This window comes from Kogia breviceps, chromosome 9 (assembly GCF_026419965.1).
Source record: "Kogia breviceps isolate mKogBre1 chromosome 9, mKogBre1 haplotype 1, whole genome shotgun sequence".
NCBI lineage: Eukaryota > Metazoa > Chordata > Mammalia > Artiodactyla > Physeteridae > Kogia > Kogia breviceps.
The window spans coordinates 6,100,090-6,653,322 of NC_081318.1; the positions used below are offsets into that span (position 1 = coordinate 6,100,090).

Here is a 553,233-nt window from a genome sequence, read left to right on the forward strand (position 1 = left end):
GCAGCGGGCTCAGGAGGGCAGGATGAAGAGGGGGAGACGGGGCCAGCTTTCGCTCCCATGAGCTCCTCCTGGATCCCTTCCCTAGCAGCCACCCTATCCCAGTCCTTCCCATTTCTGGGTGGGGGAAAAAAGGAGCAGGGAGGGTGGCATTAGGGTTGCAGAACCTGAAGGCAGCTGGCCAGAGGCAGCTCAGTTCCCAAGACGGACCCTGGAGACCGGCACCCGCCCCCCGACCCCACCAAGTCTCTTACTCTTTACATCCCTGTTCCCCGCCTACCCCTCCCACCCCCAGGGAGGAAGCACTCTGGAGCAAAATCAGATAAAACGTAAGAAAAAAAGACCTGCATTACACTTTTCATGATGATAGAATTTATAAGCAGAAACTTAGTAACTTCTGTTCATCATTTAGTTTCTCTTTGTTACTGACTTTATACTTTCTACATAGGATAAGTACTCTGCAATAATAATTTCTTCGTCTTCCAGAGTCGAGTCAAGGTAATCTTCTTCGTGTTCTGGAATATCTTCCAGGATTTCATTCACAGCCTCTGTCTCCATATCTTCATCTGTTGAGGCGCCAGAGGTCCCTGCAGTAAAGAAGTGCAGCAACAGGGGAGCTGAGGGAGGAGGACAGAAAGAGAAACCTCCACGGGGACCAAAGGGACCCATGTCAGCTCCGGCTCGGCCCGCCCGCGCCGCAGCGCCCGAGCAGCCCGAAGCGTGCGCGCCTGCGAACGCCCCTCGCGGCCCCCGCGAAGGCACACGCCCCGCCCGCCGGCTTCCACTCGCGCACGCCCTTCCTCCCAGTCGGTCTCCAGGGACCGCAGACCCACCTGCAGAATCGGACGGGGATGTGGGTGGCGTCGCTGAAGAGTCTTCCGCCGAGAGCTGCAGGTCAGCAGGAAGGCTTCCACCGTTGTGAGCGAGGGTCTGGGCCGCCAGCTGGACGTTTCCCCTGAACACCCGCAGGGCCGCCTCGGCCGCTGCCGCGTCGAAGCCCATGTACACCAGCTGGGAGAAGGCGGGGCGGCACTGGCGCGGGCCCGGGCCACACGGCGCGCAGGGCCGCCAGAGCCGGGTCCCGGGGGCACGCGTGTAGCGGCGGCCTGCCCGCGCTAGCGTGCGCCCGAGGCAGCTCGCAAGGGGAGGAGGAGACCTGAGGCGGCCGGCTCGCGAGCCAGAGGAAGCGCTGCGCGCACAGACCTCGCTGTCACCGGGAGCCCTAGCTGTGTGTCTGCAGCTCACGTGACGGGGGGCACACGTGGGCAGTCACCACAGTGACGTCCCTGCAGGGCACAGGCAGCAGAGCGGGCTGATAGGCACGGGAGGCGACGCGCGAAGAGGCGTGTGTAGGAAAGAGGAGAAAAGCCCGAAGAAACCCTTCCCGTTGCTTCCCTGTGTTTCCTACTCTGAAGAAACGCCTGGGCCCCGCTTCCACCCGCTGCAACTGCTGCCCGGAGGCTGCGCCCTCGGGCGGGCCGCTCTCACCTGGAGCCCAGGGAGCCAAGGACTCGGCCCTGCCTGGCCGCCAGCCTGTCCCGCCAGGCGGCCCCCCACGAGGCTGTACGGGCGGAGAAGGGCGCAAGGCGCTTGCACTTACTTGGTCAATGGTTTCCCGAGAAGGACTTTCTTGATGGCTGTTGGCTTCCGGACCAGAATTGTTTAACCACCACATCTGAGGATGACTGAGAAGAATCTAAAAACGTACGGGGACCCCCGTTACTCATCACTAACATCCGCTCGGTCACGCAGGCAGAGACTGAGCACCTGTCGCGTGCTAGGCAGGCACAGCCGTGGGACACACAGACAGGTGTAGGAAACCGTGGTGGACAAGGCTCAGGCTGCTGTGGAAGCAGCGAAAAGGGACCCCGGAACAGGCTGGGGCTGGAGAGGCTGCTGTGCAAAGGCGGCTCCCGCCAGAGGCCGCGTCTGCGTTGAGGTCTGGAGGATGAACAAGATTATTCAGGCAAAAAGATCGCACCTGAGGAAGCAGGAAAGGATTTGAGAGAGCGGGCGGAAGGATTCCAAGAAAACAGAAGCTTGCTGCAGCTCAGCTTTAGGGGTGACAAGGTCATAAAGAGCTATAAACGGAAAGCTATAAGCAGGCCAGGGCTGCCCAATGCGAATTCTCTTTGGAAGGTGACATGCTCTAGGTTTATAGTGTCAAGAAGAGCAGAGTTCTTTGGACCCTTCTCTGTCACACGATACTTACGCTTAACCTTATAAAGCCCTTTTGGGGAACTTCCCTTTTAACACTAAGTACTTCTATATCGATCAAATGTATTTATGTACTATATGTATAATTAAAAACTAGTTTTGAGCCCCATCAGTCCCTCCACATATTCAGAATTTTTAAATTTCTCTAAGAAATTAAATTAGATATGCAAATAACATTTTTGAATTTAAAAAATATATTAATACATATATTTAAAAATTCAGTCGACCCTTGCACAACGCAGGCGTTAGGGGCGCTGACCCTCATCTCAGTGGAAAACCCAAGTGTAACTTACTGTGGGCTCCCGGTAGCCACAGCTGCTCTGCATCCGCAGACCGTGTAGTACTATATACAGTATTTATTGAAAAAGGTCCACGCATAAGTGGACCCACGCAGTTCAAACCCATGCTGTCCAAGGGCTAACGGACCAACTAATGGGGACCTCTGAAGAACAGGACGGGAGGTCTTGAGAATAAAAGGCAAAGGTAGAGCAGGCTCCCCACCGCCTGCAGGATTCAGCGTGAACCCCTTAGCAGGGCAAACAAGGTGACGTGGCCTGCCTAGCCCCTCCCTACCTGTCCAGCCCCGTCTCTGGCCGTTCCCCACCCCGCCCCACCTCCAGCAGGTGTAACCCAGGCCTCGGCAACCCCGGGGCTCAACTCCCCCGGCTTCACGCTCCAGCCCTCGGCGCCGCCCCCGCTTCTCGCTGCGCGCCCACATGGCAGCCCTTACGCCGCTGTGCTCTCTGCGTCGTCTCCCCACTAGCCTGTGGGCTCCCCCCGGGCAGGCGTCATCTCCTCTGACACTCAGCACGGCGCCTACCTCATTAAGCATCCTGTCTGCTCCTTGAACAAAAACTGGAGAGGACGTGGACCCGGGCAGAGTTACCATTACTCTGGATCCCAACCTGTTTAGTCACTTCTGAGGACTTCTTTTAAAAGCCCCTTTGCCAACATGTACTACTGCCCAAAGAATAGAACTAAATATTCAAAGAAAACATTCTAATTCAAAAAATTATATTAAAACTTCAATCACCTTTCTTTTCTTCCACTTTACTCTTAAACTCCTGTTGCAAACAGAAACCTCATCAGAGTTCCTGCCCTGTGAGCCCCGCGGAACTGCGGTCAGGCACTGAGGTGGGTGGGGCTCGTCACTCTGACTCTGCCACCGGGTTCAGAGAACAAGAGAGCTGTGACCCTTAGATCCAAACCAGGAACGAAAAGGAAGGCCGGCAGCCACGGGGCTCTTGGCGTCAGGAAGGACAAGAGAGCAGCTTCAACGAAGAAGTGGAGGGGTGGCGCCTGGGCTGGGAAGAGGGCTGCTCAGGGAGGCCAGAGGCCGGGGAGGGGTTACCTGCAGGGCCGCCTCCAGGTTCCCGCTGGCCTGGTGGAGTGCCTGCTTGGCTGCGCGAGCGGAGTAGCCCATCCCTTTCAAATAGTTTATGTTCTCCAGGCGGCGTCTTTTCTTCTCTCTTTCCTCCTTCCTTATTTGGTCCAATTTCTTTAGGAAAACAGCAGAGTCACCAAGTTAGGGATTGCGGTTTTGTAGAAAGCCTTCTCAGTCCATGCTCTATAGGATTCTCGGGGTCACCCGGCAAAGTGAAAACCACAAGGAGAGGCGACCCCCCCCTCTCCCCGTCCCGCCCAGCACGAGGGCCACCAGGGCAGAGACCAGGGAAGCCCAGCGGGAGCCGGGGAGGGAAGAGAGCACCTCGGGGACCACCACCTGGCACCGGAACAGGCCACTGGGAACCAGCAGGCCCATCCTGCGGACCCACAGAGAGGTGGACGTGCCTTCTTCTAGGAAGCCGGGGAGGAGCTTCCTGCATGGGTGGGAGGGCGTCTCAGCCTCTGCTGAGTCACCTGGGATCTTACCGAAATGTGACTCTGGACGTGGGGGCCGTGGAGGGGGTGGGTGGGTCCTAGATGGCGCCCAAGCTACCGATCCACCCACCACTCCCTGGGTGGCAAGAACTTAGTCCACTTAAAACCCCAAGAATGCTCAACGCCAGGTGACAAGGTCACCTACCCCCGTGGCTCTCAACCCCGAGTCTCAGAGGTGCCTGGCGTTGCTCCAAGAGCCTGAGGAAGGCCACAGGTTCAGTCTCTTCTCCTCTCCCACCCCAGCCCTCATCAGGAGAGTTCTGAGGTTGTTTTGAAAACAAGTATCACTTTATTTTGTTTCTATTTATCTATGTTTTGGCTGAGCCGTGCGGCTTGTGGGATCTCAGTTCCCCGACCAGGGATCTCCCCGGCAGTGAAAGCGCCGAGACCTAACCATCGGATCACCAGGGAATTCCCATAAGTATCATTTTAAAAGGATTTCTGCTGATTAAAATGAAACTAAAACAGGTTTGAAAACCACTAACTGAATCCAAGCTCATCATTTTGCCAATGAGAAGACGGAAATCTCTCAAGACAGTTAGGTGACCCAGTCAAGGTCATCACCGACAGCAGAGCAGAGAGACGGCTTCTGCACATTCTAGAAATGGTCAGCCCTGGGCCCAACACGGAGAACAGCAGAGAAAACAGCTTTTTCCTTTGATGTATCTCCTCCTACCTCCATGGCTCAGTCCAAGCAACGAGGGTCCCCTCTACATTCTTACAGCAAGAACACGGCCTCACCTCTCAGGAGAAGAAAGGAATCCTGGCCATAGAACTAAACACTCCCAGCTGGCAGTAGGACTAGGCGGAAGGGGTGACTGCCCACAACATTCCCAGGGATGAGGACCACCTCGGCCCGTGATTCCCTGTTTACGACGGTGGAGAACCTACCTGTGAGCAGGCGGGGCTGACGATGGCTGGGCAGCTCTGCCAGCCCGCAGCCCACCCCCTTCCCCGGGGCCGCGGTCCGCACCCCCACCGCACCCTCTAACTGCCTCCTCCGGGCCAGCCTCCCCGACTCCGAACCCTTCTGCACAGGCCCGGCAGCTCACGCACCTGCTCCAGTCCCGCAGCGGCCCCTCCGCGTACCCAGTCAGGCGCCAGCGCTCTGGGGCTCCAGCTCCCAGCCGACCCCCCCGCTTCACCACAAGACCCACGCGGGCCGGCAGAAGTGGGCCGCATCACTCACATTTCCACTTTCATTCACACGCACGCACCGTGTCAGATGCCTCTACCCCGTCCCGTCCTCTGCTTGCAATTCCAGCTTCTTCCACTTATATTTCAAAAGGCTAATAAGAAGCACGAATACCATTCAAGCGGAGAAAGACCCTCCCAGCCAGCCAGCCAGCAGACACGGGCCTCCGAGCTGACACAAAGCTGGGGCCTCAAAGAACACTTTTTCCTTATTGCAAATGCCTAAGTCAGTTTTCTCTTAACCATGTAGATACACATGATATTTCTCTTTATACTAGAATTAGGTAAATAAAATAAACCAAGGAAACGACAAGAAGCATCGCGTTGTGAACCTTATCTACACAGTAGGGTCAAATGCTGTGAGAGCACTGGCCGTGCACAGGGAATGACCGAACGTCGCTCAGGAAGGCCGCCGTGCTGCTCTCCCGGCCTCGGAACACTTCCGCACTGAAAAGTAACCTCAGTTTCCTTCGTCTGTTCCTTTCGCCAGATGAGAAACTGGCCTGTACTCAGGGCCACGATGTACAAAAGAGTCAAACTTTCAGGAATCACCTATTGCCCTGTACTCAGTGAGACGGTCAAAGGTGGGGCTCCGGGAGCTGAGAGGACAGCAGGTTCACGGGAGCTCACGTGCTATGGGACTCGGAGCCGGCCTTCCCGCCAGCCGGCCCAGCTCTCCCTAGGCTGTGGGAAGCTGCCTGGCTCCCCGAGTAGGCCCTGACCAGCCCAGGCCAAGCAGACAGGCTCAAGCCGGTCAGGTCTCGGCGTTCCCCTGGCCACGGCGACCGGCTCAAAGGTGGCCAATCAGTGAGCAGCTCAGTCCCTGAGGACTCTGGGACGCGGACCGTGCTCCTGGTGTGACGGGATGGCCCCGGTAACACAGAGGAGGCAGAGAGACAGGAAGCAGGACTCGGCGACAGGGCGAAGCCACTGAGTCACCTGACCTGAGAACGAGGCCTCCTCGGGGCTCTTTACGGTTCAGTAGGCCGGTGAGTCCCTCCCTACGCGCTTTATCGGGTGTTCAAGCCAGTCTGAGCATGTTGCCTTCAACCAGAGGCACCCCAGCCACGCAGCCGCTGAGCGGAAGAGTGAGCAGGGCCAAGTGCACTACGTACACGATTGTTCTTGATTTTCTCCAGGGGCTTATAGCGGAGTTCATTGAACGCACATCCGACAGGACACCACTGTTCTTTAAAAAAACACTCATCTTTGCTGTTTATAAAAACTTAGCAAGTGAAGTGGTAACTTTTACCATTTTATAATATCTCTTGGCTTTTCAGAACCTTCTGTAAAAACTCAGAATGCTACTCTCAGATGGGAATTAGAAAGTACAGGAGAAAACCAGAGTCTTAGTTCAGGTTTTGCCACCAATTTGACCCGTGACCCTGGAAAAGACAACCTCTGAGCCTGTTTTCCTCATGTGTAAAACCACCATATTCGATATGGTAACATTCCTTCCGACTCTGAAATTCTAAAGTTTTTTTTTAACTGTACTTATCTCTAATTGTTTTAAATGATTATAGTTTTGAATCTTTGCTTTTTAAAAAATAATTAATTAATTAATTAATTTTTGTCTGTGTTGGGTCGTTTCTGGGCGAGGGCTTTCTCTAGTTGCGGGAAGCGGGGGCCACTCTTCATCTCGGTGCGCGGGCCTCTCACTATCGCGGCCTCTCTTGTTGCGGAGCACAGGCTCCAGACACGCAGGTTCAGTAGTTGTGGCTCACGGGCCTAGTTGCTCCGCGGCATGTGGGATCTTCCCAGACCAGGGCTCAAACCCGTGTCCCCTGCATTGGCAGGCAGACTCTCAACCACTGCGCCACCAGGGAAGCCCCTGAATCTTTGCTTTTATAACATAATGTTAATTGTTCATATGATTTGACTCATGTCTCCAGGCAAGAATGACATCCTGAACTGTAACAATGGCTCCCTGGAAAACACAGACCCCTTTAAAATGGTTTCTAGAAATATACTATGATTAAAAAAGAGAGAGAGAGAAGACTACTTGGATAACTGTACTTATGAACCACCTGCCACCACAGCAAGAATAACATGAAGGAAACTGCACTGTCTGAAAACCGATGCAATTAAAAAAGACAAGGTTTTCTCCTGACTTCCAAGTCTGAAGCAATAGAGTTCCTTGTTAATAATACCTACTACGGAACTGTCTTTTTCTGTTCTTTCGTATCTGAGAGCTAAGGCACTTTGGAAATAATTTTGCTATTGCCTCAAGTTTCACGCCTACTCAAAGGCAAAGGCCTCAGCCAAGCGTTGCCAAGACCACATTAAGGTACCTCTCTGCGGTTGGTGATGTGGGCAGCTGCGTGGTCCACGTCCCCGTCACATGCCCTTAGGCCAAGCCGAGCTTCCTGGGCACTAAATCCCAGCTGCATCAAACTGTGAACTTTCGATGGATCAATATATAGCTCTTTAAAGAGCTGACATGCCTACAGACAAAGAAAAATATAAGAATCGTGTAACCATAGTAACGTTAGAGCTTAACACAAAGCTAAAACCTAAAGGAAACTGGATTGTACCCAATGTGAATTAGGGTGTGTCAGATTTTAGATAAAGCCTCTAAATGTGACCTATTATCGACCAGTGCAAATGCAAACAGACAACACCCTCTCTGCTCACATGACTTATACGCAGTATAACACGAGAAAATAGGCTGAGGATTGTGGGAGGGGCTGGTATCCATGATCTCCTTTTTGGTAATAAAGTCCCCTGAATTTGAGCAGAGTGTAGCCAGATGGTCTAGGCCAGTGGCATGTAGCAGAAATGACAGGAGCACCTCCTGAGTCACCTGTCTAAAGAGGCTCGCCCCAGCCTCTCTCCCTCCCTCTGCTGGCTGGAAGAGGCGCTGACAGGAGCTACCCTCGCTGCCCTGGCCGCTCACCTCTACAGCCAGATGAGAGAGACGGAAAGTTGTAGCCAATTAAAGCCACTGCCTTTCTGAGGTTTCCTTATTACAGCATCTCGCCTGTACTCTCGCAAATACAAATGTGTTTACAGTATAAGTGAAGGAGAGGGAATGGGAGGGAGATGCACTTTCCCCACCAGTCACACACCACTGAGCTTATGGAATACTTAACTTCTGAGGATTAAAAAAGAAAGTAGGTGAAAATGGTCACAACTTTGGAGCACCCATTTTCTTACCTTGTTGAGATATTCATAAGCCTCTTCACCATTTCCACTGTGATAATTTCGGATACCTTGAAGCAAGTAAAGTCTTAAAAACAAGACTTTCTCTTTTCCACAATTTCCCTAGAATTATTGGGGGGAAAATGGTAAAACTGTTTTATTTCTCATTACAGGTCTGTAATACTCACATTTATAATTCCCTTCATCTCCACAATGGCATTACTAAAATGTTTCTATATGCACTATTGCTGATGGCAAAAGGATCCCAGGGTTCAACGGCATCGCCTGTCCCAAACAGAACACGTATCTCCAGGTGCCCAGGACAGGGGACCCCACTCTGGTCAGGAGGGAAGTATGCAAAAACCCAAACCAGGAATATCTCTTATGTTGCCCTGCAATTCCCAAGCAGAATTCTGATGACCTGTGGAAACTGCCTGAGAAAAATCCTTATTCAAAGCCCAGCTCTGGAGCGGTGACTCACTCGTGGGAACTGTCACTGTTCAAAACGTCTATTTTCTGCATTTAAACCTTTCATTAGACTCTAATGAACACACAGTCACCAGCTCTCTTGGTCACGGTGATCAATGGGTTTCTGTGACTAGAAAACTGTTCCTCTGGTCACAGGCTAACTGATCAGATGTTTAACAATCCCCTTGAAATATAGCTTAAAAAGAACACACTGCCTATACGACTATCAAAAGAGTCACCTCTGGCAGCAGTCTGAACGCTTTAACAGGAATGAACTCAAATTCTACAAACGGGCTCACCGATACCGAGAACGAATCGCAGCGACATACCTTTATGTGGACCAGTCTCTGATGATTCTCTCCGTAACAATTCCTGAAGCACTTCTGGGCCACGTTTAGCTTCTTCTCGGCGTCGTCCAGGCACTCCAGCTGCCCCAGGCGGAAGAAGCACCACACTATGTCCAGCTGGAGTACCGCATAGTTGTCCACGGTGCCCAGCAGTTCCCGGCAGCACTCGCTGCCAAAGACAGGAAGTGACGTCACCGACCCAAAGCAGTAAACACCTTTTCGTGAATTACTGGAATTTTTTTTTCCAGTTTTTGGTGTATTCCCAAAGACTACTCGAAGAGATCGCAATGTTTATGAAGGGAACTGTATTTATGATCTGAATCCTTCCAATGGGAAAAAAAAAAAAGGAGTTAGGGCTCAGGAATAGAAGCTCAACACCATCTGCCCTGGCGGGGGGCACGGAGAGAGACAGACAGACGCACACACACACACCCTTGCCATGTTGGGAGAGAGGCTTGGCAGGAAGCGGAAATCGGGGCCACCGTGTCAGAACCCTTCAGCAAACGTGGGGAGACCATGCTTTCAAGCAGTGGTTTCCAACCGTGACTGCAAATTAGAATCACCAGGATGTGAGGAATTTTTCTTTCCTTTTCTATTTTTTTTGTTTGTTTTTAAGAAATACTGATGCTGGGACCCCACTATATCACTATAACAGAAACCTCTGGAGGTGGGGCCTGGATGTTGTATTTCTAAAATCCCCCTAGGTAATTCTAATATACAGCCAAAGTTAGAACCCCAAAGCTTTAAAAGCACACTAAAAACAAAAACAATCCTTCCTTACTATGAACGCCTCAATTGATGAAGACTGTGACAAGGTATTCATGTCCAATCACATTAAAGCAGGGGAAAAACAATCCAGACAAATGCCAGGTCTGAATGCCTAGCTGACCTTGGGGCCCAGGTGCAGGTTAAAGGCTACTTGGCAGCTGTCGCAGCAGGCTGAACCCAGATACAGAGAAAGGGAGAAGACAGGCAAGGCAAAGGAAGGTTGACAAAGACGGACATCGAGATAATTTATTTTGATTTCAAATTGTGATTATGTTAGAACTTCATACTGCAAATCTAGATCTCAAGTTTGAACCCTCTTCAATAAGAAAGTAAGATTTGGAACATTCACCAACTTCAAAGATCTCACCTGTTTCTGTCTGTATCCCACTAAAGGTCAGACCGCTCTGGTCTAAAACTACAAACCTTCATGCCCTCAAGCTTTCCGTCCTGCCCATCAAAACCTGCTTGGGGTAGGGGGCGGGGAAGAGCTCTGATTCTGTCACTTATGTTTTTCTTTAAAAAATTTATTTATTTATTTTTGGCTGCGTTGGCTCTTCGTTGCTGTGTGCCGGCTTTCTCTAGTTGCAGCGAGCGGGGGCTACTCTTCGTTGCGGTGTGTGGGCTTCTCATTGCGGTGGTTTCTCTTGTTGTGGAGCACGGGCTCTAGGCGCATGGGCTTCAGTAGTTGTGGCACACGGGCTCAGTAGCTGTGTCTCGTGGGCTCTAGAGCACAGGCTCAGTAGTTGTGGCGCACGGGCTTAGTTTGCTCCGCAGCATGTGGGATCTTCCCAGACCAGGGATTGAACCCGTGTCCCCTGCATTGGCAGGCGGATTCTTAACCACTGTGCCACAAATGACAGGAAAGTCTCTGTCATTTATGCTTTAAAGCAGAAGTCTCCTAAGTGGAGTGCCTGCACTCCAGGGTATGTACAAGACAATCCACTGAGGCATGAGAATAATCTCTCAGAGCAGGATTTTCTTATTTATTTGTGGTTGCTTTCTTTGAACATTTCTATGCTTTGTGAGCGTTTTGTAACATACACACCATATTTTACACACACGCACACACATCCAGATGTCTGACCAGGTGAGGGGCACCTTCTCTGAATCTTCTGCTTGGCCTGAGAACTTGACATTGAGAGGAGAGGAAGAAGTTCATGGACCATGGTCTGATCTTACACTCCAGATGAGATTTACTGATCTACCTGTAGACACCTTCTGTTTCTGGGAGAGAAGCCTACCCCACTATTCTCACAAAAGCAGCGGACATTTAGCCAGTTTTTAAAGTCTCACACATGTGAACAGGCTTGTTTGTGTCTAAAGCATCAAGAGTGAGGACAGAAACTGCCTTCTGCATATACGTTTGACCCAGAATTGAGTATTTGTGCAGCCAAAACTAAAACCAAAACACAGCACAGGTCTCACATTAAAGAGGTTCATTTCATTCTTTTACTTTAAAAAAATAACTTTTTATTCATATACAGGCCTATAAAAGAGAACATGACATCACCTGTATATAATAATTTTGAAACTGTTAGGACTATATTTGAACCTGATCATGTCACTCAGAAAAAAATTTAAAGACTTGTATAAAATTGTGTCTTAAGAGTATATTTTTATTGATTTTGCTTTAGTAGCCTTAATCGTCAATAGCCAATAAATTTTCATGTTAAAAACATTAATTAAAATCAATGTATAACATTGATTTAAACAAAATATACTGAGCCTAGCTTTAGAAAAATTAAATCCCATTTGGGTTAAGTCAGTTATTTAACAGAAACTTGTTACACTTGCCTCATGAGTTTTACATTTTTTATATAAAATAAAGATATTAATTTCAAGAAAGGTAAGCTAAGCTTAGGTATCCGCTTTTTTTTTAAAAGGAAGGTTGGCCAAAAAGTCATTTTTAGTTTTATTACTGGCTGTAAGGAACTGGATTGTGTGTAGTTTTTTTTCATATTTCTTGGTACATGGGTTCAATAAATATCATTAAGCGTTGCTTGGGATGCAGTTAAAAACATGTTACTTGAAAAGAGTGGTGTGACCTTTTCAAGGCTTAGTTTTAAGCTTTGTTAGGTGGGACCAGAGCAGCCCGTAGGGCAGAATTAGCCCTTCTTCCCACACCCTACTGAATTCCCTAGCCAACGCCCCCGTTTCCCACCGGTTATTATCCGCCCTCCGTGAACTCTCTGCTTCTCTGCTGACCGTCACTCAGCAGAAGACCCCAGGCGCGCCCTGTGCGCTCTCCCGCAGGCAGCTCTCTCCTCCCACCACTGTTGCCTCCCTGGATTCCCAGCTCCGTCTCTTCCACTCAGGGGAGACCAGGAGGCTCTGCCTGGGTTTCTCCTCCGCACACCGAGGCCTGGGAACTCCAGGCGGTGAGCTGAAACAATTCACAGGGTTCCACTCGTTTGTTTCCCCACCTCAGGGACCACTGTCCTGCATTGCCAGAAAACCACTGTTTTTACACATTTTGCCCAGTTTTTCAGTTGTTGCAGGGGAGAGGATAAATCCGGTCCCTGTTACTCCATCTTGGCCAAAAGCAGAACTTACATTTTTAGCTTTAAATAAGGGAAAGAAACTACTCTCAGTCACACTAGATACCATACCACAAGATGTACAAAAGAAAGCTGTGATAGAACTTTGAGCCTACTTGGAGAAGGCAGGAAAAACATCAAGGGGCAAAGGAAGAAGAACAACTTAAGTTTCTTCCACCTCCACCGCTGACTTGCATTAGAGTTGATCTCCTTTACGAAGAGAGGGAAGGCGCACAAAAATTACGCTAATAAGGTGCCCTGAATAAACAAATCCCCAGTAGAAAAAACCAGTATTTTCTAATTAAAAAGGCACTGACAATTATTATTGGATTATTATGTCTACTACTCACTGAACATGTTAAGGTACTGTGAACTGAAGAGGGAGTTATTTTTATTCAGGTTCTCCCTGAAACCTGAAAATGATTTCAAGGAGGTGTCCAAGGTAAAAAGATTGAGAAAGGCTCATACAGACAAATCAAGATCAACCATGTCTCAATAACTGCTGAAGCTGGATTATAAGTGTATGGGAACTCATTATATTAGCTGCTAATTTTATATGTTTGAAATTTTCCATAATAAAAAGTTAGAAACAATTATGGAAGGGAATAAAAAATTTACCTCAATTTAAGGACCTAACTTACAGCCTGCACTGCTACCTGCAGCAGAAGAGAATAAAACTGACACTCAGAAAAAAGCAGAGACAAAGAGGCAGAGGAGGAAAACCAGAGAGGCACCAAGCCCTTGTTCTGGTTACTTTCAGCTTTGCCCCCTCCTCCCAAATATTTTAGACAATAAATCGCCCTTTCTGCTTAAAAATTTAAGTTTGTTCACTTAAGGCATAAGGGTGTGGCCAATACAGCTGGCAAACTACATATTCTTACATTTATCTTCTTGAATGTACTGTATATATTGGGAATTCCTCAAAACGGAAAAGAAAATAACACTGATGTTGTTACCTTTTGAATATTTCAAACATCAAGTCTATTTTTCAAATATTTCATCTGCCTGGATTATAGCTTCTCAGTACTGTTTCCCATTAAGAGGAACCAGGAGCCCTTGAGAAAGTGCTGGCTGTTGCTCTGGGGCAGGAAATACTCAGGATGAGTCTGGACCAGCTCTGGGCACGAGAGAGCAGAGGCTACAAAGCTTACCCCAGAATCGGGTCAAAGGGATGCAGGACCACCTGCCAGCTGAAGACAGCCGATTTAAGCTCTGAGGTGTGAAGTGCATCAAATGTGTTAAAATCCATGAGCTCATACTGATACTTAAAAGGAAAAAAAAAAGGCAGGGAAATCTCACCGGTGATGTCATCTCTAGGGAAGCAACTCATTTATTCTGAAAACAAGAAAATAAAGAGAAAGAACCCAGCATTTTATTCTGTCTTTCCGTACAAATTGTACCTTAGGAGGACCAAACAGCTGATAAGGAAAAATATTTTTCAAATGAACTCCAGCAATAAACGCAGAAGGGATAGTAAGTTATCACCATTTTGGAGCGCCTAATGAAACAATGGATTTGGGGAACGCTCATCAACTTCTACACCAAAATCATTAAGGGAAAAGCTGACAGGGACCATATAATGGACAGTTCAGGCTGACAACATGTCATAAGAAAGAGACATGATACCCTACACGCTTGTTGTAAAAAAATAAGTGCATATGTTTATAAAATTCTTTACAGGGAAGAGAGATCAATTAGAAATGCGACAGAGAGAAACAGTTCACAAATCCTCCTTCAAACTGGCATTCCCCAAGCACAAAAGCGCCTACCAGAAATATCTGTCAGCGTCCAACAGACACGGCAAGGCTATTCCATATTCTTTTCTTTTCAGGAAAGCTCTGCCTTTCTCATGATATCCCATAGCTAACATAAGGGCCTAGGAAAAAATAAGGATTTTTTAAAAATCACTTTAAACTATAATAAAACGAATTATATTAAAAGCATATTAAGTCTAAAGACATCAAATAATGTGAAAACAGACAAAAAACTCAAGATCACAACTAAATCTAAAAGCCAAAATTAAGGAAAACAGAATTAAACCTTCATTTCATTTAAACACTGAAACCAAGGACTCAATTTAACATGGCTGAAATGGTCAGAACCGGCACCTGTCCCTTCGTTTTCATCACTTTATTTTAGTATTGGCTGATCTAGATCTATTTCTAGTATCCCTAAGACTAAACATATTTTTTTTTAAAGCCAGTAATGATGACTGTATCCCTTCTGAAAGCACAGGCTCCAGACACACAGGCTCAGCGGCCATGGCTCACGGGCCCAGCAGCTCCGCGGCATGTGGGATCTTCCCGGACCGGGGCACGAACCCATGTCCCCTGCATCGGCAGGAGGACTCTCAACCATTGCGCCACCAGGGAAGCCCCCACTCTCTATTCTTAATCAGGTATTTTCTGAAGTATTTGTCAACTGTAGCATTTCTAAAACAATTTTTGCAAGGTGATCCAAATTTCTTTAAAGTTCATTAATATTTTTAGATTTGAATTTGTATATAATTCGATTTTGTAAAGGTTTCCCCTAAAGATCTAAATATCATCATTTAATATACGAATGTAATATCTGCAGTGGGCAAATAGTTGCCATAAAAAAAATCAATTCAATGAGAGTTACAAAGTTCTCTTATTAAAACTTAACTTTAATCCTTAATTTTAAATCCATAATTCATATAGTGAAACCTACTCAAAAGTGTCCTTTAAAAACCAAAAAATTAAAATTAACTTGACCCACAGTCACTAAAGCTTTTCATATAAGAAGCTATTGGACTCCAGCTCAGAGACTGATCTCATGGGCCAAGTTGTAGATGCTGCTAGAAAGACCCCCTTGGATATGTTCAAAGGTAAAACCACGTCCCCCTTACTCCAAATTAGAGAACAGGGCTGTGGAGAGACAGGGGAAGAGATGGCAGAACCATCTGTCACACTTTTCCCAAACTACCTAGGCACCCCAGCCCCCTCTTCTGATCCATCCCTTAGGGAATGAGGCCCCCAAGTAAAATAAGCTACAGCAAAACAAACACCACCACAGGCAGCCACTGCTCCAGGACAGTGAGGTCCTGCCGTTCTCTACTCAGGCACTGAAACTCACAGGGTGAGCCGGTCAGATGCAGCGCTCATCATATGGTCATGTTCTCTGTTTATGAGCTGGAGACTGAAAGCTGTTTCTAATCCTTTATAGTAACATTCCAAGATAAAATAAATAGAAAACCACTTCTGTTCTGACAGCAGATCAAAGAACAAGCCATAAATTTCTTACAGTACTTACTTTTCTTTCTGATGGAGGGATTCTGATTGACCTGCCCGTCTGGTTAGCTATGTCTAAGTATGGTGTGGTTTCTGGATCCACCACCATCTCAGCTGCAACAAAGCCAAAAGGAACTCCATTAGTTCAATGTTAAAAAGCAAAGATGGTGACATTAAAAATGTTAGACTGTAGGGGAAGAAAGGCCAACAAGAAACGTGATACTCCCCTCCCACGCATGCCCCGGGCCCATTTGCGTGATTTGCTGCCACCTTTGAGGACTTGAGCGAAAAGTCTGAAGCTCTGTGTACCTCTCTCTGCCAGTATCTCCAGGCCTCTCTTAGTCCTCTGAATTCTTTTTTCTTTTAGTTTGGCTTCATTCTGCTCTTCTTCTTCAACCTGGGAGTTCTTTCTCACATCCTCTTCAGACTGTTTTAGTTCGAGCACCATAGCTTTTACATTGTGGGTCACTCCCTGTTCCTCAAGTGTTTTCCCTGTCAAAATCAGAAATGCATGTTATTTTAAAAGTCATTAAATTTACTGGGTAATAGGCCATCTTCTATGTTAAATGGAATTCTTAAGCCTGCGTCAGCACTTGCAAACCACCATGCCACATGATTGGTAAGAAGATGTTTAAATTTGGCTGTTTACCTATGTTATTGTTAAGCACTGGTTAAAATCAGCCAGTGAAAATGAGCTGACTAAATTAATCCTTTATAATTTTCTTTATTCTCATCATAAGATCAAACTAAAGCAATCAACTGTCTGAGAATCTACTACAGAGACATGAATTCTCCCACCCTCTACCTGGAGATATAATCCAGTTCTCAGCAATGGACTGGAGGCCAGAGTGCAGCGGTGCACTCTGAGAGGTAATTTACTGAAGCGGGTAAAAACAAACACCTTGGGTTCCATCCCTTCTTAACTCTATAGCCCTGAGTGAACCACTTGCTGTCCACGTCCTCATATACAAAATGGGAATAAAGACAGAGGTAGAAGTCAATGGAACAGAATGAAAGAGAATATGAACAAAATCAAAAGCTGGCTCTATGAAAAAAATTAATCAAATATACAAACCTGACAAAAATTAGTCAAAGATGCAAAAAAACAACAAACAAAACGAAAAAGGGTAAATATAGATAGCAAACATTATAAAATACCAAAATAATATTATGAACTATAAGCATATAAATTTGAACACATTTCAGAAAACTCTAGTTGGACACACATTCATATACATACACATATATATATTTAGAAACTCGACAACCATTCTAACATTTATATTGAAAAATAAAGGACTTCCCTGGTGGCACAGTGGTTTAAGAGTCCGCCTGCCAACGCAGGGGGCATGGGTTCGAGCCCTGGTCTGGGAAGATCCCACATGCCGCGGAGCAACTACGCCCGTGCACCACAACTACTGAGCACTGAGCCTGTACTCTAGAGCACGCGAGCCACAACTACTGAAGCCTGCACGCCTAGAGCCCATGCTCCGCAATGAGAAGCCACCGCAATGAGAAGACTGCGCACTGCAATGAAGAGTAGCCCCCACTCGCCGCAACTAGAGAAAGCCCGTGCACAGCAACGAAGACCCAACACAGCCAAAAATAAATTGATAATTTAAAAAAAAATAAATAAAGATCCAGCAATGGCCAAGTTACCACGATAAAGAAGAGCCAAGAGGAAGACTCATCTTACTAGATTTTAAAGCCACAACAACAAACAAACAAACAAACAAAAACCTCTGGTGAGACTATCCATGCAGCCCTGGGCTCGAGGAAAGAACTTCTTAAAACACAAACAACAAGGTGAAAAACTGATGGATCTGATAACATCCAAATCAAGGATTTCTGCCCAGTGAGATACCACAAACTAGTTAACGTAGAGATGAGATGACAAACAGTGCAAAGATATCTAAAACAGGTAACAGGAAATGGCTAGAGGTGATGCTGGAAAGGACGACTAGGGCTAGGCTGTGGAGCCTGCATTACATCAGGAGGGATGTGAACCTGACCCTCCGCAGGCCACAGGAACCGACTGGAAACCAAACAGACCCCAGTGCTGGCCCGAACTGCTGCGTAGCTAACTGGTCTCCCAAGTCCTTTCGTGTCTCCTTCACACCCATTCCCCTACTGCAGCCAAAGTGATCTCTGAAACACAAATATAATTGTGGCTACTCCCCAGCATCAAGGGCTTCCCACCACTCTTGCCAGAAGCCCTCTAATACTGAGTAAGGCTCCAGCCCAGGGTTCCTCAGCAGCACGACTGGCATCGGGAGCTGCACTAAGTCTCTGTTGTGGGGACCGTTCGGTGCCTTCATGTTCAGCACCACCCCTGGTCTCTTCCCATTAACTGTCATGAGCACAGCCTCCCCTGGCCCCCTGCTACCAAGTCATGACAGCCCGAAATGTCTCCGGACATCGCCAAATGTCCCCTGGGTGGCTAAATCACACTTGGTTAAGAACCACCACTATAATCTTTATAATGTGGCCTCTCTGCCTGGCCTCCATCCTTAAAAAGCACTACGCTCTGCTCACCTACTACACTCAGCCACACGGGACCTTTTCAATCCCTCAAATTCACACGATGGAGCTCTAACACGAGGCTCTCTGTCTAGAGCGCTCCCCACCACAGCCTCCTCCCCGTCTTCGCTCAGCTTTAGCTCTTCTCCCTCAGGGAGAATTTACTAGAAACTCTATTTTGCTTTCAGCACGCCTAGACTTCCATTCTGTAACATTTCATCAGACCTGTACTGAGTATCTTTGGAAAAGTTGCTTCCTGCTTTACATTTTTATTTTAGTAAACTCTAAAATAATTGGTTTGGCATTATATACGTGATATAGCCACCCAAAACTTTTGAACAGAGGAAGAGTGTGAAAAAGAGATACAAAGTCATTATTTCTCTATTGACTTGATTTAAAAATTCTGCATACTTTGCCATAACATACCTAGTTGAAGTTGTTTCTTATTTATGACAATTTTGATATAATTTTCTTGAAATCCAAAGGTTTCAGCTATTCTGTAAAATAAACCAGAAGACTATAGGTAACCAAATTTGTTATTTATTATCCATTAAATAGATTTTAATCATGATAGCTATTTTATACATTCTTCTCAGAAACACCCAGTATTCCAATTTACTGACTCACAACATTACTTCAGATAAAGTCAGCTTAGTAGATGGTTATTTGAAACTGTGTCAGAGACAATGTCCTTTTGTAAACTATCTGTTTTACTGTTTGGTTCCTTGTGAAGTAGAGACCACTGGTGCTGTGTATCTGTTTGAGCAGGAGGGCCCTAGCTGCATGTCAGGAGAAAACCCATCCTCTGTACCTTCTGCGGTCTCCTTAAAGGAGCCCATAATAGGGGCAGTTGTTCGTATCTGTGTGAGCAGGAGGGCCCTAGCTGCATGTCAGGAGAAAACCCATCCTCTATACCTTATGTGGTCTCCTTAAAGGAGCCCATAATAGGAGCAGTCGTTCCACACAATCTTCTGCTCATTGTGCGCTGAATGAATGATGCTTCCTGAATCCATCCCTAACAGCCCTGATGTAGACCAAAGAGGAAAATGGGAAGAATCACTTTAAGAAACACTGACTGGCTATCCCTGGAGGTATTCAAAATACTTACCATTTAAAAATACACAAGTAGATGAAGTAACTGACCAGGTCTCAAAAGTTAGATTTTCACTGGTATGTGACAGGCAGGTATTTTTTTTCTTTTTACAAATGGGCCAACAGCCTGAAACTGGCTGAAATACTTCACTGAACGCCACAGCAAGCTATTAGTGCATTAAGGAATAAAATTCAAAACTAATGATCTGGCCAATATCAGGCTGTCTCCTATTTCTATCCTCATTCATTGATTCAAACACGTATCAAGTACGTGCATCCAGAGTTCCCACCTGATCTCAAGTTACACCAGGAAGTGAGGGAGACTGCTGCAAGTCCTGAGTTCTCACTTTGCCCTTAAATGCCAGTGTGAGCCCGAATAAGTCCTTCAGCCTCAAAGCCTCAGTTTTCCCTTCCATTCAGTGACGATAATCATACGCGCCCCATCTCTCGTACAGGACAGCCAGGGAGGATCAACTGAGCGGCTGTAAGAGAGCTAAGAGCACCTGGAGCACAGGGCACACAGATACTTACTTAGACCTCAGTTCTCTGCCAGTGACATGCAGTCGGGTCTCCAACAAGTTTTTCCTATCCTATTTAAAAATAAGACAAATAAAATGCACTTGAATTTGACACTTTTTGGAGCTGTTATTCTGCCTGTAAAACCAGACAGGTTGATATCAGATGATGTAAATACTCGCATGCCTAGCGTGAAGCTACTGAACAAAACCTGACGTGTGCTGACCCTGTGACCCGGAAGTCCTCAAGGGGGCAGCAGTGTGGCACCACAGGCAGGGCTTCAGTCTCTGGGGGAACGTCAGCTGCTCAGTGGGGTTTGTCCCCAGTCGACTCAAGGGAGCTGGCTTCTGCTCCACAAGGACCCATCCCACAACCTCTGGCACGAGGGCCAGCTCAGTGAGCACAAGAGATAGTCCCTTCAGCGCTCCCACCGAGGAGGAAGCAGCAAGATGTGCTCTTGGAACCTGTCCTTCTCGGATGGCGGGGCTTCAGAAGAAAATGTGGGACCGCCAGGGACACCTAAGAGACCATGCATATCATCTGCTCTGATTCCATACTCACCAATCAGCTTTCTGACTGGTGGTCTGGTTTCCCAGGTACTTGATACTAGCAATGAAGAGTCCTGTATATACATAGTGCCCTTTGAAATGCCAAACTGGCATTCTGAGATAGATACATATATAATTTCCTTCTTCTAATAAAGCTCTTTGTTTTTCCTAGAAATTTTTAACAGCTTTATAGAGATGTAACTTACATACCTTAAAGTTCCCTGTCTAAGAGAGTCAATGGTTTCTAGTATATTTACAGAGTTATACAGCTGTTATCATAATCAAATTTCAGATCATTTTCACCATCTCCCCAACCAAACATGTGCCATACCTCCTGTTCCCTTCCCTTCCCCCACCCCAGACAACCATGAATATATTTTCTGTCTCTATGGATTCGCCTACTCTATAGATATTTCATATCAATGGAACAACACAATATGTGGCTTTTTGTGTCTGGCTTCTTTCATAATGTTTTTGAGGTTCAGTCACGTTGTAGAGTATCAGACTTCGTTCCTTTTTACAGCTGAATAATATTCATTGTACAGGTGCACTCCATTTATCCACCGACAGACATCTGGGTTGTTTCCACCTTCTGGCTACTGTGAACTGAGCTGCTACAAACGTTCATGGACAAGTTTTTGTGCAGACATAGTTTTCATTCCTCTTGGAGTAAAACAGCTGGGTCATATGGTAACTCTTATACACACTTATTTTCATTTCTTCTGAGAACAATTAACATTGATCAGTCTGAAGAGGCACCCTTGGGTGCCCTGCCTCAGTAACATTTCTGGACTTCAACTACTGAGGACGTGGCCCTGACACAGGTGGCCCAGGTTATGGTGGCCCTGCTTGGGCACTCAGCTATGCCTCCGGCTTCCACTGGCATAGAAAAAAAAGACGAATTCCTTTGTGACGTGTCCTACTGCACACAGTTTTAGAAAATCTGAAGTAATCTTTTATTCCCCACTTTTGCTAAATGTTCATTCAAACTCTAGAAAAGGTAAGAATGTGATGCACAGCTCTGTGAAGCGTGCAGGCCAGACTACTTTGTAAACGTTCCAGCTTAAGAATCCATAAAATTGACTTTTAAGTTTGTAAATGTTCAACATGTAAAGTAACTGAAAAGAATTTTATCTTTGGATTGTATCTTCAAAAAGAACCCATAATTTATTTAATCGCATCACCAAGTTAACTAAGCATCAGTAACTGTAAATTTGGGGAAACTGCTCACTTTTTTCACCCGCGGAGGCAGGAAGACTTTGATTGCAGCGATTCCTGTTGCTCTATAGTGCTCATTGCCGGTGCCACGCTCCACTGCTTTGCAACGTATTTCTTCTATTATCTTTTCTACTTCATTTTCACAACATTCTAGCTTGTCAGAGTACTTCTTAGCAAGGTCCTATGAAGAAAAATTTAAAAACACAGATCAATACAGTACCAACTCAAAAAAAAGTATAAAACAGAACAGTGCACGTGAGACTCTAAGGCAAAATAACTAATGAGCGGTGGTCACCCCTGTTATAGAGAAATCCAGGCTGTGGCTTGACATCTTGAGAGGTGTAGAGTTTAGAGAGGACCCAGGGAAACATCAAAACCAGGAAAGGACAGGAAAATAGGCCCAAGAGAGAAAGTAAGACCAGTTGGGATTACGCTAGGGGGAAAAACAAAGTTTGCTGTGACTTATGTAACGGCAGTATATACACAATTATTTTAAGGAATAATGAACTGTTCAATAACACTAAAGGATGGGGGCAAAAAAACCAAAAACACAAACAGAGAACATTCCAGTTTTCCTAACTTGTGAGAACAAGTCAGGTTATATGATGGTGTAAGTATATATTTATAACAGGGGAGATGTTCATGATACACATAGTTACAAAACAGATCAGAGGACTTCCCTGGTGGCGCAGTGGTTAAGACTCCGCCTGCCAATGCAGGGGACATGGGTTCGAGCCCTGGTCCGGGAAGATCCCACAGGCCGCGGAGCAACTAAGCCTGTGCACCGCAACTACTGAGCCTGCGCTCTAGAGCCCGTGTGCCACAACTACCGAGCCCGCGTGCCTAGAGCCCGTGCTCTGCAACAAGAGAAGCCACCACAATGAGAAGCCGATGCACCACAAAGAAGAGTGGCCCCTGCTCACTGCAATCAGAGAAAGCCCGTGCATAGCAACTAAGACCCAACACAGCCAAAAATAAATAAATAAAATACAAAAATTGAAAAAAAAAAAAACAACTTTCTGTAATTCTCTAGAAAACATAAACACAATTACCCAGTGAGGGTTTTTTCCCCCTCCTGACACCAACCAATTCTGACACCAACTGGATGTCCTACAATTCAATTCAATTCTGTCACTAACGATCTGGAGTTAAAAGCGGACTCCACAGGCTAAGGGCTCAATCCCACAAGTCTGCCTTCATTTCAGGCACCAGGTATCGGGTCCCCAGGTTACCCACACTTCTGTCTGACTTGGCTACAAAGTCAAGGGTCCCTACAACCCCTACCCCTTCAGCCTTGGTAATTTGCTAGAACAATTCCACAGAACTCACGAAAATGCTCTACTTATTATTACAGTTTATTACAAGGAGTACAAATGAACATCTAGAAGGAGAGGTACATATGGCAAAGTCTGGAAGGGTCCAGAGTGCAGGAGCTTCTGTTCCTGTGGAGCTGGAGTGTGCTACTCTCTGGCGCATGGACGTGTCTGCCAATCTGGAAGCTCCCAAAATCCATCATTTAAGGGTTTTTATGAAGGCTCCATTATGTAGGCACGATTGATAAAATCACTGGCCGGTGGTGAGTAGCTTGATCTCCAGCCCTCTGCCCTCACCGAGGTTGGAGGGCAGGGCTGAGAGTTCCAAGCTTCTAATCAAAGTCTGGTCTTTTAGGTGAGCAGCCCCACCCTGAAGCTGTCTCCAAAGAGCTGCCTCTTAGAACAGAAGATGCCCCCCCCGCCACCCTTACCACTCGGGAATTTCCAAGGGTTTTAGGAGCTCCGTGCCAGGAACTGGGGACAGAAAACAGCTTTCTTATTATGCCACACCTAGTTTCTAAGCCAAGAAATTATAACAAGCAAATTCAGAAGAAAGATCAGAAGGTTTGCAAAAACTAAAAAGTGAGTCCTGTCAGGAACAAGAGAGATAGGAAAACTCTAAGACCCTGACACAGCTATCACCTCCCAAGCACGTCACTGTGTCACAGCACAGGACAATTTGATGCCCTCCTGACAATCCTTAGTCCTTGATAAATGTTACACTGTTTATCTCAATATACTCAGACTGAGAAAACAGAGAAGTACATTCTAGGATATTCCAACATAATAGATTTCTATCAAAAATGATTAATGTTTCTCAGCTTCGAAAGGCAGGCAAACTTCAATTTCTAGAAGTTTCACTTATGTAAAATGATGCCATTTCTGATGATACCATAAAAAACCAAGGCATAATTATTAGTAAAATATATTCTGGAAAAATGAACAGATAGCCATAGTGTAAACAAAGCTGGGGGAGGGAAGCATTGTTTTACAGCAGACCACAGTAGCAAGGAGAGCTGAGAACCCACCAGGACACTAACCCTGAACAGGTCACACACTAAGCTTCTGGCACTGGAACTGCCCCGCTAGCAGGAACACCCAGATTAATAAACTTAGGTAACATCGTGAAGGTATTAGAAATGATATATGACAAAATAATTAGATACCATTCTCATATAAATAAAATCTTTTTCAATAAAAATAAGCTTGCCAACTGCTAATAAAATGTGGGAACCTGCTTTTCACTAACGTTTTTGGTTATGCCAAAAGTTTACCTGGCTGTGCCTGGAAATTTCTGGTGACTTCAGAATCTTACTTACCAAGGAGACTTACAACACTACTAATTATTAATGTCTTAAAAGAAAAATACCTTCAATGCCAAACCAACTTTTTTATTTTCGTCTGTATATGGAGGTTTCCAGAGCTGAATTCTGTCTTCCCTTAAAAACTGGGTCAATTTTGCTTGGAGATATTTCTTTTGCGCCATCCTTGAAAGCAAAACAGTACATCAATGATACCCCATGCCACATTTCAAAGTGTTTTATAACTTACCTAATACACTGATGGGTTTTGTAGAGTAAGCAGAGGTCTCCTCCACTCCTCCTTCTCCAATTTAATCTAAATTACTTTTAGATTAGGTTCTAACTAGCTCCAGGCTTCTCTAAAAGATATATATATTACATACAGACTGAAATATATATTACATATGCAATTATATATATTACATAAAAATGCATATTTCAAAGTTGCTAATATGTAGCAAGGTTTATTACACTTTTCTATTTCTTAACCTGCTATTACTCTCTAAGAGAAAAGATAAGATAAATCCTTAAAGTAGCGAACTTACACAATTCGATGCAGAGCTTATCAATTCTCCTGTATGTTGGCTATTTCAACACAAAAGACCAAACACCTTGGCAGGTAAACCTGAAGAAAAGCTAGCTTGAACCATGAACTATCAATAATAAATATTTTCTATATCTGAATTTTTTAAATTAAAAATTTAGTGTTTATAATACTAGACAAGTTATGCATGCTATTTTGTGATAAAGCATAAAAGCAAAGCTACATGTACTATTCAAATCAATACTGGCTGGGTCATCATTTTACAGATGAGAAAACCAAGGCCCAAGTTTGTAGAACAACTCGATCAAGGACGCAAAATTAGGCAGCACCATAACTAGCACTGGGACTTCTGCCTACAACACTGGACCATTGGATTCTGCCTTCTATCGCGAAATCCCTTGCTGCTTCTCTGTCCTGTGCGTGTTAACTACTCTCTCCCAAAGAATCACACACAGCAATGGAGCTGTCTACTCAGCCTTCACTAGCACACCAATTCAAAGGGGTGAGCGAGGCTGCCAGAGAATCAAACAGCTGACAGGGGCAGTACAGCCAAAACAAATAAGCAGTAAGAAAAGTCAAAAGTTATTACTCCTGAAGGATGAAGACACATTCTAGAGAGTGAAAAAATATGTAAGACTTAATGTAGGGCTTCCCTGGTGGCGCAGTGGTTGAGAGTCCGCCTGCCGATGCAGGGGACACGGGTTCGTGCCCCGGTCCGGGAAGATCCCACGTGCCGCGGAGCGGCTGGGCCCGTGAGCCGTGGCCGCTGAGCCTGCGCGTCCGGAGCCTGCGCTCCCCAACGGGAGGGGCCACAACAGTGAGAGGCCCGCGTACCGCAAAAAAAAAAAAAAAAAAAAAAAAAGGGTTAATGTAACCTAGATAAGTAACTTTCTTTTTTTAAATTCAGGGCCCGTATTCCACACTCCCCAAAACTCAATTCACCCGATTTTTAAATCAAGTTTGAGAACTTAAGTGTATTCCATAAACAAGTGTTTTAAAAGAAAGTTCAAATCTATTTTGTATCAATTTGGAGGCAAGAAAGAGGGTAATCAGGATAGTGGGGGGAAAAGGCATAAAGAAAAAAAACACATCAAAGAGGGGGTTGTGTGCATCCAGGTAACCTACAAAAGAACCCCAGGTTTTCAAGCACTAATAAACTGATTCTCACACAGAAAAGCATATTAGCACTTAGGAGCATTAGCTTTCCAAACACAAATAACTTACAGGACCACTACACAAAGTTAGTTCTCTACTCATAAATGTTCAGAAATTCCCACTAAAGTGTCACTTGTGGGGAGAGGGCCATTTACTGGAGCCAAGCTATCTGGAAGGCTGAATGCACAGCCCTCTGCCATCCAAGTAGCTACCTGACCAAAGGCTCAAGGGATTTCCTTAATCTAGTGTGCAGCCCACACTCCACCCAACCAGCAAATAAACAGCAAGGAGGGTCTATGAACCACCACTTATGTTTGAAAAAAGAATACACCACTGTCTTGAAACTTACAAAACTTCACTTCCGGACAACCGAATAAACGAGGATACATACTTTAAACCAAATCAAAAGGGAAAAAGGTTTAATAAATCAGTTTCCGATTTTAACTGGAGAACTGAACGTTTCATGGATGCCACACAATGTTCGGCTACACAGCCCCCCACCAAAAGCAGAAATTCATTAGTACTACTGCTCTAAACTGAAAGCGAAAAGGTATAAAACGTTCCTTTAAAATTTCACTTTCACTTTTGTAATAAATCCATCAACGCTACCTTTCCCGAGCTTTTCAAATATATATTTCTCTATATATTCATTCAAAATACATTAATCTTTCTCTTAGGCAGACTATTACAAGAATTTTGTATTAAAAAATAAGAGTATGGGAAGGAGTTGAGAAATACAGAATCAGATCGTCACGGTTGGAGAAAATAAACAGTGTTTTCTCATTAAACAGCAAAGAAAATCTATCTTTGCAAATAAATCCCAAATGGCATATCTGGAATTACAGTGTTATGACTCAAGCTTTTTGTATGGCTAATTAATTTTAATATATACATATATTTCTCTTTCTCCCTCCAAAGACACTATTCAATCTTCTTAAATACCCAGCACCTCAGCCCAGCCCAGAGCAAACCTAGCGCGCGGCGAAATGCCGGCGAGACCTGAAGCCCCGGCCCACCGACCCCAGTCCCGGCCGAGCCTCCGAGCAGGGCGCCCACCTCCCGCCGCTGCGGTCGCGCCCGACCCACACGGGGTTGGCGTCCGGGTCGCGCCAGGGGAGCGGGGGCACCAGGCGGCGCGGCTGAGACCCGTGTCTGCGACTGGACGCTCGGCCGCCGTCTCCTCACCTGCGCCACCGCCGCGCCAACCGCGACCCGCCGAATGCCCGGATGCGGCGGCGGCCGCCGTTTGTTTTCATTCCGGGTGAGGCCGGCCCCGCCCCCGCAGCCTCTGTCGCCGGGCCACCCCGCCCCCACGCGGGGGAGAAGCAGGGTTGTGGGCGGGGGCTAAGATTGGGGCGTGGTTGTGGGTAGGCTGTGGGCGGGGCTAAGACGGACCTGGGGGTGGCGGGAGTGCGGGACAAGGGTGGGGCGGGGTTGGGGCGAGGACACTGGCTGGAGGCTGGGGGAAGATGTGGGCGGGCAGAGGGGAGGGCGAGAAGGAGCTGGGGCGAAGACCCCGCCCCGGACTTGCTGGGGGTCGGGGGCGGGGTTGGCGGGAAGACCCGGGCGGTTAGCTGCTGTAGGCCTCAGCCCGGAGCTGGTGAGACCGCCGGCCTAGCTTCTGAGGGCTGAGGCACTGTCAGGGCGGGACTGCTGGCCCGGCCCGGTTTGCCTGACTTCAGAGGAAATGGAGCCTGGCTTCGTTTCTCCAAAAGCCTCGAAAGAGGCCAGAGCACCTGGCAGGAAGTCCCTTTCTCCCCACCCCCCCCAGGCTGGGTCAGATGTGATGTTCCCCCTAAAGTCTGGCTTTGCATCCCGCCGTCCCCCACCCCGCCGGGGCCTCCCCTCGGTGAACTTCCACTTCCTTGCCCTCGTGCCTCTCCGCTCGTTGCTTGGCTCTCCTGACGCGGTCTCCACACGCTGTCGGCGACGAGATCTGTGGAGATCCGCCTGCTGCCGAAGCGCTGTGCCGTCGGACGTGGTCAATACGTGTAAACCTCTGCGCGGCCGATGTCGGATGTCTAGGTGAGGAAATAAGACCAGGGTGCACAGGGGCTTCCCTGGCGGTCCAGGGGTTAGGACTCTGCGCTTCCAGTGCAGGGGGCGCGGGTTCCATCCCTGGTCGGGGAACTAAGATCCCACGCGGCGCAGCCAAAAAACAAACAAAAAAAAGACAAGGGTGCATAAAAACTTGAGGGCAATGTGTGAAATGCTCAGAGGTCGAGAGCAGAGCCTGGGCGGTTGAGCACAGGTCCTGGCCGAGCTTAAAGAGATGGTTACACCCGCCCTTGGCAGGACCCGGGAATGGAAGCTAGAGTCCGTCTCAGACCCCAGAAAGTTTACTCCGGTGAGGTTGTTGGCCCTTCCATTGCGAATCCCAAGGCCTTTCCTTGGACCCGCTCTAGCACTGCTGAGGGCTGGGGCTTGAGAGCTTGGGCCCGGCACCCGGCAGCCGGTTCCAGCCCTGGGTACCTGGGCAAGCTACCTGGCCCCCACCTCACCCGGGACGACAGTACCGCTGCCCGCCGGGGCACCGTGGAGAAACCGTGCTCTAGCATCTGGCCCTCTCACTACACCGGGACAATCGCCAGGACACTAGTAGCCCCTGCATCACCTTTCCCAAAATGGATGTGTTGGGTCTAGAATCACACCAGGAGCCGCGGACGGTCTGAAAGAGGCTTTGCACACACTCTGACACCCACCACCAGGAGAGGGAAACACGACCCCCCCTCCTGGTGCCCTCCCGCCTAAATCCATCTTCGGGCAGAGAAACGTGTTCCCAAAGGTGCCCTGTGTGGGACCCCACCGATAGGACTCTGCACGCACCATGCGAGCAACATGCGTTCCCTTTTTTCCTCCGCTGACCTGCAGGCGTTGCCCACGGGCCTGACAGGGCATAGGAAGCAGGCAGATTGATGTGTCTTTCCAAACAAGAGTCTCCTACCTCCGTAGCCTCCTTTGAGCACACAGACACTTAGGAAAGCTTTGAAATTAAAGTTCTTTACCTTGGGCCACATCAACTTCTTAGTCAAGGCGAAAGACAAATGGCCTAACGGGGGAAAGTATTGCCAGTTCACATCAGAGACAAATCTCTTTAGTACATAAAGAACTCTCACAATTTGATAAGAAAAAAAAAACAAAATAGAAAACTGGGCAAAAGCTACTAAAATATGATTCACTGAAAAGGAAATATAAATGGTTTGTAAGCGTACAAAAAATTACTAATCTCATTCATGATGAGATACTAACTATAAAACTACACCAAAATACCACTCTTTACCTCTCAGACTGAAAAAAAATTGGATACCATGCTATGATAACAAGGCTATGGAAATAAGCACCCTCATACCTTACTTGTGGAAGGTTAAATTGGTCCAACTCTTAAGAGGGCGAAATAGCAGTATCTATCAAGATGAAAATGCATAATCCAACTTTTATGGTTCTTATTGTATTTTATTAATCTGCCTCTTTTCTGCTGTTCTTACATTTAGTAGCTTCAACTGCAGTTTCTTGAGATGAAGAATTCTTAATTTGTGTATGTGTTTTGGTTGTTGTGGGTTTTGTGGTGATAAAGAATCAGGGGACTTCTGTATAACTGATCCTACTTCCGGTGGAGTAAAACCAGAAAATCCTTAAACATCCTTTGCATGACGGTGAAATTTAACGCTAAATGTTACCAATTCTTACTAGAAAAAACGAAAAGAGATAGGAAGTTTTGGCAGTTCAGCTTTATTTATAGTTGCTTGGATCAGAACAATATACATGCAGTGGGTTAAGTTGTGTGGTAAACTAATTTTTTTATAGATGGAGAAATGGATTTAAAAAGAAAATAACTTCATTCTTGATTTTTCTATTTATAAATGGGAATTTCCGAGGAGTGGTTATAAGCTAGAATTTTGGGGGGAATTTGAATGATGATTCATACTTTCAGTCTGGTAAGTTTTCAGTTTCACTGATATTAGGAGATATGGTCGTTTTATTCAGCATCTTGGCTGGATGAGAAGAATGTGGAAGGAACAGAGAAAACAAGCAGGTGGAGAGGGAGGTTTGTTCCCATCTGACTGGGAATACATAATTTCAGTCACCCGTGAAAATGATAGAAGCTGAAAGAAGTTATGAAAATATCAGATGAGAGTTACTCCGAGGCTGAGGAAACATGGGCTGGGAGGATAGATCTCAGGTACTATCAGAAAGGACTTGGCCTGCTCACTTGTGACTCAGGTAGAATCATTCTAGAAGCATTTAGCCCTCATGTTCTGTGTCCTGGTTTTGAATCTCTGACATATCCTGGTCCCAGATGTTTAACACAAGTACTCCATTCATCTGTCTCCCAAAAGATGCGTACGTAGGCAATGGACTAACTTTGAAAAATAAAATAAAATAAGGGCAGAGATGATGAAGTAAATTAAACCATGGTATCAATACTATTGAATTAAGTTTTGGGTAATCTATCTGTGTTCTACTGTTTAATCCATTTTTAAAGTTAGAAAGAATTCTATATACAACATTTGTTTTGTGATTTAAATATAGGGATGAATTAAAACTAAGGTGACTATGGAGGCAAGAAAGTAGCTAATCATTGCTATAGGCTTACAGTTTGAGAAACTTCTATGGAATGCTAGAATACTTTTTTTTTTTTACTTAATTCCAGATAACTTATAAATCACATACTATGCAAGACAATTAAAAATAAAGTCAGAGGGGGACTTCCCTGGCGGTCCAGTGATTAAAACTCGGCACTTCCAAGGCAGGGGGCGCAGGTTCGATCCCTGGTTGGTGAGCTAAGATCCCACATGCCAGGCGGTAAGGCCAAAAAAAAAAAAAAAAAAAAAGATAAAATCAGAAATCTTCACTATCCCTGTTCTCTAAATAAAACCTAATGCCTAAAACTGTGGGGAATGTTAACAGGTTTATTTTCTTTCATCACATTAAAGATGTCATTCCGTTGTCTTGGGCTTTATTGTTTCTAAAGTCAGCCAACAATCTTCAAAGGTAATGTATCTTTTTTTTTTTTCTGGATCCTCTTAACATTTTATGTTTATCTTTGGTTTTCAGCAGTCCTGCTATGATGTGCTAGGTGTGGCTGGCTTTGTGTTTATCTTGCTTTGGAGTCATAGTGCTTCTTGAATCTGTGATTGATGTCTCATCAGTTTTGGGAAACTCTTGGTTATCATCTCTTTTGGTATTGCCCTATTCTCTTTCTTTTTCTGAGAAACTAATTACATATATGTTTCACCGTCTCATAGTGTCACACATGTCTCTAATGCTTGTTTCTGTATTTTTTCCATTCTTTCCTGTTGTGTTTCAATTTGTATATTCTCTATTGATTTGTCCCCAGTTCACTACCCCTGTCTTCTGTTGTGTCTAATATACTGACTTCATAATTTTATTTAATGTACTTTTTAGCTCTAGGGCTTCCATTTGATTTATTTTTCCAGATTTCAATACTCAAGTAAAATTCTCCATCTTTTCCTCTATTTTCTTGAACATGTTAACCATAGTAATTTTAAAGTCAGGTGACTTCCGTATCTGGCTTAACTGTGGGTCTGTTTCTATTGTCTTTTCTCTCTGGTTTTTCATATATCCAGTAATTTTTTATTAGATGCCAAATTTTGCTTGTAAAAAGTTATAGAGGCTTCAAATCTTACTATCCTCCAGGGAGGGTTTACCCCTTCCTCCACGAGACCGATGAGAAGAGTAGCTAATCTTGTGCGGAGTCACAGCTGCATTGAGATCCTGATAGGGCTCAGTCTACCTCTGTGTCTCCAACTTCCACCTGGGAGCCTGGGGTTTGCTCTGCAGTGACCCACCCCATCAGCACCCCAGCAGGTCTCAAATGCAGACCTTCACCTTGCAAGTCTATCAAAAGCTTCCTCTGCTTTTCAGAGGCTTTCCACGTAAATTTCAGTTTCTTGAAATACAGAGTTGCCCAGAATCTGGCACATGTCCTTGGAATTCCCCACTCAGTCTCTGCCAAAAGCTCTGCTGTTTGCCTGTCCGCAGCAGTGGCCCTCTGCGGATTCAAAGTCTGGATTCTCAGCCTCATGCCTGTGTCCAGAATTGGCAGATGCCCTCAGGGTAACTAAAAGTGGCTGCAGACATTAGCTCACACTCTGGGGTTCTCTGCTCCCTGGAGTCTTTTTTTAAAAATTTATTTAATTTATTTATTTTTGGCTGCGTTGGGTCTTCGTTGCTGCACACGGGCTTTCTCCAGTTGTGGCGAGCAGGGGCTACTCTTCGTTGAGGTGTGCAGGCTTCTCATTGCGGTGGCTTCTCTTGTTGAGGAGCATGGGCTCTAGATGCGTGGGCTTCAGTAGTTGTGGCACATGGGCTCAGTAGTTGTTCCTCGTGGGCTCTAGAGCGCGGGCTCAGTAGTTGTGGCACACATGTTCAGTAGTTGTGGCTTGTGGGCTCTAGAGCCCAGGCTCAGTAGTTATGGCGCACGGGCTTAGTTGCTCCGCGGCATGTGAGATCTTCCTGGAGCAGGGATCGAACCCGTGTCCCCTGCATTGGCAGGCAGATTCTTAACCACTGCACCACCAGGGAAGACCCTGCTTTAAGAAGATAGGGGTTTATTTTTCTCCCTTCAAAGGAGTCCAGAGGTCTGTAGTCCAGAGCTGATACCATCACTGAAGTTTCTTTTAATCTTCCTTCTGGAGAAAAACATTTGTACTTTGATGGAAAAGTACCCGTTATCTGTCACATACCCTTCCACCTGATCAGACCCAGGCAGCTATTTCACAACTCAAACTCATTGTAGGTAACTAACAGCAATGCAGAATTCCTGTCTGTAACTAAGCAGATTCTGCCCTCTCAGGTAAAGGTTCAAGTGTCTTCCCTCCTACCCTGTGGAAAGCCAGTTTTACCTCCATTTTCCATTCATTTCAGCATTCCTTTACTCCATATGAATTTGTGCTTCTTGGCACTTTATAACATTTGCCTAGTTCCCTCATGAGTTCAATAAAATCTTTAACATATGTTCATTTTTATATCTGAATGTGAGGCATGATTTTACTTTTTTTTCTGAAACTTACCTTTTAACACTTTTTATGCCATCAACAAAAGATGTCAGCTGTACCTCCAGGCATTGTGTTTGTGGCCCAGATGGGAAGAAAGGGGAAGGGCTAAGAATGAAAAGTATGTCAACTAACTCTGTCCATTTTTATCTGGAAAACCGTAGCTTGTCCAGAAGCCCCACCCCTAAACTTCCTCTCACTTCTGACTGATGAGGAAAAAAATGTCACTACGTCACTACTAGTTGCAAGGCATGATGGGAAATTACTGCTCACCCCCCACACCACCAAAAAAAAAAAAAAACCACCTGGTAATCGATTAGCAAGGAAGAAGGGGAGAATGGACATTGAGTAGACAGCCAGCAGCGTCTGGGTCAACAAGAACTCATTTAGGCAAAGCTTAAGGTCGATGACATCTATCTCTTGATGTTTCCCACTTTCCCTTTCTTCCGCATCTGCCTCCTCACCCCCACCCATGCCCATTTATCTCACGAGCACTAATTACCAAGCTGTTCCAGCCTATTAAGGGATTCATCCCAATGTATCAGACACTTAGTGTGTTACCTCAAAGGGGGGATAAAATAGCAGCCAGTAATGGAATTACTGTAAAGAGCATGTCAGTAATGGAATTGCTGTAATCACGGGTGGTCTAGTGAGGCAGCCTTTGCTGGGAGCGTCTTCCCCGTGTTCCCTACAACACTGGCCGATGCCTGTGTTACCTGCACATGAGGCCTAGCCTAAGGCAACCAATCCCAATATATATTTTTTTAATTTTAAATAATAAAGTGAGAGAAGAAAAAATACAGATCCTTCAATGTTTCATTATCTAAACTATAACCCTTATTAACATTTCAATGTAAAATTTCCAATGTTTTCTTTCTAATAAGAGCTTTACTTAGATATAATCATCAATCCACATGCAAAATTTTTCATCCTTTTAAAAATTAATATATCTTAAGAGTGTTTTATTATTTCATACCTTCATCAGTTAAGTTCAGCAGCTACCTAATATCTCACCAAGTGGATATGCCAATCCCTTGTTTCCTGTTGATTTATGTGTGTTTTAGCTAGATGCAGACTTGCCTGCTGGAACAGAGACTCAAAATAACAAAGGGAGGAGTTCCCTGGCGGTCCAGTGGTTAGGACGCAGTGCTTTCACTGCCGGGGCCCAGGTTCGGTCCCTGGTCAGAGAAGTAAGATCCTGCAAGCCATGTGGCGTGGCCAACAAACAAAGGGAAATTTGAATTTACGGTTTTCTTATCCAAACAGACCAGCTCTAGTATGGTGGCTCCACGGTGCTGACAAAGAGGCTTTTTCCATCTCATTGCTCTGCCATCCCCAGGATGCTGCCCACATCAGCACAGTCCCAGGTGGGTCACAACTACGTCCCCATTCTAGGCAGAGAGTAGGGGAGCCTCGGTCAGAAGCCACATCCTCACTTTTGCCTGTATCTCCATTGGCCAGCACTTAGTCACATGGTCACCTGGGTGCAAGGGAGGCTGGGAAATGTAGTCATAAATTTTGACAGCCGTGTGCTGACCTAGGTCAGGGATTCCATCATAATTAGAGAGCGAGAGAAATGGATATTGATTGCAGACAACTAGTTGCAAGGTTGTTTCTAATGATTCACTATTTACAATGGTGAAGGTCATCTTTGATGTAAAGCTTTTTCTATACTTAGGGTTTTAGTTGTGGTTGTTGGTTGCTCTGTTTTGTTTTTGTTTTGTTCGGTGACATACCCAGAAGTAGAATGAGTAGATAAAAGGGTACAGATCTTAGACTCTCCATACTTACTGATACATTCTCTTTACTCCCTCACCAGAATTGGATACTATAATTTTTTATTGAATAAATTTGACATATAACATTGTGTACAGCATGTTACATTGACATTTATATATTGACATATTATATATTGACGATGATTGCCATTGTCACAATATTCATCCATTACATAATTATCGTACAACACTCTTGTCTGTATTCACTATACAGTGCATTAGATCCCTGTGACTTATTTACTACTCGTTGAAACTTTATAAGATACTATAATATTTTTTTAATCTGCCTTTTTCTTTTTTTTTTTTTTTTTTTTTTTTTTTTTTTTTTTCTGTATGCGGGCCTCTCACTGTTGTGGCCTCTCCCGTTGCGGAGCACAGGCTCCGGACGCGCAGGCTCAGCGGCCATGGCTCACGGGCTTAGTTGCTCCGCGGCATGTGGGATCTTCCCGGACCAGGGCACGAACCCGTGTCTCCTGCATCGGCAGGCGGATTCTCAACCACTGCGCCACCAGGGAAGCCCGAATCTGCCTTTTTCAAGGGAAAAAGAAGGAGCAGGAAGAGGAGGAGAGTTGAAGAGAAGGAAGGAGATAGTTTGTGGTTCTTGTGATGTTAGTATGTGTTTCGTACTAGCAGGGCAAACACCCTCTGGTGTTTGCTTACTGGCTATATTTTCTTTTTTAAGAAACCATTTGCTAGTGTCTGAATTAGACCCTGTGAGGTCAAGGATCAGACTCACTCAGGAATCTCAAATAACAGAGGATTTACTATAATGGTTCACATGGGAGTGGGAAGGGCAGAAGCTTCAGCCTCGTCTGGCCTCGTGGTAACACAGCTGGACTCCGTGGAAACTAGATGATAATTCTTGACTAGAAGGATGTGGGGCAGCCCCAAGATTTACAGGATTGATTGATTTACTGCCGCCTTCTTAGCCACAGGAGTTTGTTTACCTGTTCAGGTGTGTCTCTGCTTCTCCTGGTTGTGCCATCCACTGGCTTCCTCACCCTTGCTGGGAAGCCCCCCCCCCACCTGCTGCATTAGCAGGTGCAAGTCTGGTATAATCAGCACTGTTTCTGGGGGAGACCCAAAGCACACGGCAGGCTCAGCCCAGTGTCTCTGGGTTTATTAAAACATATCCATAAAGGTACCTTTAAGTTTTGTTATATCACAAGTCACACTATAGAGACTGTTCAGATTATTTAGAGTTGTACCATTGCCTGGTTCAAAAGCTAAGTGAAAAAGAAAAGGGAACAAGGCCTTACTTGGACTTATTCTACCATACTTTGCAGTGTCCCTCGAGCTGCAGGCCAGAGAAGGTAGGTACACCCACCACTTTCTTTTAGCCAAAATAATTTTGAAGTAATGTTAACCAATTCATAAATGTTAACCATATTTAATAAAACTTCCTCTATACCTTCTACTCTGTAAATAATTAATAATAATAATAATAGAATGAGGGGCTTCCCTGGTGGTGCAGTGGTTGGGAGTCCACCTGCAGATTCAGGGGACACGGGTTCGTGCCCCGGTCCGGGAGGATCCCACGTGCCGCGGAGCGGCTGGGTCCGTGAGCCGTGGCCGCTGAGCCTGCGCGTCCGGGGCCTGTGCTCCGCAACGGGAGAGGCCACGACAGTGAGAGGCCCGCGTACCGCAAAAAAAAAAAAAAAAAAAAAAAAAAAAAAAATAGAATGATAGTTAACATTTATTTAGTACTCCCTATGCACCAGGAACTATTCTAAATGCATTGCATGTGTTAATCATTTAATCCTTGTAAGAACCCGATGAGATAAAGCACCATTATTACCTCCGTTTTCCAGATGAGGAAGTGAGGCACAGAGATTTTAAGTAACTTGCCCAAGATCACGCAGCTACTAAGAGGCAGAGAAGGATTTGAATCCAGTAGTCTGGCTCCAGAGCTCGTGTTCTTCACCACGCATGCTTACTCATTGTTTTTACTGCTTCATTGTTCCCCTGTTTTTACTGTTTGCTGAACACATATGGTTGAATTTATACAAGTTAATTTCTTATGCATGTGACTCTAATAAGGAAAAACTGGAACTAAACTAAATGTCCATCAATACACAACGTTAAATGAATGATAGTATGTCCTTATTATAAACACGATGCAGCCACTAAGAAGAATGAGGTAGATCTATATGCACATAGGACATGGGAAGGTGTAAAACTGTAAGAAGCAAGTTACAGAACAATGTGTCTAGCATAGTCCCATTAAAAACCCGGTGTATGTGTGTATGTGCATTTACAGGCACCTCTAAGAACAATGAAAACAGCTTGGACAGATCTCACCAAGAGGGATTGAGAAGGGAGCAAATAGGGCCTTTCACTTTTACTCTTTATACTTCGAAACTGTTTTAATTTTGACAACAAGCACGTATTACTTCTTTGAGGGAAGAGAGACTTGATCTTAAATTTCTATTTCTCCCATCAGTGCCTAGCACAGCAGATGCCTAGTAAATATATACTAATTTATAATAATTCCCTAGGAACACTTACTAGAAGTTTCTGTTCTCTGATTACTCCATAAATTTCAAGATGAATCTATTTTGGACACATTACACAGGCACAGAGATACCCATTGTCTTTGCTAGGAACCATACATGCCCTTCCCATAACACGAAGAGAGTGTCGGACCGGAAGGGACCGCCTCTCCTGGAGCGGGTCTGACAAAGAGGGACACCCCCTTAGTCCAAAGAGGCTGCAGTGTGGGAGGCGAGCCAGCCAGGAGAGGCAACCAGACTGGAGAGGCTGCTGGAAGAAGGCAGGTCCCGGGATGCTCGGAGCACAGAGCACAGGGGCTTTTGTCCTAGGGAAGGTCCTGCAGGGTCCTGCTTGGCTTCAGTCACCCCTTTTCTTTGATACGCCTCAGTCCTGAGAGGGAAGAGGGGTTGGGACAGCAAAGGGAATAAAGTTTTGGGTAGAGATTAGTCATAAACTTAGTAAGGGAACTCGGCTTTAGGGGGACTCAGTTTCAACAAGGGGATTAGCCTGTGGCGGGGGAGGCCCCCCAAGTAAGACAGCACAGTTCGAGGAGAGAGGGAACAAAGGGAACACGATGTCAGACAAGGTTGGAGGGGTGAGCCGGCCTCGCTGGGCCCGGCATGATTGCCCCTTGGGAGCAAGAATCCACTAGGATGGTGAGAACCTGGGTGCATGGTAGGACTGCAGAAGAGCGGCCCAAACCAAGAGAGAGCTAGAGATTGGACCTTCCAGGGGCTGTAAGGGATGGGCTGCAGGAAGTGGGCAGGACAGAGGGGTCAAGGTCACTCCCACGTTTCTGGCTGGGTGGACAGCAGTAACAGTCACTGGATGGGAGTGGGAGGCCCTGGAAGAGAACTGGCCTGTTTCATTTCTGGTTTTTTGTTTTTAGGAGGGAGAGGTTTGGAAGGACTCAAAAGTTCAGTGTTAGAGATATTAAATTTAAGTTTGGAAACATCTCTGAGATGGGCAAGAGGGATGTCTGGGAAGAATATGACTAAAAGAGGAGAGATCTTGGCTAGAGATACAACTCTATGAGACATCTGTGCTCACGCACAGAAATCGAAGGCATAGGTGTGGCTGCGTAAGAAAGCACAAGGCTCAGAGCACAGAGATGAAACGTGGTGCAGGGGACTTGTCAGCGGCTCAGAGCTCTGACAACGATGGGTCCACCTTTTGCAGAAATAAGGAGAATGCGTTTTGAGACACTGCTCCAGCAAATGTGCCAGCCTGAGTGGTCACCAAGAAGAAAACTCTAGTGAGTGCCGAGCAGGAGCTAATTTATGCAGTGAGGATGTGTAGAGGAAGCACAAGGTGTCAAAACAGAAATGAGATTTGGGCAAAAGCTAGATACCTGCACAGACATCCCCAGGAACCAACAGGCAGAAGGTGCTTTGGTGGCCGCTGATCTAAACCTTACCCAGAAAAGTGGGTCTGAGTATTTTGTCAGTTTTTTTCTTTGCATACTGTGAAATTACTGAGTGCAGCACGCACTGACTGTATGGTGGGAAGTATCAATATCTCCTCTTCACTTCGGAGGAGTGCCACAGGCTGACAACATAAGTGCCCAGGGAGGATGATGCTAACACCACAGGAGCACATAGAACCAAGGAAGGATGCAAGAACTAATTGTTATCATCAACTGACAGACCATTAAAAAGAATTGCTAATGATGGATCATGGCCTGATTTCTTTTTTTTTTTTTTTGCGGTACACGGGCCTCTCACTGTTGTGGCCTCTCCCGCTGCGGAGCACAGGCTCCGGACGCACAGGCTCAGCGGTCACGGCTCACGGGCCCAGCTGCTCCATGGCATGTGGGATCTTCCCGGAGCGGGGCACGAACCCGCGTCCCCTGCATCGGCAGGCGGACTCTCAACCACTGCGCCACCAGGGAAGCCCTTTTTCTTTTTTAAAAAATTAATTTTTATTGTAGTATAGTTGCTTTACAATGTCATGTTAGTTTCTTGCTGATCACTGCATGATTTCTGGCTTATAACTCGAATCCAAAAACTTCTGTGGCATTGCTGTAAAAAAAAAAACCCTTCCTTTCTCTTGTACTTATCTATGTGGAAGTTTCTCAGCACCAGCACCTATGACAATTAAAAAAGGAACTGATCTGATGTTAATGGATCTTATTCCAGTAGAGAGATAAATAAACTGGGGGAGAAAAACAACCTCATTCACCTCATTAAGAGATGCATTTCCAATTAAAATGTACTTTTTTATGTTTAACAATTATTTACCAAAATTAGCAACCCATATATATTGCTTTAATCAAATACATGTTACTAATAATGGCAATGGTAACCCTAGCCAGCAGAAACTTTTCAGTTCTTAAAGACTTCTGATCACAGGATATAAACTTTCCTTAAATTTTAATTTATATTTATATTGCGGAGAAACCTGATAGGAATAATTCATAAAAGACTTCCAAACATAGCGTGTATTATATTAGGATAAAATTAGATGTGGGAAGTGGTTGGAAAGACAGGTTTAGGAAGAAAAAGGAGCAGTGAAAGAAGAACTTAGATATTTTTATTTTATTTATTTATTTATTTCATTTTCTTTTTCTAAATCCCAAGCTCCTAATTTATCCCTCATCCTTTTCCCCTCTGCTAACCATAAGTTTGTTGTCTATGTCTATGGGTCTGTTTCTGCTTTGTAAATAAGTTCATTTGTGTCATTTTTTTACATTCCACATTTAAGTGATATCATATGATATTTGTCTTTCTCTGACTTACTTCACTTAGTATGATAATGTCTAGGTCCATCCATGTTGCTGCAAATGGCATCATTTCATTCTTTTTAATGGCTGACTAGTACTCCATTGTGTATATGTACCACATCTTCTTTATCCATTCCTCTGTTGGTGGACATTTAGGTTGCTTCCATGTCTTGGCTCTTGTAAACAGTCCTGCTATGAACATTGGGATGCATGTATCTGTTCGAATTAGAGTTTTCATCTTTTCTACATATTTGCCCAGGAGTGGGATCGCTGGATTATATGGTAAGCCTATTTTTCGTTTTTTAAGGAACCCCTATAATGTTCCCCACAGTGGCTGCACCAGTTTACATTCCCACCAACAGTATAGGAAGGTTCCCTTTTCTCCACACTCTCTCCAGCATTTATTATTTGTAGACTTTTTGGTGATGGTCATTCTGACTGGTGTGAGGTGATACTTCAATGTAGTTTTGATTTGCATTTCTCTAATAATTAGCAATGTTGAGCATCTTTTCATGTGCCTGTTGGCCATCTGGAGGTCTTCTTTAGAGAAAAGTCTATTTAGGTCTTATGTCCATAGGGTAGTTTGCATTTCTTGATGTTGAGCTGTATGAGCTGTTTGTATATTTTGAAAATTAAGCCCTTGTCTGTCGCATCATTTGTAAGTATTTTCTCCCATTCCGTTGGTTGTCTTTTTGTTTTGTTTATGGTCTCCTTTGCTGTGCGAAAGCTTGCACGTTTGATTAGGTCCCATTTACTTGTTTTTGCTTTTATTTCTTTTGTCCTGGGAAACTGATGATTTATGTCAGAGAATGTTTTGTCTATGCTCTCTTCTATGAGTTTTATGGTGTCATGTCTCATATTTAAGTCTTTAAGCTATTTTGATTTTATTTTTGAGTATGGTGTGAGGGAGTGTTCTAACTTTGTTGATTTACATGCTGCTGTCCAGCTTTCCCATTGCCACTTACTGAAGACACTGTCTTTTCTCCATTGTATATTCTTCCCTCCTTTGTCAAAGATTAATTGACCAGGGCTTCCCTGGTGGCGCAGTGGTTGAGAATCCGCCTGCCGATGCAGGGGACATGGGTTCGTGCCCCGGTCCGGGAAGATCCCACATGCCGTGGAGCGGCTGGGCCCGTGAGCCATGGCTGCTGAGCTTGCGCGTCCGGAGCCTGAGCTCCGCAACGGGAGAGGCCACAACAGTGAGAGGCCCGCGTACCACAAAAAAAAAAAAAAAAAAAAAAAAAAAAAAAAAAAAAAAAAAAAAAAAGATTAATTGACCAAAGATGTGTGTTTATGTATTTTTAAGTGGTGGGTATCAAATTGCTATGGTATTTAGATATCACTGCATGTATAGCCAAGAGTCACATAAGTCTTATTTTAAAATGTGTTAATAGCTGCACTAAATTTGGAGTTGCATCCTTTTAAACTTGTGATGGAAAGTTTTAGGTGGAAGATTGAAAATTGTGAGGGGTAACTTTGAAGACAGAACTTTGCCACATTTTGGAATCATCCCGAGTTTAGGGTTCTCTCTGTGGTGAGATTCAGAATTTGAGTCTGTCATCAAGCAAGAACTAAAAGTGTCATGTTCTGCAAGCCACACCCTCCCTGGTGTATTTTCTGGGATCATCTCTATAAGTCATGAGCCAAGTAGGATTCAGTTCACCTGTTCGTACTGGACCATCACATCCTATCTCCACCTTAGCTCCCCTCCCCTCAAAAGCAGGTAAAGATTTCACTCCTCTACCCAAGCTCAGAATCAATCAGGAGGGCAAAAAAGCAGGATAGAATAGTACCCTACACACCTCACCAAGCGGGTTGCTTGATGATCTTTCATTAATTTGCCACAGGTTTATTGAGTACCTATTATGTGCAGGTGTGATACTCAGTGATCTACTGTTAGGCTGCCATCCACTAGTAGAATCTACCCTCTACTTCTCTTTTAAAAAGCTTAAAGGAGCACTTAAATAAAAGAGGAACCCAGCAATAACTAACAACCATAGGTTTTCACCAAAAAAAATTTAAAATGATCCACGAACATTTAAGAAGATGTTCAACCCCTCTAGTAATTAAACACAAATTAACCACAGTGAGAAATCATTTGCCTGCTATTAGACTGACATAGGTTGATAATATCCAAGGTTGACAAGGGTGAGGGGACTGGGAAATACACTTCTACATAATTTGTTGGTGAAGACATAAATTGGTACAAAAATTTGAGCGAAAATGAGGAATATTAAGCTTTTTTATTTTTATTTATTTTTTTAAGCTTTTTTAAAGTTCATACCTTTTGATTTGTTGATTTCCCATTTAAGACTACCATCATGACCCTGGCCGAGCCTGCTGCTGAGATTGTCAGGACCTTTGTAAGACTTTGATTACATGTCCCCAACAACTCCCCTTTTTTTTTTTTTTTTTTTTTTTCTTGCGGTACGCGGGCCTCTCACTGCTGTGGCCTCTCCCATCGCGGAGCACAGGCTCCGGACGCGCAGGCCCAGCGGCCACGGCTCACGGGCCCAGCCGCTCCGCGGCACGTGGGATCCTCCCGGACCGGGGCACGAACCCGCGCCCCCCGCATCGGCAGGCGGACTCCCAACCACTGCGCCACCAGGGAAGCCCAACTCCCATTTTTGAAGAACAGCCTCTTAGGGCTCTGCTCCCAACACACTTTTCAGTGCCGAGAATGGGGAGGGGAGTGGATGGGTGCCCGACTCAGCCACCCAGGGATGCAGGGCCTCAGGCTGCACTTGTCTCTCTATCCCTGCCCTCGTTCCCCACCACACACACACACACACACACACACACACACACACACACACACACACACACAGCGAAGGATAGTAAGAGCACTGGGCTTGAACATGACACCCGGCTGGCCTGCCCCATAGGCCTCATTTTCCTTCCTGTCCATAAGAGATGAGATAGGATGACCTCTCTGAGTTCCCCATCCAGTTAGATTGGATATTCCTCTCTGAGTTTAATCCTACTTCTTCCCTCAAGGAATTTATAATGTAGTAGAGGAAGCAGGAGATATATCTTAATTCATGCAAACATTTATTGAATGCTGCTAGGCAATAAAGTTTAAAATATATATAATTTTTAATTTTACTTTTTTGGCCACGCCGTGTGGCTTGTATGATCTCAGTTCCTTGACCAGGGATTGATACGGGGCCCCGGCAGTGAAAGCCTGGAATCCTAACCACTAGGCCACCAGGGAACTAAAATATATAATTTTTAAAAATCATTTTTTCATAGAGAAAAATAACACAATAACTACAAATACAATATTAGGAATGGAAGTAAATATTTAGAATGAGAAAAATATGTTACAATTTTTTTAAGTTGAAAACTACCACAAACATTATAAATCCAGAAAAATAAAATAGAATTATTAATTATCTGCTACACCTTTATAACATTTTTTTCTTATGGTTTCTGGGCTACAAGTTCTTTGGCGAACTCTTTAAATGACAATAATCTTGTCAGAGAAATTAAAAAGATGGTCTTCCCTCCAGCGTGGTGGATAAAAAGTTAGTGATTTAGTAATTTAGAAACGTTTCCTTCACCTTCTGTGCCAGTTGTCAATTTATTGCATCTCAGCTCCCAATATCTCTTCGTTGTTCTCCTATAATTAATGAAGCGGGACCCTGGAAGTATTTGTTTGCCAGCTGCTATGTGTTAAGCTTCGCCAGCAGAGGGCGCTGGAGGGACACTGGAGGAGAAAGGGGTTTCTCTTCCTGGTTCAGGTGCGTTCCTGGTGGCCACCTCCTGTAGCACAGGGGGATCCGCCAGCATCTGGCTCCTGCAAGACACAGGGTTTCCAGCAGCACGTGCGGCTTCCGCAGCACTTAGCTCCAATGATTCCCAGCAGCCAGTGGCTCCCTTGGCACCCCCGGGGCAGCTTCACGGGGGGTTGTGGCCCGTAAGGCACTGGCCTGTGAAGAGATTCCCCTGGCGTTTTTTCCCATGGCTTTGGGGCAGGTTCTAAAGCATGACACCTCCCCGTGGGTGGTCCCTCTGGCACCACAGGGGCAGATTTCTGTCAACCTGTTCTGTCAACCTGGCACCTCAGTGACTTCTCTGCCTTGCAGCGAGCCAAGCCCTCTCCAAGAAGTTCTGGATCTCAGCCCTGCAGAGGGACCGCTTCCGTGGGAGCTCTGTCTCACCCGGGGTGATGGCCACTCCTGTATCTGCTGTGCCTGCGTTCTTTAAGTAAGCATCTTTACTTCTTTTTAGCCAATCCTTTATTACTCTGATCCCCTGTTAATGTTAATTCTTTAAAATAATTTTTTAAAAATTGAAGCTAAGTTGATGTACAATATTACAGGTGTACAGTATAGTGAGTCACAGATTTTAAAGGTTATGCTCCATTTATAGTTAATATAAAATATTGGCTATATTCCCTGTGTTCTACAATATATCCTTACAGCTTATTTTATACCTAACAGTTTGTACCTCTTAATCCCCTACCCCTGCGTTGCCCCTCCCCCTTCCCTCTCCCCACTGGTAACCGCTAGTTTGTTCTCTATATCTGTGAGTCTGTCTCTTTTTTGTCATATTCACTAGTGTGTTGTATTTTTTAGATTCCATATAGGTGATATCATACAGTGTTTGTCTGACTTATTTCACTTAGCATAATACCCTCCAAGTCCACCCATGTTGCTGCAAACGGCAACATTTCATTCTTTCTTATTGCTGAATAATATTCCATTGTATATATGTACCACACCTTCTTCTTAATCCATTCATCTGTTGATGGACACTTAGGTTGCTTCCATATCTTGGCAACCGTAAATAATGCTGCTATGAACATTGGGGTGCATGTCCCTTTTCAAATTCTTTTTTGTTTTTTTGGATATATACCCAGGAGTGGAATTTGCGGGTCCTATGGTAGTTGTATTTTTAGTGTTTTGAGAAACCGCCACACTGTTTTCCACAGTGGCTGCACCAATGTACGTTCTGCCAGTAGTGTATGTGGGTTCCCTTTTCTCCACACCCTCGCCAACATTTGTTATTTGTGTTCTTTCCGATGACAGCCATTCTGACAGGTGTAAGGTGATATCTCATTGTGGTTTGCATTTCCCTGATAATTAGCGATGTTGAGCATCTTTTCATGTTGGCCATCGGCACGTCCTCTTTGGAGAAATGTCTAAAGTCTTCTGCCCATTTCTTTAATCAGGTTGTTTGTTTTTTTCATGTTGAGTTGTATGAGCTGCGTTTATATCTTGGATATGAACCCCTTATCTGTCACATCATTTGCAAATATTTTCTCCCATTCAGTAGGTTGTCTTTTTTTTTAATAGTTATCAGTGTTTTTATTTAAGGTTAACAAAGCCTTTTAATTTATTTTTTAATATTTCTTTATATTCTTTATTTTTTTGCTGCGTCAGGTCTTAGTTGTGGCACGTGGGGTCTTTCGTTGCAGTGCGGGCTCTTCGTTATGACACGTGGGCTTCTCTCTGGTTGTGGTGTGCGGCTCCAGGGCGCGTGGTGTGCGGCTCCAGGGCGCGTGGTCTGTGTAGTTTGCGGCGCGCGGGCTTAGTTGCCCGACGTCATGTGGGATCTTGGTTCCCCAACCAGGGATCAAACCCGCGTCCCCTGCATTAGAAGGCAGATTCTTTACCACTGGACAACCAGGGAAGTTCCCCAATAGGTTGTCTTTTCATTTTGTTGATGGTTTCGTTTGGTTTTGCTATGCAAGAGCTTTTTAGTTTAATTAAGTCGCATTTGTTTATTTTTGCTTTTATTTCCTTTGCTTTAGGAAACAGATCCAAAAAAATACTATGTCAAAGAATGTTCTGCCTATGTTTTCTTCTAGGAGTTTTATGGTTTCTGGTCTTACATTTAGGTCTTTAATCCATTTTGAGATTATTTTTGTACACAATGTTAAAGTTAATTCTTTATCTTAAACTTTCTTGTTCAAGTTGCTGTGAGGTTTCTATCTCCTGACTGGACCCTGACTAATAACATCTTTACAACCCATTGTTGGTAAATTTTAAGGATTATTTTTGCATTTAAGGAAATCTCTATCAAATTTCACATATGAGTTGTAAGGTTTCAGGGCATTTTTGAGTTATTTTGCTCAGTGGCTAATCTTCAAAACTCTTTGAATTAATGACATTTATTAACCAGAGTGTCATGGATGGCCTCCCTGAAGTGGCAGTCTATGAGTTTTATTTTGTCATTGTCAATGTCAGCATTTCATGTCAAATTAGCCAAGAAGTAACATTCTTTTCCAATGTGTTCATGCGATTCATTAACTGGGTTATCAAACAATCCCCAAATCTATTCATTTCTTCTATTGAAAATTTATATTTTCCCCTGAATCAATTACGGCTTTTTATGTGATCTGAAAGTTGTTATAATTTGCGTCTCAATGTCAGAATAATTTATATTGAATTTCTTTTTCATCTTCACTGCTTTTGTAGAGTCTGCTGATTTTAAGTTGAATTTAAAGATGCCAAAAGAAGATATCCTATAACCACAATCTAGAGTCTATAATTTCTCACTCATTTTATTAAAATGTTCCGAAACAGTTTTTGAAATTGCAGCTAAAAGACGGTATCCCAGTTTTCTCAGACATACCATTCCCATCGATAAAAGGGGGGACATGTACACTGTACTTAACTTATACTCTGCCGAAGGGGCAAGCAGAGGGCACATCCCAACAACACCTGTTACAGACGAGTCAGAGCTTGCAGCCTTCCCTGCAGAGCTGCAGAGCTGAACCTCCCTCCTTTGGACTCGGTAATGCCTCCCCCACCCCAGCATCGGAAGTTCTTCATCTCTTCTAATATATTTGTATTCATGTGTCTACAGAGACCCTTTTATCAGGCAGAAATCACCTCCCCCACCCCAAGCAGAAAATGCCAGGCGCCTCACCCTTTCAGCCTCCCTGGCAACTACAGAGCAAGCACATATAAAAGTTTCCACCCATGGGCCACATGCCTCCCAGACCTCAGATGGGAAGCTAGTGACTAAACGAGGTTGGTCTATGCAGACTCATTTAGCCCTGGTACAGCTACATCCGGTGTCCAGAGGCAGCAACAGTAGTAGCGTAGCTCTAGCTGCCTTGAGCAGTAGAGTGTGGGGGAGGTGACACCAGGGGGCTCAGGAGGTGACATCATGAGACGCCATGGACCTCACTGTGCTGCCCGGGACACTCCTTCCCGGAAGCCAGCCACCGTGCCGTGAGGAAGCACAAGCCAGCTCGTGTAGAGCGACCACACCAAGAGGCTTGTGTAGGAGCGCTGGCTGACAGCCAGTCTCAGCTGTCAGACCTGCAGTGAGCCAGGAAGCCTCCACAGGATTCCAGCCCCAGCTGTCGAGTCGCCCTAGCCTCCCAGTCTTCCCGGCTGAGGTCCTGGACACCGTGGGGCAGAGACTACTTTCCTCTCTCTGCCTCTTCTGGGTTCCCCACCGCAGAACCCAGGTGCGTAAAAAAAAAAACCCAGTCATTTATGACACTCAGTTTTGGGGAGGTTGGTTTTGCAACAAGCAGACAGAAGTGGACGGCAGAGCTACGGGCAGGGTAAAGGCAACGAGCTGCCCCAAGAAGGGCCCCAGCTGGACAGCAGCCACACCCAGGCCTGACCTAGGCAGTCGTGTTAGCAGGGCCCGTGAAGGCTGGAGGTGGGCGAGGGGCCACCCGAAGGGGCAGTCGTCCTGAGGCACCAGAACACCCGGCCTCCTCGGTCCACCCCTGAGCACCTGGGGGCACAGCCCCGAGACCCAGCCAGACAGGAAGGGTGGAGAATGAGTCTGGGGGCACGGTGGGGGTACAAGGGCGACACCCTGCAGGGCTGGAAGTTGGGAAGTGTGGACATGGGACTTCCCTGGTGGCGCAGTGGTTCAGAATCCGCCTGCCAATGCAGGAGACACGGGTTCGAGCCCTGGTCCGGGAAGATCCCACACGCCACGGAGCAACTAAGCCCGTGTGCCACAACTACTGAACCCGCGAGCCACAACTACTGAAGCCCACGCGCCTAGAGCCCGCGCTCTGCAACAAGAGAAGCCACCGCAGTGAGAAGCCCACGCACCGCACGAAGAGTAGCCCCCTCTCACCGCAACTAGAGAAAGCCCGTGTGCAGCAACGAAGAGCCAACGCAGCCTAAATAAATAAAAAAATAAATTTATTTAAAAACAAAGAAATGTGGACATGTATAACCTCCCGTGAGTGACCAAGATGTGGGATGGTAAGTGCTTCCATGAGGTGGGATTTTAACAGCCGGTGAGGAGCTGCACGTTACGGACAATCCTTGGATGCGGCCGAGCGCAGTGACAGCCACTGCCTGCAGCTCATTTGTCTCAGAGCCCGTGTACAAGCAGCACCGGTAGATCCCGCTGAGCCGAGGACTTTCTGGCTGCCCGGAGGCCCTTCTGGCTGCCCTGATGACAGCGCCCATATATCTCGGAGGGAGGTGCACGGAATACTAAAAAATTTAAATGCTGCAATCAGGACTCTGAAAGTAATGTCGCTGGAATTATTGAGGGAAATTTGCAAGTGAAATAACCTAAAAGGCTGAAAATGCAAATGACATTAAATTAGCAGGGACTCAGGAAGCACAAGAATGACTCCTCCTTCCTGGAAAAAGAAAGTGGTCAGAGGTCCAAGCACAAGCCAGGGAGGGCAGGGGACACCACCCCCAAACCCCATATTCCTGACAAGGTGTCCTGGGACCCCAGCCCTTAAGGAGCTGACCCCAGCCCCAGAGGGTAAGTACCGCCAAACCTTGCTTACCAGCAACCTCGACGCAAACCTGAGCACCTGGGTGATTTCTGAACTGGACCCGTGTTTCCTCTGGCTCTGGTCCCCTGTGAGGGCTGGCTGCTCGGGAGCCTGTGGCAGCGGGCATCCTGAGGACCCCGACCTGGGGAGAATGGCGGCGGCGCGCAGAGCAGCGGGGTGTTATGTTGGGACACGTGCAGAGTGGACGTAACTGCCCTTAGCACTTACACGCTCAACGTGAGCTTAAAATGCAGATCCTCACGTCAGATTCTGCCAACAGCAACCCCTCTGCTCTGGCCCACCGTCCCCTCCTTCCCCAGCGGGACACCCCGTGACGCCCCCAGGGCTGAGCAGCTGAGTGCAGGTGACCTTCAGATGAAAGGCTGCCTCTCCCGACGTGAGCACCTGAGCACAGGCAGGGAGGAAGGAGCCCAGGGCCCGCGGTCCAGAGATGGGGTTCTAAGCTCAGCTCTGTCTAATGAACGGTGTGACCTTGGGCCGATCCCGTGCCCTGTCTGGCCTCTGCTCAGTGTCTGGGTGGCTCTACGATCCCTCCTGGTGCCGAGACTCTGACTCCGTGGGGAGAGAAGGGAGGGTCGTGGAGAGTCCTCCCAAGGTGACTTACACGAGCAGAACCCACTGCCCTTCCGTTCCGAGAGGAACCTCTACCTGCTTGTCGGCCTCAGCTGCCCGGGTCCTCTCTGGTGTGGCTGGGCTTGGGTTGAACGCAGCGAGGCCATTGTTTTCTCCGTGGAAAATCTCAGATAAGGAGCAGGGCTCCGCTACAGCCAGATCAGACTGGCCTCCATGATAGGGTCCCACCTCCCCTTCCCTTGATATCCCAGCCAGCCCGGCCTCCGGACCCCAGCGCACAGTCACCTGTGCACGCACACACGCACACCCTGCCAGTTCAGTACAAGCTCAGTGTTTCCATGATGTGGAACGTCTAGCTCTCCTCTCTGTCCACCCATCCCGTATAATCCAGCTCAAGTTTCACCTCCTCTGCGAAGCCTTCCTGGATACATCTTCATGCAGCCAAACAGCATCAATTCTCCCCCATTTCAGCCGTAGCACTTAGTGCCCAAACTGTAGACTAAGGTCTAGATCATTTCTATGCAATATTTAAATGCAGCTTCAAACATACAAGCCAAGCAATGTCACCAGCACATGCCTTGCGTGGCCTTTTTTCATTCATCACATTGAATACTTCCAAGGACTTTTTTTTTTTTGGCTGCATTGGGTGTTCGTTGCTGCACGCAGTTTTTCTCTAGTTGCAGTGAGCGGGGTTGCTAAGGTGCCCGGGCTTTTCATTGCAGTGGCTTCTCTTGTGGAGCATGGGCTCTAGGCACGCGGGCTCTAGAGCGCAGGCTCTGTACTCAGTAGTTGTGGCACACGGGCGTAGTTGCTCTGCGGCATGTGGGATCTTCCCAGACCAGGGCTCGAACCCACACTGCACCACCAGGGAAGCCCCTTCCAAGGACTTTTCATCTGCAGACTTAACGATACTCAGTTTGGGGAAATGTTCATGTATTTTTACAAATTAACTTCTTTCCTATATTTTTTGTTCCCTGTTTCCAAAACTGCAATTTGGATATTCTGGATTTATCTTCTAATTTTATTTTCTCTCCTAAATTCCCAGAAGGAAGGTCATGAAATACATATTGAAAGAGTACCCTAAATGCCCCATACAATGTAAAGTTAGACCCCCTCAAAAGCATATCATCATGAATTTTCAGGATACTAAGAATAAAGAGAAAACTCTAAAAGTTTCCAAAAAGAAAAAGAACAGATTTGATAGGAAAGATAATGGATCAGAATGGCCTCAGACTTCTTTTTTTTTTTTTAAATGTATTTATTTATTTAGTTTTGGCTGCTTTGGGTCTTCGTTGTTGTGCGCGGGCTTCTCATTGTGGTGGCTTCTCGTGTTGCTGAGCATGGGCTCTAGGTGCGTGGGTTTCAGTAGTTGTGGCACGTGGGCTCAGTAGTTGTGGCTCACGGGCTTAGTTGCTCCGTGGCATGTGGGATCTTCCTGGGCCAGGGCTCGAACCCGTATCCCCTACATTGGCAGGCAGACTCTTAACCACTGCACCACCAGGAAAGCCCGGCGTCAGACTTCTTATCAACACTAGGCAGTAGCGGTGCCCTCAAAACTCTGAGGGAAGGTCATTCACGAACAACATTTACATACCCAGCTCAGCTGCGGAGGGTTAGGAGGAAATAGACACGTTCACAGGTGCATGGTCTCAAAACTTCATGTCTCACACACCCTTTCTCAGAAAGCTACTGAAGGATGTGCTCAGTCAAAATGGGAGGATAAAGCAAGAAATTAGAAGAAAGAGGATCCAGGAAATGGGCTGCCACCCTAGTGAGAGGAGGGTAAGTTCAGGATACCAGCTGGGCCCCAGACGGAAATACTAGCCCATTTACATCAGAGCAGGGCAGACGGCCCCAGGAAAGAACTCTTCAACACACTGAAGTTAATAGAATATCTAATATAGCTGAGTTTATACAACTTGTAAATTGGTTAGAATTTGGTGATAAAATAGTGATAAACCTATGGAGCACGAAGCAAAAGCCCACACAAGACAATTAATAAAATCCACAGCAAACGAAACACGGCAGAGACGAAAAAATAACCGTGGCCCATCTGTGAGTAGCAGTTCCCTAATCTGTTAAAGGGGAAATTGATCTAACCCCAAATAAGATGTAACTGGGAGGTGAGGAGACAGGAAGTGTAAGGGGGTGAAGAAGAGCTAAATCTTCATCCTCCATGCTTAGCAGAAAACACCTCAAATGAAAAGCGGAGATTATAAATCTGTTGTTTTGTGACGTGGAGGTAAACCATAAAAGAATCAGCTACAAGCACAGAGAGCTGCCCCCGCGAATACGAAGTGGGGAGGTGGGAACTGCTGCTTTTCTTACCAGTCTCCTGTAACTATTTGACTTTAGTCTGTGTGATTTTGGTAAAATTACCAAAAACGAGACCCCTAAGGAGTTGAGTGGATGTGCCGTGTGCGTGGGCCGGGCCTACTGGCCACCCTCGGGAGGTCCCCCGGTGTGTCGCGTCACTCACATCCCAGAACTGCCCCTCCAAGGGACTCGACGGGGAGTGGGGAGTGAGGGTCAGAGGGGGGACTGGGAGGGCGCGGTTGGGTGGGGTGCTGAACGGGCTTCCGGAAGTCAGGGCAGCAGCGGGTGGGCCCGAGCCTGGCGTGGCGTGGGCGGCCGTCTCCGGTTTGGAGCGCTCCATTTGCCCGCGCCCGGGAAGCCACGCAGGGTGTCGGTCCCGCGAGGGCCGCCAGGTGGCGCCAGAGCCCGCGCGTCCCCGCCGCGCCCTCCGTGGGCGCCGAGGTCAAACCCAGAGCGGGGGAGGCAGCCGGGTCTCAAGGGTGCATCTTAGGATCCCGCCTCGGCAGCCTCAGGGGAAAATTGTTTTCAGTGGAAATTTTAAAATTTTCAAATATATACCAAGGCAGAGCAAAGGCTAATCCAGTTTCTACTATCTGTCCACCCATGCCTCCCCACCCATTTTATTTTTAAAGGCAACTCCCAGACATCCAATCATTTCATGTAAATTTCTCTGTTGGTGACGCTATAAAATAAGCACACTTTAAAAAATCGTAGGGCTTCCCTGGTGGCGTAGTGCTTGAGTAGTGCTTGAGAGTCCGCCTGCCGAGGCAGGGGACACGGGTTCGTGCCCCGGTCCGGGAAGGTCCCACATGCCGCGGAGCTGCTGGGCCCGTGAGCCATGGCTAATGAGCTTGCGCGTCCGGAGCCTGTGCTCCACAACGGGAGAGGCCACAACAGTGAGAGGCCCGCGTACCAGAAAAAAAAAAAAAAAAAAAAAATCGTAGTCACAATGTCATTACCATAAGTGTTGAACAACTGCAGGTCCTGGATCAGGAATCTGAGGCACGGAGGGTTGGAACCTCCAGGATGAGGTAGAGAGCCAGCCGTCCACACAGGGCGTGGGGTGGTGGGCATATTGGGGGAGAGGGAACCCCCCGCAGTTCCTCGTGTGGACTCCTGCAGAGCTGGGTCACGTGGACAGTGAGGGGTAGGCTGGGGAGCCCTGGTCCTGCCCACACCCTCCCCACCCTGGACCACTCTCCCCTGCCCCAAACAGATCCAGGTCAGCTGACGGTGAAGGAGCAGAACGGACGACTAGTGCCTTCTGGGCTGTCCTGTCTGGTCCCATAAATTCAGTGCAGTTCATAAGGCTTAAATCTTGGGCCCCTTTCTCTGCCCAGCTGGTCCCACGTGCCCAAGAAACTGAACAGCCCATCTCTCCTCCGAGCTGCCCTCCTGCCTCCCTCCCGGGGCTGCTTCTCTCCCGCGCTGACTGCAGTGGAGGACAGGCCTGCTCTGCTCCTTCCTTGTGTCCCGCCCTCTCACGTCTCCCCCATTTCAGGGCCAGTCCCTCCAAGGAAAAGGGGGGGTGGTGACAGTAAAAGCACATGTGAGCGGGTGTCAAGGGTTGTATTTGTCTCTGATCTCCACTGGCAGGCTGCTCTGGGCTCCAAAGCCGGGCTGGGGGGTCAAGGCCCAGCTCTACCTGGCAAGCCGGCTGGCCTTGGGCAGGCTAGCTCACCTTTCCTGAGTGCAAATCTTCATCGATGCGATGGAAACCATGGCACCAAGAATAGCTCTGACGCTTCGAGGGGACTATCCTAAATGCTGAACTCAGTGTGTCCCTTGGTGATGTTCTCCTCGTTAAATTGGCCTCTTCCAGGCCCCATCTTAGGCCAGCCCCTTTCATTCGTCCTCTCGACAAGTGCCTGCTGTGTGCTGGGTGCCAGGGAGCTGCGGCGAGGAAGGCAGAGCCCACCTCTGCTCTGGCCGAGCTGGGGTTCTTGAGAAGACACAGTCCAACAAGGGCCGGGCAGGTTGTGGGCCAGCAGAGCAGGGAGTTCTGGGGACCAGGGCGCTGGCTTCAGGATGAGCAGGACTTTCCAGGTGAGATGAGCTAGAGGGTGGCCCCAAGGTGGGCTCACTTGATCTGCTCAGTGCTGTTCATCCCGACAGGACACCCTGCCCAGTACCCCTTCCTCTGCTCTCAGCTCCTCTCTCCCCTTGGCTTTAGCTACTCTCTCCTTCCAGGCTTCCTCCCAGCCTCTGGCCCACGTGGCGGGATACGGAGGCCCTGGGAGCTGGAGGAGGCTTGTCGCAGCCCCGCCAGCGGAGGAGACACCAAGTAGATCACAAGGACCCGGGTCTGCTGACCTGGATCGGCTCTGGCCAGTTGGGTCACATAGTACTGGGGCCCACGGGGCCGACCTGCACCTGTGCGGTGCAGGGGAGAGGAGGGGGGCGAGGGGGGTGGGCTGGGCCCTGGGGACTCCCCCCTGCAGCCTCCTGGGAGTGTCTCTTCTCCCACCCATAGGGGCCTCCTACGCGTTTTGTAGATGAGGAAACTGAGGCTTGGGAAGGTAGTTCTGGTTTTTGTGGCTTCTGTAACGCATCACCACGAACTTGGTGACGTATGAAAAAGAAACGTATTCTCTCTACAGCTTCATGAGGAGCTCCCTACGCCTCCGCAACAGAGGAGGGAGACTCAGTCTGTTGTTCACAGGGGGCTCTGTGCAATAGCTGCCGTCACGTGGAGGTGTGCAACCACTGCAGCAGGTCCCACTCAGGGATGGTCCTGAAAGACAGTCGTGAAGGGAGAGCCTCCCGGTGGTCCCATTTGGGCCAGTCTGGTCGTCCACTTTGCTTCGCAGGAGAGGTGGCTGGGGCTCTGGATCTACACTGACTAATGAGCAACGGGCAACAGACTGGCTGGCTGGTCGGGCACCTCTAATGGTCAAGACCAGGAAGTCTGGGAAAGAGGTCCATGGACGGAAGTCCCAGAAGGAGCACCAGGTGAAGAAACAAAGGTGTCGTTTAAGTTCCCATCAGGGGCAGAAGAGGATCTGGTCATCAGGCTGATGAAATGACCAGTCTGTCCCGTGAATGTCTGTCAGCCTCTCGGCCCCTCCCCGCAGTGCTTTCTCAGTAGGTACTCCTCACTAGGGCCAGTGTGCATATCATCTCCACTGAGGTCCCGAACTGATAAATACTAACAAAGAGCAATGCTGAATCCCCGGCATGGCGGACCAGCCTCATGATCTGTATTGTTCCTCCATGGAGGGAGCTAGTCATTTGTTCCCTTAGGAAGGGAGTCCTGTTCCAGATACAGACCTTCTCTCCCTACTTGCAGAGCTTCTGCCGGCACCAGATTTTCAGAATGCCCTATCCGTTGTCATGGTAACCCACACAACATCCTCTCCAACCAAGGAACTCATTATAGAGCAAAAGATGTGTGGCACTGAGTTCATGCCCAAGGAATTCACTGCTCTGTGCACAGTTACCGAAATACTCAGTTGCAGCTGTTTAGATGAACTGGGAAATGGACTCCTGAAGGCTCAGCTTTGTCACCCACCGGAGGCCAGCACCCTGCAAGGCTAGGTGCCCTCCTCGAGGGTGTGGTGTCTCCTCTGGGAGAATACACAGAGCCTGTTCTTTGACAGGGTACCCCCAGAGATGCGAGTTGGTCTCCGGTGAAACCTGGAGAGATTCAAGGAGAGAGGAGAGGCATGAAGTCATCATTGGGTGTGTGGACGTGCGGAAGGACTAGAGCGGACGAAGAAACGCCTCTCTCGCTATTGCGTCAAACAGCCCTCTTACCGGGCGTCTGCTTCTCCCCCCATAACCTTGGGCTCAGTAGGTTTGGAGGTCCTAGTGCACAGAAGGAACACTCTCCCCAGGGAACACAATCTTGATCCCATTAGATTGGCAGCTCCGGTTTGCTACTGGCCGCTTTGGGGCTTCTCGTGCTGCTGAACCAACTGTCCTGGTCGGGTTCACCGTCGCAGTTCCCAGGGGAAATCGGACTGCGGGGACAGAATAGGCCACGGAGCACAGTATCTGAACCAGAGGGTTTGCTGGAGTGCGTCACAGTCTCCTCAGTCCAAAAATCATGGCCAGTGGGAAACTGGTGACTCAAGAAAGATAGGACAGCTAAAAAGTTGAATCTTATGGGAATGAGGAATGGGGCCACCCCTGTCAAAAGGCAAGGGAATTACAGACGAGGAGGCAGTGGAAGAAGGAAGCTAAGAGCAGCAGCTTGGGTCTGGTGGCCAGCAACTAGTGGGCGTTCTCTTTCTTCCTTTCTTCCTGTTACTTTCTGTGCAGAGCAGTGTTGGTCACTAACGCTATTCCGACTGGAATTATGACGTACTGACAGCACCTCGCTGTGATCGGTGGCTGTTGAGACTTGGTGTTTCCCCTGGGTGGGACCGCAAGATGTATTCCTCTAAGCAAAGGACAGAAAGTCTCTCCTGATCCGTTCTCTGTCCTTCTCCTGCCTGCTTTGTGTCCCAGGAGGCTGACCTTGACAGACTGCATCATCCGGACTCCCTCACCTTCCGGCTTCTAGTTGGACGTGGCCAGTGGAAGCTCCACGGGGCATCCGAGGTGGGTCAGGGGATTTATCATGGTTTCGACAGTGGCTGCGTGTCTCTGCAGTCCCTGCTGCGCCAGACCCTCTTCCACAGCCTTGAGCCCATGTGGTCCTGACGGTGCCATCCCCTCTCCTTGCCCCCTTGGTCTCCGTCTGACGCTAGTGTCTGGATGCTACATCATCATTATTGGTTCCTTTAGCCCTGCCCACATCTCGCGAAGAGGCCCTTCATTAACTTTCTTCGATTAAACCTTCTTTCTGTGCCATATACTTCCCGCTGGGAGCTTGACTGATCTTCGGACCTTTAAGTAATTCAGCTTTACTGAAGCATAAAGTTTAAGGTGGGAGGAAATGGTAAGAAAGGAAGCTGTACAGAGAGGGTGACCAGTTACGAGAGGCTTTGTACACCGTGATAACATCTGTTTTACACGCACGCGCAGGACAAGCTACCTAACCTCTCTGTGTCTCAGTTTCGTCCCCTATAAAATAAGGATAACGATAGGACACACCTTTGGAGCGCCCGTGAGGATTAGATTACAGAAGGCATGTGAAACACTTGAAGCAGTGCCTGGCACAGCAAGTGACAGCGTTGTTAGGGACAGAGAGTGACTGCAGGGTTTTAAACAAGGAAGCGACCAGGTCAGATGTGGTGGTTCAAAAAGTTACTCTGGAGGAAAAGTGGAGAAGACGTGGGTTTTGTCAGTGAACAAGTGGAATGAAACAAGACCACAAGCAGGAACACCAGTAAGGGGACTACTGCAACAGTCCTAGCAATAATAATAATAGTAACTTATGAAGAACTGCCATCCAAACAAGGAATCAAAGAAAGAGGATGATATGGGTTACAAGAAACAGGAATTCCAACACAATATCTGGGATCTTTAGGAAGTTCAATTTTGCTGAAGCCTGACTAGCAAGGCGAGGGTGATGGAAGAGCTGCCCCTCCCCCAGCTCCACACCTACCCTGTCTGGGGTCCAGAGAGAATCCTTCTAGCTCGCTGTCACTCTCTCCACCATCGCTCCCATCTTAATTCCTGATAAGTGGACTATCCACATAGAGGATACTTCCAGAATCTTGGCCTCTCAGTTTCTTAAACTCCTCTCCGGCTCTGATCCTGATCTCCGCCCTCCCTCAGCCACTTGCTTCCACAGTCTTACCCTAGACCTCATCATTAACATGACTGCAGTCTTCCCACGCCCAAATCATCATCCAAAGCTTCTCTACCCCTCAAGCCTCCAAAGTCTCCTCCTCCGTCCAAACACTCAGTAGTGAGTTTGCTCCCGTTTTACCAAGGAGGCAGCAGCAGTCAGAAGAGAGCTTCCCCGACAATCAGTCTGCCCACCCACCTGCCTCTGCGCCCCCAAACTCTCCCCTCCTGCCTGTTCTCTGCCAAGTCATCCCAGAGACCCCGAGTTAATGGGTTAGGGGTGTGGCCTGGGCTGGAGATCTTGAAATGCTCCCAGATGACTTTCACGTCCACCCAAGGTTGAAAACTGCTGCCGTAGATGAATGACCCATGTGCTCTCCCCTCTTACCTACACAAGGACATTGTTCCAGAAATCGTCCCCTCCTTCCCAGCGTCATTCATTTGTCCCTCCACTGGCTCCTTCTCTTCAGCTACGAACATGCTCTTAATTCTCCCAATTTAAAGAAAGCTTTTCCGCCCCGTTTCTCCCTCCAGCTACTGCTTCACTGCAAAACTTCTCTGAAGGGTACTTGTGTCTGTAATTCCTCTTCTTCCCTTCGCCCCGTGGACCCACCAAGGCTGCTGCTGTCACGTTCACCAACGGCCTCCTCAGGGCTATAGCCTGTGGCTGCTGCTCGGTCTTCGACCTCAGTGACGATCGGCAAAATTTGTCGCAGTGACCACTGCCTTCTCCCTAGAATGCGTCTTCAAACTGCCTTCCAGGATGCTACATTCCTCTGGTTTTCCTCCTAATTTGTGACGGACCCTTTCTCCTCATCCTTTCTTGGTTCCTCCTGTTATCTGATCCCTTAACACTGGACCGCCCCAAGGCTCAGGCTTTGGACCTCTTCCCTACCCATGTGCGTCCTCTTGGGACCCTCATCCAGTCTCGTGCCATTAATACTTTCTAAACATTGACTGCTACGCGTACATTTCCAGCCTGAACGCCCGATGCCTACATCCAGGTGCCAACTGGACTTCTCTTCTTGAATGTCTAGCAGGCATCTCAAATGCATCACGTGCAGAACGGAGCCCCGACCTCTTCTCAAACACGCTCCTCCCGGCACACACTCCGTGCCGTGAGTGCATGGCAGCTCCGTCCTCTGGGGGGTGGAGGGGGGCCCGGGCTCTGTCCTTGTAACCTGCAGGACTGCCACACCCAGGGTCAAGCTGAGAGCAAATCCCAGTGACTCTGCTTTCCAGATATACTCAGAATGCAGCCATTTCTCACCATCTCTGTTGCTACCTTTGATTCGAATCCGGTCTCTGTATCACCTGAGTGATTGGACGGCCTCCCGTCTGGCCTCCTTGCTCTTGCCTTGCCCCCTACCCTGACTGCTCAGCCTGGCAGCATATTGGCCCAGTTCCGCATCAGTCACATCGTGTCTGTCCTGCTCAAACCCTCCAACATCTTCCCATCTCATTCACGGTAAAAGGCAAGGCTCTCAAAATAGCCTACGGGGCCCTGTGTGGTCCCTCCTCCCCACCCCACGTGCACACAGAGGCTATTGTCTCTCTGACCTCAGAGCTTCCAGCTACACCCAGGTTCCTTTAATACACAGGCCCATAAACCCAGGGCCTTTGCACTTGGTGTTCCCTCCTGACCCCGCTCCCACAGCGAACTTTTCATCTCCCTTCCCTAGTTTTTATAAATGAAACTTTTTATTTGGGGATAATTGTCAATTCGTGTACAGTTGTAAGAAACAATACAGAGAGGCCCTGTTTATCCTTCAGTTTTTCCCAGTGGTGACCTCTTGCAAAACTATTGTGTGATATACAGTGAATATGTTGGCTGTCTGTGGCTACTGTAAAAATCACCACCAACTAGGTGACTTAAAGCAATAGAAATGTATTCTCTCACAATTGTGCAGGCGAGAAGTCCCAAACCAAGGAGTAGGCAGCGCTGTCGCCCCTTCCGGGGGCTCTAGGAGAGAATCTGCTCCTTGCTTTTTCCAGCTTCAGGTGGCTGGCCCACTGCACCTTCCTCTCCTCTGTCTTCCCAGCACCTTCTCCTGTGCACGCGTGCCCACTGCCTCTCTCTTCTAAGGACACTTGTAATGACATTTGAAGCCCACACGGATAATCCAGGATAATCTCCTGATCTCAAGATCCTTCATTTAATTACATCTGCAAAGACCTTTTCTCCAAAGAAGGCAGCATTTACAGGTTCTGGGCACTAGGTTTGGACCTACCTCTGGGAGCCATTACCAACTTCGCGTAGCAGTGAAGACAGGACCATTCCCATCACCACAGAATTCCTCAAGTTGCCCTTTATAGCCACACCCACTTCCCTTCCATCCCCACTCCCTCCTTAACACCTGGCAACCGCTAATCTGTTCTCCATCCCTATAATTTTGTCATTTCAAGAATGTTATATAAATGGAATCACACAGTATGTAACCTTTTGAAACTAGCTTTTTTCACTCAGCATACTTACTTTGAGTGTCACCCGTGTAGCTGTATGTATCAATAGCTTATTCCTTTTCATTGCTTAGTGGGAGCCCATGCTATGGATATGCAAGTTTGTTTAACCCACCATTCACCCACCAAAGGACACTTGGGTGGCTTCCAGGTTGGGGCTATTATGAATAAAGCTGCTATGAACATTCATAGGCAGGTTTTGGGGTGAACATACGTTTTCATTTCTCTGGGACAAATGCCCAAGAGTGCAATTACTGTGTTAAGTGAGTGTTTAGTTTTATAAGAAAATGCCAAACTGTGTTCCAGAGGACCAGTTTGCATTCCCACCAGTAATGTATGGGTGAGTTGTTCAGTTTTTTTACATCTTCACTAGCATTAGGTATTGTCACTAGTTTCTATTTTAACCATTCTGATAGTTGTGTAGTCTAATGGTTAGAGGTAGTAAACAGCCTTCCATGGGCTTATTTACCACCCTTATGTCCTCTTTGGTGAAGTGTCTGTTCATGTCTTTTGCTCATTTTCTAATTGGATTGTCTGGGGTATTTTTACCTCTGAGTTTTAAGCATTCTTTGTATAGTCTAAATACTAGTCATTTGTCTGATATGTGTTTTATACATATTTTCTCCTACCCTTTAGCTTTTATTGTCATCTTCTTGGCAGAGTCATTCAAGAGCAATTTTTAAAACTATTTATCAGTTTTTCCTTTTATGGATGGTGCATTTAGTGTCAAGTCAAAGAACTCTTCGCCTTGCCCTAGATCCCAAAGATTTCTCTCTGATATTTTTTCTAAGGGTTTTATAGTTTTATCTTTTACATTTAAATCTGTGATACATTTTGAGTTAATGTTGTATAAGGTCTGAGAGTTAAGTGGAGTTCATTTTTGTGTCTTTGGATGTCCAGTTGTTCCCACACCATTTGGTGAAAGGTTATCTTTTCTCCATTGAATTGCTTTTGCACTTCTGTCAAAAATCAATTGAGCATATTTGTGTGAGTTTATTTCTGGGTTCTCTGTTCTGTTCTATTGATCTACGTATCTATCCCTCTGCCAATATCACATTGTGTTGATTACTGTAGCTATAGAATAAGCCTCAACATGGGGGAGAGTGATTCTTCCACTTTATTCTTCTTTTTCAAAAATGTGTTAGGTACTCTAGTTCCTTTGCCTTTTTTTTTTTTTTTTTTTTTTTTTTTTTTGCAGTACGCGGGCCTCTCACCGTTGTGGCCTCTCCCATCTCTCCCATTGCGGAGCACAGGCTCCGGACGCGCAGGCTCAGCGGCCATGGCTCACGGGCCCAGCCGCTCCGTGGCATGTGGGATCTTCGCGGACCGGGGCACGAACCCGCGTCCCCTGCATCGGCAGGCGGACCCTCAACCACTGCACCACCAGGGAAGCCCCCTTTGCCTTTTTATATAAATTTTAAAATAATCTTCTCTTTATCTACAAAAACTCTTGCTGAGATTTTGATAGGAATTGAGTTAACCTGAATATCAATTTGAAAGAATTGATGTCTTTACTATGTAGAATCTTCCAAACCATCAACATGCTATTTCTCTCCATTATTTCGGTTTTCTTTGTTTTCTTTCATCATCATTGGGTAGTTTCAGCATGAAAATCCTGCACATGTTATATTTACACTAAATATTTCCATCTTTTGAGTAATTGTAAATGGTTTTGTTTTTTTAATTTCAGTGTCCACATGGTCATTGCTAGTACATAGAAATGCTATTGATTTTTGTGTCCTTTTATAATCTGTGGCCTTGCAGAACTCACTTATTAGTTCTAGGAGGTTTGTTTGTTTGTGGGCTTTTTAAAAAAGATTTATTGGGATTCTCTGTGTAGACAGTCATGTCATCTTCAAATAAGGATACTTTTATTTCTTCTTTATGATTTCTATGTCTTTTCTTTCCTTTTTTTGCCTTGTTGCTCTGGCTAGAACTTCCAGAAATGTGTTGAATAAGAGTAACAAGAGTGGACATTTTTGCCTTTTTCTGGATCTTAGGGGAAAAGCATTCAGTTTTTCACAGTTAAGTGTAGTGTTAGCTCAAGGTGTTCTGTAGATGCCCTTTATCAAGTTGAGGAAGTTCCCTCTGTTCCAATTTTTCTGAGAGTTCTTATCATGAATGGGTGTTGGATTTTGTCAAATGCTTTCTCTGCATTGATTGATGTGATCATTTGATTTTACTTCTTTAGCCTGTTAATATGGTAGGTTACATTGATAGATTTTTTTAAAAATATTTATTTAGTTATTTATTTTGGCTGCTCCGGGTCTTAGTTGCGACACGCCAGATCTTTGTTGCAGCATGCGGACTTCTTAGTTGCGGCATGTGGACTCTTAATTGCAGCATGCGGGATCTAGTTCCCCGACCAGGGATTGAAACCGGGCCCCCTGCATTGGGAGGGCAGAGTCTTACCCACTGGACCACCAGGGAAGTCCCAACATTGATAGATTTTTTAATATTGAAGCAGCCTTGCATACCTGGAATGAACATCTCACATATTTTTCTTACTTGTTGTCTATCTTTCCCATTGGAAGTCAAGTTCCGAGCAGGAAGAAACTTTCTGGTTCATTTTATTCATTGCTGTGTCCTAGTCCCCGAAACAACACCAGGCATACAGTAAGCTCTCAACACCTACTCGTCGAATGAATGAAAGAACAGTAGAGCTGTGAAGAGAATTTCCAAGATTAATGTGAAGGGAGATTCCAGGATGACAGCTGTGGATCCAGGTGGAACAGGTCAGAAGGCTCCAGAAGAACCATTAGAGCCTGAATGCCCTGAGAAGAGGTCTAGACAGTCTGCAGAGCTTTGGGGTTGATTTGATAAGTACATAGAAAACTAAGCAAACAAACAAACAAGCATTTTTTTTAAAAAAAAGGTAATCATTCTTGTGGTGCATCCACACAATGGAATATTATTCTAAAAAGAAATGAGCTATCAAGCCACAAGGAGACATAAAAGGAGGAGCCTTAAATGCATATTTCGAAGTGAAAGAAGCCAATCTGAAAAAGCTGCATCCTGTATGATTCTAACTCTATGACATTCTGAAAAAGGCAAAGCTATGGAAACAGTTAAAGATCAGTGGTTGCCAGGGGTTAGGAGAGGGAAAGATGGACAGCACGGGGGATTTTAGGCAGTGAAACTACCCTGCGTGATACTATAATGCTGGATACAGGTCCTTATACATTCATCCAGACCCAGAGAATGTACAACACCAGGAGTGAACCCTCCTGTAAACTATGGACTTCGGGTGACTGTGATGTGTCGGTGTATGTTCATCAGTAGTTACAAGTGTACCTCTCTGCTGGGGGATGCTGATGATGGGGACAGGCCGTGTGTTGGGGTCAGGGGGCTCGGGGGTATATATATATGGGACCCCTCTGTACTTTCTACTCCATTTTGCTGTGAATCTAAAGTTGCTCTTAAAGTATTTTTTAAGCTAATTATGAACTCCAGAGAAAACAAAAGTTGCCCAGGAGAGGAAGAGCACTCACAGTTTACTCTACGGGTTCAGTCAGGACCATGTCCAGGTATTTGTGGGGCCTGAAGTTTACACAATTGAGGGAGGACTCTTTAAGAAAAGAAAAGCACTAAATCAGAAAAAATCTGATTAACTCTCAGAGCAGTTTCTGGAATCTTTGTACCTTCCCTGCCCTGATCTGTGGGTCTGTTTGGGGGACACAGAAGCAGGGAGGGGGCTGATGAGTCCTGAAAACCCCAAGGAAAGCCCAGAACTCCAGAAGGTACAGCAGCCCTTGCTGGTGCCCACCAGCCCGGGACAAAGCACGCGCTCCTGGGCACGCACCCCAGACCCCCGCACCGGGCAGGCTCCTTCGCCTGCTCCTTCAGTTCACCAGGCTGCAGCGCCATCTGAACCAGTTTTTCTTAGAGTCCATCTATATGTGTGAGCATACAGTATTTGTTTTTCTCCTTCTGACTGACTTCACTCTGTAGGACAGACTCCAGGTCCATCCACCTCACTACAAATAACTCAAGTTCGTTTCTTTTTATGGCTGAGAATAAAGATGCAGATGTAGAGCATGGACTTGAGGACCCGGCGAGGTGGGGCGGGTAAGCTGGGATGAAGTGAGAGAGCAGCATGGACATATCTACACTACCGAATGTAAAATAGCTAGCTAGCGGGAACCGCATAGCACAGGGAGATCAGTTCAGTGCTTTGTGACCACCTAGAGGGGTGGGATAGGGAGGGTGGGAGGGAGACGCAAGAGGGAAGAGATATGGGAACATATGTATACGTATATCTGATTCGCTTTGTTATACAGCGGAAGCTAACACACCACTGTAAAGCAATTCTACTCCAATAGAGATGTTTAAAAAAAAAAACTCAGCACTAAGGCTGCCTCTTCCCCGAACGTACTCCCCGCCCACTTCCCCAGAGATGCCTGCGGGGGGGCATGGGAGGAAGCCCAACCGACATGGATTTGAACCCCAGCTCTGCCACGTGTGAGTTACAATGGCCTCGGACGTGTCACTTGACCTCCCAGAACTTCGTGTTTTATCTTCTGTAAATGCAAATAGTAATGTCCGTCCTGCAGGGCTGTTGGGAAGGACAAACACCTGATATAGTGCTGGACACGTGGTGAGGGTGAGGAAACACGTCTTTCTTACCCTTTTTTGGCGGGGGGTGGGGCACGCGGCATGTGGGATCTTAGTTCCCTGACCAGGGCTTGAACCCGTGCCCCTCTGCAATGGAAGCGTGGCGTCTTAACCACTGGACCACCAGGGAAATCTCACATCTTTCTTACTTTCTAGTAGCATTAAAAATTTTTTTTTCATTGTGGTAAAATACAAATAAAAGAAAATTTACCATCTTAACCATTTTTTCAGTGCACAGTTCTGTGGCGTTAACTACGTTCACATTGTTAATCACCACTATCCATCCACAGAACTGTTTTCATCTAGCAACACAAATTCTGTCCCCGTTAACACTAACTCCCCATTCCTGCTTCCCCACAATCCCTGGCACCCTCCGTTCTACTGGCCGTACCCCCCCAGCATTGGGGCTGGCCTCTGTGACTGGACTCCTTCCTTCTACCTGGTGTAGTGAGCTATTTACCTGTATTAATCCCGCACCTGGTTCAGAGGCGGTTCATATCCCTGCCGCATAGAGCCTAGTACAGGGCCGGGCCCACAGTAACACCAGCTCCAGGAAGAAGCGCGGAATGCCTGAGGGAGATGAACACACAAAGGGTCCCGTATGGTTAATGGGTTTGTGGTCTGATTTTGCATAGTGGGTGCTCAGAAAATACTGAAAGTCTAAAAGATGATATAAACGATTTTTGTGAACTTTTACATATTTTTTGAATGGGTAAAGTATTCTAAATTCAAAAGCTACAAAAGAAAACACAGTGGAAAGTAAAGGTTCCTCCACCCCTGTCCTCCAGCCCCTCACCAGAGGCAGCCGCTGTGACCAGTTTCTCCTGTATCTGTCCAGAGGCCTCTGTGTGTGTGTGTGTGTGTGTGTTCGTGCACTTACAGACACACACACACACACACACACACTAGCACGCTTTACACACTGTTCTGCACATTTTCCTTTTATTCTCTTGTCTCACCTTTGAGATTCTTCTCTATCAGTATATAGAGGGTTTCCCTACTGGTTTTTTTGCTTTGTTTTGTCTTTTTTTTTGTCCACACTGCACAGCCTGTAGGATCTTAGTTCCCCCACCAGAGATCGAACCTGGGCCCTTCAGCAATGAAAGCACAGAATCCTAACCACTGGACCGCCAGGGAATTCCCGCCCTACTCCGATAGATTCATTGAGTGGTGTATTTATTTTGTCACCTGTTTACACTGGTCACGTGATTTGTTTACTGTGTCACCTGTTGATGAACCTTCAGACGTTTCCAAATTCTTGCTATTCAAGCAGTAGTACAGTGAACAACCCCAGGTCTCACTCACGAATGATTGAATTTTGTATATAGTTGTGTGTATGTGTGAATCCCAAACTCCTAATTTATCCCTCCCCCCTCCTGTTTGGTAACCATGTTTGTTTTCTACGTCTGTGAGTCTATTTCTGTTTTGTAAATAAGTTCATTTGAAAAAAAAAAGAAATAAGTTCATTTGTATCATTTTTTTAGATTCCACATATAAGTGATTATCATATGATGCTTGTCTTTCTCTTTTGCTGACAACAGAATCGTATTCAGCCTTAGAAGGAAAGAAATTCTGACACATGCTACAGCATGGATGAACCTTGAGGACTTTATACTAAGTGAAATCAGCCAGTCACATAAGGGCAAATACTGTATGATTTCATTCATATGAGGTATTCAGAGTACTCAGATTCACAGAGACAGAGAGCCCGTGGGGTGACCAGAGAGCGGCCTATCTAGCTGGACGTCCAGAAAGGGCTTCTCTTGGCTGCCAGAGTCCCTGCAGAGACAGGAGTAAAGCTGGGAGGAACCCAGATTAGACCATGAGTGTCAAGTGCATAGTGGGGTGGGGGGCATGGGTCAGAGCCTGTCCCTGAACCTGGAGTGGAACCGAAGCCCCCTCCCCACCCCACAGCGTTTGTGTGTGTGTGTGTGTGTGTGTGTGTGTGTGTGTGTGTGTGTGTGTGGTCCTAGACTAGGTAACGCCTGCGGTCACATCGGACGCTCTGACGGTCTGTGTGAATCCACGAGCGCGTAGGTGCATCCACAGACCGAAGGCACATCTGTGCACAGACTGCAGATCACAATGGGCCCGGCAAGGGCGCGCCGCGGTGCTCCTAGCCTGGCGATCACATATTCGGATGGATGGGGCGACGCTGCCTGCTCTGATCCCTAACTCATTATTAAACTCCTCGCTCTTTGCAGACGCTCCCTGCGCCTCCCCCGCTCAGCGCTGCAGCGGCGCAGGCGCCGGGGCCGAGCCGAGCGCCGAGCTGGGAGCGAGCAGCCGCGCTCCGGGCCAGGGTCCCGGGGGAGCAGGTGAGCGACCCGCGCCGCGCGGTCCCCAGGCCCTTGGAGGAGGCGCCGCGCCGCCGCGCCGCGCCCTTCCCTGCTTGGCAGTACCCGTCTTGCTTCTGTTGGCATCACCCCTCCTTCCCTTGCCTGGCATCCCTCCTCCCCCCTGCCTGGTATCTCCTCTCCTCCCGTCTGCCTGGCATCCCTCCCCCCACCCCGTCTGGCATCTACCCCCTCCTCCCCTTGCCTGGCACCTCCCTTCTTTTCCCTTCCTGGCACCTTCCTCTTACCTGGCACCTTCCCCTTACCTGGCACCCCCTTCTCCCTGCCTGGCTTCTTCCTCCCCTTCTCCCTTCCTGATCTCTCCCCCCCCCCAACTACTGACTCTCTCCCTGCCCCTGCCTGGTACCCACCCCCACTCCCTTTCTTGCACCTCTTCCATGACTGGCAAACTCCCATCCCGCCTCCTCTCTGATTCTCCCCCTTCCTCACCCCTGCCTGGCATCTTTCCCTCCTTCCCCTACCTGGTACCTTCCCTTTCTCTCTCCCCAGCCTTTCCCCTCTTTCCCTTTGCCTGGCACCCCCCTGCCTGGTACCTGCCCTCCTCCCCAACTGCCTGTCACCTCCTCCCTGCCTAGCACTTTCCCATCCTGCTTCTGACTGGCATGCTCTCCCTCCTCTCCACCCGCTGCCTGGCACCTCCCCTTCTCCCCCTGCCTGGCACTTCCCCTCCTCCCCCCTGCCTGGCACCTCCCTTCCTCCCTTGTGTCTGGCACCTCCCCCCTGCCTGGCACCTCCCCTCATCCCCCCTGCCCGGCACCTCCTCTCCTCCCCCCTGCCTGGCACCTCCCCTCCTCCCCCCTGCCTGGCACCTCCCCTCCTTCACCTCCCCTCCTCCTCACCGCCTGGCACCTGCCCTGTCTCCACTTGGCATCCTCTTGCCTGGACACCTCTCTCCCTTCAGACTGTCCCTCTGTCTCCCACCTTGCTGCAGGGCACCTCCTCCCAGCCCTGGGCTGGTAACATCTCCCCTGCTGGCATCTTCCTCCTCTCCTTGCCTCCCATTCCTCCTCACCTTCTCAGAGTGGCCCTCTGGCCAACACCACCTACACGTGACCCTGAACTGCTCTCAAGCCCCGCCCCCTGTAGGTACTGCGCTGCCCCCCCCATCCCCCACTCCCCACCATCTGCCCAGGGGCTCCATCCAGCTCACAAGTTGGGCTCTGACCCCAGCCCGCAGCTGTCCTGCTCTTGCATGGGGGTGAAACCAGGCTGTGCACACAGGGAGGGTTCCATGTGAGCTGAGCAGAGTACAGAGCAGCTCAGATCTACCTGCCAGCCACCCCTAGATTCCCCTGGGACGGCCCTGGGCTCTGGAAGTCATCCAGGTCCCCACCTGGCTGTCGGCCCTCCCCTACCTATTGCCAAGTCCCCCACATCTGCCTGGAGCCTCTGCTCCGTCCACCTGACCCTGTCCTGCAGGACCTGCCTCTGACGGCTTCCTGCACTCACACTCCTCCCACCCCGCACTCCTCCTCGTGCCACCCAGCCGGGCTGGCCCTCGCCCGCCCCCTCGTCCCTTCTTGCACACCTCCTGCCTCCCTCAGAGCGCGCAGGGAGTGGGTCCACGCAGCGGGCCCCTCGGCATCCTCAGGCCCGTTGGGAGTCGGCCTCTGGGGCTTGGGGTCTGGCCCGCCCCTCCCACCGTCCTCTCCTTTCAGATCCTCCTCAGAATGGCCCTCGGCGCTGCAGGCACGGTAGGCTCTGGGCCCGGGCACCGAGGGGGCACTGGATGACTCCCCCACTGCAGGACCCAGCCACCTATGACTCCAGGCCTTCAGCACCCACCCACCGTGGTACAGGTAGGCGCTGTTTCCCCCACCAGCCCAGTAGCAGGAGCCCTGGGGCTCCACTGAGCGCTGCTGGCTCTCAGCCTCTGGTCACACTCCATGGCCCCCTCTTGGCACTTGTGCCCCCATCTGGACCCGTGGCAGTGCCTCTTCTCATCCCCGGTGACAGCTGGAGCCTCTGCCCAGACCCTGCTGCCAGCTACCGCGCCGTTGCCCTCCCTCTTGCTCAGTGTCCCCTTACCTCCCGCCGTCCCCGGGCCCTGCCTCTCAAAGCCATTGCAGACAGGGACGAGCGAGCCTGAAGCCAAGGTGCTGGCTCATGTGAAAATGGTCTAGTGCTCTGGCTTGTTCCGCTTCCTCCCCACCCCAGACCCCCACACACGCCTCCGTGCCCTCGTGTGTGTGAGTGCACCCATGTGCCCAACACCCCCCCACACATGGGCACACGTGCTTTCTGCAGGTCGGGAGGAACAGGAGCCTGCTGAGCCCTGGCACAACTTGGGCTCTAGAAACCTACCCCCAAACATGTATGGCGAACACCCGAAGGCCTTCCAGGCTGCAGGCAGGGCTTTGTTTGGGTCAGGAGGGGTGGCGGTGGCATCCTATTTCAGGGCCTCTGGGGCAGCCAGCCCTGCACTGGCTCAAAGGCACTCTCAGGCCCATTGCACGTCAGTTGGACCCTCCTGAGCCTCCTCCCAGCAGTGTGACAGGAGGACAGCCTAGCTAGTCTCACGTTGGGTGCCCCTGGTCCAGAAGGAAGTGCTAAGGCCCCACGTGAAAGGCCACCTGCCCCAGAGCCCCATCCATCTGTGTGGGGGGAGGGAGGGGTTGGAGCTGGGTCTGAAGCCTGCAGCCTGGTCTGAGCTCTGCCTGTCCAGCCCCACCCATCACTTCGGCCACCTCACCGGTGGGAGTCACCTGGCAACAGATGGGATGCTCTCAGGGCCCTGGAGGTGTGAGGGACCCAGTCCCCGCCCTCGGGCTGGCAGTCCAGGATGGGGAGCAGACTTGGCCATCCCACAGGAAGTGCCAGAGTGGATGACTCAGGCCTCCGGGCTCTGACAAGGGAGACGTCAGGAAAGCCCTTCGTTGGGGCAATTTGAAGTTGGCTTTCAGAGAACAGGAAGGTGGGGTAGGCTGGTGACTCGGGGGCAGGGGCTGGGCCGAATGAGAGTGCTTTTCTCAGCTTCTCCTCCCTGGGAAGGGGCAGAGGAACTTGCTTTCCTGCCTGGGCCGCTCTGAAGGCCAGGGCAGCCCTGCCCACTCTCTACCCCGCACCCCTCTGATCGGTTGGCCCAGGGCGGAATGGTGCAGGGCACTGGCTGCAGGGGGAGCCTGGCTGGCCCAGAGCTGGCGCAGCACTGGATGGCAGAGAGACCATCACCGGGTGCTGGTCACCACGGAAACACGTGCAGTTCATCAAGGCCCCCAGACAAAGGTCCGACCCACTGGCCCACAACCTAACCACTGCCCTAGGTTAAGTGCAAAAGTGTCCCTTAGCTCGTGGGGTTGGTTTTTGAATGCAGACTCCTAGAGGAAAGATGTGAGCTAGTATACTAAATACATGCTTCCTGGGCAGCTCTAAAGTTCTGGGGTGTCTGAAGGTGGAGGCCAGGTCGAATGCGGGGGGCTGGCTGACGGGGAGGCAGCTCAGGTCCCTGGGAGGTACAGCAGAGCCAGGCCCTTACGTCGCGAATCCTTGTAAATTGCAGCTGACTTGGGGTGCACTGAGAGAAGCCCTCGGGGCTCCCCAGCGGCAGGGCGTGGGCACCCTGGGCTGTTTCCGTCCTCGCCCAACGGGGATGATCTACCTGAAGGGATGGGCGGTGGGGGAGGGGAGGCTTGAGAAGACCGAGGTGCTTGGCAGGCTCTGGGAGCAGTGAGTACGTCGCCGTGACACCTGGTCCCCGAGTGGCCCCAGTCGTGAGGTTCAGTCTAGGCTTCCTGGGAGGTCGGGAGCCCTGACCTCCCCGTGTGATGAAGGTGGTGAGGGGCGAGGGGCTGGGGGAAGCTTCTGGCATTTTGCTTTGGAGTCACGTCGACATAAGATTGGCCATTCTGCGCATGCAGTCGCAGGCGGGGAGCCGACTTTGACGCCCGGTGGCTCGGGCACGTGCTGTCATTTGGAAGCTGACAGGCCCCGTGCTAGCGTCTAGACAGCACGGGCGGGCGGCCTGGGCCGGGCGTGCAGCAGCTGGAGGCTGTCTTCGCCCCAAGTGCCTGCGGCGTGATTGCGAGCGAGAGCTGGAGAGCTCGCTGTTAGTGAGCGTTAAGTGGCAGAGGTAATGAGCTGAGGTGGCACCAGGGGGAGGTGTCACCGGAGGACGCGGAGGAGCCGCAGACAGAGCAAACGGCTCTCCTCTTTGGCTGGATTCGGAGCCCTCTTGAATCACTGCTCCAGAGGGTCCATGGGGGGCGTTCGGCTGAGGGAGACTTTGGGGGTGGGGCTGTGGCTCTTTGGGATATGCAGACCCTCGGTAACTCCTAGGGACCCTATGGGGGTGTATTTGGGCCCCCGTAGCACACCTCAGCCTGGCCCACCTCTTTTTTTTTGCGGTACGCGGGCCTCTCACCGCTGGGGCCTCTCCCGTCCCGGAGCACAGGCTCCGAACGCGCAGGCGCAGCGGCCATGGCTCACGGGCCCAGCCGCTCCGCGGCACGTGGGATCTTCCCGGACCGGGGCACGAACGCGCGTCCCCTGCATCGGCAGGCGGACTCTCATCCGCTGCGCCACCAGGGAAGTCCCTGGCCCACCTCTTGATCTGCTTCCTAAGCTGTGAAACCCATTTCTCTGTGCCCCAAACTCACATCCAGGAAATCTGAGAAACTGTCTCATGAGAATGTGGCCACTCATGCCTTTACTGGAATTTACAAACTTGGATCATCTCCCATGTCAACCTTCTTTCCAGACTGAAGAACATTCTGGGGCTTGGAGTGAGGAACGGTATATGCTGTGAGGGGGGCGGGGGAGAAAAGATGCAGGAAGATGCACTCGCCTCGTTCCAAAAGAGCTTGAGGTAGTTTGCAAAGACACACATGGTGAGGAAATCGGGGCAGAGGAACGAACGCAGGGTAGGGAAAGGATGTTGTAGCCAAGGATGAGGTGAGCAGACAACAGGCAGACCATGAGCCCCGGAGCCCCTCCCACCGCGGGGACTCAGGAGGGGTTACACTGCCCGTAGGACAAAAGTCAAACCATTTGCCCCAAACGACTGTGATTTCTGGCCATGAGACCCCGAGAAGTGTCTCCTGTGTGACGACACGCGGGGGATTCTGTGTGACAAGTTAAGCAATATCCTCAACAATTCCACAGCAGTTTCCTCGGGCTCAGCCCAGGGCTGACAGAACATCACACAGCTGTGCAAATACTGCTGACCGAGCTCGATCCAAAGATAAAATTTAGAACGGCCAGAAGAACGCGTTGCCTGTCAACATCTACAGCAAAGTCTCCAGTGACTCTCAGGGGGCGGGCGAGTTTATTTAAAATTGGGAATCAAGTACACAGTTATCGATACATTCTTATCAATACATTTTTGGTATCAATACCAAAAATTTCAGTATTTCATGGATGTGCTCCTTAAAGGCACAGACTCCTCATAGGAGAATAAAGACCTTGATCAGCACGTGTGCCCAACAGGTGAGCTTGGGTACAGGGAGGGACCAGTCACACACTTTACCCCCAGGCCCTGAACCCACTGAGAACTAGACACAGATGGCAGGCATTTATCAACTTTATGGCAGGGAAAGCTGGACTGAAGAAAAAAGCCTGAACCTGAAGCCCAGATGTAGAAGGCGGACCTGACATCCTAACCTTGGGTTTGCTTACCTGGTGCAGGTTAGCAGGAGGAGATGGGCAGCCTCCTGTCAGCAGACCCCCCCTAAAGGGGAAGGCAGGCCACGGGGGACAGCCGTGACTTCACCTCCCCCCTGACCCAGGAGAGGAACTTGTCCAGAAAGTGTCAGACCCTCACCACCTCATTAGACAGCCCCTCCCAAAGGGAAGAGACGTGGGGCGAGATGGCAGAGGATTATTCTAGAGTCTTGACTCCTAAAGAATAGATTAGGGCTTCCCTGGTGGCGCAGTGGTTGAGAGTCCGCCTGCCGATGCGGGGGACACGGGTTCGTGCCCCGGTCCGGGAAGATCCCACATGCCGCGGGGTGGCTGGGCCCGTGAGCCGTGACCGCTGCGCCTGCGCGTCCGGAGCCTGTGCTCCGCAACGGGAGAGGCCACAACAGTGAGAGGCCCGCGTAATGCAAAAAAAAAGAATAGATTAGAAGCCTCCTTGTGAACACATGATGACAAGAGACCAGAGTCCCCTTTGCGGGTGGGGGGGGGGCATCCACGTTGCTGGACAGTGACATCAAAGCTCAAGTTCAGACTTGAGAGTGACCTTTGACCCTACCCCTTCCTTCTCTCTCCATCGGGACAATCGTTTTATTTGATTTTATTTCCTAGACACATCTCACTTCCATCCACTTCTTATTCCCCACGTCACCACGCTAGCCCATGCTGCTGTTGTCTTTGCCTGGATGACAACTGGTGCCCCGCACAGGGTCTGGCCCCCTCCCCCCAGCCCCAACCCATCAGAGTAGCCAAATGGGCTTCTCGTAACACAGGCCTGATCCATTGCGTCTTCCGTGTCCTTGAGGGCTTCACATATGCCGTTCCCTTGGCCTGCAGCACCCTTCCAGCTCCCTTCACCTGCCTAAGTACATGCATCATTCAAGTCTTGACTTAAATACCACTTCTTCCAGGGACACTTTCTCCCACTCCAAGGTGTAAAGTTCCACCTTCTTGTAGCATGTACCAAAAATTTCAATATTTCATGGGCGTGCTCCTTAAAGGCACAGACTGCATTTGTCTTGTTCAACACAGTGGTGAAAACTATATATAGGTATTTTTTTGGCTGTGTGGCTTGGGGAACATTGGTTCAACCAGGGGTTGAACCCAGGCCATGGCAGTGAAAGCACGGAGTCCTCACCACTGGACCGCCAGGGAGCTCCCTGTTTCTTGAACGAATGAGCGGATGAATGAGGCAGTGGGGGAGAGGAGGTGGCCCTGACAGCTGATGCTAAAAGTAGCCCGAGGTCCCTCTGTACCGTTGGCCCCGCCCTCTCTACACCCCGACGACCCAAGAATGGGCCATTCTTGCGTGCCCACCTTGACCTGCTGACACCTGAGCTGCTCTGTGCAGGCGCTCTTGGCCCACGCCCCGGCAGTCCCTCTCCGATAGGACCTGTTCACCATCATCAGGGAAGCCCATCCCCTCTTCAGTTGTTCTTGTGGTGAGGGAGGTTCTTCCTTCCCGTGACCTCGGTCTTGCCCTTGGAGTTACAGAGAATGAACCCCTCTCTGCTCCCGCGACATTTGCCCGCCTCTGGACATTTGGAGGCGGATCTCCCACACGCCCTGCGTCTGCTCTCGGGAACATCCAGCTCTGGCGTCTTCGGGTGTGCCTTACCTGGGGGCCTGTGCCGGCTGCTCAGACCTTGGTGCCCACTGGGAGAGCTGGACGGTGGCGGGGCTGTCTAGATAGGCTTCAGAGCCCCCAGGCCTCCTTAGAGGCTGAGCTGTGCCCTTTACCTGCTAGGCGGACTTGGGCAGAGACACTTAGCTCCCTGGGTCTCAGGGTCTCCTTGTAGGACAGGACTTAATCCCCTAGGGGCCTATAAAGACTCGGGGGAAGCTGAGTACCAGGCACTCTGCATGCACAAGGCCCGCACGCCATGGATGCAGGGAGCGCCCCTCATCACCGCTGGGTTAAAATGTGATGCTGGGCTCTGTCCCGGCTCCAGGTGTCAGCTGTCGACCCCAGAGCACTGGCTCTGGTGACCGACTGGTGTCTGCTTGGTTCCCAGTGCAGCCAGCTGTCCTCACGGACACCATTGCCTCATAAAGGCTAGAGTCAGCGAGAAGCCCCGGGCTTTCCGCCCGGCAGTGAAGAGGTGGTCTCTGATCCCGGTTCTGAGAGCTCAGATGCAGAGTTACCCTGTGAGCGTTCGCCATCTTTCCAGACAGCAGCTTGCTGGCCAGCCTGATGCAATTGGTATGTTTGCGAGGCCTGCCTCCTTGGCCTTCAATGACGTTTTTAGCTGGAGGAAAAAAAAAAAAAAAGTGAGCCAGCGGAGCCCAGGAGAGAGCCCTGTGGTCCTCCGTCTCTCCTGGGCTGTGAACAGATTCCTTCTGGTCCCAGCAGCTGAATCAACAGCAGGGACCCAGGTGGGTGGGCTTGGGGGAGGTGCTGCAGGAGTGGGGGAGGGGCCTGCTGGTGGGGGCGGGGCCTGAGGAGAGGGAGGGGAAGCTGAGCTCCAGCTCTGTCTAGGAATCCCACTCCACCCCTCCCCCACCAGCTGGAAGCATCATCACGCTTTTGCTTTCTCTTGCCTCAGTTTCCGCTCTGAGCCCCGACTTTACCACCCCTTCCCCCATTTCACCCAGACCTCTTCCTTCAGGAGAAAATCCAGTCTTAGAAACCCTGTCAAAAATATGCCCGCTGGGTGGTCGACACCCCGTCCGTCAAGACTGCCCCCCAGCAGCCCTCACTTCCTCCGCACCACCCAAGATCCAGGGCAGCAACTTCAGGAAGGGGAAGGGAAGGGAAGCCGGCTGGGGTCAGAATAGTAGCAGCCGGTGTTGACCGAGGCCTTATTGCGGTTTTAAGACTTTTACATGGTTTAAGCGATCTGTCCTCCCCACAACACCGTGCAGAGAGGTTAAGAAGCTTCCCAGTGGTTGGGGAAGAGTCCCAGCTGGGGTCTGTCCACCGCATCTTCTGAGGTGCCATGACCCAAACCTCGGCCCTCAAAGGGCAAAGCAGCCAGGCCTCTATATGGGCCAGCATCCCCTGTTCACCCCAGCTCTGAGGCCCAGGTCAAAGGCTAGTTGTCATTGTGCACGAGGCCCACACCATTTCTTCCCATTAATTGCTGGGTCCCTAGGGGCATGAGAGATTCAACCCCTAAAATAGGGAATGGGGGCGCGGTGGATTGCAGAGCTCTCACCCCTTCAGAAACAGACAGCCCCTCAACTCCATCTGTGTTGCCAGATTTCCAGCGTTGTAAGAGATTCTGGGAATCTGGCTTTTTATATGAAATCTTTCCATTTTTAAGATTTTTTAAAGTGTTGAAGACGCACCGTGGGCTAAGCGAAACCTGTCTGGCTTTCGCAGTCTGCAGCATCCACCGTGAGCTTTGCTTACCCCATGACCTGTCACCTGTCATCTCTTCTAGCCTTCAGGCCCCGTACCCCAAATCAGTGTTTCTCAGTGGGCCCCAGCGGAGGCACACTGCATGAAGAGCTGCTGTCACTCTGGGTGGCCTCCTGCCGTCAATGAATTATAAACGAAATGCAGAGTCTTGTCAAACACTTGAGGACCCTCTCCGAGGTAGAGAAGCCTCATCACTCATCAGTCCTCAGGGGTGTGCTGCTAATGAGAAGGGCCAGGGCTTTTGGAGATTCTCCCTCTCATCTTGTCCATGTTGTGAACCCAGAGCAGTGGCTGCTGAGGGAATTCAGGGTACTTTTGACAACCAGCGTGAGAGCAGGTCAGAGGGTGAGCAGAAAAGAATGCTGGCCTTGAGATCAGAACGCGGGAGTTTGAGCCCCTTGGACACTAGTTGGCTGTCTGGCCCTGAGTCAGTCATTAACCTTGTGTTAATTTGGAGGCGTTTGACAGAGTCTCTCCCAGTGTCTTGAGTATGACACATACAAGTGGCCTGAATGCAGTGGTTTGCTGGTAAATACTTAACAACTGGCTCTTGACAGGGTGGGAAGGAGGAGACGAAATATGATTTGTATCATTTGCTAATGTCTGTGGTATAAATACTCCTACTGTAGCTGATTTTAAACTACCACCATGACACTGCAGGACATCACTGGATATTACGGTGATTGAGTAAAATTGCTGCCAATTGAAGACTAATTCCAAAGGGTGTAGATCATTTGGAGACAGGGCTCTGTCCTGGTGGCTTTTTCAATACGTTCAGTAAAGACTTGGATGAAGAGAGAAGGTCACGCTCACTGGATTTATGAATGAGGCACAGCTGAAAAGGATGGTAAATATATTGGATAAGGGAATTGAGATCCAGAAGCTCTCAAGCTGGAATAACGGGTTAATTCTTACAAGAGGAATATTCTTGAGTCCAGAAAGGCAACTTTACAAGTATGGGATGGAGAGACGTGTTTTGGCACAAAGTAGAAAGAGAATCAAGTTTTTAATTGACAGGAAGTTCAGTCCAAGTCCAAAGTGGGAGGCGTGCTTACCAAAGAGTAATACATTAGTGACAGTGAGGACTGCATTCAGGCCTCTGTGACAAAGACAATTTTCACATATGCCCTCTTGTTTCTATTTTGCTGCTCACAATAACGCAGTGAGAGAGGTGTGATGATGCTATACCCATTTTAGAGATGAAGAGACTGAGGCTCAGAGAGGTTGGCACTTTTGTCCTCCTGTCAGTAGGTGGTGGAATAAAGACTCAAACTCAGGTCTTCTGGCCCCAGATTCTCCCTGTGTTGTGCTCATGAGCACATTGTTTGTTTGTTTGTTTGGCATATAGTTGATTTACAATGTTGTGTTAATTTCTGCTGTGCAGCAAAGTGATTCAGTTATACACATATACACATTCTTTTTCATATATATATATATATATATATATATATATATATTTTTTTTTTTTTTTTTTTTTTTTTTTTTTTTGTGGCCACACCACACAGCTTGTGGGATCTTAGTTCCCCGACCAGGGATTGACCCCAGGCCCTCAGCAGTGAAAGTGCAGAGTCCTAACCACTGGACTGCCAGGGAATCCCCATCTTTTTCATATTCTTTTCCATTATGACTGACTTATCACAGGATATTGAATATAGTTCCTTGTGCTATACAGTAGGACCTTGTTTATATAAGTCCATTGTTCTGAGTGCTCTGTGTTCTGTGGCTTCAGGCAAACCAGAGGATGTGAGGGGAGGGGCCGGGTGGGGTATGGAGCAGCAAGGAATAGTTCGGAGCAGTGTGGGGGGGCGGGGGGGGATTAGTTTTCTAGACCTGCTGTAACCAAGTGCCAGACTGGGCGGCTTTAACCGTGGAAATGTATTTTCTCACAATTCCAGAGGCTGAAGCCGGAGATCAAGGTGTGGGCAGGGTGGGCTCCCTCTGAGGGCTGTGCGGGAAGGCTGTGCTCCAGGCCTCCCTCCGTGGCTTGTAGACGGCCGTCTTCTGCCTGGGTCTCCTCACACTGTCTTCCCTTCGTGTGTGTCTGTCTCTTCCTAACTTCCCTAGTTTTATGACACCAGTCATATTGGATTGGGGTCACCCTAGGGACCCACCTCATTTTAGCTTGATTACCTCCTTAAAGACCCTCCGAATAAGATCTCATTCTGAAGTATTGGGGGTTAGGGCTCCGACAATGAATTGGGGATGATGGGGGCTGGAGGGGACACACCGTTCTCCCATGACAGAGGGACTTTGAGAGCTGCCTTCAGAATTTGGAGTCACGTCTTATGAGGAGCGAGAAGACTGTGCTCTAGGCGGCCGGAACCTCCAGGAGGTGACCCCCGGGTCACACCCACCACAGGAAGAGCCACGGCCCCGAGGGACAATCTGACTTGCTGCCACCGTGGACTCCCTTGGGCCCCTTGGCTGCCGGGACACCAGCTCCACACCTGGCTCTAGCTTTCCGCACGTGGGAGCGCGTGGAGCCGGAGAGAGGCCTCCAGCAGCGCTGTTCCCACAGATGCACAGGCAGGCGATGCGCCCCGGGCCCGGCGGCCGGCCCGCAGCCGACCACGGGCAGCTCTGCAGCTCAGCCGTGGCGCCCCGCCGCCTCCGCCACGGTTTGGGCGCAGCTCCCAGAAACTCGGCGATTCCACTGTCATCCTGGGGCGTGGCTGCAGCTGCTGGCTGCTCCACCGCCGCCACGGCCCCCCCCACCAACCCACAGCCCCTCGGAGGAGGCAGCCGTCAGGGGCGTGGGCCTCGCTTTCCCATAAGGAAGCCCGGAGCTCTGGCGTGGGGGGCACACGGGTCCTCTACGCTTCCCCGCTCGGGCCGCGGCTGTGGCCGTCCCGGGGCAGGAGCTACGTGAGCTGCTCAGCCTCCCACCCTGTCCACGCCCTGAGCCCCGCCAGTGCCCATTCGGTCCTCGGACTCAAGAGTCCCGAGAGCTGTGACTGTGTCCACTGGGTGAACGAGCAGCACTTCGTACAAGACGGCCACGCAGTAGGGGCGGGGGGCCGGGAGGAGACCCTGCTTTGCCTTCAGATGCCTCGATCGGCAGCTCCCAAACCTCGGCTTCCCTGGGCCCAGCGAGCGGCCTTATGAATTCCTCCTGGATTTCCCTCCGGTTGACTCACTACGTGTGGTGGCTTCTCGATGTCCCCCCTCCCCTCCTTTCCTGCAGCCCCTCCCCTCACCAAGTTTCTACGCGGGCTTCTCATGTAAGACCCACGCTGGATACGAATGGCCGTTCTCTGCTCAAGGAAGCTTCCAGTGGTTTGGGTAGAACCCGGACTCCCCTTTGGCTCCCTGAGCGTCCGTGACTGGCCTCTATGAATGACCACGTGGCCAGCTCCTCACGGGTACCCTCCATGGCATTGGGGCAGCCCACAGGTGAAGGGCTCTGAGGGCTCCTGTTTTCACTAGTCCCCTAGCTGCGGCTTGGTAGGCAGCACGACCCCCAGGACCCAGAGGTAAGGCAGAGCAGCGGCCCAGGCCCCCGGGTCTGGCAGGCTTTTAGCATGGGAAGCTAGTAATAGCAGACGATTCGTTGAGTGTTTACTCTGCGCCGGACGCTGTGCTGAAGTCTGCACATACACGACCTCTTTTTATTTTTTGGCCGCGCCTTGCGGGATCTCAGTTCCCCCACCAGGGATCGAACCCCTGCCCTCTGCAGTGGAAGCGCGGAGGCTTAACCACTGGACCGCCAGGGAAGTCCTTCTACGACCTCACTTTAATCCTCACATCCACCTGTGAGTCAGGTAAAGGGCTCTTGTGTCTTAGAGACAGTGACTTGGGCAAAGGTTATGATCGCTCAGAGGCTGCACCGGGCATGACATCCCAAGACTGTCTGACTCTAGAGCAGTGGTCCTCAACCCCAGGCAGTTTCACCCTCCAGGGACAAAGGACAATGCCGAGAGATGGGGAGAGGAACGTGCTGGTAGAACTTACTGGATAGAGGCTAGAGATATTCCTAGCATCATTCAACACACGAGACGGCTCCCACAATAAAGAATTATCCACGGGACTTCCCTGGTGGTCCAGTGGCTATGACTCGGTGCTTCCAATGCAGGGGACTTGGGGTCGACCCCTGGTCGGGGAACTAAGATCCCGTGTGCCACGTGGCGCAGCCGAATAAAAAGAATTATCCAGCCCCAAAATGTCAACGGTGCCGGGGGTGAGAAGCCCTGTTCTTGAGTCCAAGCTCAGAGCCATCACGCCACGGAGCCCGCAGAGACCCCACCCAGGGAGGGCAGTGCGTTCAGGGCCTGGAGGAGGACAGGACCCCAGAAGAAACGGAGCAACGGGCAGGGCAGTAAGGCCCCGTTGTCACAGCCCTGGCCCAGGACAGACTGGCTTGCCGTGGCCAAGGCAGGTGCCCTGACGTGGGAGTGAGAGCACGGGGTCAGGGCAGGCGGACGGGCTACCTGGAGGGGAGTCATCATACAGGTCGGGGGGAGGGACACCAGCTGGCCTTGTTACAGAGGTTTGCAGAAACCAGAAGTGGTGCGCCAAGCAGGTCCAGGCCCTGAGACCACAGCACTCTGTCTCCTTCGCCCTCCCGCTCCATGGTGAGTCTTCACGAGGTCTCTTAGTTGTCACCACAGCTGTTTGAGCCCCAGACACGTCCAGGGTGTGCTGTGTGGGGACATGGGGGGGTTGCTGAGCCGGGCTTTGACCATGATATCCTTGATCACAGACCTCTCCTCCCAATCCCGTGTACGTTTGCCTGGCTCCTCAAGAAGCCTGGGGCCCTCTGCGCATCGACGAAGACTTTCTGCCTTTTGCTTGGATCATTTCTCCTACCCTTCTTAGGCCAGGGCGGGCCCTCTGAGTTCTCTAGACCTATGGCCATTGCGTGGCGCCAGGAAGGCAGGACGAGGTGGCACTGGGGCTGCCCATGGGCAGGTAACCACGTGTTCCCAAAGGAAGTACCTGGGGGTGGCTCCTGGAGGACAGGGCGGCGTGCAATGTGGCAACCGTGTGCGTGGATCCTACCCAGGAGTTCCACGGACACATACGTGTGTGTCCATCTGTCCAGCCAGGAGAAGCCCGTGAACGGCCCGCTGATCTGCCCACAGGAGCAAGGAGCCAGGGGCTTGTTCAGGGTTTAACTGGGTTTCATTTGTTTGGCTAAAAGGTAATTCTTACATAGGAAATAATGCAACTTACTCCAACGAATTGACATTTATTTTAGACACCTCGATGGCAAATTTTCTAGAATTTATATTCCCAGTGTTTGAAACAATCTGCTTGAGATTTTTGGGAGTGTATTTTAAAAGATAATTGAGGGTAATTCAGCTTAAATGCTCAGGCCTCTGGGGATCTTGATTTCCTTCTTTAAAAAGCAGGTGTTTGGGGAAGGTGGAGGGGCACGTGTGTGTGTGTCTGTCTGTCTGTCTGTCTGTCTGTCCCCAGCAGGCAGGCACTCCTTGAGGGGACATCAGAGAGGCAGATTGAGATGAAGGAGAGAAGCCGGGGACCTTGAGGTTGGGAGAGCCGTTCTGCAGCCCCAGCCCCAGCCTGTAATAGCACAGCTACTTGTGGCAGGTCACACAGCTCCTTAGAACCTCCTCTTCCTTATCTTTAGAGGGGGGATCCCAGCCCCCAACCAGTAGGGTCTCTGTCAGTTAGACTGGTTGATGTGTGTGAAAGTGCTTGTTCAACACCAGACTCCCACATCTGAGATGATGTTGTTATTTATCCTACGAAACACGAGCCTGGGTTGTAACATCACCCAGCCTTTGAAAGCACGCTGGCTTTCTACTCCCATCCTGAGTAGACTTGGAGTGGGTTCTCTTTACCCACACCTTTGCGATACTGGGGTCTCTTCTTGGGATTTATCCATGAACAAGGCATAAAGATCCCTGCCTTTGGGGCGCTTACATTCTAATGGGAGAGAGAGAAGTGAAACGCTAAACGTAATAAGTAAGTAGGTTATAAAGGATGGAGGAAGGTGTGCAGGACGGGGAGGAAACCCGGCAGAATGAAAGAGATAAAGAGCTGTCAGGGGAGGGGCAGGTGGTGGCTTCTAATAGAGCGGACAGAGAATGGCCCACTGAGAAGGGGACATTGGAACAAAGACTTCAGGGAGGTGACAGTGTTAGCTGGAGGAAGAGCATTCCTGGCACAGGGAACAGCAGGCTCCAAGCCCTAAAGGCTGCCGAGAGCCTGGAGTTTCTGAAGAACCACGAGGAGGCCAGAGGCTGGAGCAGAGAGAAGAGTGACGGAGGTGCAGGAGGTGAGGACTCGGAGCAGAGAGCGCTATGGGACTGGGTCCGGAGACCTGCACGACCTGACCCTCACTGGCAATGAGACGGGGGTGGGGGGGGGTGCTTGGGAGGGTTTCGAGCAGAAGAAGTGATGCCATCTGACTCCCCTTCCTAAAGGACCGTTCTGGTTGCGTGTTGAGAATAGAGGGTTGGGGGCCAGGTTGGAAGCAAGCTGTTCACTATTGATGGATTGGACCAGGGTGGTAGCAGTGGAGAAGTGAGAAGGGGTTGGATTCTGGATGCAGAGCCAACAGGACTTGCTTTCTGATTGGATGTGGGATGTGAGAAAAAGACAGGATTCCAGGATGATGCCAAGGTCACGGGCCTGAGCAGTGGGTAGTGAGCCAAGCTGGAGGTGGGAGAGCAGGACTTTCATTGTGGGCATATCTATTCAGGGTCCAGGCGGAATTGACAGCATGTGAGCAGACAACTGGATACATGAGTCCAAGGATTGGGAGAGAAAATGGGCTGGAGGAAAATGGGAGTTGTCAACATATAGAAGGCATTTAAAACTCTGAGATTGGGGGATGGATGAAATCTCCAAAGAATGATTGTAGAGCAGTGAAGAGGACCAAGGACTGGCCCTGGGGCACCCCACCCTGAGAGGGAAAGAGGGCCAGACAGCCAAGGAGACTGAAAAAGAGAAGCCAGGGAGGCAGGAGGAAAACCAGGAGAGGGCAGTGTCCTACGAGCGAAGAGGAGAGAGTATTTAAAAGAGGAGAGGGCTTCCTTGGTGGCGCAGCGGTTGAGAGTCCGCCTGCCGATGCAGGGGACACGGGTTCGTGCCCTGATCCGGGAGGATCCCAGGGAGGATCCCACGTGCCGCGGAGCGGCTGGGCCCGTGAGCCACAGCCGCTGAGCCTGCGCGTCCGGAGCCCGTGTTCCGCAACGGGAGAGGCCACGACAGTGAGAGGCCCGTGTACCGCAAAAAAAAAAAAGAAAAAAGAGGAGAGAGTGATCAACTCTGGGATGCTGAGGCTGGAGAAGCAAGGTGATGTCTGAGGACTGACGGTTGCACTTGGCGACGTGGGGTCATCGGCGGTGGCCAGATGGGAGCGTTTTCAGTGGAGCTGTGAGATGTGCGCCTGGAGGGACTGGAATTCCAGGAGAACCGAGACCACAAACGCAGACAACTCTTGAGAAATTATATTGCAACTGGGCGGTAACCAATGGGATAAGCAGGTTATGTGAGTGTTTCTCAGACAGGGAAGGTGACAGTGCTTTAGCATGCTGATGGGGGCAATGCAGTAGAGAGAGCTAAGCTGATGATGTGATGGTGCGGGGGGAGAATTGCTGGAGCAATGCCCTTAAGTGTGCTGGAGGGGACAGGAGCCACATGCACAGGGATGGCGGGCTTTAGATTGGAGCACAGCTAACTCAGCTGTAGGAACCAGGCGAGAAAGTTGCCAGGAGGTGGGAGGATGTGGTGGGAACCTCTGGAAGTTCTTCAGAAGCTTCTGTTTTCTCAGGGAAGTGGGAAGCAAGGGCATCAGCTGGGAGTGAGGCGGGGAGGAGGAGGAGTTGGAGGTTGGAGGAGGGAGAAGATGCGGAAAACCCACATAGGGGAGTGGGAGCGGGAAAGGACCTGAATGGTCTAGGGAAGGAGGGGGATGGCAGGGCAGGATGAGGCCAGCTGAAGTCCAAGCTCTGGAAATATGACAGTGAGACCAGGTTAGGGCAGTGGTATGTCTCTCCAGCCACGTTCAGGTCCTGGGGTGCAGGGGAGGAGTTGGTGAAGCGAGTTTAACTCTTAAGTAAGAGAGTCAAGAGTATATGCAAAGGAGGTTAAAATGGTAAATTTTACGTTATGTATGTTTTACCATAACTAAAAATGAAAAAGAGTATATATCAGGGCGGTGTGGTTGTGATGAGGGGTGCAGGTCAAAGAAACAGACCAGCGGTTCCAGTGGCGTCACAGGCTTTGGGGGTCAGGAGGCTGGACAAAAAGGAGATGGTGGTCCGAGAGTGGGGAGCTTAGGACTGAGATTGGGGGGGGGCGCAGGTGCTGTAATGACAGGGTCCAAGGGGTGACGCTGGCGTGAGTGATTGAGGGAGGGTGGAGGGTCGCTGGAGGAGAGGCGGCCAAGGAACCCAGAGCCCTGGGGGTATGGGAAGGGCTGTCCATGAGGATCCAGGAGAGCAGGAGGAAGAGGTCAGGGGTGACAGAGGAGTGACTGTGAGCCGGGAGCTAGAAGGTTCCAGAAAAGATGCCATACATGGGGGTAAGATGCAAAGCCAGGGGTCTGGAAGCAGCAGTGAGGGGCAGGGAGGGTCCCTACCCCGCCTTGAGGCCAGTGGCAGTGGGGACTCTGGGAAGACCACTGCCCCCCACATGGAGGGCTTGGGGGGGTTACTCAGCGGGGAGCCCAGCTTCCGTCACAAGAAGGCAAAAGGGATGTTCACAGAAGTAGCCAAGTGTACTGGAGATTCTCCTTCCGACAGACCACACAGGGAAGGGCTCGGTGGGAGATGGCAGCGGAAGAGGGGTGCGCAGAGCCCTGTGGGGCCGGGGGTGCAGGAGTTGAGGCGAGTCTAGGGCTTTCCATGGCGCCCGATGCACTGGGAACAAGGGCATGGCGACAGGAAGGCGGGCGCCCCCAGGGGCCACCAGGGCAGAGAGGCAGCCTTGCGTCAGGAGGGGAGGGGGCAGAGTAGAAAGTGCCCTTTCAGGCCCTGTGAGCAGGACTCGCCCTTGCCTCATGATGAAGTTTAAGACATGGGGAGACCAGGCCCGCGTGTGGGTTCCGTGGATGTTTCATCTGTACATTCCACTTCCCACTTCCACTTGGCTTAATTCCCCCCAGAAAATCTTTAAGGAAATACAGATAAATCTTTTTTTTTTTAACATCTTTATTGGAGTATAATTGCTTTGCAATGGTGTGTTAGTTTCTGCTTTACAACAAAGTGAATCAGCTATACGTATACATGTATCCCCATATCCCCTCCCTCTTGCGTCTCCCTCCCTCCCTCCCTCCCACCCTGCCTATCCCACCCCTCTAGGTGGTCACAAAGCAATGAGCTGATCTCCCTGTGCTATGTGGCTGCTTCCCACTAGCTATCTATTTTATGTTTGGTAGTGTAGATGTGAATCTTTTTTGTGTATTCAGTTTTCTTCACTCAGGTGACATCCCAGACCTCAGAATGCAGCGGTTCCCAGAAACCCCTCTGGCCACCTGGTCAGAGCAGTAGCAGAGATCTCAGAAGCTTCCCGGGGCAGTACTGGGACCAGGAGGTTTTCCTGGCACTGGTCAAGAGGGAGCATTGAGCTGTGGGAGAAAGAGGAGAGGAATGGGAGGCACTGGGATGGGGCTCCTGTCTGCCAGGAAAGAGGATGGCTGGGCTCTGGAGGCCCCGGGGCACAAGCAGGGCAGGAGTGGTGGCTGCAGCCCCACAGGGGGTGTATGGGGATGGGTGGGTCTCCCCGGGCCAGTGGAGCGAGGTAGGTACCTTCGCTCCCAGAAGAGAGGAAGAGGCTCGCCTCTGCTTGGAGTCCTGAGGATTCTGAGGCTTCGGATCCCTCTTGCTTTTGCCCTGAATCTAGCCAGACAGGCCAGTGCTGGTCCAGAGGACGATGGGTGGAGAGCAAGGATAGTTCTGTGGGACACCTACCTGCCGCCCCCCTCCAGGCAGAGCCCCACCCTATGTTCCAGCCCCTGGGCTGTGGCAGCCAGCTGGGGCAGTTATAGCACCCATCAGTATTGCATATAAACACCTCCCCTCAAACCGACCCCATCCTCACCAGAAGGGGCTCCAGGCCAGTGTGGCTCGTTTTTTGCTACATGGGACCACCTGATTAATGGTGGCCCTGAGGGGAGTGAGAGAAAACTGGCTGTGAATCCAAAATGGACCTTCCCTCTGGGCTCCAGAGGCCAGCGCTTCACTCCCTGAGGGACAGGGAGGTACAGTGACTTGCCCAAGGTCACACGATGGTTTTGGCATCCTACTTTTTCTTTTCTTTTCTTTTCTTTTGCTTCTTTCTATCATATTTGTCTCTCGTTTGTGTTTGCAAAACTGACACAGAAAGATGAAGTGACACAGAGACAGACAGCCCCCTTGATAGTAGCAGAGGATGTCCTGGGCACAGAAACATTCTCACACAAGGAGGGAGGTGACCAGCGCCGCTCTGGCCTGAGAAGAGTAGGGGGATAGCCAGGAGGAGGGGGAGGACTGCGCCACAACGCCGCGGTCTTGTCTGCGGATGTCCTGTCTGCTGGCTGGAGGAAGCCCCTCGCTGGAGGTGGGCCTGAGGTGCCGACACCCCTTCACCCAGCCCTGGGGGCTGGGCCTGGCCCTAAGGTCTAGCCAGGGTTCTCTGGGGGCCTGGGACTTGGACCAGGCAGGTAGGCTGGATCAGAGCTGCCTCTGGGCCTCCTGGCATGCCCTGGGGTTTAGTGACCAGAGGAGAAAGTGGGGGGCTGGCTGGGTTTAGGGATGGACCAGACACAGAAATCAGGGGTCCTCAGCACACACACACCCATACACACCCCAGTCACACACACACCCCAGTCACACACACACACACACACACACACACACACACACACACACACACACACACACACACACACACACACACACACACACACCAGTCTGTGACGGTAATTTCATGGCACTAAGGAAAGCTTCATTGCTGGGTATATAGGCGGCGGAAAGAGGTCTCTCCCTTCAGTCTGGTTTCCTTTGTTCCTCCCTCGCCTTCCTCCCTCTCCCTTTCCCGGCTTCCCTCCTCTTCCAGCCTCCTTCTTTCCATTCTCCCGCCCCCCCACCCCGCCCCGCGCTTCCCCCTCCTTCCCTCCTCCCCCCTCCCCCTGAGCTGTGTGCCCGCCGCGGGACCTCCGCAGAAGGCGGGAGGGTGGGTCTCCGGGCTCCGGCCCCAACCTCGGTGGCCGTCCTCCTGCGGAGAAGGAGTTAAGTCTCTCCGCTGCATCCCTCCTCCCTCCTCCGCACCCCCCCCCCACCCCGCCCGCCGCCTTTGAGTCCTGCAGCTAGGCCCTGGGCTGACCTTCACCGGGAGGGAGGCCGCAGTGCGCATGCCCGGGCCTGGCTCCCGCCGCTGCCCGGTTACCGGGCGGGTGAGGGCGAGGGAGGGCGGCCGCAGTCCCGGACGAGCCCCCCGGCGCCCGGCCGCCGCCCGCTCGGGCGTCGTGGGGGGGGCCGCCGAGCCCGTCCCGCCGGCCGCGGCGCATCTCTCCCTGCGCGGGGAGCGGCGCTTTGCCATTTGGTGCTGGTGGTGCTTCGGCGAGGGAAGGAGAGATGGGGGGACGGCAGGGGGGACTCCGGCTCCGGGAGGCCGCCCTCTGCCCGGACACGCGCACGGCCTGCCCGGAGCGCGGCCTGGGCCGGTCGGCCGAGCCTAAGGGCCGGGTTGGGCCGGGAGGAAGGGGCTTCCCCCGGGCCTCCTTCCCACCCGGCAGGACGCAGGAGCCGGTGGGCGGCGTGGCACTGCTGAGCGTCCTTCTGGGGCTGAGCCGCTGCGGAGCCTGGCCTTTGTGAGGTGGGAGTCCTGGCCCGGGACACCCTCACTGGCGCCTCTGCTTTCTGGTCTGAAGGCTCCCCCGTGTCCGCACACCTAGGGTCGCCCCTGTAAAAGCAGCATGCACACGTGTCTGCTGGCTGAGGCCTTGCCGCATTGGTGATCACGTTGTGCCTGTGTGTGTGCAAATCCATGTGTCTCCTTGTTTCTCTGGTATTTGCATTGGTGTGTGTGCCTGGGGGCAGGTATGCCCTATATATCTGTTGCTTGTGTATGCGTAAGGATGTCTCCCAGAGAGGGGGCTGCAGGGCGAGGCCCTCATCCTGGGGTGGCCCAGGAGGCTGTTATCTATGGACCTGAGCTATACTCACCTCGGTGGCACCAGGTCCGTTGGCCTACCTGCAATCTCCTCCACCACCAAGACCGGCCCCCTCACAAATGCTTGGTGTTCGCACTGTGCTGATCCACCTCCTCTGCTGTCTTCTTTTCCCAAAAGGCCTCTCCAGGAGACCTCGGAGCTTTACATAAAGCCTAGAGGTGTCTGCCCCTGCCCCTGTCCCCCAGAACCTCCAAGGTGTCACATGTCCATGCTAGAAGCACCGACGGGGGGGGGGGGGGCGGGCGGGGCGGGGTGCCCATGGTGAGGCACAGCTTCGGGTAAGTGGCAGAGTATGAGCTCTGTCCACTGGGCCACTGAGCTGTGGGTGATTGCAAGTGTTAGCAGGCATTGGTCATGTCCAGTCCCTGTGTGCAGGCACGGAGGGAGAGTGGCACTTAAGACCAGCCTCAGACTTCAGGGGGCTGCAGCCTATTTGGAAAGCCAAACATAACACACATGAAACGCAGGGAACGTGAGACATTAGTCAGTAAAGTGCCAGTTCATGGCCATGGCAGATGGCAGTGGGCATTCAGAGAACAGAAAGATCTGTGCACAGGAGTGGGACCAGGGAAGGCTTCCTGGAGGAGGTGAGGCCCAAGCCGGGCTTTAAAGAATGAATGTGATTAGGACAGGCGGAGGAGCATGGGGATTCCAGGCAAAAGAACAGCAGGAGCAGAGGCTTGGGAATGGGAATGAGCAAGGAGTTTGGGAAGTTAGCGGGGAGAGACCAGACAGGTTAGATTGCCAGGTTACCAGCAGCCACCTTCATGGCCTATGGCAAACACCCACCCGTTCCCACCCCAGCAGGGCCCAGTCTCTGAGAGTGTGGGTCTGGGGGGGTAAGCCTGGGTAAAGATGTAGTAGAAGGGGATCTCTAGGTCCCCTGCTAAGCTGGTGGTAGAGGAGGGGCATCTGGACCGCATGCCCTCTCTAGCCTTTCAGGGGATAGACGGTGGGCACTGTCTAGTAAATGGACGGTGACAGCCAGAAGCACCAGGGGGCCCACGGAAATCAGGCTGCAGGCAAAAAAGCCTCCCTGGCCGGAACACTCCCCTGGTTCTTTGTCCTGACCTCTGAAGGCTTCTGAAGGGTTGAGGGTCAGGACCACCCCACCGCACCCCGCCCCAGGGTAATGCTGGCTCTTCAGTATCTCACTTCAAATAAATTTCCCAACAAATTCCCCCAGGCACCGCCCCATCCTCACCTGGATACTGACCGTACAACCCCAGGAGGCCCATAAACTTGACCCACTCTGTCCCAACGCCCTGGGGCTCTTCCTCCAGAAGGAGGAGAGAGGGGTGTGGCCTTGGGGGCATGGGCGGGGCCAGGGCTCCGGGCCTGGGGAATCTCAGGATTTGCCCCTCCTGTATCCTGTCCCTCCTTCGCCCCAGGGACTGCCAGCTCCCTCCACGCCACTCCTTCTGGGGCTCCGTCGTAGCGCCACCGCTACCCCTACTTTCTCTGGGATCTTGAGGCTGGCCCTCCCATCCCCAGCGCCCCAGCTCCTCAGGGTCCCCTACCCCACCCCCGACTCCAGAACCGTCAGGTCCTGCTCACCTCCCTCCCCGCCCCCCCCCCCTCGCCGTCCACGCCGGCTCCTGACCTGCCCCCACAGCGTCCCTTCCTGTTCTCAAGAGCCTGATCCACCTCCCTGTTTCCGAAATACCTCCCCTACTGCCCTCACTCTCTCACATAGAGACAAAGACTCACGTGCCCCGAAATAGACTCACAGGGCTGGGAGACACAGGCCGTGTCCCGCCGCACACGCACACGCACACGCACACGCACGCACGCGCGCGCACCGGAGGCTCTCGTGGAGAGAGGCACACAGAGGCGGCATTTGTGTGTGCACGCACATAAACATCCACACCCACAGCCCCGAGCCGTGCCCACACGAGGGTGCAGACACACACGGCCGGGAGACAAGGGCGCACACATCTGTGGACGCAGGGGCACCCCGCCTCCCGGGGCACACCCACGCCTGCCGCCCCGGTGCAGGAGAAAGGCCTCCTCCGGGCTCCGGCTCCCCCCGGATTCCTTCCAGCGAATGTTTCCCTACTTGGCCTGCCAGGTCTCTGGGGAAAGGGCCTCAGAAATGCAGCAGGAGCCACTTGGGGGCAAAGTTGGAACTGACTGTTCCCTGCCTGGCCCTGCCGGCGAATTCCCTAACCGAGAAACTATTTGCGGCGAGAGGCCGGGGGGCCAGCGAGCCCCCCGCCACCTCCCCTCGCGTCCCCTCCTCGCGCCGCCTCCCCGCGGCCCTCGGGCGGCCTCGGGCTGCAGTGCCGCTGCCCAGCGCCCGGGATCCGGGCTGGCCGGCGTGCCTCGCCGCTTATCTGCGCTGTTTGGCCAGCGAGTGTTGGAAAGGCAGGCTTTTCTGTCCCCGCCGAGTCAACAGGCAGACCCCGGGCCGCCGGACTATTTCTGTCTTATCAGTGCAGGAATGCTGCAGCCGCGGCGGCGGCGGCGGCGGCGGCGGCAGCGGCGGCGGCGGCGGGCGGGCGGCGGCGGCGGCGTGGGCCGTGGGCCGTCAGGGCAGCCCTGAAGGGGCCCCCTCCCCACTCCGCTCGAGTAGAAGTGTGAGAGAGCCCAGCAGGACTCAGAGGGGAGAGTTGGAGGAAAAAAAAAAAAGGCAGAAAAGGGAAAGAAAGAGGAAGAGAGAGAGAGAGAGTGAGAGGAGCCGCTGAGCCCACCCCGATGGCCGCGGACGAAGTTGCCGGAGGGGCGCGCAAAGCCACGAAAAGCAAACTTTTTGAGTTTCTGGTCCATGGGGTGGTGAGTGGGGGAAAGTTAGCGGGGGAGGGAGTGCGAGCTGGCTCGGGCTGAATGGAGGGATGGTCGGGAGGGGCCGGGAGGGGGGCTCCCGCTCTCCCACCCCTCTAGCGGGAGCGCCACGGCCCGCGGCCCAGCCCCAGGACTGTGCCGGCGCTCTGGCACCCGAACACGTCGTCAGGCGGCTGGCCGGGGATGGGTGCCCGGGCGGGGAAGGGAGGCGTTTGCATGGGTTCCTGTCAGGGGCTGAGGGTGGGACTTGGGGACTGTACCCCCCAAGTGGGGGCTCCCCTAGGTACCCGACGTGTTGTCTTGCGTTCTTTTCCTTGTGGGCCCAGGTGTTACCCCTGCCCTGGGGGTGGGGGTGGGGGACATGGCATCGCTGGGCTGGGCTGTCCGTTAATCCGTTGGGACAGTGTTTCTCTGTGTCTCAGGAGCAAGGAGCAGGTGACCCTGTAGGCACTGTGGCAGGAAGCCCTAGGGCGGAACAACCTCTGCATCCCGGCAGGAAGACTCTAGGGCTTTGCTGACGGCCTCTGCCCGCAAGGCCAGAGAGAGGCCCTCTCTAGGGACAGACCCCAAGTTAAGGGGTCTGAGGATCTCTCGGCGGACTCAGCCACCAGAAGCTGATGTCCCTAATGCCTCAAAGGTGTGAAGGAAGGGCTGGAGTCAGGGACGCGAGGCCTAGAGACCAAAGGGGCCGGGCAGCACCGTCCTGCCACAAGCAAGCTTGGAAGGTCCACCGGGAGCCTGAGGGAGCCCAGGGGACCTGAGAGGATGGGAATAGGTTGGAAGGGCTGTGGGACGGGAGAGGCAGGGGCTCCAGGACTTGGGGTGGGTGCTGGTGCTGGAGGCCGATATAGAGGAGGCAGTGAGGTTTACAGTGGCCACATTTGGTTGTGCCCCCAAGGAAGGCACGTTCTCAGCAAAAGAGGCCAGAGTCCCTAGAATTTTGGCCCTTCGTGCGGGTCGCCGATCCCTGGTGGCTGGCGCAGCCCTCTGGGGGCTCTGGAAGTCTCCCTCTCAGGGCCTCTTCAGCAGATCAGTGAGTACCACTGGCCTTGCTAAGTGGGAGAGCATCTGATGGGGAAAGGGGCTTCCCCGGGGCAGCTGTCCTCCAGCCACTGGGCTCTCTGGGCTAACTTCCACGTCAGTCAGCCTAGTGACCAGTCCTAATCTTGCTGCCTGGGGAGTCTCTTTTAAAAGGCCCATCTAGGAGGGAGAGGGACTATACACGTGGATTTTTTACTTGGCCAACTTAGAGCTTTGGTTCTTGGGTGGCTGGGAGCCCCACTGCCCCACCCCCAGCGGCCCATCTGTGCTGGTGGGGAATGGCCGGCGTGGGCTCCATTCTGGGCTGCCACCCTGGAGGTGTGAGTGACAGGGTCAGGTGGGGCAGGGGAGGCAGACACATGGACAGGCAGGTTTCACTGCAGAGGCGATGGGCAGAGACAGCTGGCTGGCTGGGGGTTAGGGTTAGACCTAGCGCAGGGCAGGAGGGACGGAGGGAGAGTGGATTCACCCAGCTCAGGGTTAGGGCTCTGTGCCTCCCTGTTCCTGGGAAGCAGCTGCACTCCTGGGGGTGAAGTGGGTGGTGCTCGAATGGTATCAGGGGCACAGGGTCTGCAACCATCACTCCCTAAATCTCCTTCCTGCTCTCCAGTCCCCATCCCACCCACCCTCCACTTGACAGCCCCTCAGACCCTCCCCCACCCCTCTTCTGGAATCTGGACAAGTGAGGTTTTACAAGTCTGTGGACCACTTCCCTCAATACATTTGATGTCATCTACATCCCGGCTGAGCGCCGGGGTAGCGGCAAAGGAATACACCTGCCTCATCTCCCTCTCCGTGGCCCCCTGCGAACCCAGACTTCTGACCTCACTGGGGCAGGGTGGGGAGTAGAGGCGGTCTGGAGGATGGGACCATCTCTGGTGATTCGGGTGGACGGGCAGGGAGAGATGGATATACGAGGAAATGCTGCTGCTTTTGACCTCCCCGAGCCCTCTGGACCTCCCATCTCCAGTTGGGCCTCCCCCCACCCCCCATCGGAGAATCCTGGTGAGGTCTGACCTCAGTCCCTCAGGTTGCCTCCAGACTTCACCTCCAGAGCAAATTATGGGGATGGGCTACGTCAGCAAAGCCCTCGCCTGGGGAGGCTTGGAATCAGAGGAAAGGGGTGGGTATCAGGGCTGAGGGGTCAAAGGCAGGGGCCCAGAGAGAAGAGTGGGTTGCAATGGGAAGGGTGAGTTCAAGGCAGGACAGCCCAGGAAATGGACTGGGAAGCAGGGAATGGGAAGAGGGGCAGCAGAAGTCCGAGCAGGGAGCCCAGCCCCTAAACTAAACGAAGCAGCAAAAAGCCCCCAGGAAACGGCCGCTCAGCGCTGCCTTCGCCGGGAGCTGCATATGACCTTGGCTAGGTTGCTTTTCTCCTTGAGCCGCGGTTGCCTCATCTGTCAAGTGGGGAGAGAAGGACCCGCTCAGACTGTCTTGCAGAGGAGCATGTGGATGTGAACATCCTTTAAAAAGGTTGAAAGGCGCCATTAATATTCATTTTCGCGGCACCTTCCGCAGATCCGAGGCTGGCAGTGCCCTGTGCAGTTGCCTGGCTTCAGTTAGCTTCCTGCAGCGAGACGCAAAGCCCCCCCCTCCGCCAAAGCCGCGCGGTTCCGGCGCCCCCGCCCACCCCTCGCTCGAGCCGTCGGCAGCAGGGTCACGGGCCGGGGGCTCGGGGTGGGAGAGACGCGGCTCACCGCGCCCGGAACAGGGGCCCTGGTCTGACCGGCGGACGCCTGTGTCTGCTTCACCCCCGCCTCCCCAGCGCCCCGGGATGCCGTCTGGAGCCCGGATGCCCCACCAGGGGGCGCCCATGGGCCCCCCGGGCTCCCCGTACATGGGCAGCCCCGCCGTGCGACCCGGCCTGGCCCCCGCGGGCATGGAGCCCGCCCGCAAGCGAGCAGCGCCCCCGCCCGGCCAGAGCCAGGCCCAGAGCCAGGGCCAGCCGGTGCCCACCGCCCCCGCGCGGAGCCGCAGGTAAGAGGGGCCCAGAGCAGAGGGGGCGGACGCAGGACCCGCAGGGACGGGGTGGGCGAGGAGCGGGATTGGATCAGCAGGGAGCGGGCGTCCTGGGTGGGATGCCCTCCCGGGAGGCGGGCTCACGGAGCCCTGGTCTGGTTCCTTTGTGTGCCCACCGTGGAGACAGGCTGCGGCCGTGGCGCCCTTCTCCTTGTCACCTGCTCTGCCCCTCTCTCCACCCCAGTCCCCAGGTTCCGGGTGATGCTTCAGTCTTTGGGGTGCAGGCGGGCTGGCACTGGGACTGAGGGCAGAGCTTTAGACTGTGTTTCTTAGTGTGGTTGCCCAGGGTGCCTTCCTCAGAACCCGCTGGCTTGACTGTTTAAAAGCCCCACTCCAGATCTTCTTAATCTGAACCTCTGGCCAGGGGGGTGGAGCCTGGGGTTTTGCCCCGTGGGTGGCCAGTCGCTGCCCCGTCGTTGCTCTCAGGTGATTCTTTATCAATCAGATGTTGAGGCGTTGCCATAATCTGTGCTCTGGATCAGGTCTGCCCCCAAACCATCAAGGGCCAGCCTATTTACTTGTCTGAGTCAGCTGGTGGCACCCCAAAAGCCCCTGCTGGTGCCTGGCAAGAGAGATACCCCTCTGGGTTTCACTATTCAGCCAAACACACATGCTTCCCTCTGCACACCAGATGGAGTCCTATAAAAGGTGTAATATGGATTTTACCGCATTATTAAATATTTTTTTACATAGCAAGGAAAATTCACCATTTATAGGAATACCAGGATGAATTCTTTTGCAAAGTGAGTCATTCTTTTATACAGTAGAGAGTCCCTATTTATCTTGTATAAATGGAGAGTTTCACGTAGATGATTTCTTCAAAACAGATCAGACCTTTAATGAAAACTACTTCCCTAGCCTTAGAACAGATTTTTGGACAGAGAGGGGGCAGTGGTTGAGAACACCACAAGGGGGCAGTATGCAGCCATCCTCTAGGCTGGGTTCTAATTTCTACTTGCCAGGCATTTTCTGGGGTGCTTTTGGGAGTCAGAAGCAGCTGGTGGATCAAGAAGAGTCCAAGTCCCAGCTGCTACCCCGGTCCAGCCACAGCCACACCCCTCAGGAGAACGTCCTGTCCAGTCTCTCTGGATACCTATGGGGTGTGTCCCTGGACCCTGCTGGCAGGCGGCCCAAGGGCATGAGCACCCCCTGCCGATCAGCGTCCCTTTCCAAGCCCAGGATGGCAGGGGTGCAAGTCCTCACCAGCTTCACACCATCATTTCCTGCTCCAGGGATGGGCCAGGCGGGTCAGCTCCCCTCCCTTTGAGCTCAGGCCACCTTGGACTGTGCACCCCTGCTGAGCAGAGAAAGAGAGTCCTCAGAATCCGTCCTCCCTCTCCTCTGTCCTCCCCCCTCCCAGCTTTCCTCAAAGGCTTCTGCAGCTCCCCTACCCCCAGCCCCTTCTAAGTCTCATTTCGATGGCCCTGAGGATGTGGTGGAGCAGAAAGGGGCTCCCAAGCTGGAGAAAGGACGGGGTCACCTCTGCTCCCCTCTGAGAGGACAGAGCGCCAGTGCCACACACCAGCATCATAGCCCCTTGGGCAGGCAGACGAGCGGGCTGTGGGAACCCCAGCCAGGCGGGCTGAGATGTCGGGATAATTTAGCAGGTGGCCTCGTTACTCCCAGATCTGTCGCCATGGTAACCTGGTTTTTTCTTTAAAAAATGTACAGTGCCAAGAGGAGGAAGATGGCTGACAAAATCCTCCCTCAAAGGGTGAGTGCCTTTCACAGCAGCCCCCAGCCCACCCCCCACCCTTTGCTGCTCCGCCCTCCTCCCCCCTCCCCGCCACCCCGTGCCTCCTCCCCTCCCCCCTCAGGAGCTTCGCTTCAGCATCACAGTCACTTTCACTTTTTGTTCAAAAAGCTAATTAAGAAGTGAGGCTCCCCAGGCCAGAGGGAGGGGGTGAGGCGGAGGGAAGAAGCGGAGCCATAGGTTAGGATACTGGGTCTGGGGTGCAGTAGGTTGAATTCCAGCGGTCTGAAGACATAAAGGCGTGGGACAAAGAGGAGCCGAGAGCTCGGGGATCACCGGCTGGCAGGGGGAGTGAAGGGCACAGAAGCTGGCCAGAAGGCCCAGGCGTCGTAAGAGGACCCAGGCCGAGCTGGCTAAGGAGTAGCGTGGTTGAGCAGCCATGAGCCAGGGTAGAGGCAGGCAGCGACATCACCTGTCCCAGGGATGCCGGGGTCCGTCCTCTCCACTTTGCAGACACCCGAGGGAAACCCAGAGGCCGTGTGACAAGGGAGAGGACAAGACGAGGAGGTGAGGCCCTAGCGGCTTGCTGGGCTCCCCGGGTGCTCCGGCCGCCCCTAGTGATGAGACGCACTGCTTCTCCCTAGTGGGAGAAGCAGTTTTTATCCCCCCACGTCAAGGCCTCAAAGTTCTACGCCCTGAACCTCCCGGCCAGCTCCCCGTCACGCTGTGTCCTGGGACCACGTGACGCACGCACGTCCCACCTGCAAGGCTGGCTGAGCGCCTTGTTCCCCACCTTGTTCCCCCTCTTCCAGATCCGGGAGCTGGTCCCAGAGTCCCAGGCTTACATGGACCTCCTGGCCTTTGAGAGGAAACTGGATCAAACCATCATGCGGAAGCGGGTGGACATCCAGGAGGCTCTGAAGAGGCCAATGAAGGTGCCTTGGCTTGGGGGCAGGAAGAGGGGGCTAAGTCCTATTCCCAGAATGGAGAAGCGGGCTCGGCCCGGGGCTTGGCTCTGTACTACACTCTTTATTTCTACAGCAAAAGCGGAAGCTGCGTCTTTATATCTCCAACACTTTTAACCCTGCGAAGCCTGATGCCGAGGATTCCGATGGCAGCATTGCCTCCTGGGAGCTGCGGGTGGAGGGGAAGCTCCTGGATGACGTACGTCCCGGCCCAGGTCTCTCCAGGTGTCCTGGGGTGGGTACGGGGCTGAGCCGAGGACAGTACTAGACTACCAGCACTCAGGGCTAGGAAGTCAGCCCTGGCCGGGGTTGGGGGGGGCTGGTCTAGAGAGCCGTCTGGCCGGAGGCCCGCTCCCGACTGCCGCCCCGCCCGACCAGCCCCGCCCCCCGCTCCCCACTCATTCTGCCCCGCCCCCACGGTCCGCTCCTCTCCCACAGCCCAGCAAGCAGAAGCGCAAGTTTTCTTCCTTCTTCAAGAGTTTGGTCATTGAGCTGGACAAAGACCTTTACGGCCCTGACAACCACCTAGTGGAGGTAAGACCCAGACCCCTTCGGCCCTTGAACCGGCCCCCCTTCCACGACCGAAGCCCCGTCAGCTGCACAGGTTTGGATGAGGGAGCCCCCGCCACCCCGGCTCTAGCGCCACCAGCTCGGTTGGGCCTGTGAGGTGACCCGGCTCCTATCCCCTGGCCAGTGGCACCGGACGCCCACAACCCAGGAGACAGACGGGTTCCAGGTGAAGAGGCCGGGGGACCTGAGTGTGCGCTGCACCCTGCTCCTCATGCTGGACTACCAGGTGTGTGCCCCACCCCCCCGACACCACGTGAGGCCCTCGGTCCCCCACGCCCTTTCTCCTTTCTCCTAGACGGGGTGGGCCTCGGCCTCGAAGGTGCGCATCCTGAGAGATCCCGTTCTCCTCCCTACCCCGCCCTCTCCAGAGCATGTTTCCAAGGAGCCCAATCCCGGGCCGCCTGGCCCTGAGCTCTTTCCACTCTCTCTCTTTTACCTAATTTTCACGGTCACCTTTTCCCAGCCTCCCCAGTTCAAACTGGATCCCCGCCTGGCCCGCCTGCTGGGGTTGCACACACAGAGCCGCTCCGCCATCGTCCAGGCCCTGTGGCAGTACGTGAAGACCAACAGGCTGCAGGACTCGCACGACAAGGAATACATCAACGGGGACAAGTATTTCCAGCAGGTACCCTCTCCCCCAAGCCCGGGGCCCCGGGGAGCAGGCAGAGTTACCGGTAGGGGAAGTGCCCCTACTAAGGCGACACCCCCCACTTCCTCCTCGACTCCGTTGGAAACGGTCTCGGAGCCGGAGACCAGGGTTCTAGTCCAGGCCCTGCCATGGTACAGCTCTGTGCGGCGGCCCACCCGTCTTAGCCACCCCAGGTGAGGAAGATCTGGAACCCCGGAGGCCAGCAGCTTTGGGGAGCACATTCTTGTCACTTGGAATCAGGATCCCCGAGTTCTAGTCCTGGGTCTAGATTCTGGGTAGATTACTTAGCTATTCTGAGCCTTGTTCCTCATCTTTACAACAGGGTGATAACAATACCTGTCCCACCTAGCCCACGGGGCGGTTAGGAAGATCACATTGCTGTGGAAGTGATTTGACAAGAGTTCCACCAAACTAGAGATTATTAATACTATTTTAATAATAATTTGTAAATAAATACAACAGATAGACCTGAGTAGTAAAAATAACAGTCGATATTTATTGGGCACTTACCACGCGCCGAGCACAGTTCCAAGCGCTTTACGCATAATGGACTCATTTAATTCTCACCACCCCTTGAGATAGATGCCATTAGCATCCCCTTTCCAGAGGTGAACAAACTGAGGCCGAGATGTTACGTAAGTCGCTCAGGGTTGCACAGTGAGCGGTGGAAGCAGGGCTTTCACCCGGGCCGGCCGACTCGGGGCCTGTGCTCTCACCCGCGCGCTGCACACCCCTCCCCGTCAGCGCTCCTCTGGTCGCAGCCCACCTGGCCCCAGCCCCGGGAGCACTGGCTTCGCGTGGCCTTTTCAGAATGCAAACTATCTCTTTCAAGCACAGAAGAGCGATCGACCTCTCTCTCGCACTGCAGATTTTTGATTGTCCCCGGCTGAAGTTTTCCGAGATTCCCCAGCGCCTCACAGCTCTGCTATTGCCCCCTGACCCAATTGTCATCAACCACGTCATCAGGTGAGGCCCCCAGCTGCTCCTCAGAACAGGGCATCTCTCTGGTGGTCCTGCCCTCCCTGCCCCGCCCTCTGCCTCCCCGCCCCCATGCCACCCCTCCCCTCTGCGTCGGGCCCCAGCGCCCCTGGCCTCTGTGGGGGCAGCATGGACGCCAAGGGCTGGACTCCCCTGGCAGCGTGGACCCATCGGACCAGAAAAAGACGGCATGCTATGACATTGATGTGGAGGTGGAGGAGCCACTGAAAGGACAGATGAGCAGCTTCCTCCTGTCCACGGCCAACCAGCAGGAGATCAGCGCTCTGGACAGTAAGGTGGGGCCAGAGCCCAGAGCTGGAGTGGGACATTAACCCAAAAGTGACAGAAGTACAGACAAAACAGACGAGAACGTGGGCCCATGGAGAGAGGAAGGGGAGGTGACCCTTCCCTCGCTACTTGGAGCTCCACCCATCCCCCTTTCCCTGGGGCTGCCCTTCAAAGGAACAACAGCAAACCCCTTCCCCGCCCCCGTACCGCCCGGGGGCCCCCCCCTTTCCCTTCCTCTCACACACCAGCAAGGCCAGGTGAAAGCCTCTTTCTACCTGTAGATCCATGAGACGATTGAGTCCATAAACCAGCTCAAGATCCAGAGGGACTTCATGCTAAGCTTCTCCAGAGACCCCAAAGGCTACATCCAAGACCTCCTCCGCTCCCAGAGCCGGGACCTCAAGGTGAAGGGGACTCAGGGAGCACTGGATGGAAGACAAGCACATCGGGAAGACAGTAAACGTTGTTCACGGGGGCTGGAGGGGTCCGGGCTCGGGGCTGACCCCACTGCTCCCTCCCAGGTGATGACAGACGTGGCGGGCAACCCTGAGGAGGAGCGCCGGGCTGACTTCTACCACCAGCCCTGGTCCCAGGAAGCAGTCAGCCGCTACTTCTATTGCAAGGTGTGAAGGGCCCGCAGGCCTCCGGCCTCCCACGTCACGTCACGTCACGTCACGTCACGTCACTCCGGAGAAACCTCCCTTCCCAGCCTCAGCAGCCATCCCACCCTCCCCCTCGGCGCTCCGCTCACCGGGGAGCCTCCCCCCCCCCCAGATGCTCCTCCAGGGCGGGGGGAGGGGGCGTCCTGTCACTCACCAGCAGCACGGTAACCAGCTCCCGCGCCCGTTTCTCTACAGATCCAGCAGCGCAGGCAGGAGCTGGAGCAGTCCCTGGTTGTGCGCAACACCTAGGAGGCCTGGGAACGAGCGCCGCTGGGGGCCTCAGGCCCGGCCCTGTCCCCTAGGGCTCTGCCATCGCTCCGACGCCTCCCCTCGCGAGGGAAGCAGGGACTGGATTAAAGGTCATTCACCCGATAACAGCCCGTGTGGTCATTGGTAACTGGGGAGGGAGAAGGGGAGGGCAGTGGGTCCCTCTGGGAAACCCCCCATCCCCTCCCTCAGAGTCTTCTTACTCCATGTTCCCTAGACCTAAAAACAGTTCGGCAGAAGACACTTTTAATAACATTTTCTTATTCAGAAATACAGCAACAAGCCCTCCATCTGTCCGCCGCCTTGCCCGCCTTGCCCGGCTAAGGCCAGAAGGGCTCTAAGCGGAGGCGGCGCAGGGCCCCGGGCCGCGCTAGGTGCTGTTGGCCTGCTCCTGCTCAAACAGCGCCACGGCGAGCTGCGCACGGCCCCCCAGCCCCTCCAGGTTGCTGAGGCGGCAGCGGTGGTAGAGCTCCTCGCTGAGCCGAGGGCTGCAGTCACGCACGGAGAACTTCTGCACCAGCCCTGGCTCCACGGCCCGGAAAAGGTGGAGCCCTGAGAACCGGAGGAAAACATCCATCACCTCCAGCCCCTCCAGGGCTTCCTCCTCTTCCTGGCCTGCCAGTTCACCAGCCAGCCGGGCTCGGGCCGCCAGGTAGTCAGCGTTGTAGAAGCAGCCCTCTGCGGAAGCCTGCCGGTCAAACCTGCCCCCAGCGGGAGCCCCCCGGGCAGGGTCCGCACCAGCAGGGGACGGGGGGTCGGGGCCGGCCCCCGGGGGCCCTTGGGGAGATCTCTGTGGTGCCAGGGCGGGGCTGAACTCCTGGAAGTGGACCGGGAAGAAGGCCTGCCAGCCGGAGATGGCGTTCATGCGGCAGCGGTTGAGGACTTCGGGCCCGGGCCTGGTCCACACGGTGGTGAGGAAGAAGAGCGTGTCCACCGGGTGCTTCTTAGAGACCACGTCCAGAAGCCGCACCTGGGAAGGGGCCTCCGCGCGCACAGCGAGCCAGGCCAGCCTCGCCCCAGGGTACCGTCGTTCCAACTCAGCCGCTGCAGCCTTCACCCCAAGAAACGGGTCCGGGGCCCCTCGGCCCCCTTCCCGCGGCCCATAGACCAGCACCAGGGTGAGCAAGGCGTGCTCTCGCGGCTCCAGGACACCGGCTGCAAAGGCCTCCAGGAACGCAGGGGCCGCGGCGGCTTCGGCCACCGACAGCGGCAGCACGAGCTGCACGCGGGTGGCCTCGGTGACGTAGGGCATGGGGAGGATCTCCACCCGGCTCAGGGGCCGCAGCAGGCTGACCCTGCGGGCCAGGGCCCGCCGGTGCCCGCGCTGCGTCACGGCTTCCAGCAGCAGGTCCAGGGTGTACTCCATGCCCCGCGCTGGATCAAAGCGCCGGTAGCCGTTGAGCAGCCGCTGCTTCTGGAAGCGCAGGCGGGGCTGATAGCGCCGATTCAGCTGCTCCAAAGCAGTCTCCACGGCGTCACCCACATCTGCCCTGCTAGCCCCTTGCAGTGGGCACTTGGGGGCCCCGTCTGCACAGGAGAAGGTGTGCTGCTCTGTGAAGTAGTCCCAGCCCAGCACCTCAAAACGAGAGTGCGGTGTAAAAGGGGCCGGGAGCCCAATGGGCCAGCTCAGGCCTGCCTCCCCCTCAGGGGTCAGCACGGTCAGGTTCCGGATCTGAGCCTGGGTGGGAGGGATGCCCAGTTAGTGCCCCGCTACGTAGTCAGGACCCTACCCCACTCTGGCATCCCGGGACCTGAGGTCTGCCCTGACCCCAGCAGCACTCAGTGAGGCTCATCGCTTAATTCCCTGTACTTCACATTCTTTAATCGGGTAAGTGCAGAAGGCATACGAATCGTAGCCGCCTTTCACAACTGCTGTGAGGAGGAGGTGGTGGGAAATGTACTTTTGTGGAGGTTAAAGCACCCTGAAATCTAAAGCTGGGCAGTCTTTCTCTTCCATACTGAAAGCACTCGCGCTCTCTTCATCAAGAGCCCTTTGTTTGCACCTGTACCCCTCAGACAACCCCCGCGGTCAAGCAGAGAGTTCCTCTACTTTCTGCCTTTGGACCTTCTAAGAGCGGTACTGGAGGTTCAGGGACTTCTAGGTTTTTGCCTCCTCGCTGGAGAGGAATTAAAACTATTCTGTCAGTACTTCCCTGGTGGTTAAGCCTCCGAGCTTCCACTGCAGGAGACACGGGTTTGGTCCCTGCTCGGGGAACTAGGATCCTGCGAGCTGCGCAGGGGGGCCAAAAAATTCAAAAATTAAAAAAACACTACTCTTAGACCCCAATAAAGATGTTAAAAACAAACATTAATTCACTTAACTTTTATAAAACTCAAAAAACAAAAAAACCCAAAAACCACAAACCACTATTCTGTCTAAGCACTCTACCAAGCCCGATCCTCAGAGCTCACCTGCAAACCCTTTTAAGTGCAGCCAAGTCATGCGAGGAGCTTTGATTATCTTGCGACTGACCCGGACCCCCCAGAGCCCCTTCTCCCTGGAGTCGTTTTAAACTGGGGTAGGTCAGCCTTCCTCCACCTCGCCCAGCCTCCCCTCCCACGTGTCATGAGCCTGGACGCCTGAAGCTCCCTCTGACCTCCGACTCTGGTCCCAGGCTCACCTGCAGCCGTTCTATTTCACTGTACGCTCGTTCCAGCTCCAGAGCACTGAAGCGCTTGTGGAGCCGGTACATGAGGGTCCCCTCGGAGACGGGGTGCACCGCAAAAGCACTCAGGAAAGCCGAGCTCCCCTCCTTCTCAGGGTCCCTATTTTTGGCCAGTTCAAACGAGCGATACTGCTGCCCCTAGAGGACCAATGAGACCAATCAATGCCACACAGGGAGGGCTGCCCGGCCTGGCCACCCTCGCCCACACTCAGCATCCACACCTATTCCTGCCACTGCTGAAGCGGGGAGGGCACGGGAGCTCACTCTGGTGTCCCCTCAACCTCGGCTTTACTCTCACCAACGGATTTTGGAAAAGAGGGTGCTAGCTAAGCAACTAAGGATGCCCTAGCCCTCGCCCCCCGCAAAGAACCCACTGTTTCTCAGAAGAATGAAAGCTGAAAGCCAGCAAATACTCCCAATACTCTGGTCTGGGAGGAGGGGCCCCTCTGGCATCATCCCCTCTTCACCAACCAAAAGGGAGGTTCCTGGGCAACCTTACCCCTCCAGGAGAGTGGCCATCTCTAGGACACTCCCAGATCATTGGTGATCGTGCAAGTGTCGGGGAAGGGGCGGGAGGCAAGGGGCCAGGTGGGAGGACTGGTGAGGGGCACCTTCTGGCTTGCTCAGAGGGTCCCTGACAAGATGCCACTTTTGACGGCCCTAGGGATCTAAGACTGTCAGAGGTGAGCAAGGGAGAGCTAGAGGGGTGACCGGGGCTGGAAAAGGCACAACGACAGCCCCAAGGTGCTGCTGGGAAAGTGCCAGCAGCACCCAGCCTCGAGGCCAGTCACTCGCTCACTACTAACTTGTCGGGGACCGGGATTAACTTGAAAGGGCTGTCACCTGGTGCTGTGAGACACAGCCGATGCCCAGAGAGTCAATGAGGCAGCGGCCAAGCCACTCATCAGGACGGGCACTGAGGATGTCTCCTCGGCAGCCATCCAGATGTGGCCACAATCGAAGCAGGAGGCTCCGTGACAACAGGTAGCCAAAGCCCCCGTGGCAGTATCGGGCCTGCTCGCCTGCGCCAATGAACTCCTCCGTCCGGCCCAGGTACAGGTCTTGGTTGATACTGAGGTGGCCAGCCAGGGCTGCCAGGCGGGGGGCCTGCACATACGTGTCATCCTGCATGACGAAGAACCAGTCGTAGTCGGCCCCAAAGTGCGTGTGAAGATGGCGCAGGGTCTCGGACATGAGCCAGGCTGGCCGTTCGTCCCCGTGAGATACCACCTGCATCCCTGCCGGAGTCCGGGCCGCTCGCTGCCCAGTGAAGTAGAGTAACCGAGGGAAGTGGTGAGCCACCGTGCGGTTCACAGCCACAGCCAGAGTGGACAGTGTGGCCCGGGAGGTCAGGACAGCCACCAGCAACCGCTCGCGAGAGCCCAGCTCTGTCTGGATGTACCGAGTCCTGTAGGGAGACCAGCAGGCCAAGGGTCAACTCCTTAGTCTTTAGGAACTCAGTGCGTCCAGCATATACATCCCCCTAGGGATTAGTGAGTTGGAATTGAGAAAAGAGAAGGGAGAGACCTCCTCATCCATATTAATGAGCTACTGGAGTGAACATCCACTGAGTAGCTGACACTGGGACTGATTTGGGGAGAGGTCAACCAAGGCTGGATGAGATGGGTTAGATGCAATTCCTGCCCTGTGGAAGAACATCCAACCACTAATTTAACACCAATGGGTGAGGCTTTCTCAGGCCTGAGGAGGAGGAAGAAACTGGACCAAACCCTGATGGATAACAAGGCAAAGAATTGCTTCAAGGAGCCTACAATGATTACCAGTGAAGGCAGAGGCAAGGACTTAGGAGCAGCCCTAAACTGGGGTCTGGGGACTATGCACACACGTAACTCTCACCTTAGCACCTTCTTGTAGGGCTTGTTGGGATCCCTGTAGTAGGGGACAATCCGGGGTTTGAAGTCTTCATCACTTTGGTCAAGCTGAGTTCCTGAGTCTAGATTCTGTGGCCCTCCTGGTTCCCCCACAGCCACTACACAGGGATCTTCTTCCTCACCCTGGATCCAGGAAACCCGCAAGAGGCTCAGGCTGCACCCCAGAGACAGCCCTAGGATGAGGGGCAGTGCTGGTCGCAGCAGAGCCAACACTGAGCTCAGTCGCATGGCGGTGGGCCCTGCCATGTGCGTGCCCCAGAGGGCACAGCCTCAAGGATCGATCAGTGGGTAAATGGGCACCTAGCCGGGAGTAGGTCTGCAGTTTTGACAAGGAAACCTTGGGTCAAGGAGGTCAACAAGAGAACAAGGCATGTTTGCTTCCAGGCCCAGTATCCCCGGGAAATGTCTGCCTGGCCTTCTGTTGTCAAGGTGCTGGATCTAACCCTCACTCCAAATAGTAAATATTAGAATCAATTTCACCCACTCATGGTGAGGCTTCCAGTAAAAACAGGAGGAAATAAAACTCAATCCTGTCAAACCTAACCCCAAAAGGACTACATGCATCTGTAGACTGGATCTAAGCCAAGAGATGGCAGCAACCGATAAAGGTGGGCTTGGGGAAAAGCGCATGCATGCCCCATCAACACAACAGCCCCCGGTTAGAGGAATTTAACTCCACAGGCCTTTCCCAAAAAGCGCCTGGCGGGGGGCACGTCTCACTCAGTTTACTGCAGGGGCTGCTGACTGGCTGCTTAAGGCCGGCACTGGGATGGGCTCAGGGCCTTTCCACTCTATTCCCGAGTGCTAAGGAAACATCTGGCTAGGGTGCCCACCCCTCCCAGTAGTCAGGAGTGGTCAGGAGCCACTGGCACGGCGCACAGAAGTTCTGCCCACCTAACGAGGCGGACGGAGGATATGGTGACTCAGCACGAAGAGCCTCTCAGAGGAGCACAATGGCTGATGAAGCCACTCTGCAGAGCGTTCTTCTCTGAATCCCCGCTGCTGAGAGGCTGGTGCTGCCCGCCATCCTCTGAGAAGAGACGGGAGGCCAAGGACAGTAACCCCGGCCGCGTAAGAGCGATTCGGTGTTTGGTTTTACCAGAGCCCCGGGTACCCAAACCGAACCAAACCAAACCGAGAAGAGAAGCAGCTAGCGACAACGCAGGGATACTGTGAAGGCACACGGATGCTCGGCTGGCTTCCGGTGCGCCCGCTGTCAAGCCCGGCGCCCCTGTCTACCTCTCAGCAATCAAAGAGCAACTCTAGTCTAGAAGGAAGGCCCAAAGCGAGTGTTAGCCGTTAGTCTCACAACAGAAATAAAACTGGCTGCGTCACGGGGCTGTAGAGGAGGGGCAGGGAAACCCCGTTCGTTCTGGCGACGGGAATGGAGATCGCGGCGGGGAGAGGAGGCCAAAGACCCCGTTCTCAGGCCCGTCAGCGGGGGCAAAAGCCCTGCCTGCGCCAGTGGGCGAAGGACAACGAGGGACACCCCGAGGCCCACAGGGGGAGTCCCCTGCAGCCGAGCCAGGGGCGGCGGCGGGAGGATAACGGGCGGCCGGGGTATGGCGGCCGCGGCCAGCCCGGTCCCGGGGAGTGGGGGTGAAGGCGTGGGGCTGGGAAGTGCTCCTGTCCTCCGGAGCGGCGCCCCCGACGCCCCTTGCAGGGGTAGGGCGGGGAAGGGGGAACAGACCCCAGGGCCCGAGGCGCCGGCTCCGCCGCTGCAGCTGCTGCCACCTCACAGCCTGGCCCGTTCCTTCCTCTTCCGCTCGCTGTCAATCCCCGTCTCTATGGTGACCGCATCCGGCCGCTCGCTCCACCGCCGCCCTCTCTGTGGTCGTCCCGCCCCCTCTCTGCGCCACGTACCCGCCGTGGGGTGACGTGCTCGTCCCGCCAGTCTCCCGCCCCTCGCCCCCCAACAACAGGCTGCGTTCCACAGACGCTAATCTGAGTGAACCCAGCACGGACCCAAAGGTGACGCAAGCTTCAACCTCAACACCCTTCTGCCCTAGAAAAAATTACTCTCCCTCAGTGAGCGCGCTTCTGCCTCCTTGACGACTGCTCCCAATGGGCTTCCCGAACCGCATCACCCACTCAGTTATTTCAGAAATGTTTATTGTTTGCCTGCTAAATTCCAGATCATCGTAAAGGAGTGGTAGACGAGGTGGGCATGGTCCCTGCCCTCAGGTAGCTGAGAGTTGCGGGAGACAGGCATTAAAGACACATTGACAAAAAAAAAGTATAAATTTAGGTGGAAGTCACAAACTGTCATAAGAACTATTCCAGAAAAGTAGACTCCAGTGGAGAAACAGGACAACAAGATTTAGACTGAGAATTTGGGAATCCTGAGATCCAAAGTTTCAGTAAATTACCCAGACAAAAAGTGAAGAGGAGTTTTCCAGGCAAAGAGCAGAACACAGAAGGCTCTGAATAGGGAAGAGATTGGCCCAGAGAACTGGGAAGGCCAAAGTCGCAAAAGCCTGGTGAGTGAGGGGAAAACAGGTCAAGGGAGGCTGGAAGGCAGGCGGGGCCTTCAAACAAGTATGGTGGGTTCCCACCCAGGACGACACATCCCTAGGGAGTAATTTGGAAGTGCAATTTTGTTGTCAAATGGTTGAGGGGGGGCTTCCCTGGTGGCGCAGTGGTTGAGAGTCTGCCCGCCGATGCAGGGGACATGGGTTCATGCCCCCGGTCTGGGAGGATCCCACATGCCGCGGGGCGGCTGGGCCCGTGAGCCATGGCCGCTGAGCCTGCGCGTCCAGAGCCTGTGCTCCGCAACGGGAGAGGCCAGCAGTGAGAGGCCCGCGTGCAACAACAACAACAACAAAATGGTTGAGGGGAGGAGCAAGAATGCTAGATGTCTTATACATTGCAAGATCATATCACACTAGAAAGAATTATCTGTCCTACATAGCTTTCTTTGTTTTTGTTTTTTTTTTCAGCCGTGCCGTGGGGCATGCAGGGTCTTAGTTCCCCAACCAGGGATTCAACCTGCGCCCCCTGCAGTGGAAGCCCAGAGTCTTAACCTCTGGACCCTCCAGGGAAGTCCCTGTCCTACGTAGCTTTCAAATATGTCCTACTGAACAATCTTGTTAGTGAAAAAAAAAAAAAAAAAGTTCCAATCATCTAATCCTTGAGCCTGTTTTATATATAAAAATTAAGTAATTTTGCAGGGTTGTAATATGTGCTGAATTTTCAAGGAATGGAACTATCGTGAAAATGGAAGGAACATTGTACTTTCATTTTGTCCAGGAATGTACTTGTTAACATGTTGGAGAACTGTATCATGCACAGCAATGTCATTCCTAGTGTTGTGTCTGCATTTGTACTGTCACATTCACGCTGGTACTACATTAGGTACAAGCATCTGGCTAATGTTTTCTAGCATACTGAAATAACATTATTCTTTTATTATAAAGTATTTCCTTTTCTTCTTTCTGTTGTCATTGCACTGTAATTTTTTGAAATTGTGTAGTTATGTGACATATGAACTTTATTCCAAAACAGGATGTGTTTTCAAACACATGAACTTTATTTCAAAACAGGGAGTGTTCCTTGAAAAGTTTGTTATTAAAAGGGAACATTGGGGTTGGTAGAATCAAGAACCCATATAGGAGGCACATGAGATGGAATGCACCAGCACCTTTACCCTTTACTGTGTTTCGGTCTTATCCTCAGATAGACAGCAATTTGATCTCCCCTCAGCAACTGGCACATAACAGGTGGTAAATGAATGGCTTGTTAGAAGACTCTGGGAAGCATAGTAGAAACACTCATCTAGAGGTTGAAAGATACAGGTTCCAGACCAGCATTGTCCAATGGAAATACAATGTGAGGGACTTCCCTGGTGGTCCAGTGGCTAAGACTCCGAGCTCCCAATGCAGGGGGGCACGGCTTTGATCCCCGATCAGGGAACTAGATCCCGCGTGCCACCACTAAGACCTGATGCAGCCAAATAAATAAATAAATAAAAATATTCTCAAAAGAACGAAATATAACATGGGCCGCATATGTACATTTTAAATATTCTGGTGGCCACATTTTAAAGTATTTATTTAATTGAAGTATAGTTGATTTACACTGTTGTGTTAGTTTCACGAGGACAGCAAAGTGATTCATTTAGATATAGATATATTCTTTTTCAGATTCTTTCCCATTATAGGTTATTACAAGATAATGAATGTAGTTCCCTGTGCTCTACAGTAGGCCCTTGTTTATCTATTTTATATACAGTGGTGTGTATCCCAAACTCCTAATTTATCCCTCCCACCCCTTTCCCCTTTGGTAACCATAAATTTGCTCTCTCTGTTTGTGAGCCTGTTTCTGTTTTGTAAATAAATTCATTTGTATCAGTTTGTCATTCCACATATAAGTGATATCATATGATATTTGTCGGGCTTCCCTGGTGGCGCAGTGGTTGAGAGTCCGCCTGCCGATGCAGGGGACGTGGGTTCGCGCCCCAGTCCGGGAAGATCCCACATGCCGCGGAGCGGCTGGGCCCGTGAGCCATGGCCGCTGAGCCTGCGCGTCCGGAGCCTGTGCTCCGCAACGGGAGAGGCCACAGCAGTGAGAGGCCCGCATACCGCAAAAAAAAAAAAAAAAAAAAAAAAAAAAAAGATATTTGTCTTTCTCTGCCTGACTTCATTTAGTATGATAATCTCTAGGTGTATCCATGTTGCTGCAAATGGCAATATTTTTTTAAAATTTATTGAAGTATAGTTGATTTACAGTGTTGTGTTAATTTCTGCTGTACAGAAAAGTGATTCAGTTATTTTATATATATATATACATTCTTTTCATATTCCTTTTCATTAGGGTTTATCACAGGAGATTGAATATAGTTCCCTGTGCTATACAGTAGCACAGGGAACTATATTGTTCCTTGTTGTTTTTCCAGTCTATATATACTGGTTTGCATCTGCTAATCCCAGGCTCCCAATCCATGCCTCCCCCACCCACCCTCCCCCTTGGCAACCACAAGTCTGTTTTCTATGTCTGTGAATCTGTTTCTGTTTTATAGATAAGTTCATTTGTGTCATATTTTAGATTCCACATATAAGTGGTATCATATGGTATTTGTCTTTCTGACTTAATTCTCCTAGTGTGATAATCTCTAGATCCATCCATGTTGCTACAAATGGCATTATTTCATTCTTTTTTATGGCTGAGTAGTATTCCATTGCATATATGTACCCCATCTTCTTTATCCTGCAAATGGCAATATTTTCCTTTTTTAATGTCTGAGTAATATTCATATAGATATAGATCTAGATCTAGATATAACACATCTTTTTCTTTTTTATCCATTCATCTGTTGATGGACACTTAGGTTGCTTCCATGTCTTGGCTGTTGTAAATGGTGCTGCTGTGAACATTGGGGTGCCTGTATCTTTTCAAATTAGAGTTTTCATCTTTTCTGGATATGTGCCCAGGATTGGGATTGCTGGATCATATGGTAGTTCTATTTTTACTTTTTAAAGGAACCTCCATACTGTTTTCCATAGGGCTGCACCAATTTACATTCCTACCAGCAGTGTAGGAGGGTTCCCTTTTCTCCACACCCTCTCCAGCATTTCTTATTTGTAGATTTTTTGATGGTGGCCATTCTGACTGGTGTGAAGTGATACTCATAATAGTTTTGACTTGCATTTCTCTAATAATTAGTGATGTTAAGCATCTTTTCATGTGGCCACAGTTTTTAAAGAAGCAAAATGAAACAGGTGAAATTAATTTTAATAATATATTTTATAGTATTCAATATATCCCAAATGTTAACACTTCAACGTGTAATCAATATAAAAAATTGAGATATTTGATATTCTTTTTCTTTTGCACATGCAATCTTTGAAATCCAATGCCTATTTCACACAGCGTATCTCAGTTCAGACTAGCCACATTTCAAGTGCTCTGTAGCCACATCTGGCTAGAGGCTACCACATTGAACCGCAAAGTTCTAGACCTTTCTCAGTTACTAAGTTTCTAGGTAATTCTGGATGAGACATTTCCTCCCTTGGGTCTCAGTTTCTTCATATTTTAAATGAAGAGTCTGGATTCTTCATTTCCTGCTTCCAGCACTGATCTTCTGTAATTGTTCATATTTAGCCAGTCCTTTTCTCCTACCTCTCTCCCTCTGATTTCCCCGTTTCTTCTCCCTTCATGCCCAGGTCTGTTCCCTGCAAGAGACCTAAACCCTGGATGAGAATGGCAGAACTTCTTACTTTTCTAGGCCACTCTTGCTGTGCTGAAGGAGACTTTGCCCAGCAACGGTCAATTCATGGGAAATCATGGATGCGATAGGTGGAGTCAGAGAAGGAACTGGTTAGCCCTTGCCGTCCCAAGTCACTTTACAGAGCTGGAGTCCCAGAACCGGAAGATTTGAGCTTCAAGCCTGGCCATGTTTCCTCTCAGCAGTGTTGTTTTATTAACAGCGCCGTGCCTGTATTTCCAATTTGTAAAATGCTATTAATACCCACCTTAGTGTCTGTTGGGGGGATTAAATGTGATGACATAAATGAAAGAGTATAATTAATTTTAGGTCTCTGTAACCTGAAACCTGCCTGTGACCACGCATTTTAATGAGGCTGGGAGAGGCAGGCATGTTGTAGACCTCCCAGGAGGCTAGGTGCTTGGATAAGCAATTTTATGTGATCCACAATCATATATAACTTCCTTGTTTCCTAAAGAAGGGCTTTGCAGGCAGTTAACTATTGTCTATATATCTCTTTACCTAAAACAATGCTTTTGCCCCTGTGGCACTTATCAAACTGAATGTCATGATCTGTGTCCTTTTTAAATTTTCCATCTCGTCGGCTGAAAACAAAATGCACAACATGAGAGTTGTGAGTTAAGTTTTATTTGGGGCCTAATGAGGACTACAGCCCAGGAGACAGCCTCTCAGATAGCTCTGAGAAGCTGCTCTGAAGAGGTGGAGGACGTCGGTATATATATGATTTTACTGAAGGGGGGCTATTTGTAATCAAGCACACATTTTGGCAGGTTACTGCTAGTCACAAGAAGGCTGCTGCTAGTCACAAGGAGCAGATGCCTCCGTTAATGATGTTAGTATTTTTCTAGATATGAGGAGTTGCAAGAAATTGGGCTCATAAAATCTTCTCCAGAAAATATCTGAAGGCCTTTTCTGCCAGTTTTTCCCAGAGCACAGAGTGCCTCATTCCTGATCTTGGCCCTGAACTCCTTTCAGGGTGTGTGGAAGGTCAGTGACTGCAGTGGCTCGTGACTTCATTATTCTAGAACCAGATAGTGAGCGACAATTTTTTGGCATTCTTAATTGTGAGCTCTGTGAGGTCCGGAAATGACTTACCACCACTGAAATTCTAGCATCTAGCTCTGAGTGAGACATAGAGTAGGCACTTAAGGTATTCTAGGAAAAGGCATGCTCAAAGGCATGCGGTGTAAAATGGCATGGCTTATTTCTGAAATGCAAGTAATTAGAGTCTACTGGAGCATCAACTTTGAGGAGGAAAACTAGGTCTGGGGGGAGGGCGTGGAGCGAGCTCACTTTTTTTTAAAAAAAAATATTTATTTATTTAGGGTGCGCAGGGTCTTAGTTGCGGCATGCGTGTGGGATCTAGTGCCCCGACCAGAAAGTGAACCTGGGCCCCCTGCATTGGGAGCACAGAGTCTTACCCACTGGACCACCAGGGAAGTCCCTGGGCTCACTTTTTTAAAGGATCGGGGGGCTGCTTTTGGAGGATGTGCTCAGAGGGAGTAACAGCTTCCTTTGCTTCCCTCCAGCCGTGTCACTGCTGGAGGCACTGCTGGTCAGAAGCCTGGAGAGGTATTTGAGGCTACACATTTGGTATTTGCACTGTAGGCTATGAGAAGTCTGTGATGGATTTTAAACAGTGAAAAGTAACGGGCAAGGAAAAGTAACGGGCAAGGAAAAGTAACGGGCAAAATCACGTTGGTAAATGACGATAAAGCTAAACTCAGAAAAGAAATCTTGTTCTGTTATGTCAGGGCTCTTCCCATCAAACTTACATGGCTTGGATGGAAACCTAACAATTCTGAGCAGCCACGGTTCAGGAACAACGTTCCACCTAAAGTTTGGTTCACTGGACCAGCCTCTAAAACCTCAGTTTCATGGAACGAGGACACCTTTCTTTCATGGAGGAATTCTGTTCTTCGCATCATCTTCGTAGTGATGAGCTTCTTCCCGTCCCTCTCACCAGCCGGCTCACGCTTCCTCCTCCTCCCTCCTCTTCGTTCCCCCATTGTTTCGACCCATTCCTGCCTGATGCCTGCCGGGAAGTGTAGTCGCTCGCCCTGCTGTCTGAGCTGGTTGGGCGGCCCTATAAACCCGGTATCTCCGCATAATTCCTCAGCTATTCCCGAGGCAGGGTAGCCTAGGAGGTCCAGCCGCTTATCCGAGGAGCCAGCTGGGATTTGCAGTTTCCAGTTCCCGCAGCAAGCTGCTGGCAGAGGGCTCTTGGACTCCAATCGCCTCAGCCTCGCGCATCCTGATGACGTCACGCCAGCCCGCGAGGCCCCTGGAATCCGCGGTAGTTCTCGAGGAGGGTCTCAGGCTCGGCAGCCACGTCTGATGGACGACACTTCCCAGGAGTCTACGCGGCGGCGCGACGAGAGCCGCGCGAGGCCGTGATTGGCTAGTGAGCCGGCCGCACGCGGAGGAGCTCAAGGAGCTGCTCTGTTGCGACAGAGGCCGAGCGGCGAGGCCCAGTGAGTTGGGGGAAGGGGCGCTGTGGGGGGAGGGTGCTGGCCGGTGAGGGGGAGGGGGCACGAGAAGAGGGAGGAAGGACCGGGCTGGGATGGAGGCGGCTGCGCGGGAGAAGAAGGGGCCAAGGCAGAGACGGTGACGGGCGGGGGCTAGGGAGGTTCGCGGGTTGGTGAGTGAGGAGACCCTGAGGGGACTCACGGGGGGGGGCACGAGGGCGCCCCGGGAAGAAGCTGGACCCGACGGCCAGCTGGTGTGGATGGGGACGACGGGGAGGAGGCCGGAGGCAAACAGGAGGAGGAAGCCCGGGAAAGTGAGGCGGCCGGTTGGAGCGCGGAGCGCCAAGTTGTGGGGAAACTGGAGACCGGGACCTGTGCCGAGGGGCCGAACCCGGTCCCTAAGTGGAGGCCCTGAAAGGAGGTGCATTTCCAGAGTGAGGCGGTCCGTGGGGATTGGTGGACAGAGCCCGAGGGGAGAGCTGTTGAGATTAGAAGAGCGGCCGGCCGAGGATCAGAATTGGCTTTAGAGATCCTGACAGAGTATGGGAGCGACTAGTCTGGGACCGAGCTGGGGTCAGAGGCTCGCTAGGCAGTTCCTGAGAGGGATGGAGCCAGGCCCAGGCGTTCTGCGGAAGTTTAGAACCTGGGGCTGTTTGCCTTCCTTCAGGCTTCCTGCAAGAACAGGAACGTTCCCTTGTGGTTCATCACCATGCCTTCCGACCTGGCCAAGAAGAAGGCGGCCAAAAAGAAGGAAGCTGCCAAAGCACGGCAGCGGCCCAGAAAAGGACACGAAGAAAACGGAGATGCTGTCACAGAGCCACAGGTGGCGGAGGAGAAAAATGAGGAGGCCAATGGCCAAGAGACCACAGGTGAATTGAGGGAGAGGTGGGTCCCTGGGATGGTTGCTCGACGTAAAGGACGCCCCAGCTGGAGTCAGAGTCCGCATGCTGGGGGCGCTGGAGAATATGTCTGGTGCCATGAAACTTTTCATGATGAACCAAACCAGTAGAGTTGGAGCTTTTGATCAAGGAACCCGAACACAGAGTTCTCACATACTCAGTGGCAAAAGCAAGTATGGGAGTGCTCGTGCTGCCTTGCTGCTCTGTCTTCTAGACTTGGAGAAGAAGGTCAGTTCCCTGCCCCTTTCTTAATTTCCGTTTCTACACATGGAGGTCAGTGTGCCAGGCTCCTTACCGCATAATATGCCCTTGTCCTCCCAGCGGTAGTGGCTGTACCAACAAGACAGAAACACATGAGTTGCTTTATGGGTTTTTTCTGGGAGAGAGATGCCTTTCTGTTATGAGCGCTTCTCAAGTGTTAGACACTGTGCTGGAAGCTGAGGCACTATAAGCACGCTCTGCTGTCTGATATCTTGCAGTCTAGATGGGGAACCAGGGCAGTGTGTGATAAAGAACATCCCAGGCCCTTGGCAGTCTATCCCAGCCTTCTTCCTTGCCCCCGGAAAACACTCTGAAGAGGTCTTCTCCATCGACTATTGTTGTCCCTTGAACAGTCACCACATTTGTCCATTTACACACTGAGGTTCTAATACCACCATTCTTGTACTAGCTACATTTGACATTTCTCTCAGGGCCCAGCTCAGGATGGTAAAATCGTTCCCAATCAAACCTGACCTCAATAATACTGCCGTTTACTATACCCCTATACTCTCTAGAGTGTTACTGTTTTTTTTTTCTTTTTTTTTTTTTTTGGCTGAGCTGCACGGTATGTAGGATCCTAGTTCCCCAATCAGGGGATGGAACCCACAGCCCCTGCAGTGGAAACGTGGAGTCCCAACCACTGGACCACCAGGGAAGTCCCAGTGTTACCTTTTTATGTTGTGCCTTCTGTTTCTTCATCTAAGTTGCTTGATCTTTGAGTGCAGAGACCATGTCGTGTGTAATATATTTTTTTGGCCTGATCAACTTTGCGGTTAGAGATACTAGGTAAATGTTTGAAGAGAAGAGGAGAATTACTAATGCAAGTTACAACAGACAGATAGGAATTCACAAAAGGGAGAGTTAAAAATGATTGAGGGCTTCCCTGGTGGCACAGTGGTTGGGAGTCCGCCTGCCGATGCAGGGGACGCGGGTTCATGCCCCGGTCCGGGAAGATCCCACATGCCGTGGAGCGGCTGGGCCCGTGAGCCATGGCCGCTGGGCCTGTGCTTCCGGAGCCTGTGCTCCGCAACGGGAGAGGCCACGACAATGAGAGGCCCGCGTATCGCAAAAAAAAAAAGAGAGAGAGAGAGGAAAGAGTTGAATGGTAGGAATTGTCTCTAAAATAAGAATTATGAGAGAAAATTGGTGCAGTAAAGTCAGGTCATGGGGAAGTTTTCTTCCTGGCCAGAGTGGTGGAGGGATGGGAAGTTAAGAATGATAGGAGTAAACGAGCAGGCTGAATTGTGATCTGTAAAGTAGACAGGGTTTCCTCTAGGTCCTCAGGAATAATGGTTAAGCAGTATCTATCATCAGCTCTGTAGGTACTTTCTGGATGAATTGGAAAAATAGAAAACTGAATCCCACTTTGAGACTATTGTCCACTGTTCCCATTACAAATTTCTTCTTTACCTTTCTCCCTAGGAAACCAGAGTTTCTCAGGGGGAACCTAGCTATACTACCCCTATCTCAGTAATACGGGAGCTTTGGTTTTCACCCTGCTTCCTCAGGGAGCTACTCTTCTGAAATATGAAATCTGGTTTTCTTTCCAGCTCTCTCAAAACATTTCTTATTACTAGGGACCCAGGGTCATTTCTGCTTTCATAATTAATGGGTCAGCTGTTTCCTCTCCCAAGACTGGGTCCTCTTCTTCTCTGAGTTTGGAATTACTTAGTGCTGCAGGTCACTGTTCTCCAGCCTTTACCTGTTACCATTGCCACATGGCCTTCTTTAGGTAGTGAGGTACGGAAAGATTAAGATAAATATCAAAGAAAGCGACTTCTGGCAGACAGTTCAACCTTCTTTAGGAAGTGAGACTCTTCAAGACAGGCACTAGAGTTCAGCTGGTCCCCTTGTTTGGGGAATGAATAGAAAGGGGCTGCTTGTGAAGTCTACAGTATTCTCTCTGATGAAGTTTATTCCAGAATCCCTTCTGCATTTATACAGTGCTATTCACTTACTTTTTGAGTCTGTTTTGTGGGATGCTGTAGGCTAGGACAGTGAGGTCTAAGTCTTACTTTTTTTTTTGCAGTACGCGGGCCTCTCACTGTTGTGGTCTCTCCCGTTGCGGAGCACAGGCTCCGGACGCGCAGGCTCAGCGGCCATGGCTCACGGGCCCAGCCGCTCCGCGGCACGTGGGATCTTCCCGGACCGGGGCACGAACCCGTGTCCCCTGCATTGGCAGGCGGACTCTCAACCACTGCGCCACCAGGGAAGCCCTAAGTTTTACTTATAAAGCTCAGGAGATGACTTAGGTCATAGATGCTGTAAAGTGGAAGAGATCGAGAGAAAATGGTATACAGTATTGCCCCGGTGTCTGCTGGTGATTGGTCCCAGGACCCCTGTGAATACCAAAATCCACAGAAGCTCAAGTCCCTTATAGAGAATGGTGTATGTAGTATCTGCGTATAACCTAGCACATCTCTAGATTACTTGTAATACCTAATACATTGTAAATGCTATGAAATAATTGCCAGTGTGTGGCAAATTTTGGAACTTTCTGGAATTCCTCTTTTTAATCCTCGGTTGAATTTGTGGACGCAGAACTGTGGATGTAAAGGGTTGGCTGTATATCTTTCCCTTAATTTTGATCTTGGCTGAGCAGATAGAGATATAGACCAAGGATTGGCAAACTTTTAATGTAAAGATCCAGATAGTAAATATTTGTAGCTTTGTGGGCCATATGGTCTCTGATATAGCTGTTCAACTTCGCCATTGTCATGGAGAGCAGCTGTAGACCATATATAAATGATGAGTGTGGCTGTGTCCCAATAAAACTTTATTTACAGAAACAGGCAGTTGGCGAAATCTGGCCAGCCTTTTTTTAACCCACCTCCCCTCCCAGGCTAAGAATGGTTTACATTTTTAAGTGGTTACATTTCAAATGGTAATGTATATACCTACATAATAGTTTTGATTTTTGCCACTTGGGCTGTAAACCCTAAAATATTTACCATCTGGCCCTTTAAGAAAAAGTTTACGAACTCCTGATCTAGAGCATAAACTCCCTGTACATCTTCTCAACATCTAGAACAGGGATTGGCACAGAGCAGGGCTGTGGGAAGCCTAGTAACTCAACTGTGTAGAAAAGAGACTTTTAAAATTCCTCTCATCAGTCAAAAAAAATTTGTCCTCCATTTGAAAAGTACAGGCATACCTTGGAGATATTGTGGGTTCAGTTCCAGACCACCGTAATAAAGTAAATATCAATATTGTGGTATCAGTAAAGTGAGTCACATGAATTTGGGGGTTTTCCAGTGCATATAAAAGTTATGTTTACGCTATACTGTAGTTTAGTAAGTATGCAATGGCATTATGCCTAAAAAAAACAATGTGTGGGGACTTCCCTGGCGGTCCAGTGGTTAAGACTCTATGCTTCCAATGCAAGGGGCACGGGTTTGATCCCTGATTGGGGAACTAAGATCCCACATGCTGTGCAGCATGGCCAAAAAAACAACAAAACAAAACAAAACAAAAAACCCACTGTATGGAATTCCCTGGCAGTCCAGTGGTTAGGACTCTGCACATTCACTGCTGAGAGCCCAGGTTCAATCTCTGGTTGGGGAACTAAGACCCTGCAAGCCACGTGGTGCAGCCAAATAAATAAATAAAACAAAACAATGTACGTACCTTAATTTAAAAATACCTTATTGGTAAAAGAATGTTGGCCATCATCTAAGCCTTCAGTGAGTCATAATAGTAATATCAAAGATCACAGATCATTGTAACAAGTATAATAATAATGAAAAAGTTTGAAATCGTGACACAGAGACAGGATGTGAGCAGATGCTGTTGGAAAAATGGTGCTGATAGATTTGCTTGACGTAGGGTTTCCACAGACCTTCAGTTTGTAAAAATTGCAATATCTGTGAAGCACAATAAAATGAGGTATGCCTGTATTCATCAAGCAGTTACGTGTAACACACTGTACTGGAAGCTGAGGTAGACATAGAGTGACTGCCATCTGTCTGGCAGGACAGTCCCTGCCCTCAGTTCTGACTCCTTGCAGGCAGAGCAGGTTCAGCAGCAGCGTGGGTGTAGTGCCAGCAGTGGTAATCTCCCGACAGGACGGGGCATTTGGAGAGTGACCTAAGACTAACCATCACACCCTTCAAGTTGCTTTCCCCACGCCTGCCTGTCTGAGGATGGCACCGAGCTCTCTTCCCCCTTCTACTCCATCTTTACTCTTCCTAAGGACAAGCACGTGGGCTTTCTCATTTCCGGTGTTCTACTGTAAGGTTACCATGGGAAAACGGTAAGGGTAACAAAGACTATAAAATTAGAAGATTGTCACGGTAGCAGATCGTCATGTGTAGTTTTTCATTCCTTCCTGAAAAGGTTAATAGATCACCTTACTCTCTTTTGGAAGAAGCTTACCAAGACTCCCTCTACCCCCATTTCTGTCTCACTTGCAATAATACTTTGTGGGCGCTTGTCCTTTATGGAAAGGTAGTATAGTGAGATAGTTAAGGTCATGGCTTTGGGGTCAGACAAAGCCTGGTTCAAACTCTGGGTCTGTCACTTACTAGCCTTTTTGACCTTGGCTATATTATTTAACCTCTTCATCTATAAAATGAGGGTCCTCAGTGTTTATCTTATAAGGGTTATGGGGATTAAATTAGATGGGGAATGGTAATGTAGTACAGTCCCAGGCACAGAGTAAACTCAATAACTATTAGCCAGTTAACATTGGCCGTATAGTAATAGTTCTTCCCAGCCTGAAAATGTAGTCATGCCTGAAAAACTACAAAGGCAGAACAGCTAGTCTCTTGTCTCACGGTCAGTCTGCGTCTCTGAAGCCCTTCCAACTTGCAACTTCTGGTTTTCCAGCCTTGGCTCTGCCTGCCGGTGATCCCTCTGTGCATTTCCTCACACTGGTCCCTTTTGGGCAGCATAGCTTCTTGGAAGCACCATCTGGAAGCTCTAGGTCGTGGAGCATTGCACCTCTATAGCATCTGCTTTATTTTGGGCATTGGTACTAATTCTTTAACACATACTCATGGAGGACAGTTTGGAGTTCTAGCCATTCCTACCACACATTATATCATCTTAGAACAAGGAAAGTTAGAATTAAAAGGACAAGTTGCGAAGTAAAAAATGTCCGTGGAAGCAGGGTACCAGGGCAGATCTGTATGCAGTGTACACCCTGTTTAAAGCTTGTGAAACATCGCAGTCAGCTCAACCTGATCTCGAGCCCAGGTCCTTCAGGGCACGCCTTTTTCAGCCTTTGGATCTCTGTAGGATAATATTTGGTAACTTAAGGAAGGACAAAAGCCACAAATGCCCAGACAGCGGCCTGAACCCTGGACCCTCAGATTTAAAAAAAGTCTGATGCTCTACTGACTGAGCCATCCAGATGCTCTAAGACATGCCTTTTTGTGTAAGAGCTTAGTCTGTCTTATAGCCCTCTTCCCAAACTGCTTTTGTTTTCTGTCCCCAGAAGTGGATTTGCTGACCAAGGAGCTAGAGGACTTTGAGATGAAGAAAGCTGCTGCTCGAGCTGTCACTGGCGTCCTCGCCTCTCACCCCAACAGTACCGATGCCCACATCATCAACCTCTCCCTCACCTTTCATGGTCAAGAGCTGCTCAGTGACACCAAACTGGAATTAAACTCAGGCCGTCGTTACGGCCTCATTGGCTTAAATGGAATTGGTGAGGCCCTTGGAAAGTGAGGTGGGAGGTATCTCTCCTTGGCTCATATGTCTCTCAGCAAGTATTTACTTAGCACAGCTATGTACAAAGCAAGGAGTTTACAGTAGGGGTGGGAGACCAGGTACGCCCAGGGAAGAGGAACTAGCAATACAGAGCAGTCAGTGATAAGCACCACGTGAGTAGTTGTAGACGTGAGTAGTTGTAGACGGTAGGTGCTGGAGAAGTGGGTGGGAGGGGCGGGAGTGGCGGTGCGTGAGGCAGCTGTAGATGGACAGACTTCACAGAGGAGGGATGGGACAAGAACTGGAGGAAAGGTGTCCCGAGGATGCGGGCAGGGATGGGGGAATCATAGGATTTGAATGGGGCTTCCCTGGTGGGGCGGTGGTTGAGAGTCCGCCTGCCGATGCAGGGGACGCAGGTTCGTGCCCCGGTCCGGGAAGATCCCACGTGCCGCGGAGCGACTGGGCCCGTGAGCCATGGCTGCTGGGCCTGTGCCTCTGGAGCCTGTGCTCCTCAACGGGAGAGGCCACAACAGTGCGAGGCCCACGTACCGCAAAAACAAACAAAAAAAAGGATCTGAATGAATGAAAGGAAGGAAAGTCCTCACACAGTGATGCGGCCGTGGTTTGGCTGGAGTGGAGGGGCTGATGTAGGCGAGTGACAGGCAGCGCTGTGCTGGGCGTCCACTTCTCTGCCTGTGCTTCACCTGCCCCCCCAGGGAAGTCCATGCTGCTGTCTGCTATTGGGAAGCGTGAAGTGCCCATCCCTGAGCACATCGACATCTACCATCTGACTCGGGAGATGCCCCCTAGTGACAAGACGCCCCTGCAGTGCGTGATGGAAGTCGACACAGAGCGGGCCATGCTGGAGAGGGAGGCTGAACGGCTGGCTCACGAGGATGGTAGGGCTCCAGACCCAGGGCCCTGGGGGTGGGCTTCCTCCCGGGAAAGGCCCAGGAGCCTCACGGGCCTTGCACTGTCCGCAGCGGAGTGTGAGAAGCTCTTAGAGCTCTATGAGCGACTGGAGGAGCTGGATGCTGACAAGGCGGAGATGAGAGCCTCACGGATCTTGCACGGACTGGGTTTCACACCTGCCATGCAACGCAAGAAGCTAAAAGACTTCAGTGGGGGCTGGAGGATGAGGGTGGCCCTCGCCAGGTGAGTCTCCCTCTGACCCTCTGTAGCACCCCATCTCTCTCAGCGTTTAGAACAGGGTTCTAAACCAGTGGAACTGTTTAGAACAGGGTTGATGGTCAGTAAGTGCCAAATATTGACAGTGTGGAGGGGCGGGGGTGGTATACCTGAGCGAAGGAGTGAAGCTTCCTGACTGAACTGGTCATTGTTGGACTTCCGGCACAGTGTTTAGGAATCTGGGACCAGCCCTAGGTTAAATGGTAGAGTAGGTCTGTTTCTTTCTTTCCTCTTGACTCCTCTCCCACCGTTGTTTGTGCTTCAGTCCTTCTAATTCTTGCTGTTTAAAGGTAAAATGTTAGACAGCTATTAGGATATCTGTCCTTCTTACGCTCTTGTGACCTGGACCCAAAATGAGTTTCTGTAGATCATCATTTCCCCACCAAACCCCCAGAAAGTCCCCAGTTAAAGAGGTGGTTGCTTACCCCACCAGTCTCTGCCAAGTGCATCGGTGAGGCTTGATACACTGCTTCAGCAAAGCTGCTTGTTTGCCTTAGAACATGAGAGCCGTGGCTTCACGTGCCAGCAAGGGTCAGCTGCCTCAGGTTCACCTAGGGAGCTTTGAAAAATACAGATTTCCTAGCCTCTTCAATCTGTGCTGGAGCCAGAATGCTGGAGTTGGATGTCCAGAAATCTTCTTTCTAACAAGCGCTGCGGATGTGGTGACCGCGTGTGGACCCAGCGCTCTCCCCTTGTTTCTCCTGTCTTGAGATGCCACCTCAGAAGAGAACATTCTTTGGCCTCCTTGCTAGAGTCTGGCAACCCCACCAGTTAGGTTTAACCTGAATACTTTTTAGTTCAGCAATTTACTTTTTCTGTATCCTTTTGTGTTCCCGATGGTCACCGGCCTCAGTGTGAAAGACTTGTAGACTCATAAGGACGTTTACAGGCTTATCTCCAAACTGCATCTTCCCTCTGCATTTCAGCTGTTTCCTGCCCTTTAACCCCCACTCTTCATCTCTGGTATCTCTCCTAGTTCGCACCTTTCCCCTGAGGTATAGAGCCTAGAGTTGATTTCAGGACTCAGTGCAGGCCTGACCAGAGTGGCAGGTAGCAGGCAGGCTGCCCCTCCTGCGTAGCACCCATTACGCTGAGGTGGCTCTGTCTACTTTCCTGTCCTTCAGAGCCCTCTTCATTCGGCCCTTCATGCTCCTCCTGGATGAGCCCACCAACCACCTGGACCTCGACGCTTGTGTGTGGTTGGAAGAAGAGCTAAAGACGTAAGGGGTGGGGCTGGGGGAGGAAGTGGGCAGGTCCTGAAGGGGGAGTTGAGCAGAGTCCAAGGGAGATGGATGCCCAGGACCCACCGTGATATTAGAGCAGTGGGAAGTGGACTGAGTGGGGCCAGAGTGAAGGCCAGATTGAGCAGGTGGTAAGCATCCTTAGGGCGGGCCTTTTTGGTTTGGTTTAGTCTGAAATATGTGGATTTGTTTGTTTGTTTTACTTTTTTTGGTTTTTCCCATTATTTAAAAAACAATGTCTTTATTAAAAACAATATTTTTTCTTAACTGTATTTATGTATATCATATAAACGGGGATTCCTATCTAAGATCATGATGCAGTGACAAAGAGAAAAATAGCCCACACAGCAGTGGTCCTATGGCTAGAGAGCCAGATAACCTGGCATATTGCCCCAGTTCTAGAATAAGGCTTTCCATGGTCTCTGCAATGACTTGGCACCTTCTTTAAAAAGCTGCGCATGGTGATTTTTACTGTACCTATTCCAGTTCTTCCCACCCATGATTTTTGATGTGTTTAGGGGTGTCTCTGTGCATACACTTTGGATTTTACCAACAGTGTTACTGCCATCTCCACTCCATTCTTTTGAAAATGAGAACAGGCTGCCCTCGCCTTCTGAGACGGCCCACACTCTTGTCTGTGGAGTGTGTTTCTCTCTAAATAAATCCACTTCTTAGCTATCAGGAAAAAAGAAAATGAAAATTAGAACAAAAGTTTGAGGAAACTCAGACCGTCTCACCATACTTTGGAAGGCATCAGAGTGTTCTTACAGGTCGATGGTGCACTGGCGGCTTAGGTGCTAAGAACCGGGAATTGGCGAATAAATCTAAAGGATGCCTAGGCGTAAGGATGGGAAAGGATGAAGGTTTTCTGGGCCTGACATTCAGCCCACCTGTTGTGAACCATCTACCATTCTGAGCGCCCCCCTGACTGGTTCTCTGGCTTTGCAGTTTTAAGCGCATCTTGGTCCTCGTCTCCCATTCCCAGGACTTTCTGAATGGTGTCTGTACCAACATCATACACATGCACAACAAGAAACTGAAGTATTATACGGTGAGTGGGCCCCAGCTTCTCCACAGTAACCTCTGTGCTTACCAATTCCCTGAAGTTCTCCTTTAAAAAAAAAATAGACTTAGCAGTCCTTTTTACCTATTGCTATAAAAAGATTTGGACGGGGAGTTCTGCACCCTGTTTTATTTTGGTCCCAAAGTAATTGCTTTCAGGCCATAGGCCACGGATTGGCAGCCTGTGCGTATGGTGTATGTTTGCCTTATGCAAAGAGGTTGACTTTTCATGGTGCCTAGGCAGGCTTTGCTGCTCTCTGCCTTCTTGAGTGGCTACTTAAATCTGCTTCATGGCAGCCAGCACAGTACCCCTCCTTCTCTCCTTCCATGAAGAATGGGAGCCAGGATCTCAACAACCCGCTTTTCTGCCTTGCCTTTACACTTTTTCCATTTCAAAAAACATCAAAAAATGAAAACCAGAAGTTCTCTTTATTCATGGTTGTACTCACCATGGGAGTATTAATAGTTTTCTTACATAGTCTTTCAGAAATTTCACATATACTTGCAAGCAGCGTTTGTAGAAAATTTCACGTATACTTATCACAGTTGTAATCTTAATCATTCTCTTCTGTAGGTTGCATTTAAATTTTCATTTGTCTTGGACTGCTTTCCGTATGAGTATATATGAATCATGCTCATTTTTTCCAGCGGCCGCATAGCGTTCCATTGTGTGGCTGTCGTGTAACTCACTTGTCAGGCCCTTTCCGATGGATGTTTAGGTTGAGTCTGGTTGTTTGCAGACAGAAGCCGCGGCAGTCCTTGTGCGGGGTTTGCCAGGTCCTCGGTCTCGTGGGTCTGATGTCCCCCACCTGGAGGAAGCTCTTGTAGTCCGCATGGGGGCTCCAGTCTCTAGGGATGGGGGGTAGAAAGAGGTGCTCTTAGGAGGCTGTGAGCCTCTAGATATCTGTCTGACAGTGGTTTTCAGGGCTGTTGCCAACGCTGTGGGTGTCTTTATGGCTAACCTGGGGATTTGAGCCGGAGCCCTGCTCGCTGGCTAAGCTAAGAATGAGAGGCACACAATTCGGAAGACCTCAGGTTCTAGATTAGGATATGCTTCTTTTTGTTTTTTTCTTTTTTTCTTTTTTTTTTTTGCGGTACGCGGGCCTCTCACCGCTGTGGCCTCTCCCGTTGGGGAGCACAAGCTCCGGACGCACAGACTCTGTGGCCACGGCTCACGGGCCCAGCCGCTCCGCGGCACGTGGGATCCTCCCGGACCGGGGCACGAACCCACGTCCCCTGAATCGGCAGGCGGACTCCCAACCACTGCGCCACCAGGGAAGCCCAGGATATGCTTCTTTAATGCACTTCCTCTTTCCCTACTGCACAATCTTTTTTTTCTTTTTTTAAAGTTATTTATTTATTTATTTTTGGCTGCATTGGGTCTTTGTTGCTGCGCGTGGGCTTTCTCTAGTCGCAGCGAGCAGGGGCTGCTCTTCGTTGCAGCACGCGGATTTCTCATTGAGGTGGCTTCTCTTGTTGCGGAGCACGGGCTCTAGGTGCATGGGCTTCAGTAGTTGTGGCTCGCGGGCTCTAGAGCGCAGGCTCAGTAGTTGTGGCGGACAGGCTTAGTTGCTCCACGGCATGTGGGATCTTCCCGGACCAGGGCTCGAACCCATGTTCCCTGCATTAGCAGGCGGATTCTTAACCACTGAGCCACCAGGGAAGTCCCCTTACTGCACAGTCTTACAACCAGGGCCAAATGAGATGCCATCTCACATCCCCCTGAACCCTGAGTGAGAACCCAGGACCGAGGCTAAAGCTGCCCGTGTCGCCTGGTGCACTTTGCTGCAGGGTAATTATGATCAGTATGTGAAGACACGGCTGGAGCTGGAAGAGAATCAGATGAAGAGGTTTCACTGGGAACAGGATCAGATTGCACACATGAAGGTAGGGCGATCGTAGAGCCGAGTTTGCATCCTCCGGGGCATTTGGGTGAGGGTGTGTGGGGTTTGAGGGGTGCTAGAGAAGACATTGTCAGCAGTTTTTACCATGCTTAGATCTAAGATGAGTTGTTTGGTGCCTGCCCGTACTCCTGGCCCCCTCTCTGGTCTCTTTCAGAACTACATCGCTAGGTTTGGTCATGGCAGTGCCAAGCTGGCCCGGCAGGCCCAGAGCAAGGAGAAGACGCTACAGAAAATGATGGCATCAGGACTGACAGAGAGGGTTGTGAGTGACAAGGTAGGTTCTGACTGGGTGGAATTAGGTGGCCTAAGGTGAGGTGGATAAGAAAGGTCCTGACTTGATAAATGCCCTCTCTTTTTCCTAGACACTGTCATTTTATTTCCCACCATGTGGCAAGATCCCTCCACCCGTTATTATGGTGCAAAATGTCAGCTTCAAGTATACAAAAGATGGGGTGAGTACTTGGGTGTGGTTGGGAAGCTGGGGTGCATTTTCCAAGGTAAGTGTCAACTGCCGAGAAGAGTCTCCTGTTCTTTGCTGAGCATGCCAACTAACCCACGCGGTGCTGGGGATTTTTCAGGTGTGGCAGCCTGGGGCACCGAATTGAGGGACTTAGAGTAGAAGCCCCCCCTCAAGTACTTGGAGGGAAAACTGCTCAGCCGGGTGGGTGGGTGGAGGCAGTGGGTTGGGGTCTGCCGTGAGAGCTGCCGCCCTCCTCACTCCCACCTCCTGCAGCAGTGACTGGGGACTCAGTGGGGGGAGTCTGCCTGTCAGACCGATCAGCTCCCCAGCCCCATATCCCTTTCTCTCTCACACCCACCTCAGCCTTGCATCTACAACAATCTAGAATTTGGTATCGATCTCGACACACGAGTGGCTCTGGTGGGGCCCAACGGAGCAGGGAAGTCAACTCTTCTGAAGCTGCTAACTGGAGAGGTATGGTGCCATGCTGGGGCGTGGGACTTCCAGTATGGGATGCTGGTGCGTCTGCGGGAGAGGGAGGGGAGGCAGGGGCCACTGCTCTTAGAGGTCCTGAGCGAGCCGTCCTCTGGGGCGTGTGGTCTCACTGGGTAGTGCTGAAGTTTGGGGCAGTTTTCTCAGAGAAACCTGAGGGGGGGGGTCCTGTGTGTGTGAGAGCGTGGGTGAGAGGGAGAACACATGCATGTTCTCAGCATCTTTCTGTGGTTTCGTTCAGAGCAATTAGAACACAGAAACGCCTGTGCGCTCAGAAGTATGTTTTTGCTGTAGAAAATGTATGTCGGACCTATACCCGAGCCCCTTGTTATGCAGTCAGTGCGCCGTACAGTAATCCAGCGACTAAGTAGATTGTGTGGCGTGTGTCTGTGCCCCCCTTGGAAGCACCTGTTTCAGTATACCTTCCTAGGTATTTTTAGAGTGGCCAGAATAGCAGTTTGTGAGGCGGTGGTGTGGATTCACTTCAGGAAGTTGTGTGAGTCTTGTTCAGTGTGAACATGTGTTTGTTTCCCCTCTCTGCCTTTGTCTGCTTCTGACCGGGGTTCCTTTTCTGTGTGCTTATCTTGCCACTTTCTACTCTTTTTTTTTTTTTTTCTTTTTAGCTACTACCCACAGACGGAATGATCCGAAAACACTCTCATGTCAAGATAGGGCGTTACCATCAGGTATAGTCCTGGCGGGGAGTGGGGAGCGGGGAGTTACCTAGGGTGTGGGAATGGGGCTGCATGTGACCAGGTCAGCTCCTAGTTGCCTCTGGAGTCTTGAACAGGTCCCTAGGTAGAGGCAGAGAAGTACTTGGCAGGAAACCCAGCAGGCTTCCTTTTGAAGTGGGACAGCAGCCACATCTGGGCGGGTCCCTTTTTCCTGTAGCATTTACAAGAGCAGCTGGACTTAGACCTCTCGCCTTTGGAGTACATGATGAAATGCTACCCAGAGATCAAGGAGAAGGAAGAAATGAGGAAGATCATTGGGCGGTATGGTCTCACTGGGAAACAGCAGGTCAGTGGAGGGGGTGTGGGAAGAACCCCAGGTAACTGGGAGGCTGTGGCTGGATGGTCTGCCTTTGCTCTGCTCTGGGTTATCGTGCTTTGGAGCACTTAGGTCTCAGGGGAGGGGCGAGGATAGTGTGCCAGTCTCTGACGTGCCCTCGCCCCCCTGACGAGCAGCATGAGCCATCGTGCTTAAAGGCAAGGGAAACTGAAACCTAGCAAAGAAGTTCCTGGATTCAGATCCCAACTGTGGGCCCCCTGGATTGCTCCACTTCATTAAGATTCTGTGTCAAGACAGGGCTTCAGGCTTCCAGATTTATCTCTTTTGGGTCTTGAGAGACAGGCAGCTATGCTGTGTGACCTTGGGTCTTCCTGAGCCCCGCTTTCCGTGAAACGGTGACGACAGAGGAGCCGTGGGGAGAGGTGGGTTCCGACGTGTGGTGAGGGCGACACCAGCGTTTATAACCGGCCGGTTGCACGCAGGTGAGCCCGATCCGGAACCTGTCTGATGGGCAGAAGTGCCGAGTGTGTCTGGCCTGGCTGGCCTGGCAGAACCCTCACATGCTCTTCTTGGACGAGCCCACCAACCACCTGGATATCGAGACCATCGACGCCCTGGCAGACGCCATCAATGACTTTGAGGGTGGTATGATGCTGGTCAGCCATGATTTCAGACTCATTCAGCAGGTGAGGCTCCTGGCTGGGTGGGAGGCATAGCAGAGGGCATCCCAGCATCTCAGAGCACCGTCGTGGCACGTGGAGGGCACGTAATTCATGTTGACTGTACTTGGAAAGTGGGCTCAGGACATAGACAGAGTGGACAGGGCCAGATCTTATGGTTCTTTGGGAAACTTAGAAAGCCTTAGTGGAAATACTTGAATTCTTCAGTAGCTATTTGGGGCTGTTAGCCTACTTGGCATTGGTGGCCAAAATGGGCAAGGGAGTTGGGTAGAGAACAGGGTGCTTCTTCTGTGGTTCCAAGATTCTTCAGCCTAGAAGTAGTATCATACTAGGGAGACTCTGGATTAGACAGAGGGTTACTGCTAGTCATCAGTGAAAAAGCTGCTGGTCATTTCTCTGACGCTTTCAGGAAGATGGGGTGGAGAAAAGGAAGCTGAGTGAAGCATCTGAACAGATCTAGGTCCTGCTAGGGAACTGGAAATCGGGGTGACACAGCAGGTCCTGGCTTGGAAGGCTCCAAAACCTGCTGGTTACGGTACTCTTGGGTTAGGCCAGCCCTAAGAACGTTGAGGTAGTGAAACTGAGCTGGCTGTGGGCCCGGGCGGGAGGTTATGGGTTTTCTTTCCAGAATCCCCTGGAAACAGTCTCCTGGGCAGGGGCAGGAAGGATGCTGGTCAGGGTTATTAAGTCTAGGATTTGCTTTCTAGGTTGCACAAGAAATCTGGGTCTGTGAGAAGCAGACAATCACCAAGTGGCCTGGAGACATCCTGGCCTACAAGGAGCACCTCAAGTCCAAGCTAGTGGGCGAGGAGCCTCAGCTCACCAGGAGGACCCACAATGTGTGAGCCCTTGCCGGCCGGCCGGCTGGGCCAGGCCTCTGGGGCCGCACTCCTGCATTGCTGCAATACTGCTCCCCAGCCCCTCCCCCCACCTGCCTTAGCTGCACTCTGTGATCTTATCTACAGCTGGACAGTACCTGTCCGTCTCCTGTCCTTCCAGTTACTTTTGTCCATGTCTGGACTCAGCTGGCTGTTCCTGCCAGCTCCTTGCTGGTTCTGACCCTGATAGTGATGCAGCCAGAGGCATCTGAGGGTTAACCCAAGGGCCCGTGCCCTGGGTTGGCCTGTGAAGGAGCTTAGGATCCTCGTTTTCTGGGTTTTGGGGATGTTGGAGGACTACCTCCCAGCCCACCACCCCCATTCCTTTCTGCTTCTGGTTTGGAGCTCTGGACCAGGGCCTTAATCCTGGTCGGTTTTTAAATAATTATTTAATGGTGTAACTTTTAGACCTGTGTGACATCTACAAAGCGTCCAATAAAGAGAGAAGCAGCCATGGTCCCTGTCTTCCCTCCCGGCTCTCCAGGCCCTTCTCCCACTCCTCCCGCAGCGCCAGCATTCGCTTTCCCTCAGCATGAGCTAGGGCAGGAGTCGGTGGGCTGGACGCAGCTGAGGACTAGTCTATAGGCACTGGAAGAACTCTCTTCCCTTCTGATCTGAAATTGTGCCTTTTCAGGGAATTCCCTGGCGGTCCAGTGGTTAGGACTCTGCACTTCCACTGCAGGGGGCACGGGTTCGATCCTAGGTTGGGGAACTAAGATCCTGCATGCCGTGCGGTGTGGCCAAGAAAGAAAGAAAGGTGAAATTGTGCCTTTTCTTAGGCCGGTGGTTCACAAACATTAACATGCATCAGAATCATCTGTAAGTCTTGTTCCATCACAGATTGCTGGGTCTTGCCTCAGAGTTCCTGGTTCAGTAGGTCTGGGGTGAGACCGAGAATTAACAATGCTAAGAAGCTCCCAAGTGATGCTGATGGTGCTGGTCTGGGGGCCACACTTTGAGAGCTGCTCTCCCGGAGCATGTTTCTCAGAGCAGTCTGAGGCTTTGCTGCCACCGCCTGCACAGCACTTGGGACATTGGTTAAGAACGCAGATTCCTGGGCTTCAGGCCTGTTGATTTCAGTTGGTGGGATGGGAGAGAGGCAGAAATGGTCAGGAGTCTGCATTTTCACCCTGATGTTTGTGAACTACCGTTCCTGGTGGGATACAGAAAGTTTTATCATTTTATCTGTCCACAGCCTTAATTTTCATTAGCGCTGTATCTTTTTAATTTCCAAGCCAGGACTTTGCATAGCCTGTCTGAGTTTTAATAGCACTTCCAGCCTCTGTGCCACCCGGCTTCTAGCCTTACCGATGTGGATTCATCACACCATCTCTGAAACCTCAGCAGCCATCCCTGTGGGGAAACATACATAGGCATGATTTTTCAGTGCCCATCATAGAACATCTAAGACTATGTAAAACAGACCCAAAAAAAGTCCCAGATGGTGTCTAAATCCCCAAGGAGCTCTCGATCTAATGGGAAAGCCAGTAAGACGGCATAAAGCAGATGTTAAATTGTGACTTAGAAGGATACACAGAAGGCTGTAAAAGGGAGGGAATTTTCTCGTGAGTAGCTGCCCAGAAAGGTGGGTAGGATCTTCTCAGATGGTCGTGGAATCCAAGAGCTGTCCTGGGCGGAGTAGCAGGTGAGGAGCTGCAGCTGAGTCCGAGATTCGCGAGGCTGGAGTAAGGGACTAGGACTCCACTCCGCCCTCTGACCCCAAGGGGCCTGGCTTGGCTGCTGTGTGCCTCAGGTGGGGCCCAGAGAAAAATGGCTTGTCAGTGTGTTGTGAGTATCCAGAGACTTGGATAGGAGGATAATGGGAACAGATGAGAGCTGCTACTTTGGCCAAGGGAGGGTCTGGGTATGTTAAGAAACCCCATTGAAGTCTGTTGGGGTCTCCAGGGATGGGAGGGCTTCAGAACCAGAGGAACAGACATAATAGGCTAGTCAGCTTGTCCAGAAAAAAAGGCAAGTGTCAAGATTTTTAAAGAATGCTTAAGGGCTTACCTGGTGGCGCAGTGGTTAAGAATCCGCCTGCCAATGCAGTGGACACGGGTTCGATCCCTGGTCCTGGAAGATCCCACATGCCGCGGAGCAACTAAGCCCGTGCGCCACAACTACTGAAGTCCGTGCACCTAGAGCCCGTGCTCTGCAACAAGAGAAGCCACCGCAATGAGAGACCACGCACCGCAACAAAGAGTAGCCTCCGCTCACCGGAACTAGAGAAAAGCCCACGCGCAGCAACGAAGACCCAACGCAGCCAAAATAAACTAATTAATTATATAAAAATTTATATATTTATAGAAAGAATGCTTAAAAATCCCACAAAATACATATTTCTATGAACACCTAAAATTAGGGCCTTATTTTGGATTAAAAACTGCCCTCCTGGTCCTCCAAACCCTAGGCTGTAGCTGGATGTTGGGAACTGGGAAAAGCGGGGTTTGCTGAGCCGGCAGTTGCTCAGGCCCACCTTCCGCCAGACAGGTGATGCTCGTCTCCACTCCCTCCCCACCTCTTGATTGGGAAAACCCTCTTCCCCACAGCCTGGACTTGTCACCTTGCTCCTGGTTTCTTTAATCACAGCGTTCAAGAACCTGAAATACTCGCTCACGCATAGGTGCCAAGTGAGACGACTTTCTCCATGCAACAGCGCCTTTTTCTTCCCTTCCCTTCGCAAGTAACTTCCACAGGGACCCCGTGACACCTGCTCTCTCGGGGGCGCCCATGTTTCTTGCTCCGCTTCCTCCAGTCCTCCCGCCCGAACACCCTCCCCGTCAGGCCCTCCCAGCTGTGGCTCCTGCCGCCCCCACGTAGCCTGAGCTCGGGTTCTGCTCCATCTTCTGCCTTCAGTCCAAGCCTCCCTGTAACCACACTCATTGATTTCTTTCTTCCATTCGTCCCAACTAAAATCTCCTTTCTCCCCAGGCAGATTGTACCCATCCTACCAGACCAGCTTCACATCCTCATTTATTCCCTGAAGACTTCTCTGGCCGCTGTAGCCCTAAGTTTTCTCGGAGCTCTCGGTTCCACACACTTTAGCCCTTTCACCCTTCCCTGATTGCTGCGTGTGAACCCGTCTTGTCTCTCCAGCTGTATTGTAGGGCCCTGGGGGGTTGGGGGTGGGGCGGGGCGCTGTTTTCCTCCTGACCCCAGCACTCGGCCACTCGGGTGGCCACTCGGGTGCTGCCTGAGTGCAGGGCTGAGTGCAGGGCGTGAACTCTGACGGTGAGTAAAACAATGGGAGATGCTAGTGTGGGGAAGGGGGCTGGTGGGGGGCTTCTTACTCGGAGACAGGAAGTCCCTGGGAGAGAGGAGGGAGCAATTAGGCTCTTTCTGGATTAACACAGAGCGCGTTCTGGGTAGGGTTGGGCCAGGCCCCTCCCCCGCTCCCAGGTGCTGGCCCCCAGCCCCACCTGGCGGGCAGCTGACTTCTTAAAAGTTCCCCGGAGGAGCGAGAGGGGGAGGCCACCCGGAGCGGCAGGAGGATGAGCGCTGAGCACGGACAGCCACAGCAGTCGGGGGGCCGGAGGGGCCGGAGCTCCGGAGACAAGAAGTCCAAAAAGCGTAGCCGGCGCAAAGAAACCTACTCCGTGTATATCTACAAGGTGCTGAAGCAGGTGAGAGCGGGGAGCTAGCGAGCGCGTGAAGAGCGCTGGCCAAAGAGCCCGGAAAGGGCACTGGATGGAGAGCCCGGGCGCAGTTTCCTCGCGGCACTGAGGCCCCCGAGCCCCTCTGAAGGGGGGGGGGGCCTTAATCTCGGAGGTCCCCGCAACCGCTCAGTGTCTGTCCTGACCTGTGATGTGCAGGAGACACTTCAAACATGCTCCCACCCCAGTCCAGAGGCTTACAAGGCTTCTGGACAGACCAGATTATTAAGTGGAACGTTAGGTGGGACGTAGTTAAAGGAAGACCACGAAGAAGTGCCGGGCTGAAGGTGACCAGGTGCCAAACATACGCTGGCACAACGAGAAGTACTAGTTAGTGGTGGCTAGAGTGAGGATACTAGTTACTGGTGGCTAGAGCGCGGAGTGGTGCGTGCGAACTACAGCCTTGGGGAAGCCTTCCAGACGGGCGGCACTGAGTCTTTGGGGGGCTAAGGGGTTGGTCTACCTTATAGATAAGGAACCCCAGGTACCTAAAGGCTCAGTGGGGTGACTGAGTCCCGTGACGCGACAGCAGCGGACGTCTGGTCCCCCTGGCTCTGGGGGTTTAGTCCCACCCCTAACCCACGCGTGTGCTCTGCTTCTCCCAGCGCACCTGTGAGAGACACCTACTCCTGGGACTCTCGCCCTGGCAGGCATCTGGGGGCGCTCATGTACTCAAGCAGTGTGTCTAGAGGATCCCGGGCAACCTGGCCTCAAACACTGCCCTGCTCAGCAGAGCCGGGGCCTGGAGGAGGGAGGGGTGTCTGGGCTGCCGGACCTCAGCCTCCCCAACCTGCCTGAGCCTCACCCCTTGTTAGATGAGACCGCAGACAGGGAGCCTGTCTCTGGTCTGAATCCCCGGGTCTCTGGAATGCTCTCCTGGGGGGCCCCGGCACCCATGTGGATCGGCCAGAGGGCAGCAGCAGAGAAGACGCCAGTCTCCTGAAGAAAGCGCGGGTGGGAGAGGGTATCAGTGAGCCTGGCAGCTTAGCCCAACTTTTCGGCTCAGAGCTCGTGCCGGGAGGGTTGGAGCGGGGCTGGGCTGCCGCGTGTGTCCCCCGTGCGGTGGGGTGAGCCGCTGTCCCTCCTCTGCAACCCTGAGGGGGACAGGACGTGACGACATCACGCAGGGGTCAGGCTGAACCCACGCGGGACAGGCTCAGGTTTCCGGCTGTCACGACCGGGGCACCAGAGGCGGTGGGCAGAGCCGGGGCCCGGGCTTAGTTCCGTGGCCACCAGCGGCTTGACGTGCCTCATCAGGCAGTCACTTACCTCTCATTTACAGAGGAGCCAAAATCCGCCTACTCGCATTTTAGGACTGTTATGAGGTCCCTACCATTTGTTTTACTAGAGGTCACCTAGTTCAAAAACTTCTGTGACAGAAGAGGAAACAAGGCCCGCAGGAAAGTGCCGTATTTAAGGTCGTACGGTGACTCATGGGACAGCCACAGAAGCCCGGTCTCCCCACCCCCAGTCTGGTGCTGAGATTGTGTCCTATGAGTGTCCTCTCTGGAAAATACTTTGGTCACAATTTACCAAGTTATGTGCACAAGCCCTCTAGGAACTTCTAGGAATAACCTTCATTGTATTCACACAACTGTTCAAAGACATATTTATTATAACACAATGTAATAGCAAAACAAAACCCCTAAATGTCCATTAAGAGAGGAATGTGTAATGTAAGCTATGATTCGGCCATACTACGGAACACTCTGCAAATGCATTCAATGGAAAAAGAGAGGTAGCATTGCTTATCTCTTGCACTTGGGAGAAATTTTTTCTTTTAACTTGGATATAGTAGCAAAAAAATAAATCCCTATTTCCATGTCTCTCGGCCCCCGGAAAGAGGCTGGTAAGGGGGCCTTGCAGTCCCCAGCTTGGGGCTGGGGCTTGGGGCAGAGTCCCTGTGTTAATCGACTGGTCCTGCCCCTTCTCCAGGTGCACCCCGACATCGGCATTTCCTCCAAGGCCATGAGCATCATGAACTCGTTCGTGAACGATGTGTTTGAGCGGCTGGCCGGCGAGGCCGCCCGGCTGGCCCAGTACTCGGGCCGAACCACACTGACGTCCCGGGAAATCCAGACGGCCGTGCACCTGCTGCTTCCGGGGGAGCTGGCCAAGCACGCTGTGTCCGAGGGCACCAAGGCCGTCACCAAGTACACCAGCTCCAAGTGACCTGGGGCCCAACCTTAATAAAGGGTGAACTGCTCCCTCGTGCTGTGGTGATTTGAAAAAGGGCTAGGTGAGGGCACGGCGCGATGGGGGGCGAGGGTGTCATCACTTTTTTGGCTCCCAGGGTGGAAGAACACTTATTCAGACCTTTAAAAACTGCTCTCTGGGTGGGTCCCGTGAGGGACATGTGAGGGTACATGTAAATGGACACCGTTCTCATTCTTAGTGAGATGAAGTCCGACTTGGTCTGGATTAGAATCCTGGGTCTACTGCTAGCTGTTTCCATCACACCCTCTCTGGGCCTGAAATTCCATGCGTGTTACTCTTGCAGGCCATGGTTTTGTGATGCCGTTTCTGGCACACCATAATTTTTGTCCTGTGCCGGGCACAGGGGCTACACCGGTCTATTCTTCAAGACACAAAAATGAAAGGCCCAAACCAGCTTCTAAATAACCGATTGGGATCTCTAAGATGTTTTTATTTCCCCCTAATGCTTTCTTCCCCTTAACTTCAGAACAAATTGGTGAGAATGTTTTTGAGACTCCTAACTTTTCTTTCCCAGTTTTATTTTGAAAAATCTCAAATCCATAGAAAAAAATTGCAAAACTGTACAATGACCACATGTATGTCCTGCACCTAGATTCACCACTTAACATGCGGCCACATTTGCCTTTTCTTTCTCATTCAGCCTCTGAGGCAGTGGGGTGAAGGGGTGAGGTTTAGTGAACAGCCCCAAATCCCTTACGTTCCCTTTGTAATTTCAGCTTCTTGTACTGAAAAGACTCACTGTAATGATGGCTGAAGTGTGGCCCTGCATACTTCACACGCGTTTCTTCCTATGTCAAGCCTACCATGGAGATGCCTAGAGATGAGAACTAATTATCCACACTTTGGTCCCACGGCCAGAAAGGGGCAGGCTCGCGCGGCCCGGGAACCTCGGCTCTTCCCCACTCCCGCTGTGTTTCACACCTTGCTACTCAAGGTGTGATTCAGAGGCCAGCAGCCTCTGTGACACCGGAGACCTTGTTAGAAATGCAGGATCTCGGCCCCAGCTCAGAGTGCAGAATCGGAACCTGCATTTCGACAAGATCCTCGGGTAATTAATTTGCTGGCGCGTTACGCCTGAGAATTCCTCTCTGGCTGCTCTTTGCTGCTGCCTCTCTCCTCCCACTGTCCTTTGCCCCATCCCTTATGTATAAGTGACATATGACTTATGACTTATTCCTAAGTCCCTACTGGACACTGAGCTCACAGCTCACCCCAGCTGACCGGGGCCAGGCTGCTGCTGTGTTTCCTATTTTCCAAAGAGCGTTCTCAAGAGCCTGGAGCAGTGATGGGGAAACCTACAGAGGGCTCAAGATGAGCCGCAAACACCACCGAGCCCCAGCCGCTACTCCTAATGTCAATCTTTACGAGGCTATAGCTTACTCAGACCAGGTGAACTACTATCAGACCCCAGGGAAACAGGCTGCTTGGGCTCACTCTAAGGGGGAAAGGGTGGGGAATTCCCTGGAGGTCCAGTGGTTAGGACTCGGCGCTTTCACGGCGGCCGTGTGCCCGGTACGGCCACACACAAGAGTAAGGAGGCTCGATCTGCAGTGAAGAGTACAGGGTCTCCATCTGAGAGGTACAGTTGGAGTAATGCCTTTAGGACTGCTATCCACCCAGAGCCTCCCAGTTTACAGGGTGACCTCAAATGAAGCCCATTCTTTCATTTGATGCTCACAAGAGAGGCAGCCACAGCTGACCCGCACCCTGCCCCGGTCAAGGCTTGCTAACGAGGGAGCTGGTGTCCCCAAGCACACCGCCTCCAGGACATCCTCTAAGTGTCCCCCGGTCTTGTACCTGCAGCCCCCTCCCCTCGCGACCTTAGAACTTTGGGACAATGGGACAGAAGTCTTAAAACTGGGCTATTCTGGTTTTGCAGGGTGGGGTCCGGGTGGAAGCACAGAAGTTCTTTGGATTCCAGGACCAGTTCACAAAGGACAGTGTGAAGAGTGAGCTCCATGTCTGAGGGGTGAGTGAAGTGACGGGAGGCCAAAGAGCAAAGTGGCTCCCAGGCTGGCTCTCAGGCTGGGGCCACTGTGCGGGGAGAAGGTGTGGCGGGGAGGGGGCCCCAGACGTCCACACAGCGAACCCGCCCACCCCTGCCTGCGGTCAGGCTTCCCGTGGACTATGAATTCCAGAACCAGGGCTCTGCTCTGGGGAAGGGACCCTTCTCTACCCTCATCCCTCACCCCCCCTTCCTGCCCACCACCCTAGACTGTTGCAGCACCCCTGGGCTGCACCTACACCCGGAGGGCACCAGCTGCAAAAGCAAACCAACCAACTAACAAGCAACAGCCCTGAGAACAGACATCCTCTCCAAATGAGGTAGATTTTTAGGTTATAAATCAGTATGCAGAGAACCCCAGCCTGAGTCCCCTGCATCTGGGTGACTGTACCCAGGTCCAGCTGCCCCATGGATTGGCAGGGGGTCCTCGCCCTCAGGAAGCACGAAAGCAAGCCTTTGGAGAAGGAAGGTCAGCCCCGAAGCTAGAGCTTCCCTTCCCCCTGAGAGCCAAAGCGAGTCTCTTGTCCCTTTTGTCAGACATCAAGGGTATGGAAACGCTGCGTTCCAGGCCCCGGGTTCCCCACTACGCTAATCAGAGGCCCTTAGTTATTGGGGGCCTCTCCTGTGCTAGTCACAGGAGCAGGAAGACTCAGAGAGACGGGCCTGGACGCAGAGCCTGCTCACCAAGGCGCTGTCTCAGTGACACTCCGGGCGAGGCCATGCCCCCCTCTGCCCCGCACCCACCCTTCACCCCATGGCACTGGGGTGTCCACGGGTCCGAGAGTGGCCGGCAGCCTGGGAGAGGAGCATTGGGTGAGGAGTCAGGAAACCTGGCCCTGGTCTCGGCTCTGCACCGAACAGCCCTTGGACTCGGGAGAGGCCATGTCCCAGCTCTGGCCTCAGTTTCCTTGTGTCCAAGATGTAGGGGAGCTGCACAGTTCCTACAGCGCCCACGTCTATGTGCCTGGGTGGAATCAAGCATCTATTCCAAATGCCGGCGGGGGGGAGATTCTGAGAAGTGAGATTAGGGAGGGCTTCTTGGTGAAGGTGGTACTTGAACTCTGATTTGTGCTTCAAAAGATACAGAAGGTTAGAGGGTGGAGATGAGAAGGAGGGAATTCCGGGGCAGGGGGTGCTGAGGGAACAAAGCCTTGGAGCTGGACACCTTGGGTGCAGATGGGCCCCACCCCGCTCTGGGCTATCCCTGCTGGGGGGGGGGCAGTTGCCAGTGAGCTGCCCTCTGGAGGTGTCCTCCCCAGAGCTCTGACCCTCACATACCTGCAGGAATGCAGTATGGGGGAGTGTCTGGGCCCATGGACCCCCCCGGGTGTGGAAAGGTTACCAGCAGAGGAAAGGCACTCAGCAGGGCCTGCAGATGGAGATGGAGTTCATCGACATGGTGAGTGCCCCCCGGCCGCCTCTGTACAGCCCCTCCCTGCCCACACCCCCCTCCACTCAGGGCTGGGGTGGGCATGAGCGGAGGGGGGCCAGGCTGGGGCCAGTGTCCCTGGTTGAGGGATCCTTCAGGGTCTGGTTGAGGGAGAACCACGAAGCCACTGCCAGACCCCATCCCTTTCCGCCCCTCCCTCTCTAGAGCCCTTTGGAAGGAGCTCACACGTGGGGCGGCGGGAGGGATAGTAGCCCAGAGCATCTGGACCCCTGGTCCATGCCCCCAGCTGGCAGGAGACGCTGCAGTGGGTGGGTCCCGCAGAGGGAGGCGGCCGCAAAGCCAGTGGGAGCCCCGCCAAGGCTCCTGCAGCCTCTGGGAGAAGCACGGGAGGCCGGCCGAGTTGGGATGAGGACACACCCCTTTCACACCAGAGTGGGTGTTTTGGGGCCCCAGGCGCCCCACTTGCTCTGGGGGCCCCAGACTCGCTTCTCCTCTGCTCTGCAGGCAGGATGGCTAAGTCTGAACAAGGTGACGTGAACAAGGTGACGGGAGCGTGAATGTGCATGCTGGGGAGCGTGGGCGGTAGGGGGTGCGTGTCCAGGCAGGGTGGACAGACCCCGCTCCCTGAACCCCGTCTGTCCTCTGCTCTGTGGTGGTCTGCCCCCAGCTAGTCTCTGCTGACGGAGGAGAGCAAGGCCATGAGAGGGCAAAGAGGCTGATCCCTCAGAGGGGGCTTGGCCATGGGCAGAGCCTGCAGAAGCCCGGCGGATAAAGGCTGATGGGGAGGGGAGTGGGCTGGGAGGGGGCAGCGGACTCGGAGACAAGGGCTAGGACGGCCACTCCAAGGACGGCGGATGGCGGCTGAGAAGGAGGGAGGGGCCGAGCAGCAGCTGCATGGGAGTGGGGCTCCGAGCTCGTTGGGGGGCCGGAGAGCTAGGCCCCCAGGAGGCTAGAGCTTGCAGAGGGAGGCGGGGCTTGGGCCTTGGTGGGGCGAGGGCAGGGGGCCATGGCGCGGCGGCGGGTGAGGAATGAGCCCGGCCGCCCGGGCCCATCAGCTGTGTGAGCTCAGCGTTTTCAGTAATTGTCTCTGCGCAGAGTGATATTTAAAATACATTTGGGAGCCAATGAGGCGGGAAAGTGGCTGCGAGAGCGGCTGCCGGGTGGTAGGGGGGTGGGTGCGGCGGGGGGGGGGGGGGCGGAGGCTCACAGGGGAGGGTGTGCTGGGGGGAGCGGGCAGGGGGGCCGGCCCGGATGCATCTAGCAAACTCATTATCAGAGTAATTTACGCAGACGAGTTTCAGGCTCCAAACCCAATTTCTCCTGCTGCAGGCATGCCCGCTGTTCCGTGTGGGTGTGTACGCGAGGCCTCGCCTGCGCGGGGCTGTGTGCCGGCGGCCGGGCCTCCCCACTCCCACCCCTGAGCCCCTCTGTCTCCCCGTCCACGTCCCCAGCTCCCCTCGTCCAGCCAGGCGGAGCACTCGGGCGTCATGTCCCAGGCCAGCCTCTGGGAGGACGTCCCGAGGTCTCCGGACGGAGAGGAGTTCCAGTGGGCCATGGTGAAGACCGCGATGCCCTCAGGGAGATGGAGGGGCCCGACGTGAAAGAGAAAATGAAGGAGAAAATCCGACAGTGGTTTATCGAGTGCCGGTCAGTGTCCCCAGCCACAGCAGACCCAACCCTGAACCCTTCTTTCCCCCCTCACCCCAGTGTTTAACCCCACTTCTGTTTTGTCCTTTGGTCCAGATTGGATTCTCTTCTCCATCCCCCCCATCCCCCGATACGCTGCTGACACACTTGGTTTAAGCCTGGGGCCCCCAGCCTACAGGAACAGCTACACACATGACTTCGCATTCCCCACATGGCAGAGAAAATGCCAGAATAAGATGGGAAAAGCATCCAGGGACGCCCCCTGACTAGTCTCCCCTCTCTATTCTGTAACTATCCACTCCTTCCCTCTCTCCCTCTATCTCCCTGGTCCTTCATCTTTCTCCATCCTTCCCTCTATCCATCCATCCATCCATCCATCCACCCACACTTTCCTCCACCCATCTAACCATTCATCAATCCATTTATCCTTCTGTTCCTCCGTCCATCCGTCCATCCATCCATCCATCCATCCATCCGTCCGTCCGTCCATCCATCCATCCATCCATCCATCCAACCATCCGTCCATCCATCCATCCATCCATCCATCCGTCCATCCATCCATCCATCCATGCATCCATCCATCCAACCATCCATCCATCCATCCGTCCATCCATCCGTCCATCCATCCATCCATCCATCCATCCATCCATCCATCCATCCATCCGTCTATCCATCCAGCTATCCACCCATCCATCCATCTGTCTCTCCAACCATTTAATATTCATTTAGTGCCCTTACTGTCCGATTCCCTGATGATCCAGATGAGTCTTTAGGTGGATCCTACCTGATCTTTGCAGACAAGACTCCAGAACAGGTACCGTGGAGCTGGGGATAGAAGACTTTCTATGGTAGGTGGAATCTGAGTTTACAGAGAGTGCTGAGCGTAAGCTGAGAGTGGCAGGGGAAGAGGCCACCCTCAGTAGAGGCGGACATGGTGGAGGAGATGTACATAGCCGGTGTGATTGCCTGGGGAGGAGGGGGTACCCAGAAGAAGCTGGAGAAGGCACCCTTAGCCAGCGAGAGGAAACATGTCTGGTGAGGGCACCATTCCTCCAGGCCCCCATGGGCTGGGAGAGCAGCAGCTCTGAGCAGAGCACCCCCTCAGTTGCACCCCTTTCTTCCTGGACCCCAGTCAAGTGTCTGGACTCTCAGTGCCCGGGTCCCACCGGTGACGCTGGGCCTGCAGAGTCCTGGGTCCACCCCTAGCTCAGGCCCTTGGTTCTCTTGCTCCTATCAAATCCCCGTGGCCTTCTCTGAAACATCTTCCCTCGTTCGTCACAGTTGAACATGGAACTGGAGGTGCAGGGCCAGGAGTGCAAAACAAAGGACGGAAAAAAAAGTAAGGGAAAAGAAAAGGAGAAAAAAGAGAGAAAGAAGAAGAAAAGGAAGGGAGAAATGACCAGGAAGGGGGTAAGGCGCTGCCTGGACTCATGGACCAAGCAGGCAGGGACAGAATCTCAGAGAATTCCCAGTGGGAGGCTGGTCTTGGGAGAATCAGGGCCAGAGTTTGTGACGTGTAGAGGTGAGGGGGTCAAAGCCGAAGGATGGGGGACTTTCCTGGCAGTCTAGTGGTTAAGACTTCACCTTCCAATTCAGGGGGTGCGGGGTCGATCCCTGGTCCGGGAGCTAAGATCCCACATGCCTCGGGGCCAAAAAACCCAAAACAGGAAACAGAAGCAATATTGTACAAACCCAGTAAAGACTTTACAGATGGTCCACATCAAAAGAAGTCTTTAGGGCTTCCCTGGTGGCGCAGTGGTTCAGAATCCTCCTGCCAATGCAGGGGACACAGGTTCGAGCCCTGGTCCAGGAAGATCCCACATGCTGTGGAGCAACTAAGCCCCTGCACCACAACTACTGAGCCTATGCTCTAGAGCCCGCGAGCTACAACTACTGAAGCCCACCTGCCTAGAGCCCGTGCTCTGCAGCAAGAGAAGCCACCGCGGGCTTCCCTGGTGGCGCAGTGGTTGAGAGTCCGCCTGCCGATGCAGGGGTCACAGGTTCGTGCCCCGGCCCGGGAAGATCCCACATGCTGCGGAGCGGCTGGGCCCGTGAGCCATGGCCGCTGAGCCTGCGTGTCCGGAGCCTGTGCTCCACAACGGGAGAGGCCACAACAGGGAGAGGCCCGCGTACCGCAAAAAAAAAAAAAAAAAAAAGAGAAGCCACCACAATGAGAAGCCCGCGCACCGCAAACGAAGAGTAGCCCCCGCTCGCCACAACTAGAGAAAGCCCGCACGGCAATGAAGACCCAACACAGCCAAAAATCATAAGCAAAAGTAAATAAATTTTAAAAGAAACCTTAAAAAAAAAAAAGCGGAAGGATGCTTCTGTCCTAGGAAGCAGATACGACGCTGAGAGTGCTGCCTTCCAAATGCATCCCTGCGATTAACGCCGGACACGAGGAGTACACAAGTGAGTGAGGAGGGGCTGGGGAAGAGTGACCGGGCCTGTGGGGTCTCGGGGTGACCTTGGTCCCGGGGAGAGCGGACCTGTGCCACGTGATCATGAGGTGGCAGTGTCGGAGTGGGGGTGTGGAGGCCGAGGGGAGAAGGCCAAAGGGGAGACGGGTGTGAGGTGTGATTCCCCGGGTCGGGGCGGCCACAGGCCTTGGGATCGGGCCTTGGTCTGTGGTCCGGGTGGAAGTGTCAGGCAGCTCGGTGTGGAGAGGCGGGCCAGCGTGTGTGTGCGCACGTGTGAGATTATTGGTGCATGTGTGTGTGAGTGCGTGTGTGCCCCTGGAACCCTGACACTCCGTTGCGCTCCAACCTCTCCACGGTCAGATCTGTGGAGGAACCGGTTTGACAGTCTGCATCCCAATCCGAGTTTTGACTCTGAGATCCCCCAGGCGGAGAAGAGGAAGGAAGTGGAACAAGAGAGCCGGGTTCAGGTGGGCGTCCCTGCGGGCCTCCAGCCGCTTCAGGCTCTGTCCCCCTCTGTCCTCAAACGCCACCAGCAGCCTCCCTCCCGCCATCCGCTGCAGCACCCTCTGTGCACTGCCTGCCCTGCGCAGTCCGGGCTCCGTCCTGTCCGTCTCGGCCCCCATCCTCCTCGGCCTCTCCTTGGTCACCCTTTCTCCCTGGGGTGCGGATGCAACCCTGATGTGAGGGAATGGGAGGGGCTCTGAGCCCGGGGTCACACCCACCATCCTCCTCACCAACACTTAAAGGGCTCCCTGAGACGTGCCGGCCGTGTGCCACGCACCCTGGAAGCATTCACTCACACCATCCTTCCAACAATGCGTGAAGCAGGCCCCATGGTGTTCCTGACACCGTATACGAGAAGGCCGGGGCTGAGAGGTCACGCAATTGCTCAAGGTCACACCGACTTTAAAGAGAGGGTCTGGGGCTTGGACTGGAAGCTCAGCGGCTCCATCCTGGGGGCTTCCCCCCACACTGATGCCAGTTGAGAGCAAGGCTCGAGCGGGGGCAGGATGTGGATCAGAGTTGGGGTGCAAGGGCTGAGGCTTCCAAAAGAACGACCCCCCCGCCCCGCTGCCTTCACTGGGCTGTCTGGCTCCTCCATGAGGCGCCCCTCCACCCTGACTCAGTCCTCCCCCTCCTGCCTGTCCTCCCCAACCCCTGGTCGCCCCATCACACCCCCTGCTGTCCCCCCAGCTAGATGAGCTGATGCGTCAGGAGCTGAAGAACCTGCAGCTGGCTGTGGACGGGGAGGAGGGGAGCACTTCGAAGCCTCCGAAGGCAAGGTGAGGGGCCAGGGCTGGGACAAAAGGAAGGACACACGCCGGGGAGGCAAGGAGCGCTGGTTCTAGCCCCACTTGGCACGGACCGTTCTCCTGTGGTCTCGCGCGGTACTCTCCTGTCTCTGGGCCTCGGTGTCCCTGCCTCCAGAGTGAGGAGAGGTCAGATCAGCTGATCTCCAAGGTCCCTTCTACTCTAGGCTTTGGTTATTTCTACAAGAGCGTCTGGGAAGTCGGGGAGGTGAGGGCTCTTGGGCAGCGGTTGGGTGGGGTGAGGTGGGGAGAGAAGATTCTAGGGAAAAAGGCTGCAGGGAAAGGCAGGCGTTTGTGGCCAGAGCAAGGGCTGCGGGTAGATCCAGCGCCTTCTCTGCAAATGTTCCACGGCTTTCCTCTGGACACCACCCCTCCCGCACCCACCTGCCCAAGCTCTGCACTGCTTGCTGTGGCCCGCGGGGGGGCTGCAGGGGTCACAGGCTCCTGCTCCTGGTGGAAGTCCACCCGTGGGCTCCCCTTGTTGTGGGAGCTGGAGTCGGGGAACTCGGGGAGCAGGGGACAGCCATGCCACCGAGGGCTGGGAGCCCCAGGGTTCTCTCCGAAGAAGCCAGGTAAGGAGTGTGTGAGTAGACGTCAACGCGTGTTCTACGTGTCATGAGAGCCAGGTGAGGGGAGACCGCTGGGTGGGTGCAGGAAGGCGCTGTGCTGGGCAGCGGTCACCAGGGCCTGGGTTGTTGTTTTGTGGTTTTTTTTTAATTTTTAATTAATTAATTTATTTATTTATTTTTGGCTGTGTTGGGTCTTCGATGCTGTGCGAGGGTTTTCTCCAGTTGCGGCGAGCGGGGGCCGCTCTTCATCGCGATGTGCGGGCCTCTCACTATCGCGGCCTCTCTTGCTGCGGAGCACAGGCTCCAGACGCGCAGGCCCAGCGGCCACGGCTCACGGGCCCAGCCGCTCCGCGACACGTGGGATCCTCCGGGACCGGGGCTCGAACCCGCGTCCCCTGCATCGGCAGGCGGACTCTCAACCACTGTGCCGCCAGGGAAGCCCCAGGTGCTGGGTTTTGAATGTCCTTTCTCCCCTTTCCCCTTTTCATCTCCTCAAGTGAAGTAGTCTCATCATGCTAAGGTGCCCGGATGAGCAGAGCCACTTCCTCCTCACTCTCCAGGTAGTGATGCCATGGGAGACCCTGGGGTCACCCAGGGAGAGGGGTGTCAGCACCGAGGTGGGCTGCCTGTAGGCCAAGCCCTCTTTCCCCTGCACAGAAGCCCTTCTTCCAGAGAACCCCTGGAGGGGATTCCTCGCAGAGTGGGGTGTTCTCTGCCGTTGGGCCCTGCTGTCCCCCTCCGCCTTGCATTTGGAAGTGGGAAGGTGCGGGGCTCATTGGTGGCGTTTGGGAAGGCAGGAGAAATGATCTGGTAGCCACGCGCCCTCCCGCTGGGATCAGAGCCCCGGCCGCTGGAGGCCCACGTGGTGAAGCACAGGACAGATGAGAACGAGGGAGAAAAGGGCAGCTTGAAAGCCCCATCCCCCATCCCCACCCCTACCCCTGCAACAGGGTGTCACACCTTGGCCGAAGCCCTCCCCGCCTCTGGGCTCCGTTCTCCTTTACCCCTGCAATTGTGGATTGGACACCAGGTCTGGGTGGGCCCTTCTACCCTGCTGCATGCAGCTCTGGGGTGAAGCTCAGGACTGGAGGGCCCCACCCTAATTCCCAACCCCAGCCTGAGGCCTCCTTCCCTGCAGCTGACAGCTAGGACGTCCGGGCTATTTGAGGGCTATTTATGGCGCGGCCTCTGTGTGCTCCCTGCCCCTCCCACACCGGCCTTGCGCCTGGCTTGGGCCCAGCACCTGCCCACCCAGTCGGCCAGCGGCATCGCCCTGCGTCCTGCCGCTTGGGCTCTCTCTCCCTGAAACTGGCCATGCCAGGGAGAAGGAGCTCCCCTCCCCACCGGGGACACCGTCTGCGGTGCCTCCGCTCGGCCTCAGCCTGCCGGGTCTGGGGGCCCCAGTCCCGCCCAGCCTGGGAGCCCCCTCAGCCCTCGCCGCTGCTGTGCCGGGACATGGCGCTGCAGAACGCCCTGTACACTGGAGACCTGGCGCGGCTGCAGGAGCTGTTCCCCCCGCACAGCACAGCCGACTTGCTGCTGGAGAGCCGGGCTGCCGAGCCTCGGTGGAGCAGCCACCAGAGGGGTGAGGGGCGGCCGGGGGATGCGGGGCTGAGGGCGGTGGGGGGGCCTGCACCAGGCGCAGAGGTACCAAGTGCTTGAGGACAAGGGGAGGTCCGGGCTGTTTCTCTCCCACCCTGAGGCTCACCTAAACCTTGGCCCGGGAGAGAAGTCATGCGGAGCCCAGAATAGCTCCTGCTGAACCCAGTGGCCAGGTCAGGCTAGGCTCAGGGACGCGGAGACACTCTCCTTGCATCTGCTCCTGTCCCCTCCTCCTCTCCTCCTCTCCGCCTTTGGCCCCTACCTCTCCTCCCCGAGCCCCCAGCCCCCTTCCCCCGCGCTCCCACGCCGCCCTCATGAGCTGGTCCCCGGAAGGGTGCAGGGAGCAGGGCGAGCCCCCTGGTGACCGACATGCCCTCTGTGCCAGGCTGGTGGAGAAGCCCAGCGGAGGGTCCGCAGAGCGCCCGGAGTCAGGCCCGGGACCCATCGTCACCCGCACGGCCTCGGGACCCGCCTTGGCCTTCTGGCAGGCGGTACTGGCCGGGGATGTGGGCTCTGTCTCCTGCATCCTCGCCGACTCCAGCACCGGCCTGGCTCCGGATTCCGTCTTTGATACCAGCGACCCAGAGCGATGGAGGGATTTCCGCTTCAACATCCGTGCTCTGAGTACGGGCCAGGGTCACTGGGGGGTCTGAGCGGGAGATGGAAGCCTGGGGAAGGAGCCCTGGCCTCCCTCTTCCCGGCCTCTGCCCACACCCCCCGTTGCCTGGCAGCTCCTTGCCTCCCTCCGGGGGTCTGAGGCCCAGGTCCCGTCTCTCCCTAGGACTCTGGTCGCTGACGTACAAAGAGGAACTGACCACCCCCCTGCACGTGGCGGCCAGCCGGGGCCACACGGAGATCCTGCGGCTGCTGCTGAGACGGCGGGCGAGGCCAGACAGTGCCCCTGGGGGGCGCACCGCCCTGCACGAGGCCTGTGCCGCAGGGCACGCTGCCTGCGTTCACATGCTGCTGGTGGCAGGAGCCGACCCCAACACGCCTGACCAGGATGGGAAGCGCCCCTTGCACCTCTGCGGGGCGGCCGGCAGCCTTGAGTGAGTGACCCCTCGCCTCAACCCCGTTCCACCCGCAGGGGAGGCAAAGAGAGGAGAGCGCAGGAGGAGGAGGGAGCGTGTCGAGGGCCGGCAGGCCTGGTGAGCTGGGATGGAGGAGCTGGAGCTCAGGTGCGAGTCAGGATGCGATTTCCCCCCAAGCCATCCCACCACTGGCCTGGTGGGCTTTGGAATGGCCTGTACTGGCACCAGCTTCCGCTTCCCCAGGGCCGGAGGAGGGCTGTAGCAGGGCCCGGCTGCGTGGCCGGCGCAGGGGAAGTTGTGGTTCCTTTATGGGGAAGTGGTGTACAGTTTTCATTTTTCTGAGCTTATGTCCCAGGCACTGTGAGATGTACAATAGTAAATAAGGCACGATTCTGCCCTCAGGGAACTGACTGTCCAGTGATCCAGATAGGCTGTTGAGGATAGCAGGCCCCCAGTTAGGGCCTGTGGTGGTTCTTGAGGTAGGTCAGGGTCTGGTTCTCAGCTTCGCAGGTCTGACATTTCCATATTGGAAGGCACCCTCAGATAAATAGGCTCGGGGACTGAGCCCAGCTAACCAGACTCACAAGAAACCAATGGCTATACCCAAATGTAATAATGTATTATTTGCTGTAGAGGATATTCCTTTACAGTGACCCAAATCATGGTGCCCTACGTGTAGGGGACCTTGGAGAATGAGTCCTCATAATTTTTTGGATGAATCTGGAAGCCCGGCAAAGGGAGCCGTGGCAAATCTATGAACTGACTGTATATACGACAGAGGCCTTCTCTCTACTGACTACACACCTGCCGAAGTTCACATCTTGCCCCTGAATGGCACCAAGTTTTTGATCCTTGGGTCCCCCTTTTGTGGACCTTCTCCCTCCTGTTAGCCTCATCGGCCCTCAGAGGATTCTACGGACTTCCTCGTATTGTGGGTTCTACGTCAGCGTGGGCCGATACAAGTACACCATGAGCCACACATGTAATTTTAAATGTTCTAGTAGCCCTATCAAGGCATGAAAAAGAAACAGGTGAAATTCATTTTACATCGTGGTAAATTACACGTAACATAAAATTTACCATCTTAACCATTCCTCGGTGCACAGCTCAGCGGCACTAAGTACATTCATATTGTTGCGTAACCATCACCACCATCCAACTCCTGAACCTTTTTAACCTTTAACCTCCTTTTAACCTTTTTAAACTGAAATTCTCTAGCCTTTGAACAATAACTCCGCCCCCCTCCCCCCAGCCCCTGGCAACTACCATCTACTTTCTGACTCTATGAATTGGACCGCTTTCAGCACCTCTTATGAGTGGAATCATACAGTATTTGTCCTGTTGTGACTGGCTTATTCCATTTAGCATAAAGTCCTCAGGTTCTTCCAGGCTGTAGCACATAACAGAATTTCCTTCCCTTTTAAAGGCTGCATAATATTCCGTGGTATAGATCACATTTTATTTATCCATTCCTCTATTGACGGACATTTAGAATGCTCCCACGTTTTGGCTATCGTGAATAATGCTGCTATGAATATGGGTGTATAAATATCTGTGAGTCAAGTGAAATTAATTTTAATAATATATTTTATTTAGCACAATGTATCCAAAATGTCATAATTTCAACATGGAACCAATATAAAAAGAACACATGAGATACTTTACATCCTCTTTTTGTACCAAGTCTTCAAAACTGGTGTGTATTTTGCACTCACAGCATGTCTCCATTGGGACCAGCCATCCTGCAAGGGCTCGGTGGCCACACGTAGCTGGTGGTCACTGATTCGGACGATGCTGTTTTGTGCAACCCCACGTTGTTCGTTCTGGCCGGCTTTCAGCCCAGGTTCCCTGAGATCACACTTGGTGACAATCATTCCTTCCTTTTTTTGAATAAGCAAGTGTATTTTAAAAATTATTTTGGAGAATTTCAAACATGTAGAGAGGTGGGCGGGATCATGTAATGAGCCCCCATGATCCACCACCATCTATCTATGCCACCCACTGCCCCCACCCAACGCGGCCATTATGAACTCTTATGCTGACAGCTTTTCAGGCATTTGTCTTATATGCTGCTCACGGCAACCTCTTCGGTCTAGGTATTAGCAATTCTCCCCATTCTACAGATGAGGAAAGTGTCACTCAAAGACGCTAAGCTCCCTCAGCCTTGAATTCCAGGGCACACCGCTTGGCAGGCATATACACAATCTTCTGAGAGGACCACCGCGGAGCAAATCTGGCTGTGGCCGATTTCGGTTTTGTTCTCTCTCCCACTGTCCCGATTTCCATTTGCGCTCACTTCTGGGTCCCCTTCCCCCTCCTCCTCCAGTCCCAGCACGCAGAGCAGGTGAGGAGCAGACAGCAGCAGGAGCCACCCAAGTGTCCCCCCAGGTGTGCTTTGCTCAGCCCGGCAGGAACACAGGGGTGAAGGCCTGCCCCCCGTTTTCCTCCCCTCGGCCGTCGCGCCCTCACTAGGTGTGCAGAGCTGCTCCTGAAGTTTGGAGCAAAAGTGGATGGTCGGTCCGAAGAGGAGGAGGAGACCCCTTTGCACGTGGCCGCCCGGCTGGGCCACGTGGAGCTGGCCGACCTACTTCTCAGACGGGGAGCTTGTTCCAGCGCCCGCGACGCTGAAGGCTGGACCCCGCTGCTGGCCGCCTGTGACGCCCGCTGCGCGTCCCCTGCCGACGCCGAGGCCACCACCACCCGCTGCCTCCAGCTGTGCCGCTTGCTGCTCTCGGCCGGCGCTGACGCCGATGCTGCTGATCAGGACCGGCGGCGGCCCCTGCACCTGGCCTGTCGCCGAGGCCACGCGGACGTCGTGGAGCTGCTCCTGTCCTGCGGCGTCAGCGCCAACGCCATGGACTATGGGGGACACACGGCCCTGCACTACGCGCTGCGGGGCCCGGCCGCAGCCCTGGCCCAGAGCCCAGAGCGCACGGTGCGGGCGCTGCTCAACCACGGTGCCGTCCGCGTGTGGCCTGGGGCTCTCCCCAAGGTATGGGGCTAGGGCCAGAGGGGGGGCCACGAGAGCGAGGGCGCGGGGAGACCCAGACCTGCGCTTCAGCTCGCTCTGGTTGCAGCTCCAAATTGGGCACATCGGTCAGTACTTTGTCTTTTGTTCGTCAAGTAAGCAAAGCCCAACAGGGGTCAAATAGCACACCAGCAGGAGGGGTGTATGCATGTGTGCGCGCGCACGTGTATATACACTGTGTGTGTGCATATACACGTGTTTGTATGTGCGTACGTGTTTGCATGTATGTGTGATGAAGGCAGACTGAAGGCACTGGGGCCAGATGCTAAAGGATCCGAAAAGACAGAAGGAGCCAGGACTGATGCGGGCGGCAGGGAGTCGTTTCTTCATCAGGGGAGAGAGCTGATGAAAGAAGCATTTAGGAAGCTCCCCCTGGCAGTGGGACCCTGAACATGAGACACGCCAGGCACAGGAGACACTCGCCCAGGGCAGGGCAATGAGCCTGGGTCATGAGGTTCAAGGCCTCCTGACCATCTGCAGATGGACATGGTCCTTGTTTCCAAGAGCTTAGCAGAACATGCACCACCGAGACCAGCAGCTGCTATCCTGGCACCAAAGAAAAACACCTTTCACTGTCAGTTTCCAATCTCTGTCTTATTTTACATTAATATCCCCCGGGGTGGGTTCAGCTTGCAGACCTGTGCTACCGAGGCCCTGGCAGGGGACACTATCCATGCTGTGCCGTGGCTGGAGGGGCTGTATAATATCACAGAGGATGCTGGACCTGGGGTGGGGACCCTCGTTCTCCAAGGAGCTGGGTCAGGATGGGTATAGGACAGCAGGCTGCGTGCAGGTTCCCCGCCCCGCCCCCGGGCTTGAACCATCCAGCCCCCCGAGGGGTCCTGGACGCTCCCCTGCTGTCCCTGCCTCTCTCCTTCACTCATAAACCTAGAAGCATCTGTCTAGATTCCTAAGCAAGACCAAATAGTTAAACAGCCCGAGAGTTCGGCAGATTGGTCTCCCCTTTGGGAAAATACAAGAAAATCAACAATTAACACTAATTAATCTCCTATTAACACCAGATAATTAGGAGACGAGCAATTCCCTGTAATCTGACAGTGGTTCTGACAGCTAATGATTTCCCCGCCGGGGAAGGGGTGGCAGAAGGATGCAGAGCAGCAGACGGATTTCCTGGGACCCCACTGCCTGGTCCCTCCAGCCCTGTTCTGTCCACACTGCCTTGGGGACAGTCTGGCGCAGCAAAGTGCCCCATTCGTCCCTTCATCTGGCCTCCACGACATCCCAAGCGATCACAAAGTCGGCGTTCATCTCCCACAACCTGCAGCTGCTCCAGGCTTGGCTGGGGTGCCTGTCCTCCAGTGAGGAACCCCTCCCTTCAAGGAGGCCTCTATGGCCACACCTCCAGTCTTGGATCGCTGGAACTACAACTTGGGCAAGTTAACTTCTCTGTGCCTCAGCTTCCATGTCTGTAAAATGGGGATAACAATAGTCCATACCTTGTAGGGACTAGGATTAAGAGTCAACACATGTGAAGTGCTAAGAAAATATCTGGCATAAATTATGTACAATAGAAATGCTAGCTGTTGTGCTGGTTTCCTGTCGTGGCCATAACAAAGTATCACGAACTGGGTGGCTTAAAACAATAGAAGTGTATTCCCTTTCAGTTCTGGAGGCTGGAAATTTGAAATCCAAGTGTAGGTAGGGTTGGCTCCTTCCAGAGGCTGTGAAGGAGAACCTGTCCCAGGCCTATCACCTAATTTCGGGTGGTTGCCCACAATCTTTGGCTTGCTTGTAGACGCATGACTCCAATCTCTGCCTGTGTCATCACATGACATTCTCCCTGTGTGTCTGAGTGTCTGTTTTCTCTCATAAAGACAGCAGGCATATTGGATGAGGACTCACCCCAATGACCTCATTTTTCATTTGATTACATCTACAAAGACCCCATTTCTAAGTAGGTCACATTTATAGGTATTGGGATTAGGGCGTCAACATACCGTTTGGGGGACTCCGTTCAACCCACAACAGCTGTTCCTTGGCTGTCTGGCCATCCTGCGTGGACGGACAGGGTACCAGCAGTGTGTGGTAACCCCTAGAGCACTGACGCAGCTCTGCCCCCTGCAGGTGCTGGAGCGCTGGTGCACGTCCCCGCGGACCATTGAGGTCCTGATGAACACCTACAGTATCATGCAGCTTCCTGAGGAGGCCGTGGGCCTGGTGCCTCCTGAAACTCTGCAGGTCAGATTCTAGGACCCTGAACACACACTCACTCAGCCTGCCCCAAGAGACTTCCACCGCCTTAGGGGAAGCCCTGTGGGTCCCCCCCTCTGCCCCACAGAAGTTACTCAGAAAAAGAAAACTCACATTGTGAACACCCGATGGAGACACCCACTGGCCACCAGCCTCCCCTCTTTTTTTTTTTCTTTCTTTTTTTTTTTTTTTGCGGTACGCGGGCCTCTCACTGCTGCGGCCCCTCCCGTTGCGGAGCACAGGCTCCGGACGCGCAGGCTCAGCGGCCACGGCTCACGGGCCCAGCCGCTCCGCGGCACGTGGGATCTTCCCGGACCGGGGCACGAACCCGCGTCCCCTGCATCGGCAGGCGGACTCCCAACCACTGTGCCACCAGGGAAGCCCCAACCTCCCCTCTTTAGGAGAAGTAGGTGCCACTTGTCCAAGACTCCTTCTGAGACCCTCGTTCTGCCCCCAGAAGTACCACCATTTCTACTCCTCCCTCTTGGCCTTGGTGAGGCAGCCCAGATCGCTGCAGCATCTGAGCCGCTGTGCCCTCCGCACTCACCTGGCGGCCCGCCTGCCCCATGCCCTGCCCCGCCTGCCCCTGCCAGCCCGCCTGCTCCGCTACCTGCAGCTGGATTTCGAGGATGTGCTCTACTAGGTGAGCGCTGGGCTCTGTGGACAGTCCCAGCCATCGGGGGCTGGGGTGGGGGAGTCGGGGGAATGGGTCAGAAGCAAGAGAAGAGTTGAGGTCAGGGCCCTAGACAGAACCACCCAAATTCCCAGACCGCCGGCCGTCTCTGAATCCACATCTCTCCTTCCAGATGTCCACTGCCTTTTGAGAGAGTCTGAAAGCAGATGCCCCTTGCCCTAGGGGATGCCAGCCCACGGCTCAGAGCGCCTGGAACTCAGGACTGAGTTGAACGGATCCAGGCAGAGGTGGCCCTCTCAACAGGCAGATGTGGGTGCTGTCATTCCCACCAGGAGAGGCAGATGGGCCACGTGGCCAGGTGACGTCTGATGGAGAGAGAGCCGGGACTCATGGCAAATGATATATACTGCTCTTGGGGGGGTCCCCTGAGGCCCCCTCCAGCTTGTCCAAACCCTGTATGCACATTAAAAATCTCCAGGCCTGTGTTTCTTGGTGCTGTCTCCAACAGCCCTTTCTCTGAGCTGGCTGGCTCACAGGGCACTCGAGATGGGCAGATTTGTGGGGTCTCCCTGGATCTACCCCACGGTGCCGGCTGTATGGCATCCACTAGCTATTGAGGGACCCCAGGCAGACCTGACCCTCTGGCCCATGCTGTGGGGGAACAGCCACGAGGTGAGATAGTATCAGAAAAGGGCTGAAGGAGAGCCAGCCAAAGGACGGGGGCCAGAGGACGGGGGAGCAAAGAGGCTTGTGTAGGGCAGAGCCGCTGCGGAATGAGGCAGTGCAGACAGTGGGGCAGGATGGCAAAGGCAGCCTTGGGGTTAGGCAGTGAGGCGAGGGTCAGGAAGACAACGGGAAGGTGGGTGCGCAGGCCAGCGAGCACCGCAGGGTAACCACGGTTCAGGTGAGAGTGAAAGACCCAGGTTTAGAAAAACCAAAACAACTCTACCTACTGCCTGTCCTGTAGGTCAGGGAGCACCAGATGCACACCTGGTTCCTGCCTCTCTCGTAACTGCTCCTTCAATTAGGCACTGAGCTGAGAGGTAACAGCCCTGGGTTCTAGTCCCAGCTCTGCCATTAACTTGTGGAACAGAAGTCCCGTCCCTTCTCTGGGCCCAAGTTTCTGCATGTGTAAAACAAGAGACGAGGAGAGAGTCCCTTAGGGTGTTTGCAGTACCAGGATTTTTAAGAACTTGTAGGCGCCCCGGCACCCAGGTGGCAGCCTGCAACCACCGGAGGGAGGTGGAGCTGCTCGGAGCCACGGAGCAGCCAATCCAGTGCACCGTGATCCGTGACGTCAAGGCTCGCCGAACGGATTTCCCAGGGCCCCAGAGTGCGCACGCGCCGGAGTTCACAAGTTTCCCACCAGCCACTGGGAGCGAGGCGGCAAATGGCGGGGCTGAGAGGGTGCGAGGCGGCAGGGGCGGGGCCTGGGCGAGACCGACCACGCGAAGCTCGCGAGGGCGTCGAGAGGGCCGCGGAGGTGAGTGGACCTTGATTCCCACCTGGCCTCATGGCCTTGGGCTGACCGCCCCGTTTGGGCTTCCACGTGGGGGGCGCGGGGCGAGGATGGGACCGCCCGAGTCCCCACAGGCCCACCTCACAGGGGAAGTGGGCGCAGGCGAAGAGACAGGGGTGGGGAAGCGGCTTCTGGCCGGGCTTGTAGTCACGCGGGTTCCTGCTCGGGGCCTCCGCCGGGGAGCCCCGTCTTATCCCAGCTCGGGGTCCTGGGGAGAATGCCCCCCTGGCCGTTCGTTTGTTTAGCAGAGGTTTGAGTGCCTCCTGGGGCCTGGGCGCCGGCGACACAAAGGCCTGGCCCTCTGGTACCCACTAGAAAGTTCACTCTAGTGGGGACAGAGACACGAAGCGAACAGACGGGCAGGTATCAGAGTGATAGGCCCTTCGCAGAGGAATTCCCCGGTGATTGACCAGGGGTGTCTGGGAGCTATTTGAGTTCAGGTGACGTGGAAGTCTCCTCTGAGTAGGTGACGTTGAACCTGAGGCCTGAGTGACAAGGAGGAACCAGCCATGTGAGTGGAGTGGGGAAGAGAGGGGAGTGACATGAACTGATTTCTGTTTTGAAAGATGGCTTTGGCCGCGGATTTGGCTTGGGGGAGGGGAGGGGAAGGGAGGGATCGGGGGAGGGAGAATCAGAGACCAATTAGGAGGCTACTGTAGCAGTCCGGGCAGAGACGGGAAAGCAGTAGGTGAGACTTGGGACTCTTCCTGGAGACTCATTGGGACTTGTTGTTTTGTTTTGTTGTTGTTTGTTGTTGTTTTTATTTTTGGCCACACCACGCAGGAATGAGGGTTCTTAGTTCCTGGACCAGGGATGGAACCCCCCGCTGCCTGCAGTGGCAGCCCAGAGTCTTAACCATTGGACCGCCAGGGAAGTCCCTCAGTGGAACTTGTTGATAGAGTAGATGTGGGGGGCTGAAGGAAAGCATAATCCAGGATGACTCCCCTCCCCTTTTTCTTGGTGGAGCAAAACTGGATGGACGGTGGTGCTAATTACTAAGGTGGGGAAGATGAGAAAAGGGCAGGTGGTAAGGGAATCAGAAGGTCTGTTTGGGAAACATTAAGTTGGAGCTGCCTATTAGACGTCTGGAAGAAGCCGCGTTACATGGTCATTTGGATCTATGAATTTGGCATTCAGGGGTAAGGACAGGCCTGGGGATATAAATAGGGAGAAAATGCATGTGTTTGCATGTGAAAAATGTTTAAAGCTCTGTCCCAAGAGAATCCTGACTCTCAAGGGGATGACTTTCCTGAGAAAGTCCTGTTTATGCATTTTGATGGAAATTCTAGTTAATTCCCATCCACGTCATCCATTTTGTGCTTGCTGAGCCCCATGTTTTAGGCACTAGATATTACAGCTATGAATGAGACCTGCTCCCACCCTCAGTGAATTTTCCATGTAGTCTGAGAAACAGGTGTGTGAATAACGAGTTCAAATACAAGGGGGCAATGAAGTGAATGCAAAAGACGTGGGAGCAGGAGCTGAGGGCCTGAGGGGAAAACAAGGATAGGGGCAGGGGCCAGAAAGACTTCACCGAAGGCGGGGTGCCTCTCCAAAAGTGATTAGAAGGGGGAGGGATTTCTGAGCATATCTGGAGAGCACTGGTTCCTTGCCAGATGCCTTTTTAAGGAGGGAGGGCATAAGAGGAGAAGGGCAATGTGGAGTGGTCAATATGAGAGGCAGCTGCCCAACTTCACGCATTCTCCCCTTAACAGGGCAGTGTTAGGAAGGTCCCTTCTGGGGTTAGACATCCAGACACTCTTACAAGCCAGGGAGCTTCCTCCTCAGCCTCCTGGCTGCGGGTCCCCGCGGGCCCAGAACCTCTCCCCGTAATTGCTTTCCGTAATGTGTTTGCTCCAAACCAATTTCACGCCTCCGTGAGGACTCCGCCCTGCACTGGAGCCGCGGACCTCCCCACCACCAACCTACCCGCGTGTATCACGTGCGCACACACAATCGGCACACATTTAACACGATACACAGGGTTTAAGTACCTGGCTACAACCAACATACATGAACCTACGCGTGTGCATACTAGACTTTAAGACTCTCGTGTACAGTCCCCCTGCCCAGCCAGTGCACTCACAGTTAAGTCCCCTGCAGCGCCCAGCGCCCTCGCTCTTGGACGTCTCACCTGGTGGTGTTCCTTTGCCCTCGGCGCGTCTCCTAGACTAACGCCAGGGGGCGCTGCAGTACTCCGCACCTCTTTCGAGGTGACGCAGTTGCGCGCTGCTGCCACCAGAGGGCACCCGCGGACAGAGCCCGACGTTCCCCACCGTAAGTGGACGCTGTCCCGCCAATGAGTGAGGCGAAGGTATATTTGGATTTCACGTGAGAATACTTCGTTCTTTCTGGGTGCTGGTTTCCAGTCTGTGAAGGGGACGCCAGATGATGGGGTCGACATAGGCGCAAGCAGAGCGGGTAGATTCAAAATAAAATTCCTCTGTAGGAGCATTTCCCCAACTGGTGGAGTAGTGAGATGGGACAAGTCAGCACGTGGGCAGTTAAAGAAGCACGTTCAGCCTTCCATTTTAGACAGTGAGGGGAGGTGCTTACCCGCATGGGCCTGTTCAGGGTTTCAGTAGGAGAACCGCAGAGTTTTCTTCTCAGTAAAGAAAGGAGCCAGCTCTGTTCAGGTTTGATAGTGACAGCTTCTGTCCTTGGTACTGATGGGAGAGTAAGAAGCAGTTTTTGGAGAGCCACCGATTTGGGGAAGTTCCATAATTGACCACCCTGCTGTTCTTTGTCCATTTAGTGCAGGAAGAACTTATCTGGAAAGTTATTTCCTCATATTTACTTGATCCTTGCACTGGCTTTCTGACAAGGCAGAGTAGTTATTAATTGCTCTCTCTCTCATGGATGGAGAAGTTAAGTCAAAAAGGGACCAAGGTCACATGGCCCAGAGAGGGGTTAGAACAGGAACTTAACTTCAGGTCTTTTTACTCCAGCCGAGGCTCTTTTCCTCTTACCATGTAGCCTCAGTTCCACGGTCCATGAAAGGGCAGGGAAAGGAAGTGGGCTGCTTCAGTTGCCACTATGTATGTGAGGGTTTTATTCTAGTTTAGCTACTGAATGTCAAGGACTGTGCAGAAGTCACACTTCATGACCCCAGCATAGAAAGGGAACCGATCGAGGATAAAAATGGATTATAAAATACAGTATCTAACAAACACACACCACACCAGGGCAATACAAAGTCCCCGAGGTCTCACGTGCCTCATTTCAGAGTTGGTGGCCCACTGGGATTTGTTGGCAACAAGCTTTAAGCCTGTACTCTCTGTGCCAGCTTGAGCAGAGAATTCCACTTTACTGAGTATAGTTCTGGGCAATGAGCTCTTGGCTTGAACTGGGTGACATACATCTTCAAGATCACAGGGTCTTTAACCTTGAGTCCTTGACAATGCATGATCCATTCTATCCCACCAAAGAGTGACAGGCCTATTAAAGTGGCCTTTTACTGGGGAGACTAGTGGGAGGGAGATGTTTCAATATATATCCTTTTGAGCTTTTGGAATTTTGTACTAGGTGATTTTGTTACCTATGCAAAAAGTGAATGCGGTTGCTTTAAAAATGCCTCTTCCTTCAGCTTTATTTGATTGGTGGTGTTACCGCTCATACAGCTTTAATTTCAGTGATTGTGGCCCAAAGTTCCCTTGGTAACTTTTCAAGCCAATAAGCCTCTATTATGTACCCAACACTGTAAAGCCATCACACCAAGTACTGACCTCTCACTTTTTAAGTACAGTACACTTTTTAAAAAATTTATTTGTTTATTATTATGTTGGCTGTGTTGGGTCTTCGTTGCTGTGCGCGGGCTTTCTCTAGTTGCGGCGAGCGGGGGCTACTCTTGGTTGCGGTGCGCGAGCTTATCACTGCGGTGGCTTCTCTTGTTGCGGAGTACGGGCTGTGGGTGCGCAGGCTTCAGTAGTTGTGGCATGTGGGCTTCAGTAGTTGTGGAGTGCGGGCTTAGTTGCTGCGTGGCATATGAGATCTTCCCGGACCAGAGCTCAAACCGCAGGGCTCGAACCCATGCATGTCCCCTGCATTGACTGCAGGCGGATTTTGAACCACTGTGCCACCAGGAGAGTCCCTACAATACATTTTTGAAGTCTGGTCTTCCATGCTGGTACCGTGCAATGCTTGGTTAGTTTTACAAAGGTTCTGAAGAATATCTTTAGGAGGATGGACAAGGATTATCGTAGTACTTTAGGACACTGTTCCCAGACCTGAGTTAAGGCACCTCTTCTTTCTTCCTGGAGCCATCTTCCCACCAGACTTGTCTCTCAGAAGTTTCACTGAGTTCAGTGTAGAGCCCAAGATAGATCAGGACTGCATGGAAACCACCCTCTTCTCCCTTTACCTCTCTGATGTACTGTCAGTCAAGCATCACCAGAGAAGGTTTCCTTCTAGGGTCCCACCCTCTTCTGTCCCACTCTGGTGACAGTGTTTTTCAGGGTGCTGACTTTAATACATCAGCCTGACGTGAGTGGTGTTCATAGGCCAACACAACACTCCTGATGTGAACAGAGGTCACCGAGATGCAGAGTTCCTACCTGCCCTGCTCTCTTTTGGGACGCTGAGACTCAGGTGTAGGTTTTCCTCCTCACCTAAACCAAATAACTTCTTCTGTTAAGACTGCCTCTTCCTAAACTTGCCTGGCTGTGCTACTATTACTTTCAACTTGCTTGGCTCTCCCTGGCCCCACCTGAATAACAGTTTCCCAGTGACCAGATGACCCTCATTTAGCTGGCCAGGCTTGCTCTGTGTCCTGAAGCTCCGGTCACCCTTTTTCTGTTGACTTGCCTGTCTTAAGTCTTTCTTGCCCACTGACCTGAGGCTGCTATCAAGCAAAAGTGCCCATGACTTTTGCCTCGAGATTGACAGGTCTACTTCTGGGAATCAGGAGGAGGGGGAGGGTAAAAGGCGCCGCCATTTCTGTGTCGGAGAATGGGGGAGGTGAGCAGAGGCATCTGCAATTAGCGGCTAATTAGCGCTGCTGACCCTTGGGGCTCATCCGCGCTCCTGGGGCCAGCCCCCAGCAATCAGCCAGGGCGGGTCGAGAGTGTCAGGCCCGGGAATGAATAGGGCTCATCAGCGGCGCTGGAGTCGGGGAGCCAATCAGGGAAATTAATAGCGGAAGAGAGGGAGAGAGAGCGAGGGAGGGAGACCGAGATAGACAGACAGACAGACAGAGATACAGATTTAGGCGAGAAATGAGGGGAGAAATAGAATAAAGAGGGTGGGTTAGGGAGTGAGAAATAGGAATAATCAGATGGGAATAGGGATAGAAACGAGGGCAGGAAAGGAAAAGGTGGGAGGAAGAGGGGGGAGAAGGGTGAGAGGAATGGTAAGTACTTGACTTACAGTGAGGGCACTCGAGGAAATTACCCGCAGAGGCCAGAGGGAGGGACTCAGGGAGTGCGCGACGGAGGGGGAGTGAGGGAAAGCCGGTGCCAAGAGGGACCAGGGGGACAGTGTGAATGCGGGCTACCGAGGAGGAAAAGGGTCCGAGCCGAGGGGCCGCGAGGAGCGCGCCCCCTGCCGTCCCCGCCTCGCCGCCCCCCGCCGAGGCCCCGCCCGCCCGCCGCGCCTTGCTCTCGGGCCCGCCCTGTCGTCCGCCCCAGGGGCCGGGGAGGGGCGTCGGGGGCGGGGGCCACGCCGGGGGACTGGCCCGGAGTCCGACGGAGGGCGGCGACCTGGGGCGGGGGCTCTGTGGTCCGGCCGCGTCCTCGCTGCGCTCTCCTCGCCGGCCGCCCCGCGCGCGGTCCGCGCCGGGCCCAGCTCGCAGTCCACGCCCAGGGCTGGGTGGGCAGAGGGGGGGCGGGCCGGCTGGAGGGAGGGGCACCGGCCCAGCAGCTGCCGCTGCCTTCTCGTCGGCCGCAAACTTTCACAAAGCGGCGTGTCCGGCCTCATCAATCTCCATTAATAATAGTTGGTTGGGCTGCGGGGGGCGGGCGGGGGTCCCGGGCCGGCCGGCCGGCCGGGCCGCTGGGAACGGGTTCTGCGGAGGGAGCGGGAGCCGGGCGCGGCGGCTGCGGGCGGAGGGAGGAAGTGAAGCGTAATTTGAGGAAGATGGATGAGTCCGGAGGGCGACACCCCCAGCCCTCCCGCTCGCCCGCCCCCTCCCTCCTTATGAGAGAGAGAGGGAGCGCGGCGCCGGAGCCACACTGCGCCGAGCCCGCGCCCCGCCGGCACCTCGGCCCGGGAGCCAGCGAGCGAGCCCTGCGTGTCCGCGCGGGGCGCCCGAGCCGCGGGGCGCACGGCGGCGCCCGGAGGGGAGCGCCCTGGGGCGACCGCAGCTCCGGGCACCATGCAGAGAGCCGGAGGCGGCGGCGCCCCCGGGGGCAGCGGCGGGGGCGGCGGCGGGGGCCCGGGCGCTGCCTTCTCCATCGACTCCCTGATCGGGCCGCCGCCGCCGCGCTCCGGCCACTTGCTCTACACCGGCTACCCCATGTTCATGCCCTACCGGCCCCTCGTGCTGCCGCAGGCGCTGGCCCCCGCGCCGCTGCCCGCCGGCCTCCCGCCCCTCGGCCCGCTGGCCTCCTTCGCCGGCCGCCTGACCAACACCTTCTGCGCGGGGCTGGGCCAGGCCGTGCCCTCGATGGTGGCGCTGACCACCGCGCTGCCCAGCTTCGCGGAGCCGCCCGACGCCTTCTACGGGACCCCGGAGCTCGCTGCCGCCGCCGCCGCCGCCACTGCCACCCGAAACAACCCCGAGCCGGGCGGCCGACGCCCGGAGGGCGGGCTGGAAGCCGAAGAGCTGCTGCCCGCCCGGGAGAAAGTGGCAGACCCCGCACCGCCCCCGCCTCTGCACTTCTCAGAGACTTTCCCAAGTCTGCCGGGTAAGTGCCGGGCGACCAGGGCGCCGGGCGGGAGGCTCGTTCACCTGGAAGTCCCAGGCAGCTCAGAGTCTCGGCACCTGCCTGGAGCCCTGGAATCCCAGACCCCCAGGTGGCGGGCTCGGCGGAGCCACCTCCAATACCGCTGCCAACGCGGCAGCACCGCCGCCCCGCTGTGTCTCCAGCGTGCCCGCAGCCTCACCGGAGACTCGCCAGCGCTCCCGCCAGAGCAGTGCCTTTCCTCCCAGCAGTCTAGTCCTGCAGCCGCAGCTCCTGCGTCTCCTTTTCAGAAGCCCTTCATTTTTCTCCTCTGCTGGGGATAGAGAAGCTGCCAGTGTGGGATTCCTGGGGACACCAGCATGACCCCAGGGTGAGGGTACAGTGGGGCAGCTGTCAGTTCATTAAGGGCTTCTGAAGAGACGATTGTACTGACCCCAAATGGGCTCTGTGAACGCGGGGGCAAAGAGAGGGTCTTAAAGTGGTGCTCACGGTGAGGGTGACCCATCTTTCTCTTACAGTTGTAGAGGTCACGTCTTTATTGGCGCGTTTAGAGCTAAGCCTTGAAGAACCAAGTAGGGGTCCTCAGGGACCATTAGCTAGCAGGGGGCTAGCACTGCTGGACCAAGGTTGACTGGGAGGCCAAGAGACAGGCTACATGCTGGGCTGAGTTGGGTGTGTCCCAAAGGCCTGGAGTCCAGAATCCAGCTAAGATTCTGGAACCAGTGAGATTCAGCTAAGACATATTCAGGAATCCTGGATCCTCCATAGGAGGATTCCCTCTCAATAGAGGCAAGGTGTTTTCAAGCTGAACCCTGTTGCGAATCAATCTAAACAGGCTTCCCTATTGATCCTTAACCTCCAGAAGCTGAAGAAGCTTTCCGCTATCCAGGGGCAGATTCAGGTGTGCTGAGATCCAAAGCTTACTCAGTTTGGTGGGTGGGCCCTATTTAAGAAAAAATGGGCTGCGTGCAAGTGTGGCGATCCTGAGGCTTAAAGTTCTTTAGCCTCAGGAGGAACCTACCTCTGCTTAACCAGCTTAGCAGGTGGAAGTGACCCAGGAGGCCTGGGGGCTGACTCTAGTGGAGACAAGAAGGAAAGCCAAGAGCCCTTTTGTCCTTTGCCAGGAGAGAGCAATTTCTGAGGATAGGTTCCTGGGCCCTTCCTTGAAATTGTCCAAAGGGCTAATACCTCTTCCAGACCCCAGGGCTGCTGTAGAGTCTGCCTTCCTCTTCTTTGCCCCTCTGGCCCTGAGCATTTTGGCTTTGGGGATTCAGCTGTTGGTTTTTTTTGTACCTGGTTGGACCAGGAGGAACCAGTGACTGAAGTCTAAGCAGCATCTCCTGAGGAGGCCCGAAAGGAAATGATAGAGCAGCAGCTGGAAGGTGGGAGGAGATGTCCACAGATAAAAGGGGCCAGAGTGGGGGGAGGAGGAGCGCAGGCAGGAGGGTGGGAAGAGGAAGGGATGGGTGGGCTTTTTGAATAGGGTGGTCCTAAGGCAGAAAAGGGTGCAAGGCAGGCGTCAGAGGGGTGGCTTTGGAGGCAGTAGGAAAACCAGACACCTGAGGAAGAGATGAGCTGAGGGGCAGGAAAGACAAAGACACCCCAGTGGAGGGGAGCTGGGGGGATTATCCCCAGACCATAGGAGAAGAAGCAACGTGTCCTACTCTTTCAGCTTCCCCTCAGTTCTTACTTTTACCCATTTGTATAATGGGGGCTCTTTTCTGAAGCAGATAGAATATTGGCAGTAAAACCAGACAGAGAGAGAGAGAGAGAGAGAGAGAGAGAGAGAGAAATAAACAGAAGGAGGAAAAGAAGAGAAGAGAAATACTGAGGAATGGAATAGAGGAAAGGGTGAACAAATGGCTGGGTACCCAGATTATGCAAAGCGCGTATGAGAAAGGAGAGGGCCACCTATTGGAAGAGACATGTGCAAGGGAGTTCTAGCGTTGGCTGCCCGAAAAGGGACCAGTATTTCTGGAACAGAAGTGTGTGTATATGTGAAAGAGTTCTGTCTTGAGAGGATTAGGAAGGAACTAAATAAATATGCTAGTAGGAAAGAAAGGAAAGTTTCAACACTAGGAGTAATTTTTTTAAAAAGGTTTTTCAATACTCGGAGTGATAAGAAACTGGAATTTATACATATAGAATGATGAAGGAAAGATCTTCATCACCTGAAGGGAATATTGGAAGCAATAAAGAGATTGTTCTTTGTCCTTGGAGTAAAGACAAGGAATTTCTTCGCTAAGAACGATGGGAAGGAGACCTTACAGAGGAAGAATTCTGAGAGGTGCTGGAGTGAAGGCAGTCATTCATTGGGAAGAGAGACACATAAAGGGTTTACAGCGGGGCTTGCGGAGCTGAGCGGTAAGGAGAGGTTTCAGAAGGAACATTCGAAGGGGATAATGAGCGGGAGGTCTTCTCTGTGACCGCAGCTTCTTTTCCCTCTCAGCGCAGACGCTCTCAACCCTTCCTTGCCACTCCCGTGCACCTTCCCAGTCTTGATTTTTCCCTTACGTAGTCGAGAAAAGAAATGGCAATTCCAGAAATGTTAGACATCACATCAGTTTGGGGAGTGATGACACATGCATGCTGAAAGTGGTGGGAAAACAAACCGTTCATTCGGGGAATTGTATTAGAGTATTTAGCATGAAGTAAGAGAGTTCTCGGATTGAATAAAGGGGTTGAAACCTCAACATAGTAGAGTTTGGAGAAGGAACGACATTTTTTAAATGACGGGGAAGAATTGCTGTCCCAGTTTGAATGGGTGACATGGGTCTGAAATTATTAATTTACATTTGTCTAGGGTTTTACAATTACTAGCCCTTTTAATGAAATTATGGTGAAGATAGGCCAATTTGGAGAACGGTGAGCAAAGTTCTTTTTGTCGGGAATTAGAAGGACTATTTCTAAAAATTTTTCTGAGAGTTGAGACAGATAGCACCCTACTAGAACTGATGAAGAAGAAAACAGAACTTTATTATGATTAGATGGCAGGGGTAGAAGCTATATTAGCAGGCAAAAAGAAATACTGTGTACAGAAATAATGGGGTAGAAAAGGTATTGAGAATGGTATACAGAAAATAATTCTAGGTTTGACATGTGGGAGCAGTGGGGGTAGCTGGGAGAGGTGTCCTAGGAGGAGTGATAACAGAGAATTTTGAATTAGTAGGGAAGATTTAAAAGTATGAATCAACAGAAGCGTCCAGAGTAGTGCTGTCTAGCAAGTCATTTATGTAATTAAAATAATTTTATTAGCCACATTCAAATAGTAAAATGAAACAGGTGAAACTAACTTTATAGTATATTTTATTTAACCCAGCATGTCCAAAATATTATTTCAGCATTAATCAATATAAAAAACTTTCAGGAGATGTTTTATATCTCTTTTTCATACTAAGTCTGAAACCCAGTGTGTATTTTACACATTCAGCACATCTCAGTTCCAACTAGCCATGTTTCAGGTGGTCCATAGCCGCACGTGGACCATATTCGACATATCAGATCGAGAGAGTTGTAAGAACAGTCATGTGACAGTGATGAGGGAAAAGGAGCTTTGAAATGGGTGGACAGTGAAGTCCTTGATGTATTAGGAATACGGAGAGAAGAGAGCAGTAAGCCCCAAATGACAGGAAAAAAGAGAATTCTGCCTTGAATGGGACAGGGAGAGATGATCTTCTGTGTGAAGGTGTGTGTGAGCTCTGACGGTTATCAAAGCTAACTTAAGGATGGGGTGTGAATACACATCACAGAGAGGACAGGTGAAGAGGATGCTGTGTGCTGGGGAATGATGAAAAGAGCTGGCCATTTGGAGAAATGCAGGAGAAAACTTTCAATTGCAGGTGTCTAGAGCAGTGATTCATTCAGGGAGAAAACGGTTGGATTGCCTGAAAACAAATAGTTAAGAGGTGAGGGATGGTGGACACTCCATATGTAATTGTTGGACTGACGGTACAAATCCAGTGAGAGATTGATATGAAAGATAATGCCAGTACTGAGCATGGTGAAGAAAAGAACATTTGTGGTTGAGATGGTGTAGAAAAGAGAACATGATGGGACAAAACTGGGAGATGGCAGTGTAGTGAGCATTATTTTTTAAAACTAAACCGAAAAAGATGTGCTAATTTCTGAATAGAGGTTGGCAATAATCGTGGAAATCATGCAAGGAGACTAGGGAAACTTGCTGGGAGCATCATGATACCTGAATGCTCGTTGCTGTAAGTCAAGCACCGGTTATAGCTAGCGAACATTGTAGATGACCATCAGTTTCTGAATAGGTCTCCATTATGCCTGTCAAGAGATAATTACTGATGAGAGAAAAACAGGAAAGGATAATGTGACATGGAATCAGAGACTTCTGTTGTTAGAAACAGGAGGGAGGTTTTTCTTGGGAGTGATGGAGAGCATGTTTTCCTAGAAATTTTGAGGAAGAGCATACAGGGAGAGTGATTGCTCCATTGACATTTATAGAAAGGCAAATGTTGCATTAACTTAATGTGATTGAAGGAACGTCTATTTAGGAATCGTGACACATGGGTTCAGGTCTCAACTTCGTCAATCATTAGCTGGACAACTTTAGCAAGCCACTTAGTTCAATTCAGGGAACGTTGATTGTGTGTCTGTTATGGTCTTAGTATTGTTTAAAACACTACAGGAGATTCAAAGTCTTAAAACTTCTCTAGGCTTCAGTTTCCTCACCTGTAACATAAAAGTTTTAGTTCTGATGATTTTTAATGTTCCTTTCAATTTCATAGAATTAAAGCTTATTTCTCTAGACTCAGTGTTTAGTCGGGCTGTTAACACAGACTCCATGGACCTCCTGTGAGGAGATCTGTTAATTATGGGTGGGAAAAAAATGACATCTTTATTTCTACTAACTTCTTACTAAAATTTGGCACTTCCTATAATTATGAAGGTAGGCCAGAAACCATGGTAGTTTCCCCAGTACCTGAGATTTTTGTCACCCATAGGAATCACAGATATTTTCATAGAAATTTACAGTCTTTGGTGACATCTTGTTGTTTAATGATTTAGTAAAGAAACATAAATTATTCTCAAATGCATTTAAAATATTTGATAACTAGATTTTATGTAATTGGCTTCTAATGTAATCCTGTGTGTTTTATGTTATGCACCTAAAAGCATTATTCCAAGAAGGGGTTCACAGGCTTTGTCAGGCTGCCAAAGAGACCCTGGTTGAGAGAGAGAGATCTCAGAAATGACAGCGGAAAATGTGACTGGAGGATTGGAATGCGATCCTGAGACGCCTTGTGCCATAGTGAAGGTGGCACTTGGGAGGGTTGGAAGACAGAGGGGCCTCGGCTGTGACAAATGCAACTACGGAGATACAGATTCTAGATGGTTAGGAGCATAATTCTTAGACTCAGAGTGATGGGCATGAATGGTCTGTACTGGGAGTAACGGGGGAGAGGCAGTGATTGGAATAATGAGGGGGAAATGCTTTAATTGGAAAGGAGGAGGAGCATAATCTAAGCAAAGTGCTTTGCATTGACAGTAACGTTACTCTCCATGCAATACAATGGGAAGCTATAGGCAAGGATTTTGCCTTGGAAATAACGGGGAAAGAAGGATCTTGGCAGTGAAACGGACTGGGAATCAGGAAACAGCAATGAGAGAAGCAGTGGGGTAGATGTACGAAAAGAGAGAAGCTTAAATAGGAACGATGAGAAGGAAAGAGTTCGCTGGGGGAGAACCTTTACCTCAGGGGGATGGGAAACCCCCCAGGCCGGGGTCGGACAGAGGAAACCCCTCATCTGAGACAGTGAAAAGGACAGGGTGCTGTATGCGCTTGTGGTGCCCACGGCTGTGATGGCGATAAAGGAGGTCTGGATTAGGAGTGGTAGAGCAGAGGTTGGGGTGTTTCATTGGTGATGAGATCATGCTGGGAGAAAGTTACAGCTTGGAGTAATGTGGAAGAAGTGCTGATGTGCTGATTGGGACAGTGCTAGGGAAAAGAGATGCTTGAATTTGGTGTGATAGAAGAGTGACCGTCACGAGTTGAATCAAGTGCTAGTAGGAAGAGACAGCACTGTATGGCAGGTAGTCATGAGGCAGTGCCTTCATCCCCTTCCCGTCGTGGAAGGGAAAGGAATACTCTTCCGGTGATGAAGTGAGAAGTCTGTATTAGAGGCAAATGCGGCCGGCGGGGGAGGGCTGGGGGGCGGGGCGTGGAGCGCGGGGGCTGCCGGGACTAACAGAGACTAGGGTTATGAGGAGAAAGCACTGAGGGTAATGGGAGGTGGATTTCTTGACCGTGAATTATGGAGGGAGTGGTATTAAAGTAGAAGTATTGGGTAAGCTGGAACTCTGCATTGGAAGCAATGGGAAGAGAAGTGATGCAGCCGTGTACTAGGAGGGAGGAGGATGAAACTATCCCAAGGGCGAAGGGAAGAAGCACTTTGTGCTGGAATAGGTGGTAACTATCCTATAAATTATGCAGAGATACTGGGAGTATGGAACTGATTGGTCTTGGCCAAATCACACCTCTGTGTGTCCCAGCTTCCTCATCAGTAAAATTAGGGGTTTGAATTAGGTGATCTCTAAGGTCGCTCCAGCTCTACAATTCTGTTTTTATCTGTAAGGATACTTTTATTAATGAATTGTTCCCTTAAAAAAAAAAAAAGAGCCATCCTGAGCAAAGGGATTGGGAGAAGAGATTGTGTACTTCCCAGTGCTGAGTTATCGGGGTCACTGAGGAGGAGGCGCCTGGATGCCTGCCTCTTGAGATGAAGTCAGGGCTGGGCTTTCGGACGGAAAAGCCTCCATCATCTGGGATCCGGATGGTGTTACCTGAGCTCTGGCCGTTTACAGCCATCGTACCGAATGAGAGAAACATCTGATAAAGGCGGGGGTAGATCTTGTCTAGGCCAAAGAGATTGCGGATGGACTGTGACCAAGTTGAGGTGGTGAGGAAGCAAGCAGTGCCCACAAAGAAGAGCTGTGCTGTGAGATCAGTACCTGGTCTTCTGCATTATTTCTCCATCTGGTGCAGAAGTTATGATAGGGTGACGGTGGGTTTCAGTCTCTTTTTCATTCAGTGATAACAAAGAGATGTGGTGTCGCCCAGAGGAACACACACAGGCTTTGGTCGCAGATCTAGGCACCACCCTTTTCGTGATCTACAGCAAAATACTGACCTCTGCAGTCTCCGTTCTCTCACCAGTAAAATAAGGGCAACAGTTCTTACCTCACAGAGTTAAGGATTAAATGAGAAGATACTTGTCCAGTATCCTAAAGTAATAGGTATGCAAGAAATTATGTGTTGTCCATGTACTGGAAATGGATGGGAATTAAGCTTTCCTGGGAATTAAGTTGGGAAAGAGCTCTTTATTAGGAGTTGTGATGTACGGTACAGTACAGTACAGCACTCTCTGTACGGAAAAGGACAAATTAGAAATAGCCCTGTATTCCGAGAACTGGGTGTATGGGGCTTGCCAGGAGAGAACGTTGCATGAACCTAATAGGGGTAGATTTCGAGTTTTGTCTTTAGCTCTTTCTCCCTCTTTTCAGTTTTCCTGTCTCACATTTTGGTGAGACACTCTGTGTGGACAGTCTGTGGACATGGCTGCCCAAAGCCCTTCTGTGTCCCACTGGGGCCTGTTCTTCCTTTCTGTTAAAACAAACATAAAACCCAAAGCAAGGAAGCAAACAAACAAAAAAATACCTCTCCTTTTTTCTTCATCAGAATTCCTATTCCCTCATATATCTGATCTCAACTTAGTGTTAGGAGCACAGCTATTGGATTAAAGTAATTCACACTGGATGGATTATGGAGATTTTTTACAGTCCAAATACATTTCAGACTTGTGAAATTGTAGGTGGCATTATTGTGAGTAGTCTGAGGGGCGGCCTGGGTTTCTTTCTGGAGAAATCACTCTGGGCGGGGCCGGCGTGGGAGCGAGGTGGAGGGGCTTCTCCTTCCTTGGGGTAGATCTTACCTACCCCAAGATAGTGGCGTTGTCACTTCTAGTCAGAGCGGTGTCTGCAGTCAGAGCTCTTTGGGTTGCTTGTGACAGTAGCTCAGCTCTAATTTAAGCCAAAATGGACATTTATTGACTCACGTGGACCCAAAAATGCAAACAGTGTCGTTAGCTCTTCTTTTCTTGCTCTCAGTCTGGCTCCTGTCTCTTGTCTTTGCCTCATTTTCTCCAGACGAGAGGAAGGGGAGGGCCCAAGCATGAGCAACGCTAAATTTTTATAATCCCAGATCGGGACCCCAGTGAATTCTAGCACATGGAAAATCCTAGGACATCTGATTCACTAGCTCGAGTCAAGTCCCCAGAGAGACCGGATGTGCGGATTGGTCAGCTCCAGGTCACCCTCCTTGTGGTCGAGAAGGTGGAGGAACGCCATTGACAGCCCCACTCTCCTGGGCGGTTGACGGGGAGCCGTGGCCAAAGGAAGGGGGTACTGTTAGTGAGCAGGAGGGGTAAGGGGTGCTGGGCAGACGAAAACAAAGCCTGAACAGATGTCCATCAACCAGAAGAACCGAATGTGCCTTTAACTCCCTTTCAGTCTTAGGGAGGAAAGCCTTCTCCCTGGCTAGGTAAGCGGTGCGAAGAGCGCTGGGTACTGGGAGTGAGGCTCTGAGAGGGGTCTGTACTGGGGACGGCAGGCGGGAGGAGAATGTCTGTTCCTCAGTGAGGCCGACTCCTGGGCAAGGGAGAGCTGTCCTTGAGGGGTGAGAGGCACTTGTACACCAGAAGCTAGAGAAAATTGGTATTAAAACAAAACTGTTTCCACAAATGGGCAGTATTATTCTTTAAATGAGAAAATACATTCCTAAATAAAAGAAACGGTGACTGCTAAGATTACATCATGCAAACCAATAATGACGGAAAAAACAGCAGAAAGATTTGGAGGGAATTTTGTCTTGGGAATGATGGGAAAAGTAGCCTGTGAAAGGACAAAGGTGGAGTTTGTTGAGTGAGGCCTCTTCTGTGGCGGTTTTAAGAATCTTCTCTGAGAAACGTAAGGGAAGATGTTGATGATTAGGCTGGAGCTCTGGGTGATAAAAGAAAGGGATGAGGTCTAAACTAAAACTGGGTTTGATAGGAAGGCTATTTATCTGATGAGGCATCTGGAGAGGACTTTTACTTCAAGTGGAGGAAAGAGAAGATATTTTACCGGAAAGGATAGAAAGAGCCTTGATTGGAGGGTTAGGAGACCAGGATTCTAGACCTGGCTCTGTGCCTAACTGTGTGCCTGGGGAAAATAATTTCATCTTTTTTCTTTTAATTTTTTAAAATTTTTGGCTGTTTTGGGTCTTCGCTGCCGTGCGCAGGCTTCCTCTAGTTGCGGCGAGCAGGGGCTGCTCTTCGTTTGCGGCGCGCGGGCTTCTCACTGCGGTGGCGACTCTTGTTGCCGAGCACGGGCTCTACACGCGTGAGCTTCAGTAGTTGTGGCTCGCGGGCTCTAGAGCGCAGGCTCAGTAGTTGTGGCACACAGGCTTAGTTGCTCCATGGCATGTGGGATCTTCCCGGACTGGGGCTCGAACCCGTGTCCCCTGCATTGGCAGGCGGATTCTTAACCACTGTGCCACCAGGGAAGCCCCATTTCTTTTCTTTTCTTTTTCTTTTTTTTTTTTTTTGCGGTACGCAGGCCTCTCACTGTCGTGGCCTCTCCCGTTGCGGAGCACAGGCTCCGGACGCGCAGGCTCAGTGGCCATGGCTCACGGGCCCAGCCGCTCCGCGGCACGTGGGATCCTCCCGGACCAGGGCACGAACCCGCGTCCCCTGCATCGGCAGGTGGGCTCTCAACCACTGCGCCACCAGGGAAGCCCCTATTTCATCCTTTTGAAACTCAGTTTTTTCACCTGAAAATAAGGTTACTAACCTCCCATTACTACTACTGATAGGTCAGCCATACTTCAGTGAGTTGCTCAAAGATGAAAGAATAAGTGTGAAAGTGCTTGGGAAAGTTAAAGGTCATACAAGGGCGCTCTTGGCAATGATGATGTTAATATGCCATGAAAGGAACTCTGAGCTTGGGGCGGTGGGGAAGTCGCAATGAACTTGTCATGAAGGTGGGAGCGATGTAGAGGAAGTTCTGATGTCCATTTGGAGTTAAGAATGCTGAAGAGTCATGGGGAAATGGGGGAGAGAGAAAGTGAATTTTCCTTCCTGTACCTCATATTATAGGAAGGAGTAGTAGCATAATGTGGGCATGAAATTAATGAGGATGAATGAAAAACACATTGAAAGTGAGCTAGTTGCCATCAAGGACGGGCGAAGGTACCGTCTCCAAAAGAAACAAAGAAATAATTACGTACTGGGCATGCTGATGCAGTGAGAGTGGTGGCAAACATGCCTCTTTTTTGAGGGGTGACCTGGGTTTTTTCCCACTTTTTGACCCCACCCAAATTGGTTCTGCATTCAGGAAGCTGGGTAGTTGTCTGGAGAGTGGTTTGGGGCGTGTGAGGGTAGTGGCTCTTTCAATGGAAGGAAGTGAAGTCAGCACTGAGTGTAATGGGGGAGAGACTTCTCCTCGGTGCTTAATGAGGACGGGGTTTTACGTCGGCTGGGCCACAGCAGGAATGGCACAGGGGCTCAGTCAAAAGTAGTTCTCCAGGCCTGGGGGTGGTTTCCGCTCCACGACCCAGGCCCAGCGTCCTTGGTGACCTCAGCCGCAGACTCCCTCTCTGGATGGCACAGAGTCCGGTGCTACTTGTTCTTTCTCATGGAGGATACCTACCACGGATTCTTTTGCCCTTGATTTCTTCCCCGGTCTGACCTGACTCGTTACCAAGTTAGCGCTTCTCTTCCTCTCGGAAGGAAGACCCCCTGCAAGGGCGCCCCTGGAGTCTGAGTGCTGCTCTCGGGGGTGGAATAATGCCCCTGGAGTGGGCTCTACAAGTAATCATGGTTCGCACCCTGAGATATCTGCTGCTTAGGATAATAGCATCTACCAGGAGAACTCTGTATGGTCCCTAATAACTCGTCGGCTTCAGTGTCATTTCCCCTGGATAGATACCAAAGTCTTTTCGCAGACTGTAGACTTACCCACAGGGAACAAGCTGAAAACAATGTACTCTTTTTTTTCTTTTCTTTTATATTGGGGTATAGTTGATTTACAGTGTTGTGTTAGTTTCAGGTGTACAGCAAAGTGATTTAGTTATACATATACATGTATCTATTCTTTGTCAGATTCTTTTCTCATATAGGTTATTACAGAGTACTGAGTAAAATTCCCTGTGCTATACAGTAGGTCCTTATTGATTATCTATTTTATATATAAAACAATGTACTCTTATATTACCAATAATGTCATTTTCATACACAAAGGACAGAACCTCTCTGTTTGGCCTACCTACCTACCTACCTACCTAGCACAGTAAAATTGTTTCCAATTAAACATTTTTCCTTTTGCTAGAATTTTTCTCATCAGGATCATTATTTCCCATTGAAAATTTTCTACGTCTTGTTTTGTTGATCAAGTTTTTTTGTTCACGTCAACCAACTATAGCATCTGCAGTTAGAAATGCACTTTTGTGGACATTATATCTACCAGGTCCAATTATTCTAAATCAAAGTTTGCAAACAGAAATTTTATCAAGGTGTGCCTCTGTTAAGTTTCAGCCAAAACCATTTTTCTAGGCACCATCTTTGTTTTGAGTATAGTTACTATTAGTATTCACTATGAATTGGATAAAAGAAAATAGTTTGCATTTATTTTTTAGCTCATTCATGAGAAAACAGTAAAGCTGTTTCAGGATTGCTATATCGTAAAGGGTCGAACTGATGTCCAAGCCTTCCGAATAGTTTCCATCACTTGGGGTCTTGCATTCTAAAGTGCTCCATCTGTCGGTGGAGCAAAGAACAAACAGCAGGGCTCCAGATGCATCACTGTCTAGGGTGGGAAAATGTAGGGCGTGTTGCTTTTTTTTCGAAAGCTTTTTACTCTCTTCCCCCCGTGCCCCGATTTTTTTCTGTTTTCTCCCTAAACTTTTCAGCCCTTTCAGGTTCTCTTACTCATCATCTACTTCTTCTGCCGCTATGTCTGCCCCACCTTCCATGCCCCAGTTCTCCTCCTCCTGCTGTGCCTTTCCTTCTCCCTCCTCCTCAGCCTCACTCACTGTCCCAGACCCTCTCCTCTGAGAGCTTAGCTGTGTTTTCCCCTCTTGGTTGCTTTCTTCTATTTCGCCACCCCCACCTCCTTAGAAGAGTTGCTTATCAGAGCCCTCAATGTCATGATTCTAAAGGCTCAGGGAGGCACTCTTGCCCCTACCACTCAGGATCCCACTGGGATCAAGTAACTAAGAGAGGTTGTGAACCTGTGCTTCTTATATGGCTTTAAAAACAGCACTGGCGGGTGGCCCACTCATGTGGGCTTGATTTTATGGAATCTGTCTGAAGACAGAGGGATGGATGGTTTGATCTCAGGAGGGCCCTGCCAGATCAGGAACCTGGGAACCTCATCTCAGTCATCACCAGTTTAGGTTTCTTGGACACCCCTTGGGTGCTTGGAGCTGTGCTAAATGATTTCATCCTTCAAGCCCTGAAATCCAGTTTCTGTCTTTTTAGCAGCTGTTTAAAATACTGTAATATTGGGCTCTGTTTTAACAAGCTTTTGTTATTCTTTCTGTTATTCTATTCTTTCTGTTATTCTTTCTTTACTGCAAACCATGTTTTAAAAATCAGAAATTAAAAGTTGGAGGATTTAGTGATGATGTTGGGGGTTGTTCTTGATTTCCTTGAGCATAAGATCCTATAGATTCCTACCGCATATGGGTTCCTCTACAGCGAATGTGAGATCAGAGGGCACACTGAAAAGTGGGTAGAAGAATATTCACGGAGAGAATGTCTTATGCCCGGAGCTGGGGAGAAGGAGCAGGGCTGTAGCGGATAGTTTAGGAGAGGCTTGAGAAAGGAGGGACAGAGATGGAGAGTGAGAAAGTGCTTGGGAATGGTTTCCTCCATTCAGTCAACAAATACTTATGCAGTGCCTACTCTGTGCGGGTAACTTTCTAGATGCTGGGGATACAGCCATAAATAACAAATAAATAAATAATGGTTACCTTCATGGAGCTTATGTTCTAATAGGAAGAGACAGCCAATAAAATAAGTTAATAAAGTTAGTGACACATACTACAGCAACAAGTAAAGCAGAGAAGGGAGATCGGGAGTGTTGGGAGTTTTAACTTTAAAAAGGATGATCCGAGAAGGTCTCATTGATAAAGACCTGAAGGACATAGGGAGTGAGTCAGTGCAGAAACCTAGGTGAAGAATATAGTATTTCAAACAGAAGAATAATTGGGGCGGGGGAGGGGCAGAAGCAGGAGAAAATGTTGATGAACTGGGTAAGAGACGAGGGTGACTTGGGCTAGTTGGACACGGAGGAGGTGGTGAGAAGTCGGGTTGGGGGTATTTTAGAGGCGGCAGCACTAGCGAGATTTGCTGATGGGCTGGGCATGGGCTGTGAGAGAGAGAAGGTCTGGTCTGAACAACAGGGAAGATGGAGTTACCATTAACCGAGATGGGAAAGACGGGGGGTTCAGATGGGGAAGAGCTGGCTCAGGAGAAGTCTGAGGAATTCCGTTTGGGACACGTTACGCTTGAGTTCCGGGGAAGAGGAAAATGGTGTGGGAAAGAGCCCTTAATGACGTGAAAGGGGAACGCAAGGATTTGAATCTTGCAGCAATTAAACAGATTTTGGCTAGATAAGGAAGAAAGCCCGGGGTGGTGGGAGCATCATGAGGGGTACGTCACCTCTGGACGGTGGATGTATCTATTGACAGCTCACAGAGCTGGGTGCTGGTGGAGCTTGGGTGGGCTGTTAGCGACCGCAGCCCACCCGCCGGTGGCAGCAGCGAGCAGGGACCGCGTCGGAAGTCTGGGTGAGGCTAAACCAGGGTGTGCCACGTGGGCTTTGCAGAGGTCAGGCAAAGCATGAAGCCCTCCAAGAAGAGGCAGGGGCTCAGGCATAAAGATACCCCTGGGGTGTGAGATGAGAACACTGACTGAGGTGGAGGTGGGTGATCTGGGCAGGGGCTGAGTTCTGGCCTCTAAGGAAAATAATGCAAATGTGGTTCCTGAGGAAAAGGAGCAGGTGTGGACTGCATCGGTGAGGGGGAAGGACAACTCTGAGATGCGGAAGGGAACTGAAAGTGACTGGGCTGGTCCTGGAGGCCCTGAGAAGTTTCTGCAGGGGGGCAGGCAGATGGCAGGGGTTAGCGAGGAGCGCCAGCCAAGCTCTGAGCGCTGGGGTGCCGTGCGGCCGCGCACGCACACGCACAGCCCCGTTCTCTTATAAAGCATTTCACTGGTGCCCCAAGTCCCTTAGCTCTGGTTTACAGTCTCAACCTCAGAGTGCGCTTAGGAGTGTGCCCGTGCCATGCGGTGATGTGGGTAGATGCGCCGCCATGGCTACGGAGTCCTCCCCGCTTTACGCAGTGAACTCCCCTGGTGAGGAGCTGGCTGCTCGGTTTACGGGTTACCTGCTGTCTTTTCTACGGGTTGGTTTTCTTTTGACTTTTCGTTGCTCCACTGTTTATTGGTCCTTTGGGCAGAAAACAAGGGAGTTTGTAAAAACTCAAACACTGAAAACATTCGTAATGTAAGCGTCAATAGATAAGAAGATTAAAACCAATGGCTGAGTTAAATTTTAGGATTATGTATGGATTAAAATGTTTATACGCCTGTGATTACAAATAATCAGTAGTCTACTGAGTCAAAATCTCTTCCTCCGTTTTCCTCTCTGTATCTTCCCTCGCTGAACTTCTGTTTCTTCCTCCTCCTCCCATACTGCCCCGAGTCCTCTCACTGACACCAAGCTCAGGGCCCTCAGGATTCTGAACTTGGGCAGAAAGCAGCTGTTTGTGCTTCTAGGCAACCTTGGCTGGGGAAGAGGGAGGGTGGAAAAGAGATGATGTCTTTTTAAAGTTAAGGAGAAGGATTGAAAGGGTCCTGGAGGGCTAAGTAATTGGAAGAAAACTCTGGCCACTGATAAGGTGGCGTGCGGCGGGGCGGGCTCCCTGCTCTGGGCTGGACGGTCTGGTAAAGGCGAATTGGGCAGGTGGGTACGGAAACCTCCGGACGCGCAGGTGCTCGGGGAACACTTCTTGGACCCCGATGGCGGCAGGGGGAGGGACTCAGATGACCCTGAAGTTTCCATCTGGAAATGAGATTCTGAGATTCCAGGACTTCCTGGCGGTGCAGTGGTTTAGACTCTGCACTTCCAATGCAGGGGGCGCGGGTTCGATTCCTGGTCGGGGGCCTAAGATCCCACATGGCGTGCGGCGGCGGCCAAAAGGTTTAAAAAAAAAGATTACAGATTTAGGGAAGAGGGCAGGGAAGGAGGCACGGAACGGAGGTGAGCGCGCATCTCCTCCCGCTAGGCCAGCGAGGAGTCCTAGGAGGGTAGCAAAGGCTGCAGCTGTGGTCTCCCCCTCTCTCCTGCAAAAGAGAATTCCCTGACGTCGCTCGCTCCTGCCTCTAGCCACTGAAAGGACCCCAAGCCAGGTTCCGCACCGCTTCCCTCCGACCTGCGGCTGCCGGTCGGGGTCCGGAGGGGCGGGCAGCGGAGCGGCGGGTCTGGACAGGGCCGGAAGGCCGCGGGTAGGGGAAGCGAGGTCGCAGGGGTGGGGGTGGCGGTGTCACAGTCCTGGGGACGGTGCTCTTTTGATCCATGCCTGTTGCCGCCCCCACTTTGCGGAGTGAAGTCTGTGCTGGTTAATACCTTTCTTCCCATCTCTTTGTCTTCCCGAACCTCTTCCCACCCCCACCCCGGATGTCTCCCCCCGCCCCGTCCCATCCCCTCTACGTCTGTGTCTCCTCCTGCTGTCGTGCCGTCCACGCCTGGCCACGGTTCCACGTGCCGCCTCCAACCTGTGTGCCTTCCGCTCGCCTCTGCCCCCATCCGTTGGCCCTCACTCCCCACAGCAGAGGGGAAGGTGTACAGCTCAGATGAGGAGAAGCTGGAGGCACCGGCGGGAGACCCCGCAGGCAGCGGGCAGGAGGAAGAGGGCTCGGGCGGTGACAGCGAGGACGACGGCTTCCCGGACGGTTCCGCAGGGGGCCCCGGGGCCCTGCTGGGACCCAAACCGAAGCTAACGGGGAGCCTGGGGACTGGAGCTGAGGAGGGGGCCCCGGCGGTGGCGGTCCCGGCCCCTGGGGGCAAGAGCCGGCGGCGCCGCACAGCCTTTACCAGCGAGCAGCTTTTGGAGCTGGAGAAGGAGTTTCATTGCAAGAAATACCTGAGCTTGACCGAGCGCTCCCAGATCGCCCACGCCCTCAAGCTCAGTGAGGTGCAGGTCAAGATCTGGTTTCAGAATCGGCGGGCCAAGTGGAAGCGCATCAAAGCTGGCAATGGGAGCGGCCGCTCCGGGGAGCCTGTGAGAAACCCCAAGATTGTCGTGCCTATCCCCGTGCACGTCAACAGGTTCGCGGTGCGGAGCCAGCACCAGCAGATGAGCGGGGCGCCCGGCCCCGAGGGGCTCCCGGGGACCTCCTGAGTCCGCTCGGAGGCTGGGCTAGGGTTCTGGGGGCCAGGGCGGCTCCCGCTGTGCTCCTGCCCTGGACGGGGCTCAGTCGGCAATTAACGTAGCTCTAGGGGGGCTCTCCTGGCTCTTGGCCCTGAGCCACTCCAGAGGCCCCCAGGACTGCGGCTGCAGGGCTAAAGGGGCTTAGGTTCTTCCTGCCGAGGAGCTGCTGGGACCCAGGTGGACCCCTAGGGCTTGGAAGCTTCCTGGCTAATTAATGCCCTGGAATCGCTTCTGACGGGGATGGGAGGAAGCCAGGCTGAGACCTAGCCAAGCTGATGACAGCTCCTTATTTATTTTGTGTGAAGTTTGTATATATGGAGCTCTCTGCCTCTGTCTGTCTGCACCCCTGAGAGGGATCGGGGAGTCTGTGTGTTTCCTCCATCCTCAGCCGGTTTGGTTCCATCTCACCGCCCCAGGGTGGGTACCGCCTCGCCTGTCTGTAGTACGGGACGCGCAGAGAAGCGAAGTGGAACTGTCAGTAGCCCCTTAGAAACCCTTCAGCACTCACCGTGTCCTTCGTGTAACTACCTCCACGAACGTCCTTTCCCGCCGCAGGTGCTGCCCGCCGTTCGCGCCTCCAGCTCTCGTGCTCCTAACGCGGCACCTCTTTCCTCTTTACCATTAAACAGGCAAGCTTCTGCACCTCTGCTTTCTGCTCTTTGGAAGAGTTTGCAGACTTCAGGTAGAGGGTTCACTCCCTTTTGTATTCTGAGGGGAAATGAAGTACTTGACCCTAGCTTAGATGGGGTGTGTCTGGCCGTGTCTTAGTAGGTGGAGGTTATCAGTCGTGTGAGGGACTGGGGCCAGCCGGGGGCTCCCCCCCGCCGTCACCTGGGAGCCCATTAATAAATCCTCTCCTATGTAGAGGACATGGCAGCTTAGTCCATCTCTGTTGCTCTGATACTCCAGACATCAGGGCCTGGAGTAAAAAGACCCATTTCTAGTGCTCTGTTTTCAACAGCATCAATTGTGGTCTCCCCCCCCCCCGCCCCCACCCATTGCACCGTTTACAAAGCTTGGGATCCCAAGTCCTCTTCGGTTATAAAATGAGGTTGGTTGAGAGGGCTCGCTGCGACGTGGACAAGGCAGGAATGTACCTGACGGTTCTGGAAGGCTGTGTGCTGCGGAGGAGGCTTGGGGGTTGGAGTTCTGCGAGCACATTGAGGAACAGCGTTAATGGCGGACGAAGCAAACGTACAGACGTGAGGCTTCAGGGGCACTTGCAAGAAACAGAGTAGACCTAGAGGGAAACGAGACAAGCCCACCTTCACAGACGGGCTACCATCCTGTACCAGCTGTGGAGCCAGGCCGCACAGGCCTCGGGGGGACAGAGTTACCACAGAAACCAGCTGAAGTTGGTGTCATGGTTAACGGGGCTTCCTGGGAAGAAACAGGACCTGCATTGATTTGGGAGGAGAGGTGGAGTAGAACAGAAAAGAAAAATTGGCTGTGAGTGAGGCAAGGGCAGAGAGGGGAGGGAAGTCCAGCTCCGTCCAGCTCCGTCCAGCCCCGGCCGGCTTCCTCACCTGCGTCAGAGGGCGTGTTGCTGCTGTTCTCGCTTCCTGGTTTGCAAGCCAGCCTCTGTCTGGTTGCTCACGTCTGTTGCCTGCCTCTTCCAGGGAGACTGAGACAGCCCTTCCCTGGCAGCGCTTTCCTCCTAGCTGGTTCTGGCAACCAAACGGAACGCAGCCTGGAGCTGTGACTGGTCACGAGCGATGGTGGCACGGTGCCCTGGCTGGGACACACACAGCCAGGGTCCTATCTTTTGGCTAAATTCCAGCAAGGCTGGAGAATCAGGCTGAAAAAAATGTAGTCCAGACCAGCCCCATTCCTGATCTAGATCAAGGCTGTCTGCTACCTTCGACTTTGACTCACCCACATGGGGAACCTACAGAGTGAGAGGTTTTTTTTGTTTTTTTTTTTCTTTTTTTGCGGTACGCGGGCCTCTCACAGCTGTGGCCTCTCCCGTTGCGGAGCACAGGCTCCGGACGCGCAGGCTCAGCGTCCACGGCTCATGGGCCCAGCCGCTCCGTGGCACGTGGGATCTTCCCGGACCGGGGCACAAACCCACGTCCCCTGCATCAGTAGGCGGACTCCCAACCGCTGCGCCACCAGGGGAGCCCAGGTGAGATTCTTTTTAGCAGAGAAGCCAGGCAGAGGCCGAGGACCCCAGGAGCGGTGGTAGTCTTGCTGTCAGGAATCCGCGTCCCGCAGGTCTAGCAAGGGCTGGAGCGGAGGCCCTCTGGCTCTGCCCCCGGGGAGGGGAAGGGGGGGCGGGGAGGAGAACTAGGAAGACCAAGGCCTTGATCTGCCCTTTTCTTCTGCCTTCGCCTCTGAAGCCTCCTCAACTCTACCAGGCAGCGTTCAGCCACCCCAGGGGCTTCTTTTCCTCGGGGGACCTGGAGGTGATTATTGCTAGTATTTTCTGAGCCCAGGAACCCAGTCTCACACACGCCCATGGCCCTGTCTCTGTTCTGTCCTTATCCTTGTGTTTAAGGCTCTTGTCAGCCTGGCAAAAGGGGCTGTGGACCGAGACACTAAAATGTGGTTTCCTCTCTGAATAGCTTTACTTGGTTAATTTCCCTACACGTGGGCAAGGGCGGTGCAGAGCGCCAGCCCGCACACCCAGTGTGCAAGGGCCGCCAGCAGAGCAGCTCCAGGAACGGGGAGCAACGGGCTCCCTGGGGAGTGGGGACCCTAACTTAGCAGTTCTTACCCTTCAAGAACAGGCACAGAGGGGTTTCTCCCAGGTTTTCTTTCTAGAATAACTAAGGGATAGTCCGAGGGAAAAGCGGAAGCTCCGGATTCTGCCTCCAGTTTGGCAAAGGGGGTGGCGGGAGTCACGGGGGCTGTTCTGCCGTCGGTGACCTACCGCCTCCCCTTTCCTCAAACGCAAAGCCTAGGGGTGAGTTCCCCAGAGACTCGCTGCCACTCAACCCATCCCGGGCACAGACCCGCGTGGCGCCCTGAACCGCTGGCTTCGGGGCTGGCTCCAGACGCCTAGGAAGGGGGACAGTGCTCCTGCCTTCTCTGTGGGCGAGCTCTGGGCAGCGCGGCTGCGGCGTGAGGCCACGGGACGGAACGCTGATGGGGACGAGGAGGCCGACAGAAAGCCGTCCTGAGGGTGGAGGGGGAGCGCCGAGCGCGTCTCTCCTCCTGGCGGGGTTCACTGCCTGCGCGGCTGACAGCTACGCCCCTGGCAAGAGAGGGCTGAGAGGAACGCAGGCAGGAGGCCGGGGGCTACCCAGCCTCCAGCCTGCCTCCTGGCCGGGGGTGGGGGGAGTGGGTGGATGGGGTACCCCAAAGTAAAGTACAGCAAACATGAGAAGACAGGGACAAAGGAGAAGAGAGAGACGAGAGGGGCATTTTCGGAACGGCAGGGAGATGAGAGGGGAGACGAAGGCCACACGCACGGTCTGGTTTATTGGCACATCTCACACGCACCAAATATGTACACAAACATAAATATTCCACTGTACACATTTACATGGGACTCGCAGGTCACCCCCCAGCGTCTGCGCCACCCAGGCTCCGTTTTAGGAGGAGGCTCCCGGGGGGCCGGCGCGGGAAGGTAGGAATCTGGAGGCGGGCGAGGTCCCGCCCCACCTCTCCTCCCAGCGCCTCCAAAGGGTCCTCTGTCCCTCTGCAGCGGCACCGGAGGGAAGGGGCCAGGCACCCCCCAGTCCTCCTGCCGCAGCTCCAAGCCCGGCGTCCCCTCTGACCCTTCTGTCTCTCCCGGTTAGTTCTTCCCTTTGACTCCCCCCGTCTCCCCGTCCTCCTTCCTCTGTGCATGCCCCTGCTTCTCAGTCTCTGTGCATTTATTTCTCCCAGCGCCTGTAGGGAGGTGGGTCCCCGGGCCCTGGAGTCCTTGCGGCCCCTCTGCCCTCTTCCTGGGCCTTACAGGAGACTAGGGCTTCGGTGCAGCTCGGCGGAGGCGCCGGTGCCGTTGGCAGGCTCTCTGCTGGGGGTCGGGGCTAAGCTGCAGCCCTCCCCGGGGCAGCCGTGCTGGATCAGGATGTCTGCGCACTCCTGGCTGCCGGCCCGGCGAGCGTAGGCCAGCGGGGTCAGGCCCCGGGCGTCCCGGCTCCTCACGTCCACCCCGTACTGCAGGAGAGAGCACGTTTTCACGGTCGGCGGGGCACGGCGGGCAAGGTGTGGGTTCCCGGGGAGAAAACGGGGCGGCGGCTCTCGGAGGGCTGGGGTGGGAAGGACGCCAGCGACTCACCCAGATGAGCAGCTGCGTGAAGACGACGTTGGCCATGGCGCTGGAGAGGTGCAGGGCCGTCCGCCCGTCCCCGTCCCCGTAGGTCTCGTTCACCTCCTCCTTGGACCCGTGGGCCAGGAGCATCACCAGCAGCCGCAGGTCGTCCTCCACCACCGCCCGGAGCAGCTGCTGCCCCAGCGGCACGTCCGAGCTGGGCAGCGGGGCCAGGAAGAGCTTCTGCTCGTACTTGGCCCGGATCCAGCGCTCCTTCTCCTCTCTGCGAGCACAGGAAGGGCCGGGCCGGGGTCAGGGGGCGAGGGGGCAGCGGGCAGAGGGAGCGCTGGCGCAGAGGCGAGCCTGAGGGACCGGGGGGGTGGGCGGGGGGCAGCGGGCGGCGCAGAGGGTGTGCAAGAAGTGGAAGAGAACGCCGGGGGAGGCCCCTGGGGGCCGAGAGGGCAGGAAGATTCCCGGCAGGGCTCGGGTGGCAGCTTATCTGGCCCTGCAGGAACAAAGGAGGTGGGGGCCTGCACCGGGGGCCCACGCACGACCCTATCTACCACCCATTCTCCCCATCTCGGAGCTCAGGCCCTGGCCTTCGCGCCACAGAGCGATAGGGCCCTGCGCATGCGTCTCCGCTGGCCCCCTGACCTGCTGATAGCGCTGAGAAAGGGCCCGTTGTTGTGAGGCGCCGAGTGACAGCAGGGGGAGGGGCACCCCAGGGGCCCGCTGCCAAGCAGAGCAACGGCCGGGTTTCATTAACCCTTCCAGCCCTGTCACAGCTGCCCGGCCCCGCCCCCAGCCCTCCCCACCGGGCAGGAGCGCCCACGGTCCCCTCCCTTGCCGGCCAGCGCCAGGCCCCCGCCCTCACCTGCAGGCGTCGGGCCCTGGCTTCGCGTAGCCGTCCAGGGCCCCCTCCCAGACACTGTTGGCCAGGGCATTGCCCATGGCCGTCATGACGGCCAGCAGCTCAGGGGGCCAGTCATCGAGGTCGAGGGAGCGGACCCGGGACAGGTGAGCCCCCAGATGCCGGTGGGTGCCCGAGCACTCGATGCACATCAGGGCGCCCAGGTTCAGGCTGGCCCAGTCTGGATCTAGGTGCGGAGAGGAAGCGAGATGAAGCCCACGGGCAACCAGAGCGAGACCGCCAGGAAAGCTCCCCGCGGCTGTTCTCGGCCTGCGAGAAGCCTCTCGCAGAGCTTCCTCCGCGGAGCCGGGCGCGCTTTCTCTAAGCCACCCACCAGCCCGGCCCCGCCGGCCCGGCACTCACTGGGGGCGTCGCAGTCGATACAGAAGCTGTTGCCACGGACGGTGCGCACGGCCTGCACAGCCAGAGCTGCGTTCTGGTTCCCCAGTCGAGTCTGCCCCGGGGGGAGAGGCAGGGGTGGCTGGTCAGTCGCGAGGCCGACCTGGGACCCCACCCGACCCGGGCCCCTCTGGGCCAACCTTGTCCTTGGCGCTGCGGCAGCCCTGCAGGCTGGCGAGGATCTGGGCCTGCACGCTCTGCACCCACAGCTCCCGCTCCTCCGCCGTCGAGGCCTCGAAGTGCCACGTCTGCCCGGTGAGGGACACCACCACAAACTCGAACGACTCCTCGGCCTCTGTGGGCACAGGGACACGCGCTGGCATGAGGGCCCCTGCCAGCACACACGCGCAGCGACACGCCACCCCGGCCGTGAGGACCTCTCTCTCCGGGGCACCTTGCGGGGGGTAGGGGGCAGAGAGCCGTGTGGAGCCCCCAGACCTCCATCCTAGCCACCTGCGGAGCCTGGGTGAAAAAGTGGGGGAAGCGAGCTTCTGGCATCCCTGGCACTGCTGGGAATGGGTCGGGAAAGCAGAGCTGAGTATCTGGAGAAGGATGTGATGGGGTGTTAGGAGACAGTGCTGGGGGTGGGGCGGCGGAGGCGGGGGTGGGCACCATCCGTACATGTCAGCTGCAGCCGCCTCATTTTGCAGCTCATTAAACCCAATATTCCTGACGGCGTCAGCGTGGGGCTCCTGGGAGCCAGGCCCCTCCCCCGCTACCCTGGCACCGGCAGGCAGGGAGGGCGAGGGCAAGGGGAGAGGAGGAGAGGTTTCCTCCAGAGTAACTGGGATGTGCGAGCAGACAGAAACCCGAGGACGTCTGCGGCGACCGACACTCCCCAGTAGTGTGGTGCAGCTGTCCCCAGCTCTGTTCCCCCAGGCCCCCCAGGAGACAGTCACGTGGACCTCCTTCCCCGATGGCCGCTGCCCCGTGGGTAAACACTTCCTAACAAGCAGTGCGAGCGTGTCGTGCGGCTGGAGAGACAGGTGCCTGTGAGGAGGCCCAAGTGAGACCACACGTCCTGCCAGGGCAGCCTCCCGCCCCAGAGACACTGACCATGCCCTCCCCGCCCACCGCCAAGGGAAGTCCTCCTGGCGGGCTCCTGCTCTAAGGCGCCCTTAACGGAACTGTCTTCGTAGAGAAACTGGTACCTTTCTTTCCCCAGGCTCCACCATTCCACCTCACCTTGCTTCCACCATCTTTGAACTACATAACGGTGACAGTCTGTGGGGTTCAGTTCCCTGGTACAGGTGCACCCCGTGCCGTGCCGTGAGCGCTGAGCACCCCTGGATCACCGGTTGGCTGGGAAAGGTGGCGCCTTCCCTTAGAGGTGATCTCCCCCACCTAGCCACGCCCCTAACCCTGACCATCAGAGTAGAAACCAGCAACTATGCATCGATGTAGGTTAACGTTATTTAGGAGCAAAGACACTCCAACCACCGAGAAGAGGCACATTTTGAAGATACTCTGGGGAAAATGAGAGAAGCAGCGCTATGATTAATAAGGGATTATGAGAAAGGACCTATGGAAAAATACCTGAGGAGCTGGAATTCCTCAGCCTAAAGAAGGCTCAGGAGAGGCTCAGCCAAACACACACGCGTATGAAGCACCTATTTTGCGCCCCGCGCTGCTTAAACTCAACGGGTGATACAAGAGACACAGAAAACATAGGTCCTGCCCGCACCACCTTGGAAGAGCTGCGGGATGCGTAGTAGCCTGCCGTCTTTGACCTTCTGTAAGCATAAAAGAAGTCAGCTCACGTTTTCACAGGAAGGGTTTCAGTTAGGCAGAAGAAAGAGCTTTTCTAAGACACGAGGTTGAGAGGACCAAAAGTTGTGGAGCTGCTTTTACTGGAAGTTATTATTAGAAAGTGCTCCACCTAACACAGAAAAAAGGCCGTGACTCCGCAGGTGCTACCCCGGTCCTGCTGCCCGCCTCCTAACCTTCAGCAGCACCGCTGGGGCCGTCTGGTCGGGGGGTCCCGGTGCTCTTTTTCCTCCGGTGCTTCTTCCGGTTGGAGTGGGGAGATGGGGGAGGCTCCAGCTTGGGGCTGGAACTGAGCACCTCAGCGGGGCCACTGGCTGGTGAGGGAGAGGTGGAGAAGTGTGGGGAGAGGGGAGGGGCCAGCACAGGCCCTGCCCTGGGTGCTGGGGGCTCCACCCTGAACTGCAGCTGGGTGGCCCGACGGGGCGGGGGGCAGGGGGGCACTCCCGCCCTGTCCGCACCCCGGGAGGGGTCTGCCCACAGAGTCCCGACCCCAAGGCGCCCCCCGCCTTGGAGGAAGGGAGGGCGGAGAGGAGCGTGTAGGAACCGCAGGCAGGGCAGAGAGAAGGTGAGGAGGGAAGCGGCTTCTGCAGCCTGGAGGGCGGAAGGCGGCCGGGGGAACGCACTCACAGGGAGCTGGAGACCCAGCAGCTCCGCACCAAATTTATCCTCAATCACACTCCCCGATCCTCACAATTAATAGCAGAATTAGAAACAATCAGGGAGCTGCCTAATTACTGTCAATTAGAGCGCGCTAATCAAGCTCCCGTCTCCCACACCCCGCCCCGCGCTCACCACTAAATGTCAAACTTCATTAGAGGCAGACACGCGCCCTCCCTCCCTGCCTTCCGCCCGCCAGACTCAACAGAGGGGCCCCAGCGAGGCCAGCACAGGCCGCAGGACGGTGACCCCGGGAAGGGCCCCTGGCTGCCCTCTCGGGCCTCCACATCCACCCCCCGGAGGCCTGGGCCTGGGCCGGGGAGGTGACGCAGACCCGGGGCGTGGGCGCCCAGCTGCTTCCTGCTGTCAGAGCTCAGGCCTCAGGCCTCAGGCCGGGCTCCGCGCTTCTGCTGGGATGCGGGCCTGGGCAGGGTCTCTGGGAGGCAAGTCGGGGAGGAGAGCTAACGCGCTGCTGCCCAGCAGGAGGCACGCGGGAGCAGCAGGTGTGCCCGGCCCGCAGGGAGTCTCCTCCCTCTCACACCCTCACTTAGTAGAGGAGGGCAGGGCTGCGCCCATTTCCCTCTAGCCTTCAGCACTGCTGATGGGTGTGGGGCTACGGGTGGGTGAGGAGAGAGCGTGGAGGTGCTCGCTGAAGAGGCGGGGAAAGAAGTAAGGGGAAGACGAGGCAGAGGCACAGACACTGACGAAGGGAAGAAGACGACGAGGCCAAGGAGAGCAGGCGGAGGCGGGAAGGGAGAGTTCTCGACCACCCAGACTGGGTGGGGCCTCGGCCTATCCAGGGGCAGCAGCGTGGGGGAGAAAGCACCCCTCCGGACAGCTCCCCGATCCTGTCTGCGGGGACCCCTCTCCACGCGGGCTAGCTGCCGCCTTCGGAACGCGCGTTTCAAGACCCCAGCCTCCGACCTCCCCACTCCCACTCAGCCGACTCCCCCGCCCCCCCGCGGAGAGGCTGATGAGCTGGCGCGCAGGGGGCTGATGGGGATGCGGTGGGCGGGCAGGGAGCTGCAGAGGGCGGGTCTCTAGCGCCAGCCGCCCGCGCGGGGCCTGGGGACAGCACAGGGGCAGCCACCCCAACTCCATGCCCCAGGCGTGGCACTGGCTCTGCCACAAGCCCTGGAGGGCTCCGCCGGGCCCCCCCTGCCCGTCTCGGCCTCCCCGGCTGCCCTCCTCTGCGGCTTCACCGGGTCCTGCGTACCTGGGGACAGGGCAGAGGCCTCACTCCACTGGTCGGCGCTGGAAACGGAGCAGGAGCGCTGGTGCAGCCCCTCGGGGCGCGGGCCAGCCCAGGCTGGGCTGCTGGCCGAGTGGGGGGCACCTGGGGGGTGGGTGGGTGGGAAGGGTCAGACTGGGAGGGGAGGCCGGGGGAAGGGCACCCACAGGCTTTCCTGAACGTACAGTTCCGGGCAGAGCTTGAGCAATTCCAGCAGGATACTGACCCAGGATGAGGGGCTCCTGGATTCACCAGGCACTGGGCCAGCATCACTGGAGAACCGGAGGCCTCCCGCGGGCCCAGACTTCACACACACCCCCCTTGTCTCCATGAACACCAGGGTCCACGCCTCTGTCCCCTCCCTGTGATCAGGAGCCAGAAGACGGGTGAGTGGGACAGTCCCCTCATCACTGCTGAGATGCTCCCCCGCTATCCCCGCTATCCCCCTGCCCCTCCTGGCCAGGCCCCGAAGCCCATTCCGGGCCACGTATGCCATTTGCTGTGCCTCAGCTTTGCTGCCGTTCTGACGAGGAATAAGTGTATCAAATTCAAGTAATTATGTCTAATTAGTATTAGTAATCGTCCTGTGGGGCTGGAGAAAATTAATCTTTCGTTTCCCATCGGGGAAGAACAGCAGAGCCAGGGGAACCGAAGGCCCCAGGAGCGCCAAGCCCGGGGGCAGTGGGGCTGGCAGTGCGTGCCTTCCCCGGGCCCGAGTCACCGTGCGGAGACGGTGGCAACGGCCCCCGGGCCTCAGGGCCGGCCGCGGACAGCCACACTGCCCTCTCACCTCAGCCGACCTGAGATGGGGTGGGGCCTGAGGGCAGAAGGCCACGGCCTAGGGAGGTCTGCACCGAAAGCCGGGCAGCTGGCCGGGTGCCTGGCGTTAGTGACAGGCAGAGACAGGCCGTGAAGCTGAACAAGCGGAGGGAAGGGTACGGGCCGACACCACGCCTCGGACCAGCAAGCACAAGGGTCGAGTTCCTGGAAACCAAGGGACCGGAAGATGTGCGCAGAAGCCACTAGAAGGTAAAGGAACAGGCCGGATGTCCCTGATGCCCGCTCCGGGGACAGCACGAGACTGAATGGTGGGGGCGGGTTTTGTGTTTCTCTGGTTTCTTTCATAACACCCCAGGCAGGACCAGACACACAGTAAGCGCTCGTTAACATACGTGTGGCACCCGTGCCAGCCCCTCCCACCCTGCCTAACAGGTCCCTGCAAACTTAGCCTTGCTTGGGGTCCCTCCGCACCGACCCCCGTCAGGAAACCTTCCAGGGGAGCAGCCTCGGGTCCTAAGTTCTCAGATGCTGTGCTTCTCGCCACCCCTTGCCTGCTTCCATCTCCCCCCCCACGACCCCCCAGCCCCACCCAAAGACAGCACAGGCCCAAGATCCTCCCCAAGCCCCCGAACCCAAAACCCCGAGGGAGGGAAAGTGCTTTCCCTTTTCTTTGTTAATTCTCCCCTCATTACGCGTGCAATCCCACAATCAGTGTGCACTGTAATTGTCGAATTTGATGCTAATGATTAATGAATTAAACATGGAGCCATCAATTAGTCCTCGGAGAATAATTCTGCATAAAGTAGCGGATAATGTAATTACAGTAACAAAGATAATGAGATGTTAACATCGCCCGGTGAGCGGAGACATGTGTGAGTGTGTGCGAGGTCGGTGCGCGGCGGAGGGGACGCGGCTCAGGTGGCGCCTGGCCGTGGGCGAGCGTTTGCGGGTACTGGCGGTTACGCGGGTGAGCGCGCCACGCACCCCCTTCTCCACGTGCCGCTTCCGCTCCCCAGGCCAAGGTCTCCAGGGACCGGGAATGTGACAGGACAGAGTGTCTTAGGGCTTAGCTTTCCCCGTGCTGCCTGCCTGCAAGGAAAGGCTCCCCTTCCATCCACTCACGCTTCCTGCTCCCTCTGGTGTCATCTGAGAGACCCCAAGCCAGTCCGCAGGCAGCTCCGGGGAGGTCCCCAGCCCCGCCCCGGCCCTTCCCCTCCCCAGCGGCCGCGCCCCTGCCCCGCGCAGAGCAGAACACCCACGACACCCAGGACAGAACACCCAGGACCGCGGTGGCCTGTCTCCAGCGGACCCGCGTCACCGCCCCCTAGTGCAGCCCCACGGGCGGCTCCCGGCGCCCTACCCATCTTTCCCGTCTTTCTGTCCTTGGCTTCCTTCCTTCCTTCCTTCCCTCTGTCCACTAGCTCGCTCGCGGTCTAATTCAAGGGCTTAGAGAACAGAACACAGCTTCCCAAGTCAGGCACGCGCGGGTTCAAGCCCAGCTCCACCGCTTCCTGGGGGATTTCACAGACAAGTTGTTTAACCTGCCCGAGCCTTTGTTTCCTCATCCACACAACACGGGGAGGACGGTCTCGACTTCAGATCTACTGCACCCGGCACCCCTCCCCCAGCGGGGTCAGTGCCCGCCACGTGCCCCTCGCAGCGCCTCCAGACTGGGGGGCAAGGTTGGCACACGCGGCAGGGTGGGGTGCCGGCCTCTCAGGGCCTCCCCTCCAACCAGGAGCGCGCTCAGGAGGCTCCACCTCTTCTGGACACGGGGCAGAGTCCGCTCGGCCTCCAGCTTCTCTCTAAACTCAGCGTTCTCTGAGCAAAGACACCCCCCCCCCCCAGCCCGCCCTGCCGCCTCTCACCGCAGACCTGAGGACGGTCACCAGGTTTGCCCCGGGCAGCCCTGTCCCCCCCCCTGCCTCCCTCCCTGCCCGTCCGGCAGGCTCGACTGAGATGCGGCCCTGGTGCCAGAGGGCCCCAGCGTCCCCACCGTCACCTGCCTCGGCTCCACACGCTGACGCCACCTGTCGGCGCGAGGCTACCTGTCCCTGTTCCGACCCGCCGGGCAGCCCACTGGCCGTCACCTCTACTAACCCCACGAGGGCGGCGTTTGGGCGACTGCGCTTGGCTGAGCTGATCCCGGAGCAAGACACCGCGTGGCCGGCGTGTCTGGAGCCCTGAGGACCCGGCTGGGGAGGGGTACAGCCCCACAGGCCTCCCTTCCCGGCCCTGTCGCGGCGCGCCCCACCCTCCCAGACAGACGGGGCCACGGCGGCCCCACGCGCCCTCCCACCTCGGCAGCCCCCTCACCTGTTGCCCCCAGCTGCGCGCTGCTCCGCTCCAAGGCCGACCCGTTGGCCCGGGGGCTGGTGCCGGGGGCTGGTGCCGCCGTGGCTCGGGGCAGCCGCTTCCCCGGCACTTTGACCGTGGTCCGCAGCAGGTCAATCTCCTTGCCGTGGATGTTCTGCATGTAATCCTAAGGCCACGTGGACCAGACAGAGAAAGACTCGTTAGGACAGGTCGCCCTTCGGCAGCACCTCATCTCCGGGACCCTCCCAATGCCTGGGTCCCTCCCCCGCGCCGCCAGCGGGGGAGGAGGGGGACGGCCCCAGTTCTGTGGCGCGCGCACAGCACACCTCCAAGGCTGCCCGCGTGCGGCTTGGTGCGGGGCTCAGCCGGGAGCGGGCCAGGGGCGACAGAGGGTCGAGAGCCAAGAGCTGAGGCTCGGGGCTCCTTTTAGGGAAGACGGCTCAGGAGGCGACGCAAAGGAGGCCAAGTACTGAACCAAGATGGGATTTAGGGAGAGAGGGCGTGTGGCCGAAGAGAGGAACCGACAGGCTCCGTGGGGTGCGGACGGCTGGGTTGCCCCGGGCCCCGGGCGGCTGGGCACCAAGGACTTCAGCCCTATTTTCAGAAGCTCCCACCACCACTTGGGACTTTGGGAACTTATAAAGCCTCGAGCAGCCCCCAGTCCTTAGAATGGCACCTGATGATAAATAGCTGTTGAACAGTTAAAGGGAAGCCTTTGATTCTTTTCGCTGTTCTTAGGGATACTGAGACGAGTCCACGGTTCCACGGATACCAGTGAGTGTCCCAACGGCAGGAACAGTAACAACCACTGGCCACACTACGTCGCCCACCCAGCCACGTGCCAGGCGTCCACTGAACCACAGCCGTATGTCGCGCCTGCATTTCACGCACCGCCTCACGGGGTCATCACGACAACTAGAAGGACGGTGTTGACGACGCCAGCTTTGCGGGTGAAGGAACTGAGGCTTCCAAAGGTTAACCTGCCCCAGGTCACACGATCGGCAGGTGACAGAGCCAGATTCAAGCCCAGGTTTTTCGGGTTCCCAAGGCTCTGCGTGGAAGGCAAACTTCCTCCTCGGCCCGGGAGCAGACCCTGCCTTCAAGTCAGTACCGAGAGGAGGGCCCTGGAAGTGGATGAGTGGGGAGGGACCCTGAGACTGGGAGCCGCTGGGTGCTGGGCCCCACTGTCCGCTGTCTCGGCCGGCCTCGGCCTCGGCCTGGGACCGCCCACGCCAGGGGGCGGGGCGGGGCGGGGGCGGGGCCGGGGGCGCGGGAGGCGGCTGATGCAGAGCACAGCCCCGCCCGCCCTCTGGCCGCCGGCCGGCCTGCCTGCCTGCCTGCCTGCCTGCCTGCCTGCCGTAAACCCCGCCTGGCCTGGGCCCCGCTCTCCCTGCTGCTGCTCATTTCTCCTTCCAGGCTGCTGACTCCTGCTTCCCTGCCCCTGGCACCAGCGAGTTCCGGGGCCGTTCCCAGCAAACGTCCTCCATAAAATGTGGCAAAAGCTCCCTCCCGGGGGCAGAAGCTGGGCCAGGGGCACCGACTTAACTTTGGACAGAACTCCACCGGTCAGACTCGGGACGGGCGCCTCTCCCCCGCGCAAGAGAGCCTCTGGGATGTTCTGCATCCAGGGCGCTTCCCTGAGCGTCTGGCTCGAGGAGTCTTCGCGTCCTTCCAGGCCGCAACCCTCTCACCCTACCCACCTGGGGCATCACTCCTGGTCGCCCAGGTGTTCTCCTACCTTCTCAACTTTTAGCTTCAGGGAACAGGGACAATGTCCTCTGCTTAAAAGAGCCTATGGGGAGTGCTGCCTGTTGGGAAGCAGGGCCAGGGCGGGCTGGCGAGGTGCTCGGGGGCTGCCCTCACTCTGTGAATGAGCAAGAGGACGTCAAGGAGAAAGGGGTCACCCGGCCCTAAGGAGCCAAGAGAACATCATGAAGAGAAGCAAGAACAAGGAGACAGAGAGCTCCCGGCAGCAGCCCTGCTCCCGCACGTCTGCTTCGGGCTGGAATTCACCGCAGGGCGGGTCATCAGGGACCCGCGAGAGGGCCAGTGGCAGGACTGGCCGAAGGACCGAGGGGGGGGATGGGGCACCACCGATGCTAGCGCGCCGGTCTCACCAGTCAAGCCCGGCTCCCGGAGGCCCGGCCAGGCCCGTACTCACTCTATATTCTCCAAGCGGCTCTGCCACCTTCACAGGCAGATGGCCCTTCAGAAAGACAACGAGGGCACAGCCAGCCGGAGGGGAGGAGCTCCTTTCCCTGCAGCTTTGCGCTGCGTCCGTGCCCTCCTGCCACCACCTAGTCCGGAGTGAGGGACGGTGCCGGGCGCCTGCCCTCAGGCACCCTCCGCTCCGAGGGGGGTGTGCTTCACGTCCCAGAAGCACAGAACAACGTCACAGAGAAGTCGGTGAGGGCGGGCTCCACCCACGGGAGGACCCCCTCCCCTCCAACGACCTCTCACCTCCGCTCTGCTGAGCGCCGCCAGGGCTCCGTCCCCCTGGTCCCTTCTCCAGCCAACTCGGCCTGCCCGACCCGGTGGCCGCTGGCCCTTCGGTCTTGCTCTCGGCCCAGCACCCGGCGTGTGACTCCACCCTCCTGGCCCTCCTCACTCCAGGCCCGACAGCCCACCGACTCGGCTTCCGCACGCACCCAGGAGCCTGCGCGCAGTCACGTGTTAGCTCGGCGGCCCCAGACAATTGTCAACAGCTGGCTGGGCCGAAGGCACAGCTGCAGACCCTTTCCTGCGGGAGGGGCTTGGGCTGCTCTAGTTCACAAGGAGGCCACAGCAGCTGCCACAGTCTTCAGGCCCCACGACAGCCCTGCGATAAGCAGGCTGGGACACGGCGGGAGAAGCTGACCCCAGGCCAAGAAAAAGAGCCACACGGAGGGACTCTGTTCGGGGCCAAGGAGCCAGCAACCAACGCAAGGGGAAAGCAGCGGCCCTCAGCATCTCCGACCATCTCGGTCGGGCGCTGGTTGCCTGCGGGGTGTGGAGAGCAGGCCAGCACCCGGCCCGCTGCAGGCCCGGGCCCAGAGGCGGAGCCCGGCCCCAAGGAGAGTGCGGCCAGGAGCTCAAAGGGCAGCAGCAGGGACGGGGCATCCGGGGCAGAGCAACAGCGTCTCCCTCCGTCAGCGGAACGGGGGGCTCGGCAGTGGCGGTGGGAGCGGCTGCCCAGGAGAGCGGTCACCACGGCTGCCTTTATTACCCACCGTCAAACAGCAATTTCTTCCCCAGCCTCCTCGCTAATTACCCAGCCAGCGTGCTCATCTCGTTTTATTACTGGAATTAACAACGAGTTCAGAGCGTGGAAAGCTATTAAGATGTGTGATTAAGCCACATTCAATTAGTTTCTACAAACAATTTAATTGATGTTGCAGATAGAATTAACAGAAGGTGATTGTGTGAATGGCTTCGCTGGCTGCAAAACGGGGAGAGGCCGGGGCGGGCTCTCTGGGGCTAGGCAGGGGCTGGGCGTGAGGCTCGAGGCCTGCCCACCAGCCCTTCCTCGGCAGCCCGTCCCGTCCCGCCAGCCCGCCCGGCCCCTGTCGGGAGGCGGGTGCCCAGCACCGCTGCCCTCCGGTCTCCTGGGCAAGGCCGGGCTAGGCCAGGAGTTCCCGGACGGGCCTTCCTCTCCAGCTCCCTAACAGGAGGGCGCCTCCAAGGGAAGCGGGCAGCTCCGGGGACGGAGGGTCCCTGCTCCCTGCTGCCAGCTGGGAAGCTTGCTCAGGTTGGAAAACACGGCAAAGGGGGGATGCAGGTGGGAGAGCTAGCAACAGGGGTGCGGCGGCCACCAAGGAGGGAAACCGAGAGGCGAGAGGCCTCTGTCGGGAGAGAACTCAGGCCCCTGTGGCCGAGCACGGAGACCCTTGGCTTGGCCTCCCTCGTGCTTTCACCGCCCCCACGGTTTTGAATCTGATTCGTGTCTCCTGAATGAGAAGCGTCTGCAGGGCAGGGAGGCCGCCATCTGCGCGTGCTGGCTGCTCAGGGCATCCAGCGTGTGGGGAGCTGGGGAAGGACGTGCACTTTGACCTCGGAGCCAGAGGGCAGCCAGGGAGGGGCCGACGGATGGGGAGGCCACGCTCTCAACCTCCTCACCGCGTCCTGCGGCCCGGCGGGGGCCAGCAGAGCCGGCGGCGTCTTCGATTCACCTCGCAAGAAAGCAGCGACAGCCTGGGAGCGCCTGCCGCCAGACCCTGTCCCGGGCCCGACACACTAAGCCACACACAGCTCACGGGCAGCACAGCACCGGACGGGACTGCGAAGGCGTCCACCGCGCGGCCGGGCCGGGCACGTGGGCTGCCGGCTGCCCCCGCCACACCCACCCAGCCACCTTACTTGCCCCAGTGGTAACTCTCCAGCGACTCCCAGGAAGCCCCGAAGGGAGGCGCTCCTGGCACATACAGAAAAAGCTGGGTAACGCTCAGAGTCAAAGTCGTGGGCCAAGCCTCAGCCCGGCCACTGGCTGGGTGACATGATCCAGCAAACCCCACCGGGCCTCTCCTCCTCTCTCGGGGTGGGGCGTGGGACCAGCAGCCTGGAGCAGGAGGAACAGGTAAGGGTGCAGCAGAGGGGAGGGTGAAGGCCACTGCCACACAGGTGGGGAAACAGGCCTCCGACAGGCCAGCCCCCGGCCCAGCAGCCAGGAGGTGCCCGGACAGCGACCCGTGTGTCCTGCCTGGGCTGTGGGCGCTGGAGGCCAGGAGGGCCCAGACCCTCTCTGCTGGGAAAGCCCGTGGCCCTGCTCTTTCCGGCTGGGGGCCCTGCACCCGTGGGTGCTCCCTGCTCCCTAAGACACGGTGCCTCTCGTCAGGGCTCTGCCACTAGCCTTGCTGCCTCTTGTCCTGCGTGGACTCAGCAGCGGGACCGGGTCCTGGGCAAGGAGGAGGCCAGAACGGGGAAGAGGACGGCACCCAGGAGCCTTTGTGCTAAACTCCCAAGGCCCCCCGGCTGTGGCCCCTCGTCTGTAACCCCCCTTCAGCCCCAGTATCATGGCACCAGCTCCCGCCCTGTGGAATAAGAGGCCCCGAGCTGAGGGGAAGGGCCAGGTCCAGAGGCGCCCAGAGGGCCAGGCTGGGCTCTGGCCTCACTGGAAAGGCCCAAACCAGGCCTGTGAGCTTTCTCAGCCATCCTAGGTGGTGCTCTCAGGACGGAGCTATGGCCGAACCGTGGACCCCAGCACGTCTCAGGTCGGGGACCCCTGACACCTTGTGCAGATTCAAAGGCCGGCGAGGGACCCTCGGAGGCAGGCCTGGGGCCTCCGGACCGGGGGTGGAGCCAGCCCACGTGCTGCGTTTGAGGGGCTTCACGGGAGAACTCATTAGCCCCACAGCAGGGTGGCGACAGAGATGGATGCTGGGGACAGCTGTGCGCTGGAGCCACGCAGCGAGGGGAGGGAGGGAGGGAGGGAGGGAGGGAGGAAGGGTGGGGGAGCGGCCACGGGGGCCACGCCGTCACTGCGCCCCAGCCCCTCCCCGGGCATCGGCCACACCCTTCCAGACCCCTCTGCCCTACCAACAGTGCCCCCGACACCCCTCTTCCCAAGGGGGCCTGTCCAGGCCCACCACCCCAGCAGCCCTGGCTTAACTGCCCTTTCGCTCCACATCATCCCAGGAGCCCAGGCGTAACGCCAATGCTGCAGCTCCCCGAGACACAACAGTTGGCAACACCGACCCCCCCACCCCAGCTTGAGCAATTCCAAGTAAACGGGCCCAGTCCAGCTCTTAAAACAACTAGAGTGTAGGATGTAGGACCTGACTCGCACACCAGCCAAGCCCAGAGGTGACCGTCCCCGGGGGTGAGTTTACTCCAAAGAGCTCGGCCGGGACTTCCCTGGTGGCGCAGTGGTTAAGAATCCGCCTGCCAATGCAGGGGACACGGGTTCGAGCCCCGGTCCGGGAAGACCCCACATGCCGCGGAGCAACTAAGCCTGTGCACCACAACTACTGAGCCTGCGCTCTAGAGCCCGCGAGCCACAACTACTGAAGCCCGCGTGCCTAGAGCCCGTGCTCTGCAACCAGAGAAGCCACCACAGTGAGAAGCCCGCACGCGCACCGCAACCAAAGAGTAGCCCCCGCTCGCCACAACTAGAGAAAGCCCACGCGCAACAACAAAGATCCAATGCAGCCAAAAAAAATAATAAATATTAAAAATAAAAAAGCGAAAGGGAGTGACAAGGTCATCCCTTTAAAAAAAAAAAAACAAACCAAAAACCGAAAAACACAAAGGGCTCAGCCAAGACTCAAGAGCTTTCGTGCAGTGTTCAGCCTGGGCCTGGGTCTCAGGGTCTGTGCAACTCCCAAGCCACCAAAGCGAGACCCTTTCTCGAGGAAAGGTCTTTTTGAGCTAAGGTCGCTTCCCTCCGGCCCTGGAGTCAGGCCTTCCACGTCCACTTCTCATCCTCCGCGCCCAGCCTTCCCCAGGCGCAGCCCCCCGGACTCACGTGCAGGCTGGGGTGGTAGGTAAGCAGCCCATTGTCACACAGGGTCACGTACTTCTTCTTCCATTCCTTGTTCAGGGACTTGCCACTGCGCTTGAGCAGGATGCCCTGAGGACAGAGGCTGGATCAGAGACAGAAGCCAGGCCCACACGTCACAGCTATGGAGAAAGAGCTCAGTATCCACAGGTCACAGCATCCTCTGCCCCCTGTCCTCCCGGGTCACTGTGCTCCTCTGCATGGAGAGGCCACACGGGACTAAAACTGAACCAGGGAGAGCCAGGCAGGTGAACCCATCTATGGAACTCGGCTGCCCCTGACCGTCCTCAGGAAGCAGCCTGGAGCCCACCTCTCCAGTTACCATGGACACCGTCCCATGACAGGGGGGTGTCCTCTCCCCCACGTTGTGGAACTGTGTCAGCAATGGGAGGCGGGGGTTTAGATGGCCTCCCAGCAGTGATGCTTCCACCTACCTACCGTCTCCAGGGATGGCGTGGAGCGACAGCACAGAGACCTCAGGAGGGCCCGGGCCTCCTCCCCACCGTGGCAGCCCCAAATAGAGCAGAAAAGCCCCTAGCCGTCCCCAGAACGGCCCAGTCTCCCCCAAGGCAGGTAGCGGGAAGACCCAGCCATACAGCCCGGCAACCAAATCTCCCGTGTGAGCTGCTAAGACCCTGGGCGTGGAGGCTAGACGGGCACCAGGGTGGACAAGAGCCCCCCAGGGGCAGGGATCTGGGCATGCTGTTCCTGGACACCCTCAGCACTTCGACGCTCGACGTGACGCTCGGGGAAGAGCCGGTGGACGGGGGGGGGGGGGGGGGGGGGTGCGGGCGGGGAGGGGAGAAGAGCCAGCCGCCGTGTGGCTGTCGGAGGTGCTGCGAGTGGGGGGGTAGACCTCACCGAGGCAGACGAGACGTCCAGCCGCACCCCAGACGGCCTCTGCCGCCCTCCCCAGATGACAACCCCCGATGGCCCCTCACCCACTGGCTCCCGCCTGGAAACAGCAGGCAGCACGGGAGAACGGCCGAGGATGGAGCTCGGGTCGGGGTGGGACACGGACGTGCACAGGCGGCAGGTGCCCCAGGACCGGCCTCACCCCTGTGGGGCCCCCTCCCCAAACTCAGGAGGGCTGAGAAGAGGCAGTGCTCCCTGGACATTCCTAGACTGAACTCCTGGGGGGCAGCCCCCTCCCAGCGGGCCTGCCCCGGCCGGGCGAGAGCGGGCAGCACACCGAGTCCCCAGCGGGTCGCTAAGGAGCCGCCAGAGCCCCCCGTGCCGGCCTCTCCCGCAGGAGACGGAGGGCCCTGCCCTCAGACAAGCCGGAAGTGGGGGTCGAGGGCTTCACTGCGAGAGAGGATGGGGGTAAACCCCGGATTCCACGGCCCCCTCCCCTGCTAAGGCTTCCTAGTGGAAGGCGCAGCCCCAGGGGGATGAGGTTAAGGAACAGGTGGGCTGGGTTCCCGCCCTTTCTCTCCCCACAACAGGGGATGAGGTGGCAATGACAAAGGGCCCCACTCTTCACAGGTGTTTCACATCCTTGCTCCCGACTTGCATCCTCTATCCTCCTCCTCCTGCCCCCAAAGCCAGATGCAGCTGGGGGAAGTGAGGCCACCTGAGGACACTGCTGCTACCACCCGGTCCCCTCTTCCTCACAAAGAGCTTCTGAAGACCAAGGGTGTGAACAGGACTTTCACGAGACAACAGGTTGGCTGGAACATCCCAGAAGGCCACCGGGACCCCTGCTTCGTGGCCCCTGGTCCACGAGGGGGCCTGGGCGACCCGCCTCTGGGCGTGGCAGCCGTCCCCTCAGAGGCCGGGAGCGTGGAAACAGTCCAGCCCCTGCCTCTCCCCTGCCGGCGGACCACGGCCCTGAGGACTGCCGGCCAGACTCCGGGGCAGGCGGCCCAGGCCCATCCTGCGCCTCCCTGGCAGTGGCCGCCAGGCTGGCTCGCCCGCGCCCCGTCCCCCTCCTTTCCCACCTGCTCCCCAAGCCTCCATGGAAGGTTCCACAAGGGCCTCTGTTCTCAAATCTTTCACACCTGAGCCCGCCCTCCTCCTCTGTCCCTTCCTCTTCACCAGGTCCCCTCCTGGCCCAGCCCGGCTCCTGGTCAAGGGAAAGGGAAAGGGAAACCTGACTCCGTGCTCCGTTCGGCCACCCACCAGCTCTCAACATCAAGCAAGTCGTGTCACTGTCTGGGCCTCTGCCTCCTCGGGAGCGCGGACTCACCTACAGGGCCCGCTCCCCTCTCCTCCCCACCCCCCATCAGGAAATCAGGAGTCAGGGTGAGGATGACGAAGAGGCCGGTGTAGGCGGGAAGCCCTTTGCTACCCAGGACTCTTCCTCCTCCTTCACCTGGGCCCCTCTCGGGAGGAGGCCCAGGCGCCTCGGACAGCGGTGATGATGCTCCGACGCCGCCCTCACGCTCGTTAGCAGGGGGCGTGGGAGGAGGAGGGGGGCGGGGGAGGAGCGCCGGGAGGGGGCGGGGGAGGAGCGCCGGGAGGGGGCGGGGAGGAGCGATCTCGGCCGCTGGGGCTTGACCCGCGCCCACAGGCTCAGCCCGCCTCTCAGCGGCCCGGCCGGCTCTGCCCTGCCCTGCCGGCGCCTCCGGCCCGCTCACAGCCCGTTCCGAGGAGGGAGAGCGAGCTCCAGGGGCTCCTGCTCCCCTCCCTGGCCGGCCGGCTGCGCACTGGCGGAGCAGGAAGCAATCTGGGGCGGAATGGGAGCGGTGCGGAGGCGACAGCCCCCAGAGGACCCGTTCCCGCCGCCGCCTCCCCCCCCAGCTCCGCCAGCCGGCTTAATTGCGGAGTCCGGATTGATTGGGAATGCAAATGGCAACTGAAATGCAATCTCCACTCCCAGCAGGAGCGGGGGGGGGGGGGGCGGGGAGGGGAGGAACGGAATGGGGAGAAGAGCGGGACAGGAGAGCGGGAAAGGGGTTAGCCCGGCCCTGGGGGGGCGGGAGGGGGAGGGGGCGCGCAAGGAATGGCCACCGGCCGGGAGAGGGGAGAGTGGTGGAAGGACGCGGGGTCCCAACGGCAGGCACGCCCCCAGCCCCCGTGAGGTCGGCGCGGCTAGGCACCTGCCTCCAGCAGGCAGCTTCCTGGCTGCATGCCGCCTCCTCTGGAGTGTCCCTGAGGTTTGGAGGCCTGTGACACTCCAGTGCCCTAGCTGACCCCTATGGCCGGGCTTCACGCCCCCCCCCTCAGAGCCCCGCCTTCCCATCCACGTGGGGGACTCAGAGAGCAGATAAATCAGACCGACGGACCCCAGACAGGAAAGGGGGCGTCTGGGGCTAACTCATCTCAGAGGACGGGCGGGGGGGTAGGGGGTGGGGATAAGCGTTACATGTTTACGCGCGCATGTGTGTGTACTCAGAGCACACGCCCCAAAGCAGGGAGTAAGAGTCCCCTGCCTGGCCTGGCGAGGGCCCTGTGAGGAGGCCTCGGTCAGCACGGCCCCAGAGACGCTCAATCACACCATCAAGGGGTTTACGGACCAGTTCTGTGCCCAAACACACACAGGCACGGGGAGGAGACTGCCCGCTGCCGTTCTCCCAGGTCCTCCACGCGCCCCTGCGCAGGCTGACCCAACTAGAGCAGTGCCTGCTGGACGTCACTGTGGTGACACTTCAGGGGAGGGCTGAAGCACAGACAGAGGGCGTGGGGCGACACAGCACTCCTTACTCTGTTCTCTGGGCCCCAAAACCCTTCCCGAAGCCCAGTGGACCTTCACCGTGGGGTCAGAAACCGCCATCCCTAACACCAGAATCCTGGTCACGCTACCTACAGGCTCCAGGAGCCCCGGTCTGGAGAGCCAAACCTGACCACAGGGCCTTGGCCAGGCTGACCTCGGGTGCCCCAGCCACAGCAGTCTCCTCTGTGGTCAAAAACTGACATCACAGCCCCTGTAGACACAGCATCTCTAACCACCGGCTCCCAAGCAGATCTGGGCCAAGCGCAGCATCCTGTGGGTACAGCGGACTGACCACCGGGCCAGCTCAGCAGTTCTAGAGCCCTGCCTGCCCGCCACACCATCAACTCCGCACAAAGACCCCTCCTTCACTCAGCGTCCTTTTCAGGCAGAGAGACCCACGACAGGAGGTCTGGGAGGATCCAACACCGGGTGGCCCAGCCCTGCCAGGCAGTGACTCAGGAAGGAGGTGAGGGAGAGGCCCTACCAGGACGTGGCCCCTCCACTACGTTTCATCTTTACAAACGAACAGAGGCTCACACGCTAAGACTGGGCCGGTGAACCCAGGGTAGGAAGAGCCCTCGGTAAGCCCTTCGAGGCGTACTCCTCAGGGTACTATTTTGAGAATTCTCTTCTCTTTCTGGGAGGAGGGGAGGGAGGCCAGAGAGACCAAACCCTCCTCCAGGGCCGCCCACCTCCAGAACCACCACCAGCGAAGAGCAGCTGAGGATGGCAGGCGGCTCTCTGCTGCCCCCCTGTGGTGGTGAGGGGGAACTGACAGCGTAAGGGTTCCGGCCACCCTTCCCGGCCGTGCTGTGAGTTCTCTGCAGGAGAACTCCCCTTGTTAAGGATTGGGGCCTGTCAGGGCCAGGGCGCTGGCCTCTCTCACCATCTTCCAGAGGCCCCCGAAAAGAACCATCATCTAACATTTCCTGGGCTTCATCTCCGCTCCTCTCCAGCCCCCGGGGAAGGGAGTGCTGACCTGTTTAATGGGGATGGCCCGACCACTCCCGATGCTGTCCGCCTTGCACTCGGCGGCTTTTTTCTCCCGGTCCAAGTCGGCACCCTTTCGAGACTGGAAGAGAACAGAGGAGGCATGTTAAAGGGGCCCAGGGTCTGCGGGGTCAGCAGCCCACCTGGAGTCCCCAGCCAGCCCTCCCGTCCTCCCTCCTCCTGGGCGGGCCCTAGCAGTGGGGCAGGGCCGGGGCGGCGGGACCGGGAAGGAACTGAGACCACGAGTATTCCAACGGGTTTATTCTTACACACGGCACCATACAGAGCAGCACAGGTCACTGGGCCGGGCCCACCCCTTACAAAAGAGCAAGGACACGAGATACCGAGGGCGTGAGGAGCGCGCAGCCCAGGGGGCTGGGGCGTAAGAGACGGGAAGGGGCGAGGAGAGGTGGACGGTGGGGCCGAGGGACATGGCCAGGAGCACAGGGCGTGACCACCGGGGAGAGCAAAGTCCAGAAGTGAGCGGGTAGCGGCCCGTCTGCGGCACAGACACCACACGGCACGTTACGCCGAGCACGCACGGCGGCGTGGCCCGAGGGGCACAGTGGATGGAGAGAGAGAGGAGAGAGGCCAGAAGAGGCCCTGCGCCCCTGCCGGGCTCCTGGGGCAGAGCCCGCCCGAATGCGGATCCTAGGAAATGGGAGGCCAAGAGAGGGGAAGGCAAGCGCGGCGTGGCTGCGGCGTCCGGAGCGGAGCAGGAACGGCAGAAGTCCATGCAGGAAGGAGCAGAGGAGGGGGGGGGCGGGGGAGCTCCCCCAGGAGCAGCTGGACCGCCGGCCGGCCGGGCGCTCGGACGCCCCGGCCTCCGGGCCTCGTCGCTGGCCGGCGCCGGGCGTGGGCCGAGCTCCCTTCTTCTCCATGCAGCGAGCCTGGCGCAGCGCGTCCAGCAGGGCTGGTCCCTGGCAGCCCCCAGCCGCGGGCTCCGGCGTTCCTAGCCTTCCCTGGGGGTGGGGGTTAGTTACAAAGGTTCCCGTGGGTCTCTGGAGTGGGGAGCACGGCGGCCGCTTCTCATCTGAGAGCAGTCCCAGGGCCCGGCCCGCCTCCGGCCCCGCACAGGGGAGAATGTCCAGAGGTGCTGTGTGTCACCACCTGGTCTTCTAATTTGGAAGGAGTTGGAAAGGCCTTTTTGTTGATGAAAAGTTGGAAACAGTGGCACATATCTGCAAATATCGAAAGAATAAAGATTTTGGCAAGTTATACTCAAGCCCCGCACAGTCGGTCAGCACTGGTGAGGGCAGAGACCCAGGCGCCTGGGGAGAGGCGGCAGCGGGATGAAGAGGAGGAGGAGGAGGAGGAGGAGGCGGAGGAGGAGGAGGAGGAGGAGGAGGCGGAGGCACGGGGGACGGAGGAGCAGGGGCGGGGGGGGGGGTGCGGCAGCAGTGGCGGCCGGGCAGTCCTCTCAGCGGGGAGTGTTCTCCACTCCGGGCCCTACATCCTCCCGCTCACCCAGGCTGCCAGGAGCCAAGGGCACAAGGAAGAGGCAAAGGACCGCAGCTGCAGCGCGGGGGCAGCACAGCCAAAGGAGCAGGAAGAGCCGGGCCAAGGGCCACCGCCCGCAGCTCCACCGTCAGCGCCTGCCCCGGGCCTCTCCTGGGCGCCCCAGCCCCTGCCCCTTCGGCCCAGGGGGGAGGAAGGTGGATGGGCCCGCCGCCACCGGGTCCCCAGACAGAAGAGCCAGTCGTGGGGAGCGGGGTGCAGGCTGTCCCAGCCAGGCTGGCGAGCAGAGAGGCCCCAACCACCAGAGGATCCCTGGGAGCCCAGAGGGGCACCCCCCCCGGGACGGGAAGCAGGGCAAGAGTGGCAACAAAACGAGTATGTGAAGTCACAGGGGAGGCGGGGGGCGTCAGCGGCCACGTCCAGCGGGAGCGTCACAGGGGCGCCAGCCACACAACAGGCGTGGCCCCGCTGGGGAGGACGAGGAGGGCAAGGGGGTGGCCCCGGCAGCGACGAGGAGAAGGGGAGCTCCCGAGATGCACCTCTAGAGACGGACATGTCTTGAGTCTGCCTTGGGGACAATGGCGCAAGTGAGGTCACCATGGAAACAACGGAAAGAAAAAGTAAGGTCGCCACGGTGAAGATGGAGAGAATGACAGGGCCCGGGGGCCGGCTGGGCCCGGGACGCGCGCGCGGCAAGGCGGGCGGGCGGAAGCAGCTCAGCGGAGCAGGCAGCAGGATGCGGGGAGCGCGACGGCGCTGGCGAGGGGCCCTGGGCCCGGCGGGCAGCAGGGGGAAGAGCGCGTGCCCTGGGGTGTTGCAGGACCAGCGGCGGAGGAAGGCGAGAGGTGAAGAATGGGGTGGAGGGGACAGGTACCGAGGGCACGGACAGCGGTCACTGCAAACACGGGTCGCCCGTGGGCTCTACGGCGGCAGCAGCAGGAGGCGCGGGCACAAGCAGGCAGCCCGAGGTGCTGTGCGTCTCAGCGGGCGTGCACGGGAGAGGAGGAGCCGCGAGTCCAGGCAGGGCTGGGGCGGGGGGCGCGGGGGGGCTGAAACGCACGGCAGCAACTGGCAGCGGGGGTGGGGGTCGGTCAGCACGGCCGGGGAGGGCGCGCGGCAGGCACGGGGCGGACAGAGGCAGGCAGGCCGGGCAGAAGTGTGCCGGGCAGGCGGAGGCGAGGATGAATGGGCGAGGCCCGGGGAGCACTGGCTCTGTCTGCACGGGGTTCCTGAGAGCCGGGCCGGGGCCTGACCTGGTGGGCCGGACTGACAGCCGCGCCCTGACGCTCAGAAAGAGGCACGTGGAGTGACGCAGAAGGACAGGGCGATCTGAGGGTCCACAAGGGCAGCTCACCCACCTGTGTCTGACCCAAGACTCCCGGAATGGTCCAGCCAAGCCCCAGCTGGACGGTGAGTTTGGGGATGGCCACTGCGTGTCAGAGGCGGGCTCGGGACACCTAAGAGCTGGCGGGCTGGGCCCCTACGGCGGAAGGCACACGGGACCCTGGGGCTGGGGTCTGCGGGGAGTGGGGGGAGGAAGAGCTCGTGGGGGGCCGAGGCAGGGGATCCGGAGATGGAGGCCTGGGCAAAGACGGCTAGGCCTTCGTTAGGCCGATGGCAGCAGCGGGTGGCAAGCGGGGGAGACTGAAAAGAGCGTGTGCAGGTGGACTGGAGGCCCGGGCCCTGTTCGTTCTAGCTCTGCCAGCCAACGCTTCCTGTAGCCTCAGGCAAACAATCTCGGGGCCTCAGTCCACAACTGCGGAATCACGGGTGCCTCAGAGTTAGAGCAGACGCGTCCAGAGATCCCTCAAGCTGGCCAGGAAGCCCTACGGGATCGGGAGAGGGAGGGTGTGTGTGTGCAGCCGGGAGGAGGGTCTGTGTGGATGTGCGCAGGGTGGCCCCGTGGGCTCGGAGAACAGTCTGGAAGAGTCTGAGTGCGGACGGGGGGCACCGGTAAGGAGCCGACGGAAGCGGCGCGCAGACGGTGGGGACGGAGGTCGGCAGGTGGCATCGTCCTGCCTGCTCCCTTCCGGCCGGGGGCTGGGGGCTCGGCCCTGCCCATTCGGCGAAGGCGGCCGGGCAGGCGGGAGGGGCGGGAACGTACCGTGAAGATGTTGGAGCGCCGCTTGGACTGCTTGCGGATGGGTGTGGGGGTGGAGGAGGCAGCGATGGTCTCGATGCGCAGCTCCCGCTGGCTGATGCTGGGGGTGGAGGGGACTGAGGACGAGTAGTCGCTGAAAGCGCTGCTGCCGCCATTCGTGGCCTAAGGACAGAGAGGGCTGCTGAGGCGGCTCCGGGAGGGGCGCGGGCCGGGCGGCAGGCAGGAGCTGGGAACCCTGCGGTGCGGAGACCGGGCCGGGGGCTTGTGGGGCAGCAGAGGGGCCACTAGCTCCTGCGGGTGGTACCAAGGGCAAAGGCAGCACGGCCTGGAGGCCAGTGGGACCCGGCGGTCACCGCACTGGGCTGCCCCACTAGGGCCCCAGCAGGGGGGCCATTCGGGGTCAGCCCGGGAGTTGAGTCGGAGGCAAAGGCCAGCAGGTTGGAGTCAGTGACAGAGGCCAGAAGAGAACAAACTGTGGAGTCTTGGCTCACGGGTGGGTGTGACGCGAGGTGGCAGGTCACCCTGGATGAGCTTCCCGAGTCAGTGACAAATAGCGAGGCTGCGGGAGGCCAGGGCGGGCCTCAGAGTGCAGGGGGAGGATGAGGTTTGCTTCTAGGCAGTCTGGGTGACGGGGCACAGGATACAGGAGGGCCGGGGCAGAGAGCAGAACAGCTAAACTAAGACTGCTCCAGAGGAAGAAGCAGCAGGTAAGGGAGAGAGGCGGCAGAGGGTCTCAGCAGAGAGACAGCAGGTGCTCGGCAGTGTCTACTCCAGGACTCGGGAAACACAGTTTGACCAGGCCACCCCCTAACGGCCCATCGGATGATCACTAAATAGAGGACGTGTCCTGCCCTGGCAGCCTCCTCGAATCCTAACCTGTACAAAGGGAGCAAGACACCTGAGCTGCTGCCCCTCGGTGGGCAGGGCCCCAGTGCACAGCTGCTTCTGCAGCTGAGGCAGAGCCGCTCAGAGACAGTGAAGAAAGACCTTCCGTGCCTCCTTTCTTCCACAGGGGAGTGCTTACAGGGGAAGCCCTGACGCCTTCTAAAGCGCTAAAGGGAGGGCTCTCTGGAAAAGTCACCAGGCTGTCATCAGGACACTGGGGGGCCAGGGGCCCTCAGAAAGACAACGGCCCTTGGCAGAAGTAAAGGAGTGGCTGTCGGCTTGACCGCTCGGCGAGCACACCTGTGACGGCCCAGGGCTTTCCGCCGAGCAGGGACCGAGCGGGGAGATGCAGTGACGGAAGTACTGACCTGCCTGCCAAGGGCCAAAAAATAACCAGGCAGTAGGCCCAGGAAGTGGGCGGGTGTCCAAGTGGTAATACGGGAGGAACCCTGACAGGACCCGGCTCAGAACACCCCCACTACCTCACACGTCACAAATGCCACCAGCCCTTGCGGGTAGGTGCTGCCCTTCTAAACGCAAACACCGAGAGAAAGGCCAGCCAGTGAGGGCCAGCAGGGGCGAGCTCCGCTTAGAGCCTCCAGAGTAGGGCTGCGCGGGAAGCGGGCACTGAGGTAGCGCTAACGTGGCTGACCAGAGCAAATGCTTAGGCGGCCTCAGCTGCTGCAGCTGCGGGGCGAGAAGTGTCGAGCAGGGATGGGGACTAGCGGGAAGGCGGTCAGCACGGGGTGCGGAGGAGGCCAGGCCGGGCGTGCAGGCTAGGAACTCGAGCCAGCGCTTGCAAACCATCCGCAAGGCGGCAGACCAGACGGGGGCGGTGCGGGGGGCACAGGCAGGCAGACAGACAGGATGGCGAGGCAGGGCCGCGGCGGGCGGGGTGGGCGGTGGCGGGTGGTGGGGAGGCTGGCCGCACCTGGTTGATATGCACGGACGGGATGGAGGCGGCGGACACGGCCGAGTGGCTGGGAGAGTTGGGCAGTGACTTGCAGGGCCCGATGGCCAGCTGCTGCTTCTTCCGCAAGGCCACTACCTTCTGGGCCACTGCGGGGGACACCACAGTCAATTACCCATCTGGGGAGGAGGGCGGAGCCCAGCTTAGGGCCGCCCCCCGCCCGCCTGACCCCCCTCTGGGGGAGCGTCCCCGGCGCTGAGTTACCGTCCTGGAAGACGCGCTCCACGTTGAGCCCGTAGGTGGCGCACGTCTCGTAGTAGGTGCAGCGCTTCAAGTCTGTGGACAGCTTGCGGGCCCTGCTGTCGTCGATGACCCGCGGGTTCGCGGCACTGATGGCGTCTGTTGGAGACGGGAGAGCGGGGACTGACTCAGCCTGCTGAGAAGCCGAGGCTGCTGGCCAGTGTGCCGTTTGGTCAGAGGGTGGGTGGGCAAAGAGCCCGGGCAGCGGACGACAAGGAGCACGAGAATACGGGTGTCTGGGCCTCGTTCCAGCTCTGCCACCGACTCGCTGAGTGGCAACGAGCCAGCCACTCTGTTTATTCATCTCAAAATGTGGACACGACCACCACACGGATGGCAGGATCTTAGCTGGGGAAGACCCAGCGTGTACGGGGTGAAGAGGAGGCGCCCGCTCTAGGACGACACGAAAGGGCTGGTCCAGCGCCGGGGGCGGGGGGGGAGCCAGGCTTTCTCGTACCTGCCACCTGGGGGCCCAGAGCCCCCACGTCACCCCTGCTGGCCCGCTCACCCTGCGTGCCCACCAGCACCATGGGCACCTCGCTGGCGTTGCGGAAGCTGCAGAGCCGCAGGAAGTAGTTGTACACCGTCTGGAAGCTGATCTCATCCTCCAGGCTGAACACAAACACCACCGCGTCCACCCAGGCAGCAAACTAGGGGGGACCAAGCACAGTTACCACCCTCACCTGGGCACGGGCGAACCGCGTACCCCTCTCCCCACGTGCAGCCTCGCCCAGTCCCAACTGGGCACCTCGAGAGAGGGGCACCACAGGCCGGGGCCGGGGCAGGAGCATCACCTGGAGCTCGGGGGGGCCTCCTTCATCTCGGATCAGCAGCAGGTAACTCTGGCCATCCACCACAATCTCCTTCTTAAACCGACCCCCTAGGACAGAGTTCACGGTCAGGCCCCAGACCCGAAGAGCAAGCCCACGGGGGCCAAACAGAAGAAATCCACAGCTTCCGACAGAGAAGACGGGGGCACTGAGAAAGACGAGGCGCTGGAGCCCCCCGCACAGACAACGGGGAGGAGGGATGGCGGCCATTAAGGCCGGCCCGCCACGCTCACCTTCTGGGGACTCCTCCTGGACATAGGTCCCCGTCAGATAGCGGTGCACCAGGGCCGACTTCCCACTAGACAGGTTCCCCACAATGCCCTGCGGGACAGGGAGGCGGGAGAGCAGCGGTCAGAGGGCAGGACGGAGGACATGGGGCTGGAAAGGCTAATACATTAGGAAGGAGAGGGGCCGGTGCTGAGGGTGGGCGAGCAAAGAGAAACAGGGAAGTGAGGGGCGACGGGAGAGACCAAGCCTAGAGACGGAGGGGACTGGAAGCAGGGGAAGCGACGCCGGCCCACCACTGCAGCCCGCACCCCCGGCCCCCGGGCTGCCTGGGCCTCCCATGGGCCTCACTCACCACTTTAAGCTCCGGCACCGAACGGCTCAGGGTCCACTCCTGGCTGTTCACAAAGGAGTCTGCGAGAGAGAAGGCCGCTGGTCAGGACCGGGACGGGACACACGCCTTTGCTATCCACCACCTGCTGCCTCTGACGCTGCCCCTTCGCAGGCCGAGGCCAGAAAACAGCACTCACGCCCTGGTTTCCCGGGAAGCAGCAGGAACGTGCTGCACGGGTGGGACGGAGCGACGCCAGCCCTCACTTCCGCTGGCCTGGACCTGACCCCTCCTCTTACGGCTCCAGCAAGGTGAGTAGTTTACTACCTCGAGCCACCCCCCGCCTGGTGCCCGCCACCTGGCAGAGAGGCCTCCAGTGGGTCTCAGCCAGACCCGAGCTGCGCTGCAGCGCTGCAGGGCTGCAGCCTCTGTTGCGAGTAGGAACAGCTCACCCTTGCAGGGTGCGGCCACCTACCGCATTCCTGGAGGCTGAAGAGGGAGCAGCCCTTACCTGGCCCTGTTCTGTGACAGAGGGTCCAATGGGGAGCAGCACGCGTCTCCAGGCTCCTCCTGGGCAGGAGGTCACCACCCTCTCTGTCCCAGAGACCCGCCTCCGGGGCCCCTCCTCTCCAGTCCATCCTCAGCTCCTGCCGGGCTCCAGCCACCCAGAGCCCAACCCCTCCTTTATCCTCTAGGTTGTAATGGACATCCTGTGGTCAGCTCCGGGCAGCTTGGGCCTGGGCCAGCCTCTGCTGGCTGGGCTTGCTCCCCTCGCCAGGCTGGCTCTAACAGTGCTTATGACGGTCGGGTCCACAAGCATTCCCCAAACGCATCTGCATAGGCAGCCAGAGGTGAGGGCTTGAGCCTCGCCTGGGAGCTAGAAATGCTGCTGTTTTAGGGTCCCACCCAGAGCCCGCTGGCTCCCAGTGAGTCTCCATCCCTCCCGGGCCCCAACTCCTCAGGCACCCAAAGTGAGAAGGGGCCTTCGGACCCACTCTCATTCCACCACGCTAGGGCCACGGGCGGGAGGCCCTGCCTGGACCCACCTGGAAGGCCGCCTCTGCCACAGACACCTTTTCCAGACCCACCGGCGACCCCAGAGCCTTGCCTGCCCGGGCTGATCCCACTCGGCCCGCCCAGGCTAGCCCCCAGGCCCACACGGCACGCCCGCCTCTCCCAGGTAGGTTTCCGGTTTGTGTCACACCCGCCCTCAACCCCGGACTCCAGCCAGGGAGGCCACGCAGGCCGGGGCTCTTCCCCCTTACCGCTTGGCGCGCCCAGGAGCCCAGGGGCCGCGGCCGCCCGGCGGCTCCACAGCGGCTCGGAGGGCGCGGGCGCGGGCGCGGGCTCCCTCCGGCGGAAGCGGCTGGTGAGCAGCCTCCAGAGGCCAGCGGCGGTGTGGGGCCGGCCCGGCTCTGGCGCGGCACCCCGGGCCTCGGCGCCCAGCAGCAGGTCGCGGCGGCTGGAGAAGGCACCCAGAGAGCTGGCGTCGCCGTCGCTGCGGGTGCGCGCCCGGGGCAGCAGCCCCGACTCGGCGCGCCGGATCTCCTGGCCGCGGCGCAGGCGGAAGCTGAAGCTCTTCCTCAGCGCCGACAGGCCGCGCCGGGGGCTCGGGGAGCTGCGCCCGCCGCCGCCGCCGCCGCCGCGCAGCACCTGCCAGCGCTGGCTGCTCCACAGCGAGGCGCCCCGCAGGAAACCCGCGCTGCCCGCGCGGCCCAGCCCCGCGCCAGCGCCCCCGGCCTCGGCCGCCAGCTCCAGGCGGTTCACCTCCAGGAACGTCATGCTGGTGGGCCGCGGCGCCTGGGCCCGCCGGGGGCGGCTGCGGCGGGCCGACGCGGGGCTGGGCGCGGGGCTGGGCGCCGGGCTGGACGCGGCCGAGCCGGGCGCCCCCGAGGACGCGGGCCGGGGAGCCGTCGGGAGGCCGTCGGGGGGGCCGCGGCGGCCGAGACGCGGGCGCAGGAGGCCGAGCAGCAGGCCGCGGACGCCAGCGGCCGGTGGCCCCTGGCCGCCGGAGCACACGCTCCGCGGCCGCGCCAGCTGCTCGCTCACGGTGCACAGGGCGGTGGCGGCGCGGCCGGCCGGGGCGCCGTGCAGGTCCAGCGAGTCGCAGACGCTGAGGGCGCGGCGGCAGGCGGCGGGCCGCTCCGGGCTGCGGCTGTCCCCTGGCGGCCAGCCCCGCTCCATGCTCAGGGCCCGCGGGCGAGGGCCAGGCCCATGGTGAGGGGCGCGGGGCTGGGCCCGGGCCGGGGCCGCGGCCGAGGCGCACCGACCTCCGGCCTCCGGGCACCTGGTGTCGGCCGACCGAGTCCCTCAACGCCTCCACCTCGCAGCCGGCAAGCCCAGACCTGGAGAGGCCGGGAGCCAGCCCAGCACCGAGAGAGACGTGGCAAGCCTGGCCTGGAACACCCAGGAACGGCGGCTGCAGGGGAGCCAGCCTGCTGGGGCAGCCCCCGAGCCCTGAGAAAACAGGAAATTCCAGCCCTGGGCTCCTCCTCGGTTGGGGCAGGCAGGTGAGGAGCTGTCATTAAGAGCAGGCCAAATAAGTAACAGTCCTCGGCACACCACACACTGAGTTCGGTTTTGGAGAGAAGCAGGCCGTTTGCTCTTTCTCCAGGTTAGAACCGGAAGGTGACCCACCAGGGTGGGAGTCAGTAAAAGCCTAAATTATGAGTCAGGAGTTATGCCGACTTCGGGCCTCAGTCTCCTTATCTGGAAAGTGGGGAGCCTCTAGGAGGCAATCCTGTCTTAGGTTGGGAAACTCGCAAATCCGAGTTGCTGGATGTTTTCGTCAGCTGCTCTGTTAATGACCGAGGCTGTCTTCTTCCCTGGAGATGATAAAATCATCTGTACTAGGTTAAGTGTTGTCCTGCCCAAGGGCAGCCGAAAATCGAAAGATAACCTCTGGACCTGGACCACGACATTTCTGGACGAGTGACTCACTTCTGAGCCCCTGAAGTCTCCAGCCTCCGCCCGCTGGCTGGTTCTCACCTCCTGTCCAGAGGCTGTGCAGAGGTGAAGCTTCAGACTGCAGTACTGGTTGGAGCCTGAGGCTTACTCCAAGCACCGATGCCCTGTGAATTTCACGTGTGTGGGCTGCAGCAGACACTCATTAAATGCAGGGATCACTTCAGGACGGGGGCAGGCGGCAGGTAGTTGCCGTGCTGTGCTCTCCGCTGTAGTTGAAACATCAGTCCTCTCCAAGGCGCTGGAGATGAGCCAGTTTACCAGAATCCACAAGGACCCGAAGCAGATCAGGAGAAGCCAGTTTAGGCAGTGGCAAGGATGAGGGGGGCTTGCATTTCCTTTCAAGACGTAATAATACTCCCAGGTTTCCTCCACCCCCAGTCCAACCCAAAGTTCCTGTCCCTCTCAGCCTTAGAATTCCACCGTCCTGGTCAGAAGCAAAGTACGAGATAAAAGTGGCACATTCCTGAGGGGACTGGGGTGGGGGAATGCCTGAGAAAGGCAGGGCCTCTCCATCCTAGGTGCTCCTGGGGAACCCAGAGCTGGAAACTCCCAAGTCCTGGGCTGGATCTCCCAGGCCTGGAGAGGCCCCGGGGCTGATTTCGTATTTTCCTGAGACTGGTCATGAACAACAATAGGGACGGCTTCTTCCTCTCCGGGATGCACACCCCCACATAATAGTCGGTCCTGCAGAAGAGCCTTTCCCAGGCTCCTGCAGGCGTGGAGACAGGAATGCAACCCAGGAATCCTGACTCACGTTCCCAAGTTTAAGTCTCTTACACTGAACTTCCCTATCTCTGTATCTGTCTCTGTCTCTGTGTCCTCTCTCACACGTGGGGGATTACCCCCCCCCCAGGGAAGAAGGCTGCTCATTCCAAACCCTCCCCGCAAGCCAATGAAAATGCAAGCACAGGACGGCAGCTACCAGAGACAAGTGGGGATTGAGGGGGGGACAGGGGATGGGCTGCTTCAGAACCCAACTGGCTAGCCTCAGGGGGCGAGGAGCAGGCTGGGATAGGAGAGTAAAAGGCCCCCAGTTACTTACACACACACACACACACACACACAGAGACACACACAGACACAGACACACACACACACACACACACACACACACGGGCTCCAGGACATGCAGCAGTGCCCAGTCCAGGAGGTGAACGAACATGCTACATTCTCAGAGGACACACCAGCTCCTGACTCCCCTGTACCTGGTCCAGGTGAAATGCTCAGACTGTGTCAATCCCAAACCTGGGAGAGCTTCCTCTTCCTCATGGGGCTGCCTCCTTCCTATTCCTGCTTCCCAGGAACCTTTCGTGACTCAGGGAAACTAGACAGAGAAGGGCACCTACCCGCACGTAAATGTCCCAGGACACCAGCCAGTCAAAGACCCCAGAAAGGAGATCGGTACAGGCACATACCTCTCTCCTTGTTGGTGTCACACACACACACACACACACGCCCGGGTCAGTGACAAGGTGTCTGTGTTCCATCTGCAAGATTCTACTCCAGAGACATGTGACAAACAGCTTACTACTCAACACAGACCAAAGGAAACTAGGGCAATCCTAAAAAGCATCAGGCTGGGGCCACATAAACCGTACAGAAATCCTATAAAACTAGCCCTCGTGTCAGTTCTCTGACTCTTAAGGTCATCAGAAACACCAGGCTGAAGCTGTTGTATAGGGGTGAGACCCCACAGAAGCTTCTGGGGGAATTAAAGACGCACTCTCTCGCAATGCCTGCAGCGTGCATCCTGCGTGAGGATGGACACGCTTCCCTGGAGGCTGAGCGCTGAGCAACCCCTTCTGTTCTGAGCGCAGGCAAATCAGGAGGAGAAGGGCTGACCCTAGAGCTGGCTGAGCTGGACTGGCTGCTTGGACCTGAGAGGAGGGTGCCTGCGTGTGCAGCTGTGGCCTGGGGTGGCAGGGGTGCACTGCTGAACGCAGGGTGTCTAGGGAGAAAGAGAAAGACCCCTGCATAAAAAAGGCATGAGCTTGGACTTCCCTGGTGGCACAGTGGTTCAGAATCCACCTGCCAATGCAGGGGACATGGGTTCAAGCCCTGGGCTGGGAAGATCCCACATGCTGCAGAGCAGCTAAGCCCATGCACCACAACAACTGAGCCTGTGCTCTAGAGCCCGTGGGCCACAATTACTGAGCCCGTGGGCCACAACTACTGAGCCGGCGAGCCACAACTACTGACGCCCGCACGCCTAGAGCCCCTGCTCCGCAACGAGAAGCCACCACAACGAGAAGCCCGCGCACCACAACAAAGAGTCGCCCCTGCTCGCCGCAACCAGAGAAAGCCCACGCGCAGCAACGAAGACCCAACGCAGCCCAAAATAAATAAATTAAAAAAAAATAAAGGCATGAGCTGTGAGGCACTGCACAGAAGCGGGGCACTGGTGGGGGGAAAAGGAAGGGTGGCCTCTGGCCCAGGAATCCCACAGAACCTTGTACCTAGCCTCCCTCAAGTATTTGCTGGGTGGCCCATTGATATGTGTCGAGGCGCGCCCAGCCGAGGCCACGCAGCAGCCACACAGAGCCTGTGGAGGTCCTTCTCAGAGCCCAGGAGGGGCTGGCTTTCTGCTGAAAGCCAAAGGCTGCGGCTTCCTCCCGCGGCCAGAGAGGTCCCAAGAGCCACAGGGCCCTCCGACGCCAGTCGGGATCTTCTTGCCCACAAGGTGGCAGCAACACATCTTCCTGCAGCCAGGTGGCCTCCAGCTGTGCGGCGAGGAAGGCGGTAAGGACCCCAGCTGTGGCAGGCGGTGAGTGGCCACGCGGGTTGGCCAAGCCCTTCGACCACTGAGCTGAGGGAGGCGACCAGTGTCCCACTCTGAGGATCGCAAGGCCTGCAGGTCTCTAGCAAGCTCTCTCCTCTCTGCAGGTCACCGGGTTGGGGATTAGGGAGTCCGTGGAGACCCTGGGCTGTCCCCGCCCAACGACCCGCCAACTCACACGGGCAGCCTGCAGGACCGGCCTCCTTACAAGTTTCAGGAGTCGTCCACAGCTGTCACAATATTCATCTAACACTCACCCCTCTCGGATATTTTTCTGGAGTGTTTAATGCTCCCCTGCTAGAACTCGGCGGGGCACGCAGGTGACGTGCAATGGTCCTGTGAATGAACGAGTGAATGAATGAATGAACATACATCTTTGCTGAGCATGAACTGTGCGCCCCAGCTTTTGTTCCCCCTTGTGGGGAGGGAGGCAGGCTTCTGAGAGACGGTCCCAAGCTGGCACAGTCTGTTGAGATAAATCACAGCCAAGATCAGACCGCAAGTAGAGAGGTATAGGGGTGCGTTGGCAAAACACGTGCTCTGGAGTCGAGAGAACCGGGTTCAAATTCAGCCTCTGGCACCTATTAGCTGTGTGCCCGTCGAGTCACCTGAACCTCACTGGGTCTCGGGGCTTAGTCTGTAAACTGGGGATAATCCCACCTTTCCAGCGGAAGTTGCTGTGAAGACCAGTGGCGTGATTGTGGCGCGTACGGGACAGTGCCTGGCAGGCAGCAGGTGATCCATGAAAAAGCAGCCATTACTACTGGGCAGGAGGGAGTCACACTGGACGCAGGAACGACATAGAGCAGCGCCAGCTTTCTTCAAGCCGGAAATCTAGCTGGACACCTCAGCAGCTCCACAGCAGCTCAGACCTGTGGGTCACCAGTTCTTCCGTCTCTGCTTCTCCAAGAGGCCGCAGAGGCGGACCTCAGAGATCCCCGAGGCCCTCTTGGGTCACGTCTTTCTCTGAAAATCTAATAAAAGTGGTTATGGGCTGAACTGTGTTCCCCCCAAATTCATATTTTGGAGTTCTAACCCCCAGTACCTTAGAATATGACCTTATTTGGAAACAGGGTGGTTGCAGATGTAATTAGCTAAGATGAGGTCACCCTGGAGGAGAGTGGGCCCTATTCCCATATGACTGGTGTCCTTATAAGAAGGGGATATTTGGACACAGAGAGTCACGCACAGAGGGAAGACGATGTGAAGAGACGTGGGGAGAAGACGGCCATCTACAAGCCAAGGAGAGATGCCCGGAACAGATCCTCCGTAGTGCTTTAAAAGGGACATAAAAAACACAAAAGCTATATCAAGGGGGCAGGCTCCTGGGGCCCGGCCAGTATGACTGCACAGAAAGGAGCCCCTTCCTGGACCCTCCCAGGGCTGCTCAGAGGAGCTGGGAATTCGGCCCCATCTCCCAAGTTCAGGCGTCAGAGGGCTCCCCTCCCCCCATGGAAAGCTGAGAGGATCAAAGACCACCTCTGTGAGGCAGCCAACCCAGCCTGGAAATGGCCCTTCCAGTGCCAAACTAGCTACTCGATAGCAATTTCTTCGTTTTTTCTTCCAATCCACAAAGTCTGGGCGAGGCACCATCCCTCTGTACGCCCCCAACCCCCGGCCTCCTAACCTCATCCTAAAACCCCCGAGGCAGACCCAGACAGACAAGACACAGCTCCCTGCTCAGATCAAGAAGCATCCACGGCTGAGGACCACACCTCACGCCGAGAAAAGTCTGCTGCCTTTCAACAGCTCTCCCCGAAGGAGAAGGAAACAGCGTGTGCACCCCGAATCCCTCATAATCCTCCAACGACCCTGAAGGTGGTATGAGCCTCACTGCTGTGGGTGGAGGGAACTCCGGACTCAGAAGGTAAAACTGCACACTCCCTAGAGGCACTTTGCCTTTTCATCTCAATTTTGACATGTGTCCTGCATTTCATGTCTTTAAAAAAAATATTTAATATAAATTTATTTTATTTATTTTTGGCTGTGTTGGGTCTTCGTTGCTGCGCGCCGGCTTTCTCTAGTTGCGGCGGGCGGGGGCTACTCTTCGTTGCGGTGCGCGGGCTTCTCACTGTGGTGGCTTCTCTTGTTGTGGAGCACGGGCTCTAGGTGCGCGGGCTTCAGTAGTTGTGGCACGTGAGCTCAGGAGTTGTAGCTCACGAGCTCTAGAGCGCAGGCTCAGTAGTTGTGGCACACGGGCTTAGTTGCTCCACGGCATGTGGGGATCTTCCCGGACCAGGGCTCGAACCCGTGTCCCCTGCATCGGCAGGCGGACTCTCAACCACTGCGCCGCCAGGGAAGCCCTCATCCGTCTTTAAAGGTTGTTCTCTTCCTTCAAAACTGAGCAACGGTCCAGCCGAATCCCATGAGCTAAAAATCTGCCTCTTCCAGTCCAACAGGCTTTGCAAATGCCTTCAGTCTTTGGATGTTCATTCCATATCAGCAGTATCAACAGGCTAATGAAAGTTTGCTTTCATCTTTTTTACAGAAGTAAAATAAAGGGAAGACACAACACAGTATTCAAATAATTGCACCGTTTTAGCTCTAAGACGGAGGAGCTGTGCCCCCACCTGGGAACTCCAAGTACAGATGCACAAGTTCTGGGTCTCAGGGAAAGGGGAGGGTCAGTGTACACTATTAAGAATAAAGACAGGGCTTCCCTGGTGGCGCAGTGGTTGGGAGTCCGCCTGCCGATGCAAGGGACGCGGGTTCGTGCCCCGGTCCGGGAGGATCCCACATGCCGCGGAGCGCCTGGGCCCCGTGAGCCATGGCCACTGAGCCTGCGCGTCCGGAGCCTGTGCTCCGCAACGGGAGAGGCCACAACAGTGAGAGGCCCGCGTACCGCAAAAAAAAAAAAGAATAAAGACAGGTAGTTTGAGAGTCTAATGGACAAAAGTTTAAAAGCATCTGAATTCCAGGTGGGTGAGGGATGGATTGGGAGTTTGGGATTAGCAGATGCAAACTATTTATATAGAACATAAACAATGAGGTCCTACTGTATAGCACAGGGAACTATATTCAATATCCTGTGATAAACAGTTGTAAAAGGAGGGACCTTCCCTGGCGGTCCAGTGGTTAAGACTCCGCGCTTCCACTGCAGGGGGTGCGGGTTGAATCCTTGGTGGGGAACTAAGATCCCACATGCTGCTCAGCGCGGCCAAAATAATAATTATAATGTAAAAGAATATGCAAAAGAATATATGTACGTATGTAACTGAGTCACCTTGCTGTATACCAGAAATCAACACAACATCGTAAATCAACTATACTTCAATAAAATAAAGTTTCAAATAAATAAATAAAAGCATCTGATTTCCCATTATAAATTGTGAAAGCAGGGCCTACACTGAGGCCCAGGGCTTTGCCCCACTGCCAAGGCCAAGCCTGCCCATTGCCCCCAGCATCTAACACACATGCCCAGACCCCGGGAGGCCTCTGGATGGGCTCCCCATCAAAGGAAGCCACAGACCTCTCAGGCCAGACCCAGGTTGACACCAGCAGGGCCTGGATGTGGAGGCTACCTCCCTCCCCCCCGCCAGCCCAGCGGGAGTTGTCAGCGAACACTCAGCTCACGGCCGCTGCCACCACAAGCCCTCCCGGACCTCCCGGCCTCCTCTCGCTGTCCCCAGTTCACCTCGTGTCTTCTGGAGATGCTAATATCTAATCTGCTCTCGCCTCATGGGATCCTGAGCTCCCGGGCACAGAAAGGTCACAGATACCTGCCCCTGTGGCTCAGAGCCAGACTCGGCCAGCCCTGGGGACGACAGAGCCATTTTGGTGCCCTATACACCCAAGGCAGCAGCCACAGGGCACGGCACTGGTCACCCGGTAATAATGGCCACTTGCCGAACATGACAGGCTCTACTCTGAGCAGTTCACACACACGAAACCATTTAACCCCTCTGAGAAAGGTACTGGTTTTCTTTTTTAAAGAACTATTTATTTATTTATTTATTGGCCACACCTCGCGGCACACGGGATCTTAGTTCCCCGACCGGGGATCAAACCCGTGCCCCCTGAAGTGGATGCTTGGAGTCCTAACCACTGGACCGCCAGAGAAGTCCTGAAAGGTACTGTTTTGTTTCTTTGTTTGGTTGGGTTTTTGGGGGGGCTTCGTTGGGTCTCTGTTGCTGCGCATGGGCTTTCGCTAGTTGTGGCGAACGGGGAGTACTCTTCTTTGCAGCGCGCAGGCTTCTCATTGCTGTGGAGCACGAGCTCTAGGCACGCGGGCTTTGGTAGTTGTGGCACGTGGGCTCAGTAGTTGTGGCGCCCGAGCTTAGCTGCTCCGCGGCACGTGGGATCTTCCCGGACCAGGGCTCGAACCCGTGTCCCCTGCATCGGCAGGCGGATTCTTAACCACTGCGCCACCAGGGAAGCCTGAAAGGTACCGGTAATCTCCCCATTTTACAGATGAGGACGCTGAGGCACAGGGGCCAAGTAACGTGCCTAAGGTGAGGGCTGGTAGGTGGCTGAAGCTGACCTTCCAACCTAGGCCACCTGCCTGGCCCCGAGCCCTGGGGCCTGCTGAGCCTGGTGAGATTTCTGCTGGCACACAAGTTCATCTTGCAGGCAGCCCTCACCCGTCTTCCTTTCCTCCTGCCCTGGTACCCACGTCGGGGTGGCCCCGCCTCGCCCTTCCCAGCAAGGGAACCTCCTTCCCAAAAGACCCCCCAAGGTTCCTCCTCACCCACCACCTTCCAAACAAACTCCTGCCCCCAAACCCCACTCTCCCCGCCCTGGATCAGTAGGAGGGGCTGACACAGGTTCCCGAGCCAGCCCTGCTAGGCCACCTCGACAGGCAAAAGGGGCGCCGTCTGGGGCTGACGGGCCCTCGGCACACCTCACGTTCACGCCATTAGACAGAGCCCAGGGCGGCCAGCCCGGGCCTGAGGTCAGACTGCCCTCCTGCAGTGAAGACGCTTCCCTGGGCGACTGCCATCTTCCTGAGCCCTTCAGGTACCCAGCAACGTGTGACAGTTAATTTCCCACTGTGAGACACACCCTCCCCACCTCCCCCCGCAGGGGGTCCACTGCCCAGCGCCACCTGGGCCACACACAGGACTGCAGCGGGGCGGCGACAAGCAGATGAGGCCCCTGGGGGCACAGGGCTACCCCCCGTCCCGTGCAGCCGGTTCAGCTGCACACTTTTTTCCCCCGCTCAACACCAGCAAGCATTCCCAGTCCCGCCAGTCCTCCGGCATCACAGCGCGACTGGGAGTGGCGCTCAGAGCTTTGGCGCCTGGCAGTTGGGTTTCAGACTTTCCTCTTTTTTTTTTCTTTTAATGTAAAAAAAGTTTTATGGGGAATTCTCTGGTGGTCCAGTGGTGAGGGCTCCGCTCTTTCACTGCCGAGGGCCGGGGGCCCGGGTTTGATCCCTGGTCAGGGAACTAAGATCCCCCAAGCCACGTGGCAAGGCCAAAAAAGGGGGGTGGTGCTTTTATTTGCAGGGGAGCAGGACTCTAGTCGCACCAACCGAACGCCACGTCGCCGTCTGACTCCCCGGCTTCCTCCTCCTTCTCGTCTTTCTGCAGATCCTGGGGCAGTGGAGACGGCCACAGCCCCGGCAGCGGGCGCGCCGGCCAGCATGCCGATACCCCGGGCAACGACGCCCTCGATGTTCTTTCTGTTCAGCTCACAGACGACCTCGTTGAGCCGGTCATCGTACGCCTCGGTGCCGCGCCGTCCAGGAGCTTCTCGATGTCCTTGGCGCTGGGGGAGGCGCTGTCCCCGAGGGCGGCCGGCAGGTAGGAGGCGACGCAGCGCATCTCTGCGGCGGCGAGAGGCCTTGCACGGGCGACCTCAGCGGCACCAGGGACCCAGGCTTTCTTTCCTCTTAATTCTACTCTCATGTGTCTTCAGCCTGAGAACTCACCGCCCCACCGGCCCGTCAGCTCTCAGGCCTGGCCCCCCGGCCACACCATCGCTGTGAAACAGCGTCAGGGAACCCTGGTGACCGCGTGGGCGCTCACGGGAGGCCACCCGGGAGGGAGCCCTGGCGGCCGCGTGGCCGACTGCACCCTGCACGAGTGGGGACGACACGCAAGGCAGAGGTGGAGGGGCCCCTGCAATCCGTTTTCACAAACGCCCGTCCACAGCCTGTAGACCCCACGCGGGCGGACCTTCTCCACCCCCACCTCCCGGCACCTTCACCTGTGCTCCTCTGTGCAACGGCCTCGCTCAGCCCGCCTCCTCCCCGAGGCCCCGGACCTCAGCCGCCAGCCCTCGCCCCAAGCTCGCCGAGCCCTGCACAGCTTGGCCGGGCAGCCGGGGAAGCCCACCGGCCGCGGAGTCTGCGTGGAGCTCCGGCCGAGCCGCAGGGGAAGCTGTGCTGGACCCCGGGGGAGGGGGAGGCAGGGCACAGTTTGCAACAAGGTTCCTGGATTTAAAGGATAGAGAGAGAAGATCGATAGATAGATTCACTACATAAAAATAAGGTCCTGGGCTTCCCTGGTGGCGCAGTGGTTGAGAATCCGCCTGCTGATGCAGGGGACACGGTTCATGCCCCGGTCCGGGAAGATCCCACATGCCGCGGACCGGCTGGGCCCGTGAGCCGTGGCCGCTGCGCCTGCGCGTCCGGAGCCTGTGCTCCGCAACAGGAGAGGCCACAACAGTGAGAGACCCGCGTATCACAAAAAAAAAAAAAAAAAAAAAAGGTCCTGAATGATTAAAAAAAAACTGTAAAAGAACCCACAAAAAAACCTAAGAGAAATATAACTAAAGGGAAATCAACACCTGGACAAAAATGTGACTGTGCTGATGGGTTAATATCACTAATACGTGCAAAGCACACAGATGTCGCTAAAAAAAAAATAAATAAAATCTTGACCAAGTAAAGAAAGTACAAACAGCCAATTCACGTGGAAATCGCTCGCTCTCACCTGGGACGCAAAGAAATAGAAATTAAAAATGAAGTTCCAGGGCTTCCCTGGTGGCGCAGTGGTTAAGAATCCGCCTGCCGATGCAGGGGACACGGGTTCGAGCCCTGGTCCAGAAGATCCCACAGCCGCAGATCAACTAAGCCCGTGTGCCAGACGACTGAGCCTGCACTCTAGAGCCTTCGAGCCACAACTACTGAAGCCTGTGCCCTCTAGAGCCCACGTGCCGCAACTACTGAGCCCACGTGCTGCAACTGTTGAAGCCCACGCGCCTAGAGCCCGTGCTCCGTAACAAGAGAAGCCACCGCAATAAGAAGCCCATGCACTGCAACGAAGAGTAGCCCCCGCTCGCCGCAACTAGAGAAAGCCCGCGCGCAGCAACGAAGACCCAACGCAGCCAAAAATAAATAAATTAAATTTTTTAAAAAAATGAAGTTCCACGACTCACCTACCAAAGCCTTAACATGACTTTTGTGTCCGTGAGGCCCAGCGCTGGCAAGCCTGCGTGTGCCCAACCCCCCTCTCCCAGCAGCTCAGCCCTTTGCCCCTCGTACTAAATTAGCCACAGGGACTCCAACAGAGACCATCTGACATGGACACAAAGGTTTAGGCCCAAAGAAGTCCAGCACTTCCAAAAAAGTGAAATCAACCAGAGTGTCCACCAATCGGAAACAAGGGAGTAAGCGACAGTGTCTCCAGATGGTGGGACATCACGCAGCCACTTAAAATAACACCTGCAGGGGCTTCCCTGGCCGTCCAGTGGTGAAGCCTCCACCCCCCACTGCAGGGGGCATGGCTTCCATCCCCGGTCGGTCGGGGGAACTAAGATCCCACAGGCTGCACAGCACAGCCATAAATGAACAAATAAATAAGTAAATAATAAAATAACATCTGTAGAGACTTTTTTACTCAGCACAGCAACAACACTTGTGATCATTTGTTTTTAAAAGCAAGATACAAAACTGTACGTGACATGGACCCAGGTAAAAAACGCAGGGAAAAGGGAACATATCAAAATGAGGACAGAGGCCAACTGTGGTGGTTAGGACCTGCAGTGATTTTTTTTCTGCCTCTTTCTATTTTTCTGCAAAATGTACAATTTACCCTGTTTCCTAAAATGTTTGTAGAGGATACACTACAAAGAAAACAGAAGAAACGGAAGAGCGTTTCACCTAGGGATAGGGCTGGGTGAGGGAAGAAATGGCTCGCCAGAAAAACGCGTGGGTTTGCGCTCTCCCGGCTGAACCCTCGGCCCCCAAAGGCCCCCGAGCCTCCACACCCGCAGCGGCCCTGGGTCACAACAGCTTTCCAACTCCAGCTCTGCGTGGGACACAAAACAAGAAAGTGGGCTAGGACTAGTCTAATAAACAGGCACTTTGCCCTTCCTTTTAGAATTATGTCTTACAGTATAAAAGCACATTCACAACACGCTGGGAAAGCTGCTCTTTATCCTCTGCCCCCTTCCCTTTCCTTCACATGGAAGCTTCCAGAATGAGTGTGTCCCCTCCTGTCCCCAAAGCCAGGACTTGGGACTTAGCATTTCACCACAATGCCCGGCCTGGGAGCAGCTGCTTACACAATACGCTGGCAGGCCTCCCCAGTCCCTGGGTACAGGCCTCACTCATCCATCATCCAACCGTTCCCCTACTGAGGGCCATTCAGGTTGCTACAAGCAAGGCTGCAATCAACACCTGTGTACCTATGTGTTTTCTTTCTTTTTCTTTTTTCATAAATTTATTTATTTATTTTTGGCTGCATTGGGTCTTTGTTGCTATGCGCGGGCTTCTCATTGTGGCGGCTTCTCTTGTTGCGGAGCGCGGGCTCTAGGGGTGCAGGCTTCAGTAGTTGTGGCTCTCGGACTCTAGAGCGCAGGCTCAGTAGTTGTGGCTCATGGGCTTAGCTGCTCCGCGGCATGTGGGATCTTCCCGGACCAGGGCTTGAACCCATGTCCCCTGCATTGGCAGGCGGATTCTTAACCACTGCACCACCAGGGAAGTCCCACCTATGTGTTTTCTTTCCACAGGTTACATGCCCCAAAGTAGAAAAGTTGGGTTCAAAGAAAAATATGAATTTTTCATGTTCATGGATAGTGCCTGATTACTTTTCCAAACTGGAGGCAGCAATTCACTGCCCCCCCAACCCCGTTCCCCCACCAGCAACGTACGAGAACACCCGCTGTGCCACTCTCACCAGCATCAAGAGTCATCAGCTCACTTTCTGCTACTGAACGAGGAACCCAGTACCTTGCTCTTCAGATCTGTGTTTCCCTGATGACTCTGAGGCTAAGCATCTTTTCATGGTCATTAACAATTTCCATTTCCTCTTCTCTGAACTGTCTGCCTGGTCCTATTCTTTGTCCACTTGTCTTTGGGTTTTTTTGTTTTTTGGCTGCACCGGGTCTTAGTTGCGGCACACGGACTTCTTAGTTGCAGCATGCTAACTCTTCGTTGCGGCATGCATGCGGGATCTAGTTCCCCGACCAGGGATCGAACCCGGGCCCTCGGCATCGGGAGCATGGAGTCTTACCCACTGGACCACCAGGGAAGTCCCTGTCTTTGGGGTTTTAAAGATCTTTTTCTTAACAACTTAGAGGAATTATTTGTATAATAGGCATCTTAACCATTTATCTGGCATATGTACATGGCAAGCCAATTCTCCTACTCTATTCTACAAAAGTGTAATTAAATCTGTTAATTTTGTAATTGATTATAACATCTGAACAACAAGAACCACAACAAAAATCCACGAGACAAGAGTGTTACTAAAAAAAGGCAAAGGGGGCAGGGGCGGCCTTCTTGACAGAAGAGTACCAGCTAAGACTTGCGGAAGGAATGTCCAGATGAGACAATCACCACGTGGCAGCCCCAACAGAACAGATTCAGGCAGGATCACTGAGGCACTGAAAACCACTGACTGAAAGTTGCCGGGAGCAGTTGACTTCCAAGTTGCAGAAGTCTCACCCTACAGATTACTGATGAATTACAAAGGGGGAGGCAATGGGCCTTCAGGATTAGGAGATCTGGTAATTATGTCCTTAACATCACCAACAGCAGGGCCTGATGTGACACAGTAGGAGGTATTCCTGTCAAAAGGGTTTAACCTGGATCTCATCAAGCCCCTGAGCTCACTTCAGGTCACGGGCAGCAAGAGGGATATAGGCACAAGCTAAATAACGCCAAGCAGCCACAGCGCCCGAATGAGAGCGCAACCTTCTACAAGACAACTGCCCCCAGACTCTTCAACAGTCTGTGTGATAAACCGGTCAGAATGGCCATCATCAAAAAGTCGACAGGGCTTCCCTGGTGGCGCAGTGGTTAAGAATCCGCCTGCCAATGCAGGGGACACGGGTTTGAGCCCTGGTCCAGGAGGATCCCACATGCTGCAGAGCGGCCTGTGCGCCACAACTGCTGAGCCTGTGCTCTAGAGCCGGCGAGCCACAACTACTGAGCCCATGTGCCACAACTACTGAAGCCCGTGCACCTCAAGCCCGTGCTCCACAACAAGAGAAGCCACCGCAATGAGAAGCTCGCGCACCGCAACGAAGAGTAGCCCCTGCTTGCTGCAACTAGAGAAAGCCGGCGCGCAGCAACAAAGACCCAACACAGCCAAAAATAAATAAATAAATAAATTTATATTTTAAAAAAAGAAGTCTACAAATAATAAATGCTGGAGAGGATGTGGAGAAAAGGGAACCCTCTTAACACTGTTGGCGGGTATGTAAACTGGTGCAGCCACTATGGAAAACAGTATGGAGGTTCCTCAAAAAACTAAAAATAGATCTGCCACATGACCCAGCAATTCCACTCCTGGGCATATACCCAGACAAAACTATAACACGAAAAGATACATGCACCCCTATGTTCATAGCAGTACTGTTCACAATAGCCAAGACATGGAAGCAACCTAAATGTCCATAGACAGATGAATGGATAAAGATGTGGTATATATATATACGATGGGATACTACTCAGCCATAAAAAAGAATGCTGGGGTGAAGTGAGAGTAGCATTGACATATATACACTACCAAATGTAAAACGGCTAGAAGAAAGCAGCCGCATAGCACAGGGAGGTCAGCTTGGTGCTTTGTGACCACCTAGAGGGGTGGGATAGGGAGGGTGGGAGGGAGGCTCAAGAGGGAGGGGATATGGGGATATATATATGCATATGGCTGATTCCCTTTGTTGTACAACAGAAACTAACACAGCATTGTGAAGCAATTATACTCCAATAAGATGCACTAAAAAAAAAAAAAAAGAGGGGCTTCCCTGGTGGTGCAGTGGTTAAGAATCTGCCTGACAATGCAGGGGACACTGGTTCGAGCCCTGGTCCAGGAAGATCCCACATGCCACGGAGCAAATAAGCCTGTGTGCCACAGCTGCTGAGCCCATGTGCCACAACTACTAGAGCCCACGCGCCTAGAGCCCGTGCTCTGCAACAAGAGAAGCCACCGCATGAGAAGCCCGCGCACCGCAACAAAGAGTAGCCCCCGCTCGCTGCAACTAGAGGAAGCCCGCGTGCAGCAACGAAGACCCAACGCAGCCAAAAATTAAAAAAATGAAAGAAAATAATTTATTTTAAAAAAAGAATAAAATAATGCTACCGGCAGCAACATGGATGGACCTAGAGATTATCATCCTAAGTGAAGTAAGTCAGACAGAGAAAGACGAATACCATATGATATTACTTATATGTGGAATCCAAAACATGACACCAACGAACTTATCTACGAAACAGACTCAGACATAGAGAACAGACTTGTGGTTGCCAAGGAGGTGTGGGTGGGGGAGGGAGGATTGGGAGTTTGGGGTTATTAGATGCGAACCAGTATATACAGGATGGATAAACAACTCCTACTGTGAAGCATAGGGAACTATATTCATTATCCTGCGGTAATCCATAATGGAAAAGAATATGAAAAAGAATATATTTATATATAACTGAGTCACTTTGCTGCAGAGCAGAAATGAACAGAACATTATAAATAAACTATACTTCAATAAATTTTTTTAAAATATTTTTTAAAAGAGTCTGTGTGATGGGGAAAAGCATCACGATGGATCCTGTGCCGTCCTGATTTGGAAAAACAAAGAGGTTATTATATAAGGCACATGGGGGTTAGTTGAGGACTTTGGGTTATGGATGAGCTAGTCAATGATGGTTCAAAGTTGTCACTCATCTTTTTAGGTGTGACACTGGTATGACATTATGTAGAAGGACTGTCTGTTCGTAGGAAATGCCTGCTGGAGCGCCTGGGAGTCAGCACCCACAACTACTGACCATCACCTCCATGAAAATATGTTGCGTGTGAGAAACAGAGGGAAAGCCAATGGGGTAAATGTTAACTATGGTCATTTTTCAAAATAGAAGGCTTGGGGGAAAATCTGTCTTTCCCTCGATAAATTCTGGGTTTCCTGTCTGGCTTAAGGGGATACCTCTTATCCCAAGATTAGACAGTATTCTTTTAACTTTCTTCTGTATTTTTAAGAGCTTTATCTTTTTCACGGTGCAGCAGCAGATGCCGGCTCAGAACACAGAACCTGAGGACGGACTCCCTGGGTCCAGGTCCTGCCTCTGCCCTGTGAGGCGAGCAGCCTTGGGCAGATCCCTTTACATCTCGCTGTGCCTCAGTTTCCCCGTCTGCAAGATGGGGATGATAACACCCCAGGAGGGTCTCAAGAATCACAAGCAAGCACGGAGGCGGAGCCTGGCACATAAGGAGCACTAACAGAAAGCTACTCGTGCGCTTCCCTGGTGGCGCAGGTGTCGAGAGTCCGCCTGCCGATGCAGGGCATGCGGGTTCGTGCCCCGGTCCGGGAGGATCCCACGTGCCGCGGAGCGGCCGGGCCCGTGAGCCGTGGGCGCTGAGCCTGCGCGTCCGGAGCCTGTGCTCCGCAACGGGAGAGGCCACGACAGTGAGAGGCCCGCGTACCGCAAAAAGAAAAAAAAAAGAAAGCTATTCTTCTGAGTTCTTTCTGAGATACCAGATCTGATGCAGCCACCCTTCGTTCAGAACCCTGCAGCTCCCTGGCACCTGAGGCAAGAGCTGTCAATCTTGCGATGTCTGCAGCACAAACAAAGTGCTGGAGTGTGGGGTGGCACATTTGAATAGTTTAAAAACACTCTACGCCAGCAAGTTTCATAATAAAATCACGACTCTGGTAAAACAGCGTCTCGCGGTGCCATTCAAAGCAGCCAGGCACGCCACAGGGCTCCCCCCGCGTCCCCCCACGCTGGGTCACTGGGTAGAAGCCCCGCCGAGGCCCCGGTGTGTGGCGCGCTCTTTCAGAAATACGGTTTTTCTTTGGTGACGACGCAGCATCACCCAGCCCGTCCTCTCCTGCTCGGCGCAGAGGGGCACCCCGCTCAGCCCACTCCCAGCCGGGCCGCACCCCCGCGTGCCGCAGAAATCAACGGTACCCTTGATCGAGTTCGGGGGGGGGCACCCTGGAAGGAAAGGCAGTGGCAACGCCCAAGGCACCCAGTTCAGAATTCAGAAGGGCCTCCCCCCTCCCACCACCCCACGGCTGCACACGGCTCCCTCCGCCCGGACCACCCAGCCCTCGCTCTCCAAGACGGATTTTCTCTTGCAGACAGAGGGGAAGGCCTCTCCCGTGCCCCCCGGGGACCCTGCCCCCTCAGTGGGTCTGTGTTAAGCTGTTGGGACTTGGGTCCGGGTCTCCGTATCTCTGCCATTGCTGCCCCCAACCTGGGCACAGCTGACTGCCCTGGACCTTCACGGGGCCTGCTCCCCCTGCACCCATGGGAGAGACCCAGGGGGCGGCCGGCGTCCCTCCCTTGGCCTCACACCCACTGTCGCCAGGCCAGCGTCACACAGATGGAGCAGAACGTGGCTGCCTCCCGGGGCCGCGACCCAGGGCAGCTTTCTCCTCGGGCAGGTCGCGGGGTTTAGGGCGACCAGTCAGAAGCACATGCCGGAAAGCAAGACACCTCGCTCTGGAGGACCTGGCAGCTCTGACCCAGCTCTGACCCCTGGAGGAAGAGGGCAGAGAACTCCACGCGCCGCCCCCCTCCTCCTGGTCACCCCAGGCTGGTGAGGCACAGGCTCGCGGCCCGGACCCCGTGGGGAGGCACAGGCCTCAGAGAGAGAAGTTAGGCCCCTCCACAGACGGCCCCCTCCCCACCCTGCTCTGGGGGCTGCAAAGCTCCACCTCAGGGCCCTCACAGCCCACGGGCCCCCTGCCCTTGGCTGCTCGGGGCCAGCAGGCTGGGAGGGGGCCCCGCGGGCAGCACCGTGGTCCTGGAGGGGACGGAGCAGGGTGATACAGGCGAGGGCTCCCTGAGCCACCTCCAGGTCCGGCAGGGCCCCTGGGCTGGGTACAGAGCAGGGTGGGCCCTTGATCACTGGTACCTGCCAGGCCAGTACTGGGCTGGGGGCCCGAGGCCCACCGGCCACTGGCTCAGTATCCAGAAGGAGAGCAGCAGATGAGGCCGACACCAGCTTGGGGCCAGCGGGGGGAGAGCACCCACTGCGCCAGGCCCCACGAGGGACCAGGCCAGGGGAGACTAGGGGCTGGGGAGGGACAGCCAACAGACCAGGGCCTCGAACGGGAAAGGTGGGCGATGGAGCTGGACAGAGGCAGGTCTAGGCCCCAGCTCTTCTCTCAGGTAAAGGGCAGTAACGGCCCTGGAGGGGCTGCCGTGCGCTCAGGGCCCACTGAGAGAAGCGCGGCCCAAGGGCCACAGCCGGCAGGGGATGGGGGGTACCCAGGAAGGGAGGTGAGAGCCCGTTAACACGGTTTCAGGATGGCGTGTCCGCCCCCCGGCCCCACCCCAGAGAGTGACAGCCTGGGAGGGAATGAGAGCTCCGCAGGGTGATGGGCTCTGTCTTCTCTGGGTTGGCTGGAGGGCCATCAGGACATCCCAGCCAAGATGTCAAGTCACCGAGGGCCTGCTAAAGGCAGAGAGCTGCCCAGCCCAGCCCACTGGCAGGTTCCCTGCCGGCTCCCCGGACAAAGGTTAACAAGAGGGGGTTGGTGAATGCAGTACAACAGGATGCTGCTTCCTGGGTGGCTCCACAAGCATCTCATCTCCAAGCAGAGCGGGGAGGGGGAGGGTCTCCTTATTTCAGGGCCCGGAAGTGGACTGAGGGACAGAGCAAGGAAGCCAGCCCAGGCCGCTGGCTGGGAGGGGCCTTATTCTGTGCCACGTGTTTTCAGAGAGTATGTGTACGTTCACGCACTGTTTGCCATCATATACACGTTACTCAGCGTAAAGACAAAACACAAACCAAAAAGAAGCTTGCAGAAACAGCTCCGGCCTAAGACACCAGCATGGGGGGAGGGGAATATTGTGACTTTGCTGGTGACGCGTCCTGGCACACCTGCTGTGGGTCACGGCTGAAGGGACGTGGCCAGGATCACCCGGCCCACCTCTCCTGCGCGCTGGAAGGAGACTACGGCGTGAAGTGCAAAGGCCCGGGGCCTCACCCCGCCTTGCTGCTCAACAGTGACCTTGAACCCCTGGTAGGTGGCTTCCACCCGCCCTGCTGCTCAACAGTGACCTTGAACCCCTGGTAGGTGGCTTCCACCCTCTCTGGTCCGCAGAGCGAGGGGCGGGGCTTACAGTCTGCACGGCTGGCCGGGCGGCCGGCCTACATAATCGGCACCCTGTTCCCGGCACCCTATTCTCGAGTGCTCTGCACTTCACAGTCCAGCACTTCAGTCCGTCAAGCGTGAGGAGGGTGCGCAGAGACCAGCCAGTGCGGGGACTGTGCTGTTCCCGTGAGCTCTGCCCGGCGACAGGCTCTCTGTCTGGCATGTCCACTCTCGGCCGGGCCCACCGGCCCTTGCCCCCAAGCGGACGGAAGAGCCTTTCCCTGCCACTCCCTTCCCCTCACCCTAATTCAGGATTACCCTTGGGCCGTGATGCAGAGGGGGCGGGCGGGGACGTCAGGAGAGCAGAGCGGCAGCCACGTGGGATGAAACCTCCAAACCCTAGTGCCGCGAGCCACGCTGGGGCCGTCGGCAACCCATTCTCAACCAATACACTGACTGAGAGGGGCCTGGACGCGATCCCCCCAGCAGACACGCGCCCTCTCCTCCAGCTTCTTGCAAAAGAGCGGGCTCTGGGCTCACTCCCCACCTTCTGCCTTGAGCAAAACTGTGTGAATTTTGGTTCCAGAACTTGAGAACCCCGGACAGGAACACGTTTCGGGGCCAAACCCCCGCAACAGTAGTTGTGCTTCCGGGTTTTAAGAAAATCCAGGGTGAGGGCTTCCCTGGTGGCGCAGTGGTTGAGAGTCCGCCTGCCGATGCGGGGGACGCGGGTTCGTGCCCCGGTCCGGGAGGATCCCACATGCCGCGGAGCGGCTGGGCCCGTGAGCCGTGGCCACTGAGCCTGCGCGTCCGGAGCCTGTGCTCCGCAGCGGGAGAGGCCACAACAGTGAGAGGCCCGCGTACCGCAAAAAAAAAAAAAAAAAAAATCCACGGCGACAAAAAACTACTGTGACTTCAGTAACCCTTCTAAACAGATTTATCTGCTACCCATCACCACAGCCTGAGCAGGTACTCAGGAGTGTTTGTTGAATGACTGAATGAAAATGGCAGGATAGACATGAAAGGCACGTTACTTAAAAAATTTTAATACGAGGGCTTCCCTGGTGGCGCAGTGGTTGAGAGTCCGCCTGCCGATGCAGGGGACACGGGTTCATGCCCCGGTCCAGGAAGATCCCACGTGCCGCGGAGCCGCTGGGCCCGTGAGCCGTGGCCGCTGAGCATGCGCGTCCGGAGCCTGTGCTCCGCAACGGGAGAGGCCACAACAGTGAGAGGCCCGTGTACCACAAAAAAAAAAAAAAAAAAAAAAAAAAAAAAATTTAATACGATACTTTAGAAAGATGAATCCAAAAGGATATACTTCTGTATTCAATTTTTCCAACAAACAGGAATTCGTTTGTTACCTTATAGGCTAAAATTAGAGCTGTTCTTCCAACACCAGAGACACTGGCCATGCATGGCTCCTGAGCACTTGAAATGCGGCCACTCCAAATGGAGAGGCACTGAGCGGGTGAAACACAGTTTGAAGACTTAGTTGAAAAAAGAATGTAAGATGTCTCATTAAAAACTGTTATATTGGGGCTTCCCTGGTGGCGCAGTGGTTAAGAATCCGTCTGCCAATGCAGGGGACATGGGTTCGAGCCGTGGTCCGGGAAGATCCCACATGCCACAGAGCAACTTAGCCCACGTGCCACAACTACTGAGCCTGCACTCTAGAGCCCGCGTGCCACAACTACTGAAGCCTGCGCACCTAGAGCCTGTGCTCCGCAACAAGAGAAGCCACCACAGTGAGAAGCCTGCACACCACAATGAAGAATACCCCTGCTCGCCGCAACTAGAGAAAGCTCACGTGCAGCAACAAAGACGCAACGCAGCCAAATATAAAAACAAATAAATAAATTTATAATAAAATAAAATAGTTATATTAATTAATTTATTTTATTTTTATTTTTGGCTGTGTTGGGTCTTCGTTGCTGCGCGCAGGCTTTCTCTAGTTGCAGCAAGCGGGGGCTACTCTTCATTGCGGTGAGCGGGCTTCTCATTGCGGCGGCTTCTCCTGTTGAGGAGCACGGGCTCTCGGCGTGCGGGCTTCAGTAGTTGTGGCTCCCGGGCTCCAGAGCGCAGGCTCAGTAGTTGTAGCACACAGGCTTAGTTGCTCCGCGGCATGTGGGATCTTCCCGGACCAGGGCTCGAACCAGGCGGATTCTTAACACTGCACCACCAGGGAAGCCCAGTTATATTAATTTGTTAATTGCACACTGAAATGAGAATATTTCAGATACAATGGGTTAAATAAAACGCATTATTAAAGATAATTTTTTTTTTACTTTCTTCATATGGCTACTTGAAAATTTACACATGACTCACATGTGTAATTGGTGCTGAATTAGAGGAAATACTTTATTATTATTTTTATTTTATTTTATTTTTTTTGCGGTATGCGGGCCTCTCACTGTTGTGGCCTCTCCCATTGCGGAGCACAGGCTCCGGACGCGCAGGCCTAGCGGCCACGGCTCACGGGCTTAGTTGCTCCGCGGCATGTGGGATCTTCCCGGACCGGGGCACGAACCCGTGTCTCCTGCATCGGCAGGCGGACTCTCAACCACGGCGCCACCAGGGAAACCCCTAGAGGAAATACTTTAATCGACGGGGCAAGCATTCAGATGAAAGCAATGCTGGGTGCCTGTGTGACACACTCCTTGTGACCAGCTGTCGTCCTGGGTCTGCTCCAATCAGCTGGAACGTCAGACAAGTCCGGACCTGGCACCCCTCCCTGGGGCCTGCCAGGCTCAACCGACTTACCCCAAACTCTGCCTCACCAGGTTCTCCCGTTTGCCTGCTCGGGTTCAGGGAACATGACTGCGGAGCCACCGCTGCAGGTGCCACGAGGGACACTCCCTCCCCCCGAGTCCTCTCCGCAGCCCTGCAAAGGCTGGAGCCACCGTGAACACTTCCGAGGGGCCGGGGCTGGTCTAAAAGCTTTGCACGCGTTAACATACTTCACTGTCACACCTACACCATGAGATGGGTGCTCGTAAACATATTAGCAGCAAGGAAGCCAAGACGCAGACAGGTTACACCACTACTAAGTGTCAGGGATGTAAATCTAGGCGGCCTGGCTCTGGAGCCGGATTGTACCCACTCCCCTGCACAGACCGGGACAGAGAAGGAGTGACACCAGGCTCCATTCTACCACATCATCCAACCTAAAACAGTCTAGAGGAGTCTAGAAACAATAACCAAGACGAGTGGGGCTTCAGAGAGACTGAAAGCCACCAAATCTTCACAGTGCTTCTTAGCAAAGGGCCTTCATCTAGGGCCTGTTTAACCTAAAAAGTTCTCTGGTCAGGGAAGTGCATCTGCCCCACCCTGGAAGAGACCACACACAGAGGAGGGGCCGGGAGCTCCCGCCAGGAGCAGAGCAGGAGCCCCGGGTGGGGTCCCGCCCTCCCAGCCTCCCAGCCCTGCTGCACACACAGACCCGCAGACACACACGGAGAGGCCATGACTGGGCTCGAATCCCACTCTACCAGCTTGGGCTCCAGGTTCGCAAGCCAACAAAGCATCAAATTAAAAGGCAAAAGAGAAACTGCTGTGGGCGGGTGCATCAACAGTGGCAAGGAGGGGTGCTGACAAACAAGAAAGAGAAAGAAAATACATACTATAAACAGGCACGAAAACAGCAAAGGCACATACATCCCTCTGGGACCGTGTGCTGTGGGCTCACTCACCTCGGTGCCCAGGGCCCCGAGAGGGCCAGAGTGCCGCCAGAGAGACCAAGACCGCGGCTCCCCTCCAGCAAACAGCAATGTATGCCTGATCTATGTTTGCAGATTAAAACTGTCCTACACAGCGGCTTCCCTGGCGGTCTAGTGGTCAAGACGCTGGGCTTCCACTGTAGGGGGTGTGGGTTCGATCCCTGGTTGGGGAACTAAGATCCCACATACCGCACAGTCAACAAAAAACAAAAACAAAAACAAAACTATCTTACACATATTAAGAAAAAGAGTAACAAACCACGAGTAAGATGAATAAAGGATACGGAGGGAATTCAACAAAATACAAAAACCAAAAACATTATGTTTCATGTTGACGCTCACTAGTAATCAGATACAAGATAAAACAACAACAAAAATCATTTCATCATTTCTCTTCACCTTTCAAGTGGACACGGTGGGCAGGGAACAGGCAGTCTCTGCCCCAGGGAAACGGAAAGGGCCTTCCTGCAGGGCAGTGAGGCACACAGAGAAAGTCCCCAAAAGGTCGTGCGTGCCCGACGGCCCCACTGTTTTCTTCCACTTGGGAATTTGTCCAAAGGAAATAATCAGACAAGTGTGCAAAGATCTAGGTACCAGGAGGCTTGGATCACCTCTCAGCTCACCACGAGCACGCACTGGGTGCCTGCTCTGGGCCAGGAACCGCGCTCGGCGCCGGCCACGCCTAACCCCCATCACACTGTCACCACCCCTCCTTCTCACCTGAGGAAACTCGGGTACAGAGGCGACGACCGGCTCCCGGAGGGCTGCCGGGCAGCGTGTGTCATATGCTGCGCACAAGGCAGCCTCAGAACCTCCCACGGAACGGAGTCTGCCCTCCCTGGACCAGGGACCCACGACTGAGGTGCTCCAAATGCTCGAGGGCGGGGTCACGGCGAGCCGTGCAGATGAAACCAGAACTGGGTTCTAGGAGAACAGGCCGGGGGGCTTTTGGGGGCGCCTTCAAGACTTGCCCGAGTTCTCACAGCCAGTTGGCGGCAGAACAGGAATGAGAACCCAGGGATCCCAACTGTCCCGCAGGGAGCTGCCGGACGGGTGCATGAACGCAGATGCCTTTCTTGAAGCTGTGACTCTGGTTCCCCTTCTCCCAGTGGAGTACTTCCCACAGAAGCCCCACTTTCGCTGTGAAACGCCAAGAGAATCATCAATCGTGGAACAGCAGATAGTAGATATATATAGGAGAGAAAGCAGATGGGAAAGACACCCATCAGACAGACAGACAACAGCAGGTACCTCGGGGAGGGGTGGGGGGCACACACATTTCTTCAACTTCCTTTCCACATTTGAATGTGTTATAACCAGCACGCATTATTTCTGTCATTTCAACATATATTTAGGGGCTTCCCTGGTGGCGCAGTGGTTGAGAGTCTGCCTGCCGATGCAGGGGACACGGGTTCGAGCCCTGGTCTGGGAAGATCCCACGTGCCGCGGAGCAACTAAGCCCGTGCGCCACAACCACTGAGCCTGCGCTCTAGAGCCCATGAGCCACAACCACTGAAGCCCACGCGCCACAACTACTGAAGTCCACGCACCTAGAGCCCGTGCTCCGCAACAAGAGAAGCCACGGCAATGAGAAGCCCGCGCACCGCAACGAAGAGCAGCCCCCGCTCGCCGCGACTAGAGAAAGCCTGCGCGCGGCAACGAAGACCCAACGCAGCCAAAAATTAATTAATTATATAAAAAATGAGTTATTTAAAAAAGAATAAAATAAACGTATACTTAAATTTTTTTCATGTTTAAATATTTTGGAGTCTTCTCTTGGTCGAGCCTCTTTCTCCTACACACAACATCCACGCTGCTCATAGAAGGGAGGGCCTCCCTCCAAGAGCCACCATTCAGTTGGGGATTCAAGACACTCAGAAGAAAAACTACGGCAGGAGAGAAGAGCTCTGGGTCACCCTTAAGTGATACTCGAAAAGCTTCCAAAAGTTCAACTCGAGGCCAAAACCTGGCCTGAGAGGCACCCAGAAGGGCTGACTGGGTGTCCAGCCTGGCCCAGCAAAGCTCCGTCGGCCTATCTGTGTGAGGGAAAGAGCACCGGGCCTGGAGTTGGAAAACCAGGCAGAGTCCCTGGCTGTGCCGCTCCTGTGTGGCCTTGGGGAAGTGACTCCATCTCCGTCCTAGAAGATCTCATTTGCAGAACGGAGAGGATACCTGCATACCGGAGAAGACTGCAAAGGATTGCAGAGGCCTCGTGACCATCTCCAGCAGGCAGCTGAGGGGTGTTAGCTGCTGGAGCACCGCACAGTGAGTGGTCCCCATCCTCAAAGCAGGAGATCCCGGCCACCTCCCCTTCCCGCTTCCATAACCCTAGAGCTCAGTTCAATGCGCCAAAGTTAGCTGCCCCTCACCCCTGGCCTGCGTGGTGGAAGCTGGCTAAGGCGTCAGGAGGAACGCTCTCTGGTTCAACTAATCTCGAATTACCTGTGTATTAAAAAGAGAAGGGGGGCAAGCCCAAGGGTCCCGGGTGGGTGTTCAGGAGATGCTGAGCGGAGACACAGGAGTTCTCAGGGCCCCGGGTCTGCCTCCCCCAAGCTAGGGCCTCCTTCCCCCTCCATTCCTGAGGTGCTGAGGCCACAGGCCCGCTGACAGCTGCTAGGGAGGGCTCGTCAAATGTACGGCGTGGACACTAAGAGCTCATTAATCCACCTCTCCTGCCTGCTCTCCCCGTGGCCCTGTTCCCTCTGATCCAGCCGGCACCGCACAGAGAGTAAGTTCTCAAGTGCAACGGGCTCTCAAATACGACCTGCCGGTTGGCTCCTGCTTCGACCCTCCCGTGACAGCCCATCTCCTGCGGGCTTAAGCGTCACCTCGTATGGTCTCCTGGAGCAAGGTGAGGTGTCAGTGAATCAATACAGGCTAAAGCATTCAAAACTCCCGAACCAGGGTCCTCCTGCCTGTCCCCCGTGGACTCAATGCTCCAGGCACGCAGACCAGCCTGCTGTTCCTTGAACCCCGACCCTTGCCGCCTTTGCCAACCTGTTCCCTCTGCGTGGAGCACCTCTCAGACCCTGCACCTGGCACACACACATTCAGTTAAAGAAATAAGTGGTAGAAGAAAGTTAGGGTATGTGCCAGCCACAGGGTGTTTAGGAGCAAGGACCGTCTTATCTATACGGTGCCTTCCACCTGGCAGAGCGCAGTGAAGGAGGACCGGATGGAGGGTGGGGAGGCCGCATCTCGAGGCGGCCCAAGTTCCTGCAGGCTTGGGGTCTTGCCAAGGCTTCCCCAGTCTCTCATCTTCGCCCTGCTTTTCTTAAAACCCGGCCTTTCTTCCTGCCACTCCCAACCCCCCCTCTGGCACCTCCTACAGGCTGATCCACTCACCTTCAGGGCCCAGAGTGCTGGCTCAGCCCCTCCCCTCCCCTCCTGCTCTCCACTGTGCTAGGTGCAACTGGACCACACAGTCGGAGCTAAATAAATGTATCTGGAACAAATGCAGCTTTCCCAGGCCACTGGCCCCCACGCCGATATCCTCTTTTTCAGAATTCCTAGACCTCTTCCGTGCAAAGTCCTAAATAACCAGTCCCCCAGCAGGCACTCATTCCCCAAACCAGCTAATTACCAGAACGGGCCGGGGAAGTTACAAGACGCAGATCCCTGGGCCCCCATCCCAAACCCAGAGAATCAAATCCTTTTGGAGGGAGCCTCAGAAATGCATCCTTGAGCAAGTCCCGCAGGCGAGGATTACCAGCCGCCGCCCCGAGGAGGAGCAGGCAGAAGGGAATCAGCTGAGGAGAGGGCTTCTCTTTCTCTGTCTCCAAAACGTACACAATTCTTCTCTCTGCACCAGAGCGCTGTTGCTGGGATCTAGTCACAGCACACAGGCGCAACAGGGGACAAACTCTAGAGCCCTGGGCAGGCCTGCAGGGAAGGGTGTGGGTGCTGAGGCCGCCCCCTCCCACTGCCCCGCCCACAGCTCCGGGCCCCGTTCTCTCTTCAGCCTAATTGTGAACCAGACCGGAAAACCCGCACCTCTTTTTACCCGAGTCTTTTCAGAATGTTACCAAGCCTGGAGCCCACAGAGGCAGGCGGACGGCGCCTCTGTGAGTGAGGGGGGAACAGGCCAGCTGGGGCGCTGGCCCGTCCAAGGAATTTCACTGCTTAAAAACCCCTGGGGGAAAACCAAGGGCCACGGGAACGGGAACAAGTCACCCAGTTGACAAAGCCGGGTTCCTGCCACAGCAGTAGCCTCCCGGGGCCACAGTCTGTGCTACCAGGCCCTCCACGCGGGCCTCCCCTTGGGCAGACCTCCCCAGGTTTGCATCTACTCAGGGACAAGCCTGCCTTTCCAGGCCACCTGCTGGGACCCCAAGGGCTGCTTCTCTCAACACCTCATCCTGGCTTCCGGCTCACTTGGCCCAGCATCGCTGTGTTCTGCGTGCCCAGACGGTCCCCCATCTGGACCAAGGCCTGGTTCCTTCGTGTCCTCTTCCTAGGACACAGCCAGGACACCCGAGCAAGCCCCGGGAGCGCCTCTCCCGCAGGTCCCTCCCTTCTCTGAGCCTCGGTGTCCCCACCTGGGAGGTGAGAGTGGCTCAAAGGCTCCACACGCAGGGGGCTGTCTATCCCTCCGTCCCAGCTCCTGGTGACATTCCCCTCGTTTCTTAAGACCAAAGGGTGGACAGGTTTGCTCTCTCCTTGGCCCTTGGTGTGAAAAGGAACTCCCTCCCTCCAGATCCTGTCCTGAAACACAGGAAAGCTCAAAGTTCCTCTGCTTCTTCCTGCCCTGGCCACAGGGTGAGAGGGGCTGAGAGAAGCAGAGAGAATATAGGAGGGCAAGGTGCCACCACGCTTCCTCAGTCCCAAACGCATCCTGGCCGCATGTCTGCGGTCACCTTCAGGGCTCAAATGCACCCTTCACTAAAGTATTACTGAGTGAGGCGTCTTACACACTAGGAAAATGAGCCTCCCCCTAAGAGGCTCACCCCTAGGAAACACAGGATCAGCCTCCCAGGCGATGAATGTGTTTATGTAACGGTCTCGACCCAGGTCCGCTGGGCCCTGGCAGGGGCCTCGGTCAGGCTCAGAGAGTGAGCAGGGAAACGCCCGCCAGAGAAGCTGCCGCCCTCCCTCCACTGAGAAAGAAGGTGCAGACTCCGCTTTGCAGGACAGAGGCAATATGGTTTAGCAGATGGGGAGAGAAAGGATATACGGCAGAAATTGGAGGAGTTTTCTGGGTTTGTGTTTTGTTTTTTTTTTTTTTTTTGATGCCTGCCTACAGCAGAAAAGCTGGGGCGACAGGAGTGGGAAAGCAAGAGTGAGGTGGGTAACAAAGATGGGTTCCGAGAGAGGCTGGAAAAAAAAAGGGGGGAGAAAGAAGAAAAGAGGTGGGAGGCCTTGCCAAGAAAGAGCAAGGAAGTAGGGACCAGGAGAGCTGGGAACGGATGTGTGAGGGGGCAGCTGGGCCCTGGTGACAATGAAACATTGGGTCCCAGGATCCGCAATGGTGATACCAAGCTTCCAGGCTAAGCAGTCGGAATGTGGGGTACTTCCAAACCGCAGTGGGGAAGCTGGTCACGGGGGAGGGCTCTAAGAGGGGAAATTCCACCTATCATGTTGAATTCAAGATGGGGGTGAAAACCCAAGTGTGTCCCAGGAACTCTGGCCTTCACATCACAGAAGATGCCGGGCCAGAGACCTCCTGAGCTCGCGGTGGCGGGGGGGGGGCCGGGGGGGGGGCGGGAGGGGTACTGTTAAGGGAGCAGGAGTTAGACGTGGAATCCAGCCCAGTCCAGCCTCTCCCTGCTCTGGATGCCATCCCTCACCCCTCCTGGGGCTGCCCCACCCCCTCCAAAAGGGGCTGTGCGGGGTGGGGGGGGGCATCTTGGTGCTCATCAGAACTTACTTCCTCCGGGGAAACAGGGAAGCTGCAGGGAACGGCATTTCTTCCCCCCCCCCCCCGCCCCTTCAGATCTAGGAGAAATATTGGTCATCTCCTCTCTTTGGGGCCAATGGCTCACACAAATGCCATCTCCTGGTCCCCAGCTACACCGATGATTCAGGCCATTTACTCAGATCCATGCTAATGAGTTTTTTTCTGTCACCTAATTAGTTCACAGTGAACTCAGCCTTGAGAGGAAAGAGATGCGAAGCGAGAGAGCTGGGAAAAGGATAGAAAGAAGGCAGATGGGAATGCTACAAGAAAAGAGCAGGACCCCAGCTCTAAATGGGGTCCCGTACCCCCAAAAGACCAACTATGCCTTCCTCAGCCATGGGGACCTCTGAAAGCAGAAACGGGGTGTTCAGGTGACGGACACCCCCCCCCAAGAGCCTCACACAATGAGAGAAAGATGGGAGTGCGGCCCGAACTCTGAGGCCTAAGCACTGGACAGGGCCCTGCCCACACCTCCAAGTCATCAGCAAAAGGCCTCGCACTCTGCCTGTATTTCAGAACCCACCACCTGCTGGTGGGCGTCTCCCTGCAAATGGAGCCGGAGGAGGAAGCAGATGGCCCAGGCCCATCTGCCCCACATGCGTTCAAAGGTCACCACACCGCTGAGGTGCCTGCGGTGCTGCCCGTGCCCCCCACACCCGGGGTCGTGGTACATCTGTCAGCAGCGTGCACCCAACTTCCTCTGCCCCTCAGTAGCCGAAGTCCAGGGCCCGAGAGCCTAGAGAAAGGAGCGCTGGGCAGCTCAGTGGCCCGAGGTTCTAGTCCCCGACGCCTAGCGCTGTGTCCCTGGAGCTCGGTCAGCGCCCACCAGCCCCGAGCCCGCCTCTCGAGCGGCTCCCTGGAGAGCAGCGGCGGGTGCCCGGCGCGCGGGGGGACCCAGCGAAGGCGCCACTGGCCCGGCCGGGGCTTCCCACGCGGCCCCGGCGCCCAAGCCCCGCGCCAGGCCTAGCCCGCGCCCGCCGGGCCGCGGCAGCGTGGAGGGTGTGCGTCGGAAGAGCGAGCCTCGGCGAGCGCCACCCTTCGGGGCGCGCGGGCGCTGGGCCCGGGAATGCTGCCATCCACTAACGGGAGGCTCCGATCCACCGCTCCGCTGCGGGCAGGGCCGGGACAGCGGCTGAGACGCCTCTCCGGCAGCGGCCCCACCTCCCGGCCCGCCGAGGCCCTCCGCCGCGCCCACCCTCCCCGGCCATGCCTGACCAGACCTGGCCTCTGGACCCCGGAACCTCTGAGGCTCCGAGCGCACCCGTCCCCGGAGCGACACCACCCTCACGCCCGGGAGCACTAAGATCAGAAAACCTGTCCCCTGGCACGGGACCTGCCCCCAGCCCCGAAGTGTCCCCAGACGAGAAATGGCGAAGCCTGGCCGCCGGCTATGCAGCGCCAGCGATCAGCAAACGGCGTGGCCCCGACCTCAGGCGCGCGAGGACCCCCAACGGGGAGAGCGCGGCCGGAACGGGCCAGCAAAGCCCCCGGCCGGCGCCGGAGAGGCCACCGCGCCCCAGCTCCCGCAGCCCCTGGCTCAACTCACCCTCGATGGAAATGACGTGCTCCCGGATCTGGTTCTGCAGCGCCAGGTCCTCGATGCGCTCGATCAGGTCGTAGATGGCGTAGATATTGGGATGCACGGACTCGAAGCGCTGGATCTCGGCCCGGATGGCCGCCGAGTTGGAGAGCGCGAACTGCTGGGGAGGCCCGCCGGCCAGCTGCTGCGAGGGGCCGCCGCCGCCCCCGGCCCCCGGCCCTGCGCCGCCGAACTGCCCGCCGCCCCCCGCGCCGCCGCCGCCGCCGCCGCCCCCCGGCGCCGCCAGGCTCGGCTGCTGCTGCGGGCTCTGCCCCCCGCCCGCCTGGAAGTTCATGGCTCCGGAGCCGCGGGGCCCGAGGCGGGCCCGGCCGGGTCCCTCGGCGGCGCGGCGGCGGCGGCGGCGGGCGGGCGGGCGCGCGGGGCTGGCGGGGCCGGCGGGGCCGGCGGGGCCGGGACTACGGAGCCGGTGGCGCGGGGCTAGTGCATGGGGCCGGGGGCCGGGGGCCGAGGCCGCGAGGCGCCGCCGCGCACGCTGTGGCCACCGCTGCCGGGCGCTTCACAGCGCCGCGATCCCGCTGCCTGGGAGCAGCCTCCAGCGGCAACAACAACGGGACCGGGAGCGCGCGGCCCGGGCCCTCCCCCCGCGTCATGCGCACGCACCGCCGCCCCCGCCGGCTCCAGCACACGCAGCCCGAGGCCCCCTCCCCGCCGCCCCCGCCCCCGCCCCCGCCCCTCCTGCGCGCGGGCCCCAGCGCCCCCGCCCCTCGCTCGCTCGCTGACTCTGCAGCCTCCACCCCCGAGCCGCGCGCTCCAGCCCCAGCGGCCGGGCCCCTCCCACCCAGCTTCGGCCCTTCCGCCTCCTCTCCAGGCCCCACCTACACCCGCCGCCAGGGCCACTCGCTTCGAGAGGACAGCTGCCCTGCCCCCCTCCCGGCCACAGCTGTTGCTTTCGCCTCCCTGCGCTGGTCTGGGGGGGGGGGGGGTGTCCGATCTCTGGGCAGTGCCCGCACAGTGCCCTACGCCCGAGGGTACTGATGAACGCGGCTGATTGGCCGAGGAGGGTCGCCAGGCCAGGCCCAGTTGCGCCTCCCTTACATCGCCCTGCCTTCAGTGCGGCACAGGCTCCCCTGTCCCAGGGCCCTGAGGTCAACCCTGGAGACCACGCCAACCCAGGGTTCTGTCTCAGGCCCTGCCTGGACTCTCCATTGCCGGCTGCAGCACATAGGCTGGAAATCTGGATTCCCGGATTCTATTTCCGGTTCTTCCTGAGGAGAGCTTCATCTGCCGGGCCCCGGGAAATGACACTTTAAACAACAACGTCCCGGGCTTCCCTGGTGGCGCAGTGGTTGGGAGTCTGCCTGCCGATGCAGGGGACACGGGTTCGTGCCCCGGTCCGGGAAGATCCCACATGCCGCGGAGCGGCTGGGCCCGAGAGCCATGGCCACTGAGCCTGCGCGTCTGGAGCCTATGTTCCGCAATGGGAGAGACCACAACAGTGAGAGGCCCGCGTGCCGCAAAAAACAACAACGTCCCCACTCTTATATTCCAGCCTCTCCTAAAAGACACCCACTGCCGGACTGGGAGAGGACCAGTGAACACAGCTGGACCCCACTGAAAGGGGGAAGGAAGAAGAGAAAGGAATCAAATATTATGCCTTCTTTCCCACTCACCCCATTCAAGACACGCACCAGAGTCCACATGACTGTCTCAATTTTCTTTGTCCTCTCTCCCTTGTCTATACTGTGTTCCTGTCCACTCCTGGGGCCAGGGGGTTCCCTCAACGTCCTAGTTCCTCTGCATCCCCATTGCTAAAGCTGTATGCAGTTCTGCTAGCCACTCCCCCCAACTTTCCTGAACCCCATAATAGGGGGAATTTGCAGAGCACTGGTCCCTGCCAATCAGCCTGCCAGGGCTACACCCCGATGTCCTCTGGAGCAGTCATCCTTTTTACATATCCTTCCACTTCCCAGGCTAAGCTGGGTCTTTTCCCAGCAAAAACTTGCCCACCATTCAGCTGCCTACACAACTCTACCCCAGCACCATTCCTAAGTTTCTTGTACCTTCCAAAGAAGCTGGTGCGAGCTAATCAACACCGGGGGCCTCCCAAGCTCCTGAGGGATGTGGGTTCTACCCACCTGCTTGACCTTAAGAATGTCTTGCACCCTCTCTGGGCTTCATCTGCAAAATATAGTGGTTGAACAAATCACCTACCCTATGTTCTGTAAGTCTAAGAGCAATATCTAACATATCTTTTAGAAGCTTAATTAAAATTGACAGCAAGAGGTTGCACCAGGTACCACCCAGTAGAGCTGTTGAGGGTAAAGAGTCCCTCAAAAATGTTGACCCGGCAGCCAGCACATACCTGTTTTAGCACTGGTGGGCTACTTGTCTCCTTTATTAGTATATGAGCCACATGAGGACAGGGATAGAGTCTGATTCACTGTACTCTCAGCATCTCACCCAGTGCCCAGCACATAGCATACATTTAAAAAATATTTCTAGAATAAATGAATAAATGGGAAGGAAGGAACTAGAAATAAGTTAGTTCTTTATATTATAAATCTAAACTGACTGTCCCAAGGCAACATTTGGAGTGCTTGCTCCCACAAGTAAGCATTTGCTATCAGAACACTAGGGTGCATTACTTTTATTTTATTATTCTTATTTATTTATTTATTTATGGCCCTGTTGGGTCTTTGTTTCTACGCGAGGGCTTTCTCTAGTTGCGGCGAGTGGGGGCCACTCTTCATCGGGGTGCACGGTCCTCTCTTGTTGCGGAGCACAGGCTCCAGACGCGCAGGCTCAGTAGTTGTGGCTCATGGGCCCAGTTGCTCCATGGCACGTGAGATCTTCCCAGACCAGGGCTCGAACCCTTGTGCCCTGTATTGGCAGGCGGATTCTTAACCACTGCGCCACCAGGGAAGCCCCGGGTGCATTACTTTTAATCAAGACTGGTCTAAACAATCTAGGATGTAAGATATCTGTGCCTCTCTGTGGCTATAGGAGCCCAGAGGAAGGAGGGAAAACCCACAGAAATTAACTGGCCCCGGCCAGGCCGAGGCTCAACATCCCCTGTACAGCAATACTCTAAGGACCTAATTTCTGAGCCCAAATTTGGGTGGAGGAAGTGTTCTAATACCAAGTGAACAAATAGCTACTGTTTGACAGATCCCCTACCTAGTTTTCACACTTGTTTAATAAAACACCTAAGTTTTTCCTTACAATTGTTTTAGGAAAGAAGAAATTTAGGTTCAAAGAGATTCAATAATGCACACAAGGTCATATAGTTGATAAGCACGGGATAAGGGATCAGCATTTGTGCCAGGTTCCAAAGTCCATGCTTCTTGCACAGTCTTACAGGGGCAAAGTGGAGAAGGGGACCAGGTAAATAAGGCAGCCCAAGCCTCGGTGGCCAGCCCTGAAGATGGATATCCTCAGCCAGGCTGGTGGGGCAGCCCATGGATACTGGGCTCTGGGCTGAAGAGTCAATTTGGAGGGTCCAGGATGCCTTCCGGCGTCCACTCTGACTTAAGAGTAGGCCAGGGTAGGGTCCACCTGAGCTCCCCAAAGGCTGCATCTCGAAACACCGGTGCTCTGACACGCTCCAGCTGACGTTAGTTTCTGGAGTGATACATGACCTGGCTGCCCGAGGGGGAGGGGGAGGATGCTGCTGCCGCCCAAACCTCTGCGGCCTGGAACAAACCCCCAAACACGCCCCCACCAGCCCCTCAGCGATTTGCGGGCACAGAGACAAGGCAGCCGCGCACGTGGGGCCGCAGGGCAGAGGGCGGGGACTGCTCACCGCGCCGGACTACAAGACCCACAATGCTCCGGGCTGCGGCGGCGGCGCAGCGGCAGCGGGGAAGGCGGGGGTGCCTTCAGGTGTCTGCGACCTCGCCACCTCCCGCCCGGAAGTGCCCGAGGGTCCGCTATGGAGCTGGCGGAGCCAGGCGGTGAGTCCCTGCGCCTTGACTGTACCCACCCCGCCGCCACCTTAGCTGGCCCCCGCTCGCCCCGCCCCGGGATCGCCCTCGCCCTCGCCCTCCCGCCACTCGGGGGTGGGTGTAGGGGGCGGGAAGATGGGAAGGGTGATAGAGGATCAGGGTGGGGAGGGCGAAGTCTCGGATTCCCGGCCGCGATCTGGGGTCCTGCAGCAGGCTGAGTTTGGAGAGGCTTTCAGAGGAGGCGCGGGGTCGGGCCGCCTCGGGGTGGGGTTTGAGTGCACCAGGAGGGGCCGAGTTGGGTGGGGGGTGGCAACCATCGGAGGTTCCAGTTTGCCAAAGGGCGCAGTTTGACTTTTGGCGTGGGGAAGCCTTGGGAAGCGGTCCCGTGCCGCGGGTCGGGGTTTGGGTAAATGGTAACCGGGCGGTGTGTGTGTGTGTGTGTGTGTGTGTGTGTGTGTGTGTGTGTGTGAAACTTTAGCGACGGAAGAGTAGATAAGCTTTGGGTGAAATAGACGAAGGAGTAGATCAACTTTGGGATGACCTAGACGGGAAGAGTAGGTAAGCTTTGGGGTGAAGTTTGGTGGAGGTTGAATTTAGGGGAGAGTTGCTTAGAAGGTCAAGGCCCTGACCTCGGAATAGGGTTTGGGTGAATTGGGCAGCCGGTTGAAGACCTGATCTCAGGTTACAGAAAATTAGGACTTGGGATTTGGTGATGGGAAGGGGTACGTGGGGCAAGTTTGGGGTAACTGGGTGTCAGAGCGTTCCATGTCCCACGGTGGGGCTCGGGTATGCGGCAGAGGTCTGAGGACTGTGGGAGAGTTGTGGTGGGGTGGGGTCAGGAGCCCCCCCGAAGTTCAGAGGGCCCTTGGCGGGTGAGCCAGCCCCTCATGGGTTCTTTGTGCCTCTCCAGCTCGGTAGTGCAGCGGGCAAGGCAGGTGCCATGGCCCTGATCGAAGGGGTGGGTGATGAGGTGACCATCCTTTTCGCGGTGCTTGCCTGCCTTCTGGTGCTGGCTCTCGCCTGGGTCTCAACACACACTGCCGAGGGCGCTGGCCCACTGCCCCAGCCGTCAGGGACCGCAACACCGACACAGCCCAGCGAAGCCATGGCGGTCACCGACAGCATCGGAGGGGAGGCCCCAGGAGCTGAGACCCCCAGCCTGAGACACAGAGGTCAGGCTGCACAGCCAGAACCTGGCGTGGGGCTCCCAGCAACACCGCCACCTCCGGACTCCCCCCAGGAGCCCCTAGTACTTCGACTGAAATTCCTCAACGATTCAGAGCAGGTGGCCAGGGCATGGCCCCATGACACCATTGGCTCCCTGAAAAGGTAAGCCGGGAAGAGAGGACAGGAATAAAGTGCTAAAGAGTGGCGTGGGCATGATCACAGACCTAGAAGGGCCACTGAGGATGACCAGTATCTGAGACTTATTCCTCCGTTTATAGATGAGGGAACTGAGGCCCCCAAATCACACACTGTACTGTTCCCCTGAAGCAGGAGGGGCCCCCTTGGAGGCCCTGACTTGGGTGGTAGGTGGAGGACAGAGGTGAGGGTGGGAGAGTTATTCCGGGCAAGGGGCCAGGATTGCCTGAGACCTGCTCTATTACCCAGGTCCCTCTCTCCTCAGGACCCAGTTTCCTGGCCGGGAACAGCACGTGCGACTCATCTACCAAGGGCAACTGTTAGGAGACGACACCCAGACCCTGGGCAGCCTTCACCTCCCTCCCAGCTGTGTTCTCCACTGCCACGTGTCCAGCCGGGTGGGTCCCTCACACCCACCGTGCCCACCGGGCTCAGAGCCAGGCCCCTCCGGGCTGGAAATAGGCAGCCTGCTGCCACCCCTGCTGCTGCTGCTGCCACTGCTGCTCTGGTACTGCCAGATCCAGTACCGGCCCTTCTTTCCCCTCACCGCCACTCTGGGTCTGGCCGGCTTCACCCTGCTCCTCAGTCTCCTGGCCTTTGCCATGTACCGCCCGTAGTGCCTCCACGAGCTCTTGGCAGTGTGGCTGGCCCCTCCGGACCTTGCTCCCCACTACACGGTGGGAGTTGCTGTCTGCCCAGGCCTGCCTCTCCGACCTGCCTCTTCCCGCTACCCTGGAGCCCAGCCCTGCGCCGCAGAGCACTCCAGGGGTCAGCGGAGGCCCCTCCCTGTGACCTCCACATTGGCTCTGGGCCGCCCCCCGGGGCAGCTGGCCCTCAGCACCCACTAACAGTCGGCTCCTCCGGGTCAGACAGCTGCTGTCGCTGCCTTGGCCCTGGGCAGAGCCGGGCCACGCCCCTGGGCCGTTCTTAGTGTTCTGCCTGAGAATCCAGCCACCTCTAGTCCCTGACAGCTCCTTGGGCTGATTTAGGGACTCAAAGACTGTGAGGGGCTGGAGAAGGGGAGCTGGGAGGGGTGCAGGGGGTTCTCTGGAACATGTGCAGATTAAATAACTGTGAAGTTTTCACCCTTGGTGTGTGTCTGCGTGTGCGGGCCCGGGGGCCGGGGAGCTCTTGCCCACTGGGAGAAAAGGCATGAAGGGCGCCGACCGGGCACTTCGCTCTGCCCAACCTGCCCAGCCCGGCCGCTGAGCCCCTGTCACCTTTTCATCCCAGCCTCAGCCTCTAGCCGTGTGGCCCCGCCCCGGCCCCGCCCCATCGCCGCGCGCGCAGCTTCCCGGAAGCAGGGGGCGGGGCGCGCGGCGACCTGGCGCGCGGGGACTGACGGGAGCCACGTCTCTGCTGGCCGAGGACTGTGCCGCCGCGCTTGGCGTCCGGGCGGCGATCCGGGGGCTGCTGGGAAGATGGCGGACTCGGCCCCCCGATGAGGAGGCCGCGGGGGGAGCTCGGCCCCCGGGCCCCGAGATCGACTGAGGGAGCGACCTGCGCGGGGCCTGGGGAGCCATGTAGGGGTGGTGCCTGCGGGGCGGGCCGCGGGAGGGCGGCGGGAGTCGGTGTTGGCGACCGTGCCCACGGTCTCCTGGCATCCCCGGGCCGGGTGGGCGTGGGGTGGGGGGGCCCTGACACCGCCGACTCCGCTCCATGGCAAAGCTGCGCCCTCGGGCTCCACGGGCTCCCTCCAAGGTGGGCCCTGCGTTCTCGTTTCACGGGCGAGGAGGCTTGGGCAGAGAGACGAAGCCACTTGTCCAAGGTCACGCAGCTGGTAAGTGGGAGCACCCAGCATGGAACCCAGGACCGTCCGGCTGCGGAGCCCGCGCTCCACCCTCCGTGCTGCCGCCGCCTCCTGCGGGAGGGGGAGGTTGTTGGGAGGGCGTATCGTCGCGGCGAGCTGGGCTCCAGGCTGGGCGCGACCACTAACCAGATTCGTGACCTCGGGCTTAACGTAACCCCCTCGCCTCTCTGGGCCTTGGTTTCTCCACCTGTGAAATCGAGGTAATGCCAGCCCTGCCTCCCTCCTCGTGGGCCTGTAAGGAGGACGAGAGGGGGTAATGCATGTGGAATTGCTTTGTAAATATCTCTACGCTGAGCAGCACACTGAAGGATTACGATTGCTGTTTCAAAGGATGGAAGAAGGCAGAGAGGGGCGGGTTGGGAAGAGGAGCAGGGCAGTCACAAAGAAGGGTGAACATGAGTCAGGGTTGCTCTGACCCCAGGCTTCACCGGACGGGGAGCGAGGTGAGGAGTAGATAGCTGGTCTTTCTCACCACTGGAGAATACCTCACCCCCTTTTCTGGGCCACCCCTCAGGGTCTCCATCACCCAACACCATGCTTCGAGTCCTGCTCTCTGCCCAGGCCTCCAGTGCCCGGCTGTCTGGCCTGCTGCTGCTCCCACCAGTACAGCCCTACTGTCTGGGGCCCAGCAAATGGGGAGACCGGCCTCCTGGAGGAGCCCCCCATGCAGGCCCTGTGCAGGGGTTGCAGCGGCTTCTGGAACAGGCGAGGAGCCCTGGGGAGCTGCTGCGCTGGCTGGGCCAGAACCCCACCAAGGTGCGCGCCCACCACTACCCTGTGGCACTTCGTCGCCTGGGCCAGCTCTTGGGGGCTCAGCCACGACCCCCTCCTGTGGAGCAGGCCACACTTCAGGACTTGAGTCAGCTCATCATCCGAAACTGCCCCTCCTTTGACATTCACACCATCCACGTGTGTCTGCACCTTGCAGTCTTACTTGGTGAGGACGGTGTCTTGGGGGGGGGGGGGCATTAACGGAAGAATAGAGAAACAGCAGAGGACCCGAGATCGCTGACAAAACCCACCTCTCGGGCTTGCCAGGCACGGCACATACGCCGCCACACTTGCTGCTGCTCCCCTGTATTCACGGCAGACATCACGGGTCAAGCAGCAGGTGTTGCAGCTTAGCTGGGGTGCCACCCCAGGTCCCTTCTAATACAGCGCTCTAGGAAGCCCCTGCAATTTGGTACCAGTGGCAAGAGATGAGAACTCACTTGCCGCCTTTGTATAAGGCCTTCCCCCACAGACTGTTCCGATACCTTAGTTCACGCGGTATCTCACATTTCTGTAGTGTTTCCACGTGCTCTGTAGCAAACCTTCCAGCCCAGAAAACAAGAGATGAGAAGGATTGGGAATTCATTAACTAAACCCCGGGACTGGAGCAGCACAGAGCAACTCCCTGTTGCTAGGACTGCCTCCTCTGACCCTCTCCTCCTCAGGCTTCCCGTCCGATGGGCCCCTGGTGTGTGCCCTGGAGCAGGAGCAAAGGCTCCGCCTCCCTCCGAAGCCGCCTCCCCCTCTGCAGCCTGTCCTTCGTGGTGGGCTAAGGTTGGAAGCTGCTCTGAGCTGCCCCCGTTTCCAGCGGCATCCACAGCATCACCTCATCCGCAGCCTGGCAGGTGCTGGAGGGGGTTAAGGTTCATGGGAGGAGGGGAGCTGAGGCAGAGGCAGGTGGTGTCTGGTGGAAATCTAGTTGAGGCCCGGCCTGAGGGTCCGGCGTGATGAGCTGTTCTCCGCAGAGGCCAGGCCAGAGGAACTGACCCCCCACGTGATGGTGCTCCTGGCCCAGCACTTGGCCCGCCACCGGTTGCGGGAGCCCCAGCTTCTGGAAGCCATTGCCCACTTCCTGGTGGCCCAGGAAGCCCAGCTCAACAGCAAGGTGGGATTACCGCCCACCTTCCCATGCTCCTGTCCTACTCATCCCATCCTCAGACATGCTGGCAGGCCTAACCCCCATCCAGCTTGATTGGCTGCTTCTGTCTGCAGCAAACAACCCAGTTAGGCTCTCTGCTCTTTGCCGTGGGGTTCCACCTTTGCTCACACCCTCGCTGGCTTGTCCAGCTCCCGAGCACGTATGCCTGGCTGTCTGCACTTCTCCAAACACTCTTAGCCCCTGTCTTACCTTGGTTGATCCCACTCGCTAAATCTTCAGGGACAGAACCCACAGGCACGTCTCCTCTGCTTGTTTGAAGACTAGTCACGTGGAGCTCAAGCAGTGTTTAGGCTGTTGAGCTTCTGGTGTGTGTGCAGAGGGTTTGTTCTGCCTTTATGGTGATGCCATGAGCTTGCAGGCCAAGCCTCCCTGAGGTTCAGCTTGTAAAGAACATCGGAGAACCATTTCACGCTGGGTGATGGGCTGCCCTTGCTCCACAGGTGGTACAGAAGTTGGTCCTGCCCTTTGGGCGACTGAACTACCTGCCCCTGGAACAGCAGTTTATGCCCTGCCTTGAGAGGATCCTGGCTCGGGAAGCAGGGGTGGCCCCCCTGGCAACTGTCAACATCTTGATGTCACTGTGCCAGCTGCGGTGCCTGCCCTTCCGAGCCCTGCACTTTGTTTTTTCCCCAGGTTTCATCAGCCATGTCAGTGGTGCGCAGACTGGAGGGCTGGCTGGGTCCTGGGGAGCCAGTGGGCAGGGGAAGCAGGGTGGGGGTCTGCAACCCAGTAAGCCTCGTCCTGCTTTGCTGCAGGCACCCCTCACGCCCTGATTGTGCGGCGCTACCTCTCCCTGCTAGACACAGCCGTGGAGCTGGAGCTCCCAGGATATCGGGGTCCCCGCCTTCCCCGAAGGCAACAAGTGCCCATCTTCCCCCAGCCACTCATCACCGACCGTGCCCGTTGCAAGTACAGGTGGATGGGGCAGCTTTGGGGAGGGGAGGGGAGGGGAGGGGAGCGGCCCGCAAGAAGCACGGGGTAGGCCTGTGCGTGCTGCTGCTGCGCCCTAGGCGGGCAGAAAGCGGAGCAGCAGAGGCCTTTCCCAGGGGCGTGGAACCAGGCAGGAGGGAGCTAGAACGAGTGTCTTGGGGGCCTTCCTGATCCCGGCGTTCTCCCCCTCAGTCACAAGGATATAGTAGCCGAGGGGCTGCGCCAGCTGCTGGGGGAGGAGAAGTATCGGCAGGACCTGACCGTGCCTCCAGGCTACTGCACAGGTGAGCTCCGGGTGGGCCCGCGGCTCGCCAGGCTCGCCAGGACACGGAGCCTCCGCTGAAGGCCAGCGGCTCTTTCTCTCCATGCCCTGCAGACTTCCTGCTCTGTGTCAGCAGCTCTGGTGCTGTGCTCCCCGTGAGAACCCAGGACCCCTTCCTACCGTATCCTCCCCGATCCTGTCCCTACACAACCCGCGACCCTGCCCAAAGGTAAGGGGAGAGGGTGGGAGAGCCTCGCCTGCCTTCATAGACAGCAACTCTGAGCCAGTCACGCACTTCTCCTCCAGGGTGGTACTGATGCTGCGGGAACGCTGGCACTTCTGCCGGGATGGCCAAGTGCTGCTGGGCTCACGGGCCCTGCGGGAGCGGCATCTGGGCCTGATGGGCTACCAGCTCCTGCCGGTGAGAGCGCCCCCCGTGCGCCCCCACACTCAGCTAGCATTCCTGCCCCGCCGGCCAGGCCCTGGGGTAACCTGCTCCCCTCTGCCCCTGCAGCTACCCTTCGAGGAACTGGAGTCACAGAGAGGCCTGCCCCAGCTCAAGAGCTACCTGAGGCAGAAGCTCCAGGCCCTGGGCCTCCGCTGGGGGCCTGAAGGGGGGTGAGGGTGTGCACACGGGTTCAGGATGGCCCCCCGCACCGGGGGGTGGACAGTTTGCACTTTGGCTCCCTCTACTTTGATTTGTCATTAAAGTCCCTTTCCTTCCCCCATTGCACATCTCGTTTCTGGGACAGAGTGGGCTGGATTCCGCCACCTCTCTTCCGTTCACACCTGGCTGACACAGACACACACAGACACACACACACACACACACACAGACACACACGGCAGGGGATAGGTGGGGGCCGAAGCACTTTATTGCAGGGGGGCTGGTAAGGGGACTTTAAATTATTCACTTAAATAAAAACGAGGAGGGAGGAGGACGGGGAGAGCACCCCCAGCCCGCTCCCTCTGTCCACCTGTCCCTCGGCTGTCCGTCCCGGCAGCAGCTACACAGGCATGGGCATCTCATTGTACTCGTCCACACCCTCCCGCTCGTCGAACACCGGCTCTGCCTCGTTGGCGTCCAGCTGCAGTAGGGGGCGGGGTCGGGAACGTGGGTGCCGAGCGCGACCCCGGCAAGACCGAGGCGGGGCCGGCGGGGCCGGGGGGGGGGGGGGGGGGGGCGGGGCGCCAAAGCCTTACGCATTTCATCTCCCGCTCGGTGAAGATACGGCTGAGCAGCAGCATGCGGAGCGGCACGGTGAGGAGGAGGATGAAGGGGAAGGCCAGGGAGGCGGCCGTGGACATGACGGCCCAGAGCACAGCCAGGCAGAGCAGCTGCAGGGCGGTGAACAGGTGCATACGTAGCGTCCGAACCTGGGGGTGGGGGGGTGCAGGGCAAGGCAGGTGAGCCCAGGCTCCTCCCCGGCCTCTGAGCGCCCCGGTGCCCGGAGGGCCACAGGCCTGCCACGTCCAGAGGCCGATGACCCCTCTCCCCTCCGCAGGGGTGCGACGGAAGCGCCTTCTTGGGTGCTTACCGGAGACGGGTCTGCCCAGGCCGAATGGTGGCTGGCCAGAGTGGGCCGACGGGGGGCTGGAGGGGGACCCCCACAGACCAGGAGGGGGCGGAGGCGTGGGGCCCTGCCGAGCCGGGTCTCACCTTCTTGACGTAGGTGACGTCTGGGTGGTGTTTGGGCGGCATGAGCAGCAGGTGTAGCCGCTCGTAGAACTGGATCCCGTTAAGGGAGGTGACGCCCATGTACAGGAAGATCCCGAAGAGCACAGCCAGCGGGATCTGCCGGAGCAGATCCCCGATGACCAGGGAGAGGCCTGGGGGGGGAGGAGAAGGAAGAGCTGGCCCCCGGGCTCTCCACCCCGTGGGCCCAGGACCCCTCCGGGAAGGCTGGGCGCGAGAGGTGCACGTACCCACGAGCAGGGCGACCAGCAGCCCCGTCACCCGCTGCTCCTTGACCTCCTGGATCTTGGGCTTGTCCCCGGGCGCCACGGCCTTGCTCATGACAGTGAGCGCGTTGGCGTGCGTGACGGAGCGGACGGTGGCCGCAGCCAACCAGGGCAAGCCGAAGAGGGCACAGATGCCGCCCATGGCCACGATGAGCAGCAGGTCCAGGTGGAAGCCGGAGCCCTTGTGCAGCATGCGCTCCTTCTTGGAGATGATCAGCCTGAGGGGAGACAGGCACGCACGGAGCCCCGGGCCCAGGCTCGCGGACCACCGTGTCTTTCCCGAGCACCCAGGCAGTCCCCTCCGTCCGTTTTGGGAACCTGAGCCCTGCCTCCTCCGTCAGGGCGAGGGTTCCGCCGTGGAACGGAGTCCTACCTGGCCCTCCCCCACCTCCTGGACAGCTGCCAGCCCGTACTGTGCCCAGCCGAGCAAACGCCAGTGGGATTTCCTGCCGCCTACGGAGTAAACTCCAGCAGCCAGCCTGCCGGGGGCTCCAGCCCCTCCACGCAGCAGGCGGTCCCCGCCCGCATAGCACCCCGCCTCCGCCGGGACCACTCACGTGGTGATCTGCGTCTCCATGAAGATAAGGATGAAGACCAGGATGGCGGGCAGCAGGCTGGCGACCATCATCCACACGGGGAAGGAGCTGCGCTCCCCCAGGGGGTTGATGACCCAGCCCCGCTTCTCCGGGGCCGTCACTGAGAATCCGCTGGGCACGCTCAGCTTCTGCGGGGCACAGGGCGGGGCCGGGGGCGGGTGAGCCTCGGAGGGAGTGCCCTGAGCTGCACTGGGCAGGGTGGATGCTGAAGGCGTGCCGTGGGAGAGGCCTGGTGTCTGCCCAGTTTAGAGGCAGCTCTGGACCCGGGGCCCGGAGGGGAACATCCGGAGTCCAGCACCGCCTCACTGCCGCGTGCGCTCCGCCGTACCTGGGTGTAGGTGTCCTCGATACTGTAATCCACGAGCACCATGATGAGGATGGCGATGGGTACCCCAAAGTCCCCGATCACTCGCCGTACCTGTGGGCGAGGCACCATGCTCAGAGGCCCCACGCCTCGCTCCAGCCCTGACTCCGAGTCGCCCCCCTTCCTGCCCCCGGATCTCGCCTCCCTCGGGCCTGCCAGCCCACACACCCGGCCAGGGAAGAACCGGCTGTTCTTGAACTTGCGCAGGAAGAAGGCGATGAAGAAGGTGCCAGCCATGAGCACCAGCGACAACAGGGCGGTGTTGGGCTGGCCCCGGGGCCTCTCCTGCCTGGACGGCCCCGCTGAGCTCTCGTTCCTCGGCCCCAGCGTGGCTCCCGCTCCTGCCCCAGCCCACGTGGTGTTCTCGCTACTGTCTGCCTCGGAGCTGTTGGAGACCGAACAGCCGTGGAGGGGATGTTCCTGGAAGATCTGGGGAGAGGACAAAGGATTCTATCAGCTTAACTCGTGAGTCATCCGGGACTCAGCTATATGCTGAGTGGGACAAGTGGGGCTGGGGGTGGCTGGCCTGCCCTCAAGGAGCTTGTCTTGATTAAGAAAATGACCGAGGTGACCAGATGTGAGCACAAGACAGCTAGGAATTAAGAGAGGGGCTCGTCTGGGACTTCCCTGGTGGTCCAGTGGTGAAGACTGAGCTTCCAGTGCAGGGGGTGTGCGGGTCTAATCCCTGGTCAGGGAGCTAAGATCCCACATGCCACCCGGCGTGGCCAAAAAATTTTTTTTAAAAAAGGGTTGATCTAATTCGGGAAAGCACCTGCAAACGAGGCTCCAGCCAGGCCTGGAGGAGCAGCACAGGGAGCGTGGTGGACCTTGGGGGCACGTCTTCTCCTGATCCTGACACAGACGTGGGTGTGATGCCCAGACCATGACCCTGTCTCTCATCTTGGGGGCCTTTGACATTCGGGATTGTTCGCTGCTTTAACAAAAGCACAGGGACTTCCCTGGTGGCACAGTGGTTGAGAATCCGCCTGCCAATGCAGGGGACACGGGTTCTAGCTCTGGTCCGGGAAGATCCCACGTGCCGCGGAGCAACTAAGCCTGTGCGCCACAACTACCGAGCCTGCGCTCTAGAGCCCACGAGCCACAACTACTGAGCCCGCACGCGTAGAGCCCGTACTCCGCAACAAGAGAAGGCACCACAGTGAGAAGCCCGCACACCGCAACGAAGAGTAGCCCCCGCTCGCCGCAACTAGAGAAAGCCCGCACAAAGACCGAACACAGATAGTCAAAAATAAATAAATAAAGTTATTCAAAAAAACAAAAGCACGTATTACCTTCATTATTAAAAATGTGAGTCATCCACCTAGATATTCAGCCTCACAGCTAATGAAATCACTGCAAAGTAAGCTCATAAGGATCCCGCTTTTCACAACTTAATTTTTTTTTTTTTTTTTGCGGTACACGGGCCTCTCACTGTTGTGGCCTCTCCCGTTGCGGAGCACAGGCTCCGGACGCACAGGCCCAGCGGCCATGGCTCACGGGCCCAGCCGCTCCGCGGCACGTGGGATCCTCCCAGACCGGGGCACGAACCCGTGTCCCCTGCATCGGCAGGCGGACTCGCAACCGCTACGCCACCAGGGAAGCCCCACATCTTAAATTTTTGAAAATTTATTTCACAGAAGATACTGTGAAATATACGTCTTATATGCAGTGAAGCACGTGTACTGCTTTTGCAAGAGTGTATTTGCAAGTTAAAAGAAAAAACAAAACGTGAGTCTTTGAGACTGATCTGAAGCTCTGGTGTATATGTTGGTGACAGGCGGGGAGGGGTGGGGGCAGGAGGAAGGACCAGCCTAGGTTCTGTGGCCCCGCGTGGCAGCCCGGCCTCACGCTCGGAGAGCAAAGGGGCAGGACGGCCCCGGCCCCCTCTAGTCCCGAAGCCCGGCCCCACCTGGGCCAGGTCCCGTCAGGCCCACCCACCTTAACCAGCTTGTAGAAGGTCTCGTAGATGAAGATGAGGGAGATGAGGAAGGCGAAGATCTCCTGGGTGAAGCGGGAGACGAAGCGCACCAGGAAGCTCCCCTCCAGGGCCACCATGAGCAAGGCCAGCAGCACCAGCCAGAGGCCGATCCACACGCGGCCCACCAGGTACTCCAGGTTGTTGCTGCTGCAGAACTGGGGCGGGGGCGGCAGTCAGATTCAGAGCCTGGGGCCGGCTCCGGGCCCCCCGGTTGCGGGGGCCGGGGGAGTGTTCGGGGAAGAGGAGGGGGAGCTGAGCTGGGCAGGAAGAACCAGCCCGGGTAGCCCGTGGCCCCTCACCGAGAAGAAGGCTTCCTCGAAGACCAGCAGGGGCCCCGAGAAGCCGATCACCAGCAGCGGCTGGGCCCCCAGCAGACAGAAGATCACGCCCTGGATCGCCGTGGACATGATCAGCTCCGATACTCCAATCAGGTCATGCGTCTTCTCTCCTAGGGCGGCAAGAGCCAGCTCAGGGGCTGGTGGCCGGGGGGACCCGTGCGCTCCCCACCCCGACCCGAAGCCTCTCCTTACCCAGCAGCCCCCCGAAGGTGATGGCAGGAGACAGGGCCGCGAAGTAGATGAAGATGACGGCGGCCAGGCACTGGGGGTCGAGCGCGTCTCGGAAGTCGCTCAGGTAGTGGGGGTAGCGGCGCCGCACGTCTCGGATCAAGCCCCCAAAAGGCCGGCCTGTCCGCCGAAGGGGATCGTCTTCCACCACACCTGCCGCCTCTACCATCTGCAGGAGCGCTGCAACCCAGGCCTCCATCAGGGCGCCCGGTACAGCCCTCTTCCTCCCGTCCCGCTCTCCTCCACGTACAACAGACCGCCCTCCAGCCGAACCCCCCGAGCCCTCAGCTGGCAGCCCAGACCTGGCCCCCGGCCTGCACTGGCCCGTACCCTTATCTTGGGCTGACTTGGGCTCCAGCCCAGCCCCCGGGGGCAACAGCCGGCCCTGCTCCTCCCGCTTCTTGAGCATCTGGCGCTGGAAGTGAGCCACGGATCGCAGCAGCTCCTCGCCTTGCACCTCCGACGGCGGCAGCACCACGCTGCAGTCCAGGAAGGCGTTGATGGCCGTCAGCAGGTCCTCCCGCTCGTCTGCCAGGTAGGCTGCCTCGTGGAATTGCTGCCAAAGCGGGACCAGGGCCAGTGAGGACACGGGCCGGGGGCTGGGGGGCCTGGGGCCAGGCCGGGGGCATCCCACGTGGGCTCTGGGGCGGGCTCTGGGGCACGAGGCCCGGCCGGGGGGCAGCTGACCTTGTCGGACATGAGGGTGGAGATGGAGCGGCCGATCTCGTGGTAGTCCATGTTGGCGCTGCTCGGGCCCAGCAGCAGGAAGAGGAAGCGCACGGGCACCGGCACCTCCAGCACCGCGTCCAGCTCCGCGGCCTCCCGCAGCCGCACGAAGGCCATGGTGGGGCGGGAAAGGAACTCCACGCAGCCTGGGGGCGCGCGGCCGGTGTGGGCGCAGGAGCACCGGTTGCCTCCCGGCCCCCGGCGCAGGGGCGCCGCCGAGGCGGGCCCAGCCACCCGCACCCTGCCCCCCGGGCTCGCCCCACATACCCACGAGGACCACCGTAGCCTCGGCGTTCTCGGGGATCTTCTCCAGAAGCTTCAGCTCATGCTTGGACTTGGAGCGGGTGATCCCAGCCGGAGGAGCTGCAGGAGGCAGCTCACGCTGGGGACACAGAAGATCGGAGCTCAGCCTGGCCGCTCCCCACCCCCGGCCCCACCCGTTCCCGCTCAGTGGTCCCACAGCCGCGGTGGCGGCCAGACCTGACCCTGGCAGGGTCACTTCCTCCCCTCACCTCTCGCTCCACCTCCAGCCGGGTCTCGGGAACACCGCCAATGAGAGGCTCGGTGACGTGGGGGTCGCTCTCGGCCCCCTGGCCGTGGTGATGGCCCAGCAGGGAGCCCAGGGAGCCGGCCGAGATGTTGCGGGGAAAGGAGAAGTCCTTCTCGTCACTCGGGTGGCTGGGGGGGGCAGCAGGCGGGAGGTGAGGAGGGCCGGCGGCTGGTGCTGGGCACGGGCGGGCGGGCGGGGTACGGCGGGCGGGGCCTCACCTGTGTTTCAGCAGCAGGGCCCTCAGCACGTTGGCTCTGTCCTCGGCCTTGATCTGGTCAGAGATGACCATCTGCTCCACCACCTGGTGGGCCACGCCAGGCAGGGTCTGTTGGTCCAGGTCCAAGAGCACAGCCCCTGGAGTAAGAACAACCCGGAGGGGCCCTCACCCCCAGGCAAGACCCGAGGGTGGGGATGGGAGGGAGGGAGGGCGGAGCGAGGGCCGCCAAGTAAGTGAGGCCCAGGGACGGAGCACCAGCCCAGGAATCGGTGAGCAGGGCCCAGCTCTGCCCGAGGCCCAAGTCCCACGGCCTTTCTGACCCGATTCTTCCCACCCCCCTCTCCCCGCAGGAATGCCGCGGGGCTCGGCAGAGGCCAGGGAACCCCAGCCATCGGAGAGGCCCCTTCCGGGAAGTGCCCCGGGCCACCCACTCGGCCTAGGCTGCTCTCCACCGCCAGCAAATGCCTCCTCTGACTTCACTCTAGGGTCCTAGTTCTTCCCTCTGGAGCACGACACAGCCGGTCTGCGGCCTCAGCCCCGTGGCAGCCCTGGGGCCATCTGAAGACGTCCCCCTCCAAGTCCAGCAGCCGCTCAAGGACAGTTTCTAGATCTCTCCGCCCCGTCACTGCTCTGAGCTGCCACTTCATATAGAAATGAAGGTCCTTTCAAAAACCACCAGGTCACGTTTCCGTCAAGGTCAACTCACAGGAACACAGAACTAAAGAACAAGCAGAATCGAAGGCCCCCCGAGCAGCCAAAACCCAGACCGCGAAGCCTGGCGATAAAGCACCCGCGCTTTGGCACCTTACCCCAAGCCCTCAAGCCTCACTCAGAGCCTAGTTAGTTTCTGCTGGTTTGCAAATAATTCTGACAGCAGGTTTCTGAGTCCCCAGCTGCTTAGAAGCAGGCCTGCTGACAGCAACTGAGAGCGACTCCCCAACAGGAAGGAGGAAACAAGCAAACAGCAGAATATCAGACACAGAGCTCGCGAATCCTGCATCCGTGCTCATGCGGTCCAGTTTACACAGCCCTACTACAGGTTAGGTCACATTCCCCGGAATCTCTAGAATTTCAGAAAGCGTTCCACCAAAACCGTTTGACAACACTGTAGCATCCAAAACATACCAGCTTCCGTTATCTGAAAATATCACTTAGAGAAGCTGCTTGCTGAAGATGCTGCCCTGCAGTCACCCAATGACAGAGCCCGAGGAACGGCAGGCATCGTGAGAGGTGATACCGTGACAGGAGATGCTCCCTCCTGGGCTCTGGTGACATTATACACCCTGTTGCTCAAGACAGATGTGGGACCGTGTGGTCCTCGGAGAACGGGCGAAGGGAGCTCCTGGGGCGATGGTGGGCAGGGGCTGGGGCGTGGGTTACCGTGGGCCAGGGTCCGGCGCAGCTCCAGGAGGCTGCGGAACGAGAGGGAGGCCACGTGGGGCTTCCCCCAGCGCTCCGTCTCCTCCTCCACATCCTCCTCGAATTTGATCCAGCGCGCCGTCTCCCGCCACTGAGGCTCCTGGTTTTTGTCCAGCAGCAACTCATTCAGTTCCACAAACACCTTGGGGTGAGATGAGAGGGCATGGCAGGACGGAGGGCACAGGGCACAGGCATGGAGACTGGGCGAGTGATTAACCCATCTGAGACTCCCTCATCTAAAAAATGGGAGTAATACCACCCCCATTGCTAGTGTATAGCACAGGGACCTAGTGCATAGCGCAGGGATCTATACTTAATATTTCATAATAACCTATGAGGAAAAAGAATCTGAAAATAATAGATGTATATGTATGTATAACTGAATCACTGCTGTACACCTAAAACTAACACAACACTGTAAATCAACTGTACTACGATAATAATAATAATTTTAAAAAGGGCTCTAATGAGGGCTAAAAGAAAAAGTACACAAAACATTTAGCACAGTATATGACCCTTCGTAACTGATAAATGGTCACCACACACACACACACACACACACACACACACACACACACACACACTCTGGAATTTTTTTTTTTTTTGGCCTCGCCACGCAGCATGCGGAACTTCCCTGACCAGGGATCGAACCCATGGGAAGTGAGAAGTATTAACCACTGGACCAGCAGGGAAGTCCTACATTGGAATTCTGTAGGATTCATTTACATGCATTCAAGAACTGGCAAAACTAATTGAGAGTGACCGCGGAGGGGTCACCTCTGAGAGTGGTGACGAGGCAGAGGCCTGAAGGAACTTTCTGAGTGTGGGAAATGTCCTATATCTAGGTAGGGTTGGCCAGGTATTTTTTTTTTTTTTTTTTTTTTTTTTTTTTTGCAGTATGCGGGCCTCTCACTGCTGTGGCCTCTACCGTCGTGGAGCACAGGCTCTGGACGCGCAGGCTCAGCGGCCACGGCTCACGGGCCCAGCCGCTCCGCGGCACGTGGGATCTTCCCGGACCGGGGCACGAACCCGCGTCCCCTGCATCGGCAGGCGGACTCGCAACCACTGCGCCACCAGGGAAGCCCTGGCCAGGTATTTACACGTGCAAAGTGTCACAGAGCTGTATGCCTAACCCGAGTGTGCTTTACTGTGTCTGTTCGACCGCAGTAAAAAGGTTACCAAAAAAACCCACTGGAAGGGTCGGGGTTCAGGACCAGAGCCCTGGAGTCGAAGGTGGGCAACGCCGCTAAGTAATTGAGTGGCCTTGACCGGTCACTGCCCCTGATTTATGGCTGATGCCGCCTGGGCCGTCATCCTCACAGGTTATGGGAGGACTGGTTGAGCACAGAGGTGACTGGATTCTGAAAAGTGAAACGCGCTGCTCCACAGAGCTGCCTCTGGCCCAAACGGTCCTCAGACACCTCGTTGCCAGCTACCAGAAAATGGGCACGAAAGAGAAACCGACCTGTCTAAGATGTGAACCAGAGCTGTAAGGCCCACACCAGCCACAGCAGGTAATACCGTAATAACTGTCTGGGGACAGACGGCTACAGACTTACCGTAGTGTTTAAATGTTGAACCGTTATGTTGTACACCTGAGGCTAACATAATATCGTGTATCAACTATATTTCAATTTTAAAAAGTCAACACTGTTTGAAGATGTGTATATTGCACTCCTGGGCGGCGTACAACCTTCAAGACCGTGCGTGGCAACCCTGGTGCTCGAGGTTACCGCAGGTCCGCGAGGGGGCGGGGGCCATGGTGAGAAGACGGACGGGGAGATGCTAGAAGACCGTGAAGCGGAGAAATTACCTCGTGGGGCTTGTGGGGGGCCCGGGGCCGGGCCCGAGGGGTGGGGCCAGGCTCTCGCCCTTCCCGGCCACTCTGTACAGACGCTTTGGCATTCTTCCGCACCAAATGTCGCCGTACCCCAGGAACGTCCTCAAACCGGTGACCTGTGGGCGGGGCGTGGAGGGACAGGGTCAGGCGCCCCTTCCTCTTACCCCCACCCTTGTTCCCAGCAGCTCCGGGCTTGGCCCAGGCCCAGCACTCACTCTTCATGAGGTCTAGGTCGGCCGTGGCCAGCGTCTGGGCCTCGCTCTCGTCCGTCGGGACCCGGGGCAGCAGTGCCTGCTCAGCCCCAGTCATGCTCCCGATGCGTCTCCTCTCCTGCAGATTGTAGCTGCGGTGCCCAGGCTGCGCTTTGGCCGGGGGGCGCCCAGAGGCACCCCCGTCATCACCTCCCCCTGTGACACTGCCCACGGCTGCCACCTCTTCCACCAGGGCTCTGGACGGACAAAAGCAGCCGCGCGAGCCTGAGAAGGCTGGCCCCTCCCCCTCGGCCGGGAGCCACACAGGAGGGACCCAGGAAGGGGACCCCGCTGGACCTCACCCCTCCTCGCTCCCCACTCCCGGTAGGTGCGGATGTGAAAGGGTGAGGATTCTGGAAGCAGACTGCCGCATCTAAATCCGGCTCGACCATGGACTGGCTGTGCCACCCAAGCGATCACACGGGACACCCGGAACATCAGCTCAGCAGCAAAACGGAGCTGAGGGCAGCCTTTCCAGGCGCGGGGAGAGTGAAGTCCGGAAGAGTACCCAGAGTGGGACCTGCTTCCCCTCCCAGGCACACCCCTAACAATGGACTCAAGGTTCACAGGGTCCCGTGTTTCTGACCAAATGGAGTAAAGTACATGGAAATGGGCCTTTGAGACTGTAGACACCCCACCGCTACGCAACAGTCATAAGGAGGATATGAGCCCCTGTCCCTTACAGGTTCCGGCTTCTGCTCCTGTCCCCCACGCTGTGACGCCTCCTCTCTCTCTGCCACTGCCAGTGGGTCCCTGTCCCGGCCGCACCATTCCAAACCGTTCTCCCGGCATCTCACATCCCACAGCTCCAAGTCCCCACCCCCTGCCCACGACCAGGCCCTCCTCGGCCAGGCTTTCTCCACCTCCACCTCCCTTCCGTGCCCGCGCTCCCGCTAGCACTCCTGCCCACAAATCTGACCCACTTTTCCAACGCTGTGCTCTCTCTGGGGCTCCGCCACCTCCTCCTGGCCGTCCAGCCACCTGCAGGCCTGCGCCCCCAGTGCAGACGGCCACCGTGGACCCAGCTCCACCCACGTTGTCCTATCTCCCCAGTGAGTCTGTGCCGCCCTGGAGGGGCACTTCACCCTTCACTTCCCTGGGTCCTTCGCACTGCCTGGCACCCAGAAACCAACAGGGAGGTGACAGTAGTGACCTTGGGACCTAGTTCAAAGTGATTTCTTCCAAGAAGGCTTCTGTGGCTAACAACCCCAAACTCCACCATCCCCTACTGGTACCGACACTACACCTGAACCAGGTCGTCTGGCGTAGTAACTTGTTCTGATACTGTTTCCTGAGACCACAGCCAGGGTGGACCGGCAGCTCCCCAAGAGCAAGAGGGGATCTCCCATTCCTCTCACACCCCTGGGGTCCCAGGGGGTGCTTGGAGGTCACCCGTCCGGTCCCTGATCTGGTGTTTGATGCTGCTCCAGCTGAAGCCACGGGCGGGGGGACGGCAGGGGGTGGGAGGAGACCGTTTAGAACACACATCTCTCCCGTGCCAGGCTGACCCAAACTTAAACTTCCGTTCACACCAGCCTTTAATCCCCACTACCACCTTGTGAGAAAAGTTCTATTATTCTTGGTTTATAGATGGGAAAACAGGCTCAGAGACACTGTGACTTGTCCAAAGTCAAATCGCAGCGGCAGGACTGGGATTTCTGAACCTGTCTGAGGACCTCAAGGCTCTTGCTTTTTTCCCCACCTCAACTCGCTGGTGCCGGCACGGGAGGTCCCTGTTTGGGGACACTTACCCAGTCTGGGCCCCTCTGGTGGCCTGGGGAGCTGCCTCGTGGTGGGGCAGCATTGGAGGGGGAGACGGGCTGGTCGCTTCCGCCTTCCGGTCCGTGCCTTCATCCTCCTGGAGAAAGAACTAGAACAGGGACCCGTGTGAGCAGGTGAGGCCAGGCTAGGGGTACCGCAGACATCCCCAGGGGCCCTGCCCCCGCTCACCTGCACGGAAGAGGGTGTGGACGCAGGGGACGGCTGGGTGAGTGCCCGGGCCCCCTCGGCCTCACTGGCCTCATCCTCCTCTTCCTCGCCCTCCTCGATGGTGGGGGTCTCCCCGGTTGGGGAGGCGCCAGGGCGCCTGCGCGGCTTCCGTCCTGGGCCCTGGGGTACCTTTCGGCGCCTGGCGTCGGGAGGCAGGTGGGTGGACAGCGGGTGGTGGATGTGGTGGGAGGACTGCCGGTGGTCTGCAGGGAGGAGGGCGCTTGACTGCCGGCGGGCACGGCTCCCCGCTCAGCTGGCCGGCCCCCAGCGCCCCCCCAGGCCCCCGGCTCCATCCTGGCTCCATCCTGGCAGCCAGAGCACCCCTGCCCCCCCCCCCCGGCTCGCCCCGCCTCCCCGAGCCCCCTCACATTCAAAGTCTGCCTCCCCGTAGCTTCGGCCCGGCTCCTCCCCTCCTCGGGAGCCGGCCTCCTGTAGGATCTCCTCAAACCGCTCCACGCCCAGGGTGCGGTGAAGTTCATCCTCCTCCTGCTCAGGGAAGCCAGGCGTCACAGGGCCCAGGCTCTCTGGCTCCGGCTGAAGGAGACGGGGCGGTGAGAACTGAGAACGCACGCACGGGGGTCGTTCCTCGAAACCCCACCCCGCCTAGCGGCAGAGTCCGGTACCACACCCCGCCGGCTGCCCTCCCCTCGAGTGCCAGGGACTCGGGACTCAGAACCCACCCCCCAGCAGCCCGTCCCCCGGGTTCCAGGCTCTCAGGACCCTGGCTGAGCGCATTCCAGTCAGTTCTAGGGCGGGTGGAAAGTGTCTGCCCTGGAAGCCTCAGCAGAAATCCTGTGTCCCCAGCCCGCAGGTCAAGGTCGGGTGTGTGATCTGGGCCGTTCACATGCTGATAGTAGTGAATGCAGCCCCCTGTGCTCAGGGACAGCGACTGAGCCTGAAAAGTAACTTCTGCAGGCGCCTGAGCTAACTGACCCCCGGGCTTGGTCTGAATCAAACTAGAGCCCAGCTCCTGGACAGAGATGCAGCACTTCACCTTGTGAGGAGAGGCCCCCGTTGGCAGCAGGGGCAGCCCACCCGCACTGCAGCTGCAGGCCCCGCCCTGCCCCCACCCTCACTGCCCCCACCTGAGTCATACTGCAGGAGCCGCGGGACTGCGGTGGCGCTTTGGAGAGCTCAGCCTAGCTGAGCAGCCGGCCGCCCAGCCCGCGGCCTTGGTCCAGCACCCCCACCCCCTCCCCCTCCCCCTCCCCCTCCCCCCGCCGGCCGTCTCAGCTCCAGGCACCACCGCTAAATATTTGCTCAAGAGCTTCTGGACTTGAAGGGCATCGAGATCTCCAAGGGCAGGGGTACCAGAGCAAGGAAGAGCAAGGGGGAGGTAGGCTGGGAAGAAGGGCGGGCCTTGGAGAGTCTCGGAGGTGGGGTCACGAGCAGCTGGGGGTGGCAGGGATACTGGGCACGAGAAGATGCAGGGGTGAGGAGTCTGCTTCTCCCCAGCCCACCTCCGCAGCTCTAGCCCGGCTCCCCCCCGGCACTGGGCCTTACTCTCACCAGAATTAGCACACGGGCTAGCCCGGGGTGGGGGGAGGAGGGTCAAGAACCCCTCGCACCTGAGGCTGCAGGAGGAAGTCCATGGCCGGCAGGGGTGAACACGGGAGGGAGGGGGAGGGGACCGGCCGGCGCCTCTTCCTGGTCACGTGCCCTGCTGGGCCAAGGTGACCAATAACGGGCTGATTATGGCACTGGGGTTAATCATTAGACTTCCCAGGAAGATCGGGAGGGGGACACATGGGGCGGTGGCCACGTGGGGGCCAGGAGGGGCGGGGCTGAGTGGCACGTGGGGCCGGGGGTGCAGCGCTCTGCCCAGAGCTACCTTGCAGCCGACTGGCGCTGCCTCTAAGACCCAGTCAGAGGGGGGTCGCTGGCTTAGAGACCCAGGCTTCCCAAAGTTCCTCTCTCGCTGAGGCTAAACAACAACCCGGGTCTTCAGGACACAGAGCCTCAACTCCCTCCCTAGAACCAGAAGCTGTCTGCCATCCACCCCCCAACCGATACCTGTCCCAGACCCAGTGCCCCACGCAAGGCCCGGAGGTGGGATGGTGGTGCCCCTCCCAAGTCCCTCCCAGGCTCCCCTCCCAGGCCTCTCCGGACACACATGCCCCTGTCTGACACAGACCCGCACCCTGGCCAGAGCCCCGGGGGTGATGGTGGAGAAGGACAGAGGGGCAGCGGGCAATACTCACAGTGCGGAAGGAATCTGCGCCCGAGGCGGGGCGCCGGGGGGCGCTGCTCATGGCCAAATCCTAGCCCTTCTCGCTGTAGCTGCGGCTTTCAGGGCAACAAGGCGGCGGCATAACCTGGGGGGGGGGGGTCGGGGGAGGATCAATCACTGCATGAGAGGGGTGCCGGGCCTGCAGGGGCACCCCAACATCGCACAGCCAGGGGAGGGCAGGGCACGGGGGCCTCACGGAAGCCCGCTGGCCACGAGGGGTCTCCTGGCTGCACAGGATCCTCCCAGACTATGAAAGGCCTTAGAGTGGCCCTTGGAGGGTGGGGGGAGCAAAGAGAGTTATTTATGGGAAGAAAAGAGAGGGACAAAGAGAGACAGAGGCAAGGACTGAGGCACAGGAGGCCACAGAGGGCCAAGGGACTAAACGGAGTGAGGGGGAGAGAGCCGGGGGTGAGAGATGCTGGGGAAAAAAAAAAGGCAGACAGGAGTCAAGGCCCAGACCTGGAGAGAAAGCAGCGGAGATCAGGGAGGGGAGACAGAGGAAGCAGGGAGGAGAGGCCGAGCCAGAAACGGGAGCGGTGGGAGCGGTGGCCCAGGGGTGGCACGGCACGCCGAGGCGGCTGAGACCAGAGAGGGCTGTGCTGGCGGGAGTGAGACACCCCTTGAGGCAGAGACGACGGGTGGATGAAGGAAGGGAGAAAGAGAGCTCTGGAGAGAGCCCAAAACAGCAAGCAAGGGGGCTGTTCCTGTGCCCCTTCCTGTGCAAAAAGCCCAGCCCCGAAGTGGGGGGGCGGGAGGCTCCCTGGGGGAGGAGCAGGAGCCCAACTCCACTCACTCAGTGGGAGGGAGGAAGGGAGGCTGGCAGGCACAGGCCGGGCACGGCTTTATAATGGGGGAGGGGCACGTGACGGCCAGAAGGAGGGTGGGCACAGAAAGTCTGAGGTTCTGCCCTCAGGAGCAGTCCCGACCCCTCCCCTCCCCTCCCCAAGCCTGGGGCCAGGAAAATCTGAGTGGCAGGGCTGACGCCCTCCTGACTGTGACTGTAGGGGTGTCTGGGGAGGACACTGTGCGGGGGGAGGGCAGCAAAAGAGCTGCGGGGGAACCCGACCAGTGCCAACTGGGGTACCTATTCCTAGTGGGGGCAGAGCTGGGGACACCCAAGGCTCTGCGATGGCAAAAGTACCGAAGCTCCACAGTGTGTCACTGGGGGGTCCGGGTTACCGGATTTAGGGCCAACTCGGGGGTAAGACAGGTCAGTGCAGGGTCAAACAATGTAGGTCTGGGGGTCAGTCCAGGGTGGGGAGCCTGGAGCGACACATTCCTGGCCGGCCTTCCAACTCAGCTGACTGCCCTCTTCACCTCCCCCTAGCAGGCCCTCCGCCAGGGCAAGTCTGGTGCGGGGGAGAGGGGTGCTGGGGGAGGAAACCCGGTCTAGGAAGGAGTGCCAGCACCTGCCGGCGCCACACTCCTCGCTCCAGGCTGTGCCCTCAGTGTGTTCCTCTATCCTCCCCTCCTCCCTTTACCTCCGCCCCCCCTTCGCCCCCGCCCCCATCATCCCAGAACACAAAGCAGCCTCTGTCCAGAGCATCGGTGCCGATAATCCGGGCTGGGGGCACATTCCGGGGACCAGCCCCGACCGGCCCGGAGGATTAGCAACTCTCCCCTGCCCAAGGGATTAGCACTCCGGACCCCCTTGGGGGGCATTAACCACCCCCCAGGTGAATTCGCACATTCCACAGCTCTTCGCTGTGGGCCTGGCGGGAGTGGGGAGCGAAGGGAGGAGGGGAAACTGGACCCTGGATTTCAGGCGGCGCCGCCCCCCACACCCAGCACAGAGCTCCCCACCCACACAAGCCAGCCCCCCAGGAGCTAGGTCGAACTCTCCGCGCTCGCCTTTCCCATCCCCACCCAGCTGCTCCCTCTTCTGCCTGACCCCCTGTCCTGACCTGACCCGCCAACCCCTTCCCGACTCCGCCTCCCAACCCTGAGATCGGGGGCAGAGGCTTGGGGCAACTCCTGGGCAGGGCACCCTGGACTGGCCTGAAGGATAGAGTAGGGGACCAGAGGGGAGGGGTGTCGTCTTGGAGTCCGCCCAGGAGTTGGGAGGGCCGGCGGCGCCTCCCAGAGTACCCCCTCCTGGTGGCAGGGGGCGCGGCACCCTCGCTTTAGGGAACTCTAAGAAGCGGACCCTGGATCCCGCTTCCTACCAGCAATCACTCCTCTCGCCTCCCCATCCTTCTCCCCAAGACCTCGCTTCCCCGCGCCCCAGTCTCCGCCCTTTCCTGCACTTCCACTCCCTCCCAGCTCCGAGTGCGGAGTTCCCCCCTTTCCTTTCCCCTCCCTTCCTCCCTCCGCGGCCCTGGCCCTCCCCCTCCGCCACCTCTCCGCTTACCCGCTTCCTCTTGACTTCGTGCTGCAGGAGTCTGGGGGTCTCTCCCCCTTCTCTGGAGCCCTCGCGCGCTCCCGACGACTCCCCCGTGCCCACCTTGGGGCGCGCCCCCGTCGCTTCCAACTTCTCCCAACTCAACTTTCCCCCGCGCCACGGGCAGGCCAGCCCCCTGCGTGCGCGCCCCCTGGCGCACCGTGCGCGGCCCCGTCGCAGCGGGTTGGGAGGCGCGGACTGGGGGCCGAGACCCGGGGGCGGAGGCGCGCTCCCAGGCCCGGCCCGGCACTGGGAGCCCAGCGCCTAGGAGGCCGCCCCGGCTGTCCCTCGGCGCGGCCCAGCGAGGTTGCCGCCCCGGGCTTCCCCGCACGGGCGCCCCGGGGACGTCGTCTCTTGGCCCCATTAGGTACCTCTGGGCGGAAAGGGTCCCGCCTCATGCTGGGGATCCCAGGCAGGAAAAAGGAGACACAAAGGTGATCAGGAAATTCGAGGCGAAGGAAGTTGAAATACAAATGCATCGGGGTCAAGATTCTCTCGCGGCCGCGGGCGTCCCCCGCCTCCCACCCGCAGTTTCCTCAGTGCCTCCAAGAAAGCCCCTGTCTTTGCCAGGAGGACGGGGACGGGAGAGGGGGGAGCGCGAGAGAGGTGATGGCGGGGGTGGATGCCCATTACCCTGAACTGACTTAGACTTTACGAACCGGGGAAATTCTGCCTCGGAGAGATTCCCTGCGGTGACCTCCCTTCTCGAACCCTATTCATAGTCGTCACCTGTCATTTAAAGATCTCTGTGTGTACTTCTGGTTTTCTAATAAATTATAACTTCTTCCAGATAAGGAATATACGTTTGGCTTCTTTAGTCTGCCACCGGCTGAAGCACTGCAGTGTGTGTTCAGAAAACGTTCAGATATTAACGAGTTAATTAACAAATGTTTAGCACCAACTTTGGTTCCGGCGCTGAGGAGTGCTGTTTGGGGCAGTTATCATCCAGTTCACATCCCTCAAGAATGCAGTCATGAGACAATTAGAGAAGCCGCAAGAAAAATCTATAATCAACTCCTTAAGGGATGAGGTCAAGGCTGTTTCAAGTGTAGCTTCTGTCTGTCCTTCCGTCTGTTGAGGGCAGTAACCAACCTGCCAGCCCTCGGCCACACCCTGGCCGACTCCAGTGGGCCCGGGCTCTGCAGGGGGCGGGGACACCTTCCCAGTGTCCAGCCAGCTTGCCTCGGGATATCAGAGTGTAGCGAAAGGCTGGAGTTGGGTGGGCTCCGAGACGACAAACGGGGCTCACAGGAGAGAGGAGTCTCTGGCGTTTGGTAAATCCAGTCTCCACTGGGGCACACCTGCCTCTCTTTCCAGCCCTGCGGTCAGCTGGTCCCTGTGAAGTCATCATCAGCAAGATATGGCTCAGAGCCATTCCCCAATCAATCCTGAGGTCACCAGATGGCCTAGGGAGAGGTGGAAACCCGTTCTGAGATTGTCAGGGAGTCGATGGAACCTCAATATCGTCAACCGGGTCAGAGCAGGGCCACCTGGGCTCAGGATGCAGGCCGCCAAAACCCAAACCTTAGAAAGTGCCCCACCCCCACCCCTGCTGCCTTCTGGAACGTGTAGTCCCGGAGAGGTCCTTCTCAAGAGAAGGTTGTACGCGCCGAAAAGGAATAACACTAGCAGGGCACACTGGGAGCCGCGCGCGACGGCGGGGAGCCGGGAAAACGGACACGCGATGCTTCCTGGGACTTGAAGTCCAAGGGTTGACTCCGCGGTCGAACAGGAGTCCCGGGAGGCAAAGAGCTGCAGAGAGCCTGAGCGCAGCCTGCTGGGGATTGTAGTCTTCTTGTTGTCTAAGGCCCCGGGCATTACTGGGAAACCTGGCGCCCTAGGACTACAAGCCCGAGAAGCCCATGCGCAGGCAGGGGGGCGGGGCAGGACCGGAGGCTGGGGAGCCGCCTCCTCTGCAACGCCGGGCCCGGAGTCTTAGAACCCAGGGCCCGCAAGGGTTCTCGCGCGGTTGCCGCGATGCAGAAATACGAGAAACTGGAGAAGATTGGGGAAGGTAATGGGACCACGAGATGTTCCTGCAGGATCTCCTTCTGCAGACCCTTTAGCATTCCTTGCAGCCCGGGCTGCTGTACCGTCAGCAATACCCACAGACTCCAACCTCAGCACTGGCTCCAGCCCTGGCCCTGAGCTTAACACTCCCTGCAGACACCAATCCTCCCCCTGTTAGCATTTCCCATAGACGCCCCGCTCCCAACCTTAGCACCCCTGTAGACCCACCTCTGCACGTGCTGCATTTCCTACCCCTGTCCTCAGCGCCACTTGCAGAACCTCATCCACCCCACAGCCTCAGTTCTCGCTGCAGACCTCCAACCTCAGCGTTCCTGCCGGCCCTCATTCCTCTCCCAGACCCCTGCTCCCTATTTTCAGACCCTCCAGAAGCTCGGCCTTTATTATAGACCTCCTCACCCAGCAGCTGCAGCCTCTCCCTGTTGCAGACAACCTTGAGCCATCTGCAGGCCCCTCTCTGCCACATCCCCCACTCCTCCAGGCATCAGAAGTAACACACCCCCACGCTGCTTTCTCTCCCGGCAGGGACCTCCTGGGTTGGGGAAGGGTGCCCCATCCTTTCCCTCAGCCCTGACCTCCTTCCTCTAGGCACCTATGGAACAGTGTTCAAGGCCAAAAACCGGGAGACTCATGAGATCGTGGCTCTGAAACGGGTGAGGCTGGATGATGATGATGAGGTAGGACTGGGGCACTGGAGCCAGGGAGGGGTTGAGGGCCTAGGCTGGGTGGGATGTGGCTGTGGCCCACCCGACCCTCTCCAATGTGTAGGGAGTGCCGAGTTCTGCCCTTCGGGAAATCTGCCTACTCAAGGAGCTGAAGCACAAAAACATCGTCAGGTGTGTAGATGGGTGGGGTCCTCCTTGCCTGTGTGGTCCGGTGGTGGGGGCTTCAGAGACGGGCTGGGCTGATACTGGGATAGTAGGTGCAGACTTGCGGCCCTGCCTGGCTGAGCACTCGCTTCTCCCTAGGCTCCACGACGTGCTGCACAGCGACAAGAAGCTGACTTTGGTTTTTGAGTTCTGTGACCAGGTGAAAGGGGGACTTGAGGGACAGTAGCCTTGGGAGGATATAGGGACCCAGACTGGACTGAGGTTAAACTCTAGCCCATGCCCCACCCCATCCCTTTTTTAGGACCTTAAGAAGTATTTTGACAGCTGCAATGGTGACCTAGATCCTGAAATTGTGAAGGTGAGGACACTGGTCTCCTGGGAGCTCACTGAGGCTGGGGTTGGCGTCCGGATTCAGTGGACCTGCTCTCAGGCCCTGCACGGGGACACCCGGGACACGAGGGGAGGAGAAAACCCTGGTTCTGCCTCCGAGAGCTTCCACCTTGGCAAAAGCACTTTCACGTGATCGCTTTGACCTGAAAGGAACGCTCTGATGTCTGTGGTAGGATTTACATTTGAGAGGCAGGAATATGAGGTTCAGAGAGATTCATTCATTCAACAAATACGTGCTGAATGTTTTGCAGTGTGCCAGGCACTGTTCTAGGCTCAGGTTCCAGGGCAAAGAAGTGCCGAATAATAATACAGCACAGTGTATACGTAGTTGGTTATGATGTTCGTGTTCAAGTGAGGCCAGGTAGGGGAGAGATCATTGCGGGCTGGAAAGGTAGGAAGGCCTACCAAGTTGCCAGTTCCGGAAAGGTGGGGACCAGGGCCCCCGTTCACCTTTCGAGTACCCAGCAAAGAATGAAGTCGGTCCTCGATAATGAAGGGGTGATGCTGGGCCGAGCTTGGTGCTGAAAGACTGCTGGGGTTTCAAGGCAAAGCAGAGGGGAGCGTGACCCATCGTTGGGCCCGCTTCCCACCCAGACAGTCTGATGAACTCCTCCCTGCCCCTCCCCCAGTCGTTCCTCTTCCAGCTGCTAAAAGGCCTGGGATTCTGTCACAGCCGAAACGTGCTACACAGGGACCTGAAGCCTCAGAACCTGCTCATAAACAGGGTACCTCTGGGCGAGAGGACGGGACCTCAGGGAGGCAGGCATGGGATGAGGGGAGCTGGACAGGAAGGCAGGAGCAGGGGCCTGCCCTCAGGCTGTGGAAGAGCCCCTCTCCATGCCCCTCCCCCTCCCCCTCCCCCTCCCCCTCAGAATGGGGAGCTGAAATTGGCTGATTTCGGTTTGGCTCGCGCCTTTGGGATCCCTGTTCGCTGTTACTCAGCCGAGGTGAGCTGCGGGGCGGGAAGTGGGGGTGAGGGAGGGGGTCCCCAGCCAGCATCACTCAGCTCCTCCTCTGGGACTCCTCTCTGAGCGCTCTCCTCCCCAGCCTTCTAACTGGGGGTCCCTGTGGTGGGGTCTTCTCCAGGTGGTCACGCTGTGGTACCGCCCACCGGATGTCCTCTTTGGGGCCAAGCTGTACTCCACGTCCATTGACATGTGGTCGGCGGGCTGCATCTTCGCAGGTGACACGCCGGGGCCTGCAGGGGTGCTCTGCCTCCCGTTTGAGTGGACAAAGAGGGTCTGCAGGGTCCCCTCTGGGGAAGGGAGTGGGGCCCCTGGGTGGGAAGGAGGCACGGCAGGGCCGTGGGAGGGAGGGCTTCTTCGCCTGTCACCGCCCCCCCCTCTCCCAGAGCTGGCCAACGCGGGGCGGCCCCTGTTTCCTGGCAACGACGTAGATGACCAGCTGAAGAGGATCTTCCGATATTCTTCCATCTCCCTTCACCTCAAGCCCTCCGGGAGGGGATCTGGAAGCCCCTGGAGCTCAGAGTGCAGGCAGGGAGGGCGGCGGTGGGCTGGGCTAGGCCTAGGGGTGCCTCAGGGCTTCTCCTGAGGGCAGAGGGTGGGTGGACGCCCTGGTTGTCACGGGGCAGGTGCCTGCCGCCAGCTGGAGAGCGTGCAGCCTGTAGGCAAGGAGGGCTCACTCCTCCGACTGAGAGCCAAATCCTTAGGCTGAAGGAGCCGGAAGGGGCAGGGGGACGATTAGTGAGAGTGGGGGGACCGCTGACCGCTTCATCAGGACCACGGACCTCAGGGTTTAGGTCAAAGTCGTTAACGGCCATAAAGCACCTGGCCTGCAGAAAACAGCATGCAGCTGCGCTGCATATGAGGGTCGCATGGGCCAGGGGCCGCCTTCTGTCGTGAGCTGGGGGATAAGGCGAGGAGGGCCAGGGTGGGTATGAGGAATCGCCCTTCCCCAGGGGAAGAGCCCCTCACCTGCCCCTTTCCACCTGAGTGATCCTTGACCCCGTGGACACGCTGCTGGGGACCCCGACCGAGGAGCAGTGGCCCGCCATGACCAAGCTGCCGGACTATAAGGTGTGACGGGCGGTGGGCTCCTGTGTGGTTCGTCCGTGACCCGCTTAGTTTCTGGCCCTAGCGGCCTCCTCGCCCCCGCACCCCTGGCTGACTCACCCTGCCTCCCACAGCCCTACCCGATGTACCCAGCCACAACGTCCCTGGTGAACGTCGTGCCCAAGCTCAACGCCACGGGGAGGGATCTGCTGCAGGTGACCAAGGGCAGGGTAGGGGGCTGGGGCCGGGGCGCTTGTCGGGAGGGACCCGGGGAGCGCGGGGCTCTGGGTGTGAACCTGCCTCGCCGCCTTCTGTGCGTCCAGAACCTCCTGAAGTGTAACCCGGTCCAGCGCATCTCAGCAGAAGAGGCCCTGCAGCACCCCTACTTCTCCGACTTCTGCCCCCCCTAGGCTCCAGGCCCCCGGCAGCCAGGCTGGGGCCTGGCCTATTTCAGCCCCCTCTGGGGAGGGGAGGAAAAGCAGGGGTGCACGGTGTGCCAAGCTCCAGCTGTGCTGGGCCCATCCAGGGTGGAGGCGCCCCAACCCGTGTCCTTCACTCCCTCCGTGGACTTTATTTAATTTCATAAATTGGCTCCTTTCCCACAGTCTGGCTGATGTGGTGGTAAAGTGGCTCGGGGTGGGGTGGGTGGGTGGGTGGGGCGTGGTGCTGGGGGGGCCCGAGGCTCTGTTTCGCTTCACCACCCTCTGCAACCCTGCTTCCAGCTCCAACACAGCCCAACCGTCCGGCCCTGGCTCTGCTACTCTAAGTGGCTGGAGGCTGGGGGTTGGAGGCTATGACCCTTACCCTGACGTCTGCACCAGGGGCGGCACTGCCACCGCACGCGTGCGTCTGCGCGCGTGCCCTTGCCTTTCTCTGCCCAGGAGGCGTCAGGCTCCCGGTGTCTGAGAGCAAGGATGGGCTTCCACCAGAACGGGGAGAAAAGAGCCGGGCCTTTCTTTATGGTTCTTGTCCCACGTGTACCCGCCCTGCCTCTCCCCTCTTCATGCCCCCCACGCCCAGGCCCTCAGGCTGGGACAGGAGGCACCCAAAGCGGTGGTTGGGAACACCCCCTCCCCGGCTCCCTTGTTTGTCTTTTTCCAGTATTTAGGGTGCCGGGACGGAGCCGAGAAAGCGGGCCTGGGCGTGTGCTCCCTGGCAGGGGTGGGAAGGGAGGGCCTGGGCTCCCCGCACAAGCTGGGGCCTGCAGCTCGTGTGCGAAGGCTGCGGAAGCAGGAGCGGTTCCTGTGCGGGGCGGGCAGGCTGGCGCTCGGTCCCAAATGTGAAAAAAAGTCATGAACGCCTAAGACAGGAGAGCAGCTCGCGTTCTTGGAAGCGGGCTAGCCACGCCAGCTTCTCCCCAGCTGCTCCGCTGCCTCTTGCCGGGCCCTGGATCGGAACCTTCTGCCAGCCCTTCCCTGATCGGACCCCAAGTGCGGCTGTCCTCCCACCGCCTCCACTGCCTTCACACCCGGCTTTGGGCTCCGCTCACTCTGAGATGTCGGTTTGACAAACTTATTCACACCGAGGTTCAAGTGACCGATGCCTGCTTACTATTCTCTCGCAGAGAGATTTCTGGAGGTTAACGTTTCAGACATCACGTCTGCTGGATGACGGCTGGCAGCGGTCTTGTGCCCAAGTAGGGCTGACTGTGGCCTGGCTGGTCTGCCTGTAAGTAGAACAGCTGAGGCTGAGGCACTAGAACTTTATTTGGGGTGAAGGTGGAAAGACACGTGCGGGCTGGCCACGTCCAGGATGTCAGGGTGCGGCCCTGAAGACACAGATGCCCCATCTAGAGCCGGGTGACGAGGTAGCAGGTGCGTTGAGAGGAAGAGAGTGTCTTGGTGACGGCACAGGGAGGGGTGGGAGGCCTGGGGAGACACGGACCACGGCCCTGGGACAGGAGGCCTCTCACCCACTGCCCTGCCTCTGCCCTCTGGACTGGACCTGCCCCATCTCCCTTGACCTTAGGGGGCCATTTCTTGTTACCTGGGGCCCAGGCTGAGGTGGGGAACTGGGGTTCGTTGGCTGCCCAGCCCTTCCTGAAGCTGTGAGAGGAGGGAGAGGGTCAGACGTTGGGGGTGGTGGCGGCGGGGATCCTCCCTCCCAGAGACCAGCCAAGGTCACTGCACGCCCCTCCCCCATCACTTTTTCTCAGCTGGGTAGGGAGGGTGTTCTACACTTAGGAGGAGGGGCTGAGCACCCACAGTGGAGACGGCAGGGGAGGAGGAGGGGGCTATTACCAGGTTGGCGCTGGAGTGCCTTTGAGAGCGCTTTCGGTTCCAGAAGTATCCCAGGACTCTGTCCCGGAACACCTGGGGGAAGCAGTGCTGGAGGTGGCCAGCGCATACCTGCCCCCTGGATCCTGTGGCTTGACTCTGCCCACCTCCCACAGCTGGAGCCCAGGCCCACCCACCTCACAGAGATAGTCCAAGATCTCAAGGATAGTGAGCAGGCTGGCACCGATGAACAGCCCCATCTGGCCCCCAATGTCACCTGTGGAGAGCGGGTCACCTGTCGGCTCACTGCTAGCTGCCCTGCCCCCACCTCCCCAGACCGCACGTTGCCTGCGCGCGCACACACGTGCACGCACGCGCACGCACGCACGCGCGCACACGCACACACACACCGAGCAGCTCCGACATTTCGTAGGCCTTCTTCTGCTCCACCGTCTCGTAGTTGAGGGCCTCAAAGAAGATGTCCAGCATCAGCACATTCTCCCTGGAGGAAGAGAGGCCAAGAGTGTTCGCTGGACGCCCCTGGTGCCAGCTGCTGGCAGACACAGGTGCCCCATTCTCTGGTCTCAGAGTCCTTTCATGAGCCCTGGGGAGGGGTGTCACCGTCCCCATTTTCGGAAGAGCCGGCGTCAGAAAGGTTAAGCAGCTTGCCCAGAGTCCCCGAGCCCGGTAATGATGTGTAGCTTGGTGTCCCATGCCCGGGCCCCCGGCCCCCTGCGCCCCTCACGCGATGTAGGCCTCGCTGCGGTTGTGTTTCCGGGCCAGGTAGCGGGCGGCGGCGCGGCTCGGCATCCGCACCATGGAGAGCTCCTTGGCGTAGCGCGTGCTGGCGCACGGGTTGGGGCAGGTGCACGCGTCCTTCCGCAGCATGGCGTCTGCGGGCCACAGGCGCCTGGGTCAGGGCCGCCCGCCCCGCGGGGTCGGAGTCGCGGGTGGAGCGGGGTGGGGACGGGACGCGGGAGAGGCTTGCCCCTTACCCAGCGCCGGGTAGGCACAGTCCTTGTACTGCTGGGGGCTGCACACTGGCGCGCCGCCTGCACGGGGGCGGAGGAGACAGCTTCAGGAGCGGCCCCACCAGGCCACCCCGGCCCCCCTCCTCCGCTGCCCCCAGCCCCTTACCTGGCATATGCATCATTCGGCAGCCGCACTTCCGAGCCACATAGCGGCTCTCGCAGGCCAGGCGACACCCTATTAGACTATAGGGAGGGCTGGGGCCTGGGCTGGGCCTGGGGGGACCCAGAGGACCAGAGGGTTCTGGCTCAAAGTCAGGGTCCAGAGAGACAGAGCTGCAGTCACCCCAGGGTGGCGGCAGGAAGCTCAGCTGTAGGCGGACAGGTTAAGGAGGCTCTGGGAGAAGTGGGGGCCTGGGTAGAACGCGAGCTCACTGGGACAGGTCTGAGGAGCCGGGGTTGGGGTCTGAGGTGGCGTGGGCTGAGGAGGGAGTCGGAGCCAGGTTTTGGAGGCACCAGAGAGGATGCTTGCTGCTTCTGGCAGGACACAAAAGTCTGGTAGCCAGGGGCCGCCCCGAAGCCCAGCTGGTCAATGAGTGGCGGCTCCTCCTGGCTGTGGATCTGCACTCGGATCCCCACCTCAAACGGCGTCTCCTCTGCAGGGAAGGGGGGACCCTGAGGCCTGAGTCCCAAGAGGCCCCCTCCTGCAGCCCCCTCTCCCCAGGGCTGTGACCCAACTAAACCCACCCACTTCCCACAGGAAAGGACAGGCCCGGGGCCCTCCCTGCACCTCCACTTCTTCCCAGGGCCTTCTGCACCTCACCTGCCACTCCCCGGCCTCACCCGTGCGCCCCCGTACCCATATCCCTCCACATGGGCAGATACTCATCCTGCTGCACGTCCAGCAGGACCTCCAGCCCATTGCCCATGCCACCCTTGGGAGTGGTGAGCAGCTCTGCCCCTTCGGCGCCAGAGTTAAAGGTGTAGCACTGCCCCATGCGGGTGAAGACCTGGGGGAGGGCAGACAGATGGCAGACCTCGCCAGGGAACCAGGAGCTCAGGCAGCCCTTTCCCCTGGGCCAGTGCGAGGACCGTGGGACCCCTCCCTCCCGATCCTCTATTTGGGTCTCTTCTTTGAACACCGAAGCCCACATCTTAATGCCCCCAGACCCTCCCTCAACTGGCACGTGTAGTTGGACCCTCACTGGACTGTGACCAGCTAACCCTGCGCCTTTCCCACAGGAAGGGACAGGTTTGGACCCTCCAGTTCCTCACTGCCACCTCCACCCCCGGCCCAGGGCACAGCCTGCAAGGCAGGTGTTTCTTTGGAGGCTGGCATAAAAGGAAGAGAGAGGGGCCCAGCTGCCCCCCTTCAGGTCTGGCAGCATGTGGAAGAGGCAGCGGGGAAACCAGCCCCCCCCCCGCCCGCCTGGCAGAGAAGAGGGTCTCCTGCCCTGGAACACCAGATCCCTCCACCCCCCAGGAGCAGGCTCTCCGCAGACCAGACCTTGGGCCCACAGCCAGCCTGGGTGAGTGCCCCTGGCTGGGAGGCCTGACCTTGCACGCTGCAGTCCAGCTGAGCAGCAGGGAGGGGCCCGAGGAGGACAGCTCCCTGGCTGAACAGAAAGGCACTGGTAGGTGGGGAAGGAAAGGATCCCCCAGCATGGCCGTCAAGGTTCCCCGGCTCTGGGGGAGTGTGGGCTGGCAAGGCCCGGCAGGGTCCGCCTGGCGCTCCCGGGCCCCTGGCTGGACGGATCGGGCGGCCGGCTCACCGTGGTGAAGTTCTCGGGCCCGCACGGCCAGCCTCGGTAGCGGCAGGCCAGCAGCATGTCCTCGAGGGTGTGCCCGGCCCGGGCGTAGAGCCGGGCCACGTCGAAGGTGGGGCTGGGCATGAAGCCGGGAGGCGCGGGCGGCCGGCCCAGGGCACGCAGGTAGGCGGCGTGCTCTGCGGGCTCCAGGCCCAGCAGCGCGGGCCCGGCCCAGTGCAGGTCGTTGGGCGTGAGGCGCGAGCGGCGCAGCGGGTTGATGTTGCACAGGGTGACGGCCGGGAAGGTGAGCCGGCGGCTCTCACGCTCCTCCAGGGCCGTCTCGTGGTGGAACTCCCCGTAGTAGCGCACCCTCCCAGCCACCTGGTAGAGGAGGGTGGCCAGTGCCAGGAGCACGGCTGTGGTCCACAGCCCCCGGCGCGCCATCGGGCCCCCCGGGCCGAAGACGTGGCCCAGGCCGTGCATCGAGCAGCTGCTGGCGAACGCGCGGATGTCTGAGGCCGGCGGCTGGGCCTCCTCCGGCCCTGAGGGGCGCTTCATGGCCGGAGCCTGGGGTGCGGGGGGAACCAAGCTACAGAGGCTTAGGAGGAGGAGAAAGGGTCGGTCCGAGGACTGGAGGGGCTGAGAAGGGGTTCAGAGGGTCAGGCAGGGGTCACGCGGGTGCAGGGCCAGGAGAGGAGAGGGTGGGGAGGTACTGGCCTGGCCGGTCCAGCTCGGCCTCCTCCAGGACCTGGCTGTGGCTCTGCTGGGCGCGGTGCTGGGCTGGGGGCTCCGAGGCAGAGACCAGGTGGGGTGCAGCCAAGGAGGCAAGCAGGGCAGCTCTGCTGGAGGCGGCTCTGCTGAGCCAGAGCTGCGGCAGAGGATTGGGTTTCAGCGGCGGCGAGGGGGCAAGGGGGCTGGCAGAGCAGCCTCGGGGGCGGGGAGGTCCCTGGGGCCCCAGGCGGAGCCATTAGTGCAGCGTCCGGGGGGGCGGGGGGGGGCGGGGTGGGGGGAGGCCTGGCTGTGGAGACCAGAGGCGCCAGCAGGAAACCACAGCAATCCCGGGTAAGCTTGAGGGGAGCCGAGAGAGAAATTGGGGCCGGGGGTGCCCTCGGGGCCCTCTAGGTTCCCAGCTGCAGCCCCTGTATGTCGGGCCTGAGGGTCAGTCAGTCGCTGACCCTTGGCCCCGGCCCCGTCCTCTGCCCTCTCCTCCCTTCCCCCTAACCTCACGCGGGATCACCTGGTCTTTCGCAGAGCGGAGCTGGCTCCTGACCAGGCTGGAAAGTGATGGGAAGTTGGCATCAGCGGACTCTTCCTTCTGAGCCCCCAGCGTCCCGGCCTGCTCTGGGTGCCAGGGTCTCCTCCGGCCCCACGTGCAGAGGTGGTCTGTCCCCAGTGACCCTCTCTCCCACCTCCCCATGCTCAGGCCCTCGTGTCTGGGGGGCTGGCCTCTGCCACAATGACGGTGGGCCCACCTGTCGCCCTTCAAGTGTAACACGGGTGCCCGTGTGCCGCTCTCCCGGGTCATATGGATGCCCTGTGATTTCACATCTTTTTTCACTTGACAACATATTCTGGAGACCATGTGGTATCCAGTACCCGGAAAACTTCCTGTTTTAAACGGCTGCGTAGCATCTCATCTATGTGGATGTACCATCATTTCTATAACCGCACCCCCGTGGATGGACACGGGGGGTTTCCAGTCTTCCGTTACAAACAGTGGTGCTCTCAGGAGCATCCTAGGGATGCAGACTCCCAGAAATAGAACTGCTGGGTCAAGAAGAGGCAACTGCGTGGGTAATTTGATAGCACAGAATTCCCCACGGTAGGCGTTATTACACCACTGTGCGCTCCCATCAGTGACATGGAGCTGCTTGTTTTGCATGGGGGCTTTTCTAGAGGAGGAGAGGTGCTGCCCCCAAACCGGCTGTGGCGAGCACAGCGTGGCAACACTGGCCTTGAGGGGCCAGAGCCGGGGCGTTTGACTGACGATGCTGAGGAGACGCTGGGTCAGGCGGGGGGGGGACTCCCAGAGGCTAGAGCGGACATCTCCGGACTCGGGGGTCTTGCTAATCCAAGGCACAAGGGACAGGAGGCAGCTGATGAGCGCTGCAGCTGTCGCGGAGGGCTGTCAGGGCCGCTCCTTGCTGGCGTCAAGCCCTGCGTTTGGTTAAACGCTCACCTGCCCCTGTGGAGCTGGGAGTTTGCACTGCAGGCCTGAGAGAAAGCAGATTTATCTCCACTAATTTAGTTACTGCAATTTATTTCTACTCCGTGTCCCTCCACAAAGCGTTAGAGGCGAGGGTCCACGGGCTCTCGGCAGTGAGTGGAACGTAGCTCACCAACTGAACACGATCACGTCGTGCTGTGATCGCCCGGCCTCCTGTCCGTCCTCCTGAGGAGACCGCCGCAGGTCTCACGGGGGCAGGGATGTCCTCATCCCCCCCACCCCGGCAGACACGGCGGCACACAGCAGGTGCTCCATGAACACACACCTTGGAGTGAAGAACATGGTTTATTGCACAGATGTAACCAGCTTCTGAGGCTAAGTACTTTACCACAGATTATTCTAATTAAACTCTTAAGCTCACGAAATTAAGTGCAGCTAGGTTTACGATCTGCGTGGAATAGCTGCAGGAGCCAAGGTTGAGGTTAAGGCTACACAGCAAGTGTGCAGCTGACCGCAGGGCCTTCCAGCTCAGGGCTCACCATGGATCTCACTTCCCTAAAGAGGGGATGGGGGGGACAGGATTTGGAGAGGCCACCCTGCAGAGGTAAGGAGAGACCTAGAATCTCGTGTCAGAAGACGTCTGGGTGGCTGGAGGCTGCGGCTGGTGCTGGTAGAGCACGAGCTGGCCTCGGCTGGGAGGAGCCAGGCAGGCCAGTGTGGACTTGGCCGGGGAGTTGAGGCCTGCCCTTGGCTGCCCTCACCAGGGAGGCGTTTAGTGGCGAAGCAACCCGGAGCTAGCCCGTGCTCTGCTCCCCGGGCCGAGCCTGCCCTGGGGTGCGACCTCTCATCAGTAAGAAAGCAGGGCATGAAACCAGGGTGGCTGTGGCCCTGGGATAGTTCCCTAAAGTAGCACTGGTCCTAAACCACACCCAGAAGAGGCTGCGGGGACTCTCACCCCGGCTCCTGCGCTCACACCTGAGCCGCTGCAGCCTCCTCCAGGCTGGCCTCCAGCCACAGCTGCCCCTGCTGCCAAGCCCTGAAACACGGCATCGTCCTTCTATGCCACGGGATAAATCCAAAAGGTCTGGCTGGCCTTGAAGGTCCAGCATGGGCGGCCCCTCTTCCTCAAGCCAGGGCGCAGGACTCACGATGGAGTCCTCGGCCCCGACGTGGCTGTGAAGGGGGAAGGTTTCCCGGTGGGACGTGACAAGGAGCAGAGCCAAGGCAGGAGGCGCGCCGGTTCTGGGAGCTGAGCAGGGCTGGGGGCAAACCCGGGCTGCTCTTAGGTCCCCAGAAGCGGGTAAGAGTCCAGCTCCACCCCATTCACAGCTTTGGGGTCACAGGGCTTGTGCCACCCGGCTTGTGCCACCCGGCAGCTGGCCTATCCTCTTTCAAAGTGAGGCTCTGGTCCCACCTGCTCCAGGGAAACCATGCCAGGGAGGCTGGCCTGGCAGTGACTGCTCCGTGTCGGACTGATTCTATCTTCTGTCAGCCCCAGGAGCTGCTCCTTAGTGGCGTGGGGACTGTTAGCACTGAACGTCCCCTGTGGCTGGAGTTTGGGGTGCATGTCCTCTTCTGTCCCTTTCAGAGCTAAACGTCCTCACGCAGAGGGTGGCGGTCCACAATCTCACCAGGTTGAGGCGCACGGGGCCGGGGCAGAAGCTCTCGTGGGTCAGAGCACAGCTGCCCGCCCCTCCTCCCCCTCCCCAGGAGCCAGGGGGCCTGTTAGGCAGCCGTCCCGTTTAGATGGGGGGAGGGCAAAACCTAGAGAAAGGACTTGTAAAGGAGCAAGAAGGAAGGGAAGCGGTTCCCAAGATGTGGACTGAGGGGTGAAGGGCTGGCTCAGCGGCTGGGCGCCTTCCCGCAGGGCCCCGAGAGGCCCGTCGGGGGTCAGTGGAGGAGGCTGAGGCCCTGGTACGGGTGTGGGACGAATACTGGGGTGAGCCCCTACTCCCACCCCGATGCTGACTTGTGAAAATTCCCTGCAGCTGCGTCCTGCACACCTTTAGCCTGTCGGGTACAGGGGGAGACTCGGCAGGGTTGGGAGAGGGGTCGCGGAGGGCTTGGCAAAGGGAGGGGACAGAGCAGGGGCCCGCCGTGCAGCCCAAGGACTCTCTGCTCTGGCAGGAGGCGGGCGGCAGGAGGAGGAGCGCGCCCAACCTCCCCCCAGCCCGGCGCCTGGCCTGGCTTTCGCTGCGAGCGGGGGGCGGGGGGGGGTTGGCAATGGCAGTAGCCCCCACCCCAGCATGCTGGCCCTCCTGGGGGCTCGGTCCCCGGGATCCCCCCTAGCTGAGCCCTGGCCCTGGGCACGGGTGCTCGGCAGTGACCAGACCTCTCAGGACTTGGGGTGCTGCTTCCCAGGGCCCCTGGGTGTCTCAGGAGGCGGGCCATCTAAGGCCTGTCTCCGGATGAGCTCCGAATAGAGCCGGCCCTTCTTTAGGAGCTCCTCGTGGGTCCCCACCTGGAGAGAGGAAGGAGGGGCAGACGGTCACCCCAACCCAGCTCAGAGTTCAGAGCCCCTGGAGGGCCAGCTTCTCATGAGCCGTTGGGCACGGCTTCACCTAAGCCAGCGTCAGTCCCGAGGAGAGTGTGAAACCGAAGCACAGCTGATGACGGATTGCCACCGGCGCATCTGTATTTGTCAGCTGAGCTAGATTGTGGAAGAGCATCTGGGTCCCCCTGTCTTTCTTACAGGGCCCAGTGCCCCTCGCCCAGTGTGAGTGGCCAGGGGGCTGTGAGCCGGGCCCCATACAGCCCCCAAGCCCTGCTGCAGACCCAGCCTCTGGGGTGCTGCTCCTGCCTGGGCCCTGATCAGGGTCCCTGCTGCGGCCTCTTCTGGGCCTCAGCCCCTGGGCACCCCCCCAGCAGCGAACACTTCTCTGAGAACTTTCCCCTTTGATTCTGAGAGCCACGCTGCAGCTCTACTCACTGTCCCGCCCCAGAGGACAGAGGAAGAAGCTGGGGCCCCGGGAGGCCAGGGCTTTTCTAAGAGCAGGAACTCCTGAATCCACATGGGTGCTGCTTTCAGACTATGAGCCCGAGGCCCCAGGGCCAGGCCAGACCCTCACTCAGCTCAGCTGAGCCGCCCGCCCCACGGTATCCGTGGCTGAAGCCGTGCCAGCCCCCCGACCTGCTCCCCGGGCCCCAGCTGACCTCGCAGACGCGGCCGTGGGCCATGACGACGATCTGGTGGGCCCCACGCACGGTGCTGAGCCGGTGGGCGATGACCAGCACGGTGCGGCCAGCGCTGGCGCGGTCCAGGGCCTCCTGCACCAGCCTCTCAGACTCCGAGTCCAGTGCGCTGGTCGCCTCATCCAGGATCAGCACCGAGGGCTGCTTGACGAGGGCTCGGGCGAGGGCCAGGCGCTGCTTCTGGCCACCAGACAGGGTTGCGCCCCGCTCGCCTGGGGAGGAAGGAGATTTGGCGGGGGCCTGCAGTGGCGCTCAGCGCTGCACTTGGGGGCGGCCCTGCCAGATGGTCACCGGGGCCGTCTGGCACTCCCCACCTGGCCCCTCAGGGCCCTGCGCTGGCCCTGTGCGCATTCGTCCTGCCTCTCTGAGGGCAGGGGTGATGCCTGGCGGCAACCCGATCCCACATCCTCTTGCAAACAGGCACAGGCACCCCGCACGCGGACAGAGGTCGTGCACACAGCGGGGCTCAGTGATGCCCAGAGGTGTCGCTGAGCCCCACCCACGCACCAGCGCAGGGGCTCAGAGCCATGACGGGCGTGGGTCCCGCCCCCTGCCCTGGCCCTGCAGCGCTAGCTGCCTTCTCCTGGCCTCCTGGCTCTCTGCTGCTGTGGGGACATCCAGGATCCAGATGTGACCCCTGCGGTGGGGTAGGGGTGGCAGAACAGTGGGATTCAAAACCCACCTGGGCATTCTGGGAAGACCACAGTGGGGTCCAAAATGCTCCCAGAGAACAGCAGAGGTGGCAGCCTGGTTGCCAAAGCGAGCCTCAGGTGCCTGTGCAGTCGCAGAGCAGGGGGGCAGGCTGCAGCCCCGGGCAGGCCGCGAGCGCACGGGGTCAGGGGCACAGGGCACGCGCCCGAGAGAGGAGTGGGCCCGGCTCCTCCCGTCAGGGCGGGGTCCGCAGGAACCCCAGCAGTGGGTAACACGGAACATGAAGGACGGCTACCCACAGAGGGGGCGCCCCTCGGAAGGCTAAGCTCAGCCAGGCTCAGGACTAGGTTTCAAGAAGAGTCGAGAACCTTGGATACGCCTGTGCCGTGAGATATGCTGGAACATTCTGCAACAGAGCCAAGAGACTCTGGACGGTAAACATGAGCCCAAAGGCTGAAAAAAAGGACCTCTGAGATGAACACACAAAGCGCAAGCGGCACTGTGAAGACTCCAGTGTGATGCTACCACACTGCAATGTTCCAGAACCGCCAGAGCCCTCTTCTGGGTAAGTCAGAAGACAGACCTGCTCAACCATGCCTATGGATAACCAGGGGGCGCACCTTTCGTTGAAGGATGAAAGGATACAGGAGGATAAACAAGGACAAGGAGATAACACCCCCTTGCTGCTGGTCAGGTCTTGGGAGCTGGCGCGGCGAGCTCTGAAGAGTCTGCACGTCACGGATCACTCGTGCCCCTGCCCTCCGCCACGCCCCTGTCCCTGCAGCCTGCTTGAGCCTGAACTGCATGGGCCCCATCTCCCCTGTCCCCCCAGAGTCGCCTCCGTCCCACTCGGCCGTGGTGGTTGTCCGGTCTTCCCCGATGCTGTGACTGTGTTCCTGCCCCCCGGACCCCAGCAGGACGCTGTCTCTGAACTCACCCACGACGGTGTTGTAGCCCTCGGGGAAGCTGGTGATGAACTCGTGTGCGTTGGCTTCCCGTGCAGCTGCGTAAACCTCTGCGTCGGAGGCGCCCAGCTTCCCGAAACGGATGTTCTCCATGATTGTTGTTCCGAACAGGACCGGCTCCTGGGGGTGGGAGGTGGAGGGTCCACCGGAAACATTCTGATTTTGCCCTGAACCTCTGAGGGGCGCGTTAGCAGAGGCTGTTTCGGCCAGAACAGGACCACTTGGAGGGCAGGTAGGGGCAGTTCAAAGTTGCAGGTCAAACACAGGTCCATCAAAGCGGGGAGAAGCCGAGCTCCTGCATGGCACGGAGCCCCCCGGGAAGGGGAGCGGGAAGGCGGCTGGGAGAGCAAGGCCAGCTGGCCCGGCAGGGGCCCCCCTCTCTGGGGAGAGGGGCAGGGCTTTAGAATTTGGCTTTCTCCTGCCAAAAGGGCACCCCCTGTCCACACGTGGGGGGTGGGGGGTGGGGGGAGGTGGACCCTCGCTGGGAGAGCGGTGGGGCTGAGAGCTTCAGAGCAGGGCTGCGGGGCCCTGCCTGCTGGGCGAGCCACCAGCAGTGCCCGGCAACACCGTGTGGGTGTCCAGACCTTCTGGACACCACAGAACCCAGGGATCCTAAAACGGCCACCCCATTTCCACCTGCTTGGACCTTTTACATCGAGGAACAGAGTTCCAAGGTCAGAGCTGCAGTCGCTGGGACCCCAGTGAAGAGAGCCAGCTCGCCCCCCAGTGCCCCCAGGAGGACAGCAGGTGACGGTGCTGGGAAGGGGAAGGGGCCCAGGCCGCAGGGATTGAGAGAAGCAGGCACCTGGCTGATGAAGCCGATGACCTGACCCCGGAGCCAGGAGGGGTCGAGGGTGCGCAGGTCCTGCCCATCCAGCGTCACCACGCCCGCCGTGGGGTCGTAGAAGCGCTCAAGCAGGGAGGCCACGGTGGTCTTTCCTGGGGGTTCGGGAGGGGGCGTGGGTTTCTGGAGTGTGTTCCGGGAGAGGGACGCCCCCGGTGGCAGTGGAGGGGCCCCTCCTTCCACACTGAGTGGCTCCCACAGGGAGAAGTCACAGGTGGGAGGGTGGCGGGCTCCTCTTACCTCCCCCGGACTGGCCCACCAGGGCCACGATCTTGCCCGGGGGCAGCGTGAGGGTGAAGTCTCTAAGCACCTGGAAGCCGGGACGGCAGGGGTAACTGGGAGGAACCGAGAGCCTCAGTCAGACCGGGTTCCCGGCCCCTGGTTGCCCGGGTCCCTCCCAAAGTCTCCCTGCACCCCCGAGGGCGGCTTACTTAGAGGGAGACGTTGACCCACAGGTCCCCAGACAGGCTCCCTCTCCTGCCCTCAACCCGGAGAGGAATAGCCCTGCGTCCACGCCGATGCTGACCTGAAGGAGACGTTGTGAAAGGTGATGGCGCCGCGCAGGTGCTCCTTGGGGATGCAGTGGCCCCCGGACAGCGGTATGCACGGGCTCAGGGTCATGTACTCGAAGACCCGGGTGCCTGCACTGAGCCCCCGCACCACCTGCGGAGGGGGGTTAGTCTGCGTCAGGGAGGCACGGGGCCCCAGGGAACGGGCAACGCCCCCTGGACTCCCGCTTGGCGGCGCGGGAGGGGCCTGTGCTATCCCCTCCGCCCGACACCCAATTCCCACGGCACACAGTGACGTCAGCGGCACAGTGACGTCAGCGGCACACAGTGTGGCGTCAGCGGCACACAGTGACGTCAGCGGCACACAGTGGCGTCAGCGGCTGACGGGACTCCGGCCCAGGTTAGGTCCCCGGACCCACCCAGCTCTGCCACTCACCTGACCAAACAGGACAGAGAGGTTGGCCATGGACCTGCGAGTAAAAGAGGACGGTTGAAAGAGGGGGACGAGGAGAGCCTGAGAGAAGGCGGGCCGGCGCCAGAGGGGCAGGTCTGGGTCTCAGCCGCGTGGGGGACGTGCCGAGCGAGGCGAGCAAAGAGGCGGCCGGAAGCCAAATGCAGAGGTAGTTCCTGAAACCTGGGGCCCTAGGAGCCCTGAGATCCGGCCCTGCTGGGGAGGTCACCTGGCGAGTAACCTCTCCTTTCAGAGCTGCGTTCCCTCCTGGCCCGGAAGCGGCTGAGTCTGAGTCATCAGCTACCTGAGGGCCGGGCTCCAGGGAGGACACAGGGAAGGCAGGTACAGGGAGCAGTGGGGCTGGACTCCCCGCTGCCCGCAGCCTGCAGGGAGGGGCTGAGGCCCACCAGGGGGGTCAGATCCAGCGCTGTCCACTCCCGGGGGAAGCGAGAGCTAACGGAGGTGGAAAAAAGCACGTTACTCCTTCTAGAGAAAGAAGGAAACAGAAGACATTGGATCACAGGGGGAACGCTGGGTTGGGGGGGACCCCGGACAAAATTCCCTAAAGACATGTCATCACGGGCTCCGCCCTGTGTGAGCGGAGGGGCAAGCGTCCATCTGTCCAGACGGTGGGGAGGAAGGTGAGTCACTGCCCCTGAGTCACCAGCCCCCAGCTTAGTGGCGGGCCAGGCCAGCCCGTGACTGTGCGCCTCTGACTGTGCGCGCAGGTTCTTCGCAGAGAGAAGAGGCGGGAGTGAGTCCCCAGGACCTCACTTCTCCCGGCGCCGGGGGCGGGGCAGCGGGGAGGACTTCCCGAGGAGGGAGGGAGAGCCGCCGGGACAGCTAGTTGGTCTGCGCCTGAGGCCTGCGGCTGGGGAGGCCGCCCCACCCAGCACCTAGCAGCCTGCGAGAGAGGCTTTCTGAAGTCTGTGCACAGCTCTGCCAACGGGCTAGGCAGCGCAGCGGGGAGCAGAGGAAAGGGTCTGGACGCAGGCCACAAAGGGGAGGGGGCCAGGGCAGGGCGAGTCTGAGGGAGCGGGGCCAGGCCTGGGACGGGTGGCTGCCCTCTGCCCCTGCCCCCGTGGAGCACGGAGACAGTGAAGGGAGCCAGTGGTGTTGGCCCAGGTCAGCACTGGGGGAGGGGCAGCAGGGGGCGGCCCAAGTTCCACCTCCGAAACAGCCAGACCCTCTTAGTCCCAAGGCCACTAGGGATCAGTTCCTGGGCCTCCCGGAAGGAGGGCTGAGGCTGCCCAGGACCAGAGAGGGTCTGAATGGGCCCAGATTAGGAAGCACTGAGCAGAAATGGGGGGCATCTGGTCTTTGTGGAAAGCTGGGTCTGGGGCTGAGAAACGGAGTCTTTTCTACCTGCCTGCCTCCGGCTTAATGCCATTCTGCCCAGGACAATAATAATAAGGCCGATGGCGAGGGATTCTGGAAGAAACGGCCGACACTCACACAGGTGGTAAGACACGGGGCAGAGCCATGACACGAGAACCACTGGCATCGGGAATAACGAGGAAGGGACCCGAGGGGCGTCTGAGCTGATGTTCTATCTTCTGGACGTGGCTGGCTGGTAACACGGGTGTTCACTCTTCAATCGTTTATCCTACCATATTTACTGTAATTGGTTATCTAGCGCGCACGTACGTTTTATGTGTTTTGGTATACGCCGTACACAGGGGAGCAGTGAGGAGACATAGCGGAAGGAGCTGCTAGGAACTCAGCCCGGAAGGGACAGGAGAGTGCAGCAGGCCCGCCCTGGGCACTCTAGTGGCAGAGCCAGCGGGGAGCTCTGGTGCCTGCGGGCGGACGGGGCCGGCTCCGCCGTGGACACAGTGAGCCAGTAGGGTGGGACCTGCAGGGGAAGGTCAGGCAGAGGGTGGGAGGCCAGCTCTTAAAAAGTGTGTCAAAGATGGCCTATCTATACATGGAGTCTTATTCAGCCTCAAAAAGGAAGGCAGTTCTGACACCTGCTCCAACATGGCTCAAGCTGGGAGAGGTCATGCTCAGTGAAAGACGCCCGTCACAAGGGGACAGATACTGTATGATCCCACCTAGACGAGGACCTAGAGCAGACAGATTCACAGAGACAGAAAGCACAGTGGGGGTTGCCTGGGGCCGCAGGACGGGGGGAAGGGGGGTTCTATAGGTGCAGCATTAAAGTTTTGCAAAATGAAGACGTTCTGAAGATGGACAGTGGTGACGACTGCACAATGACGTGAGTGTATATAATGCTAGTAAACTGTGTACTTAGGGGCTTCCCTGGCGGTCAAGTGGTTAAGATCCTGTGCTTCCACTGCATGGGGTGCAGATTCGATCCCTGGTCAGGGAACTAAGATCCTGCATGCTGTGTGGCATGGCCAAAAAAAAAAAAAAAACCCACCAAAAACTGTGTCCTTAAACACAATTAAGATGGTAAATTCTGTTACGTGTATTTTACAAAAATCTTTTTAAAAAGGCTTGGGGGATTTCCCTGGTGGCGCAGTGGTTAAGATCCGCCTGCCAATGCAGGGGACACGGGTTCGAGCCCTGGTCCGGGAAGATCCCACATGCCACGGAGCAACTAAGCCCATGCGCCACAACTACCGAGCCCGTGTGCCACAACTACTGAGCCTGTGCTCTAGAGCTCGAGAGCCACAACTACTGAAGTCTGCATGTTCTAGGGCCTGTGCTTGACAAGAGAAGCCACCGCAATGCAATGAGAAGCCTGTGCACCACAACTAAGAGTAGCTCCCACTCAGCAATGAAAACCCAACGCAGACACACACACACACACACACACACACACACACACACACACACACACACACACACACACACACACACACACACACACACACACACACACACACACACACACACACACACACACACACACACACACACACACACAGGCTTGGGACTTCCCTGGCGGTCCAGTGGTTAAGACTCCACGCTTCCACTGCAGGGGGCATGGGTTCAATCCCTGGTCGGGGGACTAAGATCTCGCATGTCACACGGTGTGGTCCCCCCCCCCGAAAAAAAGAAAAAAAAAAGGCTCATCGAAGAATTGTCTGGAAGGTGAAGATGGCAACTGTGTTTCTGAGTGTATGGTCAGTGAGTTAGGCTGCAGGGGCTCCTGGGAGCCCCGTGTGGGCTCTGGATGAAGGCAGGGGCTCCCCATCCCCAGCCCTGAGCTTCGCCGGGGGACCTGGTAGCTGTCCCCGCAGCAGACTGGCACCCCCGGCCCTGGTCCAGCTGGGCCCCTTAGGAAAGGGAACAGCCCCACACTCACCTCTGCACTGTCTGGGAGGCCACCAGGAAGGACATGAGGTCTCCCCCCGTCAGCTGCTGTCCGGCCACGAGGGAGCCCCCAATAAACAGGGTGCCCAAGACCATGCCTGAGTGGGGCAAGGACGGGGGTTCAAGGAGGAGGCAGCGGAGGGCAGAGGACAGAGCCTGGCCCGCGTGTTGGTCCTCAGTGCCGGTCCCTGCTGTGCTCCCAACTGACTGGAATTTAGCTAAGTCACTTGAGTGGTCTCTGCCTCTGTCTCGTCATCTGGCAACGAGTGGGTTGGGGGCACCGCCACGGCTCCCTTGGGGGCGACCCAGCAGCGCGCTGTACGTGGCTCGGCTGTGACACTGGGCCTCCCTGCCCACTGCCTGCTGGCGACAGCAGCCTCCGTAGACCGGCTGACTGGCCCTCGAGAGACACGTGAAGGACCTCGAGCAGGTGGGGAACTGTCTGTCGCCCGCCCCGCTGGGACCCGTCCTTCGCTCCTCCGAGCTCAGCCCAAGCCACAGCCCAGGTCCCCAGGCGGGCCCTTGCTCACTCACAGTTGAAGGCGATACTGGAGAGCCCCTGGAACAGGGCGATGCCTCTGCCCAGCTCCTCTGCCTTACAGCGGGACCCCCCCAGCTCCGCTCCATAGCGTCTGCGACAAAAGCCAAGCCCAGCCCTCAGGAAGCAGGCAGGCGGGGATGGGGCGGGGGAGGAGCATCGGGGGAGGCCGCCCCCCCTGCCACAGCTCTGGGCTCCACCCCTGCCCGGCACTCACTCCTCTTCCCACTGCTCCATGGCGAAGGCTCGCACGGTCCGGACGTTGCCCAGGGCCTCATCTGCCACACCCGTTGCCCTGGCAACCTGCGAGGGGTCCAGGAGTCAGGGAGCCAGGATGGAGACAGGGAGGGGTGGCGGGGGAGGCCAGGGCAGAGAGGAGGAGGACGGGAGGGAACGCTGGTACCTGCTCCTGACACTGGCGAGACAACTTTCGGAGAGCTGAGCCCATCACGGTGCCCGCGCCCATCAGGGCCGGCGTGGCCACCATCAGCAGCAGGGTGAGGCGCGTGGAGAGCATGGACAGGGACACCAGGCAGCCGGCCACCTGCGTGCAGCTTCGCAGCCCCTGGGGAGTGGACAGGAAGGCTGTCTGGCATCAGCAGCGTGATGCGGGGAACTTAGCAAGTCAGCTGGCTACAGCTAGCTCTCCACTCACAAGGCCAAGGCCATAGGTCTGACCCCTGGGAGGCCAAGCGGCAGTCCACTGGTCACAGAGCGTAACCCCTTCCTGATGAGCAGGCATGCAGGGGCGGGGTGAGAACGCCTGTGGACCGAGGCATCCTCCCCCTGGACAAATCCCACTTTCATTCTCTTCTGCTCTAGAAAATGAACAGAAAGAGGATCTCCTGGGGAAGTCCCTCGCCATCCAGCAGTCAGGACTTGGCGCTTCCACTGCAGGGCCCGGGTTCAATCCCTGGTCAGGGAACTAAGATCCCGCAAGCTATGAGGCACGGCCAAAAAATAAAAAAAGAGAGAACTGCCTGGTGATGCCACCCAGGGACGGCTAGGGGTCAGTGACAACGTGGGGGGAAGAGGAGGGGGCATCAGGAATAGGGCAGAAAGCCATCGCTCCCTCTCCTGTCAGCGTGCCAGGCATTCCGGGGGCAAGGTGGCGATTCTGCTCTGGGCCAGCGGGGCCAGGCAAGGCTCTTGTCTGAGCCTCCCTGCTCGGGAAGGCTTTCCGGGGAGGCAGGGTTTCAGAACGGGATGAGCCTGGGTGCAGGGCCCAAGGGTGGGGCGGGCAGGGCTGGCCTGCTGCGTCCGCACTGGGTCGGGGGGGACCACGGCGCTGACCTGGGAGATGATGAGTTTGAAGGATGATTTAAACTCCTGCACGTCAGTCGTCAATCGGCTTACCAGCTGCCCTGTCTTTTTAGCATCGAAGAAAGCAATGTCTTGTCTGGCGGCGGGACACGGGGGCAGCGAGTGGGGGAGGAGAGGGAGACACGACCTCAGGATGAGGCCCTGCCTTTAGACATTCACCAGACCCCCCCGAGGGCCCCTTGGTCCCCGCCACCACTGCAGCCCACAGCCCGAGGCTGGCAGTACCGGAGCAGGTTGCTGAAGAGGGCCCTCCGCATGTCTGCGGCCATGCGCTCGCCGATGCGGGACAGAAGCACCAGGTACCCGAAGGTCAGCAGGCCCTGGGAGAGAGGCCAGGATCTCAGGGGCGCCCGCGCGGTGCCTCTGGCAGCCCCCGGGCCCTGCCTTCTGCTGTACCTGGAGGCCGTAAAGGATGAGCAGGTGGGTGCTGAGGTTCCGGGACTCAGTCAGGAAGCTGCCCACGTGGTCCCTCGTGTACTTGGCCACGATCTCCACCAGCTGACCCAGAAGCAGGGGGATCTGCACAGTGACCAGCGCTGCACCCAGTGCCAGCTTGCGGGGTGGGAGACAGATGTTTATGGGGGCCCACGCTCTTCCCTACCCCTGGCCCTTCCTCTCCCACTACTGCCCACGCTTTGGGGGCTCCTGTGTCTCTTGGGGAGTTAAAGCCCAGCTGCCACCCCAGGGGACCCCTGGGCCCTGTTCACCCAGCTGCCCTGTGCAGGTCCTCCTGGTGACCCCCAGCCCCGCTGCTTCCCGAGGTCTCCTCTGAGATTTGGCCAGGCAGGAAAGCTATCCCTAGGCGGCTCTGGCTAGGGCTTCCGCGAACCCCTGGCTGGGTCCTCCCTGTCCCTGGTGTGGGGTGGGGCGGGAGAAGACCTCACCACGATGGCTGCGCCCAGGACCAGCAGATGGGGGCGTAGAAACTGCCAGAAGAGCTTCCAGTTGAAGCGGGGCTCCACGACACCGGGTCCGGAGCGGGCCGGAGGGGCTGCTTCTGCCTCACAGAGTGCCACAAGGCCGCGGCGGGGGCACTTACTCAGGACCACGGGGCCCAGGAGGACTCCCCCAACCCAGCGCCAGGCACAGGGGCTGCGGCCGGCAGCTGGGGGGGCTCGAGGGACGCAGGCCCGGATCTGGGGCTGCAGCCGGGCCACGGCCCCGAGGAGGCAGGAGCTGGGGCGGCCATCGCGGGACCTGCAGGGAGAGAACGGCACTGACGGCTTGAGGGCCCGGCTGGCCCTCAGCTGAACAACAAAGCGGCCGAGCTCTCGGCTCAGCCCTCCGGAGAGCAGCAGCTCCTCTCCCGACGGCCCACCCTGCCCTTCTCAGGGTGTCTCTTAAGCAACCTCGGTTCCTGAGATGAACACGCCCAGTGGAAAGCAATCGAGTGGTAAAGGTGTTCTCCCTGGCCCGTCTCTCAGACGGTGGGCCCTAGCCAGTGGCCATCTCCAGCCCCTGCTCTCTCAGAATCACAGGACATCAGAGCTGGACGGCGCTCCTCTTACAGTGGAGAACGCGGAAGCTCCCAGTGAATGAAGCTCAGAGAGGGACAGTGCCCCCGCCTCACCGAGTCACCAGTCCGCTCTGTTTGATCCTCACGTCCCTGGGAGGGAGATGCCAGCATTCTCACTTGATAGATGAAAAAATCCTGCAGGGCTGAGAGCTGAAGTCATTTGTCCCCAGGCAGCAGAACTAGGACAAGAGAGGAGCCCTGCTGTCTGACTCCAGAATCCAGGCTCATCCTACGCCTCCATGTGTGACGAGCCCAAGGTTATGTGTGGCAGGGCCAGGGCTGGACCCAAGTCTCTGACCACTGGTCAGAAGCTTATTATATATCCCATCGCCCTGTCTCCTTCCTGGCCTTGAGTGCTTATGTGACAAGGCAAGGAAGGAAAGGATGACAGACTCCCTCTCTGTCAGCTGAAGGAAGAAAAAGAAAGAAAATCCAGATAACGTTATCTTGTCATCTTGGGATAGGCCGAGATCACCCCTTTCCTGCAGCTTCGGTACCTGCAGATGGCAACGTAGGGCCGCCAGCCTACTGTGCACCAGTGCTCTGCTCCGCGGAACAGGAAGAGGAGGTGAACAGCACAGACCAGGTAACTACCCTGTAGCGGTTAAGCTTTAGCGTGTGTGTGGATACAAACAACTAACGACAAAGCTTGCTGAGGCTGGGGGGCGGGGGGGGGGGGTATGGCAGTCATTACCGTCTTTTTAAAACACCTGGACCTGAGAGGGCAACGAAGACCATAATCATACTTGCATTTTTTTAATTAAAATTTTTTTTAAAAATTAATTTAATTTATTTTTGGCTGTGTTGGGTCTTCACTGCTGTGAGCAGGGGCTACTCCTCCTTGCAGTGCGTGGGCTTCTCACTGCAGTGGCTTCTCTTGTTGCAGAACACGGGCTCTGGGGGCGCAGGCTTCAGTAGTTGTGGCACGCGGGCTCAGTAGTTGTGGCTCGCGGGCTTAGCCGCTCTGCAGCATGTGGGATCTTCCTGGACCAGGGATCGAACCCGTGTCCCCTGCATTGGCAGGAGGATTCTCAACCACTGTGCCACCAGGGAAGTCCCCATAATTGCATTTTAAAGATCACAGCAGAGGGCAGTGAGCTGGAGAAGGGCAGGAGTGGCTACAGGGAGGGCTGTTAGAAGCATAAGTTATCTGGCCAAGAGTATATGGTAGGACGATCAAAGATCCAAATGAGATTATTGATGAGGAGAAGCTTTTAAAAAACAAATAGATGAAAGGTTTCTTCTTTACTATGATGGCCTTTCATATTTCCAGACCCTCCTAACTGCACACTCCATCTCATCCTTCCCTTGTTTCAGGGAGGCCTGGGCTTCTTGCCACCTCTATATTACGCCTCCCCCAACTCCATCCACCTGCCTGTCTTCCACTGCGTACTTTATATCTATCCAAAATATAAACGGAGAAGTTCAATGGCCTTCTGCCCTGTGTAAATGCCCCTCTTCCCCATTAGACCATATATTCCTTGATGGCGGGAAGCCCTATCTAATTCACCACCGTATCCCCGGCACTTAGCAGAGCGCTGGTACATAACAGCGTTCAGCAAATGGTTATGTTTGCCGAGCACATGCTCTCATTGAAATGCAGAACAATCTGCCCTGACTCACTGCTGCAGCGTTTACAAAGTTTTAGACTTACTGTGGATATAACAGTAACAAATATGTTTTACTTTGCGATCCGGCGCAACGTCACAGAAAACTGAAATGCTTCACAAAACAATACTTCCCCTCATTTTTTTTTGGCTGTGCTGTGCGGCTTGCAGGTTCTTAGTTTCCCCACCAAGGATTAAACCCGGGCCCCGGCAGTGAAAGCGCCAAGTCCTAACCACTGGACCACCAGGGAATTCCCTCCCTAATTTTTAAAATTAATTGATTCATTTATTTATTTATTTTTGGCTGCACTGGGTCTTCATTGCTGTGTGGGGGCTTTCTCTAGTTGTGGCGAGTGGGGTCTACTCTTGGTTGCGGTGCGCAAGCTTCTCATTGCGGTGGCTTCTCTTGTTGCTGAGCACGGGCTCTAGGCATTCGGCTTTAGGAGTTGTGGCATGTGGGCTCAGTAGTTGTAGCTCATGGGTTCTAGAGCACAGGCTCAGTAGTTGTGGCACAGGGGCTTAGTTGCTCCGCGGCATGTGGGATCTTTCCGGACCAGGGATCGAACCCATGTCCCCTGCATTGGCAGGCGGATTCTTAACCACTGTGCCACCAGAGAAGTCCCCCTACTTTGTTTTTAACACATATTCCATTATCTTCACTTTTTTAAATGATTCAGACTCACTAAACTCACTTTACGATCTATTGTGCTGTGACTTGACGTTTTAAAAACACTACATTATGAACACACAAATACTAAAACATTGTTTGATGTCTTTTCTGGAGTTTCGCTCGGGTTAAAAAACATCGACACCCTTACTCTTTTCCTAAGGACTGTTTTCAAGCCTTTTAATAATTTACCATGGCCACTTTCCAGCTTTTCTCATCTTCTCCAAACTAAGGTCTAAGCAGTGCTTGGTCACTGCCAAGAACTGGCAGATTACTTCCCAGCACCGGTACTTCTAGCTGCAGCTCCGCCCATCTCGCCCTCCATCAGTCAGATGGGCTTTCCAAAGGACACAAGTCCACATCCACCCGCCCCTACGAATCTGCTGCCTGCCTGGCTCTCGGGTTCTTCACTCCAGGATTAGAAAGGAATCAGTCGCTTCTCATAAAGCATTTACAGCGGAGTGGCAGTTTCAGGGTACATGTTCGCTTCCCACCTTTGTTTTTCTCTCTTGAGACCAACGTGTGTAGAGCATACAAGAACACATACATACGCGTTACCAAATTGACTGTTTCTGCTGAAAGTATCCCTATTTAGGAACCATTTCTGTTCAGTTCACACTGAATCTTTGAAACAACAGCAATACTAAATGTCTCCGGACACTAATAATTTTTGTCCACATCGCCAGACCAATTCCAAGAACGAGGACTGGGGCCGGAAACGGGGGCCCGACACCTGTGCAGCACGGCGCCCGCTGGTGGGAAGAGACCTAGCGTGGTCACCGGCCAGAGCGTCCCCTCCGTCCGGCCCACACGCAGATACAGACGCGCCGAGCCTCTTGCTGGCACCTGGGTCTCGCTGTAAATAATTGAGGCCAATCCCCGGGGGAGTGACATTCAACCCCGGGCCGGCCTGCCTACAACTCCCAGGAGGCCTTGCGCGAGCCCGGGACTCCATCTCCCGGCGGTCCCCACTCCCTGCCGGCGGGTCAATGGCCCGCGCTCCCAGTAGGTTTGTCCCTTTTTACCTGACAGCCGAGAATGTCTGGAAGCGGAGGGGTAGTAGTGGCTTGCCTGGGACGGGGCTACCCCGAATCCCGACCCGAAATAAGTGCACCAACATGGTGGGGGGAGAACAGGAGCAGCCGGCAACAGCAGCTTCACCCTCACTCCACTGAGGGCTCCATGTTGGCTCCGGCCCCCATCCCGACAACCCCTTCGCGACTCGGCGATGATTGGTGGAAAGAAGCATCAATTTCATTGCAAGCTGTGATTGGAGAAAACCTTGTTAGCCCCCCCTCCGGCAACTGTGATTGCAGAGAGTCGCCTGTCTCCCGCCCCCAGTTCCGGGCGGGCCCTGCCCTGTTCCCGCCGTCCGAGTCGGCTGTGGGGTGACGTTTTGAGGGTGTGCAGAGTGCGTCCCCCCGCCCTGGGGTATCCATAGTAATGCGTCAGCTGCTGACCTCCGGGTCATTTTCTTATGGGTGCTCCCGGCGGACTCTAGATGTTCCGGAGTCTCCAGGGAGTGTAGACCGCTGGTTCTGGGAGACTAAGGGACAAAAATCGTTTGGAGTTTTTTCAAAACATGTGCACGTGCTTTGCCACTCACTCCGCTCTCCTAGGCGAGTCAGAGCTCTGGGGACGGCAGCCACATATATCTGGGGGAAAAAAACCCCCTGGTGATTCTGATAAACTGACCCTACTCAATGGTTTAGAACCGCTGGCGCGACCCTAGATCCATCTCCCCCACAGATGCCTTCCTACTGCAGTTAGGCTGACTGTGCCTGAAGCTACCACCGCACAGCTCTTACACCTCTGTTTCGCTCTTGGTTATTTCTTCTGTGTAATTACTTGTTTGCATAGCTGCCTCCCCACTGGGCTGTGACTTCCTTTTGGGTAGTGGCTCTGTCTCATTCATGTGTCCCCTCCTTCCCCTCCAAACGCCTGGCAGGGAAAAGTGTTCTTAATAATAAATTGACGTGAATTGGGGCCGGTGGTAGGGAGGCTGTTCATCGATGAATCTGGAGTGAAACTGGATAGGAAAACGTGTCAGGATTAGTCTGAGGTTGGGCTGGGTGAGGAGGCTGTATGGGAGGGTCCTAAAGTGAGTATGGTGCCATATCAGGGTGAGTGAGGCTGGGGAGAGACCAGAGGAAACGCCATATATTTGATTTTGACAGGTGTCTCAGAGAGATCATGGGAATTTCCTAGCCCCTCTGCAGTGTGGGATTCCATTTTGGGCACCAGGAGTCTTGTTTTCATAGCTCTGCCTCCTGCTCGGGAATAACGCTATGCAAGTCCTGAGCTACCATGACAATTCCCCTCCCAGGAAGGAAGCACAGGTTCCTCCTCTAAGTTCCTCCAGTGGGCAGTCTGGGGTATACTCTGTTCCTCTGTCTCCATGTCTTGGACACTGGTCCCTACATCAGCGGTTGGGCTTAAGCCCTGGAGGCCCTGACACGTGGGTGGCTGAGTCAGCACCTCAGAAATGGACTTCAGTAGGAAACCTGATGATTCAGGGCCTCAAGAATGGCATTGGACAAGCCACCATACCAGCTGCCTGGGCCTCCGCCTCCTCCTTGAGGTGGCAACAAGGAACTCAACTCAGTCAGCTCATCCCTGGGGCACCCAAATTACCTGCCCTTCCAAATTCCAGGCCTTCAGCTGCCCTCTGCTGGGTCAGCCCTGATGCTTCTCAGGGGGCCCCCAAAACTGGATCAGAGCTTGGTAGAGAGGGTTTCAAGAGGATAAAAAAGCAAACATACTGGAGCTTCCGAGGAACCCCACTTTCCTACTGTAAAAGCTCCAAGAACCACCTCTCATCCAAAATAATTGCCTCTCCTCTCTTCACTTGCTCCCTCTCCTCAGTTTCCCCCACCCTGGCTGCAAAGTCAGATGGCCTCCCCTTTTCCAGGCCTTAGCACTGTCATACAAGCAAAACATGCAGCCTTTTTCATTTTCTTTTTTTCTTTTCGTGTTTGGTCTTAAAGTGTTTCTTGGGCTTCCCTGGTGGCACAGTGGTTGGGAGTCCGCCTGCCGATGCACGGGACATGGGTTCGTGCCCCGGTCCGGGAGGATCCCACGTGCCGTGAAACGGCTGGGCCCGTGAGCCATGGCCGCTGAGCCTGCGCGTCCGGAGCCTGTGCTCCGCAACGGGAGAGGCCACAACAGTGAGAGGCCCGTGTACAGCAGGAAAATTTTTTAAAAAGCGTTTCTCTGTTGATCACTCTGTGTGTGTGTATATAGGGAGGGGAGGTAAGTTGTTTTATTTTTTTCTGAGATAAAGTTTTAAGAAACTAAAGATGTGTATCTTGGCCCCATAGCCCTAGAATCCTTACTAGGATTCTTTCTGTCTTTGTGCTTGGCTGCTGCTCTCTGCCCCTCCCCCACTTTAAGTCCGCTGGGGGTCTGAAGGTGGGGCCGTGGGGATCTCCTTTCATCTGCTCCTCGTCTGCCCCTGCCTCGCCAGGTACTGCCCTGCCAGGAGTGGAGGTGGGGCCCTAAGAGGTTTGGCCGAAGGTTGCCCTGGAAGGGGTGTGAGTGGTCGGGCTAGTGACTGCGAGTTGGGACGCCTGAGGCCCCAACTGAGTCACTGGGCTCTTGTTGTCACCTGGTTGCTGAAGTCCCCGCTCAGCAATGCAGACCTCTTCGGAAACAGCAGCAGCTCCCATGCTTCCAAGCTTTCAGGAGATGCCGCTGGCCTGATGGTGAGGCAAATGGGCGGGCGGAGGGGGGGGCGGGGACCAGGGGGCAGCTGGGGCGGTGGGGAGACCTGGGGCGTGGATCCGTGCCCCTCCTCCCTGTGCCACCGCCTCCTCTTCCTCCTCCTCCGGGTCGGGGACCTGGGGGAGGGAGGGTCTCCATCTTCTCTCTGGCCCCTGCCCCTCACACAAAAAGCACCCCTTCCTCAGCTCCTTCCTCAGCCCCGGGGCCCCCCTACCCAGCAGTGCAGGCCCCAGGGGCTCCTCAGCTTCGCTATAGTACCCTTCCCAGTCCTGCTACCCCCACCACGCAGCCCCGGCCCGCGATGACGCCCCCTTCCTGGGGTTCCCTCCCCTGGCCTCGGGGACTGCCCCTCTCCCACGCCGACGCCCCCAGGACCCTCCCGGGCTGCGGAGAGGCCCTCTGATCCCTGAGCGGGGTTATGAGTGGCCGGAGGACCGTGACCCTGAGGGGCCCCGAGGTTCAGCCCTCCATGGCGAGAAGCAGCACCCCCTGCTTCATGTGCCTGCAGGGCTCCGAGGTGAGCGGGCGGGTGTGGCGCTGCGGAGGGCCTCAGGGCTGCAGAGTGTCCCCCCGGGCTGGGCCTCTGGCAGAGGCTTGAGGGCACCGCGTCAGGTGAGACCCAACACTCTCCCCTCTGTGCCCAGGCTCCTGGCACCACGTCCAGAACCTGGACAGCTTCTTCACCAAGATATCCTTTTTTTTTTTTTTTTTTTTTTTTTTGCTGTACACGGGCCTCTCCCTGCCGTGGCCTCTCCCGTTGCGGAGCACAGGCTCCAGACGCGCATGCGCAGCGGCCACGGCTCACGGGCCCAGCCGCTCCGCGGCACGTGGGATCTTCCCGGACCGGGGCACGAACCCGCGTCCCCTGCATCGGCAGGCGGATTCTCAACCACTGCGCCACCAGGGAAGCCCGTCCAAAATATCCTTTTGTGCTCTGCCTGGCAGAAGGGGCACGGGAGGCAGGGAGACAGGGGTGCAGTGGGTCGCGGACTTGGGGGCTAAGGAGTCGGCGTCCTCAGGAAAGTCCCATCATGCTGCAGGCTTAATTCTTGACGCCCTGCCACATCTAGAGCTACCACCAGGGGAGTGGCTTTGCCTGTATCCTGCTGGAGGATGTCTTCCAGCTGGGCTGAGAGGCTTGTCCCGGACCCCAAGCTCTTCCCCTTGCTTCCTCAGTAGTGCATGCTGCTTCTAGCCCTCCAGCGCCTTCCCAGGCACCCCAGGGGCTCAGCAGGATGGGTGAATCCAGGCGGGCCCGGAGGCTGGGGCAGGAGCCCTGCCAGCCCTCTGGCCTGATCACTACTGCACTCCCTCCTGTCCTAGACGATTCATTTTCATCGTCACCTTCACAACCTTCCTTCTTCGCCGTGTGGATTACAGCGTTCTCTTTGCCAACCAACCAAAAAAACCGAACAAGACCTGGCTCGCTCCACAGCAAAGTGACCTTGTCAGATGCTATCCTACCCTCATCCCAGTGTGCCCAGCGGTGAGTGACAGCTGGTGGGGGAGGTGATGGGGGAGATCAACCGACAAAAGCCTCCCCTCCTTTTGTTCCTTGGTCTAGATCAGCCATTCTCAGGCCACCTTTAATACATTTAAAATTGGTTGGGAACCCAACTCCCAAGAACTTTTGTTTATGAGAATCCTATCTATATTTACCTTGTTAGAGATTAAAGCTGGGAACAGCTTTAAAACCTAAGAACGGGGCTTCCCTGCTTCTCAACGCAGTGGTTGAGAGTCCGCCTGCCGATGCAGGGGATGCGGGTTCGTGCCCCGGTCACGGAGGATCCCACGTGCCGCGGAGCGGCTGGGCCCGTGAGCCATGGCCGCTGAGCCTGCGCGTCCGGAGCCTGTGCTCTGCGACAGGAGAGGCCACAACAGTGAGAGACCCGCGTACCGCATTAAAAAAAAAAAAAAAAAAAAAAAAAAAAAAAAAAAAAACAGAAAAAAATCCTAAGAACGTACAAACATACATTCCATCGACTGTGACCATGATGTCACGTAGCCTCCGGAAAAGGCCACTGTACACTCTTGGGAGAAGGGGAATGAAAATGGCATAAAACCTTAATATTCTATGAAAAGTTTTGACTTTGCAGACACTCACAAGGGTCTGGGGACCCCTCGGGCCCACACTTTGAGGACCACTGGTCTGGCTGGGTCCCCTCTCCAGGACCCCCGTCGCTCCTCAAGCCCGGTCTCCCTTGCTGTGTATGGGGCCCCTACTTTCTCTCTTCTGTCTGTCCCAGCGGCACAGGATGCGCTGCAGCCCCCTGCTGGTCTTCCTGCTAATCCTGGCTGCTGCCTTCTGGCTGTTCCGGCTGCTTCGCTCGGTCTGCAAACTCTTCAGCCACTGGGACATGCAGGTGTTTTCCAGGGAGGCCCTGCACATCCCCCCAGTGAGTTGGGTGAGCGTGTCTGTAGAGGGGTGCCATGTCAGGGGGCAGAGGATGGGAAGGAGTAGGGGGCTGTACGGACAGAAGGATCCGCTGGGAAGAGGGCAGAAGGCCTTAGTGACACCTACCCTTGGCCCCGAATAATGTTAGGAAGTGGGGTACCACCCCTTAGAACACAAGGTCCTTACCCTTGTGGAGCTTAGTTGATGCAGATGGTTATGGAAGATGATACACAGTCACATGCTTGTGGTCCAAACAATGGGTCTTTAGAGGAAGGGCCGTCACCTGACCCTACAGAGCAGGACCAACCGGGGTTGGGCTGGGAAGGATAGGAGGTGGGCAGGCATTCCAAACCCCGGGCAGGAAGGGGGCAGGGGAAGCAATGAGCATCTTTGGGCAGCAGTAAGGAGACTGACCCACCAGCCTGCAACTGAGTGTTCAGGCCCCGGTCGGTGAGCCCACCCCCTTTTCTGGCCCGTTTGCAGGAAGCTACTTCGCCGGCCCCTTCACTGTCCCTGGTCAGCTTTGCTCTTTCCTCCCCATCTTGCTCATGCTTCTTCTGGCTCTGTACCCAAGTTCCTTTTTTTTTTTTTGCTGTACACGGGCCTCTCACTGTTGTGGCTTCTCCCGTTGCAGAGCACCAGCTCCAGACGCTCAGGCTCAGTGGCCATGGCTCACGGGCCCAGCCGCTCCGCGGCACGTGGGATCTTCCCAGACCGGGGCACGAACCCGCGTCCCCTGCATCGGCAGGCGGACTCTCAACCACTGCGCCACCAGGGAAGCCCCTTTTTAAAAAATGTTTTTTATTTTTATTATATTTTAAATGCATTTATTTCATTTATTTATATTTGGCTGTGTTGGGTCTTTGTTGTTGTGCATGGGCTTTCTCTAGTTGCTGCGAGCGGGGGCTACTGGGCTACTCTTCGTTGTGGTGTGCGGGCTTCTCATTGCGGTGGCTTCTCTTTGTCGCACAGCACTGGGCTCTAGGCACGTGGGCTTCAGTAGTTGTGGCACGCGGGCTCAGTAGTTGTGGCACACAGGCTTCGTTGCTCCCCGGCATGTGGGATCTTCCCGGACCGGGGCTCGAACCCGTGTCCCCTGCATTGGCAGGTGGATTCTTAACCACTGCGCCACCAGGGAAGCCCCCAAGTTCTTTCTTTAAGGCACAGTGCAAAGGCTACCTTCAGCAGCCAGCTTTCCTTGCTCATCTCAGAAGTGCAAAGCCTTTTACACAGCCCTCCTGTGCAGCAAAGGGGAGAGGTTCTCGAAAGCCCACCTAAGCACGGAAGCACAAGCCAGAGCACAGGAAAGAGTGGCGAGGGCTGGGGATGGGGGTGGGGAAGGTCAGGAGCTGGACCACTGCTCCTCCAGGAGGTGCCTGCCCCATCTCTTTCTCCTTCCTTCTTCAACCTCTTCCTTCCAGGGGAAAGGGAGACCCTGGGATGGACTGGGGAGGCTGGCCTGGAGGGACTTGACTAAGCTGGACTGGGGAGGCTGGGTGAAACTGGGTTAAATGAAGTTTGCAGATGAGCTCCAAGTGAGATCTGACAGCCTCCACCCCAGATGGGGACATGGCCATTGTCTTAGGAAGGTTAATCTGAGGGGGTGGGGTGGGGCGTGTGTGTGTGTGTGTGTGTGTGTGTGTGTGTGTGTGTGTGTATCTCAAAGCGTGCTGAGGTAAAAGTTTGGGGGCTTCTGGGCTCAGCGAGCTGGTACCCTAGGAACGGGAAAGAGACTGCCTTGTTACCTGCAGCTCTGATGTACCTTGTATGTGTAGGGCTGTGGGCATGGGGGGGCGAGCGGTGGCCAGGAAAACCTGCTCTTAAGGAGCTGAGCTCAGATACATGTAGAGTTCGGTTTATGAGCTGTTCCTGGGAAGCACATGACTCACGGCCTCAGGAGGGACAGGAGGCTGAGGAACACAGTTTAGAAGAGGATGAGGGGAACTAAGAGGTGCCCCTTGTTGGTGGCAAGAAGGGAGGGCGAGGGGGCAGAGAGCGAAAGGTGGCAGCTCTCGTGCCCGAGAGACACGGGGGGAGGGCGGCAGGGATGCATCTCTGGTCACGGGGAGTTGGGGCATCGCCGTGGAGAGGAATCCAGGCGGCTGGCGCTCAGGCGTCCCCTCCGCAGGACGAGCTCAGCTCGGTGCCCCGGGCAGAGGTGCAGTCCCGCCTCCTGGCGCTGCAGAGGAGCGGGGCTGGGGGGGCTGGGGGCGGGGAGCTGTGCGTGCAGCCGAGGCCGCTGACGGAGCGGGACGTCCACCACCGCATCCTGCGCTACACCAACTACCAGGTGGCGCTGGCCAACAAGGGCCTGCTGCCGGCCCCCTGCGCCGTGCCCTGGGGAGGCAGGGCGGCCTTCCTCAGCCGCGGCCTGGCGCTCAACGTCGATCTGCTCCTCTTCCGCGGGCCCTTCTCGTTCTTCCGCGGCGGCTGGGAGCTGCCCGACGCCTACAAGCGCAGCGACCGGCGGGCCGCCCTGGCCGCGCGCTGGCGGCGCACGGTGCTGCTGCTGGCGGCCGTGGACCTGGGGCTGAGCCCGCTGGTGCTGGCCTGGCAGGTGCCGCACGCCTTCTACAGCCGCGCGGAGCTGCTGCGGCGCGAGCCCGGCGCGCTGGGGACGCGCCGCTGGTCCCGCCTGCAGCTGCGCCACTTCAACGAGCTGCCGCACGAGCCGCGCGCGCGCCTGGCCCGCGCCTACTGCACCGCCGCCGCCTTCCTGCGCGCCGCCGCGGCCCCGCCCCTGCTCGCGCTGCTGGCCCACCCGCTCGTCGTCCTCGCCCGCGCGCTCTTCGCCGCGCTGCTCGTGCTCACCGTCTACGACGAGGACGTGCTCTCCGCGGAGCACGTGCTCACCGCCATGACCGCGCTCGGGGTCGTGGCCACCGTGGCCAGGTGCGATGGGGGAGATGTCCGGGGAGGGGGCATTCCTCTGTCCTGGGGCTGGGCCTCCAGCGCATCCCTCCCCCTCCCCCCAGCCCTGCATCGCAGCCGCACATCCTCTGAACGGCAGGCCCCTTCTCCACCTCCGTCCCGCCCTCTAGGTCTTTCATTCCGGGTGAACAGGGCCAAGGTCATCAGCCGCAAATCCTGCTGCCGGCGGCCTTGGCGCTCATGCACTACCTGCCCTGCCGGCAGGACCAGCGCTTGCCGGCAGATGGCGCGGCTGCTGCAATACCGAGCGGTGAGGGTCACGCCCTTAGCGGGGCTGCGGAGGACGCTTGGCTGCCCGCGGTGTCTGGGGACAAACGGGGCTCAGGGCTGGCCCTGCCGGGCGTCGGGGGAATGACTGGGTTGGAGGTTTCCTGCTTGGCGAGTTTGGTTGCCCGCACCAACCCCTTCTCAGCCTCACCCCTGCTTCCCCAGGTCTCCTTCACGGAGGAGCTCCCGTCCCCTCTCCTCACCCCACTGTTTCTGCTCTTCTGGTTTCGCCCCCGCGCCTTGGAGCTTACTGACTTTTTCCGTCACTTCACTGTAGATGTGGCCGGGGTTGGGGGACATCTGTTCCTTTGCCCTTATGGATGTGAAGCGCCATGGCCACGCTCAGGTAAGAGCCTGTCCCTGGTTGTGCGGGGCTGTGGTTTGGTAGGAGTTTGCTTGCCTCACTCAAAGCAGAGCTGGGTTCCACCCCCAGCTTCATTGCCTGCCACCTGTGACCTCGAGCTCGTCACTTCACTTCCCCTCAGGGCCCTCATTTGTCAAGTGAGGACGATGACCAGCCGGTGCGTGGGGCTGTTATGAGGATTACGTGAGGTGACATGTGTAGAGCCCTACCAGAGTCCCCAGCATGTCATAACACCTGTAAATGGGGACGCAGACCATCAGAGAGACCGAGAAACGTCCCGGTCAGTGGACAGGGCTGGAGTCAGGCCAGCCCTGGTATCCAGTGTGAACAGGTTTGGCAAAACACTGAGGTCACGCCGTATCCTAGTGCTGAGTCTGGACCCAGGTCCAGTTCTGCGGCTGTGTTTGTGGGGGTCTTGAGCTAGTCCCCATTCTTTCCAGTTCACCTGGGAAGAAGGAATGGGGGGGCTAGTGTTTCCTGTCCTGCCTACCCCAGGTGGCACCCACTACAGCCGTAAACGTGGTGTTCACGGGAGTTCCCCGGTGTCCTAGTGGTTAGGACTCGGCGCTTTCACTGCCAGGGCCCGGGTTCCATCCCTGGTAGGGGAACTGGGATCCCGAAAGCCACGTGGCACGGCCAAAAAAAAAAAAAAGTGCTGTTGGCAACACCTGAAGGACTGTTGTTGTCCTCAGTGGCTCTCAGAGGGACAGACAGAGGCCTCACTGTCTGAGCGGGTGAGGACGGGAAGACTGAGCTCTCATTGATGAGGTTCTCCCTGGTTCATCCACAACGGTGCCCTCCAGGCCACAGCTCCAAGTTCCTGGCGCACCTTCGAGGCCGGGTGCAACAAGATGCGGCCGCCTGGGGCGCCAGCTCGGTTTGCAGCCCCCGCAGCCCTGGGATCCACAGCAACTCTGCCTCCCCTCTGGGGAGTCGAAGCCTGCCTGCCCTGCTGCCCTCACCCCCCGGCCTCTCCCCACCTCTGTCTCACCTCTTGTATTTACCCCCTCACTAGCGCAGCCTGCTCTCCTGCCTTCCTTAGACCTCCGCCTCCCCTCCTGTCCTCTCTTCTGACCCTCTCTTCTCTTGCGCCCAGCCGGTGGCCTTCCCGGACAGCCTCTCGATGCAGCCCCTCGTGCCCCCCCAGGACCTGAGCCCCATAGCCCCCTGCCCAGCTGCAGCCACAGCCAGCCTCCTGGCCTTCATTTCCCGAATGACCCAGGACTCAAGGTGAGGGGTGGGGGCCTGAGACGCAGAGAGCAGGGCTGGTAGGGCTGATCCTCTAGGAGAAGGACGCAGGGGCATGGGTGGGGGTGATCAGGAAGGGGAGGTGAAGCCTGGCCATGTCTTTTTTTAATCCACTGTGCCCTGTGTTCTAGCTGTGTGTCCCCAGGAGGCACTGGGGGCCAGGAGCTGGCCCAGCTCCCAGAGCTTGTGTCTGCTGAGATGAGTCTCCATGCCATTTACCTGCACCAGGTGAGTAGAGGGGTGCCAGAAAGAGAAATGCGGGGAGAAAGCATCTGAACAAAATGGAGAGTGTGGAGGGGCTGGAGTGTGAGGAGTTACCCAACAGGGAAGAACACAGTTCAGAAGAGGGTGAGGAGAACTAAGAGGTACCCCTTGTTGGTGACAAGGCGAAGGGAGGGCGAGGGGGCAGAAAGGGAAAGAAAGGTGGCAGCTTTCGTGCCCGAGGGACACGGGGCGAGCGGACTCGAGGACACGTGGGTGTTCCGCACTCCTCTCCTGTAATCCTCTTAACAGCCCCGCCCACTGGCTAGTCGTTGTCCTCGTTTGACAAATGAGGGCGCTAAGGCTAGGGGAAGTGAAGTGCCGAGCTCGAGGTCGCAGGTGGCAAGCAGTAGAGCTGGGGTGGAACGTAGCTCTGCCTTGAGTGAGGCAAGCAAACTCCTACCAAACCACAGCCCCGCGCAGCCAGGGACAGGCTCTAAGCTGAGAGTGGGGGAGGAGATTTCAGCACCCTCTGCACCGAGCCCGGGGGCTGGGCCTCAGGCTGCAGGGCCGGAGGGAGCCCCTCATTCTTCTCCTTTCCATTTAGCTCCATGGGCAGCAGCAGCAGGAACTGTGGGGCGAGGCTTCAGCCTCCTCCCCATCCAGGCCCTGGTCCAGCCCGCCGCAGACAGTCTCGCCGGATGAGGAGAAGCCATCCCGGTCCAGTGATGGTGAGGCGGGCAGGGTGTGCGGGGGACAGACCCCGGGTGAACCGCAGGTGTCACAGCACTGCCCAGCTGGTGGCTTTTCTCACCAGGCTCCAGTCCTGCTTCCAGCCCCAGAGAGCAGTGGAGAGCCCAGAGGACCCGGGATCTGTTCCCTGGAGGGTTTCAGGAGCCCACAGACAGCCTGGCCAGGCCACTAGCACTGCCTGAGAGGGCTGCTCACAGCTGGTCGAACTGGGGTGGAGGCGGGGCAATGAGTAGGACACTGGGTGGAGTCAGACTCGGAGGGACGGGAACAGTGCTGGGAATTTGGGGTGATGGGGACGGTCATCTCTGGAACTTCAACCCCTGGACTGCTTGTCAAGAGTTTTTCCTCCCCCAGGCTCCCTGGCTTCTTCTCCAGCCACAAGAGATTGGACGCGGTAGAGTAGAAGGGCATGCTGAGCCCTCTTTAAAGATCCCCACGGATGCTTTAGCTGGGCAGAACTTGGGAGTCAGTGAAGGACTCGCCCCAGAGAAGAGAGAAAGGGTAGGAGAGGAGATGCCCAAGGCATCGGGAAACATGTCTTAGAGACAGTCCTCGCGTGGAGGGGCTAAGAGACGACTGTCTGCCCTGGAGTGGTCACCTGGGAAGAAGGGCCCGCGTGACCTCAAGCTGGAGGGCAGAGCCAGGATGGAGGCCAAGCTACACAGAAGGGAGCCATGAGGGACTGGACCTGGAAGGCAGTAGGTTCTTTAGACACATCTGGACCTTAGGTTCCTGTGGGGCTTGTGGAAGGACGAGAGAGGCGGATGTTTTTGGAGTTCACGTTGGTGTGACATCTGAGGAGGTGGCTCTGGCCCCTCATCCTGTCTGAAACAAGCAGGAAAGTCTGCTCGTGGCTGTGCTGCACATCTTTGTGACCTTAGTCCTGGAATCCCCACGCCTGGCAGCTGACCACTGCACCTGCTTCTCAGTCCAGATCAGGGAGCAACACAGAAGAACTACCTGTGATTGGCTGGAAACCACCACTGTTCTCCAGCGCTCCCTGCCAAAGAATTACCACCTCCACACTGTCTGCACAAGTTCAAAGACAAAGCTTGTCATTCATTCTGTAACTGTAATTGACAGCGCTGGGTTAGGCATCTTAGTAGCTCTTATAACTTCTGATCTGGTCTCTTATGGGGAATCTTCAGTAATAAATATTTGAATGATTTAGAGATCGGGCTTCAAGATAAAAATACTTCCAAGAGAGGTGAGGGGAATCTAAAATTCACCTAAAGAACACAAAAGGGCTCTGGAATACCACTGCTGGGAGACGGCCTTCCAGATTTACTCAGACCTAGGGTAGGGAAACAGACCCAGACAGAGAAAGACATATTCCCCAGAATCGGGCCAGTCTGCTGACTCTGGACAGAGGTGGGACGGCACCTCGGGAGGGGAGGGAGAGGTGGCTGGTTCCGGTCTGACGGCCCCTCTCTCCGCGAACTGAAGCGGAAAGCAAGAGGGCTCTCAGGGGCCAGCGGTGTCTGGGCCGGGCGGGTCGAACGCCCAGGGCACTGCGCCCCGCATATGCCGCTCCTGCAAGGAAAAGCTCTGGGTGCGTATGCGGCTTGTCACCTCCTGGGTGCGCAGCGTGAGCCCGAAAATGTCCTCGTGATAGCGTTGCTGATCCTGGTGGGGGTGGTGCGGGAAAGAGAGCGGGAGATCAAAACCCAAGTCGGAGTTGCCAGCGGAAGTGGGTGCGGCCCGCGGCCCCCGGCCCCGCCCCTCCGCACCCGCAGCACGCCGATGACGTCGCCGGCCTCATCCAGCTCCATGTCGCCCTCTGTCGCCAAGATGCGCTGCACCGTCTGCAGGACGCTGGTTGCCATGGTGACATCGCCGCAGACAAACACGTGGCCCCGCTCGAGGCACAGCACGCGGTGCACCTCAGCAGCCAGCTCCGTCCGCAGGATGTCCTGCACGTAGGTCTGAGGGGAGGCGGGGTCAGGGGCAGCCCCTGGCGGGGCACCAGGCAGGGAAGGGCAGGCCCCGGGGGCAGCGGGTAGGGTGGGTCCTGGGTGCGGGAAAGATACCCAGCGCACCTGGGGGCGCCTTGGTGCGCTGGGGTGGGGTCTCAAGGGACGGAGCCAAGTAAGGGGCGGGGCATGGGTGAGGGTGGGTGGGACCCAAAGGGGCCTTGGCACGAGGGTGGGGCCTCGTGGGGGCGGGCGTCTGAGCGCCACTGGGTGGGAGCTGAGGGGTTGAGCGGAGAGTGCGCACTGCAGGAGGCGGGGCCGGCCTGGGCCTGGGCGCGCCGCTGGAGCGCACGTCGGTTCTTCCCCTGTCCCTCGCTTCGGGTTTCCCCTGCCCCCTCAGGGTCCCGCACCTTAGGGCTGTCGGGTTCCCGGGAGAAGGCGGTGAGGACGCGGCCAAACACCCCACGCTGCTGGGCATCCTGCACCTCCTCGCGGTAGAGGTGGTCGAGCTGGGAGCACCGGCAGCCGAACACCAAGGTCATGGGGGCAGGCTGCAGCCCTGCAAGCGTCACTGCGGCTTGGGAGAGCCCCCAGCCCCCTTCCTGGGGACACAGCCCTGGTGACACCTCCCTCTGGCTACCCTCACCCAGGCTGAGGGGCCCACCCTTTCAGGCAGAAACAACCACTCAGCTATTTGGCCTCTAGGAGAGTCGGGATGCTTTCACAGAGATCTTGCCTGATGCTGATTTACAGAGAAGCGAAAGGTCACAGGAAATGGTGACTTCCCTCTGGTGGCACGGCCAGTAGTGACGCGTGCTACGCCTGGGGCTTCTGACTCCATGCCCTTTGTACCGTCCGACGCTGCAGTCTGAGACTGGCCCCTTCCCTGCTCTAAGCCCATATCCGCCCACACCTTCAGTTCCTGTGCTCTACACCTTCCTCTTAGTCACAAGCTCCCTTCTTTTGATTTACCAGCTCCCCTGGGCACACCATGCCCCACCTGTACACCCTGTAGCTTCCTTGGGTCTCAGACACACCTAGGTGAACTCTGACATAGTCCAGAGTCCACCTGGGGCATATCTGTCTTCTGAGTCCCAGCCGCATCTTCTCCAGACATCCGGGTTCCCTTTGTTGTTAATCCAATCCAACGCTACTCTGTGCTGGGCACCAGGAAGCCAGACCAACAGGGCACTGCCCTTGCCTCTAGGCCCTCGACCCCCTGGTCTAACAAACTTCTTTTCACCTTTGTGGCCCTGTTCCTTGCCCTCTTTCCTGCCTGGTTCCTGCCTTCTAGCCCCCTGCTCTTTTGTGCCCCTAAGTTGTGTGACTCCGTCCTGCCTTCCAGACATTCCCTCGGGCCCCAGCCTCACCTTTGCTCTCGATGTCGTGTAGCCGCTCCTGCCAGAATCCCCGGAAGGGGGCGATGCCAGTGCCTGGGCCCACGAGGATGCAGGGCAAGCTGGGATCAGGCGGTAGCCGGAAGGAGGGAGCCCTATAGCCAAGAGACCCTCCATCAGGCCCACAGGATGTGTTTCCCCACATCCGCCATTCTTACCAACCTCAGCAGGGTTGAGAGAGGAGAACTCAACTGCCACTGAAAATGAGTCAATGCTTGTGTCTAGCTCACAGTAAGCGCAAAGTGTGTAATAAGAGAACTCTGCTGATTGGTAGAAACTTCCTGGACCTGTGGTTTCTGGAGGTTGGGTCAAAGGAGATAAAGCTTAAACTTGAATTGAAGAATGTTTTGATGTCTCAGTTCAGGAGATATAGAAAGTATGGGGAAGGGAAGGACAGACAGCCTTTTAGTTCATAATGGTTTCACTGAGTGTCTTTATTTTAAACCATAGCCTCGACGTTGGCATTTGGTTTGTGTTCACTAGATTGGCAGTTTATGTGTAATTTCGCCTGCTGGATGGGTTTGGGTCGCTAGGCCCAGCTGGTGCCATCCTGGGAACTCTTCTTTGTCCCACCTGAGACTTCCAGCTCCTGGGTGCTGGATGGGGCAAGTCTGCTGAACACGGCAGGAGGGAAGGGTGTCCTGAGGTCCTTCACTTTTCCTTGAGTTCTCAGTGTTAATGGGGTAACCTAACCAGTTCTCCCCGGACTAGATGTGGATGGGGCACAGTTCCCAAGTACCCTGCCTGCCAACATCAGACTGACCCCAGAGATGTAGGGAGGGACACAGCACACCGTCTAAAAGCAACAGGGCTTGCCGGATCGAATCCCAGCCCCGTCTCTGGGAACTGCAGCTTCAGGATAAGACGCTAAGTCCAAATTAGTGAAGGGCCCCAAACTTAGCCAGAGTTGTGAAGTGGGTGCCCCGTCCCGGACATGTTAAGTGGGGCATCCCTGCTGCCAATGACACCCTCCGCCACAGCTGCTACCCTCACCCTGTGCAACTGCCTGCCGCTCCCTCCACCTGCGCCACCCCCGCTTGGACAGACGCTCTCTTCTTGGCGCCCCTCCTGCCCCCATCCCCGGCCGTGCTCACTTACCCCCTGATGAAGCAGGGTACGGGGTCTCCAGTCTTGAGTTGGCTTAGCCATGTGGAGCAGACTCCATAGTGCAGGGGACCCAGCCCATCTAGGGGGTTGGGGAGGGAGGGGGCCGGTGAGGGGTCCATCCCGGGGTCACCGTGGGGTCCTAGCCCTGCCCCTGCTCCCCAGCCTCACCTTGGGTCCTGTACGCCAGCACAGCTACTGTGAGGTGGACCTCTCCTGGATGGGCGCTGGGTGCTGAGCTGACCGAGTAGTACCGGGGCTGGAGCAGGGGCAGCTGGGTGAGGAGGAGCGGGGCCGGCAGTGCCACGGATGGAAACTGCTCGAGCGCCTCCAGCAGGGTGGGGCAGCGGAACCACTTCCACTCCTCGTAGCGCCGGGGGTCCTGGCGGGGGCGGCGGGCGGTGAGCTTGGAACCTTCTAGCCCTGCCTGATGACCTCCCTTCTTGACCCCTCTGGAGCCGAGCCTCCTGGGGCCTCTCCCTCCTCAGTAGTTCAGGCCAACCAACATTTCCTGAGCACCTTCTCCGTGCTTTTTTTTTTCCTAGCCTTTTGGCTGCACTGTGTGGCATGTGGGATCTCAGTTCCCCGACCAGGGATGGAACCCGCGCCCCCCTGCTGTGGAAGCGCAGGGTCTTAACCCCTGCACCGCCAGGGGAGTCCCCTCCGGGCTTCTTTAAGGGGAGGCAATTCAGAGATGAGGAGGAACTCCAGAGCTGGGTCTGAGAGCCCCAGCACGCTAGCCAGGTGGGCTCCCCCCCACCGGCCCGGCCCGCCTCACCGGCCCCGGCTCCCCACCAGGGTGGCCCCCACCTGGCTGAGGGTCTCGAGTTCCTGCTGTTCACTGGGCTCTTCAGCCAGGGTGCTGAGCAGTCGAAGAAGTTGAGGGCTGGGCGGGGAGGTGATGTCCAGGAAGAAGGTGAGAGCCTGGCGCAGCGTACACGGGGGCAGCCGGGGGTCCCGCACCCAGCCGGGAGGAGGGCCACCTGGGGGCGGCACAGGGGGCTCTGAGGAAGGGGCCGAGCTAGAATGGCATAGTCTGGGGAGTACAGGGGGACTAGCCACCTCACGGTGTCTCATCAGAGGCCTGGGCCTCGAACAGTGCCGGTGGGCCTCTATGGGCAGCCCCTGTGAGTGTGAGTGTGTGTGTGTGTGTGTGTGTGTGTGTGTGTGTGTGTGTGAGGGCCCCTGCTGGGCTGGGGTGGTCTGGGCTCCTGCCTTTCCCCACCCAGCTTGTTTGAGCTCCAGGCACTGGTGCAGCAGAAGGTAGACCCGATGCCAGCTACAGAGCGGGCTAGGCTGCCGGCGGTGGGTGGAGTGGGGAAGCCTTTGGAAGGAGCCCAGAGGGAGGGGCGGCCTTCTGCGGGCTGGGGGGTGTCGGGGACTTCTGAGAAGGGAGCCACCCTCAGTGGACCGTCCAGCAGCGAGGCCAGCCCGTCAGGAGGCGGCACAGCTCCTGTGAGTGGAGGTGGCCGCCTCCCACCGGATCCTGAACCTGAGGGGACCCCGGGGACCAGAGGGATGGAGCCCCCTCACCTGGGCTGCCCTTCTCCAGCTGCTCCACTGCCACAGACTCGGTGGGCGGCGGCGGGTCCTCCACGCGGCTCATCAGCGCCTCCACGAGCCCCGGCCGGTTGGGCGGGCAGATGCCTATGTGGTCCCCCGGCTGGTACTGGAGCCCCTCCTGGCCTCCAGTGTCCAGGCGCACCAGGATCGTGGCCCGGCTGGGGGTGGGGAGAGGGGGCAGTCATAGGAGGGCTGGGCAGGAGGGGGGCGGAGCCAGGGTCGGGGGCACGAGGGGCAGGGGCCGCCGTGGGGGGGCTGATTGGTCCTCCTCACGTGGATTTGCTGCTTTGCAGGTTTTCCACCAGGAGGACTGTCGCCTGGAACATCTTCCTCCTGTGCACGTGGGTCAGGCCTGAGGGGCGGGGGCAGGTGAGACAGAGCTGGAGCCGGGGACCCCGGCCTGGCCCCGGAGTGAGCCAGTCCCGGGCCCCGGGCAAGCTGGGGGTCCAGCGGAGTCCAGGTGACATCAGGGCCGCACCTGGCAGCAGCTGGAGGCCGTCGGCCTGGGCGCTCAGCCGGTACCTCTGGCGTTTCCAGCTCCGTTTGGGGCTGAAGATGTCCTGGGCCGCGGCCTTGGCGTCCTCCCCAACGCAGAACGTCTCACAGGAGGCCTGGGGGGTGAGGAGGTGAGGGCTGAGGCCCTCCGGCCACCAGGGAGGGCCCGGGCAGCGAGGAGCTCAGCGGCGCTGATGTGGGCGGTGGAGCTGGGCCTGCTGGGGCCCCAGTCGCCGCCTCCCATTCCTGGGGCTGCCGGAGCAGAGGCGCCCGTCTCAGGCTCGCACCTGTGGGATAGGCGGCCCCAGGGGCAGGAGGGAGAGTGGAACCGAAACGGAGGCTGAGGCTGATGGCGTCGTGTCCTTCAGCCCATTTTGTGTCTCGGCCGCTGTGTTAGCTATTCCTTTGCATGTGTTTTTGTCACGTCCACTCGTTAGTTAACCTGGTGAGTGTTCATCTCGTGTCCCCAGGTACACGGAAGCCTCAGCGAATGCATCTACGCGTTCAGACCTGTGTTCACATTCTCACTCCTAGACTTAACAATTTGCAAGCCTCCGTTTCCCCGTCTTTACACCTCCTTAGGGTCTGCGGAAGGTTAAATGACGTGCTTATATAAAGCCCTTCAGCGCTCCTGGAGTGGGCACAGAATTCCGGTGGCCTTGGGAGGGGCCTCCGGCTGGTCTTTCTTCCCCTGCACAGCACACCAGGGGCTAGAGGGGGCCCCTGGGGCAGGCCCCCTGGGAGGGTGTGTATCCTATTTGTTTGTGCTCAGGTGCAAGCCTGGCAAACCGCTTGGCCGGCCATCAGCTTGAAATCTAGGGCTCACCCATGACCGGTTACTCCCTCTCCTCCCATCCGTATCACCAGTCCTGTTAATCTTTCTTTTGTGTGTGTAAAGTCTTATATCTCTTCCTTCCTCCCTTGGCCCCCTCCCTTCCTTCCTACCCCCACTGCTCCCACCCTGGTTAGCTCAGAGCCTTCCTGCTTCTGGTTGGATGCTCCTCCCGTTGGCCCTGTGTCTCTGAAGGGGTGTCCCCAAGCCTCATGCCCACTCCTCCCTTCTCTTGTCCCACTCCCGGCTTCCTGCCGGCCCCCTTTGTCTGGATTCTTTAGTCTTGTTTCCCATTCCCTCTTCTTCTCCCCAGCAAACACTCCACCTGTGCTGGCCGGCCCTGCTGCAGGGATGCCCTCCTGCTGGGATGCCCTCCTCCTTGCCATCAGTCCAGACCCGCCGAGCTCAAGCCTGGGGACTTTGGCGGGGCCAGCACTGCCCTGGAACAGTGTTAGGACTGGGAGAAGGAGGCCCGTTCAGCTCCAGGCGTAATCCCCAGACCAGGCAGAGCTGCTCTGGAGGAAGCCCAGGCTTAGAAAGTCATAGACCTGGGCTGGCTCCCCCTGTACTCCCCTCGCCTAGGACCCCCTCCAGTCCAGGCACCGCCCCAAACCTGCCTAGCCTCTGACTTCCTGTAGTTTCTCAGCTTCACCCCTTGCCTCTGACTAACCCTCTCTCTCTCTTTTTTTTTTTGTGGTACGCGGGCCTCTCACTGCTGTGGTCTCTCCCGCTGCGGAGCACAGGCTCCGGACGCGCAGGCTCAGCGGCCATGGCTCACGGGCCCAGCCGCTCCGCGGCACGTGGGATCTTCCCGGACCGGGGCACGAACCCGCGTCCCCTGCGTCGGCAGGCAGGCTCTCAACCACTGCGCCACCAGGGAAGCCCCCATGACTAACCCTTTCTTGATCCTTCCCTTCTCCCTGCATCCTGCCCTGCATCCCTCCTTCTGTGCCCGTGGGGGAGGGGGCGGGCAGCCCGTGCCTGCCTGAGGCTCCCGCCTGCACCTGCAGGGGCCCTAGAGGCTCCACCCGTGCTGTCAGGGCCACGTCGTCCCTCGGCACTCAGGACTGAGCCAGAAGGGCGGGCTGGCTGTGCAGTGGCAAAACGAGGGTGGATTTTGGAGGAACAGGAAGGGGCCAGAGAACCCAGGGAGTCCGGGCATCAGTGAGGGCCCCGCCCCCGTAGGTGTGGCAGGTCTCGGGGGCAGATGTCCCGGCCAGAGTGACTCAGAACTGGGGGGGAGGGTGGCGGGCCGGGCCGGGGGCTCACCTGGAAGGCAGCCTGGGCCCAGCCGCGGAAGGCCTCCTCCTGGCCGCACAGCTCATCGCCCTGGCCCAGCTGAAGCAGCCGCTCGCCTCCCAGCTCTTCCAGCCGCGTGTCCACCGCCCGAGCAAAGGCGCAGAAATGGGGGTACGCCCGGGAGCCCAGCCCAAACACACAGAACCTGGGGTGCAGGGAGCCGTCAGCGGAGGCCGCCTCGCGCCCCGCTCCCCGGGGCCCAGGCAGCTTGCCTCCCCCGCGGGTCCCCTCGCCGAGCCTCCCCGGACCTGAGGGTCCCCAGCGCCCCTGCGCTGTCGGTATTACTGGACTCCTTCCTCTTCCGCCGCCAGGAGGACACCAGCGGGTCTGAGCAGGAGACGCTGTTGAAGCGGATTTTGTAACTCCTGCAAGAGAGGAGGGAGACGGGGTGTCACGGGACTGGAGACCAGGCGGGGCCCAGACGTGGCCAGGGTACAGCCTCAGGGTCTCCGGATCGGGGCTGCGGCCCTAGGGGGTCTCTGAGCCTCCAGGCCCTGCCTCCCCTCCTGTCTCTGAAGCAGACCTCAGGACTGACCGCCCCTTAGAGCCCCGGGGCCTGGAATTGGGGGGGGGTCACAAGGAAGGGGGGGTCCTGAGGCTGCGTGAGGGCCGAGACCGCTCAGCTGTCCCCCAGCTTGTTGGGAAAATGACGTGCACAGCAGCTGAAGAACTCTTTAGACCTCCTTTCCTTTCGTGTCTCTAGATGCGTCACTGTCCCCCGCCCCCAAAACTCCCATCCCTACTCACTTGTGTTGTTCTGGCCGAGGGGAGCTGTTGTAGGGGCCCGACATCTCCATCAGGGCTGCTGCAAAACTCTGGCGAGGGCAAACGTTGACATCACAATTCGTTTTGTTTCATACTACACTGGACTGGCCCTTGTTATTATTATTATTATTATTATTTATGACCTTAAATTTTAATTTGTTTTGAACATTTCAAAAAAGAGGTATTGGCTTTTTGAAAACATTACAGAAGGGTGTAAAGTAATAAAAGAGAAACTCTACCCTTCCCTTCCCTCCAGTCTCATCCCCCAAGGCATGTGTCCCATGGACAGATGTGAAACTTTCTATAGTTTATTTTTCAAAGTAAAAATGGGATCATATTATGTTTACCGCCTTTTTGTCAATAACCTATCATGGATATCCTTCTAGGTCAACACACCAAGATTGACCTCATTCTTTTTTTTTTTTTTGGCTGCGCTACGCGGCTTGTGGCATCTTAGTTCCCCGACCAGGGATCAAACCCGGGCCCCCTGCAGTGGAAGTCCCAGACCTCATTCTTTCGAATGACTACATAGCATCCCATCATTTGTAGGTACCATCACGTATGAGACTTCCCCCTGCCTGGGGACATCCGGATGGTCTATGCACAATGCTCGAACACTCATATTCGCCTGTTTCCTCCTTTGCATATTTCAGTGAGGTAGTCCTTAGAAGTGGAACTGCTGAGTCAGAGGAGTTAAAAGCTTGGTGGTGTAGTCAAATGGTCCTCTAGCATCAGGATAGAGGAGTACTCTTTCCTCACTCCTGTCCACACTGGATGTGACCAGTCCAATCTGATAGGTGGAAAATGGCTCTCAGTCTCCCTGCATTGCCCTGATCACTAGGGACACTGATAGCTTCTAGAAAGCTGAGCCGTATCATATGCTGCCACGGAAATAGCTTAGAATGACACGCGACAATCTTTACACAGGGAAAACCAAAACGCGGCAAGGCCATAATATCCTAGGGTTCACTGCAGATGCATTTAGATGGTGAGTCTACAGGTTCACCGGAATTAGCATGTACTACCTTAATTTTATTTCTTGAACATTTTCTTGAAGTGTAATGTACATACAGAAAAGCACCCATGATATAAAGGCACAGCTTTACAGATTTTCGTAAACGGAACCTACCTGTGTAATCAGCATCCCACCAAGAAACGTCACCAGCATCCTAGAAGTCACCTGGGTGTCACCCCACCCCAGTTACTCCCCACCCCCTCGCTGGGGTAACTACCCGGTCTCCTGATTAAAACCCCACGGAATTGTTTTGCCTCTTTCTGAAGCGGATACAAAGTGAGTCCCATGGTCTGATCCTTTCGTGTCTGGCTTCTTTCCCTCTGCATGACGTTTGAGATTCATCTCTTTTGTTGTGTGCGGTTGTATCTCGTTCACCCTCATTGCTGCATTGCATCTGAATAGACCACGATGTATTTATTTATCCATGCTACGGCTGAGAGTCGTCTGAACTGTTTCCAGTGTGGGGATGTCATGAACAGTGCTGCTATAAATATTCTTGTTTGTGTTGTTAGTAAATATATGCCATTTTCTGTAGGGCAAATTCCTAGGTTTGCTCCATTTAGAAAAATTTGAGGTAAAATGCACATACATTGAAATGCACGGAACTTAAGGGTGCAGTTCAATCAGTTTGGCTGTAGGGCAGTTTCATTAAAAAAAAAAAAAAAAAAAAAAGTTAAACATAACATCTACCCACTGAGCTAGCAATCCCACTCGTAGGTATTTATCCAAGAGAAATGAAAACATAAGGCCACAAAAGCCTTGTACAGAAATGTTCATAACAGCTTTATTCACAATAGCCAAGCGCTGGAAACGGCCCAGGTGTCGGTCAGCAGTGAAGGAGAGAAATAAACTGCTCACGCCACGGGCGTGGCTCGGCCATGGAGAGGAATGAACCACTGAATCACTCAACAGCGACATGAACCTCCAAAGCAGGGTGAGTGAAAGAAGCCAGAATACGATGCTCCTCTATCTATGATGTTCTAGGCCAGGCGACAGGGATCAGGACGGTGGCCGCCTTTGGAGGGGAGATTGGGAGGTGGATTGACTTGGGGAGTTGACAAGGGGACTTTCTAAGTGATGGAAATGTCCTCTGCCTTGAGAGGGTTGTGGGTCACGTGGATGTAACTATTACTTTTATACTGACCAAAGTTAGTGACTCTGGTTTCTTTAAAAGGCAGATCAGAAGCAGGACTGAATGGGCAGCAAGGCAGGGGAGAAAGCTTCCATGAGCTTTGTGCTCTAGGGGACTTGAGGAGGCACTTAGTGCTAAGAAGGCGTTTAGAAACAGAAGCAGATGAGGGCTGCAGAAATGAATGTTCCTGGGGGCGGCCAGAGACAGAGAAGCGGGAAGGACAGTGATTAACAGCAAAGTATTCAGTGGTGGGACTCTAGTTTGTTTCTTTCAAGATTTGTTCGGAAAGTGAAGTTTCCTAATCTGTGTTGGCATCTGAGCAGTGCTCTTCTCTTTTGTTAAGAAAAGAAGAAATGACAAAGCTGAGATCTCGCTTTAAGTGCCGTCTTTCCCATTTGTCAATGCCTGGCCAGCCAGGAAGTGCCTTCCGTGTAGTAGACACTTGCTCTGATAATGGAAATGACTTGGGGACCCAGCTAAGCAGGTGTGTCTGTGTGTGTGTGTGTGTGTGTGCAGCAGCAAGGGTGGGCCTGGAGTGTGGCTTGTGCAGGCCCTCGGGTCCCAGTGGACTGTCCACGCTCCTACTCTCACGGCATCTCCGCTTTCCATCATGGGGTTGGGGGTCCTGCCCAGCCATTCCAATTTGGAGTCTCCCCTCCTTCCCAGCGGCCCCTTTCCTGGCAGGCCTCACCTCTCCGTTCTCTGGGGGATCACCGTTCCCAAAGGTGCTGGTCACCACCAACACCAGAGTCTCGTGCTCCAGGGACACCACGTCATACTCATCCATGCACAGGACCTGTGGGCAAGGAGAAGACCACGTCCTGGGGACCTGTGCTGCACTGCCCTGGTACTTCTTCTTCTGGCCCTCCCGGCAGGGCGAGATTCAGGCCCCGACTTGATCCCCGAATCCCCGAGGATCCCGGGGTTCCTCGTGGGCCCGGCCTTGTGACCCTCTCCTGTTCTCCAGGGTGTGTCTGAAGGTGGGGGCAGAACCCCCCCTTCTTTTCAGATCCCCGCCCTCTGGGTTCGGTCCTACCCGAGGGTCGAAGGCCTTCCGGAAGAGCCTCCCCAGCTGCTGTGCGTAGCTCTGGGCCCGGCCGGTCTCGGAGGCGTACAGAATCGTTGCCTTCACTCGCTTTGCCATCACGGTGCCCATGAGCGAGGCAGAGATCTTCACCGCACTGTGGGTGAGGGGGTGGGGGTGAAGGGGTCCCAGGCGCACAGAGACAGGGCCTCCCCAGGCACGTGACCCAAGCAAGGTCTTGGGGGGTGTGGAGGGGTGGAGTGCCCAGACCGTTGCTGGCGCCGGGGGGAGGGTCGGGGTTGCGGGAGGGAGGGCAGCACTCCCAGGGCACCTACTTGGCCACTTCCTTAAAGGTCTTCTTTCTGGTGATACCGGTGCCCTTGGCTGCGTTCCCCTTCCAGGGGTCTGGCTACAGGGAAGCGATGGGGGGGGGGGGGAGTGGAGGGAGAGGTAAGGAGAGAGAACAGAAGGCTGGAGGCCCCGGGGCTGCTCGGTCAGAGCGGGCACGGTGGGCAAGAGCCGGTGGGGTGGGCACCTGGTAGCGGAAGGCAGGGGACAGGACATAGGTGACCATCTCCTGATGGAAGACGGGGGTGAGGCTGCCCGAGATGGGGGGCACGATCCAGGCCCAGTCGGCAGGGCAGCCCCCCCTGGCTCTCTGCTCGTTCTCCAGGTGCTTCATGAAGGAGGCTGTGGCAGCGTGGTGGTCCACGATGGCCACTTTGGCGAGCTGGCGCGGGGGAGGGAAGGAGGGACGGGCTTAGACTCAGCCCACAGACGCTGCGCGTCCGTCACCCCAGACCTACCATCTACCGTCTCCCCGGAACCAGCGTCGCCCCTAACCGCGGCACGCGTGGTCAGGCTCCAAGTTCAGCAGGCAAAGGGAGCTCCAGTCTGTGCTCTCCGTAGGCCTCCCACGCCAAGAGAGCCGAAACTCTCGAGACCACATAGAAGTACTCAGCAGGCACTCGTTTCCTCAAAGTACAGTGCTCAGCATGCCCTCGTCCCGGAATTAGAGCTTCCAGAATCCAGTGGGTCCCACCGACCGCAATGCCCAGCATGCACTGGGGGCCGGAATTACTGAGCATGCGCTAATCGTCTAGGTTCCCGTAATTACGGGACTACAGGCCCGGCGCGCCCCGTGGCGCTCCGACTCGGGAGCTCCTTCCAGCTTTCTCCGACCCCCCGGCCCAGTTACTAAGTGCCTCCCTCTCTTCCAGCCCCAATCCCTTGCGCTCCTGGCCAGTGGGGGCCTGTGTACCTGGTAACTGTGCAGCACAGCCAGGTTGATTTCCACGGCTGCCTTGTCTTTCCATAGGGAAGAGGTGGTCCGGGTGTCCAGGTCCATGCAGACGGCCACATCCTGGGAGCAGGGGTGCGCGGCAATGGTTGGCAGGGGGCGGGGGAGGGTGGGTGGAGAACATCTTTGTCTCCAGCTCGTGAGTGGAAGGGGTGAGGGTGGGTGGGTGGCCTGCAGGAGGTCTGACTGCTTCATTTGGGGCAGATTCAGGTTCCTGCCTGCGAAGGCACCACAGGGCAGAGAGGGACCCTGGGGCCAGCCACTCCTCAGCCCCGGGCCTTAACTTCTCACCTCTCAAATGGGTTTCAACATGTTTTGAGTCAAAATATGCCTTGGGAAACTGAGGAAAGCTACAGCCACGGCTCCTATCCCCAGAAAAGTAACTGCATCTTTGCACGCAGGCACACACACCCCTTTGCCCTGACCTTGGTGGCTCCAGAGCCCTCCTCTGCAGTTCTAGGTCAGGAGGCAGACCGGACCTGACCTTGTTCAGATTCTCCACGTCGCCGACATCCTATACATGCCCGCAGCGCCCCCGCCCCACCGGCCCTCACCTCTAGGATGTTGTAGCGGTGGGGGTCACACAGGTTCCGTGTGCCGATCTCCGTGCTCATGTACCAGCCGCTGAAGGGGGCTGCAGGGAACTCCAGGCCCCCGATTTCCAGCAGCATATTGGACACCGCTGGGAGGGCGTACCAGCGCAGGCCCAGGGCCGAGAACCACTCCAGCCTGGGGGGCGTGAGGGCGTGGGATCAGCCCTGCGGAGCCTCGCCTGCCTGGCCACCCCCTGGGCAGCCCCCTCCTCCACCCGTCCTGGCCCCTCTCGTGCTCACGTGGGGTGCTCCAGGGGCACCTCGAGGACCAGTTCGGGAGGCAGAACAAAGAGTTCTGGGGCCTCATCTGGGGTCTGGAGCAGCAGGGGCAGCACATCAAAGCGGCCGTTGCCGGGGGTCCAGCCGTGCTGGATGCAGAGCTGCGGGGAGAGGGGCCGGAGGTGGGAATGAGGGGCCCAACCGTGTGCCCTCCTCAGGGACCTCCTCCTTTGGCATCTCCCAGCCTTCATCTCAGCGAGGTCCCCTCTCCCTGCTGCGCTGACTGCTCTTTGACTGGACCCTTTGGCCTCCTCCCGGAGCCCTCGGGCTGGCCTCCCTGTTTCCTGCCCACGCACACCTCGGTGATCTCCACGTTGGCGGGGTCCCCCCTCACGGAGCCGTCCTGCTGCCTGTAGCCTGCGTAGCGCACCAGTTGGCTGTTCCAGATCCGGAAGTCTCCGCGGCCCGGAGCGCGCTGGGGGAACACCGTGATGGCCGAACTGACGTGGGGACGAGAGCTGGTCAGAGCCCAGATTCGCTGCCTGTGCCCGGGGGAGGGCTCGGGGCCTCGAGCGGGGTGGGGGGCACTCACCGCAGGTTGCCCCGGTTGGTGGCATACTTGATGTGGTTGCAGATGTAGGTGAACATCTCCTGTGCCGAGCTGCAATCCCGCGCATCAAACACCTGAGCCATCCGAGGCAGGGAGACGGGAGGGAGATGGAGGTCTTGAGTACCAGCCCCAGGAGAAGGCAAGGACGCAGGGCAGGGACTAGTGACCTTGTCTGCAGCCTTCGAAGGCTGGGCGAGGTCACAAGCTGTGAACCACGGTTCTTTCTCCTCTCGGGAGCCTCCCTGACCATTTGCGCCCCAAATGACCCTTCCTTCCCTGCACCCCACGCGCCCGGCATAGTCTGGCCTGTTCCTTATCTGCTTGCCGGGGCAAGTGTCTCCCCATCCCTACAGAAGCTGACTTGGCACCCGGTACAGAGGAGGGACCCAGTCGCTGCCAAACTGGTGGTCGATGGGGATGCCGCCTGGGGCTGTGGGTGGCGAGTTCCCTGGGCGAAAGCAGGCGAGCCCAGCCAGGCTTCTGGCTCTCCTTGAGAACACTGGTGGTGGGAAGGGGGGGGGGTGGCTGCAGTCGGTGGCCTCTGGGGACTCTGCCCATCCTGACATTCCGAAGCAAGGAGGAGCCATCCTGACTGGTGGGGTGGAGGCCCCAGCAAGAGGCTGGGAGGTCCCTTTCCTGCTTCAGGGAGGAGGGGACTTGTGTTGGTGATAGGGGCAGCGACAGTGGCTGGCCTGGGGCCAAGAGCGGGGTCAAATACGGAATCTCTGATGGGTTCAGAGTTGAGCTAGAGCTCTGAACAGCTTAAAGCTGTTTTGTTAAGTGTCAGACAGGATTGTTCTGATTTTATTTGAGCCTCCTTTGGGATTTACTCAGCACGTGGCTTTCTTCCAAATTCTCTGGTGTCCAGTTACAACTAAGGAGGTCAAGGTCATGGATCGAGGTCCCCTGTGGGTCAGCTTGCTTCTGGTAGTGCTGGGCCGCAGGCCACAGGTTGTTCCGGTAACCCAAGGGAGCTGTGAGTCATATGGCAGCGGCGGGGGCGTGTGAAGGCGGGCGTGAGGCCCAGGCTCTGGGGGACTGGGAGGGAGCCGTGTGTTTGGGGTGAGGACGCCGGGCTGGGCGAGCGGGGGCCTTTTCTGGAAGACTGCTCTTGTTGCTCTGACCATACCCCCCAGGGATCACCGCTCAGCTGTCCTCACCTACTCAGTGCGACCCTCTGTCCACCTGGGTGATTCAACCCCCCCCCCCCAGACAGCCCAGGCGCTGCTATGGGGCTTAATGGGCTGGGTGTTAGCTGCTGGTCCCCACTGCTCGGGAACCCCCCCGGGAAGCCTCAGGAGCTGTCGCTCCCCATCTTTTCCTCTCCTGCGTCCCCCTGTCCCCACACTGGGTGCTGGCTAAGCCAGCCACACCTGCAGCTTCCCCCACTGGATCCGGCCCACGCAGCGGGGGGCGTTGCGCCAGGCCTGCTTGGCCCCGAACACCAGCTCGCTCTCACGAAGCTGGTAGGTGCCCGTGGCCGCTACCTCGGCTTCCACTTCCTGAAGGCGCTCCTTGTGAGCCTGGGAGCCGCTCCTGGGGGGGGGGGGAGAGGGGAGCAAGAGGAAGGCGTGGGCGGGGGAGGGCCCCCAGGCTTGGCCGGAGGGTTTGGCGAGGGTGGCGGTGTTGAGCTCTGGACCCACGTGGTACCGAGATGGGGGGGAACGCGAGGGGCCCCGGGCCCAGTTTCACCCGCCTCTAGGTCTCAGCAGGACGGAGGCCAAGGGTGGGCTGCGGGTCTCGGGGGAGGGGCTTACCTCTTGATGGAGCTGTAGTACTGGTTGATGAAGTCCCTGGCCTGGCTCAGCAGCTGCTCAGGGGGTGGAGGGCCCTGGGAGGGTCGGCTCTGCAGTTTCCGTGGAAATACCAGGGAGCCCAGGCAGCGTCTGGGGGTGCAGGGCCCGTCCTGGGTCGGGGTGGGGGGCGGTGGCCGAGAGAGCAGGGAGCATCAGGTCAGGGGCAGATCGGGGCTGGGGGGCAGGGCCTGGAGGCAGAGTCTGGGGCAGAGGGGGGAGGGTCCTGGGAGGTGTGGGTTGCCCCCCTCCCACCACCCCCAGACTGGAAACGGCCGGGACGCTGGGCTGGGTCAGGGAGGCTGAGAGTGATCAAAGGCCCTCGCACGTTCCTTAGCTCCTCACGTTCTTCCCGGTCTCCTCTCCCTTTGAGGGGACGGGGCTCAGCCATCTTGACATTGACGTGGGATGGGGGGGGGGCTCCAGGCCTTACCTGCTGTGACTGTGCACACAGAGTGTCGTAGGTGATGCTTCCCACCTCCCAGTTCTTCACACGAGGGAACTTGGGCCCCTCTGGAGGCCGGGTTAGCTGTGGGCTGTTGGGAGCCGGGCTGGGGTCACGGGAGAGAAGCGTGTGACCCTTTGGACGTGCCCCAGCGACCCCGCCGACAGCATCAAGCATCCAATGATCGCTTGCTTCCTTGCCATGTGCTTTCTCACCCTTCCTCCCAGCCCTCGCGACAGCCTTGGAGGATAAGCAATATTGCACCCCGTTTACAGATGAGAGATCTGAGGCTCAGAGAAGTTAAGGATCTCGCCAAGGGCCGCACGGGCAGAGCTGCCCCTTCTCCACCCAGGCCCGCCTCACTCCTCTGGATGCTCGGCCAGACCCTGGGCTCCCGGGGCTGAGGTGCTGGGATCCCGAGGCCCCGGCCCAAGGCTGGGTCCTCATCCCCGCTGCCTCCTCTGGACATGGGGCGTCCAGCCCCCTGAGGTTGAGATGAGCCCGGCCTGGAGGGGACGGAGCCCCAGGAAGCCCCGGCAGGGATTCCTCAGCCCAGATTTCCCTCCGGCCTCAGAGGCCTTATCACTTCCTCCCAGGGCTGCCAGCCCAGCCTCGGGGAGGAAGGGAGGGATGCAGGCCTCCGCGCGCCTGTGCGGCCAGGCCCCCGGCCCCTTCGCCCTTCCGCGCACAGCTGCCTGCAGCCCGGCCACCCCGGCTGGCCTGTCACCCCACCAGGCCTCGGGCTGCGTCCTTAGTCTCTCCAGGGACCTCTGCCCCAGGTGGGCCCCTGCTGGGGTCTGCGGCTGCAGGGTCAGTTTTGGGGTTGATGGCCAGTGGGCGGAGGGGCCTGGGGCAGGGGAAAAGGGCCTAGCTGCTCTGTCTTCTCAGTTCCTCTCGAGGGCCTCCGTCTCTCCCCATCCTCTCACTCCCTTGTACCTACCTCTCCCCAGCTCCTTTCCACTCCTGTTAAATAATCATGGCTGTTTGTCGGTCTTGCCGTGAATGAGAAACTTAACAACAACTCCATAGGGTCAAGTACTGCTATATCCATATTTTGTATAAACGGAGGTTCAGAGAGGTTAAGTAACTTGCTCAAAGTCAAACAGCTCTTGGCAGCAGAGCAGCATTCAAACCCTGGCCATTCGCACCTGGTGAGCTGGCACCCTTACCCCCAACCTTCACCTGTTGCCTGCCGGCCTGCATCCCGGTCTCTTGTCTGAGCCTCCCTGACCATCTTGTTCTGTCCACGCTGACAGCCGTTGGGGTTGGCGACCTGGCCCTCCTGACTGCGCCGCAGTCTCCAGCCCTTCCAAGCTGGGCCTTTAGGCCTTGACACCTGCCCCCCTGCCACCTGTTCCTAGCCTCCCCAGCCCTCACCTGTGGTCTGGCGCGGGCAGGGGTGCGGGTGCCGGTGCCCGGCTGGGCTCGGGTGCCGGGGAGGCCGGGCCCTGCTTGCTGCACAGCCCGAGGCCCAGCCCCAGCCCCAGGCCGCAGGGTGGCCCGGGCTCCTGGCCCACGCTCTTCAAGTTGCCCATGTCGGCTTCGGCAGCCGCGTCTGCTCTGCGGCTCCCGGCAGAGCCTCAGCCTTTTCCTTAGGAAGGGGAGGGGGTGGTGGGAGGGGGCTCTCCACTGCTGGCCCTCGCCCCGCCCCTGTCCCACACACAATGGGACAGGAACAGGCCGGCTGGGAGGCCCGAAAGCCTCGGCTCCATGCCCGCAGGCCCGGAGGGTGGAGGGCCGGACGCCTGGGTTCCGCTCTGAGGACGAGGGAAGATAAGTGGGAACCCAGGTGCCTGGCGGACCCCTGGGGCCGGGGTGCAGGAGCTGGGGTGCAGGGGGATGGTGGGGTGGGCTAGCCAGAGCGCCAGAAAGACCCTTCCGTGGTACCTGATCAGAGGGCAGGTCTTCCACCTCACCCTTGCTGGCCTTGCCCTGAGGGGTCGGACAGAAGGGGGGCACTGTGGCAGTAGCAGGCGACGAGTCCCTGCTCTTAGTGACCATAGGATCACCCCGGTGCTCTCCTTCACCACCTTCCCTACATCTAAGTGCTCCTGGACCCCTACCTTTGAGTCTTTGGGGGGTTCTTGGGAGTAGAGGCCCAGCAAGGATACAGTGACCCTTTGTCCTTGGGTCTGGCATTAGGGTATCCCTTTCCCTCCCAGCCCCAATTTCCTGGAACCCCCGCCCCCGTGACTCAAGTGGGGGACACAAAAGGGCAGGAAGCTTCTATCCAGGGCCTCCACGCCCACCCTGTCATACAGTGACGCATGCTTCCCTGGGGGAGGTAGGTCAGCAGACAGACCCAGCAGTCAGGGCTGGGGCAGAGACTGACCACTGGGGAAATCTTGGGGCCCTAGCAAGAGCGGGGTGGGGGTGGGGGTGGGGGTGAAGGGAAACTACAATTCCCAGAATGCAAGTGGTACACATGGGCACTCTTCAGGCACCTCAAGGAGTAGTGCATGCTGGGGTTTGTAGTTCTAAGCCATCTAGGGGCTGGAGAAAGGCCATGAGCTGGGGCTTCTGGGTCTACAGGGATCCAAGCCTGGTGGATTTGAGACCACAGAGACTAAGAGAAACTGTGAGAAAGAAACGGAAGTTGAGAGACTGGGATAGGCAGAGACAGGGAGAGGCCGACCGGCAGACAAATAAACATGTAGATTTGTGTTGGCTGGACTACTTTGAAAAGCAGTGGAGGATATGATTGGTGTGGGCCTGGGTGGGGGGCGGGCAGGCGGACCAGCCGGAAGGAACGGGCCGTGCTGGGAGCTCTGGGATCACACCAAGAAGGTGAGGTCTGCCAGTTTGGAGGCAGGAGGGTGAGGGGGCTTTGTAGACACGGACAAGCCTGAGCTCCTGGGCTTCCAGAAAAATTTGCTGCCCCTCCCTCAGCCAAGGGGCAGGTGAGATGCAGAAGCACAGGGCCTGTGCTCATCCCGGCTTGCCCCCCACGGCCCTGGAGCCCGAGGCCCCAACGCGCTCGCCTTCCTTTCTCAGGGAGGCAGGAGATGGGAGCCAGGCGCCTAGCTCTCACGTACTTTTCCCCACCATGGCTGAGGCAGACAGACCCCACTTCTGGCTCCCATTCAGCCACCACTTCACATGCACATGACTGAAAATGACTCCTTTTTCCGGATGCCAGTTAATGGAGCTGTGGCTGGCCTCCCCTGGGACAAGGTGGCAACAAGCATCAGATGCTGAAGTCTTTACGACCTCTTGCCTGCAGCACTGACCATAGCCCTTCCCTGTGGACTCTGGACCTTGGGGTCTCCCCTCCCATCCGCGCTGCACACTACGGCCAGATTCATCTCGAAATCAGGGCTAACGTCATGCCTTGGCTCCCCCTGAGACCTTCGACCGAAGGTCAACACACTGGCCCAGTCCTCAATTTCCCAGATGTGCGCCTCACACCCTCTGTTCTAGATAGATGGGCTTCCTCACAGATTCCCAAACTGTCCTTGTGTTTTCCTGCCCCCCGGCCCTTGCTTACGCCACCCCCTCCTCTCCCTCAGCCTTCTGACTAAAGGTGATCTTTCTTTTCCTTCCTCACGGCCCAGAGGGGCAGCCCAGGAGGACCAGAGGGGACCTGCTGCAGGAGATGCAGGTATAATGCCCTCAGACTCCGCCCAGCAGCCCACCCAAGACCACATGCTCCCCCAAGGTACGCGGGCTCACGTCGCTGCCCACCAGGGCCCTCTTCAGGTGGTCTTCTTGCAGCATTCCTGTTGGCCTGATGAGACCATCTCAGGGCTCCCTGTGGTCTGAGGCTGTTCCCATCCGGTCCTCCCTCCCCTCTCCTTTCACAGGTGTCAGACCTGCATCCCGATCCAGAGGCGTTCCCTCCCTCCCCGTTATCTTTCACAGGCATGAATCTCCTATGCTTCCAAGTCCTTCTTGGTGTGCTTCCCGGAGGATCCAACCAACACACGGCCCCGCTATGTTTCCTCTGTGAGGCCTTCCTCCAACCCCCTTCTCCAGGCTCCTCAGGCCACGGGAGTATCTCTTGCTCTGTTTCCTCCCAGCGGCGGTTCTTGGGCAGCTTGCTCTGTCCGATTTCTCTTCCAAATGAACTTGTGTGCTCTGCAAGCACAGGGCAAGTTCTGCTCATTTGCTCTCCTCAGGCCTGCGTTTCCTGCACCAAGCAGGCACTTTGTGAACATTGGCTTGCTCAGCTGCAAATGTGTGCAGCCCCCCAGCAGCCCGCAGCTGTGTTCCCGAGGCAGTTGGAGAGGGGCCGCCGCTGAGAAGGGAGTCAGCGAGGCTGGTGGGTCGCGGTAGGAAGAAAGCATGGGGTGGGCTGGTGAAGGTGATGGAACCAAGAGGGGGCCTTCTCTGGCCACAGAGAGGTTGGGGACAGTTCAGTGCAGCTGCACTGATGGCAGGGACCAGGGGGCCCTGAATTTTTGGTGGGGATCTGGGTAGAGGCAGCCACAGCAGGGATTTTAGGAAGAGAGGGAGAAAAAGTAGAGCTAGAGAATCAGAGGTGAGGCTTTTACCACAGGGAAGCTTCCCTTTGGCCGCTTTTCCTGGAGTTTTGGCTGGCACTGCCCCGCGTGTCTTAACTTCCATCAAAACGGCCTCTGGCACGCTGGACGGCTTTTGACTCTTCCACCTCTGGGATGGGGCCTTTCCCATCCTTCCCCAGGCCCTGCCTTGCTCTTTGCCAGCCATCCCCATTGGGCAGTAAGGCTCATGCGGCTCGGTGGATGACTGCTCTTCTTAGCTATGGCATTTTAAAGAATAACTGCTGGACTTCCCTGGAGGTCCAGTGGTTAAGACCCCGCCCTTCCACTGCAGGGGGTGCGGGGTTCTATCCCTGGTCAGGGAACTGAGGGGAACTAAGATCCCACATGCCGCATGGCCAAAAAAAAAAACACCAAAAGTAATTGCTGAAAAAACAATAATTTCAAAACCCACAGAGTTGAAGTTTCCACCGGTAGGAAAGAATTTTAAATTAATTAAATTATTTTTTCTTAGCCACGCTGCACGGCTTTCAGGATCTTAGTTCCCCGACCAGGGATCAAACCTGGGCCCCGCAGTGAAAGCACCGGGTCCTAACCACTGGACTGCCAGGGAATTCCCAAGAATTTTAATTTCAAATTATGGCGTTTCAAGCTGGAAGGGACTTTGCAGAGGATCTGTCTGGGAATCCAGCCCTTCGGTCTCTGACAGTGGCGGTGTTTTCTGCCACTGGCGGGGGTGGGGGGCAGCCCAGCCCCCAGCCCCATCAGCCCTGGTCCGGGAGGGTGACAGACCGTTCTGTGGGTGAGTAGCCAGGCCCTTGACGCTTCCTGCTCCCTCAGAAGGCAATAAGCCTTGCTCCCGACCTCCCTCTTGGAGCAGGAAGCCGCGCAGGGCTTGGGGTGGGATGCGCTGACCTTGGGGGAGGGAAGGGCCTGGCTGCTGGGGTGTGCGCAGGGGCTGTGCAAGATGGCGGGTGGAGGAGCGGAAGGCCCTTGCTCTTTATAGCCCAACCCGGGGTTGTTCAGTGTGAGCTGGAAGTGCCCCACCCTCCCCGCTATGAGCAGCTTCCTTCCTGCCTGCTGGCAAGCCTGGGTGGGAAGCCGAGGGAAGGGAGGCGGGGAAGCAGGCAGAGGGAAGCGGCGCAGGCCTCTGTGGCCCAGGGAAGGCCCCCCGTCCTCCTCAGGATGTAACTCCTGTTGCGAGTGGAGAGGCCTGCCGAGCTTCCAGACTGCAAGGCGGAGGCTGCGTGTTTGGGGAGGGGCTTTGGGCAGGCTCCGGGGTGTTCGGGGCTCAGGCTTTGGAAGACGCTGCCTGTCGGAAAGGGGCTCCTGGCTGGCGCTGGGGCGGCGTCAAGCAGCCTGGCCCTTCTCGAGGAAGCCACATGGTGGCAGCAGAGAGCTGGAGAGAAGGGATTGGCGCAGAGGCCTGAGCTCGGGCACCCGGACCCTCAGACAATGAGACCCAGCGTGCTGGAGGGCAGGGGGTGTGCGCCTCTGGCCCAGCTCTGGTGGTGGGTCCGCACTATCCGTGTGGGACCCTGAAGTGGTTCGTTTGCATAAGCCTGACGTTCTTGATGATGGCTCCGACCAGCCCACCCCCAGACCTTCCCTCGGGAAGGCCCCTGCTTCTGCGCAGACCACGGGGGTGTGGTGAGTTGAGAGCGCAGGGAGCACGTCCAGCGGGGCCCGGGGTGTGAGCGGCAGGTGCCCCCTGGCTCCCGCGAGAGGATGCAGTTCTGGCAGCTGCTGGCGAGTCGTGGTTAGGGTTAGGGTACTTGTAGATGCCACCCCATCCCACAGGTGGGCTCCCTGGGGCACATCGGCCCTGTTCTGGAGACTTCTGTTTCCTGGCTCTCAGACTGGTAAGAAAGTCATGGGAGAATATCCCAAGACCTTGCCCTGGGAGTGACAGTGACCTTCGACCTTTGGGAGCTCCTGGGGAGGTGGCACTAACTTCCTGAAGGAAACCTGGGTGTCTCCAGACCTTGATTCTTCTTGAGGTTTAGCCTCTTCCTTCTGAACTGCGGCCCTGAGTGGATTCTGTGTGTGTGTGTGTGTGTAAGTATGAGTATTTGTGATTGTGTATGGATGTGTGTGTATATCTGAGGGTGTATGCACATGTGTATGTGTGTCTGCGTGTGCATGTGCCCTCGGGCAGTGTGACCTGGGGCTCAGTCCGTGACCTACCTCTTCTTCTGGTCCCTGACCTTACAAAGCTAATTTGGACCAAGAACATCAGGGTGGATATAAATGTTTTCACGTCCTCGGGGACTTGAAAATGCCCTTTGTTCCTGGGATCCAGAGTGAGAACGAGGAGTTTTTGGGGTCAGGCTGAGGCTTCTCGATCGATGACAGGCCATGGGGACCCTATGTAGAAGGCCATGGATGTCAGGGATCAGTTTGACAGGCCCTCACCCCTTCCCCTCTCCTCCTCTCCTTCAATCCCTCAGTCTGGCCCAGTTTGCTGGTGTGGTTTGCTGCGGTGCTGGGTCCCTCGGGAACTAGGGCTTTGAGCAACTAGTGTGCCCAGCATGGAGATTCCGTAGCAGCCATCACTGGGGATTGGCTGGGCAGAATCCCGCCCCCCTGCCTCTCAGGTGCCCGGGGCGGGGGCAGGCACTCTCTCCAAACCAGTGTGGGAAGAGAAGACTCTATATCACTGCTACTGATTTGTAAGATAGAGAGACCCTGATTCTAAACCCTGATACACCTTCAGTCGTTGTGTTGTCTTTTTTCCTATCCTCCCAACCAGATTATAAGCCCCCTGACCCCCAATGGCCAGCAAATGAGCCATCCCTGGTCTATTTGCTGTCGACGGCGATCTGGGACCTTCCTGGGTCCTCACTCTGTTGTCTGGCTTCCTTAATTCTAGTCTAGGCTGCTGCAGGAATTGGTCCACCTCTGATTTAGAGGAGCCTGATTTAGATGGTGTTCTGCCTTGTGGATCCAGAAGGGGGAGCGCTTCAAGCCCTTTTTTTTTTTTTTTCTTCCCCAGGGGAGGCAGACAGAATCCTGGCCTCCTGGACATTCTGGGCCCCCGCCCCATGATTGGCCTCTGCTGTCACTTTCACACCCTCACCAGCTTTATCTTCCTCTAAGAAGGCCCCTTGCTGGACTGATGTTCTTCAGAGGGACAGAGATGAAGTGTCCTGACCGCTGTTCTCAGCTCAGCCAAATCCTCCTCAAGCCCCGCTCCTTGGTGAAGCCCTTCCTCCCCTTTCCAGCCTGAAAATGATCTCAACCTGTTCTGAAGTCAAAGCGTTCATTGTCTGAACCATTACTTGGCCCTTGGGGCTCTAGGACCATGTGACTCATCTTATTGGCTGCCATTATTTGTATTTGGCTCCTGTAATATTGTCTCTTCACGTGTAAGCATCTTTTCTTCCCAACTGATTGCAAGCCTTTTAAGGCCCAGGGGCTGGATTGTATGCCATATATTTCTCTAGGGGTCCCTCACAGCATGGGACACATAGAAAGTGATGGATAATGGTTTGTGAGTAGATTGGGGAGACGATGGAGTGAGAGACCTGGTTGGATGTGAGTTCTCTTCTCTGGTCCTTCATGTTGGCTGATGATTCATGGGGTGGAATGGATACCCTTCAGGTTATGGAGCTAGTGTTGGGTTAGCATTCCCAAGCTCAGGCCTCCCACCCAAGCTGGGGTAGGCTCTAAATTCTGCCTGATGAGTTTAGCAGGATGAACAAGGAATAGTTCTGGAGAGCTGACATAGCCACCTCTGTATCTAGAGCTCTCTGGGTCTTGTATCTTCTCTCACTCTCTCTCTCTCTCTCTCTCTCTCTCTCTCTCTCTCTCTCTCTCTCTCTCACACACACACACACACACACACACACACACACATCTTGAATTCTCAATTTCTTTTTTTTAAAATAAATTTATTTATTTTTAAAATTTATTTTTGGCTGCATTGGGTCTTCGTTGCTGCACAGGCTTTCTCTAGTTGCAGTGAGCGGGGGCTACTCTTCGTGGTGGTGTGCGGGCTTCTCATTGCGGTGGCTTCTCTTGTTGCAGAACACGGGCTCTAGGCGCGCGGGCTTCAGTAGTTGTGGCACATGGGCTCAGTAGTTGTGGCTCGCGGGCACTAGAGCACAGCCTCAGTAGTTGTGGTGCACTGGCTTAGTTGCTCTGCGGCATGTGGGAATCTTCCCGGACCAGGGCTCGAACCCGTGTCCCCTGCATTGGCAGGCGGATTCTTAACCACCGCGCCACCAGGGAAGTCCCTCAATTTCTTTTAGCTCTTGTTATATGTGGTATATGATCCCTGACCTGGCCTGGTGTATGCGATGGGGAAATCACTTGACTGAGAACTGGGGGACCTGGTTCTGTTTCTCACTTGTAGCACAGCCTTGAGGAAGGGCCTGTACTGGTCTGAATCTGTTTTCTCATCTAAAATATGGAAGTGTTTCTTTCTGGCTCTGATATTTCATAAAGCAACAGAAGCCTTCAAGGGAAAGAGTTTCAGGCATAAAGGTCAGAGGAAGATTCATATCTCTTCCTTGATGACTTGTGTGGAGGTGAGAGAGGAAGGCACATTCTGGACGTTTGGAAGAGAGACTCGAGGCTTCCCAGCACCGACTGGCAAAGCCAGCTCTTGCTTCACCATATGCTTCCTCCTGGAGCTGCTGTCCAGTTCCAGAAGCATTTTCATGGTTTGGAATGACTGTCTAATTCACTGTGTCTGGAGGAGAGCCCCAGTCTTTGTCACCTGAGCTGCTCTCCCTCGTTTCCCGCTGAGCCTGGCATGCAGGGCTTTCAGCACCTTGGACAGAGACAGAGCTCCTGGGCAGCGAAGAGCGCTTCGGATCGCCTGCCAAGCCGGCTTTCCTGGCGGAGTGGCACCAAAGCGTGGTTTGTTCCTTAATGTTTTTCAGTCTCTCAGAGACACTCTAAAATAACCCCCCAATCTATGTCAAAACAGTGTACTTGTGCTGCAAACTGAGGGCATTATTTAACAACCACCACCCACCACAACTATATCCTACAACAGTGTCAGGTACATAGTGGGTGCTTTGTAAATACCTATTTTAAAAGAATATATGAACAATTCAGCCTCCAGACCAGTGTCCTAGTTCCCTTCCCCCACCCCCACTTCATAATCAGGTTGCCTCTCCTCATCAGTACCTATATAATAATTCTGGAGCTTCTGCTACTTGCTGCGTTTCGGAGCCTCGCTGAAGTCCCTTCTTGTGTCCGAGAAGGCTGAGCCCCACCCTTAAATCAAAGGGACAGATGGCCATTAAGCTCTCAGGCAGAGTAAACTTAAACTGGCCCGTCCTCTTTGTCATTTGGGGGTAGGTAGATGGATGTGGGAACTCAACACCTGACTCCTATGGGATCTTGTTTTATGAAGATGTTCACTGCTTTCCTCTGTGCCTGAGAAAAACCCTTACAATCCAGGAGGGCCCAGTACTCCCAGGAAGCCCTCCCGGCTGCCCCGGCCCACTCAGAGCCCTCCCTCCTCTGGACTCCCTTGCACATAATGTCAGCAGCACAGCGTCACACCAGAGCGTTTTCATGACACTTCATGCCCATTGGTTCTCTCTCCCCAGTTAGATGATGGTGGAGTCCGTGCCATATGTCTGTCTGTTCTCAAGAGACCCTCCAGTGAGGAGCATACAGCAGGGGTGGGAGGTGGATGGCTCTGCGGGTCTTCTCACCTGCCCTTAAGGTGTGTCCCACTCCACTCATTTTTAGTCTGAAATAAACATGTAGGATGGACCAGGGTCCTATCTGTGGAGTAACCATTGGCCTCCAGGACACCTCGATCAGAGAACAAAGGCAGGAGGTGGGGGTGGGGGTGGAGGTGGAGGCGGGTATTGAGGGAAAATGGAGGGTCGACTGATGGGTGGAGGATGTGGTTGTGCACAATTAAAGAATCACTCACTGTTGGGGCTGGAAGGGATCTCAGAGATCAGCTTGTTTGATCTCCTCATTTTACAGGTCAGGAAAGTGAGATTTAGCGATCCTCCTACGGTGACCCGACAAACGGGCCCCTTTCCATCACCTCTGACCTCGGTCACGGCTTCCACATCTCTCCCCGGGCTACTGCACAGCTTCATGTATCTGATTATATTTTTCCAAGATGCTCACGCCCCTAGATCACATTGCACCTGCTCTTCTTATGTCAGTGACACTCCTCCATTGAGAAGTAGGGGTCTATGTTCCTGTCGTTGAATCTGATGGGCCATGATTACGGCAGAAGTTATTTTGTGTGACTTTTTCTAAGTTGTTATTAAAGGTGGTACAGCTGCTGCCTGGACCTCTCTTGGGACACTTGCCCTTGGAACCCAGCCACCACGCTGTGAGGAAGCCAGGCAGCCACGAGGAAGGGCTTCATGGAGGCGTTCTGGCCCCAGTCCCGAGAGCCCAGCTGACAGCCGGCATCACCACCAAATGTGAGTGAACGAGCCTTTCACTTCCAAGTTGAGTGGAGCAGACACAAGTGGTCCTGGTGGAACCGGCCCAAATGGCAGACCCACGAGCAAAATAAATGCTGTCATCGATTTAAGTGATGGAGGGGTGGGATGATTGAAACACCTTATATCTGCCCCAGTTTCTCCAAACTATCATACACATTTCATCAATTCAATAGACCTTTATTAGATACTGACCACACGCTAGGATCTGTACAGAGACAGACATGGCTTCTATATTCAAGGACAATACATTTCAGCTGCCTCCACTGTCCCTTTGCACACACACCCCTCAGCCCTCTTCTCCTGGCTCCAGCCTGTCACTCAGCGACACCACAGCACGCTGTTTCGTCCCCAGATCTGCTCTCCATTCTCGGCCCTCCATGCCTTTGTTCATATTGTCCCCGCCCCTGCAGTGCTTCTGCCCTGTCCCACCTCACCCTTCAAGGACCTTTGCTCTGAAAACTTGTCCCCTCACATGGCCCTCCCAGACTCCCCCAGGTGAAAGTAATTGACACCTCCTCGTACTCCCACGGCACTTACCTCAGATGGCACAGTTTCTGTCTGCACAGCACCTGTCTCAAGCTTCAGTATTCTGCGAATCCCCGGAGGAGGGAACCTGGCTTGTCCCTCCTGTCCCTCACAGCATCTGGCGTAGGGCCCAGTACAGATGAGGCTCCCAGTAAACATCCGTTGATGCAACTAGGAGCAGAACCAGAATTGAAACTTAGGTGTTCTCTGATGCCTTACTTGCTGCTTTGGAGAGTGCCACGGCAGGGGGAAAGCGCCCTCAATGGAGGGTATCAGGTGGGTGGGAGGAGACCCTGGTGATGGCTGGGGGTTGACAGGACTGCTGCATGTGGAGCTGCAGGTGGCCACGAACGGACAGAGCTCTGGCTCCTGGCCAGGCCTTTGTGCTGGGTCTCTCCCTCCCCTCCCCCTCTCTGTCTCTCTTCCTTCTCTTCTTCCTCTCAGCGAGCCCCGAGCCCCCACTTCTGGAGGGGAGACGTGCTGTTGCTTTGATCTTCCTCTCCTCCAACCCCAGTTCATTTCTGAGAACATCCTCCTTCTCAGGACCCAGTCACACAGAAAAACAGGCCCCGCCGTGCTGTCTAAGCCTCCCCGGGCACAGCGAGGGACATGTTCTTCCCCGTGGGGTTTCTGAGGAGCCGTTCCATGAGCTGTCTCTCCTGGAACTGCTTCCTGGTCCCCTGTGATTGTCCCTTGCTCTCTTGGGCCCCATTCTGGCTGCGTCTTGCCTGGCCCATCCCTCGGGGGTACACCGGCAGGGGCAGGCTTCAACCCCTTTTCACCTCCCAGGATGGGATACCCCAGACCGAGCAGGAGTGGAGAGCGGGGTGGGCGGGATGTTTTCCAAAGGCTTTGCTCCCTTTGCTCCTCCTCTTTCGAGGAGCTGGGAAGTGCCTCTGGGTCTCACCATGGGTACAGCCTCTCGCGCCCTCCGGCACAGTCACCTCTCAGGCCGGTGGGGGACAGCTCTTCCTAGCATAGATCCCTGCAAATGGCTCACTGAGCCCCAGTGGGGGTGGCGCGTGTTCTGGCCGCTGGGGTATTCAGGTTGGGACTTTGCTCTCTCTGAGGGATCTGAAGTTAGTGGAGGTGGGGAGGGGGTGGCAGGGAGGCCTCTCTATCAGCTCCTCTGTTGCCCATTACCTCTTGGGGGCTGGTACCTGTGGCCCCACGAAGGATGCCTTTGGGGGAGCTCAGCCCCATCTCACAGTCTCTCTTCCTTGTCCTAGTGGCTCCGTGAGGCTGCCTTCAGGCTCTCTCCTCAGCCTCCAGGAAGGCAGAAATCTGCATTCAGCTCTGACTTCTGAGCTGTTTGTGTGTAAGTGTGTGTGTGTGTGTGTGTGTGTGTGAGTGAGAGAGAGAGAGAGAGAGAGAGAGAGAGAGAGAGAGGGAGGGAATACACAGGACGAGGGCTACTCTGCGTCCAGTCTCCTCTCTATTGGGAGGATCAGTGGCCCCTCTGATTCCTTTATCCTCCCAAAGGATAAGAGCAGAGGCCTGTCCTGGGAACACGGGAACCTCAGTGTGGACAGCTGGCCAGGCTGGACGAGATGCCCCTCTCCACTGCCTCCCTTCCCATGCCCGTTCTCGCCGCAGGCCCCTTCTCACTCTCTCAATCCCTTGACCTGGAGGGGAAGACACCCCATTCGTGGGTTAATCACGCTGGACTTAGTGCGGGCAAAGCAGCATCCAGGGGGTGGTCCCGGGGCGGGGGAGGAGCTGGACCAGTCATCAGCTAGGTTCCTCCCAGTACCCAGATGGGTTGATGAGCCTGATGCCCTCACAGCGGAAGGGGAGTCTGTGGCACAGAAGGCCTTGGGCATCTTGAAGTGTGAGTGAGGAAGCTGACGGAGGTGGAGAGGGCCCAGGGGATGACTGTACAGATAAGAGCCTCTGGTCTTTTTTAGCATCAGCTGGTGGAGCCACCCCCTTCTCTCCCACTGGCTGCCTCCCTGAGTCACTGCCCACCCACCAGCAAATTAAAAAGGGGTGTCATCTGCTGGCCAATGGCCCCATCTGGCCCCAGGGTTTGCCTCTTTTTGCTCCTGGGTGGAAGGTGAACGTCTGGGTAGGGTGGTCTCACCAAGACCTGTTCCCAGGGGCCTTTCTTCTCTTACCAGACTCTGCTTCCTTCTCCGCCCTCTGTCCCCCCGCCCCCCCGCCCCCCCGCCGGCATCCCAGGATGGTTCTCCCTGGTGACAAGACCCACCCCCTTGCTCCAAGGACAGAGGCAGCTGCAAACCCTCAGGGGCCCCCACATGGCCCCATCCATCTGGCGGCCGGTCTCTGATCCGGGCTGCAGGGGAGGGGACCCGCGGAGGGCAGCTCAGTTGCCGACTACGCCCCACCGGCCAGCTCAGCTGTCAACACTCGCCTGCCGGCCCTGGCCGTCCTGAGGCCCCCGGCTGGCTGCTCAGGCCGGGGACACTGCGCCCCGGAGACCCTCAGTCAGACCCAGGCAGGCGGTGGGCAGGCGGCAGGCAGACACTCTGCCTGCCCTTGAGCATCCTCAGGCCTGCTTGCCTAAATAAGGGAGCTGGAGCTGGAGCGAGCCAGCCGGCCGCGGGGAGGGGCCTGCGGCTAGGCCAGGGTTTTCCGAGGGGCTGGGCCGCCGCAGCGCCGCAGGGCCCCGAGCCCGCCGATTGGGCCTGCACCGCTGGCCCCGCGCAGCAGAGGGAGGGCGGGCCGTTCGCACAAGGGGATCCCCAGCTGGAACCTCGCGTTCAGAGGCCTCTTTGATCCCGAGGCTAGGAGGCCGAAACTCCTGTCAGAATGGGCAGGAGGGCCTGGAGTAACCCCAGGGAGGGGTGTGTGTGTGTGTGTGTGTGTGTGTGTGTGTGTGTGTGTGTGCGCGCGCGCGCGTTGGGTGGCGGGAGGTGTGTGTGTGTGTGTGTGTGTGTGTGTGTGCGCGCGCGCGTGCGTTGGGTGGCGGGCGCCCCTGCTCTGGGTGCGTGCCCCTCCTAAATCTCACCCACCCTTATCTCAAACCTCGGTGGCCTTAGGCCTCCAGATTTGTCTCGCCCTTCACATTTCTCGGGTCTCCCCTGACCCTGGGCTCGTCTTCCCAGGGCCCAGGCCTCGCCCGTGTCACCTCCAGCGGGCACTGAGCGCAAGCTGTGTGTAGGAACCCGTGCTCGGCGTGGTGGGGGACCAGGGCATAACGGACCGGCCCTCTCCCTTCAAGTCGGGTCCCTCGGTCCTTCCAGCGGGGAGGAGGGGGAGGCGGGGCGGGGGCGGAATCCCCCGGCTCCTCCTTGGCCGCCTCAAGGCCGGCCGTCGCACCTGTCCTCACGGCTCCCCTACCTAAGGGTCCCTTCCCCCTCTTGGGCGCGCGAGTCCCGGGGGCTCCTGGGCTGAGCGAGGGGCTGGGGTGGGGGGGAGCCCTCGGCTCGGCTCAGCCAATGGGAAGGGCGGGCGCGCGGGCTGTGCGGGGGGAGAGGGCGGCGCTGCGGGCGCGCGGCGGGCGGGAGGGAGCCGGGAGGCGGGGGCCGGAGCCCGAGGGGCGCGCGCCGCGTTAACCCTTCCGCGGCCGGGCCGAGCAGCAGGCGCAGCCCCAGCCGCGGGCGCCGGAGCGGCTGTCGGCGCAGCGGGCGGGAGCTGGGAGCCCGGCGCTCGGGCGGGCGGAGCGCGGCGCGGAGACGCGGCGGAGCGGGGCCCGCGGCTCGGCTGGGGCCGGCAGACAGGTGTGCGGGCGGCCGGGCGGCCCGAGCTCAGGCAGCTCCAGGCCGGGCCCGCGGTCCGGAGCCGGCGCCGAGCGGAAACCCCGCGCCCGCACCCCAGTCCGGGCCCCGCCCGTGCTCTGCCTGGCCGCGGGGTGCGGGGACCGCGGCCGGGCCGGGCCACTCGAAGCCTGTGTTGGGCCGGGCCGGGCCGGGGTGGGTGGGGGTCCGCCCGGCCCGCCCATGGGCTCAGGATGCCGGTGCGGAGGGGCCACGTCGCGCCGCAGAACACCTTCCTGGACACCATCATCCGCAAGTTTGAGGGCCAGAGTGAGTGGGGGAGGGGGCCGGCGGGGAGGGGGCTCTGGGGGCGGGCCGAGCTCTCCAGAGTGTGAATGGGGGGGCGTGCCCGGGCCGTGTGCGTCCTGCTAGTGAGTCTATGGGGGCTGGTGACCCCAAGGCACCGGCCAGGGGTCGCGGGGGCAAGGCTTGGCGCTGGGGGCCGTGGGCTTGGGGCCAAGGGGCCTGGTGTTGGGGAGCGCGGCAGGAAGCTCAGCTTCGGTTTCCGGGATCGGGGAGTGTGTGTATGTGACAACCTGAGTGTGCAGGGAAGGGAGGTGGGATGGGAGTGTGCAGGTATCCTTAACTCTGGGTGCCTGGATGTGAATGGGGCTGTGTGGCTGCAAGAGCTGGAGAATGCATATGGCCCAGACTGTGGGCCCCGAAGACGTGCATGTGCCCGTCCAGACGGGGTTGCCGGAGCCTGGAAGCCAAGCATGTAGGGTCAGTGCCTAACACGCTCTTGGGTGTGTGGGGGGTGTCTGTGTGTCACCCACGCGTTTGACCCTGCATGGGGCGGTGGGGAGGTATCTTTGACAAGGCAAGGAACCGTGGGCCCTGGCCCTGGGGTGAGAGGGAGCCCGGGCAGAAGCTGGCCTTTGGGGGCCTAACAGGCTCCATGCGAGGACCCTATGTTGTTGCTTTTCCTGTCCTGAGCCCCTTTATGGGGGCTACAGCAGCCCTAATGCTGGCCTGGTAGGGGAGCTTTCCAGAAGTGTCCCAGGCTAGGTGAATGTTCTGTGTGCGGGTATTTGCACCCTCCTGGCATGCGTGTGTCTGTCCCCAAGACTGCATGTGCCCTGGTGGGTGTGACTGCCAAGGGCCCTGGGAGGGGGTGACATTCCTTGCCCATGACCCTGCGAGCACAGGACAACGTGTGCTTGTGACCGCGGTGGGGGAGGGGAGGGGTCAGTGCGCGGGGCAGCATCGTCTGAAGCAGAGGAACGGGATGATCCGGAGGGGGAGGAGCTGCAGTGAGGCCGGGGCTTTCACCCCCACAGGGGCTTTCAGTCCCACAGGCTCGGGGAGGCTCTGTAGGCTGGAAGCTGGGGAGCTGCCTTCTGGCCCCACCTTGCCACTGACTGCTGCGTGACCTTGAGTGACTCTCTTCCACATCTGGGAAGGAGGGGGCGGCCAAAGGGGCCTTTCAGGTCCCTTCTGTCTCGCTTATTCTAGGAGCTCAGGGAAGGAGGCGGGGGTGGGGCTGGTGGGGTGGTGGGGTGGTGGGGTGGGCCTGCCTTCGAAGAAACTCGCTCTCCTCTGCAGGCCTGGGAGCGGGGCCCAGGTGGTTTTTCCTCTCTGAAGATGGTGCGTACGCGGTTGCTACTCGGGACTGCCTCGGGCTCAGGTGGAGATGGAGGCTCAGTCAGGAGTCTTTTCCTGTGACAAGGAGCCCTGCCTTCTGGGGCTGATGGCTGCCTGAGAGTTTTGGGGGGCCTGGGGAACTGACCTAAAGATGACCCAACTCCAAAAAAGTAACTTCCTGGAGGCCAGGGTAAGGGAGGGGGAGGAAGGCAGGAGGAGGTCAGATCCTGATGCAGCAGCCTGGGCCTTGTGCATAGGATTGCCCAGGGCTGCAGCCTGAGGGCTATGCCCACCAGGAAGGGGGAGGGCAGAGTTCCCACCGCTACCCAAAGCCCCAGCATTAAGGGCCAAAGTGGCCGGAAACTTCTGTGTTTATAAAAAGCTCTTATCCTCAGAGCATCTCTCCTGGCACAAGCTGGGGCTGCCGCCCGCCTGCTGCTCACCCACCAGCCGGGCTCTTGGGGCACGTGTGGAGGGAATGAGCCAAGTCTAGCTGCAGTGGGTCCACTGGGGCCTCCCCTTGATGGGGCCGAACTGAGGAAGGCCTCACATCCCTGGAGAGCCGCTGTCATGGGTCTGTCTGTTTACAAGCGAGCCGCTCTCTCAGGGCAGCCTGGGCTCCGGCTGTTTCCAGGGTTTGGAGCTGCAGGTCCCTTCCTTGCTCCCTGTGACCTTGGGCCTCCGCCCGTGACCCTCCGCTTATTCCTCACCTTCTGCCAGACCTAGGTTCGAAAGCGGGCTCTATCTTTTACAAGCTGCAAGACGAGGGCAAGAACTTCTTTTGAGTCTCAGTTTCTTCATCTACAAGACGAGGATAACGATGGGGTTGTCAGAGTATTAAATGAGAGAAAGGATCGTAGGTGCTCACGTGGTACTTCTTCCCTCATCCTCTTTGATGGCGCCCACTCCCCAGCTCCTGACTGCCCTTGGAGGGGTCGCAGAAGTCCCAGGAAGTACTGACCTGGCAGGGTCCGCAGATACTTAGGGGAGTGATTTCCTAGGGGTCCCCCGGGGTAAGGAGTGCCCAGGGAGCACCCCCCAGTCTAGAGAGCGGGGGTCAGGAAGAGAAGCCGGAGCGGTGCAAAGGGAATGCTGGCCGCCATCTCTGGCCCTTCTCAGGCTCCCTCTCCAGGCCCAGTGTTTATCCCTCCGCCGCGGCTGCTGACACGCGTTGCTGACACCCGCCCAAGGCTGGCCTGGGCCCCGGGCGCGGCGGGGGCGGCGGGCCGCTGGCAGACCGCCCGGGGGAAGCCACACAGCCAGCCCGCGGGCCGGGCGGGGGAGGGGGCGCGCCGCCGGGCCGGGCCGGCCGAGACACCTGTGTCGGGGCACAGCTGCGTTCGTCCCCTGCTGGGGACCCCAGGCCCGCTGTACTTCCTGGGGCGGGGAGTCCCCGGGCGGGCAACTGTGTAGGACAAGAGAAGGCGGGGAAGGGCTGGGAACCCTGGGGGCAGGGGTCCCTGCTCACGTGCCTGCTTATCCCCGCCCCGCAGGCCGCAAGTTCATCATCGCCAACGCTCGGGTGGAGAACTGCGCTGTCATCTACTGCAACGACGGCTTCTGCGAGCTGTGCGGCTACTCGCGGGCCGAGGTGATGCAGCGACCGTGCACCTGCGACTTCCTGCACGGGCCGCGCACGCAGCGCCGTGCCGCCGCGCAGATCGCGCAGGCCCTGCTGGGCGCGGAGGAGCGCAAAGTGGAGATCGCCTTCTACCGGAAAGATGGTAGGAGCGGGCTGGGGCGGGGCGGGGCGGGGCGGGGCCGAAAGGCCGGGGGTGGGGGGCGGGGTCGGTGGGGTGGGGGCGGCCGGCGATTGGCCGGAGCCCCGGCCTCTTGCAGGGGGGCGTGACCTCAGCAGGGACCTTTGGGGTGCGCCAGGTGGGAGGCGCGGGCTGGATATTGGGGCTGTACGGCGGTCCGGGTCTCTTTACCCCAAGCACTCTGGTGGGATGGTTTACGGGGTGCCCAAGGGACTGCTTGGCTGTGGTCTGGAGCCTCTGGTTCCTTTCTCCCCGGGCAGATGTGGGCACGTTGAGCTAGGTGGGTTGGAGTTTGACGGCAGCAGCGGGATGGCAGGCGCGTGCATGGATGGAGGTAATGGAGGTCCAGGCCGGTGGCTGGGCGCCGACCTCCGCCCACAGGCCTCTAGCTCCCCTAGCCCCTGCCAGGTGACTGATTGGTCTGGGTAGTTGTCGCTGAGGGCGAGGCGGGGAAGGGCTGCAGGACTCTGGCTGGCTCTCTGCCGCCCCTCTCCTGCCCTCTCTCTCTCTTCTGCCCTTCCGCTGCACCTGGCGGGAGGTGTGTGCCTCTCCCCACAACCTCAGTTCCCTTTGTCCCATCTTTTGAGCGCCCCGCCCACCACCCCTTCCTGCGCCAGGTGTCTCTGCTCAGCCACCGCCTCCCCGCCTCCCAGCCCAGCTGCGCTGTCTTCCGGAGAGCGGATAAACAGAGGCCCGGGCGGGGCTGCTCCCACACTGCCCCTGCCCCGGCGGGGTGGGCTTTGCTCCGGGAGGGCAGTGCCGCAGGGCTTGGGGGCACCTGCAGGTATCGGAGGGCTGGGGAGGGGGCTCTGGAAGGTGCCGCAGGACTGCCCACCGGTGCCCAAACCCTGTCGCTCACCGGTGTGTATCTGATGAGCATTTCCTGAACCCCTGTGAGCCAGGTGCAGCAAGGTCTTGGAGATGGAGCAGTGTTCAAGACAGAGGAGGTTCCTGCCCACAGCGAGCTTACCTGCTGTAGACAGCACTCTCTGTCTCTTCCTGGAGGCAGTGAGCCAGCAGCCCCCGTATGCCTCTGGCCCTGTCCCTTGGAACCTCCCCTGTATGCTATGCTCAGGGTTGGCTGAGGCTGCCCTGCGAAGGATTACGTGCCCCGATGACCCTACTTGTTCAGGGGTGTCCAGCTGTGAGACCCCTGGACAGAATCAGAGTGGGGGACAGTCACTAGGGACCTGTGGAAGAGGGTTTGCTCACAGCAAAGGGGCCTCTAGCTGGGAGATTAGATGCAAACTCTGAAGGCAGGGCCTCCTTTCTGGTTTTTCACTGATATCTCCCCAGAACCTTCATCAGAGCAGATCTGCTTTTATATCTGCCTGGCTATCTAGTACTAGCTAATATGAGTGGGTGCCTTCTATGCGCTGGACACTGGGCCGAATGTTTCCCTTGCATCATCCCATGGAATCTTGAGAACAACCCTGGGAGGTAGATACTATTTTTTTTCTCCATTTTGTGGATGAGGAAACTGAAGTTCAGGAAAATTAAGAAACTTCCCTAGAGCGTGCAGAGCTGGGAATGGAACCATGTCTGTCCTATCAGAGCCCTGTCCACTCTGCTCTGCTGTCATGTATGAAAAAGGAGGCAAAATAGTTACAGGTGTATCTCTAAACTGCACGTTTTACTTTATGCACACTTTTATTTTGAAAGTTTGCAAACAGTTGGTGTCATGAGAAGAATGTGAATACACGCGTCCTGGATTCAGGTCTAACAGCAGAAATTCCGTGATACGGATCAAGTTGGTTACTGCCTTGAGCGCGTTTCTACTCCTGGGATCGTGTGCCCGCCAGACCCCTCGGCAGCAGGGGCCTGAGTGCTTCTGTCTTCCCTGTAGTGTGTGTGAGGAGCTGCCCTCCCTCCTTCCTGCCCCAGGCTGGCTCCTTTGGGAGAGCATGGCCGTGGGACCCCTTCTGCAGAAGAGCTATCATGGAACCTTGGTGACCTCGAGGATCACTTAATCCAGCCCACTCAAGTTACCGATGGAAAAACTGAGAAGCAGAGGGTCAGGTTACCAGCGAATCAGTGGAGGGAGTGGGACTAGAACCCAGGCCTCCCACCTAAGTTGAAGCTCTTTCCCCACCCCAGGTTACTCCTCCAAATGGCGCTGTGACCCAGAAGGTCCTATGCGGGCCATCCGGGCCTGCCCCCTTCTCCGCTCTCACCTGATTTCCATGGGGATCAGGTATCTCCTGGTGGCCAACAGGCTGGCCTTGGCCCTCAGGTTATGTGGGCCGCTGCTCATCCTGGCACTTGAGGCCTCAGGTGCAGACAGACTTCCTCTGCCTCCCCTCCCTCTCCCTCTGCTCAGTCCCTTGGGCAGATCTCCTGGGTGTGTGTGTGCGTGTGTGTGTGTGTGTGCGCGCGCGCGCGCATGAGCTCACAGGCTCACAGCCTTGTGCGTGGACAGAGGAGGGAGGTAGATGTGAGGAAGGCCATTGCCACCTCTTGTTTCTGTCCAGGCCTTTCTCAGGGTCTTTGCCTGGGCCGGCCACGGCAGAGCAGGTCCCTGGGCTTTAGCCCCAGGAAGGTGGGTGGCTGGGAAGGAGGCGGGGCCTTTTGCTGGCAGGCGCCACTGTGGACAGCTGTGCTGTGTCGGTGCCTCTAGCCTAGCTCTGTGCAGTCTCAGGGCCTGGAGCCAGACAGCCCCATTATTTAGCTGCTGGGACTGCTGGGAGGTGGGGAGGCCAGACTGGGGGGTGTGGGCTGGAGGGAGAGACACGAGGTGCCAGGCCCTCACTGGCTCTGTGTCCATGCTCCTTCAGGTCAGCCCTGGGATTCAGGTGCAGCTGGGATCAGGGCCCGGCGGCGTGGGGCTGGCAGCTGGTGGCATCCCCTTGGGGCTCTGGGCCGCGCCTCGGCAGCAAGTGCTGCTGGTGCACACCTGCATTCCCACATTGCCCTGGGGAGGCTTCGGGCCCAGGGCTCCTTCTCACACGCTCCCCTCCTCTGCCGGGCCTCGGGGAGGTCCCCTGCACTCTGTCCCTCGAGTTCTCTCTGCTCTTTGTTCGCGCCTCTCTGCCCCGCCCCTGCCATGCTCAGCGGCTGCCTGCGCCCGTGGTCTCTGCTTCTCTCCCCACCACTCAGGCCTCCCTGCCGGCTCCGTGCCCCGTGGTCTTTATCTCCCTCTCCCTGCAGCTGTCTCTCTTCTTCCTCTGCTTCAGTACCTCTGAGCCTTCCTCCCTGCCTCTCTCCCTCTGCACCGGTGGCCCCCGCCTCTCTGGGCTCCATCTCCAAGTCTCTGTCTGGCTCTCCATGTCTGCCTGTCCTGGCCTGGTCTCCATGTCCCTGTGTCCCTGGGAGCCTGTGCGTGGGTGGGGATGGGGGTGTCTCTAGAGAAGAGTCTGTTGGCTTCTTCACTCCAGCTGCAGGCCGGTTGTCATGGTAACAGGGTCAGAGGGCCCCCCGCTGCAACAGCTGAGCTGTGGGCTGGGGGAGGGGTGGGGACAGGGGGTCGGCGTGCTCCCCAGAGCCCATGGGGAGCTAGAGCCCCAGAGGTGACCCCGCACCCACTGGTCTGTGGTCCCCAGACTCGGACCTCAGCCTCCCAGGTGCTTGCGCAGGTACTCCTGGCACCAGTGACACTCCTTTGGGCCTCCCGTGACTCTCCACACAGCCCAGGCCATTTCACTTACCTCCTCCCTGGTCCCTGAAATCTGACTCTGCACTGTGACCCTCCCACACCACCCCACCCCCTTCTCCATCATGGCCCCAAGCTCAGACACCCACCTCTCCCCTCCCGGCCCTGTCCCCTCCGAGCTGCAATCCTCAGGTCCCCAGGCCCCCATCAGTCTGGGTGGCTGCTGAAGGAGCCCTTGGGTATTTTGAGGCTGGCAGGCAGGTCAAATGGAGGCTGGTACCTGGGTGCACTCTGTGTCCTTGAGATGGAGCAGGCCGGGGGGAGCCCCGGAGGAATGAGCTTAGACACAGGTAGCACTTTACTTGGGGAGGGGTGGGGAAGCCATCGAGGGGCGCCCTCCACCTTGGGCCTTCTGGTCAGGACCCGGGGCAGCTTGGAGTCCGGCAGGTGCGCACACACCTGGTGCCGGCAGCAGGGCTCGGGGGCTGCGTCCCTCCGTGGCTCCAGGGAGGGGAGCTGAGCCGGAGCAGGGTGCCCTGGCCTGCGTGGGGGCTTCCTGTCCCAGCCCCACCCTGGGGGCTGGGCGGGCCTGCTATGACAGAGGGTGTGGGCCACTCCTGGCCTTCTCTGGGGTCTGGAGAGTGTCGGGCGGGCGGCTCATCTGTGTTGTGTCTGCTGTAGCCCCTGAGAGAAGCTATGTAAATATTTGTGCAGAGGCGTCTGGGATGGGAGCAGATTTTGACGGTGGCCTCGGGCTCTGGGGAGGGGGGCCATGGGCAGCAGGAGGGCCGGCGTGGGGGTGTGAGACCCGGTGAGCCTCAGCCTCTTTTCTGCCCAGGGATGGCTTCCAGGCTGGTGGGACTTCAAGGGGTCCAGGAAAGTCCTTTCACAATTAAACATCTTCCCCGAGGGTGTTTGAAATGCCTCTATTTGGGAACCTTTCGCTGGGGTGGAGAACGAACCTTTTTCTTTAAAAAGACATTCTCTTCTCCTCACCCCTCCCCTGTGAGCAGGGAGGAGTGTGGAAATAGCTCGCCCTCAGTGTGAAGGAGTTTCACAGAATCATTCCTCTCTGACATAGGGAGGGGCCTATGGGGTCAGGGCCAGAAGAGGGGGCACAGAGGGACACCTGGGATAGGTGATGAGTATGGGAGAGGCTCTGGATGAACCGCTGTCCCCCTAAAGTCCCTTCCTGTCCTTAGTCCAGGGGCCCATAAAGATCTCCACGCCGTGAACTGTGGTTGGCCTTGAACGGACTTCTTTCCATTTCGGTCGCGTGTCTACCGGGCTAGAAGCACCTTGAGGGCCGGGCAGTGTCTTCTCCTTAACCCACCATCTCCCTCACTTATGGCTCTGGGCAAGGCTGCCATGTCTGACTCCCCCACTAGATTGGAAGCTCTGGGAGGGCAGACAGCGGCCTGTTTTGTTCTCTGTTGTATCTATGTGTCTGCTGCGTAGTGGGAGCTCAGTTCACGCTCTCACTGAATGAAGGACTGAATGGATGTGCTGGACAGTGTGCTGTGTTGCAGAAGCCCTACACCAGGAGTCAGAGCCTTGGGACCAAGTTCTGGTTTAGTTATAGTGTGTGACCTTGGACAAATCACTTCCCATCTCTGGGCCTCAGTCTCTCCCTCCGTGAAAAGCCTTAGAATAATAGAATGCCAGGGTTGGGAGGGGTCTTAGAGGATGGGGAGGCTATTGGGGCCAGAGGAAGGTGGGCCAGGGAGAGGTGGCCTGAGGTGGCCGCTGAGAGAGCTGCAAGTCCTCCACCCCTGCCGCGTGGGGGGCATTGTGGGGTACAGGGAAGGCATCTGGGGATTCTCAGCCTTCCCGCCTCAGAGATGGACGGAGGAGGCCTGGATGGGGGAGCGGAGCTGGAGGAGGGGGTGGTGGCAGCTGCACTCATTGGCAACCTCACTGTTGTGACTGCATTTTTTTTTTTTTGGCTGCGTTGGGTCTTTTTTGCTTTGTGCGGTCTTCTCATTGTGGTGGCTTCTCTTTGTTGCGGAGCTCGAGCTCCAGGTGCTCGGGCTTCAGTAATTATAGTGCACGGGCTTGGTATTTGTGGCATGAGGCCTCAGTGGTTGTGGCTCGCGGGCTCTAGAGTGCAGGCTCAGTAGTTGTGGCGCACGGACTTAGTTGCTCCGCGGCATGTGGGATCTTCCCGGACCAGGGCTGTACGCGGGCCTCTCACTGCTGTGGCCCCTCCCGTCGCGGAGCACAGGCTCCAGACGCGCAGGCGCAGCGGCCACGGCTCACGGGCCCAGCCGTTCCGTGGCACGTGGGATCTTCCCGGCCCGGGGCACGAACCCATGTCCCCTGCATCGGCAGGCGGATTCTTAACCACTGCGCCACCAGGGAAGTCCCTGTGACTGCACTTATAGTTTGCAAGCTGGGATGCAGCTTGCCATCATTTTACAGGTGGCAAACTCCCTTAGAAAGGCTAAGGGGTCTTAGCCAGCTGGCAGGTACCTGAGTGGGAACTCCAGTCCAGTTTTCCTCTTTCCACTCGAGTCCTGCCCAACACGGAACACCACTGCACAGGCTGTCTTGCCCCAGAGGGCCCTTTGGGGTCATGATGGGCTCAGAGCCCCAGGAAATTTGGGTTTTAGCTTGGGTACCCAGAGCTGCAGTTCCTCATTCGCTAAGTAGGATCAAAACCCCTGTCCTCCCGCGTACTGCTGGGACAGGTGCGGCAGAGAAGAGGATAGGTGCCAAGCAGTGCCGGGTGCCAAGGCTCTTGGCATTCTATGCCATCAGGCAGGGCGTCACCCATGTGGCCGCAGGTTCCAGTCAACCACGGAAGTGAGCTGACCAAGGGTCTCAGAATATCCCTGTTCCCTGTGGCCGTCAGCCTGTGCCCTGCTCCACCCCGGCCTGCCTCTCTGCCTCCCTCCACGGGCTCCTGCTGGTCCAGCTCCCGCTTCTCCCACAAATCATAGAAACCAGGGATATCTGTGTGACGGGTTTCTTCTTTCTCTTTCATTGATTTTTCTCCTTTTCCTTTTTTCTCACTCCCCAGTCCCATTACCCTCCCCTTAGGCAGCCATTCAAATGTTACTTCCTGTGAATGTGTTGGTTGCATATGTTCTTGCAAAATGTGTGTTTTGTCTGACTGCATATAGGTTTAATTTATGTAAATGACATGGGCTATAGATTGTATTCTGGTGTTCACTTTTGCTGCACAGGAGTCCACCTTTAAGTCTAGCCAGGTTGTTCCTTGATATTGAGCCTATAGCTCCGTGTTCTCTGGTGTGCTCCCCCCTCGTTTCTCCTGTCCACTCTCCTGGGGAGGGCCGTCCAGATCGTCTCTATAAATAATGCTGCAGTGAACATCCTTCTGCATGGCCCCTTTTGGACTCGTGTGAGGATGTCTTTGGGATTTCTCCCCAGGAGTGGAATTGCTGGATCACAGGGTATGTGGACACTCAATTCAACTAAGTACTGTCAGGCTGTGCATGAGCAGGTCTGCATCTATTGCCCCCTCCTGAGCAGAGCGTGGGATTCCCCTGCAATCCTGCCACACGTGGCATTACCCACCTTTCTGATTTTTGCAAGTTTAATAGGTGGAAGTGATATCTTTCTGCTTTAATTTGCATTTCTTTGATTTCATGTGAGTCCGAATATCTTGTGGGCAGCCGTTCAGGTTTCTTTCCCATGAATTCCCTGCTCCTATCCTTTGCTCACTTTTCCATGAAGCTGCTATCTTTCGTTCTTGCTGATTTGCAAGAGTTGCTTATTGATTCTAGAAATACAAATGCATACGGTTAAATATCCAATGTGCATTCCGGGTATTAATCCCCGTTGAATCAAGATTTTGTAAATATCTGCTCCCATTCGGTTGTCTGTCAGATTTATCCAACCAAAATTCTTAATTTTGATACAAACAAATTCATGGATTTTTAGCTTTCTTCACGCTTTTGAAGTTTTGTTTAAGAAATCCTTCACTGTCCTGAGGTTGCAAAGGTCTACATTTTCTTCTGTTACCTTAATGGTTTTACCTTTTTCAGTTGGGTCTTTAATCCATCCTGACCCTACCTCTGTCTGTGGTGTCAAATAGGGATCAAGTTGTATTTTTTTCCGTGTACTGAGCCAATTTTCCCAACACATCTAGCCTATTCTTTTCCGTTGATTTGTGGGGCTGCCTTTACCACTGGTTAATTTGCCACATATCCATGCGTCTGTCTTTGAGCTCTCTGTTCTGTTCCAACTATTTATTTGTCTGTTCTTGCATCAAAACCATATTAAAAATATATGGGGGCTTCCCTGGTGGCGCAGTGGTTGAGAGTCCGCCTGCCGATGCAGGGAACACGGGTTCGTGCCCCGGTCCGGGAAGATCCCACGTGCCGCGGAGCGGCTGGGCCCGTGAGCCGTGGCCGCTGAGCCTGCGCGTCCGGAGCCTGTGCTCCGCAACGGGAGAGGCCACAGCGGTGAGAGGCTCACGTACCACAAAAAAAAAAAAAAAAAATATATATATATATATATATATATGTGTATATATATATATATATATATATATATGGCACTTAGTATGTCTTAGTATCTGGAAAGGCAAATTTTCCCTCTCTGTTCTTCTTTTGAAAGGTTGACATACAATATTTGGGGGCCTCTCTTCTCCTCTGCAGACTCTAGAGAAGGTTTATCAAGTTCCTGGAAAGAAAAACCTCACTAGAATCTTGACTGGAATTAGATTGGTTTTCTGGGTTAATTTGGGGAGAATTGACATCTTCCTAATATTTGTCCCATCTAAGAGTCTGTAGTGTCTCTCCATTTATCAGATTGTTTCTGCATCTTTTATTAGTTTAAGGGGTTTTTTTCTCCCCCATAGAGACCTTGTGCATTCTTGGTCACTTTGTAGACACTTCACAGTGTTGTTTTTTTTTTTTTTGGCCGTGCCATGCAGCATGTGGAATCTTAGTTTCCCGACCAGGGACCGAACCTGTGCCCCCTGCATTGGGAGTATGGAGTCTTAACCACTGGACCGCCAGGGAAGTCCCCACTTCGTAGTTTTTGTTGCTATTATGAAAGAGATCTTATTTTTGACTACCTACTCTAATAGCCTTCTGCTGGCGGAGAGGGGGGCTGATCTTGTATTTGGCAGCCTTACTGGATGAAGTCTCTCATTAGCTAGTTCTAATTGTTTATCTGTTGATTTTATTGGTTCTCTAGGGAGATGGTCCTATCATCTGCGAATAACGCTGGTTTTCTCTGTGTATGTTTGGGTCATTGCCATATGTGTTGATGTTGGAACGTTCCATCTGCCTTTTCAACAGGCTTTCACATGCACTTGTGTTTATTTGCTGGAGTCCTGTGAAGTGGGTGAGTCAGGGAGGGGATTGCAAGTTTCAGATTAATGATTGAGAAGCTGCGGCCGACTGGGTGACCGATGGGACAGGCCCTCTGGGGTCTGCCGGGAGCCAAGGTGGGAGCAGCGCTCTAGAAGCTTGCGGGGGCCCTGGAGGAGGGTGGGGACCCCCAATGTCTCCTAGTGGACCTCTGCTCTTTGTGCCCTTGCTGCCCGTGGCCGGCTGTGTGAGGGTCACAGAGAAGAGGGCTGGTAGGGGTCTGAGGCTCAGAGATACCCCAGCCCCCTTGCCCGGATTCCTGGGCCGTCAGCCTCCGTGTTCCGTGCTGTTGACCAGATTGAATAGTGCTTCAGCAAAAGACGCCACCTAATTCCTGTGAGGGTCCTGACTGCTGTCCAGACTCAGGGTGGGTTTGAAATGGGCAGATCCTGTCCTGAAAGGGCAGTCAGTCAGTGCCCCTGGATCTGAAAGGGAGCTTAAAGCGTGGGGAGATGGCCCTGTCCCCGTCTGCCATCCGTGCAGGTTCCTGCCCCAGTCCATGATCGACTGGACACCTGTTCACCCAGTCTGTCCCGTGAAGCCAGCCCAACGCTGGCCTCAGACCTCTGGCTCTGGGCAGAGGGGAGGAAGCTCCCCCAGAAGCCGGCGTACCTCTCTCATTAGGAACGCAGTGTTAGAGGAGTTTTCAGGGAGAGACATCCCTGTGGCCAGATGGAGCTGTCAAGAAAGTCTTCGTAGAGGGTGTCCTTCGGGGGCCTAGAGGGACTTGGAGGGAAGCGGGGCGGGGCCGTGGGCAGTGGGAGGGTCTGTGGAGCTGGGGCGCACTGGAGGGGGCACTGGGGCCAGCCTGCGTGTCCAGGGATGGGAGGCCCGGCTGGGAGGGCACCTGAAGGCTGTGGCGTGGCTGGGAACAGGGGTTCTGGAGGACTCCTTGGAGGGACAGGCTCCGGGGAGCAGGAGGAGGGAGGTTAAGTGTGGAGGCCTCAGGGAGGTGGGGAATACGACGGCGCCGTCAAGAGAAGCTTTCCCCCGAATAAACGTGGCCTGGTTTCACCCTCCCAGGGCTCCTTCGGAGCAGGGCAGGGCTGTGACACCCAGTGTACAGACTCTGTGGCTGCATCCCCGAAGGAGGTCGAGTAGGGCTGAGCCCCAGAGCTTTTCTAGAAAGAGCTCTTCTCCCGAGGCCATCACAGCGGCCCCTGGGGAAGGTAGCGCAGACAGGCCACATGCAGTGGGTTTGGGTGGGCATCTGGATGACTCACAGAGGCCCTGAGGCCCTCCGCATGGCCCTATGAAGCTCTGGGAAGGTGTTAGGCTGGAGGGGCTAGTGGAGGGTCTGGCTGGAGATGCCCCTTCTGTGTGAGTTGGGGTCTGGATCGTGGCTCCCCAGCCCCAGCCCTGAAGTGCGTATTCCTGGGGAAGTCTGTCCCACTCAGCTCCTGGAGCCATGGGGATAGGATTGGCCTCTCTCTCCCTCTCACACACGGACGCACACACGAACACACACGTGCACACTCGTTGACTGGCTGGCCTCTCGGGCTCCCCCGCTCTGTCCTCTGGGCCTGCAGTGTCCCCGGCCTTCCTCAGGCCCCCGCTGCCCAAGAGAGCGACGTGAGCGACACGGTGGCCCCTGGCCAGGAGCAGCTCCTGCTGCATCTTCCTGTCGCCGCCACCAGGCTAAATATAACCTGACACTGCACAGCCCTGGGCCGCCGTCGTCAGCCGGGGACAGCCTCTGCCTGGGGGCGGACAGGCCGACTGGAGCCCCAGCCTCCTGCCCTCGGCGTGACTTTGGGCCCAGCTCCTCCTGCCCCGGCAGGGCAGGATGGCGACCGGGGTGAGGATGGCTGCTTCCCCGAGCTCACCTTCCCTGCAAGGACCCGGCGCCCTGCCTCGTCACAGCTCTGAATGCTTCCACGAGGCCGTCTCTCCTCTCATCTGGCACCCAGGGTACGAGTCACTTGTCCCTGCAGTAACCACAGGGAGTCTGAAGCTCAGAGAGGTGGCTGGCCTGCCCAGAGTCACACAGCGATTACCCAGGTCTCCTGAGGGTCGGGGCAGATCAGCTCGGCTCAGCTCCCCAGGACCCCCTCTCTCTGCCAACTCATCTCGGACTCCAAACTGGGGGTCCCGTTGGCTCCCCGGCTCAGTGAGGGTGGGTGCCACGCCTGTCTTGCTCACGAGGCCCCGAACGCTTCACGTGCGTGTGCTCGGTGAATACGCCAGGGGGGTGAATAGCCACCCGCGAAGGAGCTGTGATGACACCTAGTTTGCGGACGAGCCGCTAGAGATTCTGACCCGGGGACCTTGTCCGAGGACACTCAGGTCACCCGCAGGCCTCCCTTTCCCCACCCGCCCGGCGCTGCCCCGAGAGATGAGGCCTGCCCCCGTGAAAGCCGACGGCGGCTCCTGCCTGGAGACCAGCCAGGGGTTCCCAGAGGTGGGCGGTCGGGTTTGGGACTGTGGGTGGGGCCCCTGGACGGGTTGGGATGCAGGCAGGGACGGTGCCCCAGGTGCACTGTTGGGTGAAAGCAAGCCAGCGTTGCTCTGATGAAGAAGGCGCCCTGCCCCCGGGGTCAGGAGGGACTGGACCTGCTGCACCTGGAAAGTAGCCAGACCTGGTCCCCTGGGGCCCTCCCACTGTCCCCCCCGCCCCTTCCTCAGTGGCCTGTGGTGAGCTGCACGGCCTCTGCGGCCCTTAGGATACGAGGTGCAGAGGAGCCTGTCCTTGTGTGGGGCTGTCAGTCCGTGACTGCCTCTCCTCTCCTGCCTGGCCTTCATTCTCACGGGGCCCAGGATGCCCCAAGCCCAGGAGGCGGGCAGAGGCTGGGTGCCCGCGTGTCTTCAGCTGGGGCTGGGGTCGGGGGGTGGGGGGCTGTGAGTTGGGCGTTCTTCAGCATCAGCCACGGGAGCCAGGCTGGCCCAAGGGGCCTTCTCCCTCTCCTCCTTCTCCAGTTACCAAGATCTCCCTTGGGGGGCTTCCCTGGCGGTCCAGTGCTTAAGACTCCGCTTCCCCTGCAGGGAGCGCGGGGTCAGTCCTTGGTCGGGGAAACTAAGATCCCGAAAGCCGGGCAGCGTGGCAAAAGAACCCCCCCCCCCCAAACAAACAGAAGCAAAAACAAACAAAAAAAACCTCCCTTGGGCCCTCCTGCGTCACAGCGTTCTGTCATTCATCTCTCCAGCCCAGTGGGCCACGGTCACAGTCCTGTACTGCACCTGAGCTCCCTGGGGCTGGAGGAGGGCGGGTGACTTGCCCACAGCCACTCTGATGCAATGAGCAAAGGCCGCTTAGCTCCGTAGCCTGTGCCTCACCCTTTCGCGCCTGGGAGCCCCACAGCCGTTCTGTGGGCAGGGCGGGGGGCCTCCGCTCCCCTCCAGTTCCGTCCCCTCCAGTCCGTCCCCTCCTTCCCCGGGCTCTCCGGACTCCGGCCGTCTCGGGAGCGCGGGCCGCTCCTGCCACAGAGCGGCTCTCGGCGGAACTGCAGCCTCCCCCGGCTCGGGGCCGAAGTCAGCCTCTTGCTCCGCGGAGCTGCCCTGGGGGGTGGGGCGGGTCGGAGGGGGAGGAGGATGAGCAGGGTCTGGGCTGCGCAGGAGCAGGGCTCACGGAGGGCGAGGCATTGGTCCCGGCGTGCGGTGCCAGCCCGGGGCTCCGGGGAGGCGGCGCAGACACCGACTCTGAGCGTTTCTTCTCTGCTGAGGAGCTGCGTGAAGGTCGCAGCCCCGCCACCTGCAGGCTGCGATGCGCTTTGTGCCCTTGCCCAGGCCTGGCTGTCCCTGTGCCCCACCCCTGGCCTGCTGACCTTCAGCTGCCCTCGGGGACCCCACCCGCGGGAATTCCAGCCAGTGATGGGGTGGGGTCCCCTGGCGGGTCTGGGGGTGGGCGATACGGCGGCTCACGGAAGACCCAGCCAGCCAGGCAGGATGGGCGGGAGGCAGAGCCTCTCGGAGCCCTGGCTGCCCTGGGGCTCCTTGCTTTCCTTCCTTCCGTGTCGCCTGTCCCCTCGAAAATAGTAGCTGGAGCCTAACAGCCCCCCTCCCCCCCAGCCATCAGGCAGGGCTCCAGTTGACAGTTTCGGAATAACAAGGGCTTTTACAGGGTTATTTGAAAGGAGGAATTCCTTGAATGTCGACAGAGGGAGAGGACCAAGGGGCCTCCGTGTGTGAGTGTGTGTCTGTGTCCAAGGGCCGGGAGTGCGCCTGTGCTGTAAGGGGGCTCATATCTGGAGTTTCTGCGGCCTGGCGTGAAGGGGGCCGCAACTTGGGATGTCAGGGTCCTGGGCTGTCCGGGCTGCAGAATGCAGTTCTGGCCTCTCTGGCTGAGAAGCTGGAACTGAAGTGGCCGCGGGGTGTTGAGGCCTCAAGTTCAGAATCCTGAGGCCGTGCCCTGGGGGCAGGATCCCCAGGCCATCCTGAAGGGTTGGGCTTATCAGGGTTCCAGACTCTGGACTTAACGGGAGATGAGTTTCCCAGCGAGGAACCAAGGCCAGGGGCCTGGATCTCTGGGCTCCCAGGGGGTGGGTGTTGGGGGGGGTCTCGGGGCTAAGGTTTCCTGGTCTCTGGCCTCTCCTCGGGCCAGTCCCTGTTCAGGCTGCCGCTGGCCATCACCATATTAGGGCATAAACTCTAGGCGGGCTGTCTAGGTGCCAAATGGTCTCCAGCTGGGCCCGGCCTCCTGCAGCTCCCAACACCACGGCAGTGTTTCAGCTGGGCCATGTCAGAGGCTGGAGGTCAGGGCACAGGAGCAGCTACTGGAAGGAGACCCTGAAGGAGGCCCCCAGCTCAGGTCCCGTGGGCCAAGCCATGAGGGCCTGGGATGCGGTGAGTGGAAGGGCTTTGGGGTAGGGCAGAGAATTCTTGGCCAGCCCCTGCCCTGGCCCAGCTCCCCTCATCCCGGTGCCATCCTGTTTCCTTTGGTTTCAGAGCGCCTCCTTCCACAAGATGAACCCCACAGCAGTTGGAATTGCTCCTCTGCTGTTCCCTCTCAGCCCTGTCCCTAGCAATCGTCCTGGAGCCCGGCCAGCATCTCCTAGGAATCAGGCCCTTTACACCTGGCCTTCTCAGGTCTGTGGAGAAGCTGCGGCTGCACTTCCCAGGGCTAGCCCACAGGGCTCGTTGGCCGTGGGCCCCTCCAGCTTGTTGGCCTTGACTCAGTTCACCCCAGCCACGTCCTCTCCACCAGTCCTGATCCTCGACCCCTCCCCCGCCGTTAGCCCCACCCCATCACCAACACCGCTGGCCAGCGCCTGCTCCCTGGTGCATTGTTCTGGGCGCTAGGCCCTTCAGAGGGGACACAGACACTGGTGAGTTAGGACCCGGCAGTTCAGAGAAGACAGATGAGCACCAGGAAAGAAGTCTCTGCCCCGGGAAGAGAAGACGAGGAACTTGCTTGGTCCCCATCAGGTCCATAGAGTAGGAAAAACAGGATGTTAACGCGCCTTCTTGTTGCATCAAGGAGGGCTTCCTGGAGGCGGGGGTTCTGAGCTGGGCCTTAGGCAGAGCCTGAGAGCACACCGGGGTCTCTTTCAGAAATCAGCAGAGAGGAGGGTGTGGGGGCCGTACGCTGGTCACAGGCAGAGGCGGAACAGGTACATTGGCCTGGTGAACTGACATCAGCTGGAATAGGGGGCCTGGTGGCCAGAGAGAGACATTGGGAGGGGGGAAAAAAATCAAGAACAGAGAAAAAGACGAGAGACAGAGATGAAAGATCTAGAAGCAGCGCTTCTCAACTCTGGTGAAGGATCAGTTTTGTTTCTAACGTGTCACAGACCAATACTTGTGTGAAATACAAAAATCACATGCTTGGATATTGTGGCAACGCCAAATTGCTGTAAAGGTTTTGAAGCTCTTGCTCTCAGCTTCCAAACTTACCTTCTTGTGGATGACACAACAGTTGGGTACTAACGAAGAGGAGCAAAGACAGACAGAGAGACAGAGGGTGATCACTAACCTGTCTCTAGTGTTCGGTGCACGCCAGGCACCGCCCTAGGCACCTGGCACGTGTTGACTTATTTAATCTTTATAACTCACGAGGAACGAATTATTATCGTTCCCATTTTATAGATGAGGAAAATGAAGCACAGGGAGGTTAAAAACGTAAGAAAAATGCATCAATGACAAGGCAGCAGATCTGGGATCTGAACCCTGAGATCCTGGGCTTAAAGTCTGTGGGCTTAGCATCCAGGCTGCGCTGCCTTGCATGAAGAAAAGCAAAGATAGAGTGTGAGAGCATAGGGAAAAAGGTGAAACAACCCGGGAAGAAAGAAGCAGAAGCCAGTGTGAGGAGAACACACATCGGGAGAGAGGGCTGGAGGACCAAGGCAAGCAGAGAGAGAAAGGGAGAGCTTTGAAAGCGGAAAGCTGGAGCGGCCAGATTCGGGAAGCAGCTCTGGCCGGCATGTGGCAGGAGGAGGGGGTAGGGCAGGAGGCGATGGCGAGAAGGGGCAGGACTGTGTGTGGGCGCTGTGGGGGAGGCAGAAGTGGACAGGCCCCTTCAGGTTTCGGGGGCCCATTCCTCCTGGTGCCACAGTGGGCGTGTCTCCGCTCTGCAGGGAGCTGCTTCCTGTGCCTGGTGGATGTGGTACCCGTGAAGAATGAAGATGGGGCTGTCATCATGTTCATCCTCAACTTTGAGGTGGTGATGGAGAAGGACATGGTGGGGTCCCCAGACCGTGACGCCAATCACCGTGCCCCTCCCACCAGCTGGCTGGCCCCCGGTAAGTGCGGCTGTGCTCTTGGGCTGGTGCAGGAATACATGCTTTCCCTTCCCTGGGGCCGTGAGGCTGCCCAAGGGCGATGCTCTGTAGGAAGGGATGCGGAGGGGATCCTTTCAGGGATGGGGGAGAGGATGTGGACGCGGCCGGTCCCCTCTAGCTCGGCATGGACAGATGCGGGGAAGTGACTGAGCCCAGATTCACAGGTCCCTGCGGCAGGATCATGGCTGCTTTCACAGACCTCCCCGCCTGGGGTCCCACCACAGCATCCCCTGGGAGTGGTCCTGTCCCTAGCCCCAGGGATGGGCGATTCACCCTTCCCAGACGGCCCTGGCCACTTCGGCGCAGCCCTCTCTGCTCATGAGATGGCTCCGTCTCTCAAGGACTCAACTCTGTGAAGTTTCTCTCTCTGGTCCTTGTTCCCGGCCTGGCCAGCTCCCTGCCATGGCCTTGGCTACTTGAGAAGAGGATGTGAGGGGACTGCTCCCTGTGGCTGGAGACGTGGAGGCCTCACCTCATCCTCCCATGACTCAAAAGGCTCAGACACCCTCCTCCTCCCCCTGCATGGCCTCTTTGGGTTTAATTTTAAATGTTCCCTCAGAGACATGGCAAAAGAAACCACCTCTTGGTTTCTCAAGCTCTAAAATGGCAGCATGAGTAACACTGGCCTTACCTATTCCATGGGTGCCACCTCCAAGGTGGCAGGGTACGGCAGGGACCCGTGGCATCACTCCTCCATTTGGACGCAGGCCCTGCCATTTACTGTGTGACCTCCGGCAAATCACATAACTCACTGACGCCTAAATTTCCTCAAGTCTGAAATGGAGATAATGATACCCACTGGGTGCAGTTGTGAGAGCCACAGGTGGTTTATGTAGAGACCACCGGTGATGTGAGGCTCAAGAAATGGTGGTTTATTATTGGAGGAGTCTTAGATATGATTGCATTCTAGACTTTTCTGGAGACTTGAGTTCTGTGCAGTAGGAGTGGGGGTGAAGGGGTGCCCGCGGCTCTCGGGGCTCCCACTTTGCCTCCTTCCTCCCCTTGGTGACTGCGCTGCAGCTGCTAGGCCTGGCCCTCTTCCAGCCTGCTGGCGCCACGCACCTCCCCTCTCCCCGCAGGCCGCGCCAAGACCTTCCGCTTGAAGCTGCCCGCGCTGCTGGCCTTGACGGCCCGCGATTCCTCGGTGCGGCCGGGTAGCGCGGGCGGCGCCGGTGCCCCGGGGGCCGTGGTGGTGGACGTGGACCTGACGCCCGCGGCGCCCAGCAGCGAGTCGCTGGCCCTGGACGAGGTGACGGCCATGGACAACCACGTGGCCGGGCTCGGACCGGCGGAGGAGCAGCGCGCACTGGTGGGCCCCGGCTCGCCGCCCGCCCGCGCACTCGGCCCGCACCCGTCGCCCCGGGCACACAGCCTCAACCCCGACGCCTCGGGCTCCAGCTGCAGCCTGGCCCGGACGCGCTCCCGAGAGAGCTGCGCCAGCGTGCGCCGCGCCTCGTCGGCCGACGACATCGAGGCCATGCGCGCTGGGGCGCTGCCCCCGCCTCCTCGCCACGCCAGCACCGGTGAGGGTCGATCCCACCCCTGCGGGAACTGCCCGGCCGCGTCCTCACCCGCGGGCCTGTCCATTCCAGGACCTCAGCTTCTTCCCTCTCCGCCCTGTCCCGAGTTCCTGGGAGATGGAAATCCTATTAAGCGCTGACTTAATCCCATTAAGTAGCCTTTTATTCCATTAAACGTGCATTCATCCTATCGCATTCTTCCACTCTCAGAGCTGGTGCTGGCCCGAGGAGCTGGCTCTCCCGGGCTGGCCTGGAGCAGGGATGCCCACGGGGGCAGTCGGGAGGGCGGGAGAGGCATCCGGGTCCCTGCCACCACCTGAGCCCCGGGCAGGCTCCTAGTGCCTGCCGAACAGACCCGTACGGAGGCTCTTTCCCCTTCGTCATCTCATAGCTGCATCTGGCGTGCTTCCTTACGGCGGGGAGGGGTCTGCCTTCACTCGTTTCTCAGGGACTCCACTCCTGTTTCCTGAGCTGGCCTCAGTGAAGCCCGCGGCCTGGCTCCTGCAGGGCCCGTCTCCACCTCAGCTCTGTGTCGTCGACCTGACGGCCTTTGCCCCTGCCTGCCTGCCACCCTGACCCCCTTTCCCCTCCACCCCAGGGGCCATGCACCCCCTGCGCAGCAGCCTGCTTAACTCCACATCAGATTCGGACCTCGTGCGCTACCGCACCATTAGCAAGATTCCCCAAATCACCCTCAACTTTGTGGACCTCAAGGGCGACCCCTTCCTGGCTTCGCCCACCAGCGACCGGGAGATCATTGCCCCCAAGATAAAGGAGCGGACCCATAATGTCACTGAGAAGGTCACCCAGGTAGGTGTCCAGCTCCCTGGCTGTCCGCTCACGTGGGAGGAGCTTGGAGGGCGTGGAGTGGGAGTGGACTGTGGTCAAAAGGGGGGGTGGACGGGTGCAGTCAGTGAGGGCCTCCTGGAGGTGGCGGACGTGCCGGCTGGGGGTTAGGGTGGCGTTTCAGAGGGAGATCCTGGAGCAAGGGAGACTGGAGGGGGGTGCCCATGGGAGGGGCAGATACAGAGGACAGGTGGATGGGGCTGGGGGAGGACAGGGCAGTTGAGGCCGGGCACCTGGCAGGGGGAGGGAGGGAGAAGGTGGCCACGGGGCACCACAGAGTCCTGTGGGCAAACCAACGGGAGGTATCACGTTGGAAGGGGCCACAGAGGTCAAGGTTGGGGGTCCTGATTCTTCTAGGCCAATGTGACGAGCCAGGCAGAGGGTGGGGACCCGGTGCTGGGGCCAGGGTGGCCTAGAGGTGCCCCGCCCCTGTCCCCAAACCACGGGAGAAGACAGTTTTCCTTCCCAAGTCGGGAGGGGAGGGTATGGAGGTGGGGGCACAGATGCAGAGGGGTCAGGTCCCCGGATTCCAGGCCAGAGAAGGTTGCCGGCCCTGGGGGGCCCTGCCCAACACTGCCCAGTGGCAGGGCCGGCCTGGCCTCCTGCCCCCTCTTGGCAGCAAGGCCGTCTGCACCACCTCCACTGCTCAGTCCATCCCGGCTCCTTCCCATCCTGGCCCGGGTGTGGGGTGGGGGCAGGTCAGGACTGGGAAGCCAGGGGCAGGGGCGCCCGGGGCCAACACCTGTCTCCCCTCAGTCCTCCCGACCCCTCCGGCTCCTCGGGGCTCCCTGAGTCGGCCGAGCGAGGGAGCCATCCGCGCGTTGCCGCGGGCCTCCCCAGCCCTCCTCCTGGCCCCGCTCCAGCTGCCGCCTTGGCTCTCTGGGTCCCTGCCAGGTCTCCGGCCCCTTGGCCTGGACTCCAGAACGTTGCCCCCGCCCTAGGCCCCATATCTGGCTGCCTGGCCCTCCCCCCCTCCCACGCCTGCCTCTCTCGTGTCCTCACCTGGAGCCCTGCCGGCCGCCCGGCCCCTGAGCCCACCGCGTGTGCTGTCGTGTTGTGGTGTGTGCGAGCCAGCGTGAGCGTGTGCTCCCGGCTCTTTGGTCGCCGGGCGGTCGCTCCATCTCTGGGTGTCTGTCTGACTCTGGCTGGCTGGGCACTAGACCGGCGGGGCGGGGGTGTCGGGGAGACCATTAATCTGCGGTGACAGGCCGGGCTGCCGGGGGAGGGGGAGGGGCCCGGGCTGCGGGAGTGGCTGCAGCAGGAGCCCGGAGCGGGCCGAGGGGGCGGGGACCTCTGGCCGGAGGGCGGGGCGAGGGAGCCCGGTGTCGGCGGGGCGGGGGTGGGGCCCTGGGAGGAGGAGGGGCCGGCTGGAGGAGCAGAGGTTCCTACCGCGGTGCCCGGCCGCTGCTGGGCTGGCAGCGGGGCCCGCACCAGGGGGCCATGGGCAGCCTGAGCCGGGCGGGCTGCTGTCCACGCTCACTGCCAGGGTGACCCCAGCCCCGACGCCCGGCCCCAGTGACCCTGGCTTCGTGCCAGAGGCTGCCCTGGGAGCCAGGCCGCCAGCGCCCGGGGCGCAGCCCGGGCTGAGGCTGCTGTTGAGGTGCAGGTGAGGCGCTGGCTGGGCCCTCGGGCCCCCGGGCAGGCAAGCTGGGGGGAGCCAAGTCCTCCATGGCGGCCCCAGCGGGGAAGGCGAGCAGGACAGGGGCTCTGCAGCCCAGGGCCCAGAAAGGCCGGGTGAGGCGGGCCGTGCGCATCTCCAGCCTGGTGGCCCAGGAGGTAGGTGATTCCCCCCCGCAGCCCCTCCCCTTCCCTCCGGGGCGGGGGCACCGAGATGGATGCAGCCCAGAGGGCTCTGGCTCCAGGCCGGGAGAGGGCTTCTGAGATGCAGGATGGTGTCGGGAGGCCTGGGGTCTGTGGCCCCGCTCAGCCCACTCTTGGCTCCAGCTCGCTCGCTCGCTCTTCTCCAGACCCGCTGGGCCTAACTGGACAGTGTTTTTCTTGCCAGGGCTTCCCTTCTCCTTGGGCTTCTGCGGCCCAGCCTTCTAGCTCGAAACGCAAAAGGAGGAGAGGGGAGAACAGGAGCGAAGTGGGTGCCCGGAGAGGATGGCGGGGAGACGGGGGAGGAGGGGGGCTGCTCCCACTCCCACCCCACCTCCCCCAGCGAGCGGGCAGCAGCCGGGCCTGGCACAGAGGCGCTGGGGCTCCACCCCTCCAGCACTCGGTGTGTTGTGAGCGGACCCTGCGGCGGGCGAGGGAGGCGTGGGCTGCTTCAGGGGTCCAGGTTGGGGGGCTGGGACCCGAGGAGGCTGGGGTCAGAGGCCACTGCCTGACAGGTGAGGGCAGGCTGCGCCGGGCACCTGGTCCACCTCTTCTGGGGCAGCCTGAGGTGCTGGTGGCTACGCTGAGGTCGCCCAGGCTGCTGACTCTATAGGCACCTCCTGGGAGCCACGTCTCCAGCCCCCGGGGGGCTTCTGGCAGAGGGCCAGGAGCCAGCTCAGGGCCGATATGGCAGGGGGAGTTGGAAGCGGCTCCTGGGTGGGTCTGAGAATCCCAGCCCTGTCACCACCACCAGCACCTAAACTCTCCGCCTTGGCTCACGTGCTCCCCAGCTGGGGGACCGGTATGCGGGGGGGTGGGATTCTTTCCAGCCGCAGGTGAGGACCCCAGGTTTGGCTTAAATGAGCTTTAGTATTCTGTGTGACCACAGGTTACGTAACAGGGGAGGTTATATACCGGCCCAAGGCCGTGTGGCGAGCTGGCGGTTGCAGGGCTGAGCCCAGGCGGCCCCTGCAAGAGGAGGTCTGCGGGTCCGGGCCTCGCGCCCTGGGCTTGCCCCCGGCATGTGTGCTTGTGTACCGGGTGGTGCTGGTTCTGCTGCGGGCAGACTCGGGTAGGGGGCAGGATCACATTTGTCAGGTGTGGTTCAGCACAGCCTCAGGGGGCCTGGCCTCTCAGGTGCTGTGAGGAACCCCATCCAGGAAGCTTCTTCTGCCTCCTTGTCAGTGAGGGCCCTTTTCAGTCCCCACTTGACCCCTGAAAGGTCACCGCCCATGTTTTCTGCCTTGAGGAGCAAGGGGCTCGGGCTGAAGGCAGGGCAGAAGCGGGGGCCCAGAAGCCACGTGCCCCTTCCCCTGCCCCGGGCCCCAGCTGTGCACCCCACCCATCCTGTGCCTCTGGAGCCCCTGTGGCCAAACCCCTAACCGTGGCCCATCTTAACTTGCGGTTACTTCCACTAAGGAGAGGCTCCCCACACAGTCCATCTGGTGAGGATGGTTCCGGGGGGTCCCCAGCTTGCATATGGATGGGAGTCTTTGCGGCTCCACCCACCACGGCCCCCCCCAGCACAGAGGCCTGAGGATGCGGGGCCCTGGCACTTAGTACTGGCCCCGCAGGGCCGGCACCCTTGGCTCTCAAGGGGCTGGGTGAGGCCTTGGGTTTGGCTGCCCGGGGATGGCAGGGCCAGGCTGGGGGGGTGGGGTAGGGGATTCTGAGGGGCAGGGGGCCAGACAGAGGCTCCTGGGACAGCGCGAGAAAGCTGGTCTCAGCTCTTCCTAGTTTGGCTTGGGGGGAAAGAGAGCTGTGACTGCCGCCACCTGGTCTGGATGGCGAGCCCGCCTCTGCCTGGGTGATGAAGGGGCAGGACATGAGGTGAGCCGGTGCGGGGCCGGGTGGTCACTTCTGAACGGCTGCCCTGGGCCAGGGGGAGTAGGGAGGGGAAGTGAGTGTCATGATCTCTCTTTCCGGGATGCCAAAGGGCCTGAGGCCGGGTGGCTGGTATCCTTGGGCCAGAGGCATGAAGGGACACTTAGGCCCCCAGTCCCTGGGCCACCAGCAATGGGACTTGTAAGGAACTGCAGTGACCACCACCATTTACATCGCCCAGGCCGGAAGCTGTAGTCCTTGGAGCATTTTCTGGACAGAGACTGTAGTATACGCGGGACGTGCGTGTCTGTGTGCGCGCGTGCGCGCGCGCGGCGTTTGGGGGTGTGGGCAGGATCGCACGGTGGGAGTTACGTCCATAGTCATCGGTCTGTATTGCTGGTGGGGAGCAGTACGTGTGGGTGTCGCCGCTTGGTGCCCTGGACTCAGAGAGCCAGCCGGGAGGTCCCGTGCCACGTGGGGAACTCTGGCGAGTGGCCGTGTCCACTTGTCTGGGGGTGGGCTTCCCCGCTTACTCTGCTTGGCCTCTTCTCTGGAGGGCCCCGTGGTCCGTCCTCCCTGCCCAGACCCTGGCTGGACCTCACGCCCTCACCTCCGCCCTCCCCGCCGGCTCAGGTCCTGTCGCTGGGGGCCGACGTGCTGCCGGAGTACAAGCTGCAGGCGCCGCGCATCCACCGCTGGACCCTCCTGCACTACAGCCCCTTCAAGGCCGTGTGGGACTGGCTCATCCTGCTGCTGGTCATCTACACGGCCGTCTTCACGCCCTACTCGGCCGCCTTCCTGCTGAAGGAGACGGAAGAGGGCCCCCCGGGCCCCGACTGTGGCTACGCCTGCCAGCCGCTGGCCGTGGTGGACCTCCTCGTGGACATCATGTTCATCGTGGACATCCTCATCAACTTCCGCACCACCTACGTCAACGCCAACGAGGAGGTGGTCAGTCACCCCGGCCGCATCGCCGTCCACTACTTCAAGGGCTGGTTCCTCATCGACATGGTGGCCGCCATCCCCTTTGACTTGCTCATCTTCGGCTCTGGCTCCGAAGAGGTGTGTTGGCAAGGAGGCAGGGGCAAGGGGAGGGCGGCGGGTGGTGGGGCGAGGGGGTGGGTGGTGACGGAAGGGGGGTTGGCAGACGCGCGGCAGAGCCCCAGCCAACCCGCGCCTGCTCCCCTTCCCACGTGAGCCGCTCCCCGGTTGTGGCGGTCCAGAGGGCTCCCCTTTTCCTAATGTGTCTGTCCAAAGTGGCCGCTGTCTTTTAATTCACGTGAAAGTGCTAGTAGGAAGCTAGTGGGAGCTCTGGCCGGGCACCTGAGGGTGGGTGCAGCTTTCCGAGCCCCACTTTCCTCATTCTGGCTGTGGGAACCGCGAGCCCTTGGTCACGGAGCTGGCACGAAGGTGAACGGGCTCCGTGCTGCGCCCAGCGAGTGGGAGGCGCTTTTATCTTGAGGAGGTGCTGGGGGGAACCCCTCGGGGATCTCACCTCCGATGCCCCCCGAGAGCTGCAGTGCCCCCACTCCCTCCTCGTTTGCCCCCCTCCCCCACTGAATATCCGCCGACCCCCGTAGCTGATCGGGCTGCTGAAGACGGCACGACTGCTGCGGCTGGTGCGCGTAGCACGGAAGCTGGACCGCTACTCGGAGTACGGGGCGGCCGTGCTCTTCCTACTCATGTGCACATTCGCGCTCATCGCGCACTGGCTGGCCTGCATCTGGTACGCCATCGGCAACATGGAGCAGCCGCACATGGACTCCCGCATCGGCTGGCTCCACAACCTGGGCGATCAGATCGGCAAGCCCTACAACAGCAGCGGCCTGGGCGGCCCCTCCATCAAGGACAAGTACGTCACCGCGCTCTACTTCACCTTCAGCAGCCTCACCAGCGTGGGCTTCGGCAACGTCTCACCCAACACCAACTCGGAGAAGATCTTCTCCATCTGTGTCATGCTCATCGGCTGTGAGTGCGCCCCTGGGGCAGGCGCGGGGGCTAGCCAGGGGCCCGGGGTCTGGGAAGAGCCCGAGACAGAGGAGGGGGAGGGCGTTAGAGGAGCCAGAGTGGGGCCCTGGGACTCAGAGACCCCAGGGGCCTCCATCATGGCACGTTTGGGGCTGGGACACCAGGGTGGAGGCGCAGGGCGGAGCCGAGGGGGGCGTGTGCCTGGGCTTTTGCGTCTGTGCGTCTCGCGCGCGTGCTTACGATGAGACGTGACCGCGTGTGTTGCTGACCCGGTAGAGGGGCGGGCGGGGTCCCTCAGATGCTGACGGCCCCACTCACCCCGCCCCCAGCCCTCATGTATGCCAGCATCTTCGGCAACGTGTCGGCCATCATCCAGCGGCTGTACTCGGGCACGGCCCGCTACCACACGCAGATGCTCCGGGTGCGTGAGTTCATCCGCTTCCACCAGATCCCCAACCCGCTGCGCCAGCGCCTCGAGGAGTATTTCCAGCACGCCTGGTCCTACACCAATGGCATCGACATGAATGCGGTGAGGCCACTGGGCTTGGCCCCCCGCTGACGGTGGGCCGGAGGGCGCAGCGTGACGGTAGCGACCCCTCCTGACGGAGCGGGCACGTCTCAGACCGCCGGTCGCCCTCCGTGCCTCAGGTGGTCCCAGTTAGTGCCGGGCAGGACCCTGAGAGGAACGTTAGCCTCCTTTTGCCCGTGGAGCTCGTTTACTGGGCGAGCGGTCACCTTGGGGCAGGTGCTAGAGCAGGCTCTGGGCGATCGTGTTTAATCCTTATGACAGCCCCCGGCAGGAGCTGGTCCCCGAGCCTCACACAATTAGAACGTGGAGGTTAGAGCAGTGAGGCGTCGTCCCCAAGGGTGCACGGCTGGAAGGGGTGGAAGGGGTGGAGCTGGAGTGGGCACCCAGGTCCTTGCCCTGACACCGGACGCCCTGGTGCTCCCCGCTTGATCTCCGGGTGGGGGTGGGAGTGGGGTCCCCGGAGGGGGCATGCTGAGCTGCCCCCTGCCTACAGGTGCTGAAGGGCTTCCCCGAGTGCCTGCAGGCTGACATCTGTTTGCACCTGAATCGCTCGCTGCTGCAGCACTGCAAGCCCTTCCGAGGGGCCACCAAGGGCTGCCTGCGGGCCCTGGCCATGAAGTTCAAGACGACGCACGCGCCGCCAGGGGACACGCTGGTGCACGCTGGGGACCTGCTCACCGCCCTCTACTTCATCTCCCGGGGCTCCATCGAGATCCTGCGGGGCGACATCGTCGTGGCCATCCTGGGTACGGCAGGGACCGGGAGCTGGGCCCGAAGTGCCTGCCGAGGCCTGGAGAGGCCCCACCCAGCCCGTTAAGGACACAGCCCTAGGGGGCTGTGGCCCCGGGACTGCCCACAGGGACCTTGGGCTCCTTTAACTCACCCAAGCTCAGGCCTTCCGAGGGGTCCGCGGAAAGGACTCCGGGGGTTTCCAGATTCTGCTTCCCTTCAGGGTCTCCTCACGGGCAGGGACACTCTTGTTCCTTAAAACAGGACCAAGTCCAGAGGCTCCAAGGTAGACAGTAGAGGGAGGTCGTGCAGCTGATTTTACTAAGGGCCGCGTGGTTCCCGGCAGCCTCAGGCAGGACAACCAAGCCTTCGCCTCCAAAGCAAAGGGAGTCCTGCCCCCCTTCCCTCACGCTCCTCCTTCTCTGCCCTACCTGTGCGTGTGGGCAGGTGCACCTGGGCACTGGAGCTTCCTGCCCTCTGCCTGTCCTCCCTTTGGCCCTGGACACCTCAGGGCAGATGTGCCAACGGGGGGGTGGTCTTTATAGATTTTTATTTCTCAGTTCGGCATAAACACATGCTCATGCCACGAACACCCCCAAACACAACTGAAACCACAGTTTTGCTAAACAACGGTCGCCTTAACTACATTCCGGTGTTTCCTGTTCTATGCTGTGCTAAGCTATGCTATCTTGTTTTCTTTCAGTAAACAAAATGGTGGTCTTGATTCACTACTGTGTTTGATCTGTAGCTTGAAGAACATGGTTTATGGGGGTGCAGTGTTCGGCCAGGAGGGTGTTTGGGACATGGGCTTTGGGGGGTACCAGAGGCGTTAGAACCCAAGGAGGAAGCCAGGGCCACGGGCAGAGCTGGGCATCCGGGCTGTAGCTGCTGGCTGTCCCGGGAGCTGGGAGGCACAAGGCTCCTGGCCCTTTACCCTCAGGGCGCTGCACTGCGCTCCTCGCTCGCCCCGCCTTTTCGAGCTGGGGGAGGATGGGCTGGTTGACGCTTCCCGGGCCCTGGGGGCTGGGACCCGCACGGCCAGGGTGAGAATGCCTGGAAGTCAGGTGCCTGCTGCCTCTGCTGCCGCCCCAGGGGCTGAGCCCCCCTCTCGGTGGCCTCCAGGGAAGAATGACATCTTCGGAGAGCCTCTGAACCTGTACGCGCGCCCTGGGAAGTCCAACGGGGACGTGCGGGCCCTCACCTACTGTGACCTGCACAAGATCCACCGGGATGACCTGCTGGAGGTGCTGGACATGTACCCCGAGTTCTCTGACCACTTCTGGTCCAGTCTGGAGATCACCTTCAACCTGCGGGATGTGAGTGGGCCGCGCGGCGGGCTGCACGCTACGCTGGGTGGCTGCCCCTTCGCTGTGTGACCTTCTCTCTGGGCTTGTTTCCCTGTCTGTCACATGGTATCTGGGTCAGACCAGGCTGTGAACGTCCCAGCCTGAGCCCTGGTCCTGGGGCAGAGCGCACACCCCCAGAGCCGGCACCCCCAGCCCTACCTTCTCTGTTCGGGAGGGGGTCTGGCCGGGACCGGGCAGGCCCGGTGGGCGCGGAAGGGCCCTGACGCCGTTCTCGGTTCCAGACCAACATGATCCCCGGCTCTCCCGGCAGCGCGGAGCTGGAGGGCGGTTTCCACCGGCAACGCAAACGCAAGCTGTCCTTCCGCAGGCGCACTGACAGGGGTGAGGCGGGGGGAGGGGAGGGGGCGGGGTCCAGGTGAGCCGGGAGGAGGGTGGGGGGCGGGGTCTAGAGGAGGCGGGGCGGAGGGCGGAGCGCGGGGTCCGGCGGGTCTGCTCCCCCCAGGCTACACAGACCATCCGGCCCTACTTTCAGTGTCCCCGCCCCCACCCCATCACCCCATCCTTTCAGGCCCACTCGAAACGTCGCCTCCTCCGGGAAGCCCTCTTCCACCCTCCAAAGCAGGGGCGTGCCTACGTTTCTTTGGGCCTCACAGGGCTGGCGTCCTGGTGGGCACTGCTTTGAACTGATGAGGGGAGGAAAGAGAGGACAAAGGAGGGCAAGGAGGCCAGCATGGGGGCTGAGGGTCCGGGGTCCCAGAGAGCCCTTCCCGGCAGTGCCACTGCCCGTGCTTGGGCTGCCAGCGCTCACAGACGACCTGGTCCCGCCCTCGGAGTTCTCAGTCCTCTTGAAAGTGGGGGAAAGAGAGCGCAGGAAACAACTGGGGACAGACCAGGGCGTCCAGCCACAGTCCCCCCCCCTCCCCTCCCCTCCCCTCCCCTCCGTGCCTCCTGCCTGCTCTGAGGCCCCTTCTCTGTTTCCCACAGACCCGGAACAGCCAGGGGAGGTGTCGGCCTTGGGGCCGAGCCGGGCGGGGGCAGGGCCGAGTGGCCGGGGCCGGCAGGGGGGGCCGTGGGGGGAGAGCCTGTCCAGCGGCCCCTCCAGCCCTGAGAGCAGTGAGGATGAGGGCCCAGGCCGCAGCTCCAGCCCCCTCCGCCTGGTGCCCTTCTCCAGCCCCAGGCCCCCCGGAGAGCCGCCGGGTGGGGACCCCCTGACTGAGGATGGCGAGAAGAGCAGCGACACTTGTAACCCACTGTCAGGTAGGGCGAGGGCCCCCTGGGCGGGCGGGGCGGACGGGCGGGGCGGGGCGGGGCGGGGCGGACGGGCGGGGCGGGGCGGGGCCTCTGTCCCGGCCTCAAGCCCGCTCTCAACCCCGCTCTCTGGCTCCAGGTGCCTTCTCAGGAGTGTCCAACATCTTCAGCTTCTGGGGGGACAGCCGGGGCCGCCAGTACCAGGAGCTGCCTCGCTGCCCCGCCCCCGCCCCCGCCCCCAGCCTCCTCAACATCCCTCTTTCCAGCCCTGGCCGACGGCCCCGGGGCGATGTGGAGAGCAGGCTGGATGCCCTCCAGAGGCAGCTCAACAGGTGAGGGTGGTCCCTGAGATCAGCCTAGGCCCAGCGGTGTGTGTCCAGGGGGGCGGGCCAGCAGGGGTGGGGCACGGGCCTATTGCAGTGTGTTCTGTGGGTCTCGGGCAGCGTTGTAGGGTGAAGTGGGTGTCTGCTCTGTCCAGGCCTGTCCACGTGTCCAGCAGCTTGATCCTCTCCTTGCGTTCAGAGCCGAGCCAGGGGCTGCCACACCTAGAACGAAGAGCGGACCTGGGGTTGACCAGCTGACCGTCCATAGGGCGGCCCTGGAGTCGCAGTCACTGGTGTCTCCCCTTCCCTGAGACCCAGAGCATCCTCCTCCTTCTTGCCCCAGGCTGGAGACCCGGCTGAGTGCAGACATGGCCACCGTCCTGCAGCTGCTGCAGAGGCAGATGACGCTGGTCCCGCCTGCTTACAGTGCTGTGACCACCCCGGGGCCCGGCCCCACCTCCACCTCCCCTCTGCTGCCCGTCGGCCCCGTCCCTGCCCTCACCCTGGACTCGCTTTCTCAGGTAAGTTTCAAGCACCCCGGCCCTGCCTCCCCTGCACCGCTTCCACCCCAGACCTGCTTTGCTGCCCTTTCTGCTTGGCCTTGGGCCCCAGCCTCCTCCCACCCTGTTCCTGCCCTCCTCCCAGGCTGGGCTCCTGGAGGAAGGCTGCCCTAGGAGCTGCGAGCACGGAGCAAGGCAGGAGAGCCCTCACCAAAGCCCCCAGACAGCTGGGCCAAGGAAGCCAGCAGGCCGAGTGGCATTCGCTCCCCTAGTGTCACCTGAGTGGCCAGATCTACTCAGGGTGCCTGTGTCGTGGCTGTGGGTGGAGGGACTGTCGAGCCAGGGGCCTGGCGGTGGGTGCCGGGTGCCAGCGTGCCCTTGGGATAGGGTCCCGAGCCCCTGCTGCGACCGGCGCCCCCTGGGTCTGGTTCCACTGTCAGCCGTTGACTCATGCTCAGCACTTCGCAGTGTTGTCCTGAAGGCTCTGGCTAAGCCCCAGGGTAGCACTTCCGGCCCGCATCTCCCCCCTCCTGCCAGAGATGGGCCTCTGTCGCCCTTTGTCCTCTCCTAAGTGGACACGTGTGTTCCTGGCCTCCTGACAGGACAGCTGTGTCTGGGTCTCAAGAATGGGGCTCCTCTGGCGACAAGAGGTGGCCTGGGATCTGCTCCCCCCTCCCATCTGCCGCCTGCTCCTGTTTGCAGACACCAGGGCCCACGTCAGCAAATGTGCCAGTCTCCCTTCACAGCCTCCTCCGCAGAGATCTCACAGCAGACTCGTCAGCACCCACAAAGCCCCTCCTGCCTGCCCTGGTACTCTCCCTGGCCTTCCGAGGCCTGGCCGCCCGCCTGCCTCTGTTTCTAGGTCCCCGAGTTCTTTCTAGATTGGAGGAAAGAACCCTGTCTCTCTCTCTGTACAGCTTCTGTGCCAGCTCAGGGCCCCTTATTCTGGATTGGGTTTGAATCCAGCGGCCATGTTCCCTGGGGAGGGAAGTGGCTGTGGCCTCAGGCTCTCCCCGCGGCAGGCAGAAGCTCCCGAGGCCCCCAGATGCCCGGTCTGGCTCTCGCCCACCCAGAGTGCGTTTCACCCAGAGCAGGTTGGAGCCCTGCTCTGTCTGCCTTGGCCCTTCTCCTGTGCCCTCCAGGCCTCTTCTCTCTGTCACCAGGGTCTCCTGACCCTCTCTATCCTCTGACCCTCCCCTGCCCCTCGGCTTCTAGCTTCTCACACTCCGGTTTCTTTGCAGGTTTCCCAGTTCGTGGCGTGCGAGGAGCTACCCCAAGACGGCCCTGCTCGACGCCTCTCCCTGCCGGGCCAGCTGGGGGCCCTCACCTCCCAGCCCCTGCACAGACACGGCTCCGACCCGGGAAGTTAGTGGGGCTGCCCGGTGTGGACACGTGGCTCACCCAGGGTTCGGTGCACTGCCTGGGCCCCTCCTGTGGAGGCCCTGCCCGGGAGGCCCTGGCCGCTGACGGGAGAGGAATAGGAAGGCACAGCCCCTCCTCCAGCCCTTGGGACCATCTCCTCCTGCGGTCCCCTGGGCCCCGTTGTGGGGGGGACCGGGGCAGGGACAGGGCCGGGCAGTGGATGGGGGTCTGTGGTCCCCTCACTGCCCTGGGGGCAGTAGCTGGTCTAACTGCCTGGAGGCACCCGGCCCTGGGCCTTAGGCACCTCAAGGACTTTTCTGCTATTTACTGCTCTTATTGTTAAGGATAATAATTAAGGATCATATGAATAATTAATGAAGATGCTGATGACTATGAATAATAAATAATTATCCTGAGGAGACTCCGGGGTGCTGGGAGGGTGCAGCCATCAGCACGCTGTATCCCACGTTCACGTTCATAGTGTCCGGTGCGCTGGCCGCTCTGAGGGAATCCAGGCCGATCTGTCTGTGCGCGCAGGGCCTGCAGGGGCAGCCCCGACGTCCGGGTGTGGAGTCTGTGTAGTCGGGTGCTCCCTCGGGGCTGACACAAGTCACCTCCAGGACCTCTTGCCTCCGAGGGCCCTGTTTCCACGTGGTCCTGGATGCAGGATGGCAGAGAGCCACCTGGACTCTTTTACATATAGAGGTGGTCCTCATGGGGTGCCAGGCCTGGGGTCCCGCCCCTCAGGGTCCTGGTGGCTTGCTGGGTGGCACACTGGCCCCCAAAGCTGGCCCCAGGCTGACTGCTAATGCGGCTGTACTCCTCCCTCACACAGCTCACGAGCCCAGCCCGTACTGACTTTAACCGGGGGCTGTATGTGGCCAAGCCCCCAACTTGGCCTCATCTTGACCTTGACTCAGACTCACACGGATCCTATATAATTGGCCCCCCACAGCAAACCGACTCTGGGCACGCTGGTTTTCTCAACCCTGACCAGAGCCCCCGCCCCTGGTGTCTGGCTGCAGACGGGCCTCCCCTGCGTCACCTCCATCACTTGGTCACCTGTGATCCTCGAGCGGAGGCGCTGCCTGGAGAGGGTGGAAGTTTCAGGCGGCTCCTTCCCATGATGGGAGGAGCAAGTCAGAACAGATGTCCTGGGGCCCGTGAAGGGTGGCGGCCGTGTGTGTCTGTGTGCTCGTGAGTGTGCGCGTGTGCACGTGCCCTGCCGGTCTTGCGCGAACACCCAGCCTCTCAGAGGAGCCGCCGCGCGGTGGCCGTGGTAGGGCAGCTGCCAGCCAGCAGGAGGAGCCGAGGGGCAACAGTGCTGCCCAGGGCCTCCAGGGTCGCTTAATCCTATAACCCCTGACCCTCTGAGGGGGGTCTGTTAACCTTGCCTTGCACAGAGCCCATTACTGCCCGTGGCCTGGACGGGGAGGCCATTGGGAGGAGACCCTGCTCTCTGAGCCACCTGGAGGGCGCTCTCTTTCCAGAGCGGGTAGGAGAGAAGTTCCTGTGGTTCTGCACCAGGGCCTTGGCTCCCCTCCCAGAGGGCGTGACCAGGGAGGGGTCCCTGTGAGTTCAGTGTGCCCTGGGGCACAGGGCATGGAAGATGGGCATGGAGAATAGAGGCGGGGAGAAGGTTGAGACCCCGGGTGGTGGGGAGGGCGGACACGGAGAGGCGGGCCAGGCAGGAAGGGCAGCTCCGTGCAACAGGATCTGGCACGTGTGTGCGCGGGTCTACACGTGAGTGTGAGCGAGCATCTCTTCATGGTTTGGGAGCGCACACGCAGGCCTCCCTGGTGGATTGATGTGTGGCGGCGTGGGGTGGGATTCTAGCTGGGGGGACGCCCTAGATTCAGGGTCAGCTCACGGATTCCGGGCGCAAGCAGACACTGTCAGGATCTCGGACCCCGGCAGAGGCCGCCGTGAGGTTGATGGTGAGAAATAAAATGACAGACGAAGCTCGCCGCGCTTGGCACGCGGGGGCCGAGGTGCTGGGCCAAGTCCCCGCTCTCTGGCACTCTCTCCATCCTTCTTACCATCTGTCCTGTCCTTAGAGCATCTTCTCCTGGGAGCTCAGCCCCGATTCGCAGCGCTCTGTCCAGGTGTGGCGGTGAGGGCTGGCGGAGCCTGCGGGAGGGGCCGAGGGAGGCGCAGCGAGTCAGGGCCCGTGCCGGTGGGCGGGGCAAGGAGAGGAGGCGAAACCTTGGCCCGCACTCCCTAGGCTTTATATAACGTTTGACGCTGGTTATTCTCTGGGGCACATGCCCGCGTCCACAGTCAGCTGCCCGCCACCAGGGGAGTGCCCTGCCTGGGCCTGAAGGCCTGATGTGTGCGCTTCCAGGGGTGACTGTGTGTGTGTGTGGGGGGGGGGCGCACGCACACGTCTGTGCTCAGGGTGGGGGCTGGCCCAGCCCAGGGGAGACCTCTCCGTGCTTGTCCTCGATGGAAGCACATGGGTGCCCAGGGGCTGGTCTGCTCGGTCCGGTTGAAGGAGCTTCCGGCGTGGCCTAGACGCCAGTGCCAGGTCCCTACCAGGAGCCACCACTGAGATCTGAGAGCGGGTGGAGGACAGCGGTCGCGGTGGCTCCATTTACGATGGTTCCCCCTGCCCGGCTGTGCCAGTTAACCCCTAGCAACCCACAGGGGTGGATGTCGCCGGCCCACGTGAGGGGAGTAAGGCTCAGGATGGTCGGTGACCGAGCAGGGTTGGTGCTGCGCGTAGGTGGTGGTGCGCGGCTCCAGGCTTCGCTGGAGGGGCCGCCGTGGCCTTCAGGGCACAGCACTGGGGCCAACACTCGCCCGCCGCAGGGTATGGGCTCAGACCTGGGCCTCGGGGGACCTGAGAGGCCAGCGGGGGTGCAGTGAATGGGCAGTGCAGCCCTGTTTGGAGCCCAGCAAGGAGACTGCCTGCCTCCGTTCCCGGCCTGCTCCGCCCATAAAACACAGCTGTGCGCGTGACTCGGGAGCTCCGTGCTGGGCGGGATCAAGTTCTCGGGCGGGTCTGCTCAAGGCTGGAGGCTGCCTAGAACCCATAGGGGGGCCCCAGCCCTCATGGGGTCCTGCTGCGTCCCTGGGACCGGGCGGGCTCTCAGATGTGTTGGGAGGGGTGGGTGGTAATTCTGGGGGCTGGCTGGGGTACAGCAGGCTGTTTCCCTCCAGGGACCACCTGTGCTCACCGTGCATTGATGCATTGCCCACTCTTTTAAGGACCCAACCTCATCTTTTTTTTTTTTTTTTTTTTAAATAGAAATCAGTAAAAATGCTTTGGAAGGAAGAAGGACCGTCAGAAGCCAGTAGCCTGTGAGGCTGGGAGAAGGGACGCCCAAGGGACATCTCGCTCCTGGGGCTCAGGAAGAGAGGAAGGAAGGAGGTGGGGGACCACTGTGTCCCACTCTGCACCCTAGGACGGGTTCTGTGGTCCAATGAAGGGCGCTTCCCCTGGTGGCCTGAAGGCAATAAGCTCTGGACTGTCAGCTCCGTGCGGGTGGGGCTGGTTTGACTCTGCAGGGCCCTGCGCAGCGCCGGACACTGGGAGGTACTCAGTGTTTCCTGAATGAACGAAGGAAGCGCCACCCTTCTCCCCGGGACGCAGACCCTTGGGCTTGGCCGGCAGGGCTGGGGAAGTCCTCCTGCGGCTGGCAGAGCCGAAGCGGGGCATCTGTGCAGGGCTCCGGCCCTTCACCCTGGACCCGCGCGGGTCACCATGCTCTACTCCATTCCTGCCCTCGGGCCTGCACTGCCCAGTTCTGTGGCAACTGCCCACTGCCCCAGACCTGATCCCTGGCCTCCCCCGTCCCCTGGGCTCCTGGAGCCACAGGACTCAGGTGATGGGGGCCAAGGCAAGGGTGCGGTCCCCTCCTCTCCTGCAGGGTTAGTCACCGACGGCCGGGGCTGGGCTGTTGCGCGGAGTGGAGGGTTCTCCCAAACCAAGAGGGCCAGAGGGGTGGGGCGGGAACTGGAGGGGCCGTGGGGGGTGAGGAAAGGTCCACGCGGTTGCTGATGCCCAGGAAGGCAGGTGGCAGAGCCTGGAGCCAGAGTCTGGTCAGGGGTGGGGGACGGGAACCGAGGGGCAGGCCCGGCCTGCCTTCCCCCACCTCCACCTCTGCACCTAAAGGTCCAGGAGGGGAGGGAGGTGCTGGTGGTGCCTCCCGGTCTCGTAACTCAGCCACTGCCCAGAGTCCAGGTGCAAGCTCGCCCCGCCCTGTCCTCACCGGGCCCCCCGCTCCTCTCAGCCCGGGCAGTGGCAGCTCTCATGTTTCAGTGACGCGAGTCATCGATACTCGTGGAGCCCATCCTCTGTGGTGAGCATTACTCTGACTGCCTGAAACCCAAGGCCCAGAGGCTCGCGGAACCTGCCAGCATCCGCGGCTCCTGAGGGTGCAGCTGAAGCATGAAGCAGCCTGAGTCCCCGGGGCTGGCCCGAGCCTGGGCACACCGTCTCCCTTAGGCAAGGAGGCGACTAGGAGACCTTTGCAAGTGTCTGGGATTTCTAGGACCTTCTCTCCCCTGCAGACTTTTGTACCTTCTGTTCCTGTGCCTGGAGTGCCCTCTGTTTGGTGAATTCCTGCTGGTCTTTGGGTGGCTTTTCCAGGAGATGCTTGGTGTGCCCCCCTCCCTTGGGCTGGGGCCCCCTTTATGCTCCTGCAGCACCCTCTGTTCTCCCCACCCCGCCTTCCCTACGCTGAACTGCCAGATCCAGGGGCTTGTCATCTCTGCGCTACGCCATCCCTGTCTCTGTCCCCCAGCACCGCGCGCAGTGAATATTTCTGGATTTGAGGAGTGAGTAGCAGTAAAATCCTTACTATCCAAAGGGCCCGTGTGCTTGACTTTGGGGGCTGTGACTTCCTGTGCAGCCAGGCTTAGGGTGTGAGGGCCGAGGAAGGGGTCCTGGGGTAGCAGAGCCTCCTCCACTGATAGGCAGACGTGAGGTCTCGTACCCCCGGGTTGGCCCCTGAGGGCCCGCGGGGTTTATGTTCTCTACTCCACTCTGTTGGCTCAGCTCAGCGCCTGGGGCTTGGTCCTTGCTCTGGGTTGCGATCAGGGAACTTCTCTGGTGCCACCTGGGACCCCTCCTGCTGGGCATCTAGGGGGCACAGCTGGATATCCTGAGCTTTGGAGAGCCCCTGCCTTTGCTTTCCATCACAGCAAGTTCATCACCCTCTCAGATGCCCGGTCCCTGGCCTGGCCATACCTCCGGGGGCAGCCCCTGCAGGCCTCTGACTTTTCCAGGCTCTGTTCTGCCACAGTGCAGGGCAGGAGGTCTTGTGCCAGGCCCTTCCTGCCACCCACCTGCGCACGTCGCAGGAGCAGACGGGCTGAAGCGTGCCCGGGCCCTGATGTGACAGGTGGCTCCTTTCTCTTTGCCTGCAGGACAAAGCCCTCCACGCCAGCCTGGCACAGAGGGTTCTCATCTTCCTTTCCAGGCTCACCTGCCTTCATACCTCCTGCTGCCACGTGCCCAATACTCTAGCCTCATTGAGATCACGTCCTGTTAACTCTGCTTGAGTTCTCCCTGCATTTGCCTGTCTTTCCCTCTTCTTGTAAACAGACTCTGTCCTTCCCGGCCTGGAGAAACACTTCGATCCTTCAAGTCCTAGCTCACACGTCACCTCCTCCAGGAGGTCCTCTCTAGGTGTCTCAGTGGATCTAAACCTCCCATTGCACTGGGCGCAGGCGTTTGTCGGCGCCTCCACACACCCTGCCTGTTTTCCTGTCTGTCATCCGAAAAAGGACTGGCTGAGTCTTGATCATCTTCTCATCTCCCTGGGAGGCCTCTGTCGTGGGGCCGGGGAGGCGGCAGGCACTTTGCCAGTGTGCCTTTTTGCTCCATTTCCCAACGGGCCTCGGCGTGGAGGGCTTCTGCCCACTGTTCTCTGTGTGGCTGCTCATTTGTCCTTTGATGGTCGAGGCTGAGAGCGATTTCTCGTAGGGTTTCTTTGCCCTCGGGTCTGAGGGATCCACCTTTCTCCCCAGTGGTGGCCAGTCCAGTGGGAACTGAAGGGTACGCAGCCTGGCTGCTCAGGACGACATACGGGGCTCACGCGGGGACCACACAGGGACCATCAAAGCCACCCAAGGAGTGGGTCTAGTCTATCTCAAGTGCTCAGAAACGTCAAAACAATTTGAATCATAGGGCCTTTCAAGGTGACAATTTGGAAACACTTCTAGATAATTGTATATCATAAAAGAGTGGTTGGTGTAAAAATCAATAAGATTTAATAAAAGACTGAATAGTAACAGGTTTTTTTAAGCCTCATAGGTGCATGATATTAAACCCTATAAAGACTCAATTTATCTCGATCATTTTATTGTAGTAGCATTTAAAATAAAGTGCTTCTTGATACTTTATTTTCTAAACGTCTAAGTACAGGTCAAGCCCTTTTCCTTTCAAAAAAAAAAAAAAAGAACGTGTTCTGAGGCCTTTGTTTAAATAATCAGCTTCATTATTTTCTAATCACACCTTATAAGTGAGTTGGAAGTTGGCAAGAGACGTCGCTTAGAAACCAGAGCAGAAGAATTTAGCTCAGCTGTCTTACCATTATTTTAAAATTAGCGATAGCATAAGGTCTGGCTGCAAAAGGCTTAGATGCTAACTGGCTAGAAAATCAGTCATTAGGGAAACAGCCTGGAGAGGGTAACGGCTTGGCTTCCTCTTTCTTCTCTTCCAGGCGATGACAGCTGGGGAATCAGAGGGAACGCATTGGTCAGGGACACCAGGAAGGTCAAGTGAGGCTGATCTCATGGTCTCAAGAGGCCTAAGCGGAATGAAACCCTTAGCAGATGGGAAAATGAGAGTAGAGAGCCTTATTTAAGGTCAATCTTCCCTAGGCCCCCGGAACTGGGACTGTCCCGCAGGGAAGTTTGGCTTGATGTGAGGCTCTGAGTGGCCATAAAGGGGCGTTATTCTCAGGGCCGGTGAAAGGAGCACGGGGGGACGAGGTTAAACGGCGATTGTGCCGTGACCCAGCGGCCCTCCGTCCTCCAGCCCCCAGGGAGCCCTTCCCCTAGGGTGCTGAGAAGTGGCTGGTGCCCCATCCAGGGGAGAGTAGGGTGTGCCTAGCGCCTCCCTGGGTCTCTGGGGATGCCCTGGGGGTGAGGCTTCTGTTCTAGGCTAGCTGCCCTGTGACCTGTGAGACACCTGTCCCCTGGGTGTGTGGTAATTCCTGTGCCTGCTGCCACCTCTTTTCCAGGACACTCTGACTTAAGGTAGACACCCCTCCTCTTCATTATTCCAAAGCACCACTAATTAAAGGTGTTGCATGTAGTGGATGACTAATAAAGATCTTGGAGGTCATGGTGAACGCTGGGGAAGTCATCTCACTGTACAGCCCAGAAAACAACCTCAAAGATCATCTCAGACATTCCAGTCCTAAATTCTTGGCTGCTTCCTTGTTGGTGACTTTCTCATTGGCTGACCTCCTTCCTAGTCCTTCCAAGACCCTCTTGGTCAGTTCCCATTTTCTGAAGACCCTTCTCTGCCTCTTCTTTTTCCCACTTCTCCGGCCGGCCCCACATTTACCCTCACTGCCTTGGGCAGATCCGCTCAAGTGTCTCCAGGCTGTTCTTAGCTGACCTTGCCTGGGGCGCCACCCTTCTCCTTCCGAGGCTCTTCCAGACTATCGGGATGCCACCCAGACACGCACCCGATAGACCCAGAGTGAGCTACCCGTGCCCCTAGCGGGGAGAGGGGGCTGCAGTAAAGCTGGCTTTCTTTTCCCTTCCCTCCTTCTTTTCTGTGTTTTTTGGCCATGCCGCATGGCTTGCGGGATCTTAGTTCCCGACCGGGGATTGAACCCTTGCCCTCAGCAGTGAAAGTGCGGTGTCCTAAACCACTGGACCGCCAGGGAAGTCCCCCTTCCTTCCTTCCTTTTTTTTTTTTTTTTTAAATATTTATTGATTGATTTGGTTGCGCTGGGTCTTAGTTGTTGCAGGTGTGCTCCTTAGTTGCGACTCGCCGGCTCCTTAGTTGTGGCATGAGAACTCTTGGTTGCAGCATGCATGTGGGATCTAGTTCCCCGACCAGGGATCGAACCCTGGCCCCCTGCATTGGGAGTGTGGAGTCTTTTTTTTTTTTTTTTTTTTTGCGGTACGCGGGCCTCTCCCTGTCGTGGCCTCTCCCGTTGCGGAGCACAGGCTCCGGACGCGCAGGCTCAGCGGCCATGGCTCACGGGCCCAGCAGCTCCGCGGCATGTGGGATCTTCCCGGACCGGGGCACGAACCCGTGTCCCCTGCATCGGCAGGTGGATTCTCAACCACTGCGCCACCAGGGAAGCCTGCACATCCTTTTGGACTTGCTGCATGGGGGGGGGGGGTCCCGTGGGGTCTTCACGGATGGGGTTGGGGAGGCCTGCTGTCTAGGGGTTGGTGACAAAGAGCTGTGACCCACCTGGTAGTCCCCCCATTCAGCCTCTCCACAGTGTGGCCTCTCCCCAGTTTTCTCAATTCCTGACTTTCTCCCTGGACGCAGGATGCCCACTGACTCGTGGGGGCACAGTGTGTCTGTGCCTTGTCCTTCCTCCAGCTCTGTGCTGGTCAAGTACAGCTGGTAATTTGGGGAGAGTGTTCCCCTTTTCTTCAGTAGCAGAGGCTCCCCTAACTGTCAGGTCTCTGGCTCCAAGTCCTCTCCACCCTCTCTCCCCAAAAGATCGTTGGAAGCTGCCCCACGTGGGACCAGCATTCTGTGTGAATTATAGCCTGGGACTGAGGTAAACTCAAGTTAGAAGCAATTTCCTTTTAGAGCCACCCATGTACTCTCTGGCTACCTGGGATTCTGATCTCACTAGCCACCCACACACCCAGATGGTGGCCCCAGATAAATCTTGAAAGGATGGGACTTTCATTTCTTGCTGCAAAGCCAGCCGGGACAGAGCCTTTCTGGACTGATGTTGCATTCTCTTTGCTCTAAAGGGGAGCTTGAAAAGGGGCTTCAGTAGTTACACCAACACTATGTCACTTTCTAAAATCTTTCTGGCACAAAATTGTCCCACATGGAAGAGGAATCCAGACTGGAATCTGAACCTGGGTCCCATTTGTCCCCTGGCTCCTCAGATGGGGCCAGTCTGATGACAGTTCAGCTGAAGCCACACACTGATGCAAAGTTGTGCATGGGGCGGGGTCTCTAGAACTGCAGCTCTGGAGGCTCTGTGCGAGCACCTGGGAATGAGATGTGGGAACAACAGGAGTTCGGACGCCAGCACCTGGAGGTCTGCGAGGGGCTGGAGGAGTCTTAGTCCATCCAGGCTGCTGTACCAAAAATACCACAGACTGGGTAGCTTGTAAACGGCAGAAATGTATTTCTCATAGTTGTGGAGACTGAGAAATCCAAGATCAAGGCACTGGCAGATTCTGTCTGGTGAGGTCGGCCTCCTGGTTCATAGATGGCTGCCCTCACATGGCTGAAGGTGCGGGGGAGCTCTTGGGAGCCTCTTTCACAAGGACACTAACTCCACTCATGAGGGCCCCACCCTTATGACCTAATCACCTCCCAAAGGCCCCACGTCCTAATACCATCACCTTGGGGATTAGGTTTCGATATATGAGTTTTGGGGACACAAACATTCAGCTCACAGCAGAATGGACCAACCATAGCAGGAGGGTCCAGTTAGACCAACTGGCACACCCGTACGTGGACCAGACAGTCACCTGCTCCTCGGCCAGAGGGAGAACAAAGAGTACGGGGAGTGATCTATAAATGATGGATTTGTTCTTTTCGTAAATCTTTTTTTTTTTTTTTTTTTTTGGTAAATTAAAAAAAATTGAAGCATAGTTGATTTACAATGTTGTGTTAGTTTCAGGTGTACAGCAAAGTGATTCAGTTATACACACACACACACACGCATATATGTGTGTGTGTATATAAATATGTATACATATATATATGTTCTTTTTCAGATTCTTTCCCATTATATGTTATTACAAGATATTGAATATAGTCCCCTGTGCTATATGGTAGGTCCTTACTGTTTATCTATTTAATATGTAGTAGTGTATATCTGTTAATCCCAAACTCCTAATTTATCCCTCCCCACCACTTTACCCTTTGGTAACTATAAATTTGTTTTTTATGTCTGTGAGTCTATTTTAAAAGCTCATGTTAAGGGTTAAAAATTATGAAACCGACCTGATACAAGCCAAGTTATTCTGGGGATACATCTTACTGGTTGCTGTTTTGGAGAAGGTGGCATTTTTCACTTTCGGCAAAATAAAATAGAAATGCGTGTTGGTCTTGTCTTCCTAGCACGACTATAAATGCTTTGAAGGTGGGGCTGAGACTGAAGTTGAAATGAAGTGAGGGGTCATCTGAGAAAGTCACCCAGCAGAGGAGGCATGAAAGACCACGGCACAGCTGTGCGTCTTGAATCCTGCATCCCTTGCCCCTGAGTAGAGGAGATAGAGACCTGATGTTTTCATTTTGTGCACCTTTGTCATTGTCACTTGTCACTGAGCCTGGCATAGGCTGGGGTCAGTGAAGGCTGGTGGCTGGTTGAAAATATTGGGCTGCATGGGACTAGCAGGTCAGAGCTTGGAAGACTCCTTGGAGAGCACTTGGCTCCATCCAGTCATGACAGAGACAATCAACTGAGACCCGGAGAGAACATGCAGCTTGTCCAAGCTTGGACAGAGAATTACTGCAGGTCCAGGACGTGGGCTTCTGGCCTCTCCACCCCTCTGGATGCCCAGCCCATGACCCTTCCAACTCTTGGAACACACTCTTGTAAAACCCGGGCTGCTCTTTGGGCGTGAAGGCAGCACACTAGACTCTCGTCGGGTGGCCTGTGCTTGGGGGTCTTCTCTGGGATTAGGGGTGGGATTCAGCCCCTCCCACCCTCTCCTTCCACAGGCATCACTATCTTTGAGGAGATGGGGCCTTGCAACCTGTTTGGACCAGTATCTACCTGGATAATCAGCAACTTTCCCTCTCTCTACTGCCTCTCAGACCCTTTCACTACCCACCCCTCCGTTTCTGGCTCCCTGCCAGCTGGTCCTGGTCACAGGATCAACGTCAAGGGAGCTGTGGGACTTCCCTGGAGGTCCAGTGGTTAGGACTGCGGGCTTTACCTGCCGAGGGCGAGGGTTCAATCCCTGGTCAGGGAACTAAGATCCCACAGGCCGCACGGTGCAGCCAGAAAAAGAAAAAAGAGAGAGGAAAACATCAAGGGAGCTGTGAGAACCTCGGGTCAGAGGCACAGAGTGTGGTTATCTTGCCGTGCCCTGTGTCTGGGCTGGTATGACTTTCCTCTGGCCCATGGTTCTCAATCAGGGATGAATCTCCCCCCAGGATGTCTTTGATAATGTCTGGGTACATTTTTGGTTGTCACAGCCAGGGGTAGGGTGTAGGTGGGTTGTTACTGGCATGGGGTGGGTAGAGGCCAGGGACGCTGCTCAATAGCCTACAAGGCACAGGAGAGCCTCCGCACTGACGAAGAGCATTCCAGCCTCAAGTGTCCATAGTGCTGAGGCTGTGAAATCCCGCTCTAGCTCCACTTCTGTCCATTTATCAGGAAGAGGGACTTCATAGCCTTCTTCTTCCCTCCATAGAGTGGCAGGTCACTTATACCTATTTTGATTCCCTATGAGTCAGTGTGATGTTTTCACACTGAAAGTGGAGACCACCTTTCTATCTTCTCCACGTAGCAGAAGAAATGTTTTGAAAGTGGCCTGTAGTTAGAGCTGAATGTCCTGGGAGAAAGTCAGAGCATTCCTGTTGGAAAGGGAATGGGTCCTTTTGTTAGGCAATACCTTGAGAGGCTTGTTTGGTTATTAAAGATGAGTTCCTGAGACAATGGCCTGGCTCAGTGAGAGCGAGGCAGAGATGGAATAACAGAAAAAACTTTTGAGTTTCTATGGGCATTCCGGGAGAGAGTGTGAGGGGCCCAGAGGTGAGAGGGGAAGGATCTAGAAGACATCCAGGGCCCCTAAAGACACACTGGCAGTAAGAAGTTATTTTTTTTGGTAAGAAGTGAATTTTTAGGAATATGGAGGTTTGACCTCCAGTCTTGGGTTATTTCCTACCTGTGGTAAAATTATCCTGTTGCTCCATAAGCCTTTGGTAAAAGTCTGCCGCACACATCACCGTGTGATGGACGTGCTTTGGGAAGTGAAGGAGGCAGGTGTTTCCAGGAAGACGCAGCTGTAAAGGGGGTGAGGCAGAGCAGAGAGGTGATTAGGAACCAGGTGACCCTACAAGACTGTGGCTGCAGCATGTTCCCACCGAGAGCACTTGGGTCAATCCCCCAGCCCCCAAACATACTCGCGAAGGTGACTTTTTAAAGGGGTTTGCAGGGAGGAGTGGGGGACGACAGATCAACCTCACTGTTGCGTGACTGAGGCTTTCCAGGCGGCAGACACACCCCTTACACGTGTAATAATGGCCCCCTGTGGCTGAGGCTGCTGGGTGCCTGCCCCAGTGCCCATGATTCTTTTCCTCTTTAACAGTGGAACCCCTGATTTTGAGTTAAGCCTATGGTTTTCCAGAATAAGGACCACGTACCAGCCCCCTGTGTGGCTTGGGTCAGGGTTAGGGTTAGGAGTGAAAGTGTCATATGTAACTTTTGAGGGGTGCACTTGGAGAGGAGAATTCCCCTCTCGCCTGTCCTACTTCCTGCTGACTGAAGTGTGAGGTCTTCAGCCAAAGATGGAAGGGCCACAAGAAAAAGATCCTAGGCCTCTCATAATGGAAGAGCGTCCACACCAGCCCTGGCTCCCATCTCTGGATTTATTAATCACAGGGGAGAACACATGTCTGCTGTCCCACAGCTAGAGGTGGACAAGGAGAGGTGGGGAGAGGGGGTGTATAAGACCAGCCATGGACCTCTTCAGCACCCTCCCTCCACCCAGAGAGGAGAAAAGGTGGGTCCTCTACAGGCCACTGGCATTCACAGGGCACTTGGGGTGATTCCAGAGCCCATCTGTGGCCATTCTTCCCTAGCGCCCTCTTTGCTCGGTTCCTGTCAATCCCGTAACGACCTCATCAGCCCCACCCCTGCTACTGCTGCCCCGTCGTGTGGTGTCATGGTGTACCCAGCCCGTGTCCAGTCACAAGAACAGATGTTACTCTGGGTATTTCAAGCCAAGGGGGGTTTAGTGCAGGGGATATTGACAACGTTGGTTACAAATATGGAGGAAGAGCTGGAAGAGCAGAAGGGGGGAAAGGGTGGTACCACTAGGTGAGGAAGCTGCCAGTGCCCCTGGGATAGAACCCACCAGCCCAGGCTGACTGCCACTGCTGGAGGTACTGCTGGACACGGACCATTCCTAGGGCCACCATGAGAACACCGGCTCTGCTAAGGGTCACATTGTCTCTTGCTGCTGTAGCAGAAGCAGACTGGCTTTCTCTTCTTCCTCTAATCTCTTGTCACTGATTCCCACAGATGAACCGTAAATGGAAGCCAGTGGGTGAGGTATGGCTGAGATATGTAGTTTTCAGACGTCCAGTCCTCACGACCTGGAGGCAAGCATGGAAAGGGGAGGGAGGGTCTGAGGTCCAGTGGACAAATAATTGGCGTGTGGAGGAAAGTGATGTTCACAGCACTCAACTTTCCAGATGTCTCACTCCGAGATATTTTTCTTTTTTGAATTAAATTTCCTTTTTATCATTGAAAAATTTAAACGTATAGAAAAGCACTAAGAAGAGCATAGGAATCCTTTATGTATCCATCATGTAACTTCAACAGTGATCAATTCATGTCCAGTCTTGTTTCATACCATTTGCTTTCCTGCCATCAGATTATTCTGATGCAAATCCCAGAGACTGTATAATATAATTTCATCTGAAAACATCGCAGTGTTTCCAAAAGTTGAGGACTCTGTCAACAAGAAACAACTACAATGGTGTTACCACACCGGAAATATAAAAATTTCTTGATATAATAAAATATCCAGTTATTGGTCAAACTTTTTCAATCTTTATACACCTTTGAAAAAAATTATTTCAATCAGAAACCAAATAAGGTCCATACATTGCAATTGACGGGAATCTTGAGTACCATCTAATATACAGCGTCTCCCTCCATATTTTTCCCTTGCTTTTTTGGTTCTGATCGAAGAATCTAGGTTGTTCGTCTTTTAGAGTTTTCTACAACTGGGTTTTGCTGATTTGGTCCATGTGATGTAGCTTAACATTAGGGTGACCAATCAACCCAGTTTGCCCTGTGTTTGAATCCGGAAGTCCTTAGCAAATCAGTTTGGTCACCCAACTTTTTTTTTCTGTCATCTGTATTTCTCATAAGTTGGTAGTTAAAGCTAGAGCCTTTATCAGACTCGGGTTTAGTTTTCTGGCAGGACTCTTCCCTAGTGGGTGGTGCTTTAATTCCAACAGGAGGCACATAAATAGCTGGTTGCCTCTCTTTGTGATATTACAGCCCTTAATGACCACTGCTTATATTCATTCATTCAGCACGGGTTGAAGAATGGTGATGTTCTCATTCTACCTTCCCCTTCCATTTATCAGCCGGACTTCTTTCATTAGAGAAACACTCTCAGCAACTCTTTGGTTACCCAGAGCTACAGTTCATAGATTAAAGGCACTATCAGTGCTTGATTCTTTCCCTTTGTTACCAGCTTTTCAAAATATGGTTCCTTGACGTGCCCCCGAAGTAAAGAATGAGTTGCCTTTAGGAGCATTATAAACTCATGGATAGCAAAACACGTTCCAATCTTTTGTAGTTATTATTCTTACTGATGCTCACGTTTCCATCTTCGACCAGTGAGAACTTATTCAGGTTGGTTCCTGAGTTATCTTGTTATTTTAAAAAAATGTATTATTATTTTGGCTGTATCAGGTCTTCGTTGCTGCGCGCGGGCTTTCTCTAGTTGCGGCGAGCGGGGGGCTACTCTTCGTTGCGGTGCGCGGGCTTCTTATTGCGGTGGCTTCTCTTGTCGCGGAGCACGGGCTCTAGGCGCGCGGGCTTCAGTAGTTGTGGCTCACGGGCTTAGTGGCTCCGCGGCACGTGGGATCTTCCCGGCCCGGGGATCGAACCCGTGGCCCCCGCATTGGCAGGCGGATTCTCAACCACTGCGCCACCAGGGAAGTCCCTGATTCTGCTTCTTCTGCTGCTTCCCACGCTCTCCCTCCCCTGTTTGTGAGCGTTGTATCATATCCACCGTGTCAGAGCACAGCCATTTCCTTCCCCGTGTTGCCCCCTATTATTGTCATTTAGTCTTGGTGCCAAGCTTGCAGCCCGCCTTCACACTGATGTCTTTCCAGCCAGTGTTGTTGTTTGAAGCTCGCTCTCTCGTGGATTCCTTAGTAAGAGCTCATGAGAGCAACAGCCCCCGAATTCTTGACTGTTTACTGCAGTCTGCCTGTGGTCTTGACACTTACAGGCTGGCTTGGCTCCCGTTTTCTTTCCTTGAGTAGCAAATATTTCACTCCACTGCTTTCTGGCTGCTGAGACGTCAACTGCACTCCAATACTTTTTCCTTTATAAGTGACTTGGACCCTTTCACCAACGTCCAAAGATATTTTTCGTCCCGAAAACCCTGTCATTCTACTAGCATATGTCTCAGCAAACTGTGTACTGTTCTGGGTGGACATTAAGTGCAGTGTCAAGTATTTTTACTTCAGGAAAAAGGCTCTAAACTTTAATTTTGAGTACTATCCTGTTTTATAGCTTTGGTTTTCTTCTTGAGGTTTCCTATTATATGAATATTTGATTTTTTTGCCTGACTCCTGCCACTTTCTCTTGAAATCTTTTCATCTTCTTACTCATTCCTTTTGACTGAAACATTTCCCCTTTTCATCTGTTTCACTTAAGACATTATCCACTGTGTTTACGTGCATTTGTGAGTCTGGCTTAGTCTTTGTTAGTAAAGTCGTTTTACTTCATATCTCATTCTCCCCCCCCCCTTTTTTTTTAACACTATCTTTTTCTTCAATCACTTCCTTTCTGAGCTTTTCTAATTCTGATTCATGATGTTCTTTCATACTCCTTTCCTTTTATTTATTTTAGCTCATTTTGCAATATGAAGTGACAAGTTTGTTTTTTAAAAATATTTATTTATTTATTTGGCTGTGCTGGGTCTTAGTTGCAGCATGTGGGATCTTTAGTTGCAGCATGCAGGATCTTCCGTTGCGGCATGCGGGATCTTTAGTTGTGGTGCGCGGGATCTAGTCCCCTGACCGGGGGTGGAACCTGGGCCTCCTGCGTTGGGAGCGCAGAGTCTTAACCGCTGGACCACCAGGGAAGTCCCTTTGAAGGGACCAGTTTTCCTCTGCATCTGGCCACGTCATTCTGCTGTGCCTTCGTGGGCTCTGGGGATATTTCATTACCTCTCACATCTTTTCTCTTAAATTAACTTACTGTGATATTTGAAAGAAATTCTCTCCCACTGCTCATGTTTAAGTAAAATGAATTTTCTGTACTTCTGGAGGAGAAGGTTGGACCAAGGGAGCTGTTTTGAACTTCATGACTCCCGAGCTCTTATTTCTGTTCTTTTCACCAAGGTTCATAAAGTATGGCCTCCTGTGCTCTGAGATCTGTCTTCTCACCCGTTCCGCACACTGGGCCTTCTCTTCCCTCTGCCTCTGTGGGCCCTGACCTGATCAATTCAGATTCTTTTCTTAGCAGTTTCCCCCTCAGTGCTGGGTTTGGGTTTGAAGGGAGCTCTGGCGTTAGTTTTGCGAGTTCACGGGCCCAGGTCTCTCTGGCACGGTGTGGTGGCCCCCTGTTCTCACCTACGGCTTGCAGCCTTCGAAACCCCCTGCCAATTTTGGTGGCTTTTCTCAGATTGACCAGAAGTAAGTACCTAGAAAAGTACCAGATAAGTTGTGTTTTTATGATTCTCAGGACCAGCAGAGAGACGGCCAGCGGGTTTTGCTTATCTTCCTCCTGAACACTTGTTTATATCATGCTGCTCGGGCAGCTGTTAGCCGTTTGCCTTTAAACATTCATTTTTTGGCCTCGTGGGGATACATTGTCACCGTTTTTGCTGTAGATGTTGTCCATGAAGTTTTGGTTTTGTTACTCCAGCTCTGTTCTCTTTTTCTGTGGAGATAGGGGGATGTTAAAAAAAAAAACGGGCCGTTAATATTCGTCTCCTATCCTTTTTATTAATTGAAATTCTTCGGAAATTTTAAATGTAGCTATGTACCTGGTGGTATTAGTGAAATGCTAATCAATCGCTGTATCCTGAGTGTCAGAAATGTCCTCTCCAGGCCACACGTCCTCTGAAGGTTCTAAGGAAGAATTCTTGCCTCTCCCAGCTGTGGTGGTTACCAGCAGTCTTTGGCTTGTGGCTGCAGAGTTCCTACCTCTGTCTCTGTCTTCACACGATGTTCTCTCTGTCTGTGTCTGTGTCTCTTCTCCTGAGGTCACCAGTCGTTGGATTAGGGCCCCTCATCCAATATGACCTCATTTTACCTTGATTACCTCTGCAAAGACCCTATTTCTAATAAAGCCACATTCCCAGCTACAGGGTGGACATGGACTTTGGGGGCACACTATTCAACTCAGTACAAGGGTCTTGGGCTAAATAAACGTATAATAGGAGGATTTCCTGGATAAAGAGAAAGAAATACATCTCACGAAGAAGGGAGTCAGAAGATTTAAGCTCTTCCCATCTCCACATCAAGCAAGAAGCATGCACCTTATGACTCAGCCAGGGCCTCAGAGACAATCGCCCTCCAGCCAGCTCCGGGCTCCTCCTGAGTTTCCACTGTGCCCTGGGGGTCTCCTCTGGGCTAATCGTCACGTGGCCCTTGCACAAGGCTGGGGCCTAATTCCCTGCCATCCTTTAGGAAGCCCATAACCTGAAAAGCTGTCAGAGAGAAGCCTTCTATCTCTGGGCCCAGTGGGTGGGAAGCCAGGAAGAACTGCTCCGTGCTCTCTATTCTGACCATTGAATTCCTATAATTGAGCTTCTTTTTAAAAACCTGAAACCCTCACACATGCAGAGAAGGAAGCAAGGAGTCAGAATAGGAGCCAAGAGCTATACATTTTCTCTGTCTGTCTGGGGCCATTATCCACTGCTTACAGACACTCATTTGGCAGCTCAGAGTAAATCAGTCACATCCACCAATCCAGGTGGATGCATTGGTTATTTAATTAACTGGATGTACAGAGTTCAGTGTCCTGGCTCTTGTATGGGGGTGTCTGCCAAATTCTCAGCAGTCTAGAAATATCCCAAAGGACTTTTCTGACTTATAAATAGAATTGTTATAACCATCTCTCCTTTGTTCACCCCAAGGCCTAGCTCTCATCAGTCTGTTTTAACAACAGTAAAAACAATAACAACAACCCCATTCCAATCCATCATTTCTGGACAGCGTTCCATGTCTTCAGAACAATTGGCAGCTCTTCACAATGAATGTGGGAGGAGTGTCCTAGCTGGCTGACATGGTCTTATGCCTGATTAACGTGCCCTTTGCCTTTACGCATCATTCTGAAAGGATTTGAGGAGCTTTTCCAGGATTTGAGGAGCTTTTCCAGGAGCTTTAACTCTACTGGACATCCCGCATTGAACGTTCGCGACCTGAGGTCGCCTGGTCGGGTAGAGTTCGCTGTTTGTTCTCCAGATCTCATGATCACCCAGTCGGTCCCTCACTATGCCCTACCATTCTCACCAGTCTCCTATTCATTTTCTACTAATTCCTACCAACTTTGAATCAACCTCACAGCAAGTCGGCCTCTCAACTCCACATCATCAGCCAGTCATCTCCCAACCTCATGTCATTGTCCCTAGCCCTCCAAGGCCAGATGCCACATGGACTTCCTTTTACTCTTACATGGAACATCTTCTTGGGACTCTAATGGATGGTGCTTTTGGATCATTTGGGCACTTGTATCTGTCACTGCACGTATATTTCCATTTCTGTGTGTCTTCCTCTGGGAACTAGAGCTGTCTAGCCTGCCTTCCCTCTATTCCTTTCTCTAACAGGGGTATCGGGCAGACTTAAGTTGCAGACAAAAGGAGCAGCCCCGGCTCTTCCAGTCCGAAAGGGATTCAATACAGAGTATAGCTGTTTATAAAATTGGTGCCAGGACGGGAAGCTCAGGCTCTAGGCTGAGTGTCCATGCCCAGCTCCCGGAGAAACGCTGAAGAACCGGCACAGGAATATTTGGCAAGCATCAGTATGTGAGCAAATATCTCAGTTCTTTACTCCGTAAACATGATAGCTTTCTGCCTTTGCATTTTCCTTTGCATTATTATCTCATAACAATTCCCGTAGTGCATCCCAACATTGCCTCAGCTGTGATATCAGGGAAGGGGGTTCTCACACTTTCAGACTCAGGCCAGGATTGGGGGAAGGACCTGGGATCACCTAGAGGACGTAGTGTTGAGGCTGTAGCAGGAAAGACATTTCTAAAGGAGATAACTAAATATATCAGAGAAATGAAGGAAATAAGAAAAAGGTTATAGAAATGAAAGACTGTGGGAACGAATCGGGGCTAGTGTTAAATATAAATTCCTTACTCTTGGAATATTCCATTATATCCATACAAAATGAAAACCTCCTCCACTGTATCCCAGATGGATGGACCTCCGACCAAGAATGGAGCATGTTCTCCTTTATTGGACAATGTCTACTGTTAGGCTAAACGTGTCTTCTTGCAAATTCCACCCATCGGTTCTATTTCTTTTCTTTTCTTTGTATGATATATAATTTTATTTTGATTAAGTGTTGTTTTAACTCCTAACAAATATTTTTATTTGTTTTTTTATTGAAGTCGAGTTGATTTACAACGCTGTGCCAGTCTCTGCTGCACAGCAAAGTGACTCAGTTATACACATACAGACGTTCTTTTCTTATATTCTTTTCCATTATGGTTTATCACAGGATATTGAATATAGTTCCCTGCATATATACAATGGGATACTACTCAGCCATAAAAAAGAACTAAATAATGCCACTTGCAGCCACACGGATACAACTAGAGATTATCATACTCAGTGAAATAAGTCAGAAAGGGAAAGCCGAATACCATATGATATCACTTATATGTGGAATCTAAAATATGGCACAAATGAACCTATCTGCAAAGCAGAAATGGACTCTCAGACATGGAGATGTGTGGGTAACAAATATTTTTAACCACATCGGCTAACGAATAGCAAGAATGGCTACATTTTATTAAAAATTAAAAGAAAAATGTTTTTGTTTTCGTTTGTTTGTTTGTTTGTTTCACTGGTTCTAGTTGTTCTTTCACCAACGCCCTGACAATGACTCAGATATATTATGCAGATGCCTTAGTCCCCTCAGCCTCTTCTTCTCCAGGCAAAACAACACCCAATACTTCAGGAACTCCTTATAGGATGTAATTTTGAGATCCTGACAACAAATGACACCACAGCCCTCACCAGTGGCCCGAAGTCACTGACCTCATTAGCCCGCAGAGCTTCAACCTTGGGTTACCCCTGTGGGGAGGAAGTGGGGGGGCCCTCAAGACTCTGAGGGCTGGATCAATAAAATCAACACAACTGGTAAGAGACCATTTGTCAGAGCAACGGTCAGAGTGCTTCTGGGTCAAACACAAACCAAAGAGATGGCATTCACAGAGCTATAGAAATAATATGACAGGAGAAAAGGGGATTTGGGCATAGATGCAAATGGGGAATCAGAGAGATGAAAGCTGACAGCATCTGTCCAGTACAGTTGGGGGCCTGGACGTTGAATCTGAGCTCTACGAGCAATCAGGTCACGCGAGAGCCGGTCCGCTTGGGTGAAACGTCCTCCAGTAACAGCCACCCGCCTTTTATCTGATTCCATGTTCATCAAGCAGTGTTTAGATTAATCATTTCACTTCCTGTTTCCCTGATACCGGGAAGGAGAATGTGCTGGTGGGAAACATGAGAATTCTGGTCACTGGAATGGGATCCCCTGCTCTGAGAATGAATACGTTGGTGTCTGGTTAATATCTTAGGCTGTCGTAAGTTGGGAAATATCAACTGTTCCCTGCTCACATCACCCACGGGTACTGTGTATCACGGACAGTTGCCTTCCTATCTATTTTCCATTCTTCCTTATTAATAGAATCCCATGTGCCCACCTAAAAATTCTTACTTCCGCTGATTCCCTTGCAGCTAAAGGTAACCATGTGCCACAGTTCTGGCCAATGCAACGTAGATGGAAGTCCCTTGGAGTGTGTTCGTTTTCTGGATAATGAAAGGAAAGCCTTACTAGGAGAAAGTGTTTTTGCCCTTTCCACTTTTATCTACTAGAACGTGGCTGTGATGTCTGGACGTACAGCAGCCATTTTATGACAACAAGGACAAAAGTCACACCCAAGGATGTCAGGGAAAGAAGATGGAGGGGCCTCTGGCTCCTTGATGACATCCACGAGCAGCTGCGTGGGCCCTGAATTGCTTTCCTCCAGAGACTGTTAGAAAAAGAAGCCGCTATCTGTTTAAGCCAAAGTTGGTTGGGCGTTCTACCGTTTACAGCAGAATATAGTCTTCATTGGTGCAGGGTCTAAGTGGAGTTTCTAAGCTGGCAAAGCAGACAAGAAGACTCTAGAATGTGGTTAATTCACGAGGTGATGCATTTATGAAGCTCCTTGGTGGTCATGCCCTGGAGACGTCTCTTGGTTTGCTTCTGATCATAAATATAACTCAAATATTTTGTGAAAATTCAGATGAAACATAAATCATAAAGAATAAAGAAAAAAAATCACTCTCAAGTCCACCACCCAGAGATAACCATTACTTTCACAGTACTGAATGTCCTCAGATATCCATTTATGTAAAACAAGTGTTGATAATACAGTTTTTACATAAAAGGGATTGCATTTTGTAGCTTGCTATTCACTTGACAGCTGTGGACATCATTCCCGTGATTTGGTTCAGAAAATCCATTCTGACTATTGTCAGATTAAATATAGATCTCTATTATTAATTTTAGCTATTTTAATATTCAAATATTGTTATTTAATTAGGTCTACTCTAATGTAGCCAACAAATCCTCAGTTGGTATCTAATTTTTGATATTCTGTAGAGGGCTGTAGTAAAAGGTCTCGGGTAAATATCTTTGGGAACTTTTCTGATTTTCTCCTAAGAAATCCCTGGAAGTGGATTGCGGGGCCTGAGGGTTTTGCAAGTGTGCCTGCGTCTCACGCATGCCCTCCGGACCCCACTGCTTCCTGCTGTGTGATCCCTGCATTCCAAGGTCATTCTGCTGACTTGTCCTTCTACATGCTTAAGCCCTCTAGTTTCAGTGGGGCCTGACATTGTTCACAGTGCTTTCATCACTGCCTTTTCCCTAATAAATGCTCCACAAGAGCTGTTCAGGACTCTGCCACATTTCTTAAGCTCTTATTATGGGCTGAATTATGACACCTCTCCCCCACAAATGAATACGCTGAAGGCCTCACCCCTAGTACCTCAGAATGTGACTGTATTTGGAGATAGAGCCTTTCAAGAGGTTATTAAGATAAAGTGAGGTCATATGGGTGGGCCCTAATCCCATATAACCGGTGTCCTTATAAGAAGAGGAAAAAAAGAAAAATTGCTAAAAAAAAAAAAAGAAGAGGAGATTAGGATCCAGACACACACACACACACACACACACACACACACACACACACACACACACACACACACACGCAGAGAGAAGGTCATGTGAGGACATGGGGAAAAGACTGCCGGCCATACGCCAAGTAGAGAAGCCTCAGAAGAAGTCAACTCTGCCAACACCTTGGTCTCGGACTTCTAGCCTCCAGAACGTAAGAAAAGAAAATTCTGTTGTATAACTAGCCAGTGTGTGGTCTTTTGTTATGGCAGTCCTAGGAAACTACCAGAGTTCAAACCTCACCTTTCTGGAACCACTCTCAGGGGAGGTTTCCTTCTTCGTAGACCCAAATTAGGCTCAACTGGGCTTCTGTTTAGACGATAGTCAGAATGGATTTTCTTAACCACATCCCTTTATTTTCCAATAAAGCGCACATTGAGTAATAACTGGATCCCACCCTCCGTGGAATTCAGCCTCTCCGTGGAAGTGGTCTCCCTGCACGGCACCCAGGACCCCACCTGTCTCCACTCTCCCCACTTAGGAGAGGCAGGCGGAAGGAGGTGAGGCTGCAGGGCGCTCAGTGGGTATAAACGCATCACTGCTTTTCTCCAGGCAGGCGAGCTGCACCCCTCCTTCCTGCCACGTTGATCGACAGTGATGACGACGATTTCAATATTCCTGTCCTCGCAGGGGAATTGAGAAGCCGGCTTCCTCTGATCTCTCACAGAGATATTGTACCGTCGCTGGCATGCAAAGTTTTCTAGTGAAACAGTGTAAGACATAAAGACTAAAAGAAGATTCCATAGCTCACGCTGACAATGTCTCATTCCTGTTAGGTTTATACTATCACTTAAACAAAATTCCATCTGCCGGATTTTCAGACAGTTTTGGATGTCAGGGTGTCTGTTCCACCTCGGCCTGGCCTCCCTGGAGACCCCTGTCCCCTGTGCGGGGCGGAACCACGCCGGGCTGGACGGGTCCCTCACCTCGTGCGTTGCGGCCATGGCCAAGCGTGGCTCCTGCACCTTTTGGTTACACGAAGACTTCAGGCCTCTGTCACAGGGGCCCCCCAAAACTGGAGGGTGTGGCTGGGCCCAGGACAGCCCTGGCAGCCCCTCCTTCCCCGAGCCAGGGTCCTCATTGCTCTGTGATGTCCAGGGTGGCCTGAGGCCTGCACCAGGCAGAAGCAGGACCCTCCGTCTCCAGGCTGGAAGACCGCCAAGGACGCTTGAGCCGAATCACATGCTGACAGGCCTTCAGGCTTTTCTACCACAATATTGGACTTGGACACGTTGGCCAAATAAAGTTGAAATTTTCTGCCAAAAAAGAGAAGATTCGGGCCCTCTTCTATTCACTTGTTATAACTCCATGGAGTGTCTCGTGGGACCAGGATATCCTAGGCCTTGGTACCAGTCTCTCTTAGTGATGGTTTTCAAAATCCATACACTCGCGGGTGACGGAAACATTGTAATTGGCAAATGGACAAAGGTCATCCCCCAATCCACCGCTTCTACAGAATCGCCCAGATGTCCCTGGCAGAACAGCTCTTTTTTGATTTCCTCCTGGATACGAGGAGAGGGAGAATTTATTTTTTTGCATATTTTCCTTTTTGAAAATTGTGGTAGACTATACAACGTGAAATTTACCATCTTAACCATTTTTAAGCGTACAGTTCAGTCGAATTAAATACATTCGTATCATTGTGTGACCATCACCACTATCCAGGCCCATAGCTCTTTGCACCTTATGAACCTGTAACTCTACCTATTAAACAATAACTCCCCGTTATCCTCTCCCCTCAGTTCCTGGCAACCACCTTTATACTTTCTGTGTTTATGATTTTGATTCCTGTACATACCACATGTAAGTGGAATCCTATAGTATTTGTCTTTTTGTGACTGGCTTATTTCACTTAGCATAATGTCCTTAAGGTTTACCTGTGTTGTAGCGTGTGACAGAATTTCCTTCCTTCTTAAGGATGAGTAATATTCACTGCACAGTAGAGATTGTCCTTTATTACTATGGCCTTGGAATGTATCTTCATATCTTACAAGATCAATCCCTCTTTGCCCTTCTGTTCTAAAATTACCTTAGTAATTTGGGAACTTTTATTCTTTCTTATAAATTTTAGAATAAGTTTGAGTTCCTAAAAAAGTACAGTTGGAATTTGATTAGGATTACGACTGTGATAATACCTGGCTGGAATTGATAATTTTATATTAATTTGTCCCATCCAAAGCATGGATTGTCCCATTTATTTATTTATTTATTTATTATATTTATTTTTGGTTACACTGGGTCTTCGCTGCTGCGTGTGGGCTTTCTCTAGTTGCGGTGAGAGGGGGCAACTCTTCTCTGAGGTGCGCAGGCTTCTCGTTGCAGTGGCTTCTCTTGTTGCAGAGCACAGGCTCTAGGTACGTGGGCTTCAGTAGTTGTGGCACACAGGCTCAGTAGTTGTGGCGTACGAGCTTAGTTGCTCCGTGGCATGTGGGATCTTCCCGGACCAGGGCTTGAACCTGTGTCTCCTGCATTGGCAGATGGATTCTTAACCACTGCGCCACCAGGGAAGTCCCTGTCCCATTTATTTAGATATTTTATTTCATTTAATAGAAGGTAAAATTTTCCTCTGTTGAGAGTGATGTATTTTTTGTCATATTTAAAGATATTTTATAGCTTTTGTTGCTATTATGAATGGTACCCTATCTTGTAATGTACTCTAGGTGGTTATTGTGGTATAGAGAAAGTGTTATTGATCTTTGTAAGTTGATCTTACATTCATCCAATAACTTTCTTTTCAGTTTTAATACTTTGTTCAGATTTCTATGTAGATTATCATATTGATCACAAATAACAACACTTGTAGCTCTTTCCTTCCAGCTCCTACACCTTTATTTCTTTTTCTTGTTTTATAACATTGGCCAGGACCTCTGGTTCTTTGTTACATAATAGCAGTGCTAACACGCATCCTTATCTTGTTGCCAATGTTAACAGGAATGTTTCTAAAGTTTCTCCATTAGGTATGATGTTTGTTGTGGAGTTTTCATAGACAGCCTTTAAAAGTTGAGGTGGTTTCATTCAAATTCTGGTTTTCCGAATTACTCTGTGACTCTGTGCCGGGAAGGGCTGTCCATCCCTGTGCCCCCAGCCCACGTGGTGTAGCCACACTTCAGCCATTGGCTCCACATTGCAACTTCATGATTTAAAGATTTCCAAGTCACATGTCAAACACATATAGGATGTCCCTAATCATGGGAAGCATCCTCCACGGCTGTCCTGTCCTCCATCACAGCTCGGCCCAGGTGGAGATGATGACACCTGCCTAGTACATAGAGACATCATCTGGGCACACCCGTGGGGCACAGTGTCTAGATGGGAGGTGACGTGGAGGGAACACCGTGAATCAGGCTGTCTGGTGTTTGAAACTGCAGCCGGCCACTTGCTAGCTATGTGACCGTGGCAAATTATTTAACCTTTCTAAGCCTCAGTTTCCTCATTTGTAAAATAGGGAAAACAAGGGTACCTACTTCCCGGGGAAGCTACTTGGTAGGTTGTTAAATAAAATAATCTCTGTCAAAAACATTTGACAGAGAGTAGTAACCGTCAGCTATTGGATTAGTAACCATGAAAGGAATATCAGTAACGCATTAAAGTATTTTCACAGGACTTTGAATGATATGCAAAAGGCTCTTGATAAAACGTTACGCAAAAGCTGTAGCTTTCACAAACTAAGTCAACATTTGTTTAAAAATGTTTTAAGATTTGTGTAAGTAGAAGACTGAAGAGAAATGTATCAAAATGCAGCATTATAGGTGATTTTTTTGCGCGTGTTTTCACATTTTTCTCCAATGAGCACACGATTACTCTTATAACCTTTAAAACATGTTTTATGGAAACAAACAACTCGGTGTGACTCAGCTGTGACAAGTCGGCCAAGAAAGCTAGTGCTGTCTTTGGCAGTCTCAGGAGAAATCCAGTGCCCGGAGCCCGAGGTAACGGCCCTGCCACGCTTGGCACTGGCCAGACCCCGTCTAGATTAGAGTTTTGTTTAGCTCCGGGCATAGGTAACCATGGCGATCTTAAATGTCATGGTGGAACAAAAATGTAAGTGTGCGAGGGCCTCAAAGTCTAGAGGAAAACAGAGCTGGAAAAGCAGACAGGGAGTGAAGGCAGATTGGGAGAAGCAGAGGCTCCCAGCCCGGGGCTGGGAGGGAGGGGAAGGGGAGGAGGAGAGGGGAGAAGAGAGGAAGACAGTGAGAGAGAGAGAGAGAGAGGGAGAGGGAAAGGGAGGAAGGCAGAGACGGGAGAGAGGAGCATCTGTTGGGGAGGGGGCAGCTGCTTGGGGCCATCTGACTTAGGGCCGCCATGGCCTTTCTCGTCCCTGGTGTCTGACCCATTCTTCCGGGCACTGCCCTTTCCTACCCCAGCTGTGAGGTTGAGTGTGGGCGCAGATGCCTTACAGATCCTGCCCACTGCCTCACGGTCCACGGATCCCGGCCCACAGATGTCCTTCCGGGGAGTTTGTAAACTGGCCCTGGGGACAGCATCACCTCCTGTCAGTCTGCGGACCGCGCGCACGTGGAGAGCTCCCGCTGGGAGGATGGACTCCCCGCAGAGGCTCAGGCACAAGGCGTGGACGTTGATCTCTGGCGGCGGGGCTGGTCCCGGGTCTGAGGGGATCTGTCCTTCTCCAAGGTCTGGTCCTTTAACCCACCTTGGCTGGGAGCGCCACCCGGATGGCTTTTCAAAGGCTGTCTCTTTTTCCTCAACCTTATTCAGGCTGGGTTTTTATCACTTGCAACCGAAAAAGTCCCGAGTAGTTCAGAACGACAGATATGAGCAGTCATGAGGAGCTGAAGTGAGAGGCTCTGTCTGTCTGTCTGTCTGTCTCTCTGTGGTTTCTCTCTCTCTGGGTCTCTCTCTGTCTCTGGGTCCCTGTCTCTCTCTGTCTCTCATTTTCTCAGCCTCAGTGTCTCACTTTGGCTCATCTTTCCAAGCCCCCTCTCCCACCTGGCCCCCACTGTCTGGAATGAGCTCCCCCCCAGGCTCCCGTCCAGCTTCTCAGCTGCCCTGCACCCCTGCCCGTGCACCTCCCCACCGCCCTCCCCTCCACCCAGGGGTCCAGCTCTGTGTGTGCTCTTGGCCCGACGTCCTCTCCCCCATTCGTCCACAACAGGCCCTCCTCCTCCCTGCCCTCCCCCGACCCTGGGGTCCCGCTCGGCGGGCTTGGGGGCTGCCGGCACGTCTCCATCAGCCAGGCTGGAAGCCCCGAGAGCTGCTCCCTTTCCTTCCTTCTCTACCTCCCATCACCGCGCTCGGTGTTTAACTTCCTGGATTGTTCTGGAATCTGCGTCTCCTTCTAACCCTCCCACCCCCCCCTGATTTGGCGTCTTCTGTCTCTGGCGTGAATACTTTGAGTGCTAAATCATCTCTCTGCCTCTACGTTTGCTCCCCTCGAACCCACCCTCCTGGCTGTCATCTTGTACAATCTACCGATCCAGCGTCCTGCCCTGTGGAAAGCACTCCCGAGGGCCCATCAGCCACAGGGAAATCTCAAGGGCCCTCGGAACCGTGGGTGGCAACTCCCGCCTTCTGCTCCCGCCACAGAGGAATTTGCCTTTCCCAGCACAGAGCACGACGATTCCCTTCTCCGGGCCTCAGCTCAAGCCGCCACCCAGCCTGAGCCCCTCTCCCCCTGCCTGGGCCGCTCTGCGCCTCAGTTAGACCCCGGTCTCTGCCAGACCCTCACCACCCCTGCCGCACCCCAGCCTCCCGGGAGGGGGTTCTCTGCAGTCCCACCAAGACTTCCAGTTACTTCCTCAGGGATTGGCGTTTCCTGCTAAGCTCGGGTGCATCCGGGCTGGCGGCCTCTGCACCCCGTCTCTGTAGTGTGGTCCAGGCACGTTAAGAAGATGAGGTCTAAGGGTAAAGAGATGGACACGGTGTTTGTGTAGGGGAAGCAGGGTGTCCAGGATGGCTTCCCGGTTCTTGGCTTACCTGGGGGGCTTGAGGATGGAGCCCTGGAGCTGGGAGCATGGAAGGGAAGAGCAGGCGGACGGGGACTGGATGGGAAGGTGGGGAGCTGGCTTGGATTCTTGTAGGACATTTAGGTAAACATGCAGATCCTGGAGCTTAGGAGAAGAATCTGGACATGGGACACACATTTGTGAATCATAGCAATAAAGGGTAGGCAGTGAGGGAGGCCTCAGGGTCCCAGTTTCCAGGGGTTGGAAAGTATGCTGTGTTGGCATAAAGGAATTTTCAGCGACCTATGTTAATATGCGGCTGAGGTTGCTAGTTGCTTTCAGCTCTCCATTCTCGCATTCTTTTTTCCAAACTGAATCCTGAAATTATTTGGGGGTAGTGATGCTCAGGTTAAAGATTCCAGCCTCCAGCCTCCCTATCTGGCCAATGAATTGTAAGTAGAACTACATGATGTCTCTGAATTCTGGGAAAGCTCCTTACGGCATGGGGCCATGCATTTCTCTCCCCTCCTCTAGCATAGTACTCAGATGTGATGGCTGGAGCTCTAGCAGTCACTTTGGAGTAGGAGGCTGAGGGCCATATCCTAGGGGTCTGTGTTGAAGAGGAAGGAGGCTGCCTCCTGGACACACACTTTCGTGGAGCTCCTACACCAGCCCAGGGTGCTTTCCACATAGAAACAAATATAGCTTCCTTCTTGCCAAAGCCACCGTTTCACTTTTCTGTTAAATTTGGCTGAACTTGGGTAGTCCGAGCACATGATTGGTCAAGCTCTAGCCTTGTACCTGTGGGCATTTCCAGTCTCGGGGAGGTTAGCAGTGAACACAGGGCTGCCTGTGGGAGCTGACAGCTAAGGTGTGCTGTGCCACCTGGTGGACACACAGCAGACAGCACGCCTTTCAAAGAAGCACAGCATTAAGCCGGGATGCTTTCCTGGGCTGTCTGGCTTTTCCCAATGGTCTGCACCCCAGGTTGCTAAATTGACCTCAACCCCAAGTCGTCTTTTAGCCAGCAACAAAGTGAGTGCTCCAGGGTCCTGAACGTCAGTGGATCTCTGAGAACTGCAGGAATTCCCGGCTGCACTGAGGTTTTTGGCCCTGGTGTGTGTTCTCAGAACTAGCGAGGCTGTTTCTACCTACCCCTGCTGGATGCTCCCCGCCCCCAAGCTGAGAACTTCTGTACTAAGTAAAGGATTCCATGTGACCTCTCCTCCTGCAGACTCTGGTCTCAGAGCAATAGTTAAAGGAGGAGAAGCGGGGCGGCGGAGATGACTCACTGCCTCTCCGAGCAGGAAATGAACACCAAGGGAGCCTAACCTGCCAGCCGCCGCCAACGAATGGCTTTGTAGCCGCTGCAGCCCCAGGCAAAGTGGGCTGGAGTGGGCAAGGTGATGACCGCTTCCTTCCGCTGACCGCGGGTGCAAAAAGCCTCAACAGCCAGCCATGTCCCAAGTAGAGTTCAAGTTGCAAAAACGAGTCTTGGAGGCTTAGAAATTCCAGAGATTTGGTGGAAAGACCCCTGGCACCCGGACACACGGGTTTACACCCAGTCTGGTCACGGACGGTGTGTAACCCGGGGCCCACTTTCTCTCTCTGGCCTCACTTGGAACAGGAGGTGGCTGGGACACCACTGGGTGGCCCTGTGTCACTAAAGCAAGACAGCGTGGGCTTTGGGGAGAAGCACAGAAACCAAGAGCAGGAAAATGGCTTCTCCAGCTTTAGCTGGGAACAGGAGTGAGATGCCTGCCGTGCGGGGAGGTCAGTGTCACCTAGGAAGTGGTGGACTTCAGCAGACTGATGTAGGTCCTTGGTTTTCCCCGGGGGGCGGGGGCTGGGGACCTGTAAGGCCGGGGTTGGGGAACGCAGCGGGGGGAGGAGAGTCAGAGGGCAGACAGAGCAGCCCCAGGGTCAAGGGCAGTGGGGCAGTGAGTATGGAGGAGCTGGAGCCGGAAGAGGGAATGAGATCTGTGGGAGAGGGGAATGAAGGGTGCCCCCAGCCCAGAAGCTGTGCCCCTCGGGCTGGAAGGAAGGAATGAGTGTCAAGCCGAGGAAACTGAGTCTCAGGTGTGTGAGTTGCACCGCATGGCGTTTATTGGCAGAGCTGGGCTGGCCCAGGCTCTCTACCTCCCGGGAGGATGCTCCGGCCTGAGGGGCCCTGGGGTTAGAGTCCTGCTTCCCTGGAATGAGAACCCAGACGACCGGGAAGGCTCTGCTTTGTAATTCTTTCTCCTTTTTATACTTGAGATGAGACAAATGAGAACATTCTCTTTTTTTTTTAAATAAATAAACTTATTTATTCATTTATTTGGGCTGCGTTGGGTCTTCGCTGCTGCATAAGGGCTTAGTTGTTCCGGGGCATGTGGGATCCTCCCGGACCAGGGCTCGAACCCGTCGAACCCGTCGAACCCGTCGAACCCGTCGAACCCGTGTCCCCTGCATTGGCAGGTGGATTCTTAACCACTGCGCCACCAGGGAAGCCCGAGAGCGTTCTTAAAGAAACCCTACACCTGTTGGCTCTGCTCTGAGACAGGGGTTCCTCTGCGTGGGCCAGGAGGTCCTCCCCACCCCCACCCCCGCCCCTCCTTCCCAGAGAAGCTCTCCCTCCCTGCCCCGGGGCTGCCTTAATCTGTGCCCCATTCTTGGAAGGCCTCTCAAAGCAACAGGTTCTCGTTTCCCTAAATCTTCTGGCTTCATCCTCTGTCTTTATGTAAAACAATCTAGTCCTCCCTCCCTTTTTCCTATTTGCATCTCCACCTGGTAGAGGAGGGGCCACTGACAAAAAGACAATCTGCTTTGCATGGGGAGGAAATGTGGGAGGGGGGCCTGTTGTTCTCTCCTCTTCTCTCGATTGTCCGAGAAGTTGCCTGCTGGGGCCGTGTCTCTTCTCACTCACAGCTTCTCCTCCTTCTCCTGCCGCTGCCCGGCCAGCAGCTTTGCCGAGCCTGGCGTGGGGGAGGCCGCCAGCAACGCTTCCAGCAGAGCTGGGACTTCGGGCCCATCCCGGGGGAGAATGCACAGGACCAATGCCCGCATCCCGGGGCCCAAGCCTTGGGCAGGTACGGATCCGATGGGCGAAGGCGTGGAGAACAAGGTCTCCCTCTTCGGTGCGTCTTCTCCCCTCAACCAAACACACGTAGAGACGTGCCAGGCGGCCCCTGGGAGCAGATCCCACCATAGATTTTTGATCATGTTCGGGTATTAAACACCCTGTCAAGTTGATTGAAAACTCTCACCTGACATCCAATTCAGTTTCCCCCCCAATTCTGCTGGATCGCAGGTCCATGGGTCCTGGCCTGGGAATGGGCAGGGTCTGCTTCATGGTTGGGCCTCTGGGGGGGCCCGGGGATGCCCAAGGCAGTACATGAAATTTCAGGCCCTCCAATCCCCGGGGGGACTCTTGTGTTTTCAGCTTTGGCCTTTACAAAAGATTTGTGGACGCGGAAAAAGCCCCATTCAGTAATCAGTTGCCTTCTTCTCAACCTTCTTTCTAATTAGCTACCCTAAGGGTGAGAATTCAGGCATCTGCTCAGGCTTACGGTCAAGTCTAAATCTGTCCAAATTCTTTTTGGCTATAAATTGTTCCTGCAGTGACCTGACCTGCCAGTCCAGAGCCTCCTGCTGGGCCACGACACTCAGCTCCGAGGGCCAGCGGCCAGGACATTTGGGTTTAACTCTCACGCTGACACTTCTTCCCTCCTGTTGACATGGATCACAGCCAGGAATTCCAGTGTGGAATCCGAGTTCTTTGTGGCTTGGGGCAGAAAATACTCCTAATTCTAGATCCCGTAGGAAAACGTAAGAAGTGATGACGAGCAAAAAGACCCCGATCTTTCCTTCCTTTTTCTCTCTGTGCCGCGTCTCTTCCTCTCTTCTTTTTTTAAAAATATGACAGCTTTATTAAAATATAATGCACATACATACAATCCACCCATTTAAAGCGTGCAATTCAGTGGTTTTTACTATTTTCACAGAGTTGCGTAACCATTACCACATTGAGTTTTAGAACACTTTTTCGCATCTCCAAAAAGAAACCGTACACCCATTAGCAATCACTCCAAATCTCTCCCCAACACTCTCCAGCCCTAGGCAATCATTAATCTACAGAAATAGTAAGATGGCTGCAGCATTTTACATGTCCACCAGCAATGTATGACGGTTCCCATTTCCCTACATATGCTCACCGACATGCGTTACTCTGTCTTGTTGATTTTAGCATCCTAGTGAACGTGAAATCCTATCTCTTTGTGGTTTTGATTTGCATTTCTCTCATGGCTAATGGTGTTGAGCATCTCTTAATATGCACATTGGCCATCTGACATCTTAGGAGAAATGTCTATTCAATACTTTGCCCAGTTTTAATTATTTGTCTTTTTTTATTGATCAAGTGTGTGTGTGTGGGGGGGGGCGCGCACGTGTGTTACACATACAGATTCTGGACACTAGACCCTTGTCAGGTATATGATTTGTAAATATTTGCTCCCATTCTGTAGGTTGTCTTCTTATTTTTCTTCCTTCCTTTCTTTTTTTTTAAAAAAATAAATTTATTTATTTACTTTGGGCTGCGTCGGGTCTTCGTTGCTGAGCGCGGGCTTTCTCTAGTTGCGGCGAGCGGGGGTTACTCTTCGCTGCGGTGCGTGGGCTTCTCATTGCAGTGGTTTCTCTTGTCGCGGAGCATGGGCTCTAGGCGCACGGGCTTCAGTAGTTGTGGCACGCGGGCTCAGGAGTTGTGGCTCGTGGGGTCTAGAGCGCAGGCTCAGTAGCTGTGGCACACGAGCTTAGTTGCTCCGTGGTATGTGGGATCTTCCTGGACCGCAGATCAAAACTGTGTCCTCTGCATTGGCAGGCAGATTCTTTTTTTTTTTTTTTGCGGTACGTGGGCCTCTCACTGCTGTGGCCTCTCCCGTCGCGGAGCACAGGCTCTGGACGCACAGGGCCAGCGGCCACGGCCCACGGGCCCAGCCGCTCCGCGGCATGTGGGACCCTCCCGGACCGGGGCACGAACCCACGTCCCCCGCATCGGCAGGTGGACTCCCAACCACTGTGCCACTAGGGAAGCCCCCCTGAACCCTCTCTTAAACCTTCTCTCTGTTGGCATCACACTCAGATGCTAGGCTCCACTGGCTGCTGGCTGACTGCTCTATTGTTTTCACCCATGCCTGGGGTATACAGTGCCTCACCATCTGATCCAGTTAAATTTGGGTCTCTTTATGGAGTAGACTTTTGAGCCCAGCCTTTGAGGTTTGTTCTAAATTCTGGAGGAGTCTTAGCTGTCTCCCTCTTTCTTTTTTTTTTCCTCTGACAAACTGGTTCTATGCTAGAACTTCCCCAACATTTTGTTCTAAATAAAGTCAGCTTGCCTTTCTTTCTTTTCTTTCGTCCTTCCTTCCTTCCTTTCTTCCTTTCTTCCTTCCTTTCTTTCTTTCTTTCTTTCTTTCTTTCTTTCTTTCTTTCTTTCTTTCTTTCTTCTCTCCTTCTTTCTTTCTCTTTCTCTTTCTTCCTCTCTCTCCTTTTCTTTCTTTCCCTCCCTTTTCTCTCCCTCTCTCCCTTTCTTCCTTCCTTTCTCTTCTTTCTTCCTTTCTTTCACATTTTCACATCATAGCTCTCTATTCTTTTTTATTTTAGTTTTTTTTTAACGTCTTTATTAGAGTATAATTGTTTTACAATGGTGTGTTAGTTTCTGCTTTATGACAAAGTGAAGCAGTTATACATATACATATGTCCCCATATCTCTTCCCTCTTGCGTCTCCCTCCCACCCTCCCTATCCCACCCCTCTAGGTGGTCACAAAGCACCGAGCTGATCTCCCTGTGCTATGCGGCTGCCTCCCACTAGCTATGTTTTACATTTGGTAGTGTATATATGTCCATGCCACTCTCTCACTTTGTCACAGCTTACCCTTCCCCCTCCCTGTATCCTCAAGTCCATTCTCTAGTAGGTCTGTGTCTTTATTCCCGTCTTGCCCCTAGGTTCTTCATGACCTCTTTTTTTCCCCCTTAGATTCCATATATATGTGTTAGCATACAGTATTTGTTTTTCTCTTTCTGACTTACTTCACTCTCTATGACAGACTCTAGGTCCATCGACCTCACTACAAATAACTCAATTTCATTTCTTTTTATGGCTGAGTAATATTCCATTGTATATATGTGCCACATCTTCTTTATCCATTCATCTGTTGATGGACACTTCCATGTCCCGGCTATCGTAAATAGCGCTGCAATGAACATTGTGGTACATGACTCTTTTTGAATTATGGTTTTCTCAGGGTATATGCCCAGTAGTGGGATTGCTGGGTCATATGGTAGTTCTATTTGTAGTTTTTTAAGGAACCTCCATACTGTTCTCCATAGCGGCTGTATCAATTTACATTCCCACCAGCAGTGCAAGAGGGTTCCCTTTTCTCCACACCCTCTCCAGCATTTATTGTTTCTAGATTTTTTGATGATGGCCATTCTGACTGGTGTTGAGACGATATCTCATTGTAGTTTTGATGTGCATTTCTCTAATGATTAATGATGTTGAGCATTCTTTCATGTGTTTGTTGGCCATCTGTATATCCTCTTTGGAGAAATGTCTATTTAGGTCTTCTGCCCATTTTTGGATTGGGTTGTTTGTTTTTTTGTTATTGAGCTGCATGAGCTGCTTGTAAATTTTGGAGATTAATCCTTTGTCAGTTGCTTCATTTGCAACTATTTTCTCCCATTCTGAGGGTTGTCTTTTGGTCTTGTTTATGGTTTCCTTTGCTGTGCAAAAGCTTTTAAGTTTCATTAGGTCCCATTTGTTTATTTTTGTTTTGATTTCCATTTCTCTAGGAGGTGGGTCAAAAAGGATCTTGCTGTGATTTATGTCATAGAGTGTTCTGCCTAGGTTTTCCTCTAAGAGTTTGATAGTTTCTGGCCTTACATTTAGGCCTTTAATCCATTTTGCATAGCTCTCTATTCTTATGGCCTTCTCTTTCCATGGCACAATTTGAACCACTGCTTCAGAGCTGGGGGCAGAGGCAGTGGCTTCCTTCTCTGAGTGACGCCTCTGCTTTACAGAGTGGAGCTTTGGGAGGAAGCAATAGCTCTGCTCTTCTCACCTTTTGCTGCTCCCGGCATGAAATCTCTGACCTACAAGCAAACTGAGGCAAGAGGAATTGAGGTCCCAGAGACTTTAAATGCTTAAAAAATACAATTAGGGCTTCCCTGGTGGTGCAGTGGTTGAGAGTCTGCCTGCCGATGCAGGGGACGCGGGTTCGTGCCCCGGTCCGGGAGGATCCCACGTGCCGCGGAGTGGCTGGGCCCGTGAGCCATGGCCGCTGAGCCTGCGCGTCCGGAGCCTGTGCTCCACAACGGGAGAGGCCACAGCAGTGAGAGAGGCCCGCGTATCGCAAAAAACCCCCAAAAAATCAAACAAAAAAAATTAAATATATTTTTTACCAGTTATGAGTGTTTTGCTCGGGAGGAGATTTGCAGAGCTCTTCATACCACCATTTTGAAAGTGGATCTCTTCTTTTTCTTCCTTCCTTCCCTTCTTCTTTTCTTTCTTCCTTCCTTCCGTCCCTCCCTCCCTCCTTTCTTTCTTTCTTGAGTTTTGTTTTGTTAACTTATGAGTTAATTATAGACTATCCCAGATGTTAGAGATGATGTTCAGATGTGAGATGCTATTAATAAGTATACCAGCTAATGTTGGAGACACTCCTCTTAACTCAAGGAAACTATGATCAGAAGTTAAAACAAGTTTTGGTTTTTTTGTTTGTTTGTTTTTAAGCACAGTGCACAGCTTCCTCAAGAAGATTGAAGGTTAAAAGTAAAAAGTTTCAAAGCAAATAGGTTTCCTGGCTCCTCTTTACAAGAAGTTATTTTCTACTGAACTGTAACCCTTTGTGTTTAAGAAGATTGGATTTTTTCCCCCAATGCTAAAAGATTTGTTATCTTCCTTTTCCTTTTACAGACATTCATCATCTTTTGTCTTTTAGTAGTTTCAAAGCTTTGAAACAATGTTTAGATAATCTCAAAAATTAAAAAACAATGGCTAGGATAAAAACTGTTGATGTTTTAAACATTGGATCAGTTGTTATAAAAGTGCTTTGTCCAAATCCTATAACAAACTTGTCTTAAGGGTGTTAAGATGAAAGGTTTAAGATTTACCTCCTTAAACCTTGAAACATGTTTGGTTAATTGGAATAATGCTTTTTTTTTTTTTTTTTTTTTTGCGGTATGTGGGCCTCTCAGTGTTGTGGCTTCTCCCATTGCGGAGCACAGGCTCCAGACGCGCAGGCTCAGTGGCCATGGCTCACGGGCCCAGCCGCTGGGCGGCATGTGGGATCTTCCCGAACCAGGATATGAACCCGTGTCCCCTGCATCGGCAGGCAGACTCTCAACCACTGCACCACCAGGGAAGCCCTGGAATAATGCTTTTAAACTACAATTATGAATTGTATTTTTTTCTTCCAGTTTTATTGAGATATAACTGACATAAAGTACTGTGTAAGTTTAAGGTTTGAAGCATGATTCATGATAAGTTTAGTGAACATCTATCATCTCATATAGATACAAAATTAAAGAAATTAAAAATTTTTTTCTTGTGATGAGAACTTAGAATTTTCCCTCCTAGCAAATTTCATGTATAATGTAGAGCAGTGTTAATTATGTTTTTATCACGTTGTACATTACATCCCTAGTACTTATTGATCTTATAAATTTGCACCTTGTGACGGCCTTCACACAATCTCCCTTTTTCTCATCCCCTGCCCCTGGTAACCACAAATCTGATCTGTTTTTCTGTTTGTCATTTGTTTGTTTTTGAAGTGTAATTGACCTACAACGTTATGTTAGTTTCTGTTACATAACAGCAGTTTGATGCTTCTACACATTTCAAACCGATCACCACCATAAGTCTAGTTATGGTGATATGTCACCCTACAAAGATATCACATAGTTATTAACTGTATTCCCCATAGGGTGCATTTCTTACCCATGACTCATTTATTTTGCAAATGGAAGTTTGTACCTCTTAATCTCCCCCACTTATTTCTTTCTTCCGCCTACTGCCCTCCCCTCTGGCAAACACCTGTTTGTTCTCTGTACCTATAACTCTGTTTTGTTATGTTTGTGCATTTGTTTTTTTAGATTCCACATATAAATAAAATCATACAGCAAAAAAAAAAAAAAAAAATTACCTCCTTACTGCTGGAAAAATGAAAGGTACTCAGACAGTTTTCTGGAATATTAAGCACAATGTGAAACTTTGCTTAATTCACATTCCTTGGCACCGGGGAACCCGGAATGAACCTGCCCCACTGGAGTCCTGGCGTAGGGGGTAGTCACGCAGGAGCAACAGCAAAGGTAAGCAAGCTCGCACAGATTGTTAATCGGGGCTGGCCCCAATCTCTTTAGGGGAGACTAGAGCAGAGAGTGGAGGGCTGTTCTGTGAGTCTCCTCTCACCCCCGAACTGTCTCGGATTTTCCCACCAGCTGGATGCAGGTGTGGAAGGGAGGAGAGAATGATGACAGGTGTGCTGGTCTGCTGTCCACCCCCTCCCACCCCAATTTCCATAGACGATCAGGTAGAACAGGAGTGGGCAGCGTTGGGCCATCTCCCCGGTGGAAATGGCACTAGCCCTTGTTCCGAGGCATGGGGGAAGGGAAGGGAGAACCCACCACACCCATGGGCTTATTTTTTCCCGTGTCTCCTTGCAAACAGAACAGAAGGTTGGGGAAGGTGGCGGCCCAGGAGGAAGCAGGCTTCTCCTCTAACTTGCATTCTCGACATTTCCTTGTCCCCTGTTAACGTACTCAGTTTGATGGCCAAGTCTGGTCGGCCAGGAGCCTGGCTGCACCTCTTGGATGGCTGCCGAAGAGTGGGAGCCTGTCACTTCTTAAAGCCACTGCTGTGATCCTCGCCTACCCCCTGGTTATCCTCCCCGGACCGGGAGGTGGATAATGCACATGTGGTACCAAGATTCCAGAATTAGTTCATGGCCAGTCCAAATGCCCTCTCTGTTATGGCCAGTTATGTAGAGAACAGCCCTGCGAGCCGACAGTACGTTCTCCATTCATGCCTTCGCGAGTTGGAGATGGTTCTGTTACTTCAACTACGGACAAGGTGCGACTAATCTACAGAATTAAAATAACCCACTAATGCAACACCCCGGCGCTTCTTTCCTTGTTAATAAGAGGCCTGTTGTAGTTTTCGGCGGTGCTCTTTCTGGCAAACGTGTTGCTTGCTCTTCCGACTCAGAATGGAGCCTGAGACAACCCAGGAGGTTTGGGAACAGGAGCTGAAGGCACGTTCTTAGAGGTCCTGGAGGAGGAGAAACGGGCCCCGAGGAGGGGGCAGGAAGAAGTAAGGCAAGTGAATAATATGCAATAAGACGTGAATGCTGGGCTTTGGAGAAGACACTCCCTGCAGCGAGGCAGGCGTCTGGCCCCTCTGTAACCTGCCATCACTCCCAGTCCTCCCCAGGTGCACCTGTCTGGACGCTGAATTTGGCCCCAGTGGTGCATACAGCGGGACCGCGGAGGAACCTCGGGTCGGGAGGGGATCTCGGGCTCGGGGCGGCGTCGTGGCGGGGGTGGGAGGGGGTGGGGGGGCGCCGCGGCGCCGCGACGCAGCGGCGCCACCTAGCGCCCAGCCGGCGGCGGTGCCGCGAAAGCTCAGCTCTTTCTCCCCAAAGCAGCAAAGATGCGGAGCCCAGAAGGAACCGGTCTTCAGCGCCTGGGAAGCCTTGGCGAAACGAGGGCATGGAGATGGTGAGGAAAAGAAGCATAGGGACAGCCTGAGCCCCCTTTATTTTTAAATTTGACATATACCCTTGATTTCGTATGTATTCTTATAAGATATGGTTATGCGGCGCCGCAGATTTCAAAATAATGCTTTTCTCTCTTTCCTTGGTCGGGTCTTCCTTATTTTTAGTAAAATAGTAATTGCTGAATCACATAGATGCAGTGTTTTGTTCTTCTGATCCAGCTCTTGCATGTAGGAAGTTGAGACTTGGTGAAATATTCCCATCACGGATTTGCTCATGCCATATCCTTTTGTTTGTTTTTTTATTTTAAATTTCCACCAGTTTTATTGACATATAATTGACATATAACATTGTATGAGCTTTAGCTGTACCACATAATGATTTGATACATGTACGTGTTGCAAAATGCTCACCACAACAAGCCCAGTTAACTTCCATCACCTCACATAGTTACATTTTTTTTTTCTTGTGATGAGGGCTTTTAAGAATTACCCTCCTAGCAACTTTCAGGTAGAGTGTAGAGGTTTATATCAATATATAAGTTTGAACTTATTAAATGTATTATTCAGATAATCTATATCTCTGCTTATTTTTCATCTGCTTGACCTGTCAGTTTCTGAGAGTTATGTACTAAGTATGTTTCTTCCTGCACTTGAGCTCATCTTGTCAGGTGCACACATGTTGTATCTCCTTCATCTCTTGTTTCTTTTATCAAGATGTATCATCCTCTTTCAAGCATACACAGAAGTAGAGAAAAGAATAAAACAAACCCTCCTGAATCCAGGTTCAACAACGCGTGGTTAATCTCATTTCATTGACACCCCACGAACTCATCCACATTCCTTCTACTTGATTATTTTGAAGTCAGTGACAGACATCATATCATTTTCTTAGTAAATACGTTAGCACCTATCTATAAAAGATAAGGAATTCTTATTAAAACATAACCACAATACCATCATCACTCCTAAAAAATTTATAATAATTTCTTAGTATCGTTAAATATTCCCAATTGTCTCATGAACACTTTGATTCTCTTTGCTCAGATTAGGATCCTAATAAGATTCATACATTATGATTAGTTGATATGCATCCAGTGTCCTTTTTTTTTTTTTTTTTTGCGGGCCTCTCACTGTTGTGGCCTCTCCCATTGCGGAGCACAGGCTCCGGACGCGCAGGCGCAGCGGCCATGGCTCACGGGCCCAGCCGCTCCGCGGCATGTGGGATCTTCCCGGACCGGGACACGAACCCGCGTCCCCTGCATCGGCAGGCGGGCTCTCGACCACTGCGCCACCAGGGCAGCCCCTAGGGATTTTATGAATACATATATTCCTCTCTTACACGAAGATTAGCGTGCTATCTCTATATTGTTCTATACCTATTTTCTTACTTAGTATATCCTGAAGATCTTTCCCCATCAGTATAGAGAATGTCCCTGTTCATTCGTTTCTTTTACAATCACCTAAAATTGCACTGGGTGGACACTCCATAGTTTATTCAGATCTAGAGGCTCTCTCCTGTAGAAGGATATTTGGGTCGTTTCCAGACTTTGCCAGGACAAACAGTACTGCAGTTAATTACTGTGTACATCTATTTTTCCTGTGTCTGTAGGTAGATCTCCACGGTAACTCTGAGAAATCGGGTCAGCGTGTCAAAGGGGTAAAGGTGTTGGCAATCGCGCTCGATTTTTCCGTAGCGTCTTCCTGCGGTTGCGCTACTTTGCATATGCCTGTCAGTCACCCAGAAGGGTCCCCCACAGACCCCCCCGAGAGGGAGCCGTCAGCCTCAGATTCTCTAAACTGATCTGATAGGTCAACCTAGTATTTCAGTGAGCGTCCCTGCCTTAGTGATGGAGGTCTTCTCTGGGGTGGAGGCCAAGGCCTAGTGTTTCTCATCTGTGTGTGTCCCCCACGCCCGGCCTGGTGTATGGCCTCATCTGCTATGCCTTCTGCAGGAAGCAGCATAGGAGCTGAGCCCTGAGGGGTTTACTCTCTGTGCCTGGGGTAGCGGGGGTGGGGTGGGGGGGGGCAGTCGGGCTTCAGGTGGGAGTTAGTGGGGGGAGGGGACCTTCACACAGGCCTGTAGGTTCCATTGTAGCTAAAAGGGGGAGGCATCAGGCAGCCCCCGTCCTCCTCAGGGATCCAGCGCTGGACATAGGTGGAGCCGTTTTCCAGAGGCCACGCGACCACGAGGTCTCTGGATGCCAGGGACGGGTCCTCTGGGAAGAAGTTGAAGGGCCGGAGCAGGAAGCCCACGGAGTTCCCGGGCGTGGCCGTGTTGGGGACGTCCTCGGAGTGGGGGATGTGCAGGAAACCCAGTGTGACCCAGGCCACCAGGTCCTGCGGGAGAGGGGGTGGGCGGTGTTGAGCATGCTCACAGGGGAAGGGGGTGGGCCACCCCCCTCGGCCCCATGTTCAAGGGAGGGGCTAATCCAGTGACCGCAGAGCTCGCTCTCCAAGCAGCGAGCCGGCCCTCACCACCCTGAGACCGGGCACAGATCTTGGGACTGAGCCGGGGTCTGGTCTCAGGGTGGGGCTGGAAGAGGGCAGAGCTGGTACCTCGTCTTCTATGTTCTCATTGTTGTGAAGAAACTCCTCAAAGACCACAGGTGGGTCCCAGGGGTCGTTCTGGTTGTAGATACTACTGCTGCACAGTTCAGACTCCCGGTATTTGGTCACTGCCAGGGGGTACCTGTCCGGGCACAGAAGAAGGTAGCCTCCAGCCCCTCCCCGGGAACATCTTCAGGGTCCACGGTGGGGGAAGGTGACTGCCCTCCCTTGGATGCGGGATCACCCCCTGGGGGTCAGCCAGACGCACTGTCAACAGAGGCTCCAGGGCTCCGCGGGGGCTCCGTACTTCCCCTCCCCAAACCCAGAGCCACGTGACCGAGAAAGTACACGCGTGCGCGCGCGCACACACGCACACGCACACGCACGCCTAGATACACCACAGCACAGACTCAGAATCTCATGGACGGACACACGCGGCCACAGGGAAACACAGGGACACTGAGAGGCGCCTCCAGCCCTCCCGGGCCGCCCTCACCTGGCCCAGGTGACGGCCCTCTCCTCCTCCCAGCCCGGGGGCAGCACTTGGTCAGCCATGGAGTGGATCTGCAGTCGGTAGCTGCGCTTGTGGCCCCAGGGGTTCTCCTGGGGGCTGGTAAAGAGCAGGTACTTGGGCAGAGTCTGTCTGAAGCGGAAGGCCGCCTGACGCTCCGAGGAGAACCTCGTCTCCTGGAGAGTCGGCTGGACCAGGCGGTGTCTCGGGCTCCAGGGGTTGGTGATGTTTTCTAGCTTCATCTGCAGGGTCTGGAAGCTATTCTTGGTGCCTGAGTGTGTGCAGGGAAGGAGGAGAATCAGGCGCCCTGCCCGCAAGCGTCCTCACTCGCCCTGGGCCCTCCTTCCCGACCACACCCAACAACAAACCGCGGGGGCCGTGAAGAGGATGTCAGGGGCGTGCACTGAGCCAGCCGCGGTGGAGGGAAGGGACCGAGGAGCTAGAAGACAGCTGCAGGGATTCCACCGTGATTCCGGACAGCTCCTCTTGAGGGCAGAGCTCTGTGTCTGTTTGCTGAGGCCGTGGCCCCAGCAAAGGGCAGCTGGCCTCTCCCCAGGGGAAGGGACTATGTCAGTGCCCTCTGGGCTCAGGGGCGAGAGGGCCGGAGTGAGAAGAAGCCGACCACCTGGTCATGGGGGGCTCCTCTGACGTGTGATCTGACGTCAGGCCAAATCCTGTCATTACGCCCTCGTCATCTTTTAAGGGGGACACCACTCACTCAAGAGACACAAGGAGTATTCCCGATGTCACCGCATCCACTCAGAGCACCGGGCAGCGGCGTTTCTTATACTCCTTGGTATCATCACCTCCCCCGTCCTGTGCACACCTTTCTATCCGGTCCGTCCCCCTGGGGGGTCAATGCAGCATCAGGGGAACAGCTGGCCCTATTCACGTTCACCAGTTTGCAGGGGCACACAGATTTCTAGCACTGCAGGCTCCACGCGTGCAGGCTGGGTAACCTCTCCCGGTATCGCGCTTCCGGGGGGGGGGGGTCTAGGCACCATCTCGCATGAGTGTAAGTTATCGCTCGGATGCGAACATCTGGCCCGGAGGGTGGTTCCGAGCCCGAGTCCTACCTGCCACGTCCAGGTCCACGCGGTAATGCACTAGGTGTGTGTGTACGTTGCCCGTCAGGTGTGTGTGCAGGCGGGACCCGTGGCGCAGCCCCTCGGGGGTGTAGAAGGTGGCGTGGACATAGCCGGTGGCGTGCATCTTGGCCTCCATCACCCCATTGGGGTAGAAGAGGAAGTCCCAGATATAGTCGTAATTGTAGACCGTCGAAGTGGTCCTCAGCACCAGCACCTGGCCCTTGAGGCCCGCATAGAAGTTGAAGCCGTCGCTGAAGTTGGAGTCAAAGTGCCGCCAGATGGGCACCCCCGTAGGCATCTCAAAGAGACAGAGGGCTCGGGGGTAGAGGACAGGACCGTCGGTGTCGTAGTAGTGGAGGGCGTCTAGGAAGGTGGCCGTCTCCGGGCAGTCGATGCCAGGGGCCAGCTCCTGAGTGACGCTGCCCAAGCCCCAGCCGACGTCCATGTACTTGGTCTGCATACCCGCGGGTGTGTGTCCTCCGTACAGCGCCACGGCCTCCTGCACGCTCACCTCGTAGGCTATACGCTCACCTCCGAAGTGCACGTCCAGGACCTGCAGCCCCGAGGATGAGCGCAGCCGGAAGGCGAAGCTCCAGCCCCCGTAGAGCACGGCGTTGCCCTCCAGTCTGTAGCGGGGGCCCTCGGGCTGCACCAGGCGGGGGCCGTTCGTGTTGATGGCGAAGTCGCCACGCGGCTGGTAGAAGGAGAAGAGGGCTGCCTCTGGTAGGTTCTCTCCGTCCTTGCCCTTGGCGAGCGGGTCTTCCAGGACGACCGCGTCCACCTCTCCGGCCTCATACTTCTGAGCCAGCTCTGCGGGGCTGCGGTAGAACTTCCCGTTGTACCAGACCCGCTCCACCGTCCAGTCCTGGGGGTTCATGCTTGCGTGATCCACCAGGAGCTCCAGCCCGGTGGGGTGCAAGAAGTAGCCTTTCACATGGCGCTGCAAGATGAGCCAAGAGCGCCGCTGGCCGGAGGCCAAGCCACGGGGCGCCACATCCGTGAACGTCAGGCACCGCTCCTGGCAGTTTCCGAACGTGAAGCCCGTGGTGCGACGGAAAAACTGGTGCAGGGGCTTGCTGACCTCCTCCAGGGTGTGGCTCAGGAGGGTATACTCCGCCTTGGAGACGGGCCTGGAGGCCCAGGAGGCCTGGTGCCCGGGCTTGTGGAGCAGGTGTCGCATGTAATGGGGCCTGGGCAGCGGTCCCACAGCAAACTCGGTGATGTTGGGGTGCTCCTGGGCTCCGAAGAAGATGACAGCGCGCGCTTCCCGAACAGGAGGCCGGTGGCCTTTATCCAGGAATTTCAGCACGTGTTGCTTCTTGGGCAGCAACATCTCAATGAGGAACACGGAGTTCTTGGCCATGGTCAACGTGCTGGATGGCTGCAGCCTCAGCTCCTCCTGGGACCAAAGGAAGCTGTGCACGGCCTTCAGCTCTTGGGCGCTCAGGTCTGCAAACACCCTGCCTTTGCTGCCGGGGGTCTGTGGGGGGCCCTCTGCCGCGGCCAACGTCTGTAGCACCAGGATGGCAGCACCCGCCCAGGCGAGGGCCAGGGTCCTCTGCCCCATGGTCTGGAATGCAGTGGAATAGATGAACTTAGTTTTATGGGAGGAAACGGGTTTCTACCAGGTCGGGCCTTGGACTACGATGTCCCCGGGCCTCGTGTTTTTCCCACAGACTCACTTCCTGGCGCGTCCCCGCCCAGCTCGAGGCAGCCCTCGGTGGCCGCAGGGGACCCACGCAGCCGCCAACTGCTCTGGTCTCTGCTGCCCGTCGATTTTAATTCTGCTCTCTCCTCCCGGCTCCGTAAACCTCTTTCGGTCCCGTGCATTTTCTTACTTGTGCAAACTCCTTTTCCCCTTCTCTGTGCGTTATCTCTGCGGGGCAGCTCTTATCTCTCCAGCTTTAGGTCACTCAGAGATGCACAGTGTCCCTCAAATGCCACAAAATGCTTATTGGGCCATGGGTATTGACGGCAAAACTGCATTTTTGATACAACACGATATTTTTTTATGTAGATAAAATCTGAAATTTAGTGTAGAAGTTCAAAGATTTGGCTCTGGAGCCAGGCTGCCAGATTTCGAGTGCTAGTACATCTCACCATTGGGAACAGCTGTGTGACCTTGGCTCCTTGCTTAAACTCTCTGGGCCTCCATTCACCCAACGGTGAAATGGAAATAAATGGAAAAATCGCTTGGACAATAAGGATAAAGTGTTTAGAACAAAGCCTGCCTCCCGGGGAGCGCTCAAGAAATGCGAGCTACTCTTCTTTTTAAAGTTAACCATGAGGATATACTCTCTGATGCCAGAATAGTTAACCTTCTGAGCCCCGGAGAGAGGTTTGACTGGTTAGGCTACAGACCTGCGCCTACCCAGCTGAGGGGGAGGACGGGCTGCTGGCCCCGCCCAGGCTTCTTTAGCCCCTCCAGTGGGGCCCTCCGGCTGCGGCCATCCAAGGCCAAGGCCACGAGGAGGGCACTCAGGGAGCCGTCATCCCGGGGGGCAATTCAGGGAGATGCTCTCTCCCCTTCCATTTTGAGGGGACGATCCCCTCCCCTCTGGTTCCTCATCTTGTTCCCTACCCGCCCCGCCCACCCTGCACTGGTGGGAAGGACCAAGGAAGGACTCACGCGATCTCCTCTCCAGCCTGAAGGGGTGCGGGCGCTGTAGGGGCTGCTAGGTGAATCCAGAGCCAGCAGAAGGGTATGTGGTGAGCTCCTGCTCTACTATTAAATTTTGCTCGAGCCTCTTTTTTTTTTTTTTTAACTAGACTTTACTGAGAGAAGTTCTAGGTTCACAGCAAAACTGAGAGAAATGTACAGAGATCCCATATAGCTCCCCCCCAACCCCCACCTCCGCGTAACTTTGCCGCTATCAACTTCCCCCACCTGAGTGATACGTTTGTTACAATGTAGCGCTGTGAACCTGCAATGACACATCATTATCACCCAAAGTCCATAGCTTCCATTAGGGTTCACTCTTGGTGTTGTACATTCTATGGGTTTTGACAAATGTGTAAGGACAAGCATCCGTCATTATAGTACCGTACAGAGCAGTTTCACTGCTCAAAATCCTCTCTACTTCCAACTAGTTATCCTTCTCCCCTTCCTTCCCCTGCAAATCCTGGCAACCACTGATCTTTTCACTGTCTCCATAGTCTTGCCTTTTGCAGAACGCCACGCCGTCAGGACCATACAGGATGCAGTCTTTTCAGACTAGCCTCTTGGACTCAGTAATATGCATTGAAGTCCCTCCATGTCTTTTAGAGTGCAAGTCCGCCATTTTCTTATAATCTCTGATGAAATAAAATTTATATTTTAAGGCAGGACAAGAAAAAATTAAACATAAAATTCTGTCTCTGTGTTCGTTTGGGCCTCCCTCCCTCATGTGCAAAGTGCATCTGCATTACACGTTAACCAGAGCCCCCCAGAGATGGGAATGCCTGCAGCACCGTAAAGAATAATTGTTTTTTCTCTCTTCGGATGCTAGCGACGTAACTTCTTAGAAGAACAGTGTTCTTTCCCGGCTCTGCAGGGGCTCGTGGTGACTGGCTGCCTGCTCTGTCCGTGCTTACCTGCACTAGCATCCTTGGTGAACTTTATGTAAAATATCAGTACGTCGTTTTGATGAAAGATCCTTTTGTCTTGAAAAGGTATATGACGGTGCCTTCAACTTCTAACAGGTGGAACAGTTCTCAGAGCTTTTTGAGAATCTGCTTCCCAGGTTATAACCCTCAGTTTGGCTCAAATAAAATTCCCCTTTTTTCTTCTTAACTTGATAGTTAAATGAATTTTCTTGGTGTAGTTGGCAGGACGTCAGAGACACCCACCAGAGGACAACTGGAGTCTACACCGAACTGGAGCTTGGTACCAGCACGGGCGCTTTGAGCCCCACCCGCTTCTTCGTATTCTTCAGGTGCTTTGGTGAGTTCTCGCGATATCTGGACATCATTGCTTTCAATGACGTCTTGAATTTTACCGGAGCTGTTTCTCTTGGGACTCGGATCCCAAGGGAGTACCAGTACATTTGCTAGCCAGGGACCTGGGGGGACTTTGGAGTGAACTGGTTGGTTGTCCTTGTTTTAAAATTTGGCTTAAATTGGAAAGATTACGTACATATGGTCTGAACAAACTGTTTGCTCGTGAAATGAAGACTAAGCCCTCTCGGTTCCAGAGGAAAAGGAACGCCTGCTCCTGGTCACAAGGTGTCCTCAGGCCCCTGAGAACCTAGAGGAAGCGTCTCGGGATCAGTCCTTGTGACGTGTAATGATCCCACAGAGGGTCCCACTGCAATCATTAAATAAATTCTGCTTGCAGGGGAGGCGTAGCAAAGGCTGATCACCTAGTGCCCCAAGCCCCCACGGCAGGTTTCCATTGGCAGAGAGAAGAACCAAGACAACGAAGAGAGTCAAACTGACCCAGGGGTAACTCCTTGGGGAGCTGGCCTCAGACGGGGCACACATTCCGTCCTACATGCTGCCCTCAGAAAGTTCTTCAGACCGTATCTGAATGAGGCTACCGAATAATGAGAGACCGGGCCTCAAAGGCCAAACAACTCCCAGACCGGCGGCCACTCCCCACTCCCCGGAACTCTGGCTGACTTCGTGTCCAAATGGAACAAAGCCAATGTTTGCAAGCACTTATCTTAACGCTTAAATGGCCAGGATGGAGCTTTGTTGACATTCTAGAGAAAGCCACCTTGATAAAAACACATTTTCGAAATTCTGACCCCAAGAGAATAAAAGTGCTCCTAGAAGAATGCTTGAAGTTATAACTCTTACTGGGTCCTTGAAATGTAAACACAGCTCAGATCACCTGAGACTACAGCCTCAGCTCAATGAGAAGAACTTGAAACTGAAAGGAAGAAGAAAAAGGGAAAGATGTTTTTCAAGCAGGAAAATTATGGTATCTCTGTCTGTGCCTGTCTGGATATATGTATGTCTGTGTGTATGTTACAAATATGATATGGCCCTACCTCCAGAGAGATGAATGGGATAAGAGCTTTTGGGTGAACTCTCTAAGAATAATATGTTTTATGGTATGTCTACCTAAGACAAATTCTCCAGATTTTTGGCAACCTGAAACTTCAAAGTTCTGCTAAATTAAATTAAATGATGGAAATTCATTGCATGTCTAGATTATTTTTAATAAGATAAATACTGAAACATTCATTGCTAAAGAAGTCTATGTTTACCTACTCTTTTTTTTTGGTACGCGGGCTTCTCACCGCTGTGGCCTCTCCCGTTGCAGAGCACAGGCTCCCGACGCGCAGGCTCAGCGGCCACGGCTCACGGGCCCAGCCGCTCCGCGGCACGTGGGATCTTCCCGGACCGGGGCACGAACCCGCGTCCCCCACATCGGCAGGCGGACTCTCAACCACTGCGCCACCAGGGAAGCCCTCAGCTGAGTCTCTTTTAAACTCTCACCACACTCAGCACAATTCTGTAAGCCAGCTAACTTCTTATGAAGTTGTTGTTTGCTGGTCCTAACACTACCTTGGTTTGATGTAATAGCATTAACCTTGCAACTTTGCTTCCAGAAGCACAGGAAGAAAACAACCATTACTGTATCTTGTTAACAGATTATCTTCTTGCTCCCAGGAATGACTTCTAAGAAGCCGCTATTGATAAAGCTGACCTAATTTAATTTATAGACGGGTCCTACTTATGGGATGAACGGGATATTACTGAGCCAGGTATGCAATAACGTCCACAATGGACATAATTGAAAACTTTTTTTTACCAGAAACAAAGTCAGCACAACAAGCCAAATTAATCTCTAGCTTGTCAACTAGCTAAGCCCAGGTAACAAATATTTATACTGACAGTTGCTATGCTTTGGGAGTGACATACAACTTTGGAATGCTATGAAAACAGTGAGGTTTTAAACCTCTTCAGGACAACTTATAAAAAAATAGAAAACAGGTTGAAGAGTTATTAATCATTATACAACTGCCAAAACAGTTAGCAATTATTAAAACAACACGGCATTCCAAATCGGACACTGCAGAAGCTAAAGGAAATCAGCTTGCTGATGCTGCAGCCAAATGGGAAGCTTTAAATATTTGTCCTGTCCAGCTTCCAGAATGTCCACTGCTGTCTGTTAACCCTGTAACTCAATAAAAGATTTCTTTCTACAGGCTCAAGAAATCACCACTAAAGGAGAGAAACAGATATGGCCACAAACAGGGGGAATTTTGACCCCTCCACATACATATGGTTTAGACCTGATAAAACAAAATGAAACCTATAGTGTCTATTGAAGTCCAATGGCTATTACTCCAACATGTACGTTCTTTAACCCGTTGGGCGTCTGAAAAAAGGTTTTTATGGGGAAAACAATACTTTGGAAAATTTCACCCATAGTGGTGCAGAGGAAATATATTATATTATTGACAGGGACTTATTGAGACAATTAAAAAAATTGGTAACTACTTTTACAGCAAGCTGCCAGGAGATGAAAAGGATCATGGATTACAACCTAGAGATTTTATTTATTGGAAAGGACATCAGATAAAAGATTCTTTGCAGCCATGATGGGAAGAACCTTATCAAGTATCAATATTATTAACTAATCCATGCACAGCCAAACTGAAAGACACTAATTCGTGGACTCACACCTCTCATCTTAAAAAGACCCCTCCACTTGAATGGACTTTGATCCCTGTTTTCTGTCACCTGGCTTCAACTAAGGCAAGCATCACCGAGCTAGGATGAGAAGAGGACAAGAGTAGCAAACAACTGATCCAAGAGTCGAAACCAGGCCTGTAAGACCCATCCCACCAGTTCAATTGTACTGTTTACCAAAAGCCTGTCTATCAAAATTAAAAGTTATTGTTTTATTTCTAGCTATGTTTTTGCCCCAAAGTTATAGGGTAGGAAGAAAACTCTTTAGTAACACGGTCACAAAATATAGTTACTAGGGGCGATTTAGCTGCTGTTGGATTTGTCATCCAATTCCTAAGTCAACACAAGGACGAGACAACCCCACATAATTTTTGTCACTGACTCTTCAGATGTTTCTATAATCTATAAAAACTCTCCCCATTGGCATATACCTCCATATTGGTTCACTACATTCAATTAGTTTACTCAGTTCTGAAGTTTCTATGATGAGAAAGTGATGCTGAAAAATCAAATGGCACTTGATTTTTAAAACTGCTTTGCAGGGGAAAACTTATGCTATAATCCAGACAACGTTGAGCTTTCATACCAGATGAGTCCTCTAATATAACCATCTAATGACTCACATAAGAAATAAGATTTCTGCACTGGGGAATTCCTTTTCTAGTCTAAATGAAATCTTGAATAAATGGTTCAGTTCTGGGGATTCATAGCTTAAATCTCTGCTTCTGACTTTGTTATTGTTGTTGGCCATATTGATTGTGTTCTATATCATTTATAGAGTAATAATCTCTTGTACCTCTCGATGTATATTCAAAACTCCACCTAAAATACTGATGTCTAAATGACTTGAAACTACTGATCATATCTATAGCTCTATATAAAATAGTGGGCACGCACAATTCACATACAGAGTAAAATTGGCATAAGTCTTATTGGACAACCTAGAGTTGACTATCAGTCCATGCCAAGCATTCTACTAGCCTAATCCCCTTAAAGGAAGGACAGAACTGGGCTGTTAAGACAGGACATTGGGGGGCATGGTGGATCCAGAGCAGATAAGCAACCATCCTGGCATTGGGGGACCAAATATTTGATCACCTAATGCTTTCTATTGAAAGATTAATGATCAAAGGGGGGAAATAATGAAATAAAATTTACACTCTAAGGTAGGACAAGAAAAAATTAAACATAGAATTTTCTCTCTGTGTTTGTTTGGGTCTCCCTCCTTCCCTCCTTAATATGCAGTGTGCATCTGCATTACACATTAAGCAGAGCTCCTCAAAGATGGGAGTGCCTGCTGGACCTTAAAGATCAACTTTTCCCCTTTCTTCTGATGCTAGCAATGTAACCGCTTAAAAGAATAGTGTTCTTTCCCAGCTCTGCAGGGGGTCATGGTGACTTGCTGCCTGCCCTATATGTGCTTACTTGGACTATGCATCCTTGGTGAACTTTATGTAAAATATCAGTATGTCATTTTGATGTATGATCCTTTTGTCTTGAAAATGTATATGACTGTGCCCTCAACTTATAACTGGCAGAACAGCTCTCACAGCTTTCTGAGAATCTGCTCCCTGAGTTCTAATCCTCAGTTTGACTTGAATGAAATTCTCCTTTTTCCTTCTTAACTTGGTAGTTAACTGAACTTTCATCAACACTTCTTATCCCCAAATTGCTTTCTGCTCTGCTAAGGAGGGAGATGAGGAAGAGACCTGCGGTCCTTTAACCTGAACTTGGCTGTTCCTTTAACCTTTCCTTTTCCCAGTACCATCCTCTTGTCCAGCGTCCAAATGGGCAGTGGGTGAGGTGGACAATGGCAATGAAGCCATGGGAGAAGGGTGAACTTAGCGGCCAGTGAGACCTCCATGCTGGGAGATGTGAAACACACCCTCTCCTCCCCACTGCTCGTCTCCAGCACCCGAAGAACAGCAGCCCCCTCCTCACTGCGCATTTCCCATCTTGCCCCCGGGCAGCTAGTGCCCTGGAGTGACACCTTCTGGGCTCTTGCCCCTCCGTCTTGTGTCTTTGTTTCTCTTGACCCTTAACTCCATGTCCATCTTCCCTTGCTTCCCTCCTTCCCAGCCAACCCCTGCTTGACTCTCCCTGAATATCCCATCAGTACATACCTGTGTGCTCTGCTCTGGGCTCACCTCTGCTGCCAGACTTTGTCTCTGACTCCTTGAACTTTATGGCTCTATTGGTCCCGCCCTGGAGGGAGGGACAGGGTGAGGCATGAGCTGACCTACAGCTCAGGAGGCTCCACAATGGGCAAAGGGAATGGTACAAGGAAGTGCATGGCTCTGGCTGCTGCAGCCCAAAAGGTGCCTGTTACCCCAAGTACCTAAGTTTGGAAACTGCCCAGTCCTTCACCACTTTAGCAGCTGGGTTCACTTCTGTTTTCCCCAACAACACCTGTGCCCTAGATCTGCTTCCCTATCATCCTCCTGCTGCAGGGACACCTTTCACAAGAGTTGTCTGTGTTTTCTCTGTTATGATCTGTGCTGTGCCAAGGTCCATTAAAGTAGGTGATGAGTTTCAGAGGCCGGAGATAAGGACAAGGAGAAACTTACTAGCAAGTAGTCTCACCTGAAGCAGATATACGGACAAAGGCAGAAGCTGGTAGAGACTGACACCAAAACCAAAAACAGAGAATTTTTTTTTTTTTTTTTTTTGGTGCTAGGCGGGCCTCTCACTGTTGTGGCCCCTCCCGTTGCGAAGCACAGGCTCCGGACGCACAGGCTCAGCGGCCACGGCTCACGGGCCCAGCCGCTCCGTGGCACGTGGGATCCTCCCAGACCGGGGCACGAACCCGCGTCCCCTGCATCGGCAGGCGGACTCTCAACCACTGCGCCACCAGGGAAGCCCCCAAAACAGAGAATTTAACCCGTGTGTAAATGGAGAATCAGAGACAGAATAGTTTGGGAGAGAGAAGCCACTGAGCTGAGACTCCAGAAGAAGTCACATTAGCCGTCTCTGAGACCCTGACAGGATTCAGGAAGGAGGGAGGAGTTGGCTGGGAAGAAAGTCTATCAGGATGGCTGAGGCTGCGGCCCAGAGAAGGGAAAAGGGAAAGGGAAGTGCGGGTGGTGTGGGGCAGGTACCTGTGCCAGGAGGGGACATAGTACTAGAGTGGCTTAGTTAGATGGCAGGGGCAAAAATGGGCAGGGAGGATGCTCTTGGTCAAAGGGAAAGAATAGTCAGGAACATTGTGTGGCTTGAGAGAACCAAGAGGTCATTTTTCCCTTGCTCACCAATTCTTGATGGCTTATTCTTTTATTATTACATGGCTTTTGTCTTTCTCATCATTATCTTCCTGCTTCTTGCATTGCAAGTCATTTCAGTATTTACTGACAGCTAGATGAAGGAAGGAGAAAACGGTTAATCAACCTGATACTTCTTTGCAATTTGGAGAAATCAGAACCCTATACAGAGTCCGCGGGAATGTAAATGGTGCAGCCACTTTGGAAAACAGGCTGGCAGTTTCTCAAAGGATTAAACATAGAGTTACCATATGTCCCGAAATTCCACTGCTAGGTGAATGAGAAATGAAAACATATGCCCACACAGAAACTTGTATATGGATGTTCATAGCAGCGTCATTCATAATAGCCAAAAGGTGGAAACAGCCCAATGTCCATCAACTAATGAATGGATAAACAAAATGTGATATAGCCACACAATGGAAGGCTATTTGGCATTAAAAAGAAATGAAGTACTGACACATGCTACAGTATGAATGAATCTTAAAAACATGTGAAATGAAAGAAGCCAGTTAAGAAAGACCACCTATTACATGATTCCATTTAAATTAAGAATCCAGAATAGGCAAATCTATAGAGACAGAAAGTAGATTAGTGGTTGCTTCAGGCTGGGGAGGGGAGGTTGCGTAGGTGGTGATACCAAATGGCTGTGGGGTTCCTTTTTTTTTTTTTTTTTTTTTTTTTGTGGTACGCGGGCCTCTCACCGTTGTGGCCCCTCCCCTTGCGGAGCGCAGGCTCCGGACGCACAGGCTCAGCGGCCATGGCTCACGGGCCCAGCCGCTCCGTGGCATGTGGGATCCTCCCAGACCGGGGCACGAACCCGTGTCCCCTGCATCAGCAGGCGGACTCTCAACCACCGCGCCACCAGGGAAGCCCTGGGGTTTCTTTTTGAACTGATGAAAATGTTCTTAAATTGACTGCGGTGCGGGTTGTATATATCTGCGAATATACTAAAATCCATCAAGTTATTTACTTTATGGGTGAATTGTGTAGTAAGAGAATGGTATCTCAAGAAAGCTGTTTTAAAAACAAATATCGAGAGGGACTAATGTCTAGAAACACACACACAACTCCTAAAAAATCAGCCAGAAAGAGGATGTCATCCCAACGGAAACCTGAGTGAAGAAATCTCAAGGTAACTTACAGAAGGGGAAGCCTAAGGGTTCAAGGGCATGTGAAAAGGTGCTCAAATGTAGTGGTTGTTAGAACAGTGCAAATTCTTCAACAATGAGATATAATTTTATACCCATTTCTGGCAGAAATGAGAAAGCTGGATGACGCCAAGTGTTGGCAGAGAGGTAGGGAAATGTGCTTGAGGGAGGGGATGCGATGACACACGTCATTCTGGAGCGCCATCCCCAGGACGTGGGTACAAGGTAGTTGCATCGCGGGGTAGAAACAGCCTCGGGGGCAGGTACCACTGCAGGGCTCACTCCTGGAGGATGAAGGATGGTGAGGCCACCACTTACTTTTGTGCAGGCGGGGAGGGAGGGTGTACAAGTGTGCATTTCACTTTTTTATTTGAAGGAGTACAAAAGCATGTTCATGGAAAGATAAAAATATTACGGGGTAGCACGGAATAAGTGCCACGGGATTTGTGCCCGACTGGGAGTCCTGCAGGATTCAGAAGGAGCCGGCCCTCAGGACTGCCAGCTTCTCAAGGCCCGGGGCTCTGTTTAGATTCCCCTGTGTTAGACGCCCAGGGCTGCTGTAACAAAGTGCCACACACTGTGTGGTTTAAAACAACAGAAGTGGGCTTCCCTGGTGGCGCAGTGGTTGAGAGTCCGCCTGCCGATGCAGGGGATGCGGGTTCGTGCCCCGGTCCGGGAGGATCCCACGTGCCACAGAGCGGCTGGGCCCGTGAGCCGTGGCCGCTGAGCCTGCGCGTCCGGAGCCTGTGCTCCGCAATGGGAGGGGCCACAACGGTGAGAGGCCCGCGTACCGCAAAAAAAAAAAAAAAAAAAAAACCCAGAAGTTTATTCTTTCACAGTTCTGGAGGCTGGAAGGTTGAAACCAAGGTGCTGGCAGGGCCGCTCTCCCTCTGAAGCCTCTAGGGGAGGCCTTTGCTTTCCTCTTCCAGCTTCAGGTGTTGCTGGCCATCCTCGGTGTCCCTGGGTTCCTTGGCTTGTAGATGCACCTCTCCAGGCCCTGTCCCCGTGGTCACATGACATTCCCCCCCCAGCCCGTGTCTATGTCTCTCCTCTTCTTACAGGGATACCTAGTCATTGGATTAAGGGCCCACCCGACTCCAGTATAATTTCATTTTATCTAATTAAATCTGCAATGACTTTATTTCTTCTCTTTTCTTTTTTTTTTTTTTTTGCGGTACGCGGGCCTCTCACTGTCGCGGCCTCTCCCGTTGCGGAGCGCAGGCTCCGGACGCGCAGGCTCAGCGGCCACGGCTCACGGGCCCAGCCGCTCCGCGGCATGTGGGATCCTCCCGGACCGGGGCACGAACCCGCGTCCCCTGCATCGGCAGGCGGACTCCCAACCGCTGCGCCACCAGGGAAGCCCTACAATGACCTTATTTCTAAATAAGGGCACATTCTGAGGTTCCAGGAAGGACAAAAATTGGGGGGACATTATTCAACCCAGCACACCCTCTTCACACCCCCCGCACTCCCCGCCCTAGCAGATGTGTGGCTCAAGGCAGGTTTGCCCTCCAGGCTGCTCCACCCTGAGGGCTCCACAAAGCCGAGGCAAGTGTTGTCTTGGGATGTGCGAGGCACTGAGGAGGAGGGCCAGGTAGGAGCAGAGCCGCAAGGCTGAGATGGGTGGCGTATTCCCAGGACCCCCGCTGGGGTGTGAGTCCCGGGCAGAATCTGCTAGTGTGTCAAGGAGGGCGGAGGCGGGGTGTCTGGGAGGAGGTGGTTAGGCCATGAGCCCCTTGTGCGCGCCTGTGGAGAAGTGGGGCGAAGAGGGGGACTTGAGGGAATGCCATGGAGACCGTGGAGAGAAACGTCTTTAAGAACCACCCCAAGGAAAGAGAAAAGAATGGACCTGGCAGAAAAGCTGGGTGAAGCTATGGTTGTTCACGTAGGCCAAGGGCAACGAGGTGTGGAATTTTGGAATTTGGGCTCTGCTGCCTTGCTTCCTGCTCTGTTTTCCCAGCTCACCACAGTCTCTGTCTGGCTGCTGCTCCTCCTGGACATGACCTTGATTTCTGAGGTGTGGTTCCTCCCCTCTCGGTGTTAATGATTGATGAAAGTTACAGATAACACTTGGGCAAAGATCGTGTCCTTGAAGTCCTGGGCTGCCTGCCTCCCTTAAAGGGGCAGAAACGATGGCCTTGTGGATATGACCATGATGGAGGGGACAGATTATCCAGCCTTGGGGAGGGGCGGCGTGACAGGTGAGAATGGATCCAGTGTCTGTGGTCAGTGGGCCAGAGGTCACAGCTCACAGCTTCCCCATTGCTAACTCTTGATATTTTGTTTCTGGGAAAGTCGCAACACATCAGAGATAATTGGCGATAATCTAGAGAGCGTGAGTGTTCCCGTAGAACCAGGAGAAAGAAATAGTTCCGCAGGTGCTGCACCGCCAAATTCACCTGATTAGGCTAATGAATTCACCTCTAGGCTAATGAAGCCACCATCATGGGTTGCATCCCTGATTAGGGAAGACTGGTTCACAAGGAGAAAAATTCTACCGTTTTCATCAGGGGCCCTGGCACCATTGATATTTCGAGCCTGGTCACTCTCTGTTATGTGGCTGTTCCGTGCATTGTAGGGCGTTTAGCAGCCTCCCTGGCCTTTACTCACTAGATGTCAGTAGCACCCAGCCCCCTCCTGTTGTGACAACTGAAAATGTCTTCTGACATTGACAAGTCTTTCCTCAGGGGCAAAATTGCCCTACTGTTGAGAACCATTGGTCTATATTTAAACCCTCATGATTTGTACCTGGAAATTATTATTATTGCTATTGGATGCTATTATACGATAGCATCCAAACTCCCTGACTCTCCACCGGAGTCTCTCCCATCTGTCCTTCATGCTTTTGCAAGAATAAATCTGACCACGGGCCTTCCCCGCTTTGGTGGGGTACTGTTGCCTATTGGATAACACTCATACTATTGAGTTGGCATTAAACACCCTTTGCAGCCCAGCCCCGATCTTCCTTCCGTTCTCGGAATATCCCTTTCCCTCTAATTTGCCATCAACCTGGCCCCGTGCTCCAGCCATTCCTAACCAGGCCAGGCCCACGGGGCCTCCTGGCCTTGGTCCACACCGTTCCCTTGTCTGAAAGCTCTCTCTCCCTCTCCTTGTTCACTCACCGAGCTCCTTCCTTCAAGGTTCAATGCCAAGGCCCCTCTTTCAACCCCTTTTCCATTTCCCCCATGGCCTTCCTTCACTGCTCGTAACTCTCTGTTCACAGGTCTGTCTCTTCTTATCTGCTTCCTTGAGGTCAGGGACTGTGTCTTAATTTCTTCAAATATACACAGACCAACACAGGGCCTGGCATACGGTGGAGGCCCGAGTTTTGTCCTCAGAGTGCACGAATGAACAGATCATGTCGACAAGGGGCACAGAAGAGAGGTTCGAACCCAGAGGTTCGAAAAGTCTTGATGGATTGCTGTATGGCATTCTACGGAAAAGACATGCTCCACGGTGAAGTTTCGACTGGATTACGCTTCTAGCTTTTTTTTTTTTTTTTTTTTTTTTTTTTTTTTTTGGTTTTGGTTTTTTTTGCGTTATGCGGGCCTCTCACTGTTGTGGCCTCTCCCGTTGCGGAGCACAGGCTCCGGGCACACAGGCCTAGCGGCCATGGCTCACGGGCTTAGTTGCTCCGCGGCACGTGGGATCTTCCCGGACCGGGGCACGAACCCGTGTCTCCTGCATCGGCAGGCGGATTCTCAACCACTGCGCCACCAGGGAAGCCCGCTTCTAGCTTTATTGAGATATAATTGACCTACAACAGTGGGTAAGTTTAAGGCATAGAATGTGTTGATTTGATACACTTACATATTGCAGTATGACACCTGACCAGCTGTAGTGTCAGCTAATGCCTGCGTCATGTCACATAATTACCATTTCTCTTCCCTGGTGAGAACATTTAAGATCTACTCTCTTACCAACCGTCACGTGTACAACACAGTATCAAGAATCACCACGCAGTGCCTTAGGTGCCCAGAACTTATTCATTTCCTAACTGGAGGTTTTGTATTCTTTGACCAACATCTCCTCATTTTCCTCATGCCCCAGCCCCTGATAGCCACCATTCTACGCTATATTTCTACAAGTCTGGCTTTTTTTTTTTTTTTTTTTTTTTTTTTGGTGGTACATGGGCCTCTCACTGCTGTGGCCTCTCCCGTTGCGGAGCACAGGCTCCGGACGCGCAGGCTCAGCGGCCATGGCTCACGGGCCCAGCCGCTCCGTGGCACGTGGGATCTTCCCGGACCGGGGCACGAACCTGTGTCCCCTGCATCGGCAGGCGGATTCTCAACCACTGCGCCACCAGGGAAGCCCCAAGTCTGGCTTTTTAAAAAGATTCTACATTAAAGTGGGATTGCATAGTATTTGTCTTTCTCTGTCGGATTTATTTCACTCAGCATAATGCCCTCGAGGTCCACCCGTGATGTCACGAATGGCAGGATTTCCTTCTTTCTCATGGCTGAGTAATATTCCAGTGTAAAAACATACACCATATCTTCTGTATCCATTCATCTGTTAGTGGACCCCTAGGTTGTTTCCCTAGCTTGGCTATTGTGGATAGTGCTGCAGTGAACCTGGGAGTACACATCCTGTTTTAATTTCCTTTGAAAATATACTCAGAAGTGGGATGGCTGGGTCATGCAGTAGTTCTATTTTTAATTTTTTGAGGAGCCTCCATACTGTTCTCCAGAGTGGCTGCACCAACTTACATCCCCACCCACAGTGTAGGAGGGTCCCTTCTCTCCACACCCTCCCTAACCCTTCTTACCACTTGTCTTTTGGATGAAGGCCGTTCTAAGAGGTGTGAGATGGTACCTCCTTTGGCCTTTGATTTGCACTTCCCTGATGATTAGCGTTGCTGGGCACCTTTTCATGCACCTGTTGGCCATCTGTATGTCTTCTTTGGAAAAAATGCCTATTCAGTTTCTCTGCCCATTTTTCAGTCCAAGTGTTAATTTTGTTGTTGTCGTTGTTATTGAGTTCTATGAGTTCTTTTTTTTTTAAAGTTTATTTATTTTATTGATTTATTTTTGGCTGCGTTGGGTCTTCGTTGCTGCGCGTGGGCTTTCTCTAGTTGCGGCCAGCGGGGGCTACTCTTCGTTGTGGTGCGCGGGCTTCTCATTGCGGTGGCTTCTCCTGTTGAGGAGCACGGGCTCTAGGCGCATGGGCTTCAGCAGTTGTGGCTCACGGGCTTCAGTAGTTGTGGCTCATGGGCTTAGTTGCTCCGCAGCATGTGGGATCTTTCCGGACCAGGGCTCGAACCCATGTCCCCTGCATTGGCAGGTGGATTCTTAACCACTGTGCCACCAGGGAAGCCTGTATGAGTTCTTTATATATTTTGGATATTGACCCCTTCTCAGATATATGATTTGCAGATATTTTCTCCCATTCTGTAAGTTGCCTTTTCATTTTGTTGATTATTTCTTTGGCTGAGCAGAAACATTTCCCTTTGATGTAGTCTCTCAACCAGGTTACTATTAATATGGCCACATGGACGGGGTCTGGGGTGGGCCCCTTGGGGCAAGGACAGCTGAGGATGGTGTGACTCAGCTTGGGCTTTGAGGGCATGCAACCTGTGGGGTCTCCCAGGCTCCACACTAAGAAGGGCCCTGCCCTCAGTTTAATGCTCTACTATTGCTGTCTTGAAGTTCTTAACTTTTGAAAAGGGGGTCCCACATTTTCATTTTATACTGGGCTCTGCAATTTATGTACCTGCTGCTGGCTTTTTAAGGACAAGATTTAGATCTGCCTTTAGAAGGCCAAGGAAGGGCAGGTCACGGGGACAGGGTGGAGGGCAATCAGGCTAGCCCACTGAAGGTAGACGAACAGCGTTGATAAGAAAAAGCGGGGAGGTGGAATGGCAAAGAGGGATCCAGGTCAGGGATCAGGAAAAGGAGCCCCAGGAAGACGGGTGACAGCAGCAAATATGTAACATCAACTGGGGCCAAAGTCTCAGATGCCTGGTTCTGGGCATAACCCTTGCCGACTCCTATTTCTTACTCTTAAGGATGCTCTTTAACCCCATTCTTCTTATACAACTCCCCGTTTGCTGGAGTGCTGGACAAAGGCTTATTTCCCTCAAAGCAAATGCCTACTTTCAATATTACAGCCCCTGGGTCTGGAGGCAGGTTGGAGACTGAGGGAGCAAGATTGAAGAAGCTGCTCTGAGCCGGTGGACGTTTGCTCTAGAAGAAAGGCAGTGGCCACAGGAAGCCCCAGGGCTCTTTGAAAACCCACGTTCCAGTCTGCAGCCTGCAGGAGCCCTTGACAGGCTCCTCGGCCACGGAAGTTGTGGCCCGGGCATTTCTTCTCCTCTCCTTCTCCGCCTTCCTGCTGAAAGCTGTAGGGTTTTATAAACAGCAAGAAAAAGAAAACATCTATTATGCATTATCCACATCAGTGGAGGGATGAATGAGGCCCAGGCATGTAGCTCAGGTTTTTAATTTTTTTATAATTAATTTTTTTTATTGGAGTATAGTCGCTCTACAATGTTATGTTAGTTTTTTGCTGTACAACAAATTGAATCAGTAATACATATACATATATCCACTCTTTTTTAGATTTCCTTCCCATTTAGGTCACCCCAGAGCACTGAGTAGAGCTCCCTCTACTCAATGTAGAGAACCTACTGTGTTATACAGTAGGTTCTCATTAGTTATCTATTTCATACATAACAGTGTATATGTGTCAATCCCAATCTCCCAATTCAACCCTCCCCCCCTTCTCCCCTTGGTAACCATAAGTTTGGTCTCTACATCTATGACTCTTTTTCTGCTTTGCAAGTAAGTTCATCTCTACCATTTTTCTAGATTCCTCATACAAGCAATATTATACGGTATTTGTTTTTCTCTTTCTGCCTTACTTCACTCTGTATGACAATATCTAGGTCCATCCACGTCTCTGCAAATGACGCTAGCTTGTTCCTTTTCACGGCTGAGTAATATTCCAGCTCAGATTAACAGAGAGAGTATCAAGCTCTCAGGGTGGGGTTGGAGCTGGGCCCTGAGGGTACAGAGTGAGGCAGGCTTCGCCAGCCCTGGCTCTGAGGGATCCACAACCCAGCTCCCCGGGCCAGCTTCATCCTTGTCACCCCTTTGATTTGTTTCCCGCTAGGACTTGGTAGAGACTTGTTTTACAGATTTCGAGGGTTAGGCTGGGCGTGCTTGTTAAAGGGAGGTGCAGGCAGGGGACCCAGAGGAGGTGACACTCGGGGGGTAAAGTGAGGCCACCCACACATGACACGTGCTCCTCACGGGAGCAGGAGTGAGCTGGTCCCGCCCCGCCACCCCCAGGGATGGCGCCGACTTCATGCATGGTCAGGGTGGCCTCTGCCCTGCGTGGGCGGTCAGGCCCGCTAGCAGGCTGCCTTCGCTTTGGACCCAATCCAAGGCTTCTCTCGAATTGTAGGAGCCGATGAGCCAGTGTTTTTCGTAGGCTCCAAGACTTTGGAGATCTGCGAGCACCTAGGGTAGAAAAAGCTTCTCAGCCGTGGGGCTCTGACACTTGCCCAAAGAAGCAAGGCCTGGGCTATGCTACCTCAAAGCGGGGAAAAAAGAACTGAAAACAAATATGGAACCCTAGTTAATCATATGTGTGCTGAAGTATCTAAGGGGACGGGTACAGATGTCTGCAACGTACCTTAAAACGCATAAAAAACAATGCAAAAAGGGCTGGAGAGGTGCACAGGTATGTGACAAAGCAAACATAGCAAAATATTAATCGTAGAGTCTGAGTAATGGATACATGCAAATCTTCCCCCCCAACTTTTCGGTGTGTTTGAAAGGTTTCATAGTAAGATGCTAGGGGGAGAGGCAGGGGCTCCGTTGGCGGCGCTTAGGAGTGGGCAGCTGCTCTGCACAGCGCTGTCGTCTGGATTGCTGAGGGGGGAGCAGTTGGTACAGCCAGTACAAATGCCAGAGAGGTAGGCAAGGGCCGGACGTGCAGGGAATGTGGACTTTAGACCGGAGACAATGAGAAGCCAGTAAAATGTTTGCAACGGGGAAAACAGACCTGTTGTTGCATTTTCACCTCGCACGGGCGCAAGTCACATCCGCAGACTGATTTCTGAACGGCTGGTTACTTGATTTGAAATGCAAATCAGCTGGAATGGAGTTAGGAGAGAATTCTGCATTAGTCACAGCATTACTTCCCTCGGTTTTCTTTCTCATTAGTGGGTATGGGGGCAAAGTCCCAAGCCCTTCCAGGAACACATGCAAATTGGAAAACTCAGAGTCTGCAGGCATAGGGCAGTTAATTCCAGTGTTATCTTTCAGACCTACCAGTCCTTGGAGGTAAACAACATGAAGAAAAAAAATATAAAACTCTAGTATAGATTGCACAACCGAAGAGTTCATTCAGTGAAATGATTAACAAAAAGCCCAGGATCAGGAGTCAGACTCTCTGGATTCAACCATCCGTGACGACATTTCCCAGCAGTGTGGCCTTCGGCAAGTTACTTAACTTCTCTGAGCCTTAGTTTCCCGTTTGTGAAATGAGGGTAACACTAGTCAGTGCCTCACAGGTTGCTGTGAGGATTATAATAAATGAGGAAAAGGCATTCAATCACCATAAAATACTTGGTTTAGGGCCTTCCCTGGTGGCGCAGCGGTTGCGAGTCCGCCTGCCGATGCGGAGGACGCGGGTTCGTGCCCCGGTCCGGGAGGATCCCACGTGCCGCGGAGCGGCTGGGCCCGTGAGCCGTGGCCGCTGCGCCTGCGCGTCCGGAGCCTGTGCTCCGCAGCGGGAGAGGCCACAGCAGTGAGAGGCCCGCGTACCGCAAAAAAACAAAACAAAACGAAACAAAACTTGGTTTAGTGCCTAGCATGCAGCCAGCGCTGAAGAAATGTTCAGCAAATAATTATTGCTCACGGGTCTACTTCTCTACGTGGAGTTTATCTGTACTCACGGCTTATGCCATTCCACCGATGTCTTTAAGATGATTATTAAGAGCCTGTCTTTAGTTCATACTATTTGGAGCTTCAGACCTATAGCGCCCTTATCATGGGAATGCCCCTTCCTTCCAACCCGAATGCTCCAGCCGGGCATCTGACCGGCCTGCCAAGCCTGGCCTTCTTGGCCTCCCAGCCCCTCCAGCACAGCAGCCAGTTCTGTGCCCACACGGCTCCTTCACGTAATGCCTGCTCTCCATTTCTCCTGCTATTCGTGCCAAGAGCTTGGCCTCTGTGCACTGGGGCTGAATCGCATCTTGGAGACAGAGTTTTGGGTGAAGTAGGAAACAATAGCTTTATTGCTCTGCCAGGCAAAGGGGGGCGCAGAGGGTTCCTGCCCCTCAAAACGGTGTGTCCCAACCCAGGAGGATTTGGTGAGGAGTTTTATAACAGCGGTTCAAGGATGGGGTTGTTGATAGGGTTTAGGGTGTGTGCAGGGCCTGCACTCCTTTAATCTGGTCTCAGGTAATCTCTTGATGAGCTTCTCTGGTTCCTTTAATCTGGCATGCTCCTAGAACAAGCTGAGACTTGTAGGACGGAGCCACCTGACAAGAGCTGTGGCCCTTGGTAGGACGCTGCCATGCCAAACTGGGGTCTGGCACAGAGGAAGCCAGGGGACCAAATACTTCGATCGCCTTCACCTGCCAGGCCCACCTATAGGCTGAAGCCAAGCCGCGCTATGGCACAAGGGAGCCTACAAATGCGGTCCCTGGAGGCCAGCCTGCCAGGCGAGCAGGGTGGAGAGAACACCTGGAGACGCAAGGAGAACATCAGCACTCTTAAGAATCCTGGTTTCTTGTCCACTGACCAGGTCTAGGTCTGTGACTCTGAGCACGGAGGAAGGAGAGTGTTCACATCCATAAGAACATCACCTCCTTTCTTCTGGTTTCATCTTTTTCAACCAGAAAAGCCATACTGGCAACCGAGGAAGTCCAGACCCACTCCTGGGCCTGGCCCAGCAAAGTCACTGGGGCCACGAGAGACGCCTGATACCCACTCTCTCCCGGCTGTTCTCAGCTTATGCCACGGAGGCCTTTCCACGGTGAGCCGCGGTTCTCTTCTGAAACCAGCGGAAAGCTGGGACTAGTTTCTGTCACTCACAGTGGTCAGGAGTGAGTATATCTTTTGCAAACTCAGGAGTAAACTTGAAATATCTCTCTCGCATTTTTGTCTGCAGGTTTGGCCACATGCTCTGTTAGGCGCATAAATCAAGTCTCTAGGGCAGAACCTAATTGGTTTCTGTATCTTCTATTCTGAGCATCCAAATTCAGCCCATGTACCTGCAGGCAGAAAACTTCATGCCCAGAATCACGGCCAAGACTCAGCTAAAGAATTTGGAGCCCCAAAGGAATTCTGTGCCACCTGCCGTCCTGCAATTTTCATTCCCAGGGAATGGGGTGATGGGAAAGTCTCATTCTATTCCAAACAGGCAAAGGGCACCGGTATTGCCCTAGGACTTGGATTGAGCTGGGTAAAAAATATTTTTTTCTTGTGATGAAAAATCTTAAGATTTACTTTCTTAGTGACTTTCAGATTTGCAATGCATTATTATTGACTAGCGCTCTCGTTCTGTACATGGCATGAGTTTTTTTTTTTTTTTTTTTTTTCGGTATGCGGGCCTCTCACTGTTGTGGCCTCTCCCGTTGCGGAGCACAGGCTCCGGACGCGCAGGCCTACCTAGCGGCCATGGCTCACGGGCTTAGTTGCTCCGCGGCATGTGGGATCTTCCCGGACCGGGGCACGAACCCGCGTCCCCTGCGTCGGCAGGCGGATTCTCAACCGCTGCGCCACCAGGGAAGCCCTTTTTTTTTTTTTTAATAACTGGAAGTTTGTACCTCTTGATCCCCTTAACCATTTCATCCACCCTCAACCCCCTTCCCCTTTGGCAACAACCCATCTGTTCTCTGTACCTGTGAGTTTTGTCTGTTCGGCTGTTTTTTAGATTCCACATGTAAGTGAAATCATAACGTATGGCTTTCTCCATCTGACTTATTTCACTCAGCACAATGTTCTTGAGGGCCATCTGTGTTGTCACAAATGCTAAGGTTTCATTTTTTCTTAGGGTTTGGTAGTTTTCCGCTATCTCTCTCTCTCTATCTCACATCTTCTTTATCCGTTCATCTGTGATGGACACTTAGGCTGTTTCCATATCTTGGCTATTGTAAATAGTGCTCCAATGAACAGAGGGGGGCAGATATCTTTTCGAATCAGTGTTTTCATTTTCTCTGGGTAAATACCCAGAAGTGGAATTCCTCAGGTAAGAACTCTGGGGTGTGCAAACGGACCTGAGCCAGTCCCGACGTCAGTGTTCACAGTCTAGTTGGGGAGATAAAGGAGCTACATACACACATGTATATATCACTTGTATATACGGCAACGGTGTATATACAAGTGATGGGGGTTTGTTGGTGGAGGAAAGGTCACCTATTTGAGGAAGGGTGTGGAAATAGATGCAGGCAGGTCTCTCCGAGGAGGTGAGGTCAGCACGACTGCACCTGCAAGTTGGGCTGCACTGGGTGGGGGAGGGGCCTGTCCGAGTTCATCTCCCTGCCCGCAGTGTATGAGCGTTCCCTTTGCTCCACATCCTCACCAACCTTTATTTGTTTATTTATTTATTTTCGGCTGTGTTGGGGCCTCACTGCATGCGGGTTTTCTCCGGCTGCAGCGAGCGGGGGACACTCCTCGCTGCGGCACGCAGGCTTCTCATGGCGGTGGCCTCTCCAGTTGCGGAGCACGGGCTCTAGGCACACGGGCTCTGGAGCGCAGGCTCAGCAGTTGTGGCGCACGGGCCCAGTTGCTCCGCGGCATGTGGGATCCTCCCGGACCGGGTCTCAAACCCGTGTCCGCTGCATTGGCAGGCGGATTCCCAACCACTGAGCCACCAGGGAAGTCCCCTCACCAACATTTAATATTGTCAGACTTTTAAATTTTTGCCAGATATGACGGATTAGCTCATGGTATGTTATTGTGGCTTTAATTTACCTTTATCCAAATATTGATGAGGCTGAGTACATTTCCTATGCCGACTGGCTATTTGGATTTCCTCTTATGTGGAGTGTCTGCAAACCTTCGGTCAATTTTTCTGTCGGATTGTCTGCCTTAATGATTTGTAGGAATTCTTTATGTTACTTTGAATCACATGAAGTCGCTGGTATTTGATCATTCTGACCTACAAAAACATAGCAGTTTCATATGGTTCAATTTGATACACGCTGGATACTTGTCCTATGTTAATTACATGTGCTGCGAAGTATTTTATCATGTTATATGGCTTGTCTTTTCATTTCCTTTATTTTTTGAGGGTCAGAAGTCTCGAATTTTAATGCAGTTGAACGTACCCGTCTTTTCTTCAGATTGTGTTGGAGGCTTGGGGCTGTGCTCTCAGGGCATCTTCTTTGGTCCCTGGGTCACAACTGCTTCCACCGTGGGGCAGGCAGATTCCTCTGGGACCCCAGGCTTTAGCTGGGTAGGGGAGGGAGAGACCACTTCCGGGGTCCTTCTACCATGGAGCCCAAGTTCCCAAAAAGAGATTTTCTGTGGACCGTGTCCCCACCATTCTTGTGAGTGTGGAAGCTCTTCCCAGTGGGTGGGCAGGCCTGTGTCCCAGTGGGCCAGGCTTGGGGCAGAGCCGAGCTAACACCTGTGTGGCTGCTCCGGCAGGGTGGATGCTGTGACAGGGGCTGACTCCAGCTCAGAACTGGGATATCTGGTTCCTGAACTGTGGGTCCCTGGAGCAGATGAGGTGGGACAGGGAGAAAACTGGAGGTGGTGGAGCAGTAGGAAACCTCCCATCTGCCCTCTAATTCTGGATTTGGGAGGATGTAATTGCACGACTCTAACCAACTGCCTCAAGCAGAGCAAGTGGCAGGAGGTACGCCTGTTGGGGACAGGGACGATGTCGTGACTTCTTGGCCCTTACTCCTCAAGGTCACCTGGGTCAGGCAAGGCGGATAGAACTGTTCACAGTTCCCTTCCCAGGAGCCACAGCGCCTGCCACATGGGAGGCATTAGTAGATATTTGTGCAGTAATACATTGACAATTTTCAAAGAACTGTGTCCAAAAATTAATTTTCTAGTTTCTCCTGAAGAACACTTTTTGTAGCCACTAGGTGACGGAGTTAATTACATCAAACTGGCTTGTGGGGGGGGGTGGAATTCAGATAGGGAAGCAGGCATTTGAATTTCAATTCAATCTTGTTTTAATTCTGTTTTGGAACCTGTTGATCACTAAGTTTAAAAAACATATTGTCATAAGAAATATTTGCAGGGTAAATCTGAGATAAAGACTGTGGTGGATTACTTTCTTTCTCAAGCTAAAGATGGTATGACTTTCTCTTCGACAGTGTTTCCAAATTCAGTCCTTTTATGGCTCCACTAGATGTAAATTCTTTCCATTCTTTATTCAGATAAATGAATGTCAACTCAGTTTGCCCTTTTGCTCAGAAGTGGTCTTTTACTGTCAGAATGTGGCAGCCTCCTTTGTTTATTGCATCTGGCAGGTCTGAGTCTCTGGGACTGACCCCTTCTCAAGTCCCCCCAACAGAGCTCTTCCTCAGCTTCCGTCCCGGGTGGTTACCCTCCCTCCTTCCGAACAGCTTCAGAGAGTCCTGGATCTTCAGTTTTCTCTTCTGTAGGGAATCAGGTATCTTGCCAGCCTCACCTTTTGTTTAAAAATTGTTTTTTCAAAAGCAATTTGTTTATTCAAAAATACAGGGCTTCCTTGGTGGTGCAGTGGTTAAGAATCTACCTGCCAATGCAGGGGACATGGGTTCGAGCCCTGGCCTGGGAAGATCCCGCATGCTGTGGAGCAACTAAGCCCGTGCGCCACAACTACTGAGCCCGTGCCACAACTACTGAAGCCCATGCTCCTAGAGCTCATGCCCTGCCACAAGAGAAGCCACCGCACACCGCGACAAAGAGTAGCCCCCGCTCACCGCAACTAGAGAAAGCCCGTGCGCAACAACAAAGACCCAACGTGGCCAAATATATATATATATATATATATATATATATATATATATATATATAGCTACAATCACAGGCTTGCATCAAAGAGACTCTTATTTTGAGGGGGAAAATGAATGTACACATCTGGAAATGACTTGGAGGTGTTGAGGTAGGTATGGACAAATAATCCCAAATTTATCTCCGTATCATTATGAGTTATTAAGATAGTAAAACGGACCTTCATTTTTCTGTGTACAGGTCTGTGAGTTTTAATACTTGTATAGATTCCTGTAACCAGTACCATGATCAGGATAAAGAACAGACCATCACCTCCCAAACTCCCTTGTGCCAGCTCTGTTTTTAGTCAAGCTAAAATGTTGCTGTACAATACTGTGCTTATATTTAATGATTTTAAAAAAACATGGTGCTACTTTCTCTGGCCACCACAGTTTCTGATGAGAAACCGCAGTCATTGGATTACCCTTCTCTATAGGTAATGGGTCATTTTTGTTTGGCTATTTTCAAGACTTTGTCTTTAGTTTTTAGCAGTTTGATTATGATATATCTAGGCTTGTACTTCTTTGAGTTGGTTCTGTTAAGGGTTCATTGAGCTTCTTGAGTCTGTCCGTTTGTGTCTTTCAGCAAATTTGGGAAGTCTTCAACCATATTTTTTCACACACAAACAAAAGTAATTGTTTCGGATACAATTTGTTTGCCTCTCCAGATATTCTTTCCATATTTCTCTAACCTGCTCTGTTCCCCAGACGGGTGTCTTATATGGATCATATCATTGCCCAATGTCCCATGACTTCCTGTTAGGTTTGGCGAATAGGGAAAACTAGCAAGAGGTAGAAATGGGTAGTTTGGGTATTTATTCCTCAGGATGCCTCACTGCAGAATCATCTCAGGCTGGCTGTGTTTCTCTGGGAAGGTGAGAGCTCAAATCAAGCACCATCTCCATCAGGTTTCTCTGTCTCTGGCTGAAACACAGTAATTGCTCCCCTTCCTCATTTTTGGGGTTTAGCTGGTGATACGCTCCCTCCACCTTGGTTAGCAATCCTGGTATGGCAAAATTCATACCAGGGAGCAGGGATCAGGGTCTCTCTTCCTTTCATCCTTCATTCCCAGGCATTTGGGCCTACAGTCCCAGGACCAGGCTCAAAGAGAGTCTGTTTTCAAGGCCGGCAACTCTAGACCCAGACTGGCTGTTGGGAGTGGAACGAACTTTGTAGGTTTGCTGTTGGCTCATTCTCCTCTGCCTCCCTCCAGCCAAGAGAAATACCCTAAGGAAGAAGCTGGAAGCAACGACACGAGAGTTTATTATCATCATTGCTCAAGAGGGGACATGAAGCAAGCAGGACGGTGAAGGTGAGCAGGAAATGGACGGGAGCAGCTCTGATGGTTGGTGGTGCAGGGCAGTGGCTGTGGCCATGGGGGAAGGATAACTGGGGCCAGAGGAGAGCCTCTCTTCCCGGCCTGGTTCTTCTTCCACGAGGCAAACGCTGGGACACCCAGTCCAGGCAGAGCTCCAGACATGAGTCCTCTGGAGAAGCAGGGCTAATTTCACTCACTCCCAGCAGTTTCTTCCAAGGGAGAGTCTCTTTTCTAAGGGAAAAGGAGGGGGTGGGACAGCCCATGGGGGAGAGAAAGTGTAAATGCTCTGTACCAGGGCAGCTTAGTTCTGGAGCCAATCAGATCCAACATCAGCCTCATGGTACCTGATGCAAAGAGCCCCAAGGTCCCACCATGTACATGGACTTCTCCAGCTTCCTAGGGTCTCTTTTTCAGATTTTTTTTTTTTTTTTTGATGTGGACCAATTTTTAAAAAGTCTTTATTGAATTTGTTACAATATTGCTTCTGTTTTCTGTTTTGGTGTTTTGGCCGCGAGGCATGTGGGATCTTAGCTCCCCGACCAGGGACTGAACCAGCAGCACCCCCTGCATTGGAAGGTGAAGTCTTAACCGCTGGACCGCCAGAGAAGTCGCTCCCTAGGGTCTTTGGACTGGGTGTTACTTGGTCAGGGACAGGGCGTCTCTGGGCTGGGCCGCTACTGGGGTGGAAAGACAGGAATGGTGCCTGTCATCATTACTCACTGTAATGACACTTTTTCTCCTCAAACCATCCGCTCTCCATTCCTGTCTCCCCTGGACAGCACTGCTGCCCCAAACACACAGACACAAGCTTCAGGGACTCACCTCCTTAGTTCGGTATTTCCTCCAGCAGCACAGACAGAGGGGGACCAGAGATGCCAGAAGCAGCAGAGCCCAGACCCCCAACAGCATGGCATTGATGCTTATGAGCAGGGCCTGGGGACAGAGGACCAAAGCTGTAGGCGCCAGAGTGACTGTCGCCATTCGCGGTCTGTCTTCACGCTGATCGTGGCACAGGGTCTCTCTCCACCCCATTCCTCCCATCCCCAGGTCGGTAGCTTCCGGGGTGGGGGGAGGCTGAAGAAGGAGCCCGGGGTGGGGGTCAGCGGGTGTAGCGTGCAGAGAGCGGCCAGTAACCCCTGTCACCGGGTCTTAGCATCCTCATCTGAGCAGTGATGGGCTTGGGCTGTGGTCTGGTTCCCTGACAAGCCCAAGACTTGAGCATGCATTTAACACCTTCGCGGCTCTTCACGTATCTGCAGTATTAGCTCATGTATTATGAGTTCAGTGTTCGTATCTCCCACAAATCGGTAACTCCCACAACCATAGGAACCGCTTCTGTTTTGTTCAGTGCCACGCCGTGCTGACGGAAGACACGCTCGGGGCAGAACAGGTCACGCCCTTTTTGGTGGACGGCCTCACTCTCCTCCACTGTCTGACCCTCCCTGCCCACCGCCTGCTGCCGTGCCTTCCCCGGCCCGGCTACCTTCAGCATGTTCACATAGGAGGTGCACAGCTTCAGCCTTCCCGTGTCTGCACTCGGAGAGCTGGGGGCCCTGGTGGGCCCCCAGGAATAGGAGAAATCACAGATACTTTTAAAGAAAAAATGGCGGTACTCATGGAAACTTCTAGCCCCAATGATGATGGCGGCTGTGGCCGTGGAGAAAGCTGCCAGGGCGAGCAACGTCCTCAGCAGGGCCTGGTGAGGACAGAGGGCAGAGACAGACCTTGGAGACTCAGTTTCTCTGGAGCCCAGCCCGGGACAAAGAGCGCGAAGCCTAGCGGAGGGGGCGTGGGATGGGAGGCAAGCTTGGGGTGGCCTCCAGCTTCTGGGCCTGGTGTCAACCCCTCCCCAAACTCACCCAGTAGGTGCCACCTCGCTTCTCATAAATGAAGGCGACAGCTCCAGCCAGCACAGCCTGGGGAGAGATGGAAGCAGCAGGGGTAGCTCAGGGCAGCCAGGCCCCACCCCCTGCTTCTTTCTCCATCCTCAACTCCCACAGGCAAAGCCAACCATCCTGCTGGCCTTTCCCCACAGCACCCTACGTGGACCCGAGGTTCTGAGCTGAGCTCTGTTGTCTGTAAGACAACGGTGAGGGTATTGAAGGCTGAATCAAACGCCCGAGGCTGCAGGACCCTCTATTTTGGGGACATCAAAAGTGCTCATGGTCGAGCCGGGTGTAAGCCCCCCTTCCCTTCTCCAAAACCTCTCTTTTTGAGCAACACCAGGGGCTGTACGAAAGCTCCAGGGCGGTTGGGTGCAAGGTCCAGGGTGTTGGAGGAGGTCTCAGTACAGGATCAGCGTCCGCTGCCTCGGGGCGAGGGCAGGCGCTCGTTCCAGGACAGGAAGTCTGGTTGATGCCAAGGGAAAGTTGTATCTGAATCCTGTCGGGCAGTTCCGTAGCTAATCTCAGTGTTTTTGGCCACGGGGTGGAAGAGGATGATTACTTTGCGCTCCTCTCTTAATCGGTTCGTGTGTTTTGCTCTTGTTCTGTGACGGTGGGCAGGACAGAGGGCGCCTCTTTCCTGCTGTGACCCGCCCACCCGTCTCCTGCCGCAGGTGGCATACGTCCATCTGCTGACATAACTGCTGTGGTCCGCTGAGCCCCCCTGGACTTTCCCTGCGTGCGGGGCCTGCAGAGGGCAATGGGAAACCACCGGGAGGTGCATCTCCCTTGTACACAGCCTCCAGCACATTCCGCCCCGCTCCGGCTCAGTGCAGGTGCCTGGAGATGAGCCCTGTCCTAGATCCTCAGCTGATCTGCTGCTGAAGGTGGGAGACGCCCGGGGCAGGGACACGGGAGAGCGGACCGGTGACCGTGGCCTTCCCAGCCCTTAGCTCAGCTAGTTTCCCGTCTGTAGAAGCCTGGTGTCGGCCTACAGAGCTGGGAGTCTTTTCAGCGGCAAACAGTCTCCATTCTGATGGGGTCGATGGTGGTGGTGATAGGGGGTCTCTGCGCACGTTTCTCCCGCCCCACTCACCACAGCCCCCGTCCAGATGGGAGCTCCCGATGCAAGCAGCGTCGTATAGTGGAAGATGAAGAGGAATCCTCCCACGATCCCACTGAACATCCCTAGCACAACCTGCACCGCCTGAAAGAGGAAAAACCTAAGAACCCGGATCCCAGGTTCCCGGGCCCAGGAGAAACTCTCTGCGCCTAAGTCTCAGGGCAGTTTTGAGGACCTGCGACTCCATGTATTAAAGGTGAGAGGGAGAAGAGAGAAAGAGAGGGGGGACGACGAGGGAGAGGACAGGAGGGGAGAGAAGGCGAGGGGAGGGGAGAGCTAGCCCACGCTGGGTCGGGAGAGGATGAACTCCAGGTTCCACCAGCTGGGACTTTAAAAGGTCGGAGGCTCCTTTGCACCCTTCAGCCCACAGCCCACCCTACCTACAGCTTTCACTGAGAGGCCGGTAAGGGAAGGAAAAGCCAGAACTTGATCTCGAGGAAGAACGTTAAGACTGGCTCAGCGCCCCATTCAGAGAGAGGCTGGCTGGGAGAGTGTGCAACAAGAAGTGGGGGGGGGGGGCTACCCTTCCGGGTCCAGGGAGGCCGGGCGCCCGTCCTCGCCCCGCGAGGCAGGCAGCCCTACTCACCCAGGAGGCCACCAGCAGCCGGCGGTGGCGCAGGGCCCGGGAGGCGGTGTGGGGCGAGGGCTCGTGGCGCTGCAGCTCAGCAGCAGCTTGGCCAGAGCCGACTCCTGGTGGACGTGCACCTTGATGTAGGTGGGCTGGGGGGGCCCAGGGGCCACGTCCTCGCCATCCGCCATCCCCAAGCCTGTGGACACCCGCCTGGGAGGGAGGAAGGGGGCGTCGGGGGAAGAGTTGGCGGGAGGTTTGCACAGATTCCACGGGAGCTGGCGAGGCCCCCGGTCACAGCGCAGCACCTGGGACCTGCCTTGAGGGGTGTCATGCGAGGGATCCCTGAGTCTGCTGAGGCTGGAACCACCGCTCAGCCCACTGGAGCCGCCCCCTTCGCCCTAGATCTGCTGTGTCTCCCCATCCGCCTGCCACGGCCTCGGGGTCTGGACCAAGCGGTGCCCCGGAGCCCTCACCTCTCTCCTTTCCGCTCCCAGCCCGCTTGTGTGATCACGGCCCTCAGCCTGGCTCTCCCCTCCGCCTCTTCCCCTCCAGAGCCCTCAGGCTGCCAGACAGAACTGAGTCCTGGCCGCCTGTTGAGCTACTATTGAGGCAGCTGCTTCCCAGCTGAGCCCGGGGACCCACCCCCCGCCCCTACATATCTCCCTCTCCATCAACGGCTACTCAGTCCTCTGCTCCCTATTCAGACGCCCCCCCCCGCAACCCTCTGCGTGAAGTTGTGGGTGCAGATGGAGGCCAAAGGCCAGAATGGCTTGGCATCAAACGGGAACAGGGATGTACCTGGCCTCCTCTCCTGCCACCTTCCTGGATGCACTTTCTCTACAAGGTGGTTGGCCCCTCCCTCCCCAGCAAATTCTGGGGGGGGGGCTGTGAGGGGGCGGGGGGGGACTCCTCTGGGAAGGGGCCCTGAGAGAAGGGTCTCTGGGAAAGGGCCACGTGGGCTGAGGGCCTGCCTCACCTGCTCTCCTCGGGGAACGACAGTCACGGTCGAGAGTGGGGGCTGAGAACCAGGCAGAAAGAGGAGGGCGTTGGCGGGGCTCCAGAAAGGGAAGGAAGAGGCAACTTCCCAGCACACAGCTGGAGCAAAGGGCCCCTCCAGGGTTCTCCAGCTGCCGGTGGGGACCACTGGGCTCCGATGCCCCGGGGAGCACAGGGGCCACGTGGGTGGCCCGGGAGACTGCAGAGCGGAGCAGCCCTGGAGAATCCCCCATGCCCACCAGGGCAGGGGCTTTCTGAACGAGGACTGGCCCGTGCCGTGTGCCCCCCAGTGTGTGTGCTGAGTGAGGATGGACGCGCCAGTGTGTGTGTGTTTGGGTGTTTGGGTGCCCTGCCTTCTCCAGCCAGTAGAGGGGCCCCTTTGGGACAGCTGTTTTCTGGGAAGTCAAGATGCTGAAGGTCAGGCCCTCATCACCCCACCCCCTCTTCTGCACTCTCCCACCCACTGCCGGGGCCTCAGCTCTGGGCAGCTCTGCTCTGCTGGGCCGCTGGTTCCCAGAGGACAGCAGGGGAGAAGGGCCCTCAGGTGAGCAGCCCAGGTGACCCGTCCCAGGAGACTCTCCGCGCGGGACCCCTCTCTCTCTCTCTCTCTCGAGGAGTCTCCAAGACCAGTCCCCAAAGCCCCCATCCTGTCTGTCCCACACGATGCCATTCTCCCCCCCCGCATTCCTGGTCCCTGTAGGACCTGCTTGGGAGGGAGGGATACACTAGAGAGAGGACGTGATACTAGAGAAATGGCTAGGGAGGTCGGGGGGCCCGTGCCTGGCCACGTCAGCTGGACTCTCCCTCCCCAGTACCTCTCATATCTTTACTCTGAGGGTGGGGTGGCTGAGGCTCAGGTGGTTTGCTGGTGGGAGGTCCTTCAACAGCAAAGGCAGAAGGTGCAGGGCCCAGGGTGTAGCTGGGATCCTGGCCCTCTCTCCCCAGCTTCAGGGGCACAGGGAGGAGCTGGGCAGAGAAGAGTGTCCAGGGCAGCAGAGAAGAGCCCCACACCCTGGCGTTAGGGTGGAGTGAAAGGGGATCTTCATGGGGCTGGCCTGGCTCAGAGGAAGAGCAGGAATCTAGGCTGATCTGGGGATTGGAGCTGGGGGTGAGGCGAGAGGGGGGAGCAGTGGGATCCAGAGGGCTCAGAGGGCGCCGGAGCCCAAGGTCCTTTCTGGACTGCAATATGATCCTGATACCCAGGTCCCAAGGAAGAACCGGCTAGAATCCCGGCTGGGCTTCCTTGCGTGTCTGTGAACAGGTCTGAACCTCCCTGTGGATCTGCAGAATCATCAAACCTGGCCAGGTAGGTGTAAGAGTGAAACTGCTCTGTAAAGTTCATACGATACAAATGGGAAGGCCTTAGACTTGTTGCTCTTGCTGGTGTTTTTAGAATTGTGATGAATAATGTTATGATTTAAACAGTGATAAGTAGACTGCCCATGAGAATTACCTGGAGAGGATTTCCTCTGGAGCTAGGCAAGTTGATTCTAAAGTGCCTGAGGAGGAGTAATCTGGCAAAAGTGGCCATGAAAGAAAAAAGTTAACATGGCGGGGGGGGGGGGGCGGTCATGAAAGCGCTCAACTAAATATTAAACTCTACACTCATTATTAAAATTACAGTAATGCTGCATGACTCATCAGATCCACCAATGGGCAGAATATGAAGACTAAAATGGACTTGGATTCCTACGGGAATTTTAGGTTTGCTCAGGGGAGCATTTTAAATCAGTGGGAGAAAGATGATATATTCCATAAACAGAATATACTCTTCAGAAGTTAACCATCTGAAGGGAACAAACCCAAACCAACTTGGATCCATTTCTTCCCACTTACAAGGTAAATTCCAGATGGCTCAACATTTAAATGTGAAAACTGAAAACATAAAAGCACTTAGAAGAAAACATGGATGAATTATTATTTTATAATCTTGAAGTGGGCAAGTCCCTTTTAAGTACAATGTAAAACCCAGAAATCGTAGAAAATGACTGAAAACTTTGATTATATAAAAATACAAACGAAGTCAAAAATAAATCACAAATTGAAAGCCCTATCTGTAGCTCATGTCACAGATAGTAATTTTTCAAATACACGAAGAACTCCTGTAAAGACCAAGACAAAACCGAGTAACACAAGGAAGTCATAGGATTTGAAAGGAAAGCTCACAAAAGAAGAGGAAAAAGGCTCTTACACATATGGAAAGATGGCCAACCTCACTCATAATAAGAGAATTGATACTGGGATAGTCACAGAAAGCAGACTGGTGGTTGCCTGGGGCCAAGGGTTGGAGGGGTTCCTGGGGAAGGGACATTAGGGAGCTTCTTTGCAACATAGAAATGTTCCGTATCTTGATTGTAGTTGTGGTTACACATATGTACACATTTGTTAAAAGTCACTGAGATACCCAATTAAAAGGGGGCATTTTATTGACTAAAAAGGATTAAAATCCACAACAGAATGCCATTTTTCCACGAGACGTTTGAAAAGATTAGAAAGTTTGCTGACACGTTCTGCTGGTCTTGGGGAGGGCAGTGGACACTCTTGGAATTGCCCTTGCATGAGAATTGCATGGAAGTAGCTCCGTGGAGGGAAATACCTTTTAAAATTACAAATACACATTCCCATTGACCTGCTGATTCCACATTGCTTGCAAGAAAAAAAATAAAGGTCTATAAATAGGGGACTGCTTAAAAAAATTATGATGCATTCATACAATGGAATACTATGCAGCCATACAAACGAGTGAGGACGCATTTTATGGACTGATGTAGGATTTTTTTTTTTTTTTTTTTTTTTTTTTGTGGTACGCGGGCCTCTCACTGTCGTGGCCTCTCCCGTTGCGGAGCACAGGCTCCGGACGCGCGGGCTCAGCGGCCACGGCTCACGGGCCCAGCCGCTCCGCGGCACGTGGGATCTTCCCAGACCGGGGCACGAACCCGTGTCCCCTGCATTGGCAGGTGGATTCTCAACCGCTGCGCCACCAGGGAAGCCCTGTAGGATTATTTTTAAAAGGTGGTTCCGTGAACAGATCATTATGCAGAAACTGAGCGTGCTGTCCTGCCATTTGTGGGAAAAGAGGGAGAGAGAGAATATTTTTACATGTTTTTATATGCAAAGAAGTCATTGTAGGATATATTAGAAAATGATACTATTTTTCCACCTGGCAGACCACTAGCTGGCTAGGAGAGAAAGATAGGAGAGTGGGTTTCAGCAGTACACCCTTTCTTATCTTTTGATTTTATTTTAACCATATGAAAGTGTTATGTATAAATATGTACACTACGTTGCTGAAATAATTCAGATTCCTTTCTTTGCCAATCCCAAGACCCAGACAAACTGTATCTGAACATTTCGGGAAGAGGTCCAAGAGTATATATGGTGAAAACTCTAGAGGTGATTCAGATCTGCATCCCAGATTAAGGTCACCGTGACAGAGACTTCCCTGGCGGTCCAGTGGTTAAGACTCTGTGCTTCCAAGGCAGGGGGCGTGGGTTTGATCTCTGGTTGGGGATCTAAGATCCCACGTGCTGTGACTTGACTTGACTCGAAGGCTGTGCTCTCTCCCTGCACTCCCGCGGCGTATTCCTCTTTCCCTTACTTAGATCTCAAACCTCACGTCTGTGCATCTCCCCAGCAGGCAGGATGACCCAAAACATGCTGGCTGTGAACGGAGTCGATGTGGCCTCTACGCTGTCCCAGCCCACTCACATCGACATCCACATCCACCAGGAATCAGCTTTGTCACAACTGCTAAAAGCTGGGAGTTCCCTGATGGAGCGTCTGTCCCACCGCCCTGCCAAGGCCGGGATAAGCTATGGACAGCTTGCACTAGGGGTGAGAGCGTCTGGAGAGGTGGGTTAGCGAGATGACACAGAGGAGGGTAACGCTCCTTCTTCAATACGATGCGGAAAAGGAAAGTGGGTTGAATCCCTATGAGAACTCACTATTCGTATCCCATCTTGTTCTGGAAAAGAACGTTCGGGAACTTTCGCCACAGAGATTTAGATGGAAAGGAATAGTGGATCCTTTCCTTTGGTGCAACGTGGGCAGTTCCAGCCAGAGCTGGGGGGGGGGGGGCGGAAGCGTCCCTGGAGGCTGTTCATTCAGGTTGATTGAACCCACGTGGACGGAGGGCCTGCAATGCAAGGCTGGGTAGCCACCCGCAAAGACTGTGCCCTCAGTTTGAAAGACGAGGGGACCTTGAAGGCGCTGGCCACTGTAGGCTGTCAGCTAACCGCTCTCCTTTCTCGAAGGAGGTCGTCATGGCCCATCCTGGACAGGATGATGGGCTTCCCAAGGGAAAATGAGGAGAAAAAAAGAAGGAATCATCAGGTGGGACGACGCATTGTGGTATTTCGGAAAAATGGGATTTAGACGAGAATGAAGGATAAAAGGTTGGCGAGTCAGAGGGATAAGGGAGAACCAGGACGGGCTGCTTCACGGATGTTAAGGGAACAGAATTTCCAGAATCAGAGCTGCGGAGAAGTCAGGGCAGAGGAAGAGGAGAGGAAAGCCACCTAGGTGGGAGCTGGGTGGCTGCTCCTGGAGCAGGTGACTCATGGGAAGGGGTGTGGCTTTCCCCATCTCTTGCAGGTGACACAGATATTGCTGGGGGTTACGAGCTGTGCTCTTGGAGGACTTCTCTACTTGGGGCCCTGGATTCAGCTGCGTGCCTCAGGCTGTGCCTTTTGGGCAGGGTTTGTGGTGAGTAAGAAAGGGGTTGTGAGCTCTGAGGGAGGCAAGTGTTTATGGACAAGGAGAAAGAAAGTTCCTCTGGATCTGGGTCAGGGATTTGGGGACGAGACCACAGACCCAGAGTCCAAATGCTCTCTGCTAGGAGGAGGCTGCCTTAGGGGGCGGGCAAAACCCTTCCACCCTCTGTTTTTCTCTTTAAGGCAAGGCTGGGAATAGCGGGGCAGCTGTAGGTGGAGTCCTGTCCATCTGCTAGGTATCTTTGCCTGTTCCTTGGATCCTGCTTCAAACTGGCTGTTCTGGGGCCTGCTGGGAGAAGTATAACGGGAGATCATTTCAGGACAGCCGACTGGAGGACTTTTCTGGTGTCTTCTCTTCCTAGGCCGTTGCAGCAGGCGTTGGGGCCATTGTCTATGAGAAGCACTGGGGCAAACTTGCAGTGAGTCTGGGCATCCTCTGTGTCCCACCTTGTCCTCTTCCCCTCCTACGTCTCTGTTTTCCTGCCCTATTTTTCTGTCTTCTCCCCTTTGGTTTCAAATATCCCAAGATCTTTCCTGGAGGGGTAGGGAGGGTTTCCTCGGCCAGGAAGCTGGGGAACCCCACAGCTCTGCCATCCATAGAGGGAGTCTGCAGCCTGAACCTCTCTCTTCTAGGGCTGCATATCAAATCTGCTCGCCCTGGCTGGCATTGCCACGGCCGTGGCCGCTGTTGTCTTCTGTGTGAATAGTTTAACCTGGCAACCTGACGTCTTCTATGACATCAGCTCCGTGTGTGATTCCGTAGTCCCTGCCACCCCCACCTTTGGGTACAAACAGACTAGACAAAGCACTTCCTATGCATCGTGGAGGGAGCAGCGCTGCAGAAACTACATGCAAATGCTGACGGTGAGAAAGGAGAGTCCGTCTTCCAGGACGCATCACAGCTGTGCGTTGGGGAATTGGGACACCTGAGGGCAGAGATGTAGGCTCTCTGAGCTTCGACCTCATCCAAGGTCTTTGGTTCAGCAGGTTTTAACTTAATCTGAAGCCATTGTTCAGATCCTCATGGCATGAGAATTCGCTGAATCAGAGGGGATGAGGACAAAGAGGAGACATTGAAGGGAGGATTTCATGAACCACCCTTCCGTCTTTTCTGGTGTGTGGCTGTTATCAGTTATCTATCGCCGCATAACATACCACCCCAAAATGTACTGGCTTAGCACTGTGATTTCTTATTGCTTCTCACATTCTGTGGGTTGGCTAGGCTCACATGGGCAGTCCTCCCTTGCGTTTTCTCATGCAGTTGCAGTCAGGTGTCAGTTGAGGGTGAAGTCATCCAAGAGTTTGACTGGGCTGGACCGCTAAGATGGCGCGCACACACACAGCAGGGAGCTCAGCTGGGGCTATCAGCCAGGGAGCCTACAATAGCTTCTCCATGTGGCTTAGGCTTCTTGTAGCCCAGCAACCAGGTTCCAACAGGGAGCATCCCACTGTGAGCATTTCAAGAGGTAGGAAGTGGAAGCTGCCAGGCCAAATAAGGGCTACCCCATAATTGACCTAGTGTCACTTCCACTGTATTTTGTTGATCAAAGCATTCCCCGGCGCTTCCAGATTCTAGGGGGTGGAGAAGTGGATCCCACCTCTTCACAGGGGGAGGTAAGGTCACATTGCAGGCAAGCAAATGGGATGGAGTCTGTGGCTGCCCCCGTAGTCGGAAGATGCAATCTGCTTTGGTGGGAAGTAGTTAGTTGGACAGGGTCTGATCCCTCCTGGGGTAGCAAGGTGACAGGAACAGCAGAAGCAGAGGAACAGACTCCTGACTGTAACTGTTTTCTTCCTTTATCTTCAGGATTTGTTCCTAGGAATCCATGGTCTGCTCCTGGCCATCTGGGTCCTGCAGGTCACTGTATCCTTGGCTTCCCTGGGCGTGGGTCTTCGACGCTTCTGTGGCCAGAGCTCCCGGGCCCTGGTGAGCTGTTAGGGAGGCACTAGGGAAAGAGCGGATCTGGTTGGTGAAGCTCTAGGGACGGGAAGGCCATCGGGGCAGGAACACTGCTGAGCAGGGGTCACGCTCCCCCTCACTCAGCCCTTTCCCCGTGCTTGGCTCTGCTCTTCAGTGTCTGGGGAACATGACCCCATCACTGTGTCCTGGGGTGACTTCTGCCTTCTGCCCCCGCTGCCCTTCTTTGCTCTCATGTTCCCACGGTCCCCTCTTTCCCACGTCCAGGTCTCTTCTGGCTCCCCTTCCTCCGTCACCTTTTTCTTCCCTCCTTCTTTCATTTGTCTGATTTCCAGTTCTATGGAGCTAACTCTACTCCAACCTTTTCCTCCCAAGAACTGATTTTCCTCCTGTTTTTTGTTTTGTCTTCTTCAGGATGAAGAAGGGTCAGAGAAGAAGCTGTGGGGCGAGAATTCAGTGCCTCCCTCTCCCCACAAGGGGAAGAGCACAGCTGTTGTCCTGTGAGCAGCCAAAAACCCTACCTGGACCCTGCATGTCCCTCCAGAGTAGCCCAGGGCCCCTCACTGCCCTGTCCCCCACATTTGCTTCCTTTGGCTGCTCCTCCTCTCCCCAACACCCTCACCCACTCTTCCCACTCCAGGGTCCTCCGTTCAGTGAACAGGTGTTGTCACATTTTTTCCAATGCCGATTAAACAGAAACAACCACAAAAAATGATTTTGTGCAGAAAGGATGTAGTCTTCCTTTGTTGATACACACGGTACGTTGATACACATGGAATTAAATGAGAGTTATGTATCATATGGAAACAAGGTCCCAATAAGACTTAACTTACCTTCTGCTCTATATACCAAGTGTAAAAACTCCTTTTCAGGATTTCCTTCTGTTCAGTGTAAAGTGAAAATAACTCCTACATACTTAGAATCTTTTTACCTGCTAAGGTTTTCTTTAAGCATCTATAACTGATCAGTGGGGTTTACAGGACCATGTGAGACGTGGAACAAGATCATTTCCTCCCTCCCTCCCTTTCTTCCTTCCCTTCATCTTCCTCCCCCTCTGTCTCTTTCCTTCCTTCTTCCTTCCTCCCTCCCTCCCTCCCTTCCTTTCTTTTTTCTCTTTCTCACCCATCTCTTTCTTTCTCTCTTGTTTTTTTCAGTTATTACTGTTGGTTCTCTCGCTACACACACACACACACACACACACACACACACACACCCCTGTTATCCTTCAATGTCATTGTAAATGATACGATCGATGAGTTTTTTACTTTTAAAATTTTCTATGTACAATATAAGTATATAGATGTAAGCACTTGCGCTATGGAACCAGGTTCAATTGTCCAAAGTGCAGCAAGCCAAATGCTGAGATGCTGAGGTGTGCAGCAGAGACAGTGTTTATTCACAAGGCAGCCAAGCGAGGAGACAGGAGAACAAATCTCATATCTCCCTCTCTGAAGGTGAGGGGCTTGAGATATTTATGGGCTAGAGAAGCAGGGTGGTCTTAGGCGTGGAGAAAGGTGATTGGAAGTAGGGAAAATGTGAGGTCGCTGGTATTCCATGCCAGCATATCTGAGTTACATGCTTCCTCAGGGGACACAAGTCCAAAAATGGAGGTATTCAGCATGATCTGAGGGTGGAGTTTTCACCCCTCTGATATCCAAAGGTCACTCACTGGACCCCTGTGCAGGTCCAGTTTTAGGGTTGTTGGTCGCAACCGGTCTTAGCCAGCTTGAACTGGACGGGAGCCGACTCCAAGCCTTGGAAAACTACTTAAGCCCCCTTTACCATAGTGACCCATTCATCAGAGGTGTTATCTATCGGGGGCCACTAAGGAGTCAAAAAATAATTAAGACGAGCTTAGTCAGTGAAGGCAGGTTACAAGGGAGGGGTTTTTAACAAGCTGTTCCCTTCCCTGCAGTTCTGTAGGACGAGCTCAAGAATTTCTGTTTGTCACCGGTTTCTGTTAGCCTTATGGAGCATGATTGCATCTCTGAAGGGTAAAAAAGCAGGCCATGGTCTGTAGAACTGAGACGTCATAGGGATTCCGGCATTTTTGGTTCTAACATAGTGAACAGACTTGCATTTCCATTGTGGTTTTATGAAATCGCTGAGAGGTAGGTGTTATAACTAGTTAGAAGACCCACAGCAGAAGACCTGGCTGGGAGCCCCGCCTTTACCCCCTGCAGAATCCTGCACTGCGATGTGGTGTTGGCAGGGGCAGAGCTGCTGGTATGGGTGAGGCATAGCCCCACCGTGGGAGGTTAGGGTGGTGGGCTTGTCGATAGACATTCGTAAACGAGCTTGTGTAATAAAGGTCGAAGGGACGAGGTGGTATTATGTTCAGAGTACTGGACAGTGCTTGGCAAATTACACCCTGAGCAGCAAGTCTGCTCTGCCACCTGCTTCTTCTGTAAATAAAGTTTTATTGAAACACAACCACACTTCTTGGTTGACACATTGTCTATGCAACAAGGGCAGAGCTGAGTGGTCTCAGTAGAGACTAAATGGCCCACAAAACTTAAAATAGAGTTTGCTGTCCCCTGGTGTGGGAGACCCCAGTGGAGGGAGTAGCTAGTCCTACTGGGTGATTGACAGGAGCCGGGGAGCCTGCGCTCTTGCCTCCCCCAATGTGAATCGAGCATGGGCAACAGGGAGGAGGCTTTGCCCCACCCTAGACTGGCTGAGTCAGGATTTGCATTTTCCCAAGACTGGCAGGTGCTTCGTGCCTTCAGCACATTTAGAGAAGCACAGAGATAATCACATCTAGGCGTCTTGTTCAGATATAGAACAAGCCCCTTTGAATTTGATGTCTTTAATTCTTTTGATGCATTTGTTAACCTTAGCATTTTAAAAAGGAAATTTCATGAGAAGAAACAACAGCAGGGCAGAACCAAAGATGCCGGTAAGAGGCAGCATGTTTCCTCTCTTCCTTAGCTTAAGATGCTGTTAGTTTTTGTGCTTCAGTATTTCGAAACCGTCCCTTTATGGCTAGATTAGATAGAAATTCTTGTCATTTTTCATTCTGGTAAATAAACGACAACTTGGTAGTTTGCTTATTTGTTTATTTTGTTGTTGTTTTTCTAGCATGAAGCGATCTCTTACTGTCAGAGTCTGGCAACTTCTTTTTTTTTCCCCCTGAAGTCTCTGTATGTCTCTGAGGGAAGGGGTCGCCCCTCCATCTGACTTCTCCCTCTCCCCTATTTCTTCTTTTCTGGGGTCCACTGCCCTCCCTCTCCTTACCTTGTGAATAACCTTGGAAGTTTCATAATCTTTGTTCTTCTTTTCTGTAGGAAATCAGATGTCATCCCCTTCTCCCCTTGCTTTTGTTTACTTGGAAAAACCAACAGTTATTTGTCTATTTGCACAACTCAGTTTTGGTGACCAGGTTTCATTTATGCAACTGACTTCATGACCCTGGGATCCAGCAATTCATCACAAGCCTATTTATATTTCCTGAAGTGTTTAAAACCATTCAGAGTGTAAACAGGAAATGGTTCTATGTTTCTTTTCCAGTCACTGCTTTTAACTGTGTTTGGTCAGCTCCGCATTGGATATTGGTCCTTTAACATCAGGACCAGATTCCAGATTCCACAACCTGGTCATTAAAATGGTCTCATGTTTGGTGTTCAGGACCCAGTTCTGTTCATGTTTAAAACTGCAGTCATCAGAGCTTGGGTCCCCCTGTCAGCAGAGACCACTGCTTGGCCTGGGAGGGTTAGGGTTAAGGTTAGGCGTGTGCTATCCTACTGTGTGGGCCCTCCCTCTCCTTCCGGTTTCCCAAAGGGTCCTGAGGGAGGCAGGGGAGGGGATGGGGCTCCGGGCTTTCTTGGCTCAGCCGAGGGCCAGTGGCCATTTGCTGATGTGAAGTGGGTAGTGTCTGTTCTCCGTCCATCTCGGAGGCATCTAGGAATTTCCCTGCCCGCTGCTTCCTTAGCTGCCTGGCTCAACCAGGAAAACTTCCTGGAAAAGTACATCCTAAGGAGACAGCTGTGAAATGCAGGGGAGGGGAGGGCTTTCCTTAAGTAGGAGTATTCATTTACTATTTCTTGCCCCTGCAAGGCCCAGAGTCTCTTCAGAGATATTTCAGTGGATGGGATAAGGCCCCATCGCCTCAAACTCCGCAAAGAAGGCCCTGGAGCCTCAGATGCAAAGAATAGCTCACAAAAAAGTTTGCAATTAATTTTTTTTTTCTTGTGGTACGCGGGCCTCTCACTGTCGTGGCCTCTCCCGTTGCGGAGCACAGGCTCCGGACGCGCAGGCTCAGCGGCCATGGCTCACGGGCCCAGCCGCTCCGCGGCATGTGGGATCCTCCCGGACCGGGGCACGAACCCGTGTCCCCTGCATCGGCAGGCGGATTCTCAACCGCTGCGCTACCAGGGAAGCCCAAGTTGTATATATTCTTTGCAACGAATGCAAATATACACATGCATATATATGTATATTTATTTATATACTCATAGGATCGGCTTTTGGAAGAAAACACCAAAACTGGCTACCCTGATTGCCTGGGGGGTTGGAAACTGGACATCAGGAGATGATGCTGGGGGACTTTTCATTGTAGACCCATTCCTACATTTTGAGTATTCCCTTATCAGAAAAGTAGTTTAAATTAAATCATTAAAAAACTAAAATATTTGAAGACTTCCACTAGACCCCTTCTATCCTCGCTAACCCAGCGCCTGCTTGGCGTTATCACCAAGCCCATCTGCTTTGTCACTTTACTACTTTAAATGGAGACGACAACATGACATGATCCAGGGATGGTCCGCGTGTGCAGAGAACCCAAAGCACAGTCAGGCCCAAGGCAAAAGAGCACAAAAACCGTGACAACTGCCAAGAGACTTTCTCGGAAATGATTGTGCGATCTCTCTGGGGAGAACTGAGGTTTCAAGTAGGGCTACGATACTGCATAGCAAAGCCCCCGTTTCTGACATTTGGGGGGTTGGGAGTCCCTGCCTGGTGGACCAGAGTCACTAATCAGGCTGCCTGGGCAGGGAGGGCCCCCGGGAAAGTTCCCGCGTGGAGGCCACAAGTTCAGGCTGCCGCCACCTTCATTTGTATGAATGAAGACCAGGTACCCGAGGAAAGCAGAAGCCCAGCGAACTGATAGAGAAGCCCTGAGAGAAGCAGAAGGGAAATTAAGACCATCCAAATCACATCTTTAGCAAGATGAGGAATTGCATTAAATATTGCTTCTAGCAGCATAAGAATGTGCTATCGATAAGGTCAATTATCAGACAAGAGTTACTTAGAGATTAAAAATATGGCTGCTAAAGTTAAAAAAAAAAACCAAAGAAAATCTAGAAAAGAAGGAAAAAGAGAATGAAAAAAGGATGAAAAAGAGGTATGAAATATGAGAGAAGAAAATAAGAGCAAAAGAAGGCCATCCCTGTGGCCATGGCTCTGTTAGAGAAACATCCACTAATAGGGGTGTCTGCAAGAGAGAACAGAGAAAAATCAATATAAAGAAAATTGCAGGGTTAAGAAAGACTTTAGGGCTTCCCTGGTGGCGCAGTGGTTGAGAATCCGCCTGCCGACGCGGGGGACGCGGGTTCGTGCCCCGGTCCGGGAAGATCCCACGTGCCGCGGAGCGGCTGGGCCCGTGAGCCGTGGCCGCTGAGCCTGCGCGTCCGGAGCCTGTGCTCCGCAACGGTAGAGGCCACGACAGTGAAAGGCCCGCGTACCGCAAAAAAAAAAAAGAAAGACTTTAATTTGCAGAGTGAGAAGGCCCATTTAGTGGCCAGCACAAGAAATAGGAAAAAAAATAGACTCTTTCACATTTAGACCCATCTTCATGAAAGGATAAGAAGATTCCAGGGCTTCCCTGGTGGCCCCGTGGTTGAGAGTCCGCCTGCCGATGCAGGGGACGCGGGTTCGTGCCCCGGTCCGGGAAGATCCCACATGCTGGGCCCGCGAGCCATGGCCGCTGAGCCTGCGCATCTGGAGCCTGTGCTCCACAACGGGAGAGGCCACAGCAGTGAGAGGCCCGCGAACCGCCAAAAAAAAAAAAAAAAAGATTCCAAAAGTTAAATAACAGCAATAATGATTTGGTTGCTTACAAAGATACAGGAGTTAGATTGGCATCAGACCCAGTCAATCTAAGCTGGAGGACAAATGGAGAAATGTCCTCAGCATTTTGAGGGAAAATGATTTTGAATCAGCATTTTGAAAGTGCAGTCAATCCAGTTCTTGAATGAAGGGGCAGAAAAATACTTTTATTTTCACAACATCTGGAATTCAGGAAGTTTGCCTCCTACTCACTTTTTACTGATAGCTCTTTGAAGGTTTGTGCTGGCAAAACTAGGGAGAGACCCACCCAAAGGAGAGATGGGATCTCCCAGGGGATGTGATCCACAAGAAGAAGGACAAGAGGTACTGTTGCTGGCAGGAGGGAGGTGGAAGTTGGGGGGGTGGCTGAGGGAGGAAGGGCAGGGTGAGGATATTTCGTCTTCCCTTTGAGAACCTAGCAAGTCACTCCTGTTGATGGAACAAGACGGGTACTCATAGATAATGAAGGCATCGTTGGCCGAGAAAAAAGTAAAAATGCCAAAGAAAACTGGAAAATAACTCAGAAAGGGCATATATGTACTTAAGTTATGCATAAATAAGTCCTCAAACCACATCACCTTGGTGTGCACCAACATTATCAATACATGATTGATTAATCTTTATTATCTACATACTTCATTTTATTTTGAATATTTATCAGTTCAAATAGCATTACGTAGGGATTGAGCCCTAACAATACAAACGTTAAAGGACGTTTTCAGGCACACAAAACTATAGCCAATTGTAACACACCGCACCCACGCACCCTCAGAACACATTTTCTACTTGCAGCGATCAGATCTAGTTTCATCTATATCCCCCTCATCTCTCCTCTCTTTGGAGAATTTGTTTTATTGTGAAGGGTGTTTGCTGGTTTCTGTAGTGAAGAGCTGTGTTTAATACCAGATGAGACTCACATTATCTCCGCTTCTCAAATTGATCTTCAGAGGACCTGGTTTCAGAAAATAATACAGGACGGATATTCAAGTAGAATCTGCAAACATTTAGTGATTATTTCTGGTATTGCATTTTTCATCTTTCGTGGACTGATGGCCATTTACGGAAGATGCTGGGAGTCAGAGGAAGTCGCTGCTACCCTACTGGAAGAATTAGCCGCGTGTGTAATTAACCAGGATCAAATTGGGGCTTTAGCAAGAGAGAAACGAACAGACACCACCTCAGTATGATCTTGTATGAAACCTGAACATCTTTGGGTATTCGGGCCTTTTAAAAGTTTCTTGAACACTTAAAAAATAGAAATAAATACTGGCCTTACTTTAAAAAAAAATCTGATTAGTCTTTTATGGGTGACATCACTAAGCGTTGGTTGTTTTGGCAGCTCAGCACGCATTCCTGCTCTTTCTGGGAACAGGCCCCTGGTTTCCTTTGGATCCAGTCCTCCTCGGCTGTAAGCCCCTGAACCTTAACTAAGTGACTCTGACCTCACCACCTCTCAACCCAGGACGGGCAGGATGCAGGGCGTCACGTGATGCAGGGCATCACGTGATGCAGGGCGTCACGTGATGCAGGGCGTCACGTGATGCGGGGTATCACGTGATGCGGGGTGTCACGTGATGCGGGGTAATGGGTGTATCCCAGCCCCATGGCTTAGGTGTAGGGATGGGCTTGGGCTCCAAGGCTGTCTCACAAGACTCAGTGCTGGGATTTTTTTTGTTGGAGACGCGAGGAGAGAGCATATAACAATGACTGAAGCTAGATAAATTTCCTTGTTTGTTTAAGCTGTGTGAGTTGTCCTTCTGTTTCCTGCAGCAGAGGGGCCTGACGGATTGGTTAGTCTTAGTTAGAACTAGAAACAAAATTGTAAAAGCACGCAGAAGAGGCCAAGCTGACTGTCATCGCTGAGCGTGGACCAAAAAGTAGGAAAGCACAGCAAAATTGGAAAAAGCACCTCAGGTTTCAGAAGGTGATCCAAGATATCTGTCCCTGATTCTGGGACCGGACATAACTGCTTTAAAGTAGGTGAGTTTGAAAGACAGCAGCCATTGTGCACAAATTGGAAAAACGTGTCAAACCTGTCACTAGAATTAGTAATTTACAATATTTTTTCATATTTTCACTTGTGAACCTTTCATACTTGTTTTTATTTTCAGTGCAATATTTTTCTTCTTTTCCTTTCTAAAATTCTTGGTCACTCCTTTGGCCAGCCCTGCTCCTCACTTACTTCCCCATTCCCAAGTGATTTGTCTTAACAACTCATGCTTGTTTGTACTTTTCTTGGTACTTGTTTATCTTTATTGAGGTATAATTTATACACAATGAACTGCACATATTTACAGGATGCAATTTGGTAAGTTTTGACATATATACACCACGATTAAGGTCGTGAAAATATCCATCACCTCCCGGAAGTGCCCTTGTGCTCCTGGCCCTCCCCTCCCCCCTGGCCCTCCCCTCCCCCCTGGCCCTCCCCTCCCCCCAGGCCCTCCCCTCCCCCCTGGCCCTCCCCTCCCCCCTGGCCCTCTCCTCCCCACTGGCCCTCCCCTCCCCCCTGGCCCTCCCCTCCCCCCAGGCCCTCCTCTCCCCACTGGCCCTCCCCTCCCCGGATCCCCAGGCAACCCCTGATTTGCTTTTTATCAATGTAGATTAGTGTACATTTTCTAGAGTTTTATAGAAGTGGAATCATACGATGTGTATTCATTTTGTCTGTTTGTTTGACTTCTTTCCCTCAGCCTAATGATTTTTTTTCAGTAAACCTGATTTTGTTTTTTAAATTTAATTTTTATTTTATATTGGAGTATAGTTGATTTACTAAGCCTAATGATTCTGAGAGCCATCCATGTTGTTGTGTATCAGTAGTTCATTTCTTTTTATTTAGAATAATATTCCATTGTGTGGCTATACCGACATTTCTTTATCCGCTCACCTGTTGATGGATATTTGGGTTGTTCCCAGTTTTTGGCTGTTACAGGTAAAGCTTCTGTAAACAATCAGGTACAAGTCTTTGCAGACGTATGCTTTCTTTTCTCTTGGGAAACACCTAGGATTAGAATGGCTGAAACATCATGGGTGTATGTTTACTTTTTAAGAAAGCTACCAAGTGTTTTCCAGAGCCATGACACCATTTTGTATCCCAACCATTTCCTCTACCTGCTCACCAACACTTGGTGTGGTCAGTGTATTTAGTTTCAAGCATTCTAGTAGTCCTTTTTAACAGTTGCACAATAATTCCATGATATCCTTACCGATGAACTTTTACCTCACTACCTGTATTTTTGCCTTTAGAAAAAAAGCTGTGCTCCTGGGCTGTGGTAACTGGAGCTTTTACATCTGTGAGATGGAGTCTTTGGAATAGGATCACTCATTAAAGGGTATAGATATTTAAAATTGCAATAAATATTATCAGAGAGCTTTCCAAAGAGGCTCGAATCATTTACATTTTACCAGCAGTGCATTAAAGTGGACTTTGTCCTTCTCCCTAACCTCACTATTGACTTTCACCAGTAGTAGATATTGGAACTCATTTTAATTTTTGCAAATTATTTTAATTTTCACCTCCTTGACTATTTATGAAGTTGAGTATCTTTTCATATATGTATTGGCTGTTTATTGTTCATCTTTGAACAATCTACACATATATTGCCCAGTTTCCTTGATTTTTGTGAGCTTTTTTTACATGCATTTTAAGATTTCCTTGTTTTTTTCAAATTTTTTTTTTTTTTTTGTCTTTAACTTTGAGGCCATAATAAAACATTAAAGTATCTTTTCTTTGATAACTTCTGGCTTCATGTCTTGGCTAAGAAAGTATATCCAACTCTTGTACATACAGTTTCCTATATTTTATAAGATTTTTGTTGTTTTATTTTTTACAGATGAGAATTTAATCCTCCTTGGATTTTTATATAGTATGGGGTAGGAGCTCTGCTGTATTGTCTCCTAGTTGGAAAACCATTTGGGTAAGCACCACTTACGAAATAAACCATTGTTTCCCTGCCTTTGTCATATATTAAATCCCATTAGTAACTGGGATTCCCTATGTACTATGTATATTGTTCTACTTACCGATTTGTCTTTTCTTATGTCAATACCAGACTGATTTCATTACACCAGACATTTTTCATCCCAAGAAAATACGTAATACTTAAGAAAGTGTTATTTAATTCTACATACAAAAAGTTGGGATTTCAATTGGAATTAGATTACATATATATCAATATTGGAAGTATGTGTATTTTTATACCAGTATTTGCATACAAGAACATAGTGTTGCTGAAACGGGGCCTCTGTGCAACACACCAAATTGAGTCTCGGAGACAGAGTTCTGGGTGAAGTAGAAAAGAACAGCTTTATTCCAGGGCACCAAGAAAGGAGTTCAGGGCAGCTTGTGCTTAAAAGACCAGAACTCCCCAAAGGCTTTCAGGGAAAGGTTTATAAAGACAGGGAGAGGAAGGGTGTTTGCGGGGTGTGTGATCAGCTCGTGGACATTCTTCTTATTGGTTGGTGGTGAGGTCATCGAGAGTCAGCATCATCGACCTTCTGGTTCCAACCGGTCTGGGGTCTATGCGCAGCACGTAGTTAACTTCTTCCGCCTAGTAGGGGTCTCAGTATCTGCAAAACAACTCACAGGACAGGGCTCAGAATATTATCTATAGCCCTTGCGGAGGAACTAAAGGTCCTTGACTTTGTTTAATGGCTAAAATACTATTATTTTGGCTTGCCTGACTGTTTTCCTTTCTGCGTTTTCTCACATTACGATTACATTTATCCTTTGACTAAAGTTTTTTTTTTTTACAGACAAAAGGCAGGTGGAGGACATGAGCAGGAGTTTATTCTGGGACGGCCTCATAGGGTCCTGCTCGGTTACAAAAGTAAGTTTCTCTACTAGTTCACATCTTGTTTCATTGGTCTTTGAAGTTATGCACTCAACTCCCATGAGTTCCTTCTTGATCACATGGCCTCCCTCTCAGCAAGGTATCATCACTCGCCTATCCCGCATAAACATCATTCTCTTGCTTTTCCTTATAGTTTTAGCGCCTATGTCTGTTGCTCTAAATAATATATATATTTTAGTTTTGCCCGTTATTCAGCTTGACAAAACTGGAATCAGACTCTGTGTTCTCCTGGGACTTTCTTCATTTGTTCAACGTAGTATATGCGAGATTTATCCATGCTGGCGCCGGTAGCTGTGTTTTGTTCATTTTTATGGCTGTGTTTTATTCCATTGTGTGGGTATGCTACAGTTGGCTTATTCAGTCTACTCTTGATGGATATTTGGGTTGTTTCTAGCTTTTTACTGTTATAAGCTTTCTTATAAAAATATCCTCATGTACTCATTCATGTAAGAGTTTCTCTAGAGCAATCGTCTTCAAACATTTTTGCTTGTGTAGTCACCAAAAAATTTTTTTTAAATCTAGGTGTTCCCTTGAGCATTTTAAACTGAACTTAAATTATTTTTCATCATAAATGTTTGCAAAGAATGCAATTTCTTTGCAGTCGTCCCAGGCAGCCTGTGACTGGATGGGCGAGTGACGAATGTGCTAGAGTGAAATCTCAGGAACTCGACTGTGATGCCCAAGCGTCATTCTCCGAACCTCCGCTGGTGCTAAGGTGCGTGTGGGTCTCTACAGCGCTACCCCATACCTGATTCCAATCTTGGGCAAGGAGTGCTATGTCTGAGCTCCACAAGCTCTTGAAACCCCGAGGAACTCTTGCGTCCTCAGACCAAGGAGCCCCTCCTGAATGCAGCGTTCCCAAAGGGTCCGACCTAACTCGGTCTCTCCCTTCCTTGACTTCATTCGGTCCCGCTCCACCAACACTGGTGTGAGCACTGAGTGTGTGGCTCTGTGCTCAGCGCGGTAGGGGGATGAAGGCATAGAACAATGGGTGTGAGAGAAATGTGCCAGCCAGAAGGAGGGGGCGGGCTGGGGGGGGCGGGGTTGGGGGCTGTGCAGAGGCAACCTAGCCAGGGTAGGGCTGGGCTTCTAGGAATGTGCCCGCCCCTCCCTCCCGGGACTCACTTCAGGAGGAGGGAGCCCACGCTCAAGGAGGGGGGGGGGGGACGAGAATCCTGGCAGGAGAGATGCAGGGAGGGACCTGGCTGGGCGGGGCCCAGGGCATCACCCCCAGGGTTCAAGGGCTACCTCTCCGAGGCTTTTAAGCAAGTTAGGCATTTTAGGAAGATCGTGCCGCAGCAATGTGGCCACTGGACTGAGTAAGTGTAAGCCTGAGAACAGAGGATAACATTCAGAAGAAAAGAATTCCATCTTGGCCATCAGTGTCTGCGCCGTAACGCGAGGCGTGGGGAAGGAGAGGAGGGGCGACACCGACGGGGTGGACTCGACACAGGGTGGGCGCTAGCAGCAAGGTCTGGGGGGAGCCAGCTTTCCGTCTCGCCGCCCTCTGAAGGTGGCTCCCTGCACTGTCCCGGACCCTCAGAGGGAGAGGGGGCTGTGCAGAGGAAGGCAGACTTTGGATCTGGAAGTGCTCTCCTTGAAGCCCTCTGGGCTGGGCGGTCTCATCCTCCCTCCAGGGAACGCATCCCTACCAGGCAGAAACTCGGCCCAAGAAAGCATTAGGGGGGAGGGCTGCAGGGGGGATGGTCTCCCTCCAGGTGTGTAGATGGTCCATTCCCAGGCCTCCCCGCACCAAGAAGTCATCTCCTTCCCCAGGAGCAGCATTGCCCAGTAATCCAGACGACATTCCACCTTTGTTGATTTCCAAGAGGAATAAAGCCGGAGGGTTCACCCAAGGATATTTTACAGCAGAGAAGGAGAAAGGCTTTTGCTCAACCTTTACTCACACATGAATGTTCGCCAACGTAATTCCTTGGAAAGTTGCTCAAATGTGAGCTCTGTTTCTCCCCCAGAGGGTAAAGAAAGCATGGAAAAGACCCACCTAGGGATTGTTCCATTTACTCCGCCCCGTCCTTTGGTCCTTTCCGAATTAATACAACTCTGGACCGACTCGATTTTTCACTTTCTTCAGGATTCAGTGAATGTCTACTCTAAGCAGGAAATTTAGCTGTAGAGGGAGGTCCTTCCTGATACTAGGAACAAGAAAAGAGAAATTCGTTCATTTAGTCTCGATTCACTTACAGGAAGCATGAAAACAGGGAAGTTCTGATAGATTTAAGGACTTTTTTAAAAAGGATATGGAGAACTCTTCCTTAGTTCAAATGTTTTCAGATGCAGGTAAAAGAGACCCCAAACTCCAATGGCTTAAGCAATAAGGGAATTTATTGGCTGACATACTGGAAGTCCAGAGATAGTGCAAGCTTCAGGGCAGTTGAGCCGATGGCTCGGGGTGACTGCAACATTCTGCATGGCTTCTACCTCAGGTCGGTGGCCACACAGCTGCTGTCATTCCAGGCGTTACACTCAGGTCCGACAATGCTCAGAGGAGGAAGAGACTGTCTCTCTATGGGGGTCTCTCCTGGGCAAGGAGAAACCTTCTGGCCCCACCTCTGCAGACTTTTTCTCACTTCCCATTGGCCTGAATTGGGTCTCAGGCCTATGCCTGAGCTGCTGACTACAAAGAAAATGAGATTGTATATAGACCAGCCAGGCATCCCTCGACTGAGCCACTGTCATCATCTTCTGAGGCCCGTGGCTTCACTGAGGGACTGGTGGAGGCATGAACCAAGCCAGAAATCTGCAAGGAAGATGGCAGCTGCGGAGATGACAGACCAGGTCCTTTGCAGACCAACAGAATTTGTTTCGGAAATGAACAAGGAATCCCTGAAGTGATACTTTAGAAAAGGCTCCGACAAACAGATGAGACAGAGAATTAAAGATGATACCAGATGATCAGCAGAATAAGAAGGAAAAGTAAGCTGCCCCAAACCAGACAAACACAAAGCTCATCATGCACCACGAGCCAGTTTTTGACTTGGAGCAGCGCCTTGAAGACACGGGTCCTCCGGGCCTCTTGCAGGTCTCGCTTTTGCTTTGCCACATGCGCCCGCACCTCGGCCAGGTAGCGCACGCGACCTTCTCCACGGGGGTCGCCCCCGCCCTGCTGGAGCCGCTGCGCATCGAAGAAGAGGTCGTTGCTGAGGTAGGCGCCCCGGTGCTCCCTCTGCAGCCCCTCGACCACGGCCGCCAGCGCGGCCAGCTGCTGCCTCTGTCCGTCCCCGGAGGCCCGGTTGTTGAAGGCGCAGTACCTCTGCCCGCACTCCCGGACCAGCTCCCTCAGCCTGAGGTTGTCCGTGTTGGCTACGTAGTCATGCAACGAGCCGTCCGCCAAGTCCTCCTGGTGGGTGAAGAGGAGGACCGTGTGTCTCAGGGCTCTCGCCCCAAAGACCTCCTTCACCCTGGCCACGGCCACCACGTCCTGCTCCGTGAAGCGCCCCAGCTGGGTCACCAGCAGCAGCACGTGAGGCCCCGGGGCCGAGAGCAGGTAGCAGTCCGCGATGTTCTCGTACGCCTCTTGGTCCGGGGCCCTCGCCTCAAAGATGGGGGGCGTGTCCACCACCAGGACGCTCCTCCCGTTCAACGTGCCCGTTGCCCCCTGACACTTCCTGGTCACCGACTGGGACGCCAGCCTGGACTCAAACACCGGCTGGCACAGGATGCTGTTCCCGGTGGCACTTTTGCCGCTGCCTGTTTTACCCACCAGGATGATCCGCAGTGAGGACGAGGTTGCAAACCGCTCATGTCCTACTGCACCTAATTAAAAAAAAAAAGAGCTTTCCGTGTTTTACTAAGTTAGTGATTCTTTTTCAAAAAATTTGTTTATTTTATCTTGGAGTAGAGTCGATTAACAATGCTGTGTTAGTTTCAGTACAGCAGAGCGATTCGGTTACACGTACACATGTATCTATTCTTTTTAAAATTCTTTTCCCATTTAGGTTATTTCAGAATATTGAGCAGAGTTCCCTGTGCTAGACAGTAGGTCCTTGTTGGTAAAGTTAGTGATTCTTCAGATTTTTAGGTCACGGACCTTTCGTGGTATCTCATGAAAGCTCTGGACCTCTCTCCCTGCCAAATAGTGATATTTAAATACATACAAATGTTTGCATCCAACTTTAGGCGACTCTTGAATGGCAGGAACCCCTGGGAGCCCGAACTTGGACCCATAGCCAAGAGCAAGAGCTGCTACACTAATGCAGGCGGCTCCAAGGACTTCATCAGGACCAGGGAAAATACAGCTTTTCAGAAAGAAAAGTGCTCCCCGTGCTTTTCTAGGGATGGTGCTTAGGCCAGTGTCATGCTAAATAAATGTGAGATTAGACAGAGGGCGGGGGTGAGAAGTCACAAACGAGAAACCAGTATCACCTCTTTTCCACCCACCAACTCCCAGCACACAGGCCGTCCCTCACGTTCATCTGAACCTTGGGGGTAAAGGAAGGCTCAGGTGTCAGAGCTCCAGCGACCTCCCACTGAGGACCAGCTGAATGTCCCCGAGTTTCTGCTTTGTGGGTGGGGAGTTGCAAGTGAGCCTACAGAAGGCTTGTCGTTAAAGTCAGGGACAGAGTCTGGCAGGTGACCCTGGATCGGTGGCTGAAGAAGAGACGATAAGACCACTAGAAATACATGTGTGGGAAAGATCACCGATTTGGCTGATAGAATTACGGGAAATTATAACAAAACTGGTGTTGTCGAGGGTGGCTCTGCATCAAGAGCTAAAATCTCAAGGGATGAAGAGAGTGAGAATGCAAGGGTTTCTGGAGTTCTTATGAGCTCAAATGAATTAAGTTCATTTTAGGCTCCTAAATCTGTTATTGTTATTCCTTTTACTCTGTTCTGTGTTGGTTCTTCCCTTTCTTAAGTATTCTGGATATATATAAATATTTTTTTTAGCAAACATGATTACTAAATCTCTATGGGGAACTATCCCTCTTTTCAGCTGAGTGCAGGCAGGGAAGGGTATCATTTTCACAATTCGTTTCCAAACCCCCTGAGTTCTGACTTGAAGTTTCATTTCCTTATTTCCCATACATCGCGGCACAGGGGAGAGCTTCACACTCTGGTGTGTGTGGCTGTGATGATGGGAGGGAAAATAAAGAACATGAGAGCTGCCTTTTCTTCTGCAGTTGAAAGTAACTGGGTTTCTTCTCCGTCACTGTGTTTGAGGTGAGGGAGAGGAGGAGAGAAAACAGTGACTCTTCCCTGATGCCTAGAGCTCTTGAGAATTTGGAGGCTTTCTTACCTTCAGCCATAGTTCTGTATCTGCTCCTCTGAAGCCCTTCCATTCTCTTCTGGAATAAAAAAAAAAGGAAAGGAATAAAAAGCAAGGGTCCATATGGGACTTGGTAAGGCCTGAGAACACCTCCAATTCAGACAGCCAAGAATAATTATCCTTAGATGAGCCGTTTCCATTGCTAATTTTCTAACTTATATTTTACTTTCAAATATCCATATACAACTTTAAGCAAGCCAGGTGATGCTAGGTTATATGAACAAGGTTATATGAACACAGTGAACTCCTGCTTTTTCCTCATCCTATAGGAAAGCATGAAATGTTTGAAAACAAATCAGTTGATTATCTCCCCTCTACTTGAAAAGGCATGAAATAGAGAAAGTCTTCTTCTATGGAATGAGAAGCAGGATTGTTTTTATTGTTTTATTATTACTATTATTATTGGAATCAAAGTAAGCAAACTTGCTAGACTAGAGAATAAAAGTTGCCTTGCTGTAAATGACATTGGTTTGTTTGAAGTACTGGCCATTTCCAGTCCCAGAAACTCTGTATCAGATGGATATCCCAGTAGCAAAGAGGAAAGCACAATGTACCTTCCAATGGGGTGGGGAATTGGGGATCCGCGGCTCCTCTGAGCATGGACACGAGAGGATGAGGGACAGAATCAACATTCAGGACAAATTCAAGATAAATTCATTTCCTGCTCAGTTTTAAACCAAATGTCTTTCCTTGTGGGTCTCCCAATAACCACTTAAAAAATTCTGGTAGATATAACCAGAAATGGGCAAAACTATGGGGATAAATGTTTCCTTCAGATGAGGCATAATATTGTGTCATTCTTCTTGGTGCTGGAAAAGGTAAGCATGCATTAGAAAAGGCAAGCATGCAATATGCCACTATAATTAAGATGACCTCTGAGACTGTATTTTATGTATTCAGTTTTAAAGATTAGGCAGTTATGAAACAAACATTTTAAGGGGAGAAATACACAGAGGAATGAAACAAATGCCCACTATTTGCAATGAACAGCTCTACGTATTTGGGCATTTTTACTGCTGCTGTTTGGTTTGATTGCAAAAGTTAAAACATTACACTTATAGTTCCATTTATTTATTTTTTGACTCCCCCAACCTGTCTCTTTCTCCCTCTTCCCTTAAGAGGCAACCAGTATTCTGAGATACACATGTATGTATAGGTAATATATAGTACTTTTTGGTATTTTAATCTTTTATGTCAGTGACATTATTTATGTAGCATGTTATCCAACTCAATTTTATTAACAAACATTTGCTGTGCCAAACTTCTCCGCAAGGAAAACCCTTCTAATCGTCCCCCAGGCGGGATCGATCAGGAATCAGGAAAGAGTCGCGGGCAGCATGCGAGCAGAGATCTCAAGCGAATCGGACAGGGACAGCAGGAGGATCTGGCTTAGGCGGGAGGCTGAAGCGAACGGGCGCAATGTGCCTCCTGATTTTTACATTATACGAACCTGATTTCATCTTGACGGTACCTTACTTTAGCAAACCATTGGAAAGCAGGCTCTCTCATGCTGTCTTAGGAAAGATAGAGATATTTTCTGTCTGCCTTATTCATATTCTCCTTCGCCCACCTGCCCCCTCCCTCCGTTTCCTGGTATCACTTGTTCCAGAGCTTAGCTTTGTGATTTCATAGCGCGGCTCTCACAGGGGGGTTGGCAGAACCTGTTTGCCAGAGGGGCGAGTTCGGCACCGCGTCGTAGGGAACGTGTGGGGTGTTTGGCGGAGAAGGGGCCGCTTTTCAGGAGCCCGAGAGAACAACGTTCACTGAGAGGTTTGCTTGGGGCGCGCGGCTCAGCGATCGCGTCCCCGCCCCGTGCATCGCCCCCGGGGGTGATGCCCGCGCCCCGGCCTCCGGGGGCTGCTCGGCAGGGCTGGCCCGGGGCTCGCGCGGCGGAAGCTGACAGCTAAAGCGGAGCCGCGCGGCCCCCCGCGGCACGGCGCCCGGGGAGTCTCCGTCCGCTCGTCTGTCCGACGGGACGAGGATCTGCGTGAAGCCGTACGAAGCCCCGGGAAGCTCAGGAAAGTCAGAAGAGCTAGGAAGGAGGCATCGGGGCGGGAAGGGCCTCGCGCGCCGGGAAGCTGCGGGCCGCGGACGCGGGCTGGGCGCTCCGCGAGGCCGCTGCCCTCCCTCCGGGAGTCCGCGCGGCCGCAACGCTCGCCGTCGGCGCCCCGCTTCACCGATGCGCGAGCCCGGAGCACGGAAACCGGCGTCAGGTTCCACGAGGAGTCGGTAGCCCCGACTCAACCGCCGCCTCCGGGACCCCCGTCCCCCCCGGGCCTCCGCCCAGGACGCCGGGACCCCCGCCGGCTCCTCTTACCGGGCGCGGCGCGGCGGGCTGGGTGCCGGCGGGCGGCGCGAGCGCGCGGCCGAACGTCCCGGGGCGCGGCTGCGGGCGAGAAGGACAATGGGGCGACGGGAGCGCGGCCCCTGTCCCCGCAGCCGGGGACGCCCCCTCCGGACGGGGCGCGCCTGCTGCTGCGGACGCCGGAGCGCGGCGAGCTCGGAGCGCGCCGCCCCCCGCTGGGACGCTTCCTGCCGGAGCCCGCGAGCGCCCCGCCCCTCCCATTTCCGCTCGAAGGCGCGTGGGGAGAAGTGGGGTCTGGAGCGCGGAAGAACGACGCGGGCCCCAGCCCCCCGTCCCCCCGTTGCTAAAGGCCCCTGTTGCCTCCGCGGGCGTGTGGCGCCCTCCGGCCACCATTCGCGGAACGTCCGCGCTTCATCGCCCTTGTTGGGCCCGAGTACCTCTCACTGTAACACAGACCACGCCGATCTGAGTCTCCCTGGGAAAGCTCCTACAAAGCGATCTACTGAGAAAACGAGTTCTTTTCTTTGGCACAAGGAAGAATCACTGGCTTTTCAGGAAGGAGGACTTCTCGACCTTTGTGAAAAGCTGGAGCCCAGAAGTGGAACAGGTTCGAATGGAGCCTTCCTCCTCTCCAGAAACTCCCCAGGGCTGGGAGTCAGAGAGTGACTCCCCTTGTCTTTTGTTTCTTGGGGTTGGGTGTCTCTTCTTGGTGGGGGTGGGGGTGTGTGATTTTTCAGGAGTGGTAAGCAGTGCTCTTCAGCGTATCCATGGGCTATTTCACTAGCATGGGGAAGAATAGATCTTAGATGTTTTCAGATGTAGTAAATCAAGGGATATCCACGATTTGACACTATTTCCAAAGTAAAAAGGAGAGCCTAAAATGAATGGTGTAAAGAGTGAAAGGAAATATAAAATAAACAAGAATTGGGCCAAGAATGAGATTGAATGTAAGGTATAAGAATAATTAAGACCCCACATAATAATTAAAACAAAACACTACATCATTTTGGAAGATAACTACTTAAAAAAAAAGAGGGGGCTTCCCTGGTGGCGCAGTGGTTGGGGGCCCGCCTGCCGTTGCAGGGGACGCGGGTTCGTGCCCCGGTCCGGGAGGATCCCACATGCCGCGGAGCGGCTGGGCCAGTGAGCCATGGCCGCTGGGCCTGCGCGTCCGGAGCCTGTGCTCCGCCACGACAGTGAGAGGCCCGCGTATCGCAAAAAAAAAAAAAAAAAAGAGGTAAAAGACAAATTTAGAAAAAAATCTCAAAATACTTTATTGCTGGAATAAACAAGCGCAAATGCAGTTGTATAAGAAAAGGCAAACATTGGCACCAGCAGATGAAGGCTCCCAGGGCAGATAAAAAGTCTTGGGTCATAGTCTAGTTCTGGCTTCCCCAAGGAGTCATAGGAATTCCTCTTCTAGGGAATTCAATCCATAGGGTATTCTCTGGAAGAGCAGTGGCATCTGCCCAGCCAGGTGATGAATATTAAATATTGTACAAGACTATGTAAGAGGGTATGCATTGTTTGAAATCTTCTGCTTGAAAAACTCATCATGGTGGCTTCCCTGGTGGCGCAGTGGTTAAGAATCCGCCTGCGGATGCAGGGGAGATGGGTTCGAACCCTGGGTCAGGAAGATCCCACATGCCAAGGAGCAATTAAGCCTGTTGCCACAACTACTGAGCCTGCACTCTAGAGCCCGCGTGCCACAACTACTGAAGACCGCGTGCCTAGAGCCCGTGCTCCGCAACAACAGAAGCCACCGCAATGAGAAGCCCGCGCACCGCAACAAAGAGTAGCCCCCTCTCACCACAACTAGAGAAAGCCTGCATGCACTGGGTCTTGTAAAGAAGACCCAGTGCAGCCAAAAATATAAATAAATAAATTTAAAAAACCCCACAACTCATCATGACCAAAAACAACTCTCAGAAGTAAGTCAAATATGAACCCCTTTAGATAAAATGACAGCTGATCCAGGCAGCGGGGCATGGAAATCTGAAAGAAACTTCATCAGCACACCATCAACGAATTTTTATTCTTGAAGAGATAAAAGAAAAGGTGAGGAAAAAAAAGAAAGAAAATGAGAGGACATGTAAGTAGTCGATATATATATATATATATATATATATATATATATATATATATATTCACTCAAGTAGACAGTTTTTGAGAAGTTATAGTATTTTGACCCTGTGTCTGGTTCAGGAAACTCTTCCTATACGACAGTAAGGAAAAATAAGTTCCAGTTCTGACTTGCCACGTTTTGCCCTTAGAAAACCACTTGACTCTCAGTACATTACTTTCCTCTTCAAATAAAAGGCTGTTAATGATAATTACCCTTCATACCTCATGAGGTATTTTTTGTCATAAAATATTAAGGCAATAAATTGTTATTATATTATAGTGTTCTCTCTACAGCTTCTGTTTTTTATTTTACGATCAGTCTTGCATTATTTTGTTTTATGATCTATCTTGTGTTACATGTGCAACATTATTTTATGGATTAAAAATTTGTTTGGCTGCCCGTGCATCATGTGGGATGTTCGTTCCCGACCACGGAAGGAACCCGTGCCGTCTGCAGTGGAAGCGTGGAGTCTTAACCACTGGACCGCCAGGGAAGTCCCTAAATCACATTTTAAAAACGAAAAGTTGTGTCTTCCATTTACTTATGAGTCATTTTGCATAGTTCTAAATCTAAGGATTAGAAACTAGCAATCTTTTAGAGAACAAATACAACTTTGACTGCATTTTGTAAATATATTTGATGATAATCATGCCGACCTTATATTACCACTAGCTCCCAACTCTATACATAGAATAATGTGGAGTCGATATTATTATGCATAATAAATGTGGAGTATTTATGAGTGTGAAATTTATGTATTTATGATTATGAGATTTATTTATGAGGATTATTATTATGAAAAGTTTCTTCTTAGACTGTTTGTTTCTGTACTGTATTCTTATGGAATTTAACCTACAAAGTGCTTTCACTCATGTTATTTCATCATACATGAACGCTATAAGGATTACTATTAATATATACATCTCAAGAAAAGCTGAATCCCCTGGTGCCCAAGGTCCTGGAGCAAGTTCCTAGGGGACCGGCTTCGTCACACAAGCCCTCTGCACATCTCCCGCTCTTCCCACTGTCCCCCACAAGGGTCCTGGTGACGCCCCAAGCAGGGTGTCTTACCCACGGATGTCAAGCCTTCCTCTGACCCTACACATTTCTATATGCTACAGTCCGCGTGAGAATTTTACAATCCTAACACTCATATTTATTTTAAAAAATCACATTTCCATTTACAAACAAGACAGAAATAATAAGCAGTGACAGAAATTGGAGGGCATATGTGGACACCCTGACGTGAGAAAGGGAAAAATGAAAGAAGAAGCAGGTTACGATCAACGGCATGGTAAGCGAAGTCTTTGGCTCACAACGCGTGCTCACGCGCGCGTGGCCCTGGATGGGCAAGCTGCGGCCACAGGCGGTCCCCCCCATGCCGGCCCCTTCCTGGGGCCCTCAGGGTGTGGAAGGAGTCCCTCCATGGCTGAGAGTTCCTGCACGGGCCCAGCACGACGCTGAAGGCAGGAATTGATCATGGACTTTTTTCCAGCCAGGCTTCGCAGAGCCCAACTCCCTGCTCCACTGCTATGGCCCTCAGGTACCCCCCCGCCCAACGGCAGGCCACTCTAAGCCCATAGCCATCCTGAGTCTCTGCAGGCTCTTAACCGGAGGTGGCGTCGAAGGGCATGCGCGTAGGCCGCTTCTCCACGCGGAGCTGGGATGGCCCTAGGATTCCCGCACAGCACCTCCCGGTCCTTAGCGCCCCTGAGCCCTGGTAGTATTGGGGTATCTGCCTCGTCCCGCATCCACTCCTCCTAACTAGCGCGCGGCTGATAGAAAGACTTCCTTTAAAGGGTTCTGTCACATTCAGAAATATAGAAGTAAACAGATCCTAGCGTTTGCTTACACAACGTAAGGCTGGCATTCACGGACTTATGTGGGTTGGCCCAGCCCCTGTAAAAACCCCACGGTACAGCCACACCTAACCTCCGGTGCTCTGTGGCTCTCTGCCGATGACCCCGCCACCCCTCTCTTCTCCGTTTTGAGACAGGCGCTTTATTATTATTATTATTATTTAAAAATCCAGATAGATGACTACATCGAAGACATTGCATGTTATTTTCCCCAAATCTCACTTCATTTTGGACAGACATGAACCATAATACATGCTAGAAAGTTGGAAACTGTGTTATTTTCAGTGTAGTTACATTTAACTTCTTGGTGCTAGGCCATTGTACTGGTAAATAAACCGATTATCAGAAGTAAACATTAATATGTATGACTGTGACATCTCTTTCCTTGATGATAATAAAAATTTACAAGGATCCCTGAAGGGAGATATCTACCCATCAGAACTAGAAAATATCAAGAAGAGAGAGTGCAGGCTATGCTCTGAACGTTTGTGTCCCCCTCGCCAGCATTTACGTGTTGAAAACCTAATCTGCAGAGGATGGTATTAGGAGATGGGGTCATCGGGAGGTTATTAGGTCATGAGGGTCGATTCCTCGGGATTGGGATTAGTGCCCTTTGCCAAAGTGCCCCTTCCATCAAGGTGAGGACACAGCCAGAAGTTGGCAGCCTGCAATCTCAGAGAGGGCTCTCCCTCAAACCGGACCATGATTTTGGACTTCCAGCCTCCAGAAGTGTGAGGAATAAATGTCTGTTGTCTCTAAGCCACCCAGTCTATTTTTTTTTTTTAATAGCAATCCAAAGGGAGGAAGGCAGTGTCTGAACAAACAAACAAACAAACACAAGCTCAAACTAAAAATAGCTGTTTTCCCTTTTCTGTGAATCCATTTTCTACTAAAAATCACCAGTCATTCCACTATTTTTCAAGAGAGGACCAAAACATCAAGCTAAGTAACGCGTTTTAAAATTGAACAACTCTATTTTAGAACTGTTTACTGGAGGAAATATGAAACGCTTGAAAACTCTGATTGCTTTGCAATCCGCCTTCAGACCCAAGTGTTCAGTTCCTTTCTGGCCGGGTTGCCCGCAAGACTGCATATCAGCCTGTCGCGGCCTCTGGCCGGTGCCTGTAGAGCAGGCAGAGCAGGACCAGGGCGCCCAGCAGGCTGCACACGCCCAACTTACACCAGGTCCCCGGCGCCTTGGGCCACCGCCACCGCCAGGCGAGCGGCCAGCGCTCCCGCCGCCTCTGCGCGCGGACGGCCACTCGCTCCGCCACCCTGCGCAGCCTCTCCGCGGGGTCCGCGCCGTCCAGGGCCTGCGCCAGGCTGTACAGGTCGTTGGTGTAAGGGGCGCCGCCGTGCTCCCTCACCAGCTCCTCCACCAGCCCCATCAGCGCCGCCACCTGCGCCTCTCGCTTCCCGCCGGCGGCGCGGTTGTCGAAGGCGCAGAATCGGCCCCCGCACTCGGCCACCAGCTCCCGGAGCGCGCGGTTGCCGGTGTCGCGCACGTAATGCTGCAGCGAGCCCCCGGCCAGGTCCTCCTCGCGGGTGAAGACCACGATGGTGCGCGTCACGATGCCGTCGCCGAACAGCGCCTTCACCCCGCTCCAGGCCTGCTGGTCCTGGGCCGTGAAGCGGCCCAGCTGGGTCACCAGGAGCAGGGCGTGGGGCCCCGGCGCCGAGAGCAGGTAGCAGCGGCCTCGCTCCGCGCAGCCCGGGTCTGTCTGGGAGACCTCGGAGCCGAAGAGGTCCGGGGTGTCAATGATCTCCACGTCCCACTTGGCCCACCTGCAGCTGCCCGCGGCGCAGGTCCGGGTCACCGACGTCGCCCCGAGCCTGGAGACGAAGTGCTTCTGGCCCAGGATGCTGTTGCCCGTGGCGCTCTTCCCAGTCCCTGACCTCCCAGCCAGCAGGAGCCGCAGCCTGGGCTCCTGCAGGGCAGCCTCGTCGGCTTCCGAACCTGTGGGCACCAGTGATCGGTAAGCTCCCGAGCCTGAAAGCACACATCCTGGTACCCGGGTCCCCTGGACGCCTTTGAACAAAGGAGAACAGAGTGCTTCGACGTTTGCTTTTCGGACCAAACCTTTACTGAGTGCCCTGGCCGGAGATTTGTGAACTCGGGGGGATCTCCACCCGTCTACTTCTTCCCTCTTTGGCATCACACATGCACCTGTAGGTGCTGCGGCACCTGGTGAACGTTTCTATAGACGACACCCCTGTATAATACAGGCCACTACTTGGTGTAACATGACCTGTCATCCACACTGTGCAGAGCTGCTCCCTATTTGACAACTTCAGGGGCCTCTGCGTTCCTTTCCCAGATACCCTCTTACCGAAGAAAGACGGTGGGGGGGCGGGGGGCCTGGCCACGAGGGCTGTCTGGTGTCCCACACCCTCGGTCTGAGTCACAGCCCCACCCGCTGCCAGCTGCGTAGCCCTGGGAAGCTGCTTAATCTAAGTGCTAAACCTCTCCTGCACAAGGGGGGTCATTTATGTAGCGCCGTCCTCATAGGGCTGTTGCGAGGATAAGATGAGACCATCTCTTCCTCCCTCCCTCTTTCCCTCCTCTTCCTCTCCTCTCTCTTAAACCTGCTGCCTAATAAGATACCTGGTTAACCCTCCATCCTTGTTCCCTAACACCTTCTACCTGGTGGGTCACGTTCTCTCGAGTGTACAGCTGGATTCCCTCTACATCCCCTTCTGTGGAGATCAGAGGAGGTTGATTCATTTTACCTTGGGGATGGAGGTGCAGGTTAGTCAAAGAACTCCATATCTCACAGCAGGTCAGGGGCAGAGATCTAGGTCAAATGCCAGCCCCAGGGCTCTTGCTGTTTCCTCCCAGCATCGAGAAACCTCTGGGGCTTCTCTCTGTTCAGGGTTTTTTTTTTTTTTTTTTGGTGGTACGCGGGCCTCTCACTGTTGCGGCCTCTCCCGTTGCGGAGCGCAGGCTCCGGACGCGCAGGCTCAGCGGCCACGGCCCACGGGTCCAGCCGCTCCGCGGCACGTGGGATCTTCCCGGACCGGGGCACGAACCCGCGTCCCCTGCATCGGCAGGCGGACCCTCAACCACTGCGCCACCAGGGAAGCCCTGTTCAGTGTTGAGTTAGCCCATCCCCCTTACTACCCGGAGCTCATACCTGGGGGCAAATACGCGTTGTGAGGCGTGTCCTTACCATAGGCGTTTTCTTCATCTCTTGCTGTCTTCTGTCTTCTCATGATTCCCTGAAAGTGTCCCCAACACAATTTATTTATTCTTTCATTCGTTCACTCATTCATTCATTCATAGGTAAAACTGCCTACTATGTGTCAGGCAAAGTCCAAAATGCTGGTGACACCACAGTTAAAATGTCACAGTTCCTGCCCTCTCCAAGCATCAGAATTTAGGGAAGACGGTGGAACAGCTTGGTCTGGGGTTGGGACGATAGTGTGAGAACACTTGGTGAGCTTGTGCTGTCTTTTCAGGGCCTCGAAATGCACAGAGCAGAGGGGAGGTGACAACACTCACCCTATGTCAATGAGTAAGCTTTTGATGTTCATTTTCCCAGGTAATTCTATGTCAGTGACGTAAGTTGTAGAAAACAAAATTTCCACGGAGATTCAGCAGCCGGGGGTGGGGTGGGGATGGGGTTTGTAAAACCCTGAGAACAAGAAAGTTTGCTCACTGACTTCGGACCTACCTTAGGGTTGTTGGCCTGGGAAACAAGAAGAAAATTGGAATTTTGTTGTTGGAAATCAGAAAACAGACATATTTCGCAAGCTGATCTGGAAAGCTCCTGACTCTGTGCTCAGAAAAACCACAAAATTGGGCTCGTCCTAATATGTCTAGGAGGTGGGATCCAGAAGGTGGAGGGGGGAGACCCCGAGCTCACCTGCCCCCATGAACACATCCAAGCTGCAACTATGGATAGAGCAGCTCTCTCTGAGAATGACCTGAAGACTTGCAAAATGGCTCTTCTACAGTCAAGGCTGTAGAGAAAGACCCCCATGGCGTCTGGTACAGGGGGAGGAGAAGCAATCTAGTTGGGACCCGAATCCCTAGTGGGGACCTAGAAGTGGAGGGGGCTCTCCCAGGCTTGGGGATCCTCCCTGGGGAGTGGGGGGGGGTTGGAGCCACATATTAGGCACCGCAGGCCTGGGCTTGACGCTGGGCAGATGAACCCCCTTAGCTGGTTGCAAAATCAGTAGGGCTTACTGGAGGGCTGTAAGGCACGGAGACCGCGGTCTTGAGGAGCACAGGCACGTTTGCTCGCAGCCCCAGCGCGGAGGCAGTACATTGACGACTGCCTGGTGCTCTGGCCGGCCTGCCGGGACTGCCCCAGAGCACCTCCCGGCCCTCTCCGGGCTCCCATTCCGGCCCCTGCTGCTCCAGCACCGCCCCCCACAAAGGCCGAGGCCGCCATGGCCCGGGCGCTCGTGCACACCAGGGAAGGAGCAGAGAGAGCTCTGGAGTGTGGCTCCAAGCCCTCTAGCTCTCCATCCTGCCTCTAACCAAGGGGTACACGCGGAGGAAAAAGTAGAAGCAGCTCAGAAGTGCAGCCCCGAGCTCTGAGGCCCTGGCCACGCCCCCAACCAAGGTGAAGACTGTCATGGCATCTGGGGGAGGTCCAGCTCCCTTAGGACTCCTGCCCGGGCCCCTTGGTCCTTGACTCCTCCCACAATAGGCTGAGCCGAGGAGAAGTCCTGGCTGGCGCCTGGCCCTGGCTCTGGCCCTGGCTCTGGCCCTCTGCCTCCAGCCTTGCTTCCCACCAAGGCGGTGGCCGCCAGCACGCTGTGGGAGAAGCAGTCCCCGCTCACTTCACGTCCAGTTCTCCCACCAAAGCCACTGGTGACAGGCGCACTGCAAAGGGGTGCTACCCACAGGGACACGCCTTTGACACCTGGACAGGTGACCGTTTCACGGAATTTCATAGAGACAAACAGAGGAAGTCAAACAACATGAGAGAACAAAGGGATATGTTTTAAACGAAAGAACAAGATGAAACCCCAGGAAAAGCCCCTAATGAAACGGAGATAATAATTTACCTGCTAAAGAGTCCAAAGCAATAGTACTAAAAATGGTAACTGAACTGGGGTAAACGACAGATGATCACAGTGGGAGCTTCAGCAGAGAATTAGAAAATGCAAGAACCAGTCAAGAGCTGAAGAATACGATAACGGAGATGAAAAATTCGCTGGGAGGAATTAAGAGCAGCTTCGGCAATGTAGAAGAACACATAAGACTAGTGGAAATCATCCAATCAGTACGGCAAAAACAAAGACACATTTAAAAAAATGAGGCTAGTTTATGGGACCTCTGGGACAAAGTCAAGTGTGCTAACATTCACATGATAGGGGTCCCAGAAAGAGAAGAGAGAGAAAGGGGTAGAAAATGTCTTTGGTGAAATTGTAATTGAAAACTTTCCTAACCTGAAAAAGGAAACAGATATCCAGGTACAAGAAGCCCGGAGCAGCCCTGTCAGAATGGCCAACATCAGAAAGCAAGAAAACAACCGGTGTCGACAAGGATGTGGAGAAAGGGGACCCTAGGACCCTGATAGCAGGAATGCCAATTGGTACCGCCACGGTGGAAAACAGCATGAAGCTTCCTCAAAAAGTTAAAAATAGAACTACCATGTGATCCAGCCATTCGTTCCTGGGTGTGTATCCAAAGAAAACGAAAACACTAATTCAAAAAGATGTGTGCAGCCCAATGTTCATAGCAGCATTATTGATAATAAGCAAGAGATGGAAGCCACCTAGGTGTCCATCAAGAGGTGAATGAAGAAGATGTCATACATATATACAGATAGATGGATAGATAGATAGAATGGAATATGACTCATAAACAAGAATGAAAAAGATAAAAAAGAATGAAAGCTTTCCATCTGCGACAACATAGATGGACCTGTAGGGTATTATGCTTAGTGAAATAAGTCAGACAGAGAAAGACAGACGCTGTACGTTTCCACTTATATGTGGAATTTAAAATAAAGCGAACAGATGAATGTAACAAAACAGAAACAGACTCACCAATACAGAGAATAAACTAGTGGTTACCATCGGGGAGAGGGGTGGGGGAAGGGGCAAGATGGGGAAGGGGCTTAAGAGGTACAAACTGCTAGGTATAAAATAACTAAGATACACCAGTGTAATGCACAGCACAGGGAATAGAGTTAATTAATATTTTATATTAACTTTATATGGAGCATGACTATAAAAATGTAGAATCAGTATGTTGTATACCTGAAAGTAATATAATATTGTAAGCCAATTATACTTCAGTAAAAAATAAGTAAATCAATACGTCTAAATGGAATCTGTGTGCTGGAGAGACTGGGATACTCCCGTCTAACTCCTGATGCTCTTGCCCTCAAACCTGAGGCTTTTTGAAGTAAAATACCCAATCAAACATTATTTAATACAACTGAGCATTAAGTGTGCCTGATCACACGAGTGCCTGAACCCGAGAGCACAGTCTCTCCTCAGTCTACTCCAGCCTCATTTCCACCTAATCCCCTCCCCAGCCAGCCCCTCCACAAACAGCAGATTCCAGGGCCTTTTCCAACCCACCTTGTGTGTTCATTCCTAGGACCATTCACCCCACCACACATTTCTGCCTGAGTCCCGTCCTGTGCTTCAAGGTCCATTTCAAATTCTACCTCTTCATGTCGCCCACCTGGTTCCTACAGGTAACTGTGTTCTCCCCCTCTTGGCACCAACAACGAAGAAAAAGCAGAGGGAGAGCTTGGCTGGATAACCTGTCTCTGGCCAAAGGACTCAGAGAGCAGCTCTGCCTAGAACTCAAGCCAAAGCTGCTGGTGTTTCTGCAGTAACTCTGCTGCCGCCCCCTCCCCCGTTACCCGCCCCCCTCTACGTCACCCCACCCCCCAAAGCTTCTGTAAAGTTTACCCCGGGGGTAAATCACATAATGTGATTCGTTATTTTGTGTCTAGAAATCAACAAACTCCCTTCATTGACACCAGAGCAGCCCATAGAGCCCAGTTTGGGGTGGGGAGCAGATGTTCAAGCGATCATGTAGAAGCAAGGACCAAGTTCATAACCCTAGCGGTCTCCTGCACTGTTGTGGGTAGTGCTAAGGAGAGTGGAAGTTTTAGGCGGGTTCAGCTCAGATATATACAGAATTTTCACTTTGTAACTTGTTCTGAGGTTAGCTTCCCTTATATGTCCCCAGGAATATCATTTGCATTTGCTGCATATGCATTTGGGGAGTGTTCGTTGCCTTCTGCAGTAGTCCTAGCAAATACCTTTCTTATTTGTTAAGGGAGTAGGGAAGGAGAGAGAATTTAGTCCCAAAGACGGGTATGTGCTCTCCGGAGCTGGAGAAGATTCTTACCGGCTCTTCTGAACTTACTGTATTTGACACTCAGAACATCCGTACAAACCTAGGCATTTGACGTTACCGTTTTTAGATCCTGCTCTTCTTTCTCATACTTACTAGAATGCAGCTTCTCACTCAGCCAGCTGCACACAGGCAGAGCTCTTCCTGTTCCCCACAGGTCCCGTTCCTGGCTGGTTCCTTTTCCCTCGTGCTCACCGTTCCTGCAGAATTGGTGACAGGCTCTAACGCTGGCTCCAAGGAGCTCCTGACCTACCGCCTGCCCTTGGACTGTGGGTGCAGCGGGCCATTTCCTCCGCACACATGGAGGAAGTCTCTGTGCCTCTCAGACCTCAGAGCTCAGGAGGCTCAGGGAGGGAGGGCCCAGTGGTGATGACTTAAAGAGACAGAAACATTGGCCAGTGAGGTGGTGGGTATGCAACACTGCGAATCCCACGCCCTGCTTTGGGCTATGGTACTGTTTTCCAGAGGTCCTGTGACACCAGCATCTTGCCCCTGGCAGGGTCTATAACCTCAGCAGGGAAGAGCATTTTAGGTTTCTGAGGCCCCCGTTTTGTTTCTGACCTTTGACCTGCAATCTTATCTCCAGTTGTCTTTTGCTTTTTAGGCATTTTTACAAAAATCAAATAAAATGGCCTCTTGAGGGCCTCCTTCCCCAGGACAGGAATTTGAGAGGAATCTCTGAGTGAACCTCGGAGTGGACAATGCCACCGAAGTGGTCCTACCTGCCAGGAACATCACACGCAAAGTCTCATCATTCTGAAAGAAAAGGAGAGCTTTTCCACCTATTAAAAATAGGACAGCAGGCAGAGACAGAAGATTTGTATACAGGGCTTAACCTAGGCATCTCTGCTGGTACCTCCAACTCAGGTGACTGTTTCTCCTCTTAGGAGGGTCATGAGAAAGGTGAGTAAAACAGCCCATCATCGCGTGGAGAGAAGTATTTTGGTGACACGGGCCCCGGACCTGGTTAGATTATTAACAACCCGTGTGATCTTGCCTAACTCACTTCAACTTTCTGGAGTTGACTTTCCACGTATGGTAGTGAGGGGATTAGCTTCATCTGAAGCTCATGGGCTGGGGTCTGATGTTCACCCATTCTTGCCAGCTCTTTAGTGAAGAACCCAACTCCCACTGAACTCCACCTGGTCACCACCCCGCTCTCTGCCCCCTGCCCATACCCTCCAGCTTTATTGAGATATAATTGACATCTAACATTGTATGCGTTTAAAGTGCATGATGTATTTTATATTTCAAAATGATTACTGCCATAAAATTAGCTAACACCTGCATCACAACACATAATTACCATTTCTTTTTGGTGGTGAGGACATTTAAGGTCTACTCTCTTAGCAATTCTCAAGTAGATAAGACAGAATTACACTATAATCACTGTGCTGTGCATTGGATGCCCAGACCTACTCATCTTCTACGTGGAAGTTTGTCCTCTGACCAACATCTCCCCATTCCTCCCATTTCCCAGCCCCTGATAATCACCATTCTACTCTCAATTTCTACGAGTTTGGCTTTTTAAAATTCCACATAAAAAAGTGATATCATACAGCATTTGTCATTCTCTGACTGCCTTGGCTATTTGAACTATTTTGTGTTTCCTTCCAAATTTTAGGATTGTTTTTGCTGTTTCTGAAAAACACCATTGGAATTTTGATAGGAACTGAATTGAATCTGTTGATACCTTTGGGTAGTATAGACATTTTAACAATATTAAAATGTATTCCATACTCTATCAATCCATGAGCATGGAATACATGTTCATGTTTTTCATGATAAGCAATAGTCAAAAGCAATGAGGCCGCTCCGCTGTTTATTAGCTACTCAGGCTTTCAGAACTTCATTGTCAGGATTTTGAAAGATCGCAACATCCACACACCCCTATCCCAGTTCAGAGCAGAGTTTATTTTGTTTCGTTCATGTCCAAGTCAAAAGTGCTGACTGCTGGGCCTGCTTTCAGTGAAGCTGTGCTGTGGGTTTGGAGAAGCACAGGGAAACCCTTACACTTCATCCTCAGGCCAGAGCAGCCTGAGGAGGGTTCTGAAAAGGATCCTAAGGAGAGTTCAGTGCCATTTCCATGGTGAGATTTCTCCTCGGCCTAGCCTTTCTCCTCTCATCCCGTCTGAACACTTCAGCAGGTACCAAGAGGGGGACCTGGACCCCATAACCTAGCCTTTCTAGCCTGTGCTATGACCACAATTTCAAGTGATGGATAAGACAGAGTAGTGAGGAAGTGCAAGTAGGAAATGGCTGCAGCTGAGGCAGGATGTGGGTGTTTCTCTGAACAAGTGAAGGTACAATAGAACATTCTGTTGCCCACTTCTTGAAAATCTAGGGGTTTACGGGAAACCAAAAGAAGTTTGTGCTGTGATGTGCTGAGGTGTACGTTGCAGCTATTCCTTTACCCCTTGTTAGAGGTTTATTTATAGCACCCGTCATTGGTAAGACAGCACTGAAGAACATTGCCTTTCCAGGAGGATTGAAGTGAAGCAACAAAAGCTGTCAAATTGAAACCAAAAAGGAGAAATGAAAATAATAGCAGAAATTATGCAAGCCAAATTACAAATGGCAGAAAGAAAGCAAGTTATCGAATGCTACCGGGTGACTGTGGCGGCCTCTAAATTCTTTCCCAGATCTTGTTCTCCTAATCGGGCTCTTCCACCATTAGGATCATGGAACGGCTAAGAATCCAGGGGATTTCTAAGCAGACATGGTGGGCTTTGGAGGGGTGGGACTAAGACATCTAGAAATAGATTTCTGAGTTTCCTGAGAGAAATAGAAAAACTGTAGGTGAAAAACCCATTTCCTTGCTTGACTGCTTTTTTGGCTCTCGGAGCCAAGTGGTAAATAAGGCTGAGAGACGTAACTGTGTCCTGTAACCACCCACTGCTCTGATGACCCCCGGAACTCAAGAACACTGGGAGGGGAGGGCCTGTACTAATATCGGCCCCTCCTCCCAAAGCCCTGAGGCCAAGAGCCTCAGGAATATTCCCGTCCACGTGGTGGTCTCCCTCTTAGGACCACTGTTTCCTGCACCACTGCTGGACGTTTATACCTCTAAACAACCGATATCTGAGAAGCAGCGTGGGTAAGCAGGCCAGGGTTCGTGACGCGTGCCAGTGGGAGAGGCTGCGGATTTGTCCTCGTTGGGCAAAAGGCCCAAACAGTAGAGTACGATGCAATTCCGCCACAGGCGTCTGACTTCAAGAATACTTCCTTATCTTCTCACCTGTAAAGATAATGGGCTCGGAGGGGTCCTCTTTTTCTCCCCCAAACCATAGGTCTTGCTAGTGGCAGGATCAGGACCCACCTATGTTTCCACTGTCTGCACTTCATATGTTCACGGCGAGACCTGGTGCCCATATGCTACCATGAGAGTGTGTGACTGAGTCTCATGGAGCCAGACAAGTGCCGTGGGCTCACGGGAGGATGCTAAATGCTGTTACACCGCTCAGACAGAGACGGTACTCCTGCGCTGCCAGTGTAGCCTAGGGAGAAGTCCTCCATACCTTTCAACGCATTAAAGCTTGTTTTGTCTTATTTTAAGGGATAACGTCCTCCTCTTCTTATTTGTTTAGATAAAACAATTCTTTTGTGTGAATTTGGTATTCTGTAAAAGTGTGGGCTGGGCTCTTGGTGGTGGGACTGGGACATGATGTAAGGCAGGTGGTCTTAAAACTCACTGAGCTCATAACATCCTGGCAGTCAGCCTGTTCCCCTTAAGAGTTTAGGAGACCTTAGGGCTTCCCTGGGCTAGGGCTTCCCCGGTGGTGCAGTGGTTGAGAGTCCGCCTGCCGATGCGGGGGTCACGGGTTCGTGCCCCGGTCCGGGAGGATCCCACGTGCCGCGGAGCGGCTGGGCCCGTGAGCCGTGGCCGCTGAGCCTGCGCGTCCGGAGCCTGTGCTCCGCAACGGGAGAGGCCACAGCGGTTAGAGGCCCGCGTACCTCAAAAAAAAAAAAAAAAAAGGGAGACCTTAAATGGCACTGCCAGGCCTTGATCCCTTCAGTTTCTCTTAAAAAAAAAAAAAAAAAAACCAACAATTTTTTGGTTTTTATTTTGGTGTTGTGACTGAAAAATGTTGCTTACCATATCAGCAAACAAAGGATGCCCTGGCCATCAGGCGAGCAGCCCCTACCACCGCCCTCCCCACCCCCATGGTGAGTCTGAGGGAACTCAGGATGGAGACAAACAGGCCGCCTGCTGCCAAGCCCCCAGCCACGCAGACCCCCAGCCGTGTCCCCGGAGGGGACTCAGGATGGGAGAGAGCAGGACACTGGCCCTAGACAGCTAAGCTGCACATCAAAGGAATGGTTTCCATGAGCCCCGACTCTTGCATCTTCCCAGATGGAGAAAAGCAATAAATTCGTTGACTTGTTGTCTGATTGTTTTTTTTTTTTAGTTAACAGTAATCTTTTCAAGTTCTGACTGTTTTTTTTTGCAAAATTCCTTATACATACTGGCTCCTCTCTTACCTGTTGGGATTCAAACCACAGAACTCATCTCAGAACTTAATGAAGCTCAGGTTCTTTACGTCTTGGCACAGAAATAATTCGGTGAGGGACAAAGTGATGGGTAAGAAGTGGATTTATTAGTATAGAATGCTTGTGAAGGATACAAGGGTCAGGCAAGAGGGTCCTGCCCTGAGAACTAAGTGGGCTACATATTTATCATCACTAGATAAGTGGGGAGGGGGAGAAGGCCACCATCTTCCTCATTCTTTGAGTAGATGGCAGGCTTACATCATTAGCTCCTCCTTCGCACCAGGTGGGGGAGTTTTTGACCCTATATGGTCCAACTGGGACTGCCATGGCGCTATTCAAATCAGAAGCAGGGTGGTACAGAGGAATGGATAAAGAAGATGTGGCACATATATACAATGGAATATTACGCAGCCATGAAAAGAAACGAAACTGAGTTATTTGTAATGAGGTGGATAGACCTGGAGTCTGTCCTACAGAGTGAAGTAAGTCAGAAGGAGAAAAACAAATACCGTATGCTCACACATATATATGGACTTGGACTCTAAGAAAAAAAAAATGTCATGAAGAGATTAGTGGTAGGACGGGAATAAAACACAGACCTACTAGAGCATGGATTTGAGGACACAGGGCAGGGGAAGGGTAAGCCGTGACAAAGTGAGAGAGTGGCAGGGACATATATACACTACCAAATGTAAAATAGATAGCTAGTGGGAAGCAGCCACATAGCACAGGGAGATCAGCTCGGTGCTTTGTGACCACCTAGAGGGGTGGGATAGGGAGGGTGGGAGGGAGGGAGACGCAAGAGGGAAGAGATATGGGAACACATGTATATGTATAACTGATTCACTTTGTTGTAAAGCAGAAACTAACACACCACTGTAAAGCAATTATACTCCAATAAAGATGTTAAAAAAAGAAGAAGGGTGGTAACATATACTCAAATATGTTAAATCATCTCAGATTTCAATATAGTGAGGGTCTTTCCCTTCGGAATGTCACCTTCCCCTTATATTTCTGTCCTTGGTATGTGCAGAGGTACATGTCCTAAGGATCATTATCTTGCTGATATCGACCAGCAGGCCTCATTTTTTCATTTAATGGCCTGGGGCATAGCTCGTGCTTTTATTTATGACTTTATTGTTAAGCAAGCCTGCTTTGTTTCATGATGTTCTCATTGCTTTCTTGAGCGACAGTTAACTCACAGTTGTCTCCCAAGGTTCCTTCTCTATCCTTAATCCCCTGGTGGAATTTCTAAAACTCCCTGTGTAACTATCCTACTCCTTACTCAACAGGAGCAGTCCCTCACAGCCAAGAGGCTGCCTCCCAGGCTTGAAGAGCTCAGAAAGTCGACCGAATAAAACAGAATTCTCAACTTCTAGGTTGTGCTTTTTTTTTTTTTCAGTCGACAGTTTTGGTAACCAATAACAAAGCGCCCCAGAGCGAATTTCTCTCCATCTGAACTCTGTGAGGAACTAGAGCCTTGGTACCAACAGAGGCCTCCTGTGCCCATCTGCCTCCTCGGAGGGTCCAGACGAATTTGAGCGAGCGTCTCTTTGTTCTGGGATCTCCCAATCATTGATTGATGATCTTGAGTTTTATAAGGCAGTGTCTTTACCTGGCTCCCCAGTTCAAAGATATTGGGGAGTGACCCCTTCCAGTTGAAAGACACTAGGGCAGCCCGGTTGAAAAACACTGGGATTTGCTCAGTTGGAGGGGTACTGTGTGGTCTAGGACCACACAGAGAAATGAAAATAATAGCAGAAATTATGCAAGCCAAATTACAAATGGCAGAAAGAAAGCAAGTTATCGAATGCTATCGGGTGACTATGGCGGCCTCTAAATTCTTTCCCAGTTCTTGTTCTCCTAATCGGGCTGACCTGACATCTTTCCTCAAATTGGCTCTCTTCACAAGAATTTGTCAGGATAAAAGCACACTAGTACATTTTATCCCCAACAAATTCAACTTTAAAATGGGAAATAGATTCTCTCAGACAAAAATGAGGGACATCAGATAGCCAACCTCTGACTAAAACTCCAACCAGATTCATGTATGTACAGAGCTCATACTTATACGTACTTACTTAATTGGAAATTAGAGGAACTCTCGCCCTTAGAATGGCTAAGATGGGGTTCTTTTATTGCCTACGCAGTTAAATGAGAAAGGCCGGCTTAATAGAAACATCTTTTCAGTATTCTGGTCTTAAAGAAACAAAAGCCCTTCCAGGGGGGACTTGCATTTCTCTTCCTGTGCCTTTGAAATGTAAATGTTCTACCTGATCTCCTTTGGGCGCTTTGGTATGTGTGCCTGTGTTTTAAAAACTTGGTCTTGTTATTGAGTCCAAGCTCCCTCTGCTCGCTGCACAACAGGCCAATAAATCTGAGACGAGGTGTTGAGGCCAGGAATATGACTTTATTCGGAAAGCCGGCAGACTGAGAAGATGGCAGACTAGTGTCTCAAAATAACCATCTTATCGGGGTCTGGATGCCAGCTTCTTTTGTAGAATCAGAAAGGGAAGGAAAGTAAAAAGGCAGAATAGAGAGGGAGAGGTGGGGAGGAAATAAAGTAAAAAGGGCCGTCAGTCTTGTAAGACATCTCCTGGAACGGCCAGCTTCAGGGAGGGGAGGTATTAATTTCGTCTGTCTTGCAGCCCTTCACAGGTGGGTAGGGCTCCCTGAGGCAGGCCATTATGTATGATTATAATCACAAAAGCAACGAAAAGCAAAGGCTAAAGTCAAAGAAACAGATCCAACATGGAGTCAGAATCGGCTCTTTCCTGCTACAGTCTCTGCCATCCAGAAGGTACCCATAGGTGTACCTTTAGCATCCAATCAAATAGACTGGGATTCTGAGCAGTCTTTTGCCTGTGTCAACTTTCAGGGTTTTTTGTGGTTTTTTTTGCCATCTTAACATTTGTTACATCAGCCTGTACTTTCTTAGAGTATTTGGGGGAATAAACCCTCTGGATCTTTTTTTTTTTTTTTTTTTTTTTGCGGTACGCGGGCCTCTCACTGTTGTGGCCTCTCCCATTGTGGAGCACAGGCTCCGGACGCGCAGGCTCAGTGGCCATGGCTCACGGGCCCAGCCGCTCTGTGGCATGTGGGATCTTCCCGGACCGGGGCACGCGAACCCGTGTCCCCTGCATCGGCAGGCGGACTCTCAACCACTGCGCCACCAGGGAAGCCCCCTCTGGATCTTTTTTAGGTGCATCCTTTGCACCCTCTTGTGCGGAAGCCTCTTGCATCTTATTGGTTTGAATCACTATTAATATTATATCTCATTAATGGCCAGATGATGGATCCTTGAAATTGGAAAAACTTCTAAATTGGTAAATTTTTAGAAAGCTCTCATTATAAACAGTTGTTTTATTGGTGAAACCGTACACCTCAATTGGGACTCGAACCCACAATCTTCCAACTGAAACTGCACAACTCATCTCAGGACTTAATGAAGCTCCGGCTCTTCATGTCTCGGTGCAGGAGGGATTCAGCAAGAAGCAATGTGACAGGTAAGAACGAGATTTATTAATATAGGACCCTCACGAAGGATACAAGCGGACAAGCCAGAGGGCTCTGCCCCGAGAACTAAATGGGCTACATTTTTATAACCAAAGGAAAAGTGGGGAGGGAGAGAAGACCGCCTTCTTCCTCATTCTTTGAGTAGATGGCATGCTTACATCATTAGCTCCTCTTTCACGTTGGGCGGGGGAGTTTTTGACCCTATGTGATCCAACTAGGAATGTCATGGCGCTATTCAGATCAGCGGAAGTGTGGTAACATATACTCAAATATGTTAAATCATCTCAGGTTTCAATATAATGAGGGTCTTCTACTTTGGAATGTCACCTTTCCCTTATATTCCTGTCCTTGTGTTACCAAACCCAGGTTCAGCTGCTAGCCGCTCAGAAGCCAATACTTTAAAAGGCAAGTGTCAGTAGGAAGGAAAAGTGTTTTAATCCGAAAAACTGGCAATCTGGAGAGAAGGTGGTCTCCTGTCCAGAAACAAATTCCGAAGGCTCTGCTCAGCCATGACAGCTTTTAAAGGGAAACCTGGGAGACAAGAATCTCAGTGAATCATCAAAGCAAGAAGTTGGGTTCTGCATCCTTCTCCATTGTGTGCAGGCTGGCTGGCTCTCTCTTTAGATATTATCTTGCTTGTGTGATCTGCCTGCAGGATTGCCTAGGGGGCTATTGGGGGCAGAGAGCTGGTCATTCCTTAACCACTTCGTTCTTCATTCTTCATTTAATCTAGGAAAAGGATCAACAGGTTAGACGAGGCATGGTGTGCACTCGGGAGAGCTCAAGTCAGGAGTTAGGTTAAATAGCCTAGTGATCTCATTCCTATAATTAGTTTATTTTAAGGTTAGAGGGGAACAGAAATGGGCAAAGAGGAAAGCGGCAAAAGAGCTGTTTTCAATTCCCCACTGTCAAAGATCATTCCATTTTTATGGGATTAGGGGCAAAGATTCATCTTCTATAACTTCATGCTGACATAGGGTACCATCTTCTCAGAGTGGAAGATGTTGACATGATGGGTCTGTAGCACCTCTTTGCTGCCAATTTTAGTTGCCTGTTTACATATATGAGCAGAAAAGCTACAATTCTTTGGCTGCCCACCAAGATATAGATTATTATGAGCAGTAATGTTAATCCCATTCTCTTGAGGCCAGTTCCGGGAATTGTGCTGGCCCTCGATTCAGTACTGCTCAAGATGGAGCAGCTTGGGCTTCCCTGGTGGCGCAGCGGTTGAGAGTCCGCCTGCCGATGCAGGGGACGCGGGTTCGTGCCCCGGTCCGGGAAGATCCCACATGCCGCGGAGCGGCTGGGCCCGTGAGCCGTGGCCGCTGCGCCTGCGCGTCCGGAGCCTGTGCTCCGCAACGGGAGAGGCCACGACAGTGAGAGGCCCGCGTACCGCAAAAAAAAAAAAAAAAAAAAAAAAAAAAAAAAAAAAAAGGAGCAGCTCATGTCATGGCTACAGTCTGATTGGGGGTGGGGGCACTTCAGGGTTCTGCGTTCTGCTCCATTGCACTTGGTCCTAAGGATTAGTATCTTGCTGACCTTGAATATCTTGTGCTTTTATATATGGCTTTATTGTTAAGCAAGCCTGCTTTGTTTCATGATGTTCCAATAGCTTTCCTGAGTGATCATTACCTTAGAGTGGTCTCCCAAAGTTCCTCAAAGTTCCCTCTCTATCTATAATCCCCTAGTGGGATTTCTAAAACTACCTCTGCAACTATCCTACTCTGTCCCTAACACTGGTATTTAAAAATGGGTAAGTAAAATGAATGTTAATAAGATTAAAGGAAAAGGTTTTGATAGAACATGACCTAAGGTTGGATGATCCAAAAGGACCCCCCAACTGTCCCCAACATTAAAAGGTCCCAATCAAGTCCACTCTATTTACCCCAGTTTAAAATAAATAAATACGTATATCTATCATATATCTATATATGTAAAGGCAGAAGGAAAATTACGCTGAGATACCTGAACAACGATTACCTGAGGCAGCAGTTAGGCCAGTTAGTCAAGGTTCAAGATTGACAACAGGGCCTGGGTCCCTTGGCTCAACTCCTCTCTGGGGACCCAGAGTCTTTTTTTTTTTTTTTTTTTTTTTTAATTAATTAATTTTTGGTTGCATTGGTTCTTCATTGCCGCGCGCGGGCTTTCTCTAGTTGCGGCGAGCGGGGGCTACTCTTCGTTGCGGTGCGCGGGCTTCTCATTGCGGTGGCTTCTCTCGTTGCAGAATGCGGGCCCTAGGCGCACGCGGTGCAGTAGCTGTGGCGCACGGGCTTAGTTGCTCCGCGGCCTGTGGGATCTTCCCGGACTGGGGCTCGAACCTGTGTCCCCTGCGTTGGCAGGCAGATTCTTAACCACTGCACCACCTGGGAACCCAGAGTCTTTTATACCAAATAGATTAAATGGTTGGTGATTAAAAAAAAAAAAAAAAAAAAAAAAAAAAACATCTTCTAGGAGTCCTGGTAAGAACAAGCTTTGTTTTTTGTTTTTGTTGTCGTTGTTACATAAAGTGACCCATTTACTGTAGGCTAGCAATGTTTCAAGTGGTGGCGCTTCCACTGGTCCTTCAGTTCCTTCCGTCTTCTGATGGCTGACTTTACTGTGACGGCAGAAGTGGTGTCGTAGGTCCAGGTACCACCAGCTACCGTTTTCATGCGGGAACCACGGTGCGAAATGCCCACAGTTCGTCTCTTCATCTTGGTTTTTTTTTTTTTTTCGGTACGCGGGCCTCTCACTGTTGTGGCCCCTCCCGTTGCGGAGCACAGGCTCCGGACGCGCAGGCTCAGCGGCCATGGCTCACGGGCTTAGTCGCTCCGCGGCACGTGGGATCTTCCCGGACCGGGGCTCGAACCCGCGTCCCCTGCATCGGCAGGCGGACTCTCAACCACTGCGCCACCAGGGAAGCCCTCATCTTGGTTTTGCCGCAGAAGGAGCAAGTGTACTTGGCGTGCTGGCTGATTTCAATTGTCTTCACCATTTTCCGGAGAAAGAGGCACCATAATGCGTCCCGTATTTACCCAGCATTCTGACCTTCTCGGTGCGTTTGGCCATGTCACCACCACCGAGGTCCGAGACCAGAGAGGAGGAGACCTGTTGATTGGCTCCTGATGGAAACTAAAGGTAAAGGTATACAATGATAATATTGAGAAGAAAGTTAATAAAAATTGGTGTATGTAAATAGGCTTCATACAAGATGGTTACATCGCTTTTGCTTAATTATATTGCAGGATAGACATGTTTCACTAGGGATTACTTCCCCTGTGTGGCATTATAAGACAGGACTTACAGACCTGCCCCTCGGGAAATATTTATTAAAGAAACTAAAGGAAACTGATAGTGTTACCTGGGACTGTACAATATAAAGGAAAACTAAGAACTAATATTCAGGGGCTAATAAAAGTGACAATAGAGATTTGCTCTTGGTCTAATCTGTGCACTTAAAAGAGGGTCTTTACTGAGTACCTACCGTAGGAAGCTTTTGAAGGCATGATAAATTAAACCCTACAGTCCTAAAACACAGAACTCTTAAATTTCAGTTTAGTTGAAAATCTTCTCACTGATACAGAAAAGCAAATTAAAGAAAATACAGTTAGGCAAATGCATTTTTAATAGCATTTACGTGACAGATGATTTCTGTTACTGAAGCAAACTTGGGTCCGCTCACCCGCACACAGTGAAGCCAATCTACTGACACTGGGTTGTGGTGGAGAAAAGCGCCGTGTCGATTGTAAAGATGCCAGTACCAGGCTCGTCTCTTGTGTCTTGGGAGTGGTCCCTCAGAGCTAGCTGAGAGGCTGCCTCCCGGGCCTCAAGTCCTCAGAAATTCTGCCGAATAAAACAGAATTCTCAACTTTTCGGTTGTGCACTTTTTTCAGTGGACGGTGCTGTGTACATTGTTGACAAAAGTTAGAGCGTCCAGAGAATTTCAAAGCTAAACTCCTGAGAAAGCCACAACTTCTCTCATCACTGAGACTTCCATGGCCTCTCTGGGCCAGATGTGTGGGTAGGGAAGGCGGAAGAGCACATTCTAGGAAATTTGCACCGCTCAGACCATGTAATGCAGGAGGGGAGTCTTCGGGTCGTTAGGAGGAACAGAAAGCCGGCAGGGGAAAAGGTAGAGGAAAAGAGAAATGTGATAGACTAGATTCCTAGAGCTGCTCTAACAGATTATTACAAACTAGGAAGCTTCAAAGCAGAGACATTTATTGCTACGTAGTTCTGGGAGTTCACACTGAAAATGCTGGCAAAGCCATGCTCTCTGAAGGCTCCAGGGGAGGATTCTCCCTGGTGTTTTCCCAGCTGCTGGTGGTTGCTGGCAATCTTTGGCATTCCTTGGCTTTTGCAGCTGCATCGCTCCACGTCTCTCTCCTCTTGCGTTTTACTATAAGCAGCAAGGAGAAACCAGGCTGCACCTTCCACAGTGTACTTAGAAATCTCTTCAGCTAAATATTCAAGTTCATCACTTCCAAGTTCTACTCTCCACCCAGCAATAGACCGGTGCTCTCCCGAGGACACACCAAGCCACGTGTCTGACTTCTTTCTTCCCCGAAGAGCCCTGCAGTCTCCCACTTCACCCAGGAAAGATGATCCGACACTGTGACTGGCTTTCTCGGCAAGATTTAGGTCATTTGCTGAGGGCTTTTTGGATCCACCACAATAACCCCAGACAACAAGTATAACTTTGGAAATGTTGGTGTGATAAGCGGGCACACGGAGAAAAAGCTTTCAACTTGTCAGAGCTGAAGCGCCCACCAAGTTATGGGGCAATATTTCTGTCTCTTTAAAGGCAAACAGTTCCTTCACTGGCTCCACCCAATCTGCTTCCTGGCTCAGAGGTTTCAGAGGGTGCAAACATTTCCCCCTCATAGTTAAAGCAAAAGCACCAGCTCAAACAGCTTCTTTGGAGAAAACTTGACAACTCAGCAACTCCTTCAAAAGGTGAGCCTGGCTGAGAAGAGGCCCCAGAGGATAGAGCTGCAAAGGGCAGTAGGATACAGGGAATCTGCGCGGGGGTGGGCTCTGGCCTGAGCAGGGACCAGGTGGGGTGCAGGCAACGCAGTAAGGAGGATGCTGCCGGGGTGCTGGTGGTGGAGGGGGGAGAGGGGAGGAAAGATGTTTATGAGCATAATGTCCATACATCTCATCTTTAACATGACAAACTCTTGCTGAATACTGCACCGTCTGTCTAGTTGCTGTTGGGATAGACATTGAGCACCACCTGATAAACCAGAGTTTTCCCTTAGTAGGAAGTGAGGGACCCCCAACGCAGCTCTTTAGATCTGGAAGGCAATTCAGAGGCCACCCAGTCTAAACCCCTGTTTCTTTTTTTAAATTTAATTTTAATTTTATATTGGAGTAGAGTTGATTTACAATGTTGTGTAACTTTCAGGTATACAGCTCAGTGATTCCGTTATACATATACGTATATCCATTCTCTTTCAGATTCTTTTCCCATATAGGTTATTACAGAATATTGAGTAGAGCTCCCTGCGCTAGACAGTAGGTCCTTGTTGATTTTACTGAAAAAGAATCAGAACCCCTGAGAGCATGGTGACTCTCCAGGGATTACCCAGGTCACGAATGACACAGGAAATCTAGAATTCACTTCGAATTCTCTCCGACACTTCACAGAGAGAAGCTGTGTCCCCAATAAGGTGACATATGAGTGGAGGAGTGGGTGCTATGCAGAGAGGATTGGCTATTCTAAAAAATCATGTATGTGGGACCTCCTCCTTGCCTTCCCTAATTATAGGCTTGCTACCCAGTTCACCATTCGGGAAAGAGTGTGGACTGTCTTCCTCTGATCCGCCTCTGACCTGATGTAGACTACAGAATGACGGGTCCGAGAAGGAACAAGAAGAGGCCATAGTGTGCAGTGCTTAAGAGAGAGCGTGGTAGTCAGACAGACTTTGAATTGGACCCCTCTCTGCTCAGCACCTATTAGCACAATGACTTCGGGCAAGTGTCTCGGAATTCCTGAACCACATCGGTTTCCTCATTTAAAAAACTCAGGTAATAAAGTTAGCTTCCTTGCAGGTTATTTTTGGGAGTAAGTGAGATACAACTGGCCGTTGAACAACACAGATTTGAATAGTGCGGGTCCACTTATATGTGGATTTTTTTCAATAAATACACATTCAGCTCTCCATATCCCTGGTTTTACATTGGCAGATTCAACCAAACAGGATGGAAATTTCCATCCAAGGTAGGAGGAATCTGCCAATGTGAAAACCCCGATATGGAGGGCCAACCGTAGTAGCCATTTTACATGAGATATTTGAACATCTGCAGATTTTGGAATATGTCGGGGTCTTGGAATCAATCCCCCCTCCATATTGATATGGAGGGATGACTGTAATATACAAAACATACTTATTAGGGTGCTAGGTGTACAGTATACATTCAGTAGCGGTTACACTACACCCAGGTTATTTTTTTTATTGTGGAATTTTTTTAACTTATTGAAAGATAGAGGGAATAATATAAGGAACTTCCATGTACCTATACCAAGCTTCAACGATTATCCATTTCTGCCAGTCCTGTTTCATTTATATACTCACCACTCCCCAGCCACCCCAGATTACTTTGAGGCAAATGTCAGACCTCGTGTCACTTCATCAGTAAATATTTGAGTATGTATGTCTGAAAGATAAAGACCATTGAAAAAACTTACCAGAATCAGACTTCAAAAAGCAACGAGGGCTTCCCTGGTGGCGCAGTGGTAGAGAATCCGCCTGCCGATGCAGGGGACGCGGGTTCGTGCCCCGGTCCGGGAAGATCCCACGTGCCGCGGAGCGGCTGGGCCCGTGAGCCATGGCCGCTGAGCCTGCGCGTCCGGAGCCTGTGCTCTGCAAAGGGAGAGGCCACAACAGTGAGAGGCCCGTGTACCACACACACACACACACACACACAAAAACAAAAAGCAACGAGAATTTCTAGAAAATTACCAGTTATATTCACATTGCTCTGATTGTCTCACAACTTAAAAAATTGTTTGAAGTTGCGCCCAAATGAGGTCCATAGATTGCAATTCATTGATATCTCTTAAATTTAACTTAACACATAGGGTTCCACCTTCCTTTTTTCTTGCTGTAAAATTTCTTTAAGAAAGGGGAAGTCTTTTGTCCAACAGAATTGGAGGTGTACACTTTGTTGATTACATCCCCCAAGTGTCACTTGTCATGCTCTTCTAGTTCCAGTGTTTTGTGTGAATTCTGTTTAGGGAGAAGCTTGGTCAGAGTAAGGTTTGGCTGGTGTTTTGGTGGCAGTACTTCACAGGTGCACTTGTTAACGTCAATCAGAAAGCACATAATGTTTGGTTATCTCAGATATTCATGATCATCTGGAGTATATATTTCCTTAAGGGTCACAAATTATGATATTCTAATTCTATCATTCTTTCTTCATTTATTAGATGGAATAATCCTATAAAAAAAAAACACTTCCCCTCAACAATTCTTTCATTTCCACGAGGCACCGTTATATAAGAAAGACAAGATAAATGCTTTCTTCTTTCCCTTTGTCAACGTTCGGAATGACATACTCCTAGCAGACTCCAAAGGGAACAACTGACTTCTTCTAAGAAGATGGCATTGCTATGAACACATAGATTTTAACTTCTTTGATATCTTCCAATCCTTTGGAATCATGATTCTTACTGATGCCCAGACTGTCTCATCTTTGTCCCGTTGGGGATCGTCTTCAAGTTGGCTCTTAAGTCCTTTTGATGTGATCCTCGCAATTTTTTTCATAGCATCCTTGTATGCTCAGGATGGTCTAGTATGGCAAGTTGGTCTACGCTCAACTCGTACGTTGCCCGGCCCAGACCTGGAATCCATACTTTCTCCTAAGAGCCCTACATTTTTGGTAGGAAATGGCATTTGAAGATTACCATCTGCCACTAAGGGCTCTCGTTGTCAGTGGGTTCCTCATTGTTTTTAGGCCTTTTCAGTGGATTCCCAAACTATACAAACACACACACGCACATACACACAAATAAGAAAAGGATTCCTGAAAACTATTTTTTGCAGGTTTTTTTGGGGGGGCAGGGCGCTTAACTCTATCCTACTGGGGATGGACAAAGAAATGACTGCATTGTCAAGTCTCCAGGACCAATTTTTTTGTGGTTCATCCACCACACAAAATACAATGTGGCTAGTTTGTTTCATTTGCTTTGGATTTTGACTAATATTTTGAAATATAATTTTTGCTGTATAATACATGCTTTCAAGATCAAATCTATGAAATCGAAGTAGTCTAGTTCCCAGCTTCTCTCCCTAGCTTCCCTCCACCCTGTTTCTTCCATCCCCATATAAGTAACTTTTTTGTCTGCTTCTTTTTCAGATTATCCTGCCATTGCTTTTACGTATGAATGAAAAAATATATATATTACATTTTATATACGTAGGCCCCGGTCCTCCTTGTTAGAGAAATGAGAGTAAACTCTACATTATTTTCTTCGGCTTAATATTATATCCTGGAGATGTCTCCATACCTGGACATAAAGATATATCTCATTCCGTTTTACAGTTGGCTAGTACTGCACTGTGAGAATACACCTTGGTTTATTCAGCCAGGCCCTCCCTTACTGATGGGCATTGGATAGGTTTTTGGTCCTTTGCTATTTCAAATAGTGGTGTAATAAACAGCCTTCTGCATAATTTTTTTCTGTATTTTTGTCAGTGTACCTTTGGGATAAATCCCGAAATTGAGGTTGATAATCAAAGGGTAAATGCACATGTACTTTTGCAAGATATTGCTAACTTCTCCTCTAGATGTTTTAGACTGCTTTTCCATTTGCACTAGCCATGTGGGAGAGCACCTGTTTCCCCTATACCTTTTACCAATATATTATGCCAGCAAATTTTTGGATTTTTGCCAAACCTGTAGGTGAGAAATAGTATCTTAGTGTAATATTAAATAATTAATTTAATTTTTCTATGTTTTGATATATTATTCTCTATTACGAGTGAATGTTCATCTCTTTTTCTATATTCAAAGGATATTTACATTTTTCTCTTTGAACTGTTTATTTATATCTCTCTCCATTTTTTATCGAGTTGCTGGTCTGTTGTTTCTCTACTTTTAGATATTCCTTGTTTTTTTTTTTAAATTTTGTAATTCAAGTATAGTCGATTTACAATACTGTGTTAGTTTTAGGTGTACAGCAAAGTAATTCAGTTATATATTTTTTTCTGATTCTTTTGCATTAGGTTATTACAAGATATGGAATATAGTTCCCTGTGCTATACAGTAAATCCTTGTTGCTTTTGTATTTTATATATAGTGGTTTGTATCCGTAAATCCTATATTCCCAATTTCTCCCTCTTCTGCCACTTTCCCCTTTGGTAATCAAAAGTTTGTTTTCTATGTCTGTGAGTCCGTTTCTGTTTTGTAAATAAGTTTATTTGTATTTTTTTTAGATTCCACATGTAAGTGATATCATATAATATTTGTCTTTCTTTGTCTGACTTACTTCTCTCAATATGATCATCTCTAGGCCCATCCATGTAGCTGCAAATGGCATTATTTCATTTTATTTATGGCTGAGTAACATTCCATTGTATATATGTACCACATCTTCTTTATCCATTCATCTGTCAATGGACATTTAGGCTATTTCCATGTCTTGGCTATTGTAAATGGTGCTGCTAAGAACTTAGGGGCGCACGTATCTTTTCAAATTAGAGTTTTGTCCAGATATACGCCCAGGAGTGGGATTGCTAGATCATACGGTGACTCTATTTTTAGGTTTTTGTGGATGCTCCATACTGTTCTCCATAGCGGCTGCATCAAATTACATTCCTACCAGCAGTGGGGGAAGGTTCCCTTCTCTCCACATTTTCTCCAGCATTTATTATTTGTAGACTTTTTGATCATGGCCATTCTGACTGCTGTGAGGTGATACATCGTGGTAGTTTTGATTTGCATTTCTTCAATAATTAGTGATCTTTTCATGTGGTTGTTGGCCAACTGTATAGATATTCTTGGTGTAAAAGGAAAATTGCCCTTTGCCCCTCTTTTATGTAAGTTGGAAAAAAGAATGTTCCCCTAGTTGGACATTCGTGTTTTTTTTTTTTTTTTTTTTTTTTTTTTTTTTTGTGGTACGTAGGCCTCTCACTATTGTGGCCTCTCCCGTTCCAGAGCACAGGCTCCGGATGCACAGGCTCAGTGGCCATGGCTCATGGGCCCAGCCGCTCTGCGGCATGTGGGATCTTCCCAGACCGGGGCACGAACCCGTGTCCCCTGCATTGGCAGGCGGATTCTCAACCACCACGCCACCAGGGAAGCCCTGGACATTCGTGTTTTAATTTGTGTGTATGGAGGATTGTTTATTTGTTACTTTGCCTCACATCATCTTTTTGATTTGTATGTAATCAAATTTAGGAGTCTTTTTCCTTACTCTATTTCAAATCTTAGAAATATTTTCCCCACCCCCAGGTTACAAAGATTTATCCATGTTTCTTCTGTTATCGTATGGATTTTTTTTACATTTAAATTTCTAATCTATTTGGAATTTGAATGGCGTCAGGAACTGGATGCAGTTTTATCTTTTCCTGTATTGTTATCTCAGTGTTTCTTATTAGTCCATCGTTTTTCCCACTGATGTGAGATGCTGCCTTATTGAATATAAATGTAACATAATATAATATAATTGAATATAAATGAATATAGTGTGATCAGTTTGGCCTACTCCCGAATTTTCTGTTTCTGTTTTACTGTTCTCTCTATTCATGCACCAACATCATACTGCTATTTTTTTTTTTTTTTTTTTTTTTTTTTTTTTTTTTGCGGTACGCGGACCTCTCACTGTTGTGGCCTCTCCCGTCGCGGAGCACAGGCTCCGGACGCGCATGCTCAGCGGCCACGGCTCACGGGCCCAGCCGCTCCGCGGCACGTGGGATCTTCCCGGACCGGGGCACGAACCCACGTCCCCTGCATGGGCAGGCGGACTCTCAACCACTGCGCCACCAGGGAAGCCCCATACTGCTTTAATTATAGAAATTATAATGTTCTACTATCCGGTAGAGCTAGTCTTCCCTCACTTTTCTTCTCGTGATTGCCAAGGCTAATTTTCTTTTGTCTTCATCCAGATGAACTTGATAATCAACTATTTTAGTTGCATGAAAAAAAAGTGATGAAAAAAAATTTTTAATTTATATTTATGTAAAATCACGCCAAAGAAGTATCTATTCATTTACATTTTATCATTTAAACATGAATCAGTGTTGGGCTTCCCTGGTGGCGCAGTGGTTAAGAATGTGCCTGCCAATGCAGGGAACATGGGTTCGAGCCCTGGTCTGGGAAGATCCCACATGCCGCGGAGCAACTAAGCCCGTGACCTGCACCACAACTACTGAGCCTGCGCTCTAGAGCCTGTGAGCCACAACTACTGAAGCCCGCGTGCCTAGAGCCCGTGCTCTGCAATAAGAGAAGCAACTGCGGTGAGAAGCCTGCGCACCGCAACAAAGAATAGCGCCTGGTCACCACAACTAGAGAATGTCCGTGTGCAGCAACAAAGACCCAATGCAGCCCAAAATAAATAAATACATAAATAAATTTATATTAAAAAAAGAACATGGGGCTTCCCTGGTGGCGCAGTGGTTGAGAATCCGCCTGCCGATGCAGGGGTCACGGGTTCGTGCCCTGGTCCGGGAAGATCCCACATGCCGCGGAGCAACTAAGCCCGTGAGCCATGGCCGCGGAGCCTGCGCGTCCGGAGCCTGTGCTCCGCAACGGGAGAGGCCACAGCAGTGAGAGGCCCGCATACCACAAAAAAAAAAAAAAAAAAAAAAAACACAAACAAACAAAAAACATGAATCAGTGTTGAATTTGGCCAAATGTCTTTTTTGCACCTAGTTCCTTTTCTTCTTAACCTATTCATGGGATGTGTTGCAACCTTCAATTTCCTCGTGTGGAACCACCCTAGTATTTCTGAAACAGTAATACTTAATCAAGGTGTATTGCTTTTCAGTGTCTAATAATTTAGTTAGGATTTTTGAATCAATACTCACACATGAGACGTGTATCGCTTTATCTGTTGGTGAAATCGTGGTTAGCTTTTGGGATCAGCATTACACTTGCTTCATAGAAAGAGCTGAACGTTTTCCTTCCTTTTTCTGTGATCAGGAATTGTTTAAGTACCACTGAGATGGTCAGATCTTTAAAGGTTTCAATTAATTCCATGTGAAACCATCTGGACATGACTCTTTTGTGGGGATACTCTTTAAGTACTTTGTTATTTCTTCCACAGCCATCGAGCTGTTTGTGCATAGTAGACTATTACACATTTTCAGGGAGGAAAAGAAAGAAACAAAAGAGAGTTGGGAACAGTTCCCACTTGCCCCAATTGACCCTTTTTCCCTCTCCTTCCTTTTCTTAAGATCTTGTGGGTACCTAAGCCCCAGGGCCTCTTGATAGAAACATGGCTGACGCCCAGGACAACGCTCTGAGGATCGTGCTGGTCGGAAAGACTGGAAGTGGGAAAAGTGCCACAGGAAACACCATCCTGGGCCGAAACGTATTCAACTCTTTGGTTGCTCCGCAGGCTGTTACCAAAACTTGTCAGAAAGCATCCCGGAAATGGGAGGGGAGAGACCTTCTCGTTGTTGACACCCCAGGTCTCTTCGACACCAAGGAGAGCCTGAGCACCACCTGCAGGGAAATCAGCCGCTGTGTCCTCGAATCCTGCCCCGGGCCTCACGCCATCGTGTTGGTCATGCAGCTGGGCCGCTACACGGAGGAGGAGCAGAAAACCGTGGCGTTGGTCAAGGCTGTGTTTGGGGAAGCAGCCGTGAAGCACATGGTCATCTTGTTCACTCGCAAAGAGGAGCTGGAGGGCCACAGCCTAAGCGACTTTGTGCGGGGCGCAGACGTAAATCTGCGAAGCATCCTCAAGGAGTGTGGAGACCGCTGCTGTACCTTCGGTAACAGGAGTACAGACCAGGCTGAGAAGGAAGCTCAGGTGCGGGAGCTGGTGGAGCTGATAGAGAAGATGGTGCAGAACAACCAGGGGGCTCACTTTTCCGACGCCATATACAAGGACATAGAGGAAAAGCTGAGAGCGCGGGAGGCAGTCTTGAAGAAAATCTACGCTGATCAGTTAGAAAAGGAAATTAAAGTAGTAGAAAAGGAATATGCCCATCTCCCACAGGAAGAAAAGGACGAAAAAATAAAATTGCTAATGAAGAAGCATGATGAACAAGTGAAAAATGTAAGGGAAGAAGCCAAGGAGAATTTATTTCAAGTTGTTCTTCAGGTGATTAAAAATGTGCTTTCAAAAATATGGCAAATATTTTGGAAGTAGTGTACATTTTATTTTTACTTCTCAAATTACTACAACTTGTTAATATGCTAGTTTGCATTTTCCAAAGAGGGCTAAAACCATATCTTCTTTCTGACTTCTTCTTACAATCTGACCTTGTTACTCTTTGCATTGAGTTATGGGTCTAGGTCCCCTGCCTTGAAATTGGATGGACTTTGTGACTGCTTTGATAAAAATTCTGGGTGGTTGAAGTAACACCATGGGACTTCCAAGGTTAGAAAGGGAAAATGCCTCCTTGCTGTCTCGGGTTGCTTGCCCTTGGAATTTGGCCGCCATGTTGGGAGGAAGCCCAAGTCACCCGCATGAAGAGAACTTGAAGTCACCGGCCCACTCCCCCGGCTGATATTTCAGCTGCCAGCCAGAAGCAGCTTTCCGGTCATGCAAGCGAGGTGACACCAAAGTGCATTCTCCAGTTGCCAACTGATGAAGATGCAAAGAGCAAAGATGAGCCATCCCCACGGGGTCCTGCCCAAATTGCAGATTCATGAGAAAAATAAATGATTGTTGTTGTTTTAAACCACTAAGTTTTGGGACGGTTTGTTATGCAGTGAGAGCTAACCAGAATGAAATACCTTCCCAGCACATTCCCCACGACACCCGGCTCCCAGCTGTCCTTCTACACAATGCCAGTGAATGTCAGAGGTTATGCAATTGACATAAGCAGGCAATGGTACATTTCAGAGAGTTCACAGAGTCAATTTAGGAAAATTCAAATAAGAAACCCTGCATACGTTAAGTGTCAGCACCACTGGTAATGTGTCTTATTTCAATCCACATCTATGAGTACTTTGTTAGTGAAGCATCAGGCTTCTCTGGCACCATTACTCTGTGGTTCATGGAGATGTGGACGTTGATAAATCCTCTTCTTGTTTTTCTCTCTCGCTTTTTTTTTAAGGTACCATCCTAACTTAAAATGTCCCTGCTGTACCTAAGAAATCTCTTCTGTGCCAAGTATTTTTCTTGCCTCTGCAGAGCCACAGTTCACCCTTCTTTCACCTAGCTTTTTGCCTGGGTGACTGATCTATACGGACTACATCGGTGGGGTCTCTCGCTCTCTGACTTCTGCTTCGTTTCTGCCAATAGGAAATCCAAGCAGGAGAGCTCCTGACGGCAGAAAAGCAAGGTCAGGATATCTGTTCTCCTGCCTCTCTCCCTGCAGGGGCATCTCCCACTAGCTGCAACCCTAAGTCGAAGCTCATGACTCCTCCCCTGGAAGCTCTCTACCCAGCTCTCCTTCTGGGTTCGAGCTTTTGTTCACCCCTTAGGGTAAGGATGTAATTTCCTCACTGTTACTAACCCTCTCCCTTGTCATTTCCACACCCTGTATCCACAGCTTGTAGGAAGCCCATTCACTAGGCTCTCCTCCAACTACTTCATTATACTAAGCCATCTGTTTTCTGCTGGAATCCTGACTGATACATCTTCTGATACCTACTTCTTTTTCTCTTTCAGAGCATTCCCTGACTTTTGTTGTTGTTTTTCAATTCCCACTAGTGTTTTCTGCCAGCGGAAAAATCTCTCCTGACTGTTGAAATCTCTGGGACAAGTTGACCCACATGGACTGAGACATTGGCAGTGAGCATACAAAAGGTTCTGTCTTGCTAAAATAATTGCAAAACTTCCAAGTTAGAGGGATGATTTTATATCATTTATAATGATGGCAGATAAGCCCAAACTCAAATTGTTGGAATTTTTACAGCTGTCCTTTGCTTTCCCTGTGAAGGTGACTGAGAGTATTTACGGCACTGGTGAAATTTAGGGAGACAGGGATTCGAGAACAAATCTGGAGAAAATAGGATCCCAAATACCTGCTCATTCTAAGCTTCTTCACAAATATTATGAATGGAGTAAAGACAGCATGGAAGAAAAGCCCATTGTGAGAAAACATTCATAATATATGTTGTGACATAACACCGCTAGTCCAAACTGCTATTCCCGATAACACAATTCTTATATTTAGAGGTAGTTCCTTGTGAGTGATTCATCGGTGCAGTATTATCTCTAGAGAGCGAACTATTCATGCACTGTCCTGACACCTTTCTTTTTTTCTTTTTTTTTTTTGTGGTACGCGGGCCTCTCACTGTTGTGGCCTCTGTTGCGGAGCACAGGCTCCGGACTCACAGGCTCAACAGCCATGGCTCATGGGCCCAGCCGCTCCGCGGCATGTGGGATCTTCCCGGACCGGGGCACGAACCTGTGTCCCCTGCATCGGCAGGCAGACTCTCAACCACTGCGCCACCAGGGAAGCCCGACACCTTTCATTTAAGAACCGTTTAAATGATAGTTTCTCTCAGCAACTTGCAGAAGCATTATTAATTCAATTAACTTGTGTGTATCTAGGCATACGTTAGGGCCTATGGAAGATGCAGCTTATATTCCACTTTGGCAGGTAAGACATGCCCAGAGGAGAAATGAGCAAATCAAATGAAAATCATCGATAAATCATCACATTATCTTCTCCCATGTCGAAGGAATTCTGCTCGATTATCTTCCCAATCCTTACATCCCAGTTTTCTCTGAAGGTGGTGCTGAGTTCTGAGGTCTCTGGAAATTCCAGCATTTGGGGTGTGCATTATTCCTATTGTTGAAATATGTGAGAGCCATGACCCATAAGTGGAGAATTAAAGTAGGATTCATAGGAGAAGACTTGAGGAAGAATTCAGAGCTTGAAATCTCCTGTGAAGGATGTACAGGATGTGTCCATGTGGGTGCCTGGGTGGGTGCCTGGAATGATTAATGATGCTTCTCTTCAGAAACAGGGAAGTTAGGATCTGCAGAGAAGATCATCGGGGTAGACTCAGGAGTGACAGTACTCAGTTAGGTTTGTGACAAGCTGAGGAGCAGACGTCAAAGGGCGGGTCCAATGTAAACATCCTACATTGAAATTTTGGACTGAAGGTCATGTGAGAGGCCCGGGGTGAATGTGGCAGGATATTAACATAAATGTGAGCTTCAGCTGAGCCCTCAGTATTGCCAACACCCCCACATTCCAAACTCATACACTAGAAGATCTGGGCAGGACCTGCCAAGGAAGGAGCTGGAAACCAGTTAGGTGAGGTTTAGCTCTTCAACTAATTTGGTAGGTATCTGAAGAGGTCAAGAGGAAAGGGCTTTTTCAAAGAGGACGTTCTGATCATAAGGACAACAGCCTTCAGGATTGGCAAATTCTTGGGCTTCATCTCGGGAGTAATTGGCTCCCTGGTAAAGAGGGGGATCTCTATGTAACCATGTGATTTAATAAGGGAAGCTCCACGGGGACTCCACGTGTGTGCCCTACCCAATAGGAAGACGGTTTCCTCTCACCTCACAGCAAGTAAGGTAGCCCCTTGGGCTCTGATGCTGCCAGAGGACCTGAGTGGTGTATGGTAAGAGATTCCTGGGAGGACACAACGTGTGTCCTCTGGAGTTGAGCTTCGGAGCCGCGTGCTCCTGTGGGAAATATAGTACGAAAGGACGTTGCTATGTGCCAGAGGGTAAAGACTGAGGAGGCTGATTGGAAGCAACCGTAACTTTCACTGACTGGGGCGCAAAAATATGGGCTCCCCGTAAGTCAAATGTGGGCCACACAGGGGGGAGCCAGCCGAAGGCAGCTTGAAGGGGACTTGCCCGGAAGTCTACCAGGGATTGCAGCTGTGCCCGGAACTGGAGTCGAAGCGACCGGCTGGTGGGGAGATAGTGGCCATCGGTCGGACTTGTAATTGCAGATTTCCAGGGAAATCTTTCCTTCATTCATGGGGCCCCATGAGGAAAAGAGCCACGACGTGTGCCTCCATCCCCCAAAGCCAGATTACACCTGACTTGTCTTCAGTGGTTTTTCCTCTTCTCCTCCAACCCACGAGGAGTCACATCCAAGGCGAGTGACGGGAGGAGGAGGAGGAGACGAAGGGCGGGGTGGGGCGAGATGGAAGAAGCCCCGTGCACACTGCCTTTGGCGGAAGCAGGCACAAGCCAGGGGAAGGAGAGGCTTTACCCTGCAGTGAAATTCCGAGCTTGATGATTGGGTTGGATGTTGTAATTACGCAAATGGGACTGACAGAGACTGGAGAGGGCTTGCGCTTGGGGCAGAAGCTATCCAAGATGTCCTTCACGAGGCACCAATGGACCCAGTTTGATGGGCCAGTAGGAGACAAGAATAAATATCTTCCTTCTTTGCCCTCCCTTCTTTGTGAGGTCTGTCTTATTTAATCACAGGCTAGCCATAAATCACCTTCTTTGCTACGGATGAGATCACTCTAGAGAAGAACCCCAAGACCTTGCCAGTCTTCTTCCTGTAAGAGGGGTGCTGCGTGCTTTCCATGAGTGGTATAGCAGGAGTCCAGGGAAGTGCTCTGCTCGTGCAGGTTATGGAAAGAAACTTGACATGACCACATTCCCAGAGGTGTATTTATGTGTACATCCCACACAGTCAAAAGATTAAAAGGGGGTGGAGTAGGGCCTGCAACCTCTGAAGGGGGTGAAGTGTCCCTAAGAGCCCTGAGCCTTATTTTCTCACGCTCAATCAGAGAGGAGCCTTGACCAGCTAAAAATCCGCGCCATGGAGTCTCCCCGGCCTTGTGGCCAAGGAGAGGACAGGCAGTAAAGCTCACTGCTATGAATAGGAGACTGTCACGGCAAGTTTATGGTATGACTGCGGCCAAAGTTCTGGCCGTTCTTGGAGATCACGACTTGACCTATGGAGAACGGATTCACCTGGTGCCAGAGTCTCAATCCGGTGAATAGGGTCAATGACCAAACTTGAAAGCATGCTTCTGGTTGAAAAGAAAAAGAAGCTACAAATCGGAGACTTGTTTTCCACTGTGGCTTTCAAGTTCAAAGATGACTCCAGCAGAAGGGGTTCCGGAGATGTTGAGTAATGAGGCCCAAGGTCAAAGGAGGCATGTTTGAGACACAGCAATCATTTGTAAAGTGCTGCATATATAATCCACGAACAACCAAAAGTTCATTGGAATGGTAATTTGTTGAATATAGAGGCAAAGTTGCATCCCTTCTGGAAGGTATACACACATAGAAGCCCTTGATAAGTTCACCCAGCCAGTCTTGAATGGTAGCCAACAAAGCCTGTCCTTACTGAGCGCTGACATTTCTCGAATGAGAAAAGCTGCCCTCCAAACTAGAATGGCCTTGGACGTGATCCCTGCCTGGCAAGGAGGCACCTGTGCCACCGTCCAAACAGAATGCAGTGTGTTCCTACTGATGAGACTGTTAATGTATCGTCTTTATTGAGGCACATGAGGGCACAAGTGAACACCCTGAGTGATCCAACGCCCCTACCCGGGGACCTAGGAAATCAGTGGTTCGGATCATAGGGTTCTGGGTAGAAAAAGTTGGTCATTGATTTGGGGAATCATTGTCTTAACCTGCGTTTTCTCTTGCATGTGACTGTATTGGTGCCGTGACATCTGCCACCAGTGCAGCCGGGGAGCTACCAAGGGAGCCACCTCCGTGCTAGCGAAAGCCCTTGCTGACCGCCAGGGCGCGTTGCGCGAGACGCGAGCCTGTGAGATCGCGAGAGCGGGTCACGGGGCTTGAGAGTTGGACCCAAGAACTGGACCCACGCAGCTGGGGGCTCCCCACCTACCCCGCTGTCCTTGGGATGTGCGTTCCGCTTGGCTTCCCCACTCCCAGAAGCCTCCCCAAGGATACAGCCTTGAGTAGAAATGGACACTGTCTGGCTTCTAGACGGGACCGAATCCACTCAAGGCCTCTGTATAAAGGTTGACGATTCTGGCAGACACGGGTGGAAAGCTCTTCTCCTCGTGGCTGCTCAGGACAAGCCTTGTAAGTCCCTTGCTTATTAAACCTGCCAGCTGCCCACCTGAAATGGTCTGGCTCACCGTCGGGTTTCAGATGACACCTGGGAAGATCCCAAGGACGTTGCAAACCGACTTTATATTTTTAAACATCAGTCTCATCTATATTTATAAACATATAAAAAATGGAACATCCAAGGCAATTGTTCTCAAAGTTCTTTCTTCTTGTTAAAAAGCGTCTTGATTATCTAAAACTCTTCCTAGATTGGGTTGCATTCTCTGAGATTTGCAATCAACAAGTTGCCACGTTGCAGAATAGGACTTTGTAGGTATTCCCTTTCCACACTGTTGAAGGATAACCTGCCTTCTCACTCTTGGTCCTCTTTACCACGCTCCCTGATTTATTTTTTTTTACCCAAGTGAACATCTTCTATAATTATTTTATAATTCACACACTATTCCTTTTTTGTTTCTTTTCTGTCCCTTCAAGGAACACTGAAAGATCTGGAGGGCAAGAATCTTTACCTGATATTTTTTGCTAGTATACCCAATTGCCTAAAACAGTGCTTGGCACATAATAGGCTCGCACGAGACACTGAATGAAAATTCTATTTCATTTGATATTTTGTTCTTGTTTGTTTAGAATTGGATTGCTGTATTTGTCTCTACTTCTGCTTTCAACCTATCTCAAGTTTCATGTTTTAGATTCAGATTGTCTTTGCAATCCACCCCAAACAATATTTATTTTTTATCGGAAATCTTTGGTGTATTTATCATAGTTATAATTTATGATCTATTTGGATGCATTTGTAATCTTTTATTTTTTGCTTTCTCCTTGTCCAACCTGTTTCGTAGTTTGTTTTTCTTTCTTCTTTTTGCCTTAATTTGGATTATTTGGTTCTTCTTTTCATATTCTATTTTGTTTTCTAATCAGTTGGAAATTATATACACTCTTCCTAATTTTCTTAGTGGCCACAGCACATATTCTTTTTTCAAAATTTAAAAAATTTTTATACCATTTTTAAAGGTTACATGCCATTTACAGTTATTACAAAATACTGGCTATATTCCTCATACAACACACATTCTTAACAAAGTCTAAAGGGAATCTATATTTTAATCTTCCTCTTATACAACAAATTACTATAGAACACTTAAACTCCATTCCCACCTTCCAACCCATCTATACATTATTCTTGTGTATTTTTATTTTCTTATTTTTTTTCCTTTTTAAGCCCTAGAAATTATTACCATTATCTTCTCTCCCTTTCTTTGTCTTTCCTTCCTTCTTTCTTCCTTTCTATTTCTTTCTTTCCTTCCTTCCTTCCTTCTTTCTTTCTTTCTTTCTTTCTTTCTTTCTTTCTTTCTTTCTTTCTTTCTTTCTTTCTTTCTTTCTTTCTTTCTTTCTCTCTTTCTCTCTTTCTCTCTTTCTCTCTTTCTCTCTCTCTTTCTCTCTTTCTTTCCTTCTTTCTTTCTTCTTTCTTTTCAACCTCTGATTTACTATCTGTGATTACTTTCCTCTCGCCTCGAGTACACTCTACAAATTCTCTTAGTGAGGTTGTGCTGCTGGCAAGAACTCTCAGTCTTTGTTGTCAATGTGGTTTTGGGAGGAGGACTTTAAATTCTGCAGGGCTGGTGAAATATCCTCAGAGCGACAGCTAGCTGCTATGCTCCACTTTGCCCACCTAAACTTAGTTCAGTGTCTGAGAAAGGTTATTTTCTTGCCTGCTCACTTATGCTTTTAAGAAGATGTATGTAATATTTTTCAGTATTTTTAGTCGATTTCAGTGGGAGGATTAATAATCTGGATATCTGAAAGAGAAGTTTATTTTTATGTTTGGTTTGTCTTTTCCTGGTTTTGTTTCCTGTGTGTATGTCTCCCTTTGGGGTTATTTTTGCTGTTTATCTTTGTGTCTTTCATCTGTCTTTCATGTTGCAGTCTTTGGTCAAACAGCAGCTCTCCCTGACTGCCTTTTCGTAGTTTGGAATAAATCATTAGAAAACCTGGAAGTTCCACGTCTGAGTGAGGGTGCTGACTGCAGGCTTCAGGTGAGGTGACCGCAGGATAGGCTGTTATGTAGAGGGAACCCAAAACGCCAGAATGCAGAGGATTTTCTCTGGACATGCTCTAATCTTTAGGAGAGATTCCTTCAATTACCCACTCGGGAAGAGAGACCTTGAAGTGTGAGGTTCTGAATGAGGGAGAAGTGAGGAGATGACTGGATCATGTGTCACATACTCACTTCTTCCACGAATGCCCTGCTTTCAGCCCTACAGCCCCATCCCCTTGGAGCTGAAATTTCTGAAGCCCACCTCCCCGAGGTGCTTCCGTCCCCACCCGCGGCCACCTCAGGACAGCCTCTCCGTGGCCATGTTGGCTGTGGATGCTCCGCTCTGATGCACCCTTCCAGAAATCTGTTGAAACCTCTTGTCTCTGATACTTATACTCCTAATAGTCTATGTATGGCATCCTGGTTTTTATTAGGGTTTGCCGAAGGAGAACGTCTGTGGTCTGTAATTGATCTCAGTCCATGTTCCAGAATGCTTGGCATATGGCCAGTTTGCTATCTGGATGCTGAAATCCCCGATCTCCTGTTAAATAGAAGTAAAATGTAATGAGAGAGAATGCGCAATATTTACATATTTATATTTACACAGAATTATCTGTGGCCGTTTACAACTTGGAAATAGAGAAATTCTAATACAAATTTCAAGTTGCTATTGCTTCAAAAGAGGCAATGGTAAAAAATGGACTTGTCAAGTTTTCTATATAAAGTTTAGGCTTTTAAAGCACCACTGTCAGGGTTCTGAAAGGCATAGAAGAGCAGAAGAACCTGCGTTCACTGGCTGCACTGGTGCTTTTCCTCAGCTCAAGACCAAGCTGTGAGTGGCCTTAATCAGGCCTCCTCTCCAGTTCTGAGTCCATTGTGAGAGCATCACCCCACGGAGAGGAGGAGAAGTGGGCCTTGCATCTTAACCTTTCTGTCCTGTGAAGCGATCACAGCTACGTGTGACAGGAAAGACCAAAGGTGAGGGTGATGAGGCCGGAAAGAGTTGTGGCTGAGGCAGCGAGGAGGTGATGTGCACAGATGAATTTATAAGCAGCTGTTCCTGTTATTGTGAGAAGATTCTGAGAAATGGGTGAACCACAGAGTTCCCTGGGTTGTGCTGTGATGCGTGTGAAAATCATCCTCTGGTCTCTTTATCATAGAATTTCTAGTAAAGTGGTACAGGTATTTTACATGCATAAGAAGGGAGGGTGTGGGTTGAAAAAGGGCGTCAAATTATGAAGCAAAACGAGGAAATGCATAAGAGAGCAGAAACTGTTGAAAATAAAACTGCAAAGCCTTTGAGCTTCAGGAGGTGCCAAAGTAGGTTCCAACTCTGCATGGGAAGAGAACCAAATTCATATTGTTAAAGGGCCTGGAGAGAAGGTAGTGTGACACATTGGGTCCAGTTCACAATCAGTCTACCACAATTGACTCTCCTACTCGCATCCAATTGTACATAAATGGCAGGAGTTTTCAGCTTTATTGAATTTTAATTTGCATAGAATAAAATTCATGCATTTTTTTCAGTAGATTCAATAATCGATTAAACAATATTTCTAAGCTTGATATTGACGTATCTATGTGAGCTTATCTATGAGCCTGTAATGAGCTTATATATGTGTGTATACATGTTGCAGCAAGTATTCATTTTATTTACTTATTTGTTTATTTACTCATTTATTTCTTTATTTTTACCTTTTGATCCCTTTCACCCATTTCTCCCCTTCCACCCTCAGCCCTCGCCTCTCACCACCACCACGCTGTTCTCTGTATCTATGAGCCTGGCTTTTGTTCTGTCTAGATTCCACATATAAATGAGTTTGTACACTATTTGTCTTTCTGTCTGATTTATTTCACTTAGCAAAATGCCCTGAGATCTATCCATGTTGTCACAAGATTTCCTTCTTTCTTGTGGCTGAATACTATGTGTGTGTGTGTGTGTGTGTGTGTGTGTGTGTGTGTGTGTGTGTGTGTGTATCTCCTTTATCCTCCCATCCATCAATGGACACCTAGGTTGTCTCCATATCTTGACTATTGTAAATAATGCTGCAATGAACATTGGGGTGCAGATGTCTCCACTAGTTAATGTTTTCATTTTCTTTCATTTTCTTTGGATAAATATCCAGACGTGAGATGGCTGGATCTTATGAAGTTCTATTTTTAATTTTTTTGAGGAACCTCCATTCGGTTCTCCACAGTGGCTGCACCAATTTATATTCCTACCGACATGCATGAGCTTCCCTTTCCTCCACATCCTCACAACACTTGTTATTTCTTCACTTTTTGATGTAGTCATCCTAACAGGGGTGAGTTCATATCTCATTGTGTTTTCTTTTAATTGAAGTAGAGTTAGTGGACACTATTATATAAGTTGCAGATGTACAATATAGTGATTCACAATATGTAAAGGTTATACTCCATTTATAGTTATTATGAAATATTGGCTATAGTCCCTGTTTTGTACAATATATCCTTGTAGCTCATTTTATACCTACTAGTTTCTACCTCTTAGTCCCCTACCTCTGTATTGCCCCGTCTCGCCACTGGTAACCACTAGTCTGTTCTCTGTATCTGCGAGTCTGCTTCTTTTTTGTTCTGTTCACTAGTTTCTTGTATTTTTTAGAGTCCACATAACATATAAGTGATATTACACAGTATTTGTCTCTCTCTCTGACTTATTTCACTTGCAGAATACCCTCCAAGTCCATCCATGTTCTTGCAAATGGCAAATTTTATTTCTTTTTATAGCTCAGTAATATGGCATTGTGTGTGTGTATATATATATACCACATTTTCTTAATCCATTCATCTGTTGATGGACACTTAGGTAGCTTTCATGCCTCGACAATTGTAGATAATGCTGCCATGAACATCGGGGTGCATGTATCGTTTCAAATTAGTGTTTTTGTTTTTGTTTTGTTTTTTCAGATATATACCCAGGAGCGGAATTGTGGGGTCACATGGCAGTTCTATTTTTAGTGTTGAGGAGCCTCCGTACTGTTTTCCACAGTGGCTGCACCCAGTTACATTCCCACCAGCAGTGCAGGAGGGGTCCTTTTCCTTTTTTTCCACATCTTCCCCAACTTTTGTAATTTGTGTTCTTTTGGATGATAGCCATCCTGACAGGTGTGAGGTGATATCTCGTTGTGGTTTTGATTTGCATTTCCCCGATGATTAACGATGTTGAGTGTCTTCTCATGTGCCTGTTGGCTATCTGTTTGTCTGCTTTGGGAAACTGTGTATTCAGGTCTTCTGCCTATTTTTAAATCAAGTTGTTTGTTTTTGATGTTGAGTTGTATGAGCTGCTTCCATATTTTGAATATTAACCCCTTATGTGTCATATCATTTGCAAATATTTTCTCCCATTCTCTAGGTTGTGTTTTTGTTTTGTTGAGGGTTTCCTTTGCTGTGCAAAAGCTCTGAAGTTTAATTAGGTCCCATTTGTTTATTTTTGCTTTTAGACTATTTCCTCTGCTTTAGGAGACAGATGCAAAAAAATATAGCTGCGATTTCTGTCAAGAGTGTTCTGCTTATGTCTTCCTCTAGGGGTTATATGGTATCCAGCCTTACATTTAGGTCTTTAACCCAATTTGAGTTTCTTTTTGGATATGGTGTTGGAAAATGTCCTAATGTCACTCTTTTACATGTAGCTGTTTAATTTTCCTAGCACCACTTATTGAAGAGAATGTCTTTACCCCATTGTATATTCTTGCCTCCTTTGACCATATGTGCATGGGTTTATTTCTGGGCTCTCTGTTCTGTTTCATTAATCTATGTGTCTGTTTTTGTGCCAATACCATATTGTTTTCATCACTGTACCTTTTTTTTTTCTTTTGCGGTACTCGGGCCTCTCGCTGTTGTGGCCTCTCCCGTTGCGGAGCACAGGCTCCGGACGCGCAGGCTCCGCGGCCATGGCTCACGGGCCCAGCCGCTCCGCGGCATGTGGGATCTTCCCGGACCGGGGCACGAACCCGCGTCCCCTGCATCGGCAGGCGGACTCTCAACCACTGTGCCACCAGGGAAGCCCTGTACATTTTCTGATGATGCCCCTTCTAACTGGTCTGAGGTGATACCTCATTGTAGTTTTGATTTGCTTTTGTCTGATAATTAGTGACGTTGAGCAGCTTTTCATGTGCCTCTTAGCCATTTGTATGGCTTCTTTGGAGAAAGACATTTAGGTCTTTAGGTTTTTATTTAGGTCTTCTGCCCATTTTTGAATTTGCTTTGTTGATATTGAGCTACATGAGCCATTTATATATTTTGGAGATTAATCCTTTGTCCATTGTTTCATTTGCAAATATTTTCTCCCATTCTGAGGGCCGTCTTTTCATCTTGTTTATAGTTTCCTTTGCTGTGCAAAAGCTTTTAAGTTTCATTAGGTCCCCTTTCTTTATTATTGTTTTTATTTCCATTAGTCTAGGAGGTTGCTCAAAAAAGATCTTGCTGTGATTTACGTCAAAGAGTGTTCTTCCTAGGTTTTCCTCTAAGAGTTTTATAGTGTCTGGTCTTACATTTAGGTCTTTAATCCATTGTGAGTTTATTCTTGTGTATGGTGTAATGAAGTGTTCTAATTTCATACTTCTACAGGTAGCTGTCCAGTTTTCCCAGCACCACTTATTGAAGAGACTGTCTGTTCTCCATTGTACATCCTTGCCTCCTTTGTCATAGATTAGTTCAGCACAGGTGTGTGGGTTGATCTCTGGGCTTTCTATCCTGTTCCATTGATCTATACTTCTTTTTTGTGCCAGTACCATGTCGTCTTGTTTCCTATAGCTTTGTAGTTTGAAGTCTGATGTCAGGGAGTCAGATCCCTCCAACTCTGTTTTTTTTTTTTTTTCCCCCCCTCAAGATTACTTTGACTCTTCAGGTTCTTTTGTGTTTCCATACAAATTTTAAGATTTTTGGTTCTAGTTCTGTAAAAAAGGCCATTGTTAATTTGATTGGGATTTCATTGAATGTGTAGATTGCTTTGGGTAGTATAGTCATTTTCACACTACTGATTCTTCCAATCCAAGAACATGGTATATCTCTCCATCTGTTTGTGTCGTCTTTCACTTCTTTCATCAGTGTCTTATTGCTCTGTAAGTACAGGTCTTTTACCTCCTTAGGTAGGTTTACTCCTCGGTTTTTTATACTTTTTGTTACAGTGGTGATTGTCTCCTTGATTTGTCTTCCTGATCTTTTGGGGTTTTTTTGGTGGTACACGGGCCTCTCACCGCTGTGGCCTCTCCCTTTGCAGAGCGCAGGCTCCGGACACACAGGCTCAGTGGCCATGGCTCACGGGCCCAGCCGCTCCGCGGCATGTGGGATCCTCCCGGACCGGGGCACGAACCCGCGTCCCCTGCACCGGCAGGTGGACTCTCAACCACTGCGCCACCAGGGAAACCCTGATCTTTTGTTTTTAATGTATAGGAATGCAAGAGATTTCTGTGTATTAATTTTGTATCCTGCAACTTTACCAAATTCATTGATTAGCTCTAGTAGTTTTCAGGTGGCACCTTTAGGATATTCTATGTATAGCATCATGTCATCTGCAAACAGTGACAGTTTTACTTCTTTTCCAATTTGTATTCCTTTTCTTTCTTTTTCTTGTCTGATTGTGTTGGCTAGGACTTCCATAACTATGTAGAATAATAGTGGTGAGAGTGGATATCCTTGTCTTGTTCCTGATCTGAGAGGAAATGCTTTCAATTTCAACATTGAAAATGATGTTTGCTGTGGGGTTGTGGTATATGGCCTTTATTATGTTGAGGTAGGTTCCCTCTCTACCCACTTTCTGGAGAGCTTTTATCATAAATGGATATTGAATTTGTTCAAAAGCTTTTTCCACATCTATTGAGATGATCATATGGTTTTTATTCTTCAGTTTGTCAATGTGGTATATCACATTGATTTATTTGCGGATATTGAAAAATCCTTGCATCCTGAGATAAATCCCACTTGATCATGGTGTATAATGCTTTCAATCGATTGTTAGCTTTGGTTTGCTAATATTTTGTTGAGGAGTTTTCCCTCTATTTTCATTAGTGATATTGGCCTGTAGTTTTCTGTTTTGTGATATCTTTGTCTGGTTTTGGTATCAGGGCGATGGTGGCCTTCTAGAATGAGATTGGGGGTTTTCCTCCCTCTGCAATTTTTTGCAGGAGCTTGAGAAGGATAGGTGTTAGCTTTTCGCAAAGTGTTTGATAGAATTCACCTGTGAAGCCATCTGGTCCTGCACTTTTATTTGTTGGAAGATTTTAAATCACAGTTTCAATTTCATTACTTGTGATAGGTCTGTTCATATTTTCTGTTTCTTCCTGGTTCAGTCTTGGAAGGTTCTACCTTTCTAAGAATTTGTCCATTTCTTCCAGGTTGTCCATTTTATTGGCATAGAGTTGCTTATAATAGTCTCTTATGATGCTTTGTATTTCTGCAGTGTCTGTTGTAACTTCTCCTTTTTCATTTCTAATTTTATTGATTTGAGTCCTCTCCCTCTTTTTCTTGATGAGTCCGGCTCAAGGTTTATAAATTTTGTTTATCTTCTCAAAGACCAGGTTTTAGTTTCATTGATCTTTGCTACTGTTTTCTTTCTTTCTGTTTCATTTATTTCTGCTCTGATCTTTATGATTTCCTTCCTTGTACTAACTTTGGGTTTTGTTTGTTCTTCTTTCTGTAGTTCCTTTAGGTGTAAGGTTAGATTGTTTATTTGATATTTTTCTTGTTTCTTGAAGTTGGCCTGTACTGCTAGAAACTTCCCTCTTAGAACTGCTTTTGCTGAATCCCATAGGTTTTGGATTGTCATGTTTGCATTGCCATTTGTCTCTAGGTATTTTTTCATTTCCTCTTTGTTTTCTTCAGTGATCTCTTGGTTATTTAGTAGTATACTGTTTAGTCTCCATGTGTTTGTGTTTTTTACGTTTCTTTTTTTCCTGTAATTTATTTCTAATTTCATAGTGTTGTGGTCGGAAAAGATGCTTGACACAATTTCAGTTTTCTTCAACTTACTGAGATTTCATATGTGACCCAAGATGTGATCTATCCTGAACAATGTTCTATGTGCACTTGAGAAGAAAGTGTAATCTGCTGTTTTCGGATGGAATGTCCTAGAAATGTCAATTAAATCTATCTGGTCTGTTTTGTCATTTAAAGCTTGTGTTTTGTTCTTAATTTTCTGTTTCTGTGATCTGTCCATTGGTGTAAGTGGGGTGTTAAAGTCCCCCACTATTATTGTGTTACGGTCGATTTTCTCTTTTATAGCTGTTAGCATTTGTCTTATGTATTGAGGTGCTCCTATGTTGGGTGCATATATATTTATAATTGTTCTATCTTCTTCTTGGATTGATCCCTTGATCACTGTGTAGTGTCCTTCCTTGTCTCTTGTAACATTCTTTATTTCAAAGTCTATTTTATCTCATATGAGTTTCGCTACTCCAGCTTTTTTAAAATTTCCATTTGCATGGAGTATCTTTTTCCATCCCCTCACTTTCAGTCTGTATGTGTCCCTAGGTCTGAAGTGGGTCTCTTGTAGACAACATATATAGGGGTCTTGTTTTCGTATCCATTCATCCAGTCTGTGTCTTTTGGTTGGAGCATTTAATCCATTCACATTTAAGGTAATTATCAATATGTATGTTCCTATTACCATTTTCTTAATTGCTTTGTGTTTGTTTTTGTAGATCCTTTCCTTCTCTTGTGTTTCCCACTTAGAGAAGTTCCTTTAGCATTTGCTGTAGAGCTGGTTTAGTGGTGCTGAATTCTCTTAGCTTTTGCTTGTCTGTAAAGCTTCTGTTTTCTCCTTCAAATCTGAATGAGATCCTCGCTGGGTAGAGTATTCTTGGTTGTAGTTTCTTCCCGTTCATCACTTTAAATATATCGTGCCACTCCCTTCTGGCTTGTAGAGTTTCTGCTGAGAAATCAGCTGTTAACCTTATGGGAGTTCCCTTGTATGTTGTCATTTTTCCCTTGTTGATTTTAATAATGTTTGTCTTTAATTTTTGTCAGTTTGGTGACTATGTGTCTGCGTGTTTCTCCTTGTGTTCATCCTGCCTGGGACTCTCTGTGCTTCCTGGACTTGGCTGGCTATTTCCTTTCCCATGTTAAGGAACTTTTCGATTATAATCTCTTCAAACATTTTCTTGGATCCTTTCTCTGCGTCTTCTCCTTCTGGGACCCCTGTAATGCGAATGTTGGCACATTTCATATTGTTCCAGAGGTCTCTTAGGCTGTCTTCATTTCTTTCCTTTCTTTTTTCTTTATTCTGTTCTGCAGCAGTGATTTCCACCATTCTGTCTTCCAGGTCATTTATCCGTTCTCTGCCTCATTTATTCTGCTATTGATTCCTTCTAGTGTAGTTTTCATTTCAGTTATTGTATTGGTCATCTCTGTTTGTTTGTTCTTTAATTCTTCTATGTCTTTGTTAAACATTTCTTGCATCTTTTCCATCTTTGCCTCTATTCTTTTTCCGAGGTACTGGATCATCTTTACTATCATTATTCTGAATTCTTTTACTGGAAGGTGGCCTATCTCCACTTCATTTAATTGTTTTTCTGCGGTTTTTTCTTGTTCCTTCATCTGGGACATAGTCCTCTGCCTTTTCATCTTGTCTATCTTTCTGTGATTGTGGTTTTCATTCCGCAGGCTGCAGGATTATCGTTCTTCTTGCTTCTGTTGTCTGCCCTTTGGTGGATGAGTCTATCTAAGAGGCTTGTGCAAGCTTCCTGATGGGAGGGACTCCATCCCCTCACTTTCAGTTGGTGTGTGTCCTTAGATCTGACATGAGTCTCTTGTAAACAGTATATATATGGGTCTTGTTTTTGTATCCATTCAGCCAGTCTGTGTCTTTTGATGGGAGCACTGAGTCCATTTACCTTTAAGGTAATTATTGATATGTATGTTCTGACTGCCATTTTGTTAATTGTTTGTGGGTTGTTTTTGTAGGTGTTCTTATAAATTTCTTTTTCTTTTATCTCTTCTCTTGTGATTTGATTACTATCTTTAGTGTTATGTTTGGATTCCTTTTTCTTTTTTCTCTTTTCCTTTTTCCGTATGTGTGTGTGTGTGTGTGTGTGTGTGTGTGTGTGTGTGTGTGCATGTGTGTATCTATAATAGATATTTGGTTTGTGGTTACCATGAGGTGTATATATATATATGATTGTTTTAAGTTGCTGATCTCTTAATTTCAAATGCATTTTTATTTTATTTTATTTTTATTATTATTATTTTTTTTATTTTTTATTTTTTGTGGTATGCGGGCCTCTCACTGTTGTGGCCTCTCCCGTTGTGGAGCACAGGCTCCGGACGCGCAGGCTTGGCAGCCATGGCTCACGGGCCCAGCCACTCCACGGCATGTGGGATCTTCCCGGACCGGGGCACGAACCCTTGTCCCCTGCAATCGGCAGGAGGACTCTCAACCACTGCGCCACCAGGGAAGCCCTCAAATGCATTTTTAAATCCCTGCTTTTGTACTCTCCTCCTCTCATTACTGTTTTTGATATCATATTTTACATCTAATTGCTTTGTGTGTCCCTTAGCGGTTATTGTGGATATAAATTATTTTACTGCTTTTCTCTTTTAACCTTCTTACTAGCTTTGTGCATAGATGATTTCCCACCTTTATGTTTGCCTTCACCAATGAGCTTTTCCCGTTTTGTAATTTTCTGGTTTCTAGTGGTGGCTTTTTCTTTTTCTCCTAGAGAAGTTCCTTTAACATTTGTTATAAAGCTGGTTTGGTGGTGCTGAACTCCTTTACCTTTTACTTGTCTGTAAAGCTTTTGATCTCTCCCTTAAATCTGAACGAGAGTCTTGCTGGGTAGAGTAGTCTTTGTAGGTTTTTCTGGCCCAGTTGGCTGCCAGGCCCTGGCTTGTGCTGAGGCTGCTGGCCTGCTGCTGGGTGGGGCTGGGATTCGGTGCAGCTGGCTGTGGGACCTCTACTGCTCCAGGGCTGGTGCTGGCCTATTGGTGGGTGGTCCAGGTCTGGGGTGGCTGTCTTCAGGGTCCAGAGTGTGCAGGGCTGATGCCAGTTTCCTGGTGAGTGGCACTGAGTCCTCTCATGGCTGGCTGTTCGGCTTGGGAGGCTCTGGGACTGGTGCCAATTGGCTGGTGGGCAGGTAAGCCCCTGGCAGGAATAGGCTAGAGGGAAGACTCCAAGAATGGAGAAGACTCCATTCTATGACAGGTGTCCTTGTCATAGAATGAACTCCCCAATACAGCTGCTGCGAGAGTCTATGTCACTAGGGGAGTCCTCCTTGCCTCCTGCCTCTCTGGGAGGCTCTCCAGGATCAGCCAGTGAGTCTGCCCCAGGCTCCTTTCAAATTACTGCTTCTATGCTGGGTCTCAGAGCATGGAGATTTTGTCCGAGCCCTTTAAGAATGGGGTCTCTGTTTCCCACAGCCTTCTTGCTCTCCCATGTGCAAGCCCCTCTGGCCATAAAAGTCAGATATTTTGGGGGCTCGTCATTCTGTTGCAGGATCCCCCAGGCTGGGGAGCCTGAAGTGGGACCCAGACCCCTTGCTCCTTGGGGAGAACCTTTGTAATTGCAATTATCTTCCCACTTATGTGTCACCTACCTAGGTGTGTGGGCCTTGACTATACCCCTTCCTATCTGTCTTGTGGTTCCTTCTTTATACCTTTAGTTGTGAGAAATCTTTTCTACTAGTTTTCAGGTCATAATTGCTTTCTAAATAGCTGTAATTTTGGTGTGCCCATAGGAAGAGGTGAGCTCAGGGTTTTCCTACTCCACCATCTTGGCCACACTCTGAGCGGCAACTCTCTGGTTTTGACCCAGTAGTTTTTTCTTCACGGCATGACCCATGTTTCTTCCCTCGCCATAGAGTCTTTGCATGGTCTGATATGGTAGTAACTAGGCAGATGTGACTATTTAACTTTAAATTAATCAAAATGGAATAAAATTAAAAATTCAATTCTTCAATCACACTCATCACATTTCATGAGCTCAGTAGCCCATGTGGCTCAGGGCTGCCATACTGAACCACACAAAACAATCTCATCATTGCAGGAAGTTCTGATGCTGCTCGATGATAAGGTGTGCAGGTCTCTTGCATGAGCAAGTTTGGACAGCTCCTCCCCTCACTTCCTCTTTCCTCTTCCTTCTTGATAACTTAGCGTCGCCTCCTGGTTTAGCATTGCTTTCAAAGTTAGAGAAGGGAGAAGGACCCAGCATTTTTTTTAGGTAAGGGAATAGGGGTGTTTGTGGGGGTGGGAAGAGAGGGAGGGAAATGTGTGATTTGGTGGAAAGGGGACTTCTCTTCTGGATCTATATCTTAAAACTCCCTGCAAACTTGCTCTCAGAGTATATTTCTCATTGGTTCCTGTTCCCTGTCTTTGCTGATTTTAGGCAGTAATCTGTTTTGAAGGCTGAGCCCTACAAATTGATAACTCTTTCAGCAGTCCCTGCTCAGAGGATACTTGTATGCAAAAATGATTGTTTTCACCATTGATAGAATTTATAAGTAAACTTGAAGCTTTCAGGGTTTGTGTTGGCTGAGCAGACAGAATTAGCGGTGTGGGGAGCTGGTGGTGAAAAGAGCACTAGGAGATGTAAGAGGTGCAGGTCCGCAGCCCCGTGTCACAAAACCAGCACACGGTCAGGATCAAAGACTCTCTTACCCAGTTAACGATCTGCTCAGAGCTGCCCCTTTGGACCTTCCTCCTCAGAAACAGTCCCGTCGTGGGCTTCACCCAGAGTTGGGGAAGAGGAATTTCTAGGAGATAGGAGGAGGGAGATGCCAACCCATGTTAGTGTCTACAGTTCAGGAGAAGCTGGGGATCAATGGATGCTTCTTCCTTAGGCAGTAGGAGGAGAATTCAGCCATCCAGTGTCAGTATGGAGAGAAGTTCAGTCCTCTGGTTTTACATCAGAATTAGGAGAAGCGGAACAGCATTAAAGAATGCTGAAGAGCAAGTCCACAGACTGAATTTAAGAAACACCCCAACCCTTTTGTTTTCCTATTTCTGGTATCTTACGCCTTTTCCTAAAATCCATCACTAACATCAACTTTGTGACCAAAGCTGAGTTTTAAAAATTCTGTGATTTCTCCTCCCAGTTTACAAGAAGCTGTTTCCTACTCCTTATTCCTAATCCACTTTCAAAAGAAGTGCCTGTCTTTCTAACAGTGTTTGAAATTTGTATTTGTTGGCTTCCTATCAGATGAGGCTTTCTTTAACAACTAGCATTTCAGCCTGTCCTACTTAAAATCTGATCTGCTAAGAGTTCTTCAAATGGCTTTCTCCATTGCCCAATGTTAGTACGTAGCAATGAAAGAAAACCTTTAAAATGTATTACCGCGTTTCCAGTGTTCCCAGGACGTGAGGTGTTGTTAATAAGGAAAGGATAGAGGACTTCCCTGGTGGCACAGTGGTTAAGCCTGCCAATGCAGGGGACACAGGCTCGATCCCTGGTCCGGGAAGATCCCACATGCCACAGGGCAACTAAGCCCACGTGTCACCACTACAAAGCCTGAGCTCTAGAGCCCATGAGCCACAACTACTGAGCCCACGTGCCACAACTACTGCAGCACACGTGCCTAGAGCCTGTGCTCCGCCATGAGAAGCCACCGCAGTGCAATGAAGAGTAGCCCCGCTCGCCGCAACTAGAGAAAGCCCCCGCGCAGCAACAAAGACCCAATGCATCCAAAAAATAAATAAATTAATTTTTTTTAAATAAGGAAAGGATCATCTTTTTCACAAGCCGGATTAGGCTGGCCATAAGGCTCAATCAGAGAGGAGGCGAGAGTCAGGGGGATTTGTTTTAATCCATTCATGTATTTAACAAATACCTATTGAGATCCATGCTTTGTCCAACGCTGTGCTTGTCCCTAGGGGATAACGGGGCAGACAAGACACAGACGGTTCGCCGTCACAAAGCTTACAGTCTACGAGGAGACAGTAACAAAATCAGACGAACAACTTCCTATTGTGGTGCGTATTCTATAGACACCCTTGGAGTGTGGCTAGCACAGACTCCACAGCAGAGCTATCTTGTTGGTTGGTGATGGGGCTGGAGAAGCCCTCTCTGGAGAAATAACAACACTGAAGCCTCAGGGCTGAGCAGAAATGAGCTGGGCATGGGATGGGTGTGGGAGTGTCCCAGGGAGGGGCAAATATTCCCCAAGGGTCTAGGAGCTGGAGGACGCTTAGAGGATTCAGGGGACATTGAGGAGGCCAGTATGGTTCAAGCCTTTTGAAAGAGAGAGAGAGAGTAATTGATCATGAAGGGCCTTTTGGACCATTCCAAGGGTCTTCAACTATTTGAACAATAAAAAGCAAAAGGAATCCATTAGGGAATTTAAACAAGGGAAAAAAAATTCAAATTTCAGTTCTAAAAAGCTATCTGATTATTGAGTGGAGAGAGGATTGAAGATGCAATATCAGTTGGGAGCCTATTACGTTACAATCAAATGACAGTGGGTTGGATTAACACGGAGATGGGGAGAAATGGAGAATTTTGCATTTTTTTTGGAAGTAAAATCAGTAGGATTTGGTGACAGACTGATGAGCAAGTGAGGAAAGAAGTGTTGTGGATGACCCCAAGATTCGGCATGAGCCATTTGGGGGTGCCGTCTACTGAAATGGGGACCAGACTGGGGATGGAGGTCAAGGCTTCCATTTTGTCTGAGTTCTGGGTGAGATGCCCATCAAATTGCCAACTGGAGATGCTGAATGGGATTTAAAAGTTTGGAACTCTGAGAAGGGTCTAGGCTGCAGGCTACATATAAATGGCATTCAAAGCAATAATTCACTGAATAGACTGGGGAAGGGCGCCCAGAACCAGTTTCAAGGAAGACCTTGAAGCACTTACATTTGTGTAAAGAAACATGAACAATCTGAAAACAGAGAATGGAGAAGTATTGGGAAATAGAGGAAGAGAAATTGAGTAGCGAGCAAGTTTATGAAAAAAAAAAGAAACCGTTGGGTTCATGAGGCTGACATCTCCAGTTTCCAGTTACTCTCCATTTCCCTGAAATGACATAGTTATTTTTCTTTATTCCCAGGAATTCAAACTACAATGGCGGCCCAACACCCCGGCAACTCCAGGACCAGTGCTGGTGAGAGCCTGCTCGGGGCTAGGCAGGCCAGGCTTGGGGGAGGAGGGCTGGGTCTCTCCTGTCCTGTCAGTCAGTCCCCATCTGCACAAGAGCAAAACATTTGCAACCACATCTCTTCTTTTCCTTCATTTACCCTGCCCTCTCATTTCTCTTGACCCTCTACGCTTTCTCCTTGTGATGTAGCTTAACAGCTAAGAGGAAGAGACTTAGAATATCCTGACTGATCCGGGCTCCATGAGGTTTCTTATGTGCTACTTCCTACAGCGTGGACACACCAGAACAGCGGGTTGTTGTAGCCTCCCTAGCTGTTTCTCTGCCCCTCTCTTCAGCCCAAGAGAGGTTTGGGAAGGAGGAACGTGGGAGTAATCAGTTCCTCATTCAGGTCTCTAATTTCCCTGCTGCTGGTGGCCTCGCTACGACCAACAAATCCAACAGACCGATCACGCCATTCCTCACATAACTCTCCCTCTACTCCCTTATCCGTAGAAATTGATTATATCGTTTGAGCTTTTGGTGGTTTAGCAAACCACCCCACAATTTAGGAACCTAAAACATCAACCGTTTGGTTGGCTCTTGGTTTTGTGGGTCAGTTGGGCAGTCTTTGGGTCTGGATCAACTTGGCTAATCTCAGACAGACTCACTCATGCATGTGCGGTAGGCTGGTGGATCAGGATGCTACTGGATAATCTCGGGTAGCCTCATAGACATGTCTGGTAGTCAGCAAGCCCTTGGGCAGACCAGGGGGACAGGGATAACTGGCCCTTGTGTCCCTCATCTAATAGGCTAGTCCAGGGCAGTTGTAAGGTTCTGAAAAGCAGAAAGAGAAGGCAAACTACAGTAAGTCAGCACTTTTGGAGTCTCTGCTTGATCATGTTCTCACGATCTTACTGTCCGAAGCAAGTCACATGGCCCGGTCAGATTCAAGGGCTGGAGAAACGGACTCAGCATCTTGATGAGAGTAGCTGCAAATCCACATTCCCAAGAGGCATGAGTACAGAGAGGGAATCATTCATGGCTGTGTGTGCCATTTGTCGTAGATTGCCATCCATTTGCTGTCAACATTGGCCAATTGTTGCAGTGTTGGCACTGGCCTTTGGTGCCCTTTTATCTCGCCAGCCGTGATTTTCCTACTCCCTGTCTCTAAGGTCAACCAATGCCCTCAGGATATCCCTAGGTTGGCATCTTCCACTGTGATGCTAGCTAAATAATAGTCTGAACTCCCATCCACATTTTTCCTTAGGTAACCTTAGCCATCCTGTATCCAGTGTTCTCAGCTTTGGGAAATTTACTTCTTTCACCCCAGGATTCTCGTTATCAAATGGGAGAAACTCTGCCTTAGGGATCCAGGACTCAGCAAAAGCTTCACCATAAAGTGTGTGGAGATGGGGATGAACTACAGATTTTGCGGAAGCCAGAGTGGGAGGTTCTGCAATTTCCCTCTTCTGTTTGATTGATACTTGTAAAAGATTATTCCACTTTACAGAATAGACTGAAAGGGCCAAAGCGGAAGTAGAGAGACCAGCTAGGAGACGACTGAGACATGAATGGGGAGGTAACTTGGGCTAGTATGATGACCTTCAAAATAGAGAGAAACGAACCGATTTGGAGCCAAGAGAACCAGCTGATGGGCTGGATATGGAAAGAAGGGGAAAGAGAGGAGTCAAGGGTGATGCCTAGATTTTTAGCCTGAGGAGCTGGGTGACTGGGGAGGATAGCTCTGAAAGCTAATTGGAGTTTGTAACAGTGTCTAAAAGGTTGTAAGTGGGATAATGTATGCCTTGTCTCGGAGCAGAAATAGGTAGTTATAGCACAGGATTCCTCATGCAGGAATCAGTCTTACATTCAAGGGCCGGCTGGCAGGGTCTGTCTTCTCGGGAAAACAGGCTCTCAGACGTGATTGCCGTTGTCTTCCCGCCGGTTCTGGGTCTATGCCTAACAAATCGGGCCGACTTTGACTTTATAGACACATGAAAGAGATATGCAGAGACTTGCTGAATACAAACACAGAAAGAGCTATTCGATGATTTGGGTACGTAACTCAAGGTTTCAGTTGCCGTGCTCTGCTGCTCTGATATTAACTTTGAACTTTCCTAGGAAGTAAAATATGCAACGTCAATTTTGTGTTACTTCCTATGTTATCTTATGAAGAACAGCTACCAGTAGCAGCTCAGAGTTCTCTTCTTAACCATTTTGTTTCCTCCTCTGTGGGCTACTTACCCACACAAGGTCACAGTGAGAAGCTCAAGGGTATGCTGAAAAGTACCTGGGCAGTCCCCAGATACTGCAAGACGAACACGAGCCCAGAAGGCTTTCTGTAGACACCCCTTGAGTGCAGAGGACCCCAGCAGGCAACAGAGAAAGGCACCAGAGGGCAGGAGCCTTGCAGGGGAGACAGTTGCAGTTCCTTCTAACACTACGACTTTTGTTTCCTGTTGTGCCAGGGCTTGGAAGCCAAGACCCCAGAGATTCACAACTGAGACTTGTCTTAGTGGGTAAGACTGGGGCAGGAAAAAGTGCAACAGGAAACAGCATCCTCGGAAAGAAAATGTTTCCTTCTGGCTTCTCCGCAGTATCCATCACCAGGTCCTGTAAGAAAGAAGACACCACCTGGAAGGGGAGGGAAGTTGTCGTTGTGGATACACCAGGCATCTTTGACACAGAGGTACAGGATGCTGACACTTGCAAGGAGATTGCTCGCTGCTTGGCCCTGACCTCCCCAGGGCCTCATGCTTTTCTACTCGTCATCCCACTGGGCCGGTACACGCCGGAAGACCACGAAGCCACGGAAAAGATCCTGAAAATGTTTGGAGAGAGAGCTAGGAGACACATGATGCTCTTATTCACCCGGAAAGATGACTTGGAAGGCATCGATTTCCATGATTACTTAAAGAACGCTCCAAAAGGCATTCAAGAGCTGATGGGCATGTTCAGAGATCGCTACTGTATGTTCAACAACAGGGCGACGGGAGCTGAGCAGGAGAGCCAGAGGGAGCAGCTGCTGGTCCTGGTCCAGCGCGTGGTCGCAGAGTGCAATGGCCAATGCTTCACGAATAAGGCGTATCAGAAGGCCGAGGAGGAGATTCAGAAACGAATCCAAGTGATACAAGAAAGTTACAGAGCAGAGCTAGAGAGAGAGAAAGCGCAGATAAGACAGGAGTATGAAGAGAAAATCGCAATGCTGGAGGATAAACTAGAACAGCAAAAGCAAGTGATGCAAATGAGGAGGGAATTGGCCGCAAGGGAGGCTCTCTGTGCTACAAGGCAGCAAAATGCCAGAGATGAAGTTGAGAATCAGAGCGGGATAGTTGAATTCATCTTAGGCCTGTTGCAGATTGTTTCCTTTGTTTTCTCTCTGTTTAATGATTAAACATTAAGATTAAACTTCATGAAAATGTGTCTATACTTCCTGCATATTTTCAGCTGGCCCTGCCCCATATAAGGCAGAGCATTCTCATTTTCCTGTGTCTCAGACTCTCAGGACTAAGGAGAGTAAAGTTCACTGCTGGCAACTGGTATATGTTTGATTGATTTAATAGGGGAGGGACAAATTCTCAATCTGTGAAACTCCAAAGCACAGCGCATTGATGCTTCCTAATTGTGAATTCTTTCTCAGAGACACAGAGAGAAGGAATGCCGGAGACCAAAGAAGATGACCCCAAGCTTTCTCTGTTTATCCCTAGTAAATGTTTCTCCTCTCGATTCTTTCTAGATTGGTAGGTAATCTCCCTCTGTGGCTTCCTCTCACTTATTTTACCCTCCGGACCACAGTGATCATCTTAACCTTATAGTTTACGAGAAAGATCAATTCTTTGCATTAGTTAAGCTTATAGATGGAGATGTTTATAGAATTCTTTGTACATGAATGGAAACTTGTTTGCTTACAATTTTACAGAAGGACTCAAATTGTTCCTTATCATCTGCCCATTGACGAAATGCGAGAGAGAGTGAAAGATAGAGATTCAACAGATAAGAGAACAATGTTTGGTATATTCGGATGTATCTGTAGAAACTCTTTGACCAATACCAACCAATTTGAATAACAAGTTCTCTCCTTTTCTTGTGAAACTAACTGCTATCCCACCCAATTGAATTGTTTGCTTATTGTTATTGTAGTAAAACTTATTGTTTGCTTATTGTTATTGTAATAAAACTTTTCTGTTCTCTCATATTTGTACAAAATGGAATCTGTTTGTTTTTGGTTTTGTTTTTTGGAAAAGACTACCGCTACTTCTTCTAAGAGCACAGGGATGAATTCTACAGTCTTTTGTAAAAGTTCAAGATGATTTTGGAGGTAGTCTTGGTCTACCCTCTAGACTTCTCCCCTTCTTTTCCCTGGAAGGTTTGAGTCACGTTCTCAACACCTCTGACAGTCAAAGACTACATTTTCCTTGGATTCATGCGTTATGTGTTGATAGAAACTACACGTGACCTACGTTTCTGAGACCTTTGTGGCTTTCCTGTGGCAACAATTCTTTTTAATATATGGATAAAAATAGATAAGTCCCTATCCCCTTTCTACTCTTCTACTGAGTACTCTTCACCTAATAATTTCTAGACTTCCCCAAAGCACTTTTCCATGTTCTACCAACGTGTTCTCGTGGTCATATGTGACCTACGCCAACTCTCGTTGCTCTGTCACCTTAAAATCATCTTCTCCATGTCCTAACCAATTTTGCTCAAACTAGGGCATATGTCTCTCCGTGATTTCCCCCAAACACAAAGGAGTTTAGTCTGTACATTTAATACAAGTTAGCAAAGGCTCAAGGATATGAGAAGCACCGTGCAAAGAAGCACATGACTCCTTTAGAGGTAGTCAGTCACTCTGAGTAGAGAGATTTGGTTTCACTCTGCCGAAGGTGGGTGATCTCTGTCTCTACTGTTTTCATCATTGGCATTTTAGTCAAAATTCTGAGATATGAATTTAACGTGCTATTGTATTACAACCTTCTATTAACAAATATTTAACCAAAGAACCACATACACCTCCCAAGAAAAAGTAAATACAGGCTTAACACGAAGAAAATTCTAACGTCAGTGGTTATTTTTTGTGTAAATGCATTCAATTATTCTTACCCTTGCCTCCGGGTTAATGCTCTAGATAAGACAAAGAAAACGGTTTTGCTCTTGAGTAGCAGTTAGGAAATGAGAAGCCCATGTGACATATCCTGAGAGCAGTTTTGCCTATTTGCCTCCCAGGGCAGAAGGCAGACAGATTAATGATACTATGCACTGTGATTAATACAATAGAAGAAAGAAGCATGTTCTCTTCTCTTAAGACTTTTGGGAGTTCATACCTATTCATCTATTTATTAACATTCATTCGTTGTTTGTACTTGGTGGCAGGTTTTATACAAGACACTGAGAATCTAGAGATAAGTAAAACACAAAGTCCCTTCTGAGACTGGCTTCATTCACTTAGCATAATGATTTTGAGAATCATTCAAGTTGTGTGTACCAAGAGCTTGATCTCCTTTATTGCTGACTAGTATTCCATCTTATGGATGTACCACAGTGTATCAATTCTTTACTTATTCTTATGCCCCTAATTGATGGCTCTTGTCAAATTGCATTTGCTAAAACCTCCATTATAATGTTGATTAGTAGTGGGTGGGTATGCTTGCTTTCTTCCTGGATATGCCTTCAGTGTTTCCCAATTAGGTAAGTGAGATAGCTGCTGAACTACAGTAGTACATGTATTTGTGTGTGTGTGTGTGTGTGTGCGCGCAGGCGTGTACAATCACGTTAAGCAAGTATCCCCCAATCACTATTTTCTTGAGGGTTTTTTTTTTATCATGAATGGCTGTTGAATTTCATTGAAGGCTTTTAAAAAATCATCAATGAGAATTATCATGGTGAATGATATGAATAGATTTCCCAATATTGAACCAATTTTTCATTTGTTTTCTATCCCTCTTGGTCATGATGTATCACATTCTTAATGTGGTGTTGGCACCTATTTGCTAATATTTTATTTAGTATTTTTGTGTTGATAGTCACAAGAGATATTGCTCTATAGGTTTTTTTTTAAAAAAAATCTTTATTGGAGTATAATTGCTTTACAATGGTGTGTTAGTTTCTGCTTTATAACAAACTGAATCAGTTATACATATACATATGTTCCCATATCTCTTCCCTCTTGCGTCTCCCTCCCTCCCACCCTCCCTATCCCACCCCTCTAGGTGGTCACAGAGCACCGAGCTGATCTCCCTGTGCCATGCGGCTGCTTCCCACTAGCTATCTATTTTACATTTGGTAGTGTATATATGTCCATGCCACTCTCTTACTTTGTCACAGCTTACCCTTCCCCCTCCCCGTATCCTCAAGTCCGTGCTCTAGTAGGCCTGTGTCTTTATTCCCGTCTTACCCCTAGGTACTTCATGATCTTTTTTTTCCCCTTAGATTCCAAATATAAGTGTTAGCATACGGTATTTGTTTTTCTCTTTCTGACTTACTTCACTCTGTAGGACAGACTCTAGGTCCATCCACCTCACTACAAATAACTTAATTTCGTTCCTTTTTATGGCTGAGTAATATTCCATTGTATATATGTGCCACATTTTCTTTATCCATTCATCTGTTGATGGACACTTAGGTTGCTTCCATGTCCTGGCTATTGTAAATAGAGCTGCAATGAACATTTTGGTACGTGACTCTTTTTGAATTATAGTTTTATCTTTTCGTACTATCATTATCAGACTTAGGTATCAATGTTATATTTGTTTTCAAAAAGCAATTCGGAAATTTCTCTTCATTTTCGATGCTCTGCAACAATTTAAAGAACACTGAAACTATCTGGACTTTGAAGGTTTGGAAGAATTTCCATGCAAAACAATCTGTCCCCGGTGCTTACTTTGTGGTGTGGTTCCTTAATAGCTTTCTCTAATTCTTCCATGTACGTTGGTCTGTTTATTTTCTCTCTCTAGGGACTCCCCTTGTGGTCCAGTGGTTGAGATTTCACCTTCCAATGCAAAGGGTGCAGGTTTGATCCCTGGATGGGGAGCTAAGATCCCACATGCCTTGGGGCCAAAAAACCAAAACGTAAAACAGAAGCAATATTATAACAAATTCAGTAAAAAGACTTTTAAAATGGTCCACATCAAAAAACCTTTTAAAAATATTTTTAAAAATAAATTTTGTCTCTCTCATGGAGATAAGTTTGGTAATCTGCATTGCCCTAGGAAATTATCCATTTCTTCTAGGTTTTCACATTTATTTGCAAAAAGGTTTTTTTGTTTTGTTTGCTGTACGCGGGCCTCTCACTGTTGTGGCCTCTCCCGTCGCGGGGCTCAGGCTGCGGACGCACAAGCTCAGCGGCCAAGGCTCACAGGCCCAGCCGCTCCGCCGCATGTGGGATCTTCCCGGACCGGGGCACGAACCCGCGTCCCCTGCATCGGCAGGCGGACTCTCAACCACTGCGCCACCAGGGAAGCCCTGCAAACAGGTTTTAAATTTTAAAATTGTCTTCAATTTCAATGGTTGTTCCTCTTGTCATTTTGGAAGTTTTATTTGTGCCCTTTTCTCTTTTTCTCCTGAACAAGTTAATGAGTAGTTTGTTAATTTTAAATTTTTTCAATAAACCAGGGTTTTGATTTGTTAATTAGGTTTTTTTTCCTCCACTACATTAATTTTTGTCTTTCATACTTGTACTTTCTTTTGGTTTACCTTATTGTACTTTTTCTAGATTTTTTGGAAGTGAGAATTTAATTCATTTTCTCCTTTTTTTTTGTTAAAGAAGTTTTTGGTGCAATGCTTTTAACTCTGATCACTTCTTTAAATGAAGCCTATAGCTTCTGACATTTAGTATTTTCATTAGTATGATCTGTAAGAAATTCTAAAGCCTCAGTTTGTGTTTTTCTTTCAACAAGAGTTGTTTAATACAAGGGGTTTCCATTTCCCGATGGAAGGACTTTTTTCCAAATGGACTTTCTGGTTTTATCTCAACATGATCAGAAAGTGTTGTTTTTAATATTTCTACTTCATGGAACTCACTGATGTTTGCTAACATATATTAATATATGATCAATATTTGTGAATGTTCCGTGTGCTTTTGAAAAAGGGTGTCTTCTCCGTTATTATGCAAAAAGAATGTATTTTCTATAAATTCCAGAGAGCTACTTTCTTCATTATGTTTATTCTTCTATCTCCTTACTTATTTTTTGTCTACTTGATTTGTCTTTTCTGACAGGTTTATATTAAAGTCATATTATTAGGGCTTGTTAATCCATATCTCCTTGCATATTCTGTAGTTTTTGCTTCATATACACAATAGCTATGGCTCTGTTATGTAGTGCATACATTTTCTTAAGCATTATATCTCTGATATAGGATTTGTGAGAAAGGATAATGAGATATGGAAATTTTAACTCTATTTTTAATTCCTCTTGAGATAATAGTTGCCTTTGCAGAAAAAGTGCTTTGTACAAGCTTGTGGAAATGAGTCCTCTGAGAATATAAGTCAGTCGCTTCTTGTGGAACAATTTGGAATTCACTGGAAACAGCCTACGAGGCAAAATTAAACATATACTACATTTAGGACACAAATAGAAAATGTACATGTTTAATTTGTCTATAATTTTATACTCTTTACTAGATCCCATCCATTACTTCTAGGGAAAATATATAACTAAATGTTTACTCTCGTTTAAAAACCAGTCCAATCGGATCTGCTAAAGAGCCATTTTAGACGGTGTTCAGTCTCCATTTAGGTGACTTAGAGACTCCCTGCAACCATCTTATTTCTTTCCTTCAGTGGGGGATGGGTGTCTTCCATGACATTGTGATCTGCGGAGAAAGATGGGGTCTCCAAGCCTCAGTCCCTGTCTCCTCTACTTGTTGGGTGACATCCCATGTCTGTCAAGCCTCTGAAGCCCCGCTGGTCCCCAACAAGAAAGTCCACAAGCTGGTGTAAAGTCACCAAGTGAATTAATTTCTCACTCCAGGCAGTGCCCTTTGAGGGTCTCCTGGCTGACTTCACCACAGCTCCTGATGGTCTAAAATCTCTGTGGCTGGTCCGGCAGTGATGCTCGTTCAGCCCTGGAATATAAGCTGGAGGGTATGTCTGGTTGCATGGAAGAGAACTTCACCAAAGTAGCTTAACAAAGGGTTCAATTGTGATACAACAAGGAGTTTACGGCTGGTAAGTCCAGAGCCCATGTAACGACCCAAATAACTTGATTCTTTTCTCCACCATTACTTGCAAGTAACTTTTGTCCTCAAAGTAGTAAGACGGCTGCTTCACCTTCAGCCTCATGTCTGAATTGCAGGTGGAAAGAACACAGACACGAGAAGGAAGACAGAATGGCACTTCTATTACGAAAGCAAAGGCAACCCAGAAATGTCCACAGGGCTTCTGCTACTACCTCTTGGTCATATGGTTACCCCAGCTGCAAGAAACACTGTGCGATTCAGTACTTCACATGGGTACCTTGCGGTTATAAGTAAAATTGTAGTTTTGTTAGCAAACAGGAGGGGCAAATGCTAGTAAGCAGATGACTAGCAGCACAGGCCACATGCGGCCGGGGTGAGTTTGCTCTACACCTGTGGCTCTAGAACAACCGCACTCCCACCCCCATGGTGAATTCCTTTGCCAATTCCCAACCAGACTTTCTTTTTTTTTTTTTTTTTTTTTTTTGCGGTATGCGGGCCTCTCACTGTTGTGGCCTCTCCCGTTGCGGAGCACAGGCTCCGGACGCGCAGGCCCAGCGGCCATGGCTCACGGGCTTAGTTGCTCCGCGGCATGTGGGATCTTCCCGGACCAGGGCACGAACCCGTGTCTCCTGCATCGGCAGGCGGACTCTCAACCACTGCGCCACCAGGGAAGCCCCAGACTTTCTTATCATCCTACACTCTTGTTCCTTCTACACACAAACCAAGGAAAGGACAAGAAAATACAACCTCAGAACTTGAGTCTGGTTCCAAAAGGACAGAGGCTTGTAACATACTAAATATCCTGCAGATAAACTTTGGATAAACGACGAAGAATCAAACGCTAGAAAGTACTGGGGAGCAGCCAAACCAGATAGAAACGGCAGGTGTTTCCATCCTTGAAACGAGGACCACAGAGGGTGACATCCAGGTTTAAAAGGCTTTTCTCAGAGGGTGTTCCCTAGATCCTAGCTCAAGAGGTGACCAGAAGTTAACTATCCAATATACTTCTTGTTTCCTGAACTTGGAGAGACAAACTTTAGGACACATATCTGAGTGCTTGATTCCTCGGCCTTCCTGTTTCCTTTCCCTTATAAGAAGAGGAGCTGTTCTCATCTCTTATCAGCTGGACTTCTACCATGTAAAATGTTATCGCTTAGTGTCTAAACCTTTTTAAAATTATTTATTTATTTATTTATTTATTTTTGGCTGTGTTGGGTCTTTATTTCTGCCCGAGGGCTTTCTCTAGTTGCAGCAAGGTGGGGGGGGCACTCTTCATCGCGGTGCGCGGGCCTCTCACTATCGCGGCCTCTCTTGTTGTGGAGCACAGGCTCCAGACGCGCAGGCTCAGTAGTTGTGGCGCACGGGCCTAGTTGCTCCGCGGCACGTGGGATCTTCCCAGACCGGGGCTCAAACCCGCGTTCCCTGCATCGGCACGCGGATTCTCAACCACTGCGCCACCGGGGAAGCCCCGTGTCTAAACCTTTTTATGCAAATTGGAGAAGTGATAGAATATGGACCATCCATTCTAGAGAAAACACCCAGGTTGACAAGGTGGCCATCTTTTGACAAAACTGTATTAATATTTTTTAAAATATTAAAATCTGATTATTCAAGTTTTTTCTGTATTTTGTGCAGCATTAGCATGCATCAGATTCACCTGGAAGACTTGTTAACGTGCAAAGTTCCTGAGTCAGTAGACCTGAGAATCTGCATTCCTAACAAGTCCCCTGGCATTGGAGATCCCGCAGGTCCAGGACTATACTTAGAGGGTGATTACCCTGGAGCAAATATCCTGCGCTTGAAAAAAAAGGGAAAGTCACTTCAATGATTTTCAAGGCATTTCCCCTGCTCCAGATGTTACCAGCTAGAGCCAGGGAGCCAAAGACCCTTCTCCCCTCCAGGATTCTGCAGGAAAACTATACACACAAAGAACGGAATCAAATAAAGCTAAATACCATCTTGTTACCAGAATTCTAGGTCTCCCTAGTAAAGATGAAGTGGAGACCAGAGGTCAAAAGGGAGAGAGGGCCGTTTGTTTCCTGTTTCTGAAAAGTAAAAATCATAGCAGGAAGTGGTCTAATGGCTCTAATGGCTCTCCTAACACTTTAACATCCCCAGACAGACCAAGCCCTCTGCCTTTCGTGAGAGGGAGATCATTTATGAAGAGTCACTCCGGAGTTTCTCCCTCCTGGGTCCTGGAGGGACTAGCGCTTCCTCTTTCCAAGCTAGAGGGAGCGCAGTCAACTTGATGTAATAACGCCCACTGCTGCCTGTGGGACCCTCCCCGTGAGTTTCAAAATCGCTACGAAAGATGCCAAAGTGCACAAAATGCTTAGTATACGTGGTTATTGTGGAAGCCAGCAAAAGAAGTGAATTTTGAGTCTTCGTGAAATTCGGTCAAATAGAGAACAGTAGTACACGATTGAGAAAGTAGAGGGAAGCACAAAGAAGTGAGCTCAGGAAATTCCCGGAAAGAACAAGAAAGATTTTGGACTCTCCGTGCTGTGGAAATGTAGCTTGAGCCAAGTTTCACCAACTCTCCAAGGGGGAGGGTGAAGAAATATTTAGTGAGGGCCTCATGTATGCCAGCCAGTTGGTACACAGGAGTGAGAAGGAAGAGTGAGCTGCCACCCACTACTGAGGCAGTACACGTTGAAATGAAAATTCAAGATAATATTTTAACACTTTGTCCCAGGCATACACAGCGTCAAATAGGTGTAACTCCTACTTGATGTCGTGGATGAGATAGGAAAGCTTTCCATAAGGTCAGATATAAGGTGAATCCTTGCATGTGAATTATTCAGCTGTGCTGAATGCCGTAAACGTGGCACCATTGAGGCTTCCTGGGTTCTCTGCATCTCAGGGGAGGAGCCTGGGCCAGCATTCCTTACCATCCCTTTCCCTACAGGTCCGGGTTAGAGTCTGCCAATGAGAAGCACTCCCGCAAGATCTGGAACTTGCTGGAGAAGGGGCACCATGGCAACCATTGCAAATAGACTACGGGGCGGGGGTGGGGGTGGGGGGACAGCGGCGTGTTTCACAGCTCATAGCTGCTGAAAATCACCCAGTTCAGCACACCACCTCGCTCCGCAGGCCTGGGCAAGCCTTTCATTCCTTGGACTAAAAGTTCATCCAACTTTTAGCATTGACATATATACACTACCAAATGTGAAATAGAGAGCTAGCGGGAAGCTGCCGCATAGCACAGGGAGATCGTGCTTTGTGACCACCTAGAGGGGTGGGATAGGGAGGGTGGGAGGGAGACACAAGAGGGTGGGGGTATGGGGGTATATGTATACATGTAGCTGATTCACTTTGTTGTACGGCAGAAACTAACCCAACACTGTAAAACAGTTATACTCCAATAAAGATGAAAAAAGAAAAAGAAAAAGAAAGATATGCACGAAAGCCATACACTCACCAATCTAATGTATCTAAAGGCAACTTAAATTTTTTTCCTACCATTTTAGAAGGAAAAACAAAGAGTTCATCCTACTTTTAATACCTAGATGGGCTTCAGTTTTCCTAATCGTATATATACTCTGCATAAGTGGAGAGAGATGAAATGTTACTGGAAACAGTCGAGGCAAAATAAAGGCAGGGTCCAGAAGCGGAGAAGAGCATGGTCCAGGAATTCTGGGGTGCAGAGTACGAGCGTGAGACTGGAGATTATTGCATGTGCTTCCATCATGAGAAATGTGTGCCAAGTATCTATTAAAATTCTCCTCTGACAGGTTTGAAAGATTTAAAAACATCTATACCCATAATTCGATTTTTTTTTTTTTGCCCTGACTTTACATATTTTCCTAGACGTGGGATGACTTTAAGACATACTCAAAGTATCATTCGGATCATGTCTTAAGTCACACTTCTCATATGGCTCGAAAAAAAGAGACTTGCAATTTTTCAAACCTTAATCAAACCTTAAAACCTTAAATCAATTTCAAACCTTAAATCAATTCATCCTTCATATTATTTTAAAAGTCTTGCCTTCTCTGGGCAATTGTTTGGTGCCTTGATGGAAGGTCTTTTGTGTTTTGCATACTTTAGAAGTTTTAGTCTTTTCTTTAAAAATTTGCAATAACAGTTTCCAGAACCAAAGTAATAAGTTTTTTTCACCATTTCTCCAACTAAAAGTGCTTTTCTTTTTCATGCAGTAATCCAAACTGTTTTATACCTGGCCCGAGTTACAAGCTCAGAGCCTATTAAAAGTTCTCTTAGAGTTTTTTTGTTGGACATTTAATTCTGATTTCAGTGACTAGTTTTGTCAAGTCTGTTTTGGATGGTTGAGAGGAAACATTTTATCAAATTCTCTATGTGTTTGCTGAAAAGGTCTCTAACAGCTTTTTTTTTTTTTTTTTGGTTTTGCTACACTGCAGCAAATTGCAATTGCCATTGTGAATGTTCTAAAATATCTTCCAGTCTCTTTTTCTCTTTCTTGTTCCAGTTTTACTACCTGCTAAGTCATCTCCATTCATTCTGCATCAATATCATGCCTTCATTTTAAAGTTTAAATATTATCCATACTTATTTTTAAATTAAGATTTAACTTAACCCGATTATAAATAAAATAAGAAACCGTATTTAAATTTAATGACCAACTACAATGTAGATAGGTATCACTATAACTCATGCTGTCTACACAAAGTATTCAAATAAAAGTATTACATCACTGCATTAGGAAGATTATTCAAAGGGAATCAATCTGACATTGACTAGACCAATGATGTACATATGTTCTCATACTAGAAACAATAAATGTGGCCAAAATTTACATTGCAACACAGCAGTGATATGTGATACAACAGTTAGAGTGAAGTGTATTTCTACCCGAACAACAAAGCTGTGTTTCGTGGTAAAATATTTTACAGTGCCTCAGTGTTTAAATTTAAATTAAAACAAGTCATCAGGAAATAAAAGTTAAAATTCAATTTCTCAGGTATACCAGCTACATTTCAAGTGCTCAATAACCACATATGGCTGGTGGCTACCATATTGGATATTGCAATTTCTAGAAAATACTCAAATATTTGGAAATTAAACACATACTCCTAAATAAGCCATGAGTGAAAAATGCTGTCACAAAGAATATGCAAAATATTATAAACTGAGTGACAGTGAAAACAGAATACACAAAAAGTTGTGGATGTAGATAAACATGTGTAGAGGGACATTTTATAGCTTTCTGTCCTTATGTTAGAAAAGAAGAATTTTTAATAGTTTACAGGATATTGTCAATAGTATGTTGTAGGGACTCTGCATATTATGATGCTCTTCTGAAGAGTACTGTGTCTGCTCCAGCAGGCACTTAAATTACTGGCAGATCCCTTTGAACTTGGGAAGGCTTGGCTGTCGACCTCATTAGCAAGGGGATATTCCAATTTTGCTCTTTTAGGGCAAGTCCCTTAGTCCTGATGTGATTTTACTCCCGTTGGTATTTCAGTGGAATACTTCGTGGACCGGAATCTCAAATTTTGTCTTTGCTGCTGAGGGCAACTGCTGAAATCTCTAACTAGCTCTTTCAGCCTTCCAAAACCAGTTTCCCCTGGACCCTTTAGAGGCTGCCGTTCATGGGTCAGCCGAAGATTTGAAGGGAGTTTATGTGAAGAATTTCTAAGGCTCCCACCCAACCCCCTGTGTGGCTCCTTTTGGGACTTCTCCATCAATTTCTACCCTCTCTGGCTGCCCCCAAACTCAATCCTCTTACTCTCAGGTCACTGTGAATTTCTGCTTGAGCCATATCCCTGGGTCAGCAGGATGGGGAAGTTTTCTCGGGGGAAAGCCACATAAAAGTGGCAGCTGCACGGCCCCTTACGTTGAGTGTCAAGTTGCTTATAGTGTCAAGTTCTCCCTATATTCAGTCACTTCTCAGTATCTTCTCACAGTTGTTTAGAAATTCTCATGATTTTGAATTTTCTACATAGTGTATGGATGTCGTTACGGGAGGATTGGGAGCTGGAAACCTTCCCTGGGTTTTTTAGCCGCTGCTTTGACCCACCAAGGAGGAAGCAGCCCATGCGCTCACTGGGCACTTCGGATTCTCCAGACCTGTGCTTTTCATGCTTTGCTCCACTGTAGAGATATTTTTTGGGAATAATGAATTCCAAAGTTCACTATTTTCACAGCCTTGGCCAAGACAACCCTCTCTCCTCCCCCTGCCCTCGCCCTCACCCACACCACTTCTTTCCTATTGGTACACAGACCATGGAGTTTCCAGAACATACCGACACATGCCTTCTCCGTTCTCTGATGCTGAGGGAGTGATGACATGAAGTATGTCATGACTTTTCCTTCTGAAAAGTCGTGGGAGGTATTTTTCCTGATTTTTAGTAATAAAGGAGAGAAGACCCCATATTCAATATAATTTTAAACAATTCCTTTAGTTTTTTTTTTTTTTTTTTGCGGTACACGGGCCTCTCACCGCTGTGGCCTCTCCCGTTGCAGAGCACAGGCTCCGGACGCGCAGGCTCAGCGGCCACGGCTCACGGGCCCAGCCGCTCCGCGGCACGTGGGATCTTCCCGGACCGGGGCACGAACCCGCATCCCCTGCATAGGCAGGCGGACTCTCAACCACTGCGCCACCAGGGAAGCCCTAGAATTTTTAATGAATGACATGTTTTGAGTGACGCGCCATTTAGAGTCACTGGATGGGTGTCATTTGGTCAAGTGCTTGTATTTTCCATTATGCAATCAATCAAGCCAGCAGAGTTCAAACAAAAGTACCTAAATTAAAGAAATTTATCTTCTTCTCCTAAAGGAAATGGAAATGATTTTAGCTTTTCCTTCAATAGCTCTGAAGTCATGAGTCTATTCACTTAGAAAAAAGATGGCCTTAATTCACTTATCCTGGAGCCATTTACCAATTCTCCCAATTTTTTTATGTTTTAGATTTTTAACGTAACTTAAAGATTTTCTTTTAACATTGTGTAAATTTTAGGTGTGCAGGGTGTTACTTTGGTACATTTATATATTGTAGTATGGCTGCTGATGTAACAATATTCATCATATCACATACTTAGAGTACAATGTTACTGTCTATGTTCCATATACTGTACCTTAGATCTCTATGGCTTATTTAGTGCTTGTTACAAGTCTGTACCCTTAAATACCACCAGTCTTATCCCCTGTGCCCCTACCTCCTGGTAACCACCGTTCTACTCTTCCTTTAAATAGGTTTGACATTTTCGACTCCACACATAAGTGATATATATGACACAGTACTTGTCTTTCTTTGACTTATCTTACTTCCAATCCTCTCAAATTCAATACATAAATGTAAGACAATTCCAACTGGAATCCCAACAAGATTCTTTTATGAAAATTAAACAAAGCGATTTTAACTTTCACACAGAAGAATAAATGCCTGAAAATAACAAAGGAAATACAAAAATGGAGACTGGGGAGGAAATCGGTGTCACATTATAATCAAAGCCACTCTAATCAAATCCATGTTTTATTGATGCAGGAGTAGAACAGTCAGAAGACAAGAACAGAATCGAAAATCCTGACAGAGATCTTAGGGCATATGAAAACTTAACATCATATGATAAATGTTGCGTTCCAGTTCAGCGCTACACGGATCACCTACTTAATAAATGGTCTGGCACAGAGGCTGTCTATCTTAAGCATACACCAAAATAAGTCTCTGTTCTGCCTCGAGACACTTGTCTGACTCTTTCAGCAAAAGAAATGCTTAAGCTTTCTTAGGAGTCCGCTGCGTCTGGAGAAGACGACAGCCGCGTGCTGGAGGGCTCTCCCCATCAGCCCGGCAGGCTGCCCCCAGGACTTTTTACATCATTCACCTGCTTCCTTTCTTTGCAGCTTCCCTTTCTTCTCTGCCTCCCCCCCCCCCCCGTTCTATGCACCAAGATACCTTGCTGGGGATGCACCTACACACCAAGCCACACCCCACCCACACTTTCTCCCCACTCTCAAGGGAGAAGGGAAGCGGTTGCAGGTGAAGCAGAGGCGGGGCTGAACATCGCCTCTGTTCTCCACGGCCGGACGGCAGGCAACCCGAGGGGCGGTAACAGGTGCGTGACCTCCCTAGTCCGAGTCTGCCTCAGGGAAGTGGTCCTCTCTGCCCGAGCCCCCTTGGCACCTCCGGGGGCCTCCATGTTCTGCAGCCAGGTCTAGGCTCCACTTCTGGAGCAGCCCTGGCCCCCTGGATACCCCTGCTCCGCTCTGCTCATTGTCCCACCGAGAGGTCCCCACGGGGCTCCTTTGCTGCGATCGGGTGGCCTCTTTCAAGAGCGACTAAGAGGGCTGCGCCTTCTAGCCCTCCCGTTTCTACTTGCTTTCTCCTCCCCGGCCCAGTGCCTGTCCTGCCCCCCATGGCGCAGGGCCTTAAAAGTAATCATGCCTGCCCCCTCTGCGGGCGAGGACACAGCCCAGGAGCTGCAGCCCAAGAGACACCTGGTCGACATCCCACACTGATCTGCTACATCGACGTTTAAGCGGTGACTCCAGTGGCCAGGGCACTGCGGGAGTTACAGGGACGAACGAGGCGCGGGCCTGCCCGCAGGAAGCTGTGGCTCTATCGGCGCTCCACTGCAGACTCGGAGTGCCAGGGAGACGTGAGCATGGAGGGGCACAGAGGGGGGAGGGCCCGCGTGTTCTGGAAGTTGCGAGGAAGGACCTGGGAACTCAGGAGCCCGCACACCGCCGCTCGCCAGCCCAGACCCTGCCCTGGACACCGGGAGGGCCCGTGGCCTGCGGCATGTGGAGAGCAAGCCAGGAGCTGGAAGCCAGGCTCCGGGGCCGAGGGAGGCTGGCAGCGCGCAGCCGTGGCTGCGCGACGTCCGCTGCGTCTCAGAAGGGCGGCCCCTCCACGAGCTGTGTGTCGGCGTGCGCAGACTCCTGCTGGATGAGACACAGTCCCCGTCGCCGGGACTCGTGGCTGAGCCCCGCCTCGGGGCCCTCCTGCTCTCGCTGGAGCAGAGCGTGGCGCCGGGAGTCGGGGTGCGCCCGGGGGCTGTAACAGCGGCCTTCGTGCTCCCACAGGACGCCTTCGACTTGTTGCATGAGCTCCCGCAGCTGCGCCTCCCGCTCCGCCCCCTGCGCCTTGTTGTTGAAGCCGCAGTGTCGCCGCTCACAGACGACGTCCAGCCTGGCCAGTGCCCGGTTGTCCGTCTCGCGCAGGTACTCTTCCAGGGAGCCGCCGTCCAGGTCTTCCTTCCGCGTGAACACCAGGATGGTGCGGGCCAGGATGCCCTCCCCGAAGAGCTCCTGGAGGCGCCTGACCGCCGCCTCATCTTCCTCGGTGAAGCGGCCCAGCTGCGTCACCAGCAGCACCGCGTGGGGCCCCGGCCAGGAGCAGGCGAGGGCTTCGCGGACGCCCCGAGCGGCCCCGAGCGGCGCTGCCCCCAGGGACAGGATGTCGGGGGTGTCGATGACCTCGAGCTCCTTCCCCGCCCACGCTCGGCGCCCGCGCTGGAAGGCCCTGGTCACGGGCCGAGCGCTGACCTTGGACTCGAACACTCTCCGGCCGAGGATGCTGTTTCCTGTTGCGCTTTTCCCGCTTCCGGGTTTTCCCACCAGGAGGAGCCTCAGCCTCTGCGGGGTCCCTTCATCCTCCCTCAGCCCTGGAAGCATCGAGAGAAGGTGGGAGACCGGGGTTAGAGCCCATCCACCCGCTTTAGCCTCACCAGGGGCAGAATGTCCGGGGCGGGGAGGGGGGGTGGTGGCTGAAGAAGGGAAGACCAGCCTCAGCATCTGAGACGTGTCCTAGGCTCACGTTCTTTCCTTCCCTCTCTCTTTTTTTGTAACTTTTAGAAAAAAATTATGGTAGAATATACATAACATGAAATTTATCACTTTAACCAGTTTTAGGTGTAGCATTAAGTACCTTCATATTGTTGTGCAGTCATCGCCACTATGCAGCTCAAGAATTTTCCATCTTCCCCAACTGAAACCCTGTCCCCGTTAAACGTTAACGCCCCTTTCCTCCCTCCCCCAACGCCTGATAACCACTACTCTTTCTGTCTCTATGTGTTTGACTATTCTAGGGACCTCATGTAAGGGGAATCAGGCAATATTTGCCCTATTGTGTTTGGCTTATTTCACTTGGCATAATGTTTTCAAGGTTCATCGACGTTGTAGCATGTGTCAGAATTTCCCTCCTTTTTCAGGCTGAATAATATTCCACTGTAGGTGTAGACCACATTGTGTTTATTCATATATACAGAGAGAGACTTTGGGGTTGTTTCCACCTTTTTGCTATTGTGAATAATGCTGCTATGAACCTTAGCGCACATATGTTCAATATCTGTTTCAATTCTTTGGGCTATATTCCCAGAAGTGGAATTGCTGGATCATATGGTAGAAAGCTACATTTTATGTTTAGGTTTTGAAACTCCTTCTCAGGGTCACCTATGTGGGAATCATCCCGTCAAGAACCGGGACCCTGAGCTTCCTCGAGTACCTCTGATTGGAGACCCCTCTCAGAGGAGTGATGAAATTGAAAGCGCGCAGCCTCTGTGCCGGTCCTCTCGCGGACGTGATCGACCACGTCACAGCACCTTCAGTTTTCCCAGGGAGGAGTGTTGTGAGGTGGGTTCTTTTCAGCCCGACCCCCAGCTCCACAGCACAGCTGCACACTGGGGCCACATTCTTAAGCTACATCCTTGGAGCTGGGGCTGGACATTCTCACCCAGCAGAACGTCAGAGCCATCAGCTGAGAGAAGCTTTGTCACGCCAATCTAACACTTAGAAACCCAATGTGCAGACGTTTTAGAAATGACCGGAGCTGGAGTGCAGGAAGGGAATTCCCTTCTCGTGGCCTTGCAGGTGCCAGGAGCCAGAGCACATAGAGGAGAGCCAGACCCCAGCCGGCTTCCAAGTCTGTTCCACACTGAAGACGTTGATGTGTCTCAGCGACAGAGCCCCGGCCTCCTGAAAGTAGGATTGACACTGCCTTCTTCCAAATCTCCCAGCAACGTGTTTCTGCTGCCTTTCTCCCTTGGCTGGCTGACCCACCGACCAGTTCTGTCTGGATGATAATTGGCTCCCTCCAGCTTCCCTCAGGTGGCTTGAAAGGAATTCGAGTGAATGGGTGGGAGTTTCACAGAAGCAGGGAAGGTGCAGTGTTCATCTCCGCCTCCAATGTGAAGCCGGAGGGAGACAGGGGTCTCCCGTCTGGGCAAGCCTGGAGGTGCCCACGCCATTGGACTTTAAAGCCAGATTTTTCAAGTAATGCTTAATCTCGATTGCTGCAGAACAAGGGGAAATCAGGTGTCGGCGCTTGTATTGTAATTTTTCTATGCAGCTTATTAATGTGGCTTTCTCTCAATGGCTCAGGTCACTGAAGCTTATATAGTGAAAAACATCGGTCGTGTTGAAATGTATGATGAGTCACAAATCAATTCTTCTGGCCAGGAAAGTGGATGGATTTCCGGCATTCCTATATTCCTGGATCCTGTTTCCTCAGGCTAGACGGTGAAGTTGAGCCCATGAAAGCCCCTGACCCTGATGCAGCAGCTTTGGTGGGGAGGGAGCCCCTTGGGAAGACGGATCCCGGTGCTGGGGGCACCTGAGTGCATCCAGCTTGTCCATAGTGCTTTGCAGCCCTCCTGACCCCGACAGCTCTCACACCTGAGTCAGCGAGATGGCCACACAGAGGCCTGGGGCGGGTCATTTTTCACACCCACTCAGCACACCCTTCCTGAGCCTCAGCGGAGGGGCGGTGGCTGCCGCCCCTCGCCCCTTCAGCCCACTGTGCCCCGCGGGGGCCTTTCCCTCCTACCTGGCCGGGTTGAAGAGAGGCCCAACCCAAACGCCCTCCGATGGCCACCGGATGGGGACACCTCTGACAGGTGCAAGCTCCGGTTGCCTCTCCCAGCGCAGCCCCTGCACCTCGCTGGTCCCCCGGCCTTGCCTCTCTCAAGTCCACGTCTGCTGGAAAGATGTCTTACCTCCTGACCCACCTTGTGTAGGATCCTGAGACGGCCCTTCCTCGGGATTCTCCGGGAGAAAGAGGTCATCATATTCTGCTTCCTCCTAAAAAAATAATCATACGTCTTACTGATTTTTCCACCGAGTTTTAAGAGGCACCTGACTTTTGCCTTTCTCTTGCCAAAAGGAAGTTGTTTGCATTGGTTTGGGAGGGTGAGACGGAGTGAGGGCAAGTCTACGACACCCTCTACATCCTTCAGGGACCCTGGGTCCTCCTTTCTCCCCCCGCACTGTGGTCTCCATTTGGGGGTGATTCTGTGATGGAGAGGAAGGATCAGGGATGTGTCCTGACAGATCCTGTCCTGGGAGCAGTGGCCAGCGTGCCTGGAGGACGTGAGCAGGAGGTTGCAGGAGGGGCTGGTGGGGGGCTCTTGGGGTCAGAACGATCTATGGGGAGAGCATGGCAGCAAGGGCCGCAGAGGCCAAGAGCTGGGCGGTGAGGAGGACGGCAGACCCAGACGGGCTCCCTCTCCTCCAGGGGTCCAGTCCCGGTCCTGCCGGGGCCCCGGGGGACTCGGCGCTCCTCCCCAGGCCGGCAACTAGGTGGTCGCACCGCCTGGGCCTCAGCGTCCCTGGAGGTGTGAAGGCTGGGCCACAACTACATGTTCGTGACATCTCTTCCCTGTAGAAGATTCCAACCCATTTTTTGACCTTCCGTAGAGCGATTCCTAGTCGTCTTTGCGAAGGAGGGCCGTGTCACCCACGCAGGGACTCGCGTCATCCTGCGGAGAGAGCAGCGTGTCCTGCCTTCGATCCGTGCTACCCTGCAGACCGACACGGGTCCCTGTTTCAGGAGCCCATCATGTGGTATCTGCTTGGTATTCTCTGTGGGATGGGGAGGGAACCGTGTGGCCCCATGGCTTTTTCTCTGGAATGTGTAGGGCACTCAGAGACAGTCACAGTCAGGTGACATTCTCCGGAGGGAGGCTCTGAGTTGAGGGGGCTGGTACCTCCAGGGAAACGTCCATAGACGTAGCTTTCCCATCGCCACAGCATCCCTGGGGGGCTAAGGCTCTCTGCTCACCTGACCCACCACCTCAGTCCTCGCCAGACCCCAGGGGCTGGCTGGGGACCTGCAGGGCTGTGGCCGCAGGACTGGGGGTTCAGTGATGTCAGCTGACAGTGGAGCCAGCCCAGGAGGTTTGGTGACTTCCCAGGGAGAGTGACCAGGCCAGGTGAACATCGTCACTCAGACCCGTTCAGCCACATTCTTGCGAGGACGAGGACGCAGGCTTTTACCTCTCAAAGGGCCCCCCCACCCCCCCAGCCCCACCTTTGCAAACTGGAGATCCCGCAATCTCTTTGTCCTTGGTACCCTTACATCATTGGTGGAAATGGAGGCAGCACTTCACCCAGGAAACCTCCTTCCTCCTCTAGAGAGAAGGATGGTGAGAAGAAGATACAGGCCGGGTCGGGACCAGGGCAGATGGGTGAGGCAGACCTTGCGCTCCACCCTTGCGCCCAGACAGCACGTCTGCCCGGCCCCTGGCCGCCTCAGCCTACGCCCTGCCCAACGGGGCATCACGTGTGTGCCACGTGCCACAGTGTTTGTCTCCAACACGGAACAGATACGTCACCTTTGTGAGGTTTCTCAGGAAAACAGTGAAACTCACAGAAGCGTCTTGCCCAGGAGAAAGCAGTGAGTTCCAGGCAGGGTACAAAGTTCTCCTGACTTCTTAGCCCTGCCTCCTCTTATTGTACCTCAGGCACGCGTGCACACACACACACACACACACACACACAAGTACGGACACACATACCTACACAACACACATGAACATATATATTCACAAACACAACACACAAACACAAACACGAACATAAGACACACACACCACTCACACACATATACTCACAAATGTATAAACATACCTACAACACACACACACAAACATAACACACCCAGAAAACACGCATACACTCACCTACACACAAAGAGACATATACAACACACACACACACACACACACACACTACCCACACCATCCCCACTACACACTCTCAAACACGACACTCACACAAACACAAATACCCATCCCACACAGACACAGCGCCCACACCCTTGGACTTACCACCCCGCTGCCCCCTGGGCAGGAGGAATGGCCATGGCCTGTGTCTCCCGGGGTCGCAGGCACTCTTGCATTCTTTGTTTCCCTTTTTAGAGCTGCCACGTTGCAGGCTGCATGGAGAAGGTAAAAGAAAGTGTCCCAGGCGTATGAATAGATAGAGGACATAGCTTACAGTTTTTCAGCAAAATGTGATCTGAAAGCTCAGCTCAAGAACTACCCTTGCAAGCGCAGCCGTGAGCTGTGAGGGGGGAGAGGAGGAAGTGGTAGGAACGCCCCCGGCGGGGCCCTCCAGACTCAGAAAGCTCTGCCGGCAGCATTTCCTCTGCAGCCCTGACAGCAGCACAGGGCCAAGAACTCACGTGTTGCTGTTATTTGTATTCGGAACTAGCACAGCTAGAATTCAGAGGCTTAAGGCAAAGCAGCCCGTGTCTCAGAAACGGTTGTGCCAGGAGAATGATTTTTTACTGATTTCCTCCCTCTTTTGAGAATTACCCGCTTCCTGCAGACATCCGCTGCCTTCCGGGTCACGACAGATATTCATTGTCTCTCTTCCTCCCCCAAGCTCGTCCTTGAGCCACTCGGCTGGCTGTCCAGGGTCTCCAGCTTGCTGACCCTACATCTTGGGACTCAGCAGCTCCATAATCCCATGGACCAGGAGCGACACGAGCCAATTCTTTATAAGTCTCTCTACATGTGTGTGTACACACACACACACACACAGAGACACACACACACAGAGACACACAGACACACACACACACAGACACACACACACAGACACACACAGACACACAGACACACACACACACACATTCTGTGTCTGAAAATTCCAAAATCTGTGTCACATCTGAGTCTGGTTCTAATGTTTGCTTTGTGTGTTTTCTCCTGCCCTTGAGCACGCCCTGTAATGTTGTTGAAAGCCAGACACGATGTGTCACATATTAGGAACCGAGGTGGAAGGGCCTGTGGTGTGAGATTTGATGTGGATCTGGCTATGAGCTGTGTTTAATGTTTGTTGTAGCCGTAGGTGCTAGAGGCTTCAGTTTCCTCTAGTGCCCTTGTTTTGTCTCCCCCATTGTCTGTGGGTTTCCCTAAAACCCTTTCTTAAATAGAGCTTGTGCCTTGCGGTTCTCTCAGCTTGAATTCACTGTTTTCATACTGGACTCCTGCCGATGTGGCGTAGGGAGTGAAGGAGGGCAAGCATCCTGTTGGGACTGAATCTCACTCTTACAGTGGGTCTGTGTTCCTGGGCTGTGAGCATCACATTTTTTTTTTTTAAGCTTTTCCTCCTCTTCTCCCCCTTTAGGTGATTCGGGCCAAGTATGGTCACTTCCCACATTTCCCACCTCATTTTATCACAGGATCTTTCTTTCCTTCTATGCTCTGGCTTTGAAGAACTTTTTCTAGTTACTTGAATACTTCATTCCCGCCTTTCTTTCCTGGAACTACTGTAAAGAGCTGGAACCAAATGATTTCTCAGGGAGTGTATTCTATTGACAAAAAGATTTTGATAAAGATTTTGGAAGTTTAATGGTGGTTTGGAGGATTAAAATGTTCACTAACACTATTTTAAACTTTTTTCTAGTGGAAATATATACTGAAACCATAAAAGACAAAGAAGCTGTATGTATAAAAAATGTAAAGGTGGGTGTGAAATTATCATTAGTTGTAGATGCTATGATTATATATCTGGGAAGAATCAAGAGAATAAACTGATAAACTACTATAAACAGTAGGAAAATTTAGTAAACTGATGGATGCAAAATTAAATAAAAACCATAAAAACTGTCTAATATACAAACAATAGCCAATTATGTATAACTTATGACTTTAAAAACAACAACAACAACAACAAAAAGCCTGAGAATAAACTTTAAAATTGTGTAAACAAAATCTAATAAAGAAAACTTTGAGAAACTTCTGAGGGTATGAAGCAAGCAGAAATCTCCCACGTTTAGTGAAAATGTATCTTAGTAGAACCACTTTGGAACTCTGTGGAGTATCTCGGAAACCTGAATATCACATACACATATAGTCAACCTTCGCCATTCTACCCCGAGGTGCATATCCAACAGTAATGTGTGTGTGCCAACAAAAGGGAATGTCTACAATATTTATAGCAGGATACACAGAATAGCAAAAACTGGAAACAGTGTAAATGCCCTCAACACAAAAAAGAAAGAAAGAAAGGAATATGGTCACTACGTGGGGTGGTGGATATGTTAATTAGTTTGATTGTGGTGAGTGTTTCACAATGTACATATCACATCATCAAGTTGTATACCTTCAGTACATATAATTATAATTTGTCAATTATAGTCCAATAAAGCCTGGAAAATAAAATAGCTGAAAAAAATGGTTTTAAAATGAAAAAGCAAAAACAATATGGTTCAAATTAATGGGGTTATTTATATAAATTATATCTTCACATTATAAATCATGTATATTGGGTTATATTCATGCAATGGAATAGTATATAGGAAGGAAAATGCACAGTTTATTGATACATGTAACAATATAGATACATCTCAAAACATAAGGGTAAGCAAAAAAAAGCCAGATACAAAATAGTACGTAGTGCATGATTTCACTGATATAAAGTACAAGAACAGCTAAAACTAATCTAAGCTATTACAAGTTCAGCCAGAGATCACCCCTACAGGGCATAAGGGGAGCCTTTGGGACAGGGGTCCCCAATCTTTTTGGTAACAGGGACCGGTGTCATGGAAGATAATTTTTGCACGGACAGGGAGGGGGTGGGGTGCTGGTTCAGGCAGTAATGCCATTGGATGGGGGGGATGGTTCAGGCGGTAATGCAAGCAGTGGGGAGCGGCAGGTGAAGCTTCGCTCGCTCGCCCGCTGCTCACCTCCTGCTGTGCCGCCCGGTTCCTAACAGGCTGTGGACCGCTACCGGTCCACCGCCCAGGGGTTGAGGACCCCAGCTTTGGGGTGCCGACAACTTTCTGTGTCTTTAGCTGAGTGCTTGTTACTTGGATGCGTTCAGTTTGTGACAACTGACAATTTAGTGAGCTGTAAACCTATATGAGCCCTTTCCTCTATTAATACTATACTGGGGGGACTTCCCTGGTGGTCCAGTGGTAAAGAATCCCCTTTCCAATGCAGGGGACGCAGGCTCCATCTCTGGTCGGGGAACTAAGATCCCACATGCTGCAGGACAACTAAGCCGGTGCACCACAACTACTGAGCTCGCGCACCGCACGAGAGAGCCTGCGTGCCGCAAACCACAGGGCCCATGTGCCCTGGAGCCCGCGCGCTGCAACTAGAGAGAGCAAACCCGCACGCCACTAGAGAGAAGCCCGCACTGCAACTAGAGAGAAACCCAAGCAGATTGTGCACTGTAATGAAAAGCTCCTGCATGCCACAACAAAGATCCCGAGTGCTGCAACTCAGACCTGATGCAGCAGCCCCCCCCCAAAAAAAATAAGGAAAATAAATAAATAAATCTTTTAAAAAAATACTATACTCCACA

At 53.9% G+C, this 553,233-nt stretch overlaps 24 protein-coding genes, 1 long non-coding RNA gene and 2 pseudogenes across 80 annotated transcripts; 13 read left to right on the forward strand and 14 right to left on the reverse strand.

The window, feature by feature from the left end:
* Positions 1-346: 346 nt before the first annotated feature.
* NUB1 (negative regulator of ubiquitin like proteins 1) lies at positions 347-27,330 on the reverse strand. 2 transcript variants are annotated; one of them, XM_059074089.2, is made up of 15 exons: positions 27,194-27,330; positions 24,378-24,495; positions 21,709-21,876; positions 19,945-20,003; positions 18,748-18,818; positions 16,111-16,293; positions 15,824-15,915; positions 14,320-14,426; positions 9,228-9,414; positions 8,446-8,553; positions 7,581-7,733; positions 3,566-3,712; positions 1,598-1,693; positions 831-1,008; positions 347-584 (listed from the first exon to the last, which is right to left on the reverse strand). In XM_059074089.2, exons 1-15 carry the CDS (start codon positions 27,262-27,264, stop codon positions 406-408), a joined length of 1,917 nt encoding a protein of 638 aa, XP_058930072.1. In that variant the 5' UTR covers positions 27,265-27,330; the 3' UTR covers positions 347-405. The 2 variants fall into 2 exon arrangements, with proteins under 2 accessions (XP_058930072.1, XP_058930073.1); XM_059074090.2 differs by having other exon boundaries at positions 27,065-27,271.
* Positions 27,331-43,735: 16,405 nt separating this feature from the next.
* Positions 43,736-99,905, forward strand: SMARCD3 (SWI/SNF related, matrix associated, actin dependent regulator of chromatin, subfamily d, member 3). Of its 5 annotated transcripts, none has more exons than XM_067041864.1 (16): positions 43,736-43,760; positions 44,106-44,226; positions 66,610-66,723; positions 68,421-68,561; positions 93,472-93,683; positions 95,397-95,439; positions 96,231-96,353; positions 96,460-96,582; positions 96,822-96,917; positions 97,078-97,179; positions 97,417-97,578; positions 98,471-98,568; positions 98,741-98,876; positions 99,150-99,272; positions 99,390-99,491; positions 99,726-99,905. In XM_067041864.1, exons 4-16 carry the CDS (start codon positions 68,523-68,525, stop codon positions 99,777-99,779), a joined length of 1,413 nt encoding a protein of 470 aa, XP_066897965.1. In that variant the 5' UTR covers positions 43,736-43,760; positions 44,106-44,226; positions 66,610-66,723; positions 68,421-68,522; the 3' UTR covers positions 99,780-99,905. The 5 variants fall into 5 exon arrangements, with proteins under 5 accessions (XP_066897965.1, XP_066897966.1, XP_066897964.1 ...); XM_067041865.1 differs by lacking the exon at positions 43,736-43,760 and adding an exon at positions 67,694-67,844 and having other exon boundaries at positions 44,026-44,226; XM_067041863.1 differs by lacking the exon at positions 43,736-43,760 and having other exon boundaries at positions 44,026-44,226.
* Positions 85,036-87,094, reverse strand: LOC136794779 (uncharacterized). The gene is made up of 3 exons (XR_010841984.1): positions 87,032-87,094; positions 85,477-85,585; positions 85,036-85,295 (listed from the first exon to the last, which is right to left on the reverse strand). It is a non-coding gene; the product is annotated as an uncharacterized lncRNA (long non-coding RNA).
* Positions 99,906-100,026: 121 nt separating the features above from the next.
* Positions 100,027-106,205, reverse strand: CHPF2 (chondroitin polymerizing factor 2). Of its 7 annotated transcripts, none has more exons than XM_067041860.1 (6): positions 106,046-106,166; positions 105,527-105,622; positions 104,321-104,671; positions 103,307-103,871; positions 102,419-102,601; positions 100,027-101,475 (listed from the first exon to the last, which is right to left on the reverse strand). In XM_067041860.1, exons 3-6 carry the CDS (start codon positions 104,599-104,601, stop codon positions 100,168-100,170), a joined length of 2,337 nt encoding a protein of 778 aa, XP_066897961.1. In that variant the 5' UTR covers positions 104,602-104,671; positions 105,527-105,622; positions 106,046-106,166; the 3' UTR covers positions 100,027-100,167. The 7 variants fall into 7 exon arrangements, with proteins under 7 accessions (XP_066897961.1, XP_066897960.1, XP_066897958.1 ...); XM_067041859.1 differs by having other exon boundaries at positions 104,321-104,676; positions 105,273-105,622; XM_067041857.1 differs by having other exon boundaries at positions 104,321-104,676; positions 105,273-106,205.
* Positions 106,206-106,250: 45 nt separating this feature from the next.
* ABCF2 (ATP binding cassette subfamily F member 2) lies at positions 106,251-129,228 on the forward strand. 4 transcript variants are annotated; one of them, XM_059074091.2, is made up of 16 exons: positions 106,251-106,835; positions 112,333-113,052; positions 113,714-113,915; positions 119,644-119,856; positions 120,575-120,757; positions 120,842-121,013; positions 122,171-122,266; positions 123,236-123,338; positions 125,141-125,236; positions 125,408-125,527; positions 125,616-125,705; positions 126,077-126,187; positions 126,829-126,891; positions 127,097-127,225; positions 127,699-127,902; positions 128,604-129,228. In XM_059074091.2, the coding sequence occupies exons 3-16, from the start codon at positions 113,756-113,758 to the stop codon at positions 128,739-128,741; spliced, it is 1,878 nt and encodes a 625-aa protein (XP_058930074.1). In that variant the 5' UTR covers positions 106,251-106,835; positions 112,333-113,052; positions 113,714-113,755; the 3' UTR covers positions 128,742-129,228. The 4 variants fall into 4 exon arrangements, with proteins under 4 accessions (XP_058930074.1, XP_066897963.1, XP_058930076.1 ...); XM_067041862.1 differs by lacking the exon at positions 106,251-106,835 and having other exon boundaries at positions 113,045-113,176; XM_059074093.2 differs by lacking the exons at positions 106,251-106,835; positions 112,333-113,052 and adding an exon at positions 113,059-113,185.
* A 2,880-nt stretch (positions 129,229-132,108) lies between these two features.
* Positions 132,109-134,639, forward strand: H2BK1 (H2B.K variant histone 1). The gene is made up of 2 exons (XM_059074143.2): positions 132,109-132,397; positions 134,363-134,639. Exons 1-2 carry the CDS (start codon positions 132,266-132,268, stop codon positions 134,597-134,599), a joined length of 369 nt encoding a protein of 122 aa, XP_058930126.1. The 5' UTR covers positions 132,109-132,265; the 3' UTR covers positions 134,600-134,639.
* A 10,585-nt stretch (positions 134,640-145,224) lies between these two features.
* ASB10 (ankyrin repeat and SOCS box containing 10) lies at positions 145,225-152,976 on the forward strand. 4 transcript variants are annotated; one of them, XM_059074124.2, is made up of 6 exons: positions 145,225-145,570; positions 146,369-146,636; positions 149,091-149,610; positions 151,732-151,845; positions 152,315-152,500; positions 152,664-152,976. In XM_059074124.2, the coding sequence occupies exons 1-5, from the start codon at positions 145,300-145,302 to the stop codon at positions 152,498-152,500; spliced, it is 1,359 nt and encodes a 452-aa protein (XP_058930107.1). In that variant the 5' UTR covers positions 145,225-145,299; the 3' UTR covers positions 152,664-152,976. The 4 variants fall into 4 exon arrangements, with proteins under 4 accessions (XP_058930107.1, XP_066897928.1, XP_058930106.1 ...); XM_059074123.2 differs by lacking the exon at positions 145,225-145,570 and adding an exon at positions 145,765-146,211; XM_067041827.1 differs by lacking the exon at positions 152,315-152,500 and having other exon boundaries at positions 145,233-145,570.
* A 7,344-nt stretch (positions 152,977-160,320) lies between these two features.
* On the forward strand, positions 160,321-177,973 carry GBX1 (gastrulation brain homeobox 1). Its single transcript, XM_059074137.2, has 2 exons — positions 160,321-160,852; positions 176,746-177,973. Exons 1-2 carry the CDS (start codon positions 160,321-160,323, stop codon positions 177,315-177,317), a joined length of 1,104 nt encoding a protein of 367 aa, XP_058930120.1. The 3' UTR covers positions 177,318-177,973.
* A 2,776-nt stretch (positions 177,974-180,749) lies between these two features.
* Positions 180,750-240,753, reverse strand: AGAP3 (ArfGAP with GTPase domain, ankyrin repeat and PH domain 3). Of its 10 annotated transcripts, none has more exons than XM_059074106.2 (18): positions 240,096-240,448; positions 207,787-207,845; positions 207,440-207,527; positions 207,171-207,256; positions 206,885-207,026; positions 206,341-206,475; positions 206,098-206,225; positions 204,285-204,443; positions 200,712-200,804; positions 196,045-196,149; positions 189,606-189,771; positions 186,495-186,614; positions 184,798-184,935; positions 182,995-183,149; positions 182,819-182,909; positions 182,420-182,642; positions 181,573-181,828; positions 180,750-181,451 (listed from the first exon to the last, which is right to left on the reverse strand). In XM_059074106.2, the coding sequence occupies exons 1-18, from the start codon at positions 240,421-240,423 to the stop codon at positions 181,245-181,247; spliced, it is 2,679 nt and encodes an 892-aa protein (XP_058930089.1). In that variant the 5' UTR covers positions 240,424-240,448; the 3' UTR covers positions 180,750-181,244. The 10 variants fall into 10 exon arrangements, with proteins under 10 accessions (XP_058930089.1, XP_058930088.1, XP_066897931.1 ...); XM_059074105.2 differs by lacking the exon at positions 240,096-240,448 and adding an exon at positions 209,028-209,946; XM_067041830.1 differs by lacking the exons at positions 184,798-184,935; positions 186,495-186,614 and adding an exon at positions 240,604-240,753 and having other exon boundaries at positions 240,096-240,308.
* On the reverse strand, positions 218,614-219,290 carry LOC131762904 (large ribosomal subunit protein P2 pseudogene; annotated as a pseudogene).
* A 3,163-nt stretch (positions 240,754-243,916) lies between the features above and the next one.
* TMUB1 (transmembrane and ubiquitin like domain containing 1) lies at positions 243,917-246,480 on the forward strand. Its single transcript, XM_059073758.2, has 3 exons — positions 243,917-244,042; positions 244,944-245,362; positions 245,661-246,480. The coding sequence occupies exons 2-3, from the start codon at positions 244,974-244,976 to the stop codon at positions 246,010-246,012; spliced, it is 741 nt and encodes a 246-aa protein (XP_058929741.1). The 5' UTR covers positions 243,917-244,042; positions 244,944-244,973; the 3' UTR covers positions 246,013-246,480.
* Positions 246,481-246,693: 213 nt separating this feature from the next.
* Positions 246,694-251,055, forward strand: FASTK (Fas activated serine/threonine kinase). 8 transcript variants are annotated; one of them, XM_059073441.2, is made up of 10 exons: positions 246,694-246,918; positions 247,720-248,142; positions 248,642-248,821; positions 248,942-249,081; positions 249,576-249,789; positions 249,891-250,050; positions 250,258-250,349; positions 250,442-250,556; positions 250,634-250,748; positions 250,842-251,055. In XM_059073441.2, exons 1-10 carry the CDS (start codon positions 246,837-246,839, stop codon positions 250,947-250,949), a joined length of 1,629 nt encoding a protein of 542 aa, XP_058929424.1. In that variant the 5' UTR covers positions 246,694-246,836; the 3' UTR covers positions 250,950-251,055. The 8 variants fall into 8 exon arrangements, with proteins under 8 accessions (XP_058929424.1, XP_066897938.1, XP_066897941.1 ...); XM_067041837.1 differs by having other exon boundaries at positions 246,709-246,918; positions 249,891-250,044; XM_059073439.2 differs by having other exon boundaries at positions 246,791-247,175.
* Positions 251,056-251,180: 125 nt separating this feature from the next.
* SLC4A2 (solute carrier family 4 member 2) lies at positions 251,181-267,568 on the reverse strand. 2 transcript variants are annotated; one of them, XM_059073427.2, is made up of 23 exons: positions 267,366-267,568; positions 264,987-265,100; positions 263,154-263,319; positions 262,747-262,988; positions 262,548-262,666; positions 260,761-260,993; positions 260,519-260,661; positions 258,667-258,847; positions 257,288-257,423; positions 257,032-257,197; positions 256,787-256,901; positions 256,481-256,665; positions 256,124-256,349; positions 255,758-255,973; positions 255,527-255,675; positions 255,188-255,382; positions 253,418-253,678; positions 253,214-253,303; positions 252,847-253,013; positions 252,254-252,507; positions 251,988-252,157; positions 251,531-251,704; positions 251,181-251,415 (listed from the first exon to the last, which is right to left on the reverse strand). In XM_059073427.2, exons 2-23 carry the CDS (start codon positions 265,035-265,037, stop codon positions 251,335-251,337), a joined length of 3,720 nt encoding a protein of 1,239 aa, XP_058929410.1. In that variant the 5' UTR covers positions 265,038-265,100; positions 267,366-267,568; the 3' UTR covers positions 251,181-251,334. The 2 variants fall into 2 exon arrangements, with proteins under 2 accessions (XP_058929410.1, XP_066897937.1); XM_067041836.1 differs by lacking the exon at positions 267,366-267,568 and adding an exon at positions 265,475-265,743.
* Positions 267,569-269,258: 1,690 nt separating this feature from the next.
* CDK5 (cyclin dependent kinase 5) lies at positions 269,259-273,259 on the forward strand. Of its 2 annotated transcripts, XM_059073450.2 has the most exons (12): positions 269,259-269,409; positions 270,012-270,100; positions 270,192-270,259; positions 270,392-270,452; positions 270,555-270,611; positions 271,273-271,368; positions 271,516-271,590; positions 271,730-271,826; positions 271,995-272,064; positions 272,619-272,679; positions 272,790-272,870; positions 272,979-273,259. In XM_059073450.2, exons 1-12 carry the CDS (start codon positions 269,373-269,375, stop codon positions 273,063-273,065), a joined length of 879 nt encoding a protein of 292 aa, XP_058929433.1. In that variant the 5' UTR covers positions 269,259-269,372; the 3' UTR covers positions 273,066-273,259. The 2 variants fall into 2 exon arrangements, with proteins under 2 accessions (XP_058929433.1, XP_058929434.1); XM_059073451.2 differs by lacking the exon at positions 271,516-271,590 and having other exon boundaries at positions 269,274-269,409.
* A 1,122-nt stretch (positions 273,260-274,381) lies between these two features.
* On the reverse strand, positions 274,382-278,145 carry ASIC3 (acid sensing ion channel subunit 3). Of its 2 annotated transcripts, none has more exons than XM_059073444.2 (11): positions 277,612-278,145; positions 276,699-276,849; positions 276,368-276,495; positions 276,009-276,210; positions 275,867-275,923; positions 275,617-275,764; positions 275,282-275,373; positions 275,069-275,148; positions 274,896-274,967; positions 274,642-274,700; positions 274,382-274,523 (listed from the first exon to the last, which is right to left on the reverse strand). In XM_059073444.2, the coding sequence occupies exons 1-11, from the start codon at positions 278,143-278,145 to the stop codon at positions 274,445-274,447; spliced, it is 1,602 nt and encodes a 533-aa protein (XP_058929427.1). In that variant the 3' UTR covers positions 274,382-274,444. The 2 variants fall into 2 exon arrangements, with proteins under 2 accessions (XP_058929427.1, XP_066897747.1); XM_067041646.1 differs by having other exon boundaries at positions 274,382-274,546.
* A 1,936-nt stretch (positions 278,146-280,081) lies between these two features.
* ABCB8 (ATP binding cassette subfamily B member 8) lies at positions 280,082-296,504 on the reverse strand. 5 transcript variants are annotated; one of them, XR_010842035.1, is made up of 17 exons: positions 296,325-296,501; positions 292,394-292,706; positions 291,906-292,061; positions 291,735-291,829; positions 291,480-291,585; positions 290,590-290,751; positions 290,404-290,489; positions 290,183-290,280; positions 289,641-289,746; positions 286,352-286,385; positions 285,933-286,069; positions 285,647-285,741; positions 285,368-285,501; positions 284,535-284,682; positions 282,908-283,158; positions 280,710-282,215; positions 280,083-280,309 (listed from the first exon to the last, which is right to left on the reverse strand). XR_010842035.1 is itself a non-coding variant. In XM_059073436.2 (16 exons), the coding sequence occupies exons 1-16, from the start codon at positions 296,417-296,419 to the stop codon at positions 282,090-282,092; spliced, it is 2,142 nt and encodes a 713-aa protein (XP_058929419.2). In that variant the 5' UTR covers positions 296,420-296,504; the 3' UTR covers positions 280,082-282,089. The 5 variants fall into 5 exon arrangements, 3 of the variants coding, with proteins under 3 accessions (XP_058929419.2, XP_066897945.1, XP_066897946.1); XR_010842036.1 differs by having other exon boundaries at positions 291,543-291,585; positions 296,325-296,497; XM_059073436.2 differs by having other exon boundaries at positions 280,082-282,215; positions 296,325-296,504.
* A 902-nt stretch (positions 296,505-297,406) lies between these two features.
* On the forward strand, positions 297,407-308,353 carry ATG9B (autophagy related 9B). The gene is given in 19 exon segments (XM_067041709.1): positions 297,407-297,422; positions 298,977-299,342; positions 299,345-299,539; positions 299,667-299,710; positions 300,087-300,150; positions 300,345-300,424; positions 300,426-300,508; positions 301,277-301,418; positions 303,546-304,309; positions 304,459-304,539; positions 304,541-304,598; positions 304,781-304,906; positions 304,908-304,961; positions 305,672-305,711; positions 305,714-305,906; positions 306,075-306,209; positions 306,359-306,455; positions 307,036-307,159; positions 307,246-308,353. Coding segments are annotated over 19 exon segments (3,141 nt in total). The 3' UTR covers positions 307,725-308,353.
* A 92-nt stretch (positions 308,354-308,445) lies between these two features.
* Positions 308,446-326,271, reverse strand: NOS3 (nitric oxide synthase 3). Of its 3 annotated transcripts, none has more exons than XM_059073428.2 (26): positions 326,058-326,271; positions 324,669-324,786; positions 324,200-324,348; positions 323,816-323,978; positions 322,425-322,516; positions 322,191-322,332; positions 321,854-321,993; positions 321,575-321,749; positions 320,982-321,083; positions 320,256-320,450; positions 320,056-320,129; positions 319,733-319,877; positions 319,388-319,492; positions 316,532-316,599; positions 316,033-316,149; positions 315,755-315,929; positions 313,637-313,769; positions 313,432-313,510; positions 313,129-313,316; positions 312,406-312,578; positions 311,767-311,977; positions 311,590-311,677; positions 310,465-310,586; positions 309,505-309,653; positions 308,912-309,106; positions 308,446-308,807 (listed from the first exon to the last, which is right to left on the reverse strand). In XM_059073428.2, exons 1-26 carry the CDS (start codon positions 326,213-326,215, stop codon positions 308,646-308,648), a joined length of 3,618 nt encoding a protein of 1,205 aa, XP_058929411.1. In that variant the 5' UTR covers positions 326,216-326,271; the 3' UTR covers positions 308,446-308,645. The 3 variants fall into 3 exon arrangements, with proteins under 3 accessions (XP_058929411.1, XP_066897943.1, XP_066897944.1); XM_067041842.1 differs by having other exon boundaries at positions 324,669-324,771; positions 326,058-326,256; XM_067041843.1 differs by lacking the exons at positions 308,446-308,807; positions 308,912-309,106; positions 309,505-309,653; ... (8 more) ...; positions 316,033-316,149; positions 316,532-316,599 and adding an exon at positions 318,322-318,579.
* A 13,555-nt stretch (positions 326,272-339,826) lies between these two features.
* KCNH2 (potassium voltage-gated channel subfamily H member 2) lies at positions 339,827-373,207 on the forward strand. Of its 10 annotated transcripts, none has more exons than XM_067041846.1 (16): positions 339,827-340,091; positions 342,899-343,129; positions 358,609-358,773; positions 359,892-360,335; positions 360,931-361,142; positions 365,454-365,882; positions 366,401-366,788; positions 367,118-367,317; positions 367,811-368,063; positions 369,169-369,362; positions 369,635-369,734; positions 370,338-370,610; positions 370,741-370,933; positions 371,268-371,445; positions 372,027-372,234; positions 372,666-373,207. In XM_067041846.1, exons 1-16 carry the CDS (start codon positions 340,016-340,018, stop codon positions 373,127-373,129), a joined length of 4,008 nt encoding a protein of 1,335 aa, XP_066897947.1. In that variant the 5' UTR covers positions 339,827-340,015; the 3' UTR covers positions 373,130-373,207. The 10 variants fall into 10 exon arrangements, 9 of the variants coding, with proteins under 9 accessions (XP_066897947.1, XP_066897952.1, XP_058929417.1 ...); XM_067041847.1 differs by lacking the exon at positions 339,827-340,091 and adding an exon at positions 340,453-340,544; XM_067041850.1 differs by lacking the exon at positions 339,827-340,091 and adding an exon at positions 341,390-341,408.
* Positions 373,208-412,201: 38,994 nt separating this feature from the next.
* AOC1 (amine oxidase copper containing 1) lies at positions 412,202-424,886 on the reverse strand. The gene is made up of 5 exons (XM_059073437.2): positions 424,838-424,886; positions 416,079-417,660; positions 414,988-415,273; positions 414,501-414,633; positions 412,202-414,281 (listed from the first exon to the last, which is right to left on the reverse strand). The coding sequence occupies exons 2-5, from the start codon at positions 417,655-417,657 to the stop codon at positions 414,012-414,014; spliced, it is 2,268 nt and encodes a 755-aa protein (XP_058929420.1). The 5' UTR covers positions 417,658-417,660; positions 424,838-424,886; the 3' UTR covers positions 412,202-414,011.
* A 17,694-nt stretch (positions 424,887-442,580) lies between these two features.
* TMEM176A (transmembrane protein 176A) lies at positions 442,581-446,156 on the reverse strand. Its single transcript, XM_059073453.2, is given in 7 exon segments — positions 442,581-442,622; positions 443,214-443,324; positions 443,875-444,087; positions 444,251-444,307; positions 445,371-445,481; positions 445,984-446,060; positions 446,063-446,156. Coding segments are annotated over 7 exon segments (705 nt in total).
* Positions 446,157-450,601: 4,445 nt separating this feature from the next.
* Positions 450,602-454,098, forward strand: TMEM176B (transmembrane protein 176B). The gene is made up of 6 exons (XM_059073452.2): positions 450,602-450,798; positions 451,558-451,668; positions 452,039-452,095; positions 452,310-452,540; positions 453,484-453,603; positions 454,009-454,098. Exons 1-6 carry the CDS (start codon positions 450,607-450,609, stop codon positions 454,096-454,098), a joined length of 801 nt encoding a protein of 266 aa, XP_058929435.1. The 5' UTR covers positions 450,602-450,606.
* A 12,716-nt stretch (positions 454,099-466,814) lies between these two features.
* LOC131762934 (GTPase IMAP family member 8-like) lies at positions 466,815-478,304 on the reverse strand. The gene is made up of 4 exons (XM_067041710.1): positions 477,175-478,304; positions 472,094-472,375; positions 469,747-469,795; positions 466,815-468,263 (listed from the first exon to the last, which is right to left on the reverse strand). The coding sequence occupies exons 1-4, from the start codon at positions 478,219-478,221 to the stop codon at positions 467,383-467,385; spliced, it is 2,259 nt and encodes a 752-aa protein (XP_066897811.1). The 5' UTR covers positions 478,222-478,304; the 3' UTR covers positions 466,815-467,382.
* Positions 478,305-493,933: 15,629 nt separating this feature from the next.
* Positions 493,934-494,456, reverse strand: LOC131762935 (large ribosomal subunit protein eL43-like; annotated as a pseudogene).
* Positions 494,457-496,247: 1,791 nt separating this feature from the next.
* LOC131762148 (GTPase IMAP family member 7-like) lies at positions 496,248-505,251 on the forward strand. Of its 2 annotated transcripts, XM_067041853.1 has the most exons (3): positions 496,255-496,343; positions 497,158-497,417; positions 503,789-505,251. In XM_067041853.1, exon 3 carries the CDS (start codon positions 503,830-503,832, stop codon positions 504,709-504,711), a length of 882 nt encoding a protein of 293 aa, XP_066897954.1. In that variant the 5' UTR covers positions 496,255-496,343; positions 497,158-497,417; positions 503,789-503,829; the 3' UTR covers positions 504,712-505,251. The 2 variants fall into 2 exon arrangements, with proteins under 2 accessions (XP_058929432.1, XP_066897954.1); XM_059073449.2 differs by lacking the exon at positions 497,158-497,417 and having other exon boundaries at positions 496,248-496,343.
* Positions 496,254-530,741, forward strand: GIMAP4 (GTPase, IMAP family member 4). 2 transcript variants are annotated; one of them, XM_067041852.1, is made up of 4 exons: positions 496,254-496,343; positions 525,350-525,448; positions 526,522-526,575; positions 529,017-530,741. In XM_067041852.1, exons 3-4 carry the CDS (start codon positions 526,536-526,538, stop codon positions 529,940-529,942), a joined length of 966 nt encoding a protein of 321 aa, XP_066897953.1. In that variant the 5' UTR covers positions 496,254-496,343; positions 525,350-525,448; positions 526,522-526,535; the 3' UTR covers positions 529,943-530,741. The 2 variants fall into 2 exon arrangements, with proteins under 2 accessions (XP_066897953.1, XP_058929438.1); XM_059073455.2 differs by lacking the exon at positions 496,254-496,343 and adding an exon at positions 523,624-523,700.
* An 11,636-nt stretch (positions 530,742-542,377) lies between these two features.
* On the reverse strand, positions 542,378-550,122 carry GIMAP6 (GTPase, IMAP family member 6). Of its 3 annotated transcripts, none has more exons than XM_067041855.1 (4): positions 549,961-550,122; positions 549,747-549,853; positions 547,647-547,719; positions 543,140-545,306 (listed from the first exon to the last, which is right to left on the reverse strand). In XM_067041855.1, the coding sequence occupies exons 1-4, from the start codon at positions 550,058-550,060 to the stop codon at positions 544,534-544,536; spliced, it is 1,053 nt and encodes a 350-aa protein (XP_066897956.1). In that variant the 5' UTR covers positions 550,061-550,122; the 3' UTR covers positions 543,140-544,533. The 3 variants fall into 3 exon arrangements, with proteins under 3 accessions (XP_058930774.1, XP_066897956.1, XP_066897955.1); XM_067041854.1 differs by having other exon boundaries at positions 543,159-545,306; positions 547,635-547,719; XM_059074791.2 differs by lacking the exon at positions 549,961-550,122 and having other exon boundaries at positions 542,378-545,306; positions 547,635-547,719; positions 549,747-549,952.
* Positions 550,123-553,233: the final 3,111 nt, after the last annotated feature.

Coding starts and splice junctions, on each gene's coding strand:
- NUB1 (XM_059074089.2), bottom strand. CDS start 27,264: ATGAAAACAAACGGCGGCCGCCGCCGCATCCGGGCATTCGGCGGGTCG. Junction 14,427..15,823: donor TCCCTCCATCAGAAAGAAAA/GTAAGTACTGTA, acceptor ATTTTTTCCTAG/GCCCTTATGTTAGCTATGGG. Junction 8,554..9,227: donor AGAGACTGGTCCACATAAAG/GTATGTCGCTGC, acceptor CAATAATTCTAG/GGAAATTGTGGAAAAGAGAA.
- SMARCD3 (XM_059074121.2), top strand. CDS start 90,579: ATGGCCGCGGACGAAGTTGCCGGAGGGGCGCGCAAAGCCACGAAAAGC. Junction 96,354..96,459: donor CTCTGAAGAGGCCAATGAAG/GTGCCTTGGCTT, acceptor TTATTTCTACAG/CAAAAGCGGAAGCTGCGTCT. Junction 96,918..97,077: donor CTGACAACCACCTAGTGGAG/GTAAGACCCAGA, acceptor TCCCCTGGCCAG/TGGCACCGGACGCCCACAAC.
- CHPF2 (XM_067041857.1), bottom strand. CDS start 104,601: ATGGCAGGGCCCACCGCCATGCGACTGAGCTCAGTGTTGGCTCTGCTG. Junction 102,602..103,306: donor GCTGTGTCTCACAGCACCAG/GTGACAGCCCTT, acceptor TTGGTCCTCTAG/GGGCAGCAGTATCGCTCGTT. Junction 101,476..102,418: donor GTGAAATAGAACGGCTGCAG/GTGAGCCTGGGA, acceptor CCTCCCACCCAG/GCTCAGATCCGGAACCTGAC.
- ABCF2 (XM_059074091.2), top strand. CDS start 113,756: ATGCCTTCCGACCTGGCCAAGAAGAAGGCGGCCAAAAAGAAGGAAGCT. Junction 119,857..120,574: donor CATTGGCTTAAATGGAATTG/GTGAGGCCCTTG, acceptor CTGCCCCCCCAG/GGAAGTCCATGCTGCTGTCT. Junction 125,237..125,407: donor ATCAGATTGCACACATGAAG/GTAGGGCGATCG, acceptor GGTCTCTTTCAG/AACTACATCGCTAGGTTTGG.
- H2BK1 (XM_059074143.2), top strand. CDS start 132,266: ATGAGCGCTGAGCACGGACAGCCACAGCAGTCGGGGGGCCGGAGGGGC. Junction 132,398..134,362: donor TCTACAAGGTGCTGAAGCAG/GTGAGAGCGGGG, acceptor CCCCTTCTCCAG/GTGCACCCCGACATCGGCAT.
- ASB10 (XM_059074123.2), top strand. CDS start 145,902: ATGAGCTGGTCCCCGGAAGGGTGCAGGGAGCAGGGCGAGCCCCCTGGT. Junction 146,637..149,090: donor GGGGCGGCCGGCAGCCTTGA/GTGAGTGACCCC, acceptor CGCCCTCACTAG/GTGTGCAGAGCTGCTCCTGA. Junction 151,846..152,314: donor TGCCTCCTGAAACTCTGCAG/GTCAGATTCTAG, acceptor TTCTGCCCCCAG/AAGTACCACCATTTCTACTC.
- GBX1 (XM_059074137.2), top strand. CDS start 160,321: ATGCAGAGAGCCGGAGGCGGCGGCGCCCCCGGGGGCAGCGGCGGGGGC. Junction 160,853..176,745: donor GACTTTCCCAAGTCTGCCGG/GTAAGTGCCGGG, acceptor CACTCCCCACAG/CAGAGGGGAAGGTGTACAGC.
- AGAP3 (XM_059074105.2), bottom strand. CDS start 209,946: ATGGAGCGGGGCTGGCCGCCAGGGGACAGCCGCAGCCCGGAGCGGCCC. Junction 182,643..182,818: donor TATCGACTGCGACGCCCCCA/GTGAGTGCCGGG, acceptor CTCCGCACCTAG/ATCCAGACTGGGCCAGCCTG. Junction 181,829..182,419: donor CCAGGGCCCGACGCCTGCAG/GTGAGGGCGGGG, acceptor CTGTGCTCGCAG/AGAGGAGAAGGAGCGCTGGA.
- TMUB1 (XM_059073758.2), top strand. CDS start 244,974: ATGGCCCTGATCGAAGGGGTGGGTGATGAGGTGACCATCCTTTTCGCG. Junction 245,363..245,660: donor ACCATTGGCTCCCTGAAAAG/GTAAGCCGGGAA, acceptor CTCTCTCCTCAG/GACCCAGTTTCCTGGCCGGG.
- FASTK (XM_059073439.2), top strand. CDS start 247,055: ATGGCAAAGCTGCGCCCTCGGGCTCCACGGGCTCCCTCCAAGGTGGGC. Junction 248,822..248,941: donor CCTCATCCGCAGCCTGGCAG/GTGCTGGAGGGG, acceptor TGTTCTCCGCAG/AGGCCAGGCCAGAGGAACTG. Junction 249,790..249,890: donor TTTCATCAGCCATGTCAGTG/GTGCGCAGACTG, acceptor GCTTTGCTGCAG/GCACCCCTCACGCCCTGATT.
- SLC4A2 (XM_059073427.2), bottom strand. CDS start 265,037: ATGAGCAGCGCCCCCCGGCGCCCCGCCTCGGGCGCAGATTCCTTCCGC. Junction 256,350..256,480: donor CCACCCTCATGTCCGACAAG/GTCAGCTGCCCC, acceptor CCGCTTTGGCAG/CAATTCCACGAGGCAGCCTA. Junction 253,679..255,187: donor CCTTCTACAAGCTGGTTAAG/GTGGGTGGGCCT, acceptor TCCTCTCCCCAG/ATCTTCCAGGAACATCCCCT.
- CDK5 (XM_059073450.2), top strand. CDS start 269,373: ATGCAGAAATACGAGAAACTGGAGAAGATTGGGGAAG. Junction 271,591..271,729: donor TTCGCTGTTACTCAGCCGAG/GTGAGCTGCGGG, acceptor GGTCTTCTCCAG/GTGGTCACGCTGTGGTACCG. Junction 272,680..272,789: donor CCAAGCTGCCGGACTATAAG/GTGTGACGGGCG, acceptor TGCCTCCCACAG/CCCTACCCGATGTACCCAGC.
- ASIC3 (XM_067041646.1), bottom strand. CDS start 278,145: ATGAAGCGCCCCTCAGGGCCGGAGGAGGCCCAGCCGCCGGCCTCAGAC. Junction 275,374..275,616: donor CGCAGCGAGGCCTACATCGC/GTGAGGGGCGCA, acceptor CTCTTCCTCCAG/GGAGAATGTGCTGATGCTGG. Junction 275,149..275,281: donor CGAAATGTCGGAGCTGCTCG/GTGTGTGTGTGC, acceptor CGCTCTCCACAG/GTGACATTGGGGGCCAGATG.
- ABCB8 (XM_059073436.2), bottom strand. CDS start 296,419: ATGTTGGTGCACTTATTTCGGGTCGGGATTCGGGGTAGCCCCGTCCCA. Junction 284,683..285,367: donor TCATCGGCTTCATCAGCCAG/GTGCCTGCTTCT, acceptor TCCCACCCCCAG/GAGCCGGTCCTGTTCGGAAC. Junction 283,159..284,534: donor GGGCTACAACACCGTCGTGG/GTGAGTTCAGAG, acceptor CTTCCTCCCCAG/GCGAGCGGGGCGCAACCCTG.
- NOS3 (XM_059073428.2), bottom strand. CDS start 326,215: ATGGGCAACTTGAAGAGCGTGGGCCAGGAGCCCGGGCCACCCTGCGGC. Junction 323,979..324,199: donor TACTACAGCTCCATCAAGAG/GTAAGCCCCTCC, acceptor CCCCCCCCCCAG/GAGCGGCTCCCAGGCTCACA. Junction 313,511..313,636: donor CGGCCTCCAGCTGCTGCCAG/GTGCGGCCCTGA, acceptor CCCGCCCCTCAG/GCCTGACCCACGTGCACAGG.
- KCNH2 (XM_067041846.1), top strand. CDS start 340,016: ATGCCGGTGCGGAGGGGCCACGTCGCGCCGCAGAACACCTTCCTGGAC. Junction 343,130..358,608: donor CGCCTTCTACCGGAAAGATG/GTAGGAGCGGGC, acceptor TCCGCTCTGCAG/GGAGCTGCTTCCTGTGCCTG. Junction 358,774..359,891: donor CACCAGCTGGCTGGCCCCCG/GTAAGTGCGGCT, acceptor CTCTCCCCGCAG/GCCGCGCCAAGACCTTCCGC.
- AOC1 (XM_059073437.2), bottom strand. CDS start 417,657: ATGGGGCAGAGGACCCTGGCCCTCGCCTGGGCGGGTGCTGCCATCCTG. Junction 415,274..416,078: donor CGTGGACCTGGACGTGGCAG/GTAGGACTCGGG, acceptor GCACACACTCAG/GCACCAAGAATAGCTTCCAG. Junction 414,634..414,987: donor AGGGCCGTCACCTGGGCCAG/GTGAGGGCGGCC, acceptor GTGCCCGGACAG/GTACCCCCTGGCAGTGACCA.
- TMEM176B (XM_059073452.2), top strand. CDS start 450,607: ATGACCCAAAACATGCTGGCTGTGAACGGAGTCGATGTGGCCTCTACG. Junction 451,669..452,038: donor CCTTTTGGGCAGGGTTTGTG/GTGAGTAAGAAA, acceptor TTCTCTTCCTAG/GCCGTTGCAGCAGGCGTTGG. Junction 452,096..452,309: donor AGCACTGGGGCAAACTTGCA/GTGAGTCTGGGC, acceptor TCTCTCTTCTAG/GGCTGCATATCAAATCTGCT.
- LOC131762934 (XM_067041710.1), bottom strand. CDS start 478,221: ATGCCAAAGAGGGAAGAAGTAGACGGGTGGAGATCCCCCCGAGTTCAC. Junction 472,376..477,174: donor TCTACAGGCACCGGCCAGAG/GCCGCGACAGGC, acceptor TCCGCGCTCCAG/ACCCCACTTCTCCCCACGCG. Junction 468,264..469,746: donor ATACAGAACTATGGCTGAAG/GTAAGAAAGCCT, acceptor TTTTTTAATTAG/GTGCAGTAGGACATGAGCGG.
- LOC131762148 (XM_059073449.2), top strand. CDS start 503,830: ATGGCTGACGCCCAGGACAACGCTCTGAGGATCGTGCTGGTCGGAAAG.
- GIMAP4 (XM_067041852.1), top strand. CDS start 526,536: ATGGCGGCCCAACACCCCGGCAACTCCAGGACCAGTGCTG. Junction 526,576..529,016: donor CAACTCCAGGACCAGTGCTG/GTGAGAGCCTGC, acceptor CTGTTGTGCCAG/GGCTTGGAAGCCAAGACCCC.
- GIMAP6 (XM_067041854.1), bottom strand. CDS start 550,060: ATGCTGCCGGCAGAGCTTTCTGAGTCTGGAGGGCCCCGCCGGGGGCGT. Junction 547,720..549,746: donor GCCCAGGGGGCAGCGGGGTG/GTAAGTCCAAGG, acceptor TTATTTTTTTAG/GAGGAAGCAGAATATGATGA. Junction 545,307..547,634: donor TACACAAGGTGGGTCAGGAG/GTAAGACATCTT, acceptor CGATGCTTCCAG/GGCTGAGGGAGGATGAAGGG.